The sequence below is a fragment of the Thalassophryne amazonica genome, chromosome 14, assembly GCF_902500255.1.
Source record: "Thalassophryne amazonica chromosome 14, fThaAma1.1, whole genome shotgun sequence".
In the NCBI taxonomy this organism is placed as follows: domain Eukaryota; kingdom Metazoa; phylum Chordata; class Actinopteri; order Batrachoidiformes; family Batrachoididae; genus Thalassophryne; species Thalassophryne amazonica.
In genome coordinates, this window is record NC_047116.1 from 92809101 (window position 1) to 93351956 (window position 542856).

A 542856-nucleotide genomic window follows, 5' to 3' on the forward strand; every position below is an offset into this window, starting at 1 on the left:
GGAGCACAGCGAGTGGCACTGGCACAATAAATTGCACAGCAGTGCAGGGGTTAAATGCATGCAAGTGTCAAAGTGCCTTTAGAGAGTCAGTCTCAGACGCACATGGGTCGTGCTCTGATCACTCCCCCGTCTTGTATTATGAAATTTATTGTGATTTATGTGGAAATGATTGTTGTACAAAAGCTTCAGAGATCTGTCGCTGAGACAGATGATGACTGGAGTGCAGTTTTAAACAGAAACAAGGTGATTTATTAATTAATTCATTCATTCATTCATCTTCTACCGCTTAGTCCAATTAAGGGTCGCGGGGGGCTGGAGCCTGTCCCAGCAGTCATAGAGAGCGAGGCGGGGTACAGCCAGGACAAGACGCCAGTCTGTTGCAGGGCCACAATCCAATCCAGTCCAATCCACTTTATTTATATAGCACATTTAACAACAAAAACATTCCAAAGTGCTGCACATACAGTAGATGCATGATAGATAAAACCCCGATAGTCAAGAAATAAATTAATTATAAGAAAACTAACAATAAAAATAACTAAATGTGCAAGATAAATAAATAAATACATACAGCATACAAAAGATAAAACCAATAAAATCTACCAAAATAAAAACAAAACCAATAAAACAGAGAACCACACAACTCACTCAGTGTTAAAAAACAGAGAATAAAAGTGGGTCTTCAGACGAGACTTAAAACACTCCACTGTGGGGGCTGTTCGGACATGGAGGGGCAGAGCGTTCCAAAGTCTGGGGCCAGCCACAGAGAAAGCCCTGTCCCCCCTGGTTTTAAGTCTCGTCTTGGGTACCACGAGCTGGAAATGGCTCTCAGACCTCAGAGCACGCGCCGGAGAGTAAATTTGTAGGAGGTCAGTGATGTATTGAGGGGCCATTCCATTCAAAGCTTTAAAAACAAACAATAAAATCTTAAAATCAATTCTAAGATTAATAGGAAGCCAGTGCAAAGATGCAAGAATTGGGGTTATGTGATCACGCTTCCAGGCTCCTGTTAAAAGTCGCGCTGCAGCATTCTGGACTAACTGCAAACGGGAAAGAGCCCGTTGGCTAATGCCGAAATAAAGTTACAGTAGTCCAGACGACTTGAAATAAAAGAGTGCACAACTTGTTCAAAAAGGTTAAAAGATAAAAACGGTTTTACCTTTGATAAAAGACGACGATGATAAAAGCACGATTTCAAAACACCATTGATTTGTTTATCAAATTTAAAATCGCTGTCTATCGTGAAGCCAAGGCTGGTGACCTTGGGACACAACTAATACACAAATAGACAAACAAACACAGACACACCCACACACACACCTACGGACAATTTTAAAGAGTCCAATCCACCTAACCCACATGTCTTTGGATGTGGGAGGAAACCGGAGCACCTGGAGGGAACCCATGCAAACACGGGGAGAACATGCAAACTCCACACAGAAAGGCCACGGGAATTGAACCCACGACCTTCTCGCTGTGAGGCAACAGTGCTAACCACTAAGCCACCGTGCTGCCCAACGAAGTGATTTATTTTTATTTATTTCATTTATACAGCGCCAAATCACAACAGAGCCACCTCAAAGTGATTCACACAAGTAAGGTCTAACCTTACTTCTTAATCGATAATCGGTGAATCGCTGCTGACGCTCCGAAATGATGCATGCACAGTGAAGGCAGGGGGGCCGATCTGTAGGGGGGATTCGGATCTCCTGCACTTTGTGTATTGTATCAAATAGCCCACAGTGAACAAAATATCAACCACCCTCCAGCTGGGTTGACACACACACACACACACACACACACACACACACACACACACACACACACACACACACACACACACACACACACACACACACACACACACACACACACACACACACACACACACTTTACATTATATTACTGTATTTTTGTTTTACACCATGTCAGACACCTTAACCTTTGTATTGTCAGTGATGTTATTATTTGTATTCCCTTGACTATTATAATTATTATTTTTAAAAAGCCTCTTTATTTATTTATTTATTTTTGTCATTTTGCCCCCATGTTATTGACAAAGGTATCGAGTATTTTCCTGGGTGTTGGTGTCGAACCTGAAATTCAAATATTGCGACAACCCTAACCTCCAGGGCCCCCCTCAAATGCAGGCCATCCTTGGAAAGCTGAGACTGCTGCTGTGGGTACTGACACCTGCAATTAGGAATTTTTCACACAAAGTCAGCAGGGAGTCAGAGATGGCTGCCACATATCAAGCACTATCAGTGAGTACAGGTTATCCCCAGGGCTGCATTCTGGGGCCCCTGCTTTTCATCCTTCTGATCCACATTTGTACTGCAAGATTCAACAACAACCACATCAAAAACTTCCCTGATGTTACTACGGTTGTGGGTCTTAGTAAAATGATGAGTCAGCAGGATGGAGGCGGAACGGCTGAAAGTATGGTGCAACAGAAACTACCTTTTCCTGAATGTTAACAAGATCACGGAAATGGTCATATGGGCTGCAGGAAAGGTCGCAAAGAAGAGCTTACCACCAATGTCCACAGATGTCAAGGCCAAAGAGAGGGTCAGCAACATGAAGTTTCAAGAAATGCACCTGGCAGGCAGTCTGATGTTGACCACTAACACCTTGAGCATCATCAAGAAGGCTCAACAACTCCATCCTCCCTCCAGTCCTCCAATGGTCAGAGAATTGTGACTTTCCTCATGTTCCACAGGAGCCCCACTGAAGGTGTTCTGACCTACAGCAACACTATCTGCATTGGAATCTCCACAACGTCCAAATAGAAACAAATGAGCAGGATGGTGAAAACAGCAAGGAAGATCATTGATGGCCGTCTTTGATCCCTGCTGGAAGCCTTCATCCAGCACTGTCTGTGGAGCCTCCAGCATCATTATGGATCACTCCCACAGCCAGTTTTCCCTCGTGTCACTGGGGGACAGATACAGGAACGTCCATAACAGCTTCATACACTTCTCCCATGCTGCCAAACAAAGCCACTAAATCATTTAAAATATGGGATTCCTGAATATTGGAAAATGGTAGTGGTACAAGCGCTTTCATTTTCTGTAATTAAAACGTTTCACCACAACTGACAAATCCAGCCCAGGCTCACATTTTTTTTCATGATGCCATCACAAAATGTACAAAATTTTCATGACAGTTACCCTTCACTCACTAATTTCAAGCATAACCCCAACACCCATGTCAACCTAAATTTCGTGATAAATCATAAAATTTATTCATGACACCATCATGAAAATCTACTCAATTTTGTAATGGTATCACAAACTAATAGATTAAATCACTTTTTTGTGACGCCATGTGAGATTGAGTTGGACAAATCACTAAGTTTAAGTGTTTGCTGATGACTGTGTGAAAATTCCTGCTGTACAACTACTCTTGAATTCATAGACAGGATCCCCTTCCCCAAAATTTCTACTACTTTTATGATGGAAGCATCGAGCACGTTGCTTTGTTTACTTTGTTGCATGTCAGTCAGTCCCCCTCCCAAGATGGCGACCCAAGCGACTTGTTAGTGGCTGCTTCACTGTACTACACCCCACAATCCCCCCTGTAGTGTTTATTTATCTCTACAGGTTATAAAACATTCAAATTCTACATGTTGTTACGTCACACAGCCTTACATGTTAAGGTGGAAGTGAAATCCAGAAATGTTAAAATAGCGGTTGAGCTTGGAACAAACTGACTGAAGAATTCTGGTTTGAATCCCTGGTTGATAGAACCATGTTTCTGAGTCACCTGCGTCAGTATTCTTTGGTATTCTTTTTGTACACTCTGATAAAACCTTTCATCCACTTCATCCAGCACAGTACTATTTTGGTCTTTGTAATAAAACTTGTGGGTCACAAAAAAGATTAGATTGTGTCAGTTATCTCATAATTGAGGCTGTTGAAAGAAATGGGAATTTTATTGAACTAATGCTACGTGTGCATTGACATAACCAGCCCCCAATCACTTTGCAGTAATTTAAAGAACCAACTTCAGGCTGTAACAAATTGACAATTCTTTTTAATTTCATAGGCTGAAAGTGGATCAATTAGAAAAAAAACATCTGCACTTTGCTGGAGATTCTGCAGACATGCTGGAGCCTTCTTTTCTTTGACCATATTTTCTCCTTTTTGGGTCCTTAATAACATTTTCAGTATTGATAAGCATGCATAACATGCATTTCATTAATGCCTTTGACGAGGATAGAACACTATTTAGAATAGGTCAATAAGCTGTATCTGTTTTAAAATGGCAGTTATCATATAGATTTGGGGGAGGAAAAAAAAAATCTACGTTTGTCTTCCTAAAAAGATGTAACTTTATTGTGGTAATCATTTTGATGTCATTTACAAATATGCTGCTATTCTTTTTCTCTACACCAAGTACTCAAAAGCAGAAAAAGAAGTCCCCAGGTAGGAGGTAACACCTCCACTCTGCTTCACAACTGGTCTTTGCATTGTCATGGGTTCAAAAACTGGGTGTGAAACATTAAATCACAGGTTTTGGACAAGTCAGACTCACTGAAAATAAGTAAGAGAGGGAACAAAGTGCACACACAGGTAGTTTGGAAGACAAGGCGATTGGGGTGTATGTGTTGAGAAATACTGAGACTTTGTCACCGATGTGGGTTTTGCCATTCATGGAAATGCTAATGAACCTGGGTTATATGCAAAACAATCTTATAAGATGTTTGATTTGATTAGATTTTTTTGATTTGTTTATTTAGCACAAAATAAAACACATATAAAAAATAATGTATATACATAAAACAACTAAAGAGAGAGGGCGAGAAAAAAATACAATATAAATAAAGTGCAAGGGAGTGGTGGAAGCCAAAAGGCTTATAGAGAATCCATTTTTTCCAGATTAAAACAAATCATTGTAAATACTCCTGCAGGATCTTCGCTTTTAGACCACTTTTATATGTATATAAGGTGATAGATGGATTCACAAGATGTACATTATCATTCCAAGATTTAACGCCATGATAGCTGATGTGATGCTGATAACGAGTTGCTTTATGCAAAGGTAAATGCAAATGTGCAGCCTGCCTGGTCAGATAATTATGAATTTGATGGTTATGCACAAAATAATATTTAATGAAGGAAGGCCACTTAATATCATACAGAGTTCTGAAAACAAACGTACAAGTCAGGAAAATATTTATATGGAATATGTTTAAGAGCTGCAGTTTAAAAAATGGAGGTGCACTTGGAGCACAAAGTTTGAAATGAATAGCTATTCGAGCAAATTTTTTCTGTAGAAGAAATATTTTGTTTATATAGGTTGCAAAGGTACTTCCCCATACAGTATTACAATAACTTAAATATGGATAAACTAAACTATAATATAATGTTAAAAGACATTTGTGATGTATAAATATCTTATTTTGCTTATGATTCCTATTGACTTGGTTGTTTTTTAAAAACATGATCAATATGTTCTCTCCAAGACAGTTCGGATGTTCACAAAATTATGCTTATTACACACAAGTAACACTTACAAAAATGTAATGTTATACAAAAGCTTGAGGCCAGTTCTCATGTGGAAAACACGGAAAGTAAAAATGGGTTAATATCTACTCTCTTATATCTAAAAGTCAGAGGTTGGGTGTGCATGTGTGTCCCTCTCTAACTGGCCTGACACAACTTCCCCCTCCCCGCCCACACCCAGACACGCAACCCTCCATAGGCAGAGTATGTCTGCCTATGACTGGCCATGTCAACAAAATTAATCACAGCAACTGATTCATTATGAAGAATGGGATGGGACAGGGGATGTCCAAAATCCTTCATTCCTTCCATCCTTCCTGTCTGCAACATCCAAATATTTAGCAAACATTAGCTCCCCAGTGTTAATGAGATAGGATTAATTTGTCAAGTTCAAAGTTCAGTGAGAAAGACTAGCGATGTCTTTGATGTTACTCAGTTCCACATTAGATGCAATTGATGGCTTTAATCAAAGACAATTAAAGCTTTGGCTGCCATGAAACCATTCACCTACCTAATAAGCAGAGTGGGATGGGGAAATGTCCAAATAATTATGGACTCATGTAACTCAAACAGATTGCTGGGAAGAGTGTTAGTCAATAGCTAAATCTCTATATACGTGTAGACGTGTGTGTCTGTGTGTGTATATGTACATAATATATATGTACTATGAATCATTAGTTCTTTTGATTTTAGCTCGTTTAGGGCACATAGATAGTTTTCCTCTTTACTTTAATATCTTTTACTTTTATATCAACCCCACTCACTGCCATAAATTGCTCGTGTGCAGAGGAGAATCAAAAAGGTTGCAGATGATCAGATCATTTTATAGTTATAACAGAATATGATGGTAAGTGTTGAAGCACCTGAAACTAATCCTAAGGCTGGTTTCAAAGTAAGGAAGCCCATTAGGTTCTTTCAAAGAGCTCCTTTGTAGCTGAAGGTGTAATTAACCTTACGACCTCCAAGCTTCCTTTGGAAGATTCAATTGTGACGAAAACAATCAAGTTTTTTTAATTGATGGCTCGACTGAGAATGTCAAAGCAGAGTTGACCCTTAATTAATTTAATTACATAGAACTTGTGCTTAGTAGCTACATTTTACAAAGTGAAGTGTCGCCTGCAGGCACGTTGTCGTCCATCCGATGATGATTATGTCTGTACAGCCTATGCTGTGATGAAATCCCTCTCTTTAGACGCAGACAAAAAGGTCCCAAGAGGGTAGTGTCTTCAACCTGAAGCTTCTTTCACACCAACAAAACAAACAACATAATAAAGAATATCTGTGCAGGTCTTGGACACAGTTACCAGCAGATTCCCCCTTCAAGAACATTTATATTTGGAGGCATGTTTCAGGGACCTCTTCAGATGGCGTCCAATCTTGGTGTCACAGATGCTTATCCACTGATGTGATGATCACAAAGAGTTAGATACCAGGTTGTTTGCACATCACCCACTCTGTTCATCATCAAGGGTGCAGCAGAGCCGTCACTGCAGACACAGATGTATTGATGCTTGCCATAAAACGCCTCCTGAATTGATGGCACCAGGGAGCTGTGGAATAAGAAGCAATCTTAATGCCGTGTCACTGGATTTCTGAGTGTGCCGTGAATTACTCCACAACTTCATCCATCCTTTTCACATACAGGCTGTGACAGTCAGTCACATCTTCAGCTGTGGAACAAAGGCATACTTTCAAGTCACCCTCGAATGTGACCAAATTTTGAGAATCCATTTGCCAAATTTGCAATATGTGGATCAGGAATTGAAATTTCTGACGTCATCCTAGGCTGTCTTGAAGGATGATCATGCCATGGATTGAACAAAACAAAGAAATACGACATACAGTCAAATCCTGAACATTTGGAAGAGGGCTACATCCAGAGTACTCATGCTTCCCCATGATTTTAACAGACCTATAAAAATGGGTCTTTTATCTCCAGGTCAATTGTTCTAATCATTATGGCGATGCATATCACAAGAGGAACAAGGTCTTTGGGGAGATGACAGTGGAGATCATGGTTAAGGTTAGGGTTTGTCTTTTCTTTCTAAAATAAAGATGGATTAACTGCCTGTACAGCAAGAACATTAGGATTATTTGATGCCATAATAATTAATTCCGAGAAATGCGTTGGCCCCAGAAATACGCAAACAGCTCGCACAATATGGTAATGGTCATATTGAGTGTGCGCCATATGTATATTGCACTGATTAGTAAACTGAGCAAATGACAAAACTGCCAAAACCTACAAACAACAAATTGCACCTGTCAGAAGGACACATGCAGAACTCACTGCGCCTGCAGGAAAGCAAGGCTGAGGCTCATTTGCAGTCTGGCATGCAATAATGTATCGATGCCAGAAACTGTGAAGGCTCTGAATTCACGGAGCCAGAATATCTTGACTCTTAATCAACACGGCAAATGTACTGATGGGGTAGACCTCTCATTCTGGCATAACTGACACTTTCACATTTTGAGTACAGCTCCATGAAGTTGTACTATTGACATCACTGCCATCATTAAAGAGCTTGAAAGTTGGAAATGACACACGTGCTCGTCTCAACATATCTACCCTCTGACTGGAGGGACTGCAGCACCCACAACTTTAAATCATCATTTAATACCAGATTCATCATCATATTTTGCACTATTTTGCACTTGTCTGTACGATATGAAGCAGTGAAAATGGAGCACTACCTGAATGTAGTTGCAGCAGGACACAATCATCTGTTTTGGTTTCACATGATGAAACTGGTATGACTGAGGATCAGCACTTTGAGGACCTCCATGCCCCAAACCTTTAATTAATTCATAAATGTATACCTTACACATTGTAAAATCAGACATTCTCTCATAGAAATTGTGTAGAATTTGGGCAGAACCGTTTTTTTTAATGTGGGAATATTCTCTTGTGGTACTGTTTTGCATTTTTCCCCTGCTAATTAGGTTTGTTCTGTTTCAAGTATTGAAGGTTAATGGTACTTAAAATGCATGATACAAAAGTGTTTGAAAATGAATATTCACCGCGTCATCACTTCTCGTAGAATACAATTAACAGAAAAGCACAAAGCCAAAACGGTGAAAAAATGTATTTTTTCTTGAACATTTTTTCATTATTCTATTATAATACAGATACTTAAATCTGGAAGGATTTTAAAGACACTGCCTTATATTATAAATCGATCTGTGTAGTTGCATTTCTTTCTGTCCACTAGCTTGGAGACAGAGGGATAATTTATTTCAAAAATTCCAAAGTTTTCACTGTCCCATTCTGTTCTTGATGTTTTGACCTGTAGCTGTGTCCTCATTGACTCCAGAGAAAATGTCATAGTACAATATTATACCCCCAACCCAATCTCATGCCAAGTTCATGATGGCATCACGAAAAGTGATTTGTTCTATTAATTCAGGATACATCAAGAAAAATTGAGTAGGTTTTCGTGATGGTGTCACAAAAATTTGGGTAACTGTGGGGGGTGGGTGCTGTTGGGGTTATGGTTCATTTTCAATTTATTTTCATTTATATAGCGCCAAATCACAACAAAGTTGCCTCAAGGTGCATCACACAAGTATGTTCTAACATTACCAACCCCAAGTAACCTAACTTGGGGTTAGGTTACTTGGGGCTGAAACTTGGAAATGACACAAGCTTTGTGTCATTTCCAAGTTAGGTTGGAAATGACACAAAACTTTAACTCTAACCAACCCTTAGGGTCGGTCAAAAATTTAGGGTTGGTTAGGGTATTCGTTAGGGTATTTGTGAGCAAAGGGTGACTACGGTATCATAAGACAAAGTGAGCCTGTGCTGTGTAGCCAAGTCTAAACCCTTCACAAGAACCCAATATCGCACTAAAACCTTCTGTGAAGCTCTGAAATATTCTCTTCGCTGTTCTGCAGTTGTGAATCTCGCGCCGTCTCATGGCCCGTGACTCATGTGAGAGGTCAGTTTCAGCAGAGGTCCAGTTCAGGGCACAATGTAAACAAGCCTTGTGAAGTATGGACAAGAAGACAACATCAGGGCACAGCAGAGGTCCATCACAGGTGCTACGCTCAAAAAATGACTCACTGGATGAACTCAATTTAATTATGTGTAGGATTTCCATCTAATAAATATAAGTAGCCCCAACTTAAAAAAGCACATTCATGTAAGTATTTAATTGGGACTACATATACGAGGTCTGTGAGAAAAGTATCCGACCTTTTTATTTTATGCAAAAAATATATGGATTTGATTCATATGTTTTTACGTCAGCCAAGCTTGAACCTTCGTGCGCATGCGTGAGTTTTTTCACGCCTGTCGGTTGCGTCAGTCGCCTGTGGGCAAGCTTTGAGTGAGCACTGATCCACCCCTCTCGTCATTTTTTCATTGCGAGGAATGATTTGGGCTTTGTTCCATCAGAATTTTTTCAGAAACTGTTAGAGACAGGCAGCTGGAAACCATTCGGAAAATTCACATGGCTTTCGGTGAAAATTTTATGGGCTTTACAGAGATTAAGGAGTGATCTTTGTCTCGCTCCATCAGCGAATCCGTTGTGACGCGTGAAGCCTCTGCGCGGCTTTCCATGACAAAATCTCTTGTTAAAAGTGAAATCTGCCGGAAAATGGCTGATGTCCAGCTCTTGTGATAACCAGAGAAATTGCACACGATGGTCCTGGATCCATACAGTGATCCATTTAGAAATGAAATGGTCATTTCTGCCTGTCGATAGCGGCTCGGAGCGTGGCGCGCTGTGCACCATTGTGGGCCGTCCTTAAAGTGGTAGTAACACTCCTTAATCTCTGTGAAGCCCATTAAAATTTTCACCGAAAGCCATGTGAATTTTCCGAATGGTTTCCAGCTGCCTGTTTCTAACAGTTTCTGAAAAAATTCTGATGGAACAAAGCCCAAATCATTCCGCCATTTCCTCGCAATGAAAAAACAACGAGAGGGGTGGAGCAGTGCTCACTCAAAGCCTGCCCACAGGCGAATGACGCAACTGACAGGCATGAAAAAAACTCATGCATGCGCACGAAGGTTCAAGCTTGGCTGATGTAAAAACATATGAATCAAATCCATATATTTTTTGTGTAAAATAAAAAGGTTGGATACTTTTCTCACAGACCTCGTGAAAATTAGGTGAAATTTCAATCCATTGAGTCAGTTTTTTGAGTGTACACCTCCTCTAGATAACCCTGGATCAACACCATTCACATCCTTGCTAGCCATTGTTTGCATGCACTGAGACGCCGGAACTCTGCTGGCACTGCAATGGGAAGCGCAGGCGGCCATCAGGGGGATCATGGGAAATGTTAAAGTACCAAATAAAACTACTCCATTTGTGGAGGTGGGGATGTGACTCAAAGTACAGTAGAGCGCTGATATCTGTGGGCAGTCAGTCTCAATCAGTGTGGTAGTGAAAGTACTAACCACGTGTTCCCCTGATGAGAATTTTTCAATGATTTTCATGAACCCAGAACATGTAAAATGGTGCCCAAACACAACTTTTGTAACTGTGGGAAAACTTAAAGAGAATGGCTCAATCTATCAAAGCATGCACGGGACAAAAGTACGTCCTGATCTATCCACACTATTCAACTCTACTAAAAGAGTTATTTTGTCATTGCTTCACAGTGGACACACTGCAAAACTTAAATAATAAAGTCAGACCTCAACACAAGCCAGCAGAAAGGATTTTGTATGAATTTAGCCACAAAAGAAAAAGAAATGACAATAGTCGAGACCGACACCAGAGATGCCAAGTCTGCTTTTAATATGTAACTTTGGCCTCATTTTATTTCTTCATTATGTTAAGCTGCTTGAAAGAAAAAGAAAAAATCACAGGTTGTGCTTTTTGGGGTTGTTTTGAAAAATATGGTTGCTTGATAAGAAAATCTTGTTTCTTTACATATTGGTACTTTAATGCAGCCCTAAACCTCGGACCAGTGAACAGCATAAGAACAGTTTGTTGCCACAGAAGAATGAACAAGCCTCAAAATGGGCAGCACTTAGAAGAGACGGCAGATAACAGCTGATTTTCACCAGACATTTCCTATGAAGGAAATATTTGGGATCTGCCTGCCATATTTGTTGCTCAGATGGTTGTTTGAGCTGATGGTTGTTCTTTCTTTGAAATGCATTTGCCTGCAATTGCTGCTCATCTTTGTCAGGTAACTTCACAGTTGATGCTGACCCTAGGATGTTGGTGACCGTTCATGCAGCTTTCAGGATTCTTGTGTATTTGGTCAAACAGGCATATCACAGCCAAGACGATGGAAACATGACTAGAAGCAGCTTCAGAACATCAGGGATGTAGTTTTTTTTTTTTTTTTTTTGCATCATACTCTCCATCTCATCTTATTCTTGTTTTCTTCATCATTATAAAAGGCTTGAAAAGTGTGTGAGCACATGGTCTGAAGAACACAAAAAATGTGCACATTCTCACCACCCAGTCTCCCTTTAAAATTACAGTTCGTGCACGGGGAAAAGGTGAACCTAGGATATGTGTGTGTGTGTGTGTGTGTGTGTGTGTGTGTGTGTGTGTGTGTGTGTGTGTGTGTGTGTGTGTATATATACACATCATGAAACATCCTAATCTGTACACCTGGGATGGACCTGACCAGAATGTCTTGTTTTTTGGTACTGTTCACATTTTACTGTAACTAGGTAGGGTTTCTGTTCAACTTTTATTAAAAATTGACTATTGAGTTTCTGGCTAATTAATCATATTTCATTTTGAAAGAAGTCTGAGAAATGTTTTTTTTCCAACCAAATTTTCAATACAAAATTCAGTACTTACCCCCACGTACTGCAGGTGTTCTTATGCAAATAATCTGAATGAAAACTCTTCTGACAGTCTATTCAGCACCAAATGACAAGATCAGTCTCGCCAAGGTGCTTTGGTCATGATGATAACTGTATCAGCGAAATTGTAGCTGATCATCCAGTCTAAAGACAGCTTTCTTTTAAGGGGTTGGTGATGCAAATGGCTAATTAGTCACCATAAAAGATATTGCAAAGCTTGAAGCTGGAATAAAAGATTTTGTTTATCAGCACTCTACAGGAACAACTATGTTGGGTGGGTGGCACGCATTATAAAGGGGGTGGGGACTGGACCAGATAAAAACCCTGGAGAGTTGACTGATGTAGCGTTGATGGGTTTGTCCATCACACACATCCTTGTCTAAATGTGAGTCACCTCACACCTCTCCTTAACTTTGTCAAAGCGGGAAAAATCATAGCTACTAAAAAAAAAAAAAGTTTTGTTTATGAAACAAAACATTTAGTTAAATAAATTGTGAGCACAACAGTATAGTTCAGAGTGGATCAGATAACATCAATTTTACAGCAAATGTTGGTACAAGCACAACATTTGGAGTGATGATTCCCAATGCAGTACTTAACAAATCGGGTTGATTGGTCACCTGAAACTCTAAGAGGCGGCCATTTTCCAAGATGGCCACTAAAACAACCTACCAAAAAATTACCTTTTGCATTGAAATGCTTCGATCACAATGGATGTGTTTTACACAATCACTGAAATCCAAGATGGCACCTAATTTCATGATGGCCACCCACTCGACCCCCAAATAATTTTCTCACATATGTCCTTATTTATTTGATTTGTATGATCTTGTTGTCAAATTGTAGGTTTTCAGGCATGCCTGATTTAATTTTTCACATTCCAACAACAATATGACACTCTTAGTCACATCAATTGTCATTTCTCCAAGTTGACTGCATATATTAAAAATTCAAACAATGTATTCAACGCGCAACACCTTTTAATAGGCTGACGTGGTAGTTTCATGAAATGAACGCTTTCAAAACATGTGCTGAGTGTAAACCATTAATGCTAAATGTAATAAACTTCACCGTACGTTTACACAGAAGATAAATAAATATAAATAAATAAATTCCACAAATAGCAAATAAAATGTGATATATAACTCAATGGCATTTGACATAAATACTTTAATTGATCAAATAGGAGCAATTCTATGCAAAAATAGATTTTTGATAGGTCTTGATTTTTTTAAGTGGCTAATCATCCAGCTGTGCTAATATCATGAAAATCAACATGCCAAAGTTGGTGCTTGTACCAACAAATGCACAGGTTTTCCATTATCTGCTAAACTAAAAGTAAAGTATACATGTTTTATCCTTAATAATTAAAATAAATATATGAATAAATAATAGTGAAACTTTACATTTGTTTGCGCTAGTATTACTGGAATAGAGTATTATGAACACTGACAAAAAAAAAAAAAATCTAGTTTCCTTCCAAACAAACTTTCGCATACAGCTTTTCGTTCTCCATTTTTCTCACATAACGACATTTTGAACAGCTTTCCCCCAAACCGATTAGTACTGTATAATGTGGTGAAATCGATGGCTGCAGAAACACGGTGAGGAATGAAATCAATTATTGTTTAAACACAGAGCTCCAATGTGCAGGAATCAATAGATAAAATGTATTACATTCCAGGCACTCTTTTTTTTCCTTTCAACAGCACGCCAACATCACACATCGCTCTTTGTCATTTCGACCTTCATGACCCAGTTAGTTTGTGTTACACTGCTGCCATCACTGCCCAGTGTTTTAAATCAGATGTGCAGATTAAATCATGTACATGATTGAATCTTGAGTTTTTGAATCTGTTAGCAAACTACAACCCCTGGCAAAAATTATGGAATCACCGGCCTCGGAGGATGTTCATTCAGTAATTTAATTTTGTAGAAAAAAAGCAGATCACAGACATGACACAAAACTAAAGTAATTTCAAATGGCAACTTTCTGGCTTTAAGAAACACTATAAGAAATCAAGAAAAAAAGATTGTGGCAGTCAGTAACGGTTACTTTTTTAGACCAAGCAGAGGAAAAAAATATGGAATCACTTAATTCTGAGGAAAAAATTATGGAATCACCCTGTAAATTTTCATCCCCCAAATTAACACCTGCATCAAATCAGATCTGCTCATTGACATTGACCCTATGCCATGACATTGACCCTATGTGTCTTTTTGCAAGGAATGTTTTTGCAGTTTTTGCTCTATGGCAAGATGCATTATCATCTTGAAAAATGATTTCATCATCCCCAAACATCCTTTCAATTATCCAAAATATCAACATAAACTTGTGCATTTATTGGTGATGTAATGACAGCCATCTCCTCAGTGCCTTTACCTGACATGCAGCCCCATATCATCAATGACTGTGGAAATTTACATGTTCTCTTCAGGCAGTCATCTTTATAAATCTCATTGGAAAGGCACCAAACAAAAGTTCCAGCATCATCACCTTGCCCAATGCAGATTCAAGATTCATCACTGAATATGACTTTCATCCTGTCATCCACAGTCCACAATTGCTTTTCCTTAGCCCATTGTAACCTTGTTTTTTTTTCTGTTTAGGTGTTAATGATGCCTTTCGTTTAGCTTTTCTGTATGTAAATCCCATTTCCTTTAGGCGGTTTCTTACAGTTCGGTCACAGACGTTGACTCCAGTTTCCTCCCATTCGTTCCTCATTTGTTTTGTTGTACATTTTTCGATTTTTGAGACATATTGCTTTAAGTTTTCTGTCTTGACGCTTTGATGTCTTCCTTGGTCTACCAGTATGTTTGCCTTTAACAACCTTCCCATGTTGTTTGTATTTGGTCCAGAGTTTAGACACAGTTGACTGTGAACAACCAACATCTTTTGCAACATTGCGTGATGATTTACTCTCTTTTAAGAGTTTGATAATCCTCTCCTTTGTTTCAATTGACATCTCTCGTGTTGGAGCCATGATTCATGTCAGTCCACTTGGTGCAACAGCTCTCCAAGGTGTGTTCACTCCTTTTTAGATGCAAACTAATGAGCAGATCTGATATGATGCAGGTGTTAGTTTTGGGGATGAAAATTTACAGGGTGATTCCATAATTTTTTCCTCAGAATTGAGTGATTCCATATTTTTTTTCCTCTGCTTGGTCTAAAAAAGTAACCGTTACTGACTGCCACAATCTTTTTTCTTGATTTCTTATAGTGTTTCTTAAAGCCAGAAAGTTGCCATTTGAAATGACTTTAGTTTTGTGTCATGTCTGTGATCACCCTTTTTTCTACAAAATTAAACAACTGAATAAACATCCTCCGAGGCCGGTGATTCCATAATTTTTGCCAGGGGTTGTAGTTATGATTGTTGTCTCACATACTGTAACTATATCAACATTTGATATAATATACATATTATATCACCCCAATAGAGCGCTTCGCTCTCAGACTGCAGGCTTACTTGTGGTTCCTGGGGTTTGTAAGAGTAGAATGGGAGGCAGAGCCTTCAGCTTTCAGGCTCCTCTCCTGTGGAACCAGCTCCCAATTCAGATCAGGGAGACAGAGACCCTCTCTACTTTTAAGATTAGGCTTGATTGATTGATTTGTTCAGAAGCGAGGACCTTGCACTTTTTTGTATCGCTTGAGAGGTGATGTTGATTCAATACATTATAATAATTTGATTTTATTTTTTATTAACTATTTTTTAATGTGGGCAGCTTTTCCGCACCCATGACCTCATTTGAAAGCATTTTCTGCTTTTTTTAAATGTGCACTTAGGCATTTTCTGGAGAAAATGTCTGCAGTTAGTCACCCATAAATTACATGTTGTCATGAGGTTTCCACATTATTAATATGTTTGAGATGAGAAAGCATTTGGTGTGTTCACATATGAGGTTTAATTTTGACTCCAGATGAAAGCCGAGTTCTGACCCGAGTGCAATTGAGAACAGTGTAATGGCAAGTAAACACTATTTAGTCAGACAAATATGCACACTGACGCGTGCGAGTCACATTCAGGTCAACTTTGGTTTCACTAATCACATTGTAAGAGATAACTTGACATGCATTTATATATATATTTTTTTTAACCTCCTTCCTAATTGGGACGGTTACGTGCAGGGAACCAGAGCAATGTCAGACAGTAATTGCAGCTTTCTGTTGTCTTGAAGGTACTTTTCATGCTAAGGTAATATAAATCTGCTTTGTCTCTTTCTTCCAGACATTTCCCTCTTCCCTTCAATCATAATATGTTTTGATCCCCCAGCAGTATAAAGAGGATGGCTAATGGTGTGGCACAGTATATGGGGGGAAAAGGAAATAAATAAAGCTTCATACATGGTTGGTTTGATGTTCAGCTCTGACATGAGAGAACTCCAGCTGTGAGCTCTGGCTGCAGGGCGACTGCTTTACGTCAACATTTCTCAGGACGACTTCACATTTTTCAGACATTATTCAGCCATCACTAATACCCCCCCCCCCCACACACACACACACACATACATAGCCAGAATCACGCAGAATGGCATTAGAATGACGTATCGGCGCACATCCGAAAAGTGTCTGTTTCAGTTCCAAAACATTCTGACAGCCATCTGCGAGAGTCGGCCGGTGGCCCCAAGTGTGGTAATATGTAATGTTCAAAACCAGACGTGGGGTCAAATACTTTGCATTGTAAATTGCATCGAATTTCAGATAAATACAAATACTTTGTACTTTTTCAAATACAAATACAAATACTTTATATTTGAGTATTTCAAATACAAATACAAATACTTTCTATGAACTATAAACAACAAATCAACACAAAAACTGATAAACCGGTGACAATTTATTGTGAAAATAGCATGACCAAATTCTATTGATAAGTAAAGGATTGAATGTTTTATCACATATTCACTATTATAATATCACAGGCAATAATCAAACTATCACAATCTATATTCAACACGGTGTCACAGAGATTCCCAAGTTTGAAAAGTATTTGAAAAAGTATTTGTAAAAGTATTTGGAAATACTTGGGATCAGCGATGTATTTGAAATACAAATACTTTGAATTCAAAATCAGAAAATACAAATACAAATACTCCGAAAAATGTATTTAAGTATTTTCAAATGCAAATAATTTTGTATTTGGCCTCCTGTCTGTTCAAAACTTTCTGGGCACCGTTGAGATGGGACACCTATCTGATGGTGGTCCATGTGCAATCTGAGGACCATCTGACCGCAATTTACATATTTTGATGGCATCAAAACAGGATCCAAAATTATTTGAGCGCATACGAGGGAACCTCAAGATGGATCTGGCACAGCAAAGCCTGCAGGTATGACCTGTGCCACGTATAATAATTTCCACCCCCTGGAGCGCAAAGGAACTGTTGAAATGTATGTGGCATGCTTCATCATGATAATAATTATGAATTATTATCATGTACAGTGAATATGAACAGCAGCTATCAAACCGAAAGCTCTGTGCGCTTTTGTGTGCACGCCGCCGCAACTCTGAACAGGCTGTTATATCCACAATAGACAGTACAGATATTTGTCCTTTCCTTCCCATGGGCGACATAATAATAATAATAATAATAATAATAATAATAATAATAATAATAATAATAATAATGTGAACTATTGTCTCATCATATCTGCGCAGTAATGAGTCATTGCACACGCTGGGCTCGGAGCTGAACGGATCTCACTGCTGTAATATACAAATAATTACCTGATCACCTTCTAACTCTGTAGGAGATATGACATGGAACTGTTGTGCTCGGCTGTGTTCAGGGTCACCTGATCCAGCCCTAACTATAAGCTTTAGCAAAAAGGAAAGTTTTAAGCCTAATCTTAAAAGTAGAGAGGGTGTCTGTCTCCCTGATCCGAATTGGGAGCTGGTTCCACAAGAGAGGAGCCTGAAAGCTGAAGGCTCTGCCTCCCATTCTACTCTTACAAACCCTAGGAACTACAAGTAAGCCTGCAGTCTGAGAACGAAGCACTCTATTGGGGTGATATGGTACTATGAGGTCCCTAAGATAAGATGGGACCTGATTATTCAAAACCTTATAAGTAAGAAGAAGAATTTTAAATTCTATTCTAGAATTAACAGGAAGCCAATGAAGAGAGGCCAATATGGGTGAGATATGCTCTCTCCTTCTAGTCCCTGTCAGTACTCTAGCTGCAGCATTTTGAATTAACTGAAGGCTTTTCAGGGAACTTTTAGGACAACCTGATAATAATGAATTACAATAGTCCAGCCTAGAGGAAATAAATGCATGAATTAGTTTTTCAGCATCACTCTGAGACAAGACCTTCCTAATTTTAGAGATATTGCGCAAATGCAAAAAAGCAGTCCTACATATTTGTTTAATATGTGCACTGAATGACATATCCTGATCAAAAATGACTCCAGATTTCTCACAGTATTACTAGAGGTCAGGGTAATGCCATCCAGAGTAAGGATCTGGTTAGACACCATGTTTCTAAGATTTGTGGGGCCAAGTACAATAACTTCAGTTTTATCTGAGTTTAAAAGCAGGAAATTAGAGGTCATCCATGTCTTTATGTCTGTAAGACAATCCTGCAGTTTAGCTAATTGGTGTGTGTCCTCTGGCTTCATGGATAGATAAAGCTAAGTATCATCTGCGTAACAATGAAAATTTAAGCAATGCTGTCTAATAATACTGCCTAAGGGAAACATGTATAAAGTGAATAAAATTGGTCCTAGCACAGAACCTTGTGGAACTCCATAATTAACCTTAGTCTGTGAAGAAGATTCCCCATTTACATGAACAAATTGTAATCTATTAGATAAATATGATTCAAACCACCGCAGCGCAGTGCCTTTAATACCTATGGCATGCTCTAATCTCTGTAATAAAATTTTATGGTCAACAGTATCAAAAGCAGCACTGAGGTCTAACAGAACAAGCACAGAGATAAGTCCACTGTCTGAGGCCATAAGAAGATCATTTGTAACCTTCACTAATGCTGTTTCTGTACTATGATGAATTCTAAACCCTGACTGAAACTCTTCAAATAGACCATTCCTCTGCAGATGATCAGTTAGCTGTTTTACAACTACCCTTTCAAGAATTTTTGAGAGAAAAGGAAGGTTGGAGATTGGCCTATAATTAGCTAAGATAGCTGGGTCAAGTGATGGCTTTTTAAGTAATGGTTTAATTACTGCCACCTTAAAAGCCTGTGGTACATAGCCAACTAACAAAGACAGATTGATCATATTTAAGATCGAAGCATTAATTAATGGTAGGGCTTCCTTGAGCAGCCTGGTAGGAATGGGGTCTAATAGACATGTTGATGGTTTGGAGAAAGTAACTAATGAAAATAACTCAGACAGAACAATCGGAGAGAAAGAGTCTAACCAGCATCACTGATCTAACTGTACATCACTGTAATGTAACCATCGCGGTGTCCAGTGTTGCATTGTGCTGCAGAAGTGAGTCAAAACACACAACAAAGAAATTAAAGTTCCCTGGAAAGGCTGTGTTTGATGCACGGGACAGCATGGCCCACTGCCAGCAGTGTCCAGCAGCGGGCAATGGCGCACACGCGTCCCCCCCCATGCGCACGTGCACACACATAGCTGCTCATACAGCCATTGGGAACACAGTCCAGGACCTTTGTTCTATGCACACATGCACGTGAGGTCAGCAGCGCTGTGAAGGGGAGGACGAGCGCAGATGTGATTGTATGACTGAGTGAGTATCATGCACCATGCCGGCTTTGACACATATGGTGTGAGTCCAGTCCATGTACATTGGTTGTACTCCGATGTTCTGTACCAGCAGGGACTGTGCAAAGGGAGGAACACAGCGCTTCCTCCCAGTCCGGTCCTGTGTTTGTCATACAGACGTTTGCACATTGGGCAGTCTGTGTCATCTACCTGTTGTCTACATGCGCTTTGGATGCCATCGTGCAGGTGTGGACGAGGTAATTTGGATGTGTTCTGACACTGCTGACCACGCCTCTTTCCCTCCCAACTGCATCCGATTATGGCAATTCTTGCCGTGTTGTGGCTGGTTCCTGCACATTCTTGCTGTGTGTGACGGACGCTTGAGGAAGCAAAATATTTTATCATCATCAGTGACCAGTTTGGCATTTATGTGCACCTACAAAGCCAAATAAGTAAAAAAAAACAGGATGAAAAATTACAATAAATAAATAATTAAATAAAATAACTAAATAAATAAAAACCCTGCAGTAATTCTGATATTTTCTTTGTTGTCAATTTCATTTAATTTAATATCCATCCCTGTGTGGAAGACCTGTGACATATTCCAAAAAAAGTTGGGCTGCTAAAGCATTTACCACTTTGTGGTGGTGCCATTCCTTCTCACAACACTTCAAAATGAATAAATAAATAAATAAATAAAACATTTTGGCATTTGGATTTGGATACAAAGCAATGAAGCTTTTCAGGTGTTACTTTCTCTCTTTTTTCCTAAAAACATGTCTTAAAGCAGGGATGCTGGAAGTCAGTCAGAGCTTGGGGGTTGCTGAGAGAGAGTCTAGGCCATATCAAAACACCATATTTAATGCTGCATAGCAATGCAACATTTGCAACTTTTGGAGGGTTACTGCAGTTTACCTAATAGCTTGATATACCAGACCCATTGACTTTATAAATAAATTTGCTTCATAAATTTGCAAATTCTCAAACTAATTCTGAGTTTGAGAATTAATCCAACCACCGACATATGAAAACATGACGTAGTAAAATTATTTTAAAGCCTGTTTTCATATTTAAATGAGTTTGAGAATTAGTCCGACTGTGCCAGGATCATTTTACCCTGCAACAGATGGCAAACTTGAAAACCAAGTTAATGTGTGTCAAAACAGCACAGCATAGTCAGCTATGTACAGATAATAATAATAATCATAATCATAATAATAATAATAATATTTTTATATAGTTGTTAAATGCAAAGTACTTCATAGAACAAAACACAATTAAAAACAACACACAACCACCAGTTAATATTAACAACTAGAACAAATAATAAAATTACATAAAAGCAGAAAAAAAACTCTAAACAATAAAATAATTCTCCACCATCAAGAATTGTAAACAGACTAGAGAAAGGTGTTTTCAGGTTATATTTAAAAATGGTGATACACCAGGATATTTTTCACATACTGACTACAGGTTTTGTCCTCACCATGTCTACGGTATATGGATCACAAGAAGAAGAAATGCAACTTATTAAATGACATAATCAGTTCATGTATCCATCTGTGTTTTTGCATTAAAAAGGTTTTGAAACTGATATTAAAATAATACAAAAATAAGTTGTTTTTAAAAAAATTGAGCTAAAGTAAATTTATTTCCCATGCAACTACAGCTCCTCACCAGCAGGGGGTGGTGCAGTACCCTTAGCACCCTTGCTTCCAGCACCCCCGTCTTAAGGTTTGGAACAGTATGGAGTTGTTCTTGCATTTTTCATTTGAAAATTCTCCACACCTTCTCTGTTGGGGACAGACTGGGACTTCAGACAGGTCAGTCCAGTGTCCACATCCTCTTCTTCTGCAGCCATAGGAAACTATATATAACTCCAAATTTCAGATTCCTAGGTTGTGTCTCTAATGCAGAATATGAGAACATGATGAGCGGCTTGTTTGCAGTCATTACTCCACCTCTATGCTGTCACTCAAAATGTGGCAGAATTATCCATGATTACATTTGAAATGCAAAAGAAGGAAAGCATTTAAAGGAAGGAGGGCTGAGTTGCCAGTTGGAAGGCAATGCAAACTTCATCACAAACAAGGTCTTATTAGATCTTCCTTCATGCACATCTGTATTAAGATGACAGCACAGCACGCAGTCATCTCTTCACTCCAACACCTCCAATTAGGATGCAGCCAGTAATCTCATTAATTACATCTCTGTGTTACCAGGTTCATGCGGGGGGTCCAGGGTTTGTATTTGACAGACGACACCAGATGAAGCAATGCACACGTGGGCTTTCTACTCCCAGCTTAGGTGAGACTTTGCTGTGCTTCTTTACGTTTTTTTTATCTTCATTTATTTTCTGTAGCCAAGATGAAGCTGGCGTCATTTATCAGGAGTCTGTTACCTGTGATTCTGGTTCCAAGCAGAACAGCGGGTGATGCAGTCGACACCCTGGAAACTGGGTTGAATCATGCAGCAGAGCAGCTGCCCTTCAGCAATTATGGTTATGAATCCATAAATCACAGCTTAATAGGAGCGGAGGGCACCTAAAAGACATGTGGCACCTCTGTGAATTTGTCTCTACATGCAGATAGCCAGTTAATTTATTCAAAGAATCCCCCAGACCAATATCTTAAAAGTGAAATTTCATTTTGACAACAATGTACTTACATTAGCCTTCCAGACTTTGACTCAAACACTCAAACTCCGCATGTAAAATGTGACAACTTAATTGTTTAATTGGCCTGCACTAATCTTAAACCCTTTTTATTCTGGGGGAAGAGCAAACCTGTCCTCTATGCGATTCATTAACAGTTCTAACTTGATATTTGCAAGTGCAATTTATTCTCTGCAGAGTTGAAATAAATGTACGACTAAAGCACATCTTTGCACCAAAAAACATTTTTCAGAACATGTTCCGACACGATTTCCTAAAACTGTTTTCATGATAAGCAAACCTGTCATTACTGTACTACCCGTGTTTACCGCTGTGGTTGATTTTTGAATAAATGAATTAATTAATTTCAGCATTCATATAGCTTTAAAGAATTGTGTGTACAAAAAAACTAATACAAAAACTAAAAATACAACTGGACCTCCAGTGACTTTGACACAAATTTGACCTTTATCTTTTATACAAACTCCGAAAAGATCTTATTTCATGGTACATATCTGTAAAGATTAGTGCTATAAAGAGTTACATAATTCTCAAGATATTTTACACACACACACACACACACACACACACACACACACACACACACACACACACACACACACACACACACACACACACACACACACACACACACACACACACACACACACACACACACACACACATTTGGATGGATGAATCCAACCACCGACATATGAAAACATGACGTAGTAAAATTATTTTAAAGCCTGTTTTCATATTTAAATGTCACAACTACAGACCAAACAAGCTGCAGTTTTTTTTATTATAATTTCTTTATTTATTTATTGCCTATCCTACAAAGTATAGGATAAATAAGTCATATATCAGCCTTTAACCATCAGGCCAGTAATTATCACACAAATTTTCAGTGTTCCTCTCCAGTACTATTGGCCTGTGGGGCCACCAGGCCAATGAAAACCCCTGCATGACTGTTTAAAAAAAATATTGTAAGTATTATTTGCCCCCTATCACCCACCCCTTTTGGCTTGTCAGTATCTCACAAAGGAAGAGGAGAAATGATTCCAGAGCCGAGACTGTGCTGTCGACTGATCACCATCTGGTGGTGAGTTGGATCAGAGGGTGGTGGAGGACTTTGGACAGACCTGGTAAGCACAAACGGATAGTGTGGGTGAACTGGGAGCGTCTGGAGGAGCCCACTGTCCGACAGATGTTCAACTCACACCTCCGGCAGAGCTTCTCTAGCATCCCTGTGGAGGTTGGGGGCATTGAACCAGAATGGGCAATGTTCAAAGCTTCCATTGCTGAAGCTTCAGCGGGGAGCTGTGGCCTGAAGGTCTTAGGTGTCTCAAGGGGCGGCAACCCTCAAACACCGTGGTGGACACCGGTGGTCAGGGAAGCCATCTGACTGAAGAAGGAGTCCTTCCGGGATATGTTATCTCGGAGGACTCCAGAGGCAGTTGCAAGGTATTGACAGGCTCGAAGGGCAGCAGCCTCTGCTGTGGGGGAGGCAAAGCGGGTGTGGGAGGAGTTCGGTTGGCACCAAGGTGCTTCTGGCGGACCGTGAGGCAACTCAGGAGGCGAAAATGGGGAACCATCCACGCTGTCTACAGTAAGGATGGGACTCTGTTGACCTCAACTGAGCATGTAATCCAGCGCTGGAAGGAACACTTTGAGGAACTCTTGCATCAGACCGGAGTGCCCTCTATAGCAGGGGCAGAGCTGGAAGCTGATGGAGGATTTTCATCAATTTCCCTGGTGGAAGGCACTGAGGTAGTCAAACAACTCCGCAGTGGCAAGGGCCCGGGGGTTGGTGAGATCCATCCAGAAATACTGAAGGCTCTGGGTTTGGAGGAAATGTCTTGGATGAGATGTCTCTTCAACAGTGCGTTGGGGTCTGGGAGAGTGCGTAAGGAGTGGCAAACTGGGGTGGTGGTCCCCATATTTAAAAAGGGTCCCCAGGGAGTGTGTGCCAACTACAGGGGCATCACACTACTCAGCCTCCCTGGTAAAGTCTACTCCAGGGTGCTGGAAAGGAGGGTTTGGCCGATAGTCGAACCTCTGATTGAAGAAGAACAATGCGGGTTCCGTCCTGGTCATGGAACAACCGACCAGCTCTTTACTCTCACAAGGATCCTGGAGGGTGCCTGGGAGTATGCCCACCCAGTCTACATGTGTTTTGTGGACTTGGAGAAGGCGTATGATCAGGTACCCCAGGAGATACTGTGGGAGGTGCTGCGGGACTATGGAGTGAGGGGGTCCTTTCTCAGGGCCATCCAATCTCTGTACTCACAAAGTGAGAGCTGTGTTCAGGTGCTCGGCAGTAAGTCAGACTCGTTTCAGATGGAGGTCGGCCTCCGCCAGGGCTGCGCCTTGTCACCAGTCTTGTTTGTGTCATCGTTGGTGGAAGGAGGGTTTCCGGTTTGGTGGGCTCAGGGTCTCATCACTGCTTTTTGCAGATGATGTGGTCCTGTTGGCTTCATCGGCCGGTGACATCCAAGACTCACTGGATCAGTTCACAGCCGAGTGTGAAGCGGCTGGGATGAGGATCAGCACCTCTAAATCTGAGACCATGGTTCTCAGCAGGAACCCGATGGATTGCCTACTCTGGGTAGGGAATACGGCCTTGCCCCAAGTGAAGGAGTTCAAGTACCTCGGGGTCTTGTTCACGAGTGAGGGGACGATGGAGAGTGAGATTGGCCGGAGAATCGGCACAGCAGGGGCGGTATTGCATTCGCTCTACTGTACTGTTGTGACGAAAAGGGAGCTGACCCAAAAGGTGAAGCTCTTGATCTACTGGTCAATCTTTGTTCCTACTCTCACCTATGGTCATGAGTGTTGGGTCATGATCGAAAGAACTAGACCGTAGGTACAAGCGGGTGAAATGGGCTTCCTCAGGAGGGTGGCTGGTGTGGGAGGCTCGGAGTAGAGTCGCTGCTCCTTCGTGTTGAAAGGAGCCAGTTGAGGTAGTTCGGGCATCTGGTAAGGATGCCTCCTGGGCACCTCCCAAGGGAGGTGTTCCAGGCACGTCCATCTGGGAGGAGACCCCGGGGAAGACCAAGGACTAGGTGGAGAGATTATATCTCCAGACTGGCACAGGGGAGATCAATGTGGCACAGGAAAGGGAAGTCTGGGGTCCCTTGCTGGAGCTATTGCCCCCGCGAACCGAACCCGGAAAAGCGGTTGAAGATGAGTGATTAGTGATGATGAGTATCTCACAAATAAAGGGTGAAATTTCCCATTGATGAGATATACAGGCTTAGAAGGGGTTAATTTAGAAGTCAGCCATTTCCTCGCATCTGGAGCAATTACAGCTTTCCTCAAAACACATTCCTCTGTGGAATTACCAAATTGTTTTTTGTTTGTTTGTTTTGGAAGTGATTTTACATGGCTTTATTTGGCTTATTATTTGTAATTATTTTAAGATGCTAAAAATGTGTTTTTCATTGAAATGCAGAGTCATCTGGTCTAATGATCAACCCTTGCAGAAATATGTTAGGATGTCCTCAATAGTAAAGTCCCTTCGGCTGCTCCCTTGTTTGCACTCGGGGTAGCCACAGCAAATCCAAGGTGGATCTGCATATTGAATTGGCACAGGTTTTACGCCAGATGCCCTTCCTGACGCAACTCCACATTACATGGAGAAATGTGGCAGGGGTGGGCTTTGAACCGGGAACCTTCTGTACTGAAACCAACTTGGCCACCACCCCTGCTCGCGTAGGATTTCCTAAATAATCACTTCAATTACATTTTTTTTCTTGAGTGTCACATTTCTCCGCACTTCACAAATCGATATTTTTTTCCTTGAGCAACTTTCAGCCTGAAAAAAAAAAAAAAAATTATATATATATATATATATATATATATATATATATATATATATATATATATATATATATGTATGTATGTTCTCCACTCAGATTGCAATAGCCAATCACAGATTAGCCTTTCTGTCCATCATTTACCTGTATTTTGGCATGCTTGGCACCAGAAAGTTATGTTGGATCCAAAAGGATCCAAAAAGGCTAGGACCAAAAGTTATATTGGATCGGTTCCCACTGACCAATAGCGTTAGAGCTTACTGCCAACAGCTAGCCAATCAGAGTGTGGCATACGAAGGTCAGGAACTAGCTGGCAGATGCTGGTTGAAAAAATGGCAACAAACATGTCAACAACAGCAGAAAATCATCTGCCAGAGAGGTTTGCTGAGTTCACAGAGGAGGAACTGGTGGAAATATTGAACTCCAAGGATGCCAAAAACACTAAGAAGGTAGACAAGCACACTACTGACATTTTAGAAGCATTCATCGCATCACAATCAATCATATGCTGTTCACAACAAATTAAATTGGTCTAATTTACTTGACTCTTTGTTGTTTGCTTAATTTGGGAGGGGGGTGGAGAACATAACAATTGGATGGCAAGTCGTCCAACATAAAAAGTTATATTGGACGAGGCGATATATATATGTATATATCAATCAATCAATCAACTTTTTTTTTATATAGCGCCAAATCACAACAAACAGTTGCCCCAAGGCGCTTTATATTGTAAGGCAAGGCCATACAATAATTATGAAAAACCCCAAACGGTCAAACGACCCCCTGTGAGCAAGCACTTGGCTACAGTGGGAAGGAAAAACTCCCTTTTAACAGGAAGAAACCTCCAGCAGAACCAGGCTCAGGGAGGGGCAGTCTTCTGCTGAGACTGGTTGGGGCTGAGGGAAAGAACCAGGAAAAACACATGCTGTGGAGGGGGGCAGAGATCGATCACTAATGATTAAATGCGGAGTGATGCATACAGAGCAAAAAGAGAAAGAAACAGTGCATCATGGGAACCCCCCCACAGTCTAAGTCTAAAGCAGCATAACCAAGGGATAGTCCAGGGTCACCTGATCCAGCCCTAACTATAAGCCTTAGCGAAAAGGAAAGTTTTAAGCCTAATCTTAAAAGTAGAGAGGGTATCTGTCTCCCTGATCCGAATTGGGAGCTGGTTCCACAGGAGAGGAGCCTGAAAGCTGAAGGCTCTGCCTCCCATTCTACTCTTACAAACCCTAGGAACTACAAGTAAGCCTGCAGTCTGAGAGCGAAGCGCTCTAATGGGGTAATATGGTACTACGAGGTCCCTAAGATAAGATGGGACCTGATTATTCAAAACCTTATAAGTAAGAAGAAGAATTTTAAATTCTATTCTAGAATTAACAGGAAGCCAATGAAGAGAGGCCAACACGGGTGAGATATGCTCTCTCCTGCTAGTCCCCGTCAGTACTCTAGCTGCAGCATTTTGAATTAACTGAAGGCTTTTTAGGGAACTTTTAGGACAACCTGATAATAATGAATTACAATAGTCCAGCCTAGAGGAAATAAATGCATGAATTAGTTTTTCAGCATCACTCTGAGACAAGACCTTTCTGATTTTAGAGATATTGCGTAAATGCAAAAAGGCATATATATATGATATATATATATGTTGGACTCCTTACCATCCATTATTTGTATATATATATATATATATATATATATATATATATATATATATATATATATATATATATATATATATATATATATATATATATATATATATATATATATATATATAGGGTCGCCACAGCGGATACAGCCAGATCTGCACTGGTATTTGGCAGCTCATGAAAAATGGACAAAACTGAGCAAAAATATAAACACAGCACTTTTGTTTTTGCTTCCATTTTTCATGAGCTGAACTAAAGGATCTGAAACATTTTCTAAAGACCTATTTCTCTCAAATATTGTTCACAAATCTGTCTAAATATGTTAGTGAGCACTTCTCCTTTGCTGAGATAATCCATCCCACCTCACAGGTATGCCATATCATGATGCTAATTACACAGCATGATTATTGCACAGGTGTGCCTTAGGCTGGCCACAATAAAAGGACCCTCTGAAATATTTAGTTTTATCAAAAGTGTTACATTTATATTTTTGTTTAGTGTATATTGTAGTGGGAAACACTGGATATTATTTGTAAAATAAAACAAGCAATAAATATAAAAACATTATTTTGAAGGGGGGGGGGGGGTCAAATGCATGCCTCTATGCAGGTTTGTATGTTAATGCACAAATAATACAAACAATTAAAAGTGTTACTCTTCATTAATTAAGTGTGCTCAGACAACCAGTTAGCTGGTTATAGTTATCCAATAATATCCTGTAAATTCAAGTTTGGTGAGATGAATTTCATTAAAAAAAAGTACTAACACATTCCACAATACTTGGAGAAAAGAATCAATTGATTTAAAAAAATAAACCTTTAACAACCACAATGATGTACCAGTACATAAGAAAGGTCAGGCATGAAACACACCTACAGAACATCTCTTGCATGGAGACCAGAGGTCAAGTTGCCAGAACCTCCAGTTCCTCCAGTGTTTCCAGTTCCTCCAGTGCTTCTAATGGCTGTGAAGCCCTATAAGGGGAGACGGGTATAAACAAAGGTTAATCCTCTCAGACAGGCAGAGGAAAACAGGCCTCGTGTTTATTCACCAATGCCTCCAACACCTGGAGGCAAAACCTCCCTGTCTCTTCAGAACACTGTCTGTTTAAACACACATCGACACTTGCTGTCCTGAAGTGAAAGAAAATACAGTCTGAAGATTTGCTGTGGAATTCTGACATTTTTTGGAGTCTTTGTTCACCTAAGATTTTGTGGAAATAATGATCATTACACATTAAGCTTGTTAAACTGCTTTGGGTTTGGATGAATAACCAGAGTTAACCTGTACAGGACAGCACAAGTCATGTTACTGTCAGCGTGGTCTTTGGTATGCTTTATTGGAGATTAGGAGATGGAGATTAGGAGATGGAGGTAGGGGTTCTCAATAACTGGCAAAACCAACCCAATCTCACACCAGTTTGTGAAGGCATCACAAAAAGTGATTGAATCTACTCGTTTGTGATGCCGTCATGAAAATGAAACAGATTTCATGACAATTATTTTTTGATGATATCACAAAATTTGGGGTGATGCGAGGGTTGCAGTGGGGGGTGGGGAGCTTTCGTCATGCATTTCATGACAGTATCAGGAAAAAAGTGTGAGACCATGCGGAAAGCACCAGCTGATTCACGGCGTCCGACCATCTTTACTGAGGTGGGCAGAGTGGTCTAGATTTAGTTTTACAATCTTGCTGGCTTCACTCTACAATCCTGCCATCCCTACAGGCTCCGCTTATTTGTAAGCTTTTGTTATTGTTGACTGACTAAGAGCAAATGTTCTTCTATGACTTAGTCATGTGAAGGTTGATGTTACTTCTTTGAACACTCCACTTTTGTATTCTTGAAGGTTTCCTGAAAGAGCTGAGCCACTTCAGACAAATCTTAATACACAACCATTTTCTATAAGTGGCAACTTATGTTCATAAGTCGGACTGAAACAAAATCAAGTTAATGTCTGTTTGTTTATCCATCTGTCAAACTCCATTTTAGAGACCAAAGGCTACATTTTCTGGCAAAAGAAAGACGCTATAGGCAGCAATGAATTTATTTTTGCTTGGTGCTGTGCGTTACTCAGTAGGCTAATAATGATTTTCCTTTTAAATATGCAAAACATTATTTTTGCGAGTGTTATAATCACTGTGGAGTTTGAAAGGAATATTGGAATTATTGTTGATTTTTTTCCATTCAAAATGCAACCCCAAATCAGAAAAAGTTGGCACAGTATGGAAAATGCAAAAACAAAACAAAAACAATCAAATAAATGAAACTTTATCAAATGAAATGAAGTTGACCAAACAAAACATGAGATCTCTTGTGTCCACACTGCCTGCAATGAAATGTATGTCAAAGTAAATGTAAGAATCACTGTTTTGTTTGGTTTTGATTTTAAATTAGCATTTTCAATGGCATCCGAACATTTTCACAACTGCAAGTTGTGCTTGTGAAGAGCAATTGCTATTCTTCCTTCCATCCCTCTGGCAAAACCTTCAATGTCCTTAAATTCAAGAACCACAAAACTCTCAAAAATCAAAATTTTTATACATTAATACTTGGAGGTCAAAGTGCTGCCTGCCAAAAAATAAAAACAAATCATGCATTTCTGACATTTCTAAATGCCTTTTTTTAGTGTATGTTGGGTTGCATGTAGGAAATGTACAGAAGCCCTGAAATGCTCACATCAACCACTAGATGGTGACAAAAGCTGCTCCAACATGTGACAAGGTTTTGATTGCTTATTACCTCCACCAACGAAGTTGAACGAGGTTATCTTATTACCCCTGTTTATTTGTCTGTTTGTCTTTTTGTGAACTGCCTGGAGCCCACATTTTTCATATCTTGTTATTAATTTTTACCGAAGATTCATATCCTGATAGGCAAGAACAGATTCAGTTTTCAAGGACATAGATCAAAGAGCAAAGTCAGGAAAAAACCTTGGAAAATTGGAAAAATCTCTATCTTTAACACTGAATGAATTTTTAAAAGTATATTTGAATGTGTTGTGTAGGATGGTATACTTTATCAACTGACAAAGTTTGATCTACATCTGATCCAGATTACAGATCTTGTGGCCATTTAAATTTAACATTGACAACCCCATTTAATGTATATTTTACATTTTATCTTAATCAAACATGCCCCAATCACTCTCATATTTGAAAGTTAGGTGCAGACTGGCACTCACTATCACCTGACAAAGTTGGATCCAGATCTGAACTGGATTGTGGATTTTGTGGACATTTGAATTTAATATTGAAATGCCCATTTGATGTACATTTTCCATTATATCTCAATCAGAAGTGCCTGAATCACTCTCATTTGTGACAGTGAGGTGCAAACCGGCACTCTCAATGAATAGACTAAGTTGGATCCGCATCTGATCCGTAGTGCAGATTTAGGGGATATTTGATTCTTTTTAACATAGAAAAGCCCTTTTGATCTATATTTTGTATTATATTGTAGTTTGTGAAAAGCGAGTTCTAACAGGACTTTGGACTTGAAAAGTTTTTCCAAGGTAAAAGTTTGTGGAATTGGAAACTAGCGTTGGCAGAGGTCTGTGCTCTACAAGCCCGGTGCTCTAGTCCATTTTGAGAAGTTAACGTTTGTTAGAAATAAGATGGGCTGTGTCCCTAACCCTTATGGGTAATTTACTTGTTCTGATTTGGGATTATACAAAAACTATGTGGTACCTTGGGCCTGGAAACACACTTAACATTTGACCTTGAGCTTGACCCACGGTGGTTGCCTATGCCAAACCAAGAGAAAATAGTCCAAATAAGAAATTTCCACCTAGCAAGTACTGTGTGCAGTCTGCATTATGAATTAAAATTAAACCTGAATACTAGCACAGAGCACGCAGGCAGGTCTTGTAGTCACAGAGGCATTATTTATCAGACAAATAAGCTGCTGATGACAGACAGGAAAACAGTAATGGCTGAAGAGTGAACTAGGTCCCCATTTCAGAATGATTGTTCAGCTGGGTTAGTCAAACTAAGAATTTTTAATTTCAGAAGAGGTGATACTTTGTTCATCTTTCTTAACTTCACCCAGACTGTACAGTAGCATGTGCCTGAGGAAAAAAAGGTCCTCAACAATAGCATACAGTTAATGTTTCACCATGGCAACAAGAGGAAAAAAAGGCTCAATTATTCTAGTTTGTCTGAGTGAGGTTAGTGTGTTTGCTTCAACATCAGCAGGTTACTGGTTCAAGACCACCTGTTCCTAATCTATATGTAATGTGGAGCTTAAAACTGGTGCCACATCAACAACCAAAACACCAGAAGACAAGGACACAAGCAGGACCATAATCTGTTTGCTGATGCATTACATCTTTAGTGATCATCCCCTTAAAAAATAGCAGAGTGAAGAGATTTTATGTCAGTTTTGTTTTTTTTTAATTTGATGGGCAATTATGCAAATTTTGGCCCCAATTCTTGCAACACCTGATGTGCAATGAATGATAACAAAAAAGTTCATATGTCCAACAAAATAGTATCCTCTGCAGCTTTTGTTTAATGGCAGTCTACTTCTGAGGTCAAATGTCAAGATCAAAGAGGAAATAAAAGACCTGGATAAAAATGACAAGCATGCATTTTAAAAATGGTCACACATCAGTTTAAATATTTGCGTCTTTGGCTATATTTTGTTAAGCCGCACCACACCAACCCAACTACAGTTTATCCAAAAACTACAACAATTTGAAATATGACTGTGCTGTAAGTAATCTTGACATTCAGTACCCTCATCAAAATGTCCAGTAAGAATTTTATTGGGAATTTCTAAAGCCAATCTTATCAGAAATTGGAATTATTTTATTTCCTATAGCACAACTATTAACCAATATTCTGCTGGACGTTTTTTTAGTTGGATGGTGTTTTCAAGCTGTCTCCCAACCACATACTAATCAGGATCTACTCTGTTTTATTTTTGAAATTTGATATGATCAAATATGCTAAGAGTGGCATGGCAGCGCATCATCCTGCACACAATATACTATTTTCAAAATTTGCCACATATTTTGTCACAGTTATCCACTTGACACAGCCATGCCACTGACCAAAGAGTTATTACCACCTGGTAAGCACGTAAATGGTAAATGGACTGCATTTATCTGCATCAGATGATCAAAGCTCTTTGCCTCACATTCAACCCGATGTCAGGCTGCTGCGATGCAAGGTGCCCACTACACACTGGGAGCAACTAGGGGATTATGGACCTTGCCCAAGGGCCCTTAGTGATTTTCCAGTCACGCTGGGATTTGAACCAAGGATCCTCTGGTCTCAAGCCCAACGCTTAACCACTAGACCATAGACCCACCCAGCATATACAACCCCTGGCAAAAATTATGGAATCACCGGCCTCGGAGGATGTTCATTCAGTTGTTTAATTTTGTAGAAAAAAAGCAGATCACAGACATGACACAAAACTAAAGTCATTTCAAATGGCAACTTTCTGGCTTTAAGAAACACTATAAGAAATCAAGAAAAAAAGATTGTGGCAGTCAGTAACGGTTACTTTTTTAGACCAAGCAGAGGGAAAAAAAATATGGAATCACTCAATTCTGAGGAAAAAATTATGGAATCACCCTGTAAATTTTCATCCCCAAAACTAACACCTGCATCCTATCAGATCTGCTCGTTAGTCTGCATCTAAAAAGGAGTGAACACACCTTGGAGAGCTGTTGCACCAAGTGGACTGACATGAATCATGGCTCCAACACGAGAGATGTCAATTGAAACAAAGGAGAGGATTATCAAACTCTTAAAAGAGAGTAAATCATCACGCAATGTTGCAAAAGATGTTGGTTGTTCACAGTCAGCTGTGTCTAAACTCTGGACCAAATACAAACAACATGGGAAGGTTGTTAAAGGCAAACATACTGGTAGACCAAGGAAGACATCAAAGCATCAAGACAGAAAACTTAAAGCAATATGTCTCAAAAATCAAAAAATGTACAACAAAACAAATGAGGAACGAATGGGAGGAAACTGGAGTCAAAGTCTGTGACCGAACTGTAAGAAACCACCTAAAGGAAATGGAATTTACATACAGAAAAGCTAAACGAAAGGCATCATTAACACCTAAACAGAAAAAAACAAGGTTACAGTGGGCTAAGGAAAAGTAATTGTGGACTGTGGATGACTGGATGAAAGTCATATTCAGTGATGAATCTTGAATCTGCATTGGGCAAGGTGATGATGCTGGAACTTTTGTTTGGTGCCGTTCCAATGAGATTTATAAAGATGACTGCCTGAAGAGAACATGTAAATGTCCACAGTCATTGATGATATGGGGCTGCATGTCAGGTAAAGGCACTGGGGAGATGGCTGTCATTACATCATCAATAAATGCACAAGTTTATGTTGATATTTTGGACAATTGAAAGGATGTTTAAGGATGATGAAATCATTTTTCAAGATGATAATGCATCTTGCCATAGAGCAAAAACTGTGAAAACATTCCTTGCAAAAAGACACATAGGGTCAATGTCATGGCATAGGGTCAATGTCAATGAGCAGATCTGATTTGATGCAGATGTTAATTTGGGGGATGAAAATTTACAGGGTGATTCCATAATTTTTTCCTCAGAATTGAGTGATTCCATATTTTTTTCCTCTGCTTGGTCTAAAAAAGTAACCGTTACTGCCACAATCTTTTTTCTTGATTTCTTATAAGTGTTTCTTAAAGCCAGAAAGTTGCCATTTGAAATTACTTTAGTTTTGTGTCATGTCTGTGATCTGCTTTTTTTCTATAAAATTAAACAACTGAATGAACATCCTCTGAGGCCGGTGATTCCATAATTTTTGCCAGGGGTTGTATAGTCACCTTCCTTAATAGTACTTTTTAAGGCTATGTGGTAGAATTTTTTAAACTCACTTTTTACATGAAATTTGTCTAAATATACTCAACAAAAATATAAATGCAACACTTTTGGTTTTGCTCCCATTTTGTATGAGATGAACTCAAAGATCTAAAACTTTTTCCACATACACAATATCACCATTTCCCTCAAATATTGTTCACAAACCAGTCGAAATCTGTGATAGTGAGCACTTCTCCTTTGCTGAGATAATCCATCCCACCTCACAGGTGTGCCATACCAAGATGCTGATTAGACACCATGATTAGTGCACAGGTGTGCCTTAGACTGTCCACAATAAAAGGCCACTCTGAAAGGTGCAGTTTTGTTTTATTGGGGGGGGGATACCAGTCAGTATCTGGTGTGACCACCATTTGCCTCATGCAGTGCAACACATCTCCTTCGCATCATCCGTGAAGAGAACACCTCTCCAATGTGCCAAACGCCAGCGAATGTGAGCATTTGCCCACTCAAGTCGGTTACGACGACGAACTGGAGTCAGGTCCAGACCCCGATGAGGACGACGAGCATGCAGATGAGCTTCCCTGAGACGGTTTCTGACAGTTTGTACAGACATTCTTTGGTTATGCAAACCGATTGTTTCAGCAGCTGTCCGAGTGACTGGTCTCAGACGATCTTGGAGGTGAACATGCTGGATGTGGAGGTCCTGGGCTGGTGTGGTTACACGTGGTCTGCGGTTGTGAGGCTGGTTGGATGTACTGCCAAATTCTCTGAAACGCCTTTGGAGACGGCTTATGGTAGAGACATGAACATTCAATACACGAGCAACAGCTCTGGTTGACATTCCTGCTGTCAGCATGCCAATTGCACGCTCCCTCAAATCTTGCGACATCTGTGGCATTGTGCTGTGTGATAAAACTGCACCTTTCAGAGTGGCCTTTTATTGTGGGCAGTCTAAGGCACACCTGTGCACTAATCATGGTGTCTAATCAGCATCTTGATATGGCACACCTGTGAGGTGGGATGGATTATCTCAGCAAAGGAGAAGTGATCACTATCACAGATTTAGACTGGTTTGTGAACAATATTTGAGGGAAATGGTGATATTGTGTATGTGGAAAAAGTTTTAGATCTTTGAGTTCATCTCATACAAAATGGGAGCAAAACCAAAAGTGTTGCGTTTATATTTTTGTTGAGTATATATAATTTTACATGCAAAGAATACAAGTACTTTTTGTCCATGATGCAATACATACAGACAAACTACATCTTTTGTACGCCAAATCACAACACTGTTGCAACAGATCTATGAAATCAATTACCAAATTTTCATGGTGACACTACTGTTTCTTCCTACCACTGCTTGCTTTCAAATGTGTTTATATTATGTTTTATATAAATGAGATGCATATGTATTTGTCTGTTGTAACCCATGCGGTTGAACAGATTAGTGTGTTTGAGTATGCTTAAGTGATGCTTAAATATAAATCTAATCAATTCCACACAAGCTCTGCATTCTAACTCTTCAAGTCTTTAGAAACTTTCTGATTGATGGTATAACAAGTAATGAATTCACGGAAGAACTCCATCATAAATGATGTTGTATTCTGTTTCAGCTTTTTTCGTTATGAACTCGTGAGGCACGTCTTCCTCTATTGTATAATGTAATATACAATTCACTATGTAACAAATGTTTATTTTTGTTTTGTTCCTGGGTACACAGTGTGTTTTCCTAATCTGTTATGCCTTAAATAAATAGAAAATAGCTGTTATTCCACAGAAACTTTGCTTCTGTGATCAGGACAAAGATATTTTGAAATTTGTCTGTTTTCAAGAATATTCTCGATTCGCCTTCACTACTACTGAGTAGTCTTCTAGAATATTCTTTAACTGCTAGAACTGTCCAGAATTTTCTAGAAGTTTCCAGAATTATCTAGAAATTTCAAGAAACGTTTCGAACTTTCTAGAATGTTAAAAAAAAATACTTTAGACATAAGCAGTTGAAATATAACACTTAGAAGCCAGGAACAAAAATTGTGTTACATAGTGTTATCAACAAATGATTAATACAAATTTTATGTAGAAATTGCCGACGTGATATATGTGCATGCAGGGGCATAGGTTTGCATATGGACCATAGGGACAAGTCACAACCAATATTTTGGGATGGCAAAATAGTCTCTACCAATATTTAGCATTTCTTTTATATAACAAAATCATTCACTATTTTTTTGCGAACTCGATACTGTAATTTTAGTCGTCACGTTTTGTGTTTTCTACGTGCCAGAGTGACAGGGTTACCCATGCTGCAGTTTCATTAGCTCACGTTCTTCTCACATGGACGTAATTAAAGCGCATCTCGTGGCAGGCAGTGCTTCATTTGTAAAGTGGGAGGTCCCGGAGCAGAGAGGATGGGTGGCTCCGGTGCAGTGTTGCCAGATGTACGATAATTATCGTATTTGTACGATAGTTTTGCCCTCTGTACGATGTACGATCAATAATGGGAAAAAATCCAATATGTACGATAATTTCAGTTGGTTGGCCAAACACGCATCTCTCTCTGACACCCAAGAATCATTTTGCAGGCGTTGCACTCAGTCGGCATCAAAGACACACCACACACAGGGCTGCTGCTGGCTTTGGGCGACCGTCATTTGAAAGCCCGCCCCCTCTCATACAGAGTAATGAGTTCCATCCAATCTGTGCCATGACAGGAAGATTCCCCAACCAACATCTTTTTTTTTCTCGAAACTTTATTTCAACAAATGCAATAACAAACGAACAAAACACAAGAGCAAAGAGATATACAAGAAAAATAAAAAAAGGTTCAAGTTACTTATGGAGGTGTCAACATTTTTTCTGTGTTCAACAAAATCTGCACAAGTGGCATCGGATGACGACAGCGACCTCGAGGTTGAATTCGACTCTTTCTAGTCTGGTAATTAACACGTTTGTGTCCCTTCACAGAAAAAAAAATATCTTTCTAGTCTGGTAGTGCATTTGCGTTCTTTTTGTGCCATAGTTTCCCCATTACTATAATTACTGTTTAAAAATGTGACATAAAATTCTTTGTAAATTAAAAAAAACGCTAAAATAGCTACGTTGTATGCGTTTTGTTTGTGTACGATAATTTCTCCCAAAATACGATAATTTTGAGGTTTTGGTACAATAGTGTCATATTTCATATCTCGCAACACTGCTCCGGTGCAGAAAAACAAGAAGGGAGGCAATGCTGTGTGCCACACTTAAAATAAACTACACACCTTCACAAATGACACTAACATCCTGCCTTTTCCTCAAAAATTACTACATTTATGTTTGCTGTCTGTCTCTGTACTTTTCTGTCACTTTTGCGCTCTTTTTCATACTTTTCCCTCATTTCAAAAGTCACCGAACGCACTTTACCGTAATATATGCAACATATAGCACACTGTTGGAAAGCATGGGTTCTTGGCTTGCTGTCAGTGTTGAAATTTTTCAGAGTGAGGGCTTACATGAGAACTTACGGTAATGAGAATCAGCGGCGCACTAGTGTGAAACTTCCGTGTTTTTCCTCTGCGTTATGACATCACAGGCTTACGTTTACCATAATACACCATATATATCATTGTAAAGCCCTTTTTTTTTTGGCAAATTATGTTGCCAGATACCTACAACTGCATTATTGATGAAGAGAATAGATTATACATCTTGGTTGCAAAAACTTTTTTTTTTGTTAGCTCCACAAGTATTTTTTTTGTTGTCTTGTTCTCTCAGGTGTAGGCCTATAGAATAGATTTGTGATTTTGGGTGCAATGTTGTTATTTAAGCTATTTGTTTGCCTACACACTTAATAATGTAAATAAAGTGTTATTCAGCATTATGTCGTCATATGTTATGTATTATGCTGTACTTGTGCGTCTAATGGTATGAGTGGGTTAGGGGGTGGTGGTGGTGGGCAGGGGGGCGGGGGGGTGTGGTATTGTCCCTACCAAAGCTGAGACCAAACCTACGCCCTTGTGTGCATGTCTCTTCTTTGTCCAAGATGTCCCCTAGGAATCTTAAAAGAATTCCCTTAGGGTGTTATGTCAATGAGATGCAACTGCTGGGGAGTTGTTGGAGACACAAATTTGTGACAAAACACATGAATTAGTGACATTTTTTTTCACTTGGAATCTCACTGAGTTGCTACTTATGACACGTCACCCAAATGTGGGCAGAATGTCGCATGGATTGACGTCGATAATAGGTCAAAAAACCACAGGTAGTCTTCATACATATTGCGTGAGTGCCAACTGAATGCCACACGGCACTCTCACACATGTTGAGTGTGACTCGTGCCTGAAAGCAGGCTGTGGAATTATCCCAGACTGTATGCCACGGAAGGTACAGTTGTGTAAATAATAATAATAAAATAATAATAAATCAAATCAAATCAATTTTATTTATATAGCGCCAAATCACAACAAACAGTTGCCCCAAGGCACTTTATATTGTAAGGCAAAAGCCATGTAATAATTACAGAAAAACCTGAACGGTCAAAACGACCCCCTGTGAGCAAGCACTTGGCGACAGTGGGAAGGAAAAACTCCCTTTTAACAGGAAGAAACCTCCAGCAGAACCAGGCTCAGGGAGGGGCAGTCTTCTGCTGGGACAGGTTGGGGCTGAGGGAGAGAACCAGGAAAAAGACATGCTGTGGAGGGGAGCAGAGATCAATCACTAATGATTAAATGCAGAGTGGTGCATACAGAGCAAAAAGAGAAAGAAACACTCAGTGCATCATGGGAACCCCCCAGCAGTCTAAGTCTATAGCAGCATAACTAAGGGATGGTTCAGGGTCACCTGATCCAGCCCTAACTATAAGCTTTAGCAAAAAGGAAAGTTTTAAGCCTAATCTTAAAAGTAGAGAGGGTGTCTGTCTCCCTGATCCGAATTGGGAGCTGGTTCCACAGGAGAATAAATGCATAATAATAAAATACCTTAGCATGGCTCCACGGAGGAGAAGAAAAAACAGGAAGAAAAGACTGGACAGCACATTCACAGACTTGCAGACTGATGTCCAGGAGCTGCGTCTCATTATTAGTGTCCCCACTGGATCCATTGTCCACTCCTCCGGGGAATGACCAGTATATGATCATTCGTTTGTACAATCCTCCTCTCCTTGGGCTCTGGGATCAGTGCTGCTTGACATACTGGAACAGCCACTTTTCTGTTATTCGGCATTCAGTGATATCTAGCTGAGTGACCCCCAGGAAAGGCAGCTGTGTCTTGTTATTACTGTCCATGCTAGATCCATTCTCATCTCCTTGGGTTCCAATTTCCAGGGAGTGTGCATCTTCTGATTTGATCTGATTTTTTCGGCAACAACATACATGTACATAAAATAGCCAATACAGTGTGTAAAATTCCAGAGGATAACACAATAAAGCATTAAAATTATTCCCATTGTGGTCCTCAATAAAAATACCAAAACAGGATGAATGGGATTGCATGGTGCATGCACGGCTAGGCCGATGCACGTGATAGTAATTGTCCTTCAAAGAACATCACCAGACACTACTGGGAAGCCCAGATGGAAATGGTAAAAGTGTGAGGATTTTCCTCACAGTGTAGGTTAGGGCACTGTCCACAATCTGCACAAGAAGGGGGAACTACCGGGAATTGAGGCATGGAAAGTGTAAGTGTAATAAGAAATGAAGATGTATCTTTACTGTCATTGTATACTTGTCTTCATTTGTTGTTGTTCTTTTATTCTTAACAGTGGGTCATCTCTCTGAGTCTGGTCTGCTTGAGGTTTCTTCCTCAGAAACACCAGAGTGGGGTTTGCTAAGGTTAGTTATTACCCATGTGAAGAGCCCCAAGGCAGCTTTGTTGTGATTGGGTGCTATATAAATGAAATAACGAACTGTGTGTGGATACATACAATTCAATTTTCCTTCCAACAAAATTTGTCCTCTGCATCGTAATTACATTTGGACACAATCAAACCACTAGGAGCAGTGGGCAGTCACAGTTCAGGCATCCGGGGATCACCTCTAGACTGCCTTGGTCAAGGGCAGAGGACAGAGAGACCCCAGGTGAACGTTTGTTTTTATTTAATGGTGGTAGGAAACCCACACAGATATGAGGAGAACAGAAAGGAGCTGGACATGGGGAGCTGGATTCTTTCACCGGAGCCTTTAAAGGTTCCGTGTTGGACTATGGGCCATCTTGTATGGTTCTGGTATTATGATGCAGCACAGAGGTTCCTCATACAGCAGCAGGAGCAGGCCAAGGGGGCACCCACATTTCACCTCACTGCAGCAGATAGATGGTTTCTAGAATCCAAGGCAGTTCTGTCATGCGGTGGATGTGATGGATGTGGTAAGGCGTGGCACCACACCATGCTCCCAGGCCTAACCTGATGCTTAAGTGCTGTTAATATCAGTTTGTTACTTTTAAAGTACGTTTCTTCAGCTTCTCCGTTTTTCTTTTAACTGGGGCCACCACAGCAAGTCAGAGAGGGATCTGCTTGTTGATTTGGCACATGTTTTATGCCCGATGCCCTTCCTGACACAATGCTACATGACATGGTGAATGTGCAGGGGTCATCTTGAACTGGTGACCTTCTGCTCTGGAAACAAGTGCAGTTAACTGCTTGGTGGCACCTTTTGGTACTTTTAAAGTGGTATTCTAATGGGTGTATTTAACTTTGGTCTGAAGTATTTTCTCAAAAGGTAGCTGCAGTTTTACTTGGATGTAGTTTTCGACATCACTGGTTCATGCTAATATTAGCATTGCTTCTTTAAATGCTACATATGACGTGCAGGTCAACATGTTGCGTGGCTGCTCCTGACAGTAGCGTGTGAACGTCATGTGACAGAATCCATAAACATAACAGCCATTAGATGAAAATGCAGAGGAGCTGTAAACTCCTTCAACCCCCCCTGCCCCCCCTCGGTGGCAGAGGCAGGTCAAGGTCTGTGATTTTCAGTGTTTATTAATGTACCCTGCAGTAAGAAGTGACAGCAGGGTGATCTCTGTGATGATGATGTCTTATTGCTTTCCGTGAGTGCCTTGTGTACATGCATATTTATGATGCACTGCCACCTTGATGGTACCTAGAAATATTCTTTTAATACTCGGCCTGGTTGAAAACTTACCAAAGTAAAGCCACTCAAAGCACTAACAGCACTCTGAGTGCAAACGGTGGTTGTGCCAAATTAAACTTAACAATACAGAATAACATTCCACTCACATTTGATTTTCAGGCTATTTGACATTGTGTGCCATTTAGAAAAGACAAAAATATTGTTGTGTAGGAGGAAGTGTCTACATAAATCTCTGCAGCACTGGTGTCAGCGCTCCATGTAAATCAGAGGCCTTTTTGATCACCGATTGAATTAATTTGAAGTAACTTGTGCGGCAAATTGATTTGTGACACGACACGTGTATGTGTTAAATATTAACAAGCAGGGTTTGGCCAGAGCCAGCTGGGATTTTAAAGGGCAGCTCAGATCAGTCATTTACGTGATTAATATGAGCCGCTCATTTCTTGCTATGACAGCTTTGTTTTACTTACTTATTCGTGTCTTCACAGAGCACCCCTGACCTTTGCCTTTTTTCTTTTTGTTGTCATTGTGACTCATCTGCTGGCACTCAGAGAGAATTCTCACCATAGGAAAAAGAATGATGTCATACTTTAGTTAACCGTATAATTTCCTGCTGACGGCCAAGACCACGTCATTTGTTTTGTCACAGAGCTATTAAAGCCTATTTAACTCAGTAAATGTGCAAGAGATTCAATGAAAGAGTGACAGTGTAAGAGAAAAGTAGTTATCACGAAAGAGCTCGACTCTGCCTGAGCCAAAAAACATGTTTAAAAACTCATTTTATGCAGTGACCTCAAACATCCAATTTTTTATGCCAATTCCTATAAACATCTATTTTACACTAAAACAACCTAGATTACAATGGAGCCGAAGGACAAAGAAGAAAGAAAAGGGAAGTAAGAAGAAAAAGCAAAGTAAGAAGGACAAGAAGAAGTGAGAAATAAGAAGAAAAGGGAACAGTAGGAAGGAAGGAAGAAAGAAGAAGGAAGGAAGAAAGAGAACAACAACTTTCTGGATGTCCCAGCTCTGCCCCTTTAGTTGAATCTGCCTCAACACTTTAACAGAATGTTGTCCAAGGCAGATCAAACCTGTTCATCAAGTAAGAAAGAAAACAAAACACATTTTTATAAGCACGCTCAATTTTGCTAGCATTACCTTTCTTGGCCACGCCCCCTTAATATTGCGCTGCCCCATACTGTAACTGTTTTTACTCAGGGCTAAGCTTTAGAGGAGCAACTCTAGAAGCATTGGTAGAACAGGTCAGGTGGTGCGTTGATGCTACACACCACCACACTACGGCACCACTCTGGATCGTTGATGGCAACTGGTCCATCTCCACCTGCTGAAATTAACCATATATCTGTTACAAGCAGGTGACACATGGGCATCTCATTGGCCTTTTCCAGTCACTGAGGTCTTCAGTTCTGCGGCATCAGTGTGCTGGATCATGTACAGAGAAGTGTCCCACAAAGGGCTGATGTTCCATCACAACGCAAGTAGTGTTTTTATTATTATTATTTTTACTTTTCTATGTTTTTATTCTTTTATTGTGCGTTTTAATATTTTACTTCATTTTGTTCAGTTTTTCAAGTTGTGTTGTGTGAAACACCTTGAGGTGACCCCGTGGTGAACTGGCGCTATATAAATGAATAAATTTAAATTTAAATTTTAATATGCCTCATCCGATTCTCCCAATCCAACCAGGATCCTCCAAACAGACACAGCAACAAAGATATGCTGTTTTCATCTTAGGTCACAGAAAACCATCCAAGTCTCATAACCATACAGTAAGACTGGAAGCACCAGGGCCTGTTTCCACGAAGCTTTCTAAGGCAAAAAAGTAGCTCCTAGTGTCATTATTCTAAGAAAAAGTCTTAGAATTCCTCAAATTTTTAAACATTTTTTTGACTTTTCCTTTGGTAAGATAAAAGTTGTTCACAAAGCACCTTAGGCCTTAAGAGAGCTCCTAAGGTGCCAAACTGTTAAGAGGAGGGAGGAGGACTTGGAAGAAGTCTAAGAGCATCTGAACAGATACAGAAACAGATACAGAAACAGATATATACGTTTATTGTCATTGTAACAAAGTACAACCCCCTTTTCTACTTTTTTTTACTAATAGCCCAATTTCATAGCATTAAGAGTGTGCATATCATGAATGCTTGGTCTTGTTGGATTTGTGAGAATCTACTGAATCTACTGGTACCTTGTTTCCCATGTAACAATAAGAAATATACTCAAAACCTGGATTAATCTTTTTAGTCACATAGCACTACTATTATTCTGAACACTACTGTATATATATATATATTCTTATCTTGTATTTGTACTCATACATAGATATTTTCATTGCACTGTCCTGTAGAGTTTTATACGTATACGTATTTCAACCTTTTATTTTTTACTTTATCTGTCTGCACAGGAGAAGCTCTCTCCAATGTCATTGTACATTTTGTATAATGACAAAGTGCATTCCGTTCTATTCTAACTTGATAACATTCATACAGTTATTAATAGCAAAGTAAACAATGTCAGCAGCCAGAACCTAAACTCACTTGTTTGAGAAGAACCTCACTTGTGTGCTGCAATCTCTGCTCTTGCTTTGAATGACAACATGTACCAGCGATTCTAACACTCGCCACTTGCGCACAATTAGCAACATGGAGAGTAAACATAACAATAACCTAATCAGTATAACTACCGTGTTGCTCGTGGGGATCCATGGGCTCTAGATTGGGTAGTGTTGATAAAATAGGTAGGTGACATTTTTCACAGGTGGTAATAAATTATGCAAAGTTTCTATAATGAGTTGGAATGAGTCCAGAATATTTTTAGAACCTTAGACCTCAACAGTTTTGAAAAGAACTCAACCCATTTTTTTCCAGTTAATTACATAAAGTTTTTATGTTAATTTACTGTCTTAATGTATTTATAAATTGTTTACATTCCTGTTGTCATATACACACTATTAATATTATCATTATTTTTCTTATTATTATAAGTATTGCTGTTATTTCATTTTATTACTTCTATTTTGTCATTTGATTTTTAAATGGACCACAATTGAAATTATTTTTTCACTTTCTTGTGTCATGCATTTTTTTTTAACATATTTACAATTACACTAGTACTTACATTGAACTTCTTAAATAAACTCACACAGGCACGCACACATGCACACTTTTGATATCTAAATAATCTGCATGTGAATGAGGTATGTTCAAACATTTTCAAGCTGTGTAACAATTCATTTAATTGTGCTAAGTTTCATCATCATGAGATCACGACTGCACATTTCTTAATGTAGTTCAGGTTATATGATCAGTTGATTTCACTGTCCATTCATAACTAGGAGTGCAGAGTGCATTTGTTTTTGTTTCGTTCCTATTTCCTTTTTTGTGACAACCAATCACAGCTCTTAGGGGACCGTGTCATACCTAGCAACGGGGTAACCCTGCCTCTTCACAAAGATAGAAGTTTCTGTCCCCTTCTTGCCCAGAGTTCTTTGAGAGGGCTTTAAGTTGCTTTGTGGATATGGGCCCTGGACCATAATACCTTGAACTTTCATTCACCCGTATTGGTACTGGCATCACCAAACACCTTTGTGGAGGGACCTCATGACTCCATAAGTTTCTCACTGGCATCTCTCGATCTCAAAGGATGATGACCCAGAGGCACGAGTGATACGTCAATCTCTCAACAAGTTTGACACTTTCTCTGATGGATAATGAGTCCAGGAAGTCATTGAAAATCTGGATCTTAGTCTGGATCCATGGCAACTGCAAACATAGACAGTCCAACTCCTACTTCTGCTTCTCAAGTGCTGCGATTAGGGGTCCATTGATTCTGCAAAAATCATAGCATCATCTGTAAATTGTAGGTCGTTTTGTGAAGATGGGCTAGAGAAGACTATCTGTTTGTAGCTTGGTGGGCCCACCTCAAAATGGATTTTCATTCACCTCTTTTATGAAGATCTCACCTCATGACATCACATAGATTAAGAATGACCTTGTCTCTGTGAATTGGCATAGATAATGAGTACTCTTTAATAGTGAGAACAAACATTTATATTTGGGGAATATCTGGATAACAGTGCACGTTTTACATTAAAAAAATCCTCACCATTGAGATATGGCGCCATGATTTGAATGATGCTCGGAGACACTGTTGATGAATGTGAGGTCATGCAGTTATCAAGCCAGAGCTCAACTCAGCGCACTTTGTTATGATGACCCCCAGATCTTTCTGCACATGACAAAGCAAGATTTAGTCTGAGCTTCCAAATCAAATCTCCTTCTTCTCTTTTTAACCAATCTGAAAATATCTCCCTGCTGCAAAATATACACGTTACAGGATTTATGCAGTGTGCGGTACACTGTGATTTGTGATGACAGCAGTTGAATATTATGCTGATAATTTACGGCACTGTAAATCCACAGCCTCATCTCTGCTCCCACTGTCAAATTCCAAAGTTGTATTTCAGTCGTGGCCCCTCAGCACCGAGGCTACTGAATAGGGAAATAATGACTGCTGTCGAGAGACAATGTCACTATTATTTTAGATCTCTCAGGTCTCCCTCTTTCTCTCTCTCTGTCTCTCATTCTGTCCATTTCTCTCTTCCACTTTGTGTCTTCCCCACATTTCTATTCCTTGTCTCACAGGCTATGTCCCTTCACGGCAAAGTCGCACTCTTGAAGTTGATTCACTTGTCTCTCCTCCCGTTTTGTGGCCGCGTCATTAAAATCCTGTCACTTGTGAATATGTAGAAAATGTTCAGTGGCATCTTGGAAGGAAAGTTGTAGTTATCCCATGTGATGGTGCTTCAGAGAAAGCTGATGGCCTAACAACAAAGTCGACAGCATGCTTATAGACCGGGTGTATCACACCATCTGTCACTTCTTGATGCCGCCGTCACACAGTATGCGACATACTGAAAATAATGATGCTCATAGCAGACATGTGAATGAATTTTTTTGCTCATCTCTTATGAATAATCATTTATTTTATGCAGTGCAAAAAATGTAGTCTTATAGATCAACAGACAAGTATGAAATGAACAATTATTAACTTTTAACCCTCTGGAGTCCAGGGTATAGTTGGCTGTTTTTGACTACTTTTGGTTTTACTTTCAAAATTTACCTTAAAAAACTGTTTATTTTGCCTTGTTTGGTGTCATTTTTTCAGCACAACCTCACCTGTGTGACTTTAATTTCAATTTATTTCATTTTATACAGCACCAGATTACAACAAAGCTGCCTCAAGGCATTTCACACAAGTGAGGTCTAACCTTACCAACCGCTAGAGGAAGCACACAGGCGACAGTGGTAAGGAAAAACTCCCTCTGACTTTACAGTTTTTCTTTCATTCTGACATACTGCGTTAACACAATGAACCTAAAATACAAATAGAATTTTTTTTTTGTTACTGTGAAAACCAGAAACATTTTATCAAGCTTATTGATGAGTCTAAACTGACCATACAATCAGGTCCAAAAGTAGTTGGGCAGAGACAATTTGTGTAATTTTATATCTGTATAACACCAAAGTGGAGTTGAAACAAGATTTTTTTTTTTAAGTGTTTCACCTTTAATTCAATGGGATTAACAAATATATCACTTTAACCATTTTTAAATTATAGTCATTTTTCATGCACAGTCCTTCCATTTTAGAGACTATAGGCTCTTTTTCCATCAGGTCCTGAATTGCCCACAAACCCCCACGGTCAGCCATCTTGCCGGGTAAGCCTAAATTGTTATTAGCCAATGATGCAAGTGACAAAGTGAACACAACTCAAATCATCCTAAATTTGTAGCATTGCAAGAGTGACACAATGGAAAAATCTCAAAGCATTGATAATCTCTAGAAAGGATTGGTTCAGTGCATTATGTTGACAAGTTGATAATAATTAGCAATAGAGATCCCTACGTGATCACTGTAAGAGAATGGACTAGGGACATGACGACTCTCTCTCTCTCTCTCTCTCTCGCTCTCTCTTGATGAGCCAGATATGGTTTCACAATATAGTATTTCACAATATAACGTATGGTGCAAGACCACTGTGCACAAACTGAACTTGACAACTTGACAACTATCCTTGTGTACTATTTTAAAATGTAAATACCAGTCACAGAGTGGTCAAAACAGATTTAGAAGTGATAATGGTTGAGCTAAGGGTCAAAATCCTGACACTCTTCTCTCCCTCAACAAGTCTTTGGTCTGCTTTCCCAGATGAGTGATGATCTGCGGTATAATATAATACCGTCGGCTCGTATCTGCAACATGCAATCGGGTTGTATGGCCCCACACTGCACATGTATTCACCATAACTGAGCGCATAGATAAGAGTGTGTCAGCCAATGTGACAAACGCTTCTACACTTTGGCTTGCCCGTCAAGATGGGCAACGGTTGCATTGTGGGTAGAGTATGATGTCATAGGAGAAAGGGACCATAAGGAATTGGACAAACTATATATCAGGATTACTGTTAAAAGAAATCATCACATTTACAGCAAGGTTTCTTTTGACAAGTCATGGGATAGATAAATGAAATTTCCAAATCAATGAATATATACTGAACTTAATTTACACAAAACATTAAGAAATACAAACAGTGTGGTTCTGTATGGTAAATCTGTCTGGAGTAGACTGTTCTCAAAAATAGAGTGATTATGCAAGAAGGCTGCTGAGGGAAGCCACTAAGAAACCCTGAGAGAACTTTTAAGGCTTATGTTTATTTATTTGTTTATTTATTTAGAACCCCATAAGCTTCCACAAAGTGGTTGCAATACTAATATATCTGCTGATACCTACATAACAAAATGGCAAAGATTTCTGATATTTTATTATCAAACCCTTATGACAAAGAAATATAATTGAGGCTTGATGTTTTACAGTTTAAACATGAACTTTGTTATAAATAGTTATAAATATAGCCAACAACTAACCTATCAACGTACATCATGTTGCCTTCATGTGGATTAGCACTCACCATGTTGCATCGCTTCGCATTTGCATAAAATAGACTTCTCATCTCTTTTGAGATGAGAAGCACCTATGCTAATTGAAAATGAATAGCAGCTGGTCACTTTGCCACTGTCTCTTGTCACTAATGTGACTAAGGGATAATGGTGCTTCCAACCATGCTTGACAACACTGCAAATAATGACATTTGACCACGCTCTGCTGAACCAACTAAATGATGACACCTTTTCCAACAGCCAACGTGTTGTTCAACATTATTTATTTTGTAAAATAAAAGTTACCATGTCTGCAACAATAATGCAGATACTAAGATGTTTCTCAATATTATCGACCAGTATGTTGGTCAGACTGTAATAAAGTACATCCCTTCGACTGCTCCCTTGTTTTCACTTGGGGTCGACACAGCAGATCCAAGGTGGATCTACATGTTGAATTGGCACAAGTTTAACACCAGATACCTTTCCTGATGCAACCCCACATTACATGGAGAAATGTGGCAGGGGTGGGCTTTGAACCAGGAACCTTCTGTACTGAAACCAAGCGCACGGGCTGTAATAAAGTGTGTAAGTTGAAATAAGCCAAGTCATACTGTAAACAATAGTGCAGTTGAGCCATGTCATTGTAGTTTTGTAGTGACAGCAATGCTACTGGACTTTAAAGTCAGAACATATGTTTTGTATGGGCATGTTTGGAGTTCTAGTATTAGGTTAATCTTTGGCTGGATTTTTCAGACTGATATAAACTATATGAATAAAATGCCATCCAATCTACACAAATTACCCAACCATTGTCTTTGTTGTCTAATTGTTATTTACGTGTTCACTCTTTGCCGTACTGCCTCCACAGCTGGTAGGGAAAAATCCTGGAACTGATTACCACGTCCTTGTTTATGCAAGGAGTCAATTACAGCACAAGGATCATGGAAATGACAAGATAACTGTTTTTTGTTTTTGTTTTTGCAATTACAACTTCAGTCATTAAAAAGTGTTAGCTGTGATACCTGTGAGTGTTCTACTCACCTTTGCCAATTGTGTAATGAGACACACCGCTGAAAAGGAAATGCATGGGTGTTGACAGAGTTCTAAATCAACAAACTGCAGTCCTACAACACTTCAAAATGTGTGTGACACTTTTTAATATGTTCTTACATTTGTGGTTATTTCATTATACATTTCTGATGATGTTATTAAATTATTTATGATATTTATAGCCAAGCTAAACAAACTGATCATAACTATATTCTACCTCACTAATGATAGACTGATAAATGGATTGGAGCGACGTCTGATGTTTTTTTTATGGATGTTGTCTGGGGCTGTTGTAGTGAAGAAGTAGTTCAGCCAAAAGGCAAGACCCTCACCTTAGCAGTCAATTTACGCTCCTATTCTCAGCTTTGGCTGTGAACTTTTGGTATTGACCAAAAGAATAAGGTCACAGATAAAAGATGTGGAAATGAGATTACTCTGTTGAGTATCTGGGCTTCCACTCCTGGACAGGATGAGAAGCTCAACTATCCGGGAGAGTCTCTGAGTAGACCTTTTGCTTCTTTGCACCAAAAGACAAAACAAGTCAAGTCAAGTAAAGTCAGCTGAGATGGGTTGGGCATATGGTGGGGTTGCCCCCTGGTCATCTCCGTAGGGAGGTCATTCCAACACGTCCAACTGGGAGGAGGCCCAGGACATGCTTGAGCAATTACATTTCCCAGATGGCTTGGGAATGCCTCGTGATCCCCTGGGAAGAGTTACAGGACTTGTCAGAGGATAGGGAAGAGAGGGATGAACTTCTTGGTCTTCTGCCACCGTGACCTGGACCTGGATAAGCAGGAGAAAAAAAATGAACTAATGGTATTTTTCAGTCATTGTACCACTAAAGAATGTGGGCAGTGAGGTGGCCAAGTGGATAACGTACTTGCTTTTGCAACAGAATGTTCCCAATTCAAGACCTTCCATGCCTATACCTACTGTCCTTGTAATGTGGAGTTGTGTCAGGAAAGGCATCTCACATAAAACTTGTTGAACAAACATGCTGTTACCAATTGTAAAAAGGGAGAATCTGAAATAATGCATTTTCTGATGTACCATTGACTATAACGTAGTTTTCTACTGTTATGTTGAGTGTTGTGTGGGCCGCTGAAGAGGAGGTACTCCTGGCCCACCACCACCAGATGGCGCCCTGCTTGGAGTGCGGGCTTCAAGCACGAGAGGGCGCCGGAACCAGTGGAGTGACAGCTGTCACATCACCACCAGCTGTCACTCATCTACGTCAACCACCATAAAAGCTGGACTGCAACTCCACCTCCCCGCCGAGAAATCATCTACCATACAGGTAACTTCTCTGCTGAATCTGAAGACCTTGTGTAATAGTCTGATCTCATTTGCAGCCGTTTTCCTGTGACGGTGTCCTTATCTGTGGGATTGGCGTTTGGTGTGGACTGCGACGGCTTCACCTCACACCCCAAACCAGATAAGTGGTTAAACAGGAGCTGCACGAGTGTGTGATTGGAGGTGGAGGTGTTCCCTCCTAACTGAACACAGACTGTGGGATTACTGAGTGTGCATACTCACACTCATCAAACTGTTTCTGTTCTCTGCCAGCAGTACCGGGTCTGACTGCTGAAGACAGTGGCCACCTGGGGTGCAGGGCTTGGCGGCTCCGGTGTTCTTCAGATCCGTTGGTGGTGGAAGCTGTGTGGGTTCCGACTCTTCTATCACCAGACGTCTTCTATCTTCGAGCCTGCCACACGCCACCTTGTGTATGATTGACATTCCGCACTATTGTTATTGTCTGTACTTTGTTGTGCGCTTCACAACATTAAATTGTTACTTTTTGGCTTATCCATTGTCCGTTCATTAACGCCCCCTGTTGTGGGTCCGTGTCACGACACTTCCCAACATTGAGTCTACAGTAGATTTATGGGATGGCTGCCTCTTTCGCTCTCTTCATCCCTCTCAAAACCAAAAATGCAAAATGGCATTTCTCACATCCAAATCAAATGTCAAAGGAGAGCACTCAGTGGCTTGATGGCTGACAATGACTGTATTTGTAAAAGTGAAATTGATCATTAACACTGAGGATTTTGCTGAGATGTTTAACGACTGTATTTTCTGGTGTGTGAGTCGCACCAGACTATAAATTGCATTTATCACTCCATGAAAGAAGAAGCAACATGGATTAAATCACTGTACGAGGTCTATTAGAAAAGTATCCAACCTTATTATTTTTTTCAAAAACCATATGGATTTGATTCATATGTTTTTACGTCAGACAAGCTTGAACCTTTGTGCGCATGCGTGAGTTTTTCCACGCCTGTCGGTTGCATCATTCGCCTGTGAGCACGCCTTGTGGGAGGAGTGGTCCAGCCCTCTCGTCATTGTTTCATTGCGGGGAAATGGCGGAATGATTTGGGCTTTTTTTCCATCAGAATTTTTTCAGAAACTGTTAGAGACAAGCAGCTGGAAACCATTCGAAAAATTTATCTGGCTTTCGGTGAAAATTTTACGGGCTTCACAGAGAATAAGGACTTACTATTCTGTTACTACAGCTTTAAGGACGCCCCACAATGGCGCACAGTGCACCGCGCTCCGAGCCGCCATCGAGAGGCAGAAAACACCACAGCGCACCGTGCACCATTGTGGGGCATCCTTAAAGCTGTAGTAACAGTCCTTATTCTCTGTGAAGCCCATAAAATTTTCAGTGCCAATGAGCTAATTAATGTCACTATAAGGGCACAAAATGTGAGTAAACTGCTTCTTTCAGCTACTGAACAGATGATCATATGTAAGGTGAACATACCACACTATGAAACATTTGAAAACACATTGAATCATTTCTATATTTACCACAAAAACAATGCTTTAGCCATCGAAAGCAAAGACCTAATTAATGTTTTTGTTAAAGAGCAAACTGCTTCTTTAAGCAACTGAACAGACGATCATATGTGAGGTGAAAGTACAACATAATTTAAATTCCTTCTTTAATGCATTTATAAAATAAACTTACCATTATTTTTTTTCTTCTCATTAAAAAAGCTGTCCTTGTATTTCCAAATGAGTCCAAACAAGGTTTCTTTCAAATAGAGAAAAAGTAGTCTATCTTCACTGAAAAGTGTGGTCTTCCAGTAAAAGAAACATGTTACGGTATTTCATCAAAACAAAAAATTCTTTCTTTCTTTCTTTCATGATCTTATTCTGGTGGTTTTGAGGTCCACTTCTGGAAGCATAGATTTATGCCACTTTGGGTGAGAAACAGGGCTTATAAATCCAGGCCCCGTTACCTCTGCCTCTCCCACCGGCTGAAGGCACAGACCTGTGGGGTTTCTCCCTCTGGATAGGCTCCTTTTGTGGATCATCTCAGGTATGGACCTGCCAGGACCACGTTTTGTGATCAGATACAGGGCCACATTGTAAAACAGGTGTTACCTGAATTGTGTTACCCTGTATAAATATATTTTAAATAAATAAGTCAGATGACAGATTGTTTTGTTTGAGTCTCTTTCCAAAGCTCAGTCAGCTGTTTGGGACTTTTTCTCTTCCTCGTTTAACTGTGGATTATCAAACAGACTTCTTGAGCACAGCACTAACCTCTTGTGGATTAAGTGACACTTAAGGTAAATTCAGTTTTAAATGAGCTCACAACAGCTGTAACAACACACACACACACACACGAACATCAATTCGTGTGTGTTTTTACAACACAGTTCTTTGTGTCATTAGACACTTTTTGCTATTTGATACAGCCATTGATTCGTATTTACTTGCCTGAAGTGACTTTTTTTCAGATAGTGGGTAAAATATATAAATATAAGCAGCATATTGTTTTACTGATCATGCCTATAAGTAATCCAGGGGATTCCGCCACCACCACTCCATCCCCCTGTGATAATGTCTATGAGGGGATGACTGAGTGATATCATTCACACAGACAAACAAAGGTAATTTAGTTCTTGCCTTATTTAGCTTGTTTTAGTGCAACCTTAGGCTATTTAGAATGGATCTCTCCAAGTCTCCTAACTTAATCTGCCATTTATAGGCTGGGTGGTGGAGGTGCGTAGGATAGGAGCGGGGTACATGTTGTGATTGGACAGCAAATGTAACCAAGGAAACCATAGAGCTTTAAGTGTTGTAAATTGGCTCAAACTCATTTATCCATAATGTGAGTTGTGAGATGAGTGAGGCAAACATGATCAATCACAAACTGTGACACAACTCAATTTGTTTAGACACAAACTCGTACTCATCCACTTGCTGTGTTCGGCACATGTTTCCAAAATGTTGGAATTAGACTGCAAGAGTTTTGCTTTGAAATCTGGAACGTAATTAAGGAAAGTATTTCAAAGGTAGCCTCATAAATAATGCAAATTCTGTTTAAATGCCGCTGACAGCCAGTGCTGGCTCTGCAGAATGGAAACTACAGGAAAGGCTGAGCTGGACTATCTGGTCATCAGGTGCCTCCCTTGGAGTGCTATAAATTGACAGAATGGGAGACAGTGCAAAATAGATGGGATAGCTTAAATGAATAAGACATGCTATTAATAAGATTCCTAACATTACAGTATGAAACTGTAAACTGGGACATAACTATTGTAACAAACAAACCTGTGCCTTAACCAAGCTACACAGTGCCGTGCATGCAGCAAGCATTGAGCATTCCTTAACTTTTTAAGTTAGGAGCCAGTCAGGCGATTCTATGGTAACGGAATTACAGTCGGAGCACATTTTTAATGGGGAGATAAAATATGGCCAGATTTTCTTGATGTCGTAATTCCGTTACCATAGAATCACCCAGTCATCAATTTTGACCTGATTGGTACCACTGAAGGTGACCAAACGACACTTAGAATCCAGCCTCAGTGTACCATGGCCTACACAAAAGTGTATGATAACATCACAGATGATAACCATCACAGATGATAACCATCACGGTAGCTGTAGCCAGCTAGGGGTCAATGAAGAAGTACACAGAGGTCAAAATGTAAAAATGCTCCAATCATGTTGAAAACTATATCACATTATTTGTCTGATCATAACGATTCCAAAAAGGTATAGTTTGGACTATCTTTGATGGAATCTTCTGGAGTTATGGGGTAAAAACAGCAAAAATGGTGACAAAGGTCAGTTTCAGTTTGTACAGGGGTCAAAAGTTAAAGTTGTTCCAATTTCTGTAAAAAATTATGCAAATTATTGGTTGAAAGAAAAGGATTAATAAATGGAATAGTTTTGACTGTGTTGAATGTTTGGTCTCCAAAGTAAAGGTCAAACAAGGTCAACGTCCATTGAATTCAATGACAGGTGGTATATGTTAATCTGTAACATGATAACTAAGCATGACAGATGGTGCAAACTATTCCTTATTAGAACTCTATCAACCCAAACAATAATTTGCAATGCTTGCACTGAGTGTTGGTTAGGGCTGTGGCAACAGGTGGGATAGCTGCCGTTGTTGATGAGGAAAGCTTTACTGACTTTGCAGATGATGCTGTGATATTCAATGAATTAAACTTTACTTTATCTAAATTCTGGGGCCTTTAGTGAAGGTTCACCTTAGAATTTCTTCTGTTTTTCTTGTTGCTTAATGCTGACAAATTATACTGTATTTGTTGTCTTTCCCAATGCCCTATTCTGTTTTTTTTCTCTCTGTTTGAGGTGAGGCTTCATGCAGATGTGGGCGTGGTGTCTACTTCTGTAACCCTCCTGTCTTGTGAACTGGCAAAATTTCCTGTATGTTCATTTTGTAAATTGTTTTGTGAATTGTGTTGGTAGCATGGCCCAAGCAGAGGGTCACCCCTTTGAGTCTTGTCTGCTTGAGGTTTCTTCCTCAAATCATCAGAGGGAGTTTTTCCATACCACTGTTGCCTGTGTGCATGCTCTGGGGGTTGGTAAGGTTAGACCTTACTTGTGTGAATCACCTTGAGGCAACTTTGTTGTGATTTGGCGCTATATAAATGAAAATAAATTGAAATTGAAAAAAAATATGAAAGATATGCCTTTATCTTAGCAGTGACGTTCATGTTTATGGATCCTTGGTTTTTGAGATTGATGGATGCCTTGGAAAAGGTTAGACAATAATGAACTTGGGGCACAGAAGTATTTGGCAATAACTATGTCATTGGGGTGAATGTGAGGCATTATTGTAAAGTGCTTTGATCTGATGCAGATGGAAAAGTGCTATATAAATGCAGTCCATTTACCATTTGTGTCTTTACAGTATGATAAATGTTCAAGTCTTCAGGGTCCCAGTGCTTCCTGTCTCACTGTATGGCTGTGAGACTTGGACACAAACCAGTAACCTAAATTGACAACTAGATGCCTTTACTGTGTACAACTGGAATGATTTTGTGTCAAATGACAGTTACTTAGGTAGACTAAGAGGAGGAGTATCATTTGCCTCTTGACGGAATGTCAGCTACAACATTTTGGCCATGTGGTGCATTTCTCTGTGCATGGTCCCAGTGTTGAGGAGCTGAGTGGCCGGAGAAGGCCAAGCATTTCACCTGGCTGCAGGTTCCTTTCAAGAGGTGAAGATGCATTAGTTATTTGCCATCTGGGTCTCAAGGCAACTTCACAGTACACTGAATGCTGCAAAGTTCGGTGCCAGCACATTCTCCCTGACCTGACCTCACCCACAGCTAATATTACCATACTGAACACAAATTACAAACATGCATGAACATTAACATCATCGACTCTGCAGGTCAGGTTTACTGACCCTGTTTGTACCTCCTGTCAGACACGTTCCATATTTGCAGGCGTGCATATTACATAGCAAGTGTACCAGACTGGAACTGCAGTTTGTTTGTCATCTATGCTGGCACTTGTACATACAATCACTGCAGTGCTTTTCTTGGAATTAAAGAAAGGGTTGCACAAACAAAGGAAATATTATGTGAGAAGGGTGTAAATCAGGTACTGAATATGGTTTTTCTGGGTGATGTTCAGGGCACACCTTGCTGAAGCTCCAAATGTTAATTTGGTTTTCAGTAATCTTGTTACTAAATGAACAAAAGAATGAAGGAAAATTTATTTCATTACTTTTCCCAAATAGCTTCAGGAAGTCTAAGATAAGACATTTGCAGGACACACATCACAGGAACAGATCTGTTTCTGTTGTAGCCACTGCCACAGGAATGTGTGGCAGACTGTCAATTCATAGCAATGGATTAAAAAAAGTTTTTAAAAGGCCTGAGAATTATTACTGTGTGCTGTCCATTTTTATAGGAAACAAATGAAATTTAGAGGTGTCTTTTAAAGATGTGAAAATGTTTGGGCATCCCTGATTCTGTGAAATAACGTGGATATCTCCAGAGGTCCAGTTGTCAGGAGTTGGTTTTGACTTGCAGTGTCTGGTCTTCCTCTTGGTACTTCTCCTTTTGAACTTTGCGATCACTTGATGTTGTGATGCTTAACACCGTTATGTATCACTGTTCACCAGGGATCACAGTTTTCAGCAAGAAGTTTCCAGAAATTTTTGGTGGTGACGGGTGTGGGGGGTCCTGATTTATTGCAATTGGGCACTTCGCTCGAGGAGATCCTTGTATTCATGGAATGACAGCGTGATCTTGTCACTGATATTGGTAAATGTTATTATAAGTATATATTAAAAGGTACATTTTGATATTCAGAATAAGCAACGCTTTCCTTTGTGAATAGTAACATAATAAGGTAAAATTTGCAAAGTGTAATATTCATTTTTATTGCAAATCTTTCAAAATCACCAGTGAATTTTTAACAGATTGAACAGGAATCTCCAAAAACATCTATAATAGTGTCATGGAGATCACAGAGGTTTATCCTACTTCTGTGGACAGACGATACAGTGTAAAAATTATTTCATATTGTGGAACATAGTGAGATATGTTCACTTTCTTTCATCAGAAGATAATGACTAAGAAATTGTGATAAACATTAGGTTATCAAACTTAAAAACTTTGTCTTGTTTTATTTTCTTTCTTTATTTTACTTTTTCCTTTCTGTTCTTTATTTTTTTCTTAATTTATATTTTTCGTTTGCATCATTTTCTTTGTTTTTTTTTTTTTTGGGGGGGGGGGGGGGGGGGGTGCATAATCCCCAGATACACCTCTGCACACTTGTGGACCTCTGGGTTTCTCCCATAGGTTAAGAAGTCCACTAAGGTCTGATATAGAGCTTGTCTGAGGGTTGGTTTAGCCCAAAGGCGTGTGACGGATACTGGTGACGTCTCTGGCCCAGATCTACAGGACTCTGTCCCCTTTGATATTCCTTGACTCCACAACTTGCATAAGCACATTGAAGGTCACGCTCGCTCTGTCGCAGCAGCCTCATGAATATTAGTTTTTAATAAGAATTTGTGGCTCGATTTAACAACAAACCTAACCTTGTTGTGAAAAATGCACGCCACGTACACTATCTCCCACCTGGTCACTCATCCTGATCAGTGTTGTTTGAAAATTCCATAATATAGTGCAATGTCTTTTAAGGAGGTGCTACCTTCACAAGACCCAAAACCAACTTACCCACAATCCCCTTCTTGTAGAAAACATTATCTGTCTTAGTTGTATCTACAAGACATAATGACCAACTCGGCCTCTTTGATTTTACCTCTGACATTGTTAAATAGTGGTATTTCCTAAACACAGTTACTGATTGGGTAGATTCCTAACCTTGTTGTCTAAGTGTAATTGGAAATGTGACATGAGTCAGTGAAGACATTATTGTCCAATCAGGATCCACACGTGATCAATTCACCTTAGTTTTCTTTTAATTACTGGAGAGGAATGAGGGCAACAGCCTGATTTGTGTTTGTTATTGAGTGCTATACAGGCCCCGAGGTTCATTGGTTCCCCTGCTGGCGCCCAGATACTAAAGGGCATGAGAATCTACGACTCTCTCTGGATGTAAAGCCAGTCCAATGCAGGTTACTTCCCTATTCAAGGTCGGTACTCAATTGCAGCTGGATAAACTGGGCAATGAAAATGAGGGTCTTTTCCAAGGACACAAACAGGTAACATGATTGAGACTCAAACCCATGCCTGTATATTGGTAGCCCAATACCATATCCTACTGAGCTTCCTGCTCTCCATCTCACAAAAGGATATCCACATAACCAATATACACATCTTTGTTATAGTTCTTATTCTATAACATTTTCTTAAATATTACCATAAGGCCAATAATATGACCTTTAATTTTCATTGACTTACCTTGAATATAATCAAATCTCTTCTTGCCATGCAAAGGCAGAAGGTACCTGCCAAGTCTGATCAGTCAGATTAGGTGTTCTTGATACATACTGCTAACTTATGTACAAACATAGTTACAAACCAAAGCACTGACGAGTGTGTCTGCTTCCTAAATATGCTGATGACAGCCAAAATTAAAGAGGTAAAAAATATAAACCTATAGCAATCCAGGCATTCAATGTTGGTTTACTTCAACATCAAATATGCTTCTGAAGATGTCCAATACTTGTTTGTTTTTAAAATTATCTGTTTTCTTTTTATACTTCAGAGAAATTCATTATTTTAGAATTATAGTACAAGAAGACACTACAGAAAATAAGACACAAATAACAAAGTAAGCAACCAGAATTTGTATTTGTTGTTGTTGTTGTGTCAGTTGATATTTTTTTTTTTTAAGTTTGCTTCAAACAATAAACACTGGGTGCAGATCTATGATGTCAGCTCAGTGTCCCATTGTTTTGGATCCGTCTCCTGCATGTCTTCAGACCATACCGAGTCAGGAGTTAGAAATTAGAAACATTGCTTGCTGCTTTTTAATATGTATTTTTCATTGATTTCCGCCAATAGGGATGTAATAGTATGCTGCAGAGTTAAATGTATTTCTTTGTGTGGACGTGTTGTTACTGGCATGTAGTCATTTGTAAAGTGTTACCCAAATAGCCAGTCAGAAATGCACAGCATTAATAAAAATAAAATAACTGATGCATATTTTAGCAAATCGGAGCATAAATACATTAATATACTTTTTGAACATTTCTGAAATATGTTGCAGTGCTGCTGGTGAGCTACAAAGTAGTGGTGGCTATTAGGTTTGCTTCATCAATGTATCATTATAATAATAAGAATTTAGGATATTATTTAATTTTGTATTTAGATATGGATTGAAATAGAATCTAAATCATATTAATCTTTAGTTATGTTGACATTGAAATACTACTGATTTCCTGTCGATGTTTGGTTGTAATTTCAACATTGTTTGAAACATGAAATAGAATCAACATCGGAGTCTGAAGTTGATTCAGTGACTTCACGTTGCAAACGGAATGTTGAGTTGAGATCGTTTCACTTATGTTTTTTTATGTGGAGGATTATCATAGCTGATGACAATCAATCAAAAAAGCCTTAATTGGATAAGGGTGTTTATTCCTCTCCACTGGCAGCAGTCCAAACAAATAATAACCTGCCCCCCTATTTTCCAATTCACCGAGACACTAGACAGGGCTGCCCCCTATCACCCCTTTGATTTGCCATTTCATTTGAAACACTAGTGATTGCATTGCAAGGTGAGACCAGTATTAAGGGTATACAGAGAAACAGTTTAGATAATAAAGTATCCCTTTATGCCGATGACATGTTTTTATATCTGTCCAACCCTTTAAATAGCTTGACAAAAACACTTGGCCTATTCGAACAATTTGGCCAAATATCAGGATATAAGGTTAACTTACAAACAGTGAGATCATACCGGTGAATACTGCAGCCAAAGCAATTTGATGTGATTGGTTCCCTTTCAAAATAGTACACAAAAATTTAAATACTTAGGAATTTGTATCACAAATAACTTTAGAGATCACTATAAAGCTAATTTTCTCCCACTAATAATCCATCTAAAACAAGACTTGGAACGTTGGAGTTTATTACCTCTATCACTTGGAGGAAGACTTAATGTAGTAAAACATTCTGCCAAAATTTTTGTATGTATTTCAGTGTATCCCTATATTTCTATTGAAATCATTCTTTCTTTTCACAGACAAACTGATGTCTGGTTTTATTTGGAATAAGAGAAAACCTCGGATACGAATAAGTCTCCTGCAACAGCTCTGTCAATATGGTGGCTTATTTCTCCCCAATTTTCAATTTTGTCATTGGGTTGCCAACATAAGAAATGTGCTACATTGGAAGGATTCCTCCTCTTGTGATGTTGCTCCCAAATGGATACAATTGGAGAAGCTATCGTGTGGCCCCACCTCCCTGCATGCCCTGCTCTGTTCAAAACTCCCCTTCCTTGAACCTGTGTCCAGGTTCACTTCAAACCTGATTATGAAACATTCTTTTAAAGTCTGGACACAGTTTAGACGATTTTGTTCACTCAAAAACCTGTCAATTTGGGCTCCTATACGGAGAAATCACCTCTTTGCACCATCAGTCATGGACAGAGCTTTTGACATTTAGATTAAATGTGAGGTTACAATACGGGACGTATTCATTGATGTTTTTGTATTTTTTGAACAATTAATGTCTAAGCTTAATATTGCTCATTCTCATTTTTTTTTAAAGATTTTTGCAACTCCGTAGTTTCCTGCCAACATCATTTACCCACTTTCCGTCACGACCACCCGTCTATCTTTTAGATGCCATTTTGCCACTTAACCCAGGTCACAAAGCATCTATTGGGTTAGTCTACTCCTTATTCAATTCGTATAAGCCTTTAAATCTCAGACTAAGAAACTGATGGTGAAGATGATCTAGGTATAAAGTTTTCAGATGAAGGTTGGACGAATTCTCTAGACAGGATATACTCATCTTCAATCTGCTTACGACATGCAGTTGAACATTCAGTTCAAGATTTTACATCGCCTTCACTGGTCAAAACTTAGATGCAGATGCAGTCAATCGCTGACTACCCTTTCACATTTGTTCTGGCTTTGTCCTGCATTGAATAACTTTTGGGAATCAATAGTTAAAACTTTGTTAGATGTTCTAGAGGTGCCCATAGAACTTTCTGCCAGCATGGCAGTGTTTGGTGTAATAACACAGGATATGTACATCTGAGTCACTGGGCTGAGAATATGATTGTGTTTGCATCTGAACTAGCCAGGCGACTTATACTCCTTAAATGGAAGGAGAAGTATCCTCCAACTTTTAGGATGTGGATCAAAGATCTCCCACACTATTTTGCAGAGGTGTCAAGTAACGAAGTACAAATACTTCGTTACTGTACTTAAGTACACTTTTTAGGTATCTATACTTTACTCCTTTACTTATTTTTCTGCCTACTTCTGACTTCTACTCATTACATTTTCACACAAGTATCTGTACTTTCTATTCCTTACATTTTTAAAACAAACAGCCTCGTTACTCTTGGCTTCAGTTTAATGTTTATATATATATATATTTCACGTCATGTGCGCCTGTAATCAAGTTTTCTGCAGCGCGGCTTTGCTTTGAACCGTGAACCAATCGAAGCAGTGGTTCGCAGATTGAATGCTTCGACCTATTGCTTCGTTTATTCTTTCTTTCTTTCGCTTAATTTTCCCCCGCTAAAACCCTAAAGAGCATACTTCTGTGAGTATTATTTACCTTTTCTACGTTAAACCGACCTGTTATGGTCTTCTGAAACAGTTGATAGATGTATTTTATAACTTAAAAACGGGAGCGACGCTAACGCGTTAGCATGTCTAAGGCGTTTTCAATGTTAAAAGTTAGCATTAAGCAATTCCAGCTGTCTTCACGTTCGGGTGCATTTGTTTTCAAATTGTAATATTTCTTAAATTTATTTTTGTTTATATATCAATAATCTAATGATTATTATATATAATTTTAGAGAAAGAGGGAAAAAGAACCTGAATAGAAACACAACAGAAAATATAAAAGCAACTAACAATGAACATACATAAATAAATACATACATTAATAAGTGTTTCCTGTGAACACCTAGTGACTCTTACACCTCCAATTCATCCCTGTCTTATTTAATGACAGTTTGTTTCGGTCAAACCATATTTTCAATGTGTTAATTTCTTCAGTGATTTCCTCCAGAACTATCTGCCAAACTAGAAAACTGCTGCATCCTAGTAAGAGCAGAATACTACTGGAATGAATTTGAATAAGGAAAAGTTGTGTTGTTTTTTGTTGTTGTTGTTGTTGTTTTTGTTGTTGTTTTCCTTCACTAAATGGATGCTGCACTCATGCCAGTTTATTGTCTGGAATAGTCCCAGATTGCATTTCAGAGCTTCTAGAATTGAAACATTTTCATGCAGGTGGTGTTGGGGGGTAATTTTGGGTTTTGGGTCTTGGGCCACATGTAGAACGAATTAGATTTTAAATTAATCTTTCAATTCATATAGTGGCATCTACCTTTTTTTTTTTTTTTTTTTTTAAAGGTTACTTTATACTTTTATACTTTAAGTAGGTTTTGGAGCACATACTTTTTCACTTTTACTTGAGTAAAGAGGTCAAGTTGATACTTCAACTTTTACCAGAGTGTTTTTAAACTGCAGTATCTATACTTCTACTTAAGTAACAAATGTGTGTACTTTTGACACCACTGCTATTTTGTGCTAGAGAAGATTCGGTATACCACAAGAGGATGTACTCAGACAGTATTATACCATATGGGGACCTTTCTTGTCATATTTAGAAAAAAATGGATACCACTGACACAGAAGTTACAAACCGCTGAACCCGTATCATCTACAACTTAAATGTTTATGTTTTATTTCTGTACTTATTTGTATTCAATAATTTATACTAATATATTTTTATCTTATTTATTTATTTGTTTAATTATTTATTTTCTCTTTTGTGTGTGTGAGTTTTTAGTCAATTATTATATGACGCAGTATCTATGATGCAGGGTTGGGGCTCTGTTGGAGCATGTTGGGGGTGTAATATGTCTGTAAATGTATATTTGAACAGTTGATTTTGATGCAGACCTTAAATAAAAATAAATAAAAAAGATTTTGCTGAAAAAAAAAAGCCTTGATCTGGCCCAATACTGATTTGATCAGATCTGGACATCCCTAATAGATAACGTCAAATGGTTTGCAAATGCAAATTTCCAGAAATCTGTCAATTCAGTTCATTAGGCAGCTATCTGGGTACACTAGCTAGTTAGGCTAGCTAAGCTAACCAGTAATTAGCACAAAACTTTAGTCAGATTAATTAAAGAACGTACTGTGAGAAGCTTCTTTAGAAGTTTGAGCCCTGCACGACCTCTATTGCAACTTATTTTCCCACAAACACAATAATGTCTGGTCTGTGTGGCCACGCCGTTAGCTCGTGCATGTCATAGTGTGTGGGCAGGTGAAATGTAACATCTTGCGCAGGTTTCAGTCACTGGGACATTTTTTTCCCTCTAATTTGGAATTGAATGAATATGAATAAGTAAGAAATCAGTTCTTTAACGTAATCCATTAAAGTATGTAACTGTATTCTGAATGCCATCACTTCATATTCTAACTCTAACTATCTGAATACAGTTACTCATATTTAGGATTCTAAATATGTTGTTGTGTGGGCCGCTGAAGAGGAGGTACTGCTGGCCCACCACCACCAGTCGGTGCCCTGCTTGGAGTGCGGGCTTCAAGCATGAGAGGGCGCCGGAGCCATTGGAAGTGACAGCTGTCACTTGTCAACCACACCAGCTGTCTCTCATCAACCACCTCATAAGAAGCGGATTACAACTCCACCTCCTCGCCGAGAAATCATCTACCACTAGAGGTAACCTTCTCTGCTGAATTATCGATTGTCTAACATTGTTCTGTGTGCAGCCGCATTCCTGTGGAGATCCAGAAGAGGAACAAACAGGAGCTGCACGAGAGAAAACGTATCTGGAGGTGGAGGCTTTCCCTCCCGGAGGAATTGAGTGTAAAGGTTGCTGGGTGTGAGGACTCACACTCACCGCCTTCTGTTTCTTGTCTGCCAGCAGTACCAGGGCCGACAACGGAGGACAGAGACCACCTGGGGACTCAGGACTTTGCGGCTCCGGTGTTCTTCAGGCCGTTGGTGGTGGAAGCGGTGTGGGCTCCGGCTCTTCGATCATCAGAGGTCTCCTATCTTCGAGCCTGCCCACAGTCCTCTTGTGTACAATTGGCACCCATTATTTCTGTTTGTATTCCGTTGTGTGCTTTCACAACATTAAATTGTTACTCCTTTTCTTATCCATTGTCCGTTCATTTGCGCCCCCTGTTGTGGGTCCGTGTTACGACACTTCCCCAACATATGTAATTCTGTTACTCCCCAACACTGCCAGTCAGTGAGCTCAATGGTCAGCGTCACACTCTTCTGAGCTCCCGGGTCTTTGTGGTCAAATCTGGTTTACCATCTCCCACACACAGACAATGGTTGAAGGTGACATAATTTGCATACAAAATAGTTCTGCTCAACCTGCCAACAATATAATATAATTAATATATAATATAATATACAATATAATTCATAGAAAAACCATAGAAATTGCAGAGCCATAACCAGTTCATCTAAATAGAGAGACACAGAAGCTTTCTAGATGAGCACTTTTTGACAAAAACAAGAACATAAGCAAGAAACCATTTGTTCTGTCTTGTAAAATAATGACAAATTAATTATTTAATTTATTATAAAAACTCCTAATATTCTAACATATGATTTTTTGGGCCCCTCTCAGTCATGGGCCCATACAGTCATTGTAACCCCCCACCTCCTCACACGGTGCCCCGTTGATGTGTTAACACAATACATACAGTGGCAAAATTTCACAGGTATCTTGAGTTTCTGAGAAAAAAACCTGTCCTCAAAGAGATTGTTTTGCTGGTTATAGATCCAGACTTCATTGTGTTGTCATAATGTTTAAACCAAAGCACCATAAAATCACCTCTGATTTGTTGGCCTGATCTTGTTGAGCTTCCCTGGACCCCCAGCAGGGTATTTTCTTTTCTTTTTTCTTTTTACATCTTGGAGTTCACCTGTCTCTGTCTCCATCGTGATGTGGCCATTTGAAAAGGTCTCGCTCGGCAGAAGAAGTCCAAGCCTCTTTATCTGTCACCATGTTACTGAAGTGGAAACAGGTGTCTCATCTGATGTTCCTCAGGACTTCACAGATTTTATTTATTTAATAATTTATTTCAATTCCACACACAGTTGTCTCAAATTGAGTTTTTTCTCCCACCGGTGCTTTGGGCTGACTGGCTGACAGCTTTTGAGACGTCCAGGGAGAAGCTTGATGGACGGCAGACAAGGCTTCACAGACAGAATGATTCCACCGTGAAGGTCATCACATCTCTCAGATAGTGCACATGTAGGTCATCACTATCAGCATGTCAATTGAGCATCTGTAGGAAAATAATGGCACTGTCTGTTGCTGGAGATTTCAAGTGAAAATCTGAATAAAATATTGGGGAGAACGGGAACAATTATTGCAACAATAATTCAGGTTTGGATGTTTTTTGCATTAGAGCTCTCAAATTTTATTTGTTTATTTTTTGTTTGTTTTTATTTCAAAAAATCTAGTACTACTGACTACATCTGCTAGTAGTCTGCCACTGTAGCATTTCTGCTAAAACTTAGAACCCCCGAGTAGAGAAGCACATTAAAAAGTTCAAACCGTTTTTATTGGTAGATGGTGAAACTTGCAGTGAAAACACACAAAAATAGTCCGTGCCAAACCAGGCTGACAGAGTAGTCTTGCAGGAAGATAGTCTGAGAGGCAACGGTAGCAGAGATATGAGAAACCAGGTAAACAGGCAGAGGGTTTTCAAACACACCAGGTATACAGCACAGTAATTGGCAAACAAGACTTGAGTAACACAAGGAGGCAACATGGGTAGGCAGCGTGGACATCTTTTTAATCCAGCATCTGTTTTTTACATCAGTCTCCTGTCAATCTTTGAGTCTTCTAAGTTTGCTTCCCACAACTTTAACAATTACCTTACAGTTATGTTGTTCGTGACTCAGTCGAAGGAGGAACTGAGCACAGTAATTGGCAAGCAAAGCTCAAGTAACATAAGGAGGCAGCATGGGTAGGCAACAGGCGGTCAAGGACCAACAGAATGTGAGACAGCAGGGATGGAAGTAAGACAATCTGGCACTGGATTGAGGGGCTGTGAAGGGTTATGTTGTGTGTGACTCAGTCAAAGGGGAAACTGAGCATGCACATGAAACCAAAAGCCTGTGGACAGGAAGTAAAGCCAGTGGAAGCACATAAGTAACAGATACATTTTCAAACATCATTGCAACAGAAGAAAGATATAATTAGGAAAACAATAACCAAAACAGCAGAACTAAGACACCAGAGCCAATCTTCCATTGGACTCACTAGGATAAAGATGATTTATTACATAGGCCAAAGTCCTCGTCATGGCAGTGAGATGAGGAGAGACTTTGTAAGGCGAGCCTGAGTGAATTTTGGTGGTTAGCAGGTATTGTTGATGGAGCATCGTACAGGCCATGAGTCCAAATAAACTTTGATTGTGAGCCGATAGTGTCAATAGACAGTCAATGTACGTACAGGCTGCTGGGAAGTGGTTTGAAGAAAATGTGTGGAAATTTCTTTGTCCAGCTGTCTCCAGCTGTCATTCAGGAATGCCAGGTGGAAACTGAAAAACAGTGAGAGGTGAGTGGCACGCTGAAGCGTTTAAAGGACGTGCCTGCATCCTGTTAATTTGTGGTGATGATCAATGATAACACCTGTTTAGGAATATATTCGTGCTGAGGTCAGTTAGCTGACTGTGAGAGCCTCATTATTGTGAGTCCAGTGGTAGAACTTGCTCTGCACTGCATGGAATGAACATGGTGGAAGGGTTAGGATTTTGGAAAAAACTGACCAAATACCATAACCATATATTTTATATCACTGTATCATAAATGAATCTGTGTAAAACATGTGTGGGTGTTGCACATGCTGACTGCCTTTTCTAGTTTACATGTAAATCATCCTACTGTTCGTGCACAGTGATGAAACCTGCATCAAAAGAACCAGGATCAAGGTTATGGTTTCCCGCAGTGATCCCATGACTACCTTGTGGTGGAACAAATACAAATGCAGGATTAAAAATATGTTTTTGTCTCTGTAAATCCTTTCTCTCTGCAACATGTTCTTTTCCCACTTGCTTTACTGTGCAAGGCTGCACAATTACAAAATATCCAATTAACATCTGTTGCACACCCACTTGTACCTTTTCAAGTGTTGTTGCCATCAGACCTTTCTCTTTAATCTACCAGTTTGGGTTTTTTTTTTTTTTTTTTTTTTGGCCTTTAACTGTGTGAAAACAAAAATGGAATTTTTTTTTTTAAACAACAGTTTTATCACGAATGCTGACCTTTAATTACAAAACCTTTGTGCTAGGAGACTTTAGCTTTTACTTAAGTTGACATTTATAAATACCGAAATGTCCCTGGGAATTGCTTTTTCTTGAAGGCAGCATTGTTGAGCCAGATAGCATCAGTCCATTTGTCAAATACTGTAACTGTTGGCTCACGGGGGCTGGCAGGGTCTGTGCACACAGGACAATGTCGAGCTGGTCTGAAGGGTCCGTGCATGCAGACGATGGATCTGCTCGCAAAGAGCTTCGTCAGTCAGTCACAAAAGCGATGGAAAGCCAAGATAAAGATGGTACTCTACCCTGCTTTCCTGTTTGTGTGCCGGGGACAAGAAATCAATACCGCTGGTTTCAGACTATTTTACAGTCAGGGCGGCTCTCCGCTTAAATGTTTGTCTGTTTTATTCAATGACACTTCTGCAAACTATACCACAGGGAGAGGCATACAAACAAATAATCCAGACATGGGCCCATCTCAGCGTTGTTTGCACTTACAGATGAAAACTGGATAGTGTGGAAATTTTCTTTACACACTGTCAAAGCCGAATCTATCGCGGCAAAGATCCGAGCCATTATATTACACCCTCAGAGGAAATATTACTTCTCTGGCTGGCTTGTTTTATCCCTGATCTTTCTGTCCAGCCATCATCCCAGGGATACGGAGGCATCTGGAGGGACATGTGCCTTCTCCCGTCTCTCCCCTGATGAAAGAGGATTTCCCGTCTGATATGCAGTAAAGGTTATCTGGATCGCAGTCATGTTTCTGTATAACATGCACTGCCAAGCAAAAACAAGAAAACATTTCTTTCCCCCAAAACTCATTTCAGCTCTGCTTTTTATTATTACCACCATGAACATACTGCACTTATGTGGCCATAATTCTATTCTGAGTGAGCACAACAACACTGTGATTTCTTGAGATTGGAAATGGAAATAAAGTCTCTTGGTAATTCCACAAAACCTTTAGGGTGCTCTTTTACTTCCCTGGCAAGTATCAGGAAGAGCTGGAAATATGTTAATATTTGGAAGTTGTTTTGGTTTCAGTGGGTTTTCTTTTGTAAAACCATCGAGAGGATAAAGAGAAACTGGAATTAGCAAGGAATCCTTTAATGTTAAAGTTCCTCAGGTATGAATTCTTTCTTCGCTTTATAGTACGTATTTGACACAGTTAGCATTATAGTCTGTCAATTTCATGTTCAGTTAGTTTTAGGTTCAGTTAACTTGGCTGTTGGGTTTATTTAAAGTTGTACGGCCGTTCAAATTTCACAAAACTGACCAAGTTAGGGCCCCTTCCACACATCTAAAGCACGAAGGAGGAATTGCATGCCATTCATGAAAAATTGGAGCTGCCTCCAATGCCTCGTACAACTGTCTCTACAACTATTTGCGCACACCGGCAGCCAAAAGACAGAGTGTGCCCTGTGAGAGCCCATTTGATCCCTCTCGCAGCAGGTGTCGGCCAAATTCCAGGTGACACACATGAACATCCAACACCGCTCGATGGACACTTAGAAAATATGTGGCCATTTGCGCTGTTAGCAGGAAAACAGTGAGCAGACGAGCACTGTCTGCTCTGTCACTGTCGAGCTGGATATGAAATTTGTCTACACGAACAGGAACCCGTGTTTTGACAGACATGGCCTTACAACTGTCCACTGTCACGTGCATGTGTCTGCTTGCTGTCCTCACATGGACATACATAAAAACATGGCTTTGCGATGGGCTGCAGCGAGTGAGTGCATGCCGCGCACATTGACAGGTTGTCCCAGGTGAAAAGGACCGTCAGATCATGTGGACAGGACACCCATGTCCTGTTAGGGTGCATTGCAGGACTACAAGCCAACAGTTCGACAAATACACCTCTTTCAGTCACATATCACCAAAAATACGGCATAACAAATGCCGTTTTGTCAGTTATTACAGCGATTTTTTTCGCCATAATCAAAGATGACAAAAACTTCCTCTTCATCTACATCATCTAATTTCTCTTTTTAAAAAATACTTTTATCTCCTTGTTAATTTTAGGCATTTTATGCTCCTCTTATAAGACAGCGATGGTAGCGCAGTGGTAAAGTTTCTGCCTGTTAATCAGACAATTTTGTAAATTGTAGGTTCGAATCGCGTGAGCCAGATAGCATCAGTCCATTTGTCAAACACTGTAACTGTTGGCTCACGGGGGCTGGCAGGGTCTGTGCGCAGGGGACAATGTCGAGCTGGTCTGAAGGGTCCGTGCATAAAAAATAAAAAAATAAAAAAATAAAAAATTTAGTTTTTTATTTTTTGTTTCTCCACAGCGTCGCACAATGTGGTTCCACATGTTCCAGCTGATTTTTACTCATTTATTTTTCAATACATCAGCAGCACAATGTGGTTCCACACGTTCCAGCTGGTTTTTATTTATTTATTTTTCAATACATCAGCAGCGCAATGTGGATCCACACGCTCCAGCTGCTCGCACTGTGTTCCTGCTGCGATGGTTTTATGCACACGCACGAGCCTGCACAAAACCGTCACAACAGGAACACGCCTGCTGACTGTGTGTCCCTCTGGATGTCGGCTGGATGTTTTCGGGGTTCGCTTATTTGGGCTGTTTTGCCGTGATTCACCCTGATTCCTACTTATTCGTGCTGTGTGTGAAGGGGCCCTTAGTTTCTACCGAAATCCAAGCCTTATAATGTTGGGTTTTTTTTGGTAACATACTCTGGCACTAAACAGGTGAGTATTTGATAAGGTTAGGTAAAATCTAGAAAATACCCCTGGAACCCAGAAGCCTGTGTTCATAAGTTGTAAAGAAAACAAAAGAACATTTTATGTTCTAGCACTGAAAGACCACTGTGATAATGCAGAGCTGTTAACCAAACATCAGCCAGGCGAAGTCATGGAACTGAACTAACAACCTTCATGCTGTCTACCTTACACCATGAAGGTTGTTGGTTCAGTTCCACCACAGCCCACTTGTTCCCTCCTTATCCACCAAAACATTATCAAAACACAGGTGTTGGGTTCATTTTACAGTGGCGGCTGGTGGCAGGAGGCGCTGCAGTCACCCTTAAAGCATCCACATGAGGGTGGGGCCTGGTGTGGTGCTCTGGAGTCATTCCCTGTTGGATTTTGCAGTTTGTCACTGGAAGCCTGTGTTCCTTAATCTAATCAAAATCTCATCTTGTATGTTGTTGGATGTTTTGCAATTCTGTCTTCTGTTTGGAAATGTTTTCCTTCCATTTCTTGTGCAGAAGTGTTTGCCTCTGACAGTAGGCCTCATTTGACAATCCAGTGTTTAAAAGGAGGAAAAAAGGAGAAAATGGTGCCTGAGGCTGAGTGGAGCAGACAAATAACAGCTTTGCATCACTCACCTGGATTCAAAAAGGACAGAAATAGCACTAAGAGCAGCCACTCTCAATTTCTAACTGCTCCTTTGTTTCCCTGTCTCTAACATAGGGCTACCATCATGCCAGCACCCGCACCTCGTGGCTCATCTTGGAAAGGATTTTTCACCTTCACATTACACACACAGGCTTTTATTTTACCAAGGACACTCTGACAAAATTCAGCTATAATTCAAACTACTAAGTTGCTCATTACAGTTCATACCTCCGCCAAGGCTCAAAATACTTTTTTCTTAAAAAAAAAAAAAAAAGTCTTTGAACATTTCTTGGCTCTCTTCCTTTATGTGGATCCCCTTAAACAGAAATGGAATATATTCCAGAGCAGCTATTTAACTTTTTTCAACCCCAAATCAGAAAAACTTGGGGCGACAATGCAGTGATCTTCTTTTTGGCCCCAACAATATGACAGTGTGACCCCAAGATATTTCATGTTTTGTGTTGTCAACTTCATTTCATTTGTAAACATACAACCATTATGTCATGCTTTGGCCCTGGACCTGCTCAGCATAAGGTTTTGTCCCACAGTCTTCATCCGTTTCCCTGTCTTGGTCCTTCTCTTCGGCTCTGAGTGTTTATTTTCTGTTTCTTACACTTTAGTCTTGGTTTTATGATTTGTTACACTTCACCCACGTTAAGTTTGGTTCTAGTTTAGTCTCTGTTTCTTATTTAGTCATTCTGTGTTATCAAGTTAGGTTTTGAGAATTATGTCACACGTCAGCCACTTAGTGAGTTCTCTTCTAGTTTAGTCTTTGTCTCATTTTCTGGTTATTCAGTCACTCTGTTTTGACCACATTAGTCCCTCAGGTTTTTCTGTACACTTCTGCCACATGTTGAGTTCTCATCTAGTTTAGATCCAGCCTTTAATTTTCTGTTGTTTCTGCCTTTTCATTTGTTTATTCTTTCTCACATTTGTATTCTACGTATCATTATTTCCTTGTTGATTCACATTTGTTATCACTCACTTTCCTCACTTGGTCTGACACGCCCACCTGTCACTCAACTGTCTCATCCAGCCACGCCTTCTTCCCTGCACCTGCTTCTCATCACGCCCCGATTAACCTCTGTATTTAAGTTCGTGATTTCCACTGTTTCACTGCTAGTTCGTTGTACATATTGCCTCGTTCCAAACCTCTCATATTTTCTGCCATAGTCTGTTTTTCTTGCCGTGTATGACCTTCGCCTGTTTTGACCTTGCTTTTTGCCTGAGCCAGTTAACCTGCTTCTCTGTGCCTGAACCCTGCTTGTTTTTTGACTCTGTTTTTTGCCTCCTCTGATACACCTGTTTGCCTGTGCTGGAACTCTGCTCGTTACTGACCACGCCACCGCCTCACGACTGTTTGTACCTGTGTATCGACCAGAGCCTGTTTTGGAATTAAACCTTTTTCTAAATCCCTCCTCTGTGCAATGAGTCTGCATTTGTGTCCACCTGCCTGTCGTGCCATGTCCTCACAGTTCCTGACACATTACTACATTTAAAGGTGTACTACCACTGGGTTTTTAATATTAATGTCAATAAAAAGAATTTTCTTTGGCACCATCCTTAGCCTTTAAAAAAGGGTTTCACAAAATATGACTGCCAATATGATTCAAATTAGCACTGTCTGGAAACAAATTATGTTTAATTCCCCTGAAGGGGAAAAATTAAACAGATGGTCATGAAATGCATTTGGTAGCGACATCAGAGATCAATCAGGAGCTTCCCTCGACTTGCATGAGGGATGCTGTGAAGCACACGGCACACAGCCAATCAGAGTCGAGAAAGGCATGGTCACGTCAGCCGGCTGCTCATTTGAACAAAAGATACCAAGATGGCGGAAAATGCTCTAAAACATCTTCTTTCACTATAAATCTGTTCCTCATATATTTTGTAAAAGTTAGCAAGAAATACACTTTTAAACACTTTTAAGAAACACTTTTAAATCTAAAAATGTTCTCTTCATTAAAACGAGTTGCAGTTTAAAAGGCCATACAGCTTTAAGGCAAATGACACATTTCAAAAGAAGGTGGGACAGCGGAGAAATTTAGGGTTAATAAATAAATCAAGAAATAAATAATGATAATTCAAACAGGTGATGACAACAGGTGAACACCTTCTCACACAGAGGCTATGTGCGTGGCGGACAGAGGCTCGTGCAACACTCGTCACACAACTCGCCGCTGTCTGCCACCACAAACACATGAAAACTCATCACAAATACATCATAGAGTGGTGTGACGAGTGTTTTGAACAGAACCAAATGTGACTGAGGCCAACAGGATTCACTGTGCAATAGTAGTCAGTAAACCTCACTCCCCACCAGCTAAAAGGACTGTCTGGCCACAAGGTCAGAGCCCCGGGTTGTAGCCTTCTGGTTAGAGACTCCACCTCCCATGCATGTGATCGTGAGTCCTAGTCGTGAGTGGGAGGAGTCAAAATAACAACACAACGCAGAGCAAGCCACTACACAAACACACTCGCCAATCAGCTTCACTCGTCGTGCATTCTCGTTTTAAATGCCACTAACTCGACACGCACACAACAGGAACACATCATCTGTGTGACAGGCTGGAAGCACCAGGTTCAAATCCGTGAGAAAATGGGAGAAAAAACAAAGCTGAGAAAACACTAGCCAGTAAGCTGCAGACAAGGCACTATGTGAAATGCCACTGGATGACACTCAAATGCAGCAATCACATGCCACAGCAAGTATAGCATGACAGTGGTTGACACTGACATGCTACTCACACACACTAGCCTGACAGCCAGCCTGAATTAGGCCGGATACTGGCCTCTAGCTCTCTCCTACCCTGTGATTGGTTGGCGGCCGAGATGCTGATGTCAGCATCACTCTTGTGTGGCGTGAGCGCTGCTCTCCTATTGGTTGTTTATCCAGCCTAATTCAGGCCGGTTGTCGGGCTACGCACGCACGTTCTGTTTGACTTCAGTCTTTCATAGGAGCAATGATGGGCAGAGGATTTCCAGTTTGTCAACAGAATTGTTTACATTATTGAAATGTTTAAAAACATTTTTCCTCATGAAAGATTGGAAGGGATTTACATGTTCCTCCCTCTACAGTGTATAATATCTTTAGGCGATTCAAGGTATCTGGAGGAATTTTGTGCATATATGGCAAGGGTGCAAGTCTAAACTAAATGGCCGTGATCATTGATTCCTCAGACAGGATTGAATCATTCATCAATAGCTGATATAACCACACGGCAAGGGATTATGCTGGAAAACCTTTGTCGTGCACTATAATATTGACATGCATTCACAAAAGACACTTAAAACTGTACTGTGCAAAGAGAAGCCTTATGTTCACCTTTTCCAGACGTAGCATGTACTTCTCTGTGTGACCATCACACAGTGAAAACATGTACTGTGGTTACATGAAGCAGTATTCCTAATGTTTTTTGGAAGAAATGGATACCATGTGCTCCAAATCAAAGATGACAAGGACCATCTAGAGGCATGTTGACTGGAATTTTAAAGCGACATGGGCTGCCTTTAAGATGATGTATTTTCCAGGGACATCCATGTGGTCCCTGGAATCCAGTATCCAGAGGGTATGGATACTGGACTGACCTGCCTGGAGTCCTGATTTGTCCCAAAAGACAATGTGTGGAGACTTTTCGAAGGAAAAATGGAATGCAACAATGATGACCCCATACTTCTACACATCTTAAAATGTGCTTTTAGGAAGAATGGGAGAAAATGACACTTGAAATATTTCATCCTCAATTCCAAAAAAAATGGCAACATTAGAAATTGGCAAATGCTTTTTTTTTGTACCAACTTTCTTTGGAATGTGTCACAGGACTTAAAATGCAGGTATGGCTGTGTATCAAAAAATAAAATTAAGTTGACCATTAAAAAAGCATGAAATATACTGAGTTCATACTGTCTGCAGTGAAATAAAAGTCACTGTGAAGACAGGAGTCACTGTGTTTTGTTTAGTTTTCTGTTATTTATTTATTTAGTTTCACATTTTTCATACTCTCCAAGGTTATTTTCCTAAAAATCCACCGAAGATATACAATAGCACACAATTATGTCATTATCTGATGTAATTTTCAAAAGGCAAATATATGTCCATTTTTGACACCTGTATTTTTTTGTTTGTTTGTTTTGTTTTTGAATAACACAAATATTACAATTTTCAGTTTTTAAAAAAAATATACACAGCATTTTGCTTAAACACTTTAGGCACCCTAAAATTTAAAATGTGCAAAAATTGCTATTCCAACATGCATATGATTTTTACCTATGTGACAGAGAGTAGAGCAGATTTGGGGTAACTGACTCAATGGGAGTTTCAATTTTTCATGAGTGGCTTGCGATTCCTCCTTTGTGCGCCAGTCGGCTTCAAACGTGTTATGTGTGAAGGGGCCCTAAGGCTTTGCACAAGTTTAAATTTCGGCTTGAAGTTGCAGATTAAAGTATGTATCACCTTTGTTTTATTTTGTGAAAAAAAATACACCAGGTGATGTGTGTCACCACGTCACCACCACGCTGTGACACATCGCTACTTTCAAGAGGTGGGGATGGACTGGATGTTCTCCTTGGGTGGGTCTGTCATGTGGTGGATGGGATGGCATACAACACAAGTGCCTGCTCCCAGACCCAACCCGATGTAACAAATTAAAAGTCACATTGCCGAACTCTCTTTGAATTAAAATAAAACAAAATAAATAAATCTTAAATGTAATTACTCTGTCGATGTACATGACAACATAAAATTTATGATAAATATTCAATAATAAAAAATATTTCTGCAAAAGAAAACCACATGAAATATAACTAAATTTTCTTACAAATTGCTGGATTGTAACTGTTTTTAAAGGTGAACTGCCATTGTATTTTATTTGTATTTATTCAAAAAGCTTCACATTTAGCACTTTATTTTATTTTAAAAAGGTTTTAGGCACATTAAATGAGACTAACACTTTTGCAGCAAAATGTATGAATAAATGAATATTTCATTATTTTGAAAACACAAAAATAGAAAAGAAAAAATATAATTTTATGAGAAAAATTAACAAAAGACATAAAAACATAATTATAGCAAAGTTAACTAAGTTTTACAAATTACAGGTGTGAAATGAGCAGAAAGAGAGTTTTTGCTAGTTTTCAGAGACTGTGTATTACAACTCAAAAAATTCTGTGGTGTGAATTTTTCTTTCTCATAAAGTTGCAGTACATTTTATTTTTCTGAAAAAGATTCTGGAGCATTCATAGACTTTAAATCCTTTGACATATATGGATGTGATGAAATGTTCTCTCATCAGTTCATTTGGTACCTGTAAAGTTAAGATAAACTCACCGTCAGCGCCCCTCAATAAAAGCTTTGTTTTTCAAACCATATAAATTAAATTAAAAAATAATAATAATTTGTAACCAATATGGAGTTGAAAGTAGTATGCCCTTTCAAATCATGACACATTCCACCACAGGGGCATTATTTTCGGCTCACACCATGTGAAAATGATGCCAGTATTGTTATTTTTACCGTTATTTATGTGAACATTTTCAAAGGTCATTCTTGGGTATCTATTTGCGTACAAAGTTGACCTTCATTTTATCTATTTGTGAACACAAATAAGCACATTTGCTTTGTTAAAGAGAAAAAACGATGCAGAGGACAGGGTGACTTGTAAAGGGTTAACCTGCTGTGGTGACCCCGAACTGAAAGAAGAAGAAGCTTCTCCAACTGGGGTGGGGGACACCATCTGTCACTCAATACATGTGTCAGAACTAAAAACAATAATTAAAAAAAAAACTTCTGTGATTTTTTTAAATAATCATATTTATGGTAATAAAGTAGACAGTATAAGTGACATAACACACACCTTGCTTGTTTTTTATCTAATGTATTTCCGGGATCCATCCATGAGTATTAGTTGTATCTGTCTAAAAATGTGTCCGTCTGCTTGCTGTCATCCGTGTGGGTCTCTGTTGTGTCCATGCAGTGTGTGTGGTTTCTCTGTCATCTGCCATTTGTGTGGGTCCCATTTATGTGTGAGTGCGTGTGTGTGTGGTCCATGTCTGAGTCTCGTATTTGTGTGTGGGCACATCTCCCGCTGTCTGTCTTCCTCGTGATCCCCCTGCTGTCTGTGGGTCCTTATGTTCCCTGGTTCCCAGACCATCATGTCGCCTGTTGTGTCTTTATGTTTCCCCTGTCCACAGTTCCCCATGTCATTGTAGTTTTTTCGTTCATCAGTTTCTCATGTAGTTCTAAGTGACTTCACAGTTCTTTATTCATTGTTTGCATTTGTCTCTTGGCTTGTCATTTCATCAGTGTTTGAATTGTTTATTATTTGTCGTGTTCCATGGTTGTTTTTGTATTTTGTGTTCTGGATGTTTTCATGTCTCAGGTTTTACTTTCCGCATACTTCTTGACATCTGTTCTGTCACCTTCTTTCCTTTGAATTGCATGTGTCTTTGTTGTTTCCTGTCCACCTTGATTTTTGCACCTGTTGCTTATTAGTCCCTTTTTGCTTTTAAGTCACACCCGCTTGTCTGTTTGTTGTGGGTTGATTGATGTTTCGTTCATGTGTTGTGGTGATTTGTGCTCATGGTCTCTCCAGTGTTCGTTGTAGCCCGTATGTTTATCACACACATTGCCTTTAGTTGTCATTAGTGTTATCCTCTTCATTGCACTGCCCAGTATTTCTCCGCCCGGTGTTTAGTGTTGGACTTTTTGCTATTTTCACATCCCTGCTTGTTTTGGATTTTGCTCCGTCTCCTGGATTATTAAAGCACCGTTTTGGACTCACACCTCTGATTCCTGGCTGCCTGCGTTTGAGGTTCTATTTGACTCTGACTCAACCTGAATTATAACACTATACATCCTGTGTGTGTGTGTGTGTGTGTGTGTGTGTGTGTGTGTGTGTGTGTGTGTGTGTGTGTGTGTGTGTGTGTGTGTGTGTGTGTGTGTGTGTGTGTGTCCATCATTCCTCTGCCTCTGCTGACATTTTCCCTTTATCTCTTTCTTTTTCATTTGATTGGGTTTTTCCTTTGGTATCATCTCAACCATTCTTAGAAGATTTTTCACATTTTCTTCTGATTGTGGACCCCAATCCTGACCTTCATTCCTGAATGCTTTGATGTTATTTTCTGAAATAATCCTGTTGATGGGTTGAAAGGGATCATGATGACAGCTCCATGATGAAAGGTAAAATCTGTCCCTTGATATGGATCTGCATGAATTTTGACCTTCTCTTCCTTGACCCAAGGCCCTCCTCACCACCTAAATTCACAGTTGTTAGTTTAAAATTTTGGCAAAATCTGTGATTAGAAATGTATTATTTGTTTATCATCACATTTTTTTCATGAAAGTAATCTTTCCACTCACGCCATTCTACATCTACGGCGTGATGATGTCATTGTGTTACGTTGTTGTGTCAATTACCAACTTTTATCAACAAATCGACCCGACTCTGGCAATTTAGCAACACTACATATAACAGGAACAGCTAAAAATATGCTGGATCATCTGTACTTTCAAAACTATCTTATAATTAACAAATTTGCAATTACTTTGAAAATAGTTTTTACGACTTCTTTGTTTAAAAAAATACATGCTGTTCATCAGCATTTGACTTGAATGGAGTGAAGCCCCATATCCATCCATCCATTCATTTTCTGTACTCACTTACTCCAATTAAGGGTCATGGGGGGGTCCTGCAGTCTATCCCAGCAGTCATAGGGCAAGATGCGGGGTACACCCTGGACTCAGACCTTGGACACATTCAAAGATGGTTAACCTTGACCTATTCTAAGGTGTCAAAAGAACACAATCTTATATATAGCACGAATTGGCGCTATATAAATTAATAAATTTGAATTTGCATTCTTCCTACACACTCTTTCATTGATTACATGCTCATACGGCCGAAGGTATTTCAGTATTGTGTTATGTTTAAAGTTTCCAATCCAACTAACCTGCATGTCTTTGGATGTGGGAGGAAGTTGGAGCACCTGGAGGAAACCCACACAAACATGGGGAGAACATGCAAACTCCACACAGAAAGACCACAGGTGGGAATTGATCTCATGACCTTTGTGCTGTGAGGCAACAGTGCTAACCACTAAGCCACTGTGCTGCCCACCCATGTTCCTATGTCTTTTTTTTTTCAGGCAGAACAGCACTGAGAGGGTGCAGAGAGTGCATCATCTCAGAGCTTTCTAAAAAAGAAATAGTGCTTGTCATGACATTTGTTTCTATGACAACAATAAACAGCAAATGACTGTCTTATAATGACTGGCAATAAAAAGCACACACCTTCAGCAGGAACTTTGTTGTGTGGGCCGCTGAAGAGGAGGTACTGCTGGCTCACCACCACCAGATGGCGCCCTGCTTGAAGTGCGGGCTTCAAACACGAGAGGGCGTCGGAGCAACCGGGAGTGACAGCTGTCACTCATCATCAGCACCAGCTGTCACTCATCCATGACTCATCACCACCACTATAAAGGCCGGACTGCAACTCCACCTCCCCGCTGAGAAATCAGCTACCATAGAGGTAATTTCTCTGCGGAATCTAAACTGAGTCATAGTCTGATCTCTTTTGCAGCTGTTTTCCTGTGGTGTTTCCTTGTCTGCTGGATTGGCATTTGGTGTGAATAGCAACGGCTTCGCCTCACACCCCAACCAGATAAGTGGTTAAACAGGAGCTGCACGAGTGAGTTATTGGAGGTGGAGGTGCTCCCTCCCTAAGGAACACAGACTGAGGGATTACTGAGTGTGCGTACTCACACTCATCTGTACTGTTTCTGTTCTCTTCCAGCAGTACCAGGTCTGACAGCTGGAGACGGTGGCCACCTGGGGACCCAGGACTTGGCGGCTCCGGTGTTCTTCAGATCCGTTGGCGGTGGAAGCCGTGTGGGATCCGGCTCATTTCTGGACGGACGTCTCCTATCCTCGAGCCTGCCCACACGTCACTCAACGTATAATTGACTGTATTTCCAAACCTGTTATTGTCTGTATTCCGTTGTGCACATCATAACATTAAATTGTTACTGTTTTGGCTTATCCATTGCCCATTCATTTACGCCCCCTGTTGTGGGTCCGTGTTCCTACACTTTCACAACAGGATTTCTCTGCCAGCGTCATGGATCCCGAGGGGCGTCAACCATCGCTTGAACAGCCAATGGAAGAGTGAGGTGCACAGGCGCCAGCAGGAGGTGTGTTAGGTGAGCTGCAGCACATCTTAACCGCTTTTACTGCTCGGTTGGACTTAGTTACCGAGCAGAACGTTATTCTCAATCGGAGGATGGAGGCTCTCACCGCCCAGGTGTAAGCACATGCTCAGGGCGCTGCTGCAGCATCTCCTCGTGCTGACCGAGTGCCAGAGACAGACATTCCACTGGTCGTTCAACGAACCCCCCCACCATCCCCTGAAGCATACATAAGCCCTCCGGAGCCGTACGGAGGCTGTGTCGAGACGTGCGCGGACTTCTTGATGCAGTGCTCGCTCATCTTTTCACAGCGTCCCGTCATGTACGCGTCAGATGCTAGCCGGGTGGCTTACGTAATAAATTTGCTTCGAGGAGAGGCACGCGCCTGGGCTACGGCTCTCTGGGAGCAAAATTCGCGGCTTCTAACAACATATACTGGGTTTGTGAGGGAGTTCAAACAGGTTTTTGATCACCCCAATAGAGGCGAGACTGCTTCAAACGTGCTGCTGTCAATGAGACAGGGGTGTCCGAGTGCAGCGGAGTATGCAGTCGACTTCCGCATCGTGGCTGCGAGGTCCGGCTGGAATAACATTGCGCTCTGCTCCGCCTTCGTAAACGGACTGTCTCCGGTCCTGAAGGAGCATCTACTGGCTAAGGACGAACCGCGGGATTTTGATGGGCTTGTTGATCTGGTTATACGATTAGATAACCGATTAGAGGAACATTGTCGGGAGCAGGGCGGGGGGTGTGGCCGGGCACGAGCCGTCCCTCTTCCTTCCGGGTCCGAAAGGGTGCCGCCGTCCCCACGCTCCACAGCCAGAGACTCCCATGTGGCAACAGCTCCCCCTGCTGACGAAGATATGGACACGAGCAGGGCCAAAGTCAAATCAAATAACAGACAATGGAGGCTGGCCCGCAGGGAGTGTTTTTTCTGTGGCTCGAGTGAGCACCTACAGAGGAACTGCCCCAATTGGTTAAACGACAACGCCCGCCCTTAGAAACTAGGCTAAGGGTGGGCCATAACACACACGCAGGTAAACCCCGTAAATCCGCACGCATCCCAGTTACGATCCTGAGTGGGGATCTGACCCTTCACGCCCCAGCACTGGTAGACACGGGGTCGGAAGGGAATATGCTGGACAGCAGATGGGCAAGGGAAGTCGGGCTCCCTCTAGTGGCTCTACCTTCACCTTTGAAGGTACGGGCACTAGATGGCACCCTTCTTCCACTAATCACATACCAGACACAGCCCGTGACGTTGGTTGTGTCTGGTAATCACAGGGAGGAAATTGTGTTTTTTGTAACACCGTCCACCTCCCATGTGATTTTGGGTTATCCTTGGATGATAAAGCACAATCCCCGGATTGATTGGCCGTCTGGGGTTGTGGCTCAGTGGAGTGAAACCTGCCACCAGGAGTGTCTAGGATCCTCGGTTCCGCCTGGTGTGACAGCTAATGAGGAGGTCAAATTCCCCCCCAATCTGATGGTGGTACCGGAGGAGTACAATGATCTTGCTGACGTCTTCAGCAAAGATCTGGCACTCACTCTTCCCCCGCACTGACCGTACGATTGCGTCATTGATTTGATCCCGGGCGTTGAGTACCCGTCCAGCAGGCTGTACAACCTCTCACATCCGGAACGCAAATCAATGGAGACCTACATCCGGGACTCATTAGCTGCCGGGTTGATCCGGAACTCCACCTCCCTGATGGGTGCAGGTTTCTTTTTTGTGGGCAAGAAGGACGGCGGACTCCGTCCATGCATCGATTACAGAGGGCTGAATGAGATTACGGTTCGCAATCGATACCCGTTGCCCCTATTGGATTCGGTGTTCACGCCCCTGCATGGAGCCCAAATATTCACCAAACTCGATCGTAGGAATGCGTACCACCTGGTTCGGATCCGGAAGGGAGACGAGTGGAAGATGGCATTTAACACCCCGTTAGGTCACTTTGAGTATCTGGTCATGCCGTACAGCCTCACCAGTGTGCCCGCGATGTTCCAGGCCTTGGTTAATGACGTCTTGCGGGACTTCCTGCATCGGTTTGTCTTCGTGTATCTAGACGATATACTCATCTTTTCCCCGGATCCTGAGACCCATGTCCAGCATGTACGTCAGGTCCTGCAGCGGTTGTTGGAGAACCGGCTGTTTGTGAAGGGCGAGAAGTGCGAGTTCCACCGCTCTTCTTTGTCCTTCCTGGGGTTCATAATCTCCTCCAACTCCGTCGCCCCTGATCCGGCCAAGGTTGCGGCGGTGAGAGACTGGCCCCAACCAACAAACCGTAGGAAACTGCAACAGTTCCTCGGTTTTGCAAATTTTTACCGGAGGTTCATCAAGGGCTACAGTCAGGTAGTTAGCCCCCTGACAGCCCTGACCTCCACTAAAGTCCCCTTCACCTAGTCGGATTGGTGCGAAGCCGCGTTTAGGGAGTTGAAACGCCGGTTCTCGACTGCACCAGTTCTGGTGCAGCCCGATCCAAAACGCCAGTTTATAGTTGAAGTGGATGCCTCTGACTCAGGGATAGGAGCCCCAGAGCGGGGAGTCCGACAAGGTTCTCCACCCATGTGCCTACTTTTCCCGCAGGTTGACCCCGGCTGATAGGAACTATGATGTCGGCAATCGGGAACGTCTAGCGGTGAAAGAGGCTCTGGAGGAGTGGAGACACCTGTTGGAGGGAGCTTCGGTACCATTTATGGTTTTCACGGACCATCGGAACCTGGAGTACATTCGGACCGCCAAGCGTCTGAACCCCAGGCAAGCTCGCTGGTCACTGTTCTTCGGGCGTTTTGACTTTCAGATCACATATCACCCCGGGACGAAGAACCAATGATCTGACGCCCTGTCCCGGGTGCACGAGGAGGAAGTCAAGACCGAGCTGTCAGACCCAACGGAAACCATCATCCCTGAGTCCACTGTCAATCAATCAATCAATCAACTTTTTTCTTATATAGCGCCAAATCACAACAAACAGTTGCCCCAAGGCGCTCCATATTGTAAGGCAAGGCCATACAATAATTATAAAAAACCCCAACGGTCAAAACGACCCCCTATGAGCAAGCACTTGGCCACAGTGGGAAGGAAAAACTCCCTTTTAACAGGAAGAAACCTCCAGCAGAACCAGGCTCAGGGAGGGGCAGTCTTCTGCTGAGACTGGTTGGGGCTGAGGGAAAAAAACCAGGAAAAAGACATGCCGTGAAGGGGGGCAGAGATCGATCACTAATGATTAAATGCAGAGTGATGCATACGGAGCAAAAAGAGAAAGAAACAGTGCATCATGGGAACCCCCCCACAATCTACGTCTAAAGCAGCATAACCAAGGGATGGTCCAGGGTCACCCGATCCAGCCCTAACTATAAGCCTTAGCGAAAAGGAAGTTTTAAGCCTAATCTTAAAAGTAGAGAGGGTATCTGTCTCCCTGATCTGAATTGGGAGCTGGTTCCACAGGAGAGGAGCCTGAAAGCTGAAGGCTCTGCCTCCCATTCTACTCTTACAAACCCTAGGAACTACAAGTAAGCCCGCAGTCTGAGAGCGAAGCGCTCTAATGGGGTAATATGGTACTACGAGGTCCCTAAGATAAGATGGGACCTGATTATTCAAAACCTTATAAGTAAGAAGAAGAATTTAAATTCTATTCTAGAATTAACAGGAAGCCAATGAAGAGAGGCCAACACGGGTGAGATATGCTCTCTCCTGCTAGTCCCCGTCAGTACTCTAGCTGCAGCATTCTGAACCAACTGAAGGCTTTTTAGGGAACTTTTAGGACAACCTGATAATAATGAATTACAATAGTCCAGCCTAGAGGAAATAAATGCATGAATTAGTTTTTCAGCATCACTCTGAGACAAGACCTTTCTGATTTTAGAAATATTGCGTAAATGCAAAAGGCAGTCCTACATATTTGTTTAATATGCGCTTTGAATGACATATCCTGATCAAAAATGACTCCAAGATTTCTCACAGTATTACTAGAGATCAGGGAAATGCCATCCAGAGTAACGATCTGGTTAGACACCATGCTTCTAAGATTTGTGGGGCCAAGTACAATAACTTCAGTTTTATCTGAGTTTAAAAGCAGGAAATTAGAGGTCATCCATGTCTTTAGGTCTGTAAGACAATCCTGCAGTTTAGCTAATTGGTGCGAATCCTCTGGCTTCATGGATAGATAAAGCTGGGTATCATCTGCGTAACAATGAAAATTTAAGCAATACCGTCTAATAATACTGCCTAAGGGAAGCATGTATAAAGTGAATAAAATTGATCCTAGCACAGAACCTTGTGGAACTCCATAATTAACTTTAGTCTGTGAAGAAGATTCCCCATTTACATGAACAAACTGTAATCTATTAGACAAATATGATTCAAACCACCGCAGCGCAGTGCCTTTAATACCTATGACATGCTCTAATCTCTGTAATAAAATTTTATGGTCAACAGTATCAAAAGCAGCACTGAGGTCCAACAGAACAAGCACAGAGATAAGTCCACTGTCCGAAGCCATAAGAAGATCATTTGTAACCTTCACTAATGTAACCTTCAAATAGACCATTCCTCTGTGGCCACCCTCTCCTGGGACGTGGTGAAGACCGTCCGGGAGGCCCTGACACGGAACCCGGACCTGGGGACTGGTCCTAAGAACAAGTTGTACGTCCCACCAGAGGCCAGGGCTGCAGTCCTAGACTTCTGTCACGGTTCCAAGCTCTCCTGCCATCCAGGGGTGCGAAGAACCATGGCAGTAGTCCGGCAGCGCTTCTGGTGGGTGTCTCTGGAAGCCGACATCTGGGAATACGTCCAGGCCTGCACCACCTGCGCCAGGGGCAAAGCCGACCACCATAAGGCCCAAGGCCTCCTCCAGCCTTTGCCCGTGCCTCATCGCCCCTGGTCTCACATCGGCCTGGACTTCGTCACGGGCCTCCCGCCGTCCCAGGGCATGACCACCATCCTCACGATAGTGGACCGGTTCTCCAAGGCGGCCCACTTCGTGGCGCTCCCGACGGCCCAGGAGACTGCAGACCTCCTGGTCCACCACGTCGTGTGTCTGCATGGGATTCCATCGGACATCATCTCGGATCATGGTCCTCAGTTCTCCTCTCAGGTCTGGAGGAGTTTCTGCAGGAAACTGGGGGCCACCGTAAGTCTCTCGTCTGGGTACCATCCTCAGACGAACGGCTAGGCAGAGCGGGTGAACCAGGATTTGGAGCAGGCCCTCTGCTGCGTGACCTCCGCGTACCCGATGACCTGGAGCAACCATCTGGCCTGGATCGAGTACGCTCACAATAGCCAAGTGTCATCTGCTACCGGCCTCTCCCCATTTGAGGTGTGTTTGGGGTACCAGCCCCCATTGTTCCCGCTAGTGGAGGGAGAGATCGGGGTGCCCTCGGTCCAGGCCCATCTGAGGAGGTGCCGTCGGGTGTGGCGTACCCTGCGCTCTACCCTGCTCAAAACCCGGACGAGGGCCAAGGCCCATGCAGACCGCCGGCATGCCCCGGCCCCTACATATCAGCCCGGGCAGGCGGTTTGGCTATCCACAAAGGACATCCCCCTGCAAGTGGAATCCCAAAAGCTCAAGGACAGATTCATAGGACCTTTCACCATCCTCAAAGTCCTCAGTCCGGCCGCAGTGAAGCTGGCAGCTTCAGCTTCACTGCGGATTCATCCCGTCTTTCATGTATCACGTCTCAAGCCCTGCCATACCTCTCCACTCTGTGCCCCTGGACCGGCGCCGCCTCCTGCCCGGATCATCAACGGGGAGCCGGCTTGGACCGTGTGCCGTCTCCTGGATGTCCGTCGGAAGGGCTGGGGGTTCCAGTACTTGGTGGACTGGGAGGGGTATGGACCTGAAGAACGCTCCTGGGTGAAGAGGAGCTTCATCCTGGACCCGGCCCTCCTGGCCGACTTCTACCAACGACACCCGGACAAGCCTGGTCGGGCGCCAGGAGGCGCCCGTTGAGGGGGGGGTCCTGTTGTGTGGGCAGCTGAAGAGGAGGTACTGCTGGCCCACCACCACCAGATTGCACCCTGCTTGAAGTGCGGGCTTCAAACACGAGAGGGCGTCGGAGCAACCGGGAGTGACAGCTGTCACTCATCATCAGCACCAGCTGTCACTCATCCACGACTCATCACCAGCACTATAAAGGCCGGACTGCAACTCCACCTCCCCGCCGAGAAATCAGCCACCATAGAGGTCATTTCTCTGCGGAATCTAAACTGAGTCATAGTCTGATCTCTTTTGCAGCCGTTTTCCTGTGGTGTTTCCTTGTCTGCTGGATTGGCGTTTGGTGTGAATAGCGACGGCTTCGCCTCACACCCCAACCAGATAAGTGGTTAAACATGAGCTGCACGAATGTGTTATTGGAGGTGGAGGTTCTCCCTCCCTAAGGAACACAGACTGAGGGATTACTGAGTGTGCGTACTCACACTCATCTGTACTGTTTCTGTTCTCTGCCAGCAGTACCAGGTCTGACAGCTGGAGACGGTGGCCACCTGGGGACCCAGGACTTGGCGGCTCCGGTGTTCTTCAGATCCGTTGGCGGTGGAAGCCGTGTGGGATCCGGCTCGTTTCTGGATGGACGTCTTCTATCCTCGAGCCTGCCCACACATCACTCAACGTATAATTGACTGTATTTCCAAACCTGTTATTGTCTGTATTCCATTGTGCACATCATAACATTAAATTGTTACTGTTTTGGCTTATCCATTGCCCATTCATTTACACCCCCTGTTGTGGGTCCGTGTTCCTACACTTTCACAACAAACTTAGCACCTATCCAGTCAGGACTGACAAATTAAGGGGTTTTTTGTTGTTGTTGTTTGTATTTTTTTTTTTTTTTTTAGAAAATACCCATGATTTGGCATGTCATCCACACACACACACTCTACATTTTTTTAAAGTCACTGAAAACCAAAGTTTCGCAAAACAGCTTTGAACATGAAGCTTTTGAGATGCTCCATTTCAGTGTACTGTATATGAGTATACACGATATGTAGAAAGAGTTTTTGTCTTTTTTCCAGTCTTTTGATTAGACATCATGGCTACACATTAATGTCATCATGCCACCCACCTGTTTGTGTGAACAGGAAAATCCAAATTTTTGTCCCTGATTACAGGTGGAGCTTCATTTTTATTGTGAGTCTGATTGACATGTCAGCTGACTGTAGACAGAAATGGCAAAAACAAAGGTCTTCATCCATAAAGACAAAAAAAAAAAAAAAATTGCTCCATCTGATTTAGTTGCCTGAAAAGATGCTGTAGTGAGGTTACAGAACCTTTCTGAAAGTTTCCATGATTTTTAACAAAAATCGCTCGGTGTTGCAACGTGAATACAAAGAACTTCGATAATAAGATACTGGAGGTTAGAAAAAAACCTTATATGGACATAGTCTCTGGACTGCCATAGTGCCATCACAGACATACGCTGAAATAAGCAGCTGCTTTTCTAATCAATTGTTTTAACATTTTTTTTGACATTTTATGAGGTAAATATGCAAACGTCTACCTCACCAGTCATGCATCCCGATACTTCTTCTGACATTTTATGCAAAACAAGCATTTTACTGCAGTGTTATCTGATTTCCTGGTAGACCTCTGATGTATGCTTGCTTTAACGATCAAGCTTAACACTTCAGCAATTGGAATAGTTTTTGTCTTGAGTGAAAAGTTGAACCGAAAACTTCGAAAAAAAAAAAATAGGCCACATGTTCAAAAATGTTAGAACTCTCCTTTAAATTTGTGGAAGAAAGGGTCGGGTTGCAGGGGGGAGGGGGGCACTACAAGCCCATTAAGCTCCCTCCCCAAAGACGCCTGTGTTTATCACACGTGCACATTAAGTCTCTAATGCAGCATTCGTGCTGCTCTACTGGGAAAGGCATTTCCACATAATCTTCTATCGCAGACTGTATTTAACACACTGTTTTTTTATACAACTTCACAGCCTTTCAGGCTACAAGCTTTTCAGCTACTTAAAACAGGCACCAAATTAAATGGACCTGTGGCCATTAGAGCGATAAATGCATGGAGGTAAAATATGCAAGCTTGAAAAGCCTTCGCTGAGTGCAGATGATTACGCAATTAGCAAATTTACATTGTATAACTGCATTACTGAGAGGTTAATGTAGTTCAAGACAACGATAAAAACAATGCATGATGTTGGCCGTGATGCCCGAACAAAATGCTCAACCATCAAGGTGCTGCAAGCTGAGATTCACATATGAACAGGTTTCTTCATGGTCATATGTGCAAACATATGCTGCTTTTTGGAACAAGTAAAGATCATGTACATGTGCTGCAGTAAAATATCAGGTGATCATATCATTTTCATTCCCCTGTCGCAGTAAACCTTCATTTCTTTTTTTTTTTTTGAAGAGGAGGAGGGGATGATTGCGAGCTGCTGAGAGTTTGATGTTCTGTTAGTATTGCAGCCAAAGCAATCACTTGTGACAGGGACAAGGAAGCTCCCTCTGCCTGCAGGAGGCTGACTGATTGAGTAGAAACAGGCGAAAGTCCTTCACAATGGGCAGGCAAGGACGGCAAGCTCAAGCTGCTCTTAGGCCCTTCCAGGAACTTTGCGTTTTGCTGAACTAATCTTCTGTGTTGACATCAAAGAAGTACAGCTGACGTGGGAATGGGCTCCACGGAAAATGCTTCTGTCAGGCCAGATGGATCCAAGTGGTCCTGATTCATAAAGTAGCCCCTCCTGCTTTGACAGTACCTCCTTTTTTTAATGCCCATCCAAAACTGCCGCAGCACTCTGCTGTGGCTTCGGAGCCGCAGAGCAAACTGTGCAGAGCAAAGTGGGTCAGCTCAGCAATATTGGCCGACTCCATATATCTTTTCAATTTTAAAAGTTGTCGTTTTAGCAAAATGCACTGCTTTAGCAATTCCAATGCTTATGAAGGCCGTAACATTAGAATGAGGGGCATTTGTGCATATTGAAGAAAAATAAATTCACTGGACCAAACTTTATCAGAAACTGATGCAGGTTTGACCCTTTAGGACGGGCTAAAATTGAACAAAGAAAGTTTTCTACAATTGTTAAAAATCTATGAACTATTTGTGATTTTCAGTTTATAAATATCACATGCAGGTATCAGACACATTTACTGTATTTTCTGGAGTATAAATGACACCAGAGTATAGTAAGTCGCATCTGTCAAAATAAAAAGGCTCTTGAAGGGGAAGAATTCCATATATAAATTGCATCGGAATATACGTTGCACTCAAGTATAAGTTGCACCTTTTTCTGTATTATTTGATCTTTAATTGGGCATTTTTGTGCATTCCTATAGTGCACGCTTTACTATTGGTGTTTATTCTTTTATTATTAGAGAATATTTTGTTTAGTGCTTTGATTCCTGGGAAAGTTCTGTAACATTCTAATTATTACTGCTAATAATAAATGTATAATTTTTCTGTATATAAGTTGCAGGACCTCCCAAATTAGTAAAAAAAAATACTATGAGTTATACTCCAGAAAATATAATACTTCAGTAGTGTTCTGTTTGTTGTTATAATTGAACCAGTCAATACCAGAAAATGCACTGATTAGAACACACACATCTGTCAAGACCTCACACTGCCTCATAGAAATGTTAGGGGATAGACCATATTTTCCTGAGTATAAGTTGGACATGTTAAAAAAAAACTGGCATATAAGTCGCACTCAAGTATAAAATGCACTTTTTTCTCTATTATTGGCTGTTTAATTTGGGATTTTTGTGCATTGCTATAGTGTACTCTTTATTATAGGTGGTTATTCTCATATTATTAGTTTATTACTTTGATTCCTGGGAAAGTCCTATATAAATAGTCATTATAATAATTATTGTTAATAATAAAGGTATGATTTTTCAGTATATAACTTGAAACACAGTATAAGTCGCAGGAACTTTCACACTAGTAAAAAAAAAGCACCCCTGATCTTCTGAAGTGATCTCCCAGCCGAGTACTAATCAGGATCTGCTCTGCTTGACTTCTGAGATCTAACGGGATCAGGTGTGCACAAAGCAAGCAACATTTTATAGATGTGACTTTATAATTCTGCATTTATTTAAACAAAAAGTCTCCAGTAATATTTGCAGTTCATATAGCATGTTAACACAAATTCTACATATCTTTTTTAATGAAGACCTTTTCTTATTTGTTTTACACCTTAAATGAATATTTAAGATATAACAGGGACAACAATCAAACTGTGTACACAGTAGACATGAAATTCTATTACCCGCTTAACATTCATCCTTTTCAGTGGAGACCTTGTTAAATATTTGCACTGTGTCAAGTCCAACAGAGCCACAGCTTCTTAGCCATTTCCAATGAGCTGGGATCCACTTTCCAATGTTAATTGCAAAACCTCACGCTCTCATTACACTCACTGTGAATGTGCCATAAGCTCCCATCAGACTGTGCCTATTTATTTTCAGAATGATGTTAACCGCACACACGCACACACACACACACACACACATATATATATATATATATATATATATATATATATATATATATATATATATATATATATATATATATATATATATATATATATATATATATATAGTGACTATATATGAAGAGTTCAGATGCAAAACCTAATATCTCCAAAACCATAAATTTTTAGTTGACGCCAACATGTACTTGGCTGTCAAGGGGACCATGACAGCCAAGTACCGGCCTCGCACCGCCTTACCTCAGTGACATTTTGACCCCTCAGCAGCCCAGCAGAGCCTTGCACTCCTCAGACCAACAGCTGCTGATGGTTCCAAGGTCGAGGTGTAGACAGTGGGGCGATCGTGCCTTTGCCGTGGCAGGTCCTAAACTCTGGAACTCTCTTCCTCTGGAGTAACGCTCCATCTGATCCCTGCCCCTGTTCAAAGCCAGACTGAAAACCTATTTGTTTCAATTGGCCTTTGACACAAAGACCTGTGACTCCTTATGAATTGACAGCTGTAATATATTTTAGATGTATATGTTTTATCTTATGGTTGTTTTTAACTGTGTACAGCACTTTGATCAACTATGGTTGTTGTAAAGCGCTTTAGAAATAAAACTTGATTAATTGATTGAAAATATGAAAGAATTTGAACAAACTGTTTTCATGTTATTGATGAAAGTCTGTGCATTTCCACATAAGGTTTCCTTCAAATCTCCATTTTCAGCTGTGTTTTTCTCCATTTGAAAAAAAAGACTTACCGGGTATTGCATCTGAACTCTTCATATATATTTGTGCTCAAACATTTACATACTTTAGCTGAATTTTTTTAGCTGACTAAACACTTTGTGCAATGACTAATGTCAAAAACTTAGTCAAATAAGTGAGTTTAGTTGACTAAACTAGATTAAACTGCTTTATGAAACCAGGCCCCAGACAACCCAGAAGAAGTTATTTGGTGTTTCAGCGTTTCCCATAATGCCCCAGCCACCTCCTGCGCTTCCCAGAATGCACCTCGGTGCCAGCGGAGTTCCGCTGTCTCACAGCGAATGTAAACAATGGCAAAGGGAGGATGCGGATGGTGTTAATTTAGCGAGTTCACGCGCAATTATGATGATTATACGCAGGGCTTAATTTGAGGGGGAGCAAGCCAGAGTGTGCTCCGGAACCTCAGACGCGCGCTCTGGAACCTCTGACGTTGGCTCCGCCAGCTATTTATACTGGATCCGTGATCCGCCACCTCTCTTGACTAACAAAATAAAAATAAAAAAAAATCACCGCGATTGCTCTCACTGCCAATCACACCGCCGCCCTCCTGTCTGCTGTGCGGAATTGCGCCAAATCTGGCAACAGGTCCAGAGGCTACGCTCACTGTTTTGATCCGGATGTTGACCGCAGCCGCAGAGCTCCGTGGCCACCGAGAGAGGACTTGGATTCTTTGTGGGTCCAGCATCCGTACCCCCTGAGGCAGTGAGTGAAGGGAGAGCCGTGCATTGTGTTCTGCGTGTGTGTCTGTTTATAATCTTCTCGTACAGAAGAAAAAAGAGAGTGTTTACACAAGACAGAAAAGTGAGAAAATGTGAATGCCTGTTTGAGAAAAGTGTGTAGTGTGAGGGGTTTTACAGCCTTAAAACATCTATAATAAGTGTAAAAAATAGCGCTACATTGCGGATTTCCGCCGCGTTCACACCGGGCGCGATCAGATGCTACAAATTCGTCCCGGTGCGTCATCAAATAGGAGGAGCTTCCATTCCGCTCGCCGTCAAGTCATCATGACGGACATTGATCACACGGAGTGAGTTGTTGTGAAAAGCTCCCAATACAGAGAGTATCATTATTTGCTGCAGGAGCTGCGTCTTCATGACGGCCGCTTTCAGCGGTCCTTCTGCCTCTGCGGGACTCAGTTTGAGGACCAACTGTCCCGTTCACGCGCGCACATGTAAACAATAAAAAAAAAAAGAAACTCCACTGCTTGCTGCAGCTCGCTCCTCCCCCAAAAAACTGTCGTAATTGTGTTTAGAAACCAGTCACCATTTGTTTTATTATACATCTGTGTAGTTAATTAATAAAATATTCTCCACACAGACGATTCGCTTGCGCGCGCACGTAAAAAAAGAAAAAAGAAAGAACGAAACTCCACGGCTTGCTGTGAGGCTGCTCCTCGCTCTTTCCCCAAAAAAAACTCTGTCATAATTGTCTTTAGAAACCAGTCACCATTTGCTTTATTATACATCTGTGTAGTTAATAAGTAAAATAATCTCCATGGATGATTCCCTCGCGCATGCACGTAAAATAAAAATAAAAAGAAACTCCGCTCTCGCTGCTGTGGTGCTGCTGCTCACGCCAAAAACTCTCTCATGATTGTGAAATAAAGGACAAAAGAGACATAAGTCCTGCTCACAGGCTGCTACCAGATACAGGACATGTTCACATCCTCAGTCAAACTCCAGACATCTACATGTCACTACATATTCAGTCCCTGGGTTCCCCCAGAGGAGCTGGGGGAGGTGTGTGTGGATCGGGAGGTCTGGGCGGCTTTGCTTGAGCTGCTGCCCCCGCAACCCGACTCCGGATAAAGCGGAAGAAAATGGATGGATGGATGGATGGTCATCGCGGCGCGAAGAGATGAAAAAGTTCAGATTTTTCAACTTGGGGAGGAGGGCAACACGATGTGACATGATGCAATTTCGCGCCACAAACGCGCAAAACGCTCAAAATTGCTTAAAATCGCTTCACTCGCGTTGCTTCACTCGCGTTGCTTCACTCGCATTGCTTCACTCGCGTTGCGCTGCGCAGTTTGGCGCCAAAACACGTCCTTACATAGGGATTACATGGCAACCTGTGGCTGCAGTCGCTCGTGTCGCGCCCGGTGTGAACGCGGAGAACGTAACTCCCGCGATAAACGAGGGACCACTAAAATAAACAGGAATTTGTACTCTATCCGGATTTGGTGTGACTGGTGTTATTAGGCCTACAATACATGCCCAGTTTATTTTCGGTGTGGCCCGGGACCTCCCACTTTACAAATTAAGCACTGATTATACGCTCTCCCAAGTTGAGAGGGTTATCTGGAGGAGGTGTAGCACCTGTGATGGACTTCTGCCGTCCCCCGATGTTGTCTTATTGTCCGTACTTCACGAGATGTGTTACACTGTGAGTGCTGATCTCCTGACACCGGAACTCTGCTGAAACCGAACCACGGACCGCGAGACGGCACAAGATCCACAGCTGCGAAACACCAAATAGGTTTATTTGGCTGTATGTAAGCTTTCGATCACGGTCATTATTTTCTGTTTTCATTATGATTTAAAAATAGTAAACACTGTTGTTTGACAATAAATTGCTTCACACAACCACTAACCATGAGTGGAAAAAAAAAGTTTTTTGTTATCATTCATATTGTCTGAAAAATGGGCAAAAAAAAAGTAAAATTCTGCCAGGGTATGTAAACTTTTGAGCACAACTGTGTGTGTATGTATGCCATCGACAGGCTGAAATGACCAGATCATTTCCAAACTGAACGCTGTGTTGATCCGGGACGTCATCTGACTACTACAGAAATGGCAGAAGAGGTGGACATACCACTTTTTCGGCACATTCCACTGTTACAGGAGTTTTTGTCATGGAAAGAGGAGCGGAGGAATTCGCCACGGAGCCGCTAATGGAGCAGGACAAAAGCACCTCCGTGTTGGTCTCACAGGACATGTTCTAACATGCCCAGCTCTTGCACCATTCGGAAGATTCAGACGGCTTTCGGTGGATTTTCAGTCGTGTGATTTTGTGTTTTACTACTACATTTCTGAACTAACTGGAGTTCATGAAACAAAAAAAAAAGAGAGTTTTTGCATCCAAAAGTGCATCCAATACCCATTTACAGCTGGGTTGGCTGGAACAGTGTAGATGAAGTGTCTTATCCAAGGATACGTGCAAGTGGTGCGACTGGGGATCGATCCCAGGTCACCATATTGGTAGTACCAATGAACTCAAAGAGTTCAACGCAGTATCACAATAACCATTAAGGAATTACAGGACTTCTTATACACACTTCTTACATTTTCAGAGTCCAGAAAAACTTGGAAAAAGTAAAAATAAGAATTATTGATACAAATCATCTCTCTTCAAGCCAGATGTCTGTAGACATGTCAGTGGGTGGATACATGACTATTTCCAAGTCAATAAATGAGAAGAGATGAGATATACTTTATTGATCTCACAGTGGAGAAATTATGTTTACACTCCAGTTACCTCAGACAGCAATTAGCCCACAATTATTACTTGTTTACCGTAATAATGGCACACATCAGAATTAAAGACAGCACATACACATTTGACATTTTTTATGTGCACAAGATTTGAAGAAGTCCGTTATCCGAATTGAGGCAAGTGGGTGAAGGTCACACAGCAACCCTGAGTTGCGCCACCGTCAGCTTGGGAGGGGACGGGGACCAGCTGCAGCTAAAACCGCGCCATCCCCACAGAAGGGAAGGGATGATGTAAGCAGAAGCCGGAGTAGGGGGCTGTGTGATGGGGGGGTAGGAGGGGGGTGGGGAGAGGGAATGGAGCATGCTTCAGTCCTATGAAAACAGTTTATTGTCTTTGTGAGATGAGATAAGAAAACAGCCTAATGTTCACCAAGGCCAAAGACATTCCTCTGGAGGAAAACAGTCGGGCAATTTGTCCTTCAGGCTTGATAAGCCTGCCGTGTTGTGGTTGAGCAGTGAAAAACACTTTTTGCAGCTTCACTTGAACAACCAAATCCCAGTTATGAATTAAGAATATTCCCAATTATGAATTAAGAATATTCCCCAGCCTCCGAAATCTTCACCTGCATCTGCTCCAAGATGTCATCCAATTTGCATCTGAGTTCAAGAGTCATTGCAGTCTGAGAATGCACAGCCTTGCCAACCTTGTTAATTATGATGGACAAGCAAGGGGCTGTGGTTCTTGATGCCGCCGTCTTGCCAATTTTCCAGTAGATCAGGGCAGCACAGAAGCCAGAAAGTATCAGCCCTGCTACCATAAGACCAAATATGAATAAATCCTCAATGTCCTCAACAGAGAAAGGCGCAAAGCATGCAACACGCCATGACCCCCAGGAGTCGAGAACATAGCCCGCAGGATACGTTCCATCTGGGCAGGTAGGATCCCCCGGTCCTGACCTTCTTCTAGAAAAGATGGTGTCAATAGCGTTCAGAGACCAGCTGATCAATTCCTTGGTTAATCCAATAGTAGTCCAATAGATCCAGTATCCAATATAATTTGAGGAATTCACAGTCTGGTGAAGTAGGGACTTAAAGGTTAAAGCAGAGAGCAGAGATAAGGGAGAGTGGAGGAGATGCGACCGCCCTCGTCGGAGTCCCAGTCCCTTCTTGTTCCTGTCTTGGTTCTCTACCTGTGGCACCAAAAGAAAATGAGTCTAACCACAAAGCTTGGAGGAAAGGTGAAGCTGAGTACAGGCAGTGTAGTGCTCACGTAGGAAAGCAGTCAAGGAGGTTCACAAAGGGGGTCAGGCTGCTCCTGTGGTTTGATTCACTGAGAGTGACCAGATTCATGGTTCTCGATAAAGTCATTGGACTGCAAGCTATGTTTCATGAACTACCATCTCTCACTTCAGTGCCGTTTATCAGATTCCACAGATTCTCAAGAAAAATCAAGAAAACTTTTCCTTTGCTGTTTTGAGGTTTTATACTGAAAAAAAAAAAAATTAATATTCAACAGACACATAGGATGGTGGCACATGGCGTGTCTTCTCTCATTACAGGCTTATCATACCTTTTCTGTGGAAGGAAAGAAAACAACCCGACAAGACCCCGGACAGGCTTTAATCTATGCTCTACTCTTGGCTGGATGCTGAAGACAGCAGAAATTGCTTCTTGTGCAGGGCCGCCGCCTCTGCAGGACCATCAGGCCACAGATTGTGCAGTATCACGCTTACTCTTCTCTGCAGCTCTCTGCTTCTTATTAATTAATGTGTGCTAGATTACGACTGTAACCTACATGTGCAAGGAAAAGTATGCTCAGAACTACAACTGCTTTAACAAAAAGTTTGTTGGCATTTCTTTTTAATGAATTCTGAAATTGATACTTTACTCAAACAGCATCTTTTTACAGTTTTTCTCAATTGCTAAGACACGTTTCTCGAAAGCTTATCTCCTTTTCTCTAATCTGTGAACACAAAACCCAAATTTCAAGCTCCATTCACAAAACCCCAGACTCTTCTTGCAAAACCAAACATTCACCCCAACTTTCACCTGTGCTCAAAACTGAACTATGTTGTCAAATTGTGCACCGAGTTAATCAAAATTTAAAACCCTACTGAACAGTCTCTAAACACCACATAAAAATATATATATATATATATATATATATATATAAACAATATTCAGGACATGAAGCTGTAGAAATAAATGTTTATTGTTCACTGTAGGATAAATGCATGTTGCAAAACAAAAACCTGTGTATTTATACACTTATACATAGTAAAAAAAAGTACAAATAACAGAAATCCTGTGCATTTATACGTAGCACTTGTACAGTATAAAAACTAACAGAAGCCATGTGCATTTAGCACTTGTATACAGTAAGCCTATGTAAAAATAAAGTACAAAAATATACATGGAATACTAGGCCTACAAACAGTTAGACTAACTCTCCATGACAATACTACAGTGCATTTGCTCAGTGACGTACTGAAACACATATTTACTTTAAGTGTGCTGTGGTACAGTATATAGTATAGCCATACAGTAATTCCTGTCAACATTTACATACTATAATGTCACAAATCCAATCCAATCCACTTTATTTATATAGCACATTTAAAAAAACATGTTTATCGAAGTGCTGCACAGTGACATACACACAAGAACAGAGGTGACACAAAAAGACAAACCAAAATACAGAGATCACACAAGAACAGAGGTCACACAACTCTCATGCTGGGTTAAAAGCCAATGAATAAAAATAAGTTTTAAGACATGATTTAAAAGTAGGTAGAGTGGGGGACAACCTTATGTTTCATGGTAGCTCGTTCCACAATTTAGGGGCAGCCACAGAAAAGGCTTGATCGCCTCGTGTTGTTAAATTGCTCTTAGGGACACAGAGGATGTCCAATTTGGTCCAATGTAAAATCACTGTCAAGCTTTACACCAAGATTAGAAACTGTGGGTTTAAAATAAGGTAAAAAGGGGTCCAGGTCCTTGTGAAACACATCACAGTTTCCCTTCGGGTCAAAAATGATTATTTCAGTTTTTGTTTCATTAAAATTTAAAAAGCTCTGGGCCATCCAGCCTTTGATTTCCCAGAGACAGTCCAGCAGACGTGTGGCAGAGCTGCCATCGCCTCTTTTTAAATGGAGATATACTTGGGTATCGTCTGCATATAAGTGATATATGCAGGTAATTAGGTAATTACCAGTTCTTTTCTCTAAATCTTGGGATTCTGGTGGGCACAGTGAATCTTCTAATATTTGGTTGGACCCTTTGTCCAATCAAACATCAGTACTCCAGAAAAAAAAGTACTCTGAAAATTTAAAATAAAATTAATGTTGCCAAGAAAAGCTACTGTTTTAATAATAATGACAACACTCGCTACGCTGATAGGAAAATGTTTTTCAAACTGCGTTTAACCTTGCTACATATCTATTTTTCACTTTGTCCATTGGTCATAGGTGCATTTAAGAAGCTTTGCCTGTGACTAATTGTCAACTGCCACATCCACCTACAATAGTAAATATAACCAAGCTGACATACACTTTTTATGCTCTTGAGACAGATGCTCCTGACAGATCAGGTCAGCCAAAAGGGAATCTCCGCTAGTCAAGCCAGTAGGAACATATTTCAACTGGGATTTCAACTTGATACAAATAGGTAAAAAATTTATAGCATGGTGCAATGTGTAGGAGGTGTTATCTTTTTCTGGTACTTTGCTCTACACTCGTGCACCCCCAACCAGCGTACTGTATATCATGTTGTATTAAGAAAGGTGGAGATCAAATGCTGGAGGGCAACGAGCACAGAATCACCAAAGTCAGCAAAGGAACGATCCCACCCGACACCTCCTGAAAAGACGACAGCTTTGATTGGACATACTGCCGAGCAGTGGAGTCAAACTTCAGTGCATGAATATTGATAGCATGCGTGCTCACGTGCATTCTACCCGTGCTGCAATGTGTGGAAAGAATAATGAGGTTCATTACAGGAGTCCACCCACTTCTCACAACATGTCACGAGCATGTCCGTGTGCACTTTTTAAATCTTTAATAAGTAATTAAACTGGCTGGAGTGCTGGAATTGAAATGACCTAAAATGGCAAATGTCCAGGCTTGGTGCCTTGTTGCCTTGGAAACATTTGGAAGGACCGAGCGATGGAAAAAGATAATGTTGGAAGTCGTGTCGGCTCAGTGAGGAGAAAAATAAAAAGTTAAGTGGTTTTGATGAAGAACAGCTTTTGTAAATATTTGGAAGGAAATGAAATGCAGAGAAAACTTTTTATAATCTGAACCCACCGGAAATAAGGATTGGTTGGTGCCCGAGACAGGAATATGCTGCCTTGGTGTGTGAAGGCCGTGTGGAGTGGGAGCTTAAGCCTGACACAGTGAGCCTGTACAATGGGTGGATCTGAGTTCTCGTGGATCTGCAGAGGAAAGCGCAGTCAGAACAGAAATCCCCACTACAAAGAGAAGGGGTGAAAAGGCACTTATTTAACCAGATGCCCCACTCAGCACAGAGAGGATTAAAATGCACGACTGCTTATCTGGCATAAAGACTTTGACTTTAAAACTGCAGGTTCCATCTAAACATGTTGTGAAGGTCAGCCTTTTATTACACGCCTTTTGGGTGCTAATGTGAATGCAGAGGGATTTTATGTGTTATTCTTCTGTTGCTTCACTCACTTCAGTGTCAGAAAGAAAGAAATACAAGGCTATGAACAAGTGCTTTTGTTTTCGGCAATTTGAGGGGTAAAGTGTCTTTTGATTGCAAAGCTGTCAGCTTAAAAGCTGAAGTGGCGGTCCAAGGTTTAAGTGAGTGGCACGTATATATTTCAACATTTGACACATCAACGCTGCATTTATGGCTTCATTTCCACTGCTGTGGGTGAAAAATACTATCAAATATATTTCTGCTCAATAAAGTTGTTTATTTCTTTCCTAAACAATCTGCAACCTGCAAAACTTCTTTGTAAAAATTTCTCAATTGTGTGACCGTACAAGTGCCAGGATTGCAACCATTTTTATGAATTATATCATTCTGAAATTAATTTTGGCTATTTTAGAGAGCTGGGCTAGTGCAGCTCAGAGGCCCCCACCACCACCCTCCCTCCGAGCAGTGGCTTAGTTCACAAACACTTATTTTAAAGTACATCAGTTGATCTGGGCTGCTTTAAGGGCAGTAGCTCAGTATTCATTCATTCATTGACTATACCTACTTACTCCAGTCAAGGGTCACAGGGGGGCTGGAGCCTATCCCAGCAGTCATAAGGTGTGAGGTGGGGGACACCCTGGACAGGACTGAGAAACTCATTTGCACGCACACCTACGTTCAGTTTAAAGTCCTCAGTTCACTAAACCTGCATGTTTGCACTAAAATGCAAACTCCCCACAGAAAGGACCACATGGGAATCGATCCCATGACATTCTTGATGTGAGACAACAGTGCTAGTTGTTGAGTTAAACCTGGTGTATTGGAATATCAGACTTTCTTCAATCCTAAAGGCCTCATCACACTTAGTACGAATGAACACGAGCCAAGCCGAATCAGGCAGAATGTCAGAAAAACAACATTCATGCCATCTGGGAGGGAATAAGAAATGTAGAAGACAGGTGCACTCGATGTGTGTTCAGGCACATTAGGTCAGGGTTCAATGGAGGAGTTTGCTCACAAACTCCTCCAACAAATGCCACATTAGCCCACAGTTTTGCATCCCAGAATTACCACCAAGCCATGTACAATGACTCCTCTAGATGATATTCGTGGTGCCATCAGCGATGGAACACCACCTCCATTGGTGATTCCATTGAAATCCCTGGCACTGTTACAGACATAGCCGTGGAATACTCCCACATTCCATTCAGGTCAATACTTTTTCCTGTTCCTGCAAGTCCTACACTCAGGCTGCATGCAAACTCATGGAATTATCTTCTACTGATCTTCAGGTGTAGTCAAGTTTCACCTTAGTTTTTGTTTTCAGGTTTGTGTCTCCCAGTTACAAACCTTTAAAGCTGTCCCGTGCTTCTGATTTTTGCCTGCCATTTTGGATTGAGCACTTGGTATGAGAACTCCATTACTGACGTTTTCCTGTTTTTGGGTAACCTTCTGCTGCCTCCCTTAGAAAGACTGAGGAGAACCTTCGAGAAAAAGAACCGTCTCTGCAGAAATCCACCAATCAAACCTGTATGGTAGAGTGGCCAGACGGAAGCCACTTCTTAGTAAAAGGCACATGGCAGACCATCTGGAGTTTGACAAAAGGCACCTGAAGGACTCTGAGACCATGATAAACAAAATTCTCTGGTCTGATGAGACAAAGATTGAACTATTTGGTGTGATGCCAGGCATCATGGTTGGTGGAAACCAGGCACCATCCCTATAGTGAAGCATGAGCCCAGACCTGAATCTGACTGAGCATCTCTGGAGAGATCTGAAAATGGATGTGCACCATCCAACCTGATGGAGCTTGAGATGTGCTGCAAAGAGGAAAGGACAAAACTGCACAAAGATAAGTATTCATCATATTCAACTAGACCTAAGGCTGTAATTGCTGCCAAAGGTGCATCAAGAAAGTATTGAGCAAAGGGTGTGAATACTTACGTACACGTGATTTCTCAGTTTATTATTTTTAATACATTTGCAAAAAAAAAAAAAAAAAAATTCATGTTGTTATTATGGGGTGCTGTGTAAAAATTTTGAGGGAATAAAAATGTATTTACTCCATTTTAGAATACAGCTGTACAGTGGTGTCCAGAAAGGGCCAAGAGGGGGCAGGTTTTCTTTACAACCACTGACTCCAGCAGGTGATTTCACTGACTACATTTACATGCAGCCAATAACCCTTTCATAACCAGAATATTAGCAATAACCCGGTTGTGCACGGCCATGTAAACACACGCAAAAACCTGAATATGCTCATATTGCAGTTTTTAAAAACCCGAATATGACCCCTGGGTTACTCCTTTTCTAACCCGAATGTCAGTTCATATAAACGTGCATCGGGATATCCCCATAGAAAGGAACATTATTTTGTGTGCTGCGCATGTCCTATCCGCAAGGAATCTTGGTCTTTTGAGCATGGCAACTACTTGTATGTGGCGCGCACAACCCACTGGACACCACAGAAGCAGAGATAAACAAGCATGGGGAAATCCAGACGCGGCAGCACAGCACCACACTTTTGGAGCGAGGAGGAAACAGAGTACTTCATTAGTATTGTGAAAGACATGAATATAATGTCTTTTATTGACGGTAGAAAGTACCAAGGTAGCGACATTTACAAGACGGTGGCCGAAAAGTTACACGAAGCAGGATTTGCAAGAACGCCAGACCAAATCAAGCACCGGTGGAAGACGTGCGTCTGTTGTGTGGGCCGCTGAAGAGGATGTACTACTGGCCCACTACCAAAGGGCGCCCTGCCTGTAGTGCAGGCTTCAGGCACGAGAGGGCGCTGCCGCCTCACAAGAACAGCCGGGGTGACAGCTGTCACTCATCAACTATGACAGCTGTCACCAATCACCAGGTCATCAACCACACACACAAAAGCCGGACGACATCTCCACCTCGTCGCCGAGATATCGTCTACCTCTACGGTAAACTCTCAGCCATTTGACTGTGCCGTTACGCACGTGATCTCTTTTCTGAGTGTTTGCAGGAGTTGCTGTAGCTGCTGTCAGCTGGGTGCAGCGTTTTGTGGTCCATGTTGGAGTGACGTTCTTCACCCTCACGCCAAAACGATAAGTAGCTCTTAGGCTCTGCACAACTGTGTTCTGTGTTAAAGGTGGAGGTGTTGTTTCCCACCTGGAAAGACGACTTGCTGACTGTTTACTGAGTGTATTGTCACACACTCATCACATCTGTTCTTCTGCTTCCTGCCAGCAGTACCAGATCCGACAGTCGGAGACGGTGACCACCTGGGGACTCGGGACTTGGCGGCTCCAGTATCCTTCGGGTTCGGTGGCAGTGGAATTCGTGTGGGATCCGGTTCTACTCTAGACGGACGTCTCCTATCCTCGAACCTACCCACACATCACCTTGTATATTTTGATTGTGATCCAAATTCTGCGTTTGTCTGTATTCTCATTGTGCACATTTCACAACAGTAAAGTGTTGTATTTTTGGCTCATCTACTGTCCTCTCATTTACGCCCCCTGTTGTGGGTCCATGTCACTACACTTTCCCAACAGGATATCTCGGCCATCGTCATGGATCCCGAGGGGTGTTAACCATCTGTTGGACAGCCAATGGAAGAGCAGGGTGCACAGGCATCTGCAGGAGGCGTGTTAGGTGAGTTGCAGCAAATCCTCACCGCCTTTACTGCTCGGTTGGATCTAATGACCGAGCAGAACGTCATCCTCAATCGCCGGATGGAGGCTCTCACCGCGCAGGTCGAAGTGCGCGCTCAGGGCGCTGCTGCAGCTCCTCCTCCTGCTGACCCGGTGCCAAATATAGACATTCCACTGGTCATTCAACGACCCCCCCCCCCACCATCCCCTGAAGCATACATAAGTCCCCCAGAGCCGTACGAGAGTTGTGTGGAGACGTGCGCGGACTTTTTAATGCAGTGTTCGCTCGTCTTTTCACAGCGTCCCGTGATGTACGCGTCCGACACCAGTAGGGTGGCTTATGTGATTAATTTGCTTCGAGGTGAGGCACGAGCCTGGGCTACGGCGCTCTGGGAGCAGAATTCACGACTCCTTACCTCTTATATTGGGTTTGTGAGGGAGTTCAGAACAGTATTTGATCACCCAAACAGAGGCGAGACTGCTTCAGCAACGCTGCTGTCAATGAGACAGGGGCGTCGGAGTGCAGCTGAGTATGCAGTCGACTTCCGCATCGCGGCTGCGAGGTCTGGCTGGAATACTGCTGCACTCCGCACCGCCTTCGTAAACGGACTGTCGTCAGTCCTGAAGGAGCATCTGGTGGCTAAGGATGAGCCGCGGGATTTAGATGGGCTTATTCATCTGGTCATACCATTAGACAATCGGTTAGAGGAACACCGTCGGGAGCGTGACGAAGGGCGCGGTCGGGTACGCGCTGTCCCTCTCCCTTCCGAATCCGAAAAGGTACCGCCCTCCCCACGCTCCACTGCCTCAGCGCTCCGTTTGGCGACAGCTCCCTCTGCTGACGATGCTATGGACACGAGCAGGGCTAAAGTCAGAGCCACTAACAGACAAAGGAGACTGGTCCGTGGAGAGTGCTTTATCTGCGGCTCAAACGAGCATCAGCAGAGAGACTGCCCCAAATGGTTAAACACCAACGGCCGCTCTTAGAAACTGGGCTAAGGGTGGGCCAAGAAATTCACGTGGGACAAACCCGTCTTTCTGCACGACTCCCAGTTACGATCCTGAGTGGGGATCTAACCATTCAGGCCCCTGCACTGGTGGACACGGGGTCAGAAGGGAATCTGCTGGACAGCAGATGGGCAAGGGAGGTAGGGCTGCCTCTGGTGGCGCTTCCTTCACCATTGAAGGTACGGGCACTAGATGGCACCCTTCTCCCTTTAATCACACACAAGACACTACCTGTGACTCTGGTGGTGTCTGGGAATCATCTGGAGGAGATTGAGTTTTTTGTGACTCCTTCTACCTCCCGCATGATTTTGGGCTTCCCTTGGATGATCAAACACAATCCCCGGATTGATTGGCCATCTGGGGGTGTGGCTCAGTGGAGCGAAACCTGTCAACGGGAATGTCTAGGATCCTCGGTTCCGCCCGGTTTGACCACTAATGAGGAGGTTAAAGTTCCCCCCAATCTTGCGGCGGTGCCTGAGGAGTACCACGATCTCGCTGACGTCTTCAGCAAAGATCTGGCACTCACTCTTCCCCCACACCGTCCGTACGATTGTGCCATTGATTTGATCCCGGGCACTGAGTATCCATCCAGCTGGCTGTACAACCTCTCACGTCCGGAACGCGAATCAATGGAGACCTACATCCGGGACTCATTAGCTGCCGGGCTGATCAGGAACTCCACCTCACCGATGGGTGCAGGTTTCTTTTTTGTGGGCAAGAAAGATGGCGGACTCCGTCCATGCATTGACTACAGGGGACTGAACGAGATCACGGTCCGCAACCAGTACCCTCTACCCCTGTTAGATTCGGTGTTCACACCCCTGCATGGAGCCCAAATATTCACAAAACTCGATCTTAGGAATGCGTACCACCTGGTTCGGATCCGGAAGGGAGACGAGTGGAAGACGGCATTTAACACCCCATTAGGTCACTTTGAGTACCTGGTCATGCCGTTCGGCCTCACCAACGCCCCCGCGATGTTTCAGGCTTTGGTAAATGAAGTCTTGCCGGACTTCCTGCACCGATTCGTCTTCGTATACCTAGACGATATTCTCATTTTTTCCCCGGATCCTGAGACTCATGTCCAGCATGTACGTCAGGTCCTGCAGCGGTTGTTGGAGAACCGGCTGTTTGTGAAGGGTGAGAAGTGTGAGTTCCACTGCACTTCTTTGTCCTTCCTGGGGTTCATAATCTCCTCCAACTCTGTCGTCCCTGATCCGGCCAAGGTTGCGGCGGTGAGAGACTGGCCCCAACCGACAAGCCGTAGGAAGCTGCAACAGTTCCTCAGCTTTGCGAATTTCTACAGGAGGTTCATAAAAGGCTACAGTCAGATAGTTAGCCCCCTGACAGCTCTGACCTCCTCCAAAGTACCATTTACCTGGTCGGATCGGTGCGAGGCCATGTTTAGGGAGTTGAAACGCCGGTTTTCGACTGCACCAGTTCTGGTGCAGCCCGATCCTAGCCGCCAGTTTGTGGTAGAAGTGGATGCCTCGGACTCAGGGATAGGAGCCGTGCTGTCCCAGAGCGGGGAGTCTGATCAGATTCTCCATCCTTGTGCCTATTTTTCACGCAGGTTGACCCCAGCTGAGCGGAACTATGACGTGGGCAATTGGGAACTCCTTGCGGTGAAGGAGGCTCTTGAGGAGTGGAGACATCTGTTAGAGGGAGCCCCAGTACCATTTACAGTTTTCACGGACCACCCGAACCTGGAGTATATCAGGACTGCCAAGCGGCTGAACCCCAGGCAAGCCCGTTGGTCATTGTTCTTTGGGCGTTTTGACTTGCGGATCACCTACCGCCCCGGGACCAAGAACGAAAGATCGGATGCTCTGTCACGGGTTCACGAAGTCGAAGTCAAAACCAATCTGTCGGATCCGCCGGAATCCATCCTACATGAGTCCACTATCGTGACCACCCTCACCTGGGACGTGGAGAAGACCGTCCGGGAGGCCCTGGCACGGAACCCGGACCCAGGTAACGGACCGAAGAACCGCCTCTACGTCCCACCAGAGGCCAGAGCTGCCATCCTGGACTTCTGTTACGTTTCCAAAGTCTCCTGCCATCCAGGGGTGCGAAGGACCGTGGCAGTGGTCCTGCAGCGCTTCTGGTGGGCGTCCATGGAAGCAGACATCTGGGACTATGTCCAGGCCTGCACCACCTGCGCCAGGGGAAAAGCTGACCACCAACAGGCACAGGGACTCCTCCAACCGTTACCTGTGTCCCATCGCCCCTGGTCCCACATCAGCCTGGACTTCGTCACGGGCCTCCCGCCGTCCCAGGACATGACTACCATCCTCACGATAGTGGACCGATTCTCCAAGGCAGCCCACTTCGTGGCCCTCCCGAAGCTCCCTACGGCCCAAGAGACAGCAGACCTCCTGGTCCACCACGTCGTGCGTCTGCATGGGATACCCGTGGACATTGTCTCAGATCGAGGTCCCCAGTTCTCCTCTCAAGTCTGGAGGCGTTTCTGCAGGGAACTGGGGGCCACCGTGATCCTCTCGTCCGGGTATCACCCGCAGACCAACGGATAGGCAGAACGGGCCAACCAAGAACGTCTGCGCACCCGACTTCCTGGAGTGAACATCTGGCCTGGATCGATTCCGCGCTTAATAGCCAGGTGTTCTTTTGCCACCGGCCTCTCCCCATTTGAGGTGTGTCTGGGGTACCAGCCCCCATTGTTTCCTGTGGTGGAGGGAGAGGTCGGTGTGCCCTCAGTCCAGGCCCACCTGCGGAGGTGCCGTCGGGTGTGGCGCACCGCCCGTTCTGCCTTGTTGAAAGCCCGGATGAGGGCCAAAGCCCATGCAGAACGCCGGCGTTCCCCAGCCCCTGCATACCAGCCCGGGCAGGAGGTATGGCTTTCCATGAAAGACGTTCCTTTACAAGTGGACTCCCCAAAACTCAAAGACAGATACATTGGACCATTTAAGATCCTCAAGGTCATCAGTCCTGCCGCAGTGAAACTCCAGCTCCCAGCTTCACTGTGGATCCACCCGGTTTTCCATGTCTACAGGTTGAAACCCTATCACACCTCACCCCTCTGTGCTCCCAGACCAGCGCCGCCTCCTGCCTGGATCATCGACGGGGAGCCAGCTTGGACTGTGCGTCGGCTCCTGGACTTCCGCCGGAAGGGCCGGGGTTTCCAGTACTTGGTGGACTGGGAGGGTTATGGACCCGAAGAACGCTCCTGGGTGAAGAGGGGCTTCATCCTGGATCCGGCCCTCCTGGCCGATTTCTACCATCGCCATCCCGACAAGCCGGGTCAGGCGCCAGGAGGTGCCCGTTGAAGGGGGGTCCTGTTGTGTGGGCCGCTGAAGAGGAGGTACTGCTGGCCCACTACCAAAGGGTGCTCTGCCTGAAGTGCGGGCTTCAGGCATGAGAGGGCGCTGCCGCCTCACAAGAACAGCCGGGGTGACAGCTGTCACTCATCAACTATGACAGCTGTCACCAATCACCAGGTCATCAACCACACACACAAAAGCCGGATGACATCTCCACCTCGTCGCCGAGATATCATCTACCTCTACGGTAAACTCTCAGCCGTTGACTGTGCCGTTACGCATGTGATCTCTTTTCTGAGTGTTTGCAGGAGTTGCTGTAGCTGCTGTCAGCTGGGTGCAGCGTTTTGTGGGCCGTGTTGGAGTGATGTTCTTCACCCTCACTCCAAAACGATAAGTAGCTCTTAGGCTCTGCACAACTGTGTTCTGTGTTAAAGGTGGAGGTGTTGTTTCCCACCTGGAAAGACGACTTGCTGACTGTTTACTGAGTGTATTGTCACACACTCATCACATCTGTTCTTCTGCTTCCTGCCAGCAGTACCAGATCCGACAGTCGGAGACAATGACCACCTGGTGACTCGGGACTTGGCGGCTCCAGTATCCTTCGGGTTCAGTGGCAGTGGAATTCGTGTGGGATCCGGTTCTACTCGAGACGGACGTCTCCTATTCTCGAGCCTACCCACACATCACCTTGTATATTTTGATTGTGATCCAAATTCTGCGTTTGTCTGTATTCTCGTTGTGCACATTTCACAACAGTAAAGTGTTGTATTTTTGGCTCATCTATTGTCCGCTCATTTACGCCCCCTGTTGTGGGTCTGTGTCACTACACTTTCCCAACAGCGTCACTGTTTAGATGGGGATATTCTAAATGATACCATGTATACAGGAGTAACTCTGTCTGCTTAATCATATAAACAGGTTATTCCTAATGATTTAGAAACCGGAATATTGACCTTATCTCGAATATTAAGGGCATGTAAACGTAGCCACTGATTAACATAAATTTGAGCAGATGTGATGAGTTCATCTGGAACCTGCACCCTCTTGGCCTTTTCTGGAATATTTTGGACAGCGTGTAACATAGCAAAATGTGGAAAATGTGATGCACTGTGAATACTTTCCAGATGTATTTGTTCTGTGAATTGTTCTGTAATTTGTTTGTAGCATGGCCCAAGCAGAGGGTTACCCCTTTGAGTCTGGTCTGCTTGAGGTTTCTTCCTCAGAGGGAGTTTCTTCCTTACCACTGCTGCTCTGGGGGTTGGTAAGGTTAGACCTTACCTGTGTGAAGCGCTTTGAGGCAACTCTGTTGTGATTTGGCACTATATAAATGAAAATAAATAGAAATTGAAAAAAATTGGAAATGCACTATATCTATCAATGTATGTATCTTGCATCTAACATTGATATGGTTATATATAGCAGTATATAACTGTATCTGTATCTATTATGATTCCTCAGTATTCAGCTTTACAATCTGGCCATGTGCTCATAACTATAGCTATAACACTGTGCTGTCAAAGCACTTTGTTGTAACAGGGGGCTGGGTCAGTATAGTCCACTTAGTCCGTATCGACTGCTCACCGATTTAAGTAAATGGAATTAATCTGTTGTTTCGCACTAAACTAAACCATGTTTAGCACTGCCCTGTTCAAGAGATCTGAACTCACCGTGTGACTCTGATTATGTTCAAGAGGTGATACTTGTGTTTGGACAAAAAGGCTGATTGGTACGAAAACCTGGCTCATTTTCTTTCAGTTATTCTCTGATCATTTGATGATCTGACACACAGTCAGGGCCCCAGGCAATTGGACAGTGACAGTGTGAGTTTTTCTTAAAAAAAAAAAAAAAAAAGAGTTGAAATGCAAGATGTGCTTGGGATGCAGCTGTTCAGCTTTAATTCAAGGCATTCAACGGAAAATATCACATCCACATTTTAAGAATTCCAGGCAATTTTATTCACTGTCCCTCCATTTTTCAAAGGCCATACGTCATTAGGGAAAGCTCAACATCAGGATTCTTTTCATACAAGTTATGACTTTTACAGCCAGGGTTGATAAATGAACATTTAAAATGTCATAGACTTGATTTCCATTAATCATGAAGAAATACAAACTGTGTGGTAAATCTGACAGGAGTAGGCAGGTCTGAAAAAATGTAATGACCATGCAAGAAGGGGCAGAGTGAGGGAATAGAGGTGGGCGATACCGGGAATTTTGGTATTGATCCGATACCAAGTAAATACAGGCCCAGTATCGCCGATATTGATACCGATACTTTTTCATATTTAAGCTTCATAGATCCAAAGGATCCAAAAGACCTAGGATAGAATTTCGCCAAACATTGTACGTGACAACAAAATACTTATTATCACAATCAACATTTTTGTTTAAAAAATATCATTCAACACATCTTAAAACAAAATCTCCTGAGGTAGAGGGCTGACAAACCACAATACAAGGGTGCGCTGCTCCATGTTGTGTGACAGCGCAGCGCTGCTCTTACAGACAGAGTAGACTTTGATGAATCTGCGTGTGCAGCAGTCAGTGTGTGCGGGAGAGAAAAAAAGCCTGAGTATCGATCTTTTTACACCGTTCAATATCAATACCAGCGTTGGTATCGATATTATCGATATTCGGATTGATCCACCCACCTCTATGAGGGAAGCCACCAAGGGACCCAGATAACTCTGAAGCAGTAATTGTAGAAACTGTGCCAAGTAGATAATAATGACTTGGATTTCTGTAGCGCCTTTTGTGATACCTAAGGTCGCTTCACAAAGTGGGAGGAGGGAGGTAGTGGACGGGGGGGAGGGGGGATTTAGGGAGGATAGGCAAGAGAGAAGAGTTGTGTTTTGAGGTGCTTTTGAAATTGTGTCAGAGAAGTGGCAGAACAGATGGGAGGGGGCAGGCTGTACCAGAGGGTAGGGGCAATTACACAGAAAGCCCTATCTCTAAAGGTTCTGAGTCTGGTGCGGGGAATGGAGAGTAGGTCCTTGCTGGTGGAGCGCAGGGACCGTGACTGGGAGTAGGGTTGAAGAAGGTCAGTGATGTACTTGGGCACCAGTGAATGGAGTGATTTGTAGGTAAGCAGGAGGATTTTGTAGCTGATGCGTTCTTTGACTAGGAGCCCGTGGAGTTTTGCGAGGATGGGAGTGATGTCCTACCAGGGCTTGGTGTGACATCACAGAGGGTTTCTCCAGTGTATATACACAGTCTACGGGGAATTCACGTCAATCCGCGGCACTTTACGAAAAGGAAACACTAATTTTGTCAGCTGACACCTAAACACACCAACCAGTGAAGCAATGACAACTAAAACCAGCCCATACCTAATGACCACCATAAATCCAACCTCTTTGGGGCTGGCACCCGGCTTTGCATTGTAATTTCCTTCCTCTTAAATAGCAGGGCACCCTGGGACCCACCCCCAAATGGACTTGCACAACTCATTTTTGCATCCACCATCAAGAAAGAGCCCATAATTTGTTTGAGTGTGATTCGAGTTTGGACATTAGCATCATCGTTATTTAATATTTAATATGCTGGGGGTGTTTTTTGGTTGGGAAATGGACTGCATTTATATAGCGCTTTTCCATCTGCATCAGACGCTCAAAGCGCTTTACAATTATGCCTCACATTCACCCAGATGTCAGGGTGCTGCCATACAAGTCGCTCACTACACACCGGGAGCAATAGGGGAATAAATGCCTTGCCCAAGAGCCCTTAGTGATTTTTCCAGTCCGGTGGGGATTTGAACCCATGATCTTCTGGACTCAAGCCCAACACCTTAACCACTAGACCATCACCTCCCTCCTTGGGGGGGGGGTTGTTTGCTGTGATGATGATGGAAACAGCATTTTGATATGAAAGTGTCAGAATCTCCTTTTTCCGTAAAAGCTTTATCGAGATTCATTAGGTCTCAAGTCTTCTGTTGGGCTGGTGTCAATGTCAGACTCGACCTCAAGGCAAGTCTCTGACTTCTATCAGTGTTTGCAGCAGGCTGAGTTTAGGAATATGTTCTGACTTTGTTCTACAGTTCAGTGTCAGATGCTCCGAGGTTACTTTCGTTCACAGTTTTCCGTGTCTCTTTGGGACATGCTCTATAAACATATTTGGGGTAATTGTGTGAATATGACAGTGCTCAATGAAACACCTCAGAAGGATTTTTTTTTCCCACCAATATTAGCTTCCTGTTTGTCACAAAGTCACCGCTGGCCTTTTTTTTAACACCATCATTTTTCATGTGTCGTTTTTCTGATTGATCTTCCTTCATTGTGCTGGAAACATGCTGTATGAAATGAGAACCACATTTTGTAATATCTCTGGTGAGAGCACAAAGTGTGTGATGGTGTGTTCGAGGCCTTTTGAGGGCAAGAAGAAAATTGGCAATTTGTTTGACACCTTCAGCCTATTCTTTCCTTACCTGTACCGACACATTGTAAGCTACCATCGGTAATTACTGCACATGATCTGAGACTGATGTGGTCGTCCATGAGCCACATGAACGCTGTAGGGCTTTAGGTGTGTGCACACCAGCAATTCTGAAGAACACCAGGGTCCGCTTTGAAATCTGAAAATCACCTGGGCCCCACCCAAACATACATACATACATACATCCATCCATCCATCCATCCATCCATCCATCCATCCATCCATCCATCCATCCATCCATCCATCCATCCATCCATCCATCCATCCATCCATCCATCCATCCACTTTCTTCCGCTTTATCCGGAGTCGGGTCGCCCACCCAAACATTTAATCACAATATTGATTGAGACATGAGACGAAGATGAAGAATTTCCATATATACGGCACATCCAAAAAGTATTCACAGCATTTAACTTTTTCCACATATTGTTATGTTACAGCCTTATTCAAAAAGGGGGTAAATTCATTTTTCCCTCAAAATTCTACTCACAGACCCTCATAATGACAACATAAAAAGTTACTTTGATTTTTTGAAAATTTCTTAAACATAAAAAAAAACCCCTAAAAAATCACATATACATAAGTATTCACACCCTTTGCTCCATACTTTGTTGATGCACCTTTGGCAGCAATTCCAGCCTCACCTTTTCTTGAATATGATGCCACAAGCTTGGTGCACCTATCTTTGGGCAGTTTGGTCCATTCCTCTTTGCAGCACCTCTCAAGCTCCATCAGGCTGGATGGGGAGCATCAATGCACAGCCATTTTCAGATCTCTCCAGAGATGTTCAATCAGATTCAGGTCTGGGCTCTGGCTGGGCCACTCAAGGACATTCACAGAGCTGTCCTGAAGCCACTCCTTTGATATCTTGGTGGATTGCTGCAGAGATGATTGTCCTTCATGAAGGTTCTCCTCTCTCAACTGTGGAATGCTGGAGCTCTGACACAGTGACCATCAGGTTCTTGGTCACCTCCCTGACTAAGGCCTTTCTCCCCAGATCACTCAGTTTAGACGCGTGACCAGCTCTAGGGAGAGTCCTTGTGGATCCAAATTTCTTCCATTTACAGATGATGGAGGCCACTGTGCTCATTGGGACCTTCAAAGCAGCAGAAATGTTTCTGTGTCCTTCCCCAGATTTGTGCCTTGAGACAATCCTGTCTCTGAGGTCTACAGACAATTCCTTCGGCTTCATGCTTGGTTTGTGCTCTGACATGCACTGAGCTTTGGGACCTTATACATAGAAAGGTGTGTGTCTTTCCAAATCATGTCCAATCAACTGAATTTACCCCAGGTGGACTCCAATTAAGCTGTAGAAACATCTCAAGGAGGATCAGTGGAAACAGGAGGCACCTGAGCTCAATTCTGAGCTTCATGGCAAAGGCTGTGAATACAAGATAGGGTTTTTTTTTTTTTTATAAATTTGCAAAAATGTCAAAAATACATTTTCCACATTGTCATTATGGGGTATTGTGTATGGAATTTTAAGGAAAAAAATGAATTTACTCTAGTTTGGAATAAGGCTGTAACATAACAAAATGTGGAAAAAGTGAAGCACTGTGAACACTGTAAACGTTCTGTTAAACTTGGTCAGATGAATAAAGAATAATCCCTATTAAATCTTATGTTATCATCATCATTTTCTACCGCTTATCGGAGTTAGGGTCACAGTGGCAGCAGACCAAGCAGCTCATCCCACACTTCCTTATTACTGGTCAAGTTCTGTAACTCTTCCTGGGGATCCAGACATGTTCCCAAGACAGCCAAGAAATCTAACCCCTCCAGTGTGGTCTGGACCTTCCCCAGGGCCTCCTCCCAGTTGGACATGCCTGAAAGACCTCCCTAGGGAGATGACTAGGGGCATTCTCACCAGATGCCTGAACAACTTCAACTGGCTCCTTTTGATGTGAAGAAGTAGCGGCTCTACTCCGAGCCCCTCCCGGATAGTCGAGCTTCTCACTTGCTGCAGGAATCTAAGATCAGATACCCGATGGAGGAATCTCATTTTTACCACTTGTATCCTTGATGATACTCTTTCAGGTGTTGGCTTCATTAGGGCTGTGACCTCTGATGTCCACTTAGTTGGCTTGAGGCTGAGTGTGAAGCAACTGGGATGAGAATCAGTACCTCCAAATCTGAGACCATGATCCTTTGTCAGAAAAAGGTGGATTGTCCTCTCTGGGGAAGGGGAGAGTAATTGCCCCAACAGGAGTTTAAATATCTGAGGGTAAGTTGGAGCGTGAGATCAATAGACTGATTGGGGTCTGATGTTATACACATGCTGTTTTGAACTGTTGTGATGAAGAATGGGCTGAGCCAAAGTTGAGTTACACTCCTGCCCTCACCTATGGTCACGAGCTTTGGGTAATGACTGAAATCTCATGTCTTTGTCTCATGTCTTTGATTGATGGGGTCCAAGCATCTTCTACACAAACACTGTGGGTGTGGCATACGCATATACAGGCATTTAAATCTAAGTGTAAAAATAAAAAAAAAAATTGTGTCTTTCCGCATTAGGGTTTGCCTCACGTAGTCTCATGTTTTGTTTTGTTTTGTGATACCGTCATGAAATATAGTACATTTTGTGACACAGTCACCCATTGCTGACTAATTTTAACCTTAACCCTAACTCCAAATGCAAGTCCCTCCCCCAACATGTCACCCCAAATTTTGAAATATGTCAGAAAATATTTTCGTGATACCATCACAGCATGACAAACTAATAGATTAAATCAGTTTTTGATCTCTGCTCCCCTCCACAGCATGTCTTTTTCCTGGTTCTCTCCCTCAGCCCCAACCAGTCCCAGCAGAAGACTGCCCCTCCCTGAACCTGGTTCTGCTGGAGGTTTCTTCTTGTTAAAAGGGAGTTTTTCCTTCCCACTGTAGCCAAGTGCTTGCTCACAGGGGGTCGTTTTGACCGTTGAGGTTTTTCTGTAATTATTGTATGGCTTTTGCCTTACAATATAAAGTGCCTTGGGGCAACTGTTTGTTGTGATTTGGTGCTATATAAACGAAATTGATTTGATTTGTGATGCTATCACAAACTTTGGGTGAGAGTGGGTTGGGATTGCCACAGTCGGTATCCATCCATCGACCTGTTGCTCGCATCTTTCCTGTGCCACCGTAAGTACCTGCACGACCAACCTCACAACATCCATAAACCTCCACTCTGGGCTTCCTGGTCTCTTTTTGGCTGGTGGTTCCTTACAGTAGTTATCGCCAAAAATATACTGTGGTGGTTATAGCGACCCCAACAGGTAGGTGAGATAATTAAATGACAAAAATAAAAGCAGCTGTGACCAGTTACAGTAACTGAGAAAAAAGTAATTCAATTATAGTTATTAGTTAAAATAACTCAAACAACTGCTTCAAACAACTGAAAGTGGTGAACAATTTGATAGGCAAAAGTGGGCGGGGCCAATGCATTAATACTCATATTAATCATGTTAACAGAACGAAAAGACATGTAGGTGTGTGTCACTATTTACAGACTGTGATACATTTGTATTTCAAATGTTTTGAACCTTCATGTTCAACAGATGTATTTTTGATCTTCTACAATCTCCAAATAAAAGCAATCATAATTTTGGAGTCAAACTACAACTAAACTAAGACACGCCCTTATTTACCATTTAAAAGCAATATTGCGGTATTTGGTAATAAATGCTGTCAATGCAAACATTCAATTGTCTGTGGCTTAGTGGTTTACACCGGTCCCTGACAGAAGGTCATGGGATCGCTTCTCTTTTTAAACTTGAACATTTTTGAATTTTTTTGTTCTTGCAAATTTGTGTTTTTGTGCAAATTTGTGCTCTGAAAATATTACCCTCCTCTCCTGGTTTTATATATGAAGTTGGGGTGTGTTATTTTTTAATTAATTTATTTTTTTAGTTTGTAATACTGGGTGGGTTCTTTTACACTCCGTGGCCTGCTTGCTGGCTTTCAGCTCCACCAACAATGTGAGCGATCACAAAACCAGTTAGCTAATTAACATAACAAAATCTTTAAGTTCAAGTTCTGATGAACTTGAACTCTTTCTCTTTTTTCCTTTTTTTCTGCCACACAATAGCTTAAAGGGGAGAAGAAAGATTTGCTGACAGATTTATGGGGAAAGCCTGTTACTGAAACACAAATGATGATCCAGTGTTCTCTATGACCATATCATTCAACACTTTAGGAGGAAAGAAAGGAAGATGGACTTTGTCTTGTGCTGAATAGCTTTGGTCAGTCTAATTGATTTCTAAGTATCTTTACATGTTATGAGACTGGCGGTCTGTCCAGTGTGTTCCCCACCACTTGCACAATGACTGTTGGAATAGGCTCCAGGTTTCCAGTGACACTAAATAAAGCGTTTAGCGGATGGATGGATGGATGGATGGATGGATGGATGGATGGATGGATGGATGGATGGATGGATGGATGGATGGATGGATGGATGGATGGATGGATGGATGGATGGATGGATGGATATTTGCTATTGATGACTGCTTACTTTGAATCACTTTTGCTGGTGTGGTGTGGCAGGTGAACATTAACCCAGCAGCTTTTCTGGAATCTGTTGAATTTTGATTGTGTTACTTGTGTTTATGCCATTTTTGCATTGCTGGTGGTCATATGAGTAAATGTGGCTGGTGGTTGTGAATTTCTCTTGTTTCTTTGGTGATAACAGTGATTTGGGACATATGTGATGTCTGTTTGTGATGCTACATCATGTGATACTGCATTTCATTGCAGGAGGGTAGCTCTGAAGGCTTACTTGTAAAAACGCCCACCACTGTTATGTTTCCAGTCTTTTATTTTTGGGGGTAAATTGCAGTTTTACAAGAATAGGTTTGGCTGATCGAAGTCCAAATGACTTGAACTCTTAATTCCCCACGTCCTCCACAGAGCTGAGACAATAATGCCAATGAAATATTCAAAACCCCAGGACACATTCCATCTGCTCCATAGGTCCTGTCTCTTCCCACAGAAGGTGAGCTCATGCAGAAAGGATTTGCCCCATCCAAGCATTGTACCTGCTGTAAATGATAGATTTAGAGTGAGCCAGAAAAATGGCAAAAATAATCATTTCTTTGACATAAGACATGACAAGAGAAAAGACATGGAAAAAAAGAAACCAAGCGCACAGAAAATTGGATTTTCAAGAGTTCCTTGTCTCAAAAAATGACCAGTCAGAGGGTGTTAGTGAGGCAGACTGGCTTTCATTAGGCCCGTCATTTGGCATCACTGAACCATGAAGATGGTTAGGTGATATTATGTTAACCTCCTGTTTTACATCTCGAGTCAAGATTAAATGTAATTAGGAGGCTTTTGTACTTCCCACATAGTCTTCTAGGTAAATGATGACTGACTGTCTTTTCTTTTGTTCAGATCCCAGCCTTGGCGTTGCCCATCTTTGTAATTACTGACTTAGACAACTGGCTTTAGCTCATTTGCGGAGGCACTGGCTTTCACTGCGGCCAAATCAAAAGGGAAATGGTGTTTAGCAATTTATGCTATTTCAACTCTATATTTAGGTCAGGTGAAGCTGAAAAGATATGATTAATGTTGAATTTCTCTGTACTGGTGAAAATAATGAAATACATACTGCACCCTTTGTACGGCTAAGTTTGACCTTTACAATATAATTGGTAGACCTGAATCTGATTCTGGTGGCCTTTTAAAAACAGCGTTTACTGTGGCAGTGGAAAACATTCATACAAAATGGTACAATGTAGTAGGTCCACAGTGCCTTTGTTTCACAAATCTTACAAAAACTCCACATGTTGAAGATGCTTTATAATTTGATTAGTGCATTTTGGTGCAGTGACAAGCTGTGGAAAACCAGGTAATTTGAAATGTTGTTACAGTGTAAATGAATTAGGCTCACGTCAAATAAGTTTCTGGGATGAAATTTATCAGTTTCTTGTTAGGTATTAATTTCCATTTCCATTTCTGTGCAAAATAGCACAGAACCCAAACTTTCCAGTCTGGTGTAGGATGTGGCTTGAGCTGGAACACAAACCCAAGTCTGAACGCAGCCTAGTAGGATGAGCCAGATTTAAAAAACAATTCTGAACATTGTCTGACTAGAAAGTAATCCTGACTGAATCTGGTTTAAGATGGATTGCAAACCCCAGTGTGAACGGGGTCTAAGGGCCCAGTCCAGGGGTGGATTGGCCATTGAGAGTACCAGGACTTTTCCTGGTGGGCCGATCAATAAATGGGCTGATGTCTGCCTGTTTTTTAATTTTTCATGGTAATAGAACAGAATTTCTGATGCTTTGCTTTTATTTATAATTGTGTTATATGGGGTTTAATTTTGGCATGTTGTTGTTGCCGTAGGACAGGAGGTGCGAGGTGACGTGCCCCCACCTGCGCGTGTGGGAGTGCACAATAAAGGAGCCAGTCATTTTGCTGCGCTCGAACAGTCATCGATTGTCCCATGTTTTAATGCTCAACACGCCTTCAACAAACCCTCGCCGGCTCAGTTACACTGGTGGCAGCAGTGGGACTTGCTCAAGCAGGCTGTCACACATTACGTACCACGCTGTAAATTCACTGTGTTTAGCTTAGCTGCTAATTTGCTACCAAGTGCGGTACATCAAAGACTGTTGCCACGACATTGCAGATGTGGTGTAAATGAAGACATGGCATGGACCGCCAAGAACTCGCTTTGCGGAGAGATTAGCGTCAACCTGCCTTTTGCTGTTCATATAAATGTTTCGTCTTTTATATAAATGAAAACGGCCCCTTTTCTGGCTACAGGTCTAAGAGTGTTACATCTCCGGAAACGGTCAAACTAAACATGTAATTTATTCAACTGCAGAGTGTGGTGTGTTATAACTAAATAGAGTTATCTAAAGTATTGGAAAAAAAATAACATATTCATATCCTGATTAACTACTCTTACAATAAAACGCCTACATACATACTGCTCAATGATGCATTACACAAATTACAAGTATTTGCTCTTTTGTCGTGGTTTATTGTCTATACATTATGTTGAGCATTATGTTGTTCAGATCATTATACTATTGTTTTCCATACTTTAGGCAGCGAGCCAAAGTTCTGACTGAATGCAGACTCACATAATCCTGCTCAAACTTCTTCCGCGCGACTGGGTTGTTAGTTTACAGTTTGTAATCCCTTAAATAATGGCGTCTGTCTTTCACACGGCTGAGGAGAGCTGTATATTTGTTCCATCCCTGACGGCCCTCCAGTTGTCTTCCTTGCTGTCAGTGTCCTGAGGTGTTTTCTCCAGCATCCTTCTTAAGACCACGTGAGCAACAACATAGTGTGTAGTCATCATTTATTTGACTCAAGGCTCCAGAATATTACAGGATTATTAACTGAGCGTGAGGTCTGTATGGAAAAACATCAGACCTCAGTCTTTTTTGTACGGACCGAGCGTAAAAGATGAGGTCTGATATTCCCGTACAGACCCAGCAAGTGAGGTTAATAATTTCTTTACAGCATTATATGGCTGTTCAGAGCTGTGTTTTCACCTTGTTGGTCTTCATTTTGCATGTCCACTTCGAACTCATTTGCCGTTTGTGTGTGTGGGTGCGAATGAGTGAATGTGAGGCATTACTGTAAAGCACTTTGAGCTTCTGATATAGATGGAAAAGTCGCCATACAAATAAAGTCCATTTACCATAATTTTGTGCCCAAATGCACTCGTATAAATGCTCACTGTTTACTTCAGCATTGGCACGACACTGAAGTTAGCTTAAATGGCTGCTTGAAGTTAGCTTGAATGTCCATAGAATCCCATGTTAAAATGTCAAACTTGAGAGGAGAAATATTAAACATGTTCATACAGCCTGGTACAAACACGGTTTTCATCTCTACAGCTATTTTCCACCTCCATGACAACTGTAAGGTGGAATATTTTTCTTAAAGACATTTTAGGAACATAATCACTTTGAGTGACAGATATTGTGCCGCCACTGAGCTGAGCTCAGAGCTCCAGTAACACCAGTTAATGTGGTGGACCATGTCTCTCCTTTCTTAGCATTTTATGACAGATACCTGTCGTAACATGGCTAGCTGTGTGGTTAATATTACTAACAGCTCATCTAAGAAGTCTGTGCTCCAGCTATTTAAGTGAAATTTTCATGTTATTCAGTTATATATGCTAATGGCATTAGCACTCTTAGCTGCTATTGGGAGCTTGATGACATTACGTCCAGTCAATACGTGATTACTGAGGAAATAACGAGTGTGTCGAAAACAGCAGCGTGCAGGAAACATGACTGAAAATGAACGAGACAACTTTACTGTATATGAGACTGAAATTACATTCAGGGTCATTTTATCTGCAAGAAAGCAATAGAGCAGGACTTGACTTAATCAAAGAGGCATTTTTCCTGACCAAAGTATCATAGCAGGCCTGAATAAAACATATATCATCTTCTGTGAACACAAAGCAAAATAAATTTTATTAAAGCAACAAATCCACATCATGGATAATAAATATGGATCCCAGGTTTCCCTTCACACACAAACTATAAAACTAAAGAGAAAACACAAAACAACTACAACAATGTTGTTCTTCTGAAATAAATTGTCTTCATAGAACATGATAAGGAATATCTGCTGCAGGCTGCTGTGCTGCTCTGTTTAATCTCATTTTTAGTGTGAACCATATAATTGCTCGTGACAAATTACATTACAAATTAGCAAGCTGTCTAGAACAAAAAAAAAAGGAGTTTCTGGAAAATACTGAAAGGACTATTTATCTGAGCTTTTATTAACACAATTTAACACAGTGAAGTCAACTCCGGGAGCATGTGCTGGTGCCTCCCTTTGCTGCATCCATGGTGACCTCACAAGTAGCCACTGAGGTCCTCAACACAGACACCTACGTGCTGGATCAGGCACAGAGAAATGCACCGCGTAGTTAGAACGTCTAAGCCGACGCTCCCTCACATTGTAAGTGATACACCTAAATAACCACTTGTTTGACAGAAAGTCATTCCAGCGGTATCCAAGAATCCTCTGAAGAGACCTACTATGAAAGACATCCTCACCTTACTGTAGGTCACTGGTTAGTGTCCAAGTCTCACAACCATACATGAGGACAGGCAGCACCAGGAACATAAGTAGTTGAACTTTTGTTTTCCTGCAGAGATCGTTGGACACTGATCTCATGACTCCATAAGCTCTTCCAAGGCATCCAGGAAGACCCGTTTTAACTGGGAAATTCTCTACCTCTGCTCCATGTGCTGGCTACAATATCTAGCAAGTTCTTGGGGATTCCACATATCCTCAGCATGTCCAAGAGAGCAGTCCGACCAACTGAATCACACGCTTTGCTGTGTGAGTCATCACAGGGCTGGAATGCAGTTTACATCTGGCTTCAACTGTGTCTCAAGCAAAGTTATCACAACAAAATCATGTTCTTACACCAGATCTTTTACCAGCAATAAACTGGTGGACACTGATCTGATGTCACTGAACCCACCGCAACTAAATGTGCTTGATGAGTTTATGAGACTAAACTAAACCATTCAGACGTAATAGAGACAAGAGGGCTGTGCTTCTAGACACACAACATTTTCAGAAACTACACTGTCCCCTCTCCCCCACACTCAGTCATACAGTCATACTACGAATGGCATGTGTTGACCATCAGCTGGGTCCTCAGATTTTGGGCGCCTTCTTCTTCCTCCAACCAGATTGGAGTGCTCTCGTCTGAGTGCAGAGGCTGATGGCACTCACACTGACATATTGACATGGGCTACCCAGCAGATCGGCAGGTCCAGACAGAGGATGGCTGGATCCTGGATGTTGGTGAGGCACCTGGATTTGCGCATACCAGCAGTCTTTCCCATCAGCATCCTCAATCGGGTGTTGGGTGGTGACAGTGATACTAAGAGTCTGCTGGTTAACTAAGGAGAACACCAGTCCACACTATGGAGGTGGACTACCATGGACTTACAGGGTTGGCGGTCAAGTTGGCAGCTCAAATACATGTCAGGTGATCAACCATTAGGCTTGGAGAAGGACTGGGGACTGGACTGGTGGTCCCATCACTACACCACTCTGCTGTCAATCCCCATCAGCTGGGTGGTTCTGTCTTTTATGTGTAGTCCTGAATGGAGGACTGCCTCTGTGGTTGGGCTCACCACAACAATACCATTGGTTAGTTGGTGTAATGGAAATCCTGCTGGAGAATGTCCTTGAATGTCTTTGTTGTTCTGTCCTTTGATTACTTGGGGTTACCCAGACATCTTTGTCTCTTCAGTTTATGGCCACCTGAGTGATCTTTATCGACTGAGATGTCCTGGTGACCTCTGATTTACCCGATTGATCTTTGTTGGGGCTGTGTTTGTTCCTGGAGCCAACTGTTGGAACCATGAGGGGAACCTGATTGATGTTTTGCTCCTGATCACTGAATGTAAAAGATGCTGTGAGGTGGGAGGAGCTTTACTGTATAAATATCTCCCCCAGATGGATATTTCTTTATCACAGGCAACAGACTGCTCTCATACTTTGTTGCTTCTGAACCTCTGCACAGAGCTTTTTTTGTCTTAATAAAGCTGCCTAATTTCTATCAAGACCTTGTCATTTCAGATCTTCCACCACAGTTGGTGAGAGAGCATGTTGCCCCAACAATGGGGGCTATGATTCCAATTGGTGTAGTCGAGGCCCGGCTTGGTGGACCTGTTCTGCCCCTTCCTCCTCCTGGTTATTTGCACTCTGATATATTGTTGTGGAGCAGGGTCCTTCTTCTGTGTAGACCACATTACATGGAGAGCATGACTTTGACCTGTTCACCTTCCTGAGAGCCTTGCAGAGGGTAGAGGTGTGTGGCGTGGCAGACATGCTGGTGCACCCATTTTGATGTGAACCCTTGCAGTCAGGCTTGGAGAGCAAGTTCCTCCAGATCCACTGCAGGAAACCTGTAAAACCACCTTGGGTTTGCAACTGCACTCACACTTTCTTCTTCTCATCTCTGTCTCTCTCATTGTGTTTAATGATCAAACAACACGGGTGTGCAGTTTCATTGACTTCTTAATTAATTCGTCAGCTTCATAAATCTGGTTTTGGGGGTTGGGGGTGGGTTGTTTTGTGCTCTACAGGGCACACTGTGCATCTAGAGATGTCTCATTCACCCACTTAATGACAGCGGAACACAGTTGTGTGCCGTCTCGATGACTTATTCTTTAATATGTGGACTTATTTTTAAATCTGCATAGCACCAAAGATGCAAAGTGCAGAGCAGAGGTGCTCATGTCAGTATGATCACATGATTTCAGAGACTGTCTCCACAATACATACATACAGAGTAATAACGTCTGCATTAAAAAAGAATACCCAAGATACTCTGACATTTGTAAACAGGAGCTCAACGTCCTATTGTGCAGCGTGGCTCATTAGCTTAGACACAGTTCCATGTCTGCAATTCACACAACAGAACTACAATTTTTAGTATAATAATAATAATAATAATAATTTTATCCTGAATATGTGTCGGATCTCCACCAAGTTACTGGACATGACAGCTTACCTATACACTGGTGTTGATTGGGCCATTGTCCCTGACATCTTACCAGTGAATTTCAGCATTCTTCAAGGATATGTTCTACTGTGTGTACGGCTTCTGTGGTCTGGGTGTTGGGGATGGTTGTGAAAACCAATAGACTGGGTACCTTACCTTAAAGGGAGGTGATGGTCTAGTGGTTAAAGAGTTGGGCTTGAGACCAGAGGATCTTCGGTTCAAATCTCAGCCTGACCGGAAAATTACTAAGCACTAAGGTCCTTAATCCCCTAGTTGCTCCCGGTGTGTAGTGGGCGCTTTACATAGCAGCAGCCTCACATTCACATGGCACGACATTATTTGTAAAGCGCTTTGAGCATCTGATGCCCATGGAAAAGCACTTTATAAATGCAGTCCGTTATTCATTATTTATGGTCTATTAATTAGGTCGGCTTGAATTAACCACTCTGTAAGTCTGATGCGTGGAAACCGATGACGTCCCAACACATCCTCATTATATGTTAAAAGTATTTTCTTTAGGGGCCGACCAGAAGATTTTCATGGGTGGGGGGGAGCAGTAAATATTTGGAAAAAAATTAATCTGCCTCTGATATTTAAGGAAAAAAAGCCCATGAAAGTTTGCCAAATTTCCGCATCAGACTTACAGAGTGATTAATGAGGCTGACCTGTTAGATAAGATAAGATAAGACTTTATTGATCTCACAGTGGAGAAATTCATGTTACGTCAGCTCTTAATAAGCACACATGATGAGTGCAAGTATGTGCAAAGATAAGCAATAATAATAATACTTGTAACAATACAATAAAATAAGAAAATGAGCTAGAAATTATATATATATATATGAGGTCTGTTAGAAAAGTATCCGACCTTTTTATTTTTCAAAAACCTGATGGATTTGAATCACGTGTGCTTGCATGAGCCAACCTTGAACCTTCGTGTGCATGCGTGAATTTTTTCACGCCTGTCGATTGCGTCATTTGCTTGTAAGCAGCCTTTGTGTGAGGATGGGTGGAATCTGTCGACGTTTTTTCATTCCAAGGAAAAAGACGGAACGACTGGAGCAGTGCCGCATCAAATTTAGCCAGAAACTGGGTGACAGCCAGGTGGAAACCATTCGGATTATTCAGAGGGCTTTCGGTGACGATCCTATGGGCATCACACAGATTAAGGAGCGGTACAACCGGTTTAAAGACGGCTGCACAACGGTGAAGAGCGAGCCACGCTCCGGTCGGCCATCAACATGCTGAAATGACCAGATCATTTCCAAAAGCGCCTTTGTGTTGAAGTATCACAGGACATGTTGTGACATGCCCACCTCTTCCACAATTTCTCGGATAGTCACAAGACTGAAAAGACACCGAAAGCCGTCTGAATCTTCCGAATAGTGGAAGAGGTGGGCATGTCACAACATGTCCTGTGAGACTTCAACACGAAGGTGCTTTTGCTGTGCCATCAGCTTCGTGCCGAAGCCATCAGCATGAATTTCACTGCAACTCTTTTCATGGCCAAATTGGAATGTGCCGAAAAAGTGCTGATGTCCACCTCTTCCGCAATTTCTCGGATAGTCACACGACGGTCCCGCATCACCACATCGTTCACTTTGGAAATGATCTGGTCATTTCAGCATGTTGATGACAGACCGGAGTGTGGCTCGCTCTCCACCATTGTGAGGCCATCTTTAAACCGGTTGTACCGCTCCTTAATCTGTGCAATGCCCATAGGATCGTCACCGAAAGCCGTCTGAATAATCCAAATGGTTTCCACCTGGCTGTCGCCCAGTTTCTGGCAAAATTTGATGCGGCGCTGCTCCAGTTGTTCCGTCTTTTTCCTTGGAATGAAAAAACGCAGAGAGACTCCACCCATCCTCACACAAAGGCTGCTTACAAGTAAATGACGCAATCGACAGGCATGAAAAAATTCACGCATGCACACGTAGGTTCAAGGTTTGCTCATGCAAGCACATGTGATTCAAATCCATCAGGTTTTTGCAAAAAATAAAAAGGTCAGATACTTTTCTAACAGACCTTGTATATATATATATATATATATATATATATATATATATATATATATATACGAGGTCTCTTAGATAATAAACCGACCCTTTTATTTTTTTTTTAACTATATGGATTTGAATGACATGCGATTACACCAATCATGCTTGAACCCTCGTGCGCATGCGTGAGTTTTTTCACGCGTGTCGGTGACGTCATTTCCCTGTGGGCAGGCCTTGAGTGAGATGTGGTCCCGCCTTCTCGGCTGAATTCCTTTGTTTCACACGCTGCTCGAGACGGCGCGCGTTGCTTTATCAAAATTTTTTATGGACCTGTGAGGAATATCCGAGTGGACACTATTCGAGAAATTAAGCTGGTTTTCTGTGAAAAGTTTAATGGCTGATGAGAGATTATGGGGTGTTTCTGTCGGTGTAAGGACTTCCCACGGAGCGGGACGTCCTGCAGCGCTTCCAGGCGCTGTCGTCGGCCTGTTTCGAGCTGAAAACATCCTAATTTAAGGCTTAATTCACCCAGGACATCGTGAGAGAACAGAGAAGATTCAGAAGAGGCCGGCATCAGGAATTTATGCGGACATTCCACTGTTTAAGGACATTTTTTTAATGAAAGACGTACGCGCAAATTCGCCGAGTCGTTTCCGTGACGACTCGGCAAATCTGTGTGCGCCGTGACAGGAAAAACACCTCCGTGTTGAAAACCATTTGTAGAATTCAGGCGGCTTTTAATGGCTTTCAACAAGTGAGTAACTGAGAAATTGTTTAACAGCTTGGGCATGTTCCAACTTGCCCGTTAAGATTTCCAACGGAGGTGTTTTTCCTGCCGCGACCCCCCGCGGTCGGGTCCAGCCCGACATGCGACTCTGCCCGCACGTTCTTTCATTACAAAATGACCGTTAACAATGGAATGTCCGAATAAACTCCTCATGCCGACTTCTTCTGAAAGTTCTCTGTTCTCTGACGACTTACTGCGTCAACAGAGCCTGAAATGTGGAAGTTTTCAACTTGAAACGGCGAGACGCTGCCGCCTCGAAGCGCAGATCGCCGTCAGGCGCCGTGGACCGTCCTTAAAGCGACACTACCAGACCAAAATCTCTCATCAGCTGTTAAAATTTTTACAGAAAACCAGCTGAATTTATTGAATGGTGTCCACTCAGTTGTGCCTTACAGTTTTGAAAAAATTTTTATCAAACAAAGCAACAGTCTCTGAGCCATTCCTAAACAATGAAAAAAATCGACGAGCGGGTGGACGACTCCTCACTCAAAGACTGCCCACAGGCGAATGACGTAACCGACAGGCGTGAAAAAACTCTCGCATGCCCACGAGGGTTCAAGCATGTCTGATGTAATCACACATGATTCAAATCCATATGGTTTTTGAAAAAATAATAAGGTCGGATACTTTTCTAATAGACCTCGTATATATATATATATATATAAACAAGATTGAAAAGAAAAAATAGGAGTATCTTATTTACAATATGTGAAGTGGAGTTTAGATGTGATAAGGTGACACGACTGCTGGAATTTGTAAACAAGTTGTTATTGCACATGATTTGTGGACATATTATTGCATGTGGTTATTTCACAGTGTTATTGTACAGTCTGACAGCAGCAGGGAGGAACAACCTGCGGTATTGTTCCTTCTTGCACTGAGGGTGCCTCAACGCCTCAATGAAAGGTATACTGATCTTTGTGGAATTTAGAGTCGTCAGGTTTTGGGTTTGTGCTCTGTTTTATTGTATATTTTGTCTTGTTTTTGGGGGGGTTGTCTGCTCTTTGCCTGTTGCTTTCTGCTTGGGTTCTCTCTGTCTTTCTTTTGGTGGTGGGCGTTTCCCTTTGTCTGACCACACCCCTGTTCTAGTTGCCTCCCCTCACACCTGTCCTTGATTTGCTTCTCGTCACTTGGGTGGATTTAAGACTCTCTCTTTGCTCTGGTCCTTTGCCAGATCATTACCTAGAACCTTCTTTCCAGCCTTTTCTTGTACCATTGCCTTGCTTCATGTTGTCTCGTGTTTTTGACCACCTGCTAGTTTTCCTGGACCACGTCTCTCGCCTGATGATTGTTGTACTTTTGCTCCTGTCTGACTGCCTTACCGTGTACCGACCCCTGCTACTCAACCCAGTAAAAGAGTTAAGCCTACAGATCGGTGAGTTTGTGTTCTGCATTTGTGTCCAGCCAGTTGTCAACACCAAGCCTGATAAGAGTCAAGATTTTGAAACAAGAACAGAGATTGAATCTAGGCTTGAGTCTCTTTTCTGTCTTCTGACAAACTGCAACTAAACTTTTGTGTTTTCTTGATTTAAAAACAAAAATCAGTCACTGTCCCACTCCACTATTAACATCTCTGATGTTGATGGATGAAGTTTTCTATCATGTCTCTATTAATAAATCAGTGACAGAATGTCTTTATTCATTCAGACTTCATTCAGCCACTTCCTGAAAGTACCTGGACCTCGGAGGTTTAAGCTGTTATAACTGTGGGTGTCTTGGTGGCTTCACTCACTCGTCTCCTTCTTGCACAGTTACTCTTGTTGCTGAAGCTGAGAAGTTTCTACAAACAAATTTACAGTCTGGTACCAAATTGTTTGGTGTTTCTTGGTGAGTAATTGAATTCATTTTCAATAACTTGGAATTTTTTTGACTTGTCTAAAGAAAACTGCCAGTAAAGGTAATAAATATTTATTTAATTTGTCCAATATTCATAATATCTCAAAATGGAGGGATTAAGTATAAAAACATCTAATGTTCCAAAGTGGTTAATGCAACATTTTTGTTAAACCTCTTGAATTAAACCTGAAGGTCGAGACTGCTAACACCCCTTGACTGCTTTATCTCCATCATCATGGTGAACAAAAGTAGTTGTTGTCCATTGACTTATAGAACTGACTGTATTCTTACTGAACCTTTTTTTCTGTCTTCTGCTTGTTGTTTTGTTTACAACATTCGTGACATCAATGGGAAACATGAAGGTTTTGTTCGAAATTGTCATAAAGGGTTATCATACAGTATGTGCTTCTTTTTACCACCAAACCCAACATAAGATCAGCACTATGTCTGGTCCAGCCCAGTCTCACATTTTTTTTTTTTTTTTTTGTGCTCCCGTGATGAAATGAGTCAAATTTTCATGACGGAGCTTTTTTTTTATCTCCCACCCCCAACCCTAAACTTAACTATAACCTAATCTTACTCTTTCCCCCCACCCTAACCATAACCACCCTGACCCCCCCCCCCCCCCCCCCCCCGCTTCACTTTTAATTTTGTGTAGCCATCACGGAATGCATTAGAATGAATTTGTGCTGCTGTGACGACAATGAGGCACTTTTCGTCACAATATCACAAACCAATAGATTAATGTATGCGAGGTCTATTAGAAAAGTATCCAACCTTATTATTTTTTTCAAAAACCATATGGATTTGATTCATATGTTTTTACATCAGCCAAGCTTGAACCTTCGTGCGCATGCGTGAGTTTTTCCACGCCTGTCGGTTGCGTCATTCGCCTGTGGGCAGGCTTTGAGTGAGCACTCGTCCACCCCTCTTGTCGTTGTTTCATTGCGATGAAATGGCGGAATGATTTGGACTTTTTTTCCATCAGAATTTTTTCAGAAACTGTTAGAGACAGGCAGCTGGAAACCATTCGCAAAAATTTATCTGGCTTTCCGTGAAAATTTTACGGGCTTCACAGAGAATAAGGACTGTTACTACAGCTTTAAGGGCAGCCTACAATGGCGCACGGCGCACCGCGCTCCGAGCCGCCATCGAGAGGCAGAAAACACCACATCATTTCTAAATGGATGGCTGTGTGAAGCTGGGACCGTCGTGAGCAATTTCTCTGGTTATCACAAGAGCTGGACATCAGCCATTTTCCGGCAGATTTCACTTTTAACAAGAGATTTTGTCATGGAAAGCCGCGCGGAGGCTTCACGGGTCAGGTCCGATTCGCTGATCGAGCGAGACAAAGGAACACCTCCGTTTTGGAGTGTTAAAGGACAAGTTGGGACATGCCCAGCTCTCCACAATTTCTCTTATACTCACTGGGCTGGTAAGCATTGAAAGCCGAGATAGGCATGTCCCAACTTGCCCCCTGGCACTCCGAAATGGAGGTGTTCCTTTGTCTTGCTCGATCAGCGAATCGGTCCTGACGCGCGAAGCCTCAGCGCGGCTTTCCATGACGAAATCTCTTGTTAAAAGTGAAATCTGCCAGAAAATGGCTGATGTCCAGCTCTTGTGATAACCAGAGAAATTGCTCATGATGGTCTCGGCTCCACACAGCCATCCGTTTAGAAATGATGTGGTGTTTTCTGCCTCTCGATGGCGGCTTGGAGCGCGGCGCGCCGTGCACCATTGTGGGGCATCCTTAAAGCTGTAGTAACAGTCCTTATTCTCTGTGAAGCCCGTAAAATTTTCACCGAAAGCCAGATAACTTTTTCAAATGGTTTCCAGCTGCCTGTCTCTAACAGTTTCTGAAAAAATTCTGATGGAAAAAAAGCCCAAATCATTCCGCCATTTCCTCGCAATGAAACAACGACGAGGGGGCGGGACCACTCCTCACACAAGGCGTGCTTACAGGCGAATGACGCAACCGACAGGCGTGGAAAAACTCACGCATGCGCACAAAGGTTCAAGCTTGGCTGACGTAAAAACATATGAATCAAAGCCATATGGTTTTTGAAAAAAATAATAAGGTCGGATACTTTTCTAATAGACCTCGTATTTCGTGCTGCTGAAGTACGAGTTGCTGTGAGACCAGGTCGGTCTGGTCGTGCTGATATAGATTTTTAAATTTTTTAACACAAAAGCTACTTTATTTTATCTGTGGCAACAAAAATAGTAAACATTTAAACTTTAAAAAGCTGGAGCTATAGAATATGAATCTGTTTTTTTCCCCCTTGGGATGTGACTCAGGTTCAGTGATGTGAGTCCTAATATTGCTCCAGTGTGGGAGGCTGACTTTCTGTAGCATTTCTTTAAGTCTTTTAAATCATATTTTGTTTTGTTTCCTACAAATACTGGGTCAGTTACAGCGCATTTTATCTGTGTCATGGTCCAGTGAGCTGTGATCAAATGGCGTTTTGACTGCACTCTCACAGCAGGGCATAATTGTGGTGGTCACGATCCTGCTGCCCTCCTTGCTGACAGGTCCACCATGTAACAGTGTCCTGCTTCAGCCAAACTGACTGTGATTAACGCCAAACATGCAGCTGATGAAGAATACTGCAATAGTTTTGAAGTCTAGAGTCATAACAGAATCCCTGTGGTTTGGAGGTTTTGTTTCTATTCTTACTTTTAATGAACACACAGAAGCATCACTGTTGACCAATCCACAGTTTTGAAACCTTGTCAGAGGTCTGCAAATGAAGCTATTTGCTAGTCTGCTGCTTCACATGAAATATTTTCCACTATTTTAATTTTTTGTTGCTGTTTTGTGACACAGCTAACGGTGCTGAAATGCTTGCCACAAAGACGTAATAGCTGCTGCAATCGGGTCTCCTCCAGGACTTTTATTTAACACCAACAAAAGGAAGAGTTTGTCAGGTTTCGGCCCCAGTCTGGCCCAGTCATGTTTTGTCCCTTATTGTTTTTATTTGGTCATTTTATTTTAGTTATTAATCTAGTCTCATCATACTTTGGTTCTGATTATCTTGTTCCTGTGTGTAATACTTTTGTCAGTGGTTTTTTGTTCTGTTTCAATTATTTCCTGTTTATCTTACTTTAGTCATGTGTCTAGTTTCATTCCTACCTTTGTATATTCATTAGTTTTATTTTCTGTTTGCTTTTCTTTTGTCTTATGTTGAATTATCTGTTTATGGTTCCACATAGTTCCATTCTGGTTTGGTCTTAGTCTTTTATTCTTACATTTGTTTCATGGTTTAATTCTTTGTTCCTTCATGTCAGGTTTTCTTTATTTTATTTCTTGTGTATTGAGACTTGGGTTTTGTTCATCGTTTGTCTTGGTGTTTTATTTTGATCACTGTGGTTAGGTTTACCATCTTGTCAGGTCCTGTTCACTTTGCATTTGTCTTCCTGCACTGTCTTGCATCTGCTTCTCTCACCTTCATTGTAATTCTGTCTGCTCTGTCTTCTTGCACTCTCTTGACTCCTGTCCCAACTCTGTCTCATCTGACCACACCCCTTCCAGAACCTTCCCTGACACCTGTGCCTTGTTTCCCTAACTACTTGCACCTGTTATTTAAGCTCCTCACTTTCTCCACTCCCTGCTAGTTCGTTGTGATTTTTTTTTTCTATGTTCCAGCCTTTGTTTTTGCTCTGTATATGCCTTGCCTTTTTTGACCGTGCTTTGTTTTTTGACCTTGCTCCTGCCTCTGCCCATGTATTGTCTCCTGGTATTTTTGAACCATGCTTGTTGTTGACTACGCCTCTGCCTGACCCCTGCCTGTGCCGCTGCTTCTCGGACTGCCTTTTTGTGTACCGAACCCCAGCCTGATTTTTGACACCTCCTTCTGTGCCACGCCTACCCAGCTCATGACAGAGTTGCTGTTTAGCCACAACTCATGCTGAAGTCTGTTTTCTGTGACACTCTCAAAAAAACAAAACAAAAATACACCGTCTCACACCCCGAGCGGCTTCCCACTCCCCAAACTCACGAACAGTTAACCTTCGCAAGACAACATGAACATTAACTCTGTGATCAACTTGTCCAAGTCCAGCAAATGCTCCAGAGGCTGTATAGTTGGTGTGAATAGTGATGCTGATGGCCTGAGTGCACTTATTTTATGACCGCAAAGCAGATGCCGGGCACGAGCAACACGTGCGCGATGCATTCATAATACACCCATAATACTGCCGTGATAATCTCAATGTGTCAGATCAGTTTCCTCACTACATGCATTATATCACCGCAATTGTTCATCATATATTCGCTATATATTATTAATATATCCGTAATTCATACTGTGACATTTGTCATTTTTGGCCATTTTTGTTGTGGATGACAACGAACGCCCACAATTTGTGTACTCAATTCATGCGCAATTAATCTTCTCCTCAGTGGGACAGGGTCCTAAAGTTGCTTGGTGAACTTGTTTCATAACGTACGCAGTGCATTTGACAATACAGCTGAAAACGGCTCGTGTTGTGTCGGTCACTGCCTCCACTCCGGTCATTTTTTTTTTAACTGTTTGTTTGCTTGTAGTTTGGCTGATGATATAAAGTCAGTTGGAAAACTTTGCTCGTCCTGAATGCGGTGCTTTTGAGAAGAATACAGTGAACAAGGCTGACATATTATTTCTCTGTTTGCCATCACTGGATGTTTGCATGAATCACCAAGTTCACACAGATCGCATGCATGAGTTTTTTCACGCCTGTCGGTTGCGTCATTCACCTGTGAGCAGGCTTTGTGTGAGCAGTGGTCCACACCTCTCGTTGGATTTTTATTGCGAATAAATGTCTGAACGATTTGGAGCTTTGCTGCATCAAATTTTTCCAGAAACTGTGAGAGACCTCCAGGTGGACACCATTCGGAAAATTCAAATGGCTTTTAGGGATGATTTTATGGGGATTACACAGATTAAGGAGTGATCCATCCGGTTTAAAGACCGCCCGCAGCGTCTGAGAGCGCGGCGCACTCCGAGCGCCGATCGACAGGTTGAAACAACCAGATCATTTCCAACGTGAAGGGTTTGTTGATCCGGGACGTCGTCTGACTTCCACAAAAATGGCAGAAGACGTGGACATCAAGACTTTTTCGGCACATTCCACTGTTACAGAAGATTTTGTCATGGAAAGAGAAGCGGAGGGATGCGCCACAGAGCCGCGAATGGCGAGGGACAAAAGCATCTCCGTGTTGGTCTCACAGGATGGCTTTCAGACGGCTTTCAGTGGCTTTTCAGTCGTGTGACTATCCGAGAAATTGTGAATGAGCTGGACATGCCAGGACATGTCCTCTGAGGCTTCATCACGGCGTTGCTTTGCGCCATGCGGCTCCACCGTGACGCGCGGAATTCCTCCACACGTCTGTCTCAATGTGCTGAAAAAGTGCAGATGTCCACGTCTTCCGCAATTCCTGTGGAAGTCAGACGATGTCCCGGATCAACACAGCATCCAGTTTGGAAATGAATGTCACATTTCACTGTTACAGGAGTTTTTGTCATGGAAAGAGGAGCGGAGGAATTCCGCGCGTCGCGGTGGAGCCCCATGGCGCAAAGCAACGCCGTGATGAAGCCTCACAGGACATGTTCTGGCATGTCCAGCTCATGCACAATTTCTCGGTTAGTCACACGACTGAAAAGCCACTGAAAGCCGTCTGAAAGCCATCTCAAAAGCCATCTGAAAGCGGAGGTGCTTTTGTCCCGCGCCATGAGTGGCTCCATGGCGCATCCCTCCGCTTCTCTTTCCATGAAAAAAACTCCTGTAACAGTGAAATGTGCCGAAAAAGTCTTGATGTCCATGTCTTCTGCCATTTTTGTGGAAGTCAGACGACGTCCCGGATCAACAAAGCCTTCACGTTGGAAATTATCTGGTTGTTTCAGCGGGGTGTCAGCCTGTCGATCGGCGCTCGGAGCGCGCCACGCTCTCAGACGCTGTGGGCGGTCTTTAAACCAGCCGGATCACTCCTTAATCTGTGTAATCCCCATAAAATCGTCCCTGAAAACCATCTGAATTTTCCGAATGGTGTCCACCTGGAGGTCTCTCACAGTTTCAGGAAAAAAATTGATGTAGCAAAGCTCCAAATCGTTCAGACATTTATTCACAATAAAAATCCGACGAGAGTGCGCACGAAGTTTCAAGCTTGGCTGATGCAATCACACGTGATTCAAATCCATATGGTTTTTGCAAAAAATAAAGGTCAGATACTTTTGTAACAGACCTCGTATATATATATATAAAATACCCAACTAGAAGCATTCCCTAGCAAGCACAGAAGCATCGTTCAGCTCCAAGTGATTGTTTGAAGTGTCCAGTGGAGTGTATGAATCATATTTGATTTAAACTGTTGTCTATAAGAGAGAAAATACTCACGCTTTCCTGTTGCCAAATCTAAACTCGAACTTGTGCAAAATAATCGACAGGTGTAACTTTGAACACAGTTCAAAAAGTCCTTAAGGAGTTCTTACGTACGTATACAATTAGAATCAAAACAATGGTTAACTTATGGATCAAATTTCACCTTTATTACATCAAATCACTTTCATGATATCGCATAAACAATGTTTCAAACTCTTGCCCCAGATGGCCACATTTACAATCAAATCTTGCCCTACACTAAACTTGTCTTAAGCCTTTGTGAGGTAACAAGTTTCATTTTTTTTTACATGTAGTCAAGATATCACATACACATCAACCTCACTGACACATGCACAGACAAACACACACACGCAGTAACATAATTCTTAGACCTGCTTTGCACGTAAAAATAGAATAAATGAATGTATTACATCCTCAAATATACATTGGGGATTATTTATAATGTTTTATTGAGTACTGCATGTTCTAGGGGTCGGCAGTAATTAAAATCTTAGCATAATTTAATATTGCTCATGCAAGAAATGGATGTTTTAGCTCTAAAAATACTCATTCATGTCATGCATGTCAAGGTCCTCTTGTTATCGTGCAAGAAATGAACTGTGGTTACTAAATAGGACATGCGGTTTATAATTATTAAGCACGCAAATACAATAGTACACATCAAATATACACAATAGTCTCATCAAAATCATGATGTTAGGAGACATGTATCTCCTTGATTTGGTAATTGTCTCTTTTGGTCAGTAAGTCAGCAAGACACCAGTCTCTGTCATTTTTTCTCAAGCAAGTACCCTAGCAACCGTTATGAACCATGTTTCCACCATTTTAAACCATTATGGATTAAAAACAGTAAAAGAGTTGTGTAAGTCAAACATAAAGTAGTTGGATTGTATGTCAAGGTCACAATAAACCATATATTTTGGTTTCACTAAATTACAAAATTGATATATATATATATATATATATATATATAGGGATGAATCATGTCTAAAATGCAGTGGAATTGTCTTGCACTGTCTGAGCGTCCAAAGTCCTTGGGCATGAAAATGTTGAGATGAACTCTGTCATGGAACCGGGTCATGCTACCACCTGGACTCCTTCTCAGGGGCTTCAAATTAACATTTATATTTGTAAGTTTTAGAATTCTTTGTTGTATTGTGTTCACCTGATTGTTGTTATTGTTAGAATGGTCTAAGCAGCAGGTCACCCCTCTGAGTCTGGTCTGCTTGTGGTTTCTTCCTCCAAAATGCCAGAGGCTGTTAGACTTTACCCTCGTGAAGCACCTTGTGGCAACTTATGTTATAATTTAGAGCAGAGGTCTCAAACCGGTTCCAGAAAGGGCCGAGAGGGTGCAGGCTTTCTGTGCAACCACCCACTCCAGCAGGTGATTTCACTGATTAACTGATTCCACCTGCTCAAAGTGATGTTAATCAGTGAAATCACCTGCTGGAGTGGATGGTTGCACAGAAAGCCTGCACCCTCTCGGCCCTTTCTGGAACCGGTTTGAGACCTCTGATTTAGAGCTATCTTATATAAATAAACTGAATTGTAATGAATTGATCTGAACTAAAGTGAGTGTACTGTGTCATCCTGTCTTCTGGAAATTGGTTTGCACTGTCCACCACAAGATCTGACCACCGTTTGGCTCAGTGGAGCTATGAATATCCTTTGGATAAACACCAAAAATCTGTCAGCCTGTGCCCAGTGGCCAGCTGATGGGCGGCTGGAACATTTTCAGATGCTTAATGTTTATTAACTCCCACGGATCCGCTGTTGCACTTTCCTATCATACTGAAGCACAGCTACTTCACAAACTCATCTCTAGTTTGGCCAGGTTCTCACAAATGACCCCAGGGCCCACTCAGGTTTCAGCAATAGACTACAGACACCATTTCAGAAGCTTCTGGATGGTCTTTGCTTTTCTTCCCTGCCGTGTGATGACGACGACAATGATGTTGATGATGATCAGACTAGCTTTGGAGCTCCAGAGGCAGATGGGTGCTTAGCTGACCTCTTTGGCCCTTGAAAGCATCATACCCCGATTACACCCAGGCCAGGCTGAAAAGCAGCGTGGCTTCTCACTGTGCAGGTGAGTGTGCAGGCGAGGAACGGTCATGATTGACTCTCGCCGTAAATGCTGTCAGAGCAGCATTCCGACATTGAAAGACTGAGAGATAGAATGAGATGTGGAAAAAAAGGAGAGTGCCCTCCCTGCACACTCTGCTCTTTGCCTAATTAAGTGTTATTATCTGGGACAACAGGAGGTACCTGAGAAATAATTGGCCACAGCGACAGCTAAATGTTCCAATCTGAAGGTGAAGCCAAAAGCACTGTAAAAGGTCACATGCTATTATGTGTTGTACTGATCTAATTAGTGCTACAGTCTGTCAAAAGACCTGACGTTAATTCATAGGAAAACTACCCAGATTAAAATCTTGCCCATCCCTTAACTTAAATGCAATCTTATTAAGTTGAGGAAGATTAGATTTCTTTAATGATTCCTGGTCTATTAAACAGACATTTCCCTTTAATAGGAAATTTAGGATTTAATATCTTCTGTCCTAGTAATGATAAAAGATCTTTAGTGCTTGTAATATCAAATTGAAGTACTGTATAGGTCTGTGAGCAAACGTACAAAATGACCCCTGGATAGACTCTACTACAGCATACAGGGGTAGTAAGTCTTTTGTAACAAAATAGTCAACCTCAGTGCTGAAGAGCCCAACGGAAGAGTTCAGATGCAAAACCCATTAAGTTTTTTTTTTTTAATGGAGAAAAATGCAGTTGAAAATGGAGATTTAAAGGAAACCATATTCGGAAATGCACAGACTTTCATTAATAAAATGAAAACAGTTTGTTCAAATTCTTTCATATTTTGCACACTCATGGTCCCCTTGACAGCCAAGTACATGTTGGCTGTCAATTTATGGTTTTGGAGATACTGGGTTTTGCATCTGAACTCTTCGCATGTAAGTGACATAGAAACAATCTGATATAGAAACAAGTCCAACAGAATTCCATTATCTTCTCTTAAACTCACAAGACCAGAACTATTTTCCTTCATGCACATCATGTCAAGAAAAATAGGATAAAGAACTGAGCGACCAATATGTAGGCCTAGGATTGAGTCCTGGTGTCGCAGACCGAATAGTCTGCCCCTAAAAGTCGGTCTGCCCTGCCTCCACTGCACATACGTCAATTTGGAGCTCAGCCGCTCATTTGGGAAAGAGTCTCTTCTCCCAAAGCGATCAAATGGATTAATGGGATTATTAACCATCAGATGAGAAGGTAAAACCTCCTAAATCATTCTAAATGGTAAATGGACTGCATTTATAAAGTGCTTTTCCATCTGCATCAGATGCTCAAAGCGTTATACAAATAATGCCTCACATTCACCCCGATGGGTGCTGCCTCATGTAGCCGTGACACTCTGATCGCTTCATCTTTTATAATGAAATAATGCTGAATTTATGTGGAAATGATTGTTGTACAAAAGCTTCAGATATCTGTCGCTGAGATAGATGATGACTAGAGGCTGTTTGAAGCAGAATGAAGTGATAATTTGTGAACCATGGCTAATGATGCATGTGCAGTGAAGGCAGGGCGGACCGGTTTTTAGGGTGGAATGTTTGGTCGGTGACACTGGGAATGCTACCTGTTTGTGTTCATGGACTAAACACTTTTTCCACATATACCCTGTCCATCCAGCTGTATGTGGGCACCAACCTTTGGCTGGAGTATAAACATATAATGGAATGTCATCCCATCCAGGAGGAGTCGTGGACATTCAATCACTTCATGCTACGGAATCCAGAGATAACTGTCAATACCATTGGGCCTATATAGGTATTACTTATTTACTTCTTACGTGGATATTAGAGAAGCTTGAATCTTCGACTGGACTGGGTTGCTTGATGCGAGGCCCTTTTTGCGTCCCAGCCTTAATTGGGGAGGGAGTCTGAGACACGCTTTGTCCCCTGTTTACAATGTGGTACTCAGGTCAAAGCAGTGTCAGTCTTTTGTTCATGGTAGTGAGTCATTCAGGTTGTCAGGAGAGGCGTCAGGAGAGGCATCAGTCCCATCGTTATGAGGGACAGCTAGAGCACAATAGGTGCTAATTAGAGCAATTGTTAGTCACTAACCATAGCAGTCTGCCTCTCGGTAGGAGGGGTCTGGTTAGGTTTTAAACTCCAGCTTTTGCTGGCTTCTGTTATTCTTCTCTACAAGAGTTAAGACAGAAGTCAGACTACCAGGGCAAGAAATTTAGCTGAGGAAGCTTCAGTGATTAGAAGCTAATCCTCGCGTCAAGCAACCCAGTCCAGTCGAAGAGTCAAGCTTCTGTACTATGGAAACCACCTGGACAACTGACAGCCTTCACAGAAACACTCTTACGTGGATGGCAGCCGCTCAGTCATTGGTGTTGAAAAACTTGCTTGACTGTACACAGTCACAGTCCTATTCCAGTTGCTTCTCATTCATGGGAGGCCTATTTTGGTGGGTTTTTTTTTTTTTTTTGGTTGATCCTGACCATCCGAACCAATTTCTTCTTAGCTGAGGATGTAAGACGTTGGCAATGCGGCTACACCTCCCAGAAACTTGTACTTAATTGAAACATCTTGAACAGATGATCATAAAGGCAGTTTCTCTGCCCCAGATTGTTAGTTCTTGTCTGAGTTGTTGTGTCATTCTTCTATTGAAATAAATAAAATAAATAAATAAATAAAATTAAAATAAAAAATAAAATAAAGACGTCACTAAACTTGATTGTTATTCTCAGCTAAAAATGTCAAGCTGTAAACTGTTGTATGATTATTGATGATCCCTTTTAACTTTTCTTCAGCTTGAAGAAAAAATGTACTGTTCTCTTAGAATGAAGTCAAAGCAGAAATGGCAACATAATGGTACACAGCATTAATCACAGACATCACATTATCTCCTTGCAAACCCACACAGTGTCTTAACATTATATTTACAGCTCATGTGGACTTGTTTGAGCTCAGTGTTTTCTAAATCTTAACATCATTTGAGACAACACAACAGAAACTGCAGTCTTTCCTCTTTATACCCTCCACAGTTTCAAGCTGCATTCACATTATCAATGCAAAAAAGTCTTTATCTTAATATATAAACCTCTTAAGATTTCTGTGGCATGAATTTGGTCGAGTTCATGCCAGTAAAAGAGCGTGCCTCACAAAACGTGTTTCAGCTCGTTCCCCTCATACCAAAGGAGTTTTACTCCAAAACTGAGATTGGACAAATTAATTAATTGAATAAAATCAATCGCTTCAGGCTGTTAATTTATGAATGCAAAGTTTGCTTTTTAAAAGCCCAAATTATTAATTGATGTGTTTTCCAGGTGACATCTACAAGCCAGAGTCTATTCGCTAAAAGTTTTTGCCATCTAAAAATAAAGATTAAAAGAGTATTTTGAAACACTTTTGTGACATTAAGACATACATGTTCCCAAGTGAGAAACAATTATAGTGAGAATGTAAAATCAGACTCTGTTTGTGCCGCAGTGTGACATTATACAAATAATGAATGTTTATGAGTTCGGTAGTAAGAATATTTCATTAGGTGAGTCTTGTTCAATGGAGCATTTCATCTTTCACCGAATGAAATATTATTTCCATCGTGTGAATGAAAAAACATTCATTATTTGTTTTATATAACACCTAAAATAGATCTTTGTTATTTCATATTCATTTATAAACAACAGAAAAGGGACTTACATTCTGGTGTGTGTCACTGGTCCTTTGACGTCAACAAGTTCCAAACAATCCAACACGAACTTTAAATAGCAATCCAATCTAAAATTGTTCATGTACAGACGGTCATCTGCTTTCCTGAATCGAAAAGTGAAAAATCACAACAGAAATCTGTCAAGCTCTTCATCAGACAGCACTTCTACTTCAGCTAGAGACGTCCCGGTGAATACTGCAAATGCCTCCAGACGGCTTACGGCATACTGGATTTTTTTTTTATGTTACAAGAATGAGCAGCGTCAATAAGCGCATTCAAATTGTCGTCTGTCATCAAAACTAAGCCCTCCGTGTTTGTTTTTTAACTAAACACTGTTGCTGTGTCCGATGTTGCCAGAGTGCTAGTGTGAGGGCACGCGGTCCATCAATGCTTGATTGCTGCACGCACACAATACGTTGTGTTTTTACGTTAAGGTATTCGTTGCGTGCAACAGTGCAAAAGTATGGAACAAAACTGCAAATGGACAGATGATCAATATCACATGACATACAAACCACCAATCAAATGACAAGGATCTGTTTAGGTGTTATATAAAAATTAATCAATGCTCATAAAGTCTTGTTATTTCAAAGCACGTTTTGACGAAATGATGAAGCTGCAGTACTTCTTTTAATACTGAGGATTATTGCTTTCTTTATCTGTGCTCAACAAAAGAAGATAAAAATCGATATTCACATCAAACAATATGAGTTGTTATCGGATGAGTGAACTTCATATGGTTAATATCCAGATTGTGTTCTGAACAATTGACCTTGTGTGGAGAATTATTTGTAAAATAAATAAACAGTTGTTGTACAGTTTGCACACAGCAGATGGTTGATGCCTGAGCTTACACTATAAAATTGATCCGTCTCTATTTGCGATTGCAAGAGTGCCATTATCGGGTGACCGTTTTGCAATATTTATGTTTCGCCTCTCGCTGCCCCAAATGTAATTGCCACCACCACACCTCCACCTGAGACTTTTTGTCAGCCGATCATTCACCTGGTGCTAATGAACAGGTGCCAGCTCGGATCCCTCAGATATCATGCCTGAAGAATGATATATTGATTGGCAACATTGATCAAGGCAGGGATGATACAGCAGCATTACATGATTTATTCAGGTTCTAATATCTTGTGTCAGGATTGCCCTGTGGGACTTGGCTCTCTGGACTTGTTGTACTTTCATCATCCACAGTCCTTTTTCAAGCTACAGCCTCAGTTTCTGTGACAGAAAGAGGAAAGTGACAGATTCCAACAGAAACCTGCTTTTTAAAATATACTCAACAAAAATATAAACGCAACACTTTTGGTTTTGCTCCCATTTCGTATGAGATGAACTCAAAGATCTAAAACTTTTTCCACATACACAATATCACCATTTCCCTCAAATATTGTTCTCAAACCAGTCTAAATCTGTGATAGTGAGCACTTCTCCTTTGCTGAGAAAATCCATCCCATCTCACAGGTGTGCCATATCAAGATGCTGATTAGACACCATGATTAGTGCACAGGTGTGCCTTAGACTGCCCACAATAAAAGGCCACTCTGAAAGGTGCAGTTTTATCACACAACACAATGCCACAGATGTTGCAAGATTTGAGAGAGCGTGCAATTGGCATGCTGACAGCAGGAATGTCAACCAGAGCTGTTGATCGTGTATTGAATGTTCATGACACCAGCCACTCAGACAGCTGCTGAAACAATCGGTTTGCATAACCAAAGAATTTCTGCACAAACTGTCAGAAACCGTCTCAGGGAAGCTCATATGCATGCTCGTCATCCTCATCGGGGTCTCGACCTGACTCCAGTTCGTCGTCGTAACCGACTTGAGTGGGCAAATGCTCACATTCGCTGGCATTTGGCACGTTGGAGAGGTGTTCTCTTCACGGATGAATCCTGGTTCACACTGTTCAGGGCAGATGGCAGACAGCGTGTGTGGCGTCGTGTGGGTGAGCGGTTTTCTGATGTCAATGTTGTGGATCGAGTGGCCCATGGTGGCAGTGGGGTTATGGTATGGGCAGGCGTCTGTCATGGACGAAGAACACAGGTGCATTTTATTGATGGCATTTTGAATGCACAGAGATACTGTGACGAGATCCTGAGGCCCATTGTTGTGACATACATCCAAGAACATCACCTCATGTTGCAGCAGGATAATGCACGGCCCCATGTTGCAAGGATCTGTACACAATTCTTGGAAGCTGAAAATGTCCCAGTTCTTGCATGGCCGGCATACTCACCGGACATGTCACCCATTGAGCATGTTTGGGATGCTCTGGACCGGCGTATACAACAGCGTGTACCAGTTCCTGCCAATATCCAGCAACTTCGCACAGCCATTGAAGAGGAGTGGACCAACATTCCACAGGCCACAATTGACAACCTGATCAACTCTATGCGAAGGAGATGTGTTGCACTGCATGAGGCAAATGGTGGTCACACCAGATACTGACTGGTATCCCCCCCCAATAAAACAAAACTGCACCTTTCAGAGTGGCCTTTTATTGTGGGCAGTCTAAGGCACACCTGTGCACTAATCATGGTGTCTAATCAGCATCTTGATATGGCACACCTGTGAGGTGGGATGGATTATCTCAGCAAAGGAGAAGTGCTCACTATCACAGATTTAGACTGGTTTGTGAACAATATTTGAGGGAAATGGTGATATTGTGTATGTGGAAAAAGTTTTAGATCTTTGAGTTCATCTCATACGAAATGGGAGCAAAACCAAAAGTGTTGCATTTATATTTGTGTTATGTTTCGGACGCGGTCGGAGCACCGACCCAGCGTTTGAAAGGACCCAGCACGAAATAAGCAGAGCACGGTTCAAAAGATAACAGAATTTAATAAACATAACAGTGGGTGCGGTGCTAAACAACTAAAAGGTCCGCGGTCTGGTGAGGTGGAAACATGGCGCGCTCTCAACAGCGCAAACAGCAGTTCGGACCCAGGGACCCAGCCGACACCCCCCAGGTGGCCGCGACAAACCGAGTCTGTGAAGAAAGAAAACATGAGGTGAGTCCAACTCCACACAGAGAGACACAACTCAAAGGTGCACGCAATCAGCAAACACTTCCTGGCTTAAATCTATACATCAGCTTCTTACCCTGCAGGCACGGAACAACTAAGTTCAAATCTCCACTACAGCAGAAGCTGATTAGACAATTAACATAACGTGACAGCTCAATACAACAAGGTGTGAGGGACACCAAATCCACTGTCATTACTTCATAAACGTCACCAAAACCAAGTTACCTCAGGAAGTGTGCTGAAGAGCGTGAGACCTCACCCAATCCTCCTTCACAGACTGTGGCGTCAAACCTGGAGCGGTCTCTGCATCCGTGATGGTGAGATTGTTCTCCTGACGTCGATCTCACACGTCTGCTCACAAGGTCGAGTCTCTGGCAATCACACACTGTGCATTCAAGGTTTAAATGCAGCAATCTCTGATTAAGACAAAATACACCACAGCTGTGAGTCCTGATGACCTGCACGTGAAAACAAGCCTCAGGTGTTCAGGGTGAGGTCCTAATGCTCAGCCACTCAGTCCTGAATGCATACCACCTGGTGGGAGAAACAGAAAACAAAAACCAAGCCAGCCAAACACCCCAGCCCACAACAATTTGTGTTGAGTGTATATTTATAATATGCTGATGGTGTCATTTTCTTTCCCTCTAGATTTTTACAAAACAGATATGATTTATTTTGTGTTGAAATGCAGGTATTAAAAAGCATCTTTATTTCTGTTGTATAATCACAAAACAGTTCATTTTAGTGTTTGTAAAGTATTTATTTTGGAGATTATGTTGAATTTTCCAGAAAATAAATCACACTGGAGCATAAGTTGCACCTGTTTAAAAAATGCTTGTTGAAAAAAAACTGTCTATAAGGCACACTGGCATACATACACTGTATTATCAGATCTTTAATTTGGGATATTGAGGAATTGTTGAAGTGTACTTATTTATTATTAGCATTTATTCTTTTACAATAAGAGTTCATTTTGTTTACTGCTTAGATTCCTGGGAAAGTCCAACATACAGTGAGGCAAATAAGTATTTGATCCACTGGGGGAGGTGATGGTCTAGTGGTTAAGCATTGATCTTGAGCCCAGAGGATCCTCGGTTCAAATCCCAGCCTGACTGGAAAATCTCTAGGTGTGTAGTGAGCACCATGTATGGCAGCACCCTCACTTCAGGGTGAATGTGAGGCATTGTTGTAAAGCGCTTTGAGCGTTCAATGCAGATGGAAAAGCACTATATAAATCCAGTCCATTTACTGTCAAATTTTCAAGTTTTCCCACCTATAAAGAATGTAGAGGTCTGTAATTTTTATCATTGTTACACTTCGACTGTGTGAGGGAGAATCTAAAAAAAAAGAAGTGGAAAATCACATTGTATGATGTTTAATTAATTTGAATTCTATTCCATGGAATAAGTATTTGAACACCTACCAACCAGCAAGAATTCTGGCTCTCACAGACCTGTTAATTTTTCTTTAAGAAGCCCTCTAATTCTGCACTCTTTACCTGTATTAACTGCACCTGTTTGAACTTGTTACCTGTATAAAAGACACCTGTTCACACACTCGATCAATCACATTGCAACCTGTCCACCATGACCAAGACCAAAGAGCTGTCTAAGGACACCAGGGACAAAATTACAGACCTGCACAAGGCTGGAATGGACAACAGGCAAGCAGCTTGTTGAGAAGGCAGCAACTGTTGGTGTAACTATTAGGAAATGGAAGAAACACAAGATGACTGTCAATCTTCCTCGGTCTGGGGCTCCATGCAAGATCTCACCTCGTGGGGTAAGGATGATTCTGAGAAAGTTCAGAACTACAAGGAGGACCTGGTCAATGACCTGAAGAGAGCTGGGACCACAGTCACAAAGATTACATTAGTAACACATGATGCTGTCATGGTTTAAAATCCTGCAGGACAGCAAGGTCCCCCTGCTCAAGCCAGCACATATCCAGGCCCATTTGAAGTTCACCAGTGACCATCTGGATGATCCAGAGGAGGCATGAGAGAAGGTCATGTGCTCAGATGAGACCAAAATAGAGCTTATTGGTATCATCTCCACTCACTGTATTTGGAGGATGAGAACAACCCCAAGAACACCATCCAAAGTACCGTGAAGCATGTGGGTGGAAACATCATTTTTGGGGTCTTTTTCTGCAAAGGGGACAGGACGACTGCACCGTATTGAAGGGAGGATGGATGGGGTCATGCATTCTGAGATTTTGGAAAACAACCTCCTTCCCTCAGTAAGATCATTGAAGATGGGTCGTGACTGGGTCTTTCAGCATGACAATGACCCAAAACACACAGCCAGGGCAACTAAGGAGGGGCTTCATAAGAAGCATTTCAAGGTCCTGGAGTGGCCTGGCCAGTCTCCAGACCTGAACTCAATAGAAAATCTTTGGAGGGAGCTGAAACTCAAAACCTGAAAGATTTGGAGAAGATCTGTATGGAGGAGTGGACCAAAATCCCTGCTGCAGTGTGCCAACTTTGTCAAGAACTACAGGAAATGTCTGACCTCTGTCACTGCAAACAAACACCATGATTTTCTGATTTTGTTTCAGATTCTGTCTCTCACAGTTGAAGTGTACCTACGATAAAAATTACAGACCGCTACATTCTTTGTAGGTGTGAAAACTTTTAAAATCAACAGTGGATCAAATTGCCTCACTGTAAATAGTCAATACAATGATCATTATTATTAAAAAATTTTGATATTTCGATATATCAGTCACACAACCTCCCACTCTAGTAAAAAAAAAAACTGAAGAAAATATGACTTATACTTACAAAAATACAGCCATCAGTTTCTGCTGTTTTTGCAGGTTACATGAAAAAGAAAGAACACGTGCAAAAGTTCAACACACAGTCAGACAGGCGTGAACGATACGCCTTCATGCACGCGCACAAACACAGTGTGAGCGTCTGGGATGTGTGACACCACATTGCACCGCTGCTGTGGGGGGGCACACACTAAAAAAATACGCAATTGTTAATATTTAATACCTCTTATCGAGTGGACAATACAAGTATGTGCTCCTATTGTGTTCACATCCAGCTGGCCTTGTGTGTCCAGCAAGTGGCGCGCCGAAGATCACCTCCTCATGTGGACCATAGCTGACATGGGTGATGTGACATTCCAGCTGAGCGTACACATGATCAGATGGCTCTTTTCACATGGTGCAGGCTGACGATGTGCGTGCTGACGCAGTCGCTCCTGCCCGTTGCTAAATGGTAAATCCTTTCCTTTTTGCTAAAGCTTATAGTTAGGGCTGGATCAGGTGACCCTGAACCATCCCTTAGTTATGCTGCTATAGACTTAGACTGCTGGGGGGTTCCCATGATGCACTGAGTGTTTCTTTCTCTTTTTGCTCTGTATGCACCACTCTGCATTTAATCATTAGTGATTGATCTCTGCTCCCCTCCACAGCATGTCTTTTTCTTGGTTCTCTCCCTCAGCCCCAACCAGTCCCAGCAGAAGACTGCCCCTCCCTGAGCCTGGTTCTGCTGGAGGTTTCTTCCTGTTAAAAGGGAGTTTTTCCTTCCCACTGTCGCCAAGTGCTTGCTCACAGGGGGTCGTTTTGACCGTTGAGGTTTTTACGTAATTATTGTATGGCCTTGCCTTACAATATAAAGCGCCTTGGGGCAACTGTTTGTTGTGATTTGGCGCTATATAAATAAAATTGATGATGATGATGGTTGATGATTGCATTTGTACAGCACTTTTCCATCTGCATCAGAGGCTCAAACCGCTTTACACATCAGTGCCTCACACTCACCCCGATATGAGGCTGCTGCCATGCAAGGCGCCCTTGCCTTAGTGGTTTCCCAGACAGGCTGGGATTTCAACCACTAGACCATCACCTCCTCTCAATTGTTGCTAAGGCGATATGTGTTTTTATGTATTTCCACGTGAGGACAGCGTGCCACACAGTGGAGTGTTATAAGGTGATGCCCCTCATAACATTATACGTGTTTTCCTGCTGTGACTTGCGAGTCCACAGATCCCAACAGCAGCGGCTGGCGTGGACACGCCCACCTTACTGAACGACCTCAGCTCAAACACCAAAGTCTCAATCTCTGTTCCTTTGTTGTGTGATTATTTATTTTATGTATTTGTTATGTAATTATGTATGTAGTTATTGTTGTGTGTATTTATTTAATTGTCCTGTTCTCTGTGCTTTTAATTTAATACATCATGTACACTGAGCTGCTGTCAGCTGGAACTGACCACAGCGTGATGAGCAAAGCAATCGCACATGAAGGAGTTCAAGTCTTTCCCAATGTTGTATTTATTTACCACTCTTTCTGTATGTCATGTAGAGTACAATTACATGGTGGAAGGTTAGCCTGGGCGGCTGGCTGAAAACAAAGTTCACATCGTGTTGTGCGCGCTCAGACGTGGTTGGCCGGTCCCCATGTGATCTTGTCTGTACGTAATTATCAGCATGTCATAAGAGCATGAGAGCCTACCCACACCTGTGCATGCAGTGCGTCACTGCGTGGAGTGTTGTTCATGTTGTTGACATGACATGCGTGTTGCTTGGTAACGGCACACTCGTGGGGCATTTAGAATGTGTGGGGCTGTTCGCACAGCCAGGTTGAAAGTCGTCTGCCTGCTCTCAAATCTTGTGTTGGCAGCACAAATGACTCGCCTTTTCTACATGCCCTGCGAGTGGTGCTGGATGTTCTTCGGTGGCACCTGGACTCCAGCAAATTCTGGCTGAGAATTGGTCGAATAGCCACTCACACGCCATTCGATGACTTTCGGGCAGTGGTGTGAAGGTGCCTCGATCATGTCATTCAGCCACGGTTCGACATGGACTATGACTTTGTGCAGCTGCTCGGCCTCTGTGCAGTATGTCCGACCTGCATACGACATGCCATTCAAATGCTGCAAACACGATCAGATGCCCGCCGTTCGAATGAGTTCCCAGCGCAAGCGGCATGCAAACATAGTGTGCATGTGCCATGCCTGAATGAATGTGGCGACTGCTGTACGAGGCGTTCAAGTGCGGCTCCAATTTCCCACAAGTGCCATCTGACTTCTCCTTCGTGGGCCATTCTGCCTCAGTCGTGTTATGTGTGAAGGGGCCATTAGTTTCCTCACAGATTTCTACTGGCACCCAAAGTCAAAATATTACAACTCTGCCTAATACTGACAATGGATGCAACAGATGAGTAAATGTCATTTTACTTATGTCTAGCAGATATCCAGGAGAACTTTTATGTGATATACAGGTACTTCCAGGTCCATTTTCTGCACCCCAGATGGCAATGTGTGCATTTGGGCATCACATTCATTTTTTTACCATGTACCACATATCTCAAGATAATGTGCAGCAAATATGATGAGTCCAAGCTTCCTTACAGCTCTAGTAAATTTTTGTGTATTTTTCACTTTTTACGAAAACGGTGTTTTGTACCAACTTTAGACAACAATAACTCACGCACTTTTAGCTTCACAGACGTGAAACTACTCATTTAGGGCTAACATTTCATTTAGAGTGGGAAAATTGAGAAAATATGGTCTTGAGTTTACACTTCCTTAGTCCAAGAATTTCCTAGGGCTATAAGGAAGCTTAGACTTCACCACATTTCACCTTGTGTCCCCTTGGTCTTCTACAGTTACTAGGGTCCTCAGGAATACAGCAAGACAGGCAACACCAGGACCCTACAGACTTGGGCCTTCGTTTGCCTGCAAAGATATCGAGATCACCAAACACCTCTGTCCAGTGATCTCATGATAAAAACAAATCTCTAAAAGAAATATCATCGTAGTATTAGGGGAGGTGATGGTCTAGGTCATATTAAACAAATATGTAGGACTGCCTTTTTGCATTTACGCAATATCTCTAAAATCAGAAAGGTCTTGTCTCAGAGTGATGCTGAAAAACTAATTCATGCATTTATTTCCTCTAGGCTGGACTATTGTAATTCATTATTATCAGGTTGTCCTAAAAGTTCCCTAAAAAGCCTTCAGTTGGTTCAGAATGCTGCAGCTAGAGTACTGACGGGGACTAGCAGGAGAGAGCATATCTCACCCGTGTTGGCCTCTCTTCATTGGCTTCCTGTTAATTCTAGAATAGAATTTAAAATTCTTCTTCTTACTTATAAGGTTTTGAATAATCAGGTCCCATCTTATCTTAGGGACCTCATAGTACCATATCACCCCAATAGAGCGCTTCGCTCTCAGACTGCAGGCTTACTTGTAGTTCCTAGGGTTTGTAAGAGTAGAATGGGAGGCAGAGCCTTCAGCTTTCAGGCTCCTCTCCTGTGGAACCAGCTCCCAATTCAGATCAGGGAGACAGATACCCTCTCTACTTTTAAGATTAGGCTTAAAACTTTCCTTTTCGCTAAGGCTTATAGTTAGGGCTGGATCGGGTGACCCTGGACCATCCCTTGGTTATGCTGCTTTAGACGTAGATTGTGGGGGGGTTCCCATGATGCACTGTTTCTTTCTCTTTTTGCTCCGTATGCATCACTCTGCATTTAATCATTAGTGATCGATCTCTGCCCCCCTTCACGGCATGTCTTTTTCCTGGTTTTTTCCCTCAGCCCCAACCAGTCTCAGCAGAAGACTGCCCCTCCCTGAGCCTGGTTCTGCTGGAGGTTTCTTCCTGTTAAAAGGGAGTTTTTCCTTCCCACTGTTGCCAAGTGCTTGCTCATAGGGGCTCGTTTTGACCGTTGGGGTTTTTCATAATTATTGTATGGCCTTGCCTTGCAATATGGAGCGCCTTGGGGCAACTGTTTGTTGTGATTTGGCGCTATATAAGAAAAAAGTTGATTGATTGATTGATTGATTGATAGTGGTTAAAGCGTTGGGCTCGGTTCAAATGCCAGCCTGACTGGAAAATCACTAAGGAGCCTTGGGTGAGGTCCTTAATCCCCTAGTTGCTCCCAGTGTGTAGTGAGTACCTTGTATGGCAACACCCTGACATCGGGGAGAATGTGAGGCATTATTTGTAAAGCGCTTTGAGCGTCTGATGCAGATGGAAAAGCGCTATATAAATGTAGTCCATTTATAGTATTCTTCAATTGGACAGACTAATTCGAGATGCATTTCACATCCTGACTACGTACATGTACATACTGTAGCTGGAGTACTTATGTTATTTTTTTTGCAAAATCTCACAGTGCTAATGAAGAAGAAATCCCAGTACAGCTGTCTCACAGTGCCAAGCAAAGAATTTGTTCTGGCTTCAGATGGACAGTAAACAGGGTTCGTACTCGGCCGGCAGTAAATTGCTTAATTTAGCAAAAACAAACATAAAAAAAGCCATAGGCTTTCCAGACAGGATAATGAGAAGCTGATTCAGGTCCAAACAAGCCTCTGGTGTCAGTCAGTGTGCTAAGATACAAGCTTTATGCTACATTTCTAAATGGCTTCTTTGCAATACCACATTATAATTATATTGCTGACATAACTATTCAAATCCTCAAAGGCCTGGCAGGGCAGATGTGCCTCTGTTAGAGTCTGCAATATGTACAGGATCGTTGGTACTGCTGTCGTTGGCACTGCTGACTAGGTACAGGGAAGGGTCACTGGCATCAACACTACCATGCTACTTCCCTCAACACCAGCCCATCTTCCACTGACTGTGAGTGGATTAACAAGATAGTGTCTATCTGGGATGAATGTGCTTTGTCCAGCATCAAAATCTGAAATGACCACACGTACTTACCCGAGTCATTACTTTTACTGATGTTCTCCCACATCACAAAAGAGAAGGTGAAATATTGCTTACTGCATTTTGTCCTTTTAGGGTCACATTATTTAAGATTTTAGCAATTAATTATGGCTTATCAGCTGTATTAAAAATTCATGCGTGAGCAGAGAGTCAGCAAGTCTGATGGCTCTACGTGGGCAAAACAGGTGGCGAGGTTGGAAGTTAAATGAGTTAAATCCATTCTCAAAAAAATTGCACACAAACAGAATGTTCAGAGCTAAGAACTACAGCCAAATGTACCACAGGAGGTAAGTCAATGAACTAGGGAGGAGTGGATGAATGAGCCAGTCTATTAAACTGTGCTGGGGTAGATGATTGATTCCAAGTGTGAGACATGCCCAGTCTAAGACTCACAAGACAAACAGGGTGTCGCGGCTCGTCTTTAGTCTTCTCAGGATGTCGTCTTTTAGATAACACAAACTAATTGCAAGTGATATGCTAGAAAATGACACAACACTTTAGAATAATTCAGCCTTAAGCAAGATAAAATGCACAGAGTTTTTAAGTTTATTTAAGCCTTCGACACAAAGCTTAGACAAACTGAGTCCTCTAGAGAGACTGAATATGACAACCGCGCTCATCTATTTATTGGAGACCCGCGGGCATCGCTCCTCCTTCGACTTTTTTATTTATTTCATTCCCAAGACATGGTTTTCTATTGGAAGCGTCCTCTAGTGAACCCTAAGCAGGTGTTAGGCCATTATTTCAATGTGACAAACGCTCCCATTAAAACATGAAGGATTTACAACTGATTTTTTTAAAAGACCTTCAGCCACAGGTGCAGCTGGCCTGAGGCCCCCTCCGCACGTGGCCTCAGCCACACGTGCAGCTGGCCTGAGGCCCCTGCACGCGGCCTGCGGGAAAGCACCTAAAAGGCCTTGGAAAGCCCCTGACAGACTAAATGACTAATAGAGCCCTTTTTTTGGGTTGAACACCTGCTAGTTCAACCAGAGGACATACAATTCGGATCAGGACACTTGATAGTTCATCACAGTTCAAATATGGACCTAAAAATTCTTCTACAGTCCCTCCTCTGGGACTCGAAAGAGTCCCATTACATCAACTATACTCTTGGGTTGTTTACTGACAAGACATCCTCATTTGTGCATTGCAATAAAAAAGAAAAACACATCACTCGACTTACTGATAACTCTGGTGCGGATATGAATATCAGTGATACTTCACACGGTAAATATATTGCAGTGCAGGTGAACCTACATACTAAGGCACAAGGTGAGCAATTAGCCGGATTATATCAACGCAAGGTGACATTCAAACATTGAGTTTTAGTGTAATTCAAGGCACTTAAAATGGCCACATAAAACAAGTTACAGCAACCTCTTAATCATGGCAAAGTAAAGGCTTTACATTGACATCAGTGCAACCAATCATCTTCTGGCATCTATTGTCTCACTCGACCAGAGGCTCCAACCCATTATACTTGGTTCTACATGTTATTTTGTTAAAGAGTCACACATGTATTACTTAAATGCATCAAATAACGCCTACGTTACCACTATTTAGTCGACCAATCAAGAAACTATTCTAAGGTTAGCACAGCTATGTCTAATTAAATGATAAAACACAATAAATGGTTTCCCTTCATGTCCGTCCTTAAGTCATTTGCCTTAGTCAATCATATAATGGTTTTCATTATAGGCCATTTCTCAACATTTTCCACTTTGTTTTTCTTCTTTTTCAGCTTGTTTTCTAATGCCCGTTTTGGCCAGACACCAAATTTAGGCAATGCATGTCTCTTGAGGCATGCTATAATTTAAGAAAAAAGGGGTCCCTATGGTGCATCTTTACTACTAAATCTACAAACACGCCGTGTAAGGGTCCCCTTTTTATAACTTTGCAATGTGATATCTATGTGTATGCATTTAGCTTTATCTGTGTTACGCAGATGATGGTAAGGACAGACATTTACCCAACCTTCGTTACTAACATATATCCTTCTTTGTTTTATTTACACTCAGATTTCTGAAACCAGTCCGCAATTCAAACTCAAGAACCAAGATCATAGTCCGTGTTCAGTGCCATTACGTCAGTCCGCGCTCCTCAGCATTTACTCAGCATCTGAAGTTTTGGGAGAAGTTGGGGAACATGGGGAGGTTGGCCTTTCAGGGGTAGTGGGGGAAGGATCAGGAATTCTGGCTTTCAGACAGTCGTGCAGTTCTCTGATGGATCTTTCCAGCTCCTTGTGCTGCTTGGCCAGGTTGTACAGGGCCCCCAGAGAATTCTTGCCCACATTCAGGGTGGTGGTGGCCAGCCCTAGCTGTTCCCTTTCCATATGCTCCATCATGCAGGCTAGCATGTCCATACTAGACTGAAGACCACACAGTTGAGTATGGAGGCCCTCCTGAGCACAAGAGATGTTGGCATTGTCACGGTGTATCCTGAACAGGTATGCAGCTGTCTGACTTAGTTGTGGCATGATTTCCTCAAATAGCTCATGGGGAATGTGATTTGTGAGGGGCAGGAGCTGCTCCAAGGTTTTTGGAACAGACTCTTGTGGAAGACGAAGCTCTCGAACCAAGATTGCCATGTCCTGTGGGGTGACCATGACCAGATTAAGGTTGTGCAGTCCAGGGGACAGGAAGTACAAGGGGGAAGGCATTTCGTGTGTGGGGGGAGTATTGTTGATGTCGCACAGGCAAGTGGGTGGGACACTCTGGGCATTTAGCAGCCTGTACAAAGCTCCCCTCTGTCCTGGTGGGTGAGTTCGGCTAAGGTCTACCCCTGCTGATCCTCCTCCAGACGTACTGGGCTGATCAGAATATCTCTCCTGCCTTGGGGGTGGAAAGCTGGGGACAGGTCCTAGCAGTGAATTGGGTCTAGGATGCACTCGGGCAGTTGCTGCATATGGCCGACCTTGGCTGCCTCCCCTGGAGGGTATCGTTGCCACTGGCACATGTGACTGTCTCCATGGCATCTGCGGAAGGGGTGTGTTCCTGAGTCCAAAGGGTCCTTCAGGTGATGGTGGAGTCCTCGGGCCGACTCTTGCTGCAGGCAGATTCTGTGAAGCCGTCATCGCCAGGTGCTGGAACGATGAAGATCCTTCTGTTGCCAACTGGTTTAGCTGCTGGATGGAAGGCGGCTGTGGCGACCAATCATGTCTCGACCATCCCTCCTGTATATCCTCTTCTCCAAACAGTTCTGAGAGTCCAATCAGACTTGATAGAGGCAGATCAGGCATAGGTCCCTGATCAGAGGAGTCTGGTCTCTCCGCCATACTCCTGTGTCCTAGTAATATACATATACGTTCATTATTACAGCTCCATATCATTCTTTCAGATATTGTCTATCCTATCCCTCATTTTTGTGGGTGCATGTGTGTGAATGTAAATGTGCGTGCATGTCTTCTTCCTCGTCTACAATATCACCAAGCACGGTCCATCCCAGTCCTCCCTATCTGGGGTATACGCCACAATATTAGGGAGCTGGGGGCTGTCGGGGAGGATAATTGGTATTTCATCCATTTCCATATATTCTGGTTCTCTGTCTGTTTCGTTTGTGCTTTCTTCTAGGGCTCGGATGGCTAGCAGTGGGAGCTGTCCTACTGTGGATGAAATCAATTTATTGACCAGAAATTTTATCAAGGGAATACCACAACATATTACCAGCAAGACTGCCACCCCTGTTAGTGCCAAGATTACACCTATCTGGTATAACCAGTCTTTCCATGATATCCACCCTCTCCTTAGAGTCCCAAACAGTGAAAACAGTGGGCCAATATTCATTCCATTCCCTACAATGTATCCAGAATCGTCAGTTTCATTTCTCCCTCCTATGGAGTTACTTAACAGTTCCTGTTGCATCTCCTCAAGTGTGATTAAGAGCTCTGTCAAATTTCCGTCTTCCCCTGTACGCATGGGAATAGCTGTGCAACATTCGGTGGCTTTGATCATAATACAAACTCCTTGTTCATCAGCCATCATCATCTCGATAGCTAATCTATTTTGCATTGTCATTAGCGAGGTGGCGTGCAGTTGTTCGGTTAAAGCTCCTACTGCTGCCAATGTCCAGTTCAGGTATCTTTGCTGATTATACCACAAGTAATTAATCCACTGCACCTCCTGGAACCTAGAACGGATTTTTGGAGTAACCCCAAACAGAGCCAATGCCCATCCCCATTTATCCGCATCTTCATCTGCTTTAACTCTGCTACTGTCTATGGCTTCTAACTGTCGGGGTATCCCTTCTGGTATCCCGTTTCTTACTGTGATGTTGTAGTCTGTTTTAAACGTCATTATTCCTCTTTTCTTACGAAGTTTCTGTGGCATGGGTTGTATTGAATTCGGCATTTCAATTACTGTTATTGCTCCTGTGAGCATCACAGGAGCACAAAGGCCTTTCCAATTCGGGGACAGCGATGACAGGAGTTTCCTTTTTTGTCCGCATATCCAAAAGATGTCAGCTAAGGGTACCGTTCCCTTAGCTAAATTTGGAGTAGATACCCATGAAGCATGGGTGAGATTCAGTCCAATTACAGACCCCCCTGTGGCCGGTACTATTTGTTCACACTGTATGCCTGCTGCTGGCAGGGTGTGACAGACGGTAATGTTCCATGCTGTTTTGGCCGGTTTGTATTCTTGCTGCTTTTGCATACACTGTATGTGGTGTTTTGGCTGGGTCGTCCCTACCTGCCAATCGCTTATGTATTGTGCTACTAAGCCTTTAGCTATACAGAATGGGTGTATCATCCCTTTCTCTATTTTAATCATAGGTGGAACGGTTCCTTCTGTACTTAGGGGCACTGGACAAAGTTTACTGTCGGCAGCATATTTTTCATCACCTACTGCCATTTTCATAACACATTGTGTATAGCATTCTGCTTGGTCTGAGTTATGTTGGGGACTCCTATAACAGTTGTTGATATCAGGTAGGGGTTTAGCCTGAGGTATCACACCTTTCCGGTGACAGGCTATGCAAGGCTTTTCACTGATCTGCCTAGCCGAAAATTTCAACCATTGGTAAAATAAATTGGTCTTCAACCCTTGTGTGCGGGCTAGGTCTGTACTGGGATCCCATCTCCCTAAGTGACTGCTTGTTTCTAGGCTTCTAATTGTCCTCTTTTTCCTTGGTTTGATTTTTACCCATTTTGTGGCTTCATGTACTGTAACAGTTACGTCTTGCTTGGTTTCCCTGCATCCTCTTTTATCACAAATTACCTCTATGTTGAGTGTTCCCTCCTCTTCACATTTGATGCTAATGGCTTCGCCTAATATGTAATCCCCCAGCTTTCCCTGTATTCCTATGTTCTTGTAGGCTTTTGATTTAATGTATACCAAATTATATGTTTTTCCTGTGTTTAGAATGCCTTGTTTAGCTGCTATTGCGGCCATGGCCACGGCACAGTCCGTTGTATGTTTTGGATGTCTATTTTCTCCCATACTGACCACCAGTAGTATTGTCAATCCCTTGAATAATTCCTTAATCATTGCTCTGATGACTGTTGAGATGTGCTACTAGATGTGCTACTAAGTGAGCCGTCACTAGATGAGCTGTCACTAGGGATGTGTGGTGTATCTGTGCTTTGTCTGGGTTGTACTTCCTGCGGTTCTTCTGTCGGTAAATCTACTGAGTTGCTGTCCGAGTCTGATGTCTCCTGTGGCCTGTCTATCTGTCGGTCTGTATTTCTGTCTGTCTGTTGGCCTGCGTCTCCAGTTGTTTCTGAGTCTGCATCTGAGTCTGTCGCTGCTCTATCTGGCAGGGATCCACTACTCTCTGAAGCTGTGCGTTGTCTTTGTTCAATCAGTCTCTGTGAGCGCCTTGGCCAGTGTTCGCCTGGCTGCAGGGAGGCGTGGCCTTCCCTCGGTGCTTCTTCTGGCTGCAGGGAGGCGTGGCCGTCCCTCGGTGCTGCTGTAGGGTCTCTGGCTTCTCCTGCTTCCCCCCTTGGCCCGGCGGCTCTGCCAAGACGAGCTTGCCGAGGCCGCAGGGGCGCTGGGCCACCAACCCTACAGCAGTGGTTTAAATGAAACCAAGTGTCCTTACCGTCTACTTTGACTGCTGTACGTGAGGCAAGAATAACTTTGAAAGGACCTTCTCGGCGGGGCCTGTCCCACTTCTTTTTGAACACCTTGACGTAAACCAGATCACCAGGCTGGATGCTCTGATTTTCGAGTGGAATCTCTGCTTCTCTGTCTTCTGTAGCACCTTTGACCTGCAAAAAGATAGTTTTGTGTATTTGGGTTAACTGTCTCAGATAATTATGCCATTCGTCTTGTAGCTGCTCCAGCGATGGTCCTTCGTAGGGTCCTCTCAGGTATGGAATAGGCATCGGCCGACCTGTAAGAGCTTCAAATGGTGTCAAATGGGTTAGTCGGTTAGTTTGTGAGCGCATTGACAATAAAGCAAGCGGCAACGCATCCAGCCAGGTTAGTTTGCCATTGCTGTCTGCTATGATTTTTGCTAGTTTGTTCTTTAAAATGCCATTAGCCCGTTCCACTGCCCCATTTGATTGAGGGTGATAAACACACCCAAACTTCTGTTTGATACCCAATTGTTTGAATGTTTCTTGTGTAACCTTGGCTACAAAAGCCCTACCGTTGTCAGATGAAATAGTATCTGGAATGCCAAATCTTGGAAAGACGTCTCGGCACAAGAATTTGGCTACCGTTTTATGGTCTTGATTTGCAGAGGCTACTGCCTCAATCCATCGGCTGAATCTGCATATCACTACCAAAACATATCTCATTCGTTTAACTCGATTTTCAGCTCCCATGTCTATGAAATCCATCATAAGATGTCTGAATGGCCCATCAGGGACCGGAATGTGGGCTAAAGGGGCTGTGAATGATTTCCGGACATTGTACTGTGCACATACCTCACACTCATTCAACAAACGGTCCACTGTTGCTGCCATATATGGTGACCACCAGACAGCTTTTAGTTTGTTCATAATTTGGACTCGCGAACAATGATCGGGTCCGTGGGCCCAAATGATTGCATGTCGTAATAAATTGGTGGGTAACACAAAATGTCCATGACTACTGCGCCACAGCTTGTCCGCTGGCCCCTGACTGCGTGTCTCAATAGCGCCTTGTTTAACCCACATTCGTTTTTCTTCTCCACTGGCCCTACTTTGAGCCACTATCAGTGCGTCAAGTGAAACCAGTGGGGCACAATCTTGGATGGTTAGCAGGGGAAACATATTTTCTCCTTGTGCTCCTTTGCGAGCTGCGTCATCTGCTAGGTTGTTACCTTGAGCTATGATGTTATTATTCTTTTGATGACCTGCACATTTAATGATGGCTACCTCAGACGGTAATTGGAGAGCTTGTAACAGTTGGGAAATCGCTTCTCCATGAGTGACAGGGGTGCCATCTGCTCTCAGGAATCCCCTTTCTTTCCAAATGTTTGCATGTACATGACATACGCCATAAGCGTAGGCTGAGTCTGTGTAGATATTAACACGTTGATCTTTAGCTATCTGGCAAGCCATAGTTAAGGCTTTGATCTCTGCCAGTTGGGCTGAACAAGGCTGATCAATTCCTTGGGACTCCAGTAATTCAAAGGTTTCGCCATCCGTGTTTAGTTTAACAATCCCCATACCCGCATGCAATCCCGCGGCATCCCAAAAGCATGAGCCATCCACGAACAGGGTTAGATCTGCATCTATGGCGTGATTATACAAATGTTCTCTGGCTCTCAAAAATTTCTCTGTCTCTGCCACACAGTTATGTGGAGTACCATCTAACGGTGTGGTCAATTTGGTGGCGGGATTCACCGTGTGACAACGTTGTATTGTTATTTCTGGAGCGGACAACACAACTTCATATCCAGTGCGTCTAGCTTGTGTTAAGACAAAACGTTGACTGGTTAGCAGGGCATGTAACTGATGCGACGTGTACAACGTTACTGCATGTCCCATGATTATGGATGATGCTTTTTGAAATGCAAAGGCAGCTGCTGCTAGACCCTGATAGCATGGTGGCAATCCTGTTTCAATGTTGTCAAGCTTTGTACTATAATAGGCCAATGGTTGTTTTCCTTCATTTGTTTCCTGCATTAGTACAGCACAAGCATAACCAGCTTTTTCAGTAACATACAAATGGAAAGGTTTCCCATAATCTGGGTTACCTAACGCGGGAGCAGATTGCATGTCTGTTTTTAGGGCCTCAAAAGCTCCCGTTGCCTCATCTGTCCAGACGAGGAGAGCTGCATTGCTTGTTTGCCCCACTGCTCTAATCATGGCACGCAAAGGTGCAGTTTTTATAGCATAATCACAAATCCACGGCCGACTGTACCCTGCCATCCCAAGGAATGAAAGCATCTGTCCCACTGTTTGGGGTTTGGGAGCCTTGATTATAGCCTCCACTTGGCTTGGGGCTATACATCGCGTGGTCCCACACAACTGTCTTCCCAAGTATTCTACTTGTTGTTTGCAGAACTGCAATTTGTCCTTACTTACTTTATGACCTCCATCTGCCAATGCATGCAATACAATTAATGAATCTTTTTCACACTGTTCTTGAGTCTCTGATGCAATAAGGAGATCATCCATATATTGCACCAATGTACTGGGTATGTCAAGGTGTTGTAAATCTTCAGCCAGGACTTTGTTAAAGATGACTGGGGACAGGTTCAGTCCCTGAGGTAGCCGTGTATACGTTAGCTGTTGTCCCAGAAATGTGAATGCAAACAAATGTTGTGAGTCTGGGTGCACGGGCACACTGAAATAGGCTGAACACAGATCGATTACTGTGTACCATTTTGCTCCAGCAGGGATGCTTGATAGTATAGTATGCGGATCAGGTACTATAGGTGCATCCATTTCTATTATTGCATTGATAGGACGCAAATCATGTACCAGCCGATACTCTTTGGTATTGTTTTTAGGGATAGGATAGATAGGAGTATTGCATGGGCTTGCAGTTTTATTAGAACTCCAGCTGCCATTAGTCCCTTAATTACTGGTTTTATGCCTTCAATAGCCTGAGGTTTTAATGGATACTGCCTTTGGTGAGGCAGTTTTACTCCCGGTTTTACTTTTATTTTTACTGGTAAGGCTGTTTTTACTAGTCCTACATCCGTTTTGCTTTTGGACCACACCACTGGTGGTATTTGCTCTAACAGTTTCTCTTGTTGGGCCGATAACACCATCTGTCCCTCTGGTCTAGGATTGAGCTCCACTTTTTGAGCTATAGCCTCATCATTTACTTTTAAATTAATTCGTATAAACTGCTGGTCTTTTGACAGATGTACTTGTGGACTTTCCATGTTTTGCCATTCTTCAACTTCTGAGGCTGTCTTTACCATTGGACCTAGGTCATGGGATTCGTACTTTTCTGAGACTAAAAGGGTCACATGAGGTGTGGCATTCGGCACTTGATACCATTGTTGTTCAGCTGAAGTTAGCTTGACAGAAGCTGCGGCCCCTTGGGGGCCTAAATAAATTTCTGTGGTGGTTATGTGAAACAGCCGTTGATTCATCAATGCATCCCAGCAGCATGCATAGTCAGTTTGTTCTTGTTTGGCATCGAACATCAGGGTGACATGTAAAGGTAAACTAGGTGTACATACTGCTTCATAGTGTTGTTCTGCCCAGGGCTTCCATTTTTCCCATTCCAGTTGAAGATTTGAATTTTCTGGTTGTAACTTCAGCCAGTATACCATGGGTTGCACAAGTCGGACCTTGTTTTCCATGTCCATAAGCACCATAATGTTGGCGAGTGCTTCGTCAGGAAAGTGTATTTGCAGTCCTTGGTGGGTACACACTATCTGGGTTTGTAGCTTACATAAAATGTCTCTTCCCAGCAAATTCACAGGTGTATTTTGTGAGTATAACAGGGGTGCTTCAATTGTTTTTCCTGCAATCGTTACAGGAAGTGGGCGTGTAAAAGGTATTATTTGAGTTTTCCCAGAGAAGCCGATGGTCTTAATTACAGACCCAGAGAGGGGGAGATGAGCGCCCATTTTCCCTATGCAAGAGTATGTTGCCCCTGTATCCACCATGAAAGGGAAATCTCTGTTTTGTATATTAACAGTGACGGTTGGCTCTTCCTTAGGTATCATCGAAATAGCCAATGCCACCGTTTCCCCCTCTGTCTTCTCTAGGCCTCCCTATTGCCAATAGGCAGAGGGTCCAACCCAAGGTCGGGCCGGACAATTTCTCATTCGATGTCCAGGTTGTCCACAGCTCCAACACTCATTAGAGGGTTGATCCCCTATTGGGGGTGTTGGTCCCATAGGCGGTCCCACTTGACTGTTCCTGGGAGCTGAGTTTTGGAATCTGCTTCCAAATGAAGGTTGGCGAGATCCTCTTCGCCACCCTCCTCTTTGACCTTGAAAGTTCCGTGACTCTCCTCTCCACCCATGACTGTAGGTGGGTCCATTTCCGGGTGTGCCAGTGCTATGGTAGTGATAGTGATGCTCCACTGGTGCTGAGACTTCTCCTGTAGGAGTGCTCCCTGCTGCTCCTTGGGGGCTCTGTGTGGCTGTTACCACAGGTGCCTGTATGGTGGCAGCAGTGTTTGCCGTAGGGCCTAGGCTTGCCGACTCAGAAGGAACAGGGGTCATCATTGGTGCCTGGGTCTTTGTTTTTTCTTTCTTGACTTTGGTTAGCTCTCCCAACTGCATCTGCACCAATTTTTTCATCAGGGATTTTGCTGCATCTTCTTCTTTTTGTTTTTCTTTCTTGTAGATTTCAAGATGGTGACAAATATGCTCAGAGTATAAAGCCCAATTCATTTTCGATAGTCCCACAACTCCATCTAGGGCTTTCTGAACCTCATCTGGTAGAGCCTTTTTTACAGTTATTTTAAACAGGATTTCAGTTGCTGGAGAATGGTTCCATGCATTTCCTGTTTCCTCCGCCCATCTTTTCTGGAATCGGTGCAGGAACTTCTTTGGGCACTCTTCAGGTGTCCACTCCTCATCATCCAATTTAGAGGGATCCAAGACCTCAGGGTACTTTCTTCTCAGTCCTTCCCACATGGAGTTTCTATAGCAATTAAAGGGGACTTCATCATGTTGATTAGTGCCCATCATTTGTGTTAGTCCAACCTTTCCTGCTAATTCTTCAGTGTCATGTTTTCCCATGACATGCATTAGCAAGGCTTTTATGTCACCTAAAGACAAGGTTACCCCTGCAGTGCCTTCTTCTAAGGCAGTTATCCATCTCCCAGCTCCTTGGGTGATGTCTGGCAGTCTGTGGCCAGCCCCACCATGTCTGTCCAGCTCCATGGGGTATACACATGATGACCATTTCTAACCACCAATGGGCATATGAGGTCTTCGTCCTCCTCTTCTTCTGTGCGGACTCCATACTGTCTTCCAGATCGAGTGCGACTGACTGGTTCCAGGCAGTCCATCCAGTCGGTTATATTCTGTTCTAAAGCCGCTATGTCTTTGGCTACACATTGTTGTCTTTGCCTGAGTCGGGCCTCTTTTGCAGTCTCAATGATGATCTCACCAGAAATTTTTCGGGTGGGTGGCTCTATAATGTGATTCCCTTGATTGGGCGTCGATTGTTGTAATATTCTTCTTTCCTCGGCGTCCCTATGTCTTTGTATTCTTTCCTTCGCTAGCCGAAGCTGCTCAGCTAGTTCTTCATTATCTCTTCTGGCCAGATCCAGTGTGTCACAGAAGCTCTTGTGCCACTCTTCGGAGCCTCTATAGCCTGTGAAGGTCCAGTCGGCTGACTTATGGTGGGAGGGGACGGTTTTCAGTGGACCTCGATGTGCAGGCGGAGCCTTCAGGCCTCTCTCTTTATCCTCATCTGCCTCCGTGTCACTGTTATTTGTGGCCCCCCCTGCTGGTCGTGGTGTGCGACCACTTACTTTCGGACTTGGAGACCTTGTATGATCCATTTGACAGACTGAGGACCTGTCTCCTTGTGGCTCTCGAGCTTTTAGTGTCAGTGTGAATTTGCCCTCCACATCCATGCCTTGGTCCTCTTCACGAGTTCCTAATACAAATTGTCCAGCTGTCTTCCCCATATCATGACGTTTATATGGGGGTGGCTCTGCTTCCCAGCTCGGTGCACTGGCTTTAGTCTCTTTGGATCTTTCCTCTGTCATTTTTTCTCTTTTCTGCTGTAGCCTCTGTGCTTCCTGCTTGAACAAGGCCAAAACTTCTTTTTCTTCAGTGCGTTTTTTGTTGTTTTTTACGTTCTTCTGCTGATCTTTAATTTCTTTTTTCTGTATTTCTACCGCAACTGCTTCACACATCACCGGATCAAATGATCCCACCCAAGGCCATTGCCTGCCCCCATGTGACCTTTTGTGCCACTTTCTCATACATTGGTTGGCCTTAGTGCGTTTTCCTGGATATTTTCTTAGTACTAAGTCTAGCGGGGTACTTTCCCGACCTTGACCTTGACAGTTACCCATGTAACCCTGACAAACGCTATGTGAGGTGTTTCTATGGTGTTCTGGTAGTCCCTCAGGGGCTGTCCTGATCCAGACCAATAACTTGCTGGCTGTAACACCTGTTTTGTATTTTAAACCCTTAAAAGGATTAAATTTCCAACTGCTATGCCCGTCTTCTTTTTCTTTAACTAAATATGAAAATTTACCTGTTTCCCACCGAACCCTCCTTGGGACCACAGTCAGAGTCAACCTAGGAAACAGTTCTTCACCTGGATCGGTTGGTAGTGTTACTAAATGATTTAATGGTATGCTAAGTTCTTTATTAGGGTCAGCACAAAGCAGCTCCAGCCACGGGGTTAAACCCCGATGCCACAGACGTCTTATCAGCAGCTCCCAATTAATTAGAGGGAATTGTTCTTTCTTTTGCTTCAGATTGATTACCTTAGTAATCTGCCATAATTTCTGATTGATCTCTTGTTCGTCCTGCCAATGTTCTGCTCCTACCCTGTCAAAATAGGTCCTTTCCAGCCAAAAATGTGTCCTGATTCCCTGGGTTTCGATGTCTCCGTCAGTCAAGTAATGTTCTGGGAGTATTATTTCATCATCACTTAAGTCTCCCATCAATGACTGTCCCAAGCATTGATCAGTCTGTCAGCTTTTTCACTATAATCTAAGCTTTAACTCTTTTGATTTATAACCAACTTATTTATTTAATCCTCTTACAACCCTAACACCTCCTAATGTCTTTGCTCCCGACTTTCTATTTTCCTTCTAATTTTTTTTTTTAACTTTCTGCTTCTCGTCTTTTTCTGCTATGTTTGTTTATTAGTTTTCTCTCTTTGAAATAATATCTACCTTCTCTGTATTTACATAGCACTCTTCTCCTGTCTTTTTCTTCACTGTCTCTGTTTCACACTTTCCTCTCTGCCTGTCATGCACCTCCCAAGTCCTCCTGTTGGGTCTAAATACCTCCCCCTCGTACTCTTTCACATTAATCTTGTATGTCAGCCAGCTTGCAAGCCCTCACAGCTTTGCTTGCACCTCCCCGCTTACTCTCCACTCTCCCACACACAATTTTCAACAGCTTTATACACAAAAATTATTAAAAACAACTTTCTATATATCTCTATCTAGACTTCTGCCACTTTTCACTCCGCGGCTTTAAACAACCTTTTTATTCACTTAACACCAATGTGTTCTGTTTAAGCATGTATCTCTTCTTCACGTTAGACAGCTTCTCCGGCGCTGTCAGCAACTTCATATATTACTTTTTTCAAGCCCTCTTTGAGCGTACAATATTTCATTTACTTCTACGCCTTACCGCGCCTCGCGTGCGTATCCTGTGCTTAATATATTATTTTTCACCAGCTCCTTTCTGAGCATACAATATTTCATTTACTTCTACGCCTTACCGCGCCTCGCGTGCGTATCCTGTGCTTACTATATTATTTTCACAAGCTCCTTTCTGAGCATACAATATTTCATTTATTTCTACGCCTTACCGCGCCTCGCGTGCGTATCCTGTGCTTACTATATTCTTTTCACAAGCTCCTTTCTGAGCATACAATATTTCATTTATTTCTACGCCTTACCGCGCCTCGCGTGCGTATCCTGTGCCTTTCTGCACTTTCTTCTACCTTTTTTTTTTTTTCACTTACTGAGCTCCTCGTGAGCTTAAGGTGCCTTTGCACTGAAAATACTCTTTTTCTTGTCTTATAAAAAACTCATATTACTGTGTACTTAATTACTTATTCTTCTCCCACGCCCCACAAGCGTGTATCTGGTGCCTTACTGCACTATTTTCTGCTTCATTAATTCTCATGTATTCTGCACTAACTCTTCATTCATTTTATTTTTTTTTTATAGTTTTTCTCTTTTCTTAAAAAATGACGTCCTTTATTGAGCTCTTTTACTTACTGTCAGCTGTGCCACTTTGCACTTTTAAATCTCTTTATCACGTACGGTATTTCTACTGCGCCCCCTCAGGCGCTTATCTTGTGCTTCCTCTGCACGTATTCTCTGTTAAACTCTTTTTCTCACTTATTTCACTTCAGTCTCTGTTAAACTCTTTAAACAACCTTGTATTACCTTGTATCTATTTGTCAGTATACTCCCCTAAATTAACCCCTACAGCGCATGCTATCAGCCGGCACGTTAGTAACGAATTTCAACACCAATTATTCTCCAAGCATCCAGGTTAGTTCTTCACGCACTCTTTCCGCACCAGAGTTCATGAACATTCCTGACCTTTCACTCACACAGACATTCTTTTTCCCGGGAACACACAGACCTTCTGAGCATTTTATCTACAAGGCCTGATAATTTTCAATCTTATCTTTTTTAGTCTCTTATCAATTTTCTTAGTCCAGGTTCTTTTGGGTAAGAGGCAATTAAAAAATATCACCTGTCAACTTGGGCGGAAATCCCGACTCACTCCTCCAGATCGTGCAGAAATTATAAAAGGTTTCTGCTTACCTTTTAGTCGTGATCACTGTTATTTACGGTCTGGAGGGATGAGCTGGACTGCCCCAGGCTGCCGGAATGCCCCTGGACCCTCCTGAAGCTGGCTCGCCAAGTTCTGTCGCGGCTCGTCTTTAGTCTTCTCAGGATGTCGTCTTTTAGATAACACAAACTAATTGCAAGTGATATGCTAGAAAATGACACAACACTTTAGAATAATTCAGCCTTAAGCAAGATAAAATGCACAGAGTTTTTAAGTTTATTTAAGCCTTCGACACAAAGCTTAGACAAACTGAGTCCTCTAGAGAGACTGAATATGACAACCGCGCTCATCTATTTATTGGAGACCCGCGGGCATCGCTCCTCCTTCGACTTTTTTATTTATTTCATTCCCAAGACATGGTTTTCTATTGGAAGCATCCTCTAGTGAACCCTAAGCAGGTGTTAGGCCATTATTTCAATGTGACAAACGCTCCCATTAAAACATGAAGGATTTACAACTGATTTTTTTAAAAGACCTTCAGCCACAGGTGCAGCTGGCCTGAGGCCCCCTCCGCACGTGGCCTCAGCCACACGTGCAGCTGGCCTGAGGCCCCTGCACGCGGCCTGCGGGAAAGCACCTAAAAGGCCTTGGAAAGCCCCTGACAGACTAAATGACTAATAGAGCCCTTTTTTGGGGTTGAACACCTGCTAGTTCAACCAGAGGACATACAATTCGGATCAGGACACTTGATAGTTCATCACAGTTCAAATATGGACCTAAAAATTCTTCTACAAGGGGAAGGGGAAGAGCAGAGGATACAAACAGAAAAAGGTAAAATCCTAATACCTGTTACTTTAAATGGAAAAGAGCAGCTGCTGTCGCTCTTTCACAGATTGTGTACAGAGCACAGACAAGCTCAGTGGTCAACCTATGTAACCACTGTCATGGACATCTAAAATGTACAATTTCAGAGCTAAATTCAGACCTAAATTCTCCTTCTTGCAGGAAATGTTGACATGAAGTCACTTAATTGTAGTACTTTGTGGTTGATTAACATGAAACTCCAACCATTCACAACTGTAAAATATAGATAAAAGGGAATTTGCTACTTTAAAATGTAAATAAATTGAAACAATGAAATAATAGTTTTGATTTCCTACTTGCAAACCAAATGCATGTGTACCATTTCTAAACATAGACTGTACATAAATGACAAATCCTCGGTGACTTGGATCATGTGTTTTCTGAAGACGGGGATTGAAGCTGAAGTCTTTTTTTTTCAATTTGGATGTAGTTGTCTTGGCAGTGTCTGGCTCTGCCTCACTCCTGGAGTGAACAAAGCTGGGTGGGATGAATGAAGCCCAAACATGCCCACCAGTCTCAAAATTTACAAAGCTAGCTAATCAAGCCACTTCTGTTATGAATACCATATTTTTCAGACTATAAATTTGACCAGATTATTAATCCCATCTGTTAAAAAATGTACCATGAAGAGGAAAACAACATAAGTCACATTTATTTTTTAAATGTGGTGGTGGTGGTGGTCAATGCAACAAGAAGTAAATCTCATTTAAATGGAGCCTTATTTGTTATGTACACCAAATTTTGGAGGTGATCCGGATCCGGATTCTGTATCAACATTTCAGTTTTATAGTCTTTTAAGGATTAAGTCAAAACTACTCCACAAATTCTCACCAAATTTGCATTACAAATAGATATTGGGCCATGGAAGACTCCACTGAATTTTTGAGGTGATCTGGATCTGGATTCTAGATCAGGATTTCAATTTGTATGTTTCACTTTGTCAGATTATGAGGATTATGTCAAAACTACTTGACAGATTTTCACCAAATTTTCACCAAACATTGGTGTTCAACCTTGGAAGACTCCATTACATTTTGGAGGTGATCTGGATCCTGATACAGATTCTGGATCAGGATTTCACATTGTAGACTTTTAAGGATTACATCAAAACTACTTCACAGAGACGACATCACGATTTAAAACCAAGGTCAGGAAGACACTATTTTATTTCAGCTTGTTAATTAAATATCAGATTGCAACATCTTGTTCAGTGGGACCATTCAATTTAATAAAATTTTCAATTTATTTCATTTATAAAGCGCCAAATCACAACCAAGTTGCCTCAAGGCACTTCACACAAGTAAGATCTAACTTTACCAACCCCTAGAGCAAGCACACAGGCGACAGTGGTAAGGACCATTCTGGGTCAGTATGCAATTACTGCAATGTGCTGTGGAATCCGGTTCCAGGTAAAGTCCGGGTCATGATGTGAATCACATATCTTTTAGTTTGAGTCCTCCTCAACACTTGGTGGACATCAGAAATCTCTGATTGCTCTTGTTTATAATCCATACACCACATTAGAAGCTAATGTTAATGTACAAGTCTCAAAAAATCTCAGAGTAAACTGCTTTTTGTGGCCAATGGACACATGCGATGTAAATGTGCAATGTCAATAAACTGTTGAAAATATGGTACATCATTTATTTTATTAAGCAAATACCAAGTTAATGAGCAGAAGCAAACGAGCTAATTAATGCTATTGTGCACGGCACAAGACACAAGTAAACTGCTTTGTTTGGCCATTGAACAGATGATTAAATGTGAGGTAAACATGCAATGTAACTGGGCACTGCAGAGTACACTGCTTCATGTAGCCACTGAACAGATTTTTACATCTGTTCAGTGGCTCTGTTCAACATAATTACACATTTGAAACCTCTTTTATCAGACATTTATAAAACATAATGACCTTATTTTAGCCCAGTTGTCCTGCTCATTGGTGTTCTTGCTGTCTCACACAGTCCAAACAAGTGGAGCGCTGACTAGCATGGAATTCCTACTCCTTCTTATTATTCAACAGCATGCTCTTTCAGTTTGAGAGCTTGATTCATTAACATCACTTTTTCCTCTTAGACACAGAACAACTCTCTCTTTCAGGTCTTCTTGTTCTTGTTTTACAGCGGTTGGCATCCATCAGTGCCAGTATGACCAGTGATCATACTGGCATCCATCAGTGCCAGTATGACCAGTGATCATACTAGTAGTTGCAAACGATTGGGCATGGATGTGAGTTTGTGTGTCAAATTAACTAATAATGAACTGAAGAAGAAGAAGAGGAAGATAAAACAAGGGCTGGATTCCTAAAGCACTTTTTCATGTAGTATGCTCAAAATGTTTTACAATGTGAGCTGTTACCATGGATTATCCAAGCAAGTGCATAACCTTCTTGGGAAAATCTGTTAAAATCCATGCGTTGTGCCTAACTACACTGAAACTAGATGAAAGTTGCTCCAACATATTCCAGTCAAGAAATCCTCAATGACGAAAGCTCATGAGGGAATACCCTATCTCTGACTTTGCCAGGTTGTTTGTTTTTTGGCAAATGTAAGCAATTTTAACTGTGAAAGTGGGTCGAGCCATTAAGTGTGCATTCCTTTATAGAACAAGAACATATGTGGTGGTGGTAGCTATTTGTTCTTCTGTGTGGCATCTGCTGCTGGATTCTAATAGACTTCAGGTCAGTTTCCAGTTTCAACCTGAATCTGTCTGAAATAGTTAAAGCACTAAGACCATTCTCTTTGCATCCTCCTCCTCCTGCAGCCTCCTTCAAACACCTCAGACTGTGAACTCCAAAGAGAAGGTTTTCTTATATTAAGAGGTTGTTAGGAAGGAAGATAATTTATTATTTACAACAAACTGCACATATTGCATTTTGCATGAATGGTTTTGGTCAGAAAGGATTCAACTTTTGACATTTAGCTTTTGTTCCACTTGATTATGGGAATGCGAGGCTTTCTTTTATTTTTAATGGTGGTGGTGCTGGTGGTGGTGGGGTGGGGGGTTTCAGTGTAGAAAACCATAAAATGCACTTCGCATTGGATGCAGCAAACCTCGTCTCTGCTACCTGTTTTGCTGCTGTGACCTTCAGCTATAAAGGCAGATCCCTGCTATTTTGCAAGTCGATTATTGAATGCCCTTTCTCAAGAGCCAACTTTTTTAATTCAGCGTTTGATCAATAACTTTACATTTAGTCACATTCTTTTTGCTCCCGTGAGAGTGTTTGCCAATCTCGCAGCCTGCTTCATTGGCATTCATGTTGCAGTAGCAATAAGGAGACAATCTGATGCAAAGTTCAGCTCTTACCTGGTTTTGACAGATTGTTCAAACCCCTGCAGAGGTTCTAGCACAGTTTCTCCTCGAGGAAATAACACAGTGGGCATTGTTTGTACATAAACAGTGGGGGCATATGACTAAGATGTTAAAAAAATTCTGCTGTGCACGGACTCAAAGAGAAGTGATCCTCAGGGCTATTAAAGAAAAAAATCACTGAACCTTGGTCTTTGCACCCATGTGCAAAGCATGGCAATTCCTCAGTCGGCTGCACAGGCTTCACGTATTTTCCTCGTCCCCTTGGCACAGTGTTTCTTACATATACAGAAAAATGAGCATCCATCTGCTCCTTCAGAAGATAGTACAGACCTAATAATGAGCACTCTCATTAGGCAGCACAACCTCTGACTTTCATGTACTATTATAGCATGGTAGCAGAATTTGTGCTTGCAAAGGCTGAACCTCACCATGTCCAATCTCAGCATTATGCAGCTGATTGTTACCTACCAAGCTACACCAGTCATTTCAGCATTTTCACCAGGGATGAAAGCTACAGTGAAACTCAAGTGTTCTGAATGTGGAATGAAGTGCAGAGTGAATGCCTCCAAATTCCACTCTTACGTGGGGGAATCAGCCGAAGCTGGGGGAAAACGCAAATGATAATTGTGTAACTGATGTACACAAGAGCAAATCAGTGGCTAACATTGATTATTCGTTATCACGCTGCACGTCGCGCAGTGCGCTCTTTGATGTGGCTTGATTTATATAAAAAATTACAAAGTTGCTCTTTCACTTGTTTTTTTGACAAGAATTGACTAGTCTGAAATGAACCACATAGGACGGGAAGCCCTTTACAACACCATGTTGTAACAGCTCGCCCAGTTATTAAAGGTGCACAATCAGTGTTTAGGTTTGTTAAGGATACAGGACATGAAAAAATATTTTTCTCTCAGAAATACAGTGACATCTGCCAAGATTTCCTCTCGAAGCCATTTGCTTTCTCTTGTACACGAGTGGAAAAAGTCACGATCAGGTGCACCAATGAAGATGTAAAGACGGTGCACATGCTATCTGGTGGTAGTACTATAATACTACCAGGAGTCTTTTTGTAAGTAAGCTTTATTTATATAGCAGTTACCACAGATAAAAATCACAAAGTGTTTCACAACAAACAGTAAACATACAAACATGCTAAAATACCCTCGGCTGTATGAGCATAAAAATAGGAAGCAGAATGTGACCTTTTGGCTTGTTGGTATAAACGTGACTTCAGCTTGTCCATGTAGGGTCCTAAAGCCACTGCCACACTGTGATGGGTTGAGGAAACACAAAATTTAGGTATTGTTTTGTGGTTTTGTCCTGTACATGTTCTTTCTTATTTGTTAAATACGTTCCTTGCCAGCTGATGTGTGGCGAGTCCATTGGAAAGCTTTGCGCATGCTCAAAATTTTGAGCAGACATCAGGCGGGGAGTGTCTCTGGTGGTTCCACGTTTGTTTTCTGTTTTGTCCTCCACTTGTTGCCATTGGATGTCTGGCAGACGTTAGTTTTATCGGTGCATTATCTGTTTGTCATCTGTTCGCATCTGGAAGCGCTGCATGCACACCTCCATACGATAGGCTGACGGTGATTTTTGCCACTCGGACAAATTAATTAAATCTGTTACCAATCAGTTTACTTAACCTGTCTCAGTGTGACTACAACATAAAAGTTAAAACAAAAATTTTACAATGAATTCTGAAATTTGCTGACAGCCATTGAACAGAGGCCAATGAACTGGAGTGAGATGTGGTCTGCTGTTTGTGTCAATTATGTTTTGCAGCAAGGAAGTTCTGTCAAATTTACAAAATTTTTTGGAAATTCATAGCTTGAATTTTTTTTTTTTTTTTTTTTTTACTGAAAAAGTGAATGTGGATAAAAGATGTGTTATACGAGGTCTGTCCGAAAAGTATCGGACCATTGGCTGGGAAAAAAAAAGTTGGCTTACCTGGAGGGTTGGAAACCTAATCACCCTCGAAGTACTCTCCTTGGGACTCCACACACTTCTCCCAGCATTGTCGCCACTGTTGGAAGCATTCCAAAAATGCCTTTTTCGGGATGGCGCGCAGCTCCGCCGTCGTCGCAGCCATAATGTCCTCTCTTGTCTCAAATCGGGTTCCTTTTAATGGTATTTTAAGTTTTGGGAAGAGCCAAAAGTCACAAGGGGCCATGTCAGGGGAGTAAGGCGCCTGTTGAACCACCGGAGTCTGGTTTTTGGTCAAATAAGTCTGAATTAAATGAGAGGAATGAGCTGGCGCGTTGTCGTGGTGGAGGCGCCAATTTCCTCCGGCCCACAACTCCGGTCTCTTGCGCCGCACACTATCACGTAGATGACGGAGGACATCCCTGTAATACTCCTTTGTTACTGTTTGACCCTGTGGTGCGTACTCGTGGTGTACCACACCACGGGAGTAAAAAAAAAACAGTCAGCATTACCTTGATGTTGCTGCACACTTGGCGCGCCTTCTTTGGTCTTGGCGAAGTGGAATGCTTCCACTGTGACGACTGAAATTTGGTTTCCGGGTCATACCCGTACACCCAGGACTCATCTCCGGTGATTATGGTGTCCATAAAGCTGGGATCAATGTCAATGGAGTCCAGCATGTCCTGTGAGACTTCCACACGGAGGTGCTTTTGCTCCGCCGTCAGCAACCTCGGCACGAACTTCGCCGCCACTCGTTTCATGCCCAAATCGTCCGTTATGATGGAATGTGCCGAAGTCTTGCCAATGTCCACTTCCTCAGCAATTTCTCGGACAGTCAAGCGATGATCCCGCATAACCACAGCGTGCACTTTGGAAACAATCTCATCATTTCGGCTCATTGATGGCCGACCGGAGCGCGGCTCGCTCTCCACCGTTACGCGCCCGTCTTTAAACCGGTTGTACCACTCCTTAATCCGTGTGCTGCTCATGGCTTCATCTCCGAAAGCTGTTTGGATTTTTCGAATAGTTTCTGCCTGGCTGTCGCCACGTTTCTGGCAGAATTTAATGCAGTAACGCTGCTCCACGTGTTCGGCCATTTTCTCACAACAAAAAAGTCCGACGAGGGGGGTGGAGCGCTCCTCCCACAAGCTGTGCCCACAGGCGAATGACGTCACCGACAGGCGTGGGGAAACTCACGCATGCGCACGAGGGTTCAACCTTGGCTGATGCAATCACACGTGATTCAAATCCATATGGTTTTTGCAAAAAATAAAAAGGACCTATAGTTTACAGACAGACCTCGTATTTCATCTTGTAATATATAATTAAGGCAAAGACTTGGACTGAATATCAACGCAGGTTGACATAAATATGTTGTGTAAATTGTATGTGATATGCCATAGTTCACAATTGTTTGGGTGTATGAAGTTCTTGAGATGAAGGTACTTTAAATAGACTGAGATGATTTGTTAATGATAAACTACTGTAGGCTTTAATGGTAGATACATATGGGTTTATTAAGGTTCTCATGAAAATATCATTGTTAAGTAGAATATCAAGAACAGAAACTTCTGTATCCTCCAGATCGGACAGATTTATTGGAATGATCAATGAAATTTACAACAACAGTAAATATGTTTATATCACCGACATTAATGAGCGAAGCCCTCACCATCTCACCATGTCATTTAGGTCCTTCAGACTTTTTCAGTAATATGGCTCTGGGGAGCATTAGCATGGTTAAAACCCTTCAGCTTCTGGGGAGCTTTGCCCCCCCCCCCCCCCCCAACCAGGGCCCTCTTGACTCCCCGCCATTTTAGGCATACAAAACACAAATACAATAAAGTTAAAACAGCACATGTAAAAAACAAAATGTGTCACAGCACCACTAGGTATTAAAAGCCAGTTTAATTTTGTTGTTGTTGTTTTTGCTTAAATTAAATAGTTTGGGCACTACCTACAACTACTTGGAAATCTGAGACACAGTTTCGGCCTATTGATGTGCACGTGCTAAGCAACATCAGAGACTGATCTGGTTCAGAAGCAAACCAGAAGTGACATTCGTGACCAAATTTGGTTTTCAGCCTCACTCAATGTCAGTATAAAAAATATATATATATATATATATATATATATAATATATATATATATATATATATATATATATATATATATATATATGCAAACATGGCGGATGTAATCTACTGCATAACCTTGGTGCTAGTTATGGTCTTCATTTAAAAATTGTTCTGTGCTTGCTAAAACAGTTAAAATTACAGTACAATGCATTTAGAATACAGTTACAATAAAATAAAATTACAATGACAATAAAATACAAGGTCTGTGAGAAAAGTATCCGACCTTTTTATTTTTTTCAATAACCATATGGATTTGAATCACATGTGATTGCATCAGCCAAGCTTGAACCTTCCTGCGCATGCGTGAGTTTTTTCACGCCTGTCGGTTGCGTCATTTGCCTGTGAGCAGGCTTTGTGTGAGCACTGGTCCACCCTCTCATTTTTTTTTTTATTGCGAATAAATGTCTGAACGATTTGGAGCTTTGCTGCATCAAGTGCGGAACTCCTCCGCACATCTGTCTCAATGTGCCGAAAAAGTGCTGATGTCCACGTCTTTTCACAATTCCTGTGCTAGTCAGACGACATACCAGATCAAGACAGCGTCCAGTTTAGAAATGAACGGCACATTCCACTGTTACAGGAGTTTTTGTCATGGAAAGAGGAGCGGAGTTCCGCGCGTCGTGGTGGAGCCGCATGGCGCAAAGCAAAGCCGTGATGAAGCCTCACAGAACATGTTGGGGCATGTCCAGCTCATGCTCAATTTCTCGGATAATCACACGACTGAAAAGCAACTGGAATCCGTCTGAAATCCACCTTTAAGCCGTCCTGTGAGACTAACACGGAGGTGGTTTTGTGCCGCGTAATGAACGGCTCCGTGGCGCGTCCCTCCGCTTTTCTTTCCATGAAAAAAAACCCTTGTAACAGTGGAATGTGCCGAAAAAGTGCTGATGTCCACGCCTTCTGCCTTTTTGTGAAAGTCCGACGACGTCCTGGATCAACAAAGCTTTCACATTGGAAATGATCTGGTTGTTCCAGCGGGGTGTCAGCCTGTTGATCAGCGCTCGGAGCGCAGCAGTTGTGGGCGGTCTTTAAACCATCTGAATCACTCCTTAATCTGTGTAATCCCCATAAAATCGTCCCTGAAAGCCATATTAATTTTCCGAATGGTGTCCACCTGGAGGTCTCTCACAGTTTCTGGAAAACAATTGATGCAGCAAAGCTCCAAATTGTTCAGACATTTATTCGCAATAAAAAAACGACGAGAGGCGTGGACCAGTGCTCACACAAAGCCTGTTCACAGGCGAATGACGCAACCGACAAGTGTGAAAAAACTCACGCATGCGCACGAAGGTTCAAGCTTGGCTGATGCAATCACACGTGATTCAAATCCATATGGTTTTTGAAAAAAATAAAAAGGTCGGATACTTTTCTCACAGACCTCGTAAAATTACAATGACAATACAATAAAATTGCAATTTACTACAATGGTTAAGACTACTTTGGATGCGCTTTAATTAAATCATTACTTAACTGCTTTACTGTTAATTAACACTTGCTTGACGCATGTTCCCAGGGTGTGCATGCTAATATACATAAGATTTCCTGTAAATCACTTCAGAAGTGTTACTTGCTTCCAAAAACAGTGTTTGTTTTTTTTTAGATTTCGAAGTGTTTATTCTCACTAACCTTTACAAAATATTTGAGAAATATATTAGATTTATGCAGAAATAAGCTATTTCAGAGCGTTTCCCACCATCTTGGTTTATTTTGCTTGAGCAAGCAGCCAGCTGATACCACACTGCCTTTCTTTACTCCGATTGGCTGTCACTGTGTGCTTCCCAGCATTACCCGTACAACTCGAGGGAAACACCTTTGTTGTCAGATGTTACTATCAAAAGTAGATTATGGTATCTGATTGCTGGCATTTCTTCCCCTGAAGGGAAGAAATTTTAAAATGTTTCCAAACAGTGCAAATTTTGATCATACTGACAAAATCATATAATGAATCTGTTATTTAAATAATAATACAGTGGTATGTAAAAGTTTGGGCACCTCTGATGATTTCCATGATTTTCCTTTATAAATCATTGGTTGTTTTAATCAGCAATTTCAGTTAAATATATCATATAGCAGACAAACACACTGATATTTCAGAAGTGAAATGAAGTTTCTAGTATTTACAGAAAGTGTGCAATAATTATTTAAACAAAATTAGGCAAGTGCATAAATGTAGGCACCCCAAAAGAAAAAAAATGCATCAATATTTAGTAGAGCCTCCTTTTGCAGAAATAACAGCCTCTAAATGCTTCCTATAGCTTCCAATGAGAGTCTGGATTCTGGTTGAAGGTATTTTGGACCATTCTTCTTTACAAAACATCTCAGGTTTGTTGGTTTCTGAGCATGGACAGCCCGCTTAAAATCACACCACAGATTTTCAATAATATTCAGGTCTGGGGACTGAGATGGCCATTCCAGAATGTTGTACTTGTTCCTCTGCATGAATGCCTTAGTAGATTTTGAGCAGTGTATAGGGTTGTTGTCTTGTTGAAAGATCTAGCCCCGGCGCAACTTCAGCTTTGTCACTGATTCTTGAATATTGTTCTCAAGAATGTGCCAATATTGACTTGAATCCATGTGACCCTCAACTTCAACAAGATTCCCAGTACCTGCACTGGCCACACAGCCCCACAGCATGATGGCACCACCTTCAAATTTTACTGTAGGTAGCAAGCATTTTTCTTGGAATGCTGTGTTCTTTTTCAGCCCCTTGTTATGTCCAAATAACTCAGTTTTAGTTTCAGTCTTCTGTCTTCCATTTCCTCACTATGTTCCTCACAGTGTAAAGTGACAGCTGAAATCTCTGAGATAGCTTTTTGCATCCTTCCCCTAAACCATGATGTTGAACAATCTTTGTTTTTAGGCCATTTGAGAGTTGTTTAGAGGCTCCTATGTTGTCACTCATTAGAAGAGATGCAAAGAGGGGAAACATTTGCAAATGGCCACCATAAATACCCTTTTTCATGATTGGATCCACCTGTGTAAGGAAGTCAAGGGTCAGTGAGCTTACCAAACCAATTTTGTGTTCCAATAATTAGTGCTAAATGTATTCAAATCAATAAAATGACAAGGGTGCCAAAATTTCTGCACCTGCCTAATTTTGTTTAAATAATTATTGCACACTTTCTGTATATACTAGAAACTTCATTTCACTTCTCAAATATCAGTGTGTTTGTCTGCTGTATGATATATTTAACTGAAATTTTTGATCTAGACAACCAATGATTTATAAAGGAAAATCATGAAAATTATTAGGGGTACTCAAACTTTTTACATACATCTGTAAATAAAATTATAGTGGTGCCAAAGAAAATTCTTTTTATGACTTAAATCTTAAAAAACCAGGAGGCAGTATACCTTTAACACTTAAGCGTTCCACGATCACCAATCGAAAATTTGAAACCAAATTTGAGACTGTTTGACCATGTGTTCCTGTGATATGAGATAACGTCCATAAACACACACGTATAAACGTGTTTGAGGATTTCTGTTTCACATGCTTTCAGCCTTTTGATCACTGACAAAATACAAAGCTGCACGTTTTCTTACCTGCAGCTTTGCTTTTGGTGCTGTTACCCTAAAGGACGGTGAAATTAGTACTGAAATAGTGACAACTTATTAAGCACTCCAGAAAATGATAGAGGCCTAATAGAGTGTAGAGAACACATATACTTGAATGGAAATTGAGAACAGAGCCTCTCACACTCTCCTCTATCATGTGAAATGTTATTGACATCAATTTTTCATTTTACTTTCAGTGATGCAGCCTTCAACTGAGTGCAGACACTGAATACTGAGCAAACCTGGTGGTAAAAATGCAAGCATGACACTATACCTTTTTTTTGTTTCCTGGACACAGCTGGTTAGTATTCACACCTCAGCGCCACACAGAGGATACGTGATGTACAGGCAGGGCTGTCACACAGCCCACTTAGCTTTTATATGCTGGCTTTTTCAATTAAATAAATATTTGAGAACATTTTAAAGAACCTCTCTCTGTGTTATCTGAGTGTAGTGATATAAAAATGAAGTTGTGACCCCAAAAAAAACGTTAAGAAACATATCGTTTTTAACTGCGGTGTACAGAGTACACGGTGAACAGAGTATAAAACATTTAGGAACCCTGGCAAGGCAACTGTCAGAGGTGATCAAGGCTGGAATCCTTTTCGAGAAACCTCTTTGCAATTAGCTTTTGGCCAGTTAGTGTTTTTCAACATTTTATTATTCTCTAGACAGAATCTTATGAAAATGATCATATAAAACCTTGACTTTAGAACATGTTAAGAGATGAAAAAGTGGCTATTGCAGCTTTAAAAGTACATTTTAAGATGTTTGAATTGATGTTTGTAATTTGACAGATCAGTGAGAAACATTTGTTTTAATGACGTCTACTGAGCTATGTGTTGGTATTTTAATTGAGCCCCACTACACGTTTGGAATCAGATCAGATGATAAACTATCTGCACGGCACATGTTCATTAACACGTCTATTGTTACCAGCAGCCACAGCTGAAAATAGAAGAGCACTCAGAGCAATAATAAGCGAATGCAAAGACATAAACTCTATAGTTTACAGACCATAACCTAAGTATGTGATCACCGAGCAACCACCAAAACATGCACTATGCAAAATTTCTCCAGTTGCAGCCACAGAAGCCTATAAAATATTCTGGGTGTCTTGGTCTGGGTGTCCACAAATCTTAGAAACATGGTGTCTAACCAGATCCTTACTCTGGATGGCATTACCCTGACCTCTAGTAATACTGTGAGAAATCTTGGAGTCATTTTTGATCAGGATATGTCATTCAAAGCGCATATTAAACAAATATGTAGGACTGCTTTTTTGCATTTACGCAATATCTCTAAAATCAGAAAGGTCTTGTCTCAGAGTGATGCTGAAAAACTAATTCATGCATTTATTTCCTCTAGGCTGGACTATTGTAATTCATTATTATCAGGTTGTCCTAAAGTTCCCTAAAAAGCCTTCAGTTAATTCAAAATGCTGCAGCTAGAGTACTGACGGGGACTAGAAGGAGAGAGCATATCTCACCCATACTGGCCTCTCTTCATTGGCTTCCTGTTAATTCTAGAATAGAATTTAAAATTCTTCTTCTTACTTATAAGGTTTTGAATAATCAGGTCCCATCTTATCTTAGGGACCTCATAGTACCATATCACCCCAATAGAGCGCTTCGCTCTCAGACTGCAGGCTTACTTGTAGTTCCTAGGGTTTGTAAGAGTAGAATGGGAGGCAGAGCCTTCAGCTTTCAGGCTCCTCTCCTGTGGAACCAGCTCCCAATTCAGATCAGGGAGACAGACATCCTCTCTACTTTTAAGATTAGGCTTAAAACTTTCCTTTTTGCTAAAGCTTATAGTTAGGGCTGGATCAGGTGACCCTGAACCATCCCTTAGTTATGCTGCTATAGACGTAGACTGCTGGGGGGTTCCCATGATGCACTGTTTCTTTCTCTTTTTGCTCTGTATGCACCACTCTGCATTTAATCATTAGTGATCGATCTCTGCTCCCCTCCACAGCATGTCTTTTTCCTGGTTCTCTCCTTCAGCCCCAACCAGTCCCAGCAGAAGACTGCCCCTCCCTGAGCCTGGTTCTGCTGGAGGTTTCTTCCTGTTAAAAGGGAGTTTTTCCTTCCCACTGTAGCCAAGTGCTTGCTCACGGGGGGTCGTTTTGACCGTTGGGGTTTACATAATTATTGTATGGCCTTGCCTTACAATATAAAGCGCCTTGGGGCAACTGTTTGTTGTGATTTGGCGCTATATAAAAAAATTGATTGATTGATTGATTGATTGATTGATTGATTGATTGATTGATTGATTGATTGATTGGTGGCTTTCCTCATTCGTGTTCTTTTTGCACAGTCTCTTAGTTTTTGAGAACTGTCTGCACCTCACAGATTTACCATAGAGTGCCATACAGTTTGTATTTCTGCATGATTGATTTAAATAATGTCCAAGACATATTCAGTGACTTGGAAATGTTCATGTATCCATCCCCTGATTTGTCAGAAGAAGACTGAATGTAAAAGTGATGGTTTCTGTATGTTATACTAAAGGGAACACTTACACTACATCATTTTGGCTTTTAGATTTGTATTTCTTTTAATTCATGATGCAGCGATTACTTTTCACTGTGAGATTAAAGGGCATCATTTTAGAAATAACAAGGCTGAATTTTTGTTTAGGTTTTTTTTTTTTTTTTTTTTGATGTCCTAAAAACATTTAAAACATCTAAAGGCTCATGGAGCAATAACTTTTTCACAGCACTGTGTGTGTGTGTGTGTGTGTGTGTGTGTGTGTGTGTGTGTGTGTGTGTGTGTGTGTGTGTGTGTGTGTGTGTGTGTGTGTATATATATATACACTCAACAAAAATATAGACGCAACACTTTTGGTTTTGCTCCCATTTTGTATGAGATGAACTCAAAGATCTAAAACTTTTTCCACATACACAATATCACCATTTCCCTCAAATATTGTTCACAAACCAGTCTAAATCTGTGATAGTGAGCACTTCTCCTTTGCTGAGATAATCCATCCCACCTCACAGGTGTGCCATATCAAGATGCTGATTAGACACCATGATTAGTGCACAGGTGTGCCTTAGACTGCCCACAATAAAAGGCCACTCTGAAAGGTGCAGTTTTGTTTTATTGGGGGGGATACCAGTCAGTATCTGGTGTGACCACCATTTGCCTCATGCAGTGCAACACATCTCCTTCGCATAGAGTTGATCAGGTTGTCAATTGTGGCCTGTGGAATGTTGGTCCACTCCTCTTCAATGGCTGTGCGAAGTTGCTGGATATTGGCAGAAACTGGTACACGCTGTCGTATATGCTGGTCCAGAGCATCCCAAACATGCTCAATGGGTGACATGACCGGTGAGTATGCCGGCCATGCAAGAACTGGGACATTTTCAGCTTCCAAGAATTGTGTACAGATCCTTGCAACATGGGGCCGTGCATTATCCTGCTGCAACATGAGGTGATGTTCTTGGATGTATGGCACAACAATGGGCCTCAGGATCTCGTCACGGTATCTCTGTGCATTCAAAATGCCATCAATAAAATGCACCTGTGTTCTTCGTCCATAACAGACGCCTGCCCATACCATAACCCCACCGCCACCACGTGTGAGCCAGGATTCATCCGTGAAGAGAACACCTCTCCAACGTGCCAAACGCCAGCGAATGTGAGCATTTGCCCACTCAAATCGTTACGATGACGAACTGGAGTCAGGTCGAGACCCTGATGAGGACGACGAGCATGCAGATGAGCTTCCCTGAGACGGTTTCTGACAGTTTGTGCAGAAATTCTTTGGTTATGCAAACCGAATGTTTCAGCAGCTGTCCGAGTGGCTGGTCTCAGACGATCTTGGAGGTGAACATGCTGGATGTGGAGGTCCTGGGCTGGTGCGGTTACACGTGGTCTGCTGTTGTGAGGCTGGTTGGATGTACTGCCAAATTCTCTGAAACGCCTTTGGAGACGGCTTATGGTAGAGAAATGAACATTCAATACACGAGCAACAGCTGTGGTTGACATTCCTGCTGTCAGCGTGCCAATTGCACGCTCCCTCAAATCTTGCGACATCTGTGGCATTGTGCTGTGTGATAGAACTGCACCTTTCAGAGTGGCCTTTTATTGTGGGCAGTCTAAGGCACACCTGTGCACTAATCATGGTATCTAATCAGCATCTTGATATGGCACACCTGTGAGGTGGGATGGATTATCTCAGCAAAGGAGAAGTGCTCACTATCACAGATTTAGACTGGTTTGTGGGAGCAAAACCAAAATGGGAGCAAAACCAAAAGTGTTGCGTTTATATTTTTGTTGAGTGTATATATATATATATATATATGTGGGTTGTATGTCACGTGACATGGATTATTCATACTATTTGTTGTTGTGTTTCATTAACCACGCAATAATTCTTTTTTAGTGTGCAGTTTTGTGCTATTTGAAATTTGCTATTGCATGCCCTGACCACTGCATACGCTCACACTCCCGGGGGCAGCGTTATGGCTAAACTTGATTGCATTTGTTTTGCTGAGGGACAATGATTTGAAGGAGTTAATTGACGGTGCTAAATCTTCTAACACAAAAAAGTAAAAAACCCCGGTTTGGTCAGTTGTAGTTCTGTTGTTTTTTATTATAATGTTTGGAAAGAGGTGTCATTTGATTTAAAACGGTGATTCGCTCTGAAGTTATTCAGACCGAAATCTGCGCAGCTTTTTGAGCTTAGTCCCACAAAACAGAGGATAATATTATTGTTATTATTATTATTATTATTTAATTTACCTGATGGACAACTTCAGTTTACGCACCAGCTGGTCCTCACACCAGACTTGCCGCTTCTGAAAACCAGCGAATCAGAGAATCACTGAACAGCAGGTCGAAGTGCTGCTTTGTTGCTTCAAGCTTCAAGCAGACCTGCTGCTTTACTGCAATAAACATAGAGAAATATCATTTTCTCGATAAACACCCTCAAAAACAACATTCGCTAAACTGTCCCTGGTGCATTCAATGTGCCTCAGAAAAAATCTATGCAAGCAGGCAGCAAGCAATGCAACACAATTCCTTGTCAATTGAATCGATGCACAATGAATGAATCAATGCACTCATATCGCGCACATTTGTATCTAGATACCAATTTGTATCGATTAATCTCCACATGCTTTATATATATATATATATATATATATATAGTTACATCCAGAGATTGACAAATTCTGCAGCAGTAGTAGACGGAGAACATCCCAAATACATGTCCTGTACACATGTACAGTAAGCACAGCACCCGGAACAACCATCACACACGCGCACCAACACAGGTTATGTAGAGTGAGTGTGAGCGGAGGAGAGCGTTTAATGGTTGTGTGACAGAGAACAAAGCTTTTGCTGAAGCAAGCACTGCTGCACCTGATCGTCCTGTTTCTGAGGGAACCAGAGCAAAGGGGCAGCAGAGCAGGTGGTCAGACATTTTCCACTATAGGGCCAAGTAAATTAGGAGCCGGCAAACCAATTTTTAGCTGCTGTGTATGAAATTTTGAGCATGTTTTTCTGCCGTGGTACTGAGGATATTGGGAAGGGGAAAAAATCTGATAGTTTGAAATAACTGGACTTGCCTGCACCAACGGTGACTTGGTAGAGCGATATCTCACTCTGTGTGTCCCCCGTGTGACCCTTTGAAATGTGAAGACTGTGCACGTGCAGTTCTGCTCTTCAGAATGGCTGCTGGTGAGTTTATGTGTGTTTTGTGAAATAGATGTGTCGTTTAACCACATCAGAGGGTGCTGTGTTTTTGGAGCAGGGTCCTGTTGGTCCTGCACATGAGAAAAACTTGCACATGAGAAAAACCTAAACTAGATTTGTTTTAGGCCAATAAGCATTTTAAAGAGAGGATTTTGCTCATTTATCTTTTTAGTAAGTTAAGTATGATTGATGGTAAGCATCGTGAATATTCCACTTTACAAGAAAGCATATTTTATGTGCAGCCACTTTTTTGAAGTGAAGGACTGACATACTCACCTGTCAGTCTTTGGGAGCCAGACACTGTTCGGACCACTGTTTGCTTCAGGCTGACAGAGCAAAGGATTAATTACCTATTTAAATGTTTTGTCTGTTGGCAAATTTGTCAGTCTCCCTTGGAGTTGGGCCACTAATGGAAAGATGATGTTACATTTCCACGGAGTTCTGCACTCAGCAGAAGGATTTCCTCAGCATAAATATGCTGCATTTGAGCAGAGTTTGGCGCTCTGGAAGCATGACATCATGTTTCCTCACTCAAACAACTCAACTCTGCCATGCCTCCTTGCTGAGAGAGAGAGACAGAAAGAAAACGAGAGTCACAGACAGAGCGCAGTGTCTATTTCTGCAAGACATGGAACTGCGCTTACTGTGTCGGTCCTTTCACCATTAGTGGTGGATCTCTGGCCAATCAGAAGGCACTTCTGTATTTGAATGATCCCCTGACACCAGGGGGATCAAGGTCACAATGAGATATTCAAGATATTGTCATTGCCACTCTTCTTAGCACTATATCTTGAGAACCAGTTGACCAATTTCATTCATATTTAGCATAAGGGTGTACTTGGGTGATCCTCGAAACTTTAACTTGTATTACTGATTTGTGTGGGATATGTTATCTTCTGATGACCCTTGTTTGATCTGTCACAGTTTGACTTGGGTTTTATGATTAACATTTTTAAGAGTTGCTTTATGGACTCAACATTTACTAATATGACAGACATATCTATTGGCTGCTTGACAGTTGTTTGATGACTCTGCTGCATTTTGGACCATGAACATAAATTTTTCATTACTCCTCCCCAGGTACACAGGTCCATATAATTGCTTTGTTTTTACTCTTTTTTTTTGTTGCAAAATTTATGGTGAATTTAAAAAATGCATCACTCACAACATGTATAGTCTGCCCAGTCTGCTCCCGCAGGAAGTATAAAGTGGGAGTCACTTCATTCCTGAGGGCACACTTGTTTCACAGGCGGCAACTCCTGCTGTTGTGCATCTATTAAGAAGTAAATTTCTAGAACCTGAATACAAGACAACACAATTATTTTCAATTATTTCTCTTATATTCAGAACACTGGGGTATTGGTTTGCTGGAAATGTATAAAATATGACTCCTTTAAATGAACTGATTACATTGCTCAATTTGAACAGAGATTTTCAGCTAAGACATACAGTACTTTAGTTTCATAAACTATTCTCCGAAACATTACTAATTACCAGTTGAGTCCAAAATCTTTGTCTTATTATGCTTTAGATGTAAGAAACAGCAAATAACAGTCCATTCTCCACAGATCCACACCTTCAAATGTGAAGCAATGAGGAAAAAAAGGAAAAAAAAAAACACAATATTTTGTAGCTTTTATGCAAATCTGACATTTCCCTTGCCGGCTTTGACAGAGCCTGGTTCTGTGTTGACTACAGATACCTGCCCGTGTTAGTGCTGAGCGAGCAGCAGCCCCTTGCTGCTTTGGGTCTTTATTATTTGTTATCAGTGCATTAATATCTGTCAAGTGGAAATTACAGACAGCAAAGTCTTAAAACTGAACTGCATGTATTTACAGAATTTGTGAGGAATGCACATCAAATCCATCAGCGCAGAGGAATAACACGCTTGCACTTTTGGGGTTGTATTGAAATGCATAGCTTGCATTTGCTTCTCAGTTCTGTCAAAAAAAGATCAAAGTAAAGATATATATATATATATATATATATATATATATATATATATATATATGTATATATATGTATGTATATATATCTATATATATGTATATGTTTTAAATTTAGAAGCAGCAACGTGAAACTCAACAAGCCTTCCTGCTCCTCCCCGTTTGGACGGTGAGCTAAACTGAGATGTCCAATAGATGGAGCTTTTGGACGAGCTTAGAAAACTGACAGTCTGTTTTGTTTTTGTTTTGTTTTTGTTTTTTTTCTGAAGAGGACATCAGCCTTCATCATCTCTATTTCATTATAATATCCACCATGAATCTCTTTGCATAAAACTAGTGTTCACTGCAAAACCCTGTGTTAAGTCTGTGCATTAATTTAATAACACTTTTTTTAACACTTTTTTAAATTTAATAACACTTTGACATCACTCTTAAAGTAGTGACTTATTAAATCTCTGACTGTGTTACAAGTGACCCTGAAGCTCAATAAAAGGCTGCTAGGGGAGCTACGACTACTACCTTTGCACCTCCCCCCGGACTAAATTAAACCAACTGTTTTAGGTTCCTTAGATGACCCCAAAACACAATCAGGATGTTCCCAAAAATAAAAACTGGCCTCAAGCAGTTATCCAAGATGGCTGCCAAAACAGGGTTTTTTTTTTTTCTTCTTCTTTCACTAAAACACCTTTACACAACATATAAACAGCTTAAATATCACAGGGATTCAATGGGAAGACCATTGCAGGTCACATTTGTGCCTAAACTAAATTCATTCATGGGTTTAAGATTCAAAATGGCGTCCAAAATGGCTGCCAATAGACTCTTATCGTTAAAATACATAGTAGGAACAAACAATAGACTTAATAATGACAGAAATCATTGGTGTTTTAGTGAGAAAAAAAAACTATTTTGGTGGCCATCTTGGACGCCATCTTGGATAACTGGCTTGAAGCCAGTTTTTATTTTTGAGAACATCCTGATTGTGTTTTTGGGGTCATCTAAGGAACCTAAAAAAGTTGGTTTGGTTTAGTCCTGGGGGGGTGCAAAGGTAGTGGTGGTAGCTCCCCTAGTATGCCACGCTAATGCGTGTACGCACTGCTACAAACTACCCACACTGTCAAAAAAAGGCAACATGCTCTGTGACAGATCACCGCCTGTCATCTGCGGGTCACAAACAGCAGTGGGACTGAAGCGCTATTGGTCGAGACAAAGAGATATGACTCGTGAATGGTTTTCATGTGCCAGATGTGCTTGCATATCTTTCAGGTTTGGTATTTAGTGGTGGCACAGGCTGTGAGCTTTCATTTCCTCTGTGAGATGGTAAATAAGCCCGGCATCCTCTGGGAGGGACGACATAAAACACTGTGTGGTTTGCAGACCTCGGTGGCTGCCAGAGGCATAACTAAACCACGGAACATCCAGTTCTATCAAGCAAAGGCAATATTCTGGATATCTGTGTTCATCCAACTCAGGAACACTGTGGTATAAGGAAACAATAAAAAAAAACATATGTGCAATATAAAGGAGGAGATGCCACTTTGATTGTTGCTTAAATTATCCTTTGCAATAGGAAAAATAATTGCTGCACAGTTTATCAACACAAATGGAAAGGTGCCGTTTTTCTTGTTCGACTGAGTTGTGCAGTTTTGAGTGACGGCACATTTTTGATGCTCTCCTGGACTTGGCACATGTGTTTAGAGCGGCTGAATTCACATTTAAATATGGCTTTTCTCTAGAGGTCCCAGCCCCATGTGATGTGACCCGCATGACTAATTCCATTTAAAGGGGAATAACATGCATTAAGGAGCTCACTTCTCCGCCTGGCATTTGCATAATTTTGTTTGGCAACTTGGAAAAAGGCCATTAACGGTGTCAAGACGCGCACTGTAAAGGATAGGGGCGATGGCAGATCAATACTTTATTTCAACATCTTAAGCAGCATCCCGATCAGGAGGCATTCACTGATTCAAATTCGTGCTGGAGTCTTGTGACGCGACCATTAGCTCCCGATAAGAAAACAACGTCGTACTGCCTCGCTTAATCTCTGACAGACACATCTGCCAGATCAATAGTCTTTTACTTTTTTTGTTCCTAACACAAGATTGATTGCCAGGAACTGCTGCGTGTCCGATTCCTCTTCTCACACTCCTTATTATTGCTTCAATTGGAGACCTTATTGTAGGGTGCCATTAAAAAGTGCCCACCACCCCAGATTTACACCAAAAAGCGGATGTTTGGCACAGTCACCTCTGACACCCTTCAAAGGGCGGGAGAGACATCGGGAAGCTGCCTTGCAGGAGGCACGTGGATGACCGCGGGAAGTTGCAACTGCAGCCAGTGAGGAGGAAATAATCACAGTGTTACCTTCTCATGAATTATGAAGCAGGCTGTGCCTATTTTAGCCCGAGTCAAAATGCTGCATTTTCATCGGAGGGTCTGAGTCAGTGTGCACTGGTGGTGGTGTTTTTTTTATTTTTTGACAGCAGTATTACTGCTGATAAGCGAAGCCGTGCAAGCTGATCAAGTAGTGAGACAACGGCTGAGCGCGGCAGCAGCACAGCAGCGGCGCTCTGTAGTCAGTAGGAGCTGTGGCGGCAGAGGCATCAGCAGCAGCGCTATCAGTCACAGCACAGGCAGCGGCGGCAGCAGCAGCACCCCACAAACTCTCCTCCTGCTTCTCCTCTTCTTCCTGGAGTTGGATCCTGTGCAGAGGACAAAAGCCAAGGAAGTTGGGAGGAAGTGATCACGGGCTGAAAGCTGCCGTCCAAAACCAAAACAACAACTACAACTAAACTAATCGCAGACCTGGCTGCCCCCATGCCTATCGAATTTGTTTGCAAAATCAAATTTGCAGAGGAGGACGAGAAGCAGAAAGCAAAGCAGGATGGGGACAAGGAGAGCCTGATAGAGGAGAGCTGCACACCTCCGGCCAAGGACTTGGCCGGATTTGCTAACTCCTGCTCCCTACATGGGATTAACCACATCTTTGTCTCTGGACGCCTGGGCATCCGGCAGACTCTCTGGGCTCTTGCCTTTTTGACTTCACTGGCACTGTTCCTGTACCATGCGGCGAAGTGTGCTATCTCTTACCTCGAGCACCCTCATGTGACCGCTCTGAACGAAGAGGCCACCCCAGAGATGGTTTTCCCCGCCGTCACCATCTGCAACATCAACCGCTTCCGCTTCTCCGCGCTCACCGATGCCGACATCTACCACCTGGCCAACCTGACGGGTTTGCCGCCCAAAAACCGAGACGGGCACAAACCTACCGATTTAATGTACCCCGCCCCGGACATGCAGGACATCTTCAACAGGACAGGGCATCAGATAGAAGAGATGCTCATGAGCTGCAATTTCAGTGGACAGAACTGCTCGGTGGACGACTTCTCTGTGGTGAGTGCACCAACTTTGTCAAAGTCACACACACACACACACACCCAAAAATGCATGAGTCTTTATTGAAACTTTTCATCAAACAAGTTGTGCAAAACTGACACTTTTTGTATTTTAATCACTGTCAGTACTCAGATGTTACTTTGATGTTCTTCTTGTTTGCAAAAACTACTGAAATGCATGAAAGCAAAAAGGGGGTAACATTTTATGGCAGGGGCAATTGAAATTCTCATTGTGTTGGCACTCACCTCCAGGGGCCACTTGGTTTCCATGATGCATTTGTGCATGCAGGATTCAGCGCTTCGGCTGAGTCACTGAGCTCTATTTCTTTACTAAGTTCTAAAGCAGCAACAGTGCTTCTCTCCAACCATGTGCAGCAGAATCTGCTCAGTCACACAACAAAGGTTGCTGCTAAAGAAGGGCTGGTGGTGGGGGACAGAAAACATATTGTTATTTCATGTAGTTGTATACTTTTTTCCAAAGCAAACTGCGCTTTTACGCCGCCTCCATCTGCAGCAGCTGAGAGCGCGCGGCAACAAAATTGTTATCAAAAATAACCACCCCTCTCTCTCTCTCTCTCTCTCTCTCTCTCTCTCTCTCTCTCTCTCTCTCTCTCTCTCTCTCTCTCAGCTGCTTCTCTCCCTGAGCTCTTGCACCTTTCAGGAGGGAAGCAAGCCGCTTCCAATGTTGTATTTCAATCTCGCCACTGCAAAGATTAAATATTTAAAGACAAACATACATGATTTTTGCATTAGTCAGATTGACTAAAAGGGATGGAACAGTTTTGGAGAGAGTAAGCGAGAGACAGAGAGAAAGAGAGTGAGAGAGAGAGAGAGCTTGGGTGAAGGAGGGAGTTTGTGGCTGTGTTCTGTGCACTATTTATTAAATGCGCTCTCCTTGCAGGAGATGGATTTCCTCGTCTTTCTTCGTCTCTCCTGCAGGAATAGGAATATGCAATTGGTTTAGTGATGACAAAGTGCACGTGTCGCCTCCTAACAGGGTGTATAGACACTGATGTGCTCACCTTCCTCAGCCCAGAGGATCGGGTCTCATCACAACGATGGCACTATAAGTCACCTTTGATGTGCCAAATGACGCCAGACAAATAACGACATTTCACTCCAAGCGCGCGTGCACACACACACACACACAGACACTCGCTTTTTGGCACCAAAGTAGCAGTGACATGAGAATGGATCGTCTTCGGAAAAGTTTTTGTAAACGTCGCAAGTCGTTCCTCGAGGGTGGGGGCGGGGCCGGGGATGCCAACAACTTTGATGAAATGCTGTTTGTAACAATGTGACTCTAGAAGTTTAGAAATTCTCACGCATTGACATAGATGATCTCGGACATGCTTGGCACTTGCTCATCTCGCTAATGAAGAGACTTTTCCAACGTGTGTCCCGCGTTACTCGTTGAAATGTCCTGTCGCGGTGTTTGGTCACTTCTCGACTTCATCACCAATTAAAATCCTGCTGAAGTTTGCTAAGCCGCCGCGTGGCTCCTCTCGCCGATGTGATCTGCATATGATTTTGAGATTTGTTACGGGCTGCTGGCTGCTGTCATGCATGACAAATCACTGGTCGTGACTCCTGATGGGGGAGCACCACTGGGAGTGGAGTGGGAAGAAGGGAGGATGTGCACTGGGAATGGGGATAGGGAATGGGGGGGGGCAGCAAATGGACAGCATATGGACAAGCGAAGTCTTTCAAACGTTTTCACGTCTGCACTCGGGCGTGACCACAAAGCTGGGATTTGTCTCACTCGGCCTGAATATTAAAGCGAGCCATTACCACAGGTGATGTGCCATTAATCATATGCGAGTGTGTACAAAGCCCGAAAGGTCATTACTCTTCCTGAGTCAACACGGGCTTGTAATGCCTTTTATTTCACTGATCATTCTGGGAGCTCCAGATGTTTTATTTCGGGAAAAGCTGTGAACACTGCCTGGTGGAACATAATTGATATATTCTCTGATGTTTTAGCTCTGCTGTATGTTATTCATTGAGAAACACAGTTGTTGCTTCTACTTTGTTTCATTATTTACTGCAGTTATTCTTTGTATTTGTCAGGATTCTCCTCATATTTACTCAAAGTTTACATCTGAAAATATATGAGCTTCGGGATGAGAATATATGCACAACCTGGTCCGATTCATTCATTTCCCTGCGATTCAGTATTCTGCAGTCTCCCATCTCATATTAAATGTTAAAAATATCTCTCAGAGTGAGGAGCGAGAATGTGTGATTGAATTTGCATCATCGTGTAGCAGCCAAATGGACTGGCGTGTTTATTCCACGTAGGTGATAATAAGGCCGTTCTTTTTAATTAAAGATTACATTATTGACTCGGATTAATCAAAGAAAATAAAGCTGAGTCAACAAGCCGTGAATAAACAGATTAATATTTTTTTTGCCAGTCTAACTCGGAATAATTGTTGCTGTGTTTTGTGGCGGCGTTTCAGAGAGCAGCATCGAGCCCTTTGGCTTTTTTAAACAGAGCTCTGAATTGGTTTGCTCTGAATCTCAGCTCTGTTTGCTGCTGCATTATCAGATTTTGCTCTAAGCAAGGACAGATCACTTCTGCATATATTCATGGAGATAACGAAAGCGCTATAGGGTGGCATGCAGGGTGATCTATAAAAACCTGGGTTAATGGGGACGGCACTGCAATCTGTCACCGCACTCACTCAAGCCCCGTTTTCTGCCTTTATAGATAATTGATTGTTTAATGGTATAACCCACAAATGATGGTGAACCCCCCCCCCCCAACTCCCCGAAATCTATCGCACTGTGATGAAATGTTAAACCACATTAATGTAAATCAATATTGAAAAGAACACCAACAAAAGAAAAAAAAAAGTCATTTTCAGAGCTGATCTCTAAAGGGTGAGTTGTTCTTGTGTGATTTGAAAATAAATAATTGTTATTTATATTCAAGAATATGGCACATATTACAGCCCATAACACCACACACAATTAAAACAGCCCATCCCAGAAAGAAATATTAAAATTTTCCTTCCACGTCAACAATTTTTGGAACATAGTCCAGGCCAGTAGTCAGGTTCACAGGTGTTTCTTTGCGTGAAACTTTGTGAGTATAAGTCGCACCTCTTGAAAAAGCCTTTCGTTCGGCAAAAACCATATATAAGTCACACTGGAGGACAAGTCGCATCTTTTTTCTGTATTACCAGCTCTTCATGTTGGGATTTTTGTGTGTTGTTGTTGCAGTGTACTTTTTATTATTGCCATTTATTCCTTTATTATTGGAGACTTTTTTGGTATTTGTTGTTATGAGTGTATATATATATATATATATAGATGTGTGTGTGTGTGTATATATAAATGATAAAAGGTGTGGGTGTTTATAAGCTTTTGCTTACACCCTTTGGCGACACAAAACTGTGAAATTGTTTGAGTTTTTTGTTTTACATACTTTTTTGTTAAGTATGTGTGTGCCAAATAAACTCATTCATTCATTCATATTATTTTGTTTAGTACTTTGATTCCTGGGGAAGTCCGATATAATTAATCATTGTAATTATTAACAATAACAAATGTGTGATTTTTCAGCATAAAAGTCGCACTGGAGTATAACTCACAGAACCTCCCAAACTAGGAAAAAAAAAATGCAACTTATACTCCAGAAAACATGGTATACATTTTTTTAATAGTGAATACTGAGTCTGAAAACCAATGTCATTTACATCAACACACACAGACAAATAAAAATGGCTATCACATGTTCTTTTAATCCATCTAGCAGCTACATCAAAATAGCTAACAATAATATCTGGGTCAAAATATGACCCGTGGCACCCTGGTGAGAGGTCATTGATAATACACATAAATAATAACATCTTTCCTTTTCAGTTTTGAAATGAAGTTTAAAATAACCCAAAAATATTTATAATTATTTCTTAAAAATGTAATATCAAACAAAGCTGCAGGATTTAAATTACATTAATCTTCATTTATCTGCTAATAAATTTTAATTTCAAGTGGTTAGTGTACTTGGTGCAGCAGGTTCCCGGTTCAAATCCCACCCCTGCCACATTTCTCCATGTAATGTGGAGTTGCATCAGGAAGGGCATCCGGCATAAAACCTGTGCCAATTCAACATGCAGATCCACGTTGGATTTGCTGTGGCGACCCCGAGTGCAAACAAGGGAGCAGCCGAAGGGTCTTACCCTATATCATATGTATGTGGAAATATTTCTTCTTCATCTCATGTGTTGATGAAGAACATGATCAATGGATTGCGAAGATTTTTAGATTTCAGCGAGGGCCATGACATTATAATTTTTTGGAAAGGACACATTTAAGGGGAAAAAAATCATCTGCATAGGTACAAAACCAAACAACAACCAAAGCCAACTGAAATCTGTTTTCTGTATACTTGAACAGCATAACAGCTTCCACTGTGGTGTAATGTTTTTTGCCAAAGACAGATGATGTGCTGCCAGAAGATGGTTTTGCTGTGTATTTTTGATAACAGTTAACAGATGTTTAGAAGAATATATACTGTGTGCAAACTGTATGTTTTCTTTAAAAGGAAACTATACATTTAGATTTAAGGGTGTAATTTCAGTAAGCACTTACATTTTTGAAGAAAATTAATACTGGATTAAAACCCTACATACTGGTCAAAAATGATGATAATTTGGGTTTTAAAGGAGGAGTAAATTTCCATGACTCAGGGCGTGATGACCCAGAGTCGAACTCACAGGCCTGGTGATTTTCTACCAAGTGGTTTCATCACACCTGCATAAATGATGTCATGAATAATTGTTTTGATTGGTGTAAGATTTGCTAAGTTTCTTCAAAGCTGTCCAGGGTTTTTCTGAGTACTGTAGAATGCTTCCTTTGCCGGCAAGTAAACTGTCATTCTGACACTCAGAAGTTTCTCTGACCCTCTGAATAATTTTTAGGTGAAGTTTTGAATAATTGGGCACAGATAAAATACTCAGTTTGTCTTGTGTCCAAGGGCACTGTCTGGCAATTTTCTGCAACACCACCAAGAGAATTAATTCAATGAGATGGATGTCTGACAATGGTATAATCACTAGTTGGAATTAGGACCCTAAAAATACTATATGTTGGTTCTGTCATCCTTGAATGGTATCAAGTGAATGATGGACTGAATGATCTACTGAATCATTTTCAGTGGTTACCATCCAGGATTAGATTTTTTGAAAACAATGTAAGGATCACAAATCTGTTACTTTGGGCTATCAAACAAGGATTATCCGATTTAATGAAGCCACTAGATTGATTACAAGCAGCAAGATAACAAAATAAACACTTTGTGGTCACCATTTTGAACAACCAAGATGTCCGCTATGTCAGTGTGAACACGATTTCATGCCAAGTTCTTGACGGCATCATGATTTAATTAATTCGTTTATGATACCATTGTGAAATGGAGTACATTTTTGTGATGGTGTTGCAAAAATTGTTGTGTTAATATCAGGAAAGTTGGAGTGATACAGGGGCGCCATAGGCTTTATGCTTAGGGTTGGGGTTAAAATGAATGAAGTTGAAGGAGTTGGTCTCATTTTATTGTTTTAAAGGTTTTTTTTAAAGGACCTTGCAGAAAGGCAGACTGTCTGTCACTGTTGTTAAATTGATTTAGGACCAAGGTTTTTATGATGACGTTGTTTGGCTATGTTGAGTGAAAGTGTGTCTATGCATTTATTTGTAAGTGTTTTTGTATTTATTTGTAACCGCGTTGCTGCCAATTTTCAATTTTAATTTTTATTTCATTTATATAGTGGCAAATTACAACAGACTTGCCTCAAGGCACTTCGCACAAGTAAGGTTACTAACCTCCAGAGCAGCAGTGGTAAGGAAAAACTCCCTCTGAGGAAGAAACCTCAAGCAGACCAGACTCAAAGGGGTGACCCTATGCTTGGGCCATGCTACAAACATAAATTACAGAAATAATTCACAGAACAATTCACGGACGAATATACAAGAATTGCTGTTGGTGCACAGGACAGGAGGGTCGCCAACACAAACACAACTCCCATCTCTGGATGGAGCTGCACCTTAAACAGAGAAAAAAACAGAATCAGGCATCAGAAAGACAAAAAATACTGTATAATTTGCCAGCATTAATCAACAAGAAAAACAGAAGAAATACTAAGGTGATCGCCAGCCGCTAGCTCTAAGCTTCACTAAAAGACCCAGAATTTAGGTGACGTTGAGACCGCAGCCCGCTCCAATTACTAATAACATGAATTAAAAGAGTAAAAAGTGTAAAACAAAACTGTACCAGTATGCTAGCCATATGAAAGGGAAAAGAAGTGAGTCTTAAGTCTGGACTTGAAAGTCTCCACAGAATCTGACTGTTTTATTGACGCAGGGATTCCACAGAACAGGGGCATGATAAGAGAAAGCTCTGTGACCCGCAGACTTCTTATTCACCCTAGAGACACAAAGTAGTCCTGCACCCTGAGAACGTAAAGCCCGGGCTAAAGGTTTAATTAGGTCAGCTAGGTAGGGAGGTGCCAGTCCGTGAATAATTTTATAGGTTAGTAGCAGAACCTTAAGATCTGATCTCACTGAGACAGGAAGCCAGTGAAGAGACGCCAAAATGGGTGTAATGTGGTCGAACTTTCTGCTTCGTGTCAAAAGTCTGGCTACAGCATTTTGAACCAATTGGAGAGCCCTAATGCTAGACTGCAGCAAACCAGAAAATAGAATATTGCAGTAGTCCAATCTAGAAGAGATGAACACAAGGATCAGGGTCTCAGCATCAGCCATAGACAGGATAGGACGAATCTTCGCTATATTTCGCAGGTGGAAGAAAGCAGTCCTAGTAATATTTCTAATATGGAGGCCAAAGGACAACGAAGGATCAAAATTACCCCAAGGTTCCTCACTTTGTCAGTGTGATGTATGACACACGAGCCGAGGCTGAGTGTTAACTGGTCAAATTGATGCTGATGTCTCACTGGACCAAGAACCATCATTTCAGTCTTTTCAGAGTTTAAAAGTAGGAAGTTTCTAGACATCCAACTTCTCACTGCTGCAAGGCAATCTTCTAAGGATTTTATGTGAACGAGATTACCAGCAGTTATTGGCATATATAACAGTATCATCTGCATAGCAGTGAAAGGTAATCCCAAAACGCCGCAATATGTGCCCAAGGGGTGCTATATAAAGGGAGAAAAGCAGGGGGCCTAAGACAGACCCCTGAGGAACCCCAAATTTCATGTCACTAAGGTTAGAGGTAGTGTTATTGTACAAAACACAGTGAGAACGACTGGTCAAGTATGACGTCAGCCATGCAAGGGCACTCCCTGCCACTTGCCAGGACACTCTTGCAAAAAGAGATTTTTGATCTCATTGACTTTTTATCCTGGTTAAATAAAGGTTTGATGATGAATGATGATCAATGAGCAAAGGTAGATTGTGTGACAAATTTGTAGCACATTTCATGACAGTATCATGAAAAAAAACATGAGAGTGGGCTGGTCAGTGTCCATGTAAATGGCTTTTCATTTTCAATTTCAATTCAATTTATTAATTTATATTGCACCAACTCACAACAAAGTCACCCCAAGGTGCTTCACACAATTCATAACAACACAAAGTAATTTAAAATCAAAATTAAAATCAAGAAAAGCACAATAAAAAGATAAAACACAGTAGAATAAAAGAAATTACAAAGCAAACATAAAAAAAAATTAGATTAATGATAAGACAGTCTTAAAAAGTAGGTCTTCAGTCTTGATTTAAAAGTCTCCACCGTGTCAGACTGCCTAATAACTGCAGGTAAATTGTTCCAAAGAGTCGGACCATGGTAGGAGAAGACTCTATACCCCACAGACTTCTTGTTCACCCTCAGAACACACAGAAGCCCTGCGCCCTGCGAACGCAAGGGCTGCGCAGGTACATAGGGCTTAACCAAGTCCGCCAGGTAAGAAGGTGCCAGTCCGTGAACAGTTTTATAAACCAACAATAAGACTGTTGGTTTATAAAATTTTCTTACATGATCGATCATTATTATTGTGTATTTTTGCAAATACAACACACATTTTGTCATGTTGTCAAAACATTTATTTAAATTTTTTTGAAAGGAGCATGACTGTGATTTGTTTTTGATCTTTGTAGCCTGTAGTGATGTCATCACCAAAGGTCTTTTGGTCTGAAGATTAAAAAACATATGTATAACTTTGCTGATCGACCAAACCTTTCAACAAAATTATATTTGTCCACATACAACCATGGCATTATCATTTTATTTATTTATTATAATTTCTTATTTTGCATGTTTTCAGTAATTCTAGTCAACAGACACGGGCAAACAGTCGCCTTCTGTACACCAAACCATGAAGACCAAAGCCAGCCTGCTGCATTTAGAAATGTATGTGTGTCTGTACCAGACGTAAAGGTCATATACGCTGGGTTCGAGCCAGATCATGTCAGCAATGTTTCTCCTGGTCAGAAAATCATCTATGTAAAAAAAAAAAACTAAAACCAGTCATGACAGAAACAACAGAGTGAGTGGTATTGTTAATGTTCTAGTTCTTTTTTTTTACTGAAGTCATGCAAATATTGTTGAACATCAAACTGGAAAGCCAAATCAAAAATATACACCAGTCTACAGATGCCAGTGGACACCCATCCAAAAAAAAAAAAAAAAAGAAAGAAAGAAAATATTGGGAGGAAGTCAGATTGCCCAGTCCAGGATGAGAGCTTCCTCTGGTGCACTTCCTTCCTTTTTTTGTTGCCGAAACAAGGCCTTCCATCTCTTTTTGACAATGTGATCAGTCGGTTGGATGAAGTGTGTCGTCATCGTAACTGGAGGAGTTTCTTCAGGGGCAATCACACAGAAATGAGTCATGAAACTATTATTTTCCTGTGGTTCAGTGCCTCTGGTTTCAGTCTGAAACGTTTTATGTATTGTTTTGTGTATTTTTTTTTTAAGAGCACAGAAGGTCAGTTGTGTTTGGCTTTTTGTTGCCCTGAATGATGCCACCCCTGGGGGTCTGCCTGCCCCGTGCTTAAGGGCGCCGAGTCACCATGTAAAAGAGGTCTCAGTCTCAATAGGCTTTTTTTTATCTGGTTAAATGAAGGATATAAATAAATTATTTATAATATTTAGCTCCAAAGTCTAATTGTGCCAATAGGAAACCACAGACATACATGGCATCATGGTGGATTAGTGGTTAGCACTGTTGCTTCACAGCAAAAAGGTCATGGGATCGATTCCTACCTGTAGCACACCCTATGGAAGCTCCAGCCCTCCCCCCGACCCTTAATTACAGTAAGTGGGTATAGAAAAAGGATAGACAGAGTAATTCTACAGAAAATCAAACTTGAAATGTTCTTTTTTTAGTTGGAATAACGTGAAATCTACATAGGCCTGAAATAATCTGTCAGTTATCTGAAGATAATTCAGATAAAACCAAATAATCTGAAGATTTCTGTTCTTTAAGAAGGCCGATAGAGATTTCGATTATGTTATAGACTTGTGTTGTTTTTTGAGGGAAATCTCTCGACAACAAACAGACAAAATAAGTCATCTCTTATTCGGTACACCAGCAGCTTGTTTACTAAATTTAATGAAGAAATAAAAAAAAAAACCCAGACGACACTCAGAGAGTGCCAATACCTCTGACAAAATCCACCCACCCTTTGTTCATCTATCTCAAATTTAAAAATGCAAGTGGTGGAATGTTTCACTGAAATGCACATATCATAGAAATCAATGGAAGACAAGACACTGAAAATATTTGTTTAAAAATAACGATGGATGTACATCTGCTTCAAAATTCAATCAAAATGTTCCTTAACCTAAAGCCTGCAGTGGCACTCTTCTTCATTTTTCCTGCTGGCATAAAATAGGAGGAAAAAGGGGGCCTCAAAACATTATCCCCTTAGTGGAGGTGTTAATCAGTACAGTCCTTATTTGGGCCAATAAACGATAGTTGGAATTATAAATGAAAAAACTACAGACTTCAGCAACTTGAGCACATTAGCTGGCGTTGAAAGGTTTCCTGACCTTGACTTTGCAGATGATGCTGTGATCTTTACGGAACAATGGATGCTCTTATTGTGGCACATAAGAAGCTGATGCAGGCTTCCTGTGACTTCCTGGACTCACCCATCAGAAGTGTATCTCGCTGTGGTGAAAGTGTCTCTGTGTCCTTGTCCTCTGATGTCTGGGAAGAGCTTAGAGACTCATGATTTCACTGGATATAAGTGTTTGCATTGCTGATACCTTTGAAGATCCATGTGCTTAGGGCAGGCCTGTCCAGCGCTGCTCCTGGAGGGTTCCCGCTACTCTCTCTACTCCACCCACAGCTTAATTTACTCAGTCAGTTGTGCCCAGCCAATCAAAAACTGGGAAACACCTATTTTAATTGACCTAGAGTGACTACAGTAGGTAGACATGGAAAATATGCAGGACAGGTGGCTTCCAGCAGCAGGGTTGAAGAAACCTGCTTTAGGGTCTTGTTGAGTTCAATCTTACTTTGTGGTTGTCAGACTTTGATGCCAACCAGTGAGCTAAGGTGATGATCTAAAATTACTTTTTGGCAAATCAACAGTTTCTTACTGAGACTCAGACAAGGTGTACTACTTAAACTGTGAGAAAATGTCAACTATAACAGTGTGCATGATGCAGTGCTCAGGCACCCCAGTCCTGAAGATCCCAGTGAGTGGAAAAGGCTGGAGAGATGCCCATGTATCACCGGGCTGCAGCAGATAGATGTCTACCTTCAGAAGACAGAGCTGGACCATTCTTCTGCCTGAATGGTTGCCAGGAGGACCTAAGGCAGTTCTATAGTGCGGTGGACGCAGCGACATTCAGTACCAGTGCCAGCTCCCAGACCTGATCTGACCTGAAAATCACATTATTAAATATAAACAACTGTGAGCAGTTTGAATAGACACGGGTTTGGACTATAAATAAGCTGTTCTGACAGTAACGTAACCATAGTAGACAAAACAGCTGCTGCTGTAAACACGACACGTCTCTGCTGTCGTCTTAAGAAGTAAAAACCACCTGTTTGTGCGACACCTGTGCAATCATCACAACTGAATTTGAGGTCACTTCAAAGCTTTACTTCTGTAACCCATGAATCAGTGTTTAACTTGCATTACGACTCTGTGTACTTACATCAGATGATTCTTAAAGAAGCTTTTGTACTACGGTGGCCGGGAGGTGCAAACCAAAATTACAAACTCTGAAACACTTTTACAAAGCTTGAGACAAATTCACATTAAAAAAAAATTACATATCATAATACAAAATTACATTACCATGACACATTTACAAGTTCCAAAACAAATTTACATTTTAGAAAACAAATGAACAAAACATGAAACACTTTTACAAATGCTGAATCAAATTAACAAGTCCCAAAACAAATTTACAATCTATATCAACGGGAAAGGGAATGTCCCAACTCTGGGGATGACCTGGAAGTGAAAGCAGGAGCGGCAAGTTGAAGTTTATTTTAGTTGGATAGCGATGGAGTTATGTTTTGTCCATTTTGTGGAAAACACATGAGCCGCTTAACACAGTTTTGCTTTTCATGTTTTAATTCGAATGGACTCAGCCGACGGACCAGATATGCTGCAGCAGTGCATACATATATATTTTAATGAGGGACACTTGTATGCTGTAATTTTTGATATAGATTGTAAATTTGTTTAGGCGTTTGTAAAAAAGTTTCACATTTTGTTAATTTGTTTTCTAAAATGTAATTTTGTTTTGGAACTTGTTAATTTGTTTTCTAAAATGTTAATTTGTTTTGGAACTTGTAAATGTGTTATGGTAATGTCATTTTGTATTATGATATGTAAAATTGTTTTTTGTTTTTATGTAAATTTGTCTCAAGCATTGTAAAAGTTTATCAGAATTTGTAATGTTGGTTTGCACCTCCAGGCCACCGTATGTACCAGTGTGTCTGTCATCACTTTGCATTTGTTCAGGCCTGTTAACGTTTACATCCAACACAAACACGACACTTTAGCGTTTGTGTCTCATTACAGAACTCCAGAAATAGAAGAAATCCAGCAATGAGTCCAGTGACATTTCTATCAAACAGAAAAACTGCTGGGGCTCAGCGGCGTGCGTGGGTGCGTGCATGGGTGCGTGCGTGTGTGCATCTCCGAAGCGGCGCGCTGTGTACGCGATGACTGAGAGTGACATTCATTTCCCTCGTGGGTTTGGCGCCTGCACTCTCTCCACACCCCCCACCCGACAGCACACAAACATGCACGTCTGCGTGCGCACCTCACTCCCCCCCCCACCCCCCGGTGGAGAAGGAGGACTGTGAGAGCGTGAAAGTGACTGACTGTGTGGACTGGCTTTGTCTCAAACAGCCTGTCAATTAGCCGTCTACAGTTCCACGGCTGTGGGTGTCCCCACAGCTTAGTGCTCTGTCAGATATCCGATCCACACGCCCGACCCCGGAGGCCGCCGCAGAATGGTATTACACTCCCCTGCAGCAACACAAAACGTACGCACACCGCTCTGTACTGTCAGGGTTTATTTCTCTTTTTATTGTTCTCAGAGTTTAAGTTTGCAGCATGCAAAAGAAACAAAGATCACTGCTGTTGAGCTTCACATCGGAGGCTGAGGGAGGACTGCTGCTTTACTTTCGTCCCCCCCACGCTCCTTCCTCCACCGCCTCCTCTGGAAATCTCAGCAAAAGATGAATTGCAGTGGGATTGGTCGGCCGCTCCCCTTGATACATATCGCCATCGTCTCATCAGATGAAGCCCGTCTGTGACCAGCCGCTGCATCGCACAAATATGCACACAGTTTATATTTGTGCAGATTCACCGCTTCCGTCGCTCCCTGAGCCGCTTTTTCAAACGCTCTCGCTGTGCTACGGTTCGGAGTGTTTAGTTTAGTGAGGAGAATCTACGGCTCAGGAATGGCTTTTAACTCAATGATAAAGGCTTCGGATGTTGTGCTCCCGCTAAACCCCCCCTCCTCTGACCCCTGGGAGTCTTTTACTCGCACAGACATTTGTCTCTTCCTGACAAGTCATACACCAAGCTGTTGGTCGTCGAAATGTGGCTGCACGCAGACATACAAAGAGAAAAATGTGCATTTGGTGTGAATGTTCTGCACATTCAAAAGAAAATATTTAGACCTCACATTTTAGATGTATGTATTTTTAATTGCACATAAATCTAAAATGTGAGGTCTAAATATTTTTAGACCTCACATTTTAGATGTATGTGTTTTAATTGCATATACAGTAGTGTTCAGAATAATAGTAGTGCTATGTGACTAAAAGGATTAATCCAGGTTTTGAGTATATTTCTTATTGTTACATGGGAAACAAGGTACCAGTAGATTCAGTAGATTCTCACAAATCCAACAAGACCAAGCATTCATGATATGCACACTCTTAAGGCTATGAAATTGGGCTATTAGTTAAAAAGTAGAAAAGGGGGTGTTCACAATAATAGTAGTGTGGCATTCAGTCAGTGAGTTCGTCAATTTTGTGGAACAAACAGGTGTGAATCAGGTGTCCCCTATTTAAGGATGAAGCCAGCACCTGTTGAACATGATTTTCTCTTTGAAAGCCTGAGGAAAATGGGACGTTCAAGTCATTGTTCAGAAGAACAGCGTAGTTTGAGTTAAAAGTTGATTGGAGAGGGGAAAACCTATACACAGGTGCAAAAAATTATAGGCTGTTCATCTACAATGATCTCCAATGCTTTAAAATGGACAAAAAAAACCAGAGATGCGTGGAAGAAAATGGAAAACAACCATCAAAATGGATAGAAGAATAACCAGAATGGCAAAGGCTCACCCATTGATCAGCTCCAGGATGATCAAAGACAGTCTGGAGTTATCTGTAAGTGCTGTGACAGTTAGAAGATGCCTGTGTGAAACTAATTTCTTTGCAAGAATCCCCCACAAAGTCCCTCTGTTAAATAAAAGACATGTGCAGAAGAGGTTACAATTTGCCAAAGAACACATGAACTGGCCTAAAGAGAAATGGAGGAATATTTTGTGGACTGATGAGAGTAAAATTGTTCTTTTTGGGTCCAAGGGCCGCAGACAGTTTGAGATGACCCCCAAACTCTGAATTCAAACCACAGTTCACAGTGAAGACAGTGAAGCATGGTGGTGCAAGCATCATGATATGGGCATGTTTCTCCTACTATGGTGTTGGGCCTATATATCACATACCAGGTATCATGGATCAGTTTGGATATGTCAAAATACTTGAAGAGGTCATGTTGCCTTATGCTGAAGAGGACATGCCCTTGAAATGGGTGTTTCAACAAGACAATGACCCCAAGCACACTAGTAAACCAGCAAAATCTTGGTTCCAAACCAACAAAATTAATGCCTCGCAGATGTGAAGAAATCATGAAAAACTGTGGTATACAACTAAATACTAGTTTAGTGATTCACAGGATTGCTAAAAAAGCAGTTTGAACATAATAGTTTTGAGTTTGTAGCATCAACAGCAGATGCTACTATTATTGCGAACACCCCCTTTTCTACTTTTTTTTTACTAATAGCCCAATTTCATAGCCTTAAGAGTGTGCATATCAACATCTTTAACCACTAGATGATCACACCACCAAACAAACTGGAGCGAGAAAGGGCAATGCTGGAATCAAACCCTGGACCTTGCTGTGAGGCAGGAATGCTAACACTATGTCACTGTGCCGCACAGTGATTTAGTAAAAAAAAAAAAAAGTTCTACATCAAGGTCACAGACCGAGGTCACATGTTTGTACCTTAGTGAATATTTAGAATGTCTATTTAGATGAACTGGTTAAAGATATACTGACAGTTACTATTAAACATTACAGAACGGTTGAGCGGATTGGTGGTTTGTATGTCACGTGACATGGACTATTCATCCCCTTTGTGTTGTGTTGCATTTACTGTGCAAATTTGGTTCCACACACTTTGTACCATTGCACGCTGTGACCACCGCCCACTAGTGGGGGTGGCGTTTAGCCAAACATGATGGAGTTTGTTTTGCTGACCAACGACAATTTGAAGGAGCTATTTGATGATACTAATTCTTAAAAAAAAAAAAAACAAATCCACTATGCTGTGAGCCGTCTGGAGGCATTAAGAGCTGTTAGGAGGAAGAGCTGGACTAATTTCTGATGTGATTTTTCACTAGATTGAAGTGTTTTTTTTTTCCCCTTTTTTTTGGAAGTACACAAAGTCAGTGCACAGCATTACGGGTTACATCGTCAGAATTATTTTTGAACTATCTGTTTTACCAAGTTGACTAGGAACAATTTTGGATTCCTATTTAAAGTTTGTGTTGGATTGTTGATGTCAAAGCACCAGTGACACACATCAAAATGTAAGTCCCTTTTCTGTTGTTCATAAATTAATCAAATATAAAAGGACAGGGATCTATGTTAGCCGTTATATAAAACAAATAATGTTTTTACATTCTTTCAATGGAAAAAAAATATTTAATTCAATTCCATTTTAATTCCAATTCCATTCAACTAGGCTTTGCCCTGTTGAATTTGCCCTTTCATTTATGTTTCACTGACAATATGTATGTGAATTAAGTATATTAAACTGTTGAAATCAGTTTGTTAAAACCAAGCCTCAACCTCCTTTGCTGAAAAATAAAGCTAGTTCCTGCAGTTCCTTGAATGGCCACTACAAAAGCAAGTCAAACCTCACAGACCTCTGTGTTAAGATATCCAACTTTACAGCAGAAATAATCATGATACAGAAACAGGGAGGCAATACCCTAAGGGTATTGCCTGTTGGGTTGAAATATGTTTGGGTCCTTGTGTGGTGCCCCGTGGCCACTAGGGTAATCATGAAGACCCACCAGGAGCCCTGTCTAAGGACACCAGGGACAGAATTGTAGACCTGCACAAGGCTGGAATGGGCTACAGGACAACAGGCAAGCAGCTTGGTGAGAAAACAACAACTGTTGGCGTAATTATTAGAAAATGGAGGAAATACAAGATGACTGTCTAACCTTTCTAACCTTAGTGACATGAAATTTGGGGTTCCACAGGGGTCCATTTTAGGCCCCCTCCTTTTCTCCCTTTATATAGTACCCCTTGGGCACATATTACTGTGTTTTGGGATTACCTTTCACTGCTATGCTGATGATACTCAGTTATAAATGCGATAACTGCTGGTAATCTCATCCAGCAAATCCTTAGAAGACTGCCTTGCATGACTGAGAAGTTGGATGTCTAGAAACTTGCTACTTTTAAACTCTGATAAGACCGAATTGATGGTTCTTGGTCCAGTGAGACATCAGCATCAATTTGACCAGTTAACGCTCAGCCTAGACTCATGTGTCATACATCACACTGACAAAGTGAGGAACCTTGGGGTAATTTTTGATCCTACATTGTCCTTTGACCTCCACATTAGAAATATTACTAGGACTGCTTTCTTCCACCTGCAAAATATAGCGAAGATTCGTCCCATCCTGTCTATGGCTGATGCTGAGACCCTGATCTATGCGTTTATCTCTTCTAGATTGGACTACTGCAATGTGCTATTTTCTGGTTTACCACAGTCCAGCATTAGGGCTCTTCAATTGGTTCAAATTGCTGCTGCCAGACTTTTGACACGAAACAGAAAGTTTGACCACATTACACCCATTTTGGCATCTCTTCACTGGCTTCCTGTCCCAGTGAGATCAGATTTTAAGGTTATGCTACTACCCTATAAAACTGTTCACAGACTGGCACCTCCCTTCCTAGCTGACCTAATTAAAACTTACGTACCGACCCGGGCTTTACGTTCTCAGGGTGCAGGACTGCTTAGTGTCCCTAGGGTGAATAACAAGTCTGCGGGTCACACAGCTTTCTCTTACTGTGCCCCTGTTCTGTGGAATAATCTCCCTGCATCAATAAAACAATCAGATTCTGTGGAGACTTTCAAGTCCAGACTTAAGACACACTTATTTTCCCTTTTGTATGGCTAGCATACTGGCACAGTATAGTTCTACGCTTTTTCCTCTTTTAATTCATTTTATTAGTAAACGGAGCGTGCCGCAGCCTCAACTTACCTAAATTCTGGTTCTTTTCATGAAGTTTAGGGCTTCTTGAAAGGGTAGTTGTAAAACAGCTAACTGATCATCTGCAGAGGAATGGTCTATTTGAAGAGTTTCAGTCAGGTTTTAGAATTCATCATAGTACAGAAACAGCATTAGTGAAGGTTACAAATGATCTTCTTATGGCCTCAGACAGTGGACTCATCTCTGTGCTTGTTCTGTTAGACCTCAGTGCTGCTTTTGATACTGTTGACCATAAAATTTTATTACAGAGATTAGAGCATGCCATAGGTATTAAAGGCACTGCACTGCGGTGGTTTGAATCATATTTATCTAATAGATTACAATTTGTTCATGTAAATGGGGAATCTTCTTCACAGACTAAGGTTAATTATGGAGTTCCACAAGGTTCTGTGCTAGGACCAATTTTATTCACTTTATACATGCTTCCCTTAGGCAGTATTATTAGACGGCATTGCTTAAATTTTCATTGTTACGCAGATGATACCCAGCTTTATCTATCCATGAAGCCAGAGGACACACACCAATTAGCTAAACTGCAGGATTGTCTTACAGACATAAAGACATGGATGACCTCTAATTTCCTGCTTTTAAACTCAGATAAAACTGAAGTTATTGTACGTGGCCCCACAAATCTTAGAAACATGGTGTCTAACCAGATCCTTACTCTGGATGGCATTACCCTGACCTCTAGTAATACTGTGAGAAATCTTGGAGTCATTTTTGATCAGGATATTTATTCAGCATTTATTTCCTCTAGGCTGGACTATTGTAATTCATTATTATCAGGTTGTCCTAAAAGTTCCCTGAAAAGCCTTCAGTTAATTCAAAATGCTGCAGCTAGAGTACTAACGGGGACTAGAAGGAGAGAGCATATCTCACCCATATTGGCCTCTCTTCATTGGCTTCCTGTTAATTCTAGAATAGAATTTAAAATTCTTCTTCTTACTTATAAGGTTTTGAATAATCAGGTCCCATCTTATTTTAGGGACCTCATAGTACCATATCACCCCAATAGAGCACTTCGCTCTCAGACTGCAGGCTTACTTGTAGTTCCTAGGGTTTGTAAGAGTAGAATGGGAGGCAGAGCCTTCAGCTTTCAGGCTCCTCTCCTGTGGAACCAGCTCCCAATTCGGATCAGGGAGACAGACACCCTCTCTACTTTTAAGATTAGGCTTAAAACTTTCCTTTTTGCTAAAGCTTATAGTTAGGGCTGGATCAGGTGACCCTGAACCATCCCTTAGTTATGCTGCTATAGACTTAGACTGCCGGGGGGTTCCCATGATGCACTGAGTGTTTCTTTCTCTTTTTGCTCTGTATGCACCACTCTGCATTTAATCATTAGTGATTGATCTCTGCTCTCTTCCAGAGCATGTCTTTTTCCTGGTTCTCTCCCTCGGCCCCAACCAGTCCCAGCAGAAGACTGCCCCTCCCTGAGTCTGGTTCTGCTGGAGGTTTCTTCCTGTTAAAAGGGAGATTTTCCTTCCCAATGTCGCCAAGTGCTTGCTCACAGGGGGTCGTTTTGACCGTTGGGGTTTTTACGTAATTATTGTATGGCCTTGCCTTACAATATAAAGCGCCTTGGGGCAACTGTTTGTTGTGATTTGGCGCTATATAAATAAAATTGATTGATTGATTGATTGTTTTTCTTGTTGCTTAATGCTGACAAATTATACTATATTTCTTGTCTTTCTGATGCCTAATTCTGTTTTTTCTCTCTGTTTAAGGTGCAGCTCCATCCAGAGATGGGTGTGGTATTTGTGCTGGAGACCCTCCTGTCCTGTGCACCAACAGCATTTCCTGTATATTCGTTTTGTGAATTGTTCTGTTATTTATGTCTGTAGCATGGCCCAAGGAGAGGGTCACCCCTTTGTGTCTGGTCTGCTTGAGGTTTCTTCCTCAGAGGGAGTTTTTCCTTACCACTGCTGCTCTGGGGGTTAGTAACCTTACTTGTGCGAAGCGCCTTGAGGCAGGTCTGTTGTAATTTGCCACTATATAAATGAAAATAAATTGAAAACTGTCAATCTCCCTCAATAAAAATTACAGACCTCTCCATTCTTTGTAGGTGAGAAAAACCTTGAAATTGACAGTGGATCAAACACTTTAGATGGCCTGTTCATGAATTGGACCAAGAGACTGTCACAACCCGACCGACTTTCCCCGTTCATATTAACTGAATGAGTGGTGAATTTGTTTGTATAAGTCATATGTTTCAGCAATTTGAAGCCATAAAATTGTGAATAATTAGATACATGATCACTTAGAGTCATGCCAGAGCCGGGGCCCCATTAGCAGTAGTTGCAAGCTACTGTGGACTTGACCCAGTTGAGTTTACTATATTTTATTTCAATGTGCGATAATATGATTTGATATGCAGTTAACTTTACTAATGATCCATCTAAGAATGCAATGCTTGAGTATTTGAGTTGAGGGAAATTTTAGCATTATTTAATTTGTATGTTATCTCTGATAATACTGCAAATCTGCAGGTATCAGTAGCATGGTTACGTTAGGTCCACTTATGGTGCAACAGTTACTCAGGGAATATGCCGGTCGTGCATTTTTGCAACCAAGTTATGAAAGCCACCACACAGTCTACAAAGACACCTACACCAAAGGTAATACCTCAGCCTCGCTTTGCTTGTTTGGGAACTATGAGATAGGGGATGTCGCCCGGTCTTTCCCATGGTCCACCACTTTTTACGGGTTAGCTATGGTTAAAATTGTAGCCACAAATTAGATACATAGTCACCCTTTTTTGATGTGCAGATAGATGCCTTATGCAAACAAAGGCACACAAAGTTTCATCACAGATTTAGAGTTGGCTCGCAAGATTGATCATGACTCCTGACTGGGGGCCCCTCCTCCTGGTGGAGATCGATACATCTTTCAGTCAGATTGCTTCGCTGCCCTTCCCACTCTGAGCCTAGTGTGACTAATTATCTTGTGCTTGTGTTTTTGGCTCAGTCTCAGCTGCATTTGTTCGTGCCATCGGACTTTGAGAAGAATTTGATCTTTAGAACAAGATATCTGTTTGTTTTAATGTATATCCGGCCCAAATAAATCAATATATGCTGTCTGCCTCATCCCTAAGGGCACTGAAATGATCACGCAGCACGAGATGACTCGCAGCCTGCGCTGTGAAGAAATGAAAGAGGGATTTTAATATAGTTAAATAAAGTTTTTAAATGGAACCAAAGAGCAACAAAAGGACTCATCTCTGTGGACTTTTACAGGCTGATATTGTTTTACCAAAAGCAAAATAGATTTCTACACACAAATGAAATTAGGATCTCGCTCAGACAGCACAGACCTCCATCAGCCATTTGTCCACTGTTCTATGAGAGGTGTTTGAAGACATTACAGCGTGAGACGGAACACACACGGATCTGTATGACATGTTTAGTTCACCTGATACCAATCAATGAAAAAATGCCTTGATTGGAGCCAGTTCTGATCATTGTGATCAGAAGTGAGCATGCCATCATTATGTCAACACTGCTTTTTTTGTTGTTGTTGTTGTTTTTTGTTTTGGGCTTTTTTTGCTTTTTTTTTTGTCATATTTCATTTTCACATCAGTCAACACAATATCAATGTCGTTCCAACATTAATCTTCCAAAGTTGTAACAACATCTGAACCAAATTTCAACATCATATCAACGTTATATTCTCTTATTCACATGGATTTTTAATCTATTTTCATTTCTGTCAAGAAGTAAATTTATTTACTTATACAATGCAGTCGATGTGTTACTTGTTGATTTTATAATTTATTCACAACTGTAAGTTGTGCTTGTCAAGAGAAATGGCTGTCCTTCCATCGGGACAGCCAGCAAAACTTTCCGTGTTCTAAAACTCAAAAACCATAAAACTCTTAAAATCAACACTTTTATACATAAATACTGGGAGGTCAAAGATCTGCCTGCCAAAAAAAAATTATGGAATCACCGGCCTCGGAGGATGTTCATTCAGTTGTTTAATTTTGTAGAAAAAAAGCAGATCACAGACATGACACAAAACTAAAGTCATTTCAAATGGCAACTTTCTGGATTTAAGAAACACTATAAGAAATCAAGAAAAAAAGATTGTGGCAGTCAGTAACGGTTACTTTTTTAGACCAAGCAGAGGGAAAAAAATATGGAATCACTCAATTCTGAGGAAAAAAATATGGAATCACCCTGTAAATTTTCATCCCCAAAACTAATACCTGCATCCTATCAGATCTGCTCGTTAGTCTGCATCTAAAAAGGAGTGATCACACCTTGGAGAACTGTTGCACCAAGTGGAATGACATGAATCATGGCTCCAACACGAGAGATGTCAATTGAAACAAAGGAGAGGATTATCAAACTCTTAAAAGAGAGTAAATCATCACGCAATGTTGCAAAAGATGTTGGTTGTTCACAGTCAGCTGTGTCTAAACTCTGGACCAAATACAAACAACATGGGAAGGTTGTTAAAGGCAAACATACTGGTAGACCAAGGAAGACATCAAAGCATCAAGACAGAAAACTTAAAGCAATATGTCTCAAAAATCGAAAAATGTACAACAAAACAAATGAGGAACGAATGGGAGGAAACTGGAGTCAACGTCTGTGACCGAACTGTAAGAAACCGCCTAAAGGAAATGGGATTTACATACAGAAAAGCTAAACGAAAGGCATCATTAACACCTAAACAGAAAAAAACAAGGTTACAATGGGCTAAGGAAAAGCAATTGTGGACTGTGGATGACTGGATGAAAGTCATATTCAGTGATGAATCTCGAATCTGCATTGGGCAAGGTGATGATGCTGGAACTTTTGTTTGGTGCCTTTCCAATGAGATTTATAAAGATGACTGCCTGAAGAGAACATGTAAATTTCCACAGTCATTGATGATATGGGGCTGCATGTCAGGTAAAGGCACTGGGGAGATGGCTGTCATTACATCATCAATAAATGCACAAGTTTATGTTGATATTTTGGACAATTGAAAGGATGTTTGGGGATGATGAAATCATTTTTCAAGATGATAATGCATCTTGCTAAAGAGCAAAAACTGCAAAAACATTCCTTGCAAAAAGACACATAGGGTCAATGTCAATGAGCAGATCTGATTTGATGCAGGTGTTAATTTGGGGGATGAAAATTTACAGGGTGATTCCATAATTTTTTCCTCAGAATTGAGTGATTCCATATTTTTTTTCCTCTGCTTGGTCTAAAAAAGTAACCGTTACTGACTGCCACAATCTTTTTTTCTTGATTTCTTATAGTGTTTCCTAAAGCCAGAAAGTTGCCATTTGAAATGACTTTAGTTTTGTGTCATGTCTGTGATCTGCTTTTTTCTACAAAATTAAACAACTGAATGAACATCCTCTGAGGCCGGTGATTCCATAATTTTTGCCAGGGGTTGTATAAAAGAAATGCTAACATAATGATCAGCAGCAACATGTAATGAACAAATGTTTTGAAGAGAAGTTGTGTGACCAAGTTCACGTATTTCACGTGTCACTGACATAGCACTGCAGCAAATGTATTTGTCAGAGCAGATGGCAAAAAAAATCAGTCAAATATTAAGTTTATTATTTAGATCATGCAAATCCGGAAGGTTTACATGGTCTGAGTACCTTAGTGCACACTCTGGCGGAATCCTCCAGGAACAGACAAAGTTCACAGGTGAGTCCTTGTTCAATAAGTTTCACGCAGCCATTTGGCTATGTGAAATGTGTGTTTAAAAAGCATCTATTTCCATCTGTGTTCCTGCACATCTTAAGGCCGTATCTCACAGAGAGACGATTGCTGACGAGTGTAGCAAATTTTGGATTTCGTAAAAAGGTTGCAAAACACTTTGTAAACAGTTTTTAGGGTCCCAAACAGTAGTTCTTGTTGCAAATAAATTTTGAACATGAAAATTTATTTTTCCCATTAACAGCTGCAAACATTTGAAAACAGTTTTTAATGATGATGTGAAAATTTTGAAATGCAAAGTCAAGGGATGGGATTTATAATGTGCTTTAAAACATGCTTAGAGCTACAGTTTTGCTTAGAAAAACCTTACTGCACATCTTCATGTAATTTTACATGTTGCCAATCTAACTACCGCATTTACTCTAATAAATGCCCTGGGTGCGTGAAAGTTTCATGGGGGGGGGGGGGGGGGTATTGATGTTTGTTTGCATATGCATGTTGTACACAGTACAGCATTATGGTATGTATGGACATGTGTACTGCATGCAAGAGAAGCAGTGCAGACTCGAAACGAAAGTTGTTCTTCTGCATGCAGTAGCTGCTACACAATTACATAAAATGGCTCCGTGCAAACGTTACTCAGCAGTATTCAAGATAAAAGTTGTGAAAGAAGCGGAAGAGAAGGGGAAGCACCATGCTGCTCGGATTATCTTAGTTGATAGGAAACATGTCCGGGAGTGGTGTAGGAACAAGGATAAGCTTACAACTCTGGTTAAAACAGCAAAACAGAAATAAAATAAGCATTATGAAAACCAAAACAGACTTCATGAGATTTCGTGGCAATTAGAGGTGGGCGATACCGGGAATTTTGGTATCGATCCGATACCAAGTAAATACAGGTCCAGTATTGCCAATATCAATACCGATACTTTTTCATATTTAAGTTTCATAGATCCAAAGGATCAAAAAGACCTAGGATAGAATTTCACCAAACATTGTACGTGACAACAAAATACTTTATTATCACAATCAACATTTTTGTTTAAAAAAATATCACTCAACACAACTTAAAACAAAATCTCCTGAGGTAGAGGGCTGACAAACCACAAGGGTGCATTGCTCCGTGTTGTGTGACACAGCGCAGCACTGCTCTTACAGACAGAGAGGAGACTTTGATGAATCTGCGTGCGCAGCAGTCAAAAAAAAAAGCTTGAGTATCGATCTTTTTACACGAGGATCGTTCAATATCAATACCAGCGTTGGTATCGATATTAGGATCGATCTGCCCACCTCTAGTGGCAATGAGGTGGGAGTATTTCATTTTCATTTAACTCTGTTCTGTCAAGAATTTACAATTTCACTACATGCAATGTGATGACAAAAATTAGGGCGGGGGGGGAGCTTTTAGAGAGGGAGCATTTATTAGAGAAAATACGGTAGGTGGTTTTCGAGTTTTTCACCAGACAGACAAAATTACAAACTACACATAGATTTGGGCCTTTGAGAATAATGGTACAGATATGTCATGGATTTTAAATTAACTATTGCAATACTGTTTAATAGATTCCAAGTATATTTTCACTTCTAAAAAAATCAGCATCTAAAAATTCATCACTCAAACCTTTTTTTGGGGGGGGGGGGGCACTCACAGATGATTACAAAGAAGGTTTTATGTATAATTTTCTTTTTAGTTGCTAGGGTACATTTTTAAGTTGCGTGTCACAGCTTGTGAATATATTATCAGAACTTCCTCTGAAAAATTAAACAAGTGAGCTTTTAGCCCAAAGTCACATAATGGGTTCTTGCTTCTCCACTGGCTTTTCTGGGGAGGCTTAATTACTTTTCAGCAGATAGCACATGTACGAGGTGGACAAAATAACAGAAACTCCTTATAATATACAGTGGTATGAAGAGGTTCGGCCACCCTTGGGTTTTTACACATTTTAATATTTTTATTACATAAAATTAAACAAAGATTTCAGGCTTCACCATATTAAAATGTCGAAAAGTATGTCCTTTACTCACACAGTGAATACAGCTCTCTACACCGCAATAGAAATTCAATAAAAACATCAAAGTCAAATGAATGAAAGGCACACGTGTGGGAAAATCTAACTGTAACACAGCTGCATCATCACTTTTGGCACTTTTCTTTCCACAACTCAGGGGCTGGATACTTGAAATTTCTTACAATGGAAAAATCTAGGCTTAAGCCTGCTATGTGCCTTTTAGCAAACTGCTGCAGAAATTTAATCTTTTCTTTGTGTCTTCTTTTTTGGTGATGCAACAGAAAAAAGTTGGACTATGCACAATTTCTTCAGTCATATCTCAGAGACCTATAACTCCTTTTGCATTGTCATGGCTTTCTTGGTGGCTTCCCTCACTCGTTTCCTTCTTTCACACTCGCTCAATTTTTGATAACTGTTTACTACAGTCAGATTTACCATATCGTTTGTATTTCTTAATGATTGATGTAAATGAAAATCAGTGATTACAAAATGTTCATGTTTCACCTCCTGATGTGTAACATTGGCTGTAAAAGTGATTATTTAATTGTGTTATAGGAAAGTGTAACTGTGTTTACATCTTCCATTATTTTAGCTTTGATACTTTTTATTTCATTAATGTCATAATATAGATTTGGTCTCACTGCAGATGTAAACACTGCAACTTCAGAAATTTGAATGTAAAGAATCTTGTTGTTGTTGTGTTTTCATAAAATTAAAGTCCAAGGGTGCCCAAACTGTTGTGAAAGTGTAGGAACACGGACCCACAACAGGGGGCGCAAATGAACGGACAATGTCATGACAACTTCATGTCACAAAAATTGTGGAAGTTATTGTTTGAAACTTGAAACCATGGAACAAAATTTGAATGTCATATGTGTAAAAAGCTTCTTTAGCACCAATATTTGCAGAAATTGGAACTTTTTCTACCGTTTGCTGATTTCTTGCTTTATTTCCTTACCCGTGATGACTGAGGTCTGTTCCGAGGTGCTAATAAGAAAATACTGGAGAGAGCCGCTACAAGCTGGAAAAAAGATTCTTGAGATAGATCTTTATCATAGACTTGATATTTGTAATGTTTTTCACAACTGTAAGCTGTGCTTGTCAAGAAATTGCTGTCCTTCCATCCATCCGTCTGGCAAAACCTTCCGTATCCTAAAGCTCAAGAACTGTAAAACTCTAAAATCTAAATTCATATACATTAATACAAATACTAGGAGGTCAAAGATCTGCCTGCCAAAAAAGATTGTGCATTTCTGACATTTATAAATGGCATTTTTACTGAATTTTGGGTTTCAAGTAGGAAGTGTACAGAAGCCCTGAATTACTCACATTGACCACCAGATGGTGACAAAAACTGCTGAAATGTGCCTTAAGGTCTCAAGTGTTTCTGAGAAGTTAACTTTTCGACAAAAATAAGATGGGCTGACATCCAAAAATCAACTCATAGCTGTGTCACTGACTTCATGGGAAATGTACTTGTAATATGAGTAAAATACAGAACTTATTAAGTTTTCTAAAATTCATGACACAAAAAATGCTGTTAGTTAATTTTCAAATGAAATCCATTACAACTTGCATATTTGATAACTAAAGTAGAACCTTTACTGCCTTAAAACCTAAAGTACTTTAAAAATTATGTCCAGAAAAGAAGCATTGCTTGTACAATATTGTCAAAAAAGGAATTATATATATATATATATATATATATATATATATATATGACTGAGTGTGTGTGTGTGTGTGTGTGTGTGTGTGTGTGTGTGTGTGTGTGTGTGTGTGTGTGTGTGTGTGTGTGTGTGTATACACACACATTATATATATTGTATTGTGCAAAAGTTTTAGAATGCATCATAAAAGCATGACAAATTCTGAAAGCCTGATTTATACTCATAAATAAATGAAATGTATGATGAATTTCAACTGTAAATGATAATGGATATGAAAATTGGGTTCTATTTACTTGTGATTTTTCTGTATGTAAGTTCAACCAGAGTATGAGTCGCCGGACACCGTAATTTAAAGTATGAGAAATTGTGTTTTACATTCATTTTAATATTGCATGATCATGTGCAACTGTGTTTTTGTGGTATTCTACCAGTACACTTACAAAGAAATTATTATTATTATTATTATTATTATAGCTGACGTATTCACTGTTGGTGGAACTGATTTTGTGTTGACATGCCACTAAAAATGGAAGTGGGAGGGAGGAGCATCAAATGCTACTTTTGTTACAACTCTGCACAGCACTGTATGTATGTATTTTAAGCTGTGGGTTTCTAACAATGGCACTGATATGTTTCACAAATGGATTCATTACATGTAGAAAGGGTGCATGACTCAGATGAAAATATCAGTCATGCAAGATCCCGCCGCTGAAAACGGCATTGAGCACAAATGTCAGAGTGGATGTTTTCCCCCGGCATGCTCTGAACACAAGGCCCTCATCTGTCCACTCGGCTGACGCTCGGCCCTTACTCTGAATTATGTCAAATGTCACACACTTGGCTGTGCTCCACGCCACTTTTTTCCCAAGTGTGTGTCCACAAACTTGCGTACGTTACGGCACTCGTTGGACACGTCGGTGAGCGTGCACGGTGACCTCTTTTTTAGTAAACACGACGGTGTCACCACAGGTGCCACATGTCACCTGATCCTGGATCTGTGTTGGCTGTGCGGTGACCGAGCTGGTCCTCCTGTGTGTTGATGATGTTTGGCGTTGAGCGTAGATTCCTCTGGGGAGACACATGCAGTGAACTCTCAAATGGCTCTGAGGCTGAGCCAGCAGCAGTGTTTTTTTTTTTTTCTCTTTGTGTGTAATGTTCACAGTGACAGAAATCACTGACATACTGTATGACTTCATAATGGACACTAAGCTTATGGAACAGGCGGCTGTGATAGAAAAAGCTGAATAATTCAAACTAATGCCTTCTTAATGTCAGGGGCTCAGACCGGCCATCACTGTGGTTTTTGCTGGGCAGGAACTCTGCTTAGTATGTCTTTATATGCTTTTAGATAACAGAAAGAACTCAGTGGAGGATATAAAATTATCTTCATTTCAGCTTGAATTTACTTGAGCTTTTTTGTTTGTATCCTTTTTCTGTGTATTCAAGCACTCTGTGGCCAATATATGTGGTTCCATTCAGAGATGTTTTGCTGTTATTTTGCAATGACTTTCTGCTATTTATGGTAAATAAAATAAGAGCTGTAAGCACATTTGCAGTACGCCATTGGGCCCCTTGGTATTTCACACATTTTAATTTGTTTATGCCATTTCAAAAACTATCTTCCTCAAACTCAAACTCAAAGCAAATCTTTACAACTTGATATAAGTTAATCAAAAATATAAAAGTCAAGATGATGGGTTGCATAAGTAATGGGCCCCTTTGATATAATACCTCCTGTCAATCATCAGCTGTATTGCCAGTTTTCTTCAGACAAGTCAGGGGATGGATACATGAACATTTCCAAGTCACTGAATATGTCTTGGACTTTATTTACATCAGTTATGAAGAAATACAAACAGTATGACACTCTGTGGTAAATCTGTGTGGAGTCGACAGTTCTCAAAAACTGAGTGACTGTGCAAGAAGGAGAAGAGTGAGGAAAGCCACCAAGACACCCAGACAACCCAGAAGAAGTTACAGGCTTCTGTGGCTGTGATTAGAGAAATTGTGCACAGTGCATGTTTTACATTTTGTATCTCCAGTTATACAGCTTGATGCTGAAGTGGTACAGAGGAGGATTTTCTTAAAAAGAAGACCTGAAAGTTTAGCTACAAATTGCCAGAGGGTACATCTGGGATGCAAGCCTGGATTTGATCTGTTTTGATTAAAAAAGTCCTTCTCCACTCTACTCCACTATGAAGCTAAGAAATTGTAGAGATTTGCTTTGAATTTGAGTTTATACTCAAGAAGCCTGATTTACTTTTTGCATTTGAAAAGGCATAAACAAATTAAAATGTGTGAAATACCAAGGGGCCAAATACTTTTTCAAGCCACTGTATGAGTCCAAAAACTGTGTCAATCCCTATTTTCTCCAACTGCAGCTCTTCCATTTTCAGTGGTGTCAAAAGTACACACATTTGTTACTTAAGTAGAAGTATAGATACTGCAGTTTAAAAACACTCTGGTAAAAGTTGAAGTATCAACTTGACCTCTTTACTCAAGTAAAAGTGAAAAAGTATGTGCTCCAAAACCTACTTAAAGTATAAAAGTATAAAGTAACCTTTAAAAAAAAAGGTAGATGCCACTATATGAATTGAAAGCTTAATTTAAAAACTGATTCGTTCTATATGTGGCCCAAGACCCAAAACCCAAAATTACCCCCCAACACCACCTGCACGAAAATGTTTCAATTCTAGAAACTCTGAAATGCAATCTGGGACTATTCCAGACAATAAACTGCAGTGAGTGCAGCATCCATTTAGTGAGGGGAAAAAAAAACTTTCCTTATTCAGATTCATTCCAGTAGTATTCTGCTCTTACTAGGATGCAGCAGTTTTCTAGTTTGTCAGATAGTTCTGGAGGAAATCACTGAAGAAATTAACACATTGAAAACATGGTTTGACCGAAACAAACTGTCATTAAACTTAAATAAAACAGGGATGAAATGGAGGTGTAAGAGTCACTAGGTGTTCACAGGAAACATTTATTTATTTCTGTATGTATGTATGTTCATTGTTAGTTGCTTTTATATTTTATTTTCTGTTGTGTTTCTATTCAGGTTCTTTTTGTCTCTTTCTCTGAAATTGTATATAATAATTATCATTAAATTATTAATATATAAACAAAAATAAATTTAAGAAATATTACAATTTGAAAACAAATGCACCCGAACGTGAAGACAGCTGGAACTGCTTCATGCTAACTTTTAACATTGAAAATGCCATAGACATGCTAACATGTTAGCGTCGCTCCCATTTTTAAGTTATAAAATCTATCAATCTATCAACTGTTTCAGAAGACCATAACAGGTCGGTTTAACATAGAAAAGGTAAATAATACTCACAGAAGTATGCTCTTTAGGGTTTTAGCGGGGGAAAATTAAGCGAAAGAAAGAAAGAATAAACGAAACAATAGGTTGAAGCATTGCTTCAATCTGCAAACCACTGCTTCGACTGGTTCAAAATCCATTCCTTTATCTTCATTGATCCATGTTTCTGATATAGCAATTATGTTAATTTTTTTTAAATTGACTTAAATATTCTTTAATGTTGTTAAAGTTTGCATACAGACTTCTGCTGTTGAAATGGATTATTGATAATTTGTTATCCGTTTTAATGATCCGATTAAACTGTTCATCTGTATAATAGCAACAACTGTCATTAATATTTGAGAAGAAATTATTGTCCAGGTCTATATCGTGCTCCAAGTCCAGTACATTGTGGTCTGTGTATTTAAATGTTCTCAGTTCTAGTTTTCCATGATCAGCAATCCTTTGAGTTATATCCTTCTTGTCTCCAGATGTAGATGATGTAGTAGATGAATAGGTTCCTCTGGTCTGTATCATGGTGTTGTGATGTGTTTGTGTCCTCATACCTTATTGATCGTATTTGTCCAGTTCCTCGATGTTCCTGATTACCATAACCTTCGCTTGTTCTGGTGTTCCGTTCAGTTTGATGAATGTTTTGCAGTTGGATGTCCATGTCTGTTGAATTTTTCCCTGATTTTTTTAAGAGACGAGCTTTCCTGGCGATGTCTGCGTTTCTTTTGGTCAGATGTTCATTGATGAATACGTTTGTTCCTTTAAGTTTCCGTCCCTGTTTTAACAATGCCATTTTATGTTTTCTGTTGACAAACCTCATTATAACTGCTCGCTTGTCTCCATCCTCTCTCCTGGGCAATGGGGTGGCACGCTTCAATGTTATTACAGTCCATTTGAATACCTTTAGATTGCAGGAAGTCAGCCACCTGTTGTTCCACTGAGCTGACCTCCTGCTCGCTGGCCTCTCCTCCGCTGTCTTCTGACACCGCCCGTGTGTAGGATCGAGGTTTAATATGAATTCCTGTAATAATAACGTCGTTCATCCTTGTGTACTGTTCCAACTCTGCAACACGGTTCTCCAGGTGCACCAGACGCCGGTCTTTCTCAGCATTCTGGATCCGGAGAGCCTTCACTTCTTCCACCAGCTCCATAATGGATTTCTGCTGCATTTTAACAACAGAGATTTCCTCAGACAAAAAGTCCAGGGACTTCTTGATATCGTCTCCCTCCTCCGCTGTCAGTGCCTTCTTCGGACCCATGGTCAGATAAATCCGCGCTGGCACCTCGGTAAAGCCGCGCCGGTGGATGTGCGCTGAGGCGTCAGCGCACATCCACCGGCGCTGAAGCCAAGAGTAACGAGGCTGTTTGTTTTAAAAATGTAAGGAATAGAAAGTACAGATACTTGTGTGAAAATGTAATAAGTAGAAGTCAGAAGTAGGCAGAAAAATAAGTAATGGAGTAAAGTATAGATACCTAAAAAGTGTACTTAAGTACAGTAACGAAGTATTTGTACTTCGTTACTTGACACCTCTGTCCATTTTATCAAACAATATACATGTTCAGACAGTTGGAATAATTAGAGTAGTGAGGAGAGACATATTTCTGTTTTTATTCACATCACATTTTCATTGGTTTAATAGTTTACATACACCAACACATTTTTTTTTTTAAACACCATGAAAGATTCCTGAAATGGATGGAATTCCTTTTAAAAATGGAACAATTAATTGGTATAATTTGGGGTTACATGGGGAACCTTCGGCTGAATTCAAAGACCTTCCTGTTGAACCAGTGCTTTCTTGTTTTCAAGAGTACAAAAATTTAAATACCATAATCACACATCAGCGTGCCCAGGATGTCCCGCGTGAAATTCGAGCTGAAGAGGGGATGGATCCATGTACAAGCACGATAAATATTATGTTTCATTTCAATAAAATGCCTGATTTTGTGACAAATAAAAAATAAATCACAAATAGCTCATCCATTTGTGTCTGTTTTTGTCTGTTTCTCATTCATTAAATGTGTCCCTTGTCAGGTGATGTCAGCTAATGTCTGGTGAGTCGTTTGAAAAGTTCCCGTAGATCCTCAAAACATTCAACAGAGAACTTTCCAGATGGTAGTTTTGTCCTGTCCTTGATTGTAGTTTTCATGTGGACGTCCAGTCAACATTAAGTTGCATTCTCATGTTAGCAGCATAAAAACTGTTACAGCAGAATTCCATCTTAACCTTCACAAAGCTAGCCATTGTCCCAGAACACTTCCTGTTTTCTTGCACAAGTCTTTCAAAATAAGAGCACATTTCAACATAAACTTCAATTTCACTACCAGCGCACACTGATGACATTGTCACAGGTAAGATGGAGAAGAGAAGAGAAAAACATTGTGAAAACTCATTTTTTGTTGGAGCCATGGCATTAATTAATTTTAGGATGGGTGTTTAATAAACTTTAACAAAAACAAATCATACATTTTAGGTGGACATTTAACCAGCTTTCTTCAAAAAAAAGGGGGAGGGCTGAAGGGCAGAGATACAGTAATTAAGTGAGTTTAGTTCTCCACAATTTGGGCTTCTTCTTAGGATTTGTCTCAAAAAGATTCATGGTATCACAAGCAACTCTGCAATCTTTTATACAAAGTATTGGAAGCTTTGCACTATAACGCCTTTATATTGTTGAATAAGGCAGCCCAAACTAACAACCAGGAATAAACTAATTATTTCATCATGAAGGTCCACATGTAAGGAATGGATTCAGATGTTTGGGCATCATATAGAAATGTGACATCATCCACCTGTAAGAGAGCAATCCAGCAACACGGCTTATCAAGCTCTGGACCAAGGAGGTACCCATTCATCAAAAATTTACATTAAAAAAAGTGTCACAAAATTTGATTACAGGACAAAGGCTGGATGTTTTTGCTATGTCAATTTTAGAGTCATGATTTCCTCTTTGGTTGTCAGCCTTTCAGGTCGTGGTGACAGAAAGCTCTCTTAAAGGTGGACGATGTGACATTTCTATCTGATGCATCCTACTCCTTTATCATGTCTTTTCTTTTCTATCTGGAGGTTCTGATGTATCTTTAGAAGTTCACTTATTCCTTGGTGTTAATTTGGGCCTCCTTCCTCAATGAATGAATGAATGAATGAAAACTGTTTATTTCGAACATTTGATACAACAACAATTACAAGATAGATCAGTGAAGACAACAACAAAAAATGATGTAAACTATGTACAATGCCTAGCTTCTTTTTGTGTAATAGATTGTATAATAGTACCGTGGTACCATGAATCTTTTCAAGATCACCCCTAAAGTGGAACCCAATTCATGAAAATCCAAAATTATGCTCTGTGTGCTTCGTTCTACTTTCCAGTCAAAGGGTTTTAAAGGTGAGCTCTTAAATATAGCCAAAGTCATTTAGGCGATATTTAGGCCACTTCACCCAGCGTGGAATTTTCCACGCTGGTTGAAGTGGCCTTCATCTCACTGTATGTAATTTGGTGACGTACGGAAAATCTGGCGTATTGAATAAAAACTGAAACAAACCTCGTAACTATTATTTTGACATGACTTTCTATGGAAATAAAGTGTTTTTTATGATGTAACACACATTTTGTTTGTTAAAATTAGTTATATATAGTGAGGAAAAACAGAGTTGTGTAATTGCTGTAATTCAATTATAATTGCACCAAAACAATGTCCTGTTGTTTAATTCAGCTCAGTTCCCCACTTTGTTTCAGTCTTCTGTTCTCCATCTTTGCCATCACTGAATCATACACACGAAAAGCTTAATGCAACCTCAATAAATAAATAAATGACAGCAGAACAGTTGAAAAATAAGGAGAGCGGTGGCAAAATATACCACCTAAGTTGCAAATGTTCCATGCACATTTAACAAGCTAAAAACCTTCATAAATAATGAAAACCTGCTAAATATCAACAGTAACATAACAACAATCTTCTTTTCATTCATCCCTATAATTAGGGACCATCACAGTCAATTTCTCATCCACTTGTACTTGTAAAGGCAGGTTTTTTACACTCGGTCACCCATCCCAGTGCCACCTGTGACAGTTCCTCAGACGTGCAAGGTCCACCTTCAGTTCCCTTGCAGTTTATAAGATAATCAGCTTCCATTTGTTCAGGTTTTTACAATCATTTTTATTATTGTGTTATCACCAGCAATCATGCATGATACATGTATATTTAAAGAAAAAGTTTTTGTTATATTTGAAAATGAGATTTGCACAATGTTTTCTTATGGAACAAACAAACAAACACACAAAATTAGATTTTTACTGGAAAAACAATCAAGACATTTCAAATGACATTTTCTGTTAGTTAAACTATTGAAAAAAATTAAACAAATTCAGTTTTAATCAAAATGCTACAGTGCCTAAAACCTTTACACAATGCTGTAGTTAATACAATCACTTTGGAAGTTGGACAGAGAAACAGTGTCTCTGCTTCCATTAACAGTCCAAACTCAAGAAAAAAAAACCTGCCTTCACATGCAGGCACCAGCAGACAAGTCTGACAGTTTGTGCATGTTGTAATGCTTTTTAAAAATTGTTATTTTGTCTGCAACTGCAGAATGAAGGTAATGTTCAGGGTGAGCCTTGGAGAAAAAAGTGCAGATTGACAAGTTCTTCATCCTCTGTTTTTACTGAAAAAAAGGACCTTTGGAGTCTTTCCAACAAGCCAAACAGGCTGTCAATAAAGGATAATACAAGCCTTCAAAGGGTCATGGAACCAACACCCAAAGCATATACGCTTAAATTACAAACGGACTAAACAGCTGCCGAGCTACAAACATAAACCAGCTCAGTAAGCTGAACAAACTGATGGACCACTGAGCACAAAAATGGACAGGATGCTGAAAAGTATGGGGTTTGTTTTGTTCAGACATGATTGTGGTACAAATGTGCCATAAGTCAAAAACATTAAAAGGACTGAGAGGACTGTGCACTCTGAGACGTGTTCACGTTATGAAATATGAATGCTTATTGTCAGGAATACATGCACTGAGCTTCCAAATGTTCACACATTTTTAACTATATGTGGTTTCATATGATGACTTCTTTTTGACTTCATCATGAAATCACATATGATTTGACTGATCACTAAGAGTTTTTCATCACATCTGTAGCCACAATGGTAGTGGAGCTATTTTTGTCATTCTAATTTTGGACTATATCTTCCTTGATCTTGACCTTTGACCAATCTGTTCCAAAAATTAATCAACTGGAGACATGAGCAGAAGTAATATGCCCACCAAGGCTGATGAAAATCTATGCAGCCGTTCTTAATTACTTACCATTGACCAGTGCCGAGGTCCACCAGACTCTACAGGAGCTAAGTCGACGTCAGTCTGGCAACGCTGATGTTCATTGTGGTCCTGGAGCAGTTTTCAGCATGCTTAAAATCTTTGACATTCATGCTAAAACACCAGCAAGACCTGACCTCTGCTACCGCTGCATCACCTCTGCTAGTACACCTTTACTGCTCCGTTGTCCTCTGCCGGCCAACATCAGAGGCTTGACCAGATCCACCACATCCTCTGGATCCCTTTGGCATGAAGAAATATGTAGAAATATGACATAATGCGTAGAGTCTGTCTCAACAACGCACCAGTAGCAAGTGATGCAGTTACGCTGAGTTTATATAAGCAACATCATATGACGTCTCAAACACTGAATCGATGATAAGCTCCGTAAAGATGTGCTACTGCTCTGAGGAGTGCACCATAAATGCACCCACCTGCTGACCACAGGAGTTAAACTACATCCTGTGTGATGCTAGTACAATGGCTCTCTCTGCTGGGCTACGTCAATCTACGTTGGAGACAGGAAATTTGGATGCCTGGAGAGTGATGAATCTGCCATGTGGGCCACTTCTTCCAGCGGTTCTGCCATTGATAGAAGCATTCTTTTAAAAAAATCTCCTTTAACAGTGGAATATCCGGATAAAATGCTGAAACTGACTTCTTCTGAAACTTCTCTGTTCTCTCACGACGTCCTGAATCAATAGAGCCTGAAATGTGGAGGTTTTCAGCTTGAAACAGGCTGACGACGGCGCCTGACAGCGCTGCACGTCGTCTCGCTCCGTGGGAAGTCCTTAAAGCGACAGTATCACCTCAAAATCTCTCATCAGCCGTTAAAATTTTCACCGAAAACCAGCTTAATTTTTCGAACCGTGTCCACTTCGATGTGTCTCACAGGTTTAGAAAAAATTTTGATCAAACAAAGCGCCAGTCTCTCAGCAACTTCTCAGACAAAGGAATTCCGACGAGGGGCTGGACGACTCCTCCCACAAGGAGTGCTCACAGGCGAATGACGTCACCGACAGGCGTGAAAAAACTCACGCGTGCACACGAGGGTTCAAGCATGTCTGACGTAAAAACATATGAATGAAATCCATATAGTTTTTGAAAAAAATAAAAAGGACCTATACGTTATTGACAGACCTTGTATGTCCAGATTTTGCTGTCACTGTAATTCCTAGGATTACAAAATTAAGTTAAAATTTATTAAAGAGGCCCATTTCCCCCTCACTGTCCCATTTCAAACAGAACGTACACAGACTCAGAAGAATCTGTATTATAATTTCGGAAAACACTCCCCCGTCCACATGCAATTATTTCCCACAGGCCAGCTTTCACGTCTTTTTGGGGGCAAATACTTGTCGGCACCTCTCAGGCTCTGCCCATGTTGACAAAATGCTTGACCTTCAGGTGCAGTGAAATGTCATTTGCTTTAGTGCACGCTGTTTGAATTGCCACCACTCATTTTATCATCCCAGCTCGGCTTTTCACTGAGGGAGGAAATACATTACCAACGAATGAGCCGTGTGTCGGTCATAATTTCTAATATCATTACGGCACAGCATTTGCATACTTGTGCGTGCACACTATCTGTGCACGTCTGTGCTTCTGTGTCATTATTTAGAATATGGAAGGAGAGAAATAACCATTAAACGGTATATTGTCTTGCTACCAATTTGTCGATCATATAAATGTGAAGTGACTCCTTTACCCTGCACGGCAGAGATAGCAAATAAATGCATCACAAATCTTCAAGCTGGCAGGAAGGTTTTTATCCAAAATGAGTGAGGAAGGCTCCCGTGCACCCAGGTCATGCAACATTAAAAACACAATTGCAGATTGTTTTATTTTTGTATAATACTGTGTTTAATTTATGTTCAGGAAACGTGACTTCATGGCCGCTCCTGCACGTCATTTTTTTTATTATTATTTTTATTTTTGCCCACGATGTCTGTCACCTGTCTTCTTCACGTGACCGCAGAGATGCTGTAAGGGCTCGTTTGTTTAAACAAGCGTGTAAACTGTAGTCGTGTTCCCGATGGTGTTGTCAGGATTAATTCCGTGTTTTCCTAATGCATGCTAATGAGAACGTTGTGTGTGTTTGATTGTCAATAATGTGAAATACGGTCCTGCTCCCTAAATGCTGGCTCGGTTCAATAACCTATTAAAGTTGAATCACAGATAACTTGGCGCACATCAGGAAAGCAATCTGAAATTTGTGCTGACATTGATCCAGCAGGAAGGAGACCTATTGCTCCGATTAACACTGTTGCCTCAGGAGAGGAGTCCCTCAGCCATTAATAGTCCACTGTCCTAGATTTTACTTAGACCATATAAAATACTTTTATTTATGAGGCACAAAGGGGGAAAGAATCATGGATGTAGTGGAATGTGCCGAGCTTCATATCAAAGTAATATTATAGGAAACAGCCCGAGTGATTCTATGCAGCGTAATGAAGGTTCTGGATGAATCCAAACACTTACAGATCTGCTGTGCATGACTGAACATTAGGAGCCGAATTCCCAATAGAGAGGTGAAGCCGACCACAGGGGTTTCTGATTTGCCGACAGTCCTGCCCAAAATATCAGCGGTTATTATATGAAGTAGCTATCCCCGTCATCTATTTGCTTTTAGTTTGCCCGGCAGAACTAACTACATACCAGAAAGAAAACTTAAAAAATACAAACATCGGCCAGTTTCATTACATTTTTACATCTAACTAAAAAGCTGCTGCAGTGCTAAATGATGCACACCAAATGAAAGCCAAACTTTTGTTCGTAGGGTACTTAACGAGGTGCATCCAAAAAGTAATCAACATTATTTCATCCCACGGTAATAAATGACGTGTGTTATTTGGTGGGGAGGTGCAGGGAACCTTCTTGTACATGAGTGAATTTTTTCTTGTCTGCAGAGCATACACAGTAAAATCACCAGTGGAAAACTAACTGTACTCTGGCCAGAGTGGGACCATATGTTCACTGTCAGTGTTAATTTAACACTGGTGATTTTCATTGTTGTAATATAACGAAGTAGAAAGACTTCGTTACTGTACTTAAGTAGAATTTTGACATACGAGGTCTGTTAGAAAATTATCAGACCTTTTTATTTTTTTCAAAAACTATATGGATTTGAATCACGTGCGATTACATCAGACAACCTTGAACCCTCGTGCGTTAGTTTTATCACAGACCTTGTATCTGTACTTTACTTTGTTATTTACGTTTCTGGCGACTTTCACATTTACTTCACTACATTTCCTCAATAAAATGTATACTTTTACTCCAATACATTTCCCTGAACCATCTTTGTTACTCGTTACTACAGTATAAAAGTAGAAGAAATTTGATTGGGCAATTCCTGTTTGCAGAGGTGAAAGCAGCGGTGCACCATACCAGGAAGACATACAGTCCTCTTCAGCAGGAGCGCAGGGATCTTTCACCCCTGCAGCAAGTGCCATGTTTGACATAAAACAAGTTTAAAAGACAAAAAACATGCCTCCACTGAGGAAGACAACACTGGAGGGTGAAAAGTGTTGGGTATTTTCTCCTCCAAACATTTTTAAAACCTTTAACAAGACAAACAGAGTCAAGAAACACCAGTGAGACAGAAAGTCAAATTTTACGCGCGGAGTGCGGCCAGGCTGTACACCAAGGCTACACTAAAGTCTGGCCTGCTTTTCCGCTCTTTTTATTAAGAGACGCCCTCATCACATAAACAAAAAACTTGTCCTAAGGGTGGGGGTGATGACACAAGACAAGTTTCTTCCCGTAACATAAACGCATACGTCAATAAGTGCAGCTGTAAGGAAGGACACTTTCTTTTACACAGGTCAGCACATCTCGTTCGTCTGTTGCAGTTATCAGCTGTTCTGCATCTGCCTGAAGTGTCCTGTCCTTCACACTCCTTCACACTAAGCACCACATCACAACAGTCAAAACGTTCTCTTACTCCCAGTCATTAAGAGGCTGCGAAAACAAAGTTATATTATAATAATAAGTACATCCAGCCCTTCATTCCCAGCTCAGATTGACCCCAGAGTGCTAAAACAAAATTGAATTCTCAGGCTTGGTTAAGACAGGTGCAAAACAGCACAACACCATTCTCATGAGAAAGAAGACAAAGCTAAAACAAGGTTGAATAACACGTACATTCTCAGGGTGAAGTGCAAACAGCACAACACCGTTTTCATAAGAAAGAAGACGAAGGTACAAATGTTTAACAGTGATAACATATATATATATATATATATATATAAAATCCTTAACATTTCCCACCTGTTTATCACCTGTTAAACATACAGTAGGCATCACCCAGCTTAGTTAGTTAGTTTATTAACTTAATCTATTCTGTCCACGTTTTTATTAATTGAACACCACCAACAGATGGAAGATTCGAATCCAGCTGCTATTTGATCAACCAGTTTATACTCGTCAGGCACTCCTCTGGGGACTCCTATTGCGTCAATATACGTTGGATTTCCTACTCCTTTCCAATCTCTTTTTACTCTATGTCTGGCTATGCCATTCTGCCAATCCTCAGGAATAAGAGAGGCTGCATATGTCGTAACGTCTTCAGGGGTCATGGGTAACAATAATGATATTAATGCACAATAACCTGACACATTTCGTGGCAGTCTGTCAAAGATTCTGTTATCACCACACCACCACCATACATCACTCTTACCGACTGGTATAAATGAACTGTTTTTTCTGTATTATTTGACTACACCACTCGTCTTATTACTTTTTCAGCTAAAGCTTCATAGGCTAAGAGTGTGTTAACTCATCACGTCAACAGTTCAAGCTTGAACTGGAGTTGTGAGCTTTTCAATATCATCATAATTCTCAGTACAGTCATTACAGTTTTCTCCACTAAGGTCTGACTGTTTCAATGCGTGATATTTTGGCATAGTTTGTTGGAAGGCCAGATTACACTGTACAAATGTATTTGACACCATTTTGCCAACCATTGTTTTGATATAAGGGATCACACAACACATGCAAAGTCCAATCAGAATTAGGACTATAATAACTGGTGTCACCATTTTCAATAGTAACTGCCAACATGGTCCTGAAGTCAACCAGGACCAGGGATTCCACCGGTTCACGGCTAGGGTGTCTTTATGCATTGCATCACGAAGTTTATTCAGCTCTTCCAATGCGTCCTGCATATCCACTGAATGAATGGAGTCTGGGATGAAAGTACAGCATGTTGTGTTCAGCAGAACACAAACTCCTCCCTGTGAACCAGTAAGCAAGTCTAAAACCATGCGATTTTGCATCACCATGGTACGTAAAGCATCTATTTCAGTGTTTTGAGCTGCTACTATTTTTTTAGTTACATTCATGAACAGACCCAATCGATAATTCAGAGTTTCAATCATTAATGAATTTTTTCCCACTCCTATCCAGGGGAACAATGAATGTGCTATTTTATCTCCTACAGACCACAATTTTTTGGTCCTTTAGTACATCCGAGCCCCACATGTGATCATGTGGTAACACATCTGGGTATATCAATCTCCTCCGTCTGGTGCTGCCATTCTTCTCTGTGGAGGTCCTACCACATATGTATGGTCAGTCACCTGGGTAGGTGCACACACACCACCCCAATTTGGTGGGAGACTCATGTACAGTCTGGAACCATAAAGCCAATAGATGTCATCATACACCGGAGTACCATTTATAGGTGGTAGCAAAAACTTACTAACATAAGCACATGATTCATCCGTTCCCCATGGACAGGAGCCTGTATAATTACATCCCCGTCCAATGTGATGAAGATAAGTACCATCCACATATTATGTTTTGGTTAGGCTTAAATTATTTGAGAAAACATACGTTTGGGTACACAGACGTTTCTTAATTTTACCTACATTTTTATTCCCTGTCCCGTAAAAGCAAATTGGGAATGGCCGTTGTGATGACAATGTAACGTGATGATATTTTTGCATTTCCCTTCAGTCTAGTCAATGGAGCAGCACTTGGGCATGCTTGTACGTCCTCTGTTGAAATCCCTATCATATAAGTGGTTGCACTGAGGCAAGTGGTGTTACATCTTATCAGATTTGCTGAGAACTGCTGCCCCCGAAATACAGTTTGATTATGCATCCGTATGATAAGACATTCTGTCACCCTAGCAGGGTACGGTTTAGCCGTCAGAGCTGGGTGTGTTGAGGATATAGGTATCTGTGAACAAACATAACAATTAGTAACGTAATTCCATTCCACCAGGCCAGGAATCCGAGGAGCACGAAACACACTAAGATCACAACGCAACCGGCTGCCCTACCAACAGTCCGGCAGCGGCGGCGCTGAGCACGCCGCTCCGGGGTCTGCTGTAGTTCAGTCATGATTGCTAGGATACAGTGTTGTTAACCACCTCACCTAATAGTGCAAGGATCTCCCTGCTTCACTGGCATTGAGACAATCTATTGCTAATTAAATAGACTCCCTTTGTAGCCAGACTTCCCCTTCCACTGTGGAGGCCGCCAACACACGCTGTATCTTACAGTGATGTATCCACGTTGATCTCTCCGCTATCTTTACTGCAGTTGGTGTTGTTAACAGCACTTGGTATAGACCTTCCCAACGAGGACTGGACTCTGATGAACACCCAGTCTCCTGGCTAGACTACTGGAAGGCCGTCCTGTGGAAGATCAAAATTATTCGGCAGTAAATGTGTTTAAGTTATCTCTTTCTGTGTTAATGTCTTTTTCATAAAATTTGCTAATGTTTGTTCCTCATCTGCTGTTTTAGTATCCATGTCAAAATTGGTAGACGATATGGTCGTCCATAAAGTATCTCAAATGGTGTTAACCCTGATGGTGTTGGTGTTATTCTCATATACAATTTTACTAGGTCCAACATTCAATCCAGGTTTGTTTTGTCTCTTCTATACATTTCCTTAATCTTATTTTTATTGCGCCCTTTTATGTGCCCTTTGTCCTTTCCACTAATCCGGCACTGTGTGGTTGATAAGCACAATGATTTTTGAGATTGACCTGTAGCGCTTCTCCTACGTATTGCACTATTGTATTAACAAAATGCGCTCCATTATCTGAATAGACTGTTTCTGGTATTCCAAATCATGGAATGATGTCTTTGCACAATGCCTTAGCCACTGTAAGTGCACCTGCATGTTTTGTAGGGAACAATTCTACCCATTTTGAGAAGGCATCAATTATGACTAAACAAAATTCCTTCCCTTCATGTTTACTCAGCTGTATATAATCCATATGAATCACTTGAAAGGGATATTGTGGTGTTGGAAATTTGCCTCTTTGGGGTCTCAAATTGCCTTGTGAGTTGTGTTTTGCACATGTCATGCATGCTCTACAATGCTGTTTTGCATATGCATCGAACCCATAAAGACAAAAAATAGATTGCAATTGCGATATCATACCCCCTGATGAGACATGCGTCACGCCATGGCTCATAATAGCTGCCCATTTAAACATATTTTTTGGCAATATGGGTTTCTTTTGTGGTCATATCCGGAGGGGCGTCATATAGGAGAAAAATAGAAAGAGCTGTTGCCGCCTTTGCGGTTTTGTCAGCAACGTCATTTCCTTTTGAAACACTGTCAGAGCCTTTGGTGTGAGCCGCACATTTGCATATAGCAATTTGTTGAGGCAACTTCACAGCTTGCAGTAGGGCAGTTAGGAGAGTGGCATGAGTCACTGGCTTTCCAGATGATGTCACCATTCCACGCTCCTCCCACAGTTTTGCAAACACATGCACTGTGCTGAAAGCGTACTGGCTGTCTGTATAAATTGATACAGCCGTACCTTTAAACAGATAGCAAGCTGCAGTTAAAGCAACTAATTCAGCTGCTTGTGCTGAAAATGACGATGGCAATGAAGCAGAATCCAATACTTCTGAATTTGTGACAACAGCATATCCAGATTGTGTTTGTCCATAAGCTTTGTCAGTGGAAGAACCATCCACATACACAATTGTACTGTTTGGGATGGGTGTGTCCTGGAGGTCTGGGCGTGCTTTCGTACAGACCGTAGCTACATCAAGACAATTGTGCGGCTCACCATCCTCAGGTAAGGGTATCAATGTGGATGGATTCAATGTCGTACAGCGCTCTACCGTAAGGTGTGGTTGTGATAATAGCAAGGACATGCACGAAAGATGTCTTGCTGGGGACGAAAGGTTCATTTTTGTCTGCAACAGAAGTGCAGAAACTGCATGTGGAACTTCCAGTGTCAACTGATGGAATAGAACAACATTACTGCTACTTTGAACAGCCATAAAGGCTGCAACAACAGCCTGTACACATGGTGGTAGAGCACTTGCCACTGCATCCAATTTAGATGAGTAGTAGGCAACTGGCCTTAATTTTGAGCCATACACTTGAACCAAAACACTAGTCATGGACTCATTCTTACAATCAGCTGTTTGAATGAATGGTTTACTATAATCCTTTAACAAGACAAACAGAGTCAAGAAACACCAGTGAGACAGAAAGTCAAATTTTACGCGCGGAGTGCGGCCAGGCTGTACACCAAGGCTACACTAAAGTCTGGCCTGCTTTTCCGCTCTTTTTATTAAGAGACGCCCTCATCACATAAACAAAAAACTTGTCCTAAGGGTGGGGGTGATGACGCAAGACAAGTTTCTTCCCGTAACATAAACGCATACGTCAATAAGTGCAGCTGTAAGGAAGGACACTTTCTTTTACACAGGTCAGCACATCTCGTTCGTCTGTTGCAGTTATCAGCTGTTCTGCATCTGCCTGAAGTGTCCTGTCCTTCACACTCCTTCACACTAAGCACCACATCACAACAGTCAAAACGTTCTCTTACTCCCAGTCGTTAAGAGGCTGCGAAAACAAAGTTATATTATAATAATAAGTACATCCAGCCCTTCATTCCCAGCTCAGATTGACCCCAGAGTGCTAAAACAAAATTGAATTCTCAGGCTTGGTTAAGACAGGTGCAAAACAGCACAACACCATTCTCATGAGAAAGAAGACAAAGCTAAAACAAGGTTGAATAACACGTACATTCTCAGGGTGAAGTGCAAACAGCACAACACCGTTTTCATAAGAAAGAAGACGAAGGTACAAATGTTTAACAGTGATAACATATATATATATATATATAAAATCCTTAACAAAAAGCTACTCATTTTGTGCAGCTGATTCAGGCTGTCCTGGCCAATCACAACACTCTTGTGATTTGTTAAGGTGCCTACTCTGTCACACACACTTCTTCCAGCGGTTCTGCCATTGATGGAAGCATTCTTTCAATCATTTGGTCATTTTGGCCTGTGGATGGCCTCAAGTTGTTCTGTCATGTTACAGTAAATGAAAATCCAATGGGTGCTTTGCACACATCTTCACTCTAACGTTAAGGTGACATTATCTACAAATGCCAGTGACACGCAGATGGCTTTGTCACTAGATGGGCATTCCAGGGATGTGCAGACTACGTCTCCATAAGATGTCTTTTAAAGCCCTTCTGAAGTGTTGTCCGGCTACAAAAACAGCATTTTTAGTTTTAGAAGTGTTTAAGTCTCACTAACTTTTACAAAACATATGAGAAACAGATTCATACAGAAGCACAGCTGTTTTGGAGCCTATTTCCACCATGTTGGATTACTTTGTTTGAGCGAACAACCAGCTGATATCACACTACCTTTTCACTTGGATTGGCAGTTGCCGTGCCACATCGATCAGTATTTCCATAAAATAGACTTCAGGTTTATTTTGGCCCCACCTAGCTAGTGGCAGAACTACTGTTGTCGCTTGCTGCTGCAAAATGCCCACTCTGTTTGAAAATGAATGGCAAGTTGTCACTTTGCCGCTGTCGCTCGTTGTCGCTTGCTGTTGCTTGTAGCTAATGTGACTATAGCATAAAGTGCAGCTCGCAACTGATCTGCTTTGCAAACAAGAAAAATGAATGTATGTGCAAGTAGGTTCTCTACACCTCTCCCCCAAATGACAACTTTCACATCTAATTTGTTTTTGTGGGATTAAATAAGGTTGGATACTTTTTGGGTACAGTTCATAAGTTCATTGTGAGGTGGAAAAAAAATATAAAAACCATTTATATAATACCACTGGGCAGTAGAATGGTTTATTGGTTAGCGCTATTGTCTCACAGTGATAAGGTCTCACCTCGTCTCCAGCCTGTGTGGGGTTTGCTTGTTCTTCCCATGTTTGTGTGGATTCCCTCCAGTGACCACTGGGATAGGTTCCAGCACTCCTGTGAGCCTCATTTGGAATAGATGTGTTTAGAAATTAATGAATGTATGAACAATGTGTGAAAGCAAAGTATATTTTGCATTAGGGTGTATACGTTGTATAGGTTCCTTCACATCTGAGAATGTAATACATAATACACATCACCAGGGAGGCAGTTTAATGAGCTTTCAAATAGTATTCATAACTTGTCTTAAAGTCAATATGCCACACTGGCAACAGTAAGTTCAAGAGTAAAACCCTGTATAAAACACGAGGACTGCAATGTGGAAAAATGTGCATGTCGGTCCCATTAAAACTACAACAGTTCTCAGAAACCTGGCCAACCTAAATGTGTTCTATAGGGTGCCTAATATCTGCAAATTGACACTGCTGTTGAACAGCACGAGGTGTCCATTTGGCTCCCCAGGTAAGCGCTTGTCAGCAGATGGTAGCATGAGGTGCTCTCAAATCTTCTGGTAGACAGCTGCGTTGAATTTGGTTTTGATAAGCAGATGACATGGCACATCAAACTGACTACTGAAACTTCAAACTGGACTTCAAGCAGTTTGGATTCTGTGCTTCTCCGCTCTTCCTCCAGACACTGAGACCTTGATTTCAAAATGAAATTCAAACTTTACTTTCATCTGAAAAGAGGGTATTGGACCACTGAACAATAGATCAGATAGTGTAAGATGAAGGAGGAACACTGTTGCATTGAATTTAGGGAGGAGATGAAACAGGTACAGGATGGATATGAAGTGATTTTGGGTTAAAGAATACTATTGTAGAGTTGGTGAGGGAGACAACTTGAAAGATACTGGGTGTGACATCTGGACAAGCCAAAGAGACTTGGTGGTGGAATGAAGATGTTTAAGAGATAAGGAGAAAAAGGTTGGTGAAAAGGAATTGGGATAGTTGGAGAGATGATGAAAGTAGACAGGAGTACAAGGAGATGTGGTGTAAGCTGAAAAGAGAAGTGCCAAGAAAGATGAACATGAAAGAAGAGAAAATGACTTGTACCAATTGAGTAGACAGCATGACTGAGCTGGAAAGTATGTGCATTTGGTTGAAATGAGAACAGCTATTAAAAGGATGAAGAGTGGAAAGGCTGCTGGTCCTGATGACATACCAGTGGAGGCATGAATATGTTTAGGAGAGATTGCATGGGAGTTTTAAAATGGACTGTTTAATAAAATCTTGGAACATGAGACAATGCCAGAGAATTGGAGAAGAAGTGTATCAGTTCCCATTTTTTTTTTTTTTTCAAAATGAGGGTGATTTGCAGAGCTACAGTAACTACAGAGGCATAAAGTTAATCTGCCACACAGCATGACGTTATACGTTATATGTAGAAAAGTGAAGCAGAAGCCAGGTTTAGAAAAGAGCTGAAGATGTACAAGCAGTAATCTGATTTCATGCTGAAAAAGAGTACTACAGATAAAATGTTTGCTCTGGGAGGGCTGATGAAGAAGTATAGAGTAGCCCAAAAGGAGTTGCATTGTTGTGTGTTTATGGATTTAGAGAAAGCTTATGACAGGGTACCAAGAGAAGAGTTGTGGTTTTGTATGAGGAAGTCTGTTGTGGCAGAGAAGTATGTGTGAGTGATGCAGTATAAGGATAGTGTGACAGCGGTGAGATGTGCAGTAGGAATGACAGATACATTTAAGGTGGAGGTGGGATTACATCAAGGATCAGCTCTGAGACCTTTCTTTTTTGCAGTGGTGATGGACAGGTTGATGAATGAGATTAGACAAGAGTCTTCATGTCATTGCAAATGACACTGTGATCTGCAATGAGAGCAGAGAGCAGGTTAAAACTACCCTGGAGACATGGAGATATGCTCTGGAGAGAAGGGGAATGAAAGTCAGTAGGAGTACATGTGTATGAATGACATGGACCATGGTGGAATAGTGGGGTTGCAAGGAGTACAGGTGGTGAAAATAGATGAGTTGGGTCAACTGTCCAACATAATGGAGAGTGTGATAGAGAGGTGAAGAAGAGGGTGCAGGCAGGGTAGAGTGAGTGGAGAAAGGTGGCAGGACTGGTTTGTGATAAAACAGTATCTTCAGATGTGAAGGGGAAAGTTTGCTAGATGGTAGTGAGATCAGCTATGTTGTATGGTTTAGCGGCAGCAGCACAGCAGAGCTGGAGGTGGCAGAGAGGTCAGAGAGGTGAGACTGAGATGGTTTGGATATCTGCAGAGGAAGGACCCAGGATATATAGGGAGAAGGATGCTGAGGATGGAGCCACCAGGCAGGAGGAGCAGCTGCAACACGAAGACGATATTTACTTTCTTGAACTATTGCTTTCATTTGTGCACTAAATGAATTGTATTTTCAAATTCACACTCTGCTCTCCAGGCACTCCCCTCAATTAAAACCCCAATCTCAGCGTGGCCTCAGAGGTGCCATTAATATCTGACGGAGCAATTGAACTCGGCTTTGAGCACCGACTTATAGTTTTCACTGCACTTTTCACGGCTTCTCAGAAGCAGCTAATGGGTGTCTCGGCATATTTTAAACCGTGCACTTGAACATCTGTAAAATGCTACACACCCATTCTAAGTGTGCCAATTACTTGACCACCAGATGTCTGTGTGCTTCTGAAGTTGAATGCCAACTCATGGGAGACTGAAATGCAACTTGCTATAATTAGACCCCCTCAACATGTTATTGTCTGATCTTACATGATGAAAAGCACATAACATGCTTCATGCTCTGGAAGAGACAAATAGTTCAGCCATTAAATAACCCCCCCACCCCCCACCCCACCCCCCCAAGGATCTGGGACAGAGAAAATGACAGATGTTTTCAAGTTTGCCATTGCATCCATTTAATTATAAGCGCTGTGATAAGGCCATCTCTAGAATAAATGTGACTGGCTAAAAGGTATGGCATAGCTCTTTCTATTTACTTGTCCTTGACATTCACATTGAGAATAACTACGGGATAACGGCGGCCTTCCAAGCAGATCTTGAAAGTACAGGAGAAGGGATAAATGTCAGTGGGCTTCACTCACATGTCACTGTGGGTTTTTTTTCTCCTTTTCTGACCTTGTGTCAACTCTAAGGAGAATTAACTAGATGCTAATGTTTAATTGGCGTGCATGCTGCCATGAAACGGGCTCCTCGAGACAGTTCAAATATGTTTTCTATAAAAGCATGCCCTTAAACTGACAATTAATTAGTGCATTTAGGTCATGATAAATAATTAATTAGCATGATATTGAGGGTTTCTGAGACAGTGTGAAAACTAAGTGTGCCTCCAAGCAAAGTAAGACTATAACAGTAAATCCCTTGTGCATTTGAATATCAGCGTAATCTAATTGGTGTCATCATATCTCTCTTGGCAAGAGTCTAGCCTGAGGAAACCATTTGGACCACTTCAGCAGAACTGAGCTATGAACAGATCAATAAATGCAGTGGGTATGATTATGTTGTGATTATACACTGGGAGAACACCACACAGAGAGGTGATTTCGAGCGAGGTGCCACACCTTTTGGCACAGTTCCTGAAGCCGAGGGCACTCGGTGGGAAACAGAGCGGTCAGTGGAGATTGGCTGCAGCCCTGCATAGGACCAGCTGGCTGCAAAGCAGAATTAGAGCCTCCCTCTTGTTTCCACCTGCCGTATGTTGCTCAAGTGTTCCAAATCAAGCCATTATTTGCTTCATTTCCTCGCGGTCTGACTCAGCTCGTAAGTCAGTCAGCCGCTCGCTCCATGTCATCTCCCTGCTAAGCGAAAATGCTGAATCTCCTCAAATATTTATTTTGAAAAACACTTGAAAGAGAGCATAACTTGGTTTTACAAGTGTGAACTGGAATTTCTGAAAAGTCATTTTAAATATCAAATTGAAATGCAGCAGTGACAACATGTCCTGCAAACACTCTTGACCAACATCTGATTTATGAAGGATAAGTTTTCTGTTTCTCTGAGTGTTTTAATGATGTCTGACAATGGCATCGTTTGCTAGAGGTCCTTTGTTGAAGAATTAGCTGAGGAAGCAATTAATGAGAGTGTAGAGGGCAGCTGTCCGGAGAGTTAAAAATCCACGCTTGCAACCTGCTTTGTAATCCAATGGCCTGTCGATGCAATGGTTCCTCCATAAATATACTTCCCACCTGGTCTGTGAATGAGACTAGCATGATCTGGGCAGGATGAATGAAACCCGAAAACGCTCCCGAGCTCAGATTCCCAAAGAACCAAAGCTACAGCAGACACAATGACTTTGGTTTGGGTGTTTGAATAATACCTTTTTTTTTATGGATTGTGCAACGGTTTTTCATAACAAACAGTTTAACAGCATTGTCTTAGTGACCTGATAGTCATCACTGCATCATCAGTGGACCTAATGTCACCAAGCCACCTGCTGATTAGTGCGACCCTAGTGGTGTTAACACATCAAATAAATAACATTAAAATTTCACTCAACAAAAATACCGGAGCACTGACTTCTTTGAAGGTCTGTTAAGGAAGTCATACTATCTCAGATATTTGTAATAAAGTGGTCAGAAAGGACAAACACCTGAACTCAACCTCATCAGATAGCAGCCTGTGCTAGCAGGCCTGACTCCAACACACCACTGTTAATCAAAGTGGCCATGCCCCTAATTATTCACAACTGCGTGTCTTAAAATTCCATAAACTGATGTGATTTTTTTTAAATCATCCTTCATCCAGTTGTCACAATGTAAACATGTTAATTTATGCTCTAAAGTCGGGCATTTTAAAATAGGGGTCTAAAGAGAAGCATTTTAGTTGGTTCTCAGAAGTGATATTATCAATATACTGATTCAACTCAATAACTGTCTGAAGATGTCATTCTGACTCTGTCCAAGAATTTGCTGAAAAAATGCGAGAAGGAAGTTCTAATGACAGTTTTCATTGCAGTTCTTATGACAGTTTAATGATGGTCTTTTTTGGTCTCTGAACATTGAGTTATCTCTGTTATGCACAATGTGTCATTGTTTTTTGGCACTTGGTTTCCAACTGATAACTGGAAGATAAACAAACAGGCATAAAATTGGAACCTGCATCCAGTTTTGGTGGTGTAGGTAAATCCATAACAGAAATATGAGAGTGACTGAAGTCCTTTTTATTGAGATATAATGTAAAATGTACACCAGATGGGCTTTTCAATATTAAATTCAAATGTCCACAAAATCCACAATCCGGATCAAACTTTGTCAGGTGATAGTGAGTGCCAGTCTGCACCTCAATTTCAAATATGAGAGTGATTGGGGGACATATGATTAAGATATAAACATTAAATGGGGTTTTGAATGATACATTTAAATGGCCACAAAATCTGGATCAGATCCAGATCAAACTTTATCAGTTGACAAAGGATACCATCCTACATATGGCTCTCAAATATGAAAGAAATTTGATCTTTTGTGACAGAATTGTTATTATTTTTTTTTTTTAAATACACTCAACGTCAAGGATAGGGATTTTTCCACGTTTTTCCAAGCTTTGACCTTTAATCTGTGACTTTGAAAATTGAATCAGTAAAACTTTCATAAAGACATATGAAAAATTGTGGGCTCCAGGCTGTTCACAAACAGACAAACAGACAGGGGTAAAAACGTAACCTCCTCCAACTTCGTTGGACTAACAGTTATATATGATCCAGAAAGTTTAACTATTCACTGTAATGTGGAAAATGTCCCCCCTTGCAAGGCATTGAATAGTGTTCATTTAATTCTGAAATGTCTGGCACTCTATAAACTCTAAAAAGTGTTCTTTTTTTGAAGAAGAAGAAGAAGAAGAATGTTTTCCCAATTTTAAGTCAAAATGTTTGGCAAACACTGATTTCTTTTTCTCGAAGGTCATTAAATTCTACACTGTTGTTCAGGCTGCAATTAAACAACAAAAACAAAATAGCACTGATTTATTTGTGCAAGACCAGTGTACCATTTGGGAACTGTGGCTCGGGTGGTATGGCAGAACATCATAAAATTATAAGACTGCTGAATCAATCCCCAACTACTCATGTATATCAAAGTGTCCTTGAGAAGAACGTTACAGCCTAAACTGTTCCAAGTCCCAAACAGATTAAAATTGGAAGGTGTTAGCATGAGGGACAGTGTCTGTCTGTCTGTCTGTCAGGACTTCAGCCAAAACTGTAAAGGCAGTGTTTACCCAACATAGAGTGGAGCCAATATAATGAGTGCAATAAATACACAATATAAAGAGTAAATAATGACAATGATAATTATTGTTATTAGTAGTAGTAGAAGACAGGATGGTGGATTAGCGGTTAGCACTGCTGCTTCACAGCAAGAAGGTTGTGGAATCACTTCCCACCTGGTCCAGTTTGCATGTTCCCCGTGTTTGCATGGGATCTCTCAGGCTTCCTCCCCACCTCCAAAACCATGCAGCTTAGGTGAATTGGTGACTCTAAATTGATCATTGGTGTTTGTGTGTGGTTGTGATTGGTTGCCTATATGTTTCCCTGCAACAGACTGGTGTCCTGTCCAGGACCTCTCGCCCAATGACTGCCAGGATAGGCTGCAGTCCCCCTGTGACCCTTGATTGGAGTCGAGATTGAAGTCGAGATAGAAAATGAATGAATAGTAACAATAATAGGGAATGATGCAGTTCCTCCATAAACAAGCCCCCCCCCCCACTCCTCACCCACCCAGACACACACTCACACACACACACACACACACACACACACACACACACACACACACACACACACACAAATACAAGTAGCTGAATTTACATCAACACTAATAGAGAATCATGGATCTGATCAGAAATGCGGTCAAATCAACAAATGTGGTTCGACTCTTCAGATGGAATACACTGCCTATTATCCTGGTAAACATCCAGTCAGACTGTTCTGCACAGGAGGAACAGGTTGTGCACGCTCACCACCTGTATAATGATGTTGACAGGCAAATTTTCAGATGACTAAACTCCCAAAACTGTCTTCAGACATTTCCCTGAAGGAACAAAAGAAAGAACTACAGAGTAATTAAGAGTTTACCAAACTCTTGCCGTGCTTCAGCGATGAGAAAGAAACAGAGAAAACAGGAAGTTTTTTTTTGTAATATGCGTGAACCAGCAGTCCCTGTTATGCAGTCTGCTGTGATAGTGAGAAAGAGGAATGACAGGGTGTGATTCTGCAACTTTCTTTATGAACATAAAACCTCCTGCTTCATTTTGAGCAGGAAAAATAGAATAATCTGTGTCCATTACTGAAATAAAGTGCAGGGGAACAACAGGAGATACTTTGTGCATATATCAAAATGGCCAATCCAGTTGTTTTGAGCAATATAAATCTGTATATCAGTCTGATTATTTTTACAACCCCAATTCCAATGAAGTTGGGATGTTGTGTGAAATGTAAATAAAAACAGAATACAATGATTTGCAAATCCTCTTCAACCTATATTCAATTGAATACACCACAAAGACAAGATATTTAATGGTCAAACTGATAAACTTTATTGTTTTTGTGCAAATATCTGCTCATTTTGAAATGGATGCCTGCAACGTTTCAAAAAAGCGGGGACAGGGGCAACAGTGCTCAAAGAACACCTGTTTGGAACATTCCACAGGTGAACAGGTTAATTGGAAACAGGTGAGTGTCATGATTGGGTATAAAAGGAGCATCCCCAAAAGTCTCAGCCGTTCACAAGCAAAGATGGGGTGAGGATCACCACTTTGTGAACAACTGCATGAAAAAATAGTCCAAAAGTTTAAGAACAATGTTTCTCAATGTTCCATTGTAAGGAATTTAGGGATTCCATCATCTACAGTCCATAATATAATCAGAAGATTCAGAGAATCTGGAGAACTTTCTAGACGTAAGCAGCAAGGCCGAAAACCAACATTGAATGCCCGTAACCTTCAATCCCTCAGGCAGCATGGCATTAAAACCTACATCATTGTGTAAAAGATCTTACCGCATGGGCTCAGGAACACTTCAGAAAACCATTATTAGTTAACACAGTTCGTCGCTACATCTACAAGTGCAAGTTAAAACTCTACCATGCAAATGAAAGCCATACATCAACAACATCCAGAAATGCTGCCGCCTTCTCTGGGCCTGAGCTCATTTGAAATGGACAGACACAAAGTGGAAAAATGTGCTGTGGTCTGATGAGTCCACATTTCAAATTGTTTTTGGAAATCATGGACGTCATGTCCTCCAGACAAAAGAGGAAAAAGATCATCCAGATTGTTATCAGTGCAAAGTTCAACAGCCAGCATCTGTGATGGTATGGGGGTGTGTTAGTGCCCATGGCATGGACAACTTACACATCTTTGATGGCACCATCAATGCTGAAAGGCACATCCAGGTTTTGGAGCAACACATGCTGCCATCCAAGCAACGTCTTTTTCAGGGACATCCCTGTTTATTTCAGCAAGACAATGCCAAGCCACATTCTGCATGTGTTACAACACCGTGGCTTTGTAGTAAAAGAGTGCGGGTACTAGACTGTGGCGCATTATGAAGTGCCCAAGCCCAACACTTAACCACTAGACCATCACCTCCCCTTGTTTATGCACATCTTCAATTTCCCCGAGGGAGTCTGCCCAAGGGATTAATAAAGTTATGTCTAATCTAATCTAATCTCAATTTTAAACTGTGCTTGTCAAGAGAAATTGCTGTTCTTCCATCCATCCGTATGGCAAAATCTTCTGTGTCCTAAAACTCAAGAACTGTAAAACTCTCAAAATCAATATTTTTATACAAATATATATATATAATTTGAGGTTAACTTTTGGTGACGATAACATGGGCTGACAGCCAAAAATCTACTTTTTTATCTTGTTTATATGGTCATGCGTTATTTCATAAGCACTCAAATTACTCACTGAATGAACTCAGTTCAATTAGCTGCAGGATTTCCATCTAATAAATATATGTAGCACCAACTCATAAAAAGCACATCCATGCAAGATAATTTAATTTAGTTGGAACGACATATATTTATTGGATGGAAATCCAATCCAATGAGTTAGTTTTTTGAGTGAGGAATGGACAAAATGGCAAAAAGGAAAACATTATTTCACAATCAAATCAATTTTATTTATATAGCGCCAAATCACAACAAACAGTTGCCCCAAGGTGCTTTATATTGTAAGGCAAAAGCCATACAATAATTACAGAAAAACCCCAATGGTCAAAATGATCCCCTGTGAGCAAGCACTTGGCGACAGTGGGAAGGAAAAACTCCCTTTTAATAGGAAGAAACCTCCAACAGAACCAGGCTAAGGGAGCGGCAGTCTTCTGCTGGGACTGGTTGGGGCTGAGGGGAGAGAATCAGGAAAAAGACATGCAGTGGAAGAGAGCAGAGATCAATCACTAATGATTAAATACAGAGTGGTGCATACAGAGCGAAAAGAGAAAGAAACACTCAGTGCATCATGGGAACCCCCCAGCAGTCTAAGTCTATAGCAGCATAACTAAGGGATGGTTCAGGGTCACCTGATCCAGCCCTAACTATAAGCTTTAACAAAAAGGAAAGTTTTAAGCCTAATCTTAAAAGTAGAGAGGGTGTCTGTCTCCCTGATCTGAATTGGGAGCTGGTTCCACAGGAGAGGAGCCTGAAAGCTGAAGGCTCTGCCTCCCATTCTACTCTTACAAACCCTAGGAACTACAAGTAAGCCTGCAGTCTGAGAGCGAAGCGCTCTATTGGGGTGATATGGTACTATGAGGTCCCTAAGATAAGATGGGACCTGATTATTCAAAACCTTATAAGTTGACCTCTAGTAATACTGTGAGAAATCTTGGAGTCATTTTTGATCAGGATATGTCCTTCAATGTGCATATTAAGCAAATATGTAGGACTGCTTTTTTGCATTTATGCAATATCTCTAAAATTAGAAAGGTCTTGTCTCAGAGTGATGCTGAAAAACTAATTCATGCATTTATTTCCTCTAGGCTGGACTATTGTAATTCATTATTATCAGGTTGTCCTAAAAGTTCCCTGAAAAGCCTTCAGTTAATTCAAAATGCTGCAGCTAGAGTACTGACGGGGACTAGAAGGAGAGAGCATATCTCACCCATATTGGCCTCTCTTCATTGGCTTCCTGTTAATTCTAGAATAGAATTTAAAATTCTTCTTCTTACTTATAAGGTTTTGAATAATCAGGCCCCATCTTATCTTAGGGACCTCATAGTACCATATCACCCCAATAGAGCGCTTCGCTCTCAGACTGCAGGCTTACTTGTAGTTCCTAGGGTTTGTAAGAGTAGAATGGGAGGCAGAGCCTTCAGCTTTCAGGCTCCTCTCCTGTGGAACCAGCTCCCAATTTGGATCAGGGAGACAGACACCCTCTCTACTTTTAAGATTAGGCTTAAAACTTTCCTTTTTGCTAAAGCTTATAGTTAAGGCTGGATCAGGTGACCCTGAACCATCCCTTAGTTATGCTGCTATAGACTTAGACTGCTGGGGGTTCCCATGATGCACTGAGTGTTTCTTTCTCTTTTTGCTCTGTATGCACCACTCTGCATTTAATCATTAGTGATTGATCTCTGCTCCCCTCCACAGCATGTCTTTTTCCTGGTTCTCTCCCTCAGCCTCAACCAGTCCCAGCAGAAGACTGCCCCTCCCTGAGCCTGGTTCTGCTGGAGATTTCTTCCTGTTAAAAGGGAGTTTTTCCTTCCCACTGTCGCCAAGTGCTTGCTCACAGGGGGTCGTTTTGATCGTTGGGGTTTTTACGTAATTATTGTATGGCTTTGCCTTACAATATAAAGCGCCTTGGGGCAGCTGTTTGTTGTGATTTGGCGCTATATAAATAAAATTGATTGATTGATTGATTGATTGATTGATTGATATAGGTAATCTTCATGTGAATGAGGTTCATTCAAACATTTTCAAGCTGTGTAACAATTCATTTAATTTTGCTGCGTTTCATCATCATGACATGAAGTTATCTTCACGATTACCCGTCTTAATAGGTTAGATGATCGGTTGATTTCACTGTCCATTCATGACTTGGAGGGCGCAGTGCATTTGTTATTTTTTTTTTATTTCTCCTCCCCTTTCCATGACAACCAATCACAGCTCTTTGAGGACTGTGTCATAAATAGCGAGGGGGTCAACCCCGCCTCTTCACAAAGATAGGAGTTTCTTTCCCCTCCTTTCTCAGACTTGCTCTCAGACACCTGCTGGCTCACGCTTAAGGTGCCCTGACACTTGCACGACTTTGATCCGCACACTTGCACACCAGCTATACTAAAATATGAAACTGAGCAAAATGAGGCAAAATGGAGCCTGATAATCATGAAATGGGGTAAAATGTAACAAAATGGAGTAGACTGACCCAAAGTGACTCCAAATATGATTAAATGTGATTCAATTAAGTACTTTTATTTAATTATTTTTAAGCGAAATGGGGACTGATAATAATGGAATGGGGGTAAAGCGTAGCGAAATGGAGCAGCCTGACTCCAAATATGATTCAATTAAGTGCTTTTATTTTGGTTCGCTCTGGTCCGTTTTACCCCTATTTTGTGATTATCAGTCCCCATTTGGCCCCATTTCGCTCCATTTCACATTTTAGTATGGCCCCTTGCACCCACATCGTCATGACGATCCCACCCGTTGTGTTCTCAGCTGGATGCCGTGCTTTGTTCCACTGGATGCCACGTATTGTGTGCTGGATGCTGCATATATAAAATAATTATTTCGTAGCAGATTAATAATTTTCTGTCAGCGTTGTCTGTTGAAAATGCCTCTCAATAGTTCTGGAATCACAGTGGACAGCTCCAGCTGCAGTTTTTCTGTCTCTCTCACACGCGCGCACTTGATGAGGTGTAGAAATGCATTTGGAACCGTCTAAAAAGGTAATTAATTGTCATGTTTATATTGTAATGGCTTGGTAAAACAGTTGCATGTTCTTTCTTTCTTTCTTGTGTGCAGCTGTAAAAGTATGTTTATGATGGATTTAACATGTCGTTATAATCGTTCAGATGATCTGCGCTTTGATGCTGTGCACTGACGCAGTCACATTCACACCCACATGCTGTGTTTTTGAATTGTTTGCGCAATGTTCACTTGAAGTTGTCGTAATTAATAGAGACAGAGATTTTTAATATTTCAGAATTTTCTTTGCACACATGCAAGAAGCTGTGCACAGTTTTCAAAGGTTTACAATGAGTTTGAAAGGAGTTTACTCTCATGCACGGTAGTAGGGCGTGCAAGTGCGCGGATCAAAGTCATGCAAGTGTCAGGGGGTCTTTGGGCTAAGATTCCTTGCAAGGAAATTTTAAGCTAGGAGCTGTTTGAGAAGGCTTTGAGTTGCTTCGTGGATGTGGGCCCTGGTGTTTTGCTTATAATTCAGTAATGGGGCAGAGAGAAAAAAAAATCACAGATCATCATCACTGAATTTATAAGAAGTCACCTTCAAGCATCAGTCGCTGCAGGTTATGTAAGTCGGTGGCCTGATCTCACCAGACATCGCTGTGTACCGAGTAGACTCTACTGAATAAATAAAAGGGCTACCTGTCCAAACAGCAGCATAAAATACCAGGATTAGCATCTCATTAGATGTTACTCACACGGGGGAATGTGGACAAAGGAGTGAGAAACACAGCAGAAGAAGAGCGAGTGTTTGAGGTCCTCCTGTGAATGGTGAAGAGAGTCGGGGGTTTTTTCTCACATGGGAGAGTTAATTTTACAAATCTGTTGACTGAAACACGTGTTTTTCATTGAGAATAATGACTTTTTTGCATAAATGCAGTGAGCTTGATTTGAGACGTGATAATTATCTGCCCTCTTGCACCAGCTGCATCGTAAAGTAATATCGTGGTCCTCAGAGACCTGAGCACAGATGCAACAAACTCTGAATTCATAATTTAAGCTGTGTGCACACACAGAGGCAGATATATGGACACGCACGGTTTTCATCTGACTCATTAAAGCCAAACACAAATGGTTGTGTTTTATAAATCTTATGCCTTTATCCCTCAGATGTACACATATTTAATAATCTACAAGTGAAAAGAATGATGAAAAGAAGTAAAAAAAAAAAAAAAAAAACAGCTATATACACTGACTGTGTTGATAATCCATCAAACATCCATCTGCATCCTATTTTTATTCAACTGAATAGTGTGAAATTTGATTCATTATTGAATGAAAATGAGTGCTCACTTTGTAAATTTATTATTGTGTCTTATTTTGTTTGATCTGGTGTTACTCCATGTCGTGACACCTGGGTAACGGATCAGGTAGGGGATTTTACTGTTGGGGTGAAATACAGTGGGGACCTTGTGTGCCATGTGGCCGCTACAGTAACCACGAAGGCCCAACAGGAACCCTGAACACAAGACGGCTAGCGGGGCTCTGGTGAAATAAGCAGTCCTCGATGGAAGATCAGGTGGAGGAGGTGACGGATTCTACCCTCACGGTTGTGATGCCCAATGAAGACTGCAGCAGGTCCTCAGACCACAATCGTCTGGGTTTTCCTAGATGATTGAACCAGGCTAAGGATCTGTCAAAGACAGCGTGTTTATTGGTGTGCAACAATATTCCCAACAACATCCTGTCTCTGGACTGACCCTGGATGTAGAATTCCAGCATTCCATCCAGGAATCTACCAAGAGACAATAATCCTGATCACTGAGGGATCACCACGGCGGCAATGAGGATTTTGATTAATGATTTGTTAGCAAGTTTCTTCTGCTGCTCCTGTTTTTCTTGAACAGAATACGATGCATGTTTACATCAGTGTGTGTGTGTGTGTGTGTGTGTGTGTGTGTGTGTGTGTGTGTGTGTGTGTGTGTGTGTGTGTGTGTGTATAGATAGATGGAAATAAAAGGACTACTGGAGGTTACCTGAATCACAGATCTTGGTTCTCTACATGTTTTAATAACTAGTCCTTTGCAATAGAAGGTTCATTTCTTCTATCCTGTCATGATCGCTTCCAGCCCCCATATGGCCCTGAAATGGAATAAGCAGGTTTAGAAAATGGATGGATGGATCTTGTCATCTTTGTTTGACATAAAAGAGCCCCACTACATCCATTTATTTTTTGTTAAACTCGTCCTTCTTCAAAGAGAAAGTGTTTTCCTTCATCCTCAGAGTGAGCAAAATTTCTGTTTGGTGAAAATCAATTAAATATTTTTGAATAATCCTTCGACTGTACCTGCTAATATAATAAATAATAAAACTGAGGTCATAATTTTATATGTATATTATGTTCCTCTTGTGGAAATAACTGCTCAAATGTGGTAAATGGTGGAATTGTACTTGTGGGCGTGTGTTTTGTCTGAGGTACGGACAACTTAATTTAAGTTGATCCACCTCAGAAAGGTGTGTTATTATGTGTAAACTGGAAGTGAACACTTTTCCCTGAAAATCGTGGTGCCGGTTTGCCTCTGAGATAATTTGGCCGCAGAATTAGAGTCTCCTGCTGGTGGCCAGTCTGTGTTATCTGTGTCATTAACATGCAATTTCCCCTTGATTGCGTTCCCCACGGAGAAGTAAACATATTCAGCAGAGCAGTAACCTACAGAAGACAAGAGCCCAAAGGACAGCAGCAATAACTGCTCTGAAGAGTTCAATTTAGCCCCAAGTGTGTCTGCAATCTCAACACGTGCATGTTTTCTCTGTGTCCGTATTTTTAAGTGCAGACTTTGTCAGTTTGTTCTTCCTGTGAGGCTGCAAATACCCCAGTAAAATGCAGTGTAACTGACAGCTATGAATAAAATATGAAACGTCTGTATTGTCTGCACAACCGGGCAGATCCACAGCCACACAAACAGCAGTTTACAGCCTGGTACAGATCAAATACAACACAGCTAAAAAAAAATGCAAACGGTATGTTAATGTCATTGCTAATTATGCTGTGTAGCAGCAGCGTTATTATCCTCATACGTGTGAAACATATAAGTCCATATCTGGGTATCTCCAACATTTACATTCTGTGAATGAAAGCAGCAGACAGCCAGAGGTGTGTTTTCCTCTGGACACTGATATTTCCATTATTCCTCTGGAGCTGTGAGGATATTACTGTTCCCGGTTAGGACGGAACATTATCACAGAAATCTTCAAGTCAAGATGAGCAGGCTGAGACTTTGGACTGCAATATCTGTGAAGGAAGGTGAACCCGACTGCAGGGTTTCCTGAATTACTCTCATCCCTGCACAAACAGGAAGGTCCAGTCTACATGTGTCATACCACCTTGTCATGCAAGAAGAACCCTGTGCTCACTTTCATGGAGGTGGATCACAGAAAGATAAGGTTTGAAACCTTCTTCTTACCTTGGATGACCTCAGCAGGTGCAGGAGGATGTTCATGTTGGGGTTGGGTTATTCTGTCATTATGCTGTGGTCTTGTTTTAACCAGATCCAGATTTTCAAGATGTTCAAAAATTCAGATCAACAGCCAACTTCCGACTTTCCATCATTTGCTATTAGTTAAAGGCAGCATGAGTCACCTCTACATATCAAATATTTCATTTATATGAAGTATTTAAGATATATAAGTAACACCACTTGCAAGACATTTTTTTTTAATGATAAGTTTAGTTATGGGCAGGGGTGGTGACCAAGTGGTGAGTGTGCTTGGTTTCATTGCGGAAGGTTCCCGGTTCAAATCCCATCCCTGCTACATTTCTCCATGTAATGTGGAGTTGCGTAAGTAAGGGCATCCAGTGTAAAACTTGTGCCAAATCAACATGCAGATCTGCGTTGCTTTTGCTGTGGCGACCCTGAGTGATAATGAGGGAACAGATGAAGGACTTAAGGCCCCCTGACACTTGCACAACTTTTATCCGCACACTTGCATGCACTCTGCCGTGCACAAGCATAAACTTGTCTTAAATTCATTGTAAATTGTGCGTAGCTTTGTGCAAGTGTGCATTAGTTATGTGAACTTCATGTGAACATTACACAAACAAGTCAAAACACTTCATGTGAGTGTGAGTGATTGCATCAGTGCAGCGCATAACAGTGCAGCTCATCTGAATGATTATAACGAGATGCTAGATCTATCATAAACACACTTTTACAGCTGCACACAAGAAGGAAAGAACATGCAACTGTTTTACCAAGCCATTATAATATAAACATGACAAATGACAAAACCTGACATGACAAAAACCTTTTTAGATGGCTCCAAATGCTTTCTCCACCTCATTCAGCGTATGTGTGCAAGAAACGCTCCAGCTGGAACAGTCCGCTGTGATTCCAGAAGCAATTAGAGGTGTTTTCAACAGCCAACTCAAAGAAAATGATTAATCCGCTACGAAAATAATGATTTTATATACACAGCATCCAGCGCAGAACGCATGGCAGCCAGTGGAACCAAGCGCAGCGTCTAGCTGGGAACACAGCAGCTGGGATCATTACGACGATGTGCATGCAAATGCGCGGATCAAAGTCATGCAAGTGTCAGGGGAACTTTACTTTTACAAGTTTAGTCATGGGGTAGTCTCCCCGAGCAATCACTTGTAGGTCCACCAGCCTCTACAGGAGCTAAGTCAAGGAATGTGCAGAAGTAAGTAAGTAAGTAAGTAAGCTTTATTTATAAAGCGCCTTTCACAGACCAGGGTCACAAAGCGCTGCACATGGCATACAAAAATAATCTAAAAATAACATGCGAAAACAATAAAATACAATATTAGGCTAAAAAGCTAACTTAAAGAAATGCATCTTTAGGTGCCTTCTAAAAGTATCTATACAATCCAGAGAACGAAGGGCACAGGGAAGCTCATTCCAGAGGCTAGGCGCCACCACTTTAAAAGATCTGTCCCCGCGAGTTTTAAAACGGGTCCGAGGAACCATCAACAGGTTCTGATTGGACGACCTGAGGCTCCTGGAGGAAGCATAAGGCTGGATCAGGTCCCTGATGTACTCCGGTGCCTGTCCATGCAGAGCTCTAAAAGTCAATACCAGGATTTTGTAATGAATCCTGTAGGAGACAGGCAGCCAATGCAAAGTATTAAGAATGGGACTAATATGGTCCCTCCTGCAGGTGCGGGTAAGCAGGCGCGCAGCAGAATTTTGCACAACCTGCAGGCGGGCCAACTCCTTCTTATTCAGACAGGTGAAGAGACTGTTACAATAATCCAAACGCGATGAGACGAACGCATGAACAATAATCTCAAGCTCTTTTAAAGTCACCATCTTACGGCGCTTACAGATGTTCCGAATTTGGAAAAAACAGTTCTTAACCAGGTAATTTGTGTGCTGCTCCAAAGACATTCCTCCATCCAAAATGACACCCAGGTTACACAGGCTGCTTTTGACCGTACAGCTTAGGCTACCGAGATGCTGCTTAATTCCAGGTACAGCACTATCTGGTGCTACAATCAGAGTCTCAGTCTTATTGGAATTTAACTGCAGCCTGTTCTCAGTGAGCCATTCCTTAATTTTGGTCAAACAGTTTGTGAGACAGCAGAGTTTCTGTGGCTCAGTTGTCTTAAAAGAGCAGTACAGCTGCAGATCATCGGCATACAAATGATAGGACACATCACTGAACTGCTGGATCAGCTTGCTGAGAGGAAGGAGATACAACGAGAACAAAACAGGTCCCAAGACCGATCCCTGTGGCACACCCCACAGAAGATCTGCAGATTCTGACACTGCATTGCCCACCGTCACACTAAAAGTTCTACCAGTCAGGTAGGAGGTAAACCACTCTAAAACACAACCTGACATTCCAACCAAATCCCACAATCTGTTTATCAGAATGCCATGGTCAACGCTATCAAACGCAGAAGACAGATCAAACAGAACCAGCACAGAACATTTGCCAGTGTCAGCTGCCATCATCATGTCACTAGACACCTTCAACAGGGCTGTTTCAGTAGAATGAAACTCACGGTACCCAGATTGAAAAGTGTCATGGATGTTGTTAGCCTGCAAAAACGATCTCAATTGAGCACAGACTACCTTTTCCAAGACTTTGGCCAAGAAAGGGGTTTTAGATATTGGCCTAAAGTTCTTGAGCTCTGTAGAATCCAATCCAGCTTTCTTTAACTGTGGTTCCACAATGGCATGTTTAAAATAACAGGGAAACACACCACTCGACAAAGACATATTAAACATTTTAGCAATGTAGGGCCCGATGGAGTCAAATACATTCACAAACAGTTTAAACGGAAGAACATCCAAAATACCAGAGGATGGCTTCACTTTATTCATGATGGTTGAGATGTCCTCTACAGTAACAGGCTCAAATGAGGCCCAGCACTGAGTGGGAGGTTCCCAGTGCTGGGGACCATGGCATGGAGGCAGGTTGTCCTTTATAACTCTAACCTTATCAATAAAGAAATCCAGGAACTCCTCACAACTAGTTTTAGAGATAACAGGAGTGACGGCAGCAGGTGACACAAGAGAGCTGATTGTGTCAAAAAGCACTTTAGGATTTCTTTTATTGGAGGCAATCAGGCGATTAAAATAACTCGTCCTGGCCTCCTCTATCATCTTATTTAAGGAAGATATTAAGTCTCTTAAATGTAGCCTGTGAACCTCCAGTTTTGTTGACTTCCATAAGCGTTCAATCTGGCAACATGTTCTCCTTAGAGTCATAATCCCATCATTTATCCAAGGACAGAAACTTTCACGAGGAGCTTTATTAGCCTTAAGTGGTGCCACTTGATCCAAGATAGTGGCACAGTGGCTATTAAAGCTATTCATGAAACAATCAGTTTCAGTGAGATTATTAAAAAGTAAAGGGTTGAATTTATCACAGAAAAGCGTAGCTGTTGTCTCTGTGATAATTCTCCTTTCTGCCTTAGTAGAAACAGGTCGAGGCTCAGATGGCACCATCAAATCAAAGAAAACACAACAATGATCACTCAGAAGAACATCGTCCACACATACATTGGTAATTTCCAGGCCCAGTGCAAAAACCAGATCCAACGTGTGACCCTTGTTGTGAGTGGGACCTGACACATACTGTTTAAAATTAAAAGCCTCTGTTATAGATATAAGCTCTCTTGCTGAAGTAGAAGAATCAACATCAATCTGGAAATTAAAATCACCCAAAATTAAGACCTTTTCCAATATAATTATAGACGATAAAAAGTCAGTAAAAGCCTTAAGAAAAGTCCCAGCAGGGCCAGGAGGTCGATAGATCAAAATACTATAAAATTTATGTGAGGAACCAAGTTCCATCATGAGCACCTCAAAAGAGGGGGCGTGGCTCGTATCCGACAGTCTGCATGTGTACCAGTCCCGGTGCACAGCAGCCAGTCCTCCCCCTGCACGACAGGGGCGGGGCTTACCCACCGCTAAGCAACCCGCAGGACAGAGCTCATTTAAATGGATGCATTCATTTTCCCTCTGTCACGTTTCTGTGAGGAAAAGAAAGTCCAAGTTTTTCCTGACAAAAAGCTCATTAATGGAGAAAGCTTTATTTGAAATAGAGCGCACATTCAATAATCCAATCCGACTCAACAATGAGGCGGTAGTCGAGTCCGCTGAACACAGCGGGATAGGCTACAGACATCTCCCACGGTCACGTGAGGCACCACTGTACCGGCGAAACCCACGCTGCTCCCGAGATGTAAACACAGAAAACAGGGACGGACCCGGGACCCAAGTGACTCGTCCATTGGGGACCCAGTGATGTCCAGGCTGAGTCCTGCAACACAGAGGAGTGGTGGGATGCATGAACAGGGCCGCACCGCCAGCCGTATGGCCCTGCAAGAGTGGAACTGGACGAAGCCAGAACCTCTCTGCAACGCACCAGCAGCAAGTGATGCAATTGCAGAGTTACGTCAAGTTTATATAGGCCACATCACACACAATGTCTCAAACATTGAATCAGCAATAAGCTCTGCAAGGCTACAGTCCTGCTCCATGGAGGATCGTTACCGAACGATGAGCTCTTCCAGTACAACAGTGCCCTCTGCTGTGCTACGTTGATCTGCATATATATATATATATATATATATATATATATATATATATATATATATATATATATATACAGCACAGTTAAAATAGGTGTTGAACATGTCACCATTTTACCACCATTTCTAAAAGTGCTATTGATTTTCACCAGTTTTGGTCTCATCTGACCAGACTATATTCTCCCAGTATTTCACAGGTTTGTCTAAATGTTGTCCAGCAAACTTTAAACGGAGCTTCAACGTGTTTTTTTCTTTAGAAATGGAGTCTTGTGTGGTGAGCGTGAATACAGGCCATGGCAGTTAAGTGCATTACTCACTGTTTTCTTTGAAACAATTGTACCTGATAATTCCAGATCTTTCTTCACAAGTTCTCCACAAGTGGTCCTTCACTCCTGGACAACTTTTCTAATAATTCTTTCACTCCTCTGTTAGAAATCTTGTGAAGAGCACCTGGTTGTGGGCAGTTTATGGTGAAACGATCCTCTTTCCACTTTGAGATTATACCCCCAACAGTGCTCAGTGGAACATTCAAAAGTTTAGAAATTCTTCTGGAAACAATGCCATCAGTGTGTTTTGCAACAATAAGGCTGCAAAAAGTTTGAGAGAGCTCTTTGCTTTTAGCTTTCATAAGATGTTTTTTGGGAGACACCGTGGTATTGAGACAGTTTTTTCTAGGCCATCAGTTGGAATGGAACCAGCTGACATTAATTTGCACTGACAAGGGGCAGGACTGCTTTCTATTTGCTGATAGATTTCAGCTGGTGTCTTGTCTTTCCATGCCTTTTTGCACATCCTTTTATTCGGGTGTTCAGTACTTTTTTCCTGTGTTATTTCACATTATTACACATAATTTATGGACATCTATAGTTTAATTTCTTTGTATGTGTGGATTACTTGGATTGTTGCTGACATTTGGTGAAAATGTCATGTCAGCAGCAGCTTTAGAAATATATGTACTGAGGAAAATGGTGTGCTGTGTGTTTGTGTGTGTGTGTTTGTGTGTGTGTGTGTTTGTGTGTGTGGATCTCTACATATTGAAAACAGTTATTATCATTAGTTGAGAGAGGTAATGTAAAATATAAATGTTTTGACCTTCAAATGAATTTGCAAGTAAATAAAATTTGTTTTAAATTAGTTCTGTTCAAATGTCAGCAGAGAGCACTCACTCTGTAGTGATCCTGTGTTTGAAGATGGATTATCTCTTGTTTTGACAGCTGCCTATGTTGTTGCTTGATTGTGGAATAGATTTGTGAACTTCAATAACAAAAGAACATCCAAATTCCAGCCTTAAATTCTTAATGGAGCATTCTTCTTGGCCTCCAACAGTATTGGTCTGTCATTGTGTATGAGTGAATGTAGGAGATGCTGCCTGTGTGTCCGTGTCCACAGAGAGCTGGCAGTGGGGTGGTGATCCAACCTGCTTTTAGTTTTTCAACTGGATATTCATTTATCTTTCCCAGTGTTACAGTTCTACCAAATTACTGCAGCCACAGTGAGTTTGTTGTGCCACCCTGTGGGGATGTGGGGGTTGGTATCACATGATAGAGTGAAGTCATTGTGCACATCCTGTGCACAAGACAGGTGATTGTATGTCCGGTACACACACAACCAGATGAGAGGTGGAACACCGAGGGGGGATCTGCAGTGGAAATCTGAATTTTATTTGTTTTGGGGGGTTTTTCATATAATTAGCCCCCAAGTTAAAGTGCCCTGAGTTATTGTGTTTCATTGACACAAACAAAAATGATCAGCAGTGTGTTTCTATGTACAGAACAGATCAAGTGGATAGAACTGTTTGTGTCTCAGCTTTTTGTTCTCTGCCTCCTCTGCTGTGTATCAGTGTTTTAGAGGAGGAAGGACAGAATGTCTGGTCATATTCAGACTGTAATAAATATGAATTTTTGAATTCTGCCTTGAAATCTGTATAAAGATCAGTAGTAAGAACAGGACCCATGACTAGCAGCCAGGGGTCCTCTCCACTGACACACTGAAGCATTTTACCCAGTATCTCCATGTTTTGAAAATGGAGGAACACGCAGCTTAAAATGGGGATTTAAAGAAAAATGCATTAGAAAATGCGTTCATTGCCATAGATCAGGGGTGGGCAATCATGTGCCATGAAGAGCCAAAGCACTGCAGGTTTTCCTTGCTACCAGTCACCTCAGCAGGTGATTTCATTAATGATCAGGTGTTTCAGCAGGTAATTTCAAGACAACCAGGTGTTTATGTTCAAGGTAGAAGCTCATCAGCAACCCACCTGCTGAGGTGATTGGTTGCAAGGAAAACCTGCAGTGTCTCGGCCCTCGTTGCCCACCCCTGCCATAGATTAAATGAAAATGGTAGCGTGCATCTGGAAAGTATTCACGGTGCTTCACTTTTCCCACATTTTGTTATCAAATCAAATCAAATTTATTAATTTATATAGCGCCAGTTCACAATGAAATCGTCGCAAGGCGCTTCACTCAACATAATAAAAACAGAAAAAACTGAATAAAAAATTTAAAAACACAATAAAAAAGACAACCATAAAAGAATCCAAGAATAAAAACACATCATAACACTAATGATAAATCAAGGAAAACAAATGAGTCTTTAGACGTGATTTAAAAGTCTCCACAGTATCCGACTGTCGTATGTGTGCCAGGAGATCATTCCACAGAGCTGGAGCACGGTAGGAGAAAGCTCTGTGACTGGCAGACTTTTTATTCACCCTGGAAACACATAAAAGTCCTGCACCCTGAGAACGCAGGGCCTGAGCTGGTACATAGGGGCTTACCAGGTCAGCCAGATAGGGAGGTGCAAGTCCATGAACAATCTTATAAACTAATAACAGTACCTTAAAATCCGATCTTGCAACGACTGGAAGCCAGTGCAGGGATGCCAAAACGGGCATAATGTGGTCAAATTTTCTGCTTTGTGTCAAAAGCCTGGCAGCAGCATTTTGAGCCAGTTGAAGACACTGAAGGCTGTTATGTTACAGCCTTATTCCAAAACAGATGAAATTCACGTTTTCCTCAAAATTCTACACACAATACCCCATAATGACAATGTGAAAAAAAGTTGATTTTTTTTTTTTTGCAAATTTACAAAAAAGAAAAAAACCTAAGAAATCACATAAACATTCACAGTCTTCACCATGAAGCTCAAAACTGAGCTTATGTCCATCTGTTTCCACTGATCATCCTAGAGATGTTTCTACAGCTTAAGTGGAGTCCACCTGGGGTAAATTCAGTTGATTGGACATGATTTGTGGCACCTCAAGCCTAGCCACTGTCCACTTTGCAGATTTGCTGTTTTATACCCAGTAACATCAATCAATGTTCTTTCTTTTGCCTCGCCCTCTTCTTTATTGCTCAGAGTCACCACAGTGGATCTGGTATTTTTCTATGATCCTAGTGCGTACTTTTAAAACTGATCCCACATTAGACGTACTCAACACACCCTATGAAATGATGCAATGTTTCAAGGAGTGGTCTTGATTAATGTTGGGGAGTCTTTGTTGTTCAAATCAGTCAGCGTTGACTTTATCAGACAGAATCTGAACCGTCACTCTCACCTCAATTTAAATGTTTCTGCAGCAGCAGAAGTCGGTGTTTGTTGTGTCTGCCGCAGTTCCGCTGATGAGGGAGCAGAGACATCAGTTAGTCAGACTGGTTATCATTGCTGGATATACGCAGCCTCATTATGTTTTGAACTACGTGACAAAAGGAAATTTAATCAGCTAATATTTTGTATCATTACCGAGCTCAGAGATCGCTGCTTGATCATGCTGTTAACATTTAGGAAGGAACATTGTTAGGTAGGAAACGTGTTACCGGCATCATTTAAAAGAAACAACAACAAGCATGCTCATATGATGGGAAAGTGGTGAGAGGCACAACGTCTTCTCCCATGGTCAGTAATATAATTCCTTTTTAAAATTCAAAGGCACAGAGGAAAATGAACATACCGAGCAGAACAGAAAGCAAAAAGGACCAATTGCTCAGCGCGAGTGGGCAGTGGAACAAAGTTCAAATGATACAGGTTTATGTATGTAGCCAGAATAAAGAAAGCAATTTACACAAATTGTTTAGCTTCAATGTAGACGTCAGTCAAACTACCAGCAATTTAAACAATAAAAATATTGGTATTGAATTCTTTTTAAAATGTTCAAAGTATAACATACAGCGATGATGATGATGATGATGATGATGATGATGATGATGATGATGATGATGTCTCCTGCTGAGTTGACGGATGAGTACACCTGTCTGCCTGACCATCACAGGTGAATTATTTAGGTGAGAAAGGGTTGTGCAGTCACCTTCCCACCCTCTCTCTGGGTCCACCACACTGTTAAACCGAACACTCCATTTTAATACAATAAATAGAAGTACTCGGAGAGCGCAAACCTCCGCCAAGGCCATAGGGTCACTGACGTCACATGGAATACCCTTTGGCAAAGAGACTTATTCCATGTCGTTTCATGCATCTACCGTCATGTTTCAGATTCAGTGATTAAACCCTTAGATCTTCAGCAAATGTATTTATAAAGAGAAACTGCATGAACTACACATGTTTTTTTTTATTTTCGAATGAGTTTATTCAATGAGGAGAAACAAATGCTAAATTATTGTTGTGTCGTAACTTAATTTTTGTTCAGCCTTTGTGACCCGTCTTCATGAAGTTAGATGCAAAAATGTTGAAACTGGCCCTATCCTGCAATGATAAAGAATCCTTAAAAAATTTACTGGATCCGGATCGGGTTCTGGATCATTACCAAAATTTTATGACTTCTAAGTAAGATACACCCCTGGTAAAAAATTTCATTGAAATCTGTTGAGGATTTTTTGAGTAATCCTGCTAACAAACCAACCAACCAACAAACAAACGGACACAACCGAAAACATAACCTCCTTGGCGGAGGTAATTAAGTTAATGTAACTCAAACTTTGAAAAAAGTTATAGTCACTCATTTCCATTAATTAAAGTAATTCAAAAATGAATTGTTGTCATAACAACTCAGTTCCTTTAAGTGCATTTAAGGTTTTGGAGCATTTAAGTGTTGGTGATGTATTTCCAGTCCATTCCTTTAACTCATTTTAATTGAGTTTATGTAACGAAGGCCAGTAGGTGTCGCTGTGCATATGTAGTTAGCAAACCTCACTCCAAACAGCTCAAAAAGATTCTCTGGTCACAAGGCCAGAGCCCTGTGTTTTAGCCTTCTGGTTAGAGTGTTCGACCTCCATGCCGGAGATCATGAGTTCGCGTCCCAAGGGGAATGAATGGCGGAGTCATAACAACACAACGCTGAGTGCATGTATACCATTATGAAAAACTGCAAGTTCTGTTCATGAGCTACCATTTAGCATTTTACACATGAACTAGATTTACATACATTTAATTAACTATAAATTGTTAAGTTACTAAAACTTTAATTGGCAAATTGAAATAGTTTAAGGCAATCGGTTTCCTCAAATGGTTTGAGTTCAACTAACTCACTGGGTTTTACAGTGCGGGTCCATTGTACACCACATGTGGAACAGCCGTGGCAGGTGCAGGTTTGATTTTGGAATATCTGTCTGCGCGAAGTACTGCCACCCAATGATAAAGGGCTCCTAGCGTCTATTTAACCCATCACTGGGACAAGTGTTGGTGAGTGGGAGAGCGTGTCCACATGCTGGTGGGTCATGTCTACCACACCTCTAGGGTCACTTGTTGCTCCAAGATCCCCTACATGTCAGCTTTGGGTCACAAAACCTAACTGACCAGCGTGGGCCAGTGTGGAGGTTATGTAGGAGTCTTGGGTAAGGAGAGGTTATGACTGGCAAGAGAAGGCTGATGCCGGGAGGCTGCTTCTCCATTCACAGGTTACTGCAAGCCAGTGGCTGTGGAGAGAGTTTGTTAGCACTTGGAATCACCCAACTACAACCTCACCGTGTCCCCACACTGACACAGTGCATTAAGTGTAACATTAATCATATTTCACGGGTGAATAATTACATTTCATACTTTAACAGTGATATAATGTGATTATTTAAATGTGACCGTAACAATTTCTGAGTTGATAAACCACCAAAATTTAACGATTTTCCTGTTTTCACCTCAAATTAGTCACCCTGTGCAAAAGCTGTTATTATTGGTATTAATATTGTTGTTATTGCTGTTACTGTTGTTGTTGTTGTCTAGTTCTAACTTTTACAGTTAAAAATGATTATTACATGAAGTCCTTCAAATCAGCGAGAGCTGCATTGGATTTACACAGTAAAAACCTCTCTGTTAATTTAAAGAGCATATCACCCTCCACTCAACAGGATTTTTTTATAAAAAAAATTATATCAGATTCTAAATCATGCAGTGGTGGTGGCCAAGTGGTTAGTGTACTTGGCTTCAGTGCAGAAGGTTCCAGGGTCAAACCCCACCCCTGCCACATTTCTCCATGTAATGTGGAGTTGCGTCAGGAAAGGCATCTGGCAAAAAACTTACAGCTCCACCTTGGATTTTCTGTGGCAACCCCAAGTGAAAAACAAGGGAATTACTACAAATCATTACGTCCAACTCTTTAACTTGTGTGGACCTTAATAAAGCTGATAACAGTAAAATAAGCCAGAGTGCATCTGAAGAATCACAATCATGACATAAGATCAAGCACTGACTATTAACAGTCTGAAACTGAAGGTCAGTCCACCATCATGTGTCCACCATCATGACTTAGATCAGTACACACAGTCAGTCTACAAATGTAATACTGCTTTAATACGGTTTTAATATGGCTTTAATTTGGCTTTCAGATCAAATTCTTGTATTTTGTGATCAAAATTTGTCCTTCTCTGCCTTTTTGTAACCTGCTGTGTTTTCAGAAAAAATAAAAACATCACATATGTTTTAATAACACTGAATAATAATGATCGCACACCGTGACAGCGGCATCGCTGATTTTACTCTTGTCGTGTTTGTACACAGAGCCACGTAGAATTATTGTTCCGCTGTGTGGCATTGTCATTTGTCCACAGAAAAACAGCATTCCTCCACTAGCATGAGCTCCCGGTAGCTTAACTTAGCTTATCTTAACTATCAGTTTAGCTCATCTTAGCTAATAACACAAACACTGAAGCTGGTCCATGTCACAGCTCTCCTGTTAACAGTGGTCACTCGTCATCATGCTCTGGCAGACTCCGTGATCGCAGAAGTGGCTTCCTCAGCGAGACTGGCCGGTGCCCCGCATGTAGGAGCTTAACTCAAACCACAAACATGGCCGATTCCACGCTTTCAGAATTTCAGAATTCAAACACTTTGTTTGAATTCTCCTGGCCGCATGAATGGAAAGCATAAAATCTGGATTGTCACGTAGTGTTGGGCTTCACTTCTGCTGTCTGTCTCAGAGGCACTATTTAAAAAAAAAGCTTCCACTTTCATCTTCAAAATATTATCTTTGGAAAATCTGTCCACCTAATAAGCAACACTGGTCACGTTACTGCATCTTCCCAAAAAGACACATGATTATCCGTTTTGACATATTTACCATCAAAGTCCACAAAACCACTGATTTCACACTGCAAAAAAATTAATTTTTCCCTTTCATTTCAATAGAGGGGATCCAGTGGTGTTACACCACATGATGTCATCAAAATCCAGCTTTCTCACAGCTTCGGGTTTCTGAGTGTTGGTGAAATCAGGCTAATTTCCCCATGTTTTTGACTTAAAGACACATGGCACCAAAAATAAAATTCAATGCATCAATATTTTTCATAATTCTTTATTTATTGAAAATAGTCAGCTCATTTGACAGTGCCTTGAGGCAACTCTGTTGTGATTTGGCGCTATATAAATGAAAACAAATTGAAAATTCATTTACTTGTGATATGTACTTTTACTTGAAAAAAAAAAGAAGACAATATTCCTGAGTGAATGTAATAAGCGAAGTGCACATCTCGCGGTGTATTATGGGTATGCTAAATTTTTTGGCTACCAATCCACATGCTATGACAGCGGAAAGCAGCGAGGAGTGCTATGATTTGGATCATTTCAACTGCTGGAAAGTTGATGATTTAAAGTGTTTTTGTAAGCTCCGCAGATTGCCTGTTACAACAAGGACTACGTACGGCAGTGGACAGAAACAGAAAGAAGAGCTGGCTGCGCTTGCGTGTGCTGCATCGTTACAGAAACTACCGTTGGTGCCGACAAAGGAGGAAGAGAGAGCTGCTGTCAAAAATGACAACCAGTCCTTGTTGATAGTTGGAGACAAACAAATTTCTGACCCCTTGAAGGCAAATGACGGGCGGTTAGACAAAGTCCAGAGATTGAAACTGTGGATATTGCAGAATATTTGCTAAGCAAGGATGAGAAATTGCTACTACACCGGCTTCGTAATGACTACAAGGAAGGTGGGTCTCACATGTAACCTCTTTGGTGTTACGTTTGTTTTGATAAGTTGACAGACATACAATATGTGCATGCATGCAGTTTGTTTATAGAACATGTCAATATTGTGTGCCACGTCATTCATGGCGCAACATTGCAGTCATAAGCCGATGCACGAAAATGGCGTCATCAGCCACATTACAATTCGGCACAGTTTCAGGATATTGACAAAATAAATGTGTCCAAGAAACGTGCAATTCTAGTCCGTCTTTTACGTCCGTCTGGATCTTTCTTTTCTGTGGGGAAATTGTGTAGAATGAACGGAGGTTTACAACCACATTTTTTCTTCTTTCCGTCTTTGTGTGGACTCGGTGGAGCTTTGCAATTGTGCGTTTTCAGCCAACTTTCAAGCCTATAAATTCCATTTGAGCATTTGAAAACAGCACAATGTGCCCCTGTCATTACTGTATGCGTCAAGGCTTAAAGCCTTTGAAACAATCTCTGTAAACCTTAACTTTGACAGTCCGCTAATGCTACTGTATATGAAATTTAATGGGAGCGGTGTGAGTTTGGTAGCTGGAATTTTTGCCCCCATTTGACCCACGCACACGCAGATGCCTTGCGCACTTATTACCACCAGTTGTAAGTTCACAGGTAAACTTACTCTTTCTGAAGTGTTAAAATTTTAAGTACATGCACTAGAATTGTGTTGCTACACACAAAGTGTTTCAGAAGTGTACTGTTTGGTCACAGATTCACCACAGCAACTACACTCAACAAAAATATAAACGCAACACTTTTGGTTTTGCTCCCATTTTGTATGAGATGAACTCAAAGATCTAAAACTTTTTCCACATACACAATATCACCATTTCCCTCAAATATTGTTCACAAACCAGTCTAAATCTGTGATAGTGAGCACTTCTCCTTTGCTGAGATAATCCATCCCACCTCACAGGTGTGCCATATCAAGATGCTGATTAGACACCATGATTAGTGCACAGGTGTGCCTTAGACTGCCCACAATAAAAGACCACTCTGAAAGGTGCAGTTTTGTTTTATTGGGGGGATACCAGTCAGTATCTGGTGTGACCACCATTTGCCTCATGCAGTGCAACACATCTCCTTCGCATAGAGTTGATCAGGTTGTCAATTGTGGCCTGTGGAATGTTGGTCCACTCCTCTTCAATGGCTGTGCGAAGTTGCTGGATATTGGCAGGAACTGGTACACGCTGTCGTATACGCCGGTCCAGAGCATCCCAAACATGCTCAATGGGTGACATGTCCGGTGAGTATGCCGGCCATGCAAGAACTGGGACATTTTCAGCTTCCAAGAATTGTGTACAGATCCTTGCAACATGGGGCCGTGCATTATCCTGCTGCAACATGAGGTGATGTTCTTGGATGTATGGCACAACAATGGGCCTCAGGATCTCGTCACGGTATCTCTGTGCATTCAAAATGCCATCAATAAAATGCACCTGTGTTCTTCGTCCATAACAGACGCCTGCCCATACCATAACCCCACCGCCACCATGGGCCACTCGATCCACAACATTGACATCAGAAAACCGCTCACCCACACGACGCCACACACGCTGTCTGCCATCTGCCCTGAACAGTGTGAACCGGGATTCATCCGTGAAGAGAACACCTCTCCAACGTGCCAAATGCCAGCAAATGTGAGCATTTGCCCACTCAAATCGGTTACGACGACGAACTGGAGTCAGGTCGAGACCCCGATGAGGATGACGAGCATGCAGATGAGCTTCCCTGAGACGGTTTCTGACAGTTTGTGCAGAAATTCTTTGGTTATGCAAACCGATTGTTTCAGCAGCTGTCCGAGTGGCTGGTCTCAGATGATCTTGGAGGTGAACATGCTGGATGTGGAGGTCCTGGGCTGCTGTGGTTACACGTGGTCTGCGGTTGTGAGGCTGGTTGGATGTACTGCCAAATTCTCTGAAACGCCTTTGGAGACGGCTTATGGTAGAGAAATGAACATTCAATACACGAGCAACAGCTCTGGTTGACATTCCTGCTGTCAGCATGCCAATTGCACGCTCCCTCAAATCTTGCGACATCTGTGGCATTGTGCTGTGTGATAAAACTGCACCTTTCAGAGTGGCCTTTTATTGTGGGCAGTCTAAGGCACACCTGTGCACTAATCATGGTGTCTAATCAGCATCTTGATATGGCACACCTGTGAGGTGGGATGGATTATCTCAGCAAAGGAGAAGTGCTCACTATCACAGATTTAGACTGGTTTGTGAACAATATTTGAGGGAAATGGTGATATTGTGTATGTGGAAAAAGTTTTAGATCTTTGAGTTCATCTCATACAAAATGGGAGCAAAACCAAAAGTGTTGCGTTTATATTTTTGTTGAGTGTATGCTTCTGTTTTGGCTCTGTTTTGGTTTTGGTGAACATGAATAAAGTGAATCTATAAATGTGTTTTTTGTTTTATCTTCCGGAACACAAAGATGTTGTTAAGGTCAGTGAATCCTTCACTCCAGCGGGCCGGTCCGGGCTGCACTGGAGCAGAACATCCATTCACCAAACATAAACAAACAATATTTCACCCTGGAATATGAAATGTTATACATTCAAAATAGATTTTAATAATCCTCTGTCCATTTGCCCACGAGTTCCAATTTTTCCAGTCCAGTTTAATTTTTATTCTGTGATGGAAATTACAAAAAAAGTTTTGTTTTATAATTTATCTATATATATATTTTTTTTTTAAACAAACATCTGCTGTTTAGTTTTTGTCTCATTTAAGTCCTGTGAAAATAAAATGAATAAATAAAATTATTCATTTCAAATTTTGTTGACACAAACATTGTGACAGGTCCTGACCCAAAGGTGCACAGAGCCATTCCATCAATCTGAATTTAAATTAAAGTGATTTATTTATGAGAAACACATGCTCAGTCCCTACGGGGCTGGCACCTTAGCACCACACCGATCTGTACCCACATTGATGGAGTGACAATAATCTAGGAAACTGCATTTGGAGATGGACCGAATGAACATGTTGAAGGTGGGAGGCCACTCAAACATACAGGCCTGATTGGTGGTTTACTGCAGAGATGGTTGTCGTTCTGGAAGGTTCTCCTCTCTCCACAGAGGAATGCTGGAGCTCTGACAGAGTGACCATCGTGTTCTTGGTCTCCTCCCTGACTAAGGCCCTTCTGCCCCGATCACTCAGTTTAGACAGGTGGCCAGCTCTAGGAAGAGTCCTGGTGGATCCAAACTTCTTCCATTTACAGAAGATGGACGCCAATGTGACCTTCATAGCAGCAGAAATGTTTCTGTACCTGTCCCCAGATTTGTACCTCAAGAGAATCCTGTCTCAGAGGTCTTTGACTTCATACTTGGTTTGTGCTCTGACTGTCACCTGTGGGACATTATATGTAGACAGGTATGTGTCTTTCCAAATCATGTCCAATCAACTGAATTTACTCCAGATGGACTCCAATTAAGCTGTAGAAACATCTCAAGGATGATCAGTGGAAACAGGAGGCACCTGAGCTCAATTTTGAGCTTCATGGCAAAGACTGTGAATACTTATGTATGTGTGATTTGCTAGTTGTTTTTTTAATAAATTAGCAACCCCCCCTCAAAAAAAAACCTTTTTCACATTGTCATTATGGGGTACTGTGTGTAGAATTTTGAGGAAAAAAAATAATTTTGTCCATTTTGGAATAAGGCTGTAACATAAAATGTAGAAAAAGTGAAGCACTGTGAATACTTTCTGGATGCATGGGATATGAGATAAGTATGGTAAATTCTTTCAATACCGACACTCATTAAAGTGCCAGATTCTGTAGGTGGGACTGAAATATGTAGTTTAAGAGGCTTGGATTTACTTTTTAAACTATCATGTGCAGTATCCCACAGTAATGCCCTGACATTTCTCACATAGCTCTGTGGTACAAGAGTTGGCTTGGGTTTGATTCTTGGTCCCAACACATAACATCTGCATCATCCCAGTCCACCCAGCTGGAAAATGGTTGTGATGGAATTTTCCAGGGCCATGCTCTGATACGCCATCTGGTAAGAAGTGAGTTTCTCAAGCGCTGCTGATAACTTGACTGTGTGGCTCCGCCCTGTTAAGTCAGAGATAAAAACCACTTGTAACATGACTCCTACCAGGTGTTGTATCAGAGTACGTCCTTGGAAAATTCCATCACATGGTACCAGCCTTGGCAGAAGAAGCAACCAGATTCCAGCCCAAGTCTCACATTTTTTTTCGTCCTCCCATCACGAAATGATTAAAATTTTCGTGACTGGGGTTTTTTTAACTCACTATTAGTAACCCTACTCCTACCCCAAAAACCTAACCTTAACCACCCGACACCCCTGCTGCACTTTTAATTATGTGCACCCGTCATGGAATGAATTAGAATAAATTTGTGCTCCCATGAATAAAATTTTGCACTTTTGTGACAATATGACGAACCAATAGATTAATGTATATTTTGTGCTGCTGAATCAGGACATGCTGTGAAACTGGGTTGGCAGATTCATACACTTTTACCTGAGTCACACCATGGAAACAGGGATAAGCACCAGCACCAATGGGCCTCAGTCAATATAGGACTTCTTCTGTAGTTGGACCTGAGTTAACTTCTTAATATCAGCAGGAATATCACAGCTACAATGGATTCCTTTAAATTTTTAATTTATCACATTATAAATACCAAAATATCAATAAAACAGAAAAATTCTGGTGTGTATTACTGCATGTATCACAGTAAACGTGATACAAGCAGTGTAATGCAGTGGCTGATCTGGTGGAACTCTACGTGCCGGCCCGGGCTTTGCGGTCGCAGGATGCAGGACTTCTCTGTGTTCCCAGGGTGAAGAAGAAGTCAGCAGGTCAAAGAGCCTTTTCGTATCGTGCACCCACCCTGTGGAACAGTCTTCCTGCGACCGTGAGGCAGTCTGAGTCCGTGGACATTTTTAGGTCAAGAGTGAAAACCTATTTTTATTCTCTTTCTTATGGATAGTTTTTATTTTTATTTGTTTTATTCTTTTACTTCTGTTTTTATTTATGTATTTGAATTTTTTTTATTCATTTTTATTTATTCAGTTTTATGTTGACTTGTTTTATGTAAGGTGTCTTGAGATGGCTTTTGCTGTGATTTGGCGCATTATAAGCTAATTAAATTAAATTAAATTAAACATGAAGCTGGGCTGAAGTTGGTCTGGGAACTTCTTTTCCAGCCGTCTCCCCATCCTCAAACGTTAAGATCATTTGATTATCCACCCCAGAGACATCCACTGAAAGAATGTACTTTCTTTTCTTTTTTTTTGTCTTTTTATGATCTAGCAGATTACCCATCTCAGCCAAGCCTGGCTTTTCACGTTTCCAGATTACAACGTGTTGAGAAGCCTGTCCACCTCCCACCAGCCAAACGAAGCCGTTCTGAGACCTGTGGGACGGGGCTCAGTGCAAATGATCCTGATATTTTGGTGGAGGTTTAATCCTTGCACTGTGAGAAATGCACTTTTCTCTCTCTCTCACTTTTCCTCCTGCATCTTTGATCAAGCCCTAATGTGATTAGGCAGCGACCCTGACATGACTGACCCTGAAACCTGTAAAAGAAATGAGAAGGCGAGTGATCTGACCAGTAAAACCAGGAGAAGAAAGGAATTATTCTGAAGGTGTCTATTCCTCTGTTGCTGCACTGCCTTGTGGGTAATAAAGGTTTCAAGTATTCATTTTCCCCCAGCAAAAATTGCAATCTATAATGACCTGACATTTCGTTTTTAAAACTAGCCAAGAGCTTCATAATTTGAATGTTAACAACAGCCTTACGTCATGTAAGGTGCAGGCTGACGGGGGAACACTTGCTTTGAATTTGACAGGACCCAGACTCATCTTGGCACACAAATATTCCTCCAGACGATCAATATTTTCATGTGCACATACCACATTTGCAGCACCACGTCATGAAGAAGAGTTTCCACTTCATATCAAGCATATTTTTGGATTGATCACGTATTTGCCCAACAGTTTTTCTTGCCGTCAGCTCACTGCTGGTGAGGAGTGAAACGCAGAGCTTGAACTCCTGAAGCAAAATGTGTCAAGTATCCAAATATTAACTTCACTCTAATGGACTTTATCAGCTGTCAAGCAGAAAGTCACCGAGATTAAAGCAAGAAGGAGTCAAGGGGTTGATTAGTTTTATACTCTGTTTGGTTCCTCACAGCATGGAAATGCATACGGTGCATCCAGAAAATATTCACAGCGCTTCACTTTTTCCACATTTTCTTGTTACAGTCTTATTCCAAAATGGATGAAATTCATTTTCCCCTCAAAATTCTACACACAATACCCCATAATGACAATGTGAAAAATGTTTTTTGAGATTTCTGCAAATTTATTCAAAATAAAATAAACCTAAGAAATCACATGTACATTAATATTCACAGCCTTTCCCATGAAGCTCAAAATCGAGCTCAGGTGATCCTGTTTCCACTGATTGTCCTTGAGATGTTTCTACAGCTTAATTGGAGTCCATCTGGGGTAAATTCAGTTGATTGGACATAATTTGGAAAGACACACACCTGTCTTGAGATTGCCATTCATGCTTTCATCAGCTCCAGATTTGATTACTGTAATCTTCTCTTGCACGCCTCCAGTATGCTGCTGCTTGTCTTTTAACGAACACGTCCAGACATGTGCATATTACACCTGTACTTTACTCACCCCACTAGCTTCCAGTTCTTGTTAAAATTGATTTTAAGATTTTAATGTTTGGTTTTAAAGCTATTAATGGCCTTGCACCATCCTTCTCTGAAATTTTAACTCTCCGCAGTTACACTACAGCATTACGAGCATCTGGTCAACTTTACGTAGATGTTCTGAAGTCACAATACAAACTCTGGAGTCATCTTGCTTTTACGGTGGCTGGATCCAGACTATGGACTGAGTTACCTCCTGATTTATGCACTATTTCTGACCTAGCTCTTTTTAAATCAGGGCTCAAAACTTATTTAAGCTGGCTTTTAATACCAGTGCTGTTGTGACATGTTTAGTTTTTATGTGATGTTTTAACTGTATTGCATGTTTGTTTGATTTTTTGTGAATTATTGATCTTTGATTTTACTATAAAGCACTTGTGGACACCATCTGGCTGCTGTAAAGGGCTATAGCAATGATGTTGATTGTCTACATACATTTTATTTATTGCATTATTCTATTACCTCTGGTTTTTTGTCATCATTTATTTTCTAGTTAGTCATTATCCTGTTTTCCACTTTATCATTAATGTATAACTCTTCTGTTTTGTTTTGACCATATGATATATCATCTGTTGTTCTAGTTTAGTCTTTGCTTTTCATTTTCTCATTGTGTTAGCATCTGTCATTAGTTGTATTTCCCTTTATTCTTTAGCCACATAGTGAATTCTCTTTTAGTTGTTTTGTCTGTCACGCCCATCTGTCTTGTCAGGCCACACCCCTTCCAGAACCCTTTCCATATAAATCAAATTATATTTGCTTCTTTATGATACTTAGACATAATGTTCTTTTTGAACGTCCTGATTACTCCCCTTGTATTTAAGCCCTCACAGACCGATAAAGCCTTTTTTACCTCCTTATCTCTGCCTGTGAGTCTGCATAGTATGTCCTACTACAACCTGTGTCATGCCACACCCAGCCCTGACAGAGAAAAGGTACTCAAGATAAGTGAAATTATTTGTCCATGCAGCAAGAAGATTTTACTTGACACGATTTATTGAATTAAGATTGTTAGAGTAAAGCCGAATACTTAAAATGAGAAATTAACTCTTAAAACAAGATAATTTATCGAACATTTCTAAATCTAAGTTTTTTTTTTAATCTTGGTCAGAATCAAATCATTTGCAGTGTGATGGTCACTCTTTCAGAGCTCCAGCATTCCTCTGTGGAGAGAGGAGAACCTTCCAGAAGGACAACCATCGCTGCTGCAATCCACCAATCAGGCCTGTATGGTAGAGTGGCCAGACGGAAGCTACTCCTTAGTAAAAGGCACATGGCAGCCCACCTGGAGTTTGACAAAAGGCCTCTGAAGGACTCTCAGACCAGGAGAAACAAAATTCTCTGGTCTGATGAGACAAAGATTGAACTCTTTGGCGTCATGTTTGGAGGAAACCAGGCACCATCCCTACAGTGAAGCATGGTGGTGGTGGCAGCATCATGCTGTGGGGATGTTTTTCAGCAGTAGGAACTGGGAGACTAGTCAGGATTGAGGGAAAGATGAATGCAGCAATGTACAGAGACATCCTGGATGAAAACCTGCTCCAGAGTGCTCTTGACCTCAGACTGGGGTGACAGTTCATCTTTCAGCAGGACAGTGACACTAATCACTAGCCAAGATATCAAAGGAGTGGCTTCAGGATAACTCTGTGAATGTCCTTGAGTGGCCCAGCCAGAGCCCGGACCTGAATCTGATCGAACATCTCTGGAGAGGTCTGAAAATGTCTGTGCACCGATGCTCCCCATCCAACCTGATGGAGCTTGAGAGGTGCTGAAAAGAGGAATGGACCAAACTGGCCAAAGATAGGTGCACCAAGCTTGTGGCATCATATTCAAGAAGACTTGAGGCTGGAACTGCTGCCAAAGGTACATCAACAAAGTATTGAGCAAAGGCTGTGAATACTTGTGTACATTTTATTTCCTAGGGTTTTTTTTAATAAATTAGCAAATAAATAAATATTTAAAAAAAAAAAACTTTTTTCATGTTGTCATTTTGGGGAAATTTTGAGGGGGAAAAAAATGTATCTACTCCATTTTGGAATAAGGCTGTAACATAATAAAAATGTAGAAAAAGGGAAGCGCTGTGAATACTTTCCAGAAGCACTGTACCTTGTGGAATATGGCTTGATAGTTTATTTTGAGATACCTACCCATATGGAAAAGAAATAGAAAAAAACTTACAAGAAGTTACATCAATTCCAGTAATAAATCCTTATGTTTGATATGTGTTGTGCTTATAAGTCTCAGTTTGATATTACACATGACTACTAAGGATTCTGTATGTGGAATTACTGTCATATATTGTTCTTTTAAGTTCCTAATTTATATAAGTTGCATATTGTACAAATTTACTAAGGATCTTATATCTGGTTTGACTGTCACATGCATTACTTACAAGTTCCAGATAAAAACAGATACAAACTTAATAAAATTTATGTATATCTTTTACATATTTGCTTTTAGCTCCATAATCCTGTGGCCAATTAATCCATTATGATTTAAGCAAATATTATCACCTTGTCTAGTGTGACTGTAATGTGTAGATGGACCGTAAAACTCTGGAATGTAATGAGAATCATGTTTCATTTAATATTTCAGTCAGAAATCAGTCTGAAAATCCACCTATGCATTGTATATTCCGTGCCTGCTTGGGCTATCCAAAAAGGACAGTGTCAAAGAAGAGAGGAAACATGAACGATGTCCCATAAAATTGGAAGTGAGATGGAAATAGATGCTGCAGCACAGGGGATCTACAGCCATTATTCAAGAATGAGGGAACTGTTACAGAATGGAAATAGGCTGATTTACAGACATGATGGTGCTTTGGATTTATACAAAGCATTAACTCATTCATGTTTTTGATTAAGTTTTATGTTTATTTTTGCTATAGTCAGAGGCTTCCTAAAGTAATTCCATCTGTTTCTGCAGTCTTCTAGGATCTTCTATGCCAACACCAAGTTTATGATGGCATCATGAAGTGATGTAATCTGTTAGTTTGTGATACCATCACAAAATATAAAAATTTTCATGATGGCATCATGAAGAAAATTTCCTGTGACATGGGGGTGGGGTAGGGGTGCATTTGGGGTTATGGTTAAAATTATTCAGCGATGGGTGAGACTGGGTTATGTATGTAAACCTTTGACTCACTGAAATGTGGTATAAGAAGTCCACAAACTATTATTTTAAAGCTTCACATGTAAATAAATTTCTCCTTATAACTGACTTAATTATTGCATTAAAAATTTAATATGTGCTGTTGGGGGAAATTTCTTGTTTTTGGCCAAGTTGTATGCAAACTTATGTCTTCAGTTTTGTGAAGGCTGCATTTCAAGGTTCTGTAAACTTGACGTGGCCTTTCTCTGATCTAAAGAAAAAGAGTAAATATCTAAAATACTTTTATTGTAATGTTCACTTATCAAAACTTTAGCATAACCACTGGATATTCTGTTGAATAGGATTCTTAATATTCACTTTCAGTTTTGAGGTTTGCTGAATCACACTGAAGATGATAAATAACATTTAAATGGGTCATATTTTCAGTAACTGTGTACTGGTTTCCATGCGTTTTTAAAACCTTACAATACAAGAGAAATTTACAGTTTTCTCTGAAGAAGAAAAAACTACTGTATTTCTGGGCCTGTTGATTTAAATGCAAAGGGAATTGCAGTTTATGGCAGTATTTGTTATTGTAAAAAGAAGAAAACAGTTAACAGTGCAACAGTTAAAAAGGCAACTTATTGTAATAAAAAATAATGTCTTTTAGTGAAGTAATTTAAAAGCTGTTATGGTCAGGCCAATGTGAGCAGTTAATTTTAGAAAATATATCATTCTTTGATTAATATTTATTAGGTTCTTTATATTGGTAACATGCTGGCATAGTACATGTCTTAGTTTTTCTGTGAAAAATAAAACTAACCGATGTTGTGTAAGACAGTCAGTAATTGCTTAACTAAATAAATATGATTTTTTTTTTTTTCTTGGTAAATGAATTTGTCAGAGCTGATTTGAGTTGATCCAAATTCTTCTTGGCATTACATGAGCTCTACAGGGGCCAATCACACAAGAATGTTGGCAGAAATGCAATTCATAACTCACTCACCAAGACAAAAGGTTCACTCGAGTAATCTGCATGGTTATTTCAACATGGGTTGAATGTTATTGAAATCTGACAGCTGAATTGGCAGGAATGACCAATCACAAGGCATCTTGAGTGCTGATTGGCAAGGCAGTCACTGTACGTGGAGACCAAATGGGATGAGCCTATAAAACAAAATAGGCATATCACAAAATAGTTTTTTGTTGTTGTTTGTTTGTTTGTTTGTTTTTGCTGCTCTGTTGAAACTGTAGTTTTATATTTACAGCTGTTAGACCGGCGTACATAATGTAAATACAGTCACTTCAAATAATTAATGGCCTGAATTACCTTTATTACAACAACAAGGTTGCATAAGAGTTGTAAGCACAAATCCAGCTACTTATTAACATGTGGCTGGTCCAAAAATGTTCTTTGCCTAAAGCTAATTCTAATAATTGCTTTGGGTGATGTTAGTCTGGCAACTCATGCATTGAATTTTACAACAAATAAATCTACAGTTCTCACATATTTGTGTATTAGTTCCATACGATCAACAAAAATCATTAAGCTTATGTTGTGCTTAATGAGAAAATCATGGAGAAAATCAAAATTTCCCAATCAACTGCATTAATTCAATTCAGTTTATTTATATATTCAATTCAATTTATTTATAATTTACATAGCCCCAAATCACAACATCGCTGTCTCAAGGTGCTTCACACAGGTAAGGTCTAGCCTTGCCAACCCCTGTGAGCAAGTATACAGGTTATGGTGGTAAGGAAAAACTTTTTTTTTGAGCAAGAAACCTCAAGCAGACCAGACCCTGAGGGGTGACCCTCTGCTTAGGCCAATCAAGCTGTTAAAAGGTTTTTAGCAAGATGAGAAAAAAACAGTCAGTTATTAAGGTATGAATGGTCCATCTTGGTGCAGAGTCTCAAGTTTCAGCTCTTGAATACTTCTGATAGCAGACACTAAATGCCAAGTTAGTCTGGTCCTCTTGAAGCACTGCCAGCCTCTGGAAACCCAGTGACAGCAACTCGGACAGAGAGAAATAGACCACAACTGGTCGGAGATAACAGCACCTAAGGCGATAGATTAGATAGATAGATAGATAGATAGATAGATAGATAGATAGATAGATAGATAGATAGATAGATAGATAGATAGATAGATAGATAGATAGATAGATAGATAGATAGATAGATAGATAGATAGATAGATAGATAGATAGATAGATAGATAGATAGATAGATAGATAGATAGATAGATAGATAGATAGATAGATAGATAGATAGATAGATAGATAGATAGATAGATAGATAGACAGACAGACAGATTTTTATTTCTTCTCAATTCAAATGAGATGAGATTTTTCTGTTGAATCATTGATTAAATAAAAAAAACTGAAGTTCCAAGTCTTGTATAAATTTTGAGATGATCAGTCACTCCATTATCCTCAACTGGTTTGATATTTGTGCATATCATTTTTTACTAATCTAGAAGAAAAATGTCAAACAGTGTCAGATTTTCAAATGTGAAAATTTGCTGTTTTCCTAAAAAAATTTTCCTGATTATCACCTGTTTTTTATTATTATTATTATTATTATTATTATTTACTTTGATCCCTTGGGCAAGGTTCCTCAGGGAAATTAAGGACAATTGTTTGTCACAAACATTCATATTCAAATCTGTCTGGGGAAGCCCCATTGGATTTTCATATTAGTTATTTGTTACGCGCCTACCTGTTACAATGGCTTACCAGTTATCTTGGTTGTATGACTGGCTCAAAACTGTACTTGAATAGCTCTTTTGTGACCATATTCTGTCTCCTAACTCAGTCAGAGTTTTATCCAAAACAGAATAACTTTGCAATTTGCAGCTGTGACATAATATACAAATAATGAATGTTTGAGTTTAATGGTTACAAATATTTCATGAGGTGAAAGATGAAACATACCATTCAACTAGACAAAGCCGAGTTGAATGGTAGGTTCCATATTTCAACAAATTAAATGTTTATTCCATTGAAAGAATGGAAAAAAACATTCATAATTTGTTTTATATGATGGTGAAAATAGATCATTGTCATTTGATATTTTATTAATTTATAAACAGAAAATGGACTTACAGTTTGGTGTTTGACACTGGTGCTTAACAGTCCAACACAAACTTTAAAAAGGGGTCCTAAATTGTTCTCAGTAATCTGTGATGCTGTCCACAGAGTTTGTATATAGACTGCCATCTGCTTTCCTCATTCCAGTGAAAAATTGCGTTATAAATTTGACCGGCTTTCCATCCTAACTGCATCCTCTTCATCTAGCTAACAGTGTGGTGGATTTGGTTTTTTGTGTGTGTTAGAAGAATTAGCAGCATCAATTGGCTCCTTCAAATCGGCGTTTGTCAGAAAAACAAACTCCATAATGTTTAGTGAAATGCTGACCCCACTAGTGTGAGCATGCATCGTGGTCGGGCATGCAATAGCACATTTCATATACATAGCACCAAAATTGCACACTAAAAAAGAACTATTGCACTGTCAATGAAACACAACGGCAAATGGTTCGAATAATCCATGTCACGTGACATACAAGCCACCAATCAAATGACAAGGATCCACTCAGACGTTATACAAACAGTAACAACAGTGTCTACAAACGGAGCTCACATCATTAAGCTTATATTCAGCTTGACCATACAGATAAAATGTGCATTTGCTTTCTACTAGTGTGACCACCACACAGTTCAAAGTGTTAATGTCTGTTTTTCCTGGTTCCCCATTTAAAACTAAAGGCAGCTTTCAAGCTACTTTGAATGTACAGTAATGTTCAGAATAATAGTAGTGCTATGTGACTAAAAAGATTAATCCAGGTTTTGAGTATATTTCTTATTGTTACATGGGAAACAAGGTACCAGTAGATTCAGTAGATTCTCACAAATCCAACAAGACCAAGCATTCATGATATGCACACTCTTAATGCTATGAAATTGGGCTATTAGTAAAAAAAAAAGTAGAAAAGGGGGTGTTCACAATAATAGCAGCATCTGCTGTTGACGCTACAAACTCAAAACTTTTTTAGCAATCCTGTGAATCACTAAACTAGTATTTAGTTGTATAACCACAGTTTTTCATGATTTCTTCACATCTGCGAGGCATTAATTTTGTTGGTTTGGAACCAAGATTTTACTCATTTGCTAGTGTGCTTGGGGTCATTGTCTTGTTGAAACACCCATTTCAAGGGCATGTCCTCTTCAGCATAAAGCAACATGACCTCTTCAAGTATTTTGACATATCCAAACTGATCCATGATACCTGGTATGAGATATATAGGCCCAACACCATAGTAGGAGAAACATGCCCATATCAAGATGCTTGCACCACCATGCTTCACTGTCTTCACTGTGAACTGTGGCTTGAATTCAGAGTTTGGGGGTCGTCTCACAAACTGTCTGCGGCCCTTGGACCCAAAAAGAACAATTTTACTCTCATCAGTCCACAAAATATTCCTCCATTTCTCTTTAGGCCAGTTGATGTGTTCTTTGGCAAATTGTAACCTCTTCTGCGCATGTCTTTTATTTAACAGAGGGACTTTGTGGGGGATTCTTGCAAATGAATTAGCTTCACACAGGCCTCTTCTAACTGTCACAGCACTTACAGGTAACTCCAGACTGTCTTTGATCATCCTGGAGCTGATCAATGGGTGAGCCTTTGCCATTCTGGTTATTCTTCTATCCATTTTGATGGTTGTTTTCTGTTTTCTTCCACGCGTCTCTGTTTTTTGTTTTTTTTTTTTTTTTTTTTTTGTCCATTTTAAAGCAATGGAGATCATTGTAGATGAACAGCCTATAATTTTTTATTTATGCATATAAGTTTTCCCCTCTCCAATCAGCTTTTTAATCAAGCTACGCTGTTCTTCTGAACAGTATCTTGAACGTCCCATTTTCCTCAGGCTTTCAAAGAGAAAAGCATGTTCAACAGGTGCTGGGTTCATCCTTAAATAGGGGACACCTGATTCACACCTGTTTGTTCCACAAAATTGACAAACTCACTGACTGAATGTCACACTACTATTATTGTGAACACCCCCTTTTCAACTTTTTTTTTACTAATAGCCCAATTTCATAGCCTTAAGAGTGTGCATATCATGAATGCTTGGTCTTGTTGGATTTGTGAGAATCTACTGGTACCTTGTTTCCCATGTAACAATAAGAAATATACTCCAAACCTGGATTAATCTTTTTATTATTCTGAACACTACTGTAGCATCGTGCACAAACTGGAGCTGATATTCCGCCTCCTGATCATTTGTTTCTCTTCTTTTCCTCTGTTGCACACACACACACATCTACTCTTCTTTGAGCTACACTGTGGACTAGTATATCAGCAGAGACCTCAAAGTAGATCTAAGGCAGTGTCCTCCCCAAGGGAAGTCAATCACAGCTTCCCAGCAGTGAGCCATTTCTCCAGGCAGAGCTGATCATTTCCCTCTAATATCCCCAGTTGCAACAGCTCAGACTCTGATCAATGTTGTTGAAAACAAAAAACGCCCATTCTGTGTGGGAGCTGTGTGGAAGTAAAGAAAGAAAAAACTACACAAACACGGTAAATTGATGACTTCGTAGATAGAAGTGGGGTTTGGTGACACCCATGGTTTCCTCCTCAAAACACATTCTGGTCGTCCTCATCACAAACAAATTAGCAATTCAGAATGTGGCCCCGAGGTTGCCAATGTTTATGTGGGTGCCCGGTGCGATGAAGGCTCACATTTGTTTCCTGTCACTGACATGTCACTCACTCGGCAATTAGAGCCAAAGGCAACTCTGGTTTTAACCTCAAATAATGGGAAAGGTATCAGCTGTGACCAGAGAGGGGAGGCCAGAAAGAAAGAAAGAAAGAAAAACGAACAGAGATGTTTACCGTCCTCGCTCCAATCATCCACATAGACTTCACACCCCAAAACAAAGCAGACATTATACCATCAATGTCAGCTTTAAGGCAGAAATGTCCTTCACAACAACGGTGAACTGGAAAACCAAGTCTCGGTCCTTCGGATTACTATGGCAGACATAGGATTAATGGAATCATTTAGTCTGTCAGTAGGTCTGTGAGTCAGTAAGTGAGTTGGTCAGTCAGTGGTTCAGTAAGTGAATTGGTCAGTGAGTCAGTAAGTGAATCAGTCAGTGGGTCAATTAGTGAATCATTCAGTGAGTCAGTAAGTGAATCAGTAAGTTAGTTGGTCAGTCAATGGGTCAGTAAATCAGTAAGCGAGTCAGCGAGTGAGACAGTCAATGAGTGAGTCAGTGAATCCATCAGTGGGTTAGTCAGTCAGTCAATGGCTCAGTCAGTGATTCAGTCAATGGGTCAGTACGTTGGTCAGTCAGTAAGTGAATCATTCAGTGAGACACTAAGTGAATCAGTCAGTGGGTCAATTAGTGAATCAGTCAGTGGGTCAATTAGTAAATCATTCTGTTGGGAAAGTGTAGTGACACGGACCCACAACAGGGGGCGTAAATGAACGGACAATGAAAGAGTCGAATATGAACACTTTACTGTTGTGAATGAGCACAACCACAATACAGAGGAATGTGAAATTTTGCAATCAGTCAATCACAAGGGTGACGTGTGGGCAGGCTCGAGGATAGAAGACGTCTGTCCTGAGAAGAACCAGAACCACACGATTTCCTCCGCCACCGAACCCGGAGAATACTGGAGCCGCCAAGTCCCGAGTTCCCAGGTGGCCACTGTCTCCGAATGTCGGATCTGGTACTGCTGGCAAGGAGCAGAAACAATAAGATGTGGGTGTGTGCACACCCAGTAACAACAATGGTGGAGATTCCACCTCCACCTCTCATCCACACTCATGCAGCTCCTGTCACACAGCACTTATCTGGTGGGGTGTAAAGCGAAGCTGTCGCCAGTCACGCCAATCTCCAGATAATGCACTCCACAGGAAAAACAGCTGCAAAAATGAGTTTACTAAACACAGTTAGTTATACGGCTGAGATTATTACCTTCACAGGTCGATGATATCTCTGCAATGAGGTGGAGATGACGTCCGGGTTTTATGGAGTGAGATGATGTAGTGTAGATGGGTGACAGCTGTCAAGAGATAATGAGTGACAGCTGTCACCCCCGGCTGTGTCCGTGGTGGCAGCGCCCTCTTGTGCCTGAAGCCTGCACTTCAGGCAGGGCGCCCTCTGGTGGTGGGCCAGCAGTACCTCCTCTTCTGGCGGCCCACACAACACATTCAGTGAGTCAGTAATGGAATCAGTAAGTTAGTTGGTCAGTCAATGAGTCAGTAAGTGAATCAGTAAGCAGGTCAGCAAGCGAGACAGTCAATGAGTGAGTCAGTAAGTGACTCATTCAGTGAGTTAGTAAGTGAATCAGTCAGTGAGACAGTCAACGAGTGAGGCAGTAAGTGAATCTGCCAGTGGGTATGTAAGTCAGTCAGTCAATGGATCAGTCAGTGAATCAGTCAATGGGTCAGTAAGTTGGTCAGTCAGTAAATAAGTGAGTCAGTTAGTGACTTAGTGAGTGTGTCCATCAGTGGATCAGTCATTCAGTGAGTGAGTCCATTAGTGACTCAGTCAATAAGTCTGTCAAAGAGTCAGTCAGTGGGTACACAAAATTTCCATAAACAACTCTGTAAAAACTATTGCATACTCATCTTTGAAATTTTGGGTTCTGATAGATACAAGCAATGACCAGTGAACCTCACATTTTGTGTCATGTTGTTGTCTTTTAAAATGCACGATGACCAAAGAGGCGGGTGCGTGTGAAGCCATATTGCTAAGTACGGGGTCATCGCGGCACCTCAAGTCAATGTTGCTTGTTTTACATGGTGCCATTTTCATATGGGATCAATACTCCTAATTAGTAATTGTAAAGCAGCCACAGTATTTGATTTTGAGATTATATTCCAAAATGATAGAATCAATTACTCACGTCTGCAGTCTGCTGAAGCCGACACTGAATATACTCTTTGAAAAGAAACTTAAGGTAGCTTCTCACTGACTTTGAGCAAAATGATGCAAATCAACCTAACGTGCACACCTCATATTGTAGAATGGAGATCAGAGGCAAAATACATTACATTTAAATGACATTTAATGCTGTACATCACACTGATCCAAAATGCCAACAGCAGGTGTTAAATGAGATTCAGTGCGATGAAAGCTCGTGGGTTGATGAAGGCAAAAAAGATGCCTGGTGTTGTGCAGGGGGTTGCTTTATATTCAGCAGTCTGCGATGTTGCCTACGGCTAACAAATGCACATCTTGCCATTTCTAAAGCAAGCTTCAACTTATTCAAGTCAAATGATGTGGCTTGATTTTTTTAGTTGTTTAATAAGGTGATAAATCATTTGTGATTATTGTGGACATCAGTATAACTATGGGCAACATTACACTGCCAGTCATATTAATCTGATTACAATCTAAATCCTTAGATATAAAGTTAAAGCCAAACTAAAGCCCAGTCTGACCACACCTGATTGTGGAGGTAGGAGTTTATGTGATCATGTCTGTGTATGTCTCTTAAAGAAATGTGGATTTATATTTGTTGAGCCATGATCCTTATTGGCTCATTCACACTCTGACAATAAACCCAGCATTTGCTTCCTGTTGACCAGCAATGAGGTCCTGGAGGCTCCAAAAGGAGCTAAGTCAACATCAGTCAGGCAATGCTGATATTTTTTTTTGTCCAAACGCCATCTAAACGTCACACTATGTGTGAAGGGGCTATACATTCTGACCCCTGTACAAACTGAAATTGACCTTTGTCTCCATTCTTGCTGTTTTTACCTCATAACTCCATAATATTCAGTCACAGATATAATGAGGTATGGTACCAATAATGTGGTATGGTTTTCAATATCATTAGAGCATTTTTATATTTTGATCCCTGTGTAATTCTTCAGTTGACCCCTACCTGGCTGCCTATTGAAAATTTAGGTGGCTAACGTGCTTTTACAAAAGAAAAATGTCTAAGGAGTATTTATGCCAAATGTGGTGCTTGTTTCACCATTTCAAAGATTCCTCTGTACATATTTTGTTATCTGCTTCACTATAGCGTGCACGGGCCCGACACCAGAGAAGAGTTGATAACATGCTGCATTATTTACATGTTCCAATTTTACAATGCTTAATTTTATCATAGTCTCTTAACTAGGATAAATGCTGTGTAAATGTACTTCTCAAAGCTTTGGCAGTTGATGTCTGTAATTTTGGGGGATGTCACCTCAATGCTCAGCTGTTTTTCTTATCAAACCGCACAATATAAATAAAAATTTCTGCTCACTGTTGTTACAGCATTTTGAATGTGTATTTACATATAAGCAATAAAAGTCTGGTGGACTGTAATAAAACTGAATTATAGCCACAGAATAAAACCAGGATAATCACTGTGTTTTGAGCCATATTTTAATTCTGTTCCATACAGGCTGACAGCTCATTTTGCAACAGATTCTTATTCACTCCAATAGAAGTCATGTCAGCTCAGGTTTTCCATGTGTGCCGTTTGTCCACGGCAGACCATAATTATTTAAATGCAGCAATAATCCCAGGATTCTTGAGGATTGTCAAGATAAATTAGGGTCAGCCAGAGGTTAATGATGGGCAGAATTATCTGGATGGTTCTCTCCACACATTTTTTCATAATCCATTGATTTGGACTGCCGTGTAATCACAGCTACCATGTGAGTGGACTTTTTTGATTTTGGCAGAATTTGGACCAGTTTTGGATGTTATTTTGTGAAAATGTGAGCTGACAATTTAAACCTTATTGCAGAGTTTATTTTATATTTTGTTTTATTTTAATTCAATGATTTGTTTATTTATTAAAATAAGTCAGCCACATGGGGTGTGCAGCCAGTACATTCTGAGTGCCGGTCCAAAGCCCGGATAAATGAGGAGGGTTGCATCAGGAAGGGCGTCCAGCGTAAAACAAGCCAACCCAACTATGCAGACTAAGAATCAAATTTGCATACCGGATCGGTCGCGGCCCGGGTTAACAATGTCCACCACCGGTGCTGTTGCCCAACAGGGTGCCGGTGGATATTGGGCTACTGCTGGGTGAAGACGACGAAGAAGAGGAGGAGAACTTTTCCACAAACAGCGGGAGAAGAAGAAAACTAGAAGGGTGGAAATGAGAGTGGGGACTTTGAATGTTGGTAGTATGACTGGTAAAGGGAGAGAGCTGGCTGATATGATGGAGAGGAGAAAGGTAGACATATTGTGTGTGCAAGAGACCAAGTGGAAGGGAAGTAAGAACAGGAGCATCGGCGGTGGGTACAAATTGTTGTACCATGTTGAGGACAGGAAGAGAAATGGTGTTGGGGTAATTTTAAAGGAAGAGTATGTTAAAAGTGTATTGGAGGTTAAGCGAGTGTCTGACAGGGTGATGAGTGTGAAGTTGTAAATTGAAGGGGTGATGATGAATATCATCACTGCATATGCCCCACAGGTAGGTTGTGAGATGAAGGAGAAAGAAGATTTCTGGAGTGTGTTAGATGAGGTGGTGGAGAGTGTGCCCAAGCATGAAAGAGTGGTGATAGGAGCAGACTTCAGTGGGCATGTTGGTGAAGGGAACAGAGGTGATGAGGAAGTAATGGGTAGATATGGTATCAAGGATAGGAATGGGAAAGGACAGATGGTAGTTGATTTTGCAAAAAGGATGGAAATGGCTGTGGTGAATACCTACTTTAAGAAAAGGGAGGAGCACAGGGTAACATATAAGAGTGGAGGAAGGTGCACACAGGTGGACTACATTCTTTATAGGAGATGCAAGCTAAAAGAAATCACAGACTGTAAGGTGGTGGCAGGAGAGAGTGTCGTTAGACAGTATAGGATGGTTGTTTGTAGGATGAATTTAGAGGTAAAGAAGAAGAAGAGAGTGAAAGCTCGACAAAGGATCACATGGTGGAAGCTGATGGAGGAAGACTGTTGTGTGAAATTTAGCGAGCAGGTGAGAGAAGCACTGGTTGGAGGGGAAGCAATTTTGGACAACTGGAAAAGTACTGCAGATGTAGTGAGGGAGACAGCTAGGACAGTACTGGGTATGACATGTGGACAGTGGAAGGAAGACAAGGAGACTTGGTGGTGGAATGAAGAGGTCCAGGAAAGCATAAGGAAAAAGCGGTTGGCGAAAAAGTTTTGGGATAGTCGTAGAGATGAAGAAAGTAGACGGGAGTACAAGGAGATGCCGTGTAAGGCGAAAAGAGAAGTGGCAAAAGCGAAGGAAAAGGCATATTGCGAGCTGTACAAGAAGTTGAATAGTAAGGAAGGAGAAAAGGACTTGTACCGATTGGCCAGACAAAGGGACAGAGCTGGAAAGGATGTGCAGCAGGTTAGGGTGGTAAAAGATGCAGATGGTAATGTGCTGACAAGTGAGGAGTGTGTGCTAAGAAGGTGGAGGGAATATTTTGAAGAGAATGAATAAAGAAAATGAGCGAGAGAAAAGGCTGGATGATGTGGTGAGAGTAAATCAGGAAGTACAAGAGATTAGTAAGGAAGAAGTGAGGGCTACTATGAAGAGGATGAAGAGTGGAAAGGCAGTTGGTCAAGATGACATTCCAGTGGAGGCATGGAAATGTCTAGGAGAGATGGCAGTAGAGTTTCTAACGAGATTGTTTAATAAAATCTTGGAAAGTGAGAGAATGCCTGAGGAGTGGAGACGAAGTGTGCTGGTTCCTATGTTCAAGAACAAGGGTGATGTGCAGAGCTGCAGTAACTACAGAGGCATAAAGTTGATCAGCCACAGCATGAAGTTATGGGAAAGAGTAGTAGAAGCTAGGCTTAGAAAACAGGTGAAGATCTGTGAGCAGCAATATGGTTTCATGCCGAGAAAGAGCACTACAGATGCAATGTTTGCTCTGAGAATACTGTTGGAGAAGTACAGAGAAGGCCAGAAAGAGTTACATTATGTGTTTGTGGACTTAGAAAAAGCTTATGATAGGGTGCCAAGAGAAGAGCTGTGGTATTGTATGAGGAAGTCTGGAGTGGCAGAGAAGTATGTTAGGGTAGTGCAGGACATGTACAAGAATAGTGTGACAGTGGTGAAATGCGCAGTTGGAATGACAGACTCATTCAAGGTGGAGGTGGGATTACACCAAGGATCAGCTCTGAGTCCTTTCTTGTTTGCAGTGGTTATGGACAGGTTGACGGATGAGATCAGACAGGAGTTCCCATGGACTATGATGTTTGCAGATGACATTGTGATCTGTAGTGAGAGTAGAGAGCAAGTTGAGTCTAGTCTGGAGAAGTGGAGATATGCTTTGGAGAGAAGGGGAATGAAAGTCAGTAGAAACAAGACTGAGTACATGTGTGTGAATGGGAGGGAGCCCAGTGAAATAGTGCAGTTACAAGGAGTAAGAAGTGGTGAAAGTAGATGAGTTAAAATATTTGGGGTCAACTGTTCAAAGTAATGGAGAGTGTGGTAAAGCGGTGAAGAAGAGAGTGCAGGCAGGTGGAGTGGGTGGAGAAAGGTGGCAGGAGTGATTTGCAACCGAAGAATATCAGCAAGTTTACAAGACAGTAGTGAGACCAGCTATGTTGTATGGTTTAGAGACAGTGGCACTAACAAAAAGACAGGAGGCAGAGCTGGAGGTGGCAGAGCTGAAGATGTTGAGATTCTCTTTGGGAGTGACAAGAATGGACAAGATTAGGAATGAACATATCAGAGGGACAGCTCAGGTGGGACGGTTTGGAGACAAACTCAGAGAGGCGCGATTGAGATGGTTTTAGACATGTGCAGAGGAGGGACCCAGGGTATATAGGGAGAAGGATGCTGAGGATGGTGTTGGGAAGGTGTCGTAGCACGGACCCACAACAGGGGGCGCAAATGAACGGACAATGAATAAGCCAAAAAGGTAACAATTTAATGTTGCGATAATACACAACGAAACGTACTATAATCTGCACAGTCAATTTAACACCAGGTGACGTGTGGGCAGGCTCGAAGATAGAAGACCCCCGACGAGAGAGAAGCTGCGTCCCACACGGCTTCCACCACCAACAGTCTGAAGAACACCGGAGCCGCCAAGTCCTGAGTCCCCAGGTGGCCTCTGTCTTCGACTGTCGGACCCTGGTACTGCTGGCAGAAAGCAGAAATATGATGAGTGAGTGTGAGTCCGCACACTCAGTAAATCCACAGTTAACGAGGGAGGAAGCGCCTCCACCTCCAAGCACACACTCGTGCAGCTCCTGTTTGAGCCCTTATCTGGGTGGGAGGTGTTGCGAAGCCGTCGCTGAACACCTCAAACGCCACCTCCACAGACGAGTCTCACCGACAGGAAAACGGCTGCAAAGAAGAGTTTAGACAGATATACAGTCTTAAGTTCACAGAGAAATTACCTTGGTAATGGTAGTCGATTTCTTGGCGGGGAGGTGGAGTTGCAGTCCGGCTTTTATGGTGGTGATGATGAACGAGTGACAGCTGGTGCAGAGGATGAGTGACAGCTGTCACTTCTTCTGGGTCTGGCGCCCTCTCGTGCTTGGAGCCCGCACTCCAAGCAGGGCGCCCTCTGGTGGTGGTGGGCCAGCAGTACCTCCTCTTCAGCGGCCCACACAACAGATGGAGCCAACAGGCAGGAGGAGAAGAGGGAGGCCAAAGAGGAGGTTTATGGATGTGCTGAGGGAGGACATGCAGGTGGTTGGTGTGACAGAGGAAGATACAGAGGACAGGGTGAGATGGAAACGATTGATCTGCTGTGGCGACCCCTGACGGGAACAGCCGAAAGACAAAGAAGAAGAAGAAGTTTATTTATTAAAATATCGACAAACAAGCAGCCTCTTACTCAAACGTGTTAAGTAGTGCCGGTTGCAGGGTGCCGAGCGTGCTCGCCATGACTGGTGTTTAGCTTCTGTCAGAAGACACAGCCTGATCTTTTGTTGTGCTGCAGAACAATCAATAGCAACGTGGGGGACCACTTACATGTTCTGCATGGAAGCACTTGGTTACAGTTCTTCACAAATTCTACCAACTGCAGGGAATTCACTGAAATAAAAAAAGGTATTGAAGACTGGAAATGTCACAGATATGCACTACTTTGACATATTACAATAGATGTGATGGTGATGTTTGACATCCTAAAAACCCTTATACATCATTAGAATGTTTGCACACGAACACCAGGTCTAGTTGTCCATCTACGTGCTGTATGAGTGAAGTACATGTTGAGAATGATGACGTTTCCTGTTTCAGGTATGCAAAGGCCACTAGTACATGGCTGAAAGAGTCCACAACACTTTCAAAATAAGACAGCATGAGCAAATTCAGAAAAGACCTGCATCGGTTCAACAACAGGCACTCACGTCATAATACATCACACAAATTGAGAAAACACAGTCACAGAGAACACAAATCTAACCAACAGCACAGGTAACCATTTACCTTGACAACGTGTGTGCAAAAATACAGACGCTGCAAAGCTCCACAGTACAACAGAAGTAATAACAGCACAATTTCAATTTTCAGTTTCAGTTTCACCTCAAGGCGCCTCACATAAAAGCAGCTCAAAAAGAATCTGAAATAATAAAAAACAATGTAAAAAAAACACAATTAAAAGTTGGCAATAAAACACAATAAAGAGTAAAACAACTTAAAAGAATTTAAAAAAGGATGCTAGCCATAAGACTGGGTAAAAAGATGTGTCTTTAGTCTTTTCTTAAAAGTCTCCACAGAATGTGAATGTCTCACTGAGGCCGGGAGACCATTCCACAAAACAGGAGCACGGTACGAAAAGGCTCTGTCCTGCAGACCGTTTCCTCACCCTTGGGACACAGAGCAGTCCTGCAACCCATGAACGGAAAGCCCGGGCCGGTACATAAGATTTAACTAAATCAGCCAGATAAGCCGGTCCCAGTCCATGAACAACTCTAGGCCAATAGCAAAACCTTCAAATCTGACCTCGCAGAGACAGGTAGCCAGTGTCGGGATGCCAAAATGGGGGTAATATGATCAAACCTTCTGCTTCATGTCAAGAGTCTGGCAGCAGCATCTTGAACCAGATGAAGACCCCTAGTACCGGACTAAGGAAAACCAGAAAATAAAGCATTACAATAATCCAGTCTAGCAGAGGTGAATCATGTATCAAGGTCTCAGCATCAGCCATAGACAGGATGGGACAAATTCTCACCATATTTCACAAATGGAAGAAAGCAGTCCTCCTGATGTCTCTAATGTGGAGGTAAAAAGACAACGTAGGATCAGAAACCCAATCTAAGCGCTAGCTGGTCAAATTGATGCCGATGCCTCGCTGGACCAAGAACCATCATTTCAGTCTTATCAGAGTTTTACAGTAGGAAGTTACTGGACATCCAACATAAAAAGAGGCTTCTGTCTGCAGGACTTTAACTGACTTCTACTGTTCACTGCATTGTAAATGAAATAATAAAAGAAAGAAGAATAAATAAACCAACCAGGCAGAGATAAAGATAAAGTTCTGCAATACACTGAATCATCCGTAAGCCATTTGTTTCCAACCTATTTCTCCTTATACAGTTCTGAACTTCTTCATTCCACGACCACCTCTCCTTGACTTCCTTCCTCTGTCCTTGTATCACAACGTATGCCTTTCTAGCTGTCTAACTCACCACATCTTTCTAGTTGTCCAAAATCACTTGACCTCCATCCAGCATCCATCTCATCTCCACCTTCAGTTTGGCTTCCACCATCTGATCCTTGGCTCAGCTCTCACACTCTTCAGTTCAATGCACTTTATTTACATAGCACCAAATCACAGCATAAGACCTCAGCAAAGCTTTACCATTTTTTTCCACATCCAAAGTCATCCTACAAACATCACCTGATGCTGGCTAGCTACACTTGCCCATGCTGCAACCTTGCAGCCTACTATTTATTTTATTTTGCATCTGCTAAATAGAACGTAGTCCACCTGTGTGCACTTTTCTCAGCTCTTATAAGTCACCCTGTGCTCCTCCCTCTTTTAAAAATAATTCCTCTTGACAGTGATTCCCATCCTTTTTTGTAAAATCTACCACCATCTGCTGTTCTACATTCCTCTCGATATCATAACTACCATTTACTTCCTCATTGCCCTCTGAAGTCCACTCCAATCACCACTCTTTCCTGTTTGGGTTTACTCTCCACCACATCATCTAACTCACTCCAGAAATCTTTTATCTCTTTCATCTGAGGACCTACCTGTGGGGCATATTCACTGATGACATTCATCATCACCCCTTCATTTTCTAATTCACACTGGTCACCCTGTCAAAAACTCATTTAACATCCAACATACTCTTAAAATACTCTTGTTTTAGAATGACCCAAACACTATTTCCCTTCCCATCCACACCATGCTACAACAGCTACCACCCAGCTCCGATACACTGACTTTACTTCTCTTCCACACACACCTTTCACACTTTTCTCCTCTCCATCATAGGCAGTTCTCTCCCTTTACCAACATTCAAAGTCCCACCTCTCACTTCCACATGTCTAACTTCCTCTTCTCTCACTTCGTGCACATGCACTCGATGTCTCTTCTTCTTCTTGATAAAACAGTTGCCCAATTTTACTCAGCACCCTGTTGGACAACAGCACTGGTGGTGGTCAGTGGTAACACAAACCTTGACTGATCCAGTATGGAATCTCAATCTGTGATCTTCATGTCTGGTTTGGCAAAATTTGTGTCAGATGCCCTTCCTGGCACAACCCAACTCATGTACCTGGGCTTGGGACTGGCACTCACAATGCACTTGCTGTACACCCGATGTGGCTGAGTTAATTACATGATTCAAATAAGCACACAAAACAGAGATTGTGGGATTAACACAGCTATCAAATTTTGCCCCATCTCTAGTGTAAAGTTAAAAATATGTAAATGTTTCAGTGTGCTGATTAGACTCATAAGGGGAAGCAGCCTGAAGTCTTACCTGTTGGTGATCTTCATAAGGAGATCAGGCAGACTGGCAGGAAAAGCTTTAAACTAATTAATAACGTGTCATGGCTTAGCTGGTATACATGTAGTATTCGATGGCCGACAGCTCTCATCACATCTGACACGGTGCTGCTGGCAGCCCGTGACTTAGCATAAACAGTGTCTAAGGAGGAGCGCATGAGACCCGCGGGTGCACTTGATTTGGTCATGAACATAATGAGATCATTTTAAACAGATTGCCGCTGAGATGGTTAATAGGCACATCAGTAACGTGCTGGTCTGACCTTTACAAACAAAGCACAAAAGTGTTTCTGTGCCGTCATGTTCACACTCACAGTTCAGTTCACTCATAACATTCTCAGACACTTTCACATCCACAGATATTTTAATAACATGCTTATAAAGAAAAAGGCTGTATTATTGATTTTATGAATATATCATGCCTGTTATGTGCATTTCACTTTATATATATATATATATATATATATATATATATATATATATATATATATATATATATATATATATATATATATATATATATATATATATATATATATATATATATATATATATATATATGTCAAAAGTGCTGAGTGCACAGCAAGGCCATATTCAAATTTCAACAAATCAGGCATAGAATGTTACACGAGGTTTTAAACAATTAAGTTGAGCAACAATAAAATATCTAAACTCATTTCCTTAAAATCAGCCCATTTCCTTTAGACAAATGGTTTGCATTTCTATCGCATTTTTCCATCTGATGCAAGAATTCAAAGGGTGTTACAGTAATGTTTCACGTTTACACACACAGACTTACACACTCATACACCTAGGTCAGCATGCTGCCATACAAGGCACTCAGCTGCACACCGGCAGGAAGTTGGGGATTAAGGATCTTGCTCAACGGACCTTCGTGATTTTCCAATCAGACGGGGACTTGAATCCTCTACAATTTCTGCACCAGTGGGTCCTAATCTTTTCTCCTTGAAAACCTGCCTATTTGTATCTAAGAATGGCCGAGCCCTCCCCCAATACACACACACACACACACACACTCACACACACACACACACACACACACACACACACACACACACACACACACACACACACACACACACACACACACACACACACACACACACACACACACACCTCAACAGAATAAAGTGATTCATTCCTTTTTTTCTTGGCAAAAAAACTATGAAGAACTTTAATTGTAGTTGTTTGCATTTTTATCTTTTTTCATCTAAAGAAAAACAATTGCTATTGATTATCCAGGAAGTGAGGTACTGTGGCTTTATGCTTACTTATGTTTACTTCTGTGGTTTCTGGAAGAAGGTCCTCTTGGTCCTGTATTTCCAGATCTCAAACTTGTGGGTTGACTCTGATTTCCTGAAAATCCAAACTGACTTCATGTAGCATGTGCACTTCTTATTTTGACAACTTGGCAACCCCCACCCCCACACCCCCAACATAAACAGGCTTGTACACCTGCAGGTCATCAACATAACTGTGAAACTCAATCCCATGCTTATGTATTTGGCCAAGAGGTGTAACATGCAGAGAGAATAACAGTGGGCCAAGAAAAGATACTTGAGGTACCCGTATGTCACCATATGAGCAAGATGCTCAAAGTGATGCCTCACATTCACCCAATCACACACTAATATCAGGGTGCTGCCATGCAAGGTGCTCAACTGCACAACAGGAGTAACTTGGTGATAAAGACCTTGACCAAAGGACCTCAGTGAATTTCCATCTGATGGCGATTTGAACTGAGGATCCTCTCTAAGCTCTAGACCATCACCTCCCCATTCATACATCTCCTTTCCATAGGGTCGTTTGAACTTGTGACCACGTTATTTGAGTTTTTGAACTTAACTGCTGTTAAACAATCATCATTTCTCTGATTTACTAAATTTCTGTGCAAACAGCTGTGTTTCACATGGACCTCATTCGACCGTCTACCATATAAATTCATACAAAAATCCTTATTTAAGTTTTAGAATATAACCACTGTGAAACAATAACAAAACAATGCTTTGCTTCTCTGATTTAGTACACTTTCTGTGTGGACACTGTCTGTCTGTCTCTGTCATTGACAACCACACAACATCCAACATCCACTAACCATCCAGCAGGTGGTAGACACATTTATGGGATATAGTATGTAGACAAAACAAAATTGCTTTTTGAGTTAATTTGGTGCATCAAAGTTCACACGACTTGGAAGGATTTGTCCTCATTATGCAGCACCAGCCAAAAGTCTGAACACACTTTCCCATTCAATTGAAAGATAAAGTGTGTCCAAACCTTTGACTCTAGTGTATAGTGCCTTTTTCATTTGGTGAGTTATCAAGTGGGCATGAGTACGGACTCTTCTATCTCTCTCTGTAGGTATCTGTCTATCTATACATTACCTTACTGCACTTTAGAGGGTGCATGCCTGGGCTTTTTCAACCCCACAACTTGATTTAAAGGACCCCACAGTCACTCAGTTTTTTGCAGTGTATTCATGTTTATACAGGCAATTTCATTATTGTATCAGATGATGGTGTTCAGCAAAGCCCTTAAAAAATGTGTCATCATTGCTTAATTTTAGAGGGACTCACAGTGTCAGGCAGAGAAAATGAAAACCCTTTGTTAGGATTCCCTGGACAGCACAAGATAAGAAGCAAACCTGCTATTAAATGTCTTCATCCTCTCCAGCAGCACTTTTCTTCATTTCTCTGTGAGATTTGGTGCCGCTTATACGAGGACAGCAACGCAAACAGGGCGGTCTGAAGCACTCAAAGGCACAGAAATAAACATTACATTACATACATCTGCAGGACTGTAAATAAAGCAATACAATAATTATTAATATTTTAAAAAGGAAATCTTGACTAGCTTTTCTAGAGTCTAGGTTATGATGGTGGGGGCTTTTCTGGACATTTTCTTCATATGTGACCTTGATCTTAGACAAAGATCACTCTTTTAAGAAATAAGTAATAGAGGACTTCATTTTGGTTTGGTCTTGTGTTTTTTATTGTTGTTATTTTTTGTGCCAGCAGAATTAATTGGCAAATCATATACAAAACAAATTATTCATTCATTTTCTATACCCACTTATTCCATTTAAGATTCATGGGGAGCTGGAGCCTATCCCAGCGGTCTTGGGGGACATGTGTTGTACACTCTGGACAGGCCGCTAGTCCATTGCAAGGCCGTCAAAACTTCAATATGGGAAAGGTTCACTTTTTATAATGTCAGTGGTATCATTAATAATAATAATAATAATAATAATAACAATAATAATAGTAGCAATAGTAATTTTCCTACAATTTACTTAAAAGGGACTACAGTAAAACTTGTATATAATGGATTCATGTGGACCAGATGATTTTGTCCGTTATAATCGAAATCCGTTATATGTATAAAATGGACAAAATCCGCTATATGTGTAAAACAGGCAAAATCTGTTTTTCTAAGGCAAAATCCGTTTTTCTAAGTCTACTGAGGAGTGGTACTTTAAAATCCTAAAGCCTGATTTATGTTTCTGCAACTCTGTAACTCAGTGACCATGCAATGATATTGACCCTTTTAAAGTTCTCTGTTGCGTCTTTATGCAATTTACCACAGGAACAGCGGCTTTTTCTGGATTAATTTGTCCCTCAACAAAGCTCCACTTCTTTATACAAATATCAACCTCCAAACCAAGGGTATCTGTACATGTATTTTCCCCTCCACGAATTACCAGTCATTTGAGCATCTTTTTCTGACTCCATGTTGTGAAGTTGGTCATAATTGCAGGCTTTTCTGTCAATTTGATGCATGATTGAAATGTAATCAGTGTGCCCACTGCAAAACCTTTTAAAATAAGATGGGACAAGATGGAGTGAAAACATAAAGGTGACAAATCACAGCCCTTGCAGTCTCAGTATTTTAGCAGGTATGTGTCAGGCTACGGAGAGGGTTTGCAGCCAGGCAGAGGGCTCTGATTTAAAGTGGTTTGGTTCATCACACCCAGGGATATGTGTGAAACTTAACACCATATTAGAGTGAAAGCAAGTAGCATTTTGTTAATAATCACCAGCCATGAATTACAGTCTGCCTCATTTAGGCACCGGGTCTGAACACGGTTATTCCTTTGTCACTGGGTACATCCAGACTGTTCTGTCAGTACATGTGAGGGGTTTTTAATGGAAATGTATTACAATCAGACAGGATATTTTGTCAGATGTGAGCAAAAGTCTGTTGTACAAAATCTGGTATATACAGTGTTTATTACATGGAAAACCCTACAAAAGGTTGGGGAATTTTTTCTTTTCTCCGGTGAGTGCAAATATCTGGTTTATACGATGATAGATTGGGTGAGTTTGACTGTATATGGGGAAGTTTCTGTGTAGGCTCTCAGTTGTCCAGGTACACTACATAGGTGAGACTAAGCAACCTTTACACAAAAGACTATACCAGCACTGCAGAGAGGGCGCCAGTGGACCTCAGTCTGCAGTTCATCTCCACCTTAAAGACACTAACCACATGTTTGAGGACAAGGAAATTAAAATATTAGCCAGAGAGAAGAAATGGTTTGAGAGAGGGGTCAAGGAGGCATACTTTGTGAAACGTTTGAAACCCAGCCTTAACCGGGGAGGGGGTCTGAGACACACTTTATCCCCTGTTTACAATTGGGTACTCAGGTCAAAGGAGTTTCAGTCTTTTGTTCATGGTAATGAGTCATTCACGTCATCAGGAGAGTCATCAAGGGAGCCATCAAGAAAGGCATCCATCCCATCATTAGGAGGGACAGCTGTCGTGTCATTAGGAGAGTGTTAACTAGAGCACAATAGTTGCTAATTAGAGCTATTGTTTAGTCACTAGTCTATAGCAGTCTGCCTCTCACGTCAAGCAACCCAGTCCAGTCGAAGATTCAAGCTTCTCTACTATGTATATGGGGAACCATTAGCAGAGCTAAAACTCAGTGGGACAAGCAGTTGGCCTAACAATTGCTAGACCTGGGTTTAAGTCCCAGTCAAGCTATCGGCCTGTGTCCTTGGAAAACACGTTTCCTCTGCACTGTCTCTGTCCACTCAGTAGTAAATGGTTCTCTGGCTTTGGTTGAGGATCTATTGGACCAGATTGCAAGCATGACACACAGTCCTGGAATCAAACCCAGGTCCACATGTTGGTTGTGCAATTCCTACCAAATAGAGTGACCTGTTGTGTGTGATTTAAAAAATAAAATAAAGGGGCACCATGTTTACGCTGCAGGTACTTTTTAATTTTATTTATTTATTTGTCTTTGCGGAGGTGGTGATAGTGGGGGTGGGGGGGGGTAAATTATGGCAGAAAAATAAGTAAGTCCTACACAGGTCCCGAGGCCTGCTGGTGCCAGTGGTATCTGTGGATTCCATAGTGTGAAGAAGATGAGAGTTCATGACTCCCCCTGGACAGAACACCATTCTGCTGCAGGTTACTTCCCCAGCCAAGGCCGGTGGCCAGTGTAAAGCTGGGTGCAATGAGACAACACAGATTAAGGGCCTGATATATTTGTGTGGATAAAAATGTGTCCAAACACCATTGTGCTTGCTAATACACTTGCATGCTGAGTTGCAAACACACACACACACACACACACACATTCATCTTCAACCGCTTACTCCAATTAAGGGTTGAGGGGGGCTGGAGCCTATCCCAGCAGTCATAGAGCATGAGGTGGGGCACATCCTGGAAAGGACGCCAGTCTGTCGCAGGAGTTGCAAACAGTGTATAACATATCACACATTGTCCATTTAGCCTTGTTTCCCTAGTCCATTTACTTTGCCTTCAGGGATATGCAATTTAGGATGCGTCCAACTGAGTGCACAAAATTGTAGGAGGGGACATGCAAATAAGTGAGGTTTGCACATGCAGTATGATCTATCAAGTTTAAAAGGAATTTTTGTGGGTACTGATAGCATCTGTATTTTGAAACCTGGGTGTTAACTTACTGCGCTTGACAGATTACTGTTCCAGCAAAGAATCCACATAAAGTTTAAAAATAAAATCATTCATTGTGAACGTTGGGTGCATTTAACTTTACTTTGTGCTTGTTTCCTCACTGACACACTGCTGTGTTCGTCAGTTGCACTTTTGCTCTGCATACCTCTGTCTCCACCCCAACACACACAATTTAACACTCCGGCAATAAGTTTTTTTGTCCAAGGACACAGGCAGCATGAGCAGGATTCAACCCCAGCTCCACATATCGGAAGGCCAGCTCCTTATCCACCGAGTTATCTGCTCCACAGGAAAAGGAACACTTAAATGAAAATATTGCAGGTTCCAGACGTCAAAGTGAAGGTCAACATTAAATGTTAAATACATTTTTGTATCAGGGAGCCATATGATGTCCTGTATCAATGTCTGTTTGATGTTTTAACTCAGTGGATTCAGCACGGAAATTAAATTAAAGCTTCAAAAGCTCTAGTGACAAAAAAATGTCATGTGCTCTTTTCTGTTTTTATGTTTCATCTGTATTACATTGAAGGGAATTTTCATAGAAAAGGTTGCAAAATGGTCCCTTCCTGAACAGTGAGCAGATAAAAAGCAGGATATTATCATTCCACGTATCCTTCCAAAGTATCAGAAGGCTCATCGCCCAGCAGACAGCACGGCACGAAGGAAACATGCAGGAATATTGGTACAAATACCAAAAGTCTGTCTTTTCCTGAACAAGCATGTGCAGTGAAGTGAGGGCCAAGAGACCGTAATAAAGTTTATGACTGCACCGTGCATGCACATGAAGTCGTGGGATACACACTAGCATTTGATTTGACTTCCATCCTGTGATACTTTAAGATCAAACATGTTTAAAGACATATCAAGTGGGGAATTTTTTTGCAGCTCTTCCTGTGGCAATGCTCTGAATTTACAGCGTAATCCATGCAATCCAAAATTGTAGAGATTTCAGTTTAGAGAAAACATGTGTGATGCTTAAAGCATTAAAGACATGTCCAGTAATTGACCCCCACACATATGAACACATAGGTCTGTGTTGAATTTGAACCACTGCTTCATTCAACATAATGAAAGGATCCGTGCTGCATTTATGGCACAACACGTGAAATGGGCGAACAGACGGTGCACAGCTGTTTACTTCTTCATACAAATTGACAGCCTCAAATAGAAACTCGGCTCTGACTGATGTTCCCATCCTGTCAGGCTGCACTGTGAGATGCTCACTCTATCTCTGGTCATTGAAAAATAGTGCATTGCTTTTGGGGAAGATGTGCCGACTTGTCAAGTCTCAGTCTCAGCGGGGCTCAGACTGATCTAGTGGAGCCATCGACTTTCATTTTGAGAACCTGTGTCATTTTATGCATTTTATTTCATCTGCACTGCGCTCCATTTGCCGGTGAGAAGCGGCACACCTGTTTTAAGACAGCAAGCGACACGTAGGATTTAACATGTGGAATTTAAATTGATCTGCCAGTGAAACAGCTCCGTGGTTTACTGACTGCGTTTAATCTCACTGCTGACCTTTAAGAATAACATTCAGGACAGGATGCCGTCGTCTGTACTACATCATCTTATAAAAGAAAGAAAAATTAATAACACAGCGCTCCAGTCCACATGCATCATGGGTGGTTATGAAGCCCGTTATCAACATCCCGGCCATTAGTCATCAGACAAATGCTCAGTGTCGCTGGCAACAATAGCTGGCGAGATGGAGGACAGCAGCGTCTTTAACACTGCACAGCCTATGCACTTCCAATCAGATTAATCATTTAGCTGGAGGGTCAATTTTTTATTTAATTTATTTAAATCTTTTCAAATTCTGCAGAGATGCACTCAGGAACTTTGCATTTTTAAAATTCTGTTCAAACACATCACTCATGTTCAATTTAACTGTGATGAGACGTGAGATGAACAAAACAAAGACAAGCTATAAACAAGATAAAGTCTATAATTTTTAAGCTTCTTTTCATCACAAGAAACTATAATACTGATTACAGCGTCTGCACTCATCAAGTGGTTTCACCATCGAGGAAACAAGAGAGATTCAGCACCACGGACAGCGCTCATCATAATAGTGTTCTGGGAGTTTTTCCTCATATGTTGCATTCAGATTTTGAACTGAAGAGGATTTTAAGAACAAATTTGTGACATTTGCAGGTGATCTCTTAAATAAAATATAATGATGAAATGAAGAAATGCTCCTAAAGTGCAAATGTTTAAAATTTGAGGGTCGCGGGGGGCTGGAGCCTATCCCAGCAGTGATGGGGCATGAGGTAGGGTTCACCCTGGACAGGATGCCAGTCTGTCGCACGGCCACATATAGACAAACAAACACATTCACACCTGCACACCTACAGGCAATTTTTTAAAGTTTCCTATTCATTTAACCTGCATGTCTTTGGATGTGGGAGGAAGCCGGAGCACCTGGACAGAACCCACGCAAACACAGGGAGAACATGCAAACTCCACACACAAAGGCCACAGGTGGTAATTGAACCCATGACCTTCCTGCTGTGAGGCAACATTGCTAACCAGTAAGCCACCATGCTGCCACCCTTTTTCACATTTGAAATAATATATTTTAGATTATGTATTTTGATTTTGGAAAAAAGAAAAATCATGTTGTATATAAAGAGGTTAATGTGATTATTACTTATTGAGTGATGGTTGATAAGTGATTTTGTGCTCTAGATAGGTAGATAGATAGATAGATAGATAGATAGATAGATAGATAGATAGATAGATAGATAGATAGATAGATAGATAGATAGATAGATAGATAGATAGATAGATAGATAGATAGATAGATAGATAGATAGATAGATAGATAGATAGATAGATAGATAGATAGATAGATAGATAGATAGATAGATAGATAGATAGATAGATAGATAGATAGATAGATTTTTCTTCTCAATTCAAATGAGATGAGATTTTTCTGTTGAAGCTTAGATTAAATAAAAAAAAATTCTGAAGTTCCAAGTCTTGTATTAATTATGAGATGATCAGTCACCCCATTATCCTCAGTTGGTTTGATATTTGTGCATATCATTTTTTTAGTAATCTAGAAGAAAAATGTCAAACATTATCAGATTTTCAAATGTGAAAATTTGCTGCGTTCCTAAATTTTTTTCTTGATTATCAACTATTTTGTAATGTTTGTTCTGTTGTTTAGAGAGAAAAAAAATGCGGCAACATGATGGACAGTTCTCACTACTTCTTCAACAACTGTGGAAAAAAAATGACAGATTAACAAAATCTAAATAGTTAGTTTTATCCTTCATTAGATCCATAGCCTTAAAAACAAAGTAAATGTATTTTAGTGTACTGTTATAGTAGATTCTGCGTCAGATGAAGCACCATAGATAGAACTTGTCACTTTGATACGTCACACAACGCCGTGGGATTCACCGCCTCGGGTCGGGAATACACACAGGAATGTGAACAAAGCCTATCCACTGGAATGTCATGAGGAAAAGTCCCGTTCAATCACGTTCACGCTCTCACACACAGAGTAAGAGAGAGCTGCTGTGATGGGCTTTCTGCCACGTGGTCCTCCTCCCAGAGCCTGGCTGGCCTTTGACTCGTTTACACAGATTAAAGATGTGATGTTGAAGCCGGATAGCACAGCGCCTCCGCTGAGGCGTAACAAATGTCAGCGTGATAAAAGCACGGACTCTAATGCTGTATTATCTCAGCCACGTTGTTTAGTGTTTACGAGAGCGGAGCAGGTGTGATGAATGTCCTGCTCAGACAGAGACACATCTCTACCTGTGTGTGGAGGGTTGGGCGCAGCGTTTAGCCGCAGGAAGACGAGGGCAGAGGTTAGGTCAGACGAGTCGATCTGGAGATGTTTGCTGGTTGACATGGTGGAAGCAGTGAGCAGAAGTGGCACTGTTTGGCCCCGGGAGAGTTCTGTCTCACACGCCAGACAGGACAGACTGCAGCAGGCCGACGGCACAGGGGAAGGTCAACTCAGGACACCCAGGTGTCACCTGATGCATTGTAGGTTAACAGCCTCAAAATGATGTTACCATTCCCTCCTCCTGCAGACCATCTGTGCAACTCCACTCAGTTCATTCACCTGCCGCTAATTTATTTCTTCCACTACAGAGGTTATGTTTACATGCACATCTGTTTGTTTGTTATTTCCTCTGTTCAGGAGGTTATGTTTACATGCACATCTGTTTGTTTGTCATTTCCTCTGTTCAGGTGGTTATGTTTACATGCATATCTGTTTGTTTGTTATTTCCTCTGTTCAGGAGGTTATGTTTACATGCACCTCTGTTTGTTTGTTATTTCTTCTGCTCAGGTGGTTATGTTTACATGCACATCTGTTTGTTTGTTATTTCCTCTGCTCAGGTGGTTATGTTTACATGCACCTCTGTTTGTTATTTCCTCTGTTCAGGTGGTTATGTTTACATGCACATCTGTTTGTTTGTTATTTACTCTGCTCAGGAGGTTATGTTTACATGCACATCTGTTTGTTTGTTATTTCCTCCGCTCAGGAGGTTATGTTTACATGCAAGTCTGTTTGTTTGTTATTTCCTCTGCTCAGAAGGTTATGTTTACATGCAAGTCTGTTTGTTTTTATTTCCTCTGCTCAGGAGGTTATGTTTACATGCACCTCTGTTTGTTATTTCCTCTGCTCAGGTGGTTATGTTTACATGCACGTTTATTTCCTCTGCTCAGGTGGTTATGCCCCAAAATATTTGTGTCATGTATTGTACACACACCGTCAAGATAACACCATTAATGCACAATGGGAAGGTGAAGGTGATTACAATGTGATTTTCGAGGAACATCTGCTGCCGTCAAGACATCATTTCCAGAGACACCCATGCATTTTTCAACAAGACAATGCAGTATCACTTTGTGTGCATATTACAAAGTCATGTCTGTGGAACACAAGGTTACGAATACTGGATTAGTCTGCTTGAAGTACTGACCAGAGAGAATGTGTGAAGAATTTTGAAACGAAAAAGTATCGATGAGCTCCTATTGATGCATCTTAAGACGTATTTGCATGAAGAATGGGGCAGAATAATAACTGAAATGCTTAAGCGATTGGTATCCTCAATGCCCAAACATCCTTTAATTGTTGTGAGAAGGAATGGCAACATTACAAAGCGGTAAATGCTTTAACAGCCCAACTGTTGTTGGAATGTTTTGCAGGCCTGTATATTAAGAAATGAAGTTGACCACACAAAACATGAAATACTTGTCTGCAGTGAAAGAGAAATAAAAGTATATGTAGGGATCACTGTGGGGGGTATTTGCATTTTCCATATCATCCCAACTTTTTCTGATTTGGGGTTGTGGTACAGCACCACTAACAATTCTGCCAGCTAAAGTCAGATAATGAAGTTGCATACCAGTAGATGGACAATCAGAAGATCATGATGGTGTTATATTTATGTCAGAAAAATGGGCTCTAATTCAAATGTGTAAAATAATTATAATATAACACACTGACCTTTTCGTTGACCCTTTTTAAATGCTGCTCTGCTGACAGGCTGTAATTAACATTAGCCTCCAGCAGCTGACTGGTGTCTTCTGGGAAGCCAAGCACAATCACGGCCAGCTTGTAGTCCTGTAAAACACAGCAAAAGGCCATCAGTTCATCTGTTCCTCAACCTCCCTCCCTACTCGCACCACCCACCTCCTTCTTGTCTCCCACTCTGCAGGAAACACACAGAGAGCTGCTCAAAGGCAGGTGGACGCCTGTTTTACACGTTGCATTTCTTATTTTGCTGCCCGTCTCCACCTTAAGTCCATTAGATAACTGGCAACTCACAGCAAACGTTTTAAAAAATGCACGCGTTTGATTAAGATCATTTATCATCAGATGCAATTTTCTGCTTATGACACAATAAGAGCACAGTAGCTGCAGATTTGTGCGCTTGCTGAACCGAATTTAAATTAATGTAGCAGCAGCTTAACCACATGAGTGCTCATACAGTACCTCACTGTAGCTGGTGCACGGCCAATGCACAGGTGGATCTTTGAAGAAAAATGCAACCTGTCTCATTTTGTTCTACATTCTCACGTGCTGGAAAATACTTGCTGAAAGTTTAAGATGCTGTGATGCTGCATGTTGTTTTATAGTTGTTCTGCTAAAACAACAGGCACCTCATTCTTAACAGGATTCAGGAGTGCAACGAGAGAACTGCTTTACTTGGATAAGAGTTTGCATTTTGGCCACAGCACCACCTCTGTGGCATTATTTTCCACCCAGCGCAGAGTAGTGCTTATTGCAGTGCAAGTGTCATTTCTAGTGGGCAACCGAAGTAGTAACCGTTTTCAGACCCAGCAGGTATGTTGTGTAAATAGAGAGCAGCGCTGCACTCATTTGTGCACCCAGGTTGTTCTAAAAATTAGGTGTTTCGAGGCACAGTTGGATCTTTGGTTCTGTGAGAAAAGACAAAATGCCACAGACCACCCAAAAATCTGGTCTAAAGTCAAGGACGCTGTTTATCACCCGTTTATGCAGTGCAGGATCCACGTGCACCTTACACGAGCAGGTTCACAGCACAAATCCACTCTGCTTGAATGTACTTCAGTGAAGCAGTGATTAAACAAACAAAAAAAGCATTCGGTTTTCAAAAGTGTCTGTATGAGTAACTGCTTCAGAAATCAACCTTTTCCTCTTTGGGTGTTTGGTCTCACTCTCCAGTATGAAGTGCATGTGTGATGACACATTCATGAGGTGTGGCCTTGAGGCAGAGAGTTCAATTGTTTTAACAGCTTACTTGTTACCTCCGCCAAGGAGGTTATGTTTTCGGTCGAGTTTGTTTGTTTGTCTGTCTGTCTGTTTGTCAGCAGGATAACTCCAAAAGGTTTGAACGGATTTTGATGAAATTTTGTGGAGTGGTTGGAAATGACAAGAGGAACAAGTGATTAAATTTTAGTGGTGATCCGGATCACGATCCGGATCCAGGAAATTTTTAAATTATTCTTCACCATTGCGGGATAAGGGGAATTTTGACATTCTAGTTTCTAACTCCACAAAAACACACCAGAAAGGCTTGAAAAAAAATTAGGGTGTAACATAGTCAAATGTTCTATTAAACAGCAAAGTTTGGTGATGATTGGATCCGGATTCCGGATCTGGTGATCCAGAATGTGCAAAAATATAGGGAAAATAGAAAATGTGTCAGTGTGAGGTGACAAATGAAGCTAGAGATGCACAACTAACACCAAATTGTAGCTGAATCTGTACTGATTCAGTAAGGTGTCATCAGATTTGATGTAGCTTCAAATGTTATGGAGCTAGAACCGACATAAAATTGATTCCAAGTTCTAGTGGTATGTTTTCATGGTCAAGGATGTCAAATATAAAGGAAAGAAAAGTGTATGTATCATAGTTTTGGTTGTAATACTGAATTGTTGAATAGATCACTGTGCCAAGGAGGGAATCTCTTTAGGGTCAGTGACCCTATGGCCTTGTTTAGAGAAGTGTTTCATAAATGTTAAAAAATTCATATATTTGCAGTTTAGTTGAATAATAAATTGAATTTGTGTCTTATTTGTTTTTGTCTATAAGCACATGCAATATCAATATCAGTGCACAGATGACAGTAGCTTCTGGGAAAGGTGCAAGTTGCAATAAACTGTGATGCCAAGCGCTAAGGATACATGCTATCCAGTCACAGCAGATGAAACTTTTTTTACTACTGAGCAAACATCATTGTTAGACTTTTTTAGGTTCATTGATTCCATAGCGTGTAGATGCTATGGCGTCAGTGACCCCATGGCCTTGGCGGAGGTTTGCACTCTCCGAGTGCTTCTAGTATTTTTAGTTTTGATGTAGTGATGCTAAAGCTGAATGATCCTAGACAATGGATACTCTTTAACATGAAAAATATTTGTGTATTTTCTGTGAAAGGTATTTTTTAAATCAATGTGGTGTATGCTGGGTGGATGATGGAAATTAGGAGCAGGTGTAGGTAAAATTATATGTACCTTGTCTGCTGCCTGCAGTTAATAATCATCACATGCATGATGGAACTTAGAAGCAATTGTGGTTGAAGATATATGGCATGAAATGAGCTTGTTTGACAGTTTCCTTCATTTCCAAAGCCTTGGACCAGCAGGTGGTGTTGGAGAAAAGAAAAATGTGTCATTACGCTAAAAGAAGAAGGATATATCCTCAACTGGGAGCATAGATAAGTTCAGTAAATGTTATAAGAGGATGTTCCTTTGAGATTTTGAAATATTAGTTTTGCTGGACAACAGGTCAGACTGATTTGTCAAGTAGAAACTGTGACTATCACACCCTGCCTGTCAAGCTGACAAGAAACTGTTGAGGGACCTCATTCTGGACCAAAGGTTGACAGCCATGCTATGGATTAGTGTGTGGTACTAGCAGGGAAAGCCCTTCACATTGTTACCAGAAGAATGTTTCTGCCACAGAAAAGTCCAAACTGTGGGTGGTGGCAGCTATGAAGAGAGATTTTACTTGTTTGTATTAATATTTCCATTAACTAGGGCTCAACCAACTCACACAGTAATAACACATATTTTCTCTTGTGGACACTAACATCTAAAACACTGACAAGGACTCTGGCAGGAATTTGTCAACACTTGTGTACAGCTGAGTTGAATCAAATGTCGTTTGTAATACTAAACTAAATAAATAGTTAAATAATTGAAAAGTTCTTTGTCACAAATCTAGCTGAACATTTTTAGTCCCAATGGTGAAAAAGTGAATAAACTATCACAAAGTGAAAATCAGCTTAGTCACAGCGCTAAATCAACTTGTTGACCCGTACTGATCCCTGTTTACAATGACCATACTTTATATATCTACTTCTGGAGAAGTGCCAAACATTATAATGGAAAAATACATTTTGTATTTTTTGAAAAGATGTGGCAGCAAGTACAACATTCCAAATGATATTTCCATGCAGTGGCACTCTGACGTTCTAAGCATCTCCTCGTGGTGGTGAGGAAGATGGACTCTTGGTTGGGTTGATCTAGAGATGCCTGTGCATTGGTTTATTTAACATGGGAATAACGTTGCATGCTGACAAAAACTTGGGCCTTGACAGACTCTTAGCATGGTCTGATCCCAGATGACTGGGGTCTGAGGATCTGCTCCAGCCTTCACAGCCATTGGTTGACAAGCCATCACCTCCTTCACCTGAACTGCTGGTGAGCATTTCTTGTTTCACCAGAGCCCTGTTAGCCATCTCTTACTCAGGGTTCCTGTTTGGGCCTTCATGGATACCGTAGCAGCCACGGGGCACACAGAGTCCCCACTGTATTTATCAACAACAACCACTACTTGATCAGTTAACTCTCTGGGGCCGACGCCGTCATATACAATGGCTAAGACCAAGCTTTACTAAATTATAAAAAAAACTTTTTAATGATATGAGATAGAAACTTACTTTTTTGCTGAAAAGTTAACTCCGCGGACTTTCAAGTCAGCCATCGGCCATCTTTGTACTCCTCATAGAAGCTGTGTGATGACGTGTGCAATGTGAGTGTCAATCGGAATTAGTTCACCATCACATGGGTTTCCAAAATCCAATCGTAGGGCAGATTTACCTCACGTGAAAAGCCAAAGATCATTTTCAGGAGTGATATGTTACTAGTTGGCCCGTTTGAATAGCCCCCTGGGTGCTCCAATGAGTACATACTATTAATACATACTGGTACATACATATTAGTACAAGCAGGAGCACACGGAGAGCCTCTGATGACAATCTCACGTGCTCAAACAAAGAGTGTGTAATCAGGATTGCTCCACTAGTTTGCATGTGAATGTTACTGGATAACTCTGTTGCTTTCTCAGCGTAAAGCACTGTTTACCATATCAATGGACAACAAATGCATAGACCATTTTGTATATATTGTTCAAAATGTGCATTTGTGTTTATTGTTTGAACCTTTTTGTTGTACAGTCTTTCACACAAGACCTCAAATTACCTTTATAAAGTGTCAAAACAGTTGTTTATTATAGTTTGCTGTGTGTTTTGAATAAATGTGTGTGTAAAATTATTTTTCGCTTTATTTTTTCCTTGCCTATTTTTGATTGTAAACCTTTATTACACTTCTAAAACACAACAAAAACATATATATTCTGAAAGCACAGGTTGTTCTGAAAAAAAAGAGACATAAAACTTGATTGTGGGATGCAGGAAGAGCTGTTAACAGCAATAATAAAACATTTATGCCAGGCAAGTGAACTGTCCAAAAAATGCCCTCAGACCCCAGAGGGTTAACCCAGCTGTCACGATGTGAATGAGGGGTTGGACCTCGACACCCAATAGAACAATGGAATTCCAGTGCTACTACTTTATGAGGTTATGTTAAAAAAATTAATAATAATAATAATAATAATAATAATAATACAAAAAACTCCAACAATGTAAAATTCTAAAAGTTTCTGTGGAATTTGTGGCACCATTATGAATATTCGTAATTCATAATTGGGATTTGGTTGTGCAAGTGGAACTGTTAAATAGTGATTTCACTGCTGTAACAATAACATTTCAGGCTTATCAATCCTGAAGGTCAAATTGCCCGACTGTCTCCTCCAGAGGGATTTGTTTCAGCCTGGGGAACATTGGCTGTTTCTTATCTCATCTCATGAAGACAATAAACTGCTTTTCACAGGACTGAAGCATGTTCCATTTCCCCCCCCCCCCCCCCCCCCCCCCCTCCTTCCCCCATCAACACCCACCCTTTCCGACGCCGCTAATGTCATTCCTTTTCCCTTCGGCGGGGGCGGTGCAGTTTTAGCTGCAAGCCCACGTCCCCCAACCCCCCCCAATAAAGTATCAATAAAGATATCAATCAATAAAGTATCAAGTATCAATAAAGTATCAGTAAAGATCAATAAAGTATATATCTAATCTAATTATGAATTTTGGCAGAAACCACACATGGCACAATGGAAATCCCACAACATCTATGTGTCATAGCTACAGAAAGTAAAAAATGGATGTAATATGAATAATCACTGCATGGCGAAACGCGTTAGTAGGAGTAGTACTGCAGTGTATTGTTACTAGTACTAGGCTCTGGAAATGCAAGCAAATGTTGCTGATGTTGTTGTTGTTACTACAAGTGGAGTTTCATTTTGGGTGATTTACTATTTCTTCATCCTGTCAAGAAAAAAACCTTGTGCTGCTCCCCGACTGGAGGCAAACCGTATTCCCTCAGCTACCAACACGTTTTCAGAGAGTGTGAGAGCACTCGGTGAACGCGACTCCTTCCTTCAACAATTTGTGTAGCACCGACAAGTACTCCCTGCCCACATGCCATTTCTCACTGTAAAAATCAATCAGCTGCATCAGGGAGGCTCATTTTCATCATCACTTCATTGACTTTCTCCCAAGCTGATTTTTCTTTACAGCTACCTTGTGATACAGCTGGAGGCCAGGGAGATCACAGTGCATCTTAATGAGCCTGTACCCCCCCCCCCCCCATACACACACACACACACACACACACCCTTAGCCTTGTTAGCTGACACTCGTGAATGCGCTCACATGTTGCTGACAAAAGCATCGCCCTATAATGCTCTTGCTACGAGGTACAAAGGTCTTTCCTTGATCTTGGCAGCTTTGAGGCATGATCATCACACAAGCAGTCAGAAGAACAAAGCTGGACTGATAGAAATGCCCGGCTGGGACCTTTTGTTGATATAGCAACTTTAGTGATGATTTTGATGGTCTTTTTCATTGCACTTTGGAAAGTGCTCATTAAAAAAGGTGTTTAACAGAGTCTAACTTGTATCTTGTCTATGTGACCAGTACCGTTAAGTGACTATTGAAGGATGTCATTACTACAAACCAAACCAGTGCAGCATTTGGATTCAGTCTTAATTATTCTGTTAAGATTAAGAACCCAAATATGCAGGCAGCCACAAAAATGGAAGGTAAGGTGCAGTCAACGGAGATTTATTCAACAAGTGCAAAAACCGTCCAACAAACCAAGCGAGGAACAACGAGGGAAAAATGGGAGTAAAAATCAAAACACACACCAAAACCACAGCGAGGTGAAGGAAAACCTGAACAATGACTGAGAACTCAAAACTGCTACAACACTGGAGAGGACAAAGATGTTCAAAGTACTTACAATCATGGAACAATCAGAAGTAACCAATGGGAAGGAACCAGCAAACTCACAAGGTCAAACTCAAGCTTAAATACACACTGGGGTGATGACACAAATGGATGAGGGGTGAGGGTAATTACAATCAACACAGCTGAGGCCCAAAACATATAAACAAACTCAGACCACAAAAATAAAACAGGAAGAACAAACTACAGTAGATAAAGAAACAAAACCATGATCAAATAAACCCACGTATGAGACAGAACCAGATTAATCAGACTGAAAAGAACAAAGGAAACTAAACTGCAGATCAGTGACATAATAACCAAAGATAGACACAGACAAAGACACGTCATACACACATGAAAACTCACAGGGACTCAACACTAACAACACTAGGAACAGTCACCAGGAGGGGGAGAGAGAGGACAAGGACCAACAGAGAAATAAACCTCAAATTCAAAACCAAGGACAGGCACAATGGGGTGGCAGAGAGCGAACCACAAACACCAACATGAGGGTACAGACAGAACGCCATGACCACAGACACAGACAGAGGACTGGGCACTGAGAACACAAACACAGGACGCAAACATGGACCCAGGACACACCACAACATATTCAGTCACATATTCAGTTAATGTGGTCCACCTCTGTAACAATAAAAAAAATTAGTCATACAACTGTAATAATGTTTGTTTAATTTAAACCAGTGCAATAGACAGGGTGTACCCCACTTTTGCCCAATGACCACTGGTATAGCCTCTAGACCCCTCATGATCCTTAAATATGCAGGTATATAAACTGGATGGATGTGCTTGTATGTTTGCAAACACGAAAAAATCACGAAATAGTGTTTGAACGACAATGGCATTTTGTAGAGAGAGGTCCTTGAGCAAACTTTGATGGTAATCCAAATTTTTTCCTTTTTGCTTTTGGCTACTTCGAGTTGCTCGTGGTTGCCACAGCTAATCTGATCCACATTGGGATTTAGAAGGTGACGTTGTATAAAGGATGACATTCCTGGTGCAGTACGAGTTGTACATGGAGAAACGTGTGCATCTCCTGGTGTTCCAAAGCAGTCTACCAGCCAAATGCCAATTAGGTCTTATTACTGTCTAATTTCTGCGAGCTGACAAGATTAGATATGCAAAAGCAGCATGGCTACACGTTGAAGGTGATCTGCCTCAAAATGTTTTTTTTATCTCTCTATTTGGCTTTTATGGAACTGGACTTCTGTTTACCTCCAGATTTTACATTTTTCTTTATGGTGTGACAAAAACATGATGGATATGAAAGTCAGATTGTTTTTAATTTAACCAGGTTAGTCCCATTGAGATCAACATCTCTTTTGCAAGGGAGACCTGGACAGTTATAAAGTTTCCAATTCACCTAACCTACACATCTTTAAATGTGGGAGGAAACCCACGCAAACACAAGGAGAACATGCAAACTCCACACAGAAAGGCCACAGGTGGGAATCAAAGCTATGACCTTCTTCGTGTGAGGCAACAGTGCTAACCACTAAGCCAACGTGCTGCCAAACTCTGATTTCATGGCATTGATGGGGGTCATATGACGTTAGCAGGTATTGCCCCCTTTGCCTGTGCAGCACAACTTGGTTTAGTGCACAATGTACAATATGGCCCAAAATCATAGCAACATTACACAATGTTTAAAAATAGGATTTGAAGGTATTTGGTGTTTAGACTTGCGTTCTTTGATAACTGCAAGAAGAAACTGCAAGCAATCAGCCCATTTGTATGCGGTGCAAACATCATTCAGTGGTTCATTCAGGCCACGTGAGAACTGGCAATTAAGTACAGATGAGACCTTTTAATCTGATTTTGTTTGAGGAAATAAATTCATTAAATGGTACCAGTAACCACTCAATATACAATTTTTTAGTCTATTGGGTTTTTTTTATTTCCCTGCATGAAAGCCTTTTGTTGTTGTTGTTGTTGTTGTTATTGTTCAATGTGTATTATTTATTATTTAATGGGGGGTTACATTTATTTAGTAGAGGGTTTATATATTAGCAGGGGGTTATTTGCCCAGGTATTAGAAGTTATACTCTACTGTATGCCTGTGCATATTGAAACTACTCTATGGGTAAATTATAGGCCTGGAATGACTTGCATTTGAGGGTTTTGTTTGTTTGTGACATGTTTCAGATATCCACATCTGAACACTTGCTTCCCCTGTGACATTTACCCTGATAAATGCTAAATATGAAATGTACAAATCCAAGTTCACCTTCATTTAAGAGCTTTGCTGTAAAATGGTTAAATGGATATTTCAAAATAAAATGCTGATATAAGTCGGCGGTTGGGAGGGATGTGTGAGATTAAGTAATTCATAAACTTTACATGTGTGTATGGTTTAGAAAATTGTCCCACAACTGAAACAGTGCTTGTGACATCGTGCAGCATCATGTATTTTTGTATACACTTCAAAATTAACCTGTGTGACCACAAGTTTCAAGACCTCCACCACTAATGTGTGAGTAGAGCTGCTGAAAGAAAAAGAAAAATGATATAAAGTCTTGAAGAGAAAGTCACAATGAAACCTGGATTTACTGATCTCACATTGTGCTGTTGCCACAGATTCTACTGAATGGCTTTTGTCCATGTTGTCGGTGGGACACATGTTTGTACCCTGTTCATCTCACCAGGTACAAACCACCGTGCACTTGTTTTTATTTTGGCTCAAGGTGCACAGAGACATTTAATTTTTAAGTGTAACTAATGATCCTGGGGAGGCTGCTCTGTTTGTTGAATAACCCCCAACTTAATTCAGCTTTGTCCTTATAGTTACTCGGGTCTCCCACGCTTTGGGACGCTGACCTTATTCCCAGGATGTGTGATGTGATCTAACATGACATTCAACTATGTCCCTGGACCACCGGATGGCTGTTAGCCGTGTGTGCTTTGAGTACAGAATTGGCTGTCTAGTTTTCTCAAGAGTCTTAAGGACAGGAGCCTGATCCACTTTTGATTTCCAAATGGACCTTAGGAGGCAGCGCAGGAAATACAAAAACTCTCACTCGTAAAGTCTGTGGGAAAGTGTCAATGAATGTCTCTAAGGAGGAGATACACAGACGTAGGTTTTTTTAAGGAGCTGTAGATATGCCACAAAAAAGATGAAGCAAAAGAGCACTAACCTCCGACACATTCTCGCATTCACATTAAGGGGGACCGAACACTGATGCTTGGTCAGAGTCCATGACAGCACTATAGGGATAGTTACTGGACTCCCACCCCCAACTCAGCCCAGTCAGTCCTATATAAGCCCTGAGGCCCCATGGTGACCATGCTTATCCCCAGATTCCGTAGTGTGAACCAGATGAGTGTCTACAATGCCTCCTAGTCAGAGAGTTTGCTTCATGGACCAATGCTGGGACCCGTTTACAGCCAGGTGGACTGGGACGATGCAGATGAAGTGTCTTGTCCAAGGCCACAGGCAGGGTGCCAAAATGTGAAATGAACAACTCATTTTGTGTTTCCGTCACGAAATGAGTAAAATTTTTGTGTCATGGAATGTAGTACAATGTAGTAGAATAAATTACAAACATTTACACCAAAGGTAAAATTTCTCTGTGATGGTCTCATCAGCCAGGGAGTGATCCAGTGATCCTGCTCCTTCCACCGTGCACTCACTGAAGCCCTCTTGTTCTGGGTAATTTCTGCACCTGACAGCAACTTGCTCCAGTTAGCAGGGACAGGGATGGAGACAGACCCATGTGACATTTTTTCCAGCCTCTAGGATTGGTTGTGAGTCAAAGATCATCTGGAGGAGAGCTGGATATTACAGATAAGAATTTGCAGTTTCAGGAAGTGGTCAAACAAAGTCTATGTCATGTTCTGTTCTTGAGCTCGTAATAGAAATTTGTCAAAAAGTACAGTTTGATGCACTGGTGTGTCCATGGACTGCAGAGGATCAAGGTTAGGGTTTCTCAGTGCATTGCTAAATGATGCAAATTTTCACATGTTGCTGTTTGGTCCAAAAAAAAAGATGGTTTTACATCAAATTGTGATACGTTAGGAGTAAAAATGTGTTGCTTCTACATATCAGTTGTAAAGACTGGTTTGAGTTTGTGGTTTCTTTCCATCAACTTAAACCACTTTGCCCATTTTTCTTTGACTTCTGCCATCAGTAAGATGTGTTTTTTTTTTTCTGAGAGAAGTTTCTCTTAGTGAGTGCATTCTCTTTTTTGGACCATTCTCTGTAGGTTTTAGAGACCATTGTGTGTGAAAATCCCAATAGAGCAGCAGTTTCTCAAACACTTAAACTAGCCTGCCTGCCAGCCTGACATGTTCACTTAAACCAGGTTTTCCCCTCATTCTGATGGTTTCATTTGTGCTCAGCAGATCCTCGTGTCCATGTCTACATGCTTCAGTGCATTGAGTTTCTTCTATGTAGGCAGAAGGTTACCTTTAGATTTCTTCAGAAACATCATGTGGCAACCACAGGATGGCGTGGTCACGGAGATCTCAAAAGGCAATGAAATCCATCAAACAGTCTGAATGTTTTAAATATGCCGGCCTCTGTGTCTGTGACCTCACTCGGGAGATGTGAACTGCTCTAATGAAAATCAATGAAACCACTGGCATTTCAAATGTGGCTTGATGGAAGGTGTGAAGTTACCAAGAGAAAAGAAAAGTATTGATCTACAGAATTAATAGACGCACTGATAGAAAAAAGAGAAAACTGTCATTTACTGGCATTTTATAACTGTCATCAAAGGGGGCACTTTTTTGGAGCAAAGAATGAACAGAGCGAACTGAAGCTTTTCCTGCAGCTGTCCAACAGTTGCGTCAGAAATATTTGAACTTGATATTACCATAGCAGATAGAAGACCTCACAGAGGACTGACACCTGGGGGGTAATCAGGTGTACAGAATACAGCACCAAAACAAAACACAAGCATCAGTGCTGACTGCTGCAACACCTTAGTCTGTACATGCTGAAGAACAGATGTGAAATCGAAATAATGTGGGTGTCGGATGTGTTTTAGAAGTTTCCCCATGAGCATCACGGTGAGAAATGTTCTTTGCCAAAGGAAAAACAGAGACATAAAATGTATTTTTGCACCTCTTTCGTCTAAGATACACAGTTACATGGTTCAAAGGTAATCCGTCAGCCCCCTCATCCCACCTTCTCATTGTTTTAGGCAAAATACCAGTTTGACTTGTCAACAGACACAGACATTCAAGGATAATTTCCTAAAGACATGCTTGAATGCATCTTTAATTCCTTATTTGAAATATTGAAATTTAAAGCAGCAGCATTAACAGGTCAAATCTCTTAAAGCTCTTGTTACTGAGAAATGCAAATCCAAGGCTGGTTCGCCGTATCAATAATCACTGTGAATGATTTAAAACTGCTGTTATTAGCAGGTTACAGCATCGCAATCGGAGCAAAAACACAAGTTGGTGAATTTCCTTCACTGGATAAATGAGTAACTGCTACATGTCATGCATGTTGCATTTATATAAAATTATCACTTTGCGTGATGTTCTGGCGGATGGTTAAAGAACCCACTTTGAAACAAACAGTCTTTGTATCAAAGTAGTTTCAACAAGAGGCAGCTTTACCCACAATGACACAAATGTTCCCTATAGCTTAATAAGTACATTGTTAATTTGGATAAAGAGAACAAAGTCAAAATGAAAACTGGTGCACACTGAGAGACTGCGGGCACAAAGCCGCTCGTTTGACAGACGACAGCCATAGCAGCTCCTTCTGCACACTCCGCCTTTGACAGCCAGGGATAAGTGGCTATTTAAAGCCTATGATCACTTTACACACCTGTCATTAGCCGCCCACTGTGCTTTAACATTGCCAACAATTTTGGCTACAGACAGCGGAAAAGCAAATGCAACGTCCCTCATTTAAGTAAAACACACCCACATTTTGTTTCTTTTCAGTCTCAGGTCACTCAGCAAAATGACAATAACAATATTGCAGACTTAAATGTGAAGTGTCTTTGACTTTTTATTAATTAAGTCATGAAAAAACACTTTATTTGTCACCTCTATTCTTTGGTAATTTACAATATTATATCACCAATATGAACAAAATTCACCTTTTGCTGGAGTAATTCTACAAGCCCTCTTGTTCCAGGTCATTTCCACATGCTGACAGCAACTTACTCAAATTCATCAATGAAAAGTTGCAGCCTCTCACAGGAACAGAGAAAAGACAGACCCATGTGACAGTTTCAAACCTCTAGGATTGGCTCTGAGTCAAAGATCATCAAGACAGATATTACAAATGAGAATTTGTAGTTTCAGGAAGTGGTCAAACAAATTCTCTGCAACTTTCCTTCACTCATCTATTAACATAAATATGATGGAAAGTACTTGGATGTGCTGGCACGTCCATTGACCCATGTATTTCATTTCAATAATTTTAAAATTTCAAACCATGTGGGTAAAGTCTATGTGTTTTGTGTCTCAACATGCCGTTCAGAGGGCATTGCAACATTCTAATTGGTGCAAATCATGGTCAGATTTTTTATTTTGACCTTAGACCCCAATGATTGCCATGATTGATGGCAACTTTGAGCTTACCTGGGCAATTCCAGAACTCAACTCCAAATGTGACATTGGAATCATAATTTTGACCCAGATTACCTTGGCCTTTGCAAAAAAAAACCTTGAAGAGCAGTTCTGGGATTGACTGTAGGGCTGAAACAACTAATCGAGTTAATCGATTAAAATCCATCCATCCATCCATTTTCTTCAGCTTTATCCGGAGTCGGGTCGCGGGGGGCAGCAGCTCAAGCAAAGCTGCCCAGACCTCCCGATCCACACACACCTCCCCCAGCTCCTCCGGGGGAACCCCAAGGCGTTCCCAAGCCAGCCGAGAGATGTAGTCCCTCCAGCATGTCCTGGGTCTTCTCCGGGGCCTCCTCCCAATGGGACGTGCTCGGAACACCTCTCCAGCGAGGCGTCCAGGGGGTATTCGGAAAAGATGCCCGAGCCACCTCAACTGACTCCTTTCGACGTGGAGGAGCAGCGGCTCGACTCCGAGCTCCTCCCGAGTGACTGAGCTCCTCACCCTATCTCTAAGGGAGCGCCCAGCCACCCTGCGGAGGAAACTGATCTCGGCCGCTTGTACTTGCGATCTCGTTCTTTCGGTCATGAGCCAAATCTCATGACCATAGGTGAGGATCGGAACGTAGATCGATCGGTAAATCAAGAGCTTTGCCCCCCTACTCAGCTCTCTCTTCACCACGATGGTCCGATACAGTGACCGCATCACTGCAGATGCTGCACCAATCCGTCTATCGATCTCACACTCCATCCGTCCCTCACTCGTGAACAAGACCCAGAGATACTTAAACTCCTCCACTTGAGGCAAGGACACTCCACCGACCTGAAGAGGGCAAAGCACCTTTTTCCGGTCAAGAACCATGGCCTCGGATTTGGAGGTGCTGATTTTCATCCTGGACGCTTCACACTCGGCTGCAAACCGCCCCAGTGCACGCTGAAGGTCCTGATTTGACGAAGCCAACAGAACCACATCATCCGCAAACAGCAGAGACGAGATTCTGTGGTTCCCAAAACAGACCTCCTCTACACCCTGGCTGTGCCTAGAAATTCTGTCCATAAAAATAATGAACAGAACCGGTGACAAAGGGCAGCCCTGGCGGAGGCCAACGTGCATTGGAAACATGTTTGACTTACTACCGGCAATGCGAACCAAGCTCCTGCTGTGGTCATACAGGGACCGGATAGCCCTTAGCAAAGGACCCTGGACCCCGTACTCCCGGAGCACTCCCCACAGGGTGCCCCAAGAGACACGGTCGAACGCCTTCTCCAGATCCACAAAACACACGTGGACTGGTTGGGTGAACTCCCATGAACCCTCGAGCACCCGATGGAGCATGTAGAGCTGGTCCAGTGTGCCGCGACCAGGACGAAAACCATACTGCTCCTCCTGAATCCGAGGTTCGACCATCGGCCGAATTCTCCTCTCCAGTACTCTGGAATAGACCTTACCAGGGAGGCTGAGGAGTGTGATCCCCCTATAGTTGGAACACACCCTCCGGTCCCCCTTCTTAAACAGAGGGACCACCACCCCGGTCTGCCAATCCAGAGGCACTGTCCCCGATCGCCACGCGATGTTGCAGAGGTGTGTCAACCAAGACAGTCCCACAACATCCAGAGACTTAAAGTACTCAGGACGGATTTCATCCGCCCAGGAGCCTTGCCACCGAGGAGCTTTCTAACCACCTCAGTGACTTCGGCCTGGGTAATGGATGAGTCCGCCTCTGAGTCCCCAGTCTCTGCTTCCTCTTCGGAAGACGTGACGATGGGATTGAGGAGATCCTCGAAGTACTCCTTCCACCGCCCGACAACATCCCCAGTCAAGGTCAACAGCTCCCCACCCGCACCGTAAACAGTGCTTTATCTTAATTTTTCCCCACTAAAACCCTAAAGAGCATATATCTGTGAGGAATATTTACCTTTTTATGTTAAACTGACCTGTTATGATCTTCTGAAACAGTTGATAGATGTATTTTATGCTAACGCTGATGCTAACGCATTAGCATGTCTATGGCGTTTTCCATGTTAAAGTTAGCATTAAGCTGCTGGAATTTCAGCATGTTTGTGCATTTGATTTCTGTAAAAGAGTCAAATATTTTACAAATCATAATATTTTTAATTTATTTTTATTTATATATTAATAATAATAGCAACAATAATATAGTAATAATAACTAATAATGCTACAATACAATTTTAGAGAAAGAGACATGAGTCGCATGTGTCATTGTGAAATGACCACATAGTTTACGAGTTATACAGAGAATGTTGCACATATAATGAGTCAGGCTACAGTTTTTGATTTAGGTTTTATGGTTAACTGGTTATGCTAATTGCTCATTTGCAGCAACAAAAATACCTCTTTTTTCACCATATATTTTATAACATTTATATGTTTCAATGTTGTTTTATGGCAACTCAGCACTTTGATAAAGCAATGCCATTTGAAATATTTTTTAATTATTATAAACAGTTTTATTCTTTATTATTTTATATTCCAACAGCCAAGGGACATTTGAAGATTTGTTGATTTTCAAGTATTTTAAGTTTTCAAATAATGTTCTGTTGTTAAATAAAGTGATGGAAGGAGAGAAAAATTGATTCCCTGGCACATTTTCTAAAAATTCCCCGCTAATCCGATTAATCGTGTCGAAACCCCATCAGATTCATTGATGATCCAAATAATCATTTGTTGCAACCCTAGTTGACTGTCATCCATAGAACAAGTCTGTTGGAATTTGACCAAAAACCTGAGAGGAGTAAGGAAACAAACAAATTTACCAAAATTTTGACCTTCAGCCCGAGTGACCTGGACAAATTTGCCAGAACATTAGGGCAACTCTGGGGTCAACCTACAGGCATAAACCATTTTTGGCAAAAATTGGCCCAAGTACTTTGAAAGGACTAATGCAATAAACAGCTGTGAAATTATAACATAATTTAAAGGCAACACACGTCTTGGAGCATACACTCCTTGGATGGCAAATAAACCTTTAATCTGCCAAAAGTAATTGCTGAACATAATATAATTTCAACATATTTGTGACAAAAACTTCTCTTTCAGCTTAAAACAAGGAAACAAATTCTATCGTTTCACTGTAGACCGTTGAAGACTTGTTTCACCAGCGCCCTGTTAGCTGTCTCATTCAGGGTTACTGGTAGACCTTCAAAGCTACTGTAGTAGCAGTAGGTTCCCACCATATTTCACCTCAACAAGCAATCCCCTACTTCATCCATTACTCAGACGAGGGGTTGGGTTAGGCCCCCTCTGCACTGCATTTGGTCATCAATATTTAGATGAGGACTGGAAATGTCTTTCAATATTTATTGATGTTTAAATAAATCATGATACTGTTTTCTGCTGTTTGGATATTCTAACAGGCTGGTAAACAGGAAAAACGAATTACACCTTCATTTTATCATTTAGGGGAGGTGATGGTCTAATGGTTAAGCGGTGAACTTGAAATCAGAGGATCCTTGGTTCAAATGCCAGTCAGGCAGGATAATCACGAAGGTCCCTTGGGCAAGGTCCTTAAACCCCAGCTGCTCCTGGTGTACAGTTGAGCACCTTACATAGCAGCACCCATACATCAGTGTGTGAATAAGTGAATGTGAGACATTATTGTAAAGTACTTGGAGCTTCTGATTCAGATGGAAAAGTGCTGTATAAATGCAGTCCATTTACCATTTATCTCTAAAAAATTACAGCAGAGGGCACAGACTTTGTAATCAGACCAGACATTTACCTGTTTGTGTGCATGATATGTGAAAAAGACATAGATGGATGTTTAAAACCTTTTTTAACAAGAGCTAGTCCTTGGATCAAACATCCTTCTCATTGCATTGTAAAAATTGATTTTATATCCTTTATCAAGTGTAGAGCTTTTTGAAGTTATTCTATATTTACTGCATATTTCCAAAATGTCAGAATTTTTAGAGATTTTTGAGGGGATATTGGAAGCAGGAAAATAAAAGGACTGAGTGAAGGTTTTTTAATATAAGAATACGTCGGTGTGTCATTGAGAGTGAGGACAATTGCAGAAAAATATGGATGGAAAAACCGAGCGCATTAGGTTCAAGCATCAGCAATTTCTAAATATGTTGATTGCAGCCGAAGTAGCAAAAACAAGTGCCGATCAACGACTGGTAAAAAGAAAGAGAGAAAGATGAAGTGACGAGCTCACAGAAACAATTTTCTGTATGTTTTTGTTTTGAGGTCTGAAAATGTGTTTGTCTGACGGAGGCACAGAAAAGCAAAAGTGATGAGTGTCCAGCAGAGCAGCTGAGAAAAGTGTCAGCGTTTCTTCTCCTTTCATGTCACTGTGTTTGTCACAGTGATTTTGAAGTGCAGCGGCAGTGATAGTTTAGTGTTTCTTTAGATTGGAATGATTTACACACAATGTTAAAAACACAGATTTATGAAACTGTTTTCACATTATCACAGCAAAAGATAAAAATATTTTGCACCCGAGCTTTCATTGAGTATTTATTGTGTTCATTGATAAGTATTTATTGTGTTAATTAAGGATTATTTATTGTGTTCATTGATAAGTATTTATTGTGTTAATTAAGGATTATTTATTGTGTTCATTGAGAAGTATTTATTGTGTTCATTGATAAGTATTTATTGTGTTCATTGATAAGTATGTATTGTGTTCATTGATAAGTATTTATTGTGTTCATTGATAAGTATGTATTGTGTTAATTAAGGATTATTTATTGTGTTCATTGATAAGTATTTATTGTGTTAATTAAGGATTATTTATTGTGTTCATTGAGAAGTATTTATTGTGTTCATTGATAAGTATTTATTGTGTTCATTGATAAGTATGTATTGTGTTCATTGATAAGTATTTATTGTGTTCATTGATAAGTATGTATTGTGTTAATTAAGGATTATTTATTGTGTTCATTGATAAGTATTTATTGTGTTAATTAAGGATTATTTATTGTGTTCATTGATAAGTATTTATTGTGTTCATTGATAAGTATTTATTGTGTTCATTGATAAGTATTTATTGTGTTCATTGCTAAGTATTTATTGTGTTATAAGGATTATTTATTGTGTTCATTGATAAGTATGTATTGCGTTAATTAAGGATTATTTATTGTGTTCATTGATAAGTATTTATTGTGTTAATTAAGGATTATTTATTGTGTTCATTGAGGAGTATTTATTGTGTTCATTGATAAGTATTTATTGTGTTCATTGATAAGTATTTATTGTGTTATAAGGATTATTTATTGTGTTCATTGATAAGTATGTATTGTGTTAATTAAGGGTTATTTATTGTGTTCATTGATAAGTATTTATTGTGTTCATTGAGGATTATTTATTATGTTCATTGAGGAGTATTTAATGTGTTCATTGAGGAGTATTTATTGTGTTCATTGACAAGTATTTATTGTGTTCATTGATAAGTATGTATTGTGTTAATTAAGGATTATTTATTGTGTTCATTGATAAGTATGTATTGTGTTAATTAAGGATTATTTATTGTGTTCATTGAGGAGTATTTATTGTGTTCATTGATAAGTATTTATTGTGTTCATTGATAAGTATTTATTGTGTTATAAGGATTATTTATTGTGTTCATTGATAAGTATGTATTGTGTTAATTAAGGGTTATTTATTGTGTTCATTGATAAGTATTTATTGTGTTCATTGAGGATTATTTATTGTGTTCATTGAGGAGTATTTAATGTGTTCATTGAGGATTACTTATTGTGTTCATTGAGGAGTATTTATTGTGTTCATTGACAAGTATTTATTGTGTTCATTGAGGAGTATTTATTGTATTTATTGAGGAGTATTTATTGTGTTATTGAGGAGTATTTATTGTGTTTATTGAGGAGTATTTATTGTTTATTGAAGAGTATTTATTGTGTTAATTGAGGAGTATTTATTGTGTTAATTGAGGAGTATTTATTGTGTTCATTGAAGAGTATTTGTTGTGTTTATTGAAGAGTATTTATTGTTTATTGAGGAGTATTTATTGTGTTCATTGAAGAGTATTTATTGTGTTGATTGATCAGTATTTATTGTGTTGATTGATCAGTATTTATTGTGTTCATTGGGGAGTATTTATTGTGTTCATTGGGGAGTATTTATTGTGTTCATTGAGTATTTATTGTGTTCATTGAGGAGTATTTATTGTGTTTATTGAAGAGTATTTGTTGTGTTTATTGAAGAGTATTTATTGTGTTCATTGAAGAGTATTTATTGTGTTCATTGAAGAGTATTTATTGTGTTGATTGATCAGTATTTATTGTGTTGATTGATCAGTATTTATTGTGTTCATTGGGGAGTATTTATTGTGTTCATTGGGGAGTATTTATTGTGTTCATTGAGGAGTATTTATTGTGTTCATTGAGGAGTATTTATTGTGTTTATTGAAGAGTATTTGTTGTGTTTATTGAAGAGTATTTATTGTGTTCATTGAAGAGTATTTATTGTGTTCATTGAAGAGTATTTATTGTGTTGATTGATCAGTATTTATTGTGTTGATTGATCAGTATTTATTGTGTTCATTGGGGAGTATTTATTGTGTTCATTGGGGAGTATTTATTGTGTTCATTGAGGAGTATTTATTGTGTTCATTGAGGAGTATTTATTATGTTCATTGAGGAGTATTTATTGTGTTCATCAGAGTATTTATTGTGTTCATCAAAGAGAATTTATTGTGTTCATCAAAGAGTATTTATTGTATTTATTGAAGAGTATTTATTGTGTTTATTGAGGAGTATTTATTGTGTTCATAGAAGAGTATTTATTGTGTTGATTGATGAGTATTTATTGTGTTCATTGACGAGTATTTATTGTGTTCATTGACAAGTATTTATTGTATTTATTGAAGAGTATTTATTGTGTTTATTGAGGAGTATTTATTGTGTTTATTGAAGAGTATTTATTGTGTTTATTGAGGAGTATTTATTGTGTTCATTGATGAGTATTTATTGTATTTATTGAAGATTATTTATTGTGTTTATTGACAAGTATTTATTGTATTGTGCTGGGTGGAGGAACGCGATGCAATGTCCAAATTTAACCTGTTCTCATGAAAAATTCACAGTGAACCGTACAAAAAAATGCACGTCAGCTGTGGGCGCGTACTAACACAGAATAATCAGAAACTGGCTAGAGGTTCAACCAAAATGAGAGCGTCCACTTTTAGTTTGCCATAAGCTAAGCTAGTGGCGTTCATGAGAGTGTGGTCGAAAATATGAAAGGCTACACTGTCAATAAAAAAGTCTGTGAAATTAACAGGGAAATCCTGTAAAATCATGACATAAAGAGCTGTAAAAAGAAAAAAAATGGAGTGATGTTTAATTAACAGCAATAGTTAGCAATAGTAAAAATGTGTATCACAGCTGAACTGTGAATTTGACATTACAAATATGTTAAAATAATGTCATTGTAGAATTTACAAATTACTGTTGTTTAAAGACAGAAAAATCGTAATACCAAAAAACTGTACAATAGAGTTAAAATTACAACATAACATTGTTAAAAAAAATTTTTGTTAGATTTTTTTCTATTGTTTTAGCCTTTAAAGATGAGAACTTTCACAAATTCTGAAAAAAGTTTGAAAAAGATAGATAGATAGATAGATAGATAGATAGATAGATAGATAGATAGATAGATAGATAGATAGATAGATAGATAGATAGATAGATAGATAGATAGATAGATAGATAGATAGATAGATAGATAGATAGATAGATAGATAGATAGATAGATAGATAGATAGATAGATAACCATGACTGTACATATTTTTAAATATGACAGCAACAAAATTGAATCTATGTTTATGTAATTGTAATGTTGCAGCAAAAATAATGTTTGTGTTTGAATTTCACACTGGAGGCGCTCGTTCTCATCAAATCTTTGTGAAGTAGACTGATGCTGTTCTCTCAGGCTGGTTAGTACGCTGTAACATTTCTCCATGTAATGTAGAGTTCCATCAGGAAAGGCATCCGGCGTAAAACATGTGCCAGAATCAACATGCAGACCCACTGTGGATCTGCTGTGGTGACCCTGAGTGAAAACAAGGGAGCAGCCGAAGGGACTTACCATATGTGTAAACATTACAGAAAAAAAATTGTTTAATAACAGCGTGGCCATGCAAATTCAACAGGAAAGGACCATTTGTTTTTGGGTTTTTTTTGGGGGGGGGGGGGGGTTGTTTGCTTGTAAATTGCAACAGGTTTAAACTTTAAAATATGGATATTTTAAATTTTTAGTGTAAAAATCATTTACATAGTCACTGTAATTTTTACAGAATTCCCCTGGCAACCACAGCTGCCAAGTTGTTGTTTTTTTTTTGTTTTTTTTACAGTGTGCAGTATAACATAGTGATGGACAAAAACTAGGCTGGGGTGGGGGTCACTCTTTGTACATAATCAATTGTACACTCTTTAAAATGTCTAATTATAAATTTAATCATTAATGAATTACCATTTATTTGCTTATTTACTATTACTAACGGTGTATTTTCCATAAGGGGCTGAGTAGCTGAACTCCTCAGTGAGGATGAGTTTTTGTACAAAATCTCATATATGTCCAGCTTTTATGATAAATTCTTTGTAAAGAAAACAGGCAGCTTCCATCAAAACTTCATTTTCTCTCATTTTCCTATTAAAAAGTCAAATGGGCAGCAGAGTTGGGACCTCGGCAGTCAATGGAATGTTGCCATAAATAGACTAATTAAAAGAACAGGAAGCTTCTATGTATAAATGGATTTTGTAGTAATTGTTATTGTAGCCTGGGGCTTGAGATTCAAATTTGTTTTGTGGGTCTGTTTATTTCTTTCACTATCATGGCTAAGGGTTGGCTGTTTTCTGCATGGATATATTTGGATGCCTGGTGATTTTAATTAGGTCCAAAAGTCTAAAACAGGGCATCTTTCTTTGCTAGTGTGATAACAATTATTTTGTATCAGAACATTATATAGGCACATATTTGCTGAAATAAAATTGAATTAAAGCCTGCCTCTCCTTCCCCAACCTCGACCCAGTCCTTTTTGACATTTAGTAAAAGTTTGTTGCTATAACAACACCATTATTAAAACACAGTCTGTGAGTTATGAAGCTGCAGCGACTTTTGGCAGAATTAGATTTTTATAGTACCAGAAAGTCTAAAAGTGGGTAATGCCTGCACACCAAGGATGTGCCCTAAAGGCACCAGACAGAATTTACTTGACATTAATACAAGATTAATTTCCATTTTGACACAACCACCTGTATGTAAACTGTTGCAGCTGATATTTTAAACTGTTCATAACATTAAAATAAATCCCATTTGATGTCACTATTCAATACGGTTCTTTTTTCATCTGTAAGAGAGGAGAATAATTCTACTAAAGATTCCATTTATCATCTCCATAAAAACAATCTACCTCAATTAATCAACAGCTGTGTTTCATCTTATTTTGATCATAGTTGTGTTTTATGGTGATATTAAAGCAATAAATCTTGGTTACGGAAACATCTGGTAACACGGAAATGACATGAAGGAGGAAGTCACACGAAGGCATCGCACAGTTCCTCAAATAAATTAAGTAGTAAAATTCTTGAGGCAGCTTTTCTGCCATGAGAAGAATTCACTCCATCTTCGTAAATGTATTCTGTAACAGTTCAGAGATGCTATTCGCTTACACAACCAGACACGTTGGCTCTTTTCTTAAACAGAGTTAAAAAGGCATCAAGACGTCTACAGAACTTTTCAAATTGCCTCCGTGACTTTATTATCACACCAGCTGTTCATTTGCTGTTTATAAGGTCACTGCAACATACAATTTACAGGAACAAATTTTGTAATCATCCATAAACTTCTTTTATGGCATTATCGTATATGCTAGATGTCAGATGCGGCCCCCTAGTGGCCACAGTTATAACAGAATATCACCCAATGTCAACCTTGAGGCTCCAGCGTGCACACACACACCCCCCCCCCCCCCCCCCCGGACCCTTGATTGGAGTAAGCAGGTGTAGAAAATGAATGAATGGTTTAATATTCAATGACTTGGAAATGTTCATGTGTCTATTCTCTGACATGTACAAAGAATGCTGGCTGTAAAAGTGATTATTTGTATGCAACATAATCCTTAGATGTAGTCCAAACACTTCAAAGAATGGAGGAACTATAATGCCGTCACTCTCCAATTGCCCGTGGACCTGAACAACCATTGTACTGCAGGGTTAACAAAACCTTCTTTCTTTTATTCCACAACCACCAGCTTCTCAAATAAAAAGAAAACAAAAACACAGAAGTCTCCAAAAATCACCTTTGAGGGCAAATATTCCAAAACAATAAATAAGTAAAAGATGGTGTTTGAACTCACACTATTGTACTGTGATGAGCACATGGGGGCCTGTGCAGTACAAAATAAAGTGTTTTTGAATTAAAGCACATAAACTTGAGAACCAGTGGATGGACTTGAAAAGTTACTGTTGTCAAATTTACCACTTGGTTTTGAGTTGACTTTGAGGAAATACAGGTTACATTTAAGTCCACTACAAGAGGGCGAGTTGAAATCTGTGAATAAATTCATCATGTAAAATAGTGATTTCAAGAAATGTATTTAAAAATACTATGACAATTACATCAAAGATAAACGTGACTAAACTGAACACGTCAAATAGCCACCATGCTTTTGATGTCATCCCAACTCTTTCTGATTTGGGGTGAAAGTGATTGTAGAGTAGTCAATGGTTGGGTGGTAAGATGTTGCTTATAAGTCACATGACTACATTTTAAACAATCACAGGACAAACTCAATGAAATTGATTTGGCCAAATTGTGTTCGTGCAATTGTGCATTGTAGGAAAATAGTTGTGCCTGAACCACGTCTTCAACAAATCTGAACTATGAGGCAAATCGCTTAAGGAGATCTTGATCAATCTGAATACCAAATCTGTCCCACCGCCTCCCCCATCCTCTCCTCAAATGGGCCGGCCAGCTGAAACCTATGGCCAAGTGGGACTTTTGTGTGTGTCAGCTGCTAACAGACAGAAGGGTGCTGAGTTCCAGCCTTCCATCGGGGTCTTTTTCCTCTGAGATTAACATAAACAAATATGAAAACGGATGATTTTCTGGGGTCACCTCAAACCCGTAACATGGCTTGAGACTCAGTGAACCTCGGTATCTGCCGAGGTTTGTGCCAGCATTTGTGTAGCTTCAGCTATAGGTTGTGTGTTTTTCGTCTTCCCCGTCTCCCACCCCTGCTGCCCCGCGCTGAGTTATGTCAGGCAGTCAGGGTGATGCTGGATGCTGAAGAAGAGCACAACGGCAGCAGGAGGCAGCGATAAGTCTCCCCATACCTCCACAGATTAAACAGCAGGATTAGCCTCTCTACTCCACCTCTGCCACCGCGGTGTCTTTCACCCTCTTATCAGGCGGCCCCACCTCCCCCTTTTCCCCTCCAACATTTGTCACCATACCTTTGTACAGTTGTCATGATGTGGGAAATTGCTTTTTAACCCTCTGTGGCTTCACCTTGTCGTTTCCAATTAAAACATTACAAAATGGAACAGGTCATGAGAAGAATTTCAATAGTTTCCTTCCAGGATGTTATTTATCTTGTCACAAGTCCAACTTAAAACAGTATGCTTAAAAAAAATAGAAATTTGCCAAATATGTTGGTATTTTAAACAATTTTTCTTATTTTATTTGGTTGTCTTACTTATTTTCTTTCTGTTTGCTAAGTGTAATAAATCAATAATTCATGTTCAAAGGAAGTAGAAGGACCATCAACTGTTTAACCCTTTAGAAATCACTCATTGAGATGTATTTGGCACACCAATGTTTCAAGCACCAACAATCAGAGGATCTTTTTAACACCTTCCCTTAAGTTGACTGGTTGATATTTACATAATTTGTGAAACATATGGGCCATTATTGCATCCCTCTGTGTCAATTTAAAGTTGGTACATTTCAACTGTATTTGCTTGAGGCTTTTGCAGAGAACATTACAAAACTCAAGATAGGTTGTGACAGCAGGATAAAGGCGTTGCGCTGTTATTTGGGATTGTTTTTTGTTGGCAATAGGGGTTGTGGTCTTGCACCCCATGAAGAATGAGGTTCAAAGCCCACACACACGTAAACAACAGTTTAACCATTTAGCATCTGCATCATCAGCCAGCAAAACTCAGTGTTGTACTTTCTGGATGCACTGTGTTCCAGTTTTGAAATGTTGGCTCATCTTATATTCAGCATGTCTAGTTTTACATGACATATATCCACAACAACAGGTGACCCCCAACGAAGTGAGTAGTTCCCTCAAAGGGGCTTACAGTGCGTCAGGATGACGTGATACCTCATTTACATATCTGATATCATGCTGATTCTGGAGCCTTCAGTATCTGCCAACACCAGTCAAATCCCTTTTTTCCTGTATGAAACCAACAAATGGGTTAAAAGTGTGCAGAGTTTGGGGTTTTTAAAATTGAAGTCATAAAAGAATTTTCTTTGCCACCACTATAATTTTATTCCTTGGCATTTAAATAAGGGATTCATAATATGATATTGCCAATATCATCAGTATGATCATATGATTGCATTGTCTAGAAAAAAATTATAATAAATAGTTCACCTGGAGGGGAAAATTAAACAAAAAAAATTGATGGCCTTGAACTATGTACAATAGCAGCCCAGTCTCATGTTTTTTTGTTTGTTTGTTTGCTTGCTTTTCGTCTTCCTGTCACGAAATTATTCAAATTTTCATGACAGGGTTTTTTTTTTTTTTTTTACTCACTATTACTAACCCAACCCCAACCCTAACCTTAACCATAACCTAACCCTACTCCTTCCCCTAACCCTAACCGCTTCACTCTTAATTTTGTGCAGCCATCATGGAATGTACTAGCATAAATTTGTGCTCCCATGATGAACATTTTGCACTTTTCGTGACAATATCACAAACCAATAGATTAATGTATATTTTGTGCTGCTGAATCACGACTTGCCGTGAGACTGTGTTGACAATAGCGACCCACACAGTCGATGATAGCAACCACAGTGATATCGTAGATCATGTGGGGGCTTCACACCCAAACAGAGGCAGAAAACGTATTTTTTCTGTCTAAATCTAGTAGTATGTTTCTCATATACTGTGTAAAACGTAGTGAGAAATTAACACTTTTTAATCGAAAAAGGCTGTTTTTGAAACCAGATACCACGTCTGAAGAGATCTTATGGCTGTTAGGGTGCACACCCCATGTATGTGCATCACACAAGCTCATACAGGTGCCTTGACACTTTCACAAATTTGATCCCACACTGGGACATAATTCAGCGTGTCATTGAGTAAACTGTTCGCGGCTGCATGCCAGTGCACAAAGAAGATGTGGAAATGTTCAAAATTTCTGGCACACATCAATTTTGTCCCAGTTGTATGAACGTTGCGCAACCTATTCGCAAACACTGTGTGTCGCTGCGTGCCACTGCCTGTCAATGTGTGTCACTGCGCATACATATTTATGAACAGTTTCCGATGAGTTTCCTCATTGGCACACAGCAAATTTTGCTGAGTAAAATCTACTCCCAGTCTAAAAACACACTCTATTATAGAGTGAAATCAGCTCTACTGTCTTGTCAAATCAAGTGTTTCTACTCCAATAAGAGTTGATTTTACACTGTGATAGAGTACATCTAACTCTATTTGGACTGGGACCAAATGTTATCCCACCAGAGTAAATTTTACTCTGCAAAATTTACTGTGCACACAAGATTCCATGCCAGTGTAGTGATCAAATTTGTGCAAGTGTCAATGTGTGTACCATCTAATGATACACAGTGGCACGATGAATTGTGCAGCAGCGCTGAGCCAAAATTTGTGCAAGTGTCAAGGTGCCTTACCTTCTGGTAATTTCAAAGCATCATGCATGTGCACAAGCGGTTCCTCCTGCAGACACAGAAAATATTCATTATGGAACTCCCACCAAGTAAATATGCTCTCATTAAAATGAGCTGTAATTTTGCAACCAACATTATGCTGCATGGATTTCAGCAGAAACTAAATTTGGTCAGTTTTGTAAAATTTGAAAGGCTGTACAGCTTTAATAAATACACGCTAACCTAGCCACTTAACAAAACATCAACTCAAGCTGTGAAACAAATATTATACTTCCCCAGTGGAACAAAATATATTCATATCCCACAACATGAGTTAAATGTGCAATATAAGACTGATGTGTTTGGAGTTTTTTGTTGTTTGTTTGTTTGCTTCCTTGTTTGCTTTTTTTTGTTGTTGTTGTTGTTGTTTTTTATATATATATATATATCCAGTATGCAGTAATAACAATATACAACTAGAAGCACTCGGAGAGCGCAAACCTCCGCCAAGGCCATAGGGTCACTGACGTCACATGGAAAACCCTTTGGCAAAAAGACTTATTCGACGTCATTTCTACCATCATGTTTCAGATTCAGTAGTTAACCATCTGGGGTCCGAGGGCATTTTTTGGAATGTTCACTCGCCTGGCATAAATGTTTTATTATTGCTGTTAACAGCTCTCCCTGCATCCCACAATCAACTTTTATGTCTCTTTTTTCAGGACAACCTGTACTTTCAAAATATATATGCTATAGTTGTGTTTTATAAGTGTAATAAAAGTTTACAATCAGAAATAAGAAAGGAAAAAGTAAAGCAGAAAACAATTTTATACACACATTTATTCAAAACACACAGCAAACTATAATAAACAACTGTTTTGACACTTTATACAGGTAATTTGGGCTCTTGTGTGAAAGACTGTACAACAAAAAGGTTCAAACAATAAACACAAATGCACATTGTGAACAATATATACAAAATGGTCTATGCGTTTTGTCTTCATCTCAAAGCAATTTCTGTCTGTTATTACACAAAGGTCACATCACAAACTTCTACTATGAAGTTGACTGTGTGTTTGTTCTCTCCTGCTCTGAAAGCAACATTCACACTTTGAGGCTCATTCAGTTTGAGGAGCAGCCCCTCCCCCCACGCTCCATTGATATGGTAAACAGTGCTTTATGCCAGAGCGAGAGAGTTTGCCACAGGCTTATCCAGTAACATTCACAGGAAAACTAGTCGAGCAATCCTGATACTCACACACTGTTTGAGCACGTGAAATTGTATGAGAGGCTCTCTGTCTGCTCACTTTCACTTTCGCTGTGCGTAATGGTGCAGGGCGCATTGGAGCACCCAGGGGGCTATTCAAACGGGCCAACTAGTAACACATCACTCCTAAAAACAATCTTTGGTGTGTCACGTGAGGTGAATCTGCACTATGATTGGATTTTTGAAAACCATGTGATGGTGAACCAATTCTGATTGGACACTCACATTGCTCAAGTCATCACACAGCTTCTATGAGGAGTACAAAGATGGTGGATGGTGGCTCAAAAAGTCCGCAGAGTTAACTTTTCAGCAAAAAAAGTAAGTTTCTATCTCATATCATTAAAAAGTTATTTATAATGTAGTAAAGCTTGGTCTCAGCCATCGTATAGGACGGCATCGACCCCAGAGGGTTAAACCCTTTGATCTTGTATTTATAAAGAGAAACTGCATGAACTACACGTTTTTTTTTTTTATAACAAGTTTATTCAATGAGGAGAAACAAATGCTAAATTATTGTTGTGTCGTAACTTAATTTTCGTTCAGCCTTTGTGACCCGTCTTCATGAAGTTAGATGCAAAAATGTTGAAATTGGCCCTATCCTGCAATGATAAAGAATCCTTAAAAAAATTATTGGACCGGATCGTGTTCCAGATCATTACCAAAATTTAATGACCTCTAAGTTAGGCCAAGATACACCCCTGGTAAAAATTTCATTGAAATCCGTTGAGGATTTTTTGAGTAATCCTGCTAACAAACCAACCAACCAACAAACAAACGGATGCAACCGAAAACATAAACTCTTTGGTGGAGGTAATTATAGACTTTGACGAGGTGTACCCGTGATTATGCAGACCTGGTCAGGATGGGGTTCACCAAGGACCTAGCGGTTCAGGTCCGCTTTATTATATGTAAACAAGAAAATTGGGAGTTTATCAAACATACTAAATCTGAAAAATCAATCTCAAATTTCAACTCTTTATTATTGCTGTCATACTGCACCAACTGACATCCCATCGATTGACTGGAGAAACCTGTTAAGTCCGTGACAAAGAATCATCAGGCTTGTTTTCTTATAAAGTTCGCCATTCGCCTGTCTAGCTTCCGCGTAAAATTGACCGAGTACTCTGTCAAGCATCCGTCTGTCATAAGTTTCAAAGTTGGGTTCATGTCCCTTTTCAGTGACATACTTGCGTAACAGGTTGGCTGCTGACTGTGTATTTCTGTGGGTTTATTTCTTTTTTGTGTAAAATTCGTTTTAAGTCAGCATCGCTAACAGACGCAAATCTGTCTTCTGCCATCTTGTCAACAAACTGACAGCCAAAGTAGCCATTGTATTGTGTTATCTGTTTGGTCATTATTGATAGAAGGCATCGCTCGATTAGCTAGTGCTACGCTGCATGCGAGGTGTACTTGTTTCGCACGCGCGGTCTACTCGGCTCCACCAGCGGTCAACTTGGCATGTGACAGCTCAGAAAGTGGGGAATGAGCCAGTCAGAAGTTGGCAAAATCCCATACCACATAATAATGTAAAATATTCCATGGGTGCACACCTAGCTCCTCATGGTGATAATTGTAGTGGAGTCATCAAACAGTTCTCAAGCAGCAAGGAAATACAGTGTGAGAGTGTAATGCTGAGTGTGAATTTAGCAAGGCCAGAAAAAGACCATCATTTAAAAAAAATGCTAAAAGGTAGAAAACGTACAGCGGTCATAAATGTAGTGGTTTGTCAGTTAGTGAGTGAAAAAAATGACTAGCTGCCCATAAAATATGCGCTTTATTAGCATTATTTTCAATAACATTCTTTATTAAAAAAAGATTTGGCGATATATCTTTTTCCAACATTGTGTCTTGATAGGGGTGTGGGAGGGGGGGGAGAATCATATTTGTTACAATATATTACTGTGGCAACCCTTAGCAAAAACAGGAACAGTCAAACTACATGTTATGCATCATTTTGTTGTTGGTGTGTGTTAGGCTGCCACACGATGGTGGAAATCACTTATACTGAGTCAGTTGTTAAGGGCATGAGAAGCGTAGCTAATATGGAGGAAATGCAGAGCCGTAGGTCTACCGATGGAGCAATTAGCATGGCATCCGTGAATGTTCAGCACCTGTGATAGGTGTTCGAGTTACCAAGTGAGCTATGACATTTCACTGATCCAGAAAATTGCTGCAGAGCCAGCCTTGAAATTAGTTTAAAATGCTGAATCAAAAAATGCTATCCCGGATTGTGGTGAGGCCAGCGTGAACATCCTGCCGCTAATCCCCACACTGATGTGAAGAGTTGTCAGGGATCATGTCGCCCACTGCCACGATTGATGGGGGAATTTGGATTCCGTCTGACAGTGAGACACGCATGCAAGCAAGTGGGATTTGCCTTGGATGGCACTTGTGGCTATCAGGGTCGTGACTTGGTTTCAAATCTGCAGACTTCAAGTATTTGCTGTGTGATCTTCCAGTGGCTTTGTGCTTTTCAATTCAGTTATACGCCAACTCTTTACTCTGTGGCTACGTAGGCTCTCAGGCTCTTTTAGATGTGAGTTGAGTCATAAATCTCACAGTTCAAGGATAGAAGGGAATAATTTACCATCAGTCAGGTGTCTGGTTTTATCCTCTCAAAATAGCAGCAAACCGCAGCCGTGGAGTGTGTGAGTGAAGGAAGGAGAGATCAGGGAGGAGCACGGCAACTGGAAACACCCTTAATGCAAAATAAGTTCAAGTCAGAGGATCACTGAGGCAAACAAGGGAGTGGATTAGCGCACTTTCCATCTCACGTTTGACCAACGGTAACTGCAGGTCGCATTTCTGCAATTTGAACATGTTTTAAACAGTAACTGCTCATCATGATGCAAATATAAGCTGTAATTTGAACTTTAGGAAGACTCCCACACAGTGTTGGCACGTTCCACTTTGTGTACACTAACGGGAACGGCCGCTTATGAACGGCTGAGTTCTAACCCGAGTGCACAGCAGTCTGCCACTGCAGAGCTGCACACGCTGTTTCAAACAACGCTTGGAACACATCGCACCCACGTGGCACTCCCTGTGCCGCAATACCCGACCTGCTTTGTGCGTTTCGATGCAAACAGTTGACTTAGTAAGATGTCATCAAACAAAGCTAACAAGTCTTTTTGTTGTTGTTTGTTCATCAAAAGTGGTTTTATTTTTACTTTTCACTTTTCATCTCACATGGAAGAAGAAAAAAAAGTTCAAGTCTAAGTGGGTGAAGCTTTACGTATCATACATAATCCCTCTTGCTTCTGACAGGAATGAGAAACTTGCCCTAAAGACCACTCAATGGATTTTTAAGTTACTGTGTGAAAATCCTGTAGGATAAGAGAATGCCCCACCGGCTACACCGGGATTAGTGTATCTATTGATTTCTGTCACGGTGAGGAACATGCAGTATATTACACTCACATTAGGAGACAGTATCGCTCCATATTAGAATGTGAAACAAAGGGAAAGGGTGAGGGCACTTCAAACAGCTGCTTAGCAGCTTATGGATTTGCTGAGTGTGTTTATTCCCAACAGGGGTGTAGTAATATGTCCTGATTAGGGCTTAAACTTCAAAGCTAAAAAGAACAACACACACATTCACAGAAAACCCATTATCTCTGAGCCGGGGCTGAGGACTTCAGGGCCGTACCTCTCATAGCTCCAAGACACAAACTTTGAGGATTCCGACAAAACTGGCGTGTTGAGTGACAGACGTGACTGCAGGCGGAGCAGTGACCACATGAACAGGCTATGCTTTGTCCCGTCACTTCATCTCACACAGGGCAGCAAAATGTCACCATTTGTCCTCCGTGTCACACACGATGGGCCAAAACAAAAATAAGTACTCGCTTTTCCAGAGTAAGTCATGTTTTTGTTTTGTTGTTGTTGTTTTGTTACTAGCTTGGGAGTTCTTGCAAATTATACTCTGGTGAAACTTGTATACTGAAAAATCATAAATTTTTGATTACATATAATAATAACTAGAATATTTGTAGGATTTTCACAGGAATCATGGCACAAACCAAAATAAAGTCTAATAATAAAAGAATAAATGCCATTAAAAAAAAACTACACTTCAACAATGCACAAAAATTTTAAGTTTAAAAGTTGATTATAGAGAAAAAAGGTGTAACTTTTATATATTTTTATACATATGTTTCTCTTCAAGAATTATTTTGCTGCATACTCCGGTGCTGCTTATATATGAGTTTCTTTCTCTTCAAGAGGTTTTTTAAACAGTGCAACTTATACCTCAAGATGACTTATATATGTTTTTTTTCTTCAAGAAATATTTTTTAACACGTGAGACTTATACTCCAGGGCGACTTATATATGGGTTATGGTTAGTGAGTAAAACATGACCACATAACAAAAATGTGATGAATTTCATGATGGTATCTCTAAAAGAAGCGTGAGACTGGACTGGCATGCCTGGTCTCTATCACTGAATTGTGGAAATCTCTAAAGCCCTGATAGGTTCTTTTAAGATGCATATACAGTTGTACGGGAACGTTTGGGCACCCCTGATCATTTTCATGATTTTTCTTTATAAATCATTGGTTGTCTGGATCAGAAATTTCAGTTAAATATATCATATAGCAGACAAACACACTGATATTTGAAAAGTGAAATGAAGTTTATAGTATTTACAGAAAGTGTGCAATAATTATTTAAACAAAATTGGGCAGGTGCATAAATTTGGGCACCCTTGTCATTTTATTAATTTGAATACATTTAGCACTAATTATTGGAACACAAAAGTGGTTTGGTAAGCTCATTGACCCTTGACCTCCTTACACAGGTGAATCCAGTCATGACAAAGGGTATTTATGGTCATCATTTGCAAATGTTTGCATCTTTTCTAATGAGTGGCAACATGGGAGCCTCTAAACAACTCTCAAGTGACCTGAAAACAAAGATTGTTCAACATCATGGTTTAGGGGAAGGATACAAAAAGATATCTCAGAGATTTCATCTGTCAGTTTCCACTGTGAGGAACATAGTGAAGAAATGGAAGACCACAGGCACAGTACCAGTTAGAGCCCAAAGTGGCAGACCAAGAAAAATCTCAGATAAGCTGAAGCGAGGATGGTGAGAACAGTCATAGTCAACCCACAGACCTGCTCCAAAGACCTACAACATGATCTTGCTGCATTGTTCATCTATACCAATGGTGTCCAAAGTATTCCAGAAAGGGCAGAGAAGGTGCAGGTTTTCCTTGCAGCCACTGACTCCAGCAGGTGATTTCACTGATGAACTCATCTCACCTGCTCAAAGGGATGTTAATCAGTGAACTCACCTGCTGAAGTCAGTGGCTGAAAGGAAAACCTGCACCCTCTCGGCCCTATCTGGTATAGTTTGGACGCCACTGAACTATAGAGCACACTTTGCACAAAGAGATGCTGTATGATGCTGTAATGCACAGGAAGCCTTTCCTGTGTACACGCCACAAACAGAGTCGCTTGAGGTATGCTAAAGCACATTTGGACAAGCCAGCTTCATTTTGGAATAAGGTGCTGTTTACTGATGAAACTAAAATGGAGTTATTTGGACATAACAAGTGGCGGTATGCATGGCTGAAAAAGAAGACAGCATTTCAAGAAAAACACCTGCTAGCTACAGTAAAATTTGGAGGTTGTTCCATCATGCTGTGGGGCTGTGGGGGCAGTGCAGGTACTGGGAATCTTGTTAAAGTTGAGGGTCACATGGATTCCAATCAATATCAGCAGATTCTTGAGTACAGTGTTCATGAATCAGTGACAAATTTGAAGTTGCGCCAGGGCTAGATCTTTCAACAAGACAATGACCCTAAACACTGTTCAAAATCTACTAAGGCATTCATGCAGAGGAACAAGTACAATGTTCTGGAATGACCATTTCAGTCCCCAGACCTGAGTATTATTGAAAATCTGTGGTGTGATTTTAAGCGGGCTGTCCATGCTCAGAAACCAACAAACCTGACTGAACTGGAGATGTTTTGTAAAGATGAATGGTCCAAAATACCTTCAACCAGAATCCAGGCACTCATTTGAAACTATAGGAAGCATTTAGAGGCTGTTATTTCTGCAAAAAGAGGATCTACTAAATATTGATGCATTTTTTTTCTGTTGGGGTGCCAAAATTTATGCACCTGCCTAATTTTGTTTAAAGAATTATTGCACACTTTCTGTAAATCCTATAAACTTCATTTCACTTCTCAAATATCAGTGTGTTCATCTGCTATATGATATATTTAACTGAAACTGCTGATCTAAACAACCAGTGATTTATAAAGGAAGATCATGGAAATCATCAGGGGTGCCCAAACTTTTTTTTTTTTTCTCTTCAAGAAATATTTTTAACACGTGCGACTTATACTCCAGGGTGGCTTATATATGGGTTTTTTCTCTTCAATAAGGATTTTTTAACAGGTGCTGCATACTCCAGTGCTACTTATGTATATGGGTTATGGTTAGGGTTAGAGTTAGTGACTGAAACTTGACCACGTCACAAAAACGTGATGCATTTCATGATGGTATCACTAAAAAAAAACATGATACTGGACTGGCATGCCTGGTCTCTATCACACTGAATATTTGAAATCTCTAAAGCCCTGATAGGTTCTTTAAAGTTGCATATACTCTGTGCGGATTCATGATCTCTATTTTTTTAAATGTTGTTGTAAAGAAACATAATATTACTAAGATTAGATCAAAGAAAAATTACGAAACCTGGTTGTGTGTCTTAAATACTAAAGATTAATTTGGAGTAAATTTGTTGTAACGTAACTATTTTTATGAATTTTGCTCTGATAATAATGCAGTTGCATGTGCAAATGGCAGAGCGCAATGAGGTGGCTTTATGGTGGAGCAAAAGTGCACAAGAGTAACAGTGGAGGTGCCACAAGGAGAAAATGCTGATTGGCAGAGAACTTCCAAATGGGCAAAGCAGTTAAGGAGCAGAGGGATGGCTGAAAAATATATAAGAAAGTACAGGAAAGTGGGCTACGGTGGTTTAGATGTGATGACAGGAGGCGATGAATGTGTCAGTAAAAGAGTGATGAGAATGGAAGTACAGTGGAAGAGAAGGATGGGAAGAATGAAGTGGCAGTGAATGGAGTCAAAGAAGACTTGAAGGGTGAAGGTTTGAGTGGAGTACTTAGTGAAAATCAGGGGATTAGTAAAAAGCACCATCTCACAGAGCAAAACATGGATAATTATGTCATTTCAGTGCTTCAACCTTTTCAGGATGAGTTACAAATATCTGTTGCATGAGCGCACCCTGTTTTACAATTTTGATTTTTTTTTATTTTTTTTTTTATTACATTTAATGGCTCCAGTCCTTTTTTATGAAGAAGAAGAATATGTAAGTCCTGTAGAGGCCCTGAAGCCCGCTGGCTCTGGTGTTGGTGCAGGTGCAGGTGCAGGTGCAGGTGCAGGCCTTCAGATTCTATAGCATGAAGTGGATGAAAGTCTATGGCTTCCCTTTGACAGGACGCCAGTCTGACTCGGGTTACTTCGCCATCCAAGACTGTCGGCTGAAGGCGGGTGGAAGCTGCAGTGTGTAGGAGTTATGGCCATCTAGTGGTGAGGCTGCACTTTGGATTATGCTGTCACTGGCCACAATTTATTTATTTATTGTCATTGTACGTATTTGATGAATTCTATCCTCTACATCAGACCTGGGCAAACTGCGGCCCGGGGGCCATATGCGGCCCTTTGCATGTCTCTGTCCGGCCCTCATGAGGTCTGTGATTATTATTACATATATTAAAAATGTCAAGCTTGTGTGTTGCAAATCATTAGAGAGGTTTATTTAGGTATATTTAAATATTGACATATTATTACAATAATAAAAATTACCTATAAAAGCTATTAAATAGGTAATTTTTTGTAAAATTTGTAATGGGAGACAGCCGAGTTATCGATGGTGTGGCCCTCGGACATAATTCAGGTTCCCTATGTGGCCCCTTGTAAAAATTAATTGCCCACCCCTGCTCTACATTAAACTCAGCCTGATTACAGTTAGATACAATACAATGAGAAGAAGCAGTGGGCAGCCACAGTCCAGCCCCAGAGGACCAACTCCAGATGTAGAGATGCTCCTTTGGTCAAGAGCAGAGAACGGGGTAGACCCTAATGTGCATGTAGGATTGACGTTGCATGTCGACAAACACACAGTCTTTGACAGACACTTAGTCTTTATCCACCTTTACAGCTCGTCTGCCTGATCCACCACTGAGGACTTCTTCTTTCATCAGAGCCACATTAGCTGTGTCATTTTCAGGGTTCCTGTTGGGTTTTCATGGTTACTGTAGCAGCCACGGGGCACACAAGATCCCCACCATATTTCACACTAACGGTTAATCCCTACTTCAGCCATTACCCAGGTATCACAATGCAGACGAGGGGTTGGATTTTGACACCACAGCCTGCAATAGCAACCAGTAGAGTGTTTGCATTGGAACAACCACTTATTCCTCCTCTTTTTCCATTAGTCTTCCACAAAAATGCAAAAGCTGGAGTAAATATGTCTCTTTTGGGCAACTGCCTCAATATGGCAGTGCAATATAGCGTCCTCCATGAGGGGGTCCCACTGCCGTGTAGATATGAAGAAAACCTCATTTGAAGCTGAAGAAAACACATCAATTCATTTTCTAGGCAATTATACACAAATTAACAGATGGTTATGAATGCTATATTCCATTTCTGCTAACAAGCACCCCTAAATCACACCCACTGTAGCTTCACACTTTAAAAAAGCAACAAGTGCAGTTTTATTTGTTTATTTATTTATTGCATTTAAAAATGTATTTTTAAAATAGTTTTTCTTCAATCTGGCTATAGCATTGTTGCCGGAAGTCATCTTACCTTACCGAACCTCCAAGAAACCCTAAAGTAGAACCACTAATCCTATACCTGGTCTTAAAAAGACTTTAACGGGTAAGAAATTATAGGATGCAAATATTTGGATCAATGCCATTGATGTCATGGCTGAAGACAATGTTTGATCATTCAATACAGTACTCCAGCAGCAGTAGGAGTAGTAGTAGAAGTACTTGCATGGTTTGGAAGATGACAAAATAAGAACCATAGAAATAGGCGGAATATTTTACGTTGGGGTTGGTCCTAATGACAAAAGGCAAAAAGAGTACCTTTTAGTTTCATTCAGCGAAGCTGCTCCGTCGTTAAATAGTTGCTGTGCAAAGACCTCCTGGGAAATTAAAAACATATTGTGCCACAATTTCCCTGTGACTCAGGACCTCCCAGGGGAGAGTACTTTTAAAATTTCTAATAAAGGAGACTTCAAATTACAGAGAGGGGACCTGGCATTAATTAAACTTGGGATTTCAGAAGGGTCAAGTTCTCACAGTTATCTGTTTACATCCATGGTTTGGTGTCTTGTAAAGACTGTTTGGTGTATTGAGGTCATAGCTCATGGGTAAAACAAACGCGGAGCTTCTCAAGTATGATACACAGATGATTTATGTGTTACAATAAGCCAAAGTCATGAGCTGATAAGACAAAGCGTGTTTCTGCGCAGATCTGTTGTCTCTGCGATGTGTCACCGATGAAATATTATTTGAGAGGAAAATCTGGTGTTTGCTCCTTAATTGTCAGCTGTGAGTGACATCATGTCATGTATCAGATTCGTTTTATGACGGAGTTGAGGTCGAGCTCTTTTTTCATCCCTGATACGATAGACTGCATTAACATAATTCTTCCATTATTCCTGCTGGACCAAAGTACAGATGAACACTCGGCAACTACTTACAGTTTCAAAGCCATGAAAAGAACGGCAATTTGTTGCGTCCTGCTGCAAGCAGCAGGCGTCCGCCAGTCTCTATTTTTATACAAGGTGCTTTTTGTGCTAATGCTGTTTGCTGCTTTGACAAGGTTTTAATGCAGCCTGTCTGTCAGCTGCTGTTGAGAAAATGTGAGATTAGTGTGAAAGACATGACAGTGAAGGCAGCAGGACATAAGAATGGCTGTGGTTGTCCACCTGTCCAACATCAGGAGGTAAATTAGAGGTTGATGAAGTGAGGTAAGGCCATAGTTCCTACAGTGGATCTGAAAAGTATTCACAGCCCTGCTTTTTTTACACATTACAGCCTTATTCTAAAATGAATGAAATTTATTTTTGTTCTTCAAAATTCTACACACAATACCCTATAATGACAATGTGAAAAAAGGTTGTTTTTTTTTTTTGCAAATTTATTAAAAATGTATATATTAAAAAACTACAACCCCAATTCCAATGAAGTTGGGACATTGTGTAAAATGTAAATAAAAACAGAATACAATAATTTGCAAATCTTCTTCAACCTATATTCAATTGAATACACCACAAAGACAAGCTATTTAATGTTCAAACTGATAAACTTAATTGTTTTTGTGCAAATATTTGCTCATTTTGAAATGAATGCCTGCAAAGTTGAACTCAGGTGCCTCTGTTTCCACTGATCATCCTTGATAAGAGAGATAAAAGAGAGACTTTTGTTATGTGTCGGACGCGGGCGGAGGACCGACCAGCGTTTGAAGTAAGACCCAGTATAAAATAAGCAGAGCACGGTACAAAGGATAACTGAATTTAATAACATAACAGTGATGTGCAGAATTACAAACAAATAAGTGCGCGGTCTGGCATGGTGGAATAGCGGTGGGCTCCCAGCAGCACAAACGGTCCAGAGCCAGAACAGTTCGGACCCAAGGACCCCGCCGACACCCCCCAGGTGGCCGCGACCAACCGAGTCTGTGAAAGAAGACACCATCATGTGAGTCCACCACTCCACACACAGAGAGACCACTCAAAGGTGTACATAAACAGCAAACACTTCCTGGCTTAATCACTAATCAGCTTCCCACCCTGCAGGCATGGAACACCCAGTTCAATTCTCCACTGCAGTGGAAGCTGATTAAACGACTAACATAACAGCTCAATATAATAAGGTGTGAGGGACACCACATCTACTGACTGTACTCATGTTAGTCACAAAACCTAAAGTACCTCAGGAAGTGTGCTGACGAGCGTGAGACCTCACCCCCTCCTCTTTCACAGACCTTGGCATCAAACCTGGTACGGTCTCTGCATCCATGATGATGAGATGGCTCTGTAGACGACGATCTCACCCGTCTGGTCACAAGGTCGAGTCTCTGGCAAATACACACTGTGTACTCCAGACTTAAATGCAACCATGCCCCAATCCATAAAGATGCACCACAGCTGTGAGTCCTGACGAGCTGCACATGACCAGCCTCAGGTGATCAGGGTGAGGTCCTGATAGCTCAGCCACTCAGTCCTGAACGCAAGCCACCTGGATGGAAAAACAAAAGACAGAACAGAAGACAGAAACAAAAGGCAGCCAGGCACCCCCAGCCATAAAACAACTTTATTGTCATTGTAATAAACAACAAACTTCGTTGGTGACAACCAGTCAGTAGCAGCAATGATTAAATATAAAAATAAAATAAATAAAAATAAAATATAAGAGCAGTAAGGTGCTTAAGACAATAATAGACATGTTATTTACAATGTAAACTGAGATGCAAACTTGCACTGCCCATGGCTGTTTAAAATCCAGTTGGAGCAATAGTCTGTGGCTCAGTCTGTAGCTGAAGCTGGTGAGTATGGGGGGAGCGGGGGGGGGGGGTGATGGAGGCTACAGCTCTGGGGAAAAATCTGTTCCTCAATCTACTAGTCCGGGATTTTATGTTGCAGAATCGCTTCCCTGATGGGAGCGGGGCAAACAGATGGTGTCCGCTATGAGTTTGGTAAGTGGAGATCCTGGTGGCTCTCCTCTGCAGACATCGAGCATGCACAGCATCCAGGACAAGAAGCTCAGCTCCAACTATCCTCTGGGCTGTCCTCACAACCCGAGCCAAGTCTTTTGTGTTTTCTGCTGTGCAGCTGGCATACCATACAGTCATGCCCTGACAGAGGATGCTCTCCACAGTGCTCCTGTAGAAGTTCACCAGGAGTTGAGGGGATAGAACAGACGCTTCAGCTTCCTGAGGAAGAAGAGCCTTTGCTGTGCCTACTTCATCAGGTGGAAGGTGTTGACTGACCAAGCGAGGTACTTGGTGACGTGGAGTCCTAGGAATTTGATGTTGTCCACCACCTCCACTATCTCACCCTTTATGTGAAGTGGTCGGGGGTGGTCTTCTTGGTCCTCCTGAAATCCATAATGACCGTAATGAGTGTTCAGAAGCAGGTTATTTTCTGAACAGCACTGGGTCAGATGATGTGCCTCCTCCCTGTAGACAGCCTCCACATTGTCACTGATAAGTCCAACTATAGTCATGTTATCAGCAAATTGAGATGCTACTACAGCTTAATTGGAGTCCACCTGGGGTAAATTCAGTTGATTGGACATGATTTGGACAGTCACACAACTGTCTACATATAAGGTCCCACTGTTGATGGTGCGTGTCACTGATGGACTGCTGTTTCTGTGGGTCTTGGGAGTTACACACTTTGCCATGGAATACTTGATACGCTGTGCCTCAAATAAGGCACCTGCATGCTGGATCATCCACACAAAAACACACCACGTGCCCAAAATGTCATTGATGATGTTTGCTTCCAATTGAAAAGAGCTTCATAATCCTAGACTCCCTAAGTAACCGCTCATGTGACACAAAGTTATTCCATTTGTACCCGATGATCCTCCAAAGAGGCCGAGTACCAAATACATCCGGTCATCTCCTTAGGTCACTGCTTAGTATAGAAGTCTCACAACCGTACAGTAAGACAGGCACCATGACCATCAAGACTTAGACTTTTATCTCCTGAACAGACATTTGCTTCACCAAGCCCCCCCCCGTTCAGTGACCTCATGACTCCATAAGCGTCTGTCTACTTCAAGGTCCAAGGACGCAGAGTCATAACTGTCGCTGCTGAGATAAGTGAATGTCTCTACTAGTTCGACACTTCCACCTCACACAGATGCACTTCTGATGGCCGAGTCCAAGAACTCAATGAAAGTCTGGATCTTTGCCTTGATCCATGAAAATGCAGTAATGTAATAAATCTGTTTCACATCAGTTTTAGGCTTTTGCTTCTATGGGCTTGTTTTTGAGTCATTTGTTTTCTCAGACTTTGCTGACTGTTTTGCACGGGACATCTGGCAACACTATAAGAGAACCTATTTTGATCAGGAACAGCGAAGTGATTTATGCTCCCAGAGAATGAGACACATGGATCAATGCATTTATCGATGATGAGATCTTAGTGAATAGACAAATAAATGAATGTGAGTATTTGCAATGTTTGTTTCTTCTGAGGCTCAGTAATTACACGTATCTTGATTTCAGGTGCTCTGTGACAGACCGTGCACATGCCTGCATCCTTTATTTACGGTCACACACTTTGCACGGTGGCACAACGTCTTTCAGAAAAATCAACCAGATATCGAACAGAGATGATGAGCAGCAGTCTGGGACGTGATCACTTCATGTGTCATTCGTTTTTCTGACCCTCTCTGTCAGACAAACAGGCTTTCAAACACTTACAAATAGCATTTGGTTTTTAGTTTTTTGTTTGTTTTTTGGATGAATAGCCACTCTTCTTTTGACCAGTTATTGATCGGTCTTTATTTCACTCCATCTGCCTGGTCCACACCCATAAGAGTAAATATCAAAGGTGCTTCCACAGAGGTTATTCATTCATTTTCTTCCACTTATCGAGGTCCGGGTCATGGCAGCAGCAGACCATGCAGCTCATCCCACACTTCCTTATCCTCAGTCAAGTCCTGTAACTCTTCCTAGGGGATCCCAAAGCAGCTTGGAAATGTAATCCCTTCACCATGTGGTGGGTCTTCCCCAAGGCCTCCTCCCTGGAAGACCTCCCTATGAAGATGACCAGGGAGCATCATCATCAGAAGGTACCCAAACAACCTCAGCTGGCTCTTTTTGATGCGAAGAAGCAGCGGCTCTACTCTGAGTCCCTCCTGACTAGTCAAGCTTCTCACCCTGTCCAGGAGTGGAAGCCCAGAAACCCGATGGAGGAATCTCATTATCTTATTCTTTCGGTCATTACCCAAAGCTCACGACCACAGATGAGGATAGGAGCATAAATCGACGGGTAAATTGAGAATCTCGCCATCTGGCTCAGCTCCTTCTTCCTCACGACAGTCTGGTATAGCGATCGTAAAACATCAGGCGCCGCCCCAATCTGTCTCCTGATCTCCCACTCCAACTTAACCCCACTCATGAACAAGAGCCTGAGATACTTAACCACCTCCATTTGGGGCAGTAAATGGGCAGATCATCCATATCTATCTGAAGTAAAAACCAGCCTTAAGGACACTGTTATGCCAAGATGAGTCCACAAAATATGAAATTCTTTAACTGATTTCAATACAAATTTATGATTCAAATGAATCAAACAAACCCTCGAGAGCTGCACAGTGTTGTTATAATTGCAGCTCATATTGAATGTGTTGGTCCATACGGCCTTTTCCTAATAAAGTACACAACTACCGTTTTACATACGGCATCGTACACAGTGAGGAATGACTCTTTTATTGCACTTTGAGTCTTTAGGACCAACATCAATTGAAAAGTAACAAAGTGTTGTGTCAGCAGATTATTTTACGTGGGCTGGAATTCTGCGGACTCAGCCAGAGCATAATGACATAATGCTCATGTGCTGTTGGACCACAAACACAGAAACCCGGAGAATGCCTCAGCACTCCCCCAGCAGCATCCAACAGCTTCAATTAGAACCATTTTGCCATACTTATTAGAGCACATTTTTAGACCGGAAGCACTTTTATCCACAAAACATTCCTGTTTTCATTTATGTTGTAATACCTCACAAAACTGGTAAACACCCAGACAGTCCTGTTGTTATTCCCTTCAAGTAACCATCTATTTGCTGCAGCCGGAGGTTGAGGGACATCTTCTTGACCTGTTTCCCAAAAACATCTTAATCATGGAATCACTCCTAGCATGCATTTTTATTTAAGTGGCTTGTTAAACTAATTCATGTCAAACGTCTGACTGCTCATAGATGTTTACAAGCATTTTTAGAGGCTCCAGAATCTGCAAGAGGAGCCAAAATTGCATCATAAGTAATCTATTTATATCACTTATTCATTTTTATTTCTTTTCTGTTCATTTGTCAACTTTTTTTTATCTAAACCATCAAGAACACAAAGTATACATACAAAGTACTACAGAGTAAACTGCTGTGTTATATTTTACAGTGTATTCCTGTTTCTCCTCCTCCCAGTCTGTATTTTGTACAGACATAGAATAGAATAGAATAGAATAGAATAGAATAGAATAGAATAGAATAGAATAGAATGCTTTTTATTGTCATTATACACAAGGTACAATGAAATTAAAAGACAACTCCTGTAATGCAAAGGTATAAATATAAAAAGACAAATAAGAATATATACATGTATTTACAAAGGAGCCAGTAGGTGTATATAAATATAAATAGAAGTTTGTGCTATTCATTGCATTCACCTTTATAAAAAAAACAAATGCAATGAACTGTGCAGACTGAAGGCTAATGTGTATTCAATACTTGTATTACACTTGGTAGAACATGTTGGTGAGTCTGGATGTGCGGGCCTTGATGGACCGGTACCTCTTTCCTGAGGGCAGCAGTGAGAACAGGCTGTGCCCGGGGTGTGAACCATTGAAGCTGATGCTTCTGGCCCTGCGCAGACATCTGGTGTTATAGATGTCTGACAGAGAGGACAGCTGCACTCCTATAATGTTCTGTGGTGACTTCCTGACTCTCTCCAGAGACTTCTTGTCAGCCTGAGAGCAGCTCCTGTACCACACCAAGATGTTGTTGGTGAGGACGCGCTCTACAGAACACCTATAGAAGGACAGCAGCAGTTCCTGGGACAGGTTGACCTTCCTCAGTGACCTTAAAAAGTACAGATGCTGCTGTGCCTTCTTCACAAGGGCACTGGTGTTGGGGCCCCATGTCAGGTCCTGAGAAATGTATGTTCCCAGGAACTTGAAGTCACTGACCCTCTCTACAGTGTCTCCCTGAATGAGAAGGGGGGGTTCCTCCCTCTTCCGCCTGAAATCTAGCACCAACTCCTTTGTCTTTGAGGAGTTAGTGCCAGGTTATTTAGGGAGCACCAAGTAGTGAGGTTCAGGACCTCCTCTCCGTAGGCCGTCTCATCGTTACTGTGAATCAGCCCAACCAGAGTAGTGTCATCTGCAAATTTGACAAAGATGTTGCTGCTGTGGGTTGGTTCATAGTCATGGGTCTACAAAGTGTACAGCATGGGGCTGAGCACACAGCCCTGAGGGGCCCCAGTACAGCACTGAGGACTGGTGGGACCCCATCCTGACTGACTGCAGACGGTTGGTGAGAAAGTCTCTGATCCATCTGCAGGTGTGCTCGCCAGTGCCCAGACTGTGCAGTTTGAACAACAGTCTACTTGGAACAAGTGTGTTAAAAGCAGAAATGAAGTCCACAAACAACAGCAGAGTCCTGGTCTCTCAGCAGCTGTTTGACCTCACTGTTCATCCACTGTTTCTTATTTGGATAATGTCTAACCCTCTTCTCCACCGTTACATTATCCATGCACGTTTTAATATAAAAAGTACAGTGGATGTGTAGTCCGTGAGGTCCTCCTGTGCGAAGATGTCCCAGTTGGTAGTTTGGAAGCAGTCCCAGAGCTGTGGAATAGCATCTTCAGACCAGATCCGAACAGATCTGGTCATCATCACAGAGGACTCAGATTTATTATTATTTACCAGTTTCGGCCCATTATTTTTTTTTCTCATTGCATTATTTATCGGTACAGTCTTAAAATTGGATTATGATGATATGACAAAATCTTAATCTTGTCCAACTGAAATGCTGTTTGTCTCTGATATTCTGTTTCCTCTTTCGGTTTCTGTGGTTACATCCTGACGTCTGCATAATTTGCTGCCTGTATTGTTTTCTTCTGAACCTTATATTGCTTTGTGTGAGCCTTTATTTGTCGCTAATGAGATGTGCAGTGAATAGAAAACAAACCTGTTTTATCTATATATTAAAAGCCAAGTGGCCTCGATGTACGTGCGTGAGTGTGTACGGCTTCGATCACAGACAAACTGGAGAGACCAGACATTTGCCGTTTGGTGTATTTTTGCATTTGAAGTCAAGGATGAACACTGTGAAAATAGAAGATGATAGGTCTAATATTTATGGAGAAATTAGTGATATTAGGTAACAACGATGAACAATGGATGTTGATAATTACAATCTGGACTCACAGATTTCCAGCAGGGGGCAGTAAATCATCTATATATTAAAAGAGAAGTGGCCTTTGTGTACATATGTACGTGTGTGCGTGTGTGCATGCATGAGTGTGTATACCTTCGAACACGGACAAACCGGGAAGAGTTGACATTTGCCGGTATGTTTATGTATTTTGGGTCAAGGATGAACGCAACCAAAACGGAACATTGATAGAACTAATGTTTTTGGAGAAATTGCAGATATTACGTAATAACAGTGAACAGTTGATGTTGACAATTACATTCTGGTCTCACACACTATTCCAAATCATTATAGAAACTTTGCATAATTTATTACAACCCTTGACAAAATGTCAGCTACCTATTTTATAAACAGAGCCCGTGGATCCCCATGGGCTCTGTTTTCTTAAACCATAAGTACACACACACACACACACACACACACACACACGCAATGAAGACTCCAAACTGAAGCTGAATTCATGATGGATTCTGCAACAATTTAAGGGTAAAACACATTCCTGTTATTATTGGGAACACCTGATGCACTATTTTATGGTATTTTTACATATTCAAAAAATGCAGTGCAACATTTTTATGGCATAGTTTCCCTGTTGGGATAAGATAATGTTCAGTCTTTTATATCCAAACTCAAGACACGTCTGTTCTCTTTAACATATAGTTTATATCTGCTATGCATCTGACTGGTGCCATTTACAAAGTCTACTACATTTATATGATGTACATACATTTTACATTTTAAGTTTTATTGTTTAATATAATGTGTTGTATAGTTTTGTGCTGTGCTTGTGTTTGGTGAATGTGTTTATGTTTGTATAACATTAATGTTAAAACACTTTGAATTGAATAATTTGGCACTAAAACAGTGTTATATAATAATAATCATCATCATCATCATAATAGCATGGCACTATGAACAGTGTACCTGAGAAAACTCTAACAAATATTTTTCTACGGCTGTCAAAATAATATGTCAGTTACAATTAATTAATGACAGCACCTACAATTCTTCAGTTTGTAAAACTTTAAAGTAATTTATCTTCAATCTGTTCTGTGGTGATGTCAGTAAATAAAGAGTGTTTTTGGGAGCAGTAACCGCTGTGCAGAAACTTTCTGCTGCTTTTGACCATTTTGTCCGTCCTGCCCAGCACTCAGTGTCTATTTAGTTTGGACATGCGTGCCTTTGGACACTTTTGCACAGTTATGCATGTCCACAGCGCACAGATTAGCTTTCTCTGATGTGAGGAATACAAACAGCCTCGTTAATGTTTCCTGTTGCTGAGCTCCACATGCAGAGCATCCGGTCAGTGCTCACAGCACTTCACTTTTTCCACATTTGGTTATGTTACAGCCTTATTCCAAAATGGAGAAAATTCAGTTTCCCTTGAAAATTCTACTCACAACACCCCATAATGACAAAATGAAAAAGATATTTTGATTTTTTTTTTTCAAATTTATTAAAATAAAAAAAACTGTTTTGTGTGTAAACTGATGTTTTGTTCTGAAAGACTGATTTTGCTTTAAATTTTTGTTAATTAAATACAGCCACACAGAGCTCTTCCAGGGTTAAAACAGTTCAGCAGTGTATTATTCGTGATGTTTCCCATGTAGGTTTTAATGTTCAATGAACAGATTTGACAAATAAGTGTTCTTGACTTATTAAAGAGGTCATATTGTGCCAAATCACTTTTTATCATGTGTTTGACATTTAATGTTCAACATCTCTAAAGTCCCATAGCTCTGTGAGTGTTTTCACAGATATTCTGTTGATTTAAACATCATTTATGATTGGCACAGCTTGGTTAAGCCTCAAGCGACCAAGTTCTATTAGCTACTCCTATGACTGAGTGGAGTGATTTATGACCCCATTGACTTTATAATGGAATACATTGATATAAGTGATTGTTTTAGGGTTCCTCATATTTAGTACACAACAGGAAAGATGCAGAAACTGGAAGAAAATCTGTGAACCAAAAACAAAATGGGGAACACTGAAACATTCCACCTGCTGTCATGAGGGGTGCATGGTCAGACAGGCGTGCACGATACCGCGGCGATGGTTCATGCAGGCTCATGTTTACTCACACAAACAGTGTGAGCACGTGGAAAGTTGCGTGCACACGGCAGAGGATAAAAAAAATTAAAAACACCACAATTCATAATACGTAATTCCTATTATAAATGCAAATGTGATCTGTGTTTTAATTATTACAATGTGGGGAAATCCCGCAGTGACACGTGCCTCACGGGGGTGTCCCGTGCCGTGATTTCCTGCATGGCACAATATTCACCAGCGCTGCAGTGCGCTGATGCAACGGTCAGCTGAAGCATATATGTTTTAATTTATTCCCACATGAGGACAGCATGCCAACGTCCGCACTTCATGCTGTAGTTATGTGAGGTTATATCCTACAATACACTGCAGGTGTTCACCAGCTGTGACTTGCGAGCACAGATATCTGAACAGCTGCAGGTCGCAGGGGGACACACCCACCTCTGTCAGCAGACCTCGACAGCTCACAGAACAAAAAGGCTCACTCTCTGTTGCTTTGTTTTGTGATTTTAATTTTATGTATGTATTATTATGTGTTTGTCCTGCATCTGTCTGATGTCTGTGTTGTAATGTAACAGCTTGTGTGCACAGTCATGTCCAGTTGTCAGTTGGTGGTCAGATGACAGGCATCGTATGTCCAGAGCAAAGCGATCACACAAAAATGAGTTCACGCCTTCACCTTTATTTGTTTTATTTAATTTCCACTCTTTCTGTCTGTCATGTAAACTACAGTTTATGTGATGGAAGTGACATCAGCTGGCCAGGTCTACTTCACACCATGCCACACGCTCAGACACTGGCTGGTCCTCATGAGGGTGTGAGCACCCGCCCACACATGTGCACTGCGTGTTCTCCAGCTCAGGTGCAGGACACAGTGGTCAGCTGGTCCAGCAGTGCACTGCACTAAACAGTGACCAGACCCCAGGGCCGTGGGGGGGGAAGCACAGTTACACATATGTGCGTTGCTTGGTAACACCACACTTTTCACAGACAGGTCGAATGTGGTTGCCTGCTGTCTACTATTGTACCAGGAGTGCAAATAGCACCGCCTTTTCTAAGTGCCTGGCGAGCGGTGATGGCTGACACCTGCTGAGAGGGGGATCGCATGAGCACACGCAGGGCATTCGCTGTCTTTCAGCCGCTTGTGTGCATGAATGGTTGTCGCGACAGGTGTACGAGGCATTTGAGGCGGCTCTGACTTTTCACGAATGGCATGCAATTCCTCCTTCGTGTGCTAGTCAGCTTCAGTTGTGTTATGTGTGAAGGGGCCCTTAAGCAGACCAGACTCAGTGGGGTGACCCACTGCTCAGACCAGTGGTTCTCATTCTTTTCACAGTGAGTACCACCTTCGAAAACAACCAGAAAGAAAATAATTAATTTAAACTCAATTTATTTATATAGCGCCAAATCACAACATAGTCGCCCAAGACACAGCTCCAAAAGCAGAAAGCAGTATGGATCACTATGATTTAGATCACCTTACACTAAAGTTCACGGCTTAAAGTGTTTTTGTATTCCTCGTGTTCCGCCTGTGACATCCAGGACTGTGTCTGGCAGTAAAGAAGAACTGATCTCTCTCACACACACAGCATCGGCCCATCAGCTTAACGTAAATAAAATAACATTACAGACTATTTTGCTTAGAAGTTCAGGGGAAATTTGTTTTCATTTATTGTTTTGTTATTTAACAGAATGTGAATCTGGTCAAAACGTACTTCCTGTTCCACACTCCAGTCCAGTGGGAGGTGGTAATGCACCGGTCAATTAGGTGCCAACGGCCATTAAACAGAAAGAAGAAGAAGACTTAATTGACGTGGGCCTACACGTATTGACAGGAACGTCTTCTTGCTGTGAGGCAACAGTGCTAACCACTAAGCCACCGTGCCGCCCGGTATGCCACATAATGTCATGCATGTGCCTTATTGACATGTCTGTCTTTGTAAAATTATATGAGTATTTCATATGCTTATGCTTTTGCGATAGCTGGCCCCAGACTGTGGAACGAGCTACCTCTTGAGTTACGTACTATTCCTGACCTAGCACTTTTTAAATCTAAGTTAAAGACTTATTTATTTAAACTGGCTCTTAACACTTAGTGTTAAATTTGGATTTAACCCAGTTCAGATCAGGGAGACAGACATCCTCTCTACTTTTAAGATTAGGCTTAAAACTTTCCTTTTTGCTAAAGCTTATAGTTAGGGCTGGATCAGGTGACCCTGAACCATCCCTTAGTTATGCTGCTATAGACTTAGACTGCTGGGGGGTTCCCATGATGCACTGAGTGTTTCTTTCTCTTTTTGCTCTGTATGCACCACTCTGCATTTAATCATTAGTGATTGATCTCTGCTCTCTTCCACAGCATGTCTTTTTCCTGGTTCTCTCCCTCAGCCCCAACCAGTCCCAGCAGAAGACTGCCCCTCCCTGAGCCTGGTTCTGCTGGAGGTTTCTTCCTGTTAAAAGGGAGTTTTTCCTTCCCACTGTCGCCAAGTGCTTGCTCACAGGGGGTCGTTTTGACCGTTGGGGTTTTTCCGTAATTATTGTATGGCTTTTGCCTTACAATATAAAGCACCTTGGGGCAACTGTTTGTTGTGATTTGGCGCTATATAAATAAAATTGATTTGATTTGATTTGATTTGACTTAGTGGGGAGGTGACATGTTCTGTTTTTTTATGTGTTGTTTTAAAATTTTATTCTATATGTGTTTTATTTTTGTGAATTTGTGTTTTTAATGTTAAGCATTTTGGACACCAGTCGGTGCTGTAAAGTGCTTTATAAATAAATGTTGATTGATTGATTGATTGAGCATTTATGTTTCTCAAAAAGTATTATTTCAGTAAGAAATTCTGTAAAAGCAGGAATACGGACACATTATTTAAAAATGTAATTTTCTTACTTTGCTTAACAAGAAAAATTAAGAGGCACATTTTCACTTATTTGGTTTTTATTTATTTGCTTTCAGATTATTGTTTCAGCCAGTAAAATGTCGACTCTTAATTGAAGATAAGGTCGACTTTATCTTTAGTTCAACTTACAGCAGGATACAACCAAGTGGGAGTGATGGATGATCTCTCCAAGCTTCTCTGGTTATTTGTTTCATCCCTGGCTGTGTTTAAAAATGACCCTTCAAAACAGGACCAAGGGTGGAAACTAGTGTTCTCGCTGCTGCTGAAATAGGACATGCTTGCTTGGGTAATCCTTTACCATGGCTTTTACAAGGGCCTTTCTTGGCACCAAGGAAAGCCTTCGAACATCAATATCGAGTGCGCGCTATCCCTTTTGGGTCCGTTCGGCTGATGGCTTTCCATCCTTGTATGAGGCCCGGCTGGCAGAGATGGAGGTGCTGTGGGAACATGCTGACATTGATTTCTTCATCCTAACACGCACTCTGATGTATCGACTGCAGTGCTGATTGGTTACACACATGCTGTTTGTCGCTGTTTGGTGGAGCTGAAAGACAGCGGACAGAATTTTATCCGTCCGAGCTGCCACGTCAAAGGTCACAGTCGTTTCTGTGTAACTCCGTCTTTGTTATCTCTTTCTTAAAAGTGTGCTGTCGCTGGTTCTGTCTGTGGAATGTTGCCAGAGTCAGTTTAGAAAAGCGGTCCTGACTTACATTGCATACTATGATGGCAGAAATATGATTATGCACAGTGAGGTCTGTTCCTCCGTGTTGCACTTAATGTCACTCACTCACACGCTGCAGCCTAATTTTAAGAAGACTGTGGACCCTCTGAGTGGTGAAGACCCACAGAGAGAGCCTTGTGGAGCTGAGACGTCCTGCTTTTGCCTCAAATGATATGACTTTATAAGTGTATTTGTGTTATTTTGCATATTTGTTACAGGCCAGACGTAGTGATCCATGCTGACTTGACTATAAGCGACCACAGAGTCAGAGCACCTCCACTGAGCCTCTTATTTCCGCGGCTGCACCGTTTCCCACTGCGGTGTAAGGTGGATGTGGCTTGTGGTTTTGGATTCTTTATGGTTTAAAGAGACTGTCTCCGTCAAACTGAAACAGCCTTCATCAAACAGAGGAGGTGGATGAAAGCAATAACTTTCTACCACCTGCAATGCAGTCCTGAGCGCGCCCCCCCCCCCCCCCCCCGACAATTTTAACCTTGTTTACAATTTGAATCAGTGGCCCATAAGTGACCTCAACAAATGGCGAAGTTTCAACAACCACACAGCAGTTAAATATCTGGAGCTTTAGCAGTTTGAACTGAAGAAGCCCATCAGATAGGAAGTGAAACATCTTAAAAATCATGCAAGTCCAGTTGTTCTCACCCATCGAGGTATAATGTCACCTTGATAATGGCAAACAGACTGCATTCCTATCACGCCTTTCCATCTGATGCTCAAAGCACTTTTACTGTATCTGCTCATTGGCACAGTATTTAATCTGACGAAAGTCAATTAAACATCCAAAATTTAAGGTTTTTAAACGTCCACCTTATATTTAATAAATGTTTTTTTTTAAGTTGATTGAATGCCTGCCCTCAATGCAATTTATTTTTTATTAAAGTTCATTAAATGTCCACCCTAAATCAAATTAATTAAGTTGATCAAACATCCACTGTAATTGAAAAAAAAATTATAACGTTTATTGAACTTCCACCCTATATTAGATAAATGTTTTTTAAGGTGATTGAATGCCCACGCTAAACCAAAGTAATTTTTTTTATTAAAGCTAATTACAGTGTCCCCCAAATAAAATAATTTCTGTATTAAAGTTGATTAAGCGTCCACCCTAAATTAAACTACAGCAATACACTCGTAGAATGCAAACCTCCGTCAATACTAGTTTCCATCCATCCATCCATCCATCCATTTTCTTCCGCTTTATCCGGAGTCGGGTCGCGGGGGCAGCAGCTCAAGCAAAGCCGCCCAGACCTCCCAATCCACACACACCTCCCCCAGCTCCTCCGGGGGAACCCCAAGGTGTTCCCAAGCCAGCTGAGAGATGTAATCCTTCCAGCGTGTCCTGGGTCTTCCCCAGGGCCTCCTCCCAATGGGACGTTTACTAGTTTCCAATTCAACAAATTTTTACCTTGGAAAAAAATTCCAAGGTCAAAGTCCTGTTAGAAGTGACTTTTCACAAGCTAAAATATAATACAAAATATAGATCAAAGGGTTTTTCAGTGTTAAAATCAAACATCCACTAAATCTGCAATACAGATCAGCTCCGGATCAAACTTAGTCTATTTATTGAGAGTGCCAGTTTGCACCTCACTGTCACAAATGACAGTGATTGGGCCACTTTTTATTGAGATATAATGCAAAATGTTCACCAAAAGGGAATTTCAATATTAAATTCAAATGTCCAGAAAATCCACAGTCCGGATCAGATCCAGATCAAACTTTGTCAGGTGATAGTGAGTGCCAGTCTGCACCTCACTTTCAAATATGAGTGATTGGGGCATGTTTCACTAAGATAAAATGTAAAATATACATAAAATGGGGTTCTTAAAGTTCAATTTGATATTTCTTGACAAAGTTTTGAATTTTCAAAAATTCATTCAATGTTAAAGATAGGGATATTTACAATTTTCCAAGATTTTTCCTGATGTTGCCCTTTGACCTATGATGTTGACAATTGAATCACTTCTTGTGTATCAGGATATGAATCTTCTGTAAAAAATTTCATAACAATATATGAAAAATTGTGGACTCCAGGCTGTTCACAAACAGACAAACAAAGAAACAAACAAATAAATAGGGGTGAAAACATAACCTCCTCCAACTTCATTGGCAGAGGTAGCAATTTTCTTTATTAAAGTTTCTTAAACATCCACCCTAAATTAAATAATATTTTATTAAAGTAGATTCAATGTCCACCTTAAATTAAAAAAAAATCTTTATTAAAGTTTACTTAATGCGCACCCTAAATTAAATAACTTATTAAAGTTATTTAAATGTCCACCTTCAATTAAATTGTTTTCTTTATTAAAGTTTATTAAATGACCACCCTAAATTAAATAATTTTTAATTAAAGTTTATTAAATATAATTAAACAATTTCTTTAGTTTAATAAATGCTTATATATGTGTGGTGTGTGCGTGTGCGTGTGTGTGTGTGTGTGTGTGTGTGTGTGTGTGTGTGTGTGTGTGTGTGTGTGTGTGTGTGTGTGTGTGTGTGTGTGTGTGTGTGTGTGTGTGTTTACATGTATATACCAGTTTACTTTTACTGTGTTGATTTTAGCTTTTGTCAGATCTTATTAGATTATTTTTATATATATTTTATATGCTCTTATATGGTTTTAGTGGACCTTCTATTATTATACTTATCGGAGTTATACTGGTTAAGGATCGCTCAGGGTCGTGATCCTGACATTTATCTTATTTTATGTTAGTATTCTATTGATAGGTATGGATTCTATTCATCATTAATCATTATTAGGACTACCAACACCTCACTGCACAATTTTGTTCTTTCAGGGTTTTCCTTGGGTGAAATGACATTAAAGATTCCTTAATCCATGATCCTTGATTCTTCCTTGTTGCTTGATCCTTACGTGGAATATAATACAGGGCTTAAATACAGGAATTGGAGTATTTTAACAAATGAAATGAAGTTGACCATAAAAAACCTGAAATACATTGGGTTCATATTGTCTACAATAAAATGGAAGTCAAAGTAAATGTATGGAATACCGGGCGCTTTTATTTTTTTCCATTTTCCAGATTGACGCAAATTTTTCTGATTTGGGGTTGTAATTGGTTGTCTTATTTGCAGATTTTGTTTTATGTTACTGCATGTAGTGTGACTCTAGCATTTGGTCTTGTCTTGTTAGAATGGCTGTGACAGATGGCCACCCCACTCAGTCCGGTCTGCTTCAGATTTCTTCCTGTAAAATAATGACAAATGTTGAGGTTTTTCCATAAACACTGTCAGCAGTGTGCTTGCTCATGGTAATGGTAAGGCCTAGTCTTTAGTTGTGTATAGTGGGTTGATGTGACATATTATTTGGCACTATAATCCAATAAAGTTAGAGAGAAGGGAATTGTAGCTGCAGCGTCATACAACTTTACAAGAGAAAAATAGTCCAACATCAGATCCACACAAGCACAAAAATGTTAAACAGGCCTGCTTATATATAGAATATTGGATTAGTTCATTCCCTGAGGAAGAGAAAAAGTCAGATCAGTGCGCTTGTGAATCAAATTCAATCACCTGGTGGTGTCAGCGACGCTGATGAGGAGCAACACACAGCACAGAAGTCACACAATGGATGATGTTAAGGCTTCTGATGCCTTTAGAAGTTGATTCTGTAGTTTGTTGTCAAATGGCAACAAAAATAAACACGCGCTGTTTCTGACATCTGTCACAGCGAATTATAGATCCAGAGAAGAGTCGCAGAAGACACAGTTCTTGGTTTACAGCTGTGTTTATTACGATAAGTCATGCCTTTTGAAAGGCTGACTGGAAGTCTACTGATGCAACACGTCCTCTAGAGGGAGAAAACCAGAGCATCTACACCACAGCTGCTTCCCACCTTTAGGTAACAGCGCAGAACATCTCCGCGCGCGAGTGTGTGTGTGTGTGTGTGTGTGTGTGTGTGTGTGTGTGTGTGTGTGTGTGTGTGTGTGTGTGTGTGTGTGTGTGTGTGTGTGTGTGTGTGTGTGTGTGTTTTCTCATCCGAATGACCTTCGTGCAGGGAAATAATCAAGCACCTGCAATGAAGAAAGACATCAATATCATATCTTCACTCATGACCCTAAAATCTATTAAAGCTCTGGAATTCAAATAGTAAAATCGGTTTATCATTTGAAATATGCCATTCCCGAGATACGATAGAAATGTAAAACATTCCCATCATCTGAGCTCCTTGCCATCAGAAAACAGCAAGGTTGGCTTTGTGTCCTTTAAATTAAATTAAATTGCACCAAGTTGAAATGCATTTTTTTTTCTCTTTGGGGGTAAATGAAACCATCACAATCTCAGCAGCTCAGAACAAGGTCAAAGTCAGGGGTCACCAGCTCTGAAATTGATTTGACGTGGATTTAACCACATAGAGCAAATGCATGCTAAAAAATGCATGCCTCTTGATATTTTTGAATTATTCATATCCAAGGCTGAGACTCATTGATGGAAGAAATAGTTAGACTGAACTATTTTTAAAAAATTTAAATGCAGTTTCGACAATATATTGTGCATTACCAAATTGCCACATGAAAATATATCTTGTCTAATACTTCATATATAATGTATAAATACAAAATGGAAATATTGGCATGATGGAAAATTGATTTCTATCAGCTTCTCTGCAGTATTTGTTGATATTTTGTTCATTTTGTCGATATTTTATCTTTTCAGCTGCTAAAGGTGACTGTAGTTGTTGTTTAGTTAGCTCGTCTATCCATCTATCCACATTATGATTTTCATGGAAAGTATCCATTGTGTGTGAACAACAAGCTGAACTGCACCAATTCCTGCTCCCAGGGGCGTATTGGTTTTAAACTGAGATGTGGTCAGACACAGTCCCTATGTGTTGATAACAGCTGGCAACAGAATTTGTTTGCGCCATCCTGTAAGTCTTATACAGGACCTGAGGCCCATCAGGTGGGTGGTTATCCCCAGACACTGCATAATTAAGCAAATGAAAACCTTTCAAGGTATAGATAATTAGTGGAACAAACATGTGGGACACAGACACGAGGGTGACGTATACCGTGTGGACAGGGCAGGACAGGCTGGGCTTTAAATCAGTAAGTCCAGTGTAGGACTTGTATTGTTTGTCCAACTCCAACCCCACACAACCACCTGCTGTGTGTTGCTGTGTTGTGTTTGCACCGTTTAGACTTGCAAAAACCTGGTCTAAAGTCCATCACAGTTTGTTGTGGTGGACTTTGGTGCTTAATGCGTGCAACACTCAGAATCACCTTACATAAGCAGATGCATGATGCACCCCATTTGTACATACAACAAAACAGATTTGAAAATGATCAGTTGAGCACCATGCATGGCAGCATGCTGACATAGTGCAACTGATACATTTAGCAATTTGAGATACAAGTACCAAATGTGGCACAATGGCACGCCTTGGTCTACTTTTTGCAACAGCAACAAAAAAAAACTGTGAGTCATACCGCCCTTGTTTATATCCAAATACAATTTTAGTTTCATCAGTCCATAACACCATATTCCAAAATGAAGCTGCCTTGTCCAAATGTGCTTTAGCATACCTCAAGTGACTCTGTTTGTGGTGTGTACACAGAAAAGCTTCCTCTGCATTACAGCATCATACAGCATCTTTTTGTGCAAAGTGCGCTGTATAGTTGAACGATGCACAGAGACACAATCTGCAGCAAGATCATGTTGGAGGTCTTTGGAGCAGGTCTGTGGGTTGACTATGACTGTTCTCACCATCCTTCGCTTCAGCTTATCTGAGATTTTTCTTGGCCTGCCACTTCTGGCCTTAACTAGTACTGTGCCTACGGTTTTCCATTTCCTCACTATGGTCCTCACAGTGGAAACTGACAGCTGAAATCTCTGAGATAGCTTTTTGTAGCCTTCCCCTAAACCATGATGTTGAACAGTCTTTGTTTTCAGGTCATTTGAGAGTTGTTCAGAGGCTCCCATGTTGCCACTCATTAGAAGAGATGCAAAGAGGGGAAACATTTGTAAACGGCCACCTTAAATACTCTTTCTCATGACTGGATTCACCTGTGTAAGGAGGTCAAGGGTCAATGAACTTACCAAACCAATTTTGTGTTCCAATAATTAGTGCTAAATGTATTCAAATCAGTAAAATGACAAGGGTGCCCAGATTTATGCACCTGTCCAGTTTTGTTTCAATAATTATTGCACACTTTCTGTAAATACTAGAAACTTCATTTCACTTCTCAAATATCACTGTGTTTGTCTGCTGTATGATATATTTATCTGAAATTTCTGATCCAGACAACCAATGATTTATAAAGGAAAATCATGGAAATTATAGTGGTGCCCAAACTTTTGCATACAACTGTAAATGGACTGCATTTATATAGTGCTTTTCCAGCTGCATCAGATGCTCAAAGTGCTTTACAATGATGCCTCACATTCACCCATTCACCCAGACACACCCATACACCGATGTCAGGGTGCTGCCATGCAAGGCGCTCACTACACACCGGGAGCAACTTGGGGATTAAGGACCTTGCCCAAGGGCCCATTTTCCATTCTGAATGGGTCTTGAACCAAGGATGCTCTGGTCTGAAGCCCAATGCTTAACCACTAGACCATCACCTCCCCACAAAAGAGATATTTGATTATTTTTATAAGTCTCATTGGTCACTGCACTTGTGGCCCAGAGGGGTACTGGGATTTGGTGATGCAGTTCTTCACCTTTAACTGGAGGTGGGGAAGACCATTTTTCATTTCCTGGAAATGATGGGGGAAGTGTGAATTTAATATGCCCGATGCCGCGGCACGGACCAGTGTTGAGTTTGTTGGCTGCCTGCCCTCACTGTGCTTTCAGTTTCATTTCAATAAATTTCTCATCCAGATGTTTTAATTGTCAACCATCAGCTACAACACAGAACACAACACAGCAAGCACAATCTTTCTTTTCCATTGTAGGAAGAAAACAGAAAAGAAATAGGCAACAAGTGAAGGAAGTTAAACCCTGTAAACCAGCCAAATTAAACCATTATTTTAAAGGATAACAAATAACGTCACTGTGAACAAATTTTAAAGTTTGGCAACTGAAGTCAGACTTCTAATATCTTCATTCACTGTCTCTCACACACACACACACACACACACACACACACACACACACAGACAGTGCTTCACTGACACTCGGTTGCGCAGGAAACAGGCCCGGATCTTGACGGCTGTGGAATAAACAGACTCCACCATCAGCGCTCACACTAATCCACACTGAGCTTTGAGGATTGTGATGCAGAAAATCAAATGTTCCTGTTATGGAAACAAAATTCTTTTGTAAAGTCAGTCAAGATCAAAAGCTTCGGACTAAAATACACGATGCTTGCTAGCAATATGTAAAATTGATCTTTTAATTACCTCATTTAAGCAGGTTATGATTTGCCGACATCTGTTCCTTGGCTGTTTGTCAGGATGATTCATAAATTAATGAAGCATTCAGCAATAAACAAGATAGAAGAGGTGGGACTGGCCTGGAATACAAACCATTATATGTAGGAGCAGGACCAGATAAGAATGTAAATGTATGGATTTTGTTAACTATTTTGTTTCATCATTTTGCAGTGCATAAAACTCACCATTTTATGAAGGTGTTTCTTAATTACAGCATTTCAGGATGATGGAATTTTGAAGCTTTTGAATTTTGAAGCACAGTTTGAAGCTTCAGTGGTCTCAGATGAAGCCCACCTGGAAGAAGAAAAAGGTGCAGTTCCTTGACTGGCCACTTGAGACTGGCTCCAAAAGCAGGCAGGTTCCCATTTAATTCCATGTTAAAATGTCTAACTTTAGAGCAGAAATAAAGGAGGTACAAAAACAGTTTTGCTCTCTAAAAATAGTTTCCCCTAAATAACAATCGTACAGAGGGTGATTTTTTTTTTTTAACTTCTGTTTTAAGCCACAAAGTTGGGCATAACTGGAGGTGTGGTCACTTTGAGTGTCAGCTGATGAGCCAAGCACCTCATAGTACCATCGCTCAGAGGCTGGTTGACGTGGCTGCTAGCTGTTTAGCTAGCTGTCATCAGCATTTTATGACAAATTCCGAGAATAATATAACTTGTGCGGTGAAATCTCCTCACAGATGATATCAGACATCGCTGTTGCAATGTTCTCACCGAGTGAAATTCTTATCTTTTTCAATCTTGTATGCTAATGGCATTAGCACTTTTAGCAGCTACTGGTAGCCTGATCCATTAGGTCCCATTAATGCATCATTACTGAGAAAATAAGCGGCTTATAAATTTTTATGCCCATACCAAAGCAATCTGTTATGAGCACCACAGAGAAGTCTCCAAAAATATAACTTAATAAACAGATGAAAGGAGGTTAGCCTGTTAGCTTAGTTGGTTTGGACTCAAAGATGGTGGCATGGTCAGGCTTCTTTCATCAGACAACTGAGTCACCCATGAGTCATGTCATCTCTTTTTCCAATTATGGGTTCATCATGACGTAGCCAGAGTCATTGCTGCCGCTGCCGCCATCATGGCTGCACTCGGATATCCATACCGGCTCTTCTGTCTGTCTGTATGCGGCCCTGTGATGAACTGGCGTCCTGTCCAGGGTGTACCCTGCCTCATGCTCTGTGAGTGCTGAGATAGGCTCCAGTAAATGGACAGATCAAATTACTATGGCAATGACTTTGGCTGATGTATGCACTTTTACAAGTGCTCATGCTTAAAGCTAATCATCTATATATTTATAGCCAAGTGGCCTCTGTGTGTATGTATGTGTGCGTGAATGTGTGTGTTAAGGCTTTGATCACGTGTTTATGTATTTTGGGTCAAGGATGAACGCTGCCAAAACAGGACATTGATAGGACAAATATTTTTGGAGAAACTACGGATATTAGCGCACAACAGTGAACAATGGACATTGACAAGTACATTCTGGATTCACACGCCATTCCAGCAGGGGGCGGTAAATTATCTATATATTAAGAGCAAGTGGTGTCTGTGTATCTATATGCATTTGTGCGTGTATGCATGTTTGCATGATTTTATTTAGTACGTTCAATGTAAGTACATAATATAATTGTTAATACCTTAAAAATACATGGATGACACAAGAAAGTGAAAACACTTATTTCCATTGTGGTCCATTTAAAAAATCAAATGACAAAATAGAAATGATAATAATAATAATAATAATAATAATGTATATGATAACAAGAACCTAAACAATTTGTAAATACATTAAGACAGTAAATTAACATTTAAAAAAATTACATAATTAACAGGAAATAAAAGGGTTGAATTCTTCCTCTAAAAACTGTTGAGGTCAAAGGTTCTAAAAACATTCTGGACTCACACGCCATTCCAACTCATTATAGAAACTTTGCAAAATTTATTATCACCCTTGAAAAATGTCAGCTACCTATTTTATAAACACAACCCAATCTAGAGCCCGTGGATCCCCACAGGCAACACGCTAGTTCTACTCTTAATGCTGAACACAAGTCATGTAAATATTAACCGTGAGATGGTATGTTTTAAACACAACTTTTAACTGATGTCTTTTTTGGTTCCATCATGACTTGTCCTTGAAGCGTGTGAGTTTGTCCTCCTGGAAGGCGTCCTGTGGTCTCCTGATCCCCATTTGGCAGCACTGCCATCCGTATGCCAAACATCTGTGCAGGTGGCATCCATCCACGGTCCTAATAGCACGCCAGCTATGTGAGCTGTCTTTGATGTGCAGGCGGGGATTACAATGGTCCACAGCACTCTCTCTTAATAACGCGATATTAAAGGGACATCAAACCTTCTATAATCTTTATCGACCTTCTAGGAGTTGCATCAACAGCAACAGGAAAGTCTCTGGCACAGAGAAAGAGAAAAGTACTGTGTTCTTCTTAATGAGAGCAAAAATCCAATAAAAGCAAGAATGTGGCATCATGTTAAATACTAGAATATCTGTGCAACTGTAAAACAGGATAATAGGTTTTTATTTCTGCGCTGATGTATGTCAGTGTTGTCTCGACCAGCGTTCTGAGAAGGTTGCATGGCTGCACAGCTGTACTGTTCTACTTCACCACCAGGGGCAGTGTTTCCATGCTTGGTCCAGAAAATGTAGCCAAGGAAGCCTGGAGTGGAAACAATAAGTACACAAATAGCATATTATCACTGCTACAAAGATAATATATAGATTTTTCTATTATTATTTGTTATATAAACATCAAGCTTTTCCATCTGCTATGTTCGTTTTTCATGGTTCAAGACCACTGCTTGATTACGGTTGTAAAATCAACCAGTCGTCTTCCTTTGATGTGGAACAGAGATGACATGCTGTTGGAAGCGAAATCCTCTGCATCACATCTGACTACCCGTAATTATTGTGTCATAAAGCAGCACAGAAATAATAACCAGTTTCAAGACGCAAATAAATATATACTTGTTTCTTTTCACTTTTATTTATACTTTAATGATTTGATTTATAAATCTGGGAACTTTCTTTTAAATGTATTTGTAAACTTTATTATTGTTGTTACTATATATATATATATATATATATATATATATATACACACACACACACACACACAAAATATTGGGTCTTTTTTGATGTCTGCTGTTTCATTACTTGCCAAACCTTAAAACATAGATTTAATTGCTATTGCTTTGATTGTTGCTGTAAAAGGTTTAAATTACTTTTTAAATCCTGCTTATGTTAATGCTCTGGATCACCACTTTTGATCATCCATGCACCCATGTATTCTGCACATGTTGCTGTTGCTACTGGTAGTCATAGTAACTAGAATAAGACTCAGTAGTACTGGATAAACTGCTGCCAAGGTGCAATAGGGCTTTCAACCACAGTAAAACCAGTCCAAAGTCCAACCCTTAAGGTACAGTCACATTAGCTACAAGTGACAGCAAGCGACAGCTTGTCATTCATCTTCAATCAGAAAGGGCATTTTGCAGCATTTGGTCACTCTGACGCCAGCTAGGTGGGTCAAAATAGAACAGAAGTCTATTTTATGCAAATGGAGCGACGCGATACTGCAACTGCCAGTTAGACTGAACAGGCAGCATGATGTCAGCTGGTTGGTTGCTCACAAAAAAAAAAAAAATCACACTGCAAAACTGCTTATTTCTGTATAAATCTAACATGTTTCTCATATATTTTTTTAAAAAACACTAGTGAGAAATAAACACTTATAAATCTTAAAATGCTGTTTTTGTATCCAGATAGTCCATATTTGACCATCCTGCCAAGGTTTTGTGGTTTTTGCCTAATCCTGCTAGCAGACAAACAGCAACAAGGTAGAGATAATAAGTCTGTAAATGAATGGATGAGTACTGTATTTTCAGGACTGTATGTCATACCAGAGTGTTAGTTGCATTTGCGCCAAAATGGATCATGAAGAGGAAACAAAACAAAACATATCGAAGTCAGCCTATAAGTTTCATCGTTGTTGAAATATGGTGCTTTTGTTTCATTCAGCAAGAAGCAAAATAAGTTTAATCAGCACATTATTTATTTGTAACACAAACACCATGTTCATGATCAGAAGTTAATGAGCTAATTGTGTGAGCCACAAAGAAAACAAGAGTAAACTGCTTCTTGTCTCCACTGAAGAGATGACAATATTTAGGAGTGAAACATGTACGTTTGCCTCTCAAAACGTAAATAAACTTTTGATTGAATAACAACCTGAAAGAACTTACTTTTATAGTTAGCCTTACCTTAGTCTTGCCATCCTCCTCACTGACCTCATGCTGTCCCACAAATTGCAAACAAGTTGAGTGCAAAGTATTTTGAAGGTTATCCCCTCCTTATTCAAAGGTATGGTCTTTCAGTTGGAGACCATGATTTATTAACTTCACTCATTCACTAAGATCCAGCATGTCCTCTTCATTCAGATCTTTTTCAATTTCTTGTTTTATGGTAGTTGGCATCCAGCTTAATGATGCCTTAACGCCATACTCTAAAAAAGGAACTGCTGTCTCAATGAGAAAAACTGATGAAACAATATGCATAAATTATTTTACTTTACGTAGCTATTTAAATTTTCAACTGAGTTAATGCCACAAGACTTCTCAAGTTAAGTTGAAATAACTTTTAAAAAAATCTATCATTTTTTAGAGTGCGCGTTCTGCTCCAAAGCATGGATCAGACAGTAGAGGTGGGCGATACTGGGAATTTTGGTATTGATCCGATACTAAGTAAATACAGGCCCAGTATCGCCAATATCGATACCGATACTGATACTTTTTCATATTTAAGCATCACAGATCCAAAGGATCCAAAAGACCTAGGATAGAATTTTGCCAAACAGGAGCAGGAGCGGTGGCCAAGTGGTTAATGCACATGGTTTCAGTGCAGAAGTTTCCGGGTTCAAATCCCACCCCTGCCACATTTCTCCATGTAATGTGGAGTTCTGTCAGGAAGGGCATAAAACCTGTGCCAATTCAATATGCAGATCCACCTTGGATTTGCTGTGGTGACCCCGAGTGCAAAAACAAGGGAGCAGCCGAAGGGACTTACTTTATTGTATGTGACAACATAATACTTTATTATCACAATCAACATTTTTGTTTAAAAAATATCACTCAACACAACTTAAAACAAAATGTCCTGAGGTAGAGGGCTGACTCGAGGAGAGCGCTGAATGGGCGGGCCAGGCTGAGCCTACCTGCATGGCTGTTGGCTGGCGCTGCTGAGCCACGTGGCGGCGCAACAACAAAAGACCAGAGTGGGGAGGGTGCGCTGATCCTTGTTGTGTAACACAGCACAGTGCTGCTCTTACAGACAGAGAGCAGACTTTGATGAATCTGCATACGCAGCAGTCCGGCAGGAGAGAAAAAAAGCTTGAGTATCGATCTTTTTACACGAGGATCGTTCAGTATCAATACCAGAGTTGGTATCGATATTATCGATATTAGGATTGATCCGCCCACCTCTATCAGACAGTCTCTCAATCAGATCAGTGTACAGAAGCAGCTTGTCATGAATGTAGACAGGGCCATCTTGTAGCCACAGATGATAATGTAATATTTTTTTACTTGACAGTATGAGTCAAACAATTTTTTAAAAATGTGTCACTCTTATCTGCCACTGCAGCCACATAGCAATTTAAAAAAATGCTCATAATCATAACTATTTTTACATGCTGATACATGAGCTCGGTTATGATTAACTTGTCAGACAGCGACAAGCCAACATTTATTTGTATCTGGAACTCTCTTATATCCCTGAAGAGAAACCATATTTTCTATCAACCAATCTTGTCAAAAGATAGCAGATCCTGCCTTTCCGCTCATGAAGTTTCACTGGCACCAACATGTGACAAACATCATTTTCCCCCAAGTTCCCTGGAAAAGAAAAACAGCAAGCAGGTTTCCCGGTTGTGATGAATACTAAACAAAAGGTTGGCCGAGGAACTGTGACAGCGTTCCTTCAGCGGCGGCGCTCAGCTGGGAGTGTTTGTGCTCCCGAGTAGATGCCAGGCTCAAAGAGAAATGAGACGCACAGAGAGGGAGCAGAGGGAGATTGAGGGTTTAGGAAATGAAATTCTCTGTTAATGACATAGGTGGCTTAATTAAACCTGAATATCTAAATGACTGCAGTGCAAGTGGGCAGGTAGACAAATGCCTGAGGCGGGACTCTTTGCCACTGCGGTGCCACTGCGGTGCCCTGGGCAGATTTCTCCTCAGCTGTATCGGCGTCCACCACACTGAGCGCAAATGGAGCTGGAGTGGAAAGTAAAACATGCTTGGCTTGCGTACAGAAAGCAGTTTGCTCCTTTGCTGCTTTAAGAGTCCTATTAGCACGTACATTCAGCATGATGGCGCTGCATGGCCTTCTCCTCAGCCGGCGTGACTTCCGGCTCTGGAGCAGAATAGATAGCCTGAAATTGTTCCTAAACTGCCGTAATCCAACAAAACAGCCCATAGATTTACGGCGGATGTTGTTCGGGTTGGTCAGGCAATCCTCAGTGATTCAGGAGGACCAGAGCTGCTCACAAGCCTGAGAAACCACCAGCAATTATTGTTGTTTCACAAAGGGATGATAGTTTCATTATCAAGATATCTGTCAAGTAGGATTAACTGGTTCATTTTTTATTTACCTCTTACAACATCCCACAGTCAGGTTTGATCTGATCGAGCGTGTCATACATCTCTGCATCCGCCACACTGGGAACCACCCTGGGACCTAGATGCCAATCACCCAGGCTGATAACAGGTTCATCTCCACCTCTCAAAAGGAACTAACAACCCCACCAAAAAAAAATTAGAAAATGTTTTTTCTTTGCATTTCTTTTACCCTTGGGTGACTCATAAACATAATCAATATTTTTTTTTCAACAGACCCTGTGGTTTTTAAAATATTGATCTCTACCAAACAGTTGAGATGTCACTTAATGGTTTAGGTACATAACTTCATAAAAATACCAAGTACAGTAGATAAATTAAAATAAAATGCTAATTTATAAAGAAATAAACTACAAAAAATGTCTGGAGCATTAGATACAGTTTATTTCTGTCAGTATGCCACAAAACACTGCTGGTTTTTATTTCAACCAATGAAAATACTGCTTCAAACAAGGAAATAATGCATTTTTCTAATTTTCCCATCTTGACTGTATCTGTGTTAAAGTGCAACAGCACAAAATTCTCACATTCAATCCACTTCTGATTATATGTAACAGTGCAAAACTCATTTTTACATAAAAAAAAAAAAAAAAGAAAATACTGCAGAACAACAGAAACATTTGTTTTTATATCAGCACACCTTCTCTGTTTTGGTGCAACAGCAGTCATGTTTTTGGGGACACAAGAGTCACGTTTCTGGTGGATTGATTGAACTAGTGTTACATGTTTCCATTTAAACTTTGAAAAAACATTTACCATAAAATGACAAATCAATCATTTCCTTAAGCATATTTTTAAATTATTTTTAATTCTTACACATTTAATTTAGCTTTTAGATGGTATCAAGTAACATAATTTGGTTTAGTAAGGTCTATAACATTATCATATGTCAGGAAACTATTCCTAGCTTTCAAAGTTTTACTACAAACAGTCAATATCTCTGAAGGATTTTTGTGTTTCTGACTTCCTGCTTGGAAGAGGGGAAGAAGAAGAATACCATTTAGAGAAACAGTGCCCTCTAGTGGACTTCTTTAGCATAACGTACATCAACCAAGTAGTAGAGATGGCTCAATCAGGTTAACCTAAGTTAGGCACTTCTCATATTGAGATATAGTGACCCAAACTGTGCTCAACCATATGGCTGAGACGGCCATTAAAGGGCTATCTGCCAGAGCCGGGAGGAATATGGACGTGTCCTTGGCTTTCTGGACATGTTGGAGTACCCAGGGCTGGGTTGGATCATGCACAGACAAACACCCCAAAAGGGCAGCAAAGCAGTTGGGTGGGTGAACTTTGTTCGACCCCCTCTCTGCGAAGAGGAGACGTGGCCAGTGGCAGCTCCTTTCCATTTAAAGCAACAGCAGAAACATGTCATTTCTGCAATGCACCACCTCAGCCTTTGTGTTGGACACTCAAAAAGTGACTCATTGGATGAACCCAATTCTATTATGAGCAGGATTTCCATCTAATAAATATATGTAGCCACAACTCAAATAAAGCACATCCATGCAAAATAATGTAATTTAATTTAGTTGGGACTACACATTAGATGGAAATCTAGTCCAATGAATCAGTTTTTTGAGTGTACCACTCAAACAAATGATTCATTGGACAAACACAATTCAGTTATGTGCAGGGTTTCAATCTAATTTATTTGAGTTGGAGCTACATACATGTATTATAAAGAACTTAAAATACACTCAAAAAACTGACGCAGTGGATGAACACAATTCAATTATAAGCAGGATTTCCATCTAATTTGTTTGAGTTGGGGCTACATATATTTATTATAAAGAAGTTAAAATACACTCAAAAAACTGACGCAGTGGATGAACACAATTCAATTATAAGCAGGATTTCCATCTAATTTGTTTGAGTTGGGGCTACATATATTTATTATAAAAAACTTAAAATATACAAAAAAAAAACTGACGCAGTGGATGAACACAATTCAGTTATGAGCAGGATTTCAATCTAATTTATTTGAGTTGGGGCTACATATATTTATTATAAAAAACTTAAAATATACTCAAAAAACTGACGCAGTGGATGAACACAATTCAGTTATAAGCAAGATTTCCATCTAATTTATTTGAGTTGGGGCTACATATATTTATTATAAAAAATTTAAATATACTCAAAAAACTGATGCAGTGGATGAACACAATTCAGTTATAAGCAAGATTTCCATCTAATTTATTTGAGTTGGGGCTACATATATTTATTATAAAAAACTTAAAATATACTCAAAAAACTGACGCAGTAGATGAACACAATTCAGTTATAAGCAAGATTTCCATCTAATTTATTTGAGTTGGGGCTACATATATTTATTATAAAAAAAAACTTAAAATATACTCAAAAACTGACGCAGTGGATGAACACAATTCAGTTCTAAGCAGGATTTCAATCTAATTTATTTGAGTTGGGGCTACATATATTTATTATAAAAAACTTAAAATATACTCAAAAAACTGACGCAGTGGATGAACACAATTCAGTTATAAGCAAGATTTCCATCTAATTTATTTGAGTTGGGGCTACATATATTTATTATAAAAAAATTAAAATATACTCAAAAAACTGACGCAGTGGATGAACACAATTCAGTTATAAGTAGGATTTCAATCTAATTTATTTGAGTTGGGGCTACATATATTTATTATAAAAAAACTTAAAATATACTCAAAAAACTGACGCAGTGGATGAACACAATTCAGTTATAAGCAAGATTTCCATCTAATTTATTTGAGTTGGGGCTACATATATTTATTATAAAAAAATTTAAATATACTCAAAAAACTGACGCAGTGGATGAACACAATTCAGTTATAAGTAGGATTTCAATCTAATTTATTTGAGTTGGGGCTACATATATTTATTATAAAAACTTAAAATATACTCAAAAACTGACGCAGTGGATGAACACAATTCAGTTATAAGCAGGATTTCAATCTAATTTATTTGAGTTGGGGCTACATATATTTATTATAAAAAACTTAAAATATACTCAAAAAACTGACGCAGTGGATGAACACAATTCAGTTATAAGCAGGATTTCAATCTAATTTATTTGAGTTGGGGCTACATATATTTATTATAAAAAACTTAAAATATACTCAAAAAACTGACGCAGTGGATGAACACAATTCAGTTATAAGCAAGATTTCCATCTAATTTATTTGAGTTGGGGCTACATATATTTATTATAAAAAACTTAAAATATACTCAAAAACTGACGCAGTGGATGAACACAATTCAGTTATAAGCAGGATTTCAATCTAATTTATTTGAGTTGGGGCTACATATATTTATTATAAAAAATTTAAATATACTCAAAAAACTGATGCAGTGGATGAACACAATTCAGTTATAAGCAAGATTTCCATCTAATTTATTTGAGTTGGGGCTACATATATTTATTATAAAAAAACTTAAAATATACTCAAAAAACTGACGCAGTGGATGAACACAATTCAGTTATAAGCAAGATTTCCATCTAATTTATTTGAGTTGGGGCTACATATATTTATTATAAAAAACTTAAAATATACTCAAAAACTGACGCAGTGGATGAACACAATTCAGTTATAAGCAGGATTTCAATCTAATTTATTTGAGTTGGGGCTACATATATTTATTCTAAAAAACTTAAAATATACTCAAAAAACTGACGCAGTGGATGAACACAATTCAGTTATAAGCAAGATTTCCATCTAATTTATTTGAGTTGGGGCTACATATATTTATTATAAAAAATTTAAAGTATACTCAAAAAACTGACGCAGTGGATGAACACAATTCAGTTATAAGCAGGATTTCAATCTAATTTATTTGAGTTGGGGCTACATATATTTATTATAAAAAACGTAAAATATACTCAAAAAACTGACGCAGTGGATGAACACAATTCAGTTATAAGCAGGATTTCAATCTAATTTATTTGAGTTGGGGCTACATATATTTATTATAAAAAACTTAAAATATACTCAAAAAACTGACGCAGTGGATGAACACAATTCAGTTATAAGCAAGATTTCCATCTAATTTATTTGAGTTGGGGCTACATATATTTATTATAAAAAACTTAAAATATACTCAAAAAACTGACGCAGTGGATGAACACAATTCAGTTATAAGCAGGTTTTCAATCTAATTTATTTGAGTTGGGGCTACATATATTTATTATAAAAAACTTAAAATATACTCAAAAAACTGACGCAATGGATGAACACAATTCAGTTATAAGCAAGATTTCCATCTAATTTATTTGAGTTGGGGCTACATATATTTATTATAAAAAAATTTAAATATACTAAAAAAACTGATGCAGTGGATGAACACAATTCAGTTATAAGTAGGATTTCAATCTAATTTATTTGAGTTGGGGCTACATATATTTATTATAAAAAACTTAAAATATACTCAAAAACTGACGCAGTGGATGAACGCAATTCAGTTATAAGCAGGATTTCAATCTAATTTATTTGAGTTGGGGCTACATATATTTATTATAAAAAACTTAAAATATACTCAAAAAACTGACGCAGTGGATGAACACAATTCAGTTATAAGCAAGATTTCCATCTAATTTATTTGAGTTGGGGCTACATATATTTATTATAAAAAAACTTAAAATATACTAAAAAAACTGACGCAGTGGATGAACACAATTCAGTTATAAGCAAGATTTCCATCTAATTTATTTGAGTTGGGGCTACATATATTTATTATAAAAAACTTAAAATATACTCAAAAACTGACGCAGTGGATGAACACAATTCAGTTATAAGCAGGATTTCAATCTAATTTATTTGAGTTGGGGCTACATATATTTATTATAAAAAACGTAAAATATACTCAAAAAACTGACGCAGTGGATGAACACAATTCAGTTATAAGCAGGATTTCAATCTAATTTATTTGAGTTGGGGCTACATATATTTATTATAAAAAACTTAAAATATACTCAAAAAACTGATGCAGTAGATGAACACAATTCAGTTATAAGCAAGATTTCCATCTAATTTATTTGAGTTGGGGCTACATATATTTATTATAAAAAACTTAAAATATACTCAAAAAACAGACGCAGTGGATGAACACAATTCAGTTATAAGCAGGATTTCAATCTAATTTATTTGAGTTGGGGCTACATATATTTATTATAAAAAATTTAAAGTATACTCAAAAAACTGACGCAGTGGATGAACACAATTCAGTTATAAGCAAGATTTCCATCTAATTTATTTGAGTTGGGGCTACATATATTTATTATAAAAAAAATTAAAATATACTCAAAAAACTGACGCAGTGGATGAACACAATTCAGTTATAAGCAAGATTTCCATCTAATTTATTTGAGTTGGGGCTACATATATTTATTATAAAGAACTTAAAATACACTCAAAAAATTGTCGCAGTGGATGAACACAATTCAGTTATAAGCAGGATTTCCATCTAATTTGTTTGAGTTGGGGCTACATATATTTATTATAAAAAACTTAAAATATACTCAAAAAACTGACGCAGTGGATGAACACAATTCAGTTATAAGCAAGATTTCCATCTAATTTATTTGAGTTGGGGCTACATATATTTATTATAAAAAAATTAAAATATACTCAAAAAACTGACGCAGTGGATGAACACAATTCAGTTATAAGTAGGATTTCAATCTAATTTATTTGAGTTGGGGCTACATATATTTATTATAAAAAACTTAAAATATACTCAAAAAACTGACGCAGTGGATGAACACAATTAAGTTATAAGCAAGATTTCCATCTAATTTATTTGAGTTGGGGCTACATATATTTATTATAAAAAAACTTAAAATATACTCAAAAAACTGACGCAGTGGATGAACACAATTCAGTTATAAGCAAGATTTCCATCTAATTTATTTGAGTTGGGGCTACATATATTTATTATAAAAAACTTAAAATATACTCAAAAACTGACGCAGTGGATGATCACAATTCAGTTATAAGCAGGATTTCAATCTAATTTATTTGAGTTGGGGCTACATATATTTATTATAAAAAACGTAAAATATACTCAAAAAACTGACGCAGTGGATGAACACAATTCAGTTATAAGCAGGATTTCAATCTAATTTATTTGAGTTGGGGCTACATATATTTATTATAAAAAACTTAAAATATACTCAAAAAACTGATGCAGTAGATGAACACAATTCAGTTATAAGCAAGATTTCCATCTAATTTATTTGAGTTGGGGCTACATATATTTATTATAAAGAACTTAAAATACACTCAAAAAATTGTCGCAGTGGATGAACACAATTCAGTTATAAGCAGGATTTCCATCTAATTTGTTTGAGTTGGGGCTACATATATTTATTATAAAAAACTTAAAATATACTCAAAAAACTGACGCAGTGGATGAACACAATTCAGTTCTAAGCAAAATTTCCATCTAATTTATTTGAGTTGGGGCTACATATATTTATTATAAAAAAAATTAAAATATACTCAAAAAACTGACGCAGTGGATGAACACAATTCAGTTATAAGTAGGATTTCAATCTAATTTATTTGAGTTGGGGCTACATATATTTATTATAAAAAACTTAAAATATACTCAAAAAACTGACACAGTGGATGAACACAATTCAGTTATAAGCAAGATTTCCATCTAATTTATTTGAGTTGGGGCTACATATATTTATTATAAAAAAATTTAAATATACTCAAAAAACTGACGCAGTGGATGAACACAATTCAGTTATAAGTAGGATTTCAATCTAATTTATTTGAGTTGGGGCTACATATATTTATTATAAAAACTTAAAATATACTCAAAAACTGACGCAGTGGATGAACACAATTCAGTTATAAGCAGGATTTCAATCTAATTTATTTGAGTTGGGGCTACATATATTTATTATAAAAAACTTAAAATATACTCAAAAAACTGACGCAGTGGATGAACACAATTCAGTTATAAGCAGGATTTCAATCTAATTTATTTGAGTTGGGGCTACATATATTTATTATAAAAAACTTAAAATATACTCAAAAAACTGACGCAGTGGATGAACACAATTCAGTTATAAGCAAGATTTCAATCTAATTTATTTGAGTTGGGGCTACATATATTTATTATAAAAAACTTAAAATATACTCAAAAAACTGACGCAGTGGATGAACACAATTCAGTTATAAGCAAGATTTCAATCTAATTTATTTGAGTTGGGGCTACATATATTTATTATAAAAAACTTAAAATATACTCAAAAAACTGACGCAGTGGATGAACACAATTCAGTTATAAGCAGGATTTCAATCTAATTATTTGAGTTGGGGCTACATATATTTATTATAAAAAACTTAAAATATACTCAAAAAACTGACGCAGTGGATGAACACAATTCAGTTATAAGCAAGATTTCCATCTAATTTATTTGAGTTGGGGCTACATATATTTATTATAAAAAACTTAAAATATACTCAAAAACTGACGCAGTGGATGAACACAATTCAGTTATAAGCAGGATTTCAATCTAATTTATTTGAGTTGGGGCTACATATATTTATTATAAAAAACTTAAAATATACTCAAAAAACTGACGCAGTGGATGAACACAATTCAGTTATAAGCAAGATTTCCATCTAATTTATTTGAGTTGGGGCTACATATATTTATTATAAAAAAACTTAAAATATACTCAAAAAACTGACGCAGTGGATGAACACAATTCAGTTATAAGCAAGATTTCCATCTAATTTATTTGAGTTGGGGCTACATATATTTATTCTAAAAAACTTAAAATATACTCAAAAACTGACGCAGTGGATGAACACAATTCAGTTATAAGCAGGATTTCAATCTAATTTATTTGAGTTGGGGCTACATATATTTATTATAAAAAACGTAAAATATACTCAAAAAACTGACGCAGTGGATGAACACAATTCAGTTATAAGCAAGATTTCCATCTAATTTATTTGAGTTGGGGCTACATATATTTATTATAAAAAATTTAAAGTATACTCAAAAAACTGACGCAGTGGATGAACACAATTCAGTTATAAGCAGGATTTCAATCTAATTTATTTGAGTTGGGGCTACATATATTTATTATAAAAAACTTAAAATATACTCAAAAAACTGACGCAGTGGATGAACACAATTCAGTTATAAGCAAGATTTCCATCTAATTTATTTGAGTTGGGGCTACATATATTTATTATAAAAAACTTAAAATATACTCAAAAACTGACGCAGTGGATGAACACAATTCAGTTATAAGCAGGTTTTCAATCTAATTTATTTGAGTTGGGGCTACATATATTTATTATAAAAAACTTAAAATATACTCAAAAAACTGACGCAATGGATGAACACAATTCAGTTATAAGCAAGATTTCCATCTAATTTATTTGAGTTGGGGCTACATATATTTATTATAAAAAAATTTAAATATACTAAAAAAACTGACGCAGTGGATGAACACAATTCAGTTATAAGTAGGATTTCAATCTAATTTATTTGAGTTGGGGCTACATATATTTATTATAAAAAACTTAAAATATACTCAAAAACTGACGCAGTGGATGAACGCAATTCAGTTATAAGCAGGATTTCAATCTAATTTATTTGAGTTGGGGCTACATATATTTATTATAAAAAACTTAAAATATACTCAAAAAACTGACGCAGTGGATGAACACAATTCAGTTATAAGCAAGATTTCCATCTAATTTATTTGAGTTGGGGCTACATATATTTATTATAAAAAAAACTTAAAATATACTCAAAAAACTGACGCAGTGGATGAACACAATTCAGTTATAAGCAAGATTTCCATCTAATTTATTTGAGTTGGGGCTACATATATTTATTATAAAAAACTTAAAATATACTCAAAAACTGACGCAGTGGATGAACACAATTCAGTTATAAGCAGGATTTCAATCTAATTTATTTGAGTTGGGGCTACATATATTTATTATAAAAAACGTAAAATATACTCAAAAAACTGACGCAGTGGATGAACACAATTCAGTTATGAGCAGGATTTCAATCTAATTTATTTGAGTTGGGGCTACATATATTTATTATAAAAAACTTAAAATATACTCAAAAAACTGATGCAGTAGATGAACACAATTCAGTTATAAGCAAGATTTCCATCTAATTTATTTGAGTTGGGGCTACATATATTTATTATAAAAAACTTAAAATATACTCAAAAAACAGACGCAGTGGATGAACACAATTCAGTTATAAGCAGGATTTCAATCTAATTTATTTGAGTTGGGGCTACATATATTTATTATAAAAAATTTAAAGTATACTCAAAAAACTGACGCAGTGGATGAACACAATTCAGTTATAAGCAAGATTTCCATCTAATTTATTTGAGTTGGGGCTACATATATTTATTATAAAGAACTTAAAATACACTCAAAAAATTGTCGCAGTGGATGAACACAATTCAGTTATAAGCAGGATTTCCATCTAATTTGTTTGAGTTGGGGCTACATATATTTATTATAAAGAACTTAAAATACACTCAAAAAACCGACGCAGTGGATGAACACAATTCAGTTATAAGCAGAATTTTCATCTAATTTATTTGAGTTGGGGCTACATATATTTATTATAAAGAACTTAAAATACACTCAAAAAACTGACGCAGTGGATGAACACAATTCAGTTATAAGCAGAATTTTCATCTAATTTATTTGAGTTGGGGCTACATATATTTATTATAAAGAACTTAAAATACACTCAAAAAACTGACGCAGTGGATGAACACAATTCAGTTATAAGCAGGATTTCAATCTAATTTATTTGAGTTGGGGCTACATATATTTATTATAAAAAACTTAAAATATACTCAAAAAACTGATGCAGTAGATGAACACAATTCAGTTATAAGCAAGATTTCCATCTAATTTATTTGAGTTGGGGCTACATATATTTATTATAAAAAACTTAAAATATACTCAAAAAACAGACGCAGTGGATGAACACAATTCAGTTATAAGCAGGATTTCAATCTAATTTATTTGAGTTGGGGCTACATATATTTATTATAAAAAATTTAAAGTATACTCAAAAAACTGACGCAGTGGATGAACACAGTTCAGTTATAAGCAAGATTTCCATCTAATTTATTTGAGTTGGGGCTACATATATTTATTATAAAGAACTTAAAATACACTCAAAAAATTGTCGCAGTGGATGAACACAATTCAGTTATAAGCAGGATTTCCATCTAATTTGTTTGAGTTGGGGCTACATATATTTATTATAAAGAACTTAAAATACACTCAAAAAACTGTCGCAGTGGATGAACACAATTCAGTTATAAGCAGGATTTCCATCTAATTTATTTGAGTTGGGGCTACATATATTTATTATAAAGAACTTAAAATACACTCAAAAAACTGACGCAGTGGATGAACACAATTCAGTTATAAGCAGAATTTTCATCTAATTTATTTGAGTTGGGGCTACATATATTTATTATAAAGAACTTAAAATACACTCAAAAACTGACGCAGTGGATGAACACAATTCAGTTATAAGCAGAATTTTCATCTAATTTATTTGAGTTGGGGCTACATATATTTATTATAAAGAACTTAAAATACACTCAAAAAACTGACGCAGTGGATGAACACAATTCAGTTATAAGCAGAATTTTCATCTAATTTATTTGAGTTGGGGCTACATATATTTATTAGAAGGAATTTCTGCTCATAATTCAATTGAGTTCATCCACTGCTGTTTATTGAGTGTATTTTAAGTTATTTAAAATCAATTTTAAAACATTTTCCTATTGGTTTAGAAGCATGTAAAGTCAGATTTGTTAGAAAACAACTAAAGCTTCATGAATATATTTTTGTCACAAGACACAAGTCTCACATTTTCTGTCACAATCATGCCCCCCCTCAAAAAATATCAAAAAGGTAGATGGTATCAAAGATTTTATTTTTTGGGGACCACATCCAAAGACATGCAGGTTAGGTGAACTTGAAACTTTGACGTGTGCACATGGCTGTGAATGTGTTTGTCTGTCTATATGTGGCCCTGTAACAGACTGGCATCAAATGTCAATTTATTTCATTTATATAGCACCAAATCACAACAAAGTTGCCTCAAGGTGCTTCACACAAGTAAGGTCTAACCTTACCAACCCCACCCTGCCTCGTGCCCTATGACTGGTAAATGCTGTCTTTATTTTATGAAGTTACTAGCCAGTTACCCGTCCCAGGGTGGGTTTGATTCACAGTCTAAAATGAAAACTTATCACCTCCCATCAATCCTGGATTCCAGAGAACTGTTAGGGTCTGAGTAAAGCTGACTCAAGAAGAGGAAGCCACTACTACTACAATTACGACTACTACTACAACTAGTACTACTGCCAGTGCTGCTACTGGTACTGTTACTTGCAAAAATGAAGAGGTAAAAAGTTTAGTGGAAAAAGAAGCTAATAGAAAAGTATGACACCAACCTTTCAGTGCACTAGCTGATGAAGGTGATGCAGCACAAAAATGTCTCTCCCCTTAACTACAACTACGAAAGTGCTCTATATCACTCCCCGTATGTCAAAGTATGTGTGTGCCAAGTTTGGCTCAATTCTGAGGTGCCGTTTGGACAGGAAAGGGACACACACACACACACACACACACACAGTTGTCTCTTATGTTGCGTTCACACCGGGTGCGACGTGAGCGACAGGTTGCCATGTAATCCCTATGGAACGACGTGTTTTGGCACCAAGTCATGCAGCGTGATGCAATGGACGCAAGTGAAGCGATGCGAGTGAAGCGATTTTGAGCGTTTGGCGTGTTTGTGGCACGATATTGCGTCACGTCATGTCGCGTTGCCCTCCTCCCCAAGTTGAAAAATCTGAACTTTTTCGTCTTGCCGCACCGCGATGACCAATCAGGGACTGAATATGTAGTGACGTGGAGATGTCTGGAGTTTGACTGAAGATGTGAACATGTCCTGTCTCTGGTAGCAGCCTGTGAACAGGACTTATGTCTCTTTTGTCCTTTATTTCACAATTATGACAGAGTTTTGGAGCGAGCAGCAGCCCCACAGCAGCGATGAGCGGAGTTTCTTTTTATTTTTATTTTACGTGCACGCACGAGCGAATCGTCCGTGGAGATTATTTTACTTATTAACTACACAGATGTATAATAAAGTAAATGGTGACTGGTTTCTAAACACAATTATGACAGAGTTTTTGGAGCGAGCAGCAGCCCCGCAGCAAGCAGCAGCCCCGCAGCAAGCAGCGGAGTTTATTTTATTTTTATTTTACGTGCGCACGCGAGCGAATCGTCCATGGAGATTATTTTACTTATTAACTACACAGATGTATAATAAAACAAATGGTGACTGGTTTCTAAACACAATTATGACAGAGTTTTTGGGGAAAGAGCAAGCTGCAGCCCCACAGCAGGCAGCACAGTTTCTTTTTTTTTTTTTTATTGTTTACATGTGCGCGTGTGAACGGGACAGGAGGTCCTCAAACTGGGTCCTGCAGAGGCAGAAGGACCGCTGAAAGCAGCCGTCATCCAGACGCAGCTCCTGCAGCAAATAGTGATACTCCCCAAATTGGGAACATCTCATGACGTTTGTCAGCTTTCCACAACAACTCGCTCCGTGTGATCAAAAGGTCCGTCATGTTAACTTGACTGACAACCGGAGCTGGCGAGCGGAATGGAAGCGCCTCCTATTTGATGATGCACCGGGGCGAATTTTCGCAGCAAAAGCAGAGCGACACACCGGGCGATGGTGGCGCATCTGTCGCCACGCGACCTCCGCGAATTTGTAGTGTCTGATCGCGCCCGGTGTGAACGCGACATCAGTATATGTATATGTTGACCAGTCCCATAAAACGTGGTGGTTTACATTTGCTACACTTTGCTTTCCATTAAGTAAATATAACATTTAATTTCTCAGAGTGAAGTTCAAAGCCAAATTCACCACATGACAGATGACAGCCTGAAATATGAGAGTTAGTGCAGAAACTATGACAACCCCAAATCAGAAAAAGTTAGGATGATATAAAAAAATAAAATATAACAATAACAAAATAAAGTGCAGACAGTATGAACCCACAATACTTCATGTTTTGTGCTGTCAACTTCATTTCATTTATTAATATACATCCACTCCTGCATTTAAGTTCTCCAACACATTACAAAGAAGTTGGGGCGGGGGCAACTGATTCTAAATGTAAGACTTAAATCATCACTTTTACAACCAGTTGAGTATGTCAACATTTCCAAGTCACTGAATATGCCTTGGACTTCATTTAGGGCCCCTTCACACATAATACGAATAAGTACAACTCAGGGCGACTCACGGCAGAACAGCTCGTATGAGCGAACCACAAAAACATCGAGCTGACAGGCAGGCGTGCAGCATGTGTAACCACATTGCGCAGCTGCTGTGAAAATAAAAAAATAAAAAATACATGCCACCCACTGGATTTGAACCCGCACTTTCCAAAAGTTCTGATTGCCAGTCAGAAATTTTACCACTGAGCTACCTTCACTGTCCTGTAAAAGGTGTGGGAAAATGCCTGATATCAAGAAGGATATGGACATATTTAAGAAAAAATACAAATACACACCATATACAAACACCGCATTTTATTTAATCCCTCTTATCAAGTGGACAATACAAATATGATCCTTCTGTTCCTCTGTAGATGACCCATGGTCACAGACGTACAGTCATGAAATGACATGAATGATGAAGCAGTGCACTCTTATCATGTCCACCTCTGCTGGTGGCATGTCCAGCCAGCCCCACATGTGTGTCTGGCCTGACATGCGTGTCTTGTGGACGGTGCGCCACAGGACAGACACCATGTCATGTGGAACAGAGCTCACATGGGTGATGTGACATTCAGATCACCCACTGCGTGTTATGATCTGACGGTCCGTTTAACCTGTTGCAGCCTACTGCAACAGTCATATATGTTTTTATGTATGTCTACATGAGGACAGCAAGCAGACACACGCGCATTACAGTGGACAGTTGTTAGTTCATGTCCATCCAAACACTGTACATGTTATCCAGCTGTGACGTCCAGAACCACAGATCTCCACAGCTGCTCCTGTGGGCGAACACACCCCGTCAGTTCAGCGCACACACCAATGTGTCACTGTGTCTGTTTGCAAAGCCACGCTCCTGGGGCACTTAGACAAATTTCACATCCAGCTCAATAGTGATTGTCTGCTGACTGTTGTTGTGTTAATAGTGCGAATGGCCACACGTTTTTTAAGTGCCAAACAAGCGGTGTTAGATGTTCGTATGTGTCAGCTGTAATTTGGTCGACACCTGTCACAAGAGGGTTCGATGGGCTCTCACAGCGCACACTCTATCTGTCAGCCACTGGTGTGTACAAATAGTTGTAGCAACGAGGCTTTAGTGGCAGCTACAATTTTGCACGTAATGCATACGATTCCTGCTTCATCCGCACTTTCACCAAATTCGCATTATGTGTGAAGGGGCCGTAAGAAATACAAAGTTTGTTACAGTGTGGTAACTGTGGCTCAGGTATGCAGCTCTCAAATATTAAGTGACCATGCTGGAAGGAGATGAGTGAAGAAAGTCACCGACTCAGCCAGGAGAGCTCTGCAGGCTGCTGTGGGTGTAAGTGGACAAACTGGGAATGGTGCAGCATTTGCCTTTTGCATCCACAGTCACAGCCTCTCTCGGCTGGCTTGGGAACGCCTTGGGGTTCCCCCGGAGGAGCTGGGGGAGGTGTGTGTGGATCGGGAGGTCTGGGCAGCTTTGCTTGAGCTGCTGCCCCCGCGACCCGACTCCGGATAAAGCGGAAGAAAATGGATGGATGGATGGATCCACAGTCACAGCCTCGTGTTGCGGGGGAGCAGAGACGGAGGTAAAAACAGGAAAACAGTTTCCCATGTGCCTTCTGGCAAACTGCAGCTGAAACCTGAGATGTTCATCCTCCATATTGACGCTGTGTAAGTGATGATGCATCAGTCAAATGTTGCACTTTGCACCCACTCATATGGAATATCCAGTGCAGATTTGGTGAAAATTTATGAAGAAGCTCAAGAAAGTGTGACTGACACACGCACGGACGGAGCGCAGTCTTATATCTCCCCTTTAAGCCAGCTGGAATGAACAAAAAAAATTCAATATAGAGAGAGAGAGACTGACTGTTACAGAGACACCCGCTGACCAGACACGCAACCCCCCCAACACTCACACACCGCCTCAATGCCCAGACACTTTCCTGCACAACAATCTTAATTTTCTCCTTTCTTACTATTAACCAGAACCAAGCAGTTGACGGCCTCAAACACATGACATAAATTATATTTTTTTAATCTACTTTACCCAAACCCTGAGCCCTATCTGTCTGGTTGCTGGAGGTACGACTGCTGAAGCCGCCCCTGTCAGTTCTATGTATGAAATCCTGAGCTCATTTTTCACTTTTTGAATTTCACCAGCTCTTTTATTCTCCTGACAGCCAAGAGCAGCCTTGTGGTGTCCCCAGAGTTACATCACCTTAGCTGTATTTCTTCTCCACTCCGTCACAACTTGCGCACCTCCACACTGACATATGGCAACAACATGACCGGGTGTAGCATCTGAGCAGTGACCACACATCCAACCAAGATAACAGATAAACAACTTATCTGACGACAAACACCTCATCATCAAAACCCATCACCACAGAGCGGCTGTCCAACCCCATGTCCTTCCACATTATCACGTTTATTGTTTTCTTAAACTGGCTGATGGTGAGACACCTGATACAGCTTTCTTCTTTGTGACATCACAGCACTTTGAAAAAGGTGTAACATGGCTAGGACTTGACTTTCCAGTGATCCATTTTCAAAAACGCTTGCCGTAACCTCTTTATAAGTTTGACAGAGATGCATTATGACTGCTTTTATATAATGCTTTTCCATCCGCATCAGAAGGTCAAAGAGCTTTACAATGATGCCTCACATTCACCCATTGACACTAAACACACCGGTGTCAAGCTGCTGCCATGCTAGGTGGTCACACACTGGGAGCGACTAGGAAGATTAAGGACTTTGCCCAAACGCACTTCGTGATTTTCCGGTCTAGCTGGGTTTTGAGGATCCTCTGGTCTGAAGCCCAACGTTTGTATTTAATTGACTTCATATTGCAACATTTTTGTCTTGTGGTTTTTGTCGTCTCTAAGTGTGGCCTGTGGTGAACGCTAAATGTCTTTTGGCATGAGAACCGACCGCCAACTCATTTGAATGTACATAAATGGATACAATCAGGACAAATGCATAATTAACAGGTGCTGACAGGTGCATCAGTGATGACTAAAGCAGCGCCAGACACCAGCCCGTCCAGTTGTAAACACTTCATCTATGTTACACATAAAGACTGCTTGGGGTCGGTTCTCTCTGCGATGATCCAAATTAATTATCCCCGTTATGAACACAGATGTTAATCACATTTATAAAGCAGCTTCTTTATGGGCCTGTGGACGTGGCGTTCGTGCTCTCAGCACTCAACAAAGGCTTTCAGGGCCGTGAGAGTGGACAGGGCTGCTGTATTTCTGAGCTGCTGCATTGTGCTCGAGTGCACATCCATTTTCGACCTCTTTCTCAAGAGCGTCTCACCGTTCCATTAGCCCGGCATGCTACACAATATGCAGGAAATAGCAGCAGGGAGAAAAGGGACAGAAATGGGAATGCTAATACTTGAAGAGAGAGCTTTGCTGAGTGCACTGTTCTGACTTCAGTGTTCCACTTATTTGTGACGCTCTGTCAAAGAAAAGCAGGAAGAGGGCAGCAAAAGCAGAGAAGAGATGAGTCAGGACGCCTACACGAACGACTCAAACCCATTCTGCAACTTGATACTTTTTAATGTATGACAGAATATCAAACTGCTTATTAGTACCGACTGTGCTGTGTTTATTTCTCCATACCCAACCTTTTGAACTAACTGACCTTTGACCGTGCATGTTCCCGGGTATTCTGGGATTGATAGTCAAGGCCAGAGGTCAAGTTACTTATATTTATTTATTAGCATATTTGGATGGTGTTGAGGGAAACAGGTCAGTGAGGTCACACTCACTGTCAACAATCAATATCAAATGTTAAATATCAAAGGACAGCTGAAAGATCAAGATACGTTGTAATAAAAATAAATGTACCCACAATACTGAATAATTAACTGAAGACCGGATTTTATTGAAAGTGCTGAACAAACATCAAACCACAAGATATTTGATTGATTTTTTTCATGACAACATGGTCAGGTGACCTTGATTTAGGGCAAAAACAGACACAGGTTCAGAAATTTTAGATCTGAGGGTATAGAGGCTTTGCACGTGATGTCACAGGTCACGTGCATGGCAGTACCACCCACAGCTGCAGGTCAAGTTTAGCCGGTCACAATGCACTTGGCTGTGAAAACAAACCATCTCAACTCCACTTTCCTCTTTTTTTGCTGTTTTAGAAATTGTATGTTTTGAAAAAAAAAAAGTGCTACTAAAACATTGCTCTTTTCATTCAGGAAGCCACGAGACCACAAAAAAAAGAAGAAAAAAGAGTGACCTGGATTTTTATCCACAAACACACAGCAGCACACAACATTCAATAAACTTAATGATGAATAACATCACAAAAGGTAGGGTTAGAAATACTGACATAGAAAATAAACATGCCACAAAAACATCACCCGTTTTGCTACGGAAAACGTGAGGGGACCACGAAAACAAGAGGGAGACTCCATACAGCAGCTTACGAAACATTCAATAAAGTTAATGATGATCATTTTCACTAAATGCACATAACTGGTACTCACGGTGCATGCTCGTGCTAAAAATAAATGATGCACAGCAGAAAACACAAGGGAAGCACTTCATTTGAGGAAAGCAATGGCAGATTGTAGGAAAAGTGTCCCCTCTGCTGTGCATCAATGATGTTTAGCACACAAGCACCATGAGTACCAGTTATGTGCACCCCTGATTATAAATATGCAAGTCTGTAATCCTCAATTAACTTAAGTTCTGAGTGGACTTACACATGCGGTGATAATGTTGCTCCAAGTCCAGTCAACTGCTGTAACAACAGCACAAAAACAGCAATTTTCTCCTTGTACCACAGTAATTCAGTGCCAGAAAGACGCCTGGTATGTTCATTTTCTCCACCATGAGGTTCAGAGATGATGAGTTTATTTCAAAGCTTGTCCAAACTTGGCAATATGTAAGGAGTTTCTCATGTAAATAATCCTGAAAGCCCTGCGCTGGACCGGCAGCGTGGTGATGGGGACTGACCTGGAAGAGGCCAGGTCACGTGTCTGAAAAGCCTCTATAGGTCCTTGATTTATCAGTCCTTGAATTCAGTGATCAGTTTGCTGCCATCATCTTCTTATTATTATTCTTATTATTCTACGTGTGGAAAAACATTGAATGGACAGGACTCTGTCCTGGACTGGTCTTTGAGGAACTGAGCTGCATTTGTTCTTGTCCAGCTTTGACAGAATTTGGACCCCTGCTTGTTCCTCAGGCAGTTCGTCTTTGACTGTGGCTTTCGTCCTACAGAGACAGAACTGGACCCTGGACTGTTCCCTGATAACCTGACCTCTTACTTGCTTGCTGAAGCAGAGGTGGAGCCAGGAATGTCCTTCAGACAGGTCAGCTCTGACTGTGGCTTTTGCCCTGCAGACGTTGGACTGGATCCTGAATTGTGCTTTGATGAACTCTTGATGAGCTCTTCTTCTTGCTTTTTGTCTTACAGCTGATGCCTCAACTATTCACTTTATTATTATTATTATTATTATTATTATTATTATTATTATTAAGTCTGCAGCCTGGCCTCCCTTATTTTGCCACCAAACAGGAAAGCTGTGAAAACTCAGACTGTTGTGTATTTTGTACCACGATGGTCGTGTAAAGTGCTGCCGCACTTTGTGACACAACGTCTGCCCGTAATTATGAGTAACTTCTTGAATAATAACAGACAGAACAAAGTATGAGCACCTAACTCTTAATGTGGATGATGAACTGGCTGCTGCAAAACAAAACAGATTTTCACCAATAACCAGAAACACAACACCCAAAAGAGAAAAAGACTTCAGGGAAACAGTAATACTGATCATAGCAGTTAAAATGTGCGTAACACCTTTTACAAACAACAAATTCAGATTTACGCTTCTGTTAAAATCCTGGAAAATGTTCCCCTTCCCACTGATTTTGAAGGTGGGGGGGGGCAGTACAGAGTGCTGAAGCATGAATTTGCAACTCATCAAGGAGCTGTTACAGATCTGAAGCTACACTGGTTCTTGTTGGACGGGGGGCTGCTGTGCTCTGTCCTTCTGATGGACGGCGGGGGGGGGGGGGGCAGGACAGTGTGGTCATCTTCTCTTCTTCCACGACCTTTCTCCTGTGAGGTTGAAGTTAAGTCCTCCTTTTAGTTTGGATAGCAGCTCATTGGTTTTTTGTGTTTGTTTTTTGGTGGAGTATCATTGATCATTTGTTGGATGGGCCAACAGACTTTAGAGTAAATGCAATTGTAACATAAATTTCAAATGCTTAGTTCAAAATTTTTTCAGTCAAAACTACTATCCACAACTCAACTCAATTTAGTCCATTTATGGGTAATGTCTAACCTTACCAACCCCCTTGAGCAAGTGCATATGGTGCCCTCTGAACGTATTCAGCCCCTTGGTATTTCACACATTTAAATTTCTTTATGCCATTTCAAATACAAAACGTAAATCAGGGGTCTCAATATAAAAATAAAAAAAAATCTAAAATTATGTTCCTAAATCTCACACTTCATGATGAAGTGGTACAGAGGAGGATTTTCTTCAAAAGAAGACCTGGAAGTTTTGCTCCAATTTGCCAGAAGGTACATCTGAGATGCAAACCTACATCTGATGTTTTGGTGACAGAAAATCCTCCTCTGTACCACTTCATCATGAAACTGTATAACTGGTGATACAAAATGCAAAACATGCACTGTGCACAATTTCTCCAATCACAGCCACAGAAGCCTGTAACTTCTTCTGGGTTGTCTGGGTGTCTTGGTGGCTTTCCTCACTCGTCTCCTTCTTACACAGTCACTCAGTTTTTGAGAGCTGTCTACTCCACACAGATTTACCACAGAGTGTCATACTGTTTGTATTTCTTCATAACTGATGTAAATAAAGTTCAAGACATATTCAGTGACTTGGAAATGTTCATGTATCCATTCCCTGACTTGTCTGAAGAAAACTGGCAATTAAACAGATTATTTACAGGTGTTATATCAAAGGGGCTGATTACTTATGCAACCCATCATCTTGGCTTTTATATTTTTAATTAATTCAAGTTATAGAAATTTGCTTTGAGTTTGCGATTAATATAATATATATATATATATATATATATATATATATATATATTAATATAATATATAATTTTTTTTTATTAAGAAGCCTGATGTACTTTTTGCATTTAAAATGGCTTAAACAAATTAAAATGTGTGAAATACAGGCTTTTTTTTTTAAGGAAGAAACCTTAAGCAGACCAGAATCAGAGGTGTGACCCACGTCCCAAAATTATTGTTAATTTGGTATGCTTCCACTGTGGTATCCACAACCCAGTCTCATGGCATGTCGTGATTCAGCAGCACGAAATATACATTAATCTATTGGTTTGTGATATTGTGATGAAAAGCACCTCATTTTTGTCACGGCATTCATTCTGTGATGTCTGCACGAAATTAAAAGTGAAGCATGGGGGTCGGGGTGGTTATGGTTAAGGTTGGGGGTAGGAGAAGGGTTAGTAATAGTGAGTTTAAAAAAAATCACGAAAATTTGAATCATTACGTGACGGGAGGATGAAAAAAAAAAACCTGAGACTGGGCTGAGTCTCCATCAGGCCCGCCTTCTCGCGATGGAGTTTTGACATCCAATGGTCCAGTAGGTGTTAACAAGAATGCTGATAGAACTGATAATAATTATTATTATTTATTGTTTTGTTTTTCAGATCAGAATGACCCTGTCAGGTGGGCAGGCAGGTGTGGTGGCCAAGCCATTAGTGCACTTGCTTCCACAGCAGAAGGTTCCCAGTTCAAGACCACCTCTGTTCATTCTCCATGTAATGTGGTGTGTCAGGAAGGCCATCTGGAGTACAAACTAAGAAAAGCTTCTCTGCTTTTTGAATGAAAAAAGAGGAAAGCTGGAGTAACTTTCTACTTGCCTTGTCAGATGGGCAATTATGCCTTTGGGAAACTATGAGTAAAACTTACAGAAGAGCTAAGAAAAGTGCACAGCTCTGACACAGTCAGGATCGAGGCTTCTCTCCTTTCAGCAGAAGAAGTCTTTACTGTTCTTAAATGCTGGACTGTTGTATTCATTCATTTCTCATTTTCACCAGACTCTGGTTCCTGGTTCATGATCCATTGTAATCGCACTAAAATTAATGATATGAACAATACGTTTTGTGTTGTGTGAGTAATGTGAACTTGCACACTTGATCCCTTTGCATAAACACCATAAACACTCATGAATGCTGTGTCAGTTTTATGGTACAGTTATGAGTGCAGCTTTCTAGAGCCATCCATGTAATACATAAATAAAATGTGTTCTTTTGCTCAGCACTAGAACAAGAATCCAGTGACAGCTGGTCGAGTGTTTACCTCCTCTGACTGGGTATATTCAAAAAGGAGCTTGGAGATGAAGGCTGAGAGTTATCATGAAGGTTAGACTTGATAACTAATAACAGTTCTGTCCTCAGTGGTCACGTCCCTGGTGCCGTGTTTAGATGTTGGCATTGAGTTTGAGGTTAATGGTGCGAAGCGTCTCGCATTCCATTCTGCACTGTTTAGGCATCTTGTCGGAGGTTTAGCCAAACTGTTTTCTGTCAGCATATCTGAAGGGGGGTTGATTTATGAATTAAACATTTTTCTCATTGAGCATCAGACGGAGAATTTTGGCAGTGAGTTGTTATCACTTCTTCTGAGCATTTTGCTCAAAATATGTTCAGAATCTCAGGCTTGATAATAGTTTTCTCCTGATGTCACAGGCTCCTAGCCTGGTTTTACTGGAGATTACTGAAGGCCAAGATGGATGTTTCTGCCCTTACTGCATCCCAAAGCACGTTTACAGCAGAATTTTTATTTGGCTTTTTGTGTAGATGTTGAAAACATTTTAGCTGGCAATTAATTAGGCACAGTTGGATAAGCCAAAGCGAATACAGGCTCCCTGAAATAAATCCTATAAATGCAAAGCTGGCTAAGATACTCACTGTTGAGTCAACAAATGGAAAATAAAAAATAGAAACTAGACAGCCCAAATGTTATATCAAGAAAAGGCATCGTGTCACTTCTATGTCTATATTTCTAATATTTTTTCAAAATAATTGAGGTGTCTGACTGAACACTGCTACATTGTGCCACTGAGCCTTCATTTCTTTGTTATAACGTCTGTTGTGAAAAAATGGACGAGAAATGTTCCATTAATGACGTCATGTTTAGTTGCTGGCATTTTACCACTGAGCATTAAAAGAATTGTGTGCATATTGTGTGCACCACCAAGTGCATTCATAAGGTCTGAAACACACCAGATGCGTTGCTGGTGCATGGAGGCTGTGGCGTGTCCCAGATGCATCTTGTGTTGCGTTGCCAAACATCTGTATAGATTTGGGTCTGCGTCTTTCTTTTTTGTTTTTTTACATTATACCAGTAACATTAAATAATTACCACCTTTTACTTGAGTTTCTATATCTGGGGAAGAGATCACGGAGATAAGTAAGTAAGTAAGTTTTATTTGTATAGCACCTTTCACAGACAAGAGCCACAAGGTGCTTCACAACATAAAAAGCACAATACACCACACAATACACCACACAGTGGCCAAGACATTTAAAAACATAGCATAGCAGCCCAAAAGCTAAGCAAAAGCTTGTGTAAAAAAGAAGGTCTTAAGTTGGCTTTTAAAAGTGTCAACAGAGTCCAGTGAGCGCAGAGAGAGCGGGAGACCATTCCAAAGCCTGGGAGCAACAGCCTGAAAGGATCGCTCTCCTCTGGTTGAAAAACGGGTGCGTGGAACCATCAACAAATTTTGATCCACAGACCTCAACGCCCTGGCAGGGGCATAAGGCTGGATGAGGTCACAGATATAGGGAGGCGCCTGACTATGTAGAGCTCTAAAGGTTAAAACCAAAATTTTAAAATTGATCCTGTAGGACACTGGCAGCCAATGAAGCTCCTTTAAAATTGGGGAAATGCGAGTCCTCCTGTTGGCTTGTGTCAGAATTCTCGCTGCAGAGTTCTGTACCAACTGCAGTCGACGCAACTCCTTCTTGTTTAGACATGAAAACAAACTGTTACAATAGTCTAAACATGTTGACACAAAAGCATGAATAATAAGCTCTAAATCATTTCGTGACACCATTTTCCTGAGCTTAGAGATGTTTCTTAGTTGAAAGAAGCAGTTCCTCGTCAGCTGTTTACAATGCTGTACCAATGACATGTCTTTGTCAAAGATGACACCCAAGTTTCAAAGACTCGATTTTGCAGACTGGCCAAGGTCACCCAAGTACTGTTGAATACCTGGAATATGGGCATCAGGGGCAAAAACCAATGTCTCTGTTTTGTCTGCATTGAGCTAAAGAAAGTTATTCCTTAGCCATTGTTTTATTTCCACTAAACAATGGAGGAAGGAATCGAGCTTCTTAATCTCAGACGGCTTAAAGGAGCAGTAAAGCTGGATGTCATCCGCATATAACTGGTAAGAAACATCAGTGAATCTTTGAATGATCTTACCTAAAGGGATCAAATACAATAAAAATAAAATGGGGCCCAAAACAGAACCTTGAGGGACTCCACATAACAGGTCAATATAATATATAGATAAATATATAAATCAATTTTTTTTAACCATTGCAGTGATTGAAAAAGTCACATGACTGCTATCCAGTTACAAGACATCAAATGGGAATTATAACAGTTACATCGTGGCTCAAATATTTGTTACTTATATGTAAAAATTACAAAAAACTAACACAACAGCTGGGATTTTAATACAGTTTCCCTGGTTTATTCTCTGGAATAATAGCTTAATGTTACTATGGCAGGATAACACACCTGTACCTTGCTATCATTAGCATTTGTCCTGATTACCAAGAACAAACGCTTGTATTTACTGATAATAATCAGCAAGTTAAACTCTTTGGCTATTACAGTGCAGTTCTGCCTGTGGAACATTCAGCTCTGTGCTGTTATCAGATGAAGAAAAAAGCACAAAAACATTGGTGATGTGTTATTTATAAAGCTAAATTCTTAATCCTGTTGAAACAGCTTTATTGTCACCCACAAATCGCCGTTTGCATGATGTTATAGTGACATGCTCTAAAGGCTGTTATCAATTCAATTTTCAATTTATTAATTTATATAGCGCCAAATCATGACAAAGTCGTCCCAAGGCACTTCACATAATTCACAACAACACAAATTAATCTAAAATCAAAATTAAAAGCAAGAAAAGCACAGTAAAAAGATAAAACACAGTAGAATAAAAAGAAATTACAAAGCAAACACAAACAGATTAAAAAATTAATGATAAGACAGTCTAAAAAAGTGGGTCTTCAGTCTTGATTTAAAAATCTCCACCATGTCAGACTGCCGAATAACAGCAGGTAGATCGTTCCAAAGAGCCGGACCACGGTAGGAGAAGGCTCTATACCCCACAGACTTTTTGTTCATCCTCAGAACACGCAAAGGCCTCGCAGGTACTTAGGGCTTAACCAAGTCCGCCAGGTAGGAAGGTGCCAGTCCATGAACAATTTTATAAACCAACAATAAAACTTTAAAATCCGATCTGGCAGAAACCGGTAGCCAATGAAGGGATGCCAGAATGGGAGTAATGTGGTCAAACCTTCTACTTTACTACTGAAGTCCTTGAATGCTAGACTGCGGCAGGCCAGAAAATAAAGCATTACAATAATCCAATCTAGAAGAGACAAACACATGAATCAGAGTCTCAGCATCAGCCATAGAGAGGATGGGGCGAATCTTTGCTATATTTCTCAGATGAAAGAAAGCAGTCCTCGTAATGTCCCTAATGTGGAGGTCAAAGGACAACGTAGGATCAAAGTTTACCCCAAGGTTCCTCACTTTGTCAGTATGATGTATAACACATGAACCTAGGCTAAGCGCCAGCTGATCAAATTGATGCCGATATCTTGCTGGACCAAGAACCATCATTTCAGTCTTATCAGAGTTCAAAAGTAGAAAGTTGCTAGACATCCAACTTCTCACTGCTGCAAGACAGTCCTGTAAAGATTTTATGTGGACAGGATTTCCAGCAGCTGTAGGCATATACAACTGAGTATCATCAGCATAACAATGAAAAGCAACCCCGAACCGCCGCAAAATGTTCCCAAGGGGTGCCATATACAGGGAAAAAAGCAGGGGACTCAGAACGGATCCCTGCGGAACCCCAAACTTCATGCCCTTAAAGTCAGAGGTAGTGTCATTGCACAAAACACAATGGGAACGACCAGACAGATAAGACGTCAGCCATGCAAGAGCAGTTCCAGTAATCCCGAAACAGTTTTCTAGCCTATCAAGTAGAATATGGTGATCAACTGTGTCAAACGCAGCACTGAGATCCAACAACACCAATACTGTAGTAGTATCCGAGTCCATTGCTCGCAGAAGATCATTAACTACTTTAATAAGTGCTGTTTCTGTGGAGTGATGTCTTCTAAAAGCAGACTGCAGTGGCTCAAAAAGGTTATTCTCAGTAAGATAGTCCACATGCTGCCGTGAAACCACCTTTTCCAGAATTTTAGAGCAGAATGATAGATTTGATATCGGCCTATAATTTTTCAATACACCAGCATCAAGATTAGATTTCTTGAGTAGTGGTTTAACCACGGCAGATTTAAAACAATTCGGAACAGAGCCAGAGTTTAAAGAAAGGTTAACAATTTCCAGCACAGTCGGCCCAAGAATGGGCCAAAGACCCTTAAACAATTTTGTTGGTATAGGATCAAATAAACAAGTTGTGCTTCTAGTAGACATCACGAGTTTCGTCAGCACACCTTGTGAGATACTGTTAAATTCCGTGAATCTAGGTAGCACCTCAGTGGTAGTCCCCACCAGCTCAGTAGCTGAATACAATGATTGGACCAAAGTATGCTGAGATGTGCTCAACCTAATACCTTCTATTTTCTTTTCAAAATAGTCCAGAAAGTCCTGTGCTGAAAAAGGAGAACGGATTATCACAAATTAATCACATTTTACATTGCATCTCCATTAAACTAATGTGTTCTGATGTATTTTGTAATTTGTTGCAATGTTAGCCACAACATCTGCTAACTTTTATGGACTTCTTTCACTGTGCCGGTGTAGCAGACCGAACGGTCTGCCCCTAAGAATCAGTCCACCTTTTGCATCTGCGCATGCGTTATTTTGGACCACAGCAGCACGTCTGAGACAGAGTCTCTTCACTCAAAGCAGTCAAATGGATTAATGGGATTATTAACCATTAGATGATAAAGGTAAACCTCTTAAAGCATTCTAAAGTCAATTTTAAGCTGAAACGAGGCAAAATTCTGTGACGCTTTGAAATGTCCGACGCGCGGTGAATGCATCAGCAGCAGCTCGTTTAGCTGCAGTGCTCTGATCACTTCTGCCACCTTTTATGATGAAATAATGTGGAAATGATTGTTGTACAAAAGCTTCAGATATCTATCGCTGAGATAGATGATGACTGGAGTGCAGTTTGAAGCAGAAACGAGGTGTTAATCCGTGAACCACGTCATCAGGGGGACCGATTTTTAGGGAGAACGTTTGGTCTGTGACACCGGTAACCATCGTTCTGAGACTAAATCTGTTTGTCAAGCATTGTGGGTATTTCTACCATAAAACATTGTACAAAATATCAAGAGAGTCTTTGATGGACTTCCCATCACACCAGGAGAATGGGTTTCAAGATCTCAGATCCTGCCGTCAGTAGAAGGCAGGGGCGGAGTCTATCTCTGGCCACCAGACAGATGATGGCGATGGGGTAGAGAAGGGATCGTCCCTATCTATGTACTATGAACAACAGAGAGAGGTCAGTTTGGACTGACATTTTTACATAACGTGCACATCTCCTATGGGTTGTGAACTGTTTGACTCCAGTGTTCCCCTTCATTTCTAACCTGGATCTGACAGCACTTATTTTTAAGGGCTGTTTGCAGGGAGATATGACCAGTCCCCCTCAATCCCTGAAAGAAATCGACACACAAAACTTCACATGAACTTGAAAAATAAAGGGAAAGTGCTGAGTACGGAGAAAGGAGAGTACTGGGACTGCACCTAAATGTGCTTCATAATGTCTGTCCATATATGTTAAGACTCCCTGGCTGTGTCCCGTTGCCTGAATTTGCCTCACACATTAACTGGGTTTTTGTGGAAAAATAGTGCTTTTGTTTGTTTCAGAGTACAAACTAATGTGGGTGTAAATACCACCTCAGTGGCGTAATCAACATTGAAGTAAATATGCAGTCTGTGTCACATTGTGACTGGGATTCTGCAAGGAACTTGTAATGAAGTCATTAAATCAAGGAACATTCTGCCTATACCTTAAACCTGCATGAGCCTGCCTTAATGGCTTTAAACTGCCAATCAGTGCGCTCACATTTTCTACCACCCTCTGCAAATGAATTCAAATCCTCCTTGCTCGTACTCGCAGAGCTTGCTGATGACACGCCGCTTGCCTGGAAATGGATGTCCTCTGGAGAAGCATTGAAGTGCTTCCTGCAGGTTATTTAAAAGGGAAAGTGCTACAGGGATGTCAGATGACGACCGTAAAGAGGGTGTTTAAGGGTTTACCCTACCCCAGCTTTTGAGGGACATGGTACAGGGTTGGGCTCTTAATGGACTTAGCATGGAGAGAAACTAAATGAAAAAAAGGCACTCTGGAAGAGAAAAAACACTGGCAAATGACTCATAATGGCTTGACAATAAGTCCATTTAGGATATAATTGGCGAAATAAAGAATATGCAAATGACGGCAGGCATCTCCAAGAAGTAAAGGCTCCATGTGTACTGTCACAGAGTTAACCTCATCAGAATGCAGGACTGACATGTACAGTAGTGTTCAGAATAATAGTAGTGCTATGTCACAAATCCAACAAGACCAAGCATTCATGATATGCACACTCTTAAGGCTATGAAATTGGGCTATTAGTAAAAAAAAAAAAAATAGAAAAGGGGGTGTTCACAATAATAGTATTTGTGGCATTCAGTCAGTGAGTTCGTCAATTTTGTGGAACAAACAGGTGTGAATCAGGTGTCCCCTATTTAAGGATGAAGCCAGCACCTGTTGAACATGCTTTTCTCTTTGAAAGCCTGAGGAAAATGGGACGTTCAAGACATTGTTCAGAAGAACAGCGTAGTTTGATTAAAAAGTTGATTGGAGAGGGGAAAACCTATACGCAGGTGCAAAAAATTATAGGCTGTTCATCTACAATGATCTCAATGAGATTAATTATATGCAACTTGACGGACTCACACACACAATCCTCCTTGTGTCTGTAACTGCCGAACTGCTGCTTCTTTTCTGGTGCAAAGTTTTGGGACCTGCCAAAGAAAGTCGGTCCTGATGCTTTTGCTAAATTTGGTGCGAGATGTTACAAAAGAAAAATGCCCCATCAATCACACAGTAGATGCAGGAGTGGTGTTGGGGGGGACAGGAGCTGAGAAATAAACCAGCAGAGATTCTGCCAAAAAGTCATTTCTTGGTTGTGATGATGGGAAAACTTTGCTTTTGCTCTCAGGAGATGTCCTTTGTGAACACACTGGCATCCAAAGTTTTATAGCGGAATCCAGGCACTGGGTCGGCGTGTTTTGAATGCTGCCAAAGTGGAATCCTCCCTCGACTCTGGTGCCCGCTGGATCAGATAAAGTCTGCCTGCCGAGGCTTAAACGTGTCAATGAAGGGCAGAGGATCAGTGATAAGTGCAGCTTACCTCCTCAACTGCTCCGCACTGGCCAAATACAGATTAAACTACTTGTATGTCAACCTAATAGCACACGGCAGTAAAAAAAAAAAAAAAAAAAACTTCAAATCTTTGGTTTTAAAAACTAAGAGAAGCAGAATGCATTGAATACTTTGTATCTGTGAGGGCGTACAGTTCAGGCCACATATCGTTTGATATAGGCAACAATTTTGTTGTCTATATCAGCAAAATTCATAAAGACAAATTTCAACTCTAATTACTAAAGTAGTTAGAGTTGAAATTTCCTTTCAACTTTAACTACTTTAGAGTTAAAAGGAAATAATGAATTTGAGCTTGTACTCAGTGGCATTAAGAAAAGTGTCCATAAGACAACAAGAAGCTGAGACTCCACTCTATAATGTGCCTTCTGTCAAACTGGAGCACTAATTGAGCTACTTTTTAAAAATAGCTTCACTTTTCTTTATTTCTCCAGAAACAAACTATAAACATAGACACATGTAACAACTACAGGATATCCAGCAAAAGCTATCATCATTTCTGGAGGATAAGGCGTGCTACACACCTTTTTTGTTGTTGTTGTTAAGAAATGTGTTGTGTTTCGTATATAAGTGTCACTGGAGTATAAGTCGCAAGACCTCCAAAACTAGTAAAAAAAAGAATGATTTATACTCTTGAAAATATGATAAAAACAGAAACAAGACACGTGAACCCTGACAACAACAATAGGAACACACCTTTATTTTCATAAATGTAAGTTGTACATCACACTAGGCAGCTCGTTAAGAACTGTTTTTTCCAAATTCTAAACATTTCCAAATTACGCAAAATGGTGGCTTTTAATGACCTAGAGATGGTTGTACATGCATTTGTTTCCTTGCGACTTGATTATTGTAACAGTCTGTTCACATGCCTCAGTAAGAAAGAGCTGGCCCACCTGCAGGTAGTGCAGAACTCTGCTGCGCGACTTCTTACCCGCACCAACAGGAGAATGCATATTACTCCTGTCCTCAAGTCTTTACATTGGCTCCCTGTTTTTTACAGGATAAATTACAAAATCCTAGTGCTGACCTTTAGAGCTTTACGTGGGCAGGCACCGGAATACATTAAGGACCTGATCCAGCCTTATGTTTCCAGCAGGAGCTTGAGGTCTTCCAATCAGAACCTGCTGATGGTTCCCTGTACTTGTTTCAAAACTCGACTGGACAGCTCCTTTAAAGCTGTGGCACCTCGCCTCTGGAATGAGCTTCACTGTTCCCTTCGCTCTCTGGATTCTCTGGATGTTTTTAGACAGCAACTCAAGACACATTTTTTTCAAACTGGCATTTTAGTTTCAATTACTTGACTGTTTTTATATTTGTATGCGTTGTTTTCTACTGCTTATTTATGCTATGTGAAGCACTTTGTGACCTTGGTCTGAGAAAAGTGCTATATAATAAATAAAGCTTACTTAATTACTTACTTACAGTAGTGTTCAGAATTATAGTAGTGCTATGGGACAAAAAGATTAATCCAGGTTTTGCGTATATTTCTTATTGTTACATGGGAAACAAGGTACCAGTAGATTCAGTAGATTCTCACAAATCCAACAAGACCAAGCATTCATGATATGCACACTCTTAAGGCTATGAAATTGGGCTATTAGTAAAAAAAAAAGTAGAAAAGGGGGTGTTCACAATAATAGTAGCATCTGCTGTTGACGCTACAAACTCGAAACTATTATGTTCAAACTGCTTTTTTAGTAATCCTGTGAATCACTAAACTAGTATTTAGTTGTATAAACACAGTTTTTCATGATTTCTTCACATCTCTGAGGCATTAATTTTTGTTGGTTTGGAACCAAGATTTTGCTCGTTTACTAGTGTCATTTGGGTCATTGTCTTGTTGAAACACCCATTTCAAGGGCATGTCCTCTTCAGCATAAGGCAACATGATCTCTTCAAGTATTTTGACATATTCATACTGATCCATGATACCTGGTATGTGATATATAGGCCCAACACCCTAGTAGGAGAAACATGCCCATATCATGATGCTTGCACCACCATGCTTCACTGTCTTCACTGTGAACTGTGGTTTGAATTCAGAGTTTGGGGGTCGTCTCACAAACTGTCTGCGGCCCTTGGACCCAAAAAGAACAATTTTACTCTCATCAGTCCACAGAATATTCCTCCATTTCTCTTTATGCCAGTTGATGTGTTCTTTAGCACATTGTAACCTCTTCTGCACGTCTTTTATCCATTTTCTTCTATCTATTTTGATGGTTGTTTTCTGTTTTTCTTCCACGTGTCTCTTAATCAAACTACACTGTTCTTCTGAACAATGTCTTGAACGTCCCATTTTCCTCAGGCTTTCAAAGAAAAAAGCATGTTCAACAGGTGCTGGCTTCATCCTTAAATAGGGGACACCTGATTCACACCTGTTTGTTCCACAAAACTGACAAACTCTGACTGAATGCCACACTACTATTATTGTAAACACCCCCTTTTCTACTTTTTTTTTACTAATAGCCCAATTTCATGGCCTTAAGAGTGTGCATATCATGAATGCTTGGTCTTGTTGGATTTGTGAGAATCTACTGAATCTACTGGTACCTTGTTTCCCATGTAACAATAAGAAATATATTCAAAACCTGGATTAATCTTTTTAGTCACATAGCACTACTATTATTCTGAACACTACTGTATATGTCCATCAACAAGGAATGGAAAAATGGTGAGGACATTATTAAAAAAAAATTCCCCACAATCCCTGCTCTGCCTTTTAGTCACTACCTTGCAGGCAGCCCATGAAGATCAGCTGTACAACAGCCCAAAGGAGACTTTTGTGTCTGAGGCAGTTTGCTGAATGTCTTATCTTGTACATATTTTAAATGTTTTCTTATTTGGTTTCTCAGCATGTTACTTTCGTGGTCCTGTGGGTAAGAACTGAACTGAATGACAAATGATGAACCCCACAGACACACACACATACATAATAGCAGCCCCAACCTGCTCAAAGAGGAATCAAATCACAGCATTCCTCTAAACCTCATCATGGCACATGTCAGCTCAGTCCTGACAGATGACTCTGCTGTACGGTCCCACTGGGCCGGCTATCTTATGCAGTTGTACAAAGTTGATCCTCCACCCAAGATTAGATGCTTCCAGAGCCAAGGTCCTGGTGGCTGATCTGCCATTCAGTAGCCAGTCCCTAAATATTATAGTCCATTCACACTCTGACATTAAGCCTGACATTTGCTGACGGAAAGTCAAAGGTTTCTTACTGTTGACCAGCACAGAGGTCCACCAGACTCTGCAGGAGCAAAGTTGACATCAGTCAATACTAATGTTTGTCGTGGCCCTTTAAAAATTTACAACTTGCTTCATATCTTTAACATCTGCTGTTACTGCTCCACTGCCCTCTGCTGGCCTCCGCTGGCCAACATCAGTGGCCTGACTGGATGCATCACCCCCTCTGGATCCCTTAGGTATGAAGAAAATATGTAGAAATGTGTAGAACTTGTCTCGATGAGGCACCAGTAGCAAGTGATGGAATCACAGAGCTACGTTTATATAAGATACGTCACATGACATCCCAAACATTGGGTTGACCATCAGCTACACAACTGCTCCACGGAGTGCACAACCAATGCACCTGCCCTCCAACAGCAAATGTTCAACTATGTCAAATAGTCAGTGAGTACATCATCGCTAAGCATTGCCCTCTGCCGAGCTACATCAACCTGCACTGAAAACAGGTCATTTGAACGAAGGATTTGGATCGAACCTTCTCTGGTCCTTCACAGAGGTTTTTGAGAATGTGCTTCATTAGGCAGCATCAGATGCTTCATGTCATAGTGTAAATAGACCCTTAGTGAAATCACAAAGGTGGTGAAAGAGCTAAGGCCAGGAGAAGCTCCAGGGACCTGTGGTACTGGACCTGAACTCCTCCAAGCGGGTGGAGATACAGTCTTCCTGGCATTGCAAGCAATCTTTGTTTAACATCTGGAAGACAGGTATCATCCCTACGGACTGGAACAAAGGATTTGTCATCTAACTCTAGAAAAGAACCATCTAGACTTCAACAAGTGCAGGGGAATGCCATCTCCACCAATACTCTTTGAAGACAAGCATGAATATGGGCAGTGCTTCTTCGGGTTGACTGGGCTGCTCTGTGGGAACCCAGTGAGTTGCTGAACATCATAGATGGCGTGTACACAGGAACTGTGAGGGCTCTGCAGATTTGGGGCAGAGTCTCTGACCTCTTCCCAGTGATCTTTGGCATTCCACTAGCATGTGTTCTGGCTCTCTTTCGGTTGGATTGGGTTTACTGATCTTGACATCCTCGACGATGCTGTGATTTCTGTGGAGCCAACAGATACCCTGTAGCCCTGTGCAAATAGTACATTTCTAATTTGAAAAGGATACACACTGCTGAACTGTCTGACCATCAGGTTGCAGTGTTTAACAAGTGACAGCTCATCAGGGGATGTGTTCATTTTCATATTCAAAACATGGGTGTTTCAAAGAGTTCAAAAGGTTTGAAAATAGGTTTTCTAATTTTCCATGAATAACTTATAGTGCCACTGAAAGTTTTTGGTATTATCCACATTCATGCATTCTACATAATGTGTAATTCTGACTTTACTTTCCCGTTCTGTTCTATATTACTATGCGTGACATAATAAGCATGTAGTTGCTAGTTTAAGTTGGTACCTCATGTGAAGAATGAGCGCCACTCTAGCAGGTAGCAAACATGTCTATGGGATACTACCAAGGTGAAGTGGAGGTCTGCGTGAGAGTGTGAATGAATTTATCTATCTATATGTGTCGCCCTGCAATTGGATGGAAGCCTGTTCATGTTGGGATTTTACCTTTTTTCCTGTGTTGCCCTCCCCTTGTGTGTCTGTTTGTTTTTTGTGAGTCTACACTGGGTGGGACTGACCTTTTGACATCTCGCACCGACAATCAATGATACACATCCTGAGCAGTTTTAAAGACCAGTTCATTCTTCCCCTCATTGCCAGTTTCTTTTCATCTTTTCAGTTTCATTCTTCCCAGTGTCGCCTCCTGTTTGCCCACACTGAGCCTCCAGACCCGCTGGCCTCCAAGGACTATTCTACTGACCTTTGCACCTCTTATTGTAAAATAAATCGCTTATCTTTGCTAAGCTGCTCCTGTTGTCTGCACACTGGAGCCTGATTCACACATCTGCATCCAACCTGGTCTCATGGCAAGTCATGGTTCAGCAGCACGAAATATACATTAATCTATTGGTTCATGATATTGTGATGGAAAGCGCCTCATTTTCGTCACGGCAGCACAAATTAATTCTCATTAATTCCGTGATGGCTGCACGAAATTAAAAGTGAAGTGAGGGGGTCGGGTGATTATGGTTAGTTTTGGGGGAAGGAGTAGGTTTAGGTTATGGTTAAGGTTAGGGTTGGGGTGGAAGTAGGGTTAGTAATAGTTTAAAAAAAAAAAAAAAAACCTGTAACAAAAATTTGACTAATTTCGTGACGGAAGCATGAAAAAAAAAATCATGAGACTGGGTGGCTGCATCACAGTCCAGGGTGTACCTCACCTCTTGACTGCTGGGATAGGCTCTAGCCCCCCCTGCCCCATGACCTTTAACTGCCAGAACAGGGTTTAGAAAATGGATGGATGGATGGATGGATGGATGGATGGATGGATGGATGGATGGATGGATGGATGGATGGATGGATGGATGGATGGATGGATGGATGGATGGATGGATGGATATCAAGTATAATTGTTCAGACCATTTCTGTGTCCCTTCAACAAAACACTCATTAATTTTGAATGTTACCATAGCTACATATTAAATCCGCAATAAGTGAATACGTCACGCAGACACACACACCCCCAAAATGACAGGGTTCACATTTTCACACTGCATAAACAACACGTCTGTCACCAAACACACAACTATTGCACTCGTGTCTGACTGTAATCACTGCTGTGCATTTTGTACGACTGCTTGGTGTTGCAGAGAATTACTCAACCAAAGCCCATGACAAAGCAGCTTTTATTTATTCCTCATGTGCAAGTCCACCCTGTGGTCTATAAATGAGAGCTTTTGTTGTCCCACAAGCGTCTCTTTTAGACATCACAGCACTCATTAGGCGGATCAGACAGATATCAAAGACAGAACACAGGCGTCACTGTTATTGGCAGGCCTCTGACCGTGTCGGAATAATGACACGTCTGCAGTCCGTTCAGCTCTGTTGATGCTTCACTGTCTCACCTGTGCCTCACCAGATGACGTCTCCTGCTGCGTGATTTCCCGCGGCCTTATCACAGCCCTGTGTTATTGCATGTTTGCACATAATGTATTCAGTGAACTACTTTTTAGGTTGTGGTAAGCGCATCTTAAATGTATGTCTTTGCTGGTTCACAAGGCCTTTAAAAGGACCATTCAACTTTTCTTCAAGTCAACGTCCTTCGAAGACAAGAAGAAGAAGAAAACAATCAGGCAACGACTAGTTGATGAGCAGAAAAATAATTAAATACTCTGATATTATTTAATCATTTAAAGGAGTCATCCACATTTTCAGCAAACTAATAAAGGTTCACGTGTGTTTTGAAATAAATATTTACATTTATAGTAAACAAAAATAATAAATTAAATGAGGCAATGAGGTACTGTATCCCAAAAGCAAGGTATTTCCACATGCTAACACCACCACATTCAAGCCAACCCAGTCTCACACTTTTTTTCGTGATGCTGTCACGAAATGCATCACGTTTTCTTGACGCGGTCAAGTTCAGTTAATTATTTTCAACCCTAGCCCTAACTGTAACCATAACCCATCAACCACCCCCTTGTGTGTCACCCCAAATTTTATGATACCATCACGAAACAACACGTAATACAAACTAATAGATTTAATCATTTTTTGTGATGCCGTTATGAACTGCCGTGAGATCGGGTTGTTTCAAGTAACCTGGTTTGGATCTTTTGCTCACATTAGTTAGGCAGATAACTAAAAAGAAATTGTTCTAATTATCATGTAAGAATCAAATTTTGCATGTGTTTGTGTGATATACATATCGTCCCTCGTATATATATACAAAGTCATTCCAGCGGTACCCATGGACCGTCCAAAAAGTCCTAGTGCCAAGGTTATCCAGTCATGGCTTTAGGTCAGTGGTTAGCATTCAAGTCTCACAATCATACAGCAAGACAGGCAGCACCAGGGCCCTAAAGACATGGACTTTCGTTCCCCTGCAAAGATATTGTCATTATCAAACATCACTATCCCGCAACCTCATGTCCCCATGAGCTCTTCCCAGGTGCCTCTTGATCTTAAAGGCAGATGACCCTGAGACATGCATGTCACTGCCAAGATCAGTGAGTGTCTACAAGTTGCACAATTTCACCACATACAGACACACCTCTGAAGGCCGAGTCCAGGAAGTCGTGAAAAGCCTGAATTTGCCAGATGCAACCCAACCCAATCCAACACCCAGTCCAAGCAAGCATTAAACAGTGTCAGAGAAAAAACTCAGAGTCTCTGCCTCTACTCCCCACAACACTCACAATATCTGTGTACAGGCTGATTATGATGTTCAGTAGCTTCTTGGGGAGCCCACGAATTCTCAGGATGTGTTAGAGAGCAGTGAACCAAACCCTTTGTGAAAACCAACATAGTCTACAAAGACGCACTGCCAATATTCACACTTGCATTCTACGAGAACTTGCGGGGCTAGTATGCAGTCAAGGGTTGGCTTCGTAGTCATGAAGCCAGACTGTTCTGGTCTGCAGTAAGTAGCTGGAAGTGAATCCTGTTATGAATAATCCTTGCAAGCACCTTCCGTGACACAGAGAGCAGTGTGACACCCCTGTAGTTATAACCATCCATACGATCACCCTTTGCTTTCCAGAACAAGTTCTTTCTTCCAATCTGTGGTGATGATGCGTGTCTCCCAGACTGAAATAAACATTGTTTGCAATGCCAGGAGAACAGCATCTCTGCCTGCCTGGAAACACTCAGCTCCAATGCCATAAATCCCTGGAGCATTCCCCGCCCTCAGCTGTTTCTTGGGCTTTTTAATCTCACCAAGATTCGGTGGTTCAAAATTGCCTGAAGAATCAACTGTAAAAAAAAAAAAAAAAACACGGCTCCAGAAATCATCTCAGCAGGAGGATCAGCTTTAAACAGCTGCTCAGTGGAGGCGGCACCAACGTGAGAGTACAGCATCTGTCAGGACTGAACCATCTTCTGCCATAACTGCAATGGGACAAGGTGTAGGTCGAGGGTTACTAGACAATTGACAATTTCTTGACAGTTTCTGCGAAATATGTCAGAATGATTATTTTTTTTTTATCATGTCCATAAATATTACATCAGAGTTACATCAGAATCTTTGTTCAACTGATTCCTTAAAACCACCCATTTTGTTTGTCAGCTGATCCAAATTAACGGCGCAGTCTGTTTTCACTCCTGTTTACAAAATACGAGTGACAGAAACTGTTATTAATCATCGCCGCGAAGCATCATCATCAGTTCAGCAGCTTGCTATTTCTCTTGGTTGTTGTTTGTAGTTGTCAGGTTGCATCTGGCAGCAGGTGTTTGGTGTTTTTTGTTATTGCACCAAATTACTCTTGCATGCACATCGATCACAAGCTGTGCGTTTAAAAGTGATTGGAGACAACGGCAAATGACCTGTAGGATGAGTGTTTTGTGCCATGCAGATAAGTAAACGGAGATGGCGCGTCCCCCACTGGGGCCGCTCCTCTGATATGTGTCGACGTGACGCCTCCTTTAAAGACAACAGTCACTCACTGCCTTTTGTTTTGTATTAAAGGAAGATCAGATTCTCTTATGCTGTTTGATATTTCTGTTGGATGGCTGTTGGTGCCAAATTATGTGCTTGGTGGCTGATATAAATTCATTCAAGTATCATAGTCCACAAGGGACTGAGGCAGCTGGCTGCAATCAGGGGTTTGTACGTAATATTCCATCATTTAGAAGCTGCCAAAGCTGAGAGTCAGTTTGTTTTCTGCATTTGTTTCAACACTGCACCAATGATGTCGTCACCACCAACAACTGGAGTTTGTCACGTTTGTGGTGACGACCCTGATAGTTATGTGTTGTCTTCTAGGTGTACACCAGATATGGGAAATGCTACACCTTCAATGGCAACAAGACCACGTCCAGGAAAACCAAGCAGGGAGGGATGGGAAACGGACTGGAGATCATGTTGGACATCCAGCAGGATGAATATCTGCCCATCTGGAGGGAGACAAGTAAGAATCAACACTATCTGTACAATAAGGTTCAGCCATGTGGTCCAGGATGAAACGTCTCTTTTCAGGTTTAAATCAAAAATTTGTTTTCTGGGTCTCCAGCTGTATAAAGCACTGTGGGATTATGTTCATGCAAAATGGAAAATATGTTTTGAATGCACTTTCTGGGACTTCACCTACTGAAAAGTGACGCACGGGATTCCACCAAATGTGTTTTTTGTGCCAAGTGCCCACATTCTTTAAGTAGCACGTACACTTGGATTCATGTTGGTCGACAGCTGAGCTGTGGTCAGGTGCAAAACTGCCACTGTCACATCATCCGTCAGCACACAGACTTTGCACCTACTATCAAAGCCTGAGTCTAGTTCTTATATTGAAAGAGATCAATAGTCAGAAAACCTGGCATGGAGAGGCAGCGGCGCACATACTCAGAGCTCAGAGGGACGGAAACAACACATCACAGGAAAATCAAACTGAACTGAATACAAAAAGTCATAACAAACAGGAAAAAAACATTAATAACTCTGGTTTGTACCATATTTGGATGCTGCTTGTCCTCCGCCCTGTAACTGGTGGAAAAACAAGGGGCGTGATTTTATTATGGTATTTGTGTTGGAGACCCTCCTGTCCTGTGCACCAACAGATTTTCCTGTATATTCGTTTTGTGAATTGCTCTGTAATTGGTGTCTGTAGCAGAGGGTCACCCCTTTGAGTCTGGTCTGCTTGAGGTTTCTTCCTCAGAGGGAGTTTTTGCTTACCACTGTTGCTCTGGGGGTTAGTAAGATTAGACCTTACTTGTGTGAAACGCCTTGAGGCAACTCTGTTGTGATTTGAATTGAAATTATTTAGTAAGTTCAAGGTAAGTACATAATATAATTGTAAATACATTAAAAATACTTAGATGACACAAGAAAGTGAAAACACTTATTTCCATTGTGGTCCATTTAAAAATCAAATGACAAAACAGAAGGAATAATAAAATACAATAAAATAATAATGATGATAACGATAATAGTGTGTATGTGATAACAAGAACCTAAAAATTATCAATGCATTAAGACAATAAATTAACATTAAAAAACATGTAATTAACAGGGGAAAAATGGTTCCTGTTCTAAAAACTTGAGATCTAACGTCTAAGATTCTAAAAACATTCTGGACTCACACGCCATTCCAACTCATCATAGAGACTTTGCATAATTTATTACCAACTTTGAAAAATGTCAGTTACCTATTTTATAAACACGACCCAATCTAGAGCCCGTAGAGCCCCACAGGCAATGAGCTAGTATCATATATAAAGAAAGGTATGGTATTCATTTGCATATTCATGTGCATTTGTATGATGTATATATAAAGGTTAAATATTTGTATGCATGTACATCATGTATATAAATATAAAGTATGCATACGAGTATGTGTCTATATCATATATGTATATAAAGTTAAAGTATTCATATGCATGTTAATGCAGGTGTCATAGCAACGTCTAGTTTTATGCCTACGGATGCATGTGTTTGCTCTGTCCATGAATGCTCTCATATTTCACATTTGCAGACACTTAATACCGAAGCAGGTATTATACAGGAGACACCCCGGTCCAATTTGTGTTTGGTCCACACACCTTTGCCTAAAACAGATGATGAATCCAGCGTGATTGCACTCAGCTTTGTGCTCAGTTTACACACCATCTTGATCAACAAATAAATCTTAGAAATGCCCCAAAGCATTTGCACCACATGTTGGTGCCACACCCTCACAGTAAGGCCCGTGCTGTGTTTGTGCCAGTTATATGACTTTCTGCCTGATATAACAGAAAGCGGCTTTCCGTTCGGTTCAGACCGAGTCCAAGTTGTCAGACGATGCACATGATATTCTCTTGTTCTCTGCCTTTTGCCACTTTCTCTGTGTTCTGCTGTGTTTCATCCTAAAAAGACGAGACGTCTCTGGAGGCCGGGATCCGAGTTCAGATCCACAGTCAGGATGAGCCTCCCTACATCCACCAGCTGGGCTTCGGAGTCTCTCCGGGCTTCCAAACCTTTGTTTCATGTCAGGAGCAGAGGGTAGGTCTTCTTCATCATGCCACACCATCTCTGCTTCCCCACCAGCCTGCAACACTTCTGTCCCGCTGGCTCAAACCGCCGTCTAATAAATCTCCCTGTGCTTAGCTGACCTACCTGCCCCAGCCCTGGGGGAACTGCCGCTCCACCAGCAAAGAGAAGTTTCCGGGATATGACTCGTACAGCATCAGTGCCTGTCGCTTGCTCTGTGAGACCAATGAGGTCCTGCGGGTGTGCAACTGCAGGATGGTGCACATGCCTGGTAAGATCTGCTCGTGTATTCTCATTTATGCCTGAGGACGATGAGCGCGCCTCTTATCCATAAAACTGAAACAGCAAATTCATTTCTGAATGCAGATTTATAGTTTGACAGGAGTCATACAGCTTTACAGCAAGCTAATGTAGGTCACCAGGGGCATGAACAAGCTATGCACATGAAAACCAATATACAAACTGGAATAAGCAAAGCGGCTACCGCAGTGTGTGCAATGAATCATGGGTACGCCCAAAGGTCATTCGTGATAAATTTGACCCGGAAGCAATAAACCACCAATGTTTGGATAGCGACGTAGAAATGGTCAATGCAAAAAGCAATGGAAAAGTTAACTTTGGAAAAAAGTTAACTTCAGAAAAAAAAAAAAAACTTTGGACACAATTATCAAATGAAATTAATGGAATTGGATGATACGAGCGTGAGTTTGGATGGTTTTGGTGATGGACAGTGGTGCAATTTAAAAGCATTTTTGAAGAAACTAGGTAAAGAAAAGAGAAGTTGGTGGTGCGAGCATTCAACAAAATGAACATGGCGACCTTACTGGACTCGGAACAAGTTGTCCAACAGAAACCAGGCAGATTAAGAATCACTGTTTAGGACCAATGACGGAGAAGTGAGACCAGACCTCATGAAGTTTAACAAAGAAAAGAGGACGGGGGAGAAGGACGGAGTGCGCGGGTAAACTTCTACAATATATTCTTATTTTATGCGACTGAATAAGAAGCTGTGTTTGTTATAAAATCTTGCTAAAGCAGTTGTTACGATCTGCATTAACAAACATCGGCATTAATGTTTCCCGTAATCAGCGGTATCACAGCTCATTCAAATGTCATATTTACATCAATCAACAACAGCAACTTCAAGAAAACAGTTGTAATTTCATTTCATTTATTTATTTAAAAGGGACAACACATATTGGTGAACACATAAAATGTAAATATGTCAGATTATAGCTGTGGGCTAATTTCCATCTGTAGCCCCTGACAGACTGTAAAAATTAACATACAATTTACAGCAGAGGTGTCAAGTAACGAAGTACAAATACTTCGTTACTGTACTTAAGTACACTTTTTAGGTATCTATACTTTACTCCTTTACTTATTTTTCTGCCTACTTCTGACTTCTACTCATTACATTTTCACACAAGTATCTGTACTTTCTATTCCTTACATTTTTAAAACAAACAGCCTCGTTACTCTTGGCTTCAGTTTAATGTTTATATATATATATATTTCACGTCATGTGCGCCTGTAATCAACTTTTCTGCAGCGCGGCTTTGCTTTGAACCGTGAACCAATCGAAGCAGTGGTTCGCAGATTGAAGCAATACTTCGACCATTGCTTCGTTTATTCTTTCTTTCTTTCGCTTAATTGTCCCCCGCTAAAACCCTAAAGAGCTTACTTCTGTGAGTATTATTTACATTTTCTATGTTAAACCGACCTGTTATGGTCTTCTGAAACAGTTGATAGATGTATTTTATAACTTAAAAACTGGAGCGATGCTAACGCGTTAGCATGTCTATGGCATTTTCAATGTTAAAACTTAGCATTAAGCAGTTGCAGCTGTCATCACGTTCGGGTGCATTTGTTTTCAAATTGTAATATTTCTTAAATTTATTTTTGTTTATATATTAATAATCTAATGATTATTATATACAGTTATAGAGAAAGAGGCAAAAAGAACCTGAATAGAAACACAACAGAAAATATAAACGCAACTAACAATGAACATACATAAATAAATACATACATAAATAAGTGTTTCCTGTGAACACCTAGTGACTCTTACACCTCCATTTCATCCCTGTCTTATTTAATGACAGTTTGTTTCGGTCAAACCATATTTTCAATGTGTTAATTTCTTCAGTGATTTCCTCCAGAACTATCTGCCAAACTAGAAAACTGCTACAAGTAAGAGCAGAATACTACTGGAATGAATCTGAATAAGTTGTTTGTTTGTTTTTTCCTTCACTAAATGGATGCTGCACTCACTCCAGTTTATTGCCTGGAATAGTCCCAGATTGTATTTCAGAGCTTCTAGAAATGAAACATTTTTGTGCAGGTGGTGTTGGTGGTAATTTTGGGTTTTGGGTCTTGGGCCACATGTAGAATGAATCAGTTTTTAAATTAAGCTTTCAATTCATATAGTGGCATCTACCTTTTTTTTTTAAAGGTTACTTTATACTTTTATACTTTAAGTAGGTTTTGGAGCACATACTTAAAGAGTGAAAGAGGTCAAGTTGATACTTCAACTTTTACCAGAGTGTTTTTAAACTGCAGTATCTATACTTCTACTTAAGTAACAAATGTGTGTACTTTTGACACCACTGATTTACAGTAAAAACACACAAACGTCATGGGAGCTTACAATACAACAACAGACTACATTACATAGGGGTCACTAACTGCCACAACAACAAGACACAGACTGGACAAGAGACAGGAAACAAATGGACGCTGACCTGATCTGAGCATGAATGGTTATCTTACACAAACTCAGTCAAAGGAGGGCACACAGTTTAAAAAAAAAAAAAAAACTAATAAGGTTCTATAACATATTACGGGTTCATTTCACAGAACAACACATGAAATTTGTTTAAAAAAACAATGATATAACAGGTGGATCCTCGTCAAAAACAAACGTCGACTAGTTTCTACTGAAATCCAAGCATTATAATGTCATCTTATTTTTATAACTTGTTGCAAAATTACAGCTCATGTTAATGAAGAGAACATATTTTATCTGGGGGAAATTCCATTGCTAATATTGTATTTTCCTTCTAGCGCAGTCATGTGGGAGGAAGCGTGCACATGCATGACATTTTGAGATGACCTTTGACCTGACCCACTTGCTTGATGTGTGTTCCCCGGGGCGTGCACACTAACATCTGTATGATGTCTTGTAAATCTGTTCAGATGTGTTTTCTGGTTTCAGAAACAGTGGTTTTAAATTTAGAAGTGTTTATTTCTGACTGTCTTCAAAATATATGGGAAACATTTATTTGTACATATGCATATTTGTATATGTTTCAGAGCATTTTCCGCCATGTTGGTTTACTTTGTTTGAGCAAGCAGCCAGCTAAAGTCACGCTGCTTTTCTTTACTCTGATTGGTTGTCGGTGTGTGTCCTTCCCAGCATCCTCACGCAGCTCAGGGAAGCTCCAACATAATCTGAAGTCATTACCACATGTAGGTTACTGTGTCCAATCACTTGAAATTCTACCCTTCAGGGGTCAAAATGCTAAATTGTTTCCAGAAAGCAAGAATTTTGATCATATTGGCAAAATTATACTATGAACCACTTATTTAAAGGCTAAGGAAAAAAATTATAGTGGTGCCAGAGAAAATTAGTTTTATGACTTAAATCTTTAAAAAAAAAACAAATGCCGTAGAGCTTTAACTGGAACAAGCAGATTTGGAGAATGCATTAACTAATTCATTAATTAATTTTTTTTTTTTTCCCCCTCATTATTCGAGTGTCAACCTGTAGTGAACATGATGTGACTTACAGGGGGGTTCTCCAGGGTATCTCACCACCCTTAATTGAGACTTTTACTCAGCAAGATTTCCTTTGTACATGTTGTGGACTTTTTAAACTATCCTAGTCAGGACCCCATGAGGAAAGTTTGGAATTAGACAGCAAGGGCTGCCTGCAGCAGTCTTCCATGATGGCACACTGCAAGGTGGAATGATTTCAAGGCCTCCTGTCCAGGCTGGATTTTAAGAACAGGCTCACTATGCTGCACTCATCATCAGTGAATAAAATTTATTGCTGTATAGTTCATATGGGTGTGTCTCAGCAGGTCCCATTGTGTAACTGGCTCAATAACTGGCACCAGAGGAACAAATTGAAAACCTTTTTGCAGCTGCAGCGTGACTCTGATGTATTAGTGAAAGTATCAAGACTGTATTTTAATGAGCTGGCAGTAGTACCCGTATAGTATATTTATTTCTCATCCAGCACTCATCTGTAACTTCAGTGCCAGTGGTCACATTTGCTGTTTTGCTTTTGTTTTATTCAGACATTGTGTTTGTTTATGAGAACACAACACAAATAGATGTTGCAATCCACTGGTTGGCAGACTTCTGTATGCCATCCCCAAAATTCTTCAGTCTGCTTAAGGCGCTCTGCATCACACTGACTTATATACTGCTGTGCTGCTTGACAAAAATCACTGCTGGGAGGCACCTACGGTGCACAAGTCAAAAGTTTGGATGCACAATGTTTGTGTAAATTCATGCAAATACTTTGCTTTAATGACAAGAAAACTAGAGGGCATTCAGGGTGCATGCTGGTGCCAAGTACCAGCAGTCCTCCGTTAATCTGGGTTTAAATGTGCCCAAGTGCCAGCAGACCTGCTGTCAGACCAAAATTTAAATAATAACGTTCAAATAATAAAATGACAGTATGGAAATACTATTACATTACATAACGGTATTGTTAGTAATAATAATAATAAATTATGTTGTGTAATTTTATGTTGATTTTCAAAGTACAACTGCTTCAAAGTAATGAATGATACATTAAATTACTGAAAACGTGACCATGCGTTGGTGCTGCATTCATCACATCCATGGCCCCATGGAAACACCTTGTGTCCTGGGTGGCAGCCACCCATACAGACAACTGGTCCATCCTCACATCTCTAAAATAACCATCTATCTGCTTCAGCCCCTTGGACTTCTCCAGCCACTGGGGCCCTCAGCACTCATGGGCACATTAGCTGGAAGCAACAGAGGCCAATTGGTGACTTGCCTTTCATTTTCAATGAGAGTGGACATGTTGCGACAAGAGGCAACAGTTGCTCTGCCACCAGCTAGGCAGGGCCAAGATAGACCTGAAGACTATTTTTTGCAAATAATGAGTGACGCAACACAGCCTCTGCAAATCCCAACAAAATAATACAAGATGGCAGAAAACGCTCTGCAAAAGTGGTTTCTGCATAAGAAACAGCTGTTTCTCATATATTTCATAAACGTTATGGAGAAATAAACACTTCTAAAGCTAAACACGCTGTTTTTGTAACCAGATAACACCACTGAAGTCATTGACAAGACATCTTATGGAGATGTTAGTGTGTGTGCTGCGGGAATGCCCATTAAGTGGCAAAGCCATGTGCTTGTCGCAGCCAGTTGTAGCAAATGTGGCCGTAACATCAGGCACTGTGCGCTGGATCACACACAGAGAAACGCACCATATGAGCACAACGCTGAAGTTTACGCACCCTCACAATACCAGTGACACGCCTCGTTGAGTAACCGCTCGTTTGACACGCAGTCAATCCAGCGATAACCAAGGATCATCTGAAGAGACCTAATACCATAGAGATAATTAGAAGAATAAAATTAGAAATCCCCACCCCCCACCAAAAAAATACAAAGTACAAACCACATATATCACATTGATTTAAAAAATAATACATGAGATAGGAAATAAAGTATAAAAATAAATGCTATTATTTTAATCATATTGAACTTGATTGTAAGTTCAACAAACAAAGTTACAAGTTATGTCAACCAGTTTGAGTTATCTTATCATATACTGACCATCAAATTAAGTGAAGTCAACTCCCCAAAAATTATGCAGCTGGATGTATTAAATGGCTTGTATGACCTATTTATGAATGAATCTGTTTGTGCTAGTTTTTTCTTGCAGGACCACTAATCATTGACATGAAGAACACTCACTCACTCATCTTCAACTGCTTACTGCTGCGGGGTGTTGGAGCCTATCCCAGCAGTCATAGGGTATGAGGCGGGTTCACCCTGAACAGGACACCAGAGTCTGTCGCAGGGCCACATATAGCACGCACACCTACGGACAATTTAAAGTTTCCGACCCACCTAACCTGTATGTCTTTGAATGTGGGAGGAATCCGGAGCATCCGGAGGGAACCCACACAAACATAGGGAGAACATGCAAACTCCACACAGAAAGGCCACAGGTGGGAATTGATCCCACGACCTTCTTGCTGTGAGGCAACAGTGCTAACCACTAAGCCACTGTGCTGCCCGGCATGAAGAACAGTGCACTCCAGTTTCTGGAAAACCCCACCTTGTTCCCAAATTGGCCTTAAAAACTGAAAACTGTGAACCCTTTCTAAATCTGAAGAAGCTTCCTGGATTTCTGTTTCCACCTGATTGATCGTCATAGTTCAGCGCTGTCCATAACAAAGTGACACAGTTGTGTTAAAATGACAAAACTGTTGCAGTTATTTACCTCAGTACTGTTGTTCAAATCTAAAATTACCATTTAACTCAGCTCATCATTTAAAATTCAAACTACTGTGGAGTGAGGACAAAGGACGAGTGCTGAGACAACAAACTCACATCTTCTTCCTCTTAAAACAACAGCAATTTGTTGAATTAATCAACGTTAATTGAAAACCCTTTTCTTATTTCGGTGTTCAAATTGAGCCCGTCTCCACTCAGAACCGCATCATTTCCTTCGCTGTGTATTAATAAACATCTTCAGACAATCGGAAATGAGGTGTCCACAAAAACAATTTCATCTTCGTGCAACAAACGTACATTAATTGCGCCGCTGCGGTGACACTGATGAGTACCTGTCATTAACGTCCCAGACGGCGCCCTCGTCTGTGAGAAAGTGACTCATTGATTGGTTTTTAAAGACTTTCTAAACATGCCTCACGGGCGGAGTCAGCGTGCTCCATTTCTCAAAGCAATCAGGCGCAGACATCCACCATGGCCCAAGCCCAGTGAACGCACGTGGCCGCACTGCCGCCGCCTTCACCTGGCGATGAATGATAAGCTCCGGAGTGTTGTTCACAGCCACGGCTCACTGGTCATTTTGTTTCTGTTTGATCAGACTCATTTTGTCTTCTTCTTCTTCTTCTTCTTCTTCTGCAGGAACGGCAGATATCTGCCCTCCCAGTAAAATCAACTGTGTTGACAAAGCACTCGGTAAGAAACAATCTCCCTTCATTTCTTTTCTTATTACAATAGATTCCCGCCAAAGGGAAATGGAAACACAATCAGTAAATATGATCAGCGGGAGGGGCTTTTCTTTTCTTTGTCTTGTGTTTTGTAGTACAAATACGTAGAGGTCGACAGGCTGAAATGACTTTTCCTTCTCGTGATTTAGTCACTTTAGAGCGTAATGGCTCTTCTGGCTCCACAAACTCATCCTCCATTACTGCCTATCTGCATCCCCGACTTTCACCCTTGACTTTGACCTCCGTCTCATCTGTGTAGACATCAGCCTCCCTGAAGAACACTAATGGCACAAGCCGGGTTCTTTTTTTATTATTATTAATATTATTCTTTAAGTTTTGCAGACATACTCTATAAGGACAATTAGCATTTCTCAAACACATAAGCCAGAAATTTAATTATGTCTCTGTTCAGTGAATTCAAACCCTATTTAAAGTGCGGCTGAATGAAATCTTAGATTTATCTAGAAAGAATGGGTCATATTCGTGTGTGTCATCTTCATGATTCAAATTCGCCCCCGTGAAAGGTAGTGAGTTAAAATATGATTTATATATTTATATTGTTAAGGTGTTTTGTTCACTCATCAGACCAGGACTCCGCGCCACCCTGCATGCAGACATTCCCGCATACAAATAACCTAATTGTTAGAGTTATAAAATACATAAATCATCAGCTTTTAATTGCTTATTTCAGGGCTCCCTCTCTCTGTTTCTAGACAGAATAGAGTTGGGACCTGAAAAGAGATTAGAAAACGCTATTTATTGTGTGAATTGTATTTGGTTGTTTTTTTAAGCATAATTATTGTGTTTAATAGCTACAATTCATGCCTGCACATGCATGTAAGCCCAATCATTTTTAGATGTCTCCCTGTAGTAATTAATGTACTTAATCATTTATTACATAGCTAAAACACATGGCTGTAATTCATGCTCATTAAATATTAAATAATAGTTAGTCAATAATAATAAATAATAATAGTCATCTGGTGGCTCACCACGTCTGCTGTGGAACATGTGATGTGAGCTGATGTTAAATTTTGAATTTAGTCATTTAATTATTATATGCTTTTATAACCAATTATATTTTTATTTATTGGCACCGATTAATTTCACATTAAAATGCAAATTGCTGAATTGTTTTTGTGCGTGAGCCAGTGGATCTCAAACCTTTAGTGTCTCATTTGGGGCCCCTTCACACATAGTGCGATGTTTGGTCAAATACGGTGAAACAGTTCAAATTAGTGCACCCTGAAACATCACACCAACGGGCAGGGTGTAGGGTGCACGATGCCGGTGCGACAGTTCCTGCATGCGGGAACACGCTGCTGCTGGAAAAAAAAAATCTATAAAAAATAAAAAAAATACATGCTGGATGGTTTTGTGCATGCAGGAACACAGCAGCTGCACGATGTGGTTATACATAACGCAACTGCTGAAAATAAAAAAAATAAAAATTACATGCCACCCATAGGACTTGAACTTGCGCCTTCCAAAATCTCTGATTGCCAGTCAGAAACTTTGCCACTGAGCTACAATCACAGTCCTGTGATAGTTGCAGGAACCTGCCCGATATGAGGAAGGAGATGGATGTATTTAAAATGAAATAAACCCACACACCATATAAAAACACTGTATTTATCAAGCGGGCAATACAGATATGATCCATCTGTTCCTCTGTAGGTGACCCATGGTCACAGACACACAGTAATGAAGGGGCCGTTAAATAACCCTGGTTAAATAAAAAGAAACAAAACACCACAGGATTCAAACCCACATGCTCTGATTACCAGACGGAAACTTTACCACTGTGTTACAATCACTGTCTTGTAACAGGAGCATGAAATGGGTAAAATCAACAAGCAGATGAACATATTTTCTAAAAAAAAAAAAAAAGCGCTGCGATAACTGACCAAACAGGTTTGGTACGGCATATTTTTGCTGATACGTGACTGAAAGTGGCATATTTGTTACACTGTTGGCTTGTCCTGGTCATGTGGCGCACCGCTCACAGCCCTAAGGGCCCAACATGCGTGTCCTGTCAGACGTGACATTCAGATCACCTACTGCATGTCCACACAGACTGATGGCCCATTTCTCCCCCCATCACAAAAGCGATATATGTTTTTATGTATTTCCACACAAGCACACACAAAGGCGTTTTGGTCTGGAAGAATAATCTTACGAATCCAAGTGTTTATAGCATCACTAGTGAGGTAGTGTTTATTGTTCCCAATCTGGTCTTCTTTCAAAATTTGTTAAAATTCACACTTCTCCAGAACTCTTGTAAGAAACCACTCAAATCATCTCAGCCCAGTAGAATCTGGAGAAACAATGAGTACTGTTCAGTTTGTGGGTAGTGGATGTGGTGATACCCATCATGACAGACAGACAGCTTCCACAGAGATGGTCTTTTTCTGCCTCAGAGTCTCAAAACTCTTAGACGTCCTCATTCTGATTGTCCTTATTCAAACACACCACAAAAGCCAACAACGGGTGAACATTGTACTATCACAATCAGAATCAGAATCAGAGTATTCTCCAAGTAGCTACAGAATACAAGGAATTTGATTCTAATTTGAACTGTACTCTCCCTCTGTGTGAATGTGTATGAATATACACTAAACACTAAATAATTCACAGTAAAAATGTGCAAATAAAATAAAATGTGCAGTAAAAAAAATGTGTGCAAAGGAGAAACAGACTCTTGGGTACTATTTATATTCATGTTACCAAACAACATTTTTTGCTTTTTAACAGGTGACTACATGCCATCAACAAAATTGCCACAAGAATCAACACAACCCCTTAAAAACATAAATCACAGTTATCTTTAAAGTGTCCGAGTGAAGCCCAAACCCGACTGCTGTAATGCTATGAAGTGACCCAATACAAATGCCTTCAAAATTTTAGCCAAACCTTGTGACCAGAGGGTCACTGACAGACAAAAACATTAAACCAACATTTCCAATGTGTTCCAGCACAGCTCCAGAAAAACAGCGGGGACACCTGTCCATGCGAGATGCCCTGTAATCTCACCCGCTACGGTAAAGAGCTCTCCATGGTCAAAATCCCAAGCAAAGGCTCGGCTCGCTACCTGTCCAGGAAATATGACAAGTCTGAGGACTACATCAGGTATGGTCAGGCTCATGCAGCGAGGCTTCACACTCTTATGAGCCCAATAAAACGGACCGTAAACAGTGACCTCAGGTTGTGATCACTGTGAGACAAACATTCACTTGAAAGGTTTTCACAAATGCATCTTTTGTTTCTCAATTATGGAAGTTTGAACTGAATTAACATGACCTTTGACAGATTGACAGATACACCATCACTCACACACACACACACACACACACACACACACACACACACACACACACACACACACACACACACACACACACACACACACACACACACACACACACACACACACTTGTGATAGGTGGGTTGGTTAGGACACAAATGCAAGGCTCACACAAACAGCTCTGGTTGAAAAACTTTAGTGGTGTGGTAAGCAAGGGTCGGTACACGGGAAGGCAGTCCAAAAAACAGCAGCAGTAATGTAATCATCAGGCTTAAGCGGGGTCGGAACAAAAGGGCAGGAGGTCGAGAACACGATGAGGCAGGCAGGACTATGGAATACAAAACCGAGAGCTGGAAAGAAGGCATAGGGCGCAACAATCTGGCGAAGAGACAAAGCAAAATGAGTAGTATATATACACCCAAGTAATGAGCTGCAAATTGAGAGCAAGTGAGCGTGGAAAGCACCAGAAGGACGGCATGACCAGGGAGAGAGAGAAATGCCCACCACCAAGAGAGACAGAAAGACCCAAGCAGGAAAAAGTCCAACAAGAAAATAAACGGGATGGCAACCAACAGACAAAAACAGATCAAAGCAAAGAAATAAAAGCAGATCAAACACACCCCCTGACAACTTGTAGAACATTTTGGCCCTGACAGTTTTGAAACTTTTGGATGATTTTCAGTCCTGTGGATAGTCACGGTCTGTGGAGGATTAATCATCATATCTACAGCTGTCACCACCCAGACAAATGCCAACTTTTGAACATGAAATATCAGAGCCACTCTAATGGGAAGGTCAGTTCTTTATCCATCAGTACAAATGAAGTGGAAACAAGCTTTGCTTGCATTTAGAAACTAGAGCACCAAACCTCCACCAACACGAGTTTCCAATTCCACAAATTTTTACCTTGGAAAAAACTTTTCAAGGTTAAAGTCCTGTTAGAAGTGGCTTTTCATCAGCTAAATCAGATGTGATTAAATTCCAGGAGGATGTATTTAGTTCATACATCAAAATTTTTTGTTTGTTTGTTTTTTTGTTTGTTTTGGTTTTTTTTGTGGTGTTAGGATGTTTTTTGTTTTTACTTTTTTGGTTTCTGAATTATTTTTCAGATCATTTTCACAGAACATTGGTTATCTCTGCTATGCTCAATTTGTCATTGCTTTTTGGCACTTGGTTTCCAACAGATAACTGGAAGACAGACAAACAGGCATACAATTGGATCCTCCATCCAATTTTGGTGGTGTAAGTAAATCCATAACAGAAAAGTGAGAGTCATTGAGATATAATGTAAAATATACATTAAATGGTGTTTTAATGTTAAATTTAAATGGCCACAAAATGTGCAATCTGGATCAGATCCGGATCAAACTTTGTTAGTTGATAAAGGACACCATCCTACAGATTTCTGTCACATATGAATCACATATCACATCTTTTTTGACAAAGTTATGAATTTTTGAAAATTTGTTCAGTATTCAAAGATTGGGATTTTTCAAATTTGCCAAGATTTTTTTCTGACTTTGGCCCTTTACCTTGAAAATTGCATCACTTCTTGCCAATCAGGATATGAATCCACATAAAAATAAATTTAAAAAAATCTCATAACGATATATGAAATTTTGTGGGTTACAGGCTGTTCACAAACAGACAGACAAGCAAAGAAACGGGGTAAAAACATAACCTCAGCCCAACTTCATTGGTGAAGGTAAAAATTAATTGAACAGAATTGTCAAACCCCAGCAAAGAAGAAGAACAACAAGTTTCTTTTGTTACATTATATCCTATTTTAAAATTATACTATGGAGCATTTGTAAAAAGTTAAAGTAAGCTCTTCGCCTGCTCCCGTGTTTTGCACTCGGGGTTGCCAGAGTAAACCTGTGGTGGATCTGCATGTTGATTTGGCAAAAATTTTACACTGGATGCCCTTCCTGACATTGCATGGAGAAATATGTCAGGTGGGGTTCGAACCTGGAATTTTCTGCACTGAATCCAGATGCACTAACCACTTGCACCCACCCCTGTGTCAATGACCCCACCTCTGCATCAACTATGGAGCATTTGTAATATTTTTAAATACAATTTTACCCTGACGTTGACACACAATGTGCTTGATCATGCGTGCGTGCGTGCGTGTCATACCTCTCACTGCAGTCAGCTCTGTCTGTCTGATGGAAGCAGTCTTTCCTATCTCTTAGTGTTAACACAGTTCAGTAAAGCTAAAAAAAATTTAAAATAAAACATCCCATTGCAGTGCATTGTGGGATGTGATTGTCGCCGGAGGCATGTATCCTTTACGGCAGCAACAAAATCTACGTGACACTGGGGGCAGCAGTCCCCTTCTGTCGCTAAATTCAACACTTCACTGAGTCTAGCATCTCTGTGAGATCGAGAAGAATTTATTTTGTTGGTGGAAATGAACACAAATCTGTTGTCAGACTGAGAGGAAATCTGCAGAGAACATTGAATTTCACATCTTTGATCACTAATCTCAGGATTTAGAAACACAGCAGGTACACTTGGGGATTTTGTTCTTGTATTCACTCTTTAACAGAGACAACTTCCTGGTCTTGGACATCTTCTTTGAAGCTCTGAACTATGAAACAATTGAGCAGAAGAAAGCCTACGATGTGGCAGGTTTATTAGGTGAGTTTTCCAAGTGTTAACAGATTTGTGGAGGCTGTGACCTTGTTGTTGTGGTTGTACTTTTTAATTAAGAGGAGCTGCTTTAGTGTTGTCCTCATGGTACTTCTGGAAACTCTCATTCTGTTCAGGTGACATCGGTGGGCAGATGGGTTTATTCATCGGAGCCAGCATCCTGACCGTGTTAGAAATACTGGATTATATGTACGAGGTGTGTTCTCTACAGTCTGCTCTGGCTCAGTGAGCCGCAAAATGGGCCGTTAACTGCTGGGTTTTCTCAAAAAGGCCGCTGTGATTTCATTATGTCTCTTAAATTGTCCTCAGTTTTGAAAACATTGATTTTACATACTACCAAAGATCATTAATATGCCAGAGTTCTGTTGTTCACAACTTTAAGTTCTGCTTCTCAAAAGAATTTGCTGCCCATACTGAAAAACCTTCCACGTCGTAAAACCCGCGGACAGGAAACAGGAAATGTTCAAATGTCAAACACTTCCTGGATTGACAGACGAGATCCCATGGAATCTCGCAGGAACTCAGTGGCAAGCTCACACTCAAACAGGAAGTGCTGAATTCTCAGTCACAGTGAAACAGGAAATGTCCGATGTTGAACACTTCCTGGCATGGGTGGAGTTAGAGCAGAGGCCGGGGTTTCACTGGACTCTCCTGAAATCTGATTGGACACAGATGATTGACATGTCATGGTTGAAAGAGCTGCATTTTCAAATCAGTGAGTCAATTTGACTGCTAGGTTCCTCCTGTCCAGTAGCTGGTGCTGTGTGCCACAAAAAGTTCTAATCCACCGTAGAAGAAGAAGAAAAATGTTTGCTCCAGATTTGCACTGAACACGTCGTTTGAACTGTGGACTTCTAATCACACCAAACTTATATTGGTGAGTAAACGACCATATTTTATCCCAGAAATGAGGTCCAGGTTGTTAAAAGCAGCATTTCTCCTTTAATTCGGGTGGCTTATATACACATGTTTAAGCTAACAACTGGTTCATGCTCTGTTGGCTTAGTGCAGCAGATAACTGAAACAATCCTTCAAATGGTGATACAAACATCAAATTCAGCACAAATACAGCTGGAGCAAAATTAATGGAGCAACTTTAACTTTTGACCCCTGTACAAACTGAAACTGACCTTGGTATTTCACACATTTGAATTTGTTTATTCCATTTCAAATACATTTTTTTTTTCTAAAATTATATTCCTTAACTCAAGCTGATAGCAAATCTTTACAACTTGATATAAATTAATTAAAAATATAAAGTCCAGCTTCCTGATGAAGTGGTGTAGAGGAGGATTTTATTAAAAAGAAGACCTGAAACTTCAGCTACAATTTGACAGAAAGTGCATTTGAGATGAAAGCCTCGATTTGATGTTTTGGTGAAAGAAACTTTTGTATTTCTTAATAACTGATGTAAATAAAGTCCAAGACATATTCAGTGACTCGGAAATGTTTATGTTTCCATCCCTTGACTTGTCTAAAGAATTATTATTATTATTATTATTTAGAGGTTTTATCAGGTTTTAGAGATTTGCTTTCAGTTTGAGTTTGAGGAAGATAATTTTAGACATTTTTATTCTTTATTTATTTATTTGTTTTGTATTTAAAAAGGCATAAACAAATTAAAATGTGTGAAATTCCAAGTGTCCCAATACTTTTGGAGGGCACAGTATCCTAACCTTATGATGAGTGCAAAATGAGTGTGATATTATTACTGTTTGAAGAATGTTTAATTTTCACTGTTGCTGCACTTTGTGTCAAATCATAGTCATATTGTATATCATACTGATATTGTTGTGAAAGTGTAGTAACACGGACCAACAACAGGGGGCGCAAATGAACGGACAATGGAGGAAGTCAAATAACAACACTTTACTGTTGTGAATGAGCACAACAAACACGGCAGGTCACAATAGTATGCAATGAAGTCAATTTACAGAACGTGTCATGTGGGCAGGCTCGAAGATAAGAGACGTCTGTCCAAAGCAGAACCGGAACCACACGATTTCCTCTGCCACCGAACCCCGGGAATACCGGAGCCGCCAAGTCCCGAACTCCCAGGTGGCCACTGCCTCCGCTTGTCGGATCTGGTACTGCTGGCGAGGAACAAAAACAGTTAGATGTAGGTGTGTTTATACCCAGCAACACGTATGGTGGGAAATCCACCTCCACCTCTCGTCGAAAAGTCTGCTGTCAAAAAACACAAAGCAACAATATTCTTCTGTCGAAAAGACAACTTGATTGGCTGAGCTCGTTACCTCCTAAGCATAGCGATATCTCGGCAAAGAAGTGGAGATGTCGTCCTGCTGATATACGATTGAAGATCAGATGATTGGTGACAGCTGTCACAGGTAGTAAGTGACAGCTGTCACCCCGGCTGCTCCTGTGAGGCGGCGGCGCCCTCTTGTGCCTGGAGCCCGCACTCCAGGCAGGGTGCCCTCTGGTGGTTGTGGGCCAGCAGTACCTCCTCTTCAGCGGCCCACACAACAGGACCCCCCCCCCCTCAACGGGCGCCTCCTGGCGCCCGACCAGGCTTGTCCGGGTGGCGGCGGTAGAAATCGGCCAGGAGGGCCGGGTCTAGGATGAAGCTCCTCTTCACCCAGGAGCGTTCTTCGGGGCCGTACCCCTCCCAGTCCACCAAATACTGGAAGCCCCGGCCCATCCTACGGACATCCAAGAGCCGGCGCACAGACCAAGCCGGCCCACCATCGATGACCCGGGCAGGAGGCGGTGCCGGACCCGGAGCACAGAGGGGTGAGGTGTGATGCGGTTTTATCCGGGACACATGGAAAACAGGATGGATCCGCAGTGAGGCCGGAAGCTGAAGCCGCACTGCGGCTGGACTGATGACCTTGAGTATCTTGAAGGGACCGATGTAACGGTCCTGCAGTTTTGGGGAGTCCACTTTGAGGGGAATGTCTTTTGTCGACAACCACACCTCCTGCCCTGGCCGATATGCAGGGGCCGGGGTCCGCCGGCGGTGTGCATGGGCTTTTGCCCTCGTCCGGGCCTTCAGCAAAGCAGAACGGGCGGCACGCCACACCCGACGGCACTTCCGCAGGTGGGCCTGGACCGAGGGCACACCAACCTCTCCCTCGACCACCGGAAACAACGGGGGCTGGTACCCCAGACACACCTCAAAAGGGGAGAGGCCGGTGGCAGAAGACACCTGGCTGTTATGGGCATACTCGATCCAGGCCAAATGGGTACCCCAGGCCACCGGGTGCGCGGCCGTCACGCAGCGCAGGGCCTGTTCCACCTCCTGATTGGCCCGTTCTGCCTGCCCGTTGGTCTGAGGATGATACCCGGACGAGAGACTCACCGTGGCCGCCAGTTCCCGACAGAAGCTCCTCCAGACTTGCGAGGAGAACTGGGGACCGCGATCGGAGACGATGTCTGTTGGAATCCCATGCAGCCGGACGACGTGGTGGACCAGGAGGTCTGCTGTCTCCTGGGCAGTCGGGAGCTTCGGGAGGGCCACGAAGTGGGCCGCCTTGGAGAATCGGTCCACTATCGTGAGGATGGTGGTGTTGCCCTGGGACGGCGGGAGGCCCGTGACAAAATCCAGGCCGATGTGGGACCAGGGGCGATGAGGCACAGGCAGCGGCTGGAGCAGTCCCGGTGCCCTGCGGTGGTCAGCCTTGCCCCTGGCGCAGGTGGCGCAGGCCTGGATATAATCCCGAACGTCGGCCTCCAGGGACGCCCACCAGAAGCGCTGCCGGACAACTGCCACGGTTCTTCGCACCCCCGGATGACAGGAGAACTTGGAGCCGTGACAGAAGTCCAAGACTGCAGCCCTGGCCTCTGGTGGGACGTAAAGTTTGTTCTTCGGCCCGGTTCCGGGGTCCGGGCTCCGTGCCAGGGCCTCCCGGACGGTCTTCTCCACGTCCCAGGTGAGGATGGCCACGATAGCGGACTCCGGGATGATAGCTTCCGGTGGATCCGACAACTCAGTTTTGACTTCGTCTTCATGCACCCGGGACAAGGCATCCGATCTCTGGTTCTTGGTCCCGGGGCGGTAGGTGATCCGGAAGTCAAAACGGCCGAAGAACAGTGACCAGTGGGCTTGCCTGGGGTTCAGCCGCTTGGCGGTCCTGATATACTCCAGGTTCCGGTGGTCAGTGAAAACCGTGAATGGCACGGACGTTCCCTCCAACAGATGTCTCCACTCTTCAAGAGCCTCTTTCACCGCAAGGAGTTCTCGATTGCCGACGTCATAGTTCCGTTCAGCCGGGGTCAACCTGCGGGAAAAATAGGCACACGGGTGAAGGACCTCTTCGGTCTCTCCACTCTGGGACAGCACGGCTCCTATCCCTGAGTCAGAGGCGTCCACTTCAACCATGAACTGGCGGCTAGGGTCGGGCTGCACCAAAACTGGCGCAGTAGAGAACCTTCGTTTCAACTCCTTGAACGCGGCTTCGCATCGATCCGACCAGGTGAAGGGGACTTTTGGAGAGGTCAGGACTGTCAGGGGGCTAACTACCTGACTGTAGCCCTTAATGAACCTCCTATAGAAATTAGCGAAGCCGAGGAACTGTTGCAGCTTCCTACGGCTTGTTGGTTGGGGCCAATCTCTCACCGCCGCAACCTTGGCCGGATCAGGGGCGACGGAGTTGGAGGAGATTATAAACCCCAGGAAGGACAAAGACGTGCGGTGAAACTCGCACTTCTCGCCCTTCACAAACAGTCGGTTCTCTAACAACCGCTGCAGGACCTGACGTACATGCTGGACATGGGTCTCAGGATCCGGAGAAAAGATGAGAATATCGTCCAGATATACGAAGACGAATCGGTGCAGGAAGTCCCGCAAGACATCGTTAACCAAGGCTTGGAACGTCGCGGGGGCGTTGGTGAGGCCGAACGGCATGACCAGGTACTCAAAGTGACCTAACGGGGTGTTAAATGCCGTCTTCCATTCGTCTCCCTTCCGGATCCGAACCAGGTGATACGCATTTCGAAGATCCAGCTTAGTAAAGATTTTGGCTCCATGCAGGGGGGTGAACACGGAATCTCACAATGGCAACGGGTATCGGTTGCGAACCGTAATCTCATTCAGCCCCCTGTAATCAATGCATGGACAGAGTCCGCCATCTTTCTTGCCCACAAAAAAGAAACCTGCCCCCATCAGGGAGGTGGAGTTCCGGATCAGCCCGGCAGCTAATGAGTCCCGGATGTAGGTCTCCATTGATTCGCGCTCAGGTCGTGAGAGGTTGTACAGCCTGCTGGACGGGAACTCAGCGCCTGGAACCAAATCAATGGCACAATCGTACGGACGGTGCGGGGGAAGGGTGAGTGCCAGATCCTTACTGAAGACGTCAGCAAGATCGTGGTACTCAACCGGCACTGCCGTCAGATTGGGAGGGACTTTGACCTCCTCCTTAGCCTGTGAACCGGGAGGAACCGAGGATCCTAAACACCCCCGATGGCAGGTTTCGCTCCACTGAACCACCACCCCAGACGGCCAATCAATCCGGGGATTGTGCTTCAACATCCATGGGATGCCCAAAATCACGCGGGAGGTAGAAGGAGTTACAAAAAACTCAATCTCCTCCCGATGGTTTCCAGACACCACCAGAGTTACTGGTTGTGTCTTGTGTGTGAGTAAAGGGAGGAGGGTGCCATCTAGTGCCGCACCTGCAATGGCGAAGGAAGCGCCACCAGAGGGAGCCCTACCTCCCTTGCCCATCTGCTGTCTAGCAGATTCCCTTCTGACCCCGTGTCCACCAGTGCTCGGGCTTGAAGGGTTAAATCCCCGCTCAGGATTGTGACTGGGAGTCGTGTGGCAATTTGTGTGTGTCTTACTTGAATGTTTTGACCCCCCCTTAGCCCAGTCTCTAAGGGCGAGTGTTGTCGTTTTGGCCGTTTGGGGCAGTTTCTCTGTGTGTGCTCAGTTGAGCTGCAGAGAAAACACTCTCCACGGATCAGCCTCCCCATTTTGGCCCTGTGCATTTCCCTAACAATGGCAGCAGGGGGAGCTGTTGCCCCACAAAGCGCTGCAGCTGTGGAGCGTGGGGAGGGCGGCCCCTTTTCGAACCCGGAAGGGAGAGGGGCGGCGCGTATCCGGTCACGTCCTTCGCCTCGCTCCCGACGGCGTTCCTCCAACCGATTGTCTAACCGTATAACGAGATCGATAAGCCCATCTAAATCCCGCGGTTCCTCCTTAGCTACCAGCTGCTCCTTCAGAACCAACGACAGTCCGTTTATGAAGGCGGCGCGGAGCGCAACGTTATTCCAGCCGGACCTCGCAGCCGCGATGCGGAAGTTGACTGCATAAGCGGCTGCGCTCTCGCGTCCCTGTCTCATTGACAGCAGCACTGTTGAAGCGGTCTCTCCTCTGTTAGGGTGATCAAACACTGTTCTGAACTCCCCCACAAACCCAGTGTATGCTGATAACAACCGTGAGTTCTGTTCCCAGAGCGCCGTAGCCCAGGCGCGTGCTTTACCCCGAAGCAGAGCAATCACATAAGCTATCTTACTGGCATCAGTCGCGTACATGACGGGACGTTGTGCGAAGACGAGCGAACACTGCATAAGAAAGTCCGCGCACGTCTCCACACAACCCCCGTACGGCTCTGGAGGGCTTATGTATGCTTCAGGGGAAGGTGGGAGGGGTCGTTGAACGACCTGTGGAACGTCACTGTTGCGCACAGGATCGGCAGGAGGGGGAGCCGCAGCAGCGCCCTGAGGGCGCGCTTCCACCTGCGCGGCGAGAGCCTCCACCCTGCGGTTAAGGAGAACGTTCTGCTCGGTCATTAGATCCAACCGAGCCGTAAAAGTGGTGAGGATTCGCTGCAACTCACCGATCATGCCTCCTGCAGACGCCTGTGCACCCTGCTCTTCCATTGGCCGTTCAACAGCCGGTTGACGCCCCTCGGGGTCCATGACGTTGGCCGAGATATCCTGTTGTGAAAGTGTAGGAACACGGACCCACAACAGGGGGCGCAAATGAACGGACAATGGAGGAAGTCAAATAACAACACTTTACTGTTGTGAATGAGCACAACAAACACGGCAGGTCACAATAGTATGCAATGAAGTCAATTTACAGAACGTGTCATGTGGGCAGGCTCGAAGATAAGAGACGTCTGTCCAAAGCAGAACCGGAACAACACGATTTTCTCCTCCACCGAACCCCGGGAATACCGGAGCCGCCAAGTCCCGAACTCCCAGGTGGCCACTGCCTCCGCTTGTCGGATCTGGTACTGCTGGCGAGGAACAAAAACAGTTAGATGTAGGTGTGTTTATACCCAGCAACACGTATGGTGGGAAATCCACCTCCACCTCTCGTCGAAAAGTCTGCTGTCAAAAAACACAAAGCAACAATATTCTTCTGTCGAAAAGACAACTTGACTGGCTGAGCTCGTTACCTCCTAAGCATAGCGATATCTCGGCAAAGACGTGGAGATGTCGTCCTGCTGATATACGATTGAAGATCAGATGATTGGTGACAGCTGTCACAGGTAATAAGTGACAGCTGTCACCCCGGCTGCTCCTGTGAGGCGGCGGCGCCCTCTTGTGCCTGGAGCCCGCACTCCAGGCAGGGTGCCCTCTGGTGGTTGTGGGCCAGCAGTACCTCCTCTTCAGCGGCCCACACAACAGATATGAAAATTCAGTAAGGTAATCTTCTATTATACATTCCAAATCTAAGGTAGAACTCTACTAGTGTATACTAAAGTATATCTAAATATCTAAAAGAAAGAAGAGTAGAGCCACTTAGGTGCCTGGTCTTGAGAACCAGGGATAGTAGGTTGAAAAGCTTTTTTATCCCATGGGAACTCTTCCTGCCCACCTAAGTGGCTCAAGAATATGAACAGCATGTATATAAGTGACAGTTACATGACAATTTATATGACAATATTGAGATACGATAATTTGGCCATATTGTACAGCCCTACTATCAACTAGCTGAAAACTTTGAATATTAATTTAGATCTACATTTAAAAAAATACTTAAAGTGGCAGGAGGTTAAGAGGGCTGTAATTAAGGGGGTCAGCTGAAAAGCAAAAAAGAAAAATGCTTAAAAAGGTGGGGAGTATGGGGAGCAGAGCCCCTCCAGAAGCTGAAAGGCAAAATAAGGAAAATGCTTAAAAAGGCGGGGGGTAATTGGTGGGTTGGGGGGGTGGAGCTCCCCCAGAAGCTGGAAGGTTTTAGTTATGCTCATTCTCCCAAGAACCATTTTACTGAAAGTCTGAAGGACCTAAAGTATGTGAGAGGCAAATAAAGAAAAATGCTTAAAAAGGCGGGGGGGTCTGCGGGATGAAAGGTTTTTGCCATGCTAATGCTCCCCTGAAGCATTTACTCGAAATAAAGTCTGAAGGACCTAAATGACATGATGAGATGCTGACAAGCTTCGCTCATTCATGTCTGCGACATATGCATATTACATTAATACTGGGAAGTCAAAGATCTGCGTAAAAAAAAAAAATCCTGCATTTCTGACATTTAAAAATGTGTTTTTATTGTATTTTGGTTTTCAAGAAGGAAATGTACAGAAGCCCTGAAATGCTCACATCTACCGCTAGATGGCGACAAAAGTTGCTCAAATGTGCAGCAAGGTGTTGACTGTTTATTCATCTGAGAAGTTAAACTTTTGGGGACAATAAGACGGATTGACAGCCAAAAACAATTTACAGTTTTGTCTCTGAAATTATGGCCAACTTACTTGTTTCAAAGAAATATTGCTTTAAAAATCTAAGTACCAAATATTGTTCATTTTATGGGTTTAATTTAAAGGTGCATTAGTTAATCTCTTTTTAGGGGATATATGTGATGAGGTTATAACCTCACACACAGGGAATATGTTCACCAATTTTCTCACTGGCCTATAGCAGCCTGTATACTGTACTCTATGTAGAGCAACTGGGTCCGATTTTACAGGAAAACCATTTGCTTACATAGACTGTGACATTTATTCGTGCCCCTATGTCTTGTTTTGTACACCGTAGTATTACAGAATTGATTGATTGTGCAGCTGACAACATAGATTCACTTAACGCCAGCAAACAACCAGCTCCTAGTGCAACATAGACTTCAACTCAGACAGAAAACAACAGTAAATAAAGTTTGAGTGATGGCAGGTAAAAACAAGAACACAGGCATAACTTATAAAAAAGAATGGAAGGACGTCCATTTGGTTTTGAGTTGGCTTTCATTCCAATGGACAGGTAAGCAAACATTGATATAAAACATGAATATAGTGCAATAACAGTGTGAATAAGTTCATACTGTCACAACATAAAGGTCTTTGTACATTTAGCATCAAATCCAAGTGCTTTCATAAAAAATAAAAAAATTTAAAAAAAAAACATACACACACCAAGTATTGGTTTTGTTTTAATGGCAACAATGCACAGCTAGTATCTTAGCAAACATCAAATAAGGTGTTAAAAGCACAACACACATCAGCAACATTTAGACCTTGTTCAGACTGGGGTTGGCAATTCAAGCCAAATCTAGCTCAAGACAGCTTTTTTCTGAACAGGAACAACATAATAATCATGTTTAAGGCAGACTTGGCGGACCCATGTTGTCATGTGCAGATATACACACACACACACTCCTGCACTTTCACTTTCGGACACATCTCTTTTGGCTTTATTTGGATTGAGTTTGGACACGTGTGTAGGATGAGCCAAATTTGAAAAACAGGGCTGAAAGCTATCTGACTGGAAAGCAACCCAAATTGAATATAGCTTGAGCCACATTGCCAACCCCAGTCTGAACAGTGCCATATAGAGTCTGTCCAATCTTCTCCCATAGATGAGCTTTCCTGTGTATTGTGGTCATTGTTTTGTAATACGTCTGACAGCTCAGCCGGTCAGCCGGTTGTCTTCAGTATATCAGTTAATGAAGTTAGAATGTTGTTCATGAATGTCACCACACCCATAGGAGCATGTTTGGAAAGGGAGGGGTGAGGGTTAATTGCAATCTGAAAGATGTTGGTAAAAATTACAAAAGGCACCTTTAAAATATTATTTGAAATGTGAAACTGTAGATACTCAGACTTATCCTATTTGAACTTTTAGAACCAGATCCCTGCCAAACATATCTGGTAGGCGGAGCTCCAATGCAGAGATCCTCAGAAATTAACACTTCACCTGTATATAAATTCTTTTTTCCTTCTCCCTCCTGCCATGTTCTGGCACAAACCAGGTGATCAAGCAGCGACTACAGCGTCTGCTGAGACCGCAGAAAGAGGAACGGAAGAGCAAACAGCAACCGAGCATGATCGCAACAGTGGGCTTAGAAGATACGAAGACAAAGGTACACACTATACTGCAACAGCCAGAGCATCCCTGCAGTACTGTAACTGCTTTGAGAAAGTACATGGGACACATTTAGAGAGCTTCATTCATGTCTATTTTCTACTCCTACGTAATGAACACTGGCAGCTCCAAATTAGCCTTAAGTACAGTGCAAAGCATCCCTGGAGCTTTGGATTGTTACTGCACAACTTTTAATTCTATAGTGGCAAATTGTGCATCTGAACATAATTTTATCTCCCGTGACTCTGAAAATATACAGGACATAATGCTGTCGTGCCAGCATCCGTCCATCTGTCCGTCTGACTGTCTGGTGTTTTTAATAGATAGAGTTATTTTAATGTGTTTTAACATTTTTCACAGTCCAGGTACGATGACATACACAGATATACTAATTACAACATGGAACATATTGGCCTGATAGTCAATTCAAGCATTTCCACGTGTGATTTAAGAATAAGAACTTTGTTAATCCCGAAGGAAATTGTTTAGAAGAGTAATGAGTATATCTGAGGTGCACAGTGTCATTGCTAGTTTCCAGGTGGGTGGTGGTGTACTTTTCACATCCATCGTCCACATTCTTTAAATAGTAAGCACACATGCTCTCAGTTGGGTGCCCACTGGTATGGCGATCTTAAAATTTGGTGTCGTGAGGATGCATTGTTGGAGCTATTCTGCTATTTATATGGCACGATATTCATTTACGGGTTCACAACACATAATCCATATGTACACACCACAAAAGTGAATTGAAACCAAGAATTACATGAAATAAAATGAATGACTAATTGAAAAATACAAAGCTTCAACTTAATGCTTCACCTCAGGGAGCTTTGGTGGCTGCTGCCCACTTGCAGACTTTGACACTTTGTGTACAGGTCTGTTAAATCGCAGAAGACCCCTCACTTGACTCCACTGTCCAAATAGTAATGTGTCAGGTTCCAGCACAATCCAGCTCTTAAATTAGACATCAAATGGCAGCCAAGTTCATTGATTTTATGTTATACCCAAAACACACCCATTATATACAGTAAAACTAAATACAATCCCTGTGCGCGCACACACACACACACACACACACAATTAAGCACCCCATAAAAAGCAAAGTGGAGTTGGACACCCCCCCAAATGAACTTGCACATCATATCGTTGCATTATTGTTTACGTTTACTTTAATTACTGTTTTCAATTCGTTTTCATTGTTGACACAAGCTGAGTATGCCCGTGACATCAACCCACCACTGTAAGGAGCATCTCAATATTGCACCATATAATCAGTTGGAAATGGCCAAGTGGTTAATGCGCTTGGTTTCAGTGCAGAAGACTCCGGGTTCAAATCCCACCCCTGCCACATTTCTCCATGTAATGTGGAGTTGCGTCAGGAAGGGCATCCGGCGTAAAACCTGTGCCAGTTCAACATGCAGATTCACCTTGGATTTGCTGTGGCGACCCCGAGTGCAAACAAGGGAGCAGCCGAAGGGACTTACTTACTGTTGGTCTGCAGTTGAGTCCTGCTGCTCATATTCAAATGAGTCTGCAAGAGAAACCAGAAGTTTAATGTTTGGATAGCACGCCTGTAACTCTGGCTCATGAAAATAATCAATGTATCATATCGGTTTAGCACAGAATATGGACGCAAATGTTTGGAATTTGTATGGAAATCATTAATCGTTCATGGTATGCAGTGATTTAAGTCAGATTTCACCTCTTTATAAACACAAAATACAGTCAGTGACAAGAAAAATAGGCACACCCAAGCAATGGAATGAACTACAGTTTAACATGCCATTAAAAATGTAGCATTTCGAGTATGAAATTTAAAATTTTGTGTGTTGACATGTTTTTATAGCACATTTTCAGGCTTTCCAGAGTGGCACTGATTGATGCGGGTGCACTCAGGTGTACTTTGTCCAAGGTGCCATCACTACTCCACTCTCCACTCACAGGATGTTGAACTGGGGTGAATTTTTTACAGTAACTGGAGAGCCACTTTTTCATCAATCCCTGCTGTGATATTAAACTTCATGTATGTTTTAATGTTGCAAGGAAAGCAGAGTGCCCAGAAGAATCCCACGCAAATACATGGAGAACATTCAAACTCTACAGAATGGAAGTGGGCTTTAAGCCCACGACCTCAGTGTGAGGCGGGAATGCCAATCAGGGCCGCGTCGTGCTGCACGAGACATGAATATAAAACTAAGTGAAAACTTTACTGAATGTAAAACTAACTCAATATAAAGCCAAAATAATATAAAGCTCACTGAAACAACCAGAAACTTACTGTAAGTAAATCAGTGGAACTATGACACTGCATTAAGGTGCATATACATATACATATACATATATATATATATATATATATATATATATATATATATATATATATATATGTGTGTGTGTGTGTGTGTGTGTGTGTGTGTGTGTGTGTGTGTGTGTGTGTGTGTGTGTGTGTATACAGTAGTGTTCAGAATATTAGTAGTGCTATGTGACTAAAAAGATTAATCCAGGTTTTGAGTATATTTCTTATTGTTACATGGGAAACAAGGTACCAGTAGATTCAATAGATTCTCACAAATCCAACAAGACCAAGCATTCATGATATGCACACTCTTAAGGCTATGAAATTGGGCTATTAGTAAAAAAAAGTAGAAAAGGGGGTGTTCACAATAATAGTAGTGTGGCATTCCGTCAGTGAGTTCGTCAATTTTGTGGAACAAACAGGTGTGAATCAGATGTCCCCTATTTAAGGATGAAGCCAGCACCTGTTGAACATGCTTTTCTCTTTGAAAGCCTGAGGAAAATGGGACGTTCAAGACATTGTTCAGAAGAACAGCGTAGCTTGATTAAAAAGTTGATTGGAGAGGGGAAAACTTATACGCAGGTGCAAAAAATTATAGGCTGTTCATCTACAATGATCTCCAATGCTTTAAATGGCCCAAAAAAAACAGACACATGAAAGAAAATGGAAAACAACCATCAAAATGGATAGAAGAATAACAAGAATGGCAAAGGCTCACCCATTGATCAGCTCCAGGATGATCAAAGACAGTCTGGAGTTACCTGTAAGTACTGTGACAGTTAGAAGACGCCTGTGTGAAGCTAATTTATTTGCAAGAATCCCCCGCGAAGTCCCTCTGTTAAATAAAAGACGTGCAGAAGAGGTTACAATTTGCCAAAGAACACATCAACTGGCCTAAAGAGAAATGGAGGAATATTTTGTGGTCTGATGAGAGTAAAATTGTTCTTTTTGGGTCCAAGGGCTGCAGACAGTTTGTGAGACGACCCCCAAACTCTGAATTCAAGCCACAGTTCACAGTGAAGACAGTGAAGCATGGTGGTGCAAGCATCATGATATGGGCATGTTTCTCCTACTATGGTGTTGGGCCTATATATCACATACCAGGTATCATGGATCAGTTTGGACATGTCAAAATACTTGAAGAGGTCATGTTGCCTTATGCTGAAGAGGACATGCCCTTGAAATGGGTGTTTCAACAAGACAATGACCCCAAGCACACTAGTAAACCAGCAAAATCTTGGTTCCAACCCAACAAAATTAATGCCTCACAGATGTGAAGAAATCATGAAAAACTGTGGTTATACAACTAAATACTAGTTTAGTGATTCACAGAATTGCTAAAAAAAGCAGTTTGAATATAATAGTTTTGAGTTTGTAGCGTCAACAGCAGATGCTACTGTTATTGTGAACACCCCCTTTTCTACTTTTTTTACTAATAGCCCAATTTCATAGCCTTAAGAGTGTGCATATCATGAATGCTTGGTCTTGTTGGATTTGTGAGAATCTACTGAATCTACTGGTACCTTGTTTCCCATGTAACAATAAGAAATATACTCAGAACCTGGATTCATCTTTTTAGTCACATAGCACTACTATTATTCTGAACACTACTATATATATATATATATATATATATATATATATATATATATATATGCACACATTTCATTTACAGATGCAGTATAAAGCAGAAGTGAGCTTGTACCTGTGCAAAATCACTCCAACGACAAATAATTCAACATGATATCATCTCCCAGTAACTGCATCATGTCTAGAAACAGTCCATGTAAAAGTCACGCATGCAAACCCTTTAATATACAACAACTACATTTACAAGATTTTTTTAAGACACGTGTGGCGACACAAGACCATTTCAGAGTTATTGAATATGCTGATATCTTTGCAGGAGAACAAAGATCAGAGTCTTTCCGGTCCTCGTGCTTGAGGTTTGGACAGGACTAGATGTCTTTGGTACCTGGTCTCCTTGGGGAATCCTTGGGTATTAATGACCTTGTGTCTAATGAGCAGTTATTTGAGGAGACTCAGATGTGAAGTATCATTTGTATTGTGAAGGAACATAAGCTGTGACCTTTTGGCCGTGTGGCATGTTTCTCCAGGCATGATCCAGCATGCAGGTTGTCTTAGTGTTTGAGCACCTCAGTAGCTGGAGGAGGCCAAGAGTACACTCATATTTCACCTTATCTGGCCAAGTGATGCTTCCTTTATAGAGGTGGGGATGTACCAGTTGGCTGTCTGGGTGGCTGTCATCCAGGGCACAAGGCAGCTTCATGGTGCTACCAACAGATGCTCCCAGTATGACCTGAGTATTCAGGTCAGAAACATTATGGACTAACTTCAAAACCAGACAAATATCAAACAAAGCTGACAAGTGAGGGAAGCTTCTAACACCGATGTCAATTCTGAAGGAGCTACATGCTTCTGTGGAGTGACTTTGGAAACTAGGCTTTGCCAAATTTTGTCTGCTGAGTCACATTGACAGCTTCATGGTCAGGCCAGGTCTGGGAGAATGTTGTGATCCTGCATGTCACCGCATCCACCCCGTTATGAAACTCACCTTGGATCCAAGATTGTAGCCACCTTGAAAGATCAGTGGTCCAACCCCACCTTTCAGAAGTAACCATCTACACACATGCTGCAGCCATGCGAAACATGGGTGAGCCCTTGGCCTTTTCCAGTTGCTGGGGTCCTTAACAATGGGACACCTGCTTGCTGGGTTATGTCCAGAAAAGAGCACCATGTGGCAAAAAGGCCGGAGCTGATGTTCTCTCAAAATGCAATCGGTGTACCTCATCTGAGTCTTCCTAAGTAACAATTTGTTTGATGCAAAGTCATTCCAGCAGTGCCAGGGATCCTGAAGACACCAAGTACTAAAAACATCACGTCACTGAATTCAGTAGTTAGCGTCCAAGTCTCACAGCCATACAGAAGGACTGGAAGCACCAGGACCCTAAAGGCTTGGGATGTTGTTCATCTGCAAAGGTATCTGCATCACCAAAGTCATCAAAAGCCTGGATCCTAGTGTTGATCCAGGACCGTCACAAACTCAGACACTCCGACTCCTCACTCAGCTTCTCAGATGTTGCATTCATGGCTCCCATTGATTGTACAAAGACAGCATCATCTGCAGTGTCAAGGTCACTAAAACTTTAACCGTTGCCACAAAATACACAGTAAATTTTGCAGAGTAAAATATACTCTGCCAGGATAACATTTGGTACCAGTCCAAATAGAGTTAATAGAACTATTGTAGAGTGAAATCAGCTCTACAGTCTTGTCAAATCACGTTTTAAAACTCCAATAAGAGTCATTCACAGCATGATAGAGTTGATTTTACCCTGTGATAGAATTGATTTAGCACTGTGATAGAGTGTATTTAACTCTATAAGGACTGGGCCAAAATGTTATCCTGGCAGAGTATATTTTACTGTGCAAAATTTACTGTGTACTTGAGGTACTACTTTTCACAACCCTTCTCGACAGTCCATGCAAAAGCATTGAACCATGTGGGTGCCAGAACAGGTCCCTGATGAACACCAAAAAGAAGATTGTGGCCCTGCTCAGAACAGCACTGGTTGTACCTGTGCATAGGCTGTCTGTTAGCAACTTATTAAGAGTCCTGCAAATGTTTTAGGAATTTAGGACATCCCAGAGAGCAGGCGCTGCAAAAACCAACATCGGCTGCAAAGAAGCCTTGCTGATAATCAGGTTTGTGTTCAGTGAGTAGTTGCAAAGCTAACACATCTTAATGGTAGACTGACACAAAGAAAGACTTCTTTAAGCAAAAGCAAAAGTTCAGCTCGAGTCTTGTTTGTTCCTTCTAGGAAACCACAACTGAAGTTTCACATCTTCTTTGTAACCCTGTTCTTTTTTGGGTTATTGGTAAGAGGAAGTACTCGACTGTTCAACTTCAGCATAATTCTTGAGAGGTGCTACAGTTATGAATCATCTGACATTTAAGTGACACTGCACAAGAGCGCCTTCACTTTGGTTGAATACTGTGTGTAGGAACACATTTATTCAAGAAGAGGAACTCAAGAGTGCAACATTTGTACGTTACATATTTGACATGGATTCACGGAATTGAATTCTTTGTGAGTCATTTTTACCTTTATGTGTGGTTCTGTGTGGCCTGGCATTTGATCAGTTTTGTTCAAAATGGACCACTCTATCCTTGATTAACACAAAATCCTTATGCTATGTGAGTCCATATTTGGCTCAAGAGAAGACCCCAAAGCAGAGAACCACAATGAAGGTCAGTAAGAAGCTGACTAATTACAGTCAACAGTGGTAGGCTGCATGAATGCACACAGTAGTAGAAGGTGAAGAGTGAGGAAAGCCACCCAGACAACCCAGAAGAAGTTACAGGCTTCTGTGGCTGTGATTGGAGAAATTGTGCACAGTCCATGTTTTGCATTTTGTATCACCAGTTTTACAGCTTCATGATGAAGTGGAATAGAGAAGGGTTTTCTTTCACCAAAACATTAAATCTAGGCTTGCATCTTGTACCTTCTGGCAAATTGTAGCTAAACTTTTAGGTCTTCTTTTTAAGAAACCCTCCTCTGTACCACTTCATCATGAAGCTGAATAACTGATGATGCAAAATTCAAAACATGCACTGTGCACAGTTTCTCCAATCACAGCCACAGAAGCCTGTAACTACTTCTGAGTTGATGTTCCTCACTGTTCTTCTTCTTGCACAGTCACTCAGTTTTTCTACTCCACACAGATTTACCATAGAGTGCCATACTGTTTGCATTTTGTGTTACACCAATGCATTCCATTACTTATGCAACCCATCATCTTGGCTTTTATATTTTTAATTAATTTAATTCAAGAGTTTAAGGAAGATAATTTTAGACATTTTTATGCTGAGGAGTCTGATTTACTTACTGTATTGGAAATGACATAAACAAATTAAAATGCGTGAAATACCAAGGGGCTGAATACTTTTGGAGGACACTGTATGTACATTTCCAACTCACCGAATATATTTTGGACTTTATTTAAATCATTCATTAAGATTCACAAACGGCGGGATAAATGGTGTCTGGAGTTGGCAGTTCTCCAGAACTAATGGACTGTGCGGCGTTTTATTTAAGGTAGCAGGACTGTGGGGCTATGTTACAATAAGTAGGTGTGTATGTTTTTGTGTTTTACACTGATCCACTGGCTCAACGCCCCTCGGTACGCTGATAACTGATATTATCTGTTCGATGGTTTCCTTAGAGTCTCTTGAAATAGTGCAGCAGATAAGTGAATATTTACTGAGGGATCCTTCAAATGGTGATGCAAGCACCAAATTTGGCACACATACTCGTTAGACATTACTCTTTTAAAAATGCAGAATGGCCACATGAACTTTCAATAGGCACCTAAGAAGGGGTCAGTTGAAGAATTACACAGGGGTCAAAATGTAAAATGCTCCAATCATTTGGAAAGGTATTCCATATTATTTGTCTGATCACAAAGATTCCAAAAAGATATAGTTTGGACTATCTGTGAATGAATGTTATGGAGTTATGGGGTAAAAACAGCAAAAACACTGAGAAAGGGCAATTTCAGTTTGTACAGGGGTGAAAAAGTTGAAGTTGCTCAAATTTTAGTAAAAAGTGGTGCAAATTACTGGTTGAGCTAATAGGATTAATAAATGGAATAGTTTTGACTGTGTTGCGTGCTTGGTTTGCAAAGTAAAGGCTAAACAATGTCGGCATCCATTGGATTCTGTGACATGTAACATGATAACTAAGCATGATACATGATGCAAACTATTCCTTTTTAAAACCATATTCACTCAACTAATAATTCGCATTACTTTTTTATCAAAATTGAAGCAACTTTAACTTTTGACCCCTGTACAAATTGAAATTGACCGTTGTCACCATTCTTGCTGTTTTTACCCCATAACTCCGGAACATTCATTCACAGATAGTCCAAACTATACCTTTCTGGAATCTTTATGATCAGACAAATAATATGGAATACCTTTCAATATGATTGGAGCATTTTTAAATTTTGACCCCTGTGTAATACTTCAATTGACCCCTTCTTGGCCGCCTATTGAAAGTTCATGTGACCACTCGGCATTTTTAAAAGAGTAATGTCTAAGGAGTACGTGTGCCAACTTTGGTGCTTGCATCACCATTTGAAGCATTTTTTTTCAGTTATCCGCTGCACTATAAGCCACCTTTGAACACCTGCAAATGCTGCAGACTCCGGTCAACATCCTAATTTCATTTATGGTTTGTCTGGTTCACTGAATTATTGTTAGTTACCCACTGACAGCTGGCTTTGCAGCAGAATCAATGGTTTATTTTGGACAAGGGACAGATCACTTTCCAGGCAAGACACCTAGCTGAGTTTGTAGATTTATAGTCAAATGAATTTGTGTTGCTGAAAAATAAATATTTTTCATCGGTCAGCAAAAGCAGCCAAGGCTTTTAAATTACTCCACCTTTTTCTATTTCCAAGCTCTGTGTGTGTGTGTGTGTGTGTGTGTGTGTGTGTGTGTGTGTGTGTGTGTGTGTGTGTGTGTGTGTGTGTGTGTGTGTGTGTGTGTGTGTGTGTGTGTGTGTGTGTGTGTGTAGGTTGTCTAACTGGTGGCTTGGGAGCCAGATAAGACCTGTAAGCCAATGGATAAGTGTGTCTGTATGTACACATTTTATTAGCCGTCCTCCCTGCCAGATATTCGCATGCATTTTTCGAGGCGTTGCATTAAAGCAATCAACACTTACACTCAGCACTAAGCAGCACACACGTCATTGAAAGTTTTCATTTAGCACATCGTCTACACTGTGTAATCAGGAAAAGCACTTATGTTTATATGTGCACCCATGGACGTGTGGGTCTTTGGATAAGGTGGTCAGGCGCCGAGCTTGTGCATCGCAATCCTGAGGCAGCATGACAAAGTTACACCACAGACCTAAAAAAAACCTGAAACCCGTTACCCTAAAACAAACCAGTTTTCCTATTTATACAGTGTAATACGGCACAAAGCTCACTCTATGGCAGATGGAAGCACAAACCAGAAATGACACAAAACAATCCAGAAATGGCACAAAAATTCAGCCCCAGTGGAGAAAAAGCCACAAACTGGACAACATTGTCGTAAAAAGCCACAAACCGATGGTAGATGAAGCCGCTTCGCTCGTTCATGTCTGCGACATAGACATATTATTCAGATACGTCTTACATCGGTGGGTTGATGGTGAAGGTACAGTTTGTGTCAACAAGAAAACTGAACTGAAAACAACAATAAAACAAAGTAAAAGTAAAGATCAATGGAAATATCCAAAAACAAAAAACAAATCAGTCATCTTCCATCCTGTTAAAGAGTCTAGTTAGGCTGGAACCTGATGCATGACTATTTTGACAGCAAAATCAAGTGAGAGGTTTTCTGTGATTTAACAGGTCTGTGTGCAAAGCTCAAACAAAAAAATAAATAAGGAATATCTACTATTCATGCAAAAGAAATATTTTCATTCCTTTAAAGATGGAATGTTCTGTTTAACTCAGCTTCACCTTTCAGCTCAAGCAAATATTCTTACCATTGCACTTAAAAACATTCATTATTTGTGTAGCATATAATAAAATAAATGTAGATATTACAACCCCAATTCCAACGCGGTTGGGACGTTGTGTTAAATGTAAATGAAACAGAACACAGTGATTTGCAAATCTTCTTCAACCTATATTCAATGGAATACACCACAAAGACAAGATATTAATGTTCAAACTGATAAACGTTATTGTTTTTTTGCAAATATTGGCTCATTTTGAAATGGATGCCTGCAACACGTTTCAAAAAAGCTGGGACAGTGGTATGTTTACCACTGTGTTACATCATCTTTCCTTCTAACAACACTCAATAAGCGTTTGGGAACTGAGGACACTAATTGTTGAAGCTTTGTAGGTGGAATTCTTTCCCATTCTTGCTTGATGTACGACTTCAGTTGTTCAACACTCTTTTACTACGAAGCCACGCTGTTGTAACACATGCAGAATGTGGGTTGGCATTGTCTTGCTGAAATAAGCAGGGACGTCCCTGAAAAAGACGTTGCTTGGATGGCAGCATGTGTTGCTCCAAAACCTGGATGTACCTTTCAGCAGTGATGGTGCCATCACAGATGTGTAAGTTGCCCATGCCATGGGCACTAACACACCCCCATACCATCACAGATGCTGGGTTTTGAACTTTGCACTGTCTTTTTCCTCTTTTGTCTGGAGGACACGACGTCCATGATTTCCAAAAACAATTTGAAATTTGGACTCATCAGACCACAGCACACTTTTCCACTTTGTGTCTGTCCATTTCAAATGAGCTCGGGCCCAGAGAAGGCGGCGGCGTTTCTGGATGTTGTTGATGTTTGGCTTTCACTTTGCATGGTAGAGTTTTAACTTGCACTTGTAGATGTAGCGACGAACTGTGTTAACTGACAATGGTTTTCTGAAGTGTTCCTGAGCCCACGCGGTAAGATCCTTTACACAATGATGTAGGTTTTTAATGCAGTGCCACCTGAGGGATCGAAGGTCACAGGCATCCAATGTTGGTTTTCGGCTTTGCCGTTTACGTGTAGAAAGTTCTCCAGATTTTCTGAATCTTCTGTTTATATGATGGACTGTAGATGATGGAATCCCTACATTCCTTGCAATTGAACATTGACAAACATTGTTCTTAAACTGTTGGACTATTTTTTCACACAGTTGTTCACAAAGTGGTGATCCTCACCCCATCTTTGCTTGTGAACGGCTGAGACTTTTGGGGATGCTTCTTTTATACCCAGTCATGACACTCACATGTTTCCAATTAGGTGTTCTTTGAGCATTCATCAACTTTCCCAGTCTTTTGTTGCCCTTTCCCAAATTTTTGAAACATGTTGCAGGCATCCATTTCAAAATGAGCAAATATTTGCACAAAAACAAAAAAGTCTATCAGTTTGAACATTAAATATCTTGTCTTTGTGGTGTATTCAATTGAATATAGGTTGAAGAGGCTGTGCAAATCATTGTATTCTGTTTTCATTTACATTTTACACAGCGTCCCAACTTCATTGGAATTGGGGTTGTATGTCAGTCTTGCTGCAGGAATGGATTTAGTTTGTAAGAAAACAGAAAACAGCATTTCATTTGTGTCTGTATGACAAAGCAAGGTAGGTATGTGAAACAATTCGGTTTTATGGTGAAACCATCAAATTTTGCATAGACATTGATATAGTAGTAGTAGGAATAACAATAATTATTGTTATTGTTAGATATTGTGTGGAAAGTTTTTCCCCAGATGCTCATATACAGAAAAATCCACGATGGCCACCATGCCATTCCAGAATATCTTCAAAATGTTCTGTCTTTATTACTAGATGTTACACAGACACAAAAAGGAGTGTCGTTTTTTTGTTTTCTTACACACTGACTCTTTCCATTACAACCACAGTTACATTGATTTAAAAAGAAAAAAGAAAAGGAAAAAATGAGCTTGGTATGATATCTTTAAAAAAATGTGTGATACATACATTTAAAAAGTAATTTACTTTTACCATGAAATGTACAGTTGTTTCGCATGTCTGATCCACTACATCAGTGTGGAATGTGAGGAATCACTGTAAAGCACTTTATACTGGACAGTAAGGCTCTATCACACTACAATCCATTGACATGCTTTTGTTTGTCGTTTTCCTTTTCTTTTTTTTCAAAAAATAATCTCGCACAGTCATAAGCACAGCGTATGATTACACTCTGAGGTCCTGCAAGAACAAAATGCAAGTTGTCTCCATCTTTGGGATTATGGTGTTTGAGTGCGAGATGATTTGTTTGCTGTGCATCAACAGGAGCCCAACGACACAGCAAGGAGTCACCCAGAGGGGGCGTACGCCAACACCATCCTCCCCAACCACCACCACCACTACCACCATCACGCCGGGCGCCAAGGGGTGTTTGAGGACTTTGCTTGCTAGAGACAGCGCCCGTTTCCAGGCCTGGTGACAACCAAAGCTAAGAGCTGAGATCAATAAGAGACTCTCAGTGTTTCCGTTGGCCCGCCGCTGTCACCGGTGGAAAGCTACAGCCAAAGCCAAACACCAAACCTGTGCTGCTAACAAACCACTTACCTGAACAGTATGTAGGCACAAATTGGACACCGCTTTTTCTTCTTCATTTCTCTTTTGCCTAAATGGGACCCTTCACAATGTTGTCCCACTTCACGAGGCGCCAGGCACGATGTGAATTTCAGGGCCAATTTGTAGTACACGATCAGCATAAGGGAGCGGAGTACTGCATGTCAACAAGTTTATATTACAAAAATAAAATTTTATTTAATTAGCCAGCTACCATATCAGGGTTTTTTTTTAACCATTCTCCCTCTGGATCTCCAGTGAACTCTAAAAAAAAAAAAAAAAAACCTGCTGTATTTTATCAAGCCATTGCACCATCAAAGATGATGTAATTCTTTGCAGAGATACTACAAGCTGCTGTATATGTTCTATACTGTATACATACTGAGAATACTACATACTTGTGGTACATCATCTAAAGTATGATGAGGATTATTTTACCTGAAAAGGATGTGAAGATCTAGCAGCATCTTTCCACATGGTCACTTTGTCTGGTTACAGTGTTAGAGAGTAGCATTATACTTGTACATATAAGTCCAACTTTCAAAGGAGAAACTTATAAAAGTTCTGTTCAGTGGTTGTTGTTTATATTCTGTTAATACAAATCTTTATACATTTTAGAAAAGAATTTTGTATAACAATAAGAGACACAATTGTAGCATTTACTGTACACTTACAATCTGCAGATATGGTTAATATACTTGTCCAGGAAAAAAATGACAATTATTTTTATCTTTATGTTTCATATGTTCTGCTTTTACAAGTCAGTGCAGTTTTTATTCCGAAATAATCTAAGATGATGCATTTTGCATTTGAATGAAGATGCTGTGTGTTCAGTTAAGATATTTACGGTTAAATTGTGTTCTGCTTCAGTTCTTTGCTGCAAACCAGCTCTTTACTTTGGTTGACATCATTACTTTAAGATACCATGAGCAATAACAGTTTTTTGTCAGTACACCAGTGGGAGCGTAGCGACGCTAATGCCTAACGATGTGCATTTGCATGTTGAATTGAACATCACAATGGAACAAATTTGATATTGTTCCATTAAATAGCAGGAATTTGATCATTGGGCTCGGCTGCGAAAAACTGTCCCTCTTACGGAAGCTTAAAGCTGTACGGCCTTTCAAATTTTTCAGATTTAACATAAAATAAATTTCTGTGGCACCACTATTCCTCAGCATTTAAATAAGAGATCCTTAATATATAAGCAAAATTCTCACTGTCTGGAAAACAAAATGAAATTCTGCCCCTAAAAGGTAGAATTTCAAGCAATCAGACAACATGACCTACATTTGTTAGTGGCTTCAGATCACATGGGGGCGTCTGCACGAGGGGATGCTGGCAAGGACGCTACCAGGGATTTTGGGTCCCATGAATTTGGGTCCCTGGGCCACCCCCCATATTATTTTTGTCAGTATTCTCCCCTTTATTCTCCCCTTTTCGGTGTCCCTGGATGCTGGGAAACACATGGTGGCAGCCAATCAGAGTAGAGCAGCACGGTGAACATTATGGGAACACCGTTTTTCCTTAATTATTTTGAGCAGTATATGGTCTCTTCATTTAAAAAAAGCAGTAATTTTGCAACACATTTCAAACATAAACCAACATTATAATGCTTAGATTTCAGTAGAAACTAAATTGTCAGTTTTTGCGAAATTTCAAAGGCCGTACAGCGTACACTACGAGCTAACCGTACTTCCTGCATGTCACAGGAGCGATCACACAGATCCTAACCTGAATCTAACCCTCATCTCAACTCAAACTGGTTCTTGCGTACAGTAGTGTTCAGAATAATAGTAGTGCTATGTGACTAAAAAGATGAATCCAGGTTTTGAGTATATTTCTTATTGTTACATGGGAAACAAGGTACTAGTAGATTCAGTAGATTCTCACAAATCCAACAAGACCAAGCATTCATGATATGCACACTCTTAAGGCTATGAAACTGGGCTATTAGTAAAAAAAAAAGTAGAAAAGGGGGTGTTCACAATAATAGTAGTGTGGCATTCAATCAGCGAGTTTGTCAATTTTGTAGAGCAAACAGGTGTGAATCAGGTGTCCCCTATTTAAGGATGAAGCCAGCACCTGTTGAACATGCTTTTCTCTTTGAAAGCCTGAGGAAAATGGGACGTTCAAGACACTGTTCAGAAGAACAGCGTAGTTTGATTAAAAAGATAATTGGAGAGGGGAAAATTTATACGCAGGTGCAAAAAATTATAGGCTGTTCAACTACAATGATCTCCAATGCTTTAAAATGGAGAGATCATGTTGCCTTATGCTGAAGAGGATATGCCCTTTAAATGGGTGTTTCAACAAGACAATGACCCCAAGCACACTAGTAAACCAGCAAAATCTTGGTTCCAAACCAACAAAATTAATGCCTCGCAGATGTGAAGAAATCATGAAAAACTGTGGCTATACAACTAAATACTAGTTTAGTGATTCACAGGATTGCTAAAAAAGCAGTTTGAACATAATAGTTTTGAGTTTGTAGCGTCAACAGCAGATGCTACTACAACCCCTGGCAAAAATTATGGAATCACCGGCCTCAGAGGATGTTCATTCAGTTGTGATCAAGCAGATCACAGACATGACACAAAACTAAAGTCATTTCAAATGGCAGCTTTCTGGCTTTAAGAAACACTATAAGAAATCAAGAAAAAAAGATTGTGGCAGTCAGTAACGGTTACTTTTTTAGACCAAGCAGAGGAAAAAAATATGGAATCACTCAATTCTGAGGAAAAAATTATGGAATCACCCTGCAAATTTTCATCCCCCAAATTAACACCTGCATCAAATCAGATCTGCTCATTGACACTGACTCTATGTGTCTTTTTGCAAGGAATGTTTTTGCAGTTTTTGCTCTATGGCAAGATGCATTATCATCTTAAAAAATGATTTCATCATCCCCAAACATCCTTTCAATTGTCCAAAATATCAACATAAACTTGTGCATTTATTGATGATGTAATGACAGCCATCTCCCCAGTGCCTTTACCTGACATGCAGCCCCATATCATCAATGACTGTGGAAATGTACATGTTGTCTTCAGGCAGTCATCTTTATAAATCTCATTGGAACGGCACCAAACAAAAGTTCCAGCATCATCACCTTGCCCAATGGAGATTTGAGATTCATCACTGAATATGACTTTCATCCAGTCATCCACAGTCCACAATTGTTTTTCCTTAGCCCATTGTAACCTTGTTTTTTTTCTGTTTAGGTGTTAATGATGCCTTTCGTTTAGCTTTTCTGTATGTAAATCCCATTTCCTTTAGGCGGTTTCTTACAGTTCGGTCACAGACGACTCCAGTTTCCTCCCATTCGTTCATTTATTTTGTTGTACATTTTTCGATTTTTGAGACATATTGCTTTAAGTTTTCTGTCTTGACGCTTTGATGTCTTCCTTGGTCTACCAGTATGTTTGCCTTTAACAACCTTCCCATGTTGTTTGTATTTGGTCCAGAGTTTAGACACAGCTGACTGTGAACAACCAACATCTTTTGCAACATTGCGTGATGATTTACTCTCTTTTAAGAGTTTGATAATCCTCTCCTTTGTTTCAACTGACATCTCTCGTGTTGGAGCCATGATTCATGTCAGTCCACTTGGTGCAACAGTTCTCCAAGGTGTGTTCACTCCTTTTTAGATGCAGACTAACGAGCAGATCTGATATGATGCAGGTGTTAGTTTTGGGGATGAAAATTTACAGGGTGATTCCATAATTCTTTCCTCAGAATTGAGTGATTCCATATTTTTTTCCTCTGCTTGGTCTAAAAAATAACCGTTACTGACTGCCACAATCTTTTTTTCTTGATTTCTTATAGTGTTTCTTAAAGCCAGAAAGCTGCCATTTGAAATGACTTTAGGTTTCTGTCATGTCTGTGATCTGCTTTTTTTCTACAAAATTAAACAACTGAATGAACATCCTCCGAGGCCGGTGATTCCATCATTTTTGCCAGGGGTTGTATTATTGTGAACACCCCCTTTTCTACTTTTGTTTTTACTAATAGCCCAATTTCATAGCCTTAAGAGTGTGCATATCACGAATGCTTGGTCTTGTTGGATTTGTGAGAATCTACTGAATCTACTGGTACCTTGTTTCCCATGTAACAATAAGAAATATACTCAAAACCTGGATTCATCTTTTTAGTCACATAGCACTACTATTTTTCTGAACACTACTGTATGTGTGGCAAAATAGACATTTCAGCCAAAACCTGAAATCGGTTATGCAAAGAATCAGATTTGTCAAAGTTAGGAATCCCAAGCACTAACCAGTAGTCTATGGAATGAGTTGAGGTTTTCTGTCCATGCACTGTACCACTTAGTTTGTCAGGCATAAACAACACAAAAGAACAAATTACTGTTCCACCGAAAATCAAAGTCACATCTCCCAATTTAAAGTCAAGAGCGTGAACGACTGCACTGCTCACTCACCGCGTCACAGAAAGAGATTGTAACTTTGTGTAGGAAGAAATGTGAGGTATGATGTGTGTCCGCCATTCAACTGTCACATAGTTTGATGTACAATATTGTTGTATAAGCAAGAAGCGTGGCTAGCTTCCAAGATAAGGGTCTGCTAAACTGCTGGTTAAGTCCTGTTCCAATATGCATAATTTTAACCACGACTGTGCAGGAATACAGCGTGTCAGAGCTACCACATCCTGCTAACAACCAGGAGGTCTACACAACAATACCCTGCCCTTATAACAACGGAGAATAGGGCTATTCCACAGACCGCCGTTACTTCCTGTTTTATTCCGAACAGCAAATTGGGCACATTTTAAAACATCATAGTAACTTCTTGGTACATCTTTGTCAATCTTGATCACACTTGGTATATGTAGTAGTTACGGCCATCATCAGCACCAGATTTAAAGCTGGGATCAATTTTTCTAAATTTTCAAACATTTGATCCCAATTTGCAAAACCGTTGATAGCACGCAGTAACTTCAGGGTATTCATAGTCTTCAATAATGTTCAAAAATTCTTGAAACGGGGTATTCATAGTGACTACAGATTGGAATTTGTTTATCGTGCTCCGTCGGGGAAAAATTTGAAGCTGAAGCCACCCAGACGAATATCGCAGTTTTTGTTCAAAGCTGAACAGCTCCATCATGTGTGGCCGAGGGTGTAAGACTAGAGGAAGCAGGCATGCGCAGCTGCTAGTACAGGGGGATAAATCCGTTTCATCCCACTTTTGCACTTTTTTTTGGGGATCGGGGTGTTTCTCAGTAGAAAGATGCCCTGTGGAATACCCCTAATTTAATAGGACACCATCATGACTCCATCAAGACTCTGGTGATCTTGCATAAGACACAATCCAGAATATGACACAGTCCTGTAGTCTTGCTGCACAAACATCCAAGAATGTACAGGATTGTCTTCACGATACAAACAAGGCAGAACAAAACTCTAAGATGACAGCCAGAGGATTTGTAAGAGTTCCCTGACAGTCCAGTTCAATCAATCAATCAATCAATTTTTTTATATAGCGCCAAATCACAACAAACAGTTGCCCCAAGGCGCTTTATATTGTAAGGCAAGGCCATACAATAATTATGTAAAACCCCAACGGTCAAAACGACCCCCTGTGAGCAAGCACTTGGCTACAGTGGGAAGGAAAAACTCCCTTTTAACAGGAAGAAACCTCCAGCAGAACCAGGCTCAGGGAGGGGCAGTCTTCTGCTGGGACAGGTTGGGGCTGAGGGAGAGAACCAGGAAAAAGACATGCTGTGGAGGGGAGCAGAGATCGATCACTAATGATTAAATGCAGAGTGGTGCATACAGAGCAAAAAGAGAAAGAAACAGTGCATCATGGGAACCCCCAGGCAGTCTACATCTATAGCAGCATAACTAAGGGATGGTTCAGGGTCACCTGATCCAGCCCTAACTATAAGCTTTAGCAAAAAGGAAAGTTTTAAGCCTAATCTTAAAAGTAGAGAGGGTGTCTGTCTCCCTGATCTGAATTGGGAGCTGGTTCCACAGGAGAGGAGCCTGAAAGCTGAAGGCTCTGCCTCCCATTCTACTCTTACAAACCCTAGGAACTACAAGTAAGCCTGCAGTCTGAGAGCGAAGCGCTCTATTGGGGTGATATGGTACTATGAGGTCCCTAAGATAAGATGGGACCTGATTATTCAAAACCTTATAAGTAAGAAGAAGAATTTTAAATTCTATTCTAGAATTAACAGGAAGCCAATGAAGAGAGGCCAATATGGGTGAGATATGCTCTCTCCTTCTAGTCCCCGTCAGTACTCTAGCTGCAGCATTTTGAATTAACTAAAGGCTAAACTGTTTAAAACATTTGACAGAACCTTGTACCATTAGGACTCATCAAGACGTGTTCAAAACTCACCAGGACTATCTGCAGGAGGACCCACTATGATTTGACACACGTGGCCAAAAACGGTGATTTGTGAATGGGTTTAATCACAGTGATCAGGATAGCCTCAAGGAACATAGGAGAGTTTGTTGACCAAAAAACAAATACATTCATGCAGATTACTTAATCTGGGCATTTCTTTAATACCTCATTTAATTTTTCCCTTCATATTTTAGCATTCAGTTACATAATGGGAAGGGAATGTGTTTCAAATAATGTCCAATAATGAGGTACAGCATTATGGGTAATAATGACATCTTGGCAGCATGGTGGATTAGTGGTTAGCACTGTTGCCTCACAGTAAGAAGGTCGTGGGATCAATTCCCACCTGTGGCCTTTCTGTGTGGAGTTTGCGTGTTGTCCCCGTGTTTGTGTGGGTTCCCTCCGGGTGCTCCGGCTTCCTCCCACATCCAAAGACATGCAGTTTAGGTGGATTGGAAACTTTAAATTGTCCGTAGGTGTGCTTGTGGGTCTGAATCTGTCTGTCTGTCTATATATGGCCCTGCAACAGACTGGTGACCTATCCAGGGTGAACCCCACCTCACGCCCTGTGACTGCTGGGATAGGCTCCAGCCCCCTGTGGCCCTTAACTGGAGTAAGCAGTTATAGAAAATGGATAGAGTAACATGTTATCTTTAAAAAGTTCAGACCAAAAAAAAAAAAAAGTGTTTTTTTTTTAAAGCATCAAGATAAAATGCTGTTATTTACCAGAATTCTGGACCTCATTATTGGACATTATTTGAAATAAATTATGTAACTGAATACTAAAATATGAAGAAAAAAAATAAGATTAGCCATTTTTTAATTACCCATTTCTGCTCTACATGTATTTTCAGTAATTTGTGTTCTTAAATTAATAACTCACATCAACAGTTGCATACCATCATGTTGGGGGCAGCAAACACCTTTAGTAATTTTTGTACTTAACATTTCCCGTTTCCTCCCTGTGAAGCAGTTCTTTGGTTTTTATGAAGTCAGTGGCTCAGGTGTTGGACCAGGTTGTCCAGTAACTGTGGGGTTGATGGTTCAAACTGTCCTTGAACAAGACCGTAAGATTGTCGCTGGTATTGTAAAGTACTTTCAACAGTGATATTGTATATTTTGATTGATTTGGCAGGGATATTTTAGGGACATTCCTTGTGCATTGCACATTACTGTCTATTGACATATGGCAAGGTCAAGGAGACCCAAAACTAGTTGAACACAAATGATAAAGCTGTTAAATCACATGCACAAATGATTAATTCACAAGCACAGTTGAAGTATTTGAACTGGAGGCTAAAAGAAGCGCTCGCCATTGATGGGAGGAACAAAGCAACAAGAGATTTTAAGAGCACAAGTCAGTAACATGGGATTTTGTGAAGGGTCAGTTTTTTTTCTCAATCTTTTTCAGTTCAATATGGTTCGAGTTTAATGTTGAAGTGCTGTGTATATTAAAACTACAATACTATGAGCTAAATCTAGGGTAGAAAAGCTACTTTTTGTTTTAAATTATTTCAATTATTTTAATGCATACTACAGCACTTGTCGCATTATGAGTGTTTTACAGTCTGCAAACTGTAGTTTTGCTTTCATTACTAAATACTGATAGTATTAACTATGTAATTAACTTGACTACTGTATTTACAGATACTAGTGTTACACCAAACTGCACAGCTGTATCTGAAAGGTGACATTCCTTGATGCTAATTTGTAATTTTCCATTTATTTATTTATTCTAACCTTTGGTCTCATTAAAGCTGTACAGCCTCTGTTTTTTTTTTTTTTTAAAGATTTAAGTCATAAAAACTATAACCACTATAAACCACTAAACCACTATAATTTTATTCCTTAGCATTTAAGGGATTCATAATATGACTTTACCAATATGATCAAAATCTGGGCTGTCTAAAAAAAAAGGTATAATTAATTCCCCTGAAGGGGAGAAATTCAAGTGATCAGACACCATGCTGGCTCGAACAAAATAAACCAAGATGGCAGAAAACACTCATTTCTGTTTAAATCTAACATATTTTGTGAAGGTTAATGAGAAATAAACACTTCTAAATCTAAAAATGCTGTTTTTGAACCAGATAACACCTCTGAAGTGATTTATAAGACATCTTATGGATGTTAGCAAGCAATCCCCGGGAATGTGCATCTGGTCCAAGTGCCAACCTCAGCCTGCTGGAACACAATCTAATGCAGAAGTGTTGTATCTTGACTGGCCACTTGAAGCTGGCTCCAAAACAGCACTTTTCCATAGAACTCTGTGTTAAAATGTCCAGCTTTAGAGCAGAAATAAACATGTTTACAGCCTGGTACAAAAAAACAGGTTTGGTCTCTTTCAACAGTTTTCTCCCCCATCACAACTGTACACTAACGTCTTCCTTTAAGAAGGCTTAAGCTATAAAGTTCTGTAAATTTGGGGGTGTGGTCGCTTTGAGTGACAGCTGGTAACTACTGAATGGACCATCTCCTCAGGGGAGGGTCCACTAGTCCGACGGTCCACTAGTCCTAACCTCTTTATATTATTTGATGGTTTATATTACAACCCCAAACTGATTTTAAAGTTCACAAATAGATGTAATACCATTAATCACCTTTAATTGTACTGTTGTACCGTCTTCGTTTAGCTTCTGTGAACATGGCACCGTATAGAACATAGCCCAACAACTGGCTTCATTTTGGCTCTTCTGGGTCTCCACGGAAAACCAGTAGGTGATGTCATGCAGGCTCCGTCCATTATCTATACAGAATATGATCAGGTCGCAGGCAGTCTCAAACCCTGGTTCAAGTCGCAGGCAGTCTCAAACCCTGGGTCAGGACGCAGGCAGTCTCAAACCCTGGGTCAGGTCGCAGGTAATCTCAAACCTGGTCAGGACGCAGGTAATCTCAAACCCTGGGTCAGGACGCAGGTAATCTCAAAACCTGGGTCAGGATCTCAAAACCTGGGTCAGGTCGCAGGTAATCTCAAAACCTGGGTCAGGTCGCAGGTAATATCAAACCCTGGGTCATGTCTCAGTTAATCTCAAAGCCTGGGGCAGGTCACAGGTGATCTCAAAACCTGGGTCAAGTCATAGGTAATCTCAAAACCTCACATGTGCACATGTGTTTCTTCCTGTAGATGCCGTTAAATTTTGTCAGTTTTGTGAAATTAGAAAGGCCGCACAGCTTTAAGAAACTAATTTAATCTTGCACGATTTTGCAAATTCTTACATGTACATAATCAGCAGTAGCTTTTAAGCCCCGGTAACATGACACTAATGAAACCAAAACGAAACAAGAAATCTGAACTTACGTTGACTTTTGCAGACCATCATCCAGCTTCGTTCCTGCAGCTGGCGTTTCGTCAGAATTTTCAAACTGTTGAAAAATGTTAATGAATCCTGATGACAACCTCAATTTGTCTGTATTCCATTTTGCTTTCTATGTTGACGTTTCCTCATCGTTTGCGTAGTTCCCATACCGTCAGCGTTCCATTTGATTGTCGTCCAACTTCCCAAGTCCGACGTCTTGCACGAACATTGACGATATCTGAATGGATCAATAACTAAAGCTCCGATGAGGTGAACGTGACTTGTGTCAAGACAACCAAACCCTGCACTTGCCAGTGCTGCAGACATGAGGAAGCGGCTGGCTGCACTCGTGAATGTTTCATTTTTATTTCGTTTAAAGCGTCCAGGTTACTGTTACCTTTGTTTTTCTTTTGTTAGTTTTGGGTTTGTTTCGTTTCTTTTGATGCTCTTTATTCGCAGGTTTTTCGGTGATGGGGAAGGTGTCAGATCATTCGTCCACCTTTTCTCGACGATTTGTGACTTTTTCCTTCGTTAAGCTATCGTCGTGTGACCGGGTCCTTAAGCACAGTCACCGTCGCGCTCCACACTAAAAGGCTGCACGTACTGTAAAAGTCGACACAGTGTGCAATCAAAACTAAACAAATCTGAAGCTTTGATCTAATGTGCCTCTGTGGCACACTCGCCCCTGAGCACAACTACTGAAATATGCCACATTACAAAAGCATTAATAACAACACTGCATTAAATAATAAAATGTAATATATTGGGCATGTGGGTACATCCATTACCCCACAATATCCCCGGTTCTGTTTACTAAATAGTGTGAACATGTAGAGGTAAGTCTTAAGTGGATAACAGCAAATTATGGAGGTGGGCGGGTCGTAGAAAATGTGAGCACGTGTCCATATCTTAATACAAGATGTGACTGAAATAAATATGTATTATGATTATTACTAATTAATTGACAATAGCCGTATTCATGATTTACTACTATTTTATACTCTTTGTAAGCAGGTGCAGAAACTTCAAATTGATTAGTTGGCTTTTTCATGTCTTCCTGAAACATGAGTGACATGTAGTTGTTTTTGTTTTGTTTTTTTTAATGTGCCAAATTGTAATTATGTGGAATGATGACGTGTGTCACCTGTAATGATGAAACAGAGTGAGACCTCAGGAAGCATCACAGCACGACCAAACAAGAAAACATTTTGTTTTAGAAAATGATAACTATGATGAACAATAACACATTAAATGTATAAACATTAAACATAAAATGATACAGTACATTTTCAAAGAAGGTGAAAATAATATTTTAAAGGTTTGTGCAATATATTTAACTGTCAACATTACAAGATACTGTTGCCCAAAACCATTTATTTGTCATCTAAGCTTCAGCCGAACCTTTTTTCCAAAAACATGCTGTCTGTGGCCGCCGGATTGTTGAGCAGTTTTGAGCTGCATTTATAGCAATATTCTGCAAAACGGCAAAACACCCAAACTTTGAGGAAATTTGTTGTCTTGCTGCTCTCATATTTGGACAAAATAGTTTTGTTCTCTCATGATGTAAGTGATGATTTCTTTTTCTTTATTTCATCCAAAACAAATGTGAAGCCTTGTCAAACTGCTGTATCAGGGGCGCTCTGACCTTTTTTAAGATAAAAATTTCAAAATAGCAAATTGGGAGTGTTTGGGTCCAAAGGCCAATTGAGCAATTTGGCATGGCATAGCTCGATTTATTTCCAGTTTAAGATACTGGTGTTCCTTGTCCACTGATATTTTTCCCCCAAGGAACTATTGGACTGGGTCAGGTGTGTGTGTGTGTGTGTGTGTTATCTTGACATGGCCTTCATGTATCCAGGTCAAAGTTTTTGTACAAGTTCATCTCAATAAGATACTGGACAAGTTTGATGTATGACATGTTTTGATTCTGTGGGCACCAGGGGGCAGAATCTCTGAAAACGTGCCTATGTGATATTTTGTCAAACACTTTGTGCTATAGAAGTGGGCGATACCGGGAATTTGGGTATTGATCCAATACCAAGTAAATATAGGCCCAGGATTGCCGATATTGATACTTTTTCATATGTAAGCTTCATAGATCCAAAGGATCTAAAAGACCTGAGATAGAATTTTGCCAAACATTGTATGTGACAACAAAATACATTATTATCATAATCAACATTTTTGCTTAAAAAAATTTCACTCAACACAACTTAAAACAAAATCTTGTGAGGTAGAGGACTGACAAACCACAATACAAGGGTGCGCTGCTCCGTGTTGTGTGACACAGCATAGCACTGCTCTTACAGACAGAGTAGACTTTGATAAATCTGCATGTGCAACGTCAGTGTGTGCGGGAGAGAAAAAAAAGCTTGAGTATCGATCTTTTTACACAAGGATCGTTCAATATCAATACCAGCGCTGGTATCAATATTATCGATATTAGGATCGAATGCCCACCTCTACTTTGCGCATCAAGGAGAAACCTGGTGCACTTGGAGGCCTTTCCAAAGCTTCAGAGGAGTTTGATGTTGGGCACATTTTGATTAGAACTGAGTGTGGGAAATTTTGCACATATAATATCTTCACAAAGACTTTGTAAAATGAAGGTTAGCTCACTAAAAACTCAGACATGTTCAACATTTTGGATGGATAACACTATGTAACAATTTTTGTTCCTGGCTTATGTCTAAAGTCTATGGAAAAATGACTACATTCAGCACAAACTTTGATTTTATTTTTTTTAACATTCTAGAAAGTTCTAAAAGTTTCTTGAAATTTCTAGATAATTCTGGACAGTTCTAGCAGTTAAAGAATATTCTAGAAGACTACTCAGTAGTAGTGAAAGCGAATCGAGAATATTCTTGAAAACAGACAAATTTCAAAATATCATTGTCCTGATCACAGAAGCAAAGTTTCTGTGGAATAACAGCTATTTTCTATTTATTTAAGGCATAACAGGTTAGGAAAACTCACTGTGTACCCAGGAACAAAACAAAATTAAAAATTTGTTACATAGTGTAATGGATGTAATCTAGTGTATGCAAGATATTGAAAAGGTCTTTATACCTTGCACAAGTTTGAGGGTGAGCCTGGGTGAATATCGTTTTATTTGTGCAGTATCGTCGGCATAGAGCGTGGTGTTACGAGTGCAATGTAACATGTAATGTTACTTTCTCTGTTTCACTTTACTTTTTCTTGCACCTCTGCTTCTGGACATAGTTTAATCTTATTTCATGCCAACACATTTTTGTTCAGGAGTTGCCGGCTTGCCTCAGTAGCATTCTTTTGCAAATATTTTATCCTATAAACCTACACACACACACTCACCGTCGGCACTCTGCTTTATCTGCACATTATATTCCGCTTTCCCGAGGAGCTATAAAATGCAGCATTACGATGGAGCAACCTGCTGTGCAGCCAGGTGTGAGGCAGGATGAGATGTGCTAAATCATATGACAAAAAAGTCAACGCAAATTAGTGTCTAAACAGTAATGTCTCCACACGGACTTCACGTCCTGCTTGCACTTGGTGTGAAATATGATGTGTCGGACTAAACTGTAACTTGACCGTACCAAATCAGGTTTGCTCGTTGATGCATAATCCCCAACAGGTGTCTGACAATCCCATGTGTGCAACTTGTAACATACGCCTGGGAAATTTACGGCATACTTCATGGTACATGATATTATGTTTGCAGATGACATCATTTTGCTGTTAATTTCTTGGGTACATTCTGTTGCCATAATGTCATCATACATCGCTGATGGTCAGTGACAGTCCCATCAAATTCCCTCATGCTGTCATGCAAACACGACCTGTAGAGTACTGGTCAAAATTATTCCTCATCTTCAGATACAGAATAGCCACAGAGACAAATGCAAATGAACACATTGTGCATCATCGGGATATTTAATTTCATGTCCAGACATAATGAAAAGCAGAAACAATCAATCTTTCCACATAATGAAAAAAATGTGCAGCCATTCCATTCTGTACACACCTGATCCCATCAGATCTCAGCAGCAGAGTTAATGACCAGCAGACAGCTGCAACAAGCTTATTGTTGACTACAAGTAACATTATGGAGCTGAATGTTCTCCAACCTCATATTAAAGAAGGGTACCAGTACCATTCAGTCACTTCTTAAAATTGTTCTTCTGGGGCAGAAAGATTGTATAAGACAGATGTATAAGAGAAGAAAAAAAGAATTTGGTGGCCATTCTAAATTATTTTACAAAGTTATTGTGAGGTGTAGTCATTTTCAAAGGTCTAGATGAAGACCCAGATTGTCACCCTCAGCTGAGAGGAGTTTGGATCGGATGGCCGGAAACAATGCCGGAACCACAAAAGCATAGCCCTGCCAAGAACCGCAAGGTGCTGGAACATCAGCATCACAGTCTACACTCAAGGGAGTTCTACATCAACAGAGAGGCTACCCCTCCAAGAAAGCAGCCCCTGATCCAAAACTGACATCTTCAACCTCAACTGAAGCTTTCAGCTGACCATTTCGACAAAGAACAAACCTTCTGGAGGAAAGATTTATGGTCAGATGAATCAGATATCAAATCACCACATGGGTGTTTGAAGGAGTAAAAGGTGAGACGTTCAACTCCAAGGCCACGGTAGCAATGGTTACGGACGGCAGCCGTGGGATCGTGTTCTGGAACCGTTTTGCCACCAATGGAACTGGTGCTTTGCAAAGTCATTGGATTAATGACGAAGGACGACAAGCTCAGAATTCTTTAGGAAATCCTCAAACCATTGGTGAGATGTTTGAAATTTGGTGTTCCAACATGGCAATGACCCCAAACGTTGTTGTGGAATGAAGAAAGCTTTTGGAATGGCCTTTCCAAAGTCCTAACCTCAAATCGAAGAGAACTATCTGGATGGTGCTTAAAAGGCAGATCCACTACTGACTAAATATCCAAACAGAATCTTCTTGGTGGCTGTCTCAAGCACCTGGCTTGTAATGAATCTTGGCAAAGCATATTCAACTAAATATTAGGCATGCTGCATTTTTTATTTTGACCTAGTTTCGATTTTAGAAATAGTGGGGTGGCATAACTAGTTTTTCATAAGAATTATGCATTTGGTGATAAAAGCACCAAATCTGGCACAGATGTAGTCACATATATTACAACAAAATATGGATATTGAGTCATTGTAATTTTCATCATGATACCATGGTGACTATTTTTCAAAATGAAAATTTATCTAATCGCATTGACAAATATACCACATTATTTGTCCGATAATAATGATTCCAAAAGGTATAGTTTGGACTAGCTATGACTGAATGGTAAGGGTTTATGGCATAAAAACAGCCTAAAGGATGACAGGAGTCAAAAGTTAAAGTTGCTCCAATTTTGGTAAAAAGTAATGCAAATTATTGTTTTAGTTAATAGGGTTTTTTAAAAGGAATAGTTTGCTCCATCTGTCATACTGTAGTTATCATGTTACGGGGTCACATATGTCAGAATCCAATGGACGTTAACATTCACTTTTACTTTGTAGACCAAACATTCAACACTGTCAAAGCTATTCCATTTATTAATCTTATGAGCACAACCAATAACTTGCAACACTATTTTTACCAAAATTGGAGCAACTTTAACTTTTGACCCCTGTACAAACTGAATTTGACCTTTCTCACAATCGTTGCTGTTTTTACCCCATAACTCTGTAATATTGAGTCATAGATGGTCCACACTATACCATTTTGGAATCTTTATGATCAGACAAATAATGTAGTATAATTTTTCCAATACGATTGGAGAATTTTCAATTTTCATTTTTAAAATTGACTGCCATGGGTGACATATTGAAAATTCACAATGGTCCAATATCCAGTGTTCTTTGGAATACATTTGGCTACATGTATACCAAATTTCATGCTTTTATCGCAAAATGAACAATTATTTTGCCTATCTGTCGCACTTAAAATCAAACATAAATCTCAACTTGTGTACTGAATTTGTGGGGTGCGCAAGCCAACTAACCCTAAGCCATTAAAGATGCATTTTATATAATCAAACCATCAAATAGGAGGATAATGAAAATGTAGTAATACCATGAGTGTGTGTTAACGTCTGACCACTATTGTACATTTTTTTCTTGTTTATATTATTTCACCATCATTGCATGGCTTATAGGGGTTTCTGTTCCTCAGGAAACTTGGATGTTTTATTAAAACCTACACTGTAATTACACAGCATTTGTCCATGTGCCTTCATTCTAAAAATAAAGAATTATGTACTTGAAAATCTGGGATGCCAATAATTTTGACCAGGGACTGTACATGAGTGTTTAATATTCATAATCTTGTGTCACTTTGACATTTTCAAAAGGTTCCCAATCACGGTCTCTGATGGCATCCTGTGCTGGCTGTGCATAACAATCTGCTCCTCTGTCATCAATAATTGCAGCTGGCCTTAGACAAGTCGCACAGGCGCTGGTGCTCTCAGATGAATACGTCTACATTATCACACTAGTCAGAGCTGAGAGCATAAAAAGGTTCCAGAGCCTCAAGGTGCCATGATCTCACCGGCTCCATGACACAAAACATGACCAACTCTGCATTTCAGTGTGTAGTACAACAGATTCTTCAACTGTGAGATCCCTTCAGAGATCATTGTTTCCAGTCTGTGAGCTTCTGCAAGACTTTAAAAAAAAAAAAAAAAAAGTAACCCAGCACCCCCTACAGCTGAGTACATCAGAGGTCTTAGTACTTATCTGAGAAGAGAAAAATATTTCAGGTCACGGAAGCAGCTGTCAAAATTTCAGATTTAAATAATAAAAAAAAATTAATTAATCCCATATCTGACAGAAATGGACCTTTACTGTGAATACTGGGGAATGCTTACATTTTGTATAGATGTCTAATCTTGTGATTTCCTCTGTTAGAACACATTTTATAAATGTTATATATGATAATGACTATTAAAGTTTAGATTGGTTAAACCAGTGCCTCCTAAATCCAGAGCCTAGTTCACTTTGTAATTCTGTGTTGTCTGTTTTTTCCTTTCATATTTTCAATTAGAAATTTTACAACTTTAAAGCTACAGTGTGTAGGACTTAGTGACACCTAGTGGTGAAGTAGCTCGATTGCATTATGCAGTCACTGGTCACAATGCCATTCACATTTTTAGTCATCTTTGTTCTTCAGGTTTTTAGCCATACTGAAAAATGCAAAAGGTTTTGGAATAATGTGTGTTTCTGACCCAGTACACTGATATAACAGAAGGAATGACGCCAGTTAGCAGCACCAAAGAACAGCTAATCATGTCAACCAGCAAGTATAAAAACCAGCTCGGGCTATCAATCTGGGTCTCCGTGTCATTCCTCCAGAGTGTTCCTGACTCTGTTGAATAAAACTGCAGAGCCCAGTTGACTGTTTCCTTCTGCGCCTTGCGACCTATTACTTAACCGCAACACACGGTTTGGCGACATGGCCGCCTCCAGCAGGGGGCCCGCTACTCTGTAAATGTGAGGGACTCATTCTAAGCTCATGAAAGCACATTCATTGTTGCAGGTAATTATACACAAATGAACAGATGGCTACAAATGCTATATTTTGTTCCTGCTAATAAATGCCCCTAAATCTCACATACTATGTCTTTAACCTTTTCCACTCCATCTGTGATACGACCATTAAAAGCTTGGCAAGAACTCAGAAAACACAGTCAGAATTATACCGTAAACTACATTAATGTGTGAAGGAGACAAACTGGTGACCTCATCAACACTTATGAAGTCATTATGCGAGTGAATGGTTAAAAAAAAAAAAAAAAAAAAAAAATCACAGAGCCTGCAGGCAAAAGTCAAATTTGTGGCAAAGGACTGAAACCAGTTTCTCAACAATGTGAACTTGGTCCCTGTGTGAGAGGAGAAAGTCCTGGGATTGTATGTAAAACCAAGTAGAGAATAATGACTTACTGTTAAGTCCCAGCTGCTGTGCAGTTATGTGGTTTTCCAGCGTGCCTCAGGGCACTGCACACGGACCCTTGAAATAACTAAAGCTGTAATTAGGGGCTGCAGCATTTTCCCTGTTTTTGCCCAACCCAGACATCAGGAATACCTCAAGTCTGGCATTTGGACAAGTGTCAAGTCCTACCGAGGACACGCTGAAGAAAGAAAAACCCTGACGACCCAAAAAAGGTAAACTGACATGAGATTTCTAAATGTTGTCCTCATCTCAGCTACTGAGTGTCTGCACAGAAAATGTGCTCTTCTACTGACACCTAAAGGACAAATTGTATACTTGAGACAAAACAAAACCCCTTTTATCTTAAAAAACAAGAAGAAATTAGTGCAATTAAATACTCTTTATTTAAAAAATTACAATAATTCACAGTTCATTTTGAATTTCAACAGCTGAACATGTCGCAACACGGTGAGTGTGACTGCTGGTGTTACATGACCACCCACACACGTCAAGTACCGCTACTGCGTGAACAAACGATACATGTATTTGAGAGTGAATTTCTCTACTGGAAGTGAAATACATTTTAAATGGTGGGGTTTTTTTGTAATCAAGTGTCATCATAATTCACACACTAAATAAAAAAAAAAACTGTCTTAATAGGAATAAAGTACCATCTGCTTCAAAGTAGTGTCTAAAATATTAATATGTGTACACAGAATGTCACGAAAGCCTCTGCTGGTGTGGAAGTACACTGGATCTGCATAATTTAGAGAGAAGTGACATAAGTTATGGACAACATACTTGGAGACTTCGCACAGTGACGTGGTGCTATTAAAGTACAATCACAAACAACTAAAAACCCAGTCACATTAAAACATTGTTCCAATCACGTCTTGCAGTGTTCTACTCACCTTTGGCAAGTGTTGGGTTACACGGGTAACAACAGGGCACCTGATCACACTGTATTTTTTACAGATCTCCTCATAGTGACACTATTAATATGTTCTTGCATGTTATTTTTACAACATACTGTTGGTGATACTGCCACATTTCCATAGGAACGACTTATCCTGAACCACATCTGTCCTTAATAGACCAATCAATGCCACGTTCTGAGATTTAATGCAGGGTTGTACGCCAAGCTGTCGATATTTCTGTGTGACCACAACCAGAAGTGGATTGAACTCACCGGTTCAATCATATCTGAGAGATACGACTGAACGCTGATGTATGTTCTGTCAAACCTGAAACTACAACTTTACTGGATGACGAGGCAACTTGACAGGATATGGGGGGGCATGTGAAGTTGGAGCTATTAATAATGTCCTACTTCAAGGACTGATATGGCATCAGTACAATTATTGACTTACTAACAGGCCATTGCACTGGGACTCTAAAGATAAGCCTCAGTCACAACCCATCTTAGGAGTTTTTAATCCTGCAATCACCTGGTTCCTGTAGGTCCTACATCTGGCATAAGATTTATTTATTATCTTTGTAGTCTTACTATGATGGTACAGACATTGTAAAGCCTTTGTACAAGTGGCAAGATGAGTGTGCATTTGTCTTGAGATAAACGGGTGGACTTGATGCTACCTGTTGTACAGACATTGTACTATGATCTTGAGATTGTAGTAGGACTGTTGTAGGAACCGCCCAATTGCCTTTTATGTCTTACATTTATTGTAGCTATCTCGTACTTACATAGTACAAAGACCATACGTCTTACAACCTTTGTACTGCCATCCTGCAATAAGACTGACATATTGTCGACGGTATATATAGTAGTATGTTATAAAAGGCAATTGGTTACAGCTTTATAATAAGAATTTTTCACAGTATGCTTACCAGTTGTGCCATGCTTCTTGGCCTCAGCATCTAGGAGTTTACTTTTATACTGAGTATTGTGATAGTTCACATCAGATTTTGCATAAAAACAAGGATGTGCGGAAAAAAAAAAAATAGTACTAGCTCTTCTTTGATTTCGGCTTGGGCTTTCTTCCTCCCATCAAAAACAATGAAGGTGTTTATGTTTGTTTATGGGTAAGGTCTAGACCATACCTGTGTATAGCACTTAGAGATGATAAGAGGATCCTTTCATCACTACCACAGAGACTCAAAGATCATCGTCACCTCTCCTCAAATAAATCCAAGATAAACAGCATCTCGCACCTTCAGTCACCAATGACTCTAAATGACTTTCATTACATCAGTCAGTGGATTTCCAATACTCTCCAAACTGCACAATTTGATGTGGAGAATTAAAAATATGCAGTTAAAACTCAAATATTGCGAAAAAGTTTTAATGTTCACCTGAAGTGACTTTTCAGGTAACTCAGAACCCCATTTCACAAAATCACAGTAGAAACACTTTTTAAAAAGCAATTTCAGGTCAAAGGACATACATGTGGACTAAAGGACTTGTTAAATCTTCAAAGCTGATGTTACAGCAATACGTTTTTAAAATTAAAAATATATATACATTTAGCAAGCCTCAACTATTGGAATGACAGTTCTCACAAGATCCTCGCTGCAATAACAGTTACTGCTAGAGGACAAAACAGTCGCATTCTAACACTCAATGAAACATTCATTTTCCTGTTGTATTTTGTCAACATTCTGAAAATACTACACTTTTGTACAAATCTGTAATGGAAACTCAGCTAGTGTGACATCAGTGACTCCAAGAAGATAAAATATTTGAGTCATTCCTTAACTACGTAGAACTGGTAAAGCTTTTCTGTATGAAAAGAAATATCTTTAAGGAACTCAACAGGTCCAGTTGACCTGACTCTACTTTACTTGGAGACCATGACATGGGATGAGTGAGACCCTCCACAGACATGGCTGGTATTACTACGTTGTTATGTTGAAGATACGCTGGATATTTAACTCCGGGTACAGTGGTCCCATTCATTCCCATGGATTCACATCCTAAGTTTTTTTTAAAACCTTTTCATATACAAAGCGCTCAAAGGTGAGTAGCACAGTCAGAGGCTCGACTGTGAACAATGTTTTAATTCAACTAGTGTTGGTTCAAACATGAAACTATTCCATGAATAGTACGAGTTGATCAGTCTGCTCCTTAATTTTGTGCTTCTTCTGACAACTCAAGAAGGCAAATCACCACAATATCTTCATATTGTCATCTCAGCCCTCCATCTTTCACAGTGGTTTTGGAAAATTCAGTCTCCTACTAAGGACGTCGTTAGTGTAACGCTCTACAAAGCGTCAACATTCAAACTATGTCAAGCCGTTCGTGCCAACGGTCTGCTCTCGTCAAAAAACATGTAAAAACAGACAGGTGAAAATCAAAAAGTAACAGCGGACCTCAACATCCGTTCACGTGGCAAACTAATCCACCACTGTAGTGTTTCCAGCATACTTTATATCCAAATATCAAAGGGTTTACTCGCCCTAACTGCACACATTTAAGTATTTTGGTGTTGAAAAGTGTCTAGTGTTTCTAAGCTAAATACAGTAAGTTTTTGTCAAGAAAATACAGTGCATATATATCATCAGGAAGCACAAATCATAAAGCATGCTCCTTCATAACAGTTCAAGGACAAAACAGCACATCCAAAGCAACAAAAACTGAAGGGCACTTCATACAGAGCATATCTCCATTGAGGCTCTACAGGTCTGGGAACGTTACGCTACTACTGTGCATTACCGTATTGGCCAAGCTATGGAACAGCCTTGGGTCCTGTATAGCAACCACCCAAGCAGACAACAAGCCTATCCATACCTCTCAAAAGTAGCCATATATACACCTGTTGCAGCTAGGCGATACATGGTGGTGCCCTTGGCCTTTTCCAGTTGCTGAGGTTCTTAATGATGCACCCCATTGCTAGACCATGCCCAGAGAAATGGACCACACTGACAAAATGTCACAGATGATGTTTCCTCCCAATGCATTTGTTTGACACCATGTCATTCTAACGGGCACCCAAGGCTCCATCAAAGCAACAGAGTGTCAAAGATACCCAGTCGCCACCCAAAGGCATCCCAACCCCTTTTAGTTTAAATGAGGCCCCAAACCAAATAAGGAAGCCCAGTCTTGTTTGAAGCCCTGCGTGATATCGCAGGATTTGACCACTTCTGGGGACAGCCTCCAGTTACACAATACTAACACAGCATAACTTCACACGGATAAATAGTGTACCATTTTGTTTTCGGCTGGAATCACCAAATCATTTGCAAAAGGGGGAGTTTTGCTCAGTTCCCAGTGGAGAAGGGAAAAGAGGCAAATGGGAGAGGTTATGCCAGTAAGTGTTAGCCTACACAACTAGCCTAGCTGTGTTCTCTTGCCTGCATAACCACCTCGACAGGTTTGAGATTCAGGTCACAAACAAACCACAACACATGTCCACTTTCCACTGCACTGTGCTGGAACAGTCACTTTTTCTTTGCATTTTCACTTTGTTTGCAGTGTAATTTGCCCAAAAACTCGGAGAGGGCTGTCCCGGATGTAGGATTAGTGCATAATTTAACCGTTTAGTGCCTCCCCCTCGGATGAGACCACGCTGTCCAATTCCAACCTCAAGTCCAATCTAGTGGACTACCAGTTTGGATCAGCACCAAAACATAATGGGTTCTTCCTTGGCCCATGCCATATTCTATGCCAAATTTCATTAAAATGGATTCAATAAATGTTGCATAACAATGCTAATCAAGCTTCATCTCCTTCCTGGAGGTAACAATGCCAAGGACAGTTGAAGCTAGCGTTTCGGATACTGCTTTGCACTTCAACAATGACATGGGAGCAGCCCTTTCTTTATGCAAGGTCTTGAACAGTATAATTCCAGCCCATCACTGAAATTAAAAGCTCTCATCTTTATTTTGTATTAAACACCTATCCACTTGTGTCATCTGTCGTATTGCACATTGTAACTTTAATCACTTCCTGGTGTGCAACTCCAGCACCGCTCAGTAATGCAGAAACAGCCTCTCACTGTATTGCACTAAATGAATGAATGAGGGTGTTTTAAAATGGAAGATCACTACAGCATTTAATAACTTACAAAAAAAAAAAAACTTTAAGAACAGAGTCAAAAATATTATGGAACAGGATATATAAAACGTCCATTATATTTGGCAAAATGTTTCTTACATTCTGAATTTAAATAAATCTAAAACACTCAAAAGGACCGTTTTCTTCTCAGAGAACGACTGAAAATATTTCAGTACTACAGCTGTTAACTAAGGTGATTTTTGTTTTTTGTTTTTAATTAAAATCATCCTCATCCTTCTAAATTCTCTCTGGCATCTCAGTTTTCTTGGGTCATCAAGAAAAGGTTCTAGGAAGATGACTTAAACTCGGATACACTCTGCTGGGCCACTTTAACCTTCATTTAATGACCTCTAAAGACCAACTATACTTCAGGTCTACAGCCTGCGATGCCTGTTGAGGTGTTTAAAAGTATTCCCGTCTCCCAGCTAAGTAACCGGGTTCAACAACATATTTTCTTGCCCACAAAGAAAAAAAAAATATTGTAATAACCTCAACATTATTCATCACCTCAGTGATTTCACTAAAAACAAATGCACGTTAGAAACTGTTTCAAAAGTTTCATATGAAAAGTCAGCATCAAAGGCACATATGCTTTTGAAAACAATCAAAGACGTAGCTAAAAAAAAAGCTTGACACTTCATGTTATAGTGCACAGACAGACTGTTGTGTAATAATACTACAGTTGCAACGTCGTGAAATCCACTCAAAAATGTGGTTTCCTTGTGGTTACATTTTCAGGGACGGTTCATGTCGACAGGACACTATCACACGATGCCTGAGGTTTTCACTCGAACAGCACTCCTAATTAGTTGCTTAAGATGGCGGGTTACTTTGCACTTGCCTGAAATTGGAGCATCTCATGACTACAATTTGCAACACCGCAAATTTCAACAATCCAATCACCGCCCAGGATGCAAATGATTAAGGGGATGCAAAGCCAGACATTTAGCAGACAGGGCGGGGCTTGTGTACTTGTTTACTTGCAGCAGCAGATGTGCAATTGGGCATTCTGCTGCAATTTAGTGGACAATTTTTGTGAAAACTACATTTATACCCGATTTTATTCATATTTACTTCAAATAACCACCTCTTAAGTCATATACGGCAATTAAACTTGAACATTCTTGGTTTAAGTACTACTGATTCCACTGAAAAGCCCCAACCTGCTGATTTAATTGATCTTCACCCATTTCTACAAAAACATGGGAAGCCCCACCAAGATCACTGACTCATAACATCCTACTATGCTGTAGTGAGACTAGATCGATTTTTCCATCAAGATGTTGTGAATCAAACAACCAATCCCAACTGTGGACGTGTGCCGTCTACGCCCCTCTGTACCGCTATGCAAGTAGCAAACATTAACCATAGTAATGTGATGAGCCATACTTACATTACAGCTATGCCGTTTCTGTACCATAGTCATAAACATGATTTTCAATCATTCAAAGGATTTGAAGGCTGAAACATTTGGGTCTAGTAGCACCACAATGAGGGATAAGTATTATAAACAGTTCTTCCATGCTTACTTGGAACATACTGTATTCAGTCTTCCAAAAATAACTAAAACCACCAACAAAACGATCCTCGATTGCACACTGGAAGATGGGGAATGTTGGGCCATGTCATGTGTTGTCACTGTAAACACATGGCTGATGGTTTGGACAAAACTCATCGTTGAGTATTGGGTGGTGCTTGTGGTGTTCCTACTCATGTTTAGCCAGATCCCAAATCCCAGCTTGTATTGGAAGGAACATAGGTTTTATGAGGTGCATTCAAGTGCTGTTTCCTTGTTCTTGCTCAAACAGGAGTGTAGCAAGTTGGGAGCGAGACCCAAGACCTTCCAAGTTGCTCTGAACACATCTGTGATAGATCTCTTCACTGAGCCGTGGATTGCAGGACTGGTAACGATACTTCTGATGAAGTGCCGGTTCTACTGCCCTGAAGACATGTAGAACTGAATACTTTACAAACATCTCATAAATGTCCAATGACTCTAGAATGTCCTCATTCTCCTGGACGTCGGATACCATCCGTGTGCGTGTTGCCATGTAGTCGGAGTTATAAAAACATGCTTCTTCAAATGAGCTGCGGTCAAAATGCCCTGCATCTTTAACCAGATCAATCGTGGCCGGATGCTGCTGGTTGTGGTAGGCAATATCAGGATTGTAGTCCTGGAAATGAACTGGGAAAAACACCTGCCAGTTGTTTATTGAATTCATGCGGCATCGGTTAAGAAACTCTGAATTGATATTTGTGTTGACATAAGCCAGGAAGAACAGCGTGTCCACAGGATGCTTCTTAGAAATGATGTCCATGTACTTGATCTGGGATGGTGTTTCTGTCTTGACACTTATCCATGGGATTTTCACTGCAGGGTATTTGCGTTCGTAGGTGTTTATCTGAGCCTTCACACTGGCAAAGATATCATTCTGGTTAACTTCCTGTGCCTCCACTGGGTTGTAAATAAACAAGAATGTCAGAATTGTATTTTCACTGGTCTCAAAGGCATTTGAGGCAAAGACCTCAAGAAAATGGTCAATGTAACTTCGGTCCTGAAAAGTAAGAGGTACAATCACATGAACTCTCGTTGCTTCAGTGACATAGGGCATTGGAATGATCTCTATTTGACTCAAAGGTCGGACCAGGTGAACCCGCTTTGTGATGGAACGGCTGTGTCCTTTCTGGTTGATGACTTCCAGCTGTAGATCTAAGGTGTACTCCATTCCCCTGGTGGGGTCAAACCGCCTGTAGCCATTTATCAGCTGTTGCTTTTTGAGATGTAGGACAGGCTTGTACTTCTTGTTTAGCTCTCCTACAGCTATGTTGATGACATCAGCGACATCCACGCGGCCAATGCCACGCAGTTCACACTTAGGAGAGCCATCGATGCACAAATACACCTCTTCCTCTGTGAAGTATTCCCAACTCAGAACTTCAAATCGAGATTTGGGCTCAAATGGTGGGTTGATCCCCACTGGCCAATGGGCGCTGCGATTGCCCTCAAAAGCAACCACGCTGACATTTTTTATTTCTGCCTGTGGAGGTAAAAGAAGACAGTTACCAACTCGCCATTGCCACCAAACATCCTAAACAGAGGAGAGAAATTATCATACTAAAACCCCTTGTGTTTAATTAATTTACTGCAACATAAAGCCATGATTTATATTTGACATGAAGACATTTGTAACATTTGCACGAAGCCGAAATCCATAACATTTCTAGCTTCATGTACATGACAAATGCTGGTTTTACTTTCAAACACTAGACAACATTAAATATTCAAAGATGACAGGACTGTTACAGAGAACACGACATCTTGCACTGTTTGGTATCAAAGACGTGAGTGGAACCAAAGTAACAAATAAAAAGCTACAGCTTTAAAACGCAGCTGAGTCTACAGGCTTTTGGAGCGTGTTGAAAATGGAACGAAACTGCTATATCTTGATCCCTCAGTTGCACAGCAGTTAATCTTATTTACTGTATTTTCTCACAATCTTGTAAAAGAAAATAAAAAAAAAAACACCCAACTTGTAGTCTGGAAAATACAGTAATTCATTATAATGTGATTATACTGAATACTGATGAGTGGGCATTGTACCCTGTTAAAATAGGAAAACAAAATACAAAGCCATTCAAGAACATCTGGTTTTGATATTGATAAGTATTGGCAGGTAATCGGTATAAAAAGGTCTGACTAAATTCATTGTGTTCCTCAAAAATTCTACACACAATACCTCATAATGACAATGTGAAAATAGTTTCTGTGAATAAAAACCAGCTGTTTATTTTTTTGTCCAACCTTTTTCAAACACGGGACTTAAACAAGGTAGAATGGAAATCAAGTCCGGTGATTATCAACAAAATGCTGCTTGTTCACTAAAACAGTGAGGGAGTTGATACCAAAAAGCTCTATTCTGGTCTCATCTGACCACATGACCTTCTCCCATGCCTCCTCTGGATCATCCAGATGGTCACTGGTGAACTTCAAATGAGCCTGGACATGTTCTGGCGTGAGCAGGGGGACCTTGCTGCCCTGCAGGATTTTAAACCATGACGGCATCATGTGTTACTAATGTAATCTTTCTGACTGTGGTCCCAGCTCTCTTCAGGTCATTGACCAGGTCGTCCCGTGTACTTCGGGGCTTTCTCAGAATCATCCTTACCTCACAAGGTCAGATCTTGCATGGAGCCCCAGACAGAGGAAGACTGAGTCATCTTGTGTTTTTTCCATTTTCTAATAATTACACCAACAGTTGTCTTCTCACCAAGCTGCTTGCCTGTTGTCCTGTAGTCCATCCCAGCCATATGCAGGCCTACAACTTTGTCCCTGGTGTCCTTAGACAGGTCTTTGGTCTAGGCCATGGTGGACAGGTTGGAGTGTGATTGATTGAGTGTGTGGACAGGTGTCTTTTATACAGGTAACAAGTTCAAACATGTGCAATTAATACAGGTAAAGACTGCAGAATAGGAGGGCTTCTTCAAGAAAAATTAACAGGTCTGAGAGCCAGAATTCTTGATGGTTGGTAGGTGATCAAACACTTATTTCATGCAATAAAATGCAAATTATTTAAACATCATATAATGTGATTTTTTTTTTTTAAGATTCTGTGTACATATGATAAAAATTACAGACCTCTACATTCTTTGTAGGTGGGAAAACTTGCAAAATCGACAGTGGTTCAAATATTTATTTGCTTCACTGCATGTGTACATACACACATACACACACACACACATACATATATATATATATGAGTATTAAAGACATCCCTGATTTAGGATCCCCTCTTAAATTTGACATGAAGCTGATTGATGAGGATTCATCTCACCATAAGGAATATCCCACTGTGATGTTTTCTTTGTTCAACTTTCCCTTTAATACCAGTGAGTGCACTGTGTTGCTTTTTGCCTTTTCACCATTTTCAGTTCTAAAGTGAAGCCACACTTGACTGTGTAATGTGGTCCATGTCCTACTGTTGTGTGCATGCTATCACATAATCAAAGCACACAACCCCATGTCAGGCAACTCAGAAACAGGCAATGGAAAATGCTTACGTAGGTTTTTGCATACATGTTGCCTTTATTTGGAATAACAAAGGGTAGCTGTGTTTAATCCCACACGGCCTGTCCATCTTATCCTCCTGACTACCAGGAAGTTAGTCAAGAGGATATAGGTAGGAGATGACTTTCATATGACTGATAAGACCGTTCACCTGTTCAGGACAGTCAGACAAGCATTACTGTCAAAGCCAGACATGTATAAGTACCAGCATATATACAGAGCAAAGTACTATGCATGTCTGAAACAGGCTTTGAAATCAGCTTACCTGCAGCTTAGCGATCTCATCATAGGTCCTCTGGAGTTCAATCTCAGTGAAGTATCTGTGCAGCTGGTACATCTGCTCAGGGTCAGACACTGGATGGACAGACAGAGCTTTCTTTAACTGCTCACTCTGATCTTTACTGGGATCAGAGTTCTTTCCCACCTCATAATGGTGGTACTGAAGCCCCTAAAAAGAAACAGCAGGACTTTATTACAAAGCATCTTAAAGCACGCTGCGTGTAATCTGAAACATAGTTCCTAAACTGTCTTACTTCTGATATAACAGACATTCAGAGTTCTATACTCTGCACTTTGGACTGGTTTGGTGTGTGCAGCAGGGAAAGTGGTTTCATACACAAACAAACCTTAAGCTGTAAGAATAGAACTGCTTCATGTAGAACAAATTAAATTACTGCCAGGTTTTTGGTCAATTTTAGCATCAATGTTTTTTCTCCTCTGGCATATATTGATAATGGTGACTCAAATTCACCAATGTCACTATAGTAACACTTTTTCTGTCTCCCACGTGCAATAATACTACACATTCTCGTGCAATAATAACTTGTACACTCACATACAGCATCACTTGAGCACACATGCAATATTACGATGCATTCTTTTTTTCTTGCTTGTAAATAGCGTATTGTACAGTATGTACTGTTATTCTGCATAGAACATGACTTCCATGTGTTTTTATGCATACTTTGCACAGTTGTTCTGTGACTATCCCTTTGCAGCTGTAGCATCGTAAAGTTCCCCATCGTGGGACTAATAAGGGATTATCTCATCTTAAAGTAACTTAAAATCAGACCAACTGATGGAAATCCATCATAGTGAGCGAGAACTTTACTCCCTGTATGTACAATGTGGACAGTCAGAGAGATTTGATTGGAATCAGATTTGCAATGAATCCAATCTAAACATATGTTATATATATGTTATGCAAGTTATCACAAAACACAGGAATGTGTTAATTATTAAATTTATGGGTAAGAAAAAATGTAGTTCATCTTCATTTAAAGCTCTACTGCTACAGATGTGGGCCAGCCTCAACAGTTACCAAGTCGACTGACTGTATATATTACGGACACAGTCTTGATCATTTTTCTGACATTGATATTGGCCTTTGTGTTTACGTATGTGTTTGTTCACATCAGAATCAAGCCAACATGATGCCAGAACAAACAGCATGGTGGTCTTTACAATAATGGTAAAGTCTTACCATTATTGTAAGACTTTAGCACGGCATCTGGATTTGGGGTAAATAAATAAATAAAAGTCATGTTTTGCTGTGATTTTTGGCCGTGTTGTCTCATCATCTCCTCTGATCTCTGTATCAGTTTCATCACAGTCAGATGCTCAGCAACCTGACCACACACACACAGTAATAGTAAGACATGACAATTAACATGTTACTTTACACTAATTGGTATTTTCCTCTACAAGCATATAATTCCAGCCAGGAAAGTATGGAAAAATAATGCTGTGTTCCATGTACCACACAAGTCATTTTTGGCAGATTTTAACCCAAAATACAACAAAATTTTGTTCTGTGGTGATTTTGATATTCATATTTGTTTTCCCTCTTTTTAGCTGTCTGGTGATATTAAAATCCTTTTAAACTCTTCTGGTCTAAGACAAATTGTGGATTTCAATTTCAATTTATATAGCACCAAATCACAACAGAGTTGCCTCAAAGCGCTTCACACAAGTAAGGTCTAACCTTACCAACCCCCAGAGCAAGAACACAGGTGCCAGTGGCAAGGAAAAACTCCCTCTGATGATTTGAGGAAGAAACTTCAAGCAGACCAGACTCAAACAGGTGACCCTCTGCTTGAGCAATGCTATTGACACAATAGACAATGCAGGAAATTTTGGGAGATTTTGGGAATCCATGCTGGTGTACAAGACAGGAGCCCTGCAGAAGAAAAACACCCACTCCCATCTCTGGAAGGAGCCACACCTCAAACATATTTTAATGTATTGACAATTACATTATGTACTTACTAAATAAAATCACACACGCATGCTTTTAATATAAAGATGATTTACCACCCCCTGCTGGAATGGAGTGTGAGTCCAGAATGTAATTAGTAACATCCATTGTTCAGTGTTGTTAGCTAAGATCTGTAGTTTCTTCAAAAATATTAGTCCTATCAATACTCCATTTTCATAGTGTTCATGCTTGACTCAAATACATAAGCATACCAAACGGCAAATGTCGGCTCTCCCCAATTTGTCTGTCATAAAAGTTAGACACACACATGCATGCACATATAGAGCTTTTTGTCTTTTCTGCATTCTGCTGCAAGCAGGTGCTTCTATTACACACCCACGAACAAAGCCTGTGGCGGAAGACATCGAATGCAGTACAGTTTTCACTCATGTAACGGCAACATGACACTTAACTAAACTGACTAAACCAATTGAAGTACAAATGGACAAATTGTCAACACTAACAACACTGTTAACCTAAGATGAACCACAATAACATTTAAAACCCCAAACTCCCATGGTGCATTGCAGCACAACGTCCATTGTTCAATCGTTAGCCAATTTCTCCAAAAATATTACTCCTGTCAACTTTCCGTTTTTGCAGCATCCATCCTTGACACAAAATACATAAGCATACCAAACGGTAAATGTCAGCTCTCCCCAGTTTCTCCGTGATCAAAGCCACACACACGTACGCACAAACATAAGCCACTTGGCTATTAATATATAGATACAGCCATCTCTGAGTGTATTCCACCATATTGGATTATTCTGTTCGCGCAAGCAACCAACATGCATCACGCTGTCTTCAACTGGACTGGTCATCTCAGTGTTAAGACTGTCAGAATTTGCATAAATAGACTTCTTGTCCATTTTGGCCCTGTCTGGTTGAGTCTGTAAGATGTACATTGCTTAAAAGGATGTAGTTGGATCATCAGTTGCATATACAATAGCCTAAAAATAGCAATATTGTTTACTGAAATTGTTTCTCGGAAAATATATCAGCCACAGCGACAGGTGATGAGGAAAAATGACCAAACAATAAACAGGAAAAAAAAAAAAAAAATTAAAAGCACATCACAATGTCAAAAAAACAGAATCCACAGTGTTACAGCACAGAAAGAAGCTCAATGAGGTGGCAAAGGAGCCTTATTTGACCAAAACAGAGACAATCTGAGGAGCTGATCCGTCTGTTGACATTCACGAGCTACCGATGCCAACATTCCCCAGACGTTTTCTACTACGTCGGTTGTGGTGTCAGCGCCTACACATACAAGCAGTTTTGGAATTGTAAATCACTGGATGCCCACATTCAATTCCCCAGGGGATCTGCAGAGTTTTTTAAAAACAGAAACCAGAAGACCATTGTGTGCACAAATGTAGGTCATCACTCCCTCTGTGTCTGACTGTCACTCAAACATGTCGCTGTTGTAAACACTTTAAAGACAACAAAGAGACTTATTTGTATGTTGTTTCTGTTTTTCTTCTCTTCTTCGTTACCATGGCAATCTGGGCTCTTTGGTGGCGTTTCCAAGCAGGAAAATTGAACTACCATCAGTCACGGTTTTCCATTGGGATCGTGTGAACGGTTGTGTCATTTCAAAACACAACAGTTCACCATTTTGGCAAGTTATCAATTTTAAAAATTCATCTTTGTAGCCCAATAGTGACATTTACTTCTGGTAGTACTAGTGTTAAGGTATAGCTTGTGTAACCAAAAAGGGCCACAATGCATTACCGACATCATAATCCCATTCTCTATTAATAAGGCTCTCATATGTAGTCGCCCTATTGAGGTTTCAAATCCTGCAAAATCTAGCAAAACCTCAGAGAGTTTGCCGCTCTGTGAGATGTAACATTGAGAAATGCACTGAGACGCTCTGATCAGGCTGCACACGGACAACAGCATTAACACTGCAACATAAAACTCTTTGTATATTGTGCCTAAAACTCTCGTGAATACATGAGCTGGATTTTTAGAGGTTGTTAATGTGATTGTTTTATGTTAACATGCGAGAAGCTCAGGTTGTTTCTCTGTTATCTTCAATGGGAATTGCTATGAGCTGTGATCGCTTCCTGTTTATGTCGTTCTGGGGGAAACTGAAGTTTGCTCTTTAACGTCCTGATTATTGTCCTTTACAACACTGTTTGTTCCAGAGTCATATATATAAAAAAATGTTTGAAATTTGGTTTGCGTCTATGAAGTACTAAGCAGATTAAAGGTAGCAGACACGGATTATTTGGAATATTTTTTTTTTAGCAAGTTTTCAGGGTCTCATGCAGCAGTCTGTTATGTGATGAAAAGCATTAAAAAATTACATTTGGGTAGTATAATTTTCATTTTCAATTGCCGTCATGTGGATTCTCTATGTTGTTTAGACTGCAGCAACTCTCTAGCGCGCAAGGGATTATGGGATATCTCAATAAGGCGAATGGCCCAAGCTGGCCCATTTTCCTGTCTAGTACTAGGCCTTTCAACTCCCACCCAGCCCACACCCCCCGCCTCTTCTTATCTAGGGTCTCTGCTGGAGCCTGTGTGGCTTCAGGCACTCTTCTCCCCACCCAATGCGACTCACTCTCAGCTGTGTAACAAGATGGTTTCCTGTTCTGGGGTACAGCCAAGGGAAAGCTATAGACAGAAAGCATTGTCACATCCACTGAATGACACAGCTGTACAAGCCCCCTGTATCTATTCTAAGAATAGCAAATTGAGTGTTACTGCATATAATCAGATGTGGCAAAGAAGACTGCAGACCGTAGAGTGCATGAAGGAATGCTGAATGCTGAATACAGCAAACACTGTGGCCTGAAGAGGAACTGGAATAGAATAAGGCTCCAAACAGCTTGTTTGACCTTAAATGTTAATGACGTTGTAGGAGCAGAGCGCGCTGACCCACAGGGGATTTTCACACCACTGAGCCTAAAAGCAAGGCTGAACTCGGGTGCACTCTCTAAGCCTGTTTACCTACTCCATGTTGTTGCAGGAGCTGTGGAAGCAAAAAGAAGTCTAAGGGATATTAGCAGTCTACCCTGCAATATAAATACTACCGCGTGCTAGCAGAGTAATTACACTGTTATACAGCCATCTGTCAGTTTTAACTCCAAAGCATGAAATTAACCATGTGACAGTTTCGTTTTCTGCCAAGAACGAAAACACATCACTGGGGTATTGAAAGCTAATTCAGTTTTTGTCTGGCTAAAATAATCATTTCATCAATGACATGTTAGATAGTCATTTAAAAAAAGTGATGACAATTTCAATAGCAACACATCCAATCCACTCAGTATTTGGCAAAATTTAAAACTGTCCCAAAATATCTATCACATGGTTGACTTCCATTTCACCTGATTAGCAACTGCAGTACAAAGTTCTGGCAGTAGGGTGTGCAATAACATCAAAACAAGAGTTATTTCAAAGGTTTCAAAAATGCCTTTTCAAACCTGTGCCTGTTTTAGATACTTAAAAACATGCACCATACTTTCCCCAAATCACAAGCAAACATACTGTATTCACATGTGCCCATGTATGTGTGAGCTCCTTGTAAAATTCTGCCTGAGGAGGGGGTGGGCAGATGCACAATCATGGCCAAATATTACGTTTGTCCCATTTCTGATGTCTGATTTAATAGCAAATAAAAAATAATTCACAAATAGCTCACCTGTTTGCATCTTCTTTTGTCATTTTCTCATTCATTAAATGTGTTCCTTATCAGCCAATGTCTGGCAAGTCCATCAGAAAGTTTTGTGCACAATGAAAACTTTGAGCGGACATCAGACAGAAAAATCCCAGTGGTGACATTTGTTTTGCAACTCGTTAGTGGACATCCAGCTGACATTAACCTACATTCTCATGTTGCCAGCAGAGAACAATTCCTGTTTTCCTGCACAAGAGTCTTTCAATGTAAGGGCACATTTCTGCATAAACTTTGATTCTACTACCTGCAAATACTGATGACATCAGAGGTAAGATGTGGAAAAGTTGAGAAAAACTGAAAATTTTTTAGGATGTGTTGAGAGTCACAAAAATTAGCAGGGTGGTGGACAAGTGGTTTGTATGCTTGGTTTCAGTGTGGAAGGTTCCCGGGTTCAAACTCCACCCCTGCCACATTTCTCCATGTAATATGGAGTTGCATCAGGAAGGGCACCCGGCGCAAAACGTGCCAATTCAACATACAGATCCACCATGGATCTGCTGTGGCAACCCTGAGTGAAAACAAGGGGAGTAGCCGAAGGGGCTTGCTTTTTTGAAGCTCACAAAATTATTTTATTTTAGGGTGGGCAGTTAATACATTTTAAGGACAAGAATTGGGAACCACTGGTCTAGTGAATCACTAAAAACAGCTGAACCAAATAAATAAAAGTCTTGTCCGATGTGTATTCCTCAAATTTCATAAACAGCAGCGATACTTATACTGAAACTTTTAGTATCTGTCAATACCCATCAGAGATTTGCTTCCTGCCTTCAAAGAACTAATCTGTTAATAAATACATCTGTCTAGATGTACTTGCCAATAGCCATATAATAAAAGAACTCACGGTGTGCAAAATATTCTACTCTCAAAAGATCTGCAATAGAATATTGATTGGATTTTGTTTCTCGTTTATCTAATCCAGTAATTGGGCCAATATCGGGCAGCCAGCCATCCAAAATATCAGATCGATGCACCCCTAACAAATAGCTGATACCCTAGTCAAGACATTTCTGTAACTTATGTATTACTGAAAAAGTGTTTGGTAAAAATAAATTAAAAAAATTCATGAGTTACACAGCATGATTATCATCAAGTACCACATTTGGGAATGTTGTCTACATACCTCATATTCACTGACACAGTTTGTGTTGGTGTAATCAATGATGCATCTTCCAAGCCACTCGTCAGGCCTTGCGCTCAGGATGTCATTCCGACAGTTCTCCAGGAAGGGCTGGAGCCGGAGGAGCAGGGTCCGTGACAGCAGGTACCCGAATCCTCCATAACAGTACCTGCCTTCCATCTCACCACCGATAAACTGCTCAGGACTTCCCATGTAAAGCTCCCGATCCATGCTTAGATGTTCCACTAGGGCTTTGATCCTGTCAGCTTCTGAGTAAGTGTCATCTTGTATGATGTAAAACCAATCATACTCATTGATGTAATGTTCAAAAACATATTTTATGGTCTGAAACATGTTCCATATAAGTCTCTCGTCCCCATGAGAGACTACAAACATGCCATGAGGACTTCTGCGGTTGCGCATGCCGGTGAAGAACACCACTGTGTCCAGGTGATGGCTTATGGTTCGGTTGACAGCTACACCCAAGGTATTAATGGTGTTTTTGGATGTCAGCACCCCAACAAACAGACGCTCTCTCATCCCCAACTCTGTGCTTATGTACTTTGCCCTGAAAAGACATCAAATAGATATCAGTGACTGCATTTTAATTTAATAACGAGAACAAAACTGCAAAACAGGAGTCTTAGTGTGCCCACTTTCTACATCACTGAGATACTGTTTTGAAAAACATTACATGGTTAGTACAAAATTGTCAAAAATACATTATTTTTCCAGATGCTGTGGACTTTGAGCCACCTCAGCTGTGGATGTGCTGAGAGTGGGACACTTCAGTTGACTCATGGCTGCACAGGGTAGAAGAAAGAACTCAACTTAAATAGGTTCTTTTTGCGCTGACAGGGTTTGTAGCGGAGCACAAGGTTGTACGGGAAGCATCGGGTGCTCTGGTCTCCCCACGAGGCTGCTTTTTAATTTTTTCCTTAAAACAGGCTATGTGGGTGCAGAGCAGCTGCATTTCTTCCCGTCAGACTAATTTTGCCATAACTGCAAAATTAAGCAGTTATCACATTAAAGACAAGTCACCACGACACAAAATCACACTTATGTATACTCTGCTGCAATTAATCAGCAGCTCACATGGATGCCGAACTGTGTGTGATATGTTTATAGGGTTGGGTATCGAAAACCGGTTCTTTGAGTATCATTAAGAAATGATTCGATCCACCGACATCAAGCGATTCCCTTATCGGTCCTTCAGAGCAGCCGATGTTTTTGAGGGTGTTTGTCTAGAAAATGATCATTTCTCTACATTGATTACAGACCCTGCAGCGGCTCTGTAATCAACCGTTTCTGCAGCGCAATTCCACTTTGATGCGTGAACCAATGAAGCAATGCTTCGATCCACTAGCTCGTTGGTTCTTTGATTCGCTGCTCTTCAGAAATGGCAAGTCTGCTTCTTAACCCCTCTCAAAGCCATTAAAATATCGTGAGTCACTTTTGTGTGGCTTAAAGTCACTAACTGGGACTCTTGTCTTGTTGCAGTCAAGAAACGTCCTCCGTTCCGTTGGCACAGCTCCAAACGCTGTGCGGCTCTCTGCCGAGACAGAGTCCGGTCAGAATTAACAACTTCAAAACGAATTGCCACTTTAAATAAAATGACACCTCTTTCCAAACGTTGTAATACAAACAAGAAACTACAATCGACTAAAACGTTTTTTTCCTCCCAAAATGAGACGTGTTGTGTTCTTTATGAATTACATCCTAACATGTAGTACAGCAGCTGCAAGAGCTCAGCACAGAGGCATGGAAAGACATTTACGACAATAATGTCTGAAAGGAAATGCTTTTGACAAAAACTACAGATTTTGTTTATTTCTATTTATGTCCAGAGATCAAGGATCCACCATGTAGAGTTTATTATGTCCAAAGTTTAAGGATCCAGTGACCAATTTCATATTTATTTACTTTCAGACTAAATAAAATGTTGTTCAATTTCAATTCAATCGGCTTATAAAGCGCCAAATCACAACAAAAGCTGTCTCAAGGCACCTCACATAGAACAGTTCAACATTAAAAAAATTAAATAAATAAATAAAAATTAAAAAATTCAAATACATCATTAAAAACAGAAGTAAAAGAATTAAACAGATAAAAAACTATTCATAAGAAAGAGAATAAAAATAGGCTTTAAGTCTTGACTTAAAAAATGTCCACGGACTCCAACTGTCTCATGGTCGCAAGAAGACCGTTTCACAGAGCGGGTGCACAATAAGAAAAAGCTCTTTGATCTGCTGACAAAGAAAACCTGTAAAACCTACTTTTAGTACACAAAAAATTCACAAGCGGTATCGATAAGGAATTGGATCGATAGATAAAATCTTAGCGATACCCATAACTATAAGTGAATAACATCAGTGTTGTTCCAGATACAGATACTGGATTGGATCAGATCAGAACCATCCCTAATTACAGTGCTTCACCAACCCACTTAAGTTTCAACTTTGCTTGATGGAAATCAATTAATGTCAGTGATCTGGCACATTTGTTTGGACCAGGGTGGCAGACGCGAATGCAGAAAATTACATCATCTAGTTCCTGAGATATGGTCATTAGGGTAATGCATTTTAGACAGCGAGCTCCAACTTGACTAAGACCTTAAACATATAACCTTGACATGATGTGTGTTGCGAGAGGATGCTCTCCTGTATTTATCCACCAAGTCTGATTAAAATTGCTGTTTGCATTCTGAAAATATGACCTCAGACACAACAAATAGACATGGCCAGTACAACAGCCTCAACACTTCATGGTGGGGCTTAAAATTTTTTTTAATAAATTGCAGTTTGCACATGTCAGAATTCTTGGATCCAGATAACCATTTAATGTCAAAACTTGTGAGCTCTTTGCCCAAAGTCGTTCTCTTAACCAACAAGCACAAAGAAGAACTGCCAAGCATACTCGACATGCAAAGCTTGCATTGTGATTCACTGCAGCAAACAATACTCAAGAATAACTAGTACTTATTTCTGTGCTACATGTGACATCAACGACACACTTATTGCACAAAACACTGAACAGAGCAGGCAGGCTGGCTGTGAAAACTAGGTACTGGAGCACAACTCAAACCCCACGAGAGTCTTACTAAGAAATGTTGCAACCACTCTCGACGCATGAAAAACCACACGGGTCATATTAACGTCAAGGCTGTAGATATTTACACATTACTGCTGTTTTAGCCACCCATTACCACAAATCAAATTAATAAGTAGTATTGTGCACATGCTTTCTGCTTTCATTTGATACCATTTAAATTGGGGGGGAGGGGGGTAAATACTAAGAGCAGATGTGTAACAAACAGAAATAACAGTCACAAATTAAAAGCTTCACAGAATTTATCAAAAAGGGGTGAAAATTGTAAGTATTTTTGCTAGAATCACAGTTTTGAGACATTCATATTTCTGTACACATCAAACACAGCATGGTAGACTATCCAATTTCAGGTTTCTGATAGACAATTTTAGGGCTGCAGCTATCGATTATTCTGGCGATTAATCAAGTATTCAGATAAAAATTAAAAAACAAACATTTCATTTCATCCATTTACTTAAGCTTAATTTAACAGTTATACCTGACAGAGAAAATGATTAGTCAGTTTAATGAACAATCAGTTCAACTCCTCTTAAAATAAACATTTTTATTAGCAGACTTTGGTGACATAACTTAACTGGTAGCTGCTTCTTTAAAGAAAGAAAAGGAGTCCATTTAAGTGGCATTGACATATTCTGGATTCATTTTAAAGATGACAAAGAAAAGATGACCAAAAAAAAAAAAAAAAAAAAAACTTAAAACACATTGCCATATTAGGAAGTTTCTGTTGGAAGTATTTTACACAGAGGATGAGCAGGTTAGGTGAATTGGAAACTCTATCATTGTCCAGGTCTCCCTTGTAAAAGAGATCTTGATCTCAATGGGACTGACCTGGTTAACCCTCTGGGGTCTGAGGGCATTTTTTGGACAGTTCACTCGTCTGGCATAAATGTTTTAATATTGCTGTTAACAGCTCTTCCTGCATCCCACAGTCAAGTTTTGTCTCTTTTTTTTTCCAGGACAACCTGTGCTTTCAGAATATATATGTTTCTGTTGTGTTTTATAAGTGTAATAAAGGTTTACAATCAGAAATAGGCAAGGAAAAAATAAAGCGAAAAATAATTTTCCACACATTTATTCAAAACACACAGCAAACTATAATAAACAACTGTTTTGACACTTTATAAAGGTAATTTGAGGTCTTGTGTGAAAAACTGTACAACAAAAAGGTTCAAACAATAAACAAATGCACATTTTGAACAATATATACAAAATAGTCTATGCGTTTTGTTGTCCATTGATATGGTAAACAGTGCTTTACGCACAGAAAGCAACAGAGTTATCCAGTAATATTCACATGCAAACTGGTGGAGCAATCCTGATAGTTACACACTCTTTCCAGCGTCTCTCAACTAGCTTTAGCTAGTTAGCTGGAGACGCTGGAAACTCTTGTGTAAACAGATCAAACTTCACTCTGTGATCCTCGAATATGTTTTTTGAAGAGCTCCAGATGCACAAAGGTCGACAGTAAACCAGAAGAAGAAGAAAAGGCGACGTTAGCGCGAAAAGGTGGAAGAGCTGAGAAGGTTGTTGAAACAGCGGCTAACTGCTGCTAATGAAGCCGAGATATTTGAGTTGGTAGAAACAAACAGATCACAGAGCAGCAAGAAGAAACGAGTGGATTTAAAGAAGAGAAGAAACTAGTTTTCAAGCCTGAAGTTCGCTGATCCACAGCAGCTACTGAGGATTGTTCTTCACCGGCGCGGCTCCACCTGAAGCCCGAGGCGTCAGCGCAGTTCCACCGGCGCGGCTTTACCGAGGCGTCAGCGCAGTTCCACCGGCGCGGCTTTACCGAGGCCCGAGGCGTCAGCGCAGTTCCACCGGCGCGGCTTTACCGAGGCCCGAGGCGTCAGCGCAGTTCCACCGGCGCGGCTTTACCGAGGCCCGAGGCGTCAGCGCAGTTCCACCGGCGCGGCTTTACCGAGGCCCGAGGCGTCAGCGCAGTTCCACCGGCGCGGCTACACCTGAAGCCCGAGGCATCAGCGCACATCCACCGGCGCAGCTACACCTGAAGCCCGAGGCGTCAGCGCAGTTCCACCGGCGCAGCTTTACTGAGGCCCGAGGCGCCAGCGCGGAGTTATCTGACCATGGGTCCGAAGAAGGCACTGACGGCGGAGGAGGGAGATGATATCAAAAAGTCCCTGGACTTTTTGTCTGAGGAAATCTCTGTTGTTAAAATGCAGCAGAAATCCATTATGGAGCTGGTGGAAGAAGTGAAGGCTCTCCGGATCGAGAATGCCGAGAAAGACCGGCGTCTGGTGTACCTGGAGAACCGTGTTGCAGAGTTGGAACAGTACACAAGGATGAACGACGTTATTATTACAGGAATTCATATTAAACCTCGATCCTACACACGGGCGGTGTCAGAAGACAGCGGAGGGGAGGCCAGCGAGCAGGAGGCCAGCTCAGTGGAACAACAGGTGGCTGACTTCCTGCAATCTAAAGGTATTCAAATGGACTGTAATAACATTGAAGCGTGCCACCCCATTGCCCAGGAGAGAGGATGGAGACAAGCGAGCAGTTATAATGAGGTTTGTCAACAGAAAACATAAAATGGCATTGTTAAAACAGGGACGGAAACTTAAAGGAACAAACATATTCATCAATGAACATCTGACCAAAAGAAACGCAGACATCGCAAGGAAAGGTTGTTTCTTAAAAAAGCAGGGAAAAATTCAACAGACATGGACATCCAACTGCAAAACATTTATCAAATTGAATGGAACGCCAGAACAAGCGAAGGTTATGGTAATCAGGAACATCGAGGAACTGGACAAATACGACCAATAAGGTATGAGGACACAAACACATCACAACACCATGACACAGACCAGAGGAACCTGTTCATCTACTACATCATCTACATCTGGAGACAAGAAGGATATAACTCAAAGGATTGCTGATCATGGAAAAGTAGAACTGAGAACATTTAAATACACAGACCACAATGTACTGGACTTGGAGCACGATATAGACCTGGACAATAATTTCTTCTCAAATATCAATGACAGTTGTTGCTATTATACAGATAAACAGTTTAATCGGCTCATTAAAACGGATAACAAATCATCAATAATCCATTTCAACAGCAGAAGTCTATATGCAAACTTTAACAACATTAAAGAATATTTAAGTCAATTAAAAAAAATATTTAACATAATTGCTATATCAGAAACATGGATCAATGAAGATAAAGGAATGGATTTTGAACTGGATGGATATTAATTTAATTGTGTAAACAGAAAGAATAAGAGAGGAGGAGGAATGGCTGTGTATGTGGATAAGAACATGGATTATAAAATAGTAGACAATATGACAACTGTGATTGATAACTTATTAGAATGTATAACTATTGAAATATGTGAAGAAAAAAAGCAAAAATGTATTAGTCAGCTGTATATATAGAGCACCAGGATCTAGTATTGAAACATTCACTGACTGTATGGGAAAAATGTTCTCAAAAACTAATCAAAAAACTGTGTTCATTTGTGGTGACTTAAATATTGATCTGCTCAATCCAAATAAGCATAAAATAACAGATGAATTTATCAGTGTAATGTACAGTATGAGTTTATATCCAAAAATCACCAGGCCAAGCAGAATTACATCCCATAGTGCTACCTTAATTGATAATATATTCAGCAATGATATTGAGAATAACACTGTGAGTGGATTATTAATCAATGACATTAGTGATCATCTACCAGTTTTCATCGTTTATAATAGAAACCATCTGCGGAATCAGCCAGAGGAGAAAATAAAATACAGGCGAGTGCGGACAGAGGAAAACATAAACACACTAAAGAAGGATTTACAGGAGCAAAACTGGGAAAAGGTATACAGTGAAAGTAATGTTGATAGTGCATATGAAACTTTTTTACAAATATTTACATCATTATATGATAAAAATTGTCCAATTAAACAAGACTACAGAAAACAAAAAATCCAAGATCGACCATGGATGACGAAAGGGTTATGAAATGCATGTAATAAGAAAAATACACTGTATAGAGAATTCATAAAACTAAAGACTAAAGAGGCAGAAAATAGATATAAGAAATACAAAAATAGATTAACTAATATTATACGGGTATGTAGGAAGGAATATTATAGTAACATATTATATAATAACAAAAACAATATTAAAGGAATATGGGATATATTAAATAGCATTATCAAAAATGGTAATAAAAACAGAGTTACCCTCAGTATTTCATTGATAATGTCAAGAAGGAAAATAAGGATGAGGTAGTCAACGGTTTTAATAATTTTTTTGTAAATATTGGACCAAGCTTGGCAGAAAAAATTCCCAATTCCCAACCTGAGGATTGGGATAATAATCTCATAGAAAGAAATCCCTGTTCAATGTTCCTCACAGCAGTGGATGGAAAAGAAATTACAGACATTGTGAATAACTGTAAATATAAAACATCTACCGATTAAAATGAAATTGATATGGTGGTGGTAAAACAGGTCATTGAATGGATTGTAGAACCAGTAACTTATCATTTCAAACCGGTAAATTTCCCAATCAAATGAAAATAGCTAAGGTTGTGCCGCTGTATAAGACTGGGGATAGACACCACTTCACAAATTATAGACCTGTTTCTTTGCTTCCACAATTTTCCAAATTATTAGAAAAGTTATTCAATAATAGATTAGTCAAATTCATAAATAAACATAAATTACTTACTGATAGTCAATATGGATTCAGAGCACATAGTTCAACATCACTTGCATTAATAGAATCAGTTGAGGAGATTACAAACGCCATAGACCACAAATTACATTCAGTTGGAATATTTATAGACCTTAAAAAGGCTTTTGATACAATCAATCATGACATAATCAGTAAACTTGAACAATATGGGATTAGGGGGTTGGTGTTGCACTGGGTGAGAAGCTACTTAAGTAACAGAAAACAGTTCGTGAAGTTGGGGGAATATACACCATGATGCTTGGACAATGCTTGTGGCGTCCCACAGGGGTCAGTATTGGGTCCAAAACTGTTTCTAATTTATATAAATGATATTGTCAATGTTTCCAAAATATTAAAATTAGTATTATTTGCAGATGACAAGCATTTTTTGTTCAGGGGGGGATTTGCAGGAGTTACTGAGGAGGATCAGTATAGAAATGGGAAAATTGAAAATATGGTTTGACAGAAACAAATTATCATTAAACTTAAGTGAAACAAAATACATGTTATTTGGTTATTGTAATACAGACATACAGGTTCAGTTACAAGTCGAGGGGGTAGATATTGAAAGGGTACATGAAAATAAGTTTCTGGGGGTGATAATAGATGATAAGATAAACTGGAAGACTCATATAAAACATATACAAAGTAAACTGTCAAGAAGCATTTCAGTTCTAAACAAAGCGAAACATATTGGACCACAACTCACTCCGCATTCTTTACTGCTCACTGGTTTTACCATATTTACAGTACTGTGCAGAGGTATGGGGTAATACTTAGAAAGGTACAACACAATCACTATCAGTAATGCAGAAAAGAGCTATAAGAATTATTCATAATACTGGCTATAGAGATCATACAAATCCACTATTTTTACAATCCAAATTCTTAAAATTCACAGACTTGGTTCATTTTCAAATAGTACAAATCGTGTATAAAGCAATAAACAATTTACTTCCAGCAAATATTAAAAATATGTTTTTTAACAGATCAGGGGATTACAGTCTGAGGGGGAAATTTAATTTAAAGCATCAGTGGGCACGAACAACATTAAAAGGTTTCTGTATTTCTGTCTGTGGGGTGAGGATGTGGAACAGATTAGGAGTGGGGCTCAAGCAATGTCCAAGCATGAACCAGTTCAAACAGCGGTACAAAAATATGTTTTTTTCTAGGTATAGGGAGGAGGAAGGGTAATGATGGTTAGGGTGTTTTTGTTTTTTGCTTCGGCTTGTAAATATATAGTATTTTGTATGTAAGTAGGTATGTGTAGGTGTATATATATATATTGATATCGGTTTAGGTGTGTAGGAATCTATGTGTATATGTGGCAAAGGGTATTTACTGGTTGTGGGGAAGAAGGGGTAGGGATAAATAAGATGATGCTTCACCCTACCCCTTTTCGGACATGTTGGGTGCACAGTAGGAACTTTTTTGTTGTTGTCTTTACTGATCTATCTTGTAATTGTTGTTGTATCAAATGTTCGAAATAAATAGTTTTCATTCATTCATTCATTCACTCTTTGTTTGAGCACGTGAGATTGTCATCAGAGGCTCTCCATGTGCTCCTGCTTTCACTGATCGCTGTGCGTAATGGTGCAGGGCACACTGATTATGTACTAATAGTATGTACTCATTGGAGCACCCAGGGGAATATTCAAATGGGCCAACTAGTAACACATCACTCCTGAAAACGATCTTTGGCTTTTCATGTGAGGTAAATCTGCCCTACGATTAGATTTTGGAAAACCATGTGACGGTGAATCAATTCTGATTGGACACTCACATTGCGCACGTCATCACACAGCTTCTATGAGGAGTACAAAGATGGCCGACTTGAAAGTCCGCGGAGTTAACTTTTCAGCAGGAAAAAAAAAAAGTAAGTTTCTATCTCATATCATTCAAAAGTTATTTATAATTTAGTAAAGCTTGGTCTTAGCCACCGTATACAACGGTGTCGGCCCCAGAGGGTTAAATAAAGATTAAATTAAAGTGGAAGGGAGGAGTGTTGGCTTTTTAAATACTTAAAAGACAATGGACTTGAGAGGATTGAGTACTGCTATAATGGACTGATGCAGAAGGTGGCAGCAATGCAACAATCCAGATGGCGGATGCCGTTAAACACCACAGAAGAAGAGAGGGTACGTTTGGCTTATGTCACAAGAGTGCATTTTGAGGTCAGAGCATATTTCAGTATTCACAAAATTCCTCAAAAAACCACAAAAAATAAATGCAGAAAACTATTTACTTTACTCATGTTTTGTCAGTCTGGGTAAATAGTCGGACTAATCTCGTTTCTACAGCACAGCGTTCACGAGACAAAAACAAACATGTTTTCGTCATATGGCAAGGGGTCAGAGTGATCTCTCAGCTAGCTCCGGCACAATGTGAATTGAATAACGAATAATTTATAGATTCTTAACGATACCCATCCCACTTGCAATCACTGATCCTACGTGACATTAACATGACCTGTTGGGTCCGCTTGGCAGACTCGATGCACACAGCAGATGTTTTCAGCTCAGGTGCTGTAGCATGGAAGAAGTGTTGTTATGGAAAGCGAATTCAGTTTTGCAGTACACACAATGTACTGTGTTTTGCTTTTGGTTTAACTGATAATGGTCCCACACTTTTGACAGTTTCTGATGTTTTCTCCATGGGTTATTTTGTACTCCCTGCCGCTCACTGTTTTCATCTCCGTCCATCTCCATTTTGCATTCTGCGCTTCACACACGCTTTATGGCACGCTGTTAATGTATCGAGCACATAGCAGTGAATTAAACAAAGCCTCGAGACAGAGAATTTTGCCTCAAAACATTTCAGTAATCGAATTACTCAAATTATTTGAGGAATCGTTTCAGCCCTAGACAATTTCCAATTATGCGCTGCACTTTTTGGCCTACTAACCAATAGATGGTCCATCGATTTGCATTTAGAATCTGATATTAAAGGAGAACACTGGAATTTTTCATGCTGGAGCCTATTTTAAGATGTTTGAGTTCAACTTTTCAATCAGAACAAAACTGATTTTAACCAGTCCAGTATTTAGCCTGAACCTAAAAAAAAAAAAAAAAAACAGTCAGAAGCTAAACAGCTATACAACATAAGCATAGGGAGCATGGAGGGGGCAAGCATTTAACAGGCCTGGCATACAGAGCATTAGCAGTTGGTTCATATGCATTTCTTCAAATGCTGTGTTTACGGGGCACTTTTCAAAAACAACAACAACCAAAAAAGTTTGACTTTTTAAATGTTGTATTATTTATATGGACATGACGGTGCCTTGCTATAAAACCTTAAAGGCTGAAACTGAAGATAATTTAGATTTTTATTTTGTAGAAGCCATTATTTATTTGAAGTTGACCAAATAATATAATTGCCCATTTTATTTTCTCCTGTAACACTTGAAGCATTTGAATTAAGAGTTTAGTTTACTGTATAATAGAGGTACATGATTATACAGTTGCATAATCTACGGTGAATTTATGTTTAACGTCTGGCCAAAAAATATATTTAAGCCAAAATTAACTGTATATCTTCGCATCCCAAAAGGAACCTTTACAGAAATAGTGATTTAATTTGTATCGTGATCTACACAATGAGACTGATATGGGGGAAAAAAAAAAAAACATCATACTTTGTTGTTGTGTTCTGTATTGTAAACCTTTTTGGTAGAATGGAAGCTTTCTTATGATTTGGTGCTGTATAAACTAAACAAATTGAATTGAATTCATCATATTTTTTTTTCATATCGCCCAGCCCTACATGCGGGACATCCCCAAAAGTGATGTCTCGAATTCTTCTGTAGTCAAACTCATTCACACACTCAGTCAATTTAGAGCAGGGGTGGGCAATTAATTTTTACAAGGGGCCACATAGGGAACCTGAATTATGTCCGAGGGCCACACCATCAATAACTCGGCTGTCTCCCATTACAAATTTTACAAAAAATTACCTATTTAATAGCTTTTATAGGTAATTTTTATTATTGTAATAATATGTAAATATACCTAAATAAGCCTCTCTAATGATTTGCAACACACAAGGTTGACATTTTTAATATATGTAATAATAATCACAGACCTCATGAGGGCCAGACAGAGACATGCAAAGGGCTGCATGTGGCCCCCGGGGCCGCAGTTTGCCCAGGTCTGATTTAGAGTCATACATTCACCTAACCTGCATGTCTTTGGAAGCAGCAGGAAGCCAGAGCACCCAGACGGAACCCACGCCAACACAGGGAGGACATACAAACTCCCCATAGGGGGGAAAAAAAAAAAAAAAAAAAAACAGAGAAATGAACCTGAGACCTTCTCAATGTGAGTCAACCGTGCTAACCACTAAGCCACTGTGCTGCCCCATTTTTATTAAAGAAACATTTTAAACATTTTTCTTGCACGTGTACCTTTGTGGTGTAGGGGTGGTGGCCAAGTGGTTAAGTCAAAGCAGAATATTCCAGGTTCAAGGCCACTCCTGTCCATTCTCCATGCCAAAGTGACTTAATTATATGTGCACCTCCGTAGAGCTCTGATCCATTTCTTATGACTTTTTAGCCTGTTCACTGACAAGAACCATCTTACTGCGATGCTTTTAACTTGCCCCGAACGCTTACAACGTAGAGCTATTTACCCTGTGACACTTTTACCATTAACTAAATACTTATGCGAGCTATTACAATTCAGAACATTAGGCTCAGTCACGTGCCTCTCCGATCAGCTCGTCTGCTGCCTCCAACCCTCTAAGGACATCTTGATCATGAGAAGTCTCTGGTAGCAGATGTATATTTATGGTCATAGGTCTTTCCTCAATTTATCCAGTTTTTAAAGCTGTTAACACTAGGTGATAATACGACAACATCTGGCAAGTTGGTCCAGGTGTCTGAGGTTCTAAGTGAAAAGGTGTGTTTGGGCAGATTACTTCTTGGCCTAGTTTTCAGCATTTTCAAATAATGTCCTCTTGTGTTTGATCCAAGAGTTTGATGGAATCACACATTTCACAGTCATATTTGCCAGACAAAATTTTATATATTTCAATCATGTCTCCATGGACTCTACGGAATGTTAAAGGGAATTTTAGTTATGAGAGTACTTTCTGAAGTGGCTATCCGTATGTAGTAGTAATAATAATAATTCCAAATTCTATTAGTACATAGTGCATGTTACAGTTATGGATTACAGTTCAGGTTAGGGGTTGCGGTTAAGGATAAGTAGCTGCTTCCGTTGAGGAATCTACGTATGGGCCATACTAAAATACGAAATGGGCGAAATGAAGCAAAATAGGGACTGATAATCATGAAATGGGGGAAAATGTAACAAAATGGAGCAGAGTGAACCAAACTGACTCCAAAGAATTACTTTTATTTAATTTTTTAACTTTTGTTTTTTGTGAGATGCACTCAGTACATGTAGTAGGGGCAAGTGCGCCATCTGCAGTTCGAGAGATGATACTTCAGTCAGTCTGCTCCATTTCGTTAAGTTTTACCCCCATTTCGTCTCATTTAGCTTAAAAAAAATTAATAAAAGTACTCAATTGAATATTTGGAGTCAATCTGCTCCATTTCAGTACGTTTAACCCTCGTTTCATTATTATTAGTCCCCATTTCGCTTAAAAATAATTCAATAAAAGTAATTAATTTCGTTATGTTTTACCCCATTTTGTGATTATTAGGCTCCATTTCGTATTTTAGTATAGCCGTCTATGTATAGCAAATGTGTGTACAGTAGGTAGCCTCATAATCATGTGACCTGTATTAACCAATGACAGACACTACATACAAGTAATATTTCACTATAGGTAAGGATCACCACTGCCAATACTTCACCTCAGTGAAAATCTGAGCACAAACAGAAAAAAAGATCTAAAAATATGCCCCAGGTTGAAAAATCAGTTTTCTTTGAAGTGTGAAAATGACATCCAAAGAGCTGTCATCACTAGAGAGACAAATCATCAAGATCAAAGACAAAAACATCATGATCAGGGATTAGTGTGGGTGTGGCCACATCAACCATGAGCAATATCCTCAAAATTAATGAAAAGAAAAACACATGGATTAGCTCAGGAGGAAGACAGACAACTAATGTGGTGGAACAGGGAGGCTCTTTGTTGAGGAAAGGTCACTTCAAAACTGTTGGCCAGCTCAAGAACACCCTCCAGGAAGATTGTCCACAGCGCTCAAAGTGTTTGTCTCAAAACAAACAAATCTAATTCCACAAGAAACTTGAAGCCCACGTGTAAACCACCAGGCCAGTTTAAGCTGAAGTCGTACCTGAAAACTTTCTTGGGCGCACTTTGTTGGACTTGTTTGTAAGGGACGATTCTCGGCTGGAAGTTCTCTTCAGACTCCACGTCGTTACTACTCGAAATCGAGTTGGGTTTTCGGGCTCCTTTGGGCTGTCCATCCTGACCCGATGGGACATCACCGGCGTCGTTACTGTCCACAAAGAAGCAGGTCTCTTCCACCCAGTTTACACTCAACAAACTCAAGGTGAAGCCCAAAGAAATGCCGACCACCACCGGGCCCATCGGCCGCAGTATCGACACCACCGTGGAAAACCGCATTCTTCCCTTCAGCCTGTCGCCGTCACGACGAGCCTGGACACCGGGACCGAATCAGCTGCACATGGAGCCCGAAGAGATGCGACCGTGTGCACGCAGGAGCGAGTTAAAAGATGAAGTTTCTTCCTCATCAACATTTACGCAGGACTCGTACGTGTCAACGCCGCTCCGGGCCGACTCCGCCCACTAACCTGATTGGCTGGCTCCCGCCGCGGCGGCTCAGCTGAGAAAGATTGACCGCTGCTGAGAATAATAATGATCATAAACCGAATCATAAACGACCAATCAGAGAAAATTAATATACTAAAATTAGATGAAATTAAACTATGCATGGTGGAGCTACAACTCCTATCGTTGGGCGGGACTTGACAAATAGCTTTAAGTACGGTCCAATCACAAGGCAGCACCAGCCTGCGTTCACACTCCAACACTGTAGGTGGCGGTAAAGCACCAACGCTTATTGACACGCCGCCAGGAAAGAAGGAGAAAGTTGAATGAAAAAAAAAGTGGGAATTTTTTTTTTTTTTTTTTTTTTTTTTTGCAAACGGCAGATGTATTCATTTCAATATGTCTTTTATTGTTTGTTTGTTTTTTAATTAAAGTTTAACAATTACACAAAGTATAAAGGTATGCCGGTGTCAATACAAAAATAAGGAAAAATATAAAATAAATAAAAAAATATAAAATAAATAATCTGTCAGCATTTATAATAATTTAGAATATCAAGAGTCTTCACAGCTTTGACGATGATTGAATCGAATCTTTGTAATGCTGTAATTCAAGCAAGAAGAGTTTAAACAGGGGCTTTTTTTTTCCTGAAAATTTACATTTATGAATATGAAATTTAGCAAATATTTAAGAAATTTCTGAGATAAAATTCTTTATTTTTAGAGTTACATACATTATAGAAACCAAAAAGCACATCAGAGTACGTTAGACAAAAGTTATTTAAGTATGTCTTCATACCGAATTTCAGGTGATGCACTGCATTGTGGAGAGGTCAAAGGTCACTAGTACCAAACACATCCAACATGTGTGAGGAGCCATTTAAATCCAAGTAATTTCTCTCTTTCCGTTGATCAGTGTTTTGTCCATGTTATGGGCCTAACATGCCCATGGCTGACCAAGGAACCAGAGAAGTAACAAACACCTTCAGGAGGCACTATGTTGACAGACTGAAGGAGTATTTGGGGAAACATGTTATATTTATAACACATGAACAAAATGTTGACAGTTATTTTATTATTAAGTCTTTTGCTTGGATATTTAAAGCTAAAATATTGGGAACTGGAGTAAATAGCCTAAATTTTACTGATGCAGAAAATAAAAATTCCCTTTTTCTTCCACATATTTTCAATATTTAATTGTTACTTGCTTGTGGTAATATGTATATGTCACAGACACAAACGAGCGAAGCTGTTCAGCATCTCATCATGTTATTTAGGTCCTTAAATGCTTCTGGGGAGCATTATCATGGCTAAAAACCTTCAGAGAAGACCCTCAGACCCCCCTAACTACAGCCCACTTAACCCCCTGCCACTTTAAGCATTTTCTTTCTTTTTTTTCTGCCTGGGAAGTCCTCGCCATCTCATTTAGGTCCTTCACACTTTATTTTCAGTAAATGCTTCTGGGAGCATGCAGTGTACAAAGAAAGAGACAAGGACAGAATGCATTCATCAACTTTCTCAGTCTTTTGTTGCCCCGTCCCAACTTTTTTGAAATGTGTTGCAGGCATCATTTCAAAATGAGCAAATATCTGCACAAAAACAATAAAGTTTAGCGGTTTGAACATTAAATATCTTGTCTTTGTGGTGTATTCAATTGAATATCGGTTGAAGGGGATTTGCAAATCATTGTATTCTGTTTTTATTTACATTTTACACAATGTCCCAACTGCACTGGAATTGGGGTTGTACAAGTAGATAACAGAACAAATGAATGTTTGTACCGGTTACATTTGCACAGAGGAATGCAATACCTCCTCCCTGGGTTTAGTAAGATATACTCTGAGTGCAGAACATGTGAGCTGATGTTTTCTGCTTATGCAATGATTGCTTGGTCAGAGAGTTCTTGAAAACTGGGAGGAGTGTGACCCATGATCTTGATCCCGAATATATTACACAAACTTGAAACATTTAAGTAAATCAAATGTTTTCTTAAAACTTTGAGTGTACACGACTTAATCTTTTTAATTAATTTGAATGTTCTGGTTTAGAGTGTGGGAAGTAGTATGTCCAGGGGGAGTTGTAGACGCTTGTCGACTTTATGCCACGGAAACTGGAAATAAGCACGGGCATGATAGACCTATAAGGACCCACATTTTTACACTGTATGTACTTTCTGGCACGACTGATGTATATGGAAACTGGGGCATAGGTGGTTTAGAATCTGGGGCTACATCCGAGAATCCTACATATTAAACAAAAAAGCAGCATATCACAATCGGATTTCCAAATTGTGTCCCTACTACTTGCTTGCTTACTTCTAGTATGTACTGCAGTAAAAGTTGGGTAGTAAAACTAAAAGTGCTTTCAAATCTCTGCAAATGTAAGTGATTCACTGTGATACTGCAAAAAAAAAAAAAAAAAAAACAGTTTGGAGCCCCTTGGTCTCAAAAGAACATTATTGACAAACTGGCATCCTGTCCAGGACCCCACTGGAACAGACTCCAGCTTCCGAGTGACCCTAAATGGGATTAGCTGGGATTAACATTATGACTGTGTTAATTATTCCTTGTGATTAGACTCTCCAGGATGCCACAACATCATTATTAGGACAAGATTTTGGACAAATAATGGTGTGCAATAAAAAAAGAAATATATTTTCTCTGACTTTTGTCTCATCTTTGCATTTTTCTTGTAAAATATTGAGCACAGTTATTCAAATGAAGTCAGTCAGAGAATTTCAAATAGAAATTACAGATATGCTGTGAGTTGGAATGAAAAGCAGACAATGCCTCATTCTGAAGGGTCAAACCAAAAAGAGGAGTCCAGCTCAGCAGTTTCCTCTTACTATAATGCTATTTGGCCACACGGTGGCGCCACAGGTAAGGGTTTGGTTCTATGGTTTTGCTGCACTTTTGGGAGGTTCAGTGTTAAATGTGTAAAACATACCCTCTTAGTTCTGTAATTTTCTAAACTCACTAAATATCTGAAGATATTTAATGTCAGGTTTAATTTTTTTTATTTTATTTATTTTTTCCAATATGGTTCAAACCATAATTGCAAACTGTATTTGATCATAAATAAACTGATCAGTCACATGCAAATGATTATTATATGTTACAGTGTGTTGTGTTTCAAGACATAATAATGGTTATATTTTTATTTTTGATGGGTTGATCTTTATTTTGATGAGAACTTATTCGGATTTTTTCCTGTCAGTCACCACATGGAACAGGCTCATCTGTCTGCATGCCACACAAGCAATGTCATAAGTACATAATTTCATAGTTAGACTTATTCAGTTAATGTTAAGATAAATATTTACAAGGAAAGCATTTAATTTGGTTTGTAATTAAAAATGATAATTTACATGTATTTACACTGGAAAGAGCTCATGTTGTGAACATGATGATGGAAATGTGTTGCGTTCTGGCAAAGAAAATTTTGAAATGTTTGAAACTTCTGGCACGCATTTATTGCGTACCACTTGCGTGAATTAGTCGTGAACATTACGCAACCTATTCCAAAACAGTAATTGTGCACACGGCATCTGAACTTCAAGACAAGATGTTACATCTCTAATAAACATAACTTTACAGATACATTATCTGACTCATGAGAAGGAATGAAAATGCACATGTTTTACCAATCCATTACAATATATATAAGATTCAAGATTCAATACTTTATTGCCATGCAACCAATGTAAGTTGCTAGGGATTTGTTTCAGTGTGCTCATATAAAGATAAAAAGAAATACAACAATGTATATGAGCTCAGTCATAGTCATAAAAACCTACTTTCATAAGGTGCTGGTGCAGGGTAGGAGAATTATTTAGGTGCTTAATGGCTCTGCAGTAGGTGCTGTTGAGAAAGCGTGATGTTTTAGTGGTTATGGCTCTCAACCTTTTATCTGATGGGAGGATGTTGAAAAGGGAGTTAGCTGGATGTGACTGATCTAGTAGGATCTTCAACCCTTTCCGACAGATACGTGTTTCATAAATAATAGAGATGGGAGGGAGTTCACAGCCAATGATCTTTGAGGCTGTGTGGACTATCCTATCCATCTGCATCCTTTGTTGAGCAGTGGAGTTGCCATACCAGACAGTGATGGAAAATGTCAGGAGTTTGTGATGTGCAGTCATTTGTGTACAAGGAATATAAAAGAGGTGACAACACGCATCCCTGGGGAGCACCAGTGCTTATATATTTAACCTTGGAGGTGTTATTGTGGATTTTGACCACTTGGGAGCGTTGTGTTAAAAAGTCAAGTATCCAATGACAAAGGGAACTATGAATTCCAATTTTCTGCAGCTTATAAAAGAGTTTGCTGGATAAGATTGTATTAAAAGCAGAACTATAGTCTATGAAAAGAACCTTAGCGTAGTTGCCTGGGGTCTCAAGGTGTTGCAGGATGGAATGTAAACACATGGACACAGCATCGTCAACAGACCTATTTGCCTTGTATGCAAACTGACCAGAGTCCAATCTGGCCAGTATAGACAGGCGATCACATACTAGTCGCTCAAAGATTTTCATAACCATGAGCGTTAAAGCAACAGGTCTGTAATCATTAAGGCAGCTAATATTTGGTTTCTTAGGCACTGGAATGATAACAGCAGATTTAAAACAAGCAGGGACACTGTTTTGCCTCAGAGACCAATTAAAGATGTCATTAAAAACTGAGGCCAGTTCATTAGCACAGAACTTTATAGTGGCAGATGATACAAGGTCGGGGCCTGCAGCTTTCCTACTGTTTTGTTTTTGTAACAGGAGCCTTACTTCATGCTCTGTGATAATAGAGGGGGGATTCGGGGGGTACTTAGTGTTTGTGCAGTAACATCCTGTTCCTTATCAAAGCGACAACAGAACTCGTTGAGCCTATCAGGCAGCTCAGAGTCCTCACTGACTACAGATTTTTTGCTTGCATAATTGTTTATCTGCCTTAGACCTTCCCATACCCCTTTGCTATCCTTAGCCATAAATTTGCCTTCTAGCTTCTGTTTGTAATCTATTTTAGCTTTCCTAACGGCCCTGTCAAAGTTATATTTTGTTGTCTTGTATAATTTTCTGTCCCCACTCTTAAATCCATCATGCTTATTCTTCCAGAGACATTTTAACTCTCTACTGAACCATGGCTTATTATTGCTATAAATGGTCACCATCTTGGTTGGGACACATACATTTTCACAGAAATAAAAATAGGCATTAACAACCTCAGCAAACTCATTAAGATCATTACAGGATTCTTTAATAGCAAACCAGTCCGTATTGTCCATACAGTCTCTCAGCTCACAGATGGCTTGAGAAGACCATTGTTTGACTGCCTTTATTGTTGGTTTGACAGTTTTTAGTTTCTGTCGGTAAACAGGCATTAACAGGATAATGTTATGGTCTGATTGCCCAAGGGACGCCCAGGCTACTGCATGGAAGGCATTAGCAATAGTACAGTAACATTGATCTAAGATTTTATCGTACCTTGTAGACACTCGGATCTGCTGTTTAAACCGTGGCAGCGATCGTCTCAGGTTGATGTGGTTAAAGTCCCCTAAGACCAACACAGTAGAATCTGGGTGCAAGTTTTCAATGACCATAATTTGAGCAGAAAGTTGCTGGGCTGCTTCGGAACTAGAAGCCTGAGGCGGAATATATACGGCAACCAGGATGATAGAAGTAAATTCCCTTGGCAGATGAAATGGTCTGCATTTGATGGCGAGTGTCTCCAGGGCTGAGGAGCAGGTCTGCAAAATCATTGTTGTGTCAGTACCCCACCGTTGGTTCACATAGAAGCATAGGCCGCCTCCTTTGGTCTTCATTGAGGCTTTGGTGCGGTCAGCACGATAAAGCGTGAAGCCATATACATGGACCGCAGAATCCGGGATGTCTGCATTGAGCCATGTTTCAGTGAAGCACAAGATGGAGCAATCTGCGATTACTTATCTGCTATTGATGAGCATCTTAAGTTCGTCTTGTTTGTTAGCCAGAGAGCGGACATTAGAGAGTAGGATGCTTGGCAGCAGCGAACGATGCTTTTGTCGTTTAAGCCGGACCAGAGAGCCAGCTCTTTTGCCTCGCTTCCTGGCTCTTACCTGGGGCTTGAGGTTGTTTCCAGTTAGGCCTTTGGCCTTTGTCGACCCGATCAGGCCCACATCCTCAGTGCAATGCATAAATAACTGCCTTTGAGAAAAGGTTCCGAATGTGTTCCCCACCGCACAATGTGCACAAGACAACCTGCAGCTGTAGATAATTTCTCTGTGGTTCTGGGAGCGATGAGAAAATGGTTTCATCAGCCATGTTCTGAGAGCAAATGCATAATCAGCTATGAAATGCTGATTTTATATAGCATGGTGAAGGCAGCTGTGTATTACCAGCATCTTTTCAAGGTAGCGGAGCACATCCCAGAGGTTGACCCTACTGCTGAGATCCTCCTGCTACTTGACAGAGATACGAGGTCTGTCAATAAAGTATAGGTCCTTTTTATTTTTTTCAAAAACTATATGGATTTCATTCATATGTTTTTACGTCAGACATGCTTGAACCCTCGTGCGCATGCGTGAGTTTTTCCACGCCTGTCGGTGACGTCATTCGCCTGTGAGCACTCCTTGTGGGAGGAGTCGTCCAGCCCCTCGTCGGAATTCCTTTGTCTGAGAAGTTGCTGAGAGACTGGCGCTTTGTTTGATCAAAATTTTTTCTAAACCTGTGAGACACATCGAAGTGGACACGGTTCGAAAAATTAAGCTGGTTTTCAGTGAAAATTTTAACGGCTGATGAGAGATTTTGAGGTGATTCTGTCGCTTTAAGGACTTCCCACGGTGCGAGACGTCGCTCAGCGCTCTCAGGCGCCGTCGTCAGCCTGTTTCAAGCTGAAAACCTCCACATTTCAGGCTCTATTGATCCAGGATGTCGTGAGAGAACAGAGAAGTTTCAGAAGAAGTCAGTTTCAGCATTTTATCTGGATATTCCACTGTTAAAGGAGATTTTTTTAATGAAAGACGTGCGGATGCGGCAGCACAGGAAAAACACCTCCGTGTTGATAACCATTTGTAAAATCCAGGCGGCTTTTGATGGCTTTCAGTGGAGTGAGTATATGAGAAATTGTTTAACAGCTGGACATGTTCCAACTTGTCCTTAAGGCTTCCAACAGAGGTGTTTTTCCTGTAGCGGAGCGTCGCGGCGGCTGCAAGCCGACGCTGCAATCCACCCGCACGTCTTTCATTAAAAAAATCTCCTTTAACAGTGGAATATCTGGATAAAATGCTGAAACCGACTTCTTCTGAAACTTCTCTGTTCTCTCACGACGTCCTGGATCAATAGAGCCTGAAATGTGGAGGTTTTCAGCTTGAAACAGGCTGACGACGGCGCCTGGGAGCGCTGCGTGACGTCCCGCTGTGTTGGAAGTCCTTAAAGCGACAGTATCACCTCAAAATCTCTCATCAGCCGTTAAAATTTGCACCGAAAACCAGCTTAATTTTTCGAACCATGTCCACTTCGATGTGTCTCACAGGTTTAGAAAAAATTTTGATCAAACAAAGCGCCAGTCTCTCAGCAACTTCTCAGACAAAGGAATTCTGACGAGGGGCTGGACGACTCCTCCCACAAGGAGTGCTCACAGGCGAATGACGTCACCGACAGGCGTGGAAAAACTCACGCATGCGCACGAGGGTTCAAGCATGTCTGACGTAAAAACATATGAATGAAATCCATATAGTTTTTGAAAAAAATAAAAAGGACCTATACTTTATTGACAGACCTCGTATAACTAGAATGCACAAGGTATGGGGACAAGTCAAAAGTCCTCACCACACCCCATTCCCACAACGTCTAGACCTAGGTTGGTTGCTAGTTGGAGAAGTCTGCTTGGGGAGCGTGCACAAGCCAACTGTCAACAACTTCAAAACAACTGTGCTTGACAATGACTGGGCCCCTTTCCTCCAACCCTGCACAAACTTCTTACATATCAAAGAAAGGATTCATCAGGCATCTGCTGATGAAAGGATTCATCAGCAGAGCACCAGAGGAGATGTTGGGACGAAACCAATCACACTGAACACGACAACAAGCTGGCATCTTCAATTGAAGATGACCTCTTCTTGAGACTGATAGGTGAGAAAGTCTACAGAAATGAGACAGATAATTGGGTAGGTCTGCTCCCATTCAGACAACTAAGACCTTGCTTGTCCAGCAACTGGGAACAAGCAGTTAAACGCTTGATATTACTGCAGTGAAGCTTCACTGTGCCAAGATCACAGATTACATAAAAAAAATAAAATACTTCAGATTCTCACAAAATTTGCACCATGGATACATATTAGTGCATAAAAGACTGAATTTTGGAGGTGATCCGTATCCGTATGTCAGAAATCTCTGATTGGTTTTGTTATATTGCACTTTAATACAAAGTACTTCACAGAAAAAAACACAATAAAAACAAACTGCCACTGGTTAATAATAATTACAATTAAAACAAATAATAAAAATACATTAAAACAGAAATAAAATAGTAAACCATAAAATAATTCTCATCATCAACAAGTTTCGGCATCAACAAAAAAAAGAAGAAGAGGTTTTTGGGCTAGATTTAAAAATGCAGATAGAACAGGGGCTCTTGTCACATACAGACTGCAGGTTTTCTCCTCATCAGACTGTACATAGGGCATCACAGTGGCTTAGTGGTTAGCACTGGTGCCTCACAGCATGAAGGTCATGGGATTGATTCCCACCTGTGGCCTTTCTGTGTGGAGTTTGCACGTTCTCGCCATATTGGCATGGGCACCCTCTGGGTGCCCTGGTGTTCCTCCCACATCCAAAGACATGGGGGTTTAAATTGCCTGTAGCTGTGCGCGCGGGCCTGCGACCCGGTCCTGGATAAGCGGTTGAAGATGAGTGAGTGAGTGTGTGGATGTGAATGTGTTTGTCTGTCTATATGTGGCCCTGTGATTCTGCCTCACACAGTAAGCACATGAAGGTGAGTGAGTGAGTGAGTGAGATTGTATATGGATAACAACAAGAGAAAACAAAAAAATAATACAACTTATCAAATGATATAATCGGTTCATAAGAGCTGTCTGTGTTTGTGCATCAGAAAATACTCTGAATATTAGTAAATCAAATTTAATAATAAAAAATATTGGTTTGGGGGTTACTATTTTAATTAAAGGAAAAAATTGTTTAAATTGATTTGTTCAGTCGACTTCTGTCCATTGCAACTACAGCACCTCGCCAGCAGGGGGCAGTGCAGCCCTCAGTACCCCTAGTTAACTACTTTCATGCCCTTTTCACTCAAACCTCCACATTATTCCAACACCTTTTCAATACCAATAAAATCGTGATTTACGCACAAATTGTGCCTAGTTGCTTTTTGTTTCTCTGTATGTTCTCTCCCCAAGAACAACTTGGGAACTTGTCTCCACTGTAATACGATACAGTTTGAAGTTGTCTTGTTACAGTCTTGAAAATATTTCCCGCTCACAAGAGTACGGGCCTACTCATAAGTATGGGAATACACACATTTCGCATTTTTATTGTCGTTTGTTTGGGCAGTCTGCTGCTCCCACTGAGATACATATATTATATGAAACTCTATAGCTGCTCCCCACTACTGTCCAGTTGGTGGCGGTAATGCACTAATGCCAGCCGCCTCTAATCCTCATGGAAGAAGAGGAAGAAGAAGAAGAAGAGGAAGAAGAAGACTCGCGTTGCGCGCCCGGTTCTGCTTTCTAAGATCGAGCGCTTCTTGTGTCAACTTTGTGTCAACTTTGTGTCGTCGTTCTCCGGAGACTGTTTTAAGTGCGCATTGATATTTGTAGCAGTTCAAGCCTGTGTGGCTCGTGTTTGTAGCCCGTGGACATGGAGTGCCGCGTGCTGTCCATTCAGAGTCACGTTGTCAGGGGTTACGTGGGGAACAAGTCCGCTGCCTTCCCGCTGCAGGTAAGAACCGCAACTCTGCGCCAAACTCATCATCTTTAAACACTTTAAAAACACGGGATATTGCTGTGAAGTTTGTTACTGCTTTGAATTAAAACCGCTGGATTGTTTTGTTTACTGACGTAATTAGCTGTTATTTTTTAAGATGTACAGCAGCTACAGGTGGTCAGCAGGACAAAGTACTTAAAAAAAAACTTTTGGATTTCGTTGAAATGTTGCTGTTTGGCCTATTAGAATTACGTATCCGCCAGCAGGCACTTCCTGAAAGAACTATTTCACTTTTTCCACAACAGTTGTTGAAATATTTTAACGTTGTTGCTGGGTTTACACTCAGGAACAGGGTGAGAAGCTCAACTATCAGGGAGGGACTCTGAGTAGAGCCGCTGCTTCTTCACATCAGAGGAAGGCGTTAACCACCCAAAACGTGAATCAACTGCAAAGTATGAATTATCTGCAGACCATGAAACGTGAATACTGAAAAAAATATCTCCCGAAACATGACTGCAGGTCTCGCAAAATGAAAACATGAATTTCTTCACAATTTAGTGTATGTGCTTGGCTGAGGACCCAATGGTGTGAAGCTACCGCCTGTGGGATTATAACTGCACCTTTCACTTTCATTGCACTACGGGGCCTCACACCACCCCTCAACCCGTGTGCGCAACCATGACACTTGCTCAAATTTGATCCCCGCACTGGCACACACTCTGGCGTGCCAGTGAGTAAACTCATCATTATACAAATTATGAATATTTATGAGTTCAACGGTATGAATATTTCATGAGGTGAAAGATGGAATGTAACATTCAAGGAGGTGAATGGTTCTTTCTATTTCAAGAATGAAAAAAGATTCATTATTTGTTTTATATAACGGTGAAAATAGATCCTTGTCATTTGATATTTTATTAATTTATCAACAACAGAAAAGGGACTTACATTTTGGTTTGCACTGGTGCTTTGATGTCAACAGTCCAACAAGAACTTTAAATAGGAGTCCAAAATTGTTCTCAGTAATCTGTGGTGCTGTTCACTGACTTTGTGTACAGACTGCCGTCTGTTTTCCTCACTCCAGTGAAAAATCACATCAGAAATTTGTCCAGGTTTTCATTTTAACTTCATCCTCTTCATCCTATCAGCTTTTCATGCCTCCAGACATCTTGCAGTGTAGTGGATTTGTTTTTTTGTTGTTGGTTTTTTGTGTTAAAAGAATTAGCACCGTCAATTAGCTCTTTCAAATCATCATCCATCAGCAAAACAAACTCTGCCATGTTTAGCTAAACGCTGCCCCCCACTAGTGAGCAGTGATCGCAGTGTGCAGTTGTACAAAATGTATGGAACCAAATTTACACGCTAAATGCAGTACAACACAAATGGGATGAATAATCCATGTCACATAACATACAAAGCACCAATCCAATGACAACGATCCACTCAGCCGTTATATAAAAAATGTTGTAAACTGTGCACAGCTGCGTGCCAGTGCGCCAAGACAATTTTGAAATGTTCAAAACTTCTGGCACGCATGAATTTCATGAACTAGTCCTGAATATTGCGCAGCCTATTCAAAAACACTGTGCATCAATGCGTGTCATTGCGTACAACGCATCTGAATTTGAAATTTGTTTGTTTATTTATTTATCTTATATTTATATAGGCAGTCCCTTGAGACTCAACACCTCACTTGCAAGAGAGACCTGTGTCACATATACAAATTACAGCATTTCCAAAAAACAGTATTACAACAACATTGGATAAAACTGATACTGTGAAGAGATGTTACATCTATAATGAACATAACTTTACAGATGCATTACAGTGGGGGAGGGGGAGAAGGACCACCAGTGAGTTTTTAGCAACGGTTTTGGTAAATATGTACTCTGAGCTGAAGTGGGAGCTCTGTAGAGAAGAATGTGACAAAAAAAAAAAAACTCAGGAGAAAACAGTGGGGGGAAAAAAAGACCAGAGTTTCATAGTTTCTCTTTAAATTCCACTATAACAGAACCTCTAAGGATCTTCCAAAATCCTGACTCTAAGAAAATAGTCACAAAATTTCCTGGGGCTCTCTCTCAATCTCAAGCACTGAACATACTGTTCATGTGAAACCCTTCTGGGAAGCTGAATTTTTTTTTTTTTTTTTTTTTTTTTTTTTTTTTTTTTGGACTCCTAATGATGATTGGGACAAAGTCTGGCAGTGTTCATCAGGCTGTCTTTTCACTAACTAAAGCAGGGAATTACAATTCAGGATCATTTATCACCTTGAAATTACTCCAGTGTTACATAACAACTTCAGTTCTTTATTTCCAGAATGGAAAAGGGTCACATTCTCACTGTATTTGTGAATGTTCTTTTATAAATGATTTCTGGAGTGAGGTTTTTAGGGATCCTTGACTTATGTACATGTGATTTCTTAGTATTTTTTATTATTTTTAATAAATTTGCAAAATTTCCAAAAACCTTTTCCATGTTGTCATTATGGGGTGTTGTGAGTATAATTTTGAGGGAAAAAAATTAATTTACTCCATTTTGGAATAAGGCTGAAACATCACACAATCTGGAAAAAAGTGCTATGTGCACAGTTTTAACACCCTTTTTTCTCTCCCAATCAGGTGTTGGGATTTGAGGTTGACTCAATTAACTCCGTTCAGTTCTCCAATCACACAGGTTAGTTGATCTCTCTCACAGAACATGTGTGCTGCGTGACCCCACTGTGGCTTCCTGAATTGCTCCATTATATTGTAATGCAATGTAAATATAGCTAAGTAAAGAAAATGTTTCATTTCTTCTGTTGGATATCCTGTAAGATGTGATGGTTTTACATAATGTCATAAATGGGATATGAGAGTGTTCATCATAGGTCAGAGTTCTTGGACTTTGTCTTGAGATAAGCTGAGTATGGTGAGTGAAGGGGACGGACGGCACTATTTGACTTAACTCCAGAAGCAGAGGTGTAAAATCCCTGCTTCAGTCAGAGTCCTACCATGAATTGCTTCTACCTGTGTACTAAAAATGTGATTTCACTGTCTCGTTCATCTGTCTGCCTGAAGCATTCAAGTATCGTATTTTCCGGAGTTTCAGTCGCACTTGTTAAACAATGCCTCTTGAGGAGGAAAAACCTGTATGTTGCGTTTGTCTTAACTTTTTTCTTTCTTTCTTTCTTACTGTATTATCAGCTCTTTAATTAGTTTTTTTTTTTTTTTGGTGCATTGTTGTAGTGTCCTCTTTATTGTTGGTATTGCGGCCAGTCTGCTCTGTGTCAGCCTGATGCTGTCAGATCTCAGAAGCTAAAGCAGGGTAGGTCCCGGTTAGTACTTGGGGTCAAAGCACAGGGTCTGTATGTATTTCTCCAGGTACACCTGGAGTTGTCAGGAAGGGCATCCAGCATAAAACTTGTACCAAATTCCAAAACAGATGTTTCTTCCACAATGTACCAAAACAGGGAGATGGTTAGACATGTCCCATATCATAGCGGCTGAAAATATGGTCTCATTTGTAGCCTCGTCCTTGTAAATATTAACAATGAGGGTTTCACTTTTCCCAGTAATCCTTGTGGGACAGGAAATCGTTGGAAATCAATTACAAGACAAAAAGGCATTGAGTAGTACTTTGGCGTTAGCATGAGAGTCCATTTTGAGAAGGTCAAAATTCTGGTCAGTTCCTATTATGATATTACTGTACCCTTGGGTTTTTGTCTGCTCAAGAGTTTGTTTGAACCTTTTAATAGAATTTTTATCATTGGTATTCGGGACTCTGTAGAGTTCTCCAACCACGAGTTTCTTATTTTGAAAGCGAGATTGTGTTTCCTCGAAAATTGTCTCAAATTCTCCATCAATATTTATGCCAAGCTCTGGTTTCCTTCTCATCATGTGAGAGGATTATAGATACATTGCGACTCCACCCCCAGTTTTGCACCTTTTGATTTCTGCAAAAAAAAAAATTGTAACCTGGCAATTCATCACGTGTATCATTTTGTTCCATCAAGAATGTTTCAAACAACAAGATAAAATCTTTGGTTGATGTTGTTTGCCACCATTTTTCAGCACCAGTATTTTTAGTTGATCGATTTTTATCAGTGTGGCTGTGAATATTTAAATGAAGAGTTGAAAAGGCATATTTCTTCTTCAAGGCAAAAGAGAAATTGCTGATGTAGGTTCTTCTGTTTGTCTTGATTATGTGACGATATTTACATATGAATTTTGTGTGTAAAAGTGCACAAAATATTACCAAGTTAGAAATAAAAAATAATAATCATAATTCTTCTTTCTTCTCAGATCCTCCCCCTCACTTCAGAGAATTCACCTTTTTTTTTTTTTTTTTGTTAATTTCCCAATCTCTTCCCTGAAATTTGATATTTCAGAAACTGTGGCTAGAATGTAGCTTTCAGAGGACATTTAAAGGTACACTTTCTCCTCCAAACAGCACATGCCTCTGTTTTACCACAAACTTAATCCTCATTGTAGGAGGTGTGTTCTCTGGCATGGGGTCAAGTTTGGACTCTGTGAGAAGTCTGTGCTCCAGTAGGGAGAACATACAGTGCTCAGATGTTTTTGTGTTCTCATGTGTTCTGTGGTTATTAGCAGTCAGTGCAGCACAGCAGGGTTTTCTTCAGTTAAATGATGAAAGGAGGATGACAAAGGATAGAGGAAGCTGACACCCAAGATTCAGGCATCCCGTTCATTTATGCAGAGACCCTGTTTGGCCCCTGCCAAAACACTGAAGGGAGCCTCATTGGTGAGCGGTGGGGGGGTGGAAAGCAAAACGGTTTGGAAAATACTTGAAGCTCTGTAGGGAGGACAGAAATGGTCCATATCAACACAAAGTTTAACTCTGTTTTGTCCTTCCTTCAGTACTGCTACAAAGTTGTTAAAGTAAGAAATTGCTGGACATCCAGCTTTTTCTGATGCAAGGCAATCTTCTAAAGACTTTATGTGTATGACATTACCAGCAGTTATTGGCATGTACAACTGAGTGTCATCAGCGTAGCGGTGAAGCACACTCACAGGACCCTTTATTAGGTACACCTTTCTAGTACTGGTTTGTACTCCCTTTCACCTTCAGAATTATTTAAATTCTTCATGGCATAGATTCAATAAGGTGTTGGAAACATTCCTTAGAGATGTTCGTCCATATTGATATGATGGCATCATGCAGTCGCCCATTCAACCATTCTGCCCATTCTCCTCTGACACCTACAAGACATTTTCATCCTCACAGCCAGCGCTTACTGGATGTCTTCTCTTTGGTGGACCATTCTCTGTAAACCCTCAAGATGATGTGAAAATCCCAATAGATCAGCAGTTTCTGAAATACTCAGACCAGCCTGTCTGGCACCAACAACCATTCCACATTCAAAGTCACTTAAATCTCCTTTCTTCCCCATTCTGATGCTCGCTTTGAACTTCAGCAAGTCATCTTCACCACATCTAGGTGCCTAAATGCATTGAGTTGTTGCCGTGTGATTGGCTGATTAGCTATTTGTGTTAATGAGCAATTGAACGGGCTGTGCCTAATAAAGTGGCCGGTGAGTGTACATTTAATGATATTTCACAGGCAGTATTAAGACTTCAACAGTGTCCTCTATTACAATTCTCTGCTTTTGTTTTAGGTTACGCCCACTGGAAGGGACAAGTTCTGACAGCAGAGGAGCTGAATGTGCTGTATGATGGCATCAAGCTCAATGAGGTGAACCACTATGACTACATCCTCACAGGTGAGTCAAACTACTGTGGAATGTGGGAAAGAGGGAGACCAAATCCTGCCGTTATTATTAAAAAACATCTTGAGGAAAAAAGATCTTTATTGCAAAGTTTAATGGTTGTGAATGCATTAATCAAGTTCAGTGAAATTAAACCTTTGAGTTTTAGTGAAACTACATAAACTTTTAAAAACATCTAGAAAATAAACTCAAATGTTTGACTTCATTCATTTTTCCATGTCTAATGTCAGTGTGATTAATTTTTTGTGTGTAGTCATTGTCTATATGCATAAATGAAGTCATTGTCTTTTATCTATGCTTCTTATTTCTGTGTAATGTCCACGTTCTTCCCAGTGATAACCCTTCCCAGTTTTCAAGGAAACTTAAAAACTCAAGGATTCAACCACAGACCCTTTTTTTTTTTTTTTTTTTTTTTTTGTGAATGGGCAGTTTAGTATCTTGGCAGTAAATTAGCATTTTCTAGGTAGGTGGGTCAGTCCATGTGTTGGACAAGGATAGGACATAGACCTGTTGGACTGCATTCACTGGTTTTCTGTCGAGTGTTGTGGCCTTCATAGGATGGTGGTATTGGTCTGTGTAACGCCACTGGTTTGTATTTTTATTTATTTATTTTTGCACTGAATCCAAATCTGATTTTTGGGAGTCATGAATTTCTGCAGGGTTTTTTTTGTGTGTGATTGAAATAAAGAAAAGAGCCGTCAAACAGTCCCATAATGCATTGCTGTACCAGTGTAATAAATGATGTGTTGCCCTGATCAGGCAACACAGGGTCTAGTGATGGTCTAGTGGTTAAGGTGTTGGGCTTGAGTCCAGAAGATCATGGGTTCAAATCCCCACCTGACTGGAAAATCACTAAGGCCCCTTGGGCAAGGCCTTTAATCTCCTATTGCTCCCGGTTGTAGTGAGCGCCTTGTATGGCAGCACCCTGACATCGGGGTGAATGTGAGGCATAATTGTAAAGCGCTTTGAGCGTCTGATGCAGATGGAAAAGCGACATATAAATGCAGTCCATTTCCATTTATCTCCCAATGGGAGAATGCAGCTTGCACACATGATCACCCCCATAAAACAACACGATGGCTTCATTCCACGGTGATTTGAAGACGGAATGAAATCCATGAAGATTTGAACCAAATCATAGCCCACTGCTGTTCTCATAATTCTTGATTCATTTTGAATAATTGGCTCATTGATCATTTCATTTCACCAAAGAGATGCACTGTAAAAACAATAATATTGTTATTGATGATACTGAACTTATATTGTCCTAATTTCTATTCTTAATTTTGTATAATTTGCCCCCTGTGGTATCAGTCACATAGTGTATTTTACTGTGTGTCATATCGAGTTTGACATTCTAGTATTTTGACAACCCGGTTCCTGATCTTTTTACTCGGTATGTAGTCATACTTTCTTCATTGAAAGTAGGATGCTCCAGCTTCAGTTGTTTGCAGCTGATGTCTTTGAAACATGGATGACCATCACTAGACTGGCAGGTGGTAAACACAAGTGCACTAAAGTGGTTTCTCACATCAACTTAAGAGATTTTTATGAAGTGTTTAGTAGAAATGTGCGAGTAACTGTAATACCAGCGTATTTTAATTTGTTCCATTTTCTTCAGGGTACAGCAGGGACACGTCTTTCTTGGAGACAGTGGTTGACATCATTCTGGAGCTGAAGAAGGCAAATCAGAGCCTGGTGTATGGTCAGTGTCGGATTCCTTATTTCTTCTGCCAGCTGACTGACAGACAGACAATACATAACCTTGGCCTTTGTCTAATTTCAGACATTAAGGCCTGCAGTTTGATGGTGTTATACGAATGGTGCAGAACGCATTGTGCATATACTTTGATGCATGATCACAATCATATTGTTATTTAGACGACACTACGTCTCAGCACAAACCATGACGCTGTGTGCTAAGGAACAAGGTTAAGTTTCCACCTATTCTGGGGCTTGTTGTGAGCTTTGCGTAAAACTGTAGAATCAAAGCGCTACCTGTCATTCCCTTTCAACCAGAGTTTGCCAGGCACACAGCATGTGGAATTAAACGCATGCAAGTGAGACACATTCTGGCAAGGACACGGAGCTACATGCACCAAACATATTGGCCGTTATGATACAGTGGCAAGAAGTAGTACAGAAACCCTTCAGCTGTTACATGTCTTAGGGCCCCTTCACAAATAGTACGAATAAGTACAACTCAGGGCTACTCACAGCAGAACAGTTCATATGAGCGAACCACGAAAACATTGAGCCGACAGGCAGGCGTGCACGATGCCGCTGCAACGGTTCATGTACACAGGAAAACAACCATATCGCAGCTGCTGTGAAGAACAATAAATACAAAATACATGCTGCTACAGTTTCGTGCACGTGGGAACATGGTGCAAGCAGCTGTACGATGTGGTTACATGTCGCACAGCTGCCGTTACAATTTAAAAAAAAAAAAAAAAAAAATTACATGCCACCCACCAGATTTGAACCTGCACTTTCCAAAAGCTCTGATTGCCAGTCAGAAACTTTAACACTGAGCTTCCATCGCTGTTCTGTGAAAGACACAGGAAAATGCCTGATATCAAGAAGGACAGGGACGTATTTAAAAAATAATAATAAAACCACACACCATATAAAAACACCGCATTTTATTGAACCCCTCTTATCAAGTGGACAATACAAATATGATCCATCTGTTCCTCTGTAGATGGCCCATGGTCACAGATGTACAGTCATGAAATGACATGAATGAGAAGCGAAGCGCTACTGGCGGTATGTCCTGCTGGACACGCATGTCTTGTGGACAGTGTGCCACAGGACAGACACCGTATCATGTGGAACAGAGCTCGCGTGGATAGCGTGACATTCAGATTGCCCGCTGCGTGTTATGATCTGACAATCTGTTTCAACTGAGGTAGCCTGTCAATGTGTGCGCCATGTGCATGCTCGCTGCAGCCCATTGCAACAACGATATATGTTTTTATGTATGTCCACGTGGTGACAGCAAGCAGACACGCGCGTCACAGTGGACAGTTGTTAGTTCATGTCCATCCAAACACGGTACATGTTCCCCAGCCATGATGTCCAGAGCCACAGATCTCCACAGCCACTCCTGTGGGCAGCCACACCCCCTGTCAGTTCAGTGCACACACCGTGTCACTGTGTCCATTTGTAAAGCCACACTCATGGGGCACTAGGCAAATCTCGCATCCAGCTCGACAGTGATTGTCTGCTGACTGTTGTTGTGCTAACAGTGCGAATGGCCACACATTTCCTAAGTGCCATGCGAGCGGTGTTAGATTTTCATGCTTGTCACCTGGAATTTGGCAGACACCTGCTATGACAGGGTTCGATGGGCTAGCAACAGGTGTACGAGGCTTTGGAAGCAGCTACGATTTTACACAGATTACATACGATTCCTGCTTCAACCAAAGTCACGCTATGTGTGAAGGGACCCTTAATTTTGAAATTACTTCTTTTTTTTTAATTCAGACTGGCTTATATACAAAAAAAAAATCGAAATTGATGCCCTTTAACTCGGTGAACACACCCACGGTGAGGCAAAAAAAAAGTAACACGTGTGAAAGTGGGATCTTTGTGTGTGACCACACCTGTTTTAGACTACAGTAACATGCCCATGTGAGTGCAAAGTGAATTTGGAGTTGAGATGATGTGGTCACCAGGTGTAAAAACCATAATCTGTCAGGCAGAGAGAACATAGAGAGGGCCGACTCCCACAAAATGATATAATCTGGATGCCATTTTGATTGTGTGTAACTGGGGCAGTTCGGCTGCTGCAGTGGAGTGACATTTTGTAAACAAAACTTCCCTTGAGTGTACTACAAGCTACTGTAATGTACTATTTGACTTTACGACACAAGGAACTACTATTACAAAAGTTTATTTAAACAGCTGTTATGATTGTGGAGTGTATAGAGTGAAAAATAAGGCGCTGTAAGTATATTATAACCTAGGCAGCCTGACGTTTTATAGTTTTAGTTTTATATTTTATATTTAGTTTTATATTTTCTGTTGTGTTTTTAATCAGGTTCTTTTTGTCTTTCTTTAAAATTGTATTGTAGCATTATTAATTATTACTGTTGTTGTTAATATATAAACAAAAGTAAATTTAAAATATTACAATTTGTAATACATTTGACTCTTACGACAACAAACGCTGAGCCATTATTATACAGAAAACAAATGCACACAAACGTGCTGACAGCTGCAACAGCTTAATGCTAACTTTAACATTGAAAATGCCATATACATGCTAACGTGTTAGCATTGGTCCCGTTTTGAAGTTATAAAATACATCTATCAACTGTTTTAGAAGACCATAACAGGTCGGTTTAACATAAAAAAGGTAAATATTACTCACAGACATATGCTCTTTGGGGTTTTAGTGGGGGAAAATTAAGATAAAGCGAAATAAAACAATGAATCAACGAAGCATTAGATCGAAGCACTGCTTCAATCTGCGAATCACTGCATCAATTGGTTCAAGGTTCAAAGCAAAGCTGCACTGCAGAAAAGTTTATTACAGACCCGCTGCAGGGTCTGTAATCAATGTAGAGACCCCCAAAAATGACGGCCACTCTGAAGGACCGATAAGGGAATCGTTAAGCAGAAAGGTTATTGATGTCGGTGGATCGAATCATTTCTTTACGATACCCTTTGGAAAGGAGTAGAATGCCACTTCCTTGTTTGTTTTAGTGTACTTGGTGCAATTGATAGCCAAGCACTCAGTTCCTTTAGGTCTTGATGTTTTTCTGATGTTGCTGGTGTGATAGTTATGATCCATGGTCATGAAAAATGCACATAAACAGAAACTTTTGTCTCTAATACAACTCTAGAGTGACACAAAGACTGCCATTGTACATCTATAGCAACACCCAGTTACACACATTCAAAATGGTGGCCAGCGCTCAGCCAATTACAATGCAGCATATAGGAAGTCGGCCCACTCTATGTTCTCTCTGCTGTCAGGTGGACATGAGCAAAACACTTGTTGCATTGTGCAGTGTGTTAGTTTGCACCATCATAACCCCTAAACTAAAGTGTCTAGAGGTTATGATGGTTCCTGGGCAAGCATGATTTGAGCAGAGTTTGGTAATGATCCAAATCTGTTCATAAAGTTTAATTTCTGTTACATTGCAAGCTATGTTTGACTTTATTTCTCATTTTATTAAGTCACAAGTTTGTTGTTAAGGATTAAAGTCAGAACTCTGTTATTATTCCAAAAATAAATTTTGCATGAACTTCTCCACAGTTTGCGATCCTGTTATGGGAGACCAGGGTGTTATGGTAAGCATCTTGCAATAATTATACATTGTTGTTTTTCCTCACACTATTTGTTATGGAAAAATGCAAGAGGGGAAAAAATGTTCTTTTTGTACAGCCTTAAATCAGAAAATATTGGGATTGTAGAGAAAACCAACTGTTGACATTTATTTCACTGCACATTATGAACCAACAATAGTTCACGTTTTGTGTGGTCGGCTTCATTTGATTTGTTAATGCACAAGGGTTGGCTGAAAAGTTTTGCCAATTATTTCAGTAACATGATACCATGACCCTTGTCATGGTCCCGCAGATCTTAAAGGACTGGAGCCTCCTCAGGAAATCGAGGCAGCTCTGGGCCTTTTTGTTGAGGTCTTCAGTGTTTTTAGACCAGTCCAGCGTATTGTGAATGTGCATCCCTAGATATTTATAGTCTTTCACCATGTCCACACTATGCCCCTGGATGGAAGCGGGGGTCACCGGTGCCCTGACTCTCCTCATGTCCACAACCAGCTCCTTTGACTTTGTAAAATTTAGATTTAATGTACATCTTTCCTGCATTTAAGGCCTCAAACACACAGCCACCCACCAAAACAATATGAAATATATTTGATTCATACTTTCTGTTATGAAATGAAAGTGAAGGTAAATCTAAGAACTAATCTAAAGGTCGTCACCCCCCCCCCCCCCCCCCCAAGTTTCCATGCCATCCCAACTTTTTTTTAATTGGGGTTGTACATTTTTGTATGAAAGCTCTTTAAAAGTACAAATTTCAAAGCAATTTTGCATTTAAAATAAAATAAATCACTGATTCAAGGTTTGTAATTGTCCATAAAACTGTCAAAAGAATCATCTGTCTTAAAACTTTGCTTCTTTTTTTTAGTATGTGCCTGAGAACCTGCTGCCAGTCTACAGGGATAAAGTTGTACCACTGGCTGATATCATCACTCCCAACCAGTTTGAAGCAGAGTGAGTGCAGTTCAAACCACCATTAAATACATTAAGCCTCGGTCCCACCGAATAATGAAGGCTGAAGAAGGAGCCACGCATGGGTGTGGGGTGATTATTCGAAAAATGACCCACATTTTGATCTATCACGTATCCACTATGAAGGTGCTACTATGTGCCTCTCTGTACCCCGCATGTGCCGCGTAGCAGCCTCTAGTGAGCCATGACCGACCTGTCATTATAGCCTTGAATGGCTCACATCAGCCACACTAAGCCACGTAGCGCCATGATAACGCCATGTTGGCGCACGTTTTGGCATGAGTTTGGTCCAAACCTCCAGCCCTCCCACACCTGGTCCCTTTAAAGTGTGAGTTTTCAATTCAGATTCACAGCAGCATTTAAAGATGTCCCTTTTTTTTTTTCTTTTTTTTTAAACGCAGTCCAAAAATAGACACTCCAGCACAGTTCCGCAGTTGTGCGCTGTGCGCCAGGCTGCTGTCCACCTGTAATGCACCAGACCAGCTAGACCCGAACCACGGGTTCCTGGAGAGCTGCCTCTGTGCTCCTCGCTGGCTCCGCGGCTCTCCGGCTTTTCTTCTGCGGCTTTAAACACACAAAACTTTGTTTGTCTGTTTATTTCAGCAAAATCGCTCTTTTGCGCGCACGCTGCTGTTGTCCTTTCATGGACAGCAGCCTCTGTGCTCTTTCTAAGTGGCTTCCTTTCCATCCGTGGCTTGCTGGCTTTATTTTTTCCCTGGCTTTAAACACAGTCATTTTTACAACGTGATTCCACTTTTGACTTTGTGTTCGTCCGTTTATTTCTGCAAAAGCACTCTTTTGCGCGCGCGGGGCCGTTCTGCATACAGAATGAGGTGGCCGTTTTATTATATACACCTGTGGATCATTTTATATATATATATATATATATATATATATATATATATATATTTCTTCCGCAGCTTACAAGTTATCATGAAACAACTTTTAACTTTGTGTTATGTCTTCAAAATTGGTCTTTTGCGCGCTCTCCACCTGTGTTGCCGCGCAGCTCCTGCTCTTAGCTGCTCCACTGGAGTTATTATCTTCCATGGCTTTAAACACACATCTACTTTCACGCAGTCACCCAAATTTTAACTTTGTGTTTGTCCAATATTGACTGAAATATCACTCTTTTGTGAGCTGGCGTTCTGCCTAAATGCTCGTTTGAAGCGTGATGATGAGTCACTGCCTCAGTGCGCACACACAGCGGAGCTCATGTGATCCATTAATTCCAGAAGTGATTAGAGGTGTTTTCAGCATCCAAGGTTTGACAGAAAATGATTAATCTGCTACAAAATAATTATTTTATATAGAGTCCAGTGCACAGAGCAGGTGGAATTGTGTGCGCAAGAGGAGAACCGTTCCAAAAATAGCCTCTCAGGTCTTGCCTCAGTGCACACACACAGCGGAGGTCATGTGATCCATTAACAAGATATTAAATCAACATACTTTTACATACAACAGACATACTTTTACAGCTAGGAACTGTTTTATCAAGCTATAAAAAACATTAAAAATAATTACCTTAAGCTGTTCAAAATACATTCCACATGGAGCAGGAAAGAGGGGGGGGGGGGGAAGCATCCAGATGAAACAGTCCTCTGATTCTAGAAGTGATTAGAGGCGTTTTCAGCATCCAAGGTTTGGCAGAAAATGATTAATCCACTACAAAATAATTTTTTTATATAGAGTCCAGCGCACAGAGCAGGTGGAATTGTGTGCGTAAGAGAGCTGTTCCAAAAATAGCCTCTCAGGTCCTGCGAAGGTGCCAGGCGCAGGGATAATGGACTTTTTGCAGACTCGTAAGCACCACGCAAATGCCTCTAAGCCGTCGCAGTAACTCGAACACAAACTGCGCCACGCTGCTGTTGCTAAATTTTGAACATCTTGAAATTCACACCACGCTCAGAGAGGAGCCTCGTTAACTGAAGATAATGCCTCTAAGAGCCACTCTGAGCCACTATACTGCCACGATAGCTCACGAAACAAAAAAAACAGGGTGCGTGGCTCCTTCTTCACTCCTTCATTATTCGGTGGGACCGCGGCTTTGGATATTACACTCTAGAAGGCAGGAGTGGTGGCCAAGTGGTTATGTCCGCGTGTTTGCAGTGCGTTTCAAACCCTACTTCTGCCCAGTTTTCAAAGTTTTGAAATTTAGTACTCTGACCCTCTGAATAGGTTTCAATTGATGAAAAAAGACATGCTGTGTAAAATATTGTTTGTCTAAATTTTTAAAGCTACCTTAAATGCATTGAAATGTTGCTATGCTGTCTAGCGCTATACACACTAAAGCTTAATGGTGCCCCAACCCGTCCTAAACAACATATCAAAAGTCCTGATGAATCCCCCTGGTGCTCAATTAGAAATTCAAGACGGTCTCCACGGGTGATTTTCAAGCTTTAGTTAGTGTAGTGTTATATAGCATGAAAATAGCAAAATTTCAATGCTTTTGAGCGACCTCTAACAATTAAATTATACAAAGAATATTTTAAACATGTTTTTTCATTAATTGGAACCTATTTAGGGGATCAAAGTATTAAATTTCAAAACTTAAGGACCAGCCTACTGCCTGTTCTCCATGAAATATGGAGTTGCATCAGGAAGAGCATCTGGCATAAAACTGGCGACCCAGACTGAAAGCAAGGGAGCAGCTGAAGGGATATTTAGAGAATTTTTTTTATTATTCTTTAAATTCATTAAATGCATTTTCAGTTTGTGCAGTTTGGAGGGGAATAGGAACCCACCTATATATGACAAAGGCTCCTGCTCAGTAGAGCTAAAATAATCCCCCCCCTCCCCAAAATAAAAAAACTTGAAACGGAAGAATAGCGAATCTGTAAAAGCTCTTTAGGAATCTTTGTGGAGGAGCCTGTCTAATTTCAGCAGCCTGAACCATTTTTTGCTGAGGTGGCTGCTGCTTTTGAGCCACAGAGCTCTGGCTGTACATAACCAGGTGTAACTGTTACGCAGGCGCAATACTGATGTTCTGATGGTGTTCCCAGCCAGATATGAGCACTGGTCCACCCCCCTCGTTGGAGCGCCTTGGGGCAACTGTTTGTTGTGATTTGGCGCTATATAAGAAAAAAGTTGGTTGATTGATTGATATAGCACCTAAACTGCAGGACTTTAAGGTGCTGGATGGTACAATTACCATATCAGGCACTGATACTTGCAGGATGCTCTCAGTAACATCTGTCACTAATGGCAAAAATGAAATGAAAATGTTAAAGAACATTTATTGTTCTGACTGTATCTCTGACCACCTTTAACCTGTCAGAGTTGTAATCTGTAAAAAAAAAAAAAAAAAGCAACTCGGTTAACTAACACGAATGATCACGCTGGAGACTGAATTTCATTTAATGATCAGGAGAGAACGAACGACCTTTCGTCAAACCTCGTCCTTGTTCGCTCTGAAGGGCCCGCCCACTCTGCTCCTGAATTTATTTGCACACAGACATATTACAAAACAATATACGAGGTCTGTGAGAAAACTGTCCGACCTTTTTATTTTTTTCAAAAACTATATGGATTTGAATCATGTGCGCTTGCATCAGACAAGCTTGAACCTTCGTGTGCATGCGTGAGTTTTTTCACGCCTGTCGGTTGCGTCATTTGCCTGTGGGCAGGCTTTGAGTGAGCACTGGTCCACCCCCCTCGTCGGATTTTAATTGTCAGGGAAATGGCAGAGCGACTGCCGCTTTGCTACATTAAATTTTTTTTCAGAAACTGTTAGACAGCCAGTTGGAAACCATTCAAAAGATTCAGATGGATTTCGGTGGAGATTCTGTCGGCGTCACACGGATTAAGGAGTGTTAAAACCTTTTTAAAGACGGCCCACAGCGGCAGAGGGTGCGCGGCGCACCGAGCGGCCATCGACAGGCTGGAACGACCACATCATTTCTAAACTGAACGCTGTGTTGATCCGGGACATCGTGTGACTACCAACTTCAAAGTTCAAACGTTCCATGTAATTGGCTGGATCCTCTTCAAATTGCGCCAAGTTTGCCTTCGACATGACTAGCCTGGTGCGTTTCTAATCAGGCGTCAGAAGACGTGGCACCCACCGAGCTGACACCTTTTGACATTCCAAGTTCTTCATGCAGAATGTGTTCAATTCTCTCACGGGATATTCCCACAGCATCTGCTAGCTGATTAATCGTCGATCGTCTGTCGTCCATCACCATTTCATGAACAAGGTCAATGTTTTTCTGGGTTGTGGCTGTTGCAGGCGGCCCAGACCTTGGGTCGTCTTCAAGGCTCTCTCTGCCCCTCTTAAATTCAGCTGCCCACTTCTGCACTGTAGATATGGAGGGAGCTTCATCCCCTAATGTAGCAACCATATCCGCATGAATGTCCTTGGGCTTTAACCCCTTCTTATGCAGGTACTTAATCACACCGCGATGCCAGATTTTGTCCATTTTTGCCGTTTCCCTCTACCACGAACTTTCAAACTTGGCTATGACCCACAAACTACCTCACAACCTGGAAGAAAATAACACAGTTAGTCATCAGAAGAGCTGAACTTAATGCATGCCAAGTTTTATTGAAATGGCATTTCTCTTTCTTGGTGAGCCTTAGAACTTTTCAGCCTACCCTCGTATTTCTGCTTTGACAATGAGTGATTATTTAGAAGAATAATGGTGCATGAACTCTTACACATGCATATATGTATATATGGAAAATAGAGAACAGAATCAAAAATAAGATCAAAGGCAGTTCATCAAAGTAAATGCATTAACAATCAAAGTAAAGACAAAGACATTAATATTTGATAATAATATTGACAATACATAGAAAACTCTATCATTATTCCCCCGTTTATCCAGTTTAATGTCTACATTCTCAACATCATCATTGTAGAAACGTCAATAAACTTACAGTGTACCATCATTTTGCCTCGTTTGGTTGGGGTGACATGATTCAGCATCCGATAGCAATAACGCAATATAGTAACAGGGCAGTAATAAGCCATTAACTGTGGTGGAAATCATCCGTTGAGCCATTGATCAAGCAAGAGGAGAAATTACAATACTTAGTAAGCTAGTTACCCCAGTACATTCAATAGTAAGAATTTAAAGGAAGCACATTCATCATACAACACAATTCAACGTTTTCCATCAGATACACATCTGTAGAACACTATTTATTTGTATAAATATTTAAACTGATTGATATTTGGACATCTTTGGAGTTTCTCAGGTAGCTTATTCCAATTTGTTGGCCACAAATAGAGACACAGAAGCATTTCCTGGTCATCCTTGCGCCCGCAATTTTTAAAACGATACAAACCCCTTAAATGATATATTCCTTCTCGTTGCATAAAATATCCTTGAATTCTGAGAGGTACTTGCTTAATTTTTTTTTTTTTTTTTTTTTTTTTACTTTATACATCAATCAAACAGTCTTAAATGAAATCATGTCACGGAGTTTTAAAATCTGTGATGTAATAAACAGTGGATTGGTATGATCCCGATAACCTGCATTATAAATTATTATTAATGCTCTTTTTTTGACGGTTGAATAATGGTTGTACTGTAGTTTTGTAGGTATTGCCCCATACTTGCACCATAAGTCAAGTAAGGTGCAATACAGAGTATGTAGTGATTTACCATCAAGAATGTGCTTTGCCCTACTTAATATTGCCTTACTTTTTGATACTTTCTTTTGACTATGTTGAATATGTGCTTTCCAGTTGATTATGTCATCGATGTCCACACCTGACGACTTATTCGCTTTGACAGGTTCCATATTTACCCCCTGTATGTTTAACTGTATTCGTACATCTTTTTATGGTTTCCAAATAACATTATTTTAGTTTTTAGACCAAGTTAGTGACAGTTTGTTCATATCGAACCATCTTTCAATGTTATCATTTCTGATCCCAGATCATCTAGTAATTGTTGCAAATTATCCCCTGAACAAAATAAATTTGTAAAATCTGCAAAGAGGACTGTTCCAAACAGATCCGAGACTTTACATAAATCATTGATATACAATATGAATAATTTTGGTACCAACGCAGAACCCTGAGTAACTCCACAAATGATGTCCAGATATGAAGAACAGCAGTCCCCAAGTTTAATAAACTGTTTCTGGTTTTGTAAATAGCTTTTAATCCAATTCAAAGCCACTTCTCTGATCCCATAAAGCTCCATATTTTGAAATAATATGTTGTGATTGATTGTGTCAAAAGCCTTTTTTTTTTTTTTTCCATTATGTCAACAAATAATCCTATCACTATTTTCCTTTGGTCCACATGTTTATTAATCTCTTCTATTGCATCTAAACCCATATTGACTATCATTAAGCAAGTTGTGTTGTTCAATAAATTTATCCAATCTGTTATTGTAAAGTTTTTCCAATATCTTTGAAAATTGTGACACTAGAAAGACACGGCTGTGGTTAGTAAAAAGATGCTTGTCACAGATTTGAATAAAGGTATCACTTTCTTCTGGTCTGAATTGTAACATGGTTCATATATTTTTTTTTATACCACCACACAGTAAATGCCACAATCACAGCAATAATTGTCAAAAATCATCATCAGGGTGCGAAGTTTGCATCCTGCTCTGGCAGCAAAGCTCTCCATAGCTAAAACAGTGTTTTGAACAACCTGTTGATATTTCTCTCCTTCTGCCCCTGTGTAGTTGTGTTTTTTTTTTCTTTCAAGGGACAGAGAGAAACTACAGTTCTGGTCTTAAAGATGTCTTCTTTCTCTGGTGACAGTTCAAAAGGTGCAGTTTGTCTGGGCTTAGGGGCTGAAGGGGACAGTTCACAGTCTCAGTTCAGCAAAGGACTGAGGGAATCTGGAACTCTTTTTATGTTATTTCCCTTCAGCTGTAGTGCATAAATCTGTACTATCATCAGTATGTGTAAGGCATGCTGCAAGTGGAATTAAAATAATGTGTCATGTACTCTGTCCTGTGCCCTGTTCTTGACGTTTTCTTCAAACACAGGTGCACAGGAATAGAACAGGATTGTCTTGTTGCCTGTTCTCAAAGATGCAGTTTCGTCTGCTTCTGTCTCCTGGTCTGGTCACGTCAGTGCTGTATTTCAAGCTTGTAGTACATCTGCTTCTGATCCTGCTTCAAGTTGACAGGTGTCTCCTTGGTTACAGCTGGTTACGCGTCTGCTTCAGGACCCTGGTATCTGCTTCAACCTCTGGTCTTTGTCTTTGTTCACTCCTGGTCACTCTCTGTCTCTGTTATGACGCGCTTCCAGCTGTTGCTGGGCCTATAGGCCATCAGCCGACACTGTTACATGTCGCTCCCTTTGTCTTGTTTGGGATCTTTCAGGTATCTTTGTCTTTTGCAGTGGGTAGACGCACCCAAGATGACCTCTCTGCAATTTTCACTGCAGTGGGGGTGGTTAGCAGCACTTGGAATGGACCTTCCCACCTCAGAGATGACCAGTTCTTTCTCTTAAGTCTTTATCAGCACCCAGTTGCCAATCTGGATCTGATTCTCAGGGCCCTGCACAGAAATAGGAGAGTCTGGTGTCGTGTTAGGATGTATAACGTTTTTGTGGAACAATACTCGTCTCATGTAATCAACTAATCCCTCATCCTCACTATCAGGCCCAGCCATTTTCTGTAAATCCGGTATTCTGTAGGGTCTGCCATACAAAATTTCGAATGGTGTAAGGCCAGTCTCTGGGCTGGGTGTTATATGCATGTACAGTTTCACCAAATCCAAATAATAATCCCAGTTTTTTCCTGTTTCTTCCATACATTTTCTGAGCTTACTTTTAATTGTTCCATTTGCTCTTTCCACTAAACCTGCACTTTGAGGATGATAAGCAAAATTTGTTTTTGCATTTATTTTCAATTGTTCTGTCAAATGTTGGATGATTTTATTTACAAAATGTGTACCATTATCACTGTACATTGTTTCAGGTAGTTCATGTCTTGGAGTTATGTCTCTACAAAGTTTCTTTGCAACTGTCAGAGCATCTGCATGTTTAACAGGGAACACCTCTACCCATTTGCTATATGTATCAATCAATACTAGGCAATTTTTTTTCCCTTCACATTGTTCAATTCAATAAAATCCATATGGATCATTTGGAATGGGTATTGAGGGGTTGGAAATTTTCCTCGTATTAGCCTCTCATTCCCCTGTGGGTTATGCTTTGCATAAATTAGACATGCTCTGCAGTAATGTTTCGCACATGCCCGAAATCCAAACGTCACAAAATGATTATTAACCAGTCCAACCATCCCAGCTGTAGAAACGGGACATGATCCATGACCCACGACAGCTGCCCACCCGAAAAGGCTGTGGGGCAGGACTGGTCCGTTCGAGGATCAGGCACACACACCACCGGCGGTTTGGTGGTCATTGTGACGCATTCATTTGCAAAAATTGATTGATTGGATGAATAAGCATTGATTAATATCGATTATTACGTGCAGGCCAATCTTAATATGACAAATCAATTCCCGACAATGATCCAATACTCCAATTAGATCAATACACTGCCTACCATGTAGGCATACGGGCATATTTGACCCCACCACAGTACCCCAGTGCCATATCCTCATGTCCTAGTGAGTCAGAGCGTCACAGAGACATGATCGAGTAATCGTGACTGGGCCTGCCTTAAGTTGTCCCAGGGTTTAAGATGAGATCTTACCTGTCATGGGCTCGCAGCCTTCCATACTGGGCAGGGGTTCCAAGGGGTGGGGGAACACCCATTAAGAGGTGTCATGTCAAAACAGTTTTAATTGCACAGAACATCAAACATGCAGGATCATTGAAAGTGAATTGAAGTATCTTTTAGCAATTTATCCCAGAATAGAACTGTTGGATTAATCAATGCTTAAACACCAATAATAAATAGAAACTAGGACTGCAAGCAGTCATATACGGGCCCTCGTTCCGCGCAACCACCTACCCAGGCCAGTGGGTGCCCTTGTGACCACATGTGGGCATGTGCATGCAGGGGCAACCACTCATCACACAGTTAAAATTGTAAACAAATCATACAATGCATCAAGGAGTTATGACATGTTGATTGTTCATCCACTAGGGGGCACTCAGTGTACAAACAGAGGGGCTGGGTGTGTTCAGGAGCCAACCGTCATCATACATGTGAAGTTTGAAGTCAATCAGGCAAAGCATGAAGGAGTTATCATGACTTGATGTTCCATGGCAAAGGGTCAAAATGGCGGCACCATAGTGGCCACACCCTTCAACATAGAGAAAAGCTTTCGATAACTTTTGGTCCGTGTCATCTCTGGATGCTGTCAAAGAAATTTGAAGTGCATTGGACAATATCCCTAGGAGGAGTTCGTTCAAATACAACATGTGGAAATCATTGCAAAATGAGAAGAAAATTCAAAATGTCCGACTTCCTGTTTGGAGTAGACTGATGGTGCAAGAGACTTTTTTGTACGTCTATGCAAGTCACACATGTGTACCAATTTTCATCTCCCTACTCCAAAAAAACCCCTATGGGGAGGGGTTTTTGAAATTTTCAAGGGGGCGCTATTGAGGCACTTTGCCCCGCCCATGGCCGAGGCCCCTATGAATTGTAAGAGGTTGTCGTGCTTGACCTGTGTATCAATTTTCATGATGATGTGACAAAATTAAAGCCGTCAAAAGGAAGAACGTAATTTCATGGCGAAGGGGCGATATTCGGTACGCTACCACACAGAAACCGTTACTCGTACGTTCACGGCGATCATCGCCTATGTTCACCAACTTGTTATGCATGTTTTAGAAGTGGAAGGAAGTTGATGGTGTTAAGTATGTGACATCAGTACCTGTTTAAGTATGATGTTCCATGGTGAAGGGTCAAAATGGCGGCGCCATAGCGGCCACACCCTTCAACATAAAGAAAAGCTTTCGATAAGTTTTGGTCAGTATCGTCTGTGGGTGATGTGGAAGAAATTTGAAGTGCATTGGACAAAATCCCTAGGAGGAGTTTGTTCAAATACAACGTGGAAATCACGCCAAAATGAGAAGAAAATTCAAAATGGCCGACTTCCTGTTTGGAGTAGACCCATGGTGCAAGAGACTTTTTTGTATGTCTATGCAAGTCACACGTGTACCAATTTTCATCTCCCTACTCCAAAAAAACCCCTATGTGGAGGGGTTTTTGAAAGTTTCAAGGGGGCGCTATTGAGGAGCAAAAAATTTGCTCAAAACCGAAACTTAAAATCAAAATGGCTGACTTCCTGTCACTATTTCACCATGACAGTAAGAGACTTTTTCGTGCGTCCTGGCATGGTAAATATGTGTACCGAATTTCGTGAGGCTACGACGAAAAAAGCCCAATGCGGAGGGGTTTTTGAAAATTTCTAGGGGGCGCTATTTCGCGATTTTTCTGCAACCATGTGCGACGCCCTCAAAATATCGAATTTCGGATCCGACCGGACGACTTTGGAAAGTTTGGTGAGTTTTTGAGCATGGGAAGAGGCCGAAATTTTGATTTCAAGAGTGAGAATAATAATAATAAATAACTAGGACTGCAAGCAGTCATATACGGGCCCGCGTTCCGCGCGACCGCCTACCCAGGCCAGTGGGTGCCCTTGTGACCACATGTGGGCATGTGCATGCAGGGGTAACCACTCATCACACAGTTAAAATTTTAAACAAATCAGGAGTTATGACATGTTGATTGTTCATCCACGAGGGGGCGCTCAGTGTACAAACAGAGGGGCTGGGTGTGTTCAGGGGCCAACCGTCATCATACATGTGAAGTTTCAAGTCAATCAGGCAAAGCATGAAGGAGTTATCATGACTTGATGTTCTATGGCAAAGGGTCAAAATGGCGGCACCATAGCGGCCACACCCTTCAACATAGAGAAAAGCTTTCGATAACTTTTGGTCAGTATCATCTTTGGATGCTGTCAAAGAAATTTGAAGTGCATTGGACAAAATCCCTGGGAGGAGTTCGTTCAAATACAACATGTGGAAATCACGCCAAAATGAGAAGAAAATTCAGAATGGCTGACTTCCTGTTTGGAGTAGACTTTTTCGTGCGTCCTGGCATGGTAAATATGTGTACCGAATTTCGTGAGGCTACGACGAAAAAAGCCCAATGCGGAGGGGTTTTTGAAAATTTCTAGGGGGCGCTATTTCGCGATTTTTCTGCGACCATGTGCGACGCCCCCAAAATATCGAATTTCGGATCCGGCTGGACGACTTTGGAAAGTTTGAGTTTTTGAGCATGGGAAGAGGCTGAAATTTCGATTTCAAGAGTGAGAATAATAATAATAATAAACAGCGCAATTACAATAGGGTCCTCATAGGACGTTGCCTACTCGGGCCCTAATAATGACAGAATCTGATACATAAACAATGTTTGGTTCGCAGGAATAACTATGGGTCAGGATGGACAATAATCATGTGAAAAGTTGTCCAACAATCTCTATCCTTTAAGGCCTAACTTAATCTGCATACATGAACTAATAATTAATAAGCACTTCATTGGTCATCAATGCTTTATGAAAGCCTGCAGCTTCTTGTTTGGTTTGCAGCAGGGGTTAGTTGCATCTCATGAGAATTCACATAATTTCAGTCAGAACACAGGATGATTAAAATATTGAGTTATTATTATTTGTTGCCTCTACATTGCTGTCAGTTCACCCTCACCAACATTAATGCTTTCAACGAGCTCCATAAACATGTTACAATAATCAACATAGTCTTACTGTTCACACACTGTACAACCTTCTGCTCTGCTCTTCAGCTGGAGTGATAAATTACACTTTGTTCCCAAAACAAACCACGCTTAAAAAAATAGAACACTGAATGTATTTGGTAACGTCAATGCAACGTAATACAAAACATTAAAGCTGGAATTGATTACATCAAATAAACAATATCTCTCTAAATTTAACAGTAACAAACACCTTTAAAACACTAGTATCAATTACATGTAAAACCCCTGTGTTTCATGTGTTAAAGCACAACAAAACATTGCTGCAGTGTTTCTCAATTTCTCAGGTTGTGGGGGTGTGGAGTGGCAGGGAGAGGAGGAGGAGGAGGGAGGTGAGCATTTAGAGCTTCCTCAGCAGCTGTGTGTGTACACGCTCCTCCCCAACACCCCAGACCAGGAACAGAATACCACAACTGCTACAACAAACAAGCAAAATAACCCAACTCTTCTCAAATAAAAACCCAAAAAACGTCTGCAGGTCCAAAGAAGACCTGTGTTAAATTACACGCAACATATTATACACACATGTAGACACGTAGGACTCAATGGAACTGTTAATTACAGTGGACTGATAGGAGACTTTTTTTTTTTTCCGCCAACCTTCTGTCAGGCTGTTTGGGGCCTGGAGGTCAAGAACCGGGTATGCAATCAGTCTCACAATCAGTTTTTTTTTTAATAGTCCTCAGATAATCTACCACAACCACTGCTCCCTTCTGTCTGTCATCAAAAATAATTAGTGGATCAGTCAATCAGCAATTTTTCAGTCTTTTAGCAGTATTTAATATGTATACTGGGGAACCGATTCATAGAAATGTTTTATAACCCAAAGTCTTCATTGCCTAGATGAGCCTGTTTCCAGCAAGTTCATGGATACCTGCTGGAACTAATTGATCTAAGTGGTCAGTTCCACAGTAGCTCATTCATGATTACTGAGGCAAGATTGGCCAAATACTGCAATGTTCAATTGAAGCAGTCAATCTGAATTTTCATCTTTTCCCACAGAGAGAAAAGAATCAACCCACACAAATTTCAAACCAACACCACACAAGAATATATCACACAACAATAAATCCAATCATTAATCACTCTACTGAAATATAATCTTGATCAGCTTTGTTTAAAATCTGTTAAGTAGGTGAAACTAACCAACTTTTACACCTTATCCAGTGTACAAAAATCAACCATATTTTAACCACTTCATCCCAGTTACATGATCATTCAATATGGAAAGTAGGAAGATGATAGTATTTGTCTTTGAGTTATCATCTTAACAATCTGAAAAGTTTTATTTCATCAACAGATCTATTTCAGAATTCTCCCTCAAAATACTCTATCTTTTACCCTGGACACCAACTCACACTCATATACACGTACAAAATTGATTAATGTGCACTTATTTCTCAGTATCTTAACTCCACACTTTAAAATGTTGAAGTGCCAGCGACTGTGACCTTGACAGTTTTATCTAAAACAATTCACAATAATTACACACAATCGGTCTATATAGCGACAGCAGAATAAAAGTAAGGAAAAACTGATAAGTATAATCTTCTAGAAAAGAAAGAACTGCAACCTTATATGTACATAAACAAAATTCATGTTGAAAACGGAGAACTCCTTATCTTTGCGAGTGTGTACATTCACGCGCAAAGTGTCCATTCTTCCCATACTTCCAACATGTAAATTTCCTCTTTATCTCACACCCACGGGCTTTGCCTCTGGCCGCTCTGTGGCGCTGACCTTTGCCCTTTCCTACAAAATACACTTCTTCCTCACACATCATTATATTTAAAAACTGCTGTTTTGGTGCAAAAGCATGGTCTGGTGTATTTTTCACTCCACATCTCTCTTCCCTTTTTGTAAAATCACTGGTGTTCTCTTTTATGGTATCAAATGACTTTGTTGTGGAGTTTAACTGTAATTTTCCAAAGAAGTTAACTGTCGCTCACCACATTTTTAAGTGTTCAGGTGATGCTGGATCTTTGGTCATCATCTGTGGTCTGGTGAGTGTAGGGAAGTAGAGGAGGTGCACTTGCTTTAGCTTCAGCATTATCTGCGGCTGGGTAAAGGGCTGCCCCTGCATTCTGCGGAGGGGGCCTCTGGCTCCCTGCCGGTGTCTCGTTATCAATTTCTTTTTTATTATAAAAGACACTCTTAAGGTTGTCTTGTCCTTGCTTCAGTTTGTTTTTGACTTTATTCTCAGCCTCACGCCTCCTGTAGGCTTCACTTTTCCACTTTAGTGCATTCTCTAATCCATACTTTTTTTTGCTTTTTTTGCAGAGTCCTTAACTTTCCTCTTTATATTATCCACTAATTCTGTTGTTGCTTCTGGCTGTAATTTGGCTGAGAAATTGAACTGTTTTTGCCACATGCTTAAATGTTTAGATGACCCAGGATATTTAACCTCCATATACCTGAAATCATTAGACTGTGGTTGTGTGTCATGTTTACTGTGAGATCAACAGCAGTTACCCATTTTAGCTGTTCGTGGGGTTATCTCATAGGGAGATCTAAACGAACGGGCTGTTGTTCTTTTTTCAGTGTTTGGTCACCGATCAGTCTGAAAAGTGTCACCACTTTGACCTCTGAGACGTGGGTGACCTTGCTTATGGCTTCTTTTCAGACTCGTAGGTTCACAAACAGGTGTGGTGCGTATAGAACGCTTACAACCTACATCACAGACAGGGCTTCATTTCTGCCAATGGGTTAAAACTGGTGACAGGCCCCCTGCGATTCAGTCGCGCACGTCCTCAGTCATAAAAACACACACATTCACACAAACACATTCACACCGCTGCGCTTCAGCTGTTATCACGTTTTAGCTCCGCTGTTATCATGCTTCTGCTCCAATCGGTTTTTATATCAGAATTTTACGGCTCGCCCACCAAAGGTTTCACTGACCTAACACTGTACAGTTTTTACGCGCTGTTCCGGACCTGAAAGTGGTCTTTCAGTTGTCTCTTCCATCCATCCATCCATTTTCTTCCACTTTATCCGGAGTCGGGTCGCGGGGGCAGCAGCTCAGGTAAAGCCGCCCAGACCTCCCGATCCACACACACCTCCCCCAGCTCCTCTGGGGGAACCCCAAGGCGTTTCCAAGCCGAGAGATGTAGTCCCTCCAGCGTGTCCTGGGTCTTCCCCGGGGCCTCCTCCCAATGGGACGTGCCCGGAACACATCTCCAGTGAGGCGTCCAGGGGGCATCCGGAAGAGATGCCCGAGCCACCTCAACTGACTCCTTTCGATGTGGAGGAGGAGTAGCTCGACTCCGAGCTCCTCCCGAGGGACCGAGCTCCTCACCCTATCTGTAAGGGAGCGCGCCCAGCCACCCAGCGGAGGAAACTCAATTTGGCTGCTTGTACTCGCGATCTCGTTCTTTCGGTCAAATCTCATGACCATAGGTGAGGATCGGAATGTAGATCGATCGGTAAATTGGGAGCTTTGCCCCCCTACTCAGCTCTCTCTTCACCACGACGGTCCGATACAGCGACCGCATCACTGCAGATGCTGCACCGATCCGTCTATCGATCTCACGCTCCATCCTTCCCTCACTCGTGAACAAGACCCAGAGATACTTAAACTCCTCCACTTGAGGCAAGGACACGCCACCGACCTGAAGAGGGCAAAGCACCTTTTTCCGTTCGAGAACCATGGCCTCGGATTTGGAGGTGCTGATCTTCATCCCGAACGCTTCACACTCGGCTGCAAACCGCCCCAGTGCACGCTGAAGGTCCTGATTTGACGAAGCCAACAGAACCACATCATCCACAAACAGAGACGAGATTCTGTGGTTCCCAAACCAGACCCCCTCTACACCCTGGCTGTGCCTAGAAATTCTGTCCATAAAAATAATGAACAGAACCGGTGACAAAGGGCAGCCCTGGCGGAGGCCAACGTGCACTGGAAACAGGTTTGACTTACTATCGGCAATGCGAACCAAGCGCCTGCTGCGGTCGTACAGGGACCGGATAGCCCTTAGCAAAGGACCCTGGACCCCGTACTCCCAGAGCACCCCTTACAGGGTGCCCCGAGGGACACGGTCGAATGCCTTGTCCAGATCCACAAAACACATGTGGACTGGTTGGGCGAACTCCCATGAACTCCCGAGCACCCGATGGAGCATGTAGAGCTGGTCCAGTGTGCCGCGACCAGGATGAAAACCACACTGCTCCTCCTGAATCCAAGGTTCAATCATCGGTTGAATTCTCCTCTCCAGTACTCTGGAATAGACCTTACCGGGGAGGCTGAGGAGTGTGATCTCCCTATAGTTGGAACACACCCTCCGGTCCCCCTTCTTAAACAGAGGGACCACCACCCCGGTCTGCCAATCCAGAGGCACTGTCCCCGATCACCACATGATGTTGCAGAGGCGTGTCAGCCATGCATGCGTCATGCATGCTTTTATTTCTTCACGCCTGGACTACTGCAATTCACTTTTTTTTTTGGAATTAATCGAAATACACTTCACAGATTGCAGTTAGTCCAGAACGCTGTTGCACGCCTCTTAACTGGGAGCAAAAAACATGAACATATTACACCCATTCTTGCGTCTTTGCACTGGCTCCCTGTTAATTTTAGAATTGATTTTAAAATTTTATTGTTTTTAAAGCTTTAAATGGACTGGCCCCACAATATATTGTAGACCTTCTCCAAATTTACTCCCCAGCGCGTGCTCTGAGGTCTGAGGGCCAGTTCCAGCTTGTGGTGCCTAGGACGAGACTTAAGACCAGGGGGGACAGGGCCTTCTCTGTGGCCGGGCCCAGACTCTGGAACACTCTGCCACTCCACGTTCGAACTGCCCCCACAATGGAGTGTTTTAAGTCTCGTCTGAAGACCCACTTTTATTCTCTGGCTTTTAGCTCTGCATGAGTTGTATGGTTCTCTGTTGTCTTTGGCCTAGTGTTTTATTTATTTATTGTTTTATTGTTTTTATGTTTATTTATTTATTAGTATCTGAGTGGGTTTATTGTTTTGTATAGTTATATAATCATTTTTATGTGCAGCACTTTGGAAACTGTGCTGTTGTTTAAATGTGCTATATAAATAAAGTGGATTGGATTGGATTGAAGACAGTCCCACAACATCCAGAGACTTAAGGTACTCAGGACTGATTTCATCCGCCCCAGGAGCCTTGCCACCGAGGAGCTTTCTAACCACCTCAGTGACTTCGGCCTGGGTAATGGATGAGTCCGCCTCTGAGTCCCCAGTCTCTGCTTTCTCTTCGGAAGACGTGACGATGGGATTGAGGAGATCCTCAAAGTATTCCTTCCACCACCCGACAACATCCCCATTCAGGGTCAACAGCTCCCCACCCGCACCGTAAACAGTGCTGGTGGAGAGCTGCTTCCGCCTCCTGAGGTGCCGGACGGTTTGCCAGAATCTCTTCGAGGCTGACCGATAGTCCTCCTCCATGGCCTCCCCGAACTCCTCCCAGACCCGCGTTTTTGCCTCTTTGACCGCACGGGCTGCGGCATGCTTGGCCTGCCGGTACCTGTCAGCTGCCTCCGGGGTCCCACCTACCAACAAAGATAAGTAGGACTCCTTATTCAGCTTGACAGCATCCCTTACTTCCAGTGTCCACCACCGGGTTCGGGGATTGCCGCCGCGACAGGCACCGGAGACCTTGTGACCACAGCTACGAGCGGCCGCATCAACAATTGATGCAGTTGTCTCTTGCTTCTTTTAATTGCCAATTGTAACCACTGCCGGCTCAATCTGGAGCCAACAGCCACATCAGGTGTCTGACACAGCGGGAAATGCAGCGCAAGCACGCGGTTCTGTAACAGATGGTCTTTAACCGCTGCGCCACCTGACGTTTCTCTTTCTCTCTCAGAGAGTAAAATTTAACGCTTTACAGCCAGGCCTTAGCCTCACCTTACAGTGTTTAAGCCAAGAGACAAACCAAAAAAGACATTACGGGATTTTTCGTCACGGTGGTCCCGGCCACACGCACACATAAAGAAAAGTAGTCTCGTCCGCGATCACACTTTGTCACCACCGCTGAAGTCTGTATGCCTTCACCCCGGTAAGTGCCGACCCGTTAGGGAGGAGACCCGTCCCCCCGGAAAAGGGCCTGCAGGAACCGACCACTGTTCCGGTCTATTGGCATCCGGTTCAAAGGACCAAGATTTTTTTTTTTTTTTTTTTTTTTTTGCTGACTGTATCTCTGACCACCTTTAACCTCCTGAAGTAATCACTGTTTTCTGCTCTTGGTTTTGAAGAAATAGATATGTTTGAATCTAGTATCTCACTGGGCTGCACCTGTTGGCAACAAATTGCGAACAGCATTCATAAGGGATTTTCATAAATGTCTCGAAACGTTCGCAGAGATTGTCAATGTCCTCGATGAGTCGTAGGGCCTCGCTCTCGTGTTGCTGGAATTTTGAACATGTTCTAAATATTCGTGTGACAAATTTTATCTCAAAATAGTCAGAGTCACCACTGGCGTCTTGAACCCATCTCAAACCCTTCTGAGTTTGTGTTCCACGAGTCAGAACAGTGCACAAAATGTGACACAACTTTGTGAGAAGTTGGTGACCCATGAAAGTAAATTGTGACTGATTGGAGACAAAAAGAATCTGACATTCCAGGCGTGAGACAGGCGCAAGCTGCCCAGGGACCACTGGGAGTGCAACAGGATTACTAATACAGGTCGGTGTGATTCAAAGTGAAAATTGTTGCTAATTCCTGTATTTTCTCACAAATTTATACCTCCAACGACTTCCCAACAGTCCAGTGAGATACTAGCTTTAGTCAGCTGATGTCAGTAGAGATGTCTCCTCTAAGGATCCTCCTTAATGGAGTCCCAGCTGTGTTCTGAGATAGATAGGCAGTTTGCCTGACAAAACAGCTCCAGATTTTCCACCTCAACCAGGTGTGCCTTGAAATCCACATTTGTGATCTGGACACCTAGTGTTGTATCAGCAATCTTCACGATGTTGTTGGAGGTATGCATGGTCTGGCAGTGGTGGGTGTAGATGGAACATCGGGAGCCTGAGGACGCAGCTTCATGTTGTGTGGTGAAGAGAGCAGTTCACACCCTCCCCATCTATGGCGCCCGCTTTCTCAAAACATCCATCACCCAGCAGGAGAAGAAGTTATCAGGTTCCATCCCCTTGATTTAAGAGGTCAGGTTTGTGTAAAACTAAACTCTGGCCACCAATCTCACATAGTTCCTAGAGGGGGCTTAGGGTGTGTAGAACCACTGTGATGAAACCACTGGTTGCGCTGCTTAGATGGGAAGCAAACTAAAGTAGATTCAGGGCAGATTTCATTTTATTAAGATACATTTTTTTTCCGTGTTTATTGCTCCTGGTGACAACGATGGGAAGGAAGGGAGGAAATTTTTTGTGATCATAGCTTTTAACTGCTTCTTGTATTTTGTTTTTTGTTTTTTTTTTCCCCACAGACTGTTAACTGGAAGGAAAATCGAAACAGAGCAGGATGCTGTTGAGGTGACTTCATGACCAGATAATTAAAAAAAAATATACAGATTATAAACTGAAAATGTCCAAAAACATTTCATCCTGAAAATACTTTGCTTCTTTATGTTGTGTTCCTCTTCAAAACAAATGTAGAATTGCCTGTACAGTGTTGTGTGGTAACTGTCTTAGTTTTTATGTGATTGTCACAGAATCACTAGCAGTGACACTTTTTCCTGCATTCCAGGTGATGGATTTGCTTCACCAAATGGGTCCAGAGACTGTGGTCCTCACAAACACAGACGTGCCGTCCGCAGAAGGCGACAATTTCCTGGTGGCTTTTGGGAGCCAAACAATAAGTGAAGTAGCCTGCTGGAGATTAGACTGTAGTTTACAGGGACGTTAGACATCAGTCAGTCTGGGGTGCTGTGAGAGAGTCTTGGTTGTATAATATCATACTAAATGGTGTGCAGCAATGCAACATTTGGGATTTTTGGAGTTGTCATGACATGACATGTCATTGACTTTGTTTGATAAAGTAAGTTTCCCTTGCAATTACAGCTCCTTGCTAGTAGGGTGTGCTGCAGCCCCCTAAGTACTCCTATTTCCAGCATCACTGATAATTTATGATTTAAATCGCACTATTTCTGCCTTTCTCTGCCCATCCAGCTGTTTCAAGAAATGTACCGGATTTTGCAGGGTATCGGTCACATTGGAATATAAGTCGCACTTGTCAGAAAGTGTCTCTTGGTGGGGGGGGGGCGGGGCAAACATAAGTCACACTTCCTGTATGTGGAACACTTTTTCCCTGGAGGTGAGTTTTATAATGAGCGGTAGCACATGTGCACACTACAGTGTGTGCTGTTACTTAACATAAGACAGTTTAGTCAGTCATTCATTTTTGATACCCGCTGAAGCCTATCCCAGCTGTCTTTTGGCAAAAGGCAAGGTACACTCTGGAAAGGTTGCCACTCCATTGGAGGAAGGCCTTTTTAATTTCCAAAAATAAGCAAGATGTACAAATAAAAGTGCACTCAGCAGCATACTGGGCCTGATTACTTGAGGTTGGCGTGTGTGCAGACATCATTGGACTTGCAAATAAAATAAGAAAAGCCTTTATTCATCCCTCAATGGTGAAATTTCAATGTCACATCGCAGCATAGAACAGTAGGAATAAAAGGGCATGCAACAAAACAACAAGCATCTCTCAAAAACAAGAACCCGCCCCCCCCCCCCCCCCCCCCCCCCCCCCCCACAAAAAAGCACTGAGTGCCGGGTAAAGCTGAGGCTAAAGCTGAGGCACCTGCATTCTGAGTTACTAATTATATGCAATGAGGATTGTATCTGTTAAACGCACAAAATGGAACATCTTGTCAATTTAGTGCGTTTGTCTTCATGAATATACAAATGGAGCGGTTTGCCCACCCAAGAGTGCAAAATTGTGGGAGGAAACGTAAATATGTGAGATTGGCACATGCAACGAGATTTACAGGGATTAACGTTGTGTGTCGCTATGACTGTTTTCCATCAATTGGGCTGTCAAAAAACAGAGTTTGCGCTGATGCCTTCTTGGTGCAAAATCAAGACTTGACGCAAGCTATAATATAACGCAATGCTAAAATACCCTCGGTCGTATGAGCATTGTCTTTCCAAATCATGTCCATTCGACTGAATTTACCCCAGGTGGACTCCAATTAAGATGTAGAAACATCTCAAGGATGATCAGTGGAAACAGGAGACACCTGGGCTCGATTTTGAGCTTCATGGCAAAGGCTGTGAAAACTTGTGTACATGTGATTTCTTAGTTTTATTGTTTTTAATAAAGTTGTGTAGAATTTTGAGGAAAAAATGAATTTCATTCATTTTGGAATCAGGCTGTGACATAACAAAATGCGGAAAAAGTGAAGCGCTGTGAATATTGTCCAGATGCACTGTAATTGATTGCACTTGACAGGATTTATTTATTTAGTTTTATTTTTGTTTAAGTGATCTTGCAAACTAGTAAAAAAAAAAAATTAAAAAAAAAATAAAAAAAAGGCCATACAATGGAAAATACTGTAGTCTGAAGGCATACAGTCACTCACCCACTCTGAATGCTGGTGACTGGAACCTGTGTTTTAAAATTAACAAACAAAACCTGGTGAAACCCGACCCTTGTTGGTGAAAATCCAGATCCCTCCTGGTGCAGAGTTTTTATTTAGCCTGCAGGTTTTGTGTCCTGACAGTGTCTGTCTTTATGACTGCAGTGAAACCAGATGGGAAGAAAACAAGTCAGAAAATCAGAATGGACATTCCAAGAGTCGATGCCGTGTTCGTGGGGACGGGAGACTTGTTCGCTGCCATGTTGCTTGCCTGGACTCAACTGCACCCTAACGATTTGAAGGTCTGTAACACAGTATTGCAGCAAATCAAGAAGCTCATGGAAACATGCTTCTTCTTATCAAAGATGTACTGCCATGAATTTGTATTGCTGTATTTAACTGACTGTAACTTTGACTTTGTCTTCTTTCTGCTTTTGCAGACTGCCTGTGAAAAAACGGTTTCAGTCATTCAGCATGTCATTAAGAGGACCATGACCTATGCCAATAGTATGTGTGCTTATTTACCATGTGTTAGCCAGCCCTCCTTCTATGCCAGTAGCAAACCAAACCAATGGGCCAAAGAGGAAAATATCTTGACCTGATGTCTTTCTTTCTCTCGATCAGAGGTGGCCGGCCCTGGGAACGTACCCAGTCCCGCACAGCTGGAGCTGAGGATGGTTCAGAGCAAAGCTGACATTGAAAATCCTGTGATTATAGTGAAGGCTAAAATTTTACAGAAGCCTTCAAACTGAAGACATTTGCATGACAGTGAACTTACACATTGTGCTGGTACAAGATGGCTTGAACTCTGTTAATCTGATGGCTTGAAAGTATTTGGGATTTCCACTTTGAAGACTGTCACATGTCTCTGCCTTAACTTCTGAGTGAGTGCAACAACTTTTTTTTTCTTCTTTTTGTAATGAGGGAGCTCAGTAGGAGTTGTTCTGTGTAGTATGTTCTACACTGCCACGTGTCTGTGAAAATGCCTGTCAAATACATCCATTTAGAAAAAACATTTCCCATTATAAGAATTTTTCTGTAAAAACATTCTCTGTTCAGCTCAATGGAAAGTGTCCCAGACCAGTCTGACCCGGCCTCAGCTGTCATGTAGGAGTGGTAGTATGTTTTCTTTAGTTAATGCTGAACTTCAGATCTAATGTTCAGAAGACATCCATCCATTTTCAATACCCGTTTAGTCCACTTAAGGGTCACGGTGGGGTTGGAGCCTGTCCCAGCAGAAGACACACAGTACTGTGCAAATGTTTTAGGCACATTTAGTGCATCATAAAACCATTAAAAATGAGCAACGCCTGATAAATATTGATAAATTAAATGGGTGATGAATTTCAACTTTAATGATAATCAGTATGAAAGTTGGGCTCTATTTACGTCTTTTCTTTTTTTTTGTGTATAGAAGTCGTACCAGAGTGTGTTAAGAAAATGTGATTAAGTATGAGTAATTGTGTTTTACAATAATTTTAATATTGCATGATCATTTGCAGCTGTGTTTGTGTGGCATTACACTGGACAGGTCACTTAAAAGAAACTATCCATCCATTTTCTATACCCACTTACTCCAGTTAAGGTTCACTGGGGGGCTGGAGCCTATATTATAATAATTATTAATATATCTCATATTCACTCTAGTTGGAACTGATTTTGTGTTGACATGCCAATAAAAAAGGGATTGGGGAGGGGCATCAGTTGCTGTGTTTACACCTCTAGGGTGCCTAAAACGTTTGCATAGTAATGTACGTAAATCACAATATCTGTGGTATAATAAAAATATGCCATATTAGGCCATAATTAGAATTCCTGCAGACTGCACTGCAGGTTTTCCTCAAGGATTTCTGTGAATCCATCATTCCCCGCGGCTTGCAGTAGAGAACCATCCACGAAGCATGGTGCTTTATGCACCATGAAGTGTTGTGCACCATGCTTCACAATGCAGGAAGCACCATGATGCACCATGAAGTGTTGTGCACCATGCTTCATGGTGCAGGAGATGCCATGATGCACCATGAAGTGTTGTGCACCATGCTTCATGATGCACCATGAAGTGTTGTGCACCATGCTTCATGATGCACCATGAAGTGTTGTGCACCATGCTTCATGATGCACCATGCTTCACAGTGCAGGGACCAGCATGCTTTGTGTTGTGTAGAACATGAAAATGCCCAAAGGGGTGAGTATAGGTGCGCTGACACTTGATGCACGTGACGATCCCACCTGCTGTATTCCCATCTGCCACGCACTCTGCGCTGGACACTGCATGTATAAAATAATTATTTCATAGCAGATTAATCATTTTCTCTCCTAGTTGTCTGCTGAAAACGGCTCTAATCACTTCCTGAATCACAGAGGAGCACTCCAGCAGCAGCCATTCACATACACGCTGAATGAGCTGGAGAAAGCATTTGGAGCCGTCTAAAAAGGTAATTCAAAACAGTTGCATGTTCTTTCCTTCTTGTGTGCAGCTGTTAAAGTATGTTTATGGTAGATTTAACATCTTGTTATAATCCTTCAGACAAGCTGCGCTCTGATGTGGTGTGCTGATGCAACCACTCGCTCTGTTCACTTCTTTACTCCACTTGCCGAGCTACACGTGTTGGCGAGCAGATTGCACCACGTTGCACAACATTTATGCGTGAAAGATTTTTTTTTTTTAACATTTCGTAATTCTTTTTGCGCAATTGCACGCACCGGTGCCTCTCTCACGTTCAGTCTACACCCGTTTACCCTCCTGACTCTCGAGTTTACTCTCCTGCATGACACAGGTTGTGCAAGTGTCAGCACACCTTATGTTTTGAAGGCACAGAACAAGACTGCAGTGTGCTGATCATGAGTGCACTTGACCGTTTTATCTTCCAACTGTTGCTACCTTGTACTTTTCGACGGGATGCACTGATGGATTTTAACTGTTGTTGGTACCATAAATGTTTAGTATGTAATGAGTGTAGTGTGTGACACTGTCATCTTAATTTGTTTAATTTAGATTTCGACTGTTATTGATGCTTTTTCCTTCCATTGTGAAGACTTTTTTTTTGTCAACTTTTAAGTAAGCAGTGCTTAACTTAGCAGAAATATAACATCATCAATTTATATCTTAAACATCTCAAATTGAGGTATTTTCACAGATGTTTAATTTATAGTTGAAATCATTTTTATTTTTTGTAATATAGAGTTATGAGATTGTAATCTGACAGTTAGGTGAGAAGACAGAGGTGGTTGTGATTGTTTAACATGCCTGTAATTGTCCATCCTCACATATGATTTTAGAAACTGAAGTGCCAAGCTTTGAGCTGCTGCTCAGAGCAATATCAGAATTAATAATAAAATCTTTTATTGAAACTGTATTGTCTTGATTTTTTTTTCTTGCTCAGTCTGTCGAGATAGTTTCATTAGTGTGCAATATTTTATATGTGAATTAGGCTTTCTGAAGTTTTTGTGCTACTTTTGCAATTCAGTAATATTGTTTTTCATTATTGTAAAAGCAGAAGATACAGAAGTAATATTTCAACTTGAATGATGAAGTATATTATGAAGTACATTATTTATCCATAAACTGAACTTTTAAGATAAGTATAAAAAGTTATCTTAAAACATTTTAATAGGAATAAATTTTCTGCCAATTATCTGGGTTGAGGTGGCAGCAGCAGACCTAAGCAGTTCAGTCCACTCTTCCTTATGGATCAAGTCCTCTAATTTTTCCTGGCGCATTCCCAAACCAGGTGGGAGATAGAATTCCTCTCATGTTGTTCTGGGTCTTCTGTGGTGTGTCGGCCCAGTTAGAATTGTGTGGAAGACCTCCCTAGGGAGGCAACCAGTGCACATCCTCACCAAATGTTTGAACCACCTCAGCTGGCTCCTGTTGCGAAAAAGGAGCCCCAGCTCTTGCCCTGTCCCTGAGGGTAATTCCCGCTCCTTTTACTTTGACCTTCTTCATTCAGTCACTTTCCAAAGCTCATGCCCATAGGTGAGGAAAGGGGTAGAAATTGACTGGTAAATACAGAGCCGCAGTAGTACGGCACAATGTATGCAGGACTTTGGGCTGGTTTTGATATAGGTGATGGTCACCTGCCCAGAGTGCCATCTTGAAGGGACATCCAAAGTACCATTACACAAACCCATGTTCTATTGTTCATGGGCACGTCAAGTCAATCCGGTGAGGAGTGGGCGTGCCCACTGTTTGCTGCAGGCATCTCCACTTGTTGCTGACTAGGAAGGTGTTACACACAGTGAGGACACCCACTAAGGAAGCCCTCACAGAAACAGTCCCATCTTAAAAAATGAAAGAAACTGACAAAATGGATCTGCTCATTTGCCACCAGTGTGTGTGTGTGTGTGCGCAGAGAGCGGAGGGCACCGGGGAGAGGAAGCTCAGCTTGGCTGCCTGCGCCAAACAGGCCAAAGGTTTGGGGGTGGGGGGGGGCTCTGACAAGCAAAAACCCGTTCAAATTACGATAAAGTCAATGAATCGCACCTTTTTCCAAATCACATTTCATTCATTATATTGCAAATACAGGCCAATAGCTGTCATTGTTAAAAATAATACGGTGTTGGGTCATTGTTGATTCTTGAGTCCCAAATCAGCACTGATGGACGGGAAAAGGTCAAAGACTAAATGTTTAAGAAACGGGAGAAACAAGCAAAACATAAAGGCACACTCAAAATATATTTTATACTGCTTTACTACAGTACCTACTATAACATACAAAAGCTTATTACTGTAAAATGATTGCAGTACTGTCTCACTGTGCAGTTACAGTAAACAGCTGTGGTTACCAGAATTATGTTCCATCTTAACCTCCACTCGTAAGATCCTGAGATACTTGACTTCCTCCACTTGGGGCAGTAACTCTCCTGTCCCAGAGGGCACAAGCCACCATTTTCCACCACATGGTCTCTGATTTGAAGGTGATGGTCATCACAGTCACTTCTTGCTGTCCTTCAGGAGTGAAGCACAAAATAACATCAGATTTGGTATCTTGAACATGGAAAAAAAAGTCCTTTGTTCTGAAGACAAGGTTTTACAATGTGCAATGTGTGATTAGTAACAAGCGACATTTGTTATGCCAAAACTAATCCGGAGTGCACAGTTGACAGCATGAGCCCAGTAATAACCTCCAGACCAGCATGTGTACCTCACTGCAACCTGATTGCTGGACCTGAAGTGTGTGTACAGTTGTGACAGTCTGATTGAATGAGTCGTCATGGCGTTACCACTCATTTGTATGAACTGTTTGATTGATTTCTGGGGCACAAAGACCACATGCATCTTTAATTTGTTTTAAAAAATGTGGTACACATGTTTTCGGTTCACTACTTTTCCCCACATACAATCATGAGAGAGAACATGGGCAAATGGAATGACTCAGTCCTACTAAGGTACAGAAGAAAGAAGTCCTATAAATCACGGATGAGATTCTGCTACTCCCTCTGTGCAGGACGCCAGTCCAGTTTACTAAACCAAGCCAATGTCAGTGTTGCACGTAAAAATTGGTCCCCCCCTGCTTCCACTGCACATGCGTCATTTCGAAGCTTTGAGACAAGAGTCTCTTCACCCAAAATGATCAAATGGATTAATGTGATTATTAACCATCCGATGACAAGGATAAAACCTAATAAATCATTCTAAACTCAGTTTTAAGCAGAAACGAGGCGTTACTTGGTGACGCTTTGAAATGACCAACGCGCAGTGAACACAGCAGCTAGCAGCTCGTGTAGCTCAGGCGCTCTGATCGCTTCCTCCATCTTTTATGATGAAATAATGCTGAATTTATGTGGAAATGTTTGTTGTACAAAAGCTTCAGATATCTGTCGCTGAGATAGATGATGACTGGAGGCAGTTTGAAGCAGAAACGAGGTAATAATCAGTGAACTGCAGCTAATAACGCATGCACAGTGAAGCCAGGGCGGACCGATTTTTAGAGGGGACCGTTCGGTTTGCCGGTACCCATTTATAGCTGGTTGGACTGGGACAATGCCAAGTCTTGCTCCTGATCACAGTTAGCTTGACCAGGATTGAGATTAACAACCCACTAAATTCTAGTTTTGATCAGGATGTTGATGCAGATTGAGGGAGTGTTCTCCCACCCTCAACCTCATCCATCTTCTTTCTTTAACATGGCAAGATGGGGCATTTTTCCTTTGCTTTTTCATGATTTTCTCAAAAATGCATCTTCATATTTCAAGCAGGTTCTGTTCCAGTGAAATGCAGTGCATCAAGAAAGTATTCATAGTGCTTCACTTTTTCCACATTTTATGTTACAGCCTTATTCCAAAATGGAGCTTTTTTTTTTTTTTTTTTTTTTTTTAAACTCACAACACCCCATAATGACAACATGAAAAAAGTTTTTTTTTTTTTTTTTTTAATTTTGCAAATTTATTAAAAAACTAAGAAATCACATTACCTAAGTACTCACAGCCTCTGCTCAATACTTTGTTGAAGCACCTTTGGCAACAATTACAGCCTCAAGTCTTTTTGAATATGATGCCACAAGCTTGGTGCCCCTATTTTTGGGCAGTTTGGTCCATTCCTCTTTGCAGCACCTCTCAAGCTCCATCAGGTTGGATGGGGAGCGTCGGTGTACAGCCATTTTCAGATCTCTCCAGAGATGTTCAGTTGGATTCAGGTCTGGGCTTTGGCTGGGCCACTCAAGGACATTCACAGAAGCCACTCCTTTGATATCTTGGCTGTGTGCTTCAAGTCATTGTCCTGCTGAAAGATGAACCATCTGAGGTCAAGAGTGCTCTGGAGCAGGGTTTCATCCAGGATGTCTCTGTACATTGCTGCATTCATCTTTCCCTCAATCCTGACTAGTCTCTCAGTTCCTGCAGCTGAAAAACATCCCCACAGCATGATGCTGCCACCACCATGCTTCACTGAAGAGATGGTGCCTGGTTTTCTCCAAACATGATGCCTGACATTCACACCAAAGAGTTCAATCTTTGTCTCATCAGACCAGAATTTTGTTTCTCCTGGTCTGAGAGTCCTTCAGGTGCCTTTTTGGCAAACCCCAGGTGGGCTGCAGTGTGCCCATAGTTGTCAACCTGACTCCAGAAAGGGGAAAGAGGGTGCAGGTTTCTTTATAACCACCAACTCCCGTCTGGCCACTCTACCATACAGGCCTGATTGGTGGATTGCTGCAGAGATGGTTGTCCAAATGGAAGGTTCTCTCTCCACAGAGGAATGCTGGAGCTCTGACAGAGTGATCATCGGGTTCTTGGTCACCTCCCTGACTAAGGCCCTTCTTCCCTGATCGCTCAGTTTGGATGGGCGGCCGGCTCTAGGAAGAGTCCTGGTGGATTCAAACTTCTTCCATTTACAGATGATGGAGGCCACTGTGCACTTTGGGACCTTCAAAACACCAGAAATGTTTCTGTTCCCTTCCCCAGATTTGTGCTTTGAGACAATCCTGTCTCAGAGGTCTACAGACAATTCCTTTGACTTCATGGTTGGTTGATACTCTGTCAACTGTGGGACATCATTTGTAGTCAGGTGTGTGTCTTTCCAAGTCATGTTCAATCAACTGAATTTACGCCAGGTGGACTCCAATTAAGCAGTAGAAACTTCTCAAGGATGTTGAGTGGAAACAGGAGTCACCTGAGCTCAATTTTGACCTTCATGGCAAAAATTGTGAAAACATATTTTTCTTATTATTTATTTGTTTTTTTTGTTTTTTTTAACACACACTCATCTTCAAGCGCTAATCCAGCATCAGGTCACGGGGGCTGAAGCCTATCGCAGCAGTCATAGGGTGTGAGGCAGGGTACACCCTGGACAGGATGCCAGTCTGTCGCAGGGCCACATATAGAATACAAACACATTCAGACCCGCACACACACCTACGCACAACTTAAAATTTCTATTTCACCTAACCTGCATGTTTTTGGATGTGGGAGGAAGCCGGAGCACACTGGAGAGAACCCATGCAAAGACGGGGAGGACATGAAAACTCCATACAGAAAGGCCACAGATGGGAATTTATCCCATGACCTTCTCCTGTGAGGCAACATTGCTAACCACTAATCCAACATGCTGCTCTTATTTTTAATAAATTTGCAAAAATCTCATAAAAACTTTTTTCACATTGTCATTATGGGGTATTGTGTGCAGAATTTTGAGGAAAAAGATGAATTTCATCCATTTTGGAATACATCTGTAACATAAAAAAAAATGTGGAAAAAGTGCAGCGCTGCATGTGAAAACTTTCTGGATGCACCGTATGCATTCAAAAAAAGGTTGACAGTTACGGGGAAGACTGCCAACTTGCTAGTTGTCATGAAGACACTGACACCCTGCAGGGTCAGCCACAGAAGGTCACTGCTCAGAGTTGGCTGTTCTCAAAGTGCTGCATCAAAGCACATTCAAGGTAAGTTGACTGGAAGGGCAATGTGTGGTAGGAAAAGATGCACAAGCAGCAGGGATGACCACAGCCTTGAGAAGACTGTCAAGCAAAGCTATTTCAAGAACTTGGGGGAGCTTCACAGTGAGTAGACTGAGGCTGAAATCTGTGCCTCAAGAGCCAGTCCAGGAAATGGGCTACAAGTGTCACAGCCCTTGTGTCGAGCCACTCTTGTATCAGAGACAAT

General features: G+C 40.8%; 3 protein-coding genes and 2 long non-coding RNA genes across 5 annotated transcripts; 3 read left to right on the forward strand and 2 right to left on the reverse strand.

Moving 5' to 3' along the window:
• Positions 1 to 45381: 45381 nt before the first annotated feature.
• Positions 45382 to 49497, reverse strand: LOC117525425. The gene is made up of 3 exons (XR_004565047.1): positions 49483 to 49497; positions 47950 to 47954; positions 45382 to 45490 (listed from the first exon to the last, which is right to left on the reverse strand). It is a non-coding gene; the product is annotated as an uncharacterized LOC117525425 (long non-coding RNA).
• A 50499-nt stretch (positions 49498 to 99996) lies between these two features.
• Positions 99997 to 118598, forward strand: LOC117524781. Its single transcript, XR_004564851.1, has 3 exons — positions 99997 to 100010; positions 113170 to 113175; positions 118520 to 118598. It is a non-coding gene; the product is annotated as an uncharacterized LOC117524781 (long non-coding RNA).
• Positions 118599 to 188214: 69616 nt separating this feature from the next.
• asic4a (acid-sensing (proton-gated) ion channel family member 4a) lies at positions 188215 to 442115 on the forward strand. The gene is made up of 10 exons (XM_034186256.1): positions 188215 to 188955; positions 403855 to 403999; positions 405935 to 406062; positions 406168 to 406321; positions 413203 to 413256; positions 416264 to 416417; positions 419144 to 419235; positions 419364 to 419443; positions 429398 to 429508; positions 441649 to 442115. Exons 1-10 carry the CDS (start codon positions 188380 to 188382, stop codon positions 441772 to 441774), a joined length of 1620 nt encoding a protein of 539 aa, XP_034042147.1. The 5' UTR covers positions 188215 to 188379; the 3' UTR covers positions 441775 to 442115.
• Positions 442116 to 466104: 23989 nt separating this feature from the next.
• Positions 466105 to 491137, reverse strand: chpfa (chondroitin polymerizing factor a). Its single transcript, XM_034186272.1, has 4 exons — positions 490738 to 491137; positions 476675 to 477239; positions 469869 to 470051; positions 466105 to 467576 (listed from the first exon to the last, which is right to left on the reverse strand). Exons 1-4 carry the CDS (start codon positions 491028 to 491030, stop codon positions 466314 to 466316), a joined length of 2304 nt encoding a protein of 767 aa, XP_034042163.1. The 5' UTR covers positions 491031 to 491137; the 3' UTR covers positions 466105 to 466313.
• A 9783-nt stretch (positions 491138 to 500920) lies between these two features.
• LOC117524763 (pyridoxal kinase-like) lies at positions 500921 to 535499 on the forward strand. Its single transcript, XM_034186582.1, has 11 exons — positions 500921 to 501117; positions 503721 to 503775; positions 506717 to 506821; positions 508449 to 508532; positions 512097 to 512131; positions 512991 to 513076; positions 532168 to 532213; positions 532428 to 532539; positions 534427 to 534563; positions 534702 to 534768; positions 534886 to 535499. The coding sequence occupies exons 1-11, from the start codon at positions 501037 to 501039 to the stop codon at positions 535011 to 535013; spliced, it is 936 nt and encodes a 311-aa protein (XP_034042473.1). The 5' UTR covers positions 500921 to 501036; the 3' UTR covers positions 535014 to 535499.
• The last annotated feature ends 7357 nt before the right edge of the window (positions 535500 to 542856 follow it).

Excerpts from the sequence above, each read along its gene's own strand:
- chpfa (XM_034186272.1), bottom strand. The coding sequence starts at position 491,030 with ATGCGGTTTTCCACGGTGGTGTCGATACTGCGGCCGATGGGCCCGGTG. Across the intron at positions 477,240-490,737 it reads GCGCCCAAGAAAGTTTTCAG|GGCAAAGTACATAAGCACAG; the intron begins GTACGACTTCAG and ends ATGTCTTTTCAG. Across the intron at positions 470,052-476,674 it reads ACTGTGTCAGTGAATATGAG|GGGCTTCAGTACCACCATTA; the intron begins GTATGTAGACAA and ends GTTTCTTTTTAG.
- LOC117524763 (XM_034186582.1), top strand. The coding sequence starts at position 501,037 with ATGGAGTGCCGCGTGCTGTCCATTCAGAGTCACGTTGTCAGGGGTTAC. Across the intron at positions 512,132-512,990 it reads TGGGAGACCAGGGTGTTATG|TATGTGCCTGAGAACCTGCT; the intron begins GTAAGCATCTTG and ends TCTTTTTTTTAG. Across the intron at positions 532,214-532,427 it reads CAGAGCAGGATGCTGTTGAG|GTGATGGATTTGCTTCACCA; the intron begins GTGACTTCATGA and ends CCTGCATTCCAG.
- asic4a (XM_034186256.1), top strand. The coding sequence starts at position 188,380 with ATGCCTATCGAATTTGTTTGCAAAATCAAATTTGCAGAGGAGGACGAG. Across the intron at positions 416,418-419,143 it reads AAGTCTGAGGACTACATCAG|AGACAACTTCCTGGTCTTGG; the intron begins GTATGGTCAGGC and ends ACTCTTTAACAG. Across the intron at positions 419,236-419,363 it reads CGATGTGGCAGGTTTATTAG|GTGACATCGGTGGGCAGATG; the intron begins GTGAGTTTTCCA and ends CATTCTGTTCAG.